This window comes from Phalacrocorax aristotelis, chromosome 10 (genome assembly GCF_949628215.1).
Source record: "Phalacrocorax aristotelis chromosome 10, bGulAri2.1, whole genome shotgun sequence".
NCBI lineage: Eukaryota > Metazoa > Chordata > Aves > Suliformes > Phalacrocoracidae > Phalacrocorax > Phalacrocorax aristotelis.
Genome location: NC_134285.1, coordinates 11878360 through 12316151, shown reverse-complemented (window position 1 = coordinate 12316151; position 437792 = coordinate 11878360). Strand labels below are relative to the sequence as shown.

The 437792-nt window shown below is 37.5% G+C and overlaps 5 protein-coding genes, 5 long non-coding RNA genes and 1 other non-coding gene across 41 annotated transcripts; 5 read left to right on the top strand and 6 right to left on the bottom strand.

Moving 5' to 3' along the window:
• The first annotated feature begins 17401 nt into the window (after nucleotides 1–17401).
• LOC142062619 (group 10 secretory phospholipase A2-like) lies at nucleotides 17402–30996 on the top strand. Its single transcript, XM_075105268.1, has 4 exons — nucleotides 17402–17820; nucleotides 23972–24137; nucleotides 28004–28110; nucleotides 30679–30996. The coding sequence occupies exons 1-4, from the start codon at nucleotides 17484–17486 to the stop codon at nucleotides 30822–30824; spliced, it is 756 nt and encodes a 251-aa protein (XP_074961369.1). The 5' UTR covers nucleotides 17402–17483; the 3' UTR covers nucleotides 30825–30996.
• Nucleotides 30997–31966: 970 nt separating this feature from the next.
• On the bottom strand, nucleotides 31967–44461 carry BFAR (bifunctional apoptosis regulator). 11 transcript variants are annotated; one of them, XM_075105256.1, is made up of 9 exons: nucleotides 43912–44455; nucleotides 42470–42696; nucleotides 39015–39345; nucleotides 38031–38232; nucleotides 37512–37681; nucleotides 35794–35938; nucleotides 35374–35541; nucleotides 34666–34868; nucleotides 31967–33163 (listed from the first exon to the last, which is right to left on the bottom strand). In XM_075105256.1, exons 3-9 carry the CDS (start codon nucleotides 39278–39280, stop codon nucleotides 32971–32973), a joined length of 1347 nt encoding a protein of 448 aa, XP_074961357.1. In that variant the 5' UTR covers nucleotides 39281–39345; nucleotides 42470–42696; nucleotides 43912–44455; the 3' UTR covers nucleotides 31967–32970. The 11 variants fall into 11 exon arrangements, with proteins under 11 accessions (XP_074961357.1, XP_074961362.1, XP_074961359.1 ...); XM_075105261.1 differs by having other exon boundaries at nucleotides 44160–44419; XM_075105258.1 differs by lacking the exon at nucleotides 42470–42696 and having other exon boundaries at nucleotides 43912–44461.
• Nucleotides 44462–44510: 49 nt separating this feature from the next.
• PARN (poly(A)-specific ribonuclease) lies at nucleotides 44511–108097 on the top strand. Of its 6 annotated transcripts, none has more exons than XM_075105253.1 (24): nucleotides 44511–44617; nucleotides 44968–45045; nucleotides 45933–46012; nucleotides 47672–47739; nucleotides 47834–47915; nucleotides 48660–48720; nucleotides 49446–49611; nucleotides 49822–49887; nucleotides 50649–50687; nucleotides 52340–52382; nucleotides 53062–53142; nucleotides 55745–55801; nucleotides 56845–56922; nucleotides 58092–58135; nucleotides 58617–58659; nucleotides 60310–60385; nucleotides 62022–62132; nucleotides 62218–62287; nucleotides 68334–68389; nucleotides 72455–72541; nucleotides 79801–79875; nucleotides 97330–97519; nucleotides 104297–104490; nucleotides 107160–108097. In XM_075105253.1, exons 1-24 carry the CDS (start codon nucleotides 44599–44601, stop codon nucleotides 107210–107212), a joined length of 1917 nt encoding a protein of 638 aa, XP_074961354.1. In that variant the 5' UTR covers nucleotides 44511–44598; the 3' UTR covers nucleotides 107213–108097. The 6 variants fall into 6 exon arrangements, with proteins under 6 accessions (XP_074961354.1, XP_074961353.1, XP_074961355.1 ...); XM_075105254.1 differs by having other exon boundaries at nucleotides 44527–44604; XM_075105251.1 differs by having other exon boundaries at nucleotides 44529–44604; nucleotides 45933–45993.
• A 1660-nt stretch (nucleotides 108098–109757) lies between these two features.
• LOC142062615 (uncharacterized) lies at nucleotides 109758–134477 on the top strand. 2 transcript variants are annotated; one of them, XR_012662513.1, is made up of 3 exons: nucleotides 109758–110118; nucleotides 131709–131821; nucleotides 132173–134477. It is a non-coding gene; the product is annotated as an uncharacterized LOC142062615 (long non-coding RNA). The 2 variants fall into 2 exon arrangements; XR_012662512.1 differs by having other exon boundaries at nucleotides 131709–134477.
• A 2588-nt stretch (nucleotides 134478–137065) lies between these two features.
• LOC142062614 (uncharacterized) lies at nucleotides 137066–183593 on the bottom strand. Its single transcript, XR_012662511.1, has 4 exons — nucleotides 183454–183593; nucleotides 179502–179649; nucleotides 143865–179208; nucleotides 137066–139935 (listed from the first exon to the last, which is right to left on the bottom strand). It is a non-coding gene; the product is annotated as an uncharacterized LOC142062614 (long non-coding RNA).
• A 319-nt stretch (nucleotides 183594–183912) lies between these two features.
• LOC142062612 (uncharacterized) lies at nucleotides 183913–191236 on the top strand. 4 transcript variants are annotated; one of them, XR_012662507.1, is made up of 7 exons: nucleotides 184131–184221; nucleotides 184748–184851; nucleotides 187308–187372; nucleotides 187720–187805; nucleotides 187898–188049; nucleotides 188518–188632; nucleotides 190174–191236. It is a non-coding gene; the product is annotated as an uncharacterized LOC142062612 (long non-coding RNA). The 4 variants fall into 4 exon arrangements; XR_012662508.1 differs by lacking the exons at nucleotides 184131–184221; nucleotides 184748–184851 and adding an exon at nucleotides 183913–184050; XR_012662506.1 differs by lacking the exon at nucleotides 184748–184851 and having other exon boundaries at nucleotides 184083–184221.
• Nucleotides 187609–189348, bottom strand: LOC142062613 (uncharacterized). Its single transcript, XR_012662510.1, has 2 exons — nucleotides 188978–189348; nucleotides 187609–188583 (listed from the first exon to the last, which is right to left on the bottom strand). It is a non-coding gene; the product is annotated as an uncharacterized LOC142062613 (long non-coding RNA).
• On the bottom strand, nucleotides 188923–188994 carry TRNAT-CGU (transfer RNA threonine (anticodon CGU)). The gene has a single exon. It is a non-coding gene; the product is annotated as a tRNA-Thr (tRNA).
• Nucleotides 191237–191834: 598 nt separating the features above from the next.
• Nucleotides 191835–206380, top strand: LOC142062611 (uncharacterized). 2 transcript variants are annotated; one of them, XR_012662505.1, is made up of 3 exons: nucleotides 191835–192211; nucleotides 193661–193750; nucleotides 206172–206380. It is a non-coding gene; the product is annotated as an uncharacterized LOC142062611 (long non-coding RNA). The 2 variants fall into 2 exon arrangements; XR_012662504.1 differs by lacking the exon at nucleotides 206172–206380 and having other exon boundaries at nucleotides 193661–196289.
• MRTFB (myocardin related transcription factor B) lies at nucleotides 196033–285314 on the bottom strand. 10 transcript variants are annotated; one of them, XM_075105238.1, is made up of 18 exons: nucleotides 285171–285261; nucleotides 281925–281969; nucleotides 273929–274022; nucleotides 258319–258536; nucleotides 229040–229105; nucleotides 226668–226723; nucleotides 226020–226095; nucleotides 224772–224933; nucleotides 224012–224196; nucleotides 216499–216639; nucleotides 214747–214994; nucleotides 212999–213152; nucleotides 209729–210754; nucleotides 208848–209003; nucleotides 205769–205927; nucleotides 205331–205468; nucleotides 203833–203893; nucleotides 196033–201482 (listed from the first exon to the last, which is right to left on the bottom strand). In XM_075105238.1, exons 4-18 carry the CDS (start codon nucleotides 258470–258472, stop codon nucleotides 200944–200946), a joined length of 3321 nt encoding a protein of 1106 aa, XP_074961339.1. In that variant the 5' UTR covers nucleotides 258473–258536; nucleotides 273929–274022; nucleotides 281925–281969; nucleotides 285171–285261; the 3' UTR covers nucleotides 196033–200943. The 10 variants fall into 10 exon arrangements, with proteins under 10 accessions (XP_074961339.1, XP_074961342.1, XP_074961340.1 ...); XM_075105241.1 differs by having other exon boundaries at nucleotides 258319–258485; XM_075105239.1 differs by lacking the exon at nucleotides 285171–285261 and adding an exon at nucleotides 283281–284517.
• Nucleotides 285315–305472: 20158 nt separating this feature from the next.
• On the bottom strand, nucleotides 305473–321011 carry ERCC4 (ERCC excision repair 4, endonuclease catalytic subunit). Of its 2 annotated transcripts, none has more exons than XM_075105235.1 (11): nucleotides 320797–321011; nucleotides 319603–319783; nucleotides 316498–316693; nucleotides 315920–316127; nucleotides 314658–314838; nucleotides 314185–314313; nucleotides 313498–313608; nucleotides 311750–312341; nucleotides 310047–310139; nucleotides 309214–309326; nucleotides 305473–308114 (listed from the first exon to the last, which is right to left on the bottom strand). In XM_075105235.1, exons 1-11 carry the CDS (start codon nucleotides 320968–320970, stop codon nucleotides 307381–307383), a joined length of 2712 nt encoding a protein of 903 aa, XP_074961336.1. In that variant the 5' UTR covers nucleotides 320971–321011; the 3' UTR covers nucleotides 305473–307380. The 2 variants fall into 2 exon arrangements, with proteins under 2 accessions (XP_074961336.1, XP_074961337.1); XM_075105236.1 differs by lacking the exon at nucleotides 320797–321011 and adding an exon at nucleotides 320178–320701.
• Nucleotides 321012–437792: the final 116781 nt, after the last annotated feature.

Here is a 437792-nt window from a genome sequence, read left to right as displayed (position 1 = left end):
TTCCTTTATCTGCAGCATCTGAAGGCCTTATCATGCAACACTTTCTGACATTATTATTGCAGTTCACTGGAATTTCTAACATGAGTTATTTATGTGTAGAATTAATTCCAGGAATGCATTCCCTTCAAAACAGTTTTGGTTTTGCTGTTTTGAGAGTCTTTGCTTCTTTCCCAGACCCAGAATTCTATCATATATGTGTATATAAGGATGATGACATTACTCTCTTTCCTTAAACTGTATATGGAATATAACTACATATGGAATATATGGTTATTCCAGCTCCATGTCTGTTTTGGGAAGGAAAAACATCTCCCTGAGTAATAAAAATGAGAAATTTAAAAAATATTTTTTTTTTTTTTTTTTTTTTTAACATCTGTAAGAACAGTCAGTTTTGGTCAGATATGAATATACATTTTAGCTACTACCAAAGGAAATATTCAGTTACAAAAGATGTATACAGAAGTTCTATAAATACATCACCAAGATAGAGCTGTATACAAAACAACAGCATGAAATACAGAACTCCTTTGCTGAAGCCGCGCTTAGAAGTATTGACCTGAATTGACCAGATTGAAACGGTTAAGCCATATTATATCTTCATGAGAAGAGAAACCTGCAAAATTAAACTGAACTAAACTAGATTATGAACAATTCCCATCCAAAGGAAGTGACTTAACCAAAATAATGCCCTTTATTGTAAATAATCATGTAGATTAAATATAGTTTAATGTAATCCATTCTAAAAATCGGTCTGTGGTTGGTAGGTTTTTTTGCTTGTTTTTCTGGGGTGCCCACACTATTATTTTTTCTATTTTCTGCCACTACTTGACACTTTTCTTTGTGCTTAGGGTACCCAGAGATGAGTGAGCATTGCTCTGACCAAAGTAGGAAGACCTATTGCACATTTTTGTAGCTGGCCAGCATACAAAGGAGGACACCCACTAAACATATTGCCAGGCTCAGGTTTTGTTTCTGCTTTTTTATTTTAGTGATGGATTCCTAATATCTCCATGATAAAACATTGAGTATTGCGTGTGAGATACACTGTCTGTGGTATTTTATCTGTACTGTCACGTGCGTATCATGCTGTTGAAAGCTCTAACTCGCTGTGTTACTGAAACAGCAAAAGCTTTTCCTTTGCAAATGCTGATGAAATTGTACCTTGTATTTTCCAGCAGTTACTGGTCAAATTCTGGGCTTGACTCTTGAAAGTCAGATTAATTTTTTTAAAAAACAGCAACTACATCAGTCTATACTCTTTTTTGAAAGCCATGCAAGAACAGAATATTCTGTACTAGACAACACTTACCTCTGCAGAAATAAAAACATTTTGGGTAGTTTGTGGGTTTTTTTTTACTTTTTCATTTATTGTTTCTTAAATGTCTCTATCTTATTATTTAATTACCTTAGACTTCAGCTAGACAGCATAGCAATATCTTCCTACACAAATGGCATGTTGCAACGTTGTATTTGTGACTTGGTACTCCAACAGAAGTTTCAGACACAATTCATTTACTTTTTGCCTAAGGTGGTAATGCCCTAGCAGAGAAGTGATTTCTGCTGTCACTAAGGAATTGGTGATGGTGGAGAGGCAGCAGAGTATTTGGAAAACAGCTACAAGGCAAGTTAAACTGTAGCTTTTATGATATGAGCTGGATGTTAGCTATGAACATTTTTAATTTCCTTAGGGAACTACTTAGCATTTTAAAAATTAATTTAAGATTTCTTGCTTATTAAAACATTGTTGGAAATGGTTTAAGCCCATGAAATACCTATGAGGTTTTGTGTAGGAGTTAGTGTAGAAATCCATCAGTCATATCCTTTACATAAAAGTTAGGTATTAGTATACAACAGAGAGTATCTTGATTTTGTTTTAATGTCTCAATCGTATTCCGCAGCAAAACCTAAAAACTAGTAAACTGTCATTCCGTAATGCCTCGCTGTAACTTCTGGATTATTGTACTGAACGGGAAGATGAGCTTTTTGCCTTCCACAGTAGAGGAGTCACGATCCGATAGACCAGCAGAGGGCATAAGTCCCACTCCTGCGCTTGGGTGGTGGCCAGGCCCACGGTGTGTAGGAGCCGTATCCTACGGGTTAGCTACAAGTTTATGTCTGACCTGAATCCACCAAAAAGTTGAAAGGTAACAATTCTTTTAGATTGAAAGTTCAAAATTATAAATGACTTCTTGAATTTAAAAAAAAGAGTCAAGCAGTTTCAGTGCAATATTATTTTAGCACACAGGAAATAAGCAGGACTAGTTGAAATTTGTTAACACCGGGCACCATCCCGAGCGTTAGCTTCAGGCCTCTGAATAGACTCTGAGGATAATCATGAGCAAAATATGTTGCAGGATGACAAAGTTATGGATGACTGTCTAATGAGGATGTGAACAGAAGAGAGAACCCTTTTTCAAAATGTGTGACCTGGTAGAGATCTTCGGTTAGCCAGAAAAAAAAAAGAAAGGGGGGGAAGTGCCAGTCTCTGCTTTTAACCTTCTCTTAAGAGTAGTAAGGGTTATAACAAGCAGGTGAGAGATAAACCTAGGGTTTTTTCCTCCAGCTATCTTTACTCCCTAAGGCATCTAAGTTACTCAGACCTCTCTTAGTACGTTTGGAAAGAAATCAAAACACACCACCTCACTTTGGCACAGGGAAGAAAAAGAAAAAAAAGAGACATGCTGGTTAGACTATCCGCGGTATTACAGTTTAGACTATCTTCTGTTGTCATCACGCACATTTGAACAGGAAGAGTGGCAAAACTGGAACCACATGAAGCCATACCTGAAAGTGCCTCAAGAGCAACTACACAAACCCACTCTTCAAGCACAGTTCCAAAAATGCAGTAGTTAAATTTTTAATCATTGCAATCAAGGTGCCTAGAGAAGATATCCTTCCTAAGTGTTCGTTGTCCAAAGTATGTAAAAATATGCAAATAAAACATTGCTGGACTAGAAAATTCAATATTCATTTGCAGAGCCACACAGAGAGCTCTGAAAATGTGATTTTAAAATGAAATGGAAGATGTAGGGCATTCTGTATTAATTCAGACAAGAAATACTAAAAAGTGAATAAATTTGAGAGACTGATACAAAGAAAAGTTCTGCTCTGTCAGCTCTCAGTAGATTAACTTAGTTTTCCAGCTTAGTGAGCCTTGACACTGCAAACCCTTAAGATCTGTAAATCTTTTAAGGTGCTTACCATTTTCTTAAGGGAGTCACACATCTGCAAAATTTCTTACAATCAGACAAATGTATCTGTCTGGACATAAAGGCTGTATTTCAATCGGAATCATATATACATTGGTTCAGTTCTTGATTTAATGATCTATGATCTATTCCAACTGATTATAGGTAATTTTGGCCAGGGTAACGAGCAGCCAGAAGTTCAGACAGTTCTGTGGGCAGTTCTCACAGCACCTTTCTTCAAGTCCAGTGAGCTAAGGACACTTTCTGAGTGTGCAGGATGTATCTTGAAAAGTGAGCTGCTGATTTATATATAATCAGGATACTTCAGGGATTCAAGGAAAGCACATTATAAAGGTATTAATTTGTCAACTCTCGTCTTTCGATGAAACTTTTAATTTTCATTTTGCTAATGTTATGGTAGTCTTTGCAGTTTCTCTTAAGAAAAGAACATCAGAACTTTTTCTACCCTTTAGAAATAATCTTTTTCATATTATTTATTGTGGTTAAGAAGGTTTAAATATAGCAATCTATGCCCACTTAATTTACTGGATTATTTTATTCTATTCCATTTTCTCTATATTCTTGTCTTACTCATTTGTACCTTACAAAGAAGCATTGGAGATTAAGCTGAGGAAAATTACACCTATTTTCTGACCTGTTTGCTAATATAATAACTGTTGTGATGAGCTAACCCGTTATCATGAACTTCAGCTGTTTACATCAGGCCTTAATTTTACCCTTTTCTGTAACTATGGCTGTGTTGATTAATTTAACAGTGTAAGGTGTGTCTGATTACTTCCTCTGGAAGATGGAGAATGTCACTGCATCCACTGTTAGCATGAATCTCAGGAAGTGTATTATTCAATGTATAATGCTTGTAGCTGTACTTTAGAGCTACTGTTAGCTCTATTGTCAGATTCAGTATCTTGATTTTTCACCTCAGTAGCCCTGTCCTTATTTGCTTGGCTTTATATTTAGAGGTTAACTCCAACAGATGTTTAATGCTAGAGAATTATAGTGTAACTGAAAAGAATATGGGTAAAGCAAATTGATCTCTTTTCTGTCAAGGTTATATACAAGGTTTAAATCTGCCCATGAAGAAGATGGGGGAACGGAAAGCAGCAGTTTATAATCTAACTCAGTTAAAGAATGATGTTTTAGCAAGTAACACAGGCAGAACTGAAGAATACCTCTCAACCCAGGGAGGGTTCCCTACCGAAATAGCAAAACACAACTTTTTTTTAGCCAAGATCTAGAAGGTCTCAATCTCTTAATAATGTAATAGCCAAATTAGTGTGAATTCTAGGACTGTACATTTAGTAAGAGTTGTCCAAGAGAGGCCAGGGACGTTCCTGAGCAAGGTGTATGCTGACTCTGCTGTCTTTGTGCATACTTATGTCTACTTCAGCAAGTAGACTAGTCCAAAAGAAGCCCGTTTGTAGAGCAAAAGTTGCGTGGACATCAAATGCTCAGCATCAATGCACATTTCAGGGGTTTTACTTTGGAATGGCTTTATCCCAAACACATGGTTGAATGTAGTGGTTGGAGCACACCTTCCTGTCTCATTTTACCTCAAAGGAATCTAGATCACATGCTCTGAGATGGCTCTGTAAAATGAACCAAAGCACAGTACATAGGGACAATCAGTTTGGCTCACTTCTGAGCCAAACTAAAATGCTAGCATAGACGCATGCTTTGCCAGTTAAATTGCTCTTAGCAGTGATTCTGTGAAGAAAGTTTTGCAAGGGACCTTTGCATAAACAAGCAGGGATCAAGACAGATTTTATCTTTTTACAGTCAGCTATCCCAATCCCGAGCTAGAGTGTTGCTGGTGTATGTTTCTCTGTCACTAAATAAGAGACACTCTACTTCTTTTCACAATTTCAACAAAAAGAGTAGAGGCAGTAGTTGCTTACAAACCTCTTTAAGCTGACAATTGGATTATCCTTGTCATAGGTGAGCCTGTAAACTGTATCATATCCTGAAAGCTACTAACACATAGGCAGGCTGTCTGCTTCCCTGCAGTCTTAGGTCAAAAGGGCTAAATATTAATACCTCTCTGCCTTGCTTTATCATATCCACATGGCTAAAATAGAAAGTCCCCAATAATTATATTGGCTCTTATGAATTCTTAACTCTCTCCATATACTGTGGAGGAAGCTCAGGCCCTTCTCATAAAGAACCAGACATCACACTGCTCAGTTATAGACCAATACCTTAATTCCTCCAAAGAGTATAAGCAGTTATTCATCAGCTGATCTTAACTGTCATCCTTATTCAAAAAAGTCAAGCAGTCATCCAAAACTCAGGTTTATAAGGACTAGCAAAAATGGCAAAGCTTCAATCTGACTTGAGTATAAAAACATACTTAAGGAATTCTCCAGGTTTACCTCTGACACATTCCAAGGAATTGGAGTTTCAAGTCCTTAACAGTAGTGTTTACTTTCTGCTTTGTATCCTTCTATTTCATGTTGGAGAACATACTGAAAAACAAAATCATTTTAATAATGTCTCCTAAAATGTAGTGAAACAAAAGCCATGTTACAAAACTAACAGTTTTACATATACACTGAAAAACTCTGACTGAATTTAAATAAAGCTTTAAATGAGGAGTGGCCAAGCTTCACTAGGTTCTTTCAAAGAAAATACTTTTGACAGCAAAACAAAGGAGAGTGAAGTTAGCTGATGTATTCGATCTAGCTTATTTTTGCTTATTCCTGTTTTTATATTGCTAAGAATCAAACTGATGTCCATTTTCTTTATAATCACTACTGAAATTCAAGATTCAAAATACAGGTTTTTAGAGGGCATGGAAGAGAAGCCAGTGTAAACTACTGTGCTGCCACTGCCTAGTTGAGAAGTGCTGACATAACTTCTGCTGTAAGCTATATTGTAAGCGTCTAGGTATGTACGAATTACTCTTATGAATACTTGCAACTTCAGAAGTGATGAAGAGTTCCATGGCAGTGGACTAACACAATATACTTAGTTTCACAGAGTTCTAATTCTGAAATATGGAAGAGAATCCAGATGAACAGGCAGTTTACAGTGGCCATTACAATAATGGCACCGATGGAGCAGCAAGACCTTGCACAACAATCTTAGTCCACATGGGCATTACAAAGCTGGATATAGGATACATGAAGTAATGGAGGAACAGTTTTAGGAAGCAATTGCAATTGCAACAGAATTGCACTGCCATTAACATAGAAGTTGTTATAGCAAGAAGAGTTCTGCTCTTTCTCACACCTTTGGGCTAATCAACTTTTCATTTATTTCATGCTCTTTTAATCTGTTTTATAAAGCCATTTTTGTGTTTCTAACCACTTGTGCTTCAACAGAATTTGAGTTTTGAGCTCATATGCTGTAAGGCTCAAAACAAACCTTAGATGGTTGGGGTTTTAATGTTACTGTTGGAGTAATGCTGTACTCTGAAATGTGGCACTCCACCCATTGGCTGTATACAAAAGGAGGTTTTAAATTGACAGGAGAGTTAGCATTCTTCCAAACCTCAGTCTGGAGCATGTATAATTATGCTAAGTCATTGTTAGAAGCTATTTTGAAAGGAAATGTTGCCTGCCTTCTTAGGTTTTTCTATATATATATATAGTTTGGGCACGTCAGCCTCTCTTTAAAACTACAGCATTATTATTCTTGATAGAAGATGCAGCACTAGCACACTTAAAAGCTCAAAAAATAAGACAAGCAGCTAGGCTCTTCCAAGTTTATATGTCTACCTTGCCACTGATTTTGTACAGAGCTTCAATTATCCTGGGTCTCATTATTTAAATTTGTAAAATTGAGCTTTCAGTTTTTATACGTATGCAGCTGCTGCAGTGGTTATTTGTTTACATTAAAATGTACTTTCTTTTATAAACTGCTGAATCTCAGGTGTTCATTTTATACACTTTTTCTTTGTTACCTTTTAGAGATAGTAGGAATGTACTGGTTTAACTGAGGACAGAACCTAACCTGTAGTAAATATTGTTTACACTTTATTTATATTTTCTCAAGACTACAGTTCCTCTGGCTGTCAGTTGAAACATTTTAGTATTGAACTTACTGTCATTCTTTCCTTTTCTCAAAGGCTTTCGCAGATTATTACCCGTAACAAATATTTTAATGAATAAACCACCCTTTTCTTGCTGAGAAAAAAAAAGTTTGTCTTTATTAAATTTTGGTTTTACTATAAAAACATAACCCACATCAAATGTGCATAGTCCAAGCTTTAAATCAATCAGTTTTTAATAAACCCTCTCCTAATTAGGCTGTCCCATCTCTACTTCCGGTGCCTACTCTTGATTCAACTTTTTTCCAGCCACAGGCCCCTTACAAGACATTCTCTGTTAACAGAACAGGAAGTTCCTTATCTTCTAAAATTGGGTGACTCCAAATTTAATTATATGCTTTAAGCAGATAGAAACTATGCCTTGCTCAAAGAGAAATTACTTGGGCTGGTACAAGAAATTTCAGGGCCTATGGCATGCAAGTCAGATGAGATGATCTGACCCTTCAACTCTTTGAATAAATGACAAATGACTTAAGAAGCCAAATAATGAAAAGATGATGGCAGAGGCCAAATCAAAGTGATGAAAAAGAAAATTCAAAGACCAAAAATAATGAAGCAGCCTACCAGTAAGCAGTTACACTTGTTTCAATGGTATCCCTCTAAAGGATTGTGCTGCTTAGTGTTCTCACATGGGTTCCTAAGTCCAGTATTTCGAGTAAAATTAAGACTGCTGCAACTCCTCCTCTTCCTTCAACTTGCAATCGTAATGATCATAAAAGGACCCACCTAATTCCAGTCCTTCCAGTTATGGGGCAATCAGCTAATTATGCAGATTACAGAAAACTGAAGGGGGGATGCAATATATGTGCTATGGTACAAAATACTTCTTTCTTTATATGAAAGAAGGTTATTGTTTAGTGCTTATATTATTTAGTGCTTCCTTTCCATCCAAAGGAAGATGCATTCCCTTTCCTAGGATCAGGGATGAAGTCATTACAGAGAATTAACTACTTTGCTTTATGTTTTAATTCTACTTCATTGCATGTATATGCAAAACACACATCCGTAGGCAAACTATTTGTTGCTTCGAAAAAATTAATGAATGAAAAATACTACTTGATTGGAATTGAAGAAAATGAACCTTCAGCAACATCTCAACACACAATTATCCTTGAACATCCATACATTTGAAAGAATGATGTACAGTGTTGACTTTCGGTTTTTAAAATAAATACTATCTAGGTATTTTCTTTGGTGGCTATCAGAAAGAACAAATCAGAACAAAAATTCAGTATACTATTTTATAAAATAAATATTACTTAGAATGGCTTATGTAATTAAGTTTGGGTATGCCTCCCTTTGACTCTCCACTCTAAATAAGACTTGGAAACAAACAAAGGTTATCTGTTCCTGGCAGATCTTTCCTAGGGATTACATGGTACATAAACAAATAAGGGTTTATCTTTTCTTCTTTCTGAGAGAGGAAATAACTACAGCAACATTAAAACATTAATGTGGCATTAAAGAATTCCAAACAATTAGGAAATGAAAAGGTTTGGGTTCTCACAGCAATATCAAATCACCATTAAGTTTAAGTATGCAGATCTTAATGGGCAGACCACACATAAAATTCAGAATACTCTGTGTGTGCAGTACTATTCTGCTCGGTGAAGTAAAAATGTCAAGTATGCATAAGCTGTTTATTTTAAAAGATAATCTGAATATGGCCAGCATAAAATATTGTATGCAGCACCATATTATTCCTATTTTTGGGGGTTCCATAGTCACAAAACAAAGCTAGACAAAATTTCTACCGTTCAACGTAATTTAAATGAAAATACTTAAGTAACTGAGACACAATTAGAATGTGCTAAGTTTTACACCATAAAAAAAGTAAAAATATATTTAGTACTTGCCATCTGAAAGAGTTTGATGATCACTGTAAAATGGCTATTTGGGAATATGTCTGTTTATTTCTGTAACCTTTGAAAGACTAATCAGTGAAAGCTACATCATAAATCTGAAACTAGGATGTTACCAAAGAAGGCCTCAGAGGAATGAACTACTTTGTTACTAGTCACCTTTTGACTGCTGGTTCTTAAGTTCACCTATGACTTGATACTCTAAGTATTTTAGGAAAAGTGCTTTAAAGAATTTAAATCTATTTAGCAAGATTCACACCTCTAACAGTTGAAGAGAAAACTATTATTTTTAAAGCTTTACTAGGACTGATTCCTTGCTTCGCTGTTTTTTCTTGCTACCTTGCACATCCTGATGCCAGTTAGCAAGGCCTATTTACACACAGTATAGCAAATTCCCTTATTCTGTACAATAAATGCAAAGAGAATGACAGTTCTATTGCTGCTAGTACAAATTGGGTAGTTGATGGCATTTGATATGTTACTTTTATGGTGGCATCTCGTACGCAGTTAAAACTTTTTCTCCTTTATACATAGAAGCAAGATTCTTCATGCATGCTATTTTAAAGCATACAGCCCCTCTATGTGTTTAGGATGGTATGAATTTTATTAGTTACAGGACCTGTAGATGAGGGTTTTTTAGACAGCTCTCTACAAAGTACATTAAATACAGTATCACCATTAGGAATTTGTTTTATTTTAAACCAAGGAAGCAATTTATGTATTTGGATCAAGTAATCTTCCTTGTATTAAAATAAAACCAAAAAGAACAACCAAGGCTTAAGACTGCCAAACCTGTCGCTGTGCTAGTTTTCAATTTGTACAATGGAAATTATGCAACATTTCTATGTCTTTGAAGATTCGGTGAACCCTGTAAGAGTTAAGTATCATCATCTTCCCTGAGCACCGTCATATTTACAAGGTACTGGGTCTTCACTTCAGCAGCTACCTTCAGATGCAACCGTTTTCTTAGCTTTTTCAGACAGTGACTCTACAAGTCTTGTGCTTATAAGCATCCTAAACATGTCTTCTCTTGTCCATACTGATCACTTTCAAGGAAAAAATAAAGCCTATAGAATCATACACTCTTTCTTAGTTTTAGGAAAAAGTATTCTTAAGCCAGTAATTGACACTGCAAAGAAGCATAAGCTAAAGTCTTTATAATTACAGGATGTATAAATTGTTCTAAATCATTTATATTATATAGTGCCCATGTCATCTGTTGCCTTCCAAATGCAGTGGAAAATAGGCCTACATAGAACACTTAATAATATGTTTTTCATGATGGCCCAGATTTGAGAATACATTTAAACTCTTCCCTTCTATTTAGATGAGAGCCCTTGCATCTCACTGGAAATCAAAACAGCAACTACTGGCAAAACAATAGCAGCTGAGCAAACATTTTACTGAACATTGACCTGCACGTTGTACACATACACCCTATGCATACTCCTCAGCAAACAACTGTTAAATCTTTTGGCTGATTTGGAAGTATCTGGTTTACTTCAGGTGTAGCAAATGATGATGTTAGTGCTGCTGGTTCTCTGGTTCAATTACTCTTCATCCCAACCACACTGCAAAAGCAGAGTAAAGATGGGAGACAATCCAACAGCAAAGAAAGATGTCCAGAGCCTGTTTGACAAGTGGCACATACTCAGTTCTTCAGCACTATCAAGCCCCTTTTTGATCCCAAATATCTTAAGATACCAGATTTCTGGTATTTACTTTCCTACTCATAAGTTCTCTAACTAATCCCAACATTCCCCATCCCTCAGTACTTCCAGAGGTTTTTTGTCTCTCAACAATATATTCAGTAACTTCCCAGTTCCCAAAGCAGTCTGGATGGCATCTAAGCTGTTTTAAGATAGATAGCTCTTGTGCTGATTAGCCTGGAACACACGAGGGCTACATTCCACTCGCCTTTCCTTTGATGGACACATAACTTAGGGGTTTTATCCTCTGCCAAGTGTCCAATTGCCATAAGACCCTTCACAACTGAGGAAGCAGACATCGCGAACAGACAGGCCATGAAAGAAAGCTGTAACACAAGCAGACCAGACCAATAGGGTGTTGCGCCGTTGACAGGATGAAGAACAAAACAATAAGGGGGAACAAATAAATGGATAAGAAAAATCTGCATTTTATTTTTCAGCAATGTAAAACATTTAGAGGCAACGAAGAGCCAGTAGATGTATTAAAAGGAAAAGTTACACAAAATCGGAATATGTACATCTCTGTCTCTTCCCTCTTAGTGGAATGTAGTCTGCACAGTCTCTATAAATCCATGGTCTATCTTCACCTTGAATGCTGCATACAATTCTGCAGCTTCCTCCCCATCTTAGTAAAAATAGAACTGGAAGAAGGTTGAGAAATGGTCAATGAGGAGAAAGGCATAGAAATGGAATTTCAGAACAGTGAATTAATATGGTAGGAAAGTCATTCTTTATGAAAAGGGCACTGCGTCTGTTTATGACAAAGCTGTCTAGATAATAAAAGTAGGCAAAGTCTCAGTTCTCATTGAATTCAGTACAGATTATTTCCACTGTGCGTTTGCATAGCTTAGTTGGTGATACATGTTAAAAATAATTATCAATTAATTTTTTATTGCAGTAGAACAGGTCTACTGCCTTCCCTGCCTGCAGGGCATAGTTTCATGAAAACCTTTAGGCAAAAGGAAGAGTGGTATTGGAGTCTCTTTCCCTGACAGGGTAGAATTACTAGTTTGAAGCTATGTGCTGTCACATCACAAAACCATAGACTCACGTAGGTGGTAAGAGACTTCTGCAAGTCTGCAGTCCAACTTTCTGCTCAAGGCAGGTCCCATTAAAACAGGTTGCTTTGGGCCACATCCAGTTGAGTTAGGAGTATCTCTAAGGATGGAGTTTCCATAGCTTCTCTGGGCAAGCTGTTTCAGTATTTGACTGTCCTTTGTATAAAAACAAAATTTAAAAAATGTTTCCCAGATTGAATTTGAATTTCCCATGTTGTAAGTTGTGTTCTAGTGCACCTCTGGGAAGAATCTGGCTCCATCTTCTCTACACCCTTCCATTAGGAAGCGGTAGACCTCCCCTCACCATCGTCGTCTTTAAACCTGAGCAAATCCAGTTCTCTCAGCTTTTTCTTGTATGTCATGAGCTGCAGCCCCCTGAACGGTTTGGTGGCCTTCACTAGCCTTGCTTTAGTATGTCAGTGCCTTTCTTAAAACAAGACACAGAACTCCAGATGTAGTCTCACAAGTGTCAAACAGAGGGGAAGAATCTCTTCCCTCCAAACCTACCAGTTATACTCAGCCCAGTATGCAGCCAGACACATTTGCTGCAAGAGGACACTGTTGACTCACATTCAACTTGCCCACCATGACCCGGCAGCCACTTTTCTACAAAGCTGCTCTCTATTCAGTTGGTACCCAACATGGCCTACTGCATGAGTTTATGCCAGCCCAGATGCAGGGCTTTGCATTTGCCTTCACTGAACTTCATGAGGTCCCTAACAGCTCATTTTCCAGTCCGACTAGGTCCATCTGAGTAGGAGCCCTTCCTTCCAGTGTATCAACCACTCGCTCCAATTTGGTATCACCCACAAACTTGCTGAGAGGTCACTCTATCCCATCATTCTGGTCATTACATCAGCCATTTCAAGAATTCAAGTTGATGTAACCTGTATAAAAGAAAGCAATTCAAACATCCTTCCAGAGATATGCTACAGATTTCAAATTTTGTTTTAAAAAACCACAGGACTTGCATTGCTAAGTCTCTTCTTCTCTAGACATAAAAAGTAGCCCTAGGTTCCACAAGAAGCAGGCCCTGGGTCTTTTTTTTGGGTGTAAATGCTGAAACGTAGCACTTGACTTACAAAGTGTAAGAAATCTGGAAGGCAGAATTGACTGTCAAAACTTAAGAACTAAGCAAGCCAGAAATTATTTATAGAGTCCTTCCCCAGAATCTTCCAGTCTGTGGTTTTGCTCAAAGAGAGATGATAGATTTCCATGTTGTAAACATGGACAGAATTGCATCAGTATATACATGGTACTCCAAGAACATGCTTGCAATGTTGTTATTTGCCTGGGTAATTGCATGCATGGGATGCACTTTGCAGTAGTAGCCATTATACTTAGGGAGCAGAGGGAAGAACCTGGAACAGAACAAAACAAAACCAAGAAAAGACAGATGAAAAAAGAAAACTGTAGGAGTAGTTTAGCTCCTCTGCATAAATTATAACTGTAAACCAGTTTGAAGAACATTTATGTAATAACCACCTTTCCAGCACACAACTGCCTGTTATGGGCAGCTATGTGCTAGCACAGTATTCTTTGCAGAACGGACAGAATAACATTGCTGCCAACAGGCATATAAAGGACAATGCTACAAACATGGCTCCCAAAATTCTCTCAGAGCATGTTACGCTACTCATCGGCTTACTATTCCCAAAGACATTACAAGTTATACTACAGGCTGGTCTAGTCTTAAAGTTGGATTTTGTTCTGTATGCTAGATTTAGATTTGAGATAATAACCAGTACATTGGAAAATTCTATAAAACAGCTTAGCAGAATGTTTTCTGATCGTCCGTGTGGAGCTTGTCTTTCCAAACTATGCTCTATAACTCCCTCAGTTTTTGGATCATCCCCAACAACATGAGCTGAAGAAAACGTTGGTGAGCAGGAAGCACTGGTTGTGAAAAGGAACTAAGAGAAGAGGGAAAGGCATGAAAGAGAAGAAAGCTGGACAAACCTCTAAAAATTGGAACAAAGGCACTGAATGTTTCCAAATACTTGCATAAGTAAGGCTGGGGATTTTTTTATCATGATAAAGAAGTTGCTTGTATACTACCTAGACATTCAGTATCTGAAGAAACACACTTGTAAGGGATGTATTCCAGGCCAAACCTGTGTCCCAACCCAATGCTTAAGAACACATGGGGTAGCTTAGGCACTTATGCCAAGTATAGTGATCAAGTAAATACAGTCAGCTGACTTATTGCTGGGAAGCAGCTCTTCAGTTCTCATCATTCTGATACCTTCACAATGAGGCATGTGTATGCGTTGCTTATTTCCTTCCAGGAGTCGGTGCCACAGAACAACCCAGTTTGGGACTTAAGCTGGGATGTAGAACACCAAGGTGCAGTTCCCCAGTGCTGCTACAGCCATTGTATAACACCTTGAGCAAATCACCCTGCCTCCATTCCCATCTCTAACAATGGGAAAATAATCTCTTTCACCATTCTTTATTAGTTCATTAATTCAGTGGGGTAGCAAATATGTCATATAGCTTAACTGTCACATGCTTAATGCAGAAGGATTCTAATTTTTTAGGACTTCACTTAGATACCTACAGACCCTACTACTTCTGCACTCATCATCATTACTACGCATCTTCATAACAGCTAAGAGCAGAGTATATATAAATTTGACCAAGGTAGGTGGTCAGTGCTTTTTCATTTCTCAGTAAAAATAACTGCTCTTACTAAATAAGAAGTGTTAATGGAACCAACTTCTATTACTAGAAAAATACATCTTTGCAGCTGTTTAGTCAGCAGTAAATAAACTGTTACAGTGCTCTCACAATCACTACCTTCACCTGCTCACAGGGAAGTAGATAACTTGCACTTATGTTAACTATATTTTAGACTATTCTAGCACCTTCCATAAACATTTTGGATTAATATACACTATCATCTTCCTGCATGTACAGAATCACAGACACTGAGAGACCAGGCTCTTATGACTAATTTAACAATTTTGCCCATGATATTGTTATTCTGTGAGAATGTTCCTCAGTACAACTATGTGTCTCAATTATATTAATCTATTCTTCAGATTTAAAAACAACTTAATTAAAACAACCATCGAGCACATGCAACCTCATTTGAGAAAGCATATTTGAAAAGCAAATGCTTCTCCCCACCCATGCACAGCTCCCGTTGACAAAAAGAAAGAATTCATCAGTAAGAAGGAAAAGGCCATTTGTCACAGATTACTTACACCAGTTACCAAATGCTTCAGATAAAAGGAACACTATGGAAAGCAAATATGACAGGTCTGCACTGCCACATAAGTTTTTATTTAGAAAATTAAAGGGAATTTTAAATCTTGTAAAAAAAATCCATACTAACTTCCAATCTGTTACTAGTGTATTTTCTTAGTCATATGCCATGGCAATTAACTGGACAACCTAACTCCCCCTCAGTAGAAGTATTTCCGTCTATCAGATTTCTCTCCCCAGCCCAAAATCACTAGGTGTCCTCCTTTGAACTTTTACTACAACTCGTAGGAAATAGAACTCCTGGCTTGCATTCCTTGCCTCATCACTTCATATAGTGTTTGTCATGTCACATCTTTGTCTACTTTCTATTAGAAGCAGCTCTAGTCTGAACATTTCAGTCTGATTTGATTTTTCATTGGTCTTAAGATTACTTTCCTTCCTTCAAAGAAAAACTAACCACGTGTACTAATCCAGCATCAAGTGCACTAACACGTTGCATCAGTCAGTCTCCTGCAGAACAAACATGAAATGTAATTCCTGTTGCTCCCCTGGGTACTGTTTTCATTGTCATATCCAATGGTATGCTGGATGGGATACTGTTCAACTGGAAATTTCACTAAACTGCTGTTGAACACTATTAAAACATTCTAATAGGTGTGACTTATTGACCGGAAGAGTCAGTAGACAAATGCATTATAAGCGACAGTATGAAAATAGAGTAACAGTAATTAGTGATGTGACTCCATGAGTAACAGGAAAATTGCTTTGACCCAGTTGATGGCAGTAGCAACAAAATCTTAAACAAATTTCTAAAAAACCTATCCCAAATAGATGGTTTTTCTATTACAATTTGTGCATTACCGAGACTTCTCAGGGTCACTGACAACATTTGTTTGCCACAGATCCTATTTTGCTGGTATTCTAGTCCTTCTCTGTTGGGAAGCACAGTGGTACCTGTGGTCCACTCTCTTCACAACACTCAAAAGCCTAGCTGGCCGCGTTATCATAGCATGGTGTGTCAGAAGCTACTTGGTGTCGATCAGCAGGAAGTCACAGTCACACAGCAAGCCTCCAACCACTTTCGTCCCTTTGCAGAATACAAGCTCTGAAGCTGGAAACCCTGCTTACCCCTGGTTTGTCAAGTTCATACCATGATCCCTTCTGCTTGTTCAAGCACTGTGCAGTTTTGACCATGCTAACATACCATTTCTGGTGTTCTGCATGTAGTTGCACAAAGGTGTATCAGGTGTACAAAGGCATATCAATATCCTACCTTAAATAGATGTGCTTCCACATTTATCCTCTGCCACCCTAACTTCAGTGCCAACACAAACATTTCATAGAGTGTGGATTAAAGGACATAACAAAACCAAATCCAATCTGTCTGTGCATGCTTTTTGTCTTTTGGAATCAGACCACATACAATTTTCTGCATCTCTTCTGACTAAAAAGGAAGGATATAATGCAGATATCAGAGCATTCTAATACAAAAGTAGAATTACCCTTCAGTATGCACATGAAAAAACATTTTATTTCTTTGATGAAAATACCATTCACTACAAAAAAACCTACCAGCTGCTCTCCAATAGTTAGATGACATGACCAAGAACAAGTTTTTGTTAAATTCCATAAAAAAGCCTTTGTTTTTATCTTTCCTTCGTTATCCTAGTAGCGTAGACCTCAGTGGGATCCAGTGGGGTCATATCCTCTTATATAACAATGCCAAAAATAAAAGAAAACAAAGCAAAAAACACACACAAAAAATCGATACCCAAAATTTCAGCGCTTTTGATTGTTTGAACACTGGTTTCAGTGCAATAATCTGATGAAATACTTGGAATGTATGAGCAAGGAAAAATCACATAAAAGCAAACGGTATTGTCTGTGTGTTGAGAGAGGCAATGAAACTGTGATTGCAATATGGCATCTAGTTGTAGGTTTTACAAAATAATAGAAGGGTTGGAAAGGGAATGGAAGAACTACAGGAAGATTACACAATGTACAAAAAAATAGTGTAAGACTCTGTTTTGGTTGAGGGAAGGTTAAAAAGTTATTTTGATCAAGTTACAAATATCCATAACCAGTGTAGGAGTTGATTGCTCTTTAGTCCTCTAAGAAAAGAGGCAACTGGGAGATGAAGCTTGGCAAATTCAGATTACAGGTACAGCACATGTATTCAGCACCGGTTATAATTAACCACTAGAATAACGTACAGCACAGTTCACTGCCGTCTAAAGTCTTCAGATCTGGATTAAATTGTCCAGGAAGTGCTGTAATTCACAGAGAAATTAAAGCTACCACAGCAGGAACGTCCAGGAGGAGCGGAGTGGAGGCCCTTCATCAGAGGCCAGCAGACAACCCGACTCCAGGGTTCCCTCTGCCTCTGCATGTGTCCGTGTGTCTGCGCCCCAACCGCCCGAATGACAGGTCCCAGCGCTCCCCAGGTCTTCCAGCGGCAGCTCCTCCCTTCTGGCCGGATGGACAGCACAGCGTGGTCTTCAGCTCCGGCTCCGGGGGACCTGGCTCGGGGCAGAAAGCAGCCTTTTATAGGCGGCACGCAGCTGCTGCGGCTCACACCGCCACAGTGCGCTCCCGCAGCAAGGCGCCGCTGCCCGGAGCCCTCCGCGCTGCCCATGGGACCCCGCCGCCCGGCGCTGCCCCCGCGGCCGCCCCTCCGGCCGCTGCTGCTGCTGCTGCTGCTGCTGCTGCTGCTGCCGCCCGGCGGTGAGTAGAGCGGGGCCGGGGCTCAGCCTGGGGCAGGCGGGTCTGCGGCGGCGGCGGGCGAGCGGCGCGCCGGGAGCCGGCCCTCCCTTCCCGGCGGGGAAGCTCCGTACCCTGAGGGCTGGGGCTTCGCTGCGCCTGGGGGAGGGCAGGAGGAGCGGGGAGAGAGGAAGGAGCGTTAGGAGAGGTGATCGTGGCAAGTGACTACCTTCGCCATTTGAAAATAAGTACTTAGAAAGATTGTCTAACGCACTTGGGCAGAATTGGGTAGAACTCGCCCAAAGGGACGGTACGGAGCTGCCGGCTGCGAGCTGTCGGCTGCCGCTGCACTGACAGCCCATCCCCTCCTCAGCTTCCATGGGCAGCGCGGGAGTGCCGGAGGGTCTCACCTTACTTTTTAAAAGTTCATCAATAACGTGCAAGTGTGTTAAAAAGTTCAGTATTTAACATGGGATTGGAAATTGCGCGTCTAATAATAATCTTTCTACAAAGCCAACACATTTACCCACACTCTTCTTGTGGGCATTAGAGCTATCTCGGAGCACTGAAGTTACAAAGCAGTTCAAAAGCTAGGAACTGCTAGAACCGAGGTTGCCTACAAAACCATAACTGGGTTATCCTGAAAGAATGAGTCAGTCTTTATGAATAAGTTATGATGTGAGAACGTAATTAAAGGACCCCTGCCTCATACCTGAGTATAGCCAACTACTCACTTTGCAAGTATTTAATTTTATTTTTTTTTTTGGGTCTCCTATGTCCTATTTATTAAGCAGTATTAAAGACCAGTTGTAATAATTTACAGTCCATTTCCTCATAGGTTTTCTGAGGTATTCATCAGTAGAGTATCTGAATGTACTTATTTCTTTCATACTTCTGTGAAACTACATCATCACCACTCTTTTTCAGATAGGTAGGTGGGCTGACACAAAAGAGCATCCACTAATTTTAAGTTCCTGTGGTAAAACGTTAGAACCAGATTTTAACTATGACTACTTAAAATTTATGTGGAACTTCAACTACTCAATGCCTGGCTCTCACTAAGTATTGCAGTAATTTGGTACTCCAGCCCCAGGCAATCAGCAGGCTGGGAGCATACTGTTAGTAAACATTGATAGGCATTGTTTTAAAGTGATTAAACTAACCTCATGCTGAACCTTTGTGACAGCTGTAAGGATAAAATCCAGTTTTCCAGAATAGCATTCAGCTGCTTTAATTAAGAGATTCTCTTTTGTCTTCTTGCACTTTTTAAATACATTCCTACACTGCTTGCAGATTCACCAAACCAAATCTTGCAAATAGAAGGGTCCTAAGGACGAGAGGCTCAATTCTTTCTTAAAACAGATTCTGTGCACAGAATGAGGCAGGGTCTGGGGGTGGGGAAAGGCAATCGCATGATTAAACACCATAAGGTAAGGTGCTTGCATAATAGGGCCAACTTAAGGTCCCACCAAGCTCACTGCCCCAATTCTACTTCCTGACCTCTGCATGCCCCTATTATTCCTTCTGCATTTTGATCATCCTCTAGCCTTCATCTTTTGCACGGCACAAACCCCAGCAAGAACATTAAGGGAAGCAATGGAAGACTGTTTCACTGCTTCTGCCAGACGAGACTGATTGTTACAGAGAGCCTGGCTTTGGTCCGGTAGCTCTGAGTCAGGCATCGCAGTCACCCATTCCGTGGGCAGTGAGGAGGAAGGGAAATGCAATTTACCTGTTTCTCAATGCTTGGTCCACAGTATCAAAACAGGCAAATTTATCCTTTCAAAAAATTTACACGTGACCACAGTTTGTGGAAATAGCACATCAGCAGTCTGGGCAACAAGACGAGGCAAAAAATGCCATTCCTGATGGCTTATGAAACAAGAGGAAAAAAATCTAAGAAAAAAAACCCCCAAGTATCTGTAATGCATACAGTTCAGAGGTTTCCACTTCTGGCAAGATCTTGGAGATGCATCAGAAAGTCTGCTTATTCCCAAGTTTCAAGTTCTGAACTACTGGAGCACTATGACTATACAAAGGAAATATCACTACAGAACACCTTAAACATATTTATACATGGTCAGTTGCCAAGGGGAGCTGCTCCAGAGCCAGCCCAGCCCACAGCGGAGCGGCAGGTCTCAGTGCACGGGGGGGTTCCCGAGGCTGGGAAGCACCGCAGCAGCGGAAAGACCCACTGGGAGCCAGCAGCTCTCGTGGGAGATGCTGACAAGGCCTGGGCATTTTCAGAGCAATTGTGGGAGATCTGAATGTGCTATAAAGGAAAGGAAGGGTCAGTTGCTGAGGGGAACCACTCTGGAGCTGGCCCGATCTGTCTGTTCAGAAGGGACAGGTGAGGAAGGAGGGGTGGAGGCGTTGTCCTTTGCACCAAGAAATGGATAGACTGTGAAGAGCTGTCTCTGAAGAATAGCCATGAGTGGGTTGAAAGCATATGGGTAAGAATCAGAGACTGAGGCAACAAAGGGAACCTTGTGGGTGGTGTCGACCACAGGCTGCCCGATCAAGGGGAGCCTGCTGACGAAGCCTTCTTACTCCAGCTACAGGAGGCATCATGCTCGCAGGCTCTCGTCCTGCTGGGGGACTTAAACCACCCCGACATCCGAAAAAGCAGGACAGTGAGCTGTAGGCAATCCAGGAGACTCCTGGAATGCATTGAGGATAATTTCTTTACCCAGGTAATAGACAGCCCTACCAGAGGGGATGCAATACTGGACCTGTTGGTCACCAATGCAAGTGAGCTAATCAGTGACATCAAGACTGGAGGCAGCCTGGGCTGCAGTGATCATGCACTGATGGAGTTCACAGTCCTGAGGGACATGGGTCGGGCAAAGAGTCAAGTCAGGACCCTGACTTTTAGGAAAGCAAACTTCCAGCTCTTCAAGGAGTTAGTCAATAGAAGCCCCTGGGAAACTGCCCTCAGGGACAAGGGAACAGAAGAAAGCTGGCAGATCTTTAAAAACACTTTCCATAGAGTCTAAGAGCTCTCAATACACAGGTGTAAGAAATCAGGAAAGGAAGGCAAGAGACCAGCATTGATGAATTGAGACCTGCTGGTCAAACTAAAGGGCAAAAAGGAAATGCACTGGCAGTGGATGCAGGGACACGTATCCTGGGAAGAGCCTAGGGATGCTGCCCAGTTGTGTAGGGATGGGGTCAGGAAGGCCAAGCTGGAGCTGAACTTGGCAAGGGGTGCAAATATAAGAAGGGCTTCTATAGGCATGCAGGCAGAAAAGGAAAGTCAAAGAAAGCGTACACCCCACCCCCCTGATGAGCAAGACTGGCAAATTGATAACAACAGAGAAGGAAAGGCTGAGGTACTCAACAACTTCTTTTCCTCAGTCTTTTCTGACAGCCTCTCTTCTGACACCTCTCGAGTGGATGGACTGCAAGATGGGAGCTAGGGGAACAAAATCCCTCCCACTATAAGGGAAGATAAGGTTCATGACCACTTGAGGAACCTGAATATACGCAAGTCTATGGGACCTGACATGATGCATCCCAGCGTCCTGAGGGAATTGGCTGATGTAGTTGCCAAGCCACTCTCCATGATATTTGAAAAGTCGTGGCAGTCAGGGGAAGTCCCTGGGGACTAGAAAAAGGGAAACATTTGCTGCCATTCTTAAAAATGGCAGCAAGGAGGGCCCAGGGAACTACCGTCCTGTCAGCCTCACTTCTGTGCCTGGGAAAATCATGGAACAGATCCTCCTAGAAGCTATGCTAAGGCACATGGAAGACAGGGAGATGATTTGAGGCAGCCAGCATGGCTTCACCAAGGGCAAGTCCTGCCTGACCAACCTAATGGCCTTCTGTGATGGATTGATGACATCAGTGGACAAGATTTATGGATGTCATCTATCTGGACTTCTGTAAGGCCTTTGACACAGTCCCCCACAGCATCCTTCTCTCTAAATGGAGAGATATGGATCTGATGGGCAGACTTGTTCAGTCAACAACGAATTGGTTGGATAGCTGCATCCAGAGGGTAGTGGTCAATGGCTTGATGTCGAGATGGAGACTGATGACGAGTGGTGTCCCTCAGGGATCCATACTGCGACCAGTACTGTTTGATATCTTCATCAATGACATAGTGGCATTGAGTGCACCCTCAGCAAGTTTGTAGATGACACCAAGCTGAGCAGTGCACTTGACACACCAGGACAGGATGTCATCCAGAGGGACCTAGACAAGCGGGAGAGGTGGGCCTGTGAGAACCTCATGAGGTTCAACAAGGCCACACGCAGGGTCCTGCACCTGGGCTGGGGCAACCCCCGTACCAATACAGGCTGGGGGACAAAGGGATTCGGAGCAGCCCTACAGAGAAGAACCTGGGGCTGCTGGTGGATGAAAAGCTAGACATGAGCCGACAATGCGCGCTTGCAGCCCAGAAGGCCAACTGTATCCTGGGCTGAATCAAAAGCAGCGTGGCCAGCAAGCTGAGGGAGGTGATTCTGCCCCTCTACTCTGCTTGGTGAGACCCCACCTGGAGTGCTGCGTCCAGCTCTGGAGCCCTCAACACAGAAAGGACATGAATCTGTTGGAGCAGGTCCAGAGGAGGCCACAAAAATGATCCAAGGGCTGGAGCACCTCTCCTGTGAAGACAGGCTGAGAGGGTTGGGGTTGTTCAGCCTGGAGAAGAGAAGGCTGCGGGGAGACCTTAATAGCAGCCTTCCAGTACCTCAAGGGGGCCTATAAGAAAGATGGGGGCAATCTCTTTGGCAAAGCCTGTTGTGACAGGACATGGGGTAATGGTTTTAAACTAAACGAGGGTAGATTTAGACTGGATATGAGGAAGAGGTTTGTTTTGGGCTTTTATTTTTTTTAACAATGATGGTGATGTAACATGAACAGATTGCACAGAAAGGTGGTAGATGCCCCATCCCTGGAAACATTCAAGGCCAGGCTGGATGGGGCTCTGAGCAACCTGATCTAGTTGAAGATGTTCCTGCTAATTGCAGGGGAGTTGGACTAGATGACCTCCAAAAGTCCCTTCCAACCCAAACTATTCTAGAATTCTATGATTCTATGAAAAAGCCATGCTATTAATTTTCTACAGTCACCAGGTATTTCTTAGTGAAGTGATTTCATGAGGCGTTTAAATCCCTTTGTTTCATGAAATTACAAGTGCTGGAGGTCACCAGTATCCCATGCGTTTCAAGTTACTCAACTGTGCTGGGAACAACATTCTCCTGGCAGACCTTCCATTAACTGGTTATAGTTAATCATATAACCTATTATAATATGTTGGTCTATTAGTCTATTATAATAGATTATATGATTATACAGATTATATGCAAACTGTATAATCATATAGTTATTCTGTAGGAAAATAAATATCAAAGTCTTCAATTACAAAGTCTAACTATTTTTTCTGCTGTCTCTCTCACAAATATTATCAGTTATTAAAGCTTAATGTTTTTCCCAACCTGTATCCAGTACTGGGAGTTAAGGTTTATAAACTGTCCTCATACCAAAATAAATCATTAGTTTAATTAGTAAGACAACTCTAATCAGCAGCCTCCTGCTAATTTGCCTTCTGCTAATTTGTTTTGCACTCATCCAGCTTCTTAAAAATTGCTGCAAATGGCTTGGAGCCTGCACTGCAAGGAAATGCTGCCTATTATCATTCAGGGTCTTTGATGCGTTAGCTCAACCTGAAGGATTACACGAAGCCCTAAGAAAAGTAATCTGGTGTCTCAATATTTATCTGCTGCCCTGGACTTACTGCTTTAGTACTGACATAGGATGATTAAGTTCCTAAATAGAGTCTTGTAAATCATAGAGGGCATATTTGTTCAAATGTAAAGCATTATATTCTACAAAATAACATGGGAAAAATTGCATGTTATGATAAGGAGAAAATACTGCAATGCTTAGGGCATCTAATCTTAGCAGATTAGTGGACCTAGAGTACAGGACGCATGCTTACCCTTGCCAGTTTCAAGACTGGAAATGACGGAAGTCTGCCATTGTATACTGCCTTGACGGGAGGAAACCACTGCAACTATTCAGAATGCCATTCAGATTCTGATCACTATAGATTGGTGTAAAAAGCGATGGGGTCAAGCAGTGTGGCCCCAAAGCATCAAAAAGAAAACTGTATTATTTTCAAGGACTGACATGTCTGATTCAATAAGAAAATAAAGGTTTTCTTCCACAGTTTATCAAGGCACTTTTGGAAAAGCCCATTTTAGAAATCGAAGAGGAATTCTTGAATTAGCTGGAGCCATTAGATGTACTACAGGACGATCTCCTTTTGCCTACCTACGTTATGGATGCTACTGTGGTCTGGGAGGAAGAGGATGGCCCAAGGACAGAGTGGACTGGTAAGAGTAACTATTTTTCTGAGTAATTAAGTGCTGAATGTATGCAGATGACAGAGTAAAAGGACTAAAATATTAGGCCTTTTTAATATCAGTGAGGGAACTGAGTTTAAACACACCTCAGACAGCTAAGAAACTCTGAAACATTAAAATTGTGTTACTCTAGATGTACATGAGTCTTGCCTTTAACGCAAAACTTATTGCATTAACGCTGGATTCACAGTACAATTAAGTTTCTTTGCTGTTGCTGTTTGGCCAAGAGCTGAAGAACTAAAGTGTTCTTGGAGAAGCTTAAAAGCTCGTACATTCAAGTTATCTATAAAAATAAAACAAAAAATTAAAAAAAGTTGCAACTGAAAAATCTTGATTCTATTGCTATTCACACCATTTTATTAGTATTCAAAGTAATACATTAAAATTATGCAAAATTAAACCTGTTAAAGGTTCAAATATATAACATTCAAATATATAAAGAAATATATATAGTAATATAGCTATATTCAAATATATAAAAGTTCAAAGCAACTTTTGAATAAAAGGGATTATGAGTTGTTACTAAAATAATTCTAAAAACAGACCTTTGTATTTATTACTAAATCTCAGCATATTGACTACCATCACTTTAATTTATAATTGAAAGTTAGCTGGCAGGAAGATGATTTTCTGGTAACAGTAGTTAAATAAAGGGTTTATATTTTCAAGTTTATCATTATACTGATACATTTCCCCACCGTATGTGACATCTCAAGGTTTGATGTATCGGACACGTATATTTTAAATTAAAAGGAAAACAAACATCTGATACTCACCTTTAGGGCAGAATACATGGAAAGTTCAAACCTGATTTTTTAAATAAAAATTCTAGTCGTGATTAGACCTAAAACTTTTAGAATCTCTACCCACATATTTCAAGTTTCTGTATGTGTAATCTGTTGTTTAAATAAAGACAATTTTGTAGAATGTAATTGCTATTTTAATGACTGGGAACACATACAATATGAAGGGAGCGTTATTAGTTCTGGTCATCTGTATACCTAAAGATAATGATGGAGAATCTGCAGTTTGCCAATTTTTCATTGTAGGCCATTTTTTCACTTTGTGGAAGTCCCACTGTAGGAAGATGCTGCTTCTTCACATATTTGTGGTCTGGGTTTCAATAGCTACAGAATTTTAAGAATAGGCCAGAAGTGAGTGTATTTACTCTACTGCATTTGAACAGAACCAAGAATTGCACCAATTGAATGTAGAGGCAAAGATTCTAAGCAAGTTTGATTTCTTAAACTTTTGAGCTATACAGTGGGCTGTTTACGTTCAGAATTAGGTCCAAAACCAAGTTAAGTGAAAATGCAGAAATACTTAATCTGTAGTAAGAATGTCTGTAATGGAATTATTCAAATAATCGTTACTGCAATTTAGGTGTTTGCCTGCCACTTATAAACTTTCAAAAGGAGACATATATTGCTTTCATACGATAAAATGTAAAATCCTTAAGCATCTACTTTCATTTAAAATGCTTAAAAAAGGACTAAAGTGAATCTAAAAATTTTTGTAAACATATAAAGAGTCTGGATAGAGGCCTATCAGTAGCTGTGTTCCCCAGGGGTCTGTGCTGGGTCCAGTCCTGATCAATATATTCATCAGTGACCTGGATGATGGGATAGAGCGTAACCTCAGCAAGTTCTCTGATGATACCAAGCTGGGAGGAGTGGCTGATACACCAGAAGGCTGTGCTGCCATCCAGTGAGACCTGCACAAGCTGGAGAGCTGGGCTGAGGGGGAACCTGGTGAGATTCAACAAAAGCCAGTGCAAGGCCCTGCACCTGGGGAGGAACAACCCCAGGCACCAGCACAGGCTGGGGGTGACCTGCTGGACAGCAGCTCTGCCGAGAAGGACCCGGGAGTGCTGGTGGGCAGCAGGTTGACCCTGAGCCAGCAATGTGCCCTTGTGGCCAAGAAGGCCAACAATATCCCAGGTTGCATAAAAAGGAGTGTGGCCAGCAGGTCGAGAGAGGTTATCTTCCCCCTCTACTCTGCCCTAGTGAGACCACATTTGGAGTACTGTGTCCAGTTCTGGGCCCCCCAGGTTAAGAAGGACAGGGAACTGCTTGAGGAAGTCCAGCAGAGAGCTACCACGATGACCGGGGGGCTGGAGCATCTCCCTTATGCGCAAAGGCTGAGAGGCTTGGGTTTGTTCAGCCTGGAGAAGAGAAGACTGAGAGGGGATCTCATCAATACCTGTAAATATCTATAGGGTGGATGTCAGGATGATGGGACTAGGCTCTTTTCAATAGTGCCCAATGACAGGACAAGGGTCAATGGGCACAAGTTGGAACACAGGAAGTTCCACCTCAACATGAGAAAAAACTTCTTTCCTGTGAGGGTGCCAGAGCAGTGGCACAGGCTGCCCAGGGACGTTGTGGAGTCCCTTCCCTGGAGACATTCAAACCCACCTGGATGCGTTCCTGTGCCCCCTGCTCTGGGTGTGCCTGCTCAAGCAGGGGGGTTGGACGAGATGATCTCCAGAGGTCCCTTCCAACTCCTACCATTCTGTGAGCAACTGTGATAGACTACAGCACTATAGCAAAAGAAGCCATACTTCCTGGTGCCTTAGTACTGCTAAAAGACCCATGGGAAGTAATTTTTTTTATTATTTCTACACACGAAACAGATGTACTGAGCTCCTTCACAGGCACGTGATGTTCAACTGTTCCATACTGCAGGATCTTTAAATGGAAATTCATGTGGATTTACCAAGTAATTATTTAATAAGCATAGGAAAAAACCCAGTAATTGCAAGTGAGAGCTCACAGCATTAACTTTTTCTATTGCAGACACAAATTCCTCAGGCAATCTAAACATCATCCAAATATCATGTGCCTACTGTAATATGAGGGTTTTAGGCTACCAGGAGGAAACTAAATGACTAAATGCAAAGAGCTCACAGATACATCGTGTTCTTCCACTGAGTCAAAAATAGAAGAGTATGGTTAGTTTGCAGCAAAAACTTACAAGCTATCTAATTTCAGATCCTTGTTACCTCCCCCACTTGCTATTCTGGGCTTGCAAAGACTCTACAACAGAAGAATAATTCTTTTTTTAAGCATTAAAATATGCCATTGATGCTTACCTGTACTGTTCAGGTCCACAATGCAATAGAAAGTCTACTGAATTCATTGTCCCAATTATGACAATTTTGAAATCATCATTTTAGGCAATTTCCCACGATTTAGGCAATTTTCTCACGATACTGAGCAAACAGTTTTAGTTATATTATGCCATTAAGCAGCACCCATGGCTATTTATTCCTGAATATTTCATTGGCTCTCAGCTTTTCTGCCACTGTCTTTTAATACAGACTTTGCTGTAAGACAACATTTATGATAGTATGCTATGGCCTAACTAATCTTCTTGCCCTTCCCCTATTTGTAAACTGTTACAATAGCATCAATAATTGCCAGAAAAATACAACATTGTTTATCTGACAGACTACTCTGGCATTTAGTCTTTTCCTTGGAAGGGATTAGAAGGGAGGCATACCCACCTAAAAGGTTATTGTGTTTAAAACTGAGAATGCTTTAAAGATTCCTCTTATTTTCATCTATGAGGAATTTCAACTAGATCAATGTGTATCAGACATTTTCCTCACCACTGATTACATGAAAAAGTAATAATTTTTTCCAGGTGATCTATAAAACAATTGCCTTGCTTTGATTCCTGCGCAGATAACTGTACATTCGCATATGCTGTTTGATTATTTCACAGCCTGTGAAATGTAGCCATGTAATAACATGCTGATAAAAACCATCCCGATTATGTGACCACAAATCACCTCAGATGAATTAAGGCAAGCCCATTTCTCTTACTCTCAGGTGCTGCTTTAACCATGACTGCTGCTATGGTAAGGCAGAACAAGCTGGTTGTCATCCAAAGACGGAAAGCTACCACTGGGAATGTGAAGACAATGCTGCTGTGTGCGGTGAGTGAACAGTTCTCGTTCTTGGTTGGTGGGGTTTTGGTTTTGTTTTCTTTTTTACTTCTACTGATTGTCTCATTGACTTCACAGAAAGACATTTTCTTAATTAACAGTAAAATTCTTATCTTACCACCCTTCCTTTTGTGACTTTTTTGCCAGGGTAAGCTGTGCCTTCTAAAAGCACAGCTATGCCAACCAATGAATGCAATTTCTTCTTCTTAATCCCTACAAACTGACATACATAAGCAAACAAAGTTCTGATCTACGAGCTTCTATTACCCTTTCAGAAAACACTACTAAAAAACCCCCTCTTTTTACTCAGCACTTACATACGCTGAGGAACCCATGTTATTCTATTCCCTGCAGGTCTCCAATTGGGAGAGCTACTATAAACAGGAGGCAAGAAAATTACAACTGTTTAAAAAGGACCCTTTTTATACTTAGCAGAAAATATTTCACACCATTTGTAAGTTTATGATGGACAAATATTTTGGCATACTGGTTGCGCATCCCACTGCTAGTGGCTACAATTTATGAGTTAATTCACAATTACAACTTACAATTTCAAACACTGAGGTAGTAAAATATTTGATGAGTATGTTTATTTATGTAACATGTCCACAAGCCAGAAAATTTTAATTTGAAAATATTTACATAATTAGTGTACAAGTTGTAACAGATGGCTGACCACATCCTGATAAATTTTGTTCAGTTGCTCCAAAATATGGATGCAATACACTTGCTATGCTATAGTATAAAAAAGAAGGACAAAGCGATATCAAAGAAAGAAACAAAAAACATTTAACAGGAAAAAGCAGCATTTCTTTTTTGTTATAATAAAAAATAAAACATTATTTGTTCACAATTCCCTAAGTTTTAGCAAATATTTTCCAATACACTTCAATGGCTTTTTGAAACTATAACTTCTCACAAGCACCCAAAACCTGCAGGTTTTTTTTCTTGTTGTTGTTAGGTTTGGTTTGGTTTTGTTTTTTAAATCAGGTACTACTTTGAAGTTACTTTGCATGTAATTCTATGCTATTACCTAGAATGCAAATCAGCTTATGAATTGGTTATTATGTGCACCACAAAAATACAGACCTTATATAAACATGCTTACAACAAGTCTGAGTTTCTGACTACCACAGTTTAAAGGCAACACAGTAGGCCATTCAGAGAAAACACAAACCCCTGTCGTTTCATAACTCAATTTAGAATTTGCCTGACCTGAAATCAAAGTTTTTGACAGTATTTCCTTTCCTCTTTTTCATTCAACCTTTACTTTGCCCAAGTGTCTGCCTCATGCAGAATCTCTACTTGCTAATTTCCTCCTTTGCTCCTGAAGTACTAAGCATCTCCTCTCTCAAACTACCTGATTAACTGAGACATTACAGTCCACCTATATTTGGCTGTAAAGGTTCTGCTCCTATTCCAGTCCAGAAGCTGATAATATTTTAAAATACTGGCCAAGATAGTAGGCATGTCATCAAGAAACAAAGCTGAAACGAAGTCCCTGGAGTACAATGGAGAAGATTAAGTTTGGAGCAGTAACAAGAGAAGGAAAAGGAATAGTTCTCCTCAGTCAATATTTTTTTTTTATTCTATCATGTTGTTTATGCTACTTATACTGTTTATTAGTTCTTTGGGTAGCTAGTTGCAGCATCAACGTATATACATTACAAACATTTCCATTTCATTGCAGAATTTGTCTTCATTCACAAAACCGAACGCTTGTTCTGCTCGTAGACAAGTCTCAAGCAGAGATTCAGTTAAGCTTTCAAAATGTTAAATGCTCAGACAAAATATGATCAAGGATTTTTCAGTTTACAGACAGTCGCAGAGAGAAAAAACACACATTTCTGGGTTGGCACAATAAAACCAAAATATATTGCTGTAGAAGAAATGTTCATGCCAAGAAGAAACCTTGACGCCAAGAAATATGTTAAGTTATAACACTAAAATTATAAACCAAGTATGGCCAAACATAGATTTTATCGTCCTTAAACACACTTGACTGAAGTTCTTACTGAATGCCTTAATAAAGGTGGGTGGTTTAAACTGAACATAGAACATCTTCGCACCCCTTATTTCACATCTATAATTTTAATGCTACATCCTTCAGTAGATTAAAGCATATATGAAATGGAAAGTATCTTCCCAAACTCAGGTGTTGCTAGAGCAACAGGGCAGACAGGGAGGGTCACATACCACTTTTTAGAGAGGAATCGGTTGTCAGCGTTCCTTTGTTAAAGAAGGTGAAGAAGAGTATTTAAGTCTTCATCTAATTATTATATTCCCACCTAACAAGATAGTTCCGCTGTTTATCAACTGTTGCTAAACCAAACCATGCTTGCACATTCTCTGTTGCCGAGATGTCCTGTCACGGAGCTCTGCCTAAAGAACACGAAAGAACTGGAAGTCTTACTAGAGCTCAGTACAGTTTCTATTGCACTTAAAATATAAGAGCCATTTATATGGCAAACATGGTACATAAGGTAGCAATTCTTGGTATTCCATTTGGTATTTTTAATTACTTCAGACTAACATAAAACTTACTGTGTTTTCTTTCAGAATCACTAGAAGATGAGTGTCAAAAAATGGCATGTGAATGTGACCGTGAAGCTGCCAAATGTTTTTCTAAAGCCCCCTATCACACAAAATACCTTTTGTGGCCAGACTTTATGTGTGGTGAGATTCAGCCTTTGTGTAGATATTAGCTACACAGCATCAGTCTTTATGAAAACTCTGTATGTATTTAAATCTAAAATAACTTTTTTTTTTTGTCACAGTAGTGACCACAAATGATTTTCCCCTTTCTTGATCCTCCTTTCTGTTACCTCAGCACCTTCACCCCAGAATGGCCAAAATAAATGTTTATCCTCTTATTTACCTTCTAGAGTGCATGGACTAAAAGCAAGTTTGTCAGTTCTGTGTAAGCTTTTATTGACTAAGTAGGAATTTGAGTTTTTCAGCTTGAGTAACTGACTTAAAATTAATTTCATTTATATTCAGATTCACAGTTTTCTCAGTGAATTATATTATGAATCAGAAATTTTCATCCCCTCTCCACTGGCTCTAAGATAGAAATCAAACTTCTCCACTAACATTTACTTTAACATTTGTTTGAACTGACTGGAAGAAATGCATGAAGCGACAGTGTCAGCACAAAGAGCCTTCCCATCTACGTCAAATTATTGTGAAGACTAATTTAACTTTTGCACCTCATTCACCTAAGTAGTCCTACCTGTATTAAAAATCGCCTAATATAATTATTTCTTTCTAGTATTTACATTTTAAACACAGTTTTCTACGAAGTTGTTCATTTGATATGGCTCAAGCTCCTTATTCTATGTACACCTTGAGTTTCCTGTAGGCACAGGAAAGTTTGACCCTTAAAACTTCAGAGCCAGACTGAAAAGTGCAAATGCAAACCATCACCAAGACAGATACATGAAAAAAAGTAGATGTTACTGGGACCAACTGTCTTTCCTGTAAGTGTTTGATCTTGGATGACAGATGGATCTTGGATGACTCAAACAGCATGAGTTTGCCAAGTTCAGAAGTTCTCAAAGTTGAGAAGTTTACATCGTCATAAGGATGTAAAGATGGTTTATAGCTAGGGTCACTTCCTAGTTTTTGAAACCTCTTAGGAAGAGGCATCAGTAACACGAATTGCTGAATAATACACTTTGTAACTGCTAATGTTAGCAGTTTGAGAACCAGGAGTGTTTAATGTCTCACCCACCTCACTCACTCAGAGCTGCAGGGCTACAGAACAAATTTACACACATCAAAGCTAGTGACAAGTACTTCAATATAAAAAAACCAGCCAAAACAAACAATACTTCTTCAGGAAGGATGAAGATTTCAGAAGAGATCTTTAATCTTTAAAAATATTCATAGGCAAACTTAAAGTTCATATTAATGATACAAATGAAAACAAAATCAAAAACAATGTAGAATGCAAGGGGGCAAAGCTCTTGAAAAACCTAAATTTTGCTTCAGTCAAAAGCCATACATTAACAAATGGCGATACTGTTTATACAAAATAACTTCCAGTCAATATTCACCCACAGATCTATATACACACATTGTGTTGCAGGAAGATGTAATTACAGTGTCAGGTCACTTTTCCAAAATAATCCTTTTAGGGGATAACCCTGAATTTAGGCATTAGCATCAAACATCAAGAGGACAGCATTAAAGAAGCTGTTGGTGAAGTCTAACTGACCTGAATAAAAAATTTTGTACGGCGATCACATCCCATTTTCCAAAATACAAGAAATCACATGCAGCCTTTGCCTCCAGCAGGGGAATTTTTGAACAAACTCTACTGTGAGACTGTATATTTGACAGTCACAACTTTACATGTAAAGCAGACTGAAAACACTTAAGTACTTTCCATATCAAGCCTATCCAGGAAGAGCCTTCCTTTGGAAAACTTAAGTTGAGGAACATGCTTGCTGGTATGAAATGCTAAGTAAAAAAAAAAAAAAAAAAAATTAAAAAATATCACTATAGCCGTTCCAAAGACACTGATTTTAAGGCAGGCTTGAAAATAACCAGAATGGTCAAGACAGAATACAGAAGATTTGATTTGATTAAAAATAGGGTGACATAAGTTTTACATGGCTAAATTAGGAATGTAATTTTTTTCCCCAATATAAAATTCCTTTCAGATAATAAAGTCCATCCTCAGAGTTGGAATCAGATGGTTTAACAGTAACTTACCTTAAGGCTTTTTTGTATGTTCAAGTTAACATAATCCACCAATTTCACTGCCACATATATAAAGAAGAAAAGCAAAGCTTACTTCAAATGTCCATTTTTAGAAGCTAAACAGCTCAAAAGTTCCAATGCCAGTCACTGCACTTGTGTCTCCAGACGCCTTACTTCTTTAACCACAAGATCAATGTTTATAATTGGGTTAAAGTACAAGGCCCAGTAAAACAAACAATTGCAGACAAACTGAGGAATAAAAGGCCAAAAAATGGCAACAAAAAGACCCTGGGTTGAGACTTTCCAGAAATGTCTCCACATACTGTGAGGAATAGTCCTGTGAAAAAGGAAAGAGAAAGACTAAGAGGAACTTTCCATTTTGTTTTCATCCATTCTAAGAAAAGCTAATATGTGCTGCAACCTCAAGTTATTTAGCACTTACTCAGGTACCTCTAAACCATCATTTTGCACTTCAGAAAAGCTTCCGTGAAATACAGCAATACTAGATTTTATATGAGGAAGCATTAAGTCAATTTATTCAGACCACAAAGCACAGCAAGTTAATGTGGTCAAATTCCAGATTTATCATACAGTATTTCCATGTACCCTGTTCCCTTTTCATCATGTTCTGCCCTCTAGCTGCTGGCAGAGAAAGTAAAATCCCAGGATGCACCAAACAAGAATTTCTCCTACACAAGTTTTAAAAACGACATGTAAAAGATCACATCCATTATTAAGTAATATTAATATGCTTGAATTAAGGCTAAAGCAGTAACTGAAAACAGCAATTTTGATCACCAATCACAAATAATGTGTAACTAAGCTTATTTATGATCCTGAGAACTCATCCTTTAATAACTATACTGTAAGCATACCATGACAAAATTCTTATGTATGTAGTTCTCAGCTCACAGATAATACCAGTTTCCATAAAAGGCAATTCTCAGGGTAGGAGTTAATAATTAATTACCCAGTGACTAAGAACATGCTTATTACTGTCACTGCATTTGCTATATCTGATCAGTAAAACCAGCTATAAGGAACCCTTTCAAGTATTCACAGATATTCAGGAGTGAGTACTTGTCTATGTGTGGTTTCAGATTCACAGGTTCCTGTTAACCCCAGAGTTCTGGTTAGAGCCAACAATGTGCCCTTGTGGCCAAGAAGGCCAACAGTATCGTGGGGTGCATTAAAAGGAGTGTGGCCAGCAGGTCGAGAGAGGTTATCTTCCCCCTCTACTCTGCTCTAGTGAGACCACATTTGGAGTACTGTGTCCAGTTCTGGGCCCCCCAGGTTAAGAAGGACAGGGAACTGCTTGAGGAAGTCCAGCAGAGAGCTACCACGATGATCAGGGGGCTGGAGCATCTCCCTTATGCGCAAAGGCTGAGAGGCTTGGGTTTGTTCAGCCTGGAGAAGACTGAGGGGGGATCTCATCAATACCTATAAATATCTAAAGGCTGGGTGTCAGGATGATGGGACTAGGCTCTTTTCAATAGTGCCCAATGACAGGACAAGGGTCAATGGGCACAAGTTGGAACACAGGAAGTTCCACCTCAATATGAGAAAAAACTTCTTTCCTGTGAGGGTGCCAGAGCAGTGGCACAGGCTGCCCAGAGAGGCTGTGGAGTCTCCTTCCCTGGAGACATTCAAACCTCGCCTGGACACGTTCCTGTGCCCCCTGCTGTAGGTGTACCTGCTGAAGCAGGGGGGTTGGACGAGATGATCTCCAGAGGTCCCTTCCAACCCCTACCATTCTGTGAGCAACTATGATATTGTAAGACTTTCTATTTACAAAGCCATGTACTTCCTATCCTCTTCAACAAGCTCAGTAAGACTTACTTTAATTCTCTTCTTGACCAGAGCCTCCAAAAGGAGAATAATTCCAGAACAGACAGCAACATGGCATTTACAATTATAAATCTTGATGTCCAGTAGTGCACATCTAGCCAATCCCAAGCAAATTCAGCTATCAACTGGTAGGGTAAAAATATATATTTTACAATGAATTCTCTCCACTGTTTCCAAGAAGGATCTTTAAGGTCCTGTAAATTAGGATAAAAAGACTGTTAAGCAGTTTCCTATTAAACAGACATGATACTGCCTTATTTCTACTACTCTTTTTGTTGAAAAATTGCTTTTTCATACATTGAAAGCAGTAATGTATCTTTCCTATACCTTCTGGTAGATGATACTATAACCCAGTAATTAGTTTAGAGTAAAACATCACAGACAGACAGACCTTATAATGCCATTAAGATACAGGTATTCCGAGTGAACAGCCTTTCTGTAGTCATGTGAACTCCAAAAAATCAGTTGCACAGATTTAAAGTCTTAAAAGCCTTAAATCAATCTTATTAGAGGTAATGGTCACAACACTGGTGATAACATATAATAAAATCAAAGAACCACTTCGTAGGAATTTTTTTTCTTGAAGTTGTATTGTAAAGAGATGAAATAGTGAATAATTACATCATATGGTTTTATATTGCTAGTCTTAAAATGCTCATAACTGAAGTAAGTAGCATATTTAATGTTTTCAACACTTACTAGTAGTTTTGTGACAGTATCTTCATACTTGTCTTGTGTAGGACAAATTGTGTGGATGAAAGGTAGGAAAGCTTCTGTGTAATCGAACAAATATAGGTATAACATACTGAGTCTTGGAGAACTCTTCAGTCCATACAGAAGAAAGAGTGATTTTCCTGGATTTACTGCCTGAAAGGTATAAAATTATCAAGTTTCAAACAATGGAAAAATAAGATGAAAGGGACATGCCAGTTCTTAGATTTTTCTGACAATCATTTTTCAAAGGATAATTCTTCAAAGACAACGGTTCACTAAACTGAGCAGTTTTTACAATGGTAATTCTACTACCTTAACACTCCTCCTGGCTTTAAGAGAATTTTCTTTTAAAGATAGTGTTATAAAAATACTTAATATACATAACAGTCTTTTTATAAAATTTACCTTATATTCCCAAAGATTCTGTGGTGGTTTAACACCTAAAGTTTTCACAAATTCCAGTTCTGCCATGATAGCTTTTCTATGGTTACTGTTCTCTATACTGTAAGGCTCTTTTGTGAAATCCTCCTCTGTCAGCGTTAGAAGGAGTCTACAAAAGCAGAGTAATTCAGAATGTAAACAGTGCCTCTTCAAAACGGTATGACTAACAAATTAGCAATTCCATACCGAAACAAGAAGCTGCTAATAGAAGGTACCACTTTTTGGATTACATTCTGTATGAAGTGTTCTGAATCAACTGTGTCTCAGAGCCTGGGTTTTAAATACCCTTCTTCTCAAGTTTTCTCTTGCCTGTTCTCTGCATGCAAACTTAGCAGCTTGTTGGCTATTACTGAGCACAGTTCTTCAGTACTTCACACATCTAGTCTGGTCTGCTGAAGCCTAACCTAGAGCTCTTAGGTGGGATGCAACAATGCGTATAGTTAGTGCACCCTCAGCAAGTTTGTAGATGACACCAAGCTGAGCAGTGCACTTGACACACCAGGACAGGATGTCATCCAGAGGGACCTAGACAAGCGGGAGAGGTGGGCCTGTGAGAACCTCATGAGGTTCAACAAGGCCACACGCAGGGTCCTGCACCTGGGCTGGGGCAACCCCCGTACCAATACAGGCTGGGGGACAAAGGGATTCGGAGCAGCCCTACGGAGGAGAAGAACCTGGGGCTGCTGGTGGATGAAAAGCTAGACATGAGCCGACAATGCGCGCTTGCAGCCCAGAAGGCCAACTGTATCCTGGGCTGAATCAAAAGCAGCGTGGCCAGCAAGCTGAGGGAGGTGATTCTGCCCCTCTACTCTGCTTGGTGAGACCCCACCTGGAGTGCTGCGTCCAGCTCTGGAGCCCTCAACACAGAAAGGACATGAATCTGTTGGAGCAGGTCCAGAGGAGGCCACAAAAATGATCCAAGGGCTGGAGCACCTCTCCTGTGAAGACAGGCTGAGAGGGTTGGGGTTGTTCAGCCTGGAGAAGAGAAGGCTGCGGGGAGACCTTAATAGCAGCCTTCCAGTACCTCAAGGGGGCCTACAAGAAAGATGGGGGCAATCTCTTTGGCAAAGCCTGTTGTGACAGGACATGGGGTAATGGTTTTAAACTAAACGAGGGTAGATTTAAACTGGATATAGGGAAAAAATATTTTACTATAAGGGCGGTGAACAACTGGAACAGATTGCGCAGAAAGGTGGTAGATGCCCCATCCCTGGAAACATTCAAGGCCAGGCTGGACAGGACTCTGAGCAACCTGATCTAGTTGAAGATGTTCCTGCTAATTGCAGGGGAGTTGGACTAGATGACCTCCAAAAGTCCCTTCCAACCCAAACTGTTCTATGACTCTGTGATGATAATAGCATATGCTTTTTTTCACAAGGAAGAAAAGGTGGGAGGGGTAGATAATATGTTAGTAGAATTTGAAGTTTAGTATCATTTCAGTCTGCATTGTCGGCATTTTAGAGAGTTCTTAGGAAGTTTTCAGTTAGCTTGCTTAGCATCTGCTACTAAAGTTTTCAAGTACAAGTCTTAAAACGTCCCCTGAATTTTGTTCTAGTACATCAACAGAATATTCCCACAATCTAGGGAATGAAGTATGGTCATTTCACAATATACCATGCCTAATGAATTCTATCCAGTAGTCCAATCAAACAACAGCTGTTCTTGACAGTTAGGCCTCTCACCTTCCATTCACTTTCTCCAGTAAAAATCTTTCTTTATAATTGGAAGCCCATGGGCCCAGCTGCTCTAGCCAAAGTATCACTTCCTCAGCAGACCATTTAGCAACAGACTTGTGGACAAGATGATCTTCTTCAAATTCTCTGCTACTCCAGTGATATCCAAGTAGAACTACCTATAGGTATAGTTAAAAAAGACAACCTCCTTTACCTGTAAAGCAAATATATTAATAATACAAGTAAACACGCATTAGGGGCTTGACATGTAGAATCTTCCATTTTATGGCCTCTAGAAAATTCACATTATACGAAAGTATAATAAAGTTTTACCCGATTTGTGTAACTTCCATTTGCTGTATATTGCAATTGTAGTTCCTGACAGACAACTCTGAATGCTACCTTATTTACTCTGCTCAGCTGAAGTCCCTTCTGTGCTGACGATCTTTTATATGCACATGTAAATTAAGTATATTTGATTGCATGCTTAATAAAGTACATAGGGAAAATCAGCCAGATGAAACTTACTGCTACACAAGTTAAAGCTGTCAGAACACCTGAGAAAAACCCTCCTCCTCGAGGATTAATTCTTCCTGTGTTTGGAACTGTAGGGATCTGGTCATTCCCGTATTTTTGGAAGGTTGCTAAGCTGCGCGCTACATCACCATCTTGTTGAATATCTTCTTTTCTTTGTTCAATGGCATCAGAAAATAGCTTTTCAATAACATCCCTAATGGGAAAAATATTTGTCATTGTACTATAACCATTGAGGCTTAACATTCAGAAAAGGGACTAATTTTTTCAGCCACTACTAAAGAATGTCATCTTTGAAAGAAACATCAGTCATTAGTTAAACTTTCAAACAACAGTTTGCTTAGTTTATAAAGATAGAGGAAGTGAAAATATCACATAAAAAATAAAAATTCTTATTTCTTGTATAAAACTAAGTTGTGTGTGTTACTGACAAGCCTGGACTATTCAAACATGCTAAGCAAAAGAAAACATAAAAACCTACCATCAATCCTACCATCTATTTATTAAAGTATTATTAATACAAGAACTTATGGGTAATTCCAGACAGCAAATGGGTATTTCTCACTTTGTTCTGCAATAACATCACATTTCTTCCTCTAAGTAATTCCTATTACAGAAATAATTACTCAGTTATCAAAGATCATTCTAACTTAGAATCACTAGGAAACAACCAGCTGTATTAAAAGATGCAAGTGTCTCAATACTGAAAAAGGATCCCTCCTCTCCATCCCCGAAAAAATTCACAAAGGAAAAAAAAACAAACCCAAACCAAAGCAAATCCACGCAGCCCTTATTTCCATGCAGAAAAATGTACTTGAACAGTTCAGTACAAGTGCAGAACATGGAAGACTTCAGGATTTAAATGTCCTTGCGACAGTTCAGATTACCAATAAACTATGAAAATCCGCAGTGAACACAAGAAACCAGACGACTAATTTCAGTTATTTTTGAAATCCAGAAATGGCATAGTACGCTCACCTGAGGAGGATGTTGACTTTGGGGAATCCTTCCCATTTTTCTCTGCATTCGGGGCATTCATTCTTCTTGGACGATACCCACCACAAGGCTAGGCAATGTCTACAGAAACTATGCCCACAGTTCAGGGTGGTAGGATTAACCAGAATGTCATAACAGCAGTGGCAAAGGAACTCACTAACTGATATCTGCCGACCGACCTCAGGAGTAACATGTGTTTCAACATTTGCCATCTCAATTTCACCTTTTAAAGTCTCATCTTCTTCCATTTTCTTTTATGCCTTATGCAAACAGAAAGCTCTCTTAGATCTTCACACCAGGTAAGGCATTACTTCTGCAAAACAATAAGATAAACCTCATTACGAACAACATTACTATAGAAGTTTAGAACTACAAGCAGTATAATTTATCACTGTAATTCTTCTGTCGCTCTGATGGTTTTAAACTTTTTAACTAACTTCACTCTCCCAAGAATGAAACACAATCTACTTTTTCAACATGTTTATTGCAAACTACAATGGAAACCAGATTCTAAATGTAAACAGCTGGGCTCAATCTCCCTATATTTTTTTCCTGTCCTATATAACACATGAAAGTGAAACAAAACACCTCACTAACTATGATTCAGATGACTTTTGACCATATCTTTAATCAAGGTTTTACTAAAAAGCTACCAATCAAAAGATATCATTAGAAAATACCATCAGATAATACAAAAATAAAACACCTGTATAACATAATAATGTCATTTACTCCATCACTGTTCTTTCCAAGCATATGGAATAAAACAAAGGTCAGTGCTAGACATTGCTGGGCAATGTTAATCAATCCACAAAGTCATATGCTTCAGAATTCTGAAGGATTCATCTGGATTGATCTGCTTGCCACCTCAGTGAAGGACTGAACGCCATATTAACTTCACTGGTAATTACTCCTTGCTAGTATTTCAGAAAATGCGCAGATGAGAAGAGTTTAAGATGGTTCCAAGCTTCCAAACACATAATTTGCTTGACGTTCCTACTATATTCTCTCAGATGGCTGTATCTAGTTTCTTAAGAAAAACATTCACCCAGATCTTATCAGTCATGATATGTTAGAAGCTATCAAAAACTACACAATTCCCTCCTCATGCACCACCAACCCAAAATATGCTTACGCTCTCCACCATGTGGCTCCTGTTTACTACTGAGTTATTATCTTTCCATCCAGATCAAGCACAAAGAGGTAATCATACACACTGGTAAAGAATAAAAATTAAAGAAAAAATACAAGCAGTACAGAAATAGAAACCAAAAGTGCAGCTAGAATCAGCAGATTGCTTACAAACACGCCTTTTCCCAGCAAAGCAAAGACTGTTGGCTTTCTACAAGACAAATCTCAAACATCCCTTAGGAGAAATAAAACCGAGGTTCTGCACCTAAGACCATTCTTCTAGTTTTCCTGGAAGAGAGAGGCACCAGGATTTCTGCGGGTGCAGAAATATTTCACCAGTCTATGCAGCAAACAAGGGTCAGAATTAGCAAGCTTACTAGCTCCTCTCCTGCCTCCCCTCTCCAACTCCAGCCCGCTGCCTCCTCACCCCGCCGCGGCCAAACCCGCGGCGCGGTCGGCTCGGTCCTGCGGCGGGGTGCGCCCATCGCGGAGGCGCCCCCCGCCCCAGCCTAGTCCTCCCTGCGACCCCCGCGGCAGCACCGGGCCCAGCGGAACGCTGCCGCTCGGCCGCCAGCGAGCACGGGCCGGGCCTCCACGGCGGCCCTGCCCGGCCTGGGCCCCGCCGCCCCCGCCCGACTCACCCGCCGGCCGCCCCGCGGGAAGCATCGCCTCGACGGGGGGAGGAGCTGGCTCCCAGCGCCCCTCCTTCCCCGCCCCGGAGCGGCGGGGGAAACCGCGCTCCCGGGTGCGGGCACAGGCTGAAGGCGGGAAGGGAGCCGCTCGGGGCGGCCGCCCCTCGTGCCGAGCAGCGGCAGCGAGCTTACCGGGGCCGGCTCCGTAAGCAGAGCCCATTGCTTTATCTTCAGGCGTTGTATTTCAAAGCTTTTTAAAATCGCCGGACAGGAACACGATTACACTCACATTTTTCTTACTGCGCTCACTTCCACATTCGCGAGAATTGAGCTACGTTTGCTGAATGCACGTCCACGCACCCGGGTCATCTTCCCTCACATAAACTTTGTTCAAGTTTTATTTTACCAGTTAAGATCTAGAGGTCTAATCTCAGAAGTAAATTAGACTCTTAGGCGCTAGTTTCCCTGCAATGCTAACGCATACTGCACCTCGTTGGTTCATGGACTATTTTTACCACATGAGAGTATATCTATATATACATGCATTCACAATTATTTATATCAGTCTCTGTTCCCTTACTGCATTTCTTTTTGACCAGAGTCCAAAGAAAATTGAGTGATTTTTAAAATACTGTTGAGATGTATTTTTGCACTGTGCAGTAGTGACATTTTCTTATTTTCTTCTTCCAAGTTGATACAATTCCAGTTTAAATATCTGAGTTACCAAAATCAAAAAATGAACTTTTAAATTATTTTAGCCTATTTCAATAAAGCAAATTATCGTCTCTCATTGTTTCCTATCCCATATTATCCAGATTTCTCCAGAAGACAATTATTACTGTGCTGACACATACATAGCTCTGGTTAGCTTCAGAACTATCCTAATCAGATTTCTTATAGGACAGAAAAACATGAAGCTGAGAAGTTCATCAACTGTTTGAGCAATAGTCCAATATTTGTATATTACACTTCTGTATTTAGTTTCTCTACCTAACAGTTACTCTTTCTTTATTCACAGGTGGAGTTCTGTTAGCAAGACTGCAGTAGTATTGCTCAGATATGTTTGGACAAAACAATCAAGAACCAATTCTGGCCCTCTTTAAAGTAGTACATTAACAGTACTAGACAAAATTCCTATCAACAGGGAATAAACAGGCATTTATCCTCAAGGGTACAGGCCATTTCAAGATTATTATTTTTTTTAACACAAAATTCTAGCTATAACAGTTCAGGGATCATAGGAACGATTATGGATTCCAAAGCAGTTCTCAGCTTTTGTCAAATACAAATTAAAACTCCACTAGCAGCACAGAAGAAGTGCCGACAAGCAGGTAAGTCTGTCCAAACTAGCTTCCAAAGCTTTTTTTTTTTTTTTTTTACAAAAAGACCTACCAAACAGCTCACACTTAAGTTTATTTGTTGTTTTTATTAAGTATTTGAAGTTAAGTCACAATCAGCAAATCCTTAAACTACCCTAGCATAAAAGCATCAAAGGAAGTGAATCTAGATCTACCTTAGTATTCGTGAGGTGAAAACGTGGCTCAGAATAGTTAGGCCTTCTAGAATCTTTTTTTCTTTTGTGTGCGTTTGTGTGCATTTTCACTTAGCTTCACATTCCATGTTCAATAAAGTAACAAAACATACAAAAGCATTTGATACAGTCGGCAGACATACCTGATGTTGGGGAAATGTAGCCTTTTTGTTCTTGTTTATAAAACTTTCATGTATATAAAAAAACCTATGTAGTCTTGTAACTAGCTGTTTGTATTGCTCTCTCCCAAGAGTACCCAGTAATTTGGAAAGCAGCCAAACTTTTCTGGCGTCATTTAAAAAAAATGAGAGATTTGAAGAACTCTGATTACAAAGTACCTATTCATAAGTACAGTTGCTTTAATATATACCTGGAAGGGAACCAAGCAGATAATTAATTAATTAGGCAAATATGTTATCTTCTGAAACTAAACAAAAGCAAAGATGTATGCCCTCTGAAACATTTCCTGACATATAAAATTGCAAGCAGAGAACTAATTAAGGAAAACTACACAATAATGGGGATTAAAACTTGAATAAATATCATAAGGGCTCTAAATTCTTCTTAACACATAATAGCATTTCCTTTTTATTGCAACATATTATATACAAGAAGATGGTAAAGAGCAGACTATTCCTGAAGAGGAACAAAGCCAGAGAATGAGGCACCTGGGCCGTCAACTGTACAATCAAAAATTAGATTTTTCTCCAAACCAGATCTTCTCCGAAAGCAAACAAAAGGCAAGGTACTCCCATTCTATTCAAGCTCTAGTTTGGGACACTAGTAGTGATAACCCAACACAGAAGTAAATCTGAGGGGATTAATTGGACATTCAACATTCAAAGAGAAACGTCTAGTATCAAATGGTAGTTCTGACTACTATTAACTAGACAGAAATTGGTTCAGATGTATAATTGTCGTAATTCAGCAGATTACATTGTGCTATTGTAAAAAATTACTTTGTTACTACGTGCAGGGCACATTTCCAAGATGATGCCACCAAAACCAAACAGCGCGTACAATACTATATCCAGGGTAAAACTCTATTAACTCGTAGTGTAGATTACTGCACCACATAAATGTTTTTGGAGCTACTATCACCAGAGTCAATGCTAACTCCAATAGCGTTGGTTTAGTTCTGCTATTCAAGTTTTTCATACTTTTTCTCCAAGTTAAAACTAACCTTTTAAAATAACTAAAACAAAACCCCTAAAAGATTCACTTGTTTCAAATTTTCCTTCTAAATATGTAATAATACATACACATTGAAGTAGACGTCTGATCTGTAAGACATAATACCTTAATTCCTATTAAGTAACTGCACTTTATTACAGCCTCTTACATTTCTACTTGCGGTTTAGCTTTATTTTGTAGGTGAATGAAGCAAAGAGTTCCTGGATTTGTCAGCTACTTGGGGAAAAACATCAGGTTTCTAAAACTGCCATTAAGCACTTTAAAGTACCATGAGCACTTTAACTAGAAACTCCAAGAGCATTTCTTAAAAAACAGAGGAATAAGATGAGAATTTTTGACTTCAGCCAATTTACTGCAAAATAGAAAAATCTCTACTACTATTTTAACTGACCTCTTACTGAGCACCATTTAATCATATCGATGAGTTCTGGGAGCGCGTGTAGGATGAATTGCTTATACCAAAAATTCAAAACCTTTAAAAGCTCTCTCCACTCAGTCCTGCGTAATTCCGTATCTTCTATTCTATGCAGAAATCACCTCCCAATTGATGGATAATTTTCCATTTACTTTCATTCTGCTGGAATTCTGGAAAAGATTCTTCCCCTGCTGCGCAAACTCTAAACGCTAAACTCTGCATACCGTCCTTGGCCGCAACTTCTGCTTTCTGCTCCCGTGCAACGCCTCATCTCTGGGGCAGTCGTTCCCACCCGCAGCACCGCTGCAGAGACATCTTGCTGCGCGTTGGGCTTTGTTTACGGTTATTCTACAATGATGTAAACGCTGGTTTTGTCATTTCAACAAGTAGAAAACTGCTTCTCCCGCAATACTTTGAGCCTTCCAATGCCCACAATCCCCGGTAGCCCTCCCACTACCCCCCGCCACTATCTCCTCAGCGAGTTCCCCTCCCCCGGCACAACATGGCGGCCGCCCCGCCTGCCACCGCCGCCGCAGGGCGCTCACGTGGGCGCTCACGTGGGGCGGGGCGGTTTCCGGAAGCGCTCGGCGGCAGCGGGCCGGGGTGGGGCGGGGCGGACCGAGCTGGGCCCCAGGCGGGCCGGTCGGTCGGTGCGGGCGCGGGATGGAGGTGATCAGAAGCAGTGAGTGGCCCGCTGCCCTCGCGTCGCGCCTCGCGGCCGCGGAGGGGAGCTCTGAGCCGGCGGTGTAGAGGACGTCCCGGCTTCCCTTCCTCAGGCCGGTGGCGGGGTCTGGCCTCAGGCTATTCTTCAGAGGCGAAGGGTGGCCCCGCTCCTCCCTGCGCCCTGAGAGACAGCCCCGGGGGCGGGGGGGGAGGGATGTGCGTCGGGCGGGCGGGAGAGCCCCGGAGCGGTAGGCCCCACGGGCCCCACTGGCGCCGGCCTTGCCGGCCGATACGGACCGCCTCCGCCCGCCTGAGAGGCGGTGGGAGGTCGTTAGGAGTCTCCGATGTGTTTTACCCCTTTACCCGCAGATTTTAAGGATAACCTAAACAAAGTTTATGAAGCCATTGAAGAGTCGGATTTCCTGGCCATTGATGGGGAGTTTTCAGGTACAGTCTCACCTCTTCTTTGATTGTGAACTGTGGCGGTATTTGTGTGGAGTCCCCGGTGCCCCAGTTTGTTCATGTAACATATCTCAGTGTTGGCTTGAAAAAACTAAAGCTAAGGCTACCTAAGTCACCTATTACATGTGCCTTAGTAAGGAAAGATGCATGTCATACTCATGCTGCTTCTACCTCCTCCCCACAGTAGCCTTTTAACACGTTAATGGATTTTCAGCTGCAGCTCAGGAAAAAAAAATATTATTTTATATGTGTCATGAAAACAAGAGATTGGGATAAACAAGGGAGGCCCTGCAAGTGTTTGGACAGGGAAAGACAGCAGTAAAAACTTCTACATTTGTAAACCCTGGAGGGTCTGTGCGTCAGAGAGATACCTTACTAAGTGCTGTAGCTTTGGGATATGGAGTCCAGTCAACTGTGAAACATAAATGTGATCAAGATTAGATTTTGTTCGGTGTGGTGTTTATGAAAATACAGTTGTTGTTATGTATTGCTTAAGGTGGTTAAGTCATTCAATAAATCTATGGACAGCACTCTTTCCATTTTTCCTTTGACTTTGAGGCCCGCATTGTGTTGTAAAGACCCATCAATGTTATGTTACTGGTAGCTCTAGTCATGTTACTATCCTGTAGAATAGGAATTAGAGCAGCAGAGCTTCTGCAACAGAGCTTTACTGCTAGAACACTGCCATTAAACTGGGTAGCTTTTATGCAAAGACGTATAATTCTTTGCAGTAGAAAATTTTTCTCAACTGGAATAATCTTAATATGTACTTTAAGTGATAATGTTTCTCTTAAATTACTAGTTGTTGGATTTCTTTGCTGTGGCTAATTACAAAAAGCTTACCCAAAGCAAAATATGTTCTACTTTTTCAGGGATCAGTGATGGGCCTTCTGTTAGTGCATTAACCAATGGCTTTGACACTCCAGAAGAAAGGTATCAGAAACTTAAAAAGGTAAAATGTTTACCTTGACTAAAATGAAAATGCTGGCTGAAGGTTAGAACTTAGTTCTGGAGGCAATGCAGGGAAATATGACAGAGGTCTGTAAAATTGCTTGTTTCATTGCCTTTACTAACACCGGAATTGGGGTGTGTTGCATAAAACTTGAAGAAGTCATGGTTGGAATGGACAGACAGACATGATTCCTCACAGAGGAGTTAGATGTGTAGAACTTGTCAAAGGATGTTGAGAATGTTAAAATTTACTAGTTCAAAGGGGGACTGGGTGAGAGAAATTCAGTGACAGAGAAACTACATCAGGACTAGGGTCCTCTCCAAACTATCTCCCCTGTCAGCATGTAATGTTCCTACTTAAACTTAAATGCCAGCTGTCACCTCTGCCTCTCTGCAGCATTAAAAAAAAGGGTGCTGGAGGGCATCAAAAAAGTTATGAAAAATAGCCAAATGACCACAGGAGGCAACATATGGTGTGTGAGGGTCAAAACTGTAATGTTTTGGGTTTTGGGTTGTGGGTTTGGTGCGTTTGTTTTTTTGTTTTGTTTTTTACCCCTATAAGAGAAGGGAATCAGAAAAGAGAAATGCTAAGCATCTTGGCACTGAGAAACTAGGTCAACAAATGGCAAAACTGGGGAGGAGGCTATGGCTAATACAAACCCCTCCAAACACTAAAGGAGACAATGAAAGTAGAGACCAGTCTCTGAAGAGCATCCAAGAAGCTAGAGGATGCCATATTCTGTTCATCTGGCTGAATATGAGCCTTTGAGAGCTTCAGGGTAGCTGACAATTCAGGCGCTGCAGGCACAGCCAGTCTCTGTTGCTCATTGTAAGAGGTCTGCTGTATAAGAAGCCAGCCCCAAAATTTTGTTGTCATCTTCTTGAAACTAAACTTTACAAGCTTTTACCTTTTTGATAGTTTTGATCTTTGTACTCAAAGAGGACTAATTTTATATGTTCTGTTGCCACCCATTTTTTCCCCCTATGATAGAATTGAATAATCCTATGTCTCCTTTGTGTTTAAAATGGGTGTTTGGCCCTTAGGAGGAATGAGTCTTTAAATGAGACCACAATGCTTGTTTATTTTCTTGTGCACTTGCAGGGGTGTTAAAACCTCTTCCAGTATTGATCCAACAATTGTGAAATACTGGAAGACATGATGATAAAGTGCCTATTGACTATGCTAGTACTTCTATAATGTTTCGTCTGTTAGCCACATGGATTAGAAGAACATTAAACGTATTATTACATGAAAACTATCACAGCCAGCGTCCCTCACAGCCCGCTCCCACAATAAAGGGAATGTAAATGAACGTTGAGAAGGAGGACTGACAGCTGCTTTAGATGCAGCGTCTCTTGTGTGTGAGCAACAGGTGGAGAGGGATGGGACTTCCCTCAGTTCTTGTCTGTTTAGGGAACAGAAATGCATACTACAAGTCATCTCTGGGCAATAGTAAGATGATTAAATGGGGATGAGAACTAGTTTAAAACTCTGGTGTACTTACTTCAAAATTACCAACAGAAAAAACGCTGGTTAAGAAGACTCAGATTTGCATAATTCTGAAATGGAGATAAATCGTATTTATTGTGGATGCACCCCAGTTATCTTTGAATGTGTATGATTTTTATTCTCATGCAAAGTTTTTTTTTTCCTTTCCAGCATTCCATGGATTTTTTGCTCTTTCAGTTTGGCCTTTGCACTTTTAAATATGATCACACAGAAGAAAAGTACGTTGTTCTCCTATTCCTTGTTTTCTTGATTGAAGAATTTATGAAGTAATATTGATAAGCTGTATTGACATACAACTTGTCTTTTTCGCAGGTATATAATGAAGTCATTTAATTTCTATATTTTTCCAAAACCCTTTAACAGAAGTTCACCAGATGTCAAGTTTGTCTGTCAGGTTAGTAGAAAAACAAGTTTCATTTGGTTTGGTTGAGGTATACCTGTTGCACACTTATAAAAAGTATTTCCAGGAAAGCTCTACATCATTGTAGTGGGGGAAGTGGTTGGTTCTTTCAGCAGCTTAAAAGGCAGATAAACGTAAGTTTCTGGGGTTTGGGTTTTTTCTTATAGAATAAATAAGCATCAGTTAAGAGCAATCCATAAAACTGAGCTTTAAGGGAGTATCTTTGACTTCAGTTTTTAAATCTTGTAACATATTACGTTGTGTGGTTTCTGGAGTTGGAGATAATAATCTTGCCAGGTTTGGAACATATTTTTTTTTTTTTTTTATATTCCTTTCTTGTCTGACTTCCCTTGCACCCTTGCTTTTTCTGTTTGATCCTTTATTCCCATCTGCTTATCTCGCTTTCACTGCTTTCCAGACTATTGCCAGCATTTTTCTGGTCTCAGATTTGTTCTCCTGAACCACATTTTGCTTTCTTTAGTTTCTTCTCTCCATATAGCTCGTTCTTTCATCTTTACCCCTTTAGTGTATTTATTGTTCTTGTACTGTATGGAAGTTGAAAATAAATAACAAAAATAGCCTAACCTAGACTTTCTGTGGCTTCGTTAGGGTCACAAACTTGGTTGCTCTTGACTTTGGACCTAGTATAATTTCTTAAGAATTGTCAAAATAACTGAATTGATCTTTTTATGCCACAGATATTCTTGCCAATTGTAAAGCTATTTTCTTCTGTTGCAGAGTTCAAGTATAGATTTTTTAGCAAACCAAGGATTTGATTTTAATAAAGTTTTTCGCAATGGTGAGTTTTTTTCTTTCTTTCAATGTCTGCAAAATTTATGACATCTTCATTTACTGCAAAAGGAAAAAGGCAGCCATTCCTGATACTCTCTTAACACATAATGAAGTTTTGAAAATTTATTCTTATCTGATCTACGATTGTGCTGATAGTTACTCCCTTTCCAAAAATTAATTGTTTATATTCAACAGAATAGAATTCCTCTTTAGATAAGTGCTTTGTTTATTTTTGTTTGGTGGCCGAGCATAAATAGATGAACAAGTTGTGTAGCTGTGTAATGGATCAGTAGTGACATTTTAGGAAAAGTATTGGTGCATTGTAATAGGTGCTGCTGCAGTCTATTATCAAAGCAATGCAGATAGCAAGGAGGAAGAGTGCTAAATATTTTTGTGATTGTGATCTACAGCTCTGCAGTCCTCAGGCTCATGCCTTGTGCAGATGAAGCACGTAACTCTTAAAAAGAGTCCATTGGTACCAGGTAATCTGGCATATGCTAGAAAGAAGCCTGTATACACACAGATAAAGAATGGGGTCTAGAACAGATGACTGAAAGGGAAGGATGTGTTTTGAGCCTTCAGGGGTGTAACACTGGCCAATGCTTGGTTAGTAATAAGTCTTTGCTAAATGATACATCCCTAATTAGTCTCTAATTATGATGAGCTTTTAAATGTGTGTGGGTTTTTGTTTTCTGTTTTTAATTTTTGTTTGTTTTGGTTTGGTGATTTTAGGTATTCCGTATTTAAATCAGGAAGAAGAAAGACAGCTAAGGGAACAATATGATGAAAAACGTTCTCAGGCCAATGGTGCAGGATCTCTGTCATACATTTCTCCTAATGCCACAAAGTGTCCTGTAACAATTCCTGAAGATCAGAAAAAATTCATTGAGAAAGTAGTGTAAGTAAAATTGCTTAATATCCTCTGATGTTGTTGAAACTAAAACATAAACAATAGTGATATGTTTGTATGTTGAAGCTATTTTTTAGTTCACTGGTTGTGAAATAGTTCTTTTTTTGTTATGGTGTATTTTCTTGTCTTTTGGGGAAAGCTGTAAACATTGTAGAAAGAAAATGGTAGTTACAGAAGCAAATAATCTATTTCTTCCAGGGAACAGATAGAAGAATTACTAAAGGATGAAGAAAATGAAAGTTTGGAACTGGAGCCATGTACAGGGTCAGTTTCTGAAATTACGTATCTTCTGAAAAATTATTTATTGTGGCCAGATAGAATTAGGGGATTGACAAGGAAGAAAAATTATCTTTACTTGGGTTAACTGTAGCAAAATCTACATTTGACTAATCTCTGAAGGTTGAGAAAATGTGGTAACTCCATTGGATGTCGTACTCTGGTTTATGAACCATAGCTTCTGCATATAGTGACGACATATTTAAGTGTAGCCAAGAAGTGTCTTGCATATGTGAGCCTCCTTTTGCTATTGCTGAATTGCTCCATAGGCCTTGGGTATGCTTTTTATAAACAAATTTCTCAAAACTATTGAGCTATCAGTTATTCATAGTTGACACTGTGTATTGAAACTGGTTTTTGTGGGTCTCCTTCCCAAAGTCTGTTTAGTTTTGCAGTCCAGCTGTTTATAGAGTACTGTTATTTAAAAAAATTAAAAAATGAAATTTAGAAATACTAGAACATTGTGAAGCTGGGGGTAAGGAAGCCTCACTGTAATCATGACGACAGAATACTTGCTTATGAGAAGGTATGTGGATAACTGTACAAAATGGTGTAAATGCATTTACAGCTTGGCAACTGATTGTCAGAATTTGGCAAAACCCTTCTGAGCCTATTGGTTCTGGTAGCACTGACTTATGCTTTAAAAATCTTTCTACAAATGGACATGGGGCTGGCTTTAACTGAACATTATTGCTTTGAAACACATATGTAAGTGGATTATGAGTAACACAATTATCTTTTGATTTTAGATTTCAGAGGAAACTAATTTATCAGACCTTGAGCTGGAAGTAAGTTACTGGTAATACTGCCTTCCTGTATATTTTTAGTATTTCTGATAAGAAATCTGGGTAAGATCTGACCTACTTAACCTCAGAGGTGATTCATGTAGACTTTTTTTTCTCCTTTGAGAGAAGACTTCTATAATGTTCTGAATATAAATTTCGTTAAACTGGTTTGTCATCAGTCATTTGAATATTTTAAAGCTTAGTATTTATTTTATCATTCCTATCTAAAATAGACCAGCAGAGCCTAGAATTATGTAACAAATGCAACTAGACAAGTTTTTAGTGAACAGAAAGTGTATATACAGATTGTAGGCTTTATTTGAAAAACTACTAGTTGTATAGTAGGTACTGGTATGTTTATAGTTTCCTGTTAGGTGCCAGGTATAAACATTTCTGATGACTTAAAAATCCTAATTTTAGTAGTAATTCTCTTCTTTCTTGGCTTACTTTATCCCTTATCTTTGCCTAAATATATCCCTTAAGGCCTTAGGAGAAAGCGTAAGCCTCTCTAGATGAGATTTTCCTTGTTCTGACTGTTCTGATAAAATGTGGAAAATACAGTGGAAATCTTTTTTTTTGTACATTTAGTTAATTCAGTGTTGCAACGGTATCTGGCACTCTGTTACTTACACTGGAAGTGGATAAAGCTTCTCTCTGTAAAATGGAATCTCAAGATGTGAGCTTGAGAGCTAATCTGAGAAAGAGGTGTTTTCAAGAATTTTTCTCTGTGGATTTTTTAATATATTGATAGAATATCTACAGCTTCCAGTAGCACATAGTGATAGGTTTGTCTGACACTTGTTCTTGCATCTTCTCAGTGGATGGAAGTGTGTGTTCATGAGTTGTATTTTTTTAACATTCAGCTCTGTTGCTTTATGCGTGTACAGCTGCATACACTCTGTGTGTATGTTAGCGAGAGAAAGCAAAGTTGTGAAGTTAGCATGGAAATAATTAAAGCAGAAAACAATGAGGTTATTGATTGCCCTTGTGTCCTGAACTCTTCACAGATACAGTTTTAGTAGTAGCCAGAGGACAAAGCAAACGTGCTGGTTCTGCAGTGGTTATATAATTGTGGTTAGTTTAGTATAATGGGAAGATTGGAGTAGTATCTACTTGTTAAGCATTGAAAGACAATATTCTGCTTACTGTTAGCAGGAAGTTCAGGATTGTTTATAAATCATGGAATAGGATGTTAAATAATAAATCAATCAATAAATAACATGTTAAAGGCGTGCAGTCACCAAAGAAGCTGTCTTGTGGCTGCAAGTGAATGAGAGGTGTCTCACCAGTGTTTCGGTTTTGGATTTCTTGAAAGCAGAGACTCTAGACTGTGATGAAATACCTAGGTGATGTTTTCTTAATATTACTAAAATAAGAAGTTATATAGGTTTTACAGTAATAGGATGGGAAATTGCATAAGAAAATACATTTTAGTGCTAGTTACTGTTAGGTAACATAATAAAGCCAATTTAACTAGCCTATTGTTTCAAATTTTCCATTATTTTAAACTAAAAAGGAACTTCTAATACTACTTTTGCAGTTAAGACTTACAGTAATAATGAAACATTAAATTACTAGGTCACTGTTGTGGTTTCAATATGCTGAATGCCAAATTAATAACGACTTATATTTACTTTTCATCTGTTTTGATGTAGGTATCCAAAAGGTATCCATGTTGAAACTCTGGAGTCAGAAAAGGTAACTAGTCATGTTACTGCCTGTAACATTTCTTTAAAGGAGATTGTATTTCTCAATTTTACCAACTCTCCTAACTTCTAGATCTAGCTAGAACTTTGTTACGCAAAATGCAAAACATTTTAAATGAACAGTGAAGTAGTACAATGAACCAGTTTCTAAACACTAAATCTGACCAACATAGGAAGTGTAAGCATGTATTGATGTGGCTTAGTATTATTATTTCTTGTAAAAATACCAAAGGGTATTTTAAGGTGTAGTGAATCTGATGTTCTATATTGGTGAAAAATAAGTCTATTGGTAAAAAGTACATCTTGATCTTGGGGGAAAAATAGTGGCATCACATGCTATATCCTTGCTTCTCAGCACAAATCTCTGTTTCAAAAGATATTTGATATCCCCTGTTTACAAGCAAATGCTGATAACCTTTCCTCAGAAGTAAAAAGTGGATTTAGTGAAAGTTAGTTTTGGTGAATGAATCTAATACAGCTTTCTAAAGTAGGCTTTTGGGAGTAGGTGATTAAGTGGTGCTTACAATAGAAATAGTCATATTGCCACGTAACTGCTGCTGAGGTATGACTCAATTTTCTTTACAATGTAAATTTGCAGAAACTTGTAGTGGTCTTAAATATGAGCTTCTCAGAGTCATTCCTCAAACTAACTTTTTTTTTTTTCATTTTAGAAGGAGAGATATATTGTTATTAGTAAGGTAAATGAAGAAGAACGAAAAAGGAGAGAACAGCAGAAACAAGCAAAAGAACAGGTAAATAAGTTCCATTTCATTAGTTTACGTGAAGGAGAGAGGGAAAATCTATGACTTCAGCTAGGCAAAATTGCTTGATAGGGTTTGATAGTATTTCCTTTTGGTTTGGCTGTGGCTGTTGTCTGAAGCTGATCCTCCAAATTCTACCAGATAACTTAGGCTTTACAATAGAGCAAGAAGAGTTGCAAGACACTGTACAAAATTTTAAAGAATGAGTAATTGTAGAATACTGAAGCAATACTCTGGAGCCATGAATTCTTCTTTATATGAATCTTTTCCATCAGAGAAGTGTGGTCCTGTAATAGGAAACATCACTTGTTATACAGCACTAATAAATGTAATCAAGTGATAGTACAAAAAGTCTTGCAGAAATTCTGGAGCAAGCTGTCACATTGTTTGGATTCACAGTCTGTCTTTGGAGTAGTACTCTGTTACAAAACTTGCTTGCTCATAGTTGTCAGAGTTAAAGTGTCCTGTACAATTAATATGTCATCTGACTTGCTGATAGAAACATGCAGCATGCAACTACTGAAGTAACAAGTTGACTGGAAGGTCATGTCTGGTATATTCAGGCACTCTCAATGTTCCTTAAGGGACTTGATATTTTTTGCTTACTGAGTCCGATGCAAGTTTCAAGAACTCTTAAGACTTGAATTGTGGGAATTCTTGATCACACTCCGGTGATTTGTGCTTATATGTTTCAAGATAAAGTCAACTTGGGTAGAACAAATAATACTTGCATGCAGAATGCTTCCTAAGAGGAAAGAGATATCTAAAAGAGACCAACTAATGGGACATCCCTTTTTCCAAAAGGCAAGTTAGGGACAATTTACTACAACAGTACATTTTTCTGAAGCAGTCTTTATAGGTGTATTACTCACTCTGACTAGTGGCATTCAGAGCTGAATTAAAATAACAGTAAATGTTTTTATTGAATTTCACTTCTAGTTGAACAAAGACAAGGCAGAAATTACTTCCCTACACCTGAAAAAGAAAAATCTATTACAAAAAATTCCTTAAGTGAAGCTCAAATAGATGCTGTAGTGAGATCCCCCCCAAACCAATCTGAGTCAGTTTAAAATGTGTAACTCCCATTATATAATATTTTAGTTGTATAATACTGTAGTTGTATAATATTTCTTATTTTTGTTTATATAAATAGTGAAGAATGTTTCTTCCCTAATCTAAATGTTAGCATAAAAATACAATCTGATGTAATAGAAATAACAATCAGGATTCAACCTGTTGCATCTTATAACAATGTATCACGGAATCCCAGGCTGGAAGGGACCTCAGGGATCATCTTGTCCAACCTTTCTGGGAAGAGCGCAGCCCGGACAAGATGGCCCTGCACCCTCTCCAGCCGACTCTTGAAGGTGTCCAACCTGGCCGAGTCAACCACCTCCCTGGGGAGATTATTCCAATGGTGACTGTCCTCACTGTGAAAAATTTTCCTCTGGTGTCCAACTGGAATCTCCCCAAGAGCAACTTGTGTCCATTCCCCCTTGTCCTCTCCATCGGACTCCTTGTAAAAAGGGAGTCTCCATGTTCTTTGTAGCTGCCCCTTAAGTACCGGTACATGGTGATGAGATCCCCTCTAAGCCTCCTTTTCTCAAGGCTGAACAAACCCAGCTCTCCCAGCCTATCCTCATATGGAAGCTTGCCAGTCCTCTGATCATCTTGGTGGCCCTTCTCTGGACCCCTTCCAGCCTGTCCACATCCTTTTTGTATAGAGGGGACCAGAACTGTACCCAGTACTCCAGGTGTGGCCTGAAGTACTCCACGTGTGTAAAAAATACGGCTGAAGTTATCTAGCTTAATTTTAGTATCATCTTCAGCTGTTTGCAGTCTAATAGCTGTTGAGCACTGTTGAAGATACAGCGTTGACAATGAACTGACTACAGCTCTATTGGTCTGGTTAGGATGAAATTATCTTTCTTCACGGCAGCCCATATGTTGCTGTGCTTTGCATTTGTGGCTAAAAGTGTTGATGCCATACAAGTGTTTTGGCCCCTGCTAAACAGCACGTGCACAGTGGCAAGGCTTTCTCTCTCTACTTCACCCTCCTTCAAAAGAAAGTAGCCTGGGGTGGGTGGGCAAGAGGTTGGGAAGGGGTGTTCATGGTTATGGCATTTATCTTCCCAAGCAACCTTTAAGCATGCTGAGGCCCTGCTTCCCAGGAAGTGGCTGGATATCTGCCTGCTGATGGGAAGTGGTGAATGAATTCCTCTTTTTGCTTTGCTTGTGTATGCAGCTTTTAGTTTTCTCACTAAACTTGTCTTGATATTAATTAATGAGTCTTTTTGTCTTCCTTTGAGTTTATTTTCTTGGGGAGAGCAAAAAGTGGAGTGGGTGTTTGGCTTCTGGCAGGTTAACCCACCACAATGGCTTGTAACTTGTCCTACTTCACAGTGAACTAGAGCTGTCAGCAACATCCTGCTTGGACCACATGTATTTTCCAAATATTGACATTTCCTCTGTGGTCTGTTCTTGGTTATGTCTGAAAAACAGTTTGAGCCAAACTGGTATGTCTGCCAGTTTGCAGGTACTGTTTTGACAATATTTGTGTTTGTTTCACTAATGTCAGAATCTTTGCTTATAGGAGGAATTGAATGATGCGGTAGGATTTTCCAGAGTCATTCATGCCATTGCTAATTCTGTAAGTTAACGTGATTTTTGATGTACCTTTGGTTGTAAGAAAAAAAATTATTTCAAAGAAAGAACTCTTTTGCTGTTATATTTTGGAAGATAAGATGAAGTACAAGTTAGTACTCTCTTTAAATTGATGTTGCTTGATGTTTTACAATGGTTAAGTATGGTAGGTTAAGTAAGCTCTTAAACTAATGACATGAACAACCTCATTGCCTGTAAGAGTCAACAATACCAATTTCTTACAGCTCTTAACAAGATTCTCTTAAGTAACTAAGCTTTGAGGGCTTTTTTTCTCTCTCCTGAGAAGATTGTTGTTTGTCTTTTTCTGTCAGTTAAGGGCTTATTCAGAGAAGGTCACCTGGTTCTCTTCTACTTACGTAGTTATAATAAGCTATAGTTTCACATCTGTCCCCTTCAGCCCAATTATTTTCATGTAGTTGTTACAGCCTGCTGCATAGAAAAAAACCTAACCTATAGGCATATTGTTTTTTCTAGCAAATGGGGGATGCAGGGAAGTAGATAAGGTTGTCATGTCAAATGAATCAAAGATAACATTTAAAAAATTTCTTGTACTTTTTCAAAAAGGAACTTGTTTGTGCAACAGCTAGCATGAAAGGTTCTTCACTGAAAGAAGCCAGATCATGGCCCTAATAACTATTGTATATTACAACTGTAAAGAATATATTGTGAGTTGTTGTACAAGTTGTAAATTAAAAGGTAGTGGACTTTGAAATCACTTGACTTCTTCAATCTTAAATAGATTGCATTTGGAAACCAAGTTCTAAGTAGCTGTTTTAGTGCATCTTCTCAACGTTTCAAGCTGCTGCTGAAGGCTGTAATAAGTGGTTGGGAGTAGAGGAAGAAAGAGAGGCTGCTTTGAGAGAATGGAGGAGTCTGTAGGGCAGGCAAAGAGCAAATGTGGGGGAGGGATTTGATTTGTATTTGTTCCCAGCAGCCCTCGGCTAGCATCTGGGATAGGTGCTTTTCACAAATTGCACTTGCCATGGCCGCGATTGGAAGTGTAACCGATGTTTCATGTTCTTTTCACAGGGCAAGCTTGTTATTGGGCACAATATGCTACTGGATGTTATGCATACCATACACCAGTTCTATTGTCCCCTACCTGATGTAAGTAATCTTCTGACTGTTCAGATGATGAAAAAAATGCCCTAATGTATTTTTTGTTAGTCTTATCTCCAAACTTTCATGTGAATGGAAGTCTGTTAAGAACAACAGAAAAGTGTTTTAAAAAGAACACTTGTTACTGCTGGGCTACTGCCTTATTTTCTTAAATCTTCAGGTAGAAAGCTTAGTTTGATTGAATTCTTCTCCTTTACATTTTTAAAACGTTCAAATTAAATGTTGGAATTGAACTGTGGTTTATGCCCGTATCTGTTAGTCCTTCAGAAACTGGTTGGACAATGACAGGTAAATTTGACTGACTTGTTAAGATACTGGTTTAGAGCTTCAGCATTATTGTGTGGCAGTTTTCCCTCTCTAGTCTACAAAGTGGAAATATATGTTTTCATATAATATAGTACAATTAATAGAATGATAAGAAATCTAGTAGCAGGATGATCTTCATTGAGGTGAAGAGGTGGAATGACGGAATAATTGGAGGGAGCATACTTTCTTAACTGCAGTAGGGCAGTCTAACAGTTCACAACTGCTCACAATTCTGTTCACAATTAAGTTAAACTAAGCAGTGTATTGGCACTGAGGACATTGTCTGAAAAAGCCAAAGGTCTCACAGGAAGGATTGCCTACATGATGGTTATGTTACTTACAGTCCTCAAGGGCTTGTGGCTTTTAAGGTAAAGACTTGGTTATGAGATGGGAGAAAGAAGTTTGGGACTGGTTCGGACAGTGTTGGAACATAAGCAGTTGCCATTTGTTCCTGATGCTTGGAAGATCTAAACCTGTAGGCAGTCAACTGTCCACCTGGAGTGAATGCTTATATTCCATTGATGTATTAAACACTGAGAACATTTAAGTAAAACTGTTAACACAGCTGGAATTAGAGGTAGTGTAGGTTATATAATAGGATAGGGTATTGGAGGTAGTAGAACATTTCTCTTACGAATCACATTCAAATCAGAAATAATTAGTCTGTAGTTCTGTGTAATTGCAGGTGGTATTTATGGTAATGCTGACAAATAAATCTGTTATGAGAGTTCAGTCACTGTATCTCAATTTTAGAAGCTGATTGGATAATTGTAGATATTGCTATCTGTCATCATGAGACTGAAAACAGTTAACTTACTTGGATTTTATCTTCTGGATTAACATTAAATTAGGATCTAAGTGAGTTCAAGGAAGTAACATCATGTGTCTTCCCCCGGTAAGTTCTTAGTTCAAACTTACAACTGTTTTAGTATTGTTTTAACAAGCTGATATTGTTTGTCCTAGCCCTGTAACTTAGCTGTTACTAGAAATGAAATTGGGAACAATTTAGATAAATATAGTTTTTAAAGTATTCTGTAGCATTTTTTTCAGAAAAGCAGCACTATTGTTCTACTTCTTGGCAAAATATGCAGCTTTGCTACTACCCCCTTGCTTTTGGCATGGTGTTTGATGTTTTGAATCTGCACTACATTTGGAACAGGATTTATTTGCTACTTATTGTTTGCATCTCTTGCTATTGTGTAGCTGCTGTCCTTTTTCATGCTGAATGGAGTGTTTTGGCTGCTCTGAGATCCGAGAGTAATTTTTCAGGAGGGTGAAACTGCTGTTTCCCAGCTATTACACCAAAACGTTTTTGAAAATTTGGCAAAATGGACATTCTTCTATTTCAACTTATTTAGCTCTTGCTTTGTTTCTAGGCTATTGGATACTAAACTGATGGCAAGTACACAACCTTTTAAGGTAAATTAATAGAATATTATAGAATTATTTGAAGATACAAATTTGCATTAAGTGTGTATTGAAACAAATTAATTTTTTTAGAGGAAAATGTCTAACAATGTTCTGTGATGCCCCTTTTCTGTAAAAGAATTATTTTTCTTAACCCTATATCTAAACTTAAAAAATTTTTAAACTTACAAATTTTACTTGTGTACAAAAGTGACTTTTGTGTTTGTTGCAGTTTTAAGGTAACTTAGCAGCTTTGAATTCCAATGTACAGTTTTTGCTACTTAAAATGTGATAAGCAGAGTTTTTGTCTTGTAAATTAGCACAAGACTGCATGTCTCCCCAGGAAGAAAAAAAATAGTGTTGTTCATGAACAAATAGGGCCTGGAAGGTGCTTGTATACTTGCAGCCTTTGAATATTGTAATGCTGACTTAGATTTGTCTAGAAAAAAGATGCTTGAACATCATCATTAGGTTCTGTTGTGGCCTGCTGTTCAGTGAGTAGTCAGCAGGAGGGAAAAATGACAGGTTTCTCTTAAAACCTCTTGCAGCATGAGTTTTAGTCTTCCAAAGACGTATTGAGATAAGTGATCATACTCTCTTGCTTTCCTGTGTGTGCCCTTGGAATAAATTAATTAAAAAACGTGCTAATGAAGCAGCATCTGTCTTTCTGCATATCTCCCTGACTTCAGAGCACTGCATAACAGAAAATCTCATTAAAATGTACTTAGTAGAGATTTTCAGGTTTGTCTTGGATACTACTGTAGTGGAGAATAGAGGCTTTTGTATTCTGAAAACCGCACAAGTGCGTAATCCTGCACAAGTTTTATTTTTAGTACAGTTACGCTGATATTTGTAATTGCTTGTTCATTGTACTGAGCTCTTGATAACTTTTCAGACCGCAGTCTTGATAACTGTCTTGTTCTAGAATCAAAGAAAACTTGGTCCTCAAAAATTTCAGACAGCTTTAAGGAAGACTGTGCAAGACTTTAGGTTTTCTCTTGCTATTGATTCTGCATTTTTTTCCCATTGTACTGATTGAAAAAGTATATTTGATTATTCAGTAGGTTTGGTTTGAATAAATTAGTAGTCTAGATATCTCTTTGTGACATTTTGTGTAAGCATATATAGATTCAATAATGCAACTCAGCTAGGCTGAAGTGTAGGAGCAGCTTTCTGATTGTCAGGCTTCTTTCACTGTCTTTGCATTACTTTAAATCAGCAGTATTTACACTTACAAAACTATTCAAGAATGTCCAGTCAGCAAGCACACTTCAATACTCGCCTCGAATGCCTTCAACCATTATGATCAATGTTTAGGATATTTTTCCTTGGTGTTTGTGCCGCCTTTTCCCCTGCCGCATGTACCATACATCAAACCAGATTCAAACAGAAATATTACTTTGGCATAACTCATCATCAAGAATTGTGAAAAGTGTTAATAAATGCTTGTGACTCATCAATATTATGTTGTAAGTGAGGCAAGTTAACTTTTTAAAACTTGTCTTGACAGACTTCTCTGGTGTATTAGTTTGAAATGAGGCTATGTATAAATCCTTAGAGAACACAAGGTGGCAGCAGCAAATACTTATTTTAGCCTATTTGATTTCAGTTTCTAGGGAAAGTGTGCTTGATGGTGGCAGTTAATGGTGTCTTTTCTTGCAGGACATCATTAATAATACATCCCTTGCAGAACTGGAAAAGCGTTTAAAAGAGGTTCCATTCAGCCCTCCTAAAGTTGGTAAGGATATATCAAAATGATCTTATTTCTGAAATAAAATTTCAGAGGAAAGAAAGTATTCTGATTATTTTTGTTCTTGGTCTGAAATGTAAATTCCCATATTAATACTTAGTGTTTTGATGAAAGGGACTTCAAACATGGGCAATATACATATAGTGCAGTTGTATTTAGAACTAATATGGAAGTCCGTAGGAATCATTCAACTTTATTTCAGATAATAAAAGAATTGATGTATTCAGTGAAGAGCAGTTACATCATCTTCTAATGATGGCATTTTGTTTTTTAGCCTGATTTTTTTGGTGGTTCTTGTTGTTTAACAAGTAACTTAAAGTTGTTTCAAATCTAATAGGCACTTGGACAAATAAAACCAAGAAAACTTACACAGTAGTGACTAGTCGTGTGTTCTAGAAATTATAAAAGTTCCTTTAGAGCTTGTCTTGCTTTGAGGTGAATGAAAGGATACTTAATCAAAGGGCAAGTTTATCTCAAGGTTCTGGATTTTTTCTTAAACTGCTGTTTTAGAAAAGTAGAGTATGAACTGAACAGTAGAGTATGTTGGAAGGGAAAGTTTCAATGCATAATCAAAACCAGGATGAGTGATACTTTTTAATATGGCTGAATGTGCAGAGCAGATGCACTTAGGCTGTAGTACAGGACAGATAATAAAATGGATAATCTGTAATCTTCTTGGACAGTAAGCAGGAGCTGTTGGTGCCTAGACCTAAGTAATACCATGCATATGCAGTGTATAGTAATCGCATGCAAACCTTTTAGTGGTGTATCCTCTGTAGCTTCTCAGGATGTAACATAATTTGGCAGATGTCAGATGCTATTTTTTGCTGATTTAATACAAAATAATAATTTCACTTCTTTTTTTCATGAGCAAAATGTGACCATAATGGTTAACTGACGCAGAAATGTTAATATTAAGTCAGAAATTATTAATGTGGTTCAGAACATACAAAGCAAAGCATGTTTAAAAATACTAGAATACTTCTGTTAACAGTTCATTTATGTTTTCTTTTGGATATGTATCTATTAAAAAATAAAAAACTAAGGCACTAAGAAATGTCCTTGTCAGATCAGCCAGTATAGCTTAATGTTGGCTGAATCTCAGACAACTTTATTTTTTAAATAAATATTACAGGGGCTCATCTAGAAAAAGGCCTGATGTTTTGCTACTCTAGTTTTGTATGTAAGATTTGGATTCAAGTTTCTTTTTACAAAATACAGCAAGAATGTAAGCTTACATATTTCCGTCATATAAGGTATGCTGGTATTTCTGTATCACTGTTTTAAATCCTGGGTATGTTTCATCATTGTTTTAGCTTCTTTTGCTGGGCAGAATGCAATAAATTAAATGGAAATAAGACTTCACTTTTCAGTCTTTACCTTAATGTAAGGGTCATGATTTTGGCTTTTTAAACGTTTAACTTTCTTGTTCTTATGTAAAAATACAAAACAAAACTGTGCTTTTTTCAAAATTTCTTGACATTTCAAAACTTCAGAAATTCTGAAAGTTGTATAAACTTATCCAAATGGTGTTATGCTCTGACAAAATAACTGTGAGGGTAAGCATACAGAGCTGCCTTTAACTTCTGTGATAATGTGTTTACAAATTATTTTTTCTCCTCAGAAAGTGCAGAAGGGTTTCCAAGTTACGACACAGCTTCTGAACAACTTCATGAAGCAGGATATGATGCGTACATTACTGGACTCTGCTTCATCTCCATGGCTAATTTCCTAGGTATCTATGTAGCCTTTTTCAAACCTTTTCCTTCGTGCTATCTGTAGCTGCTTATTACATACTGAATTTCTTCTTCATTCATCAGGTTCATTCCTCAGTCCTCCAAAAAACCATGTGTCTGCTAGATCAAAGCTCATTGAACCTTTTTTTAACAAGTAAGTAGTTATTGTATCGAAAGACCTGCTAAAACACAGAAATATAACACTAGCCTTAGAATATATATCTCTAGCCTCAGAATCAATGGCTAACTGCATTTTTCTTTACACTTCAGTTTTGATTGGCTTTCTGGTTCCCGCTAGTAATGCTGCAGATAGGCCAGAATTTGTAAAGTGAATACGTTGTCTGTTGAGGAGAAGGGTTTACTTTCTGCTAACCTATAAAAGGACCCTCAGAGTACCTGGACTGCTTTAATGGCCTTGTCCATGTCAATATTGAGAACATGTTTACAGTTTAGAAAATTATTTTTGGAGTAGGCTTTGGGAGTTGTGGAACTGAAGAAAATCTCGTCAGCTGTTCTTTATGTTGTAGGATGCTGTCAGAACTGGTGATAGTTAAAACTGAGTACACTAAACAGTCTGGAAAAACTGAAATGTCCCTACTGTAATATCAATCCAAATAACATGAAACTATTATATTAATGTTATCAGACAACCCATTTTTAAGAAGGCATAAAACCCTATATGATTACTGGTTTATGGGATGATGCTGTGATTGGTATTTTGCTTTTGAATTGGGTCTTCATGCAAGTTACTTGAACAAATTGAAGTAAGGCTTGAGAAATCTAGAAGTCTTTATGAACAGATTTGATTCTTTGTGTATTTAATCTATGGATTCTACATTATGAAGCTTGTAAAGATAGTATAACCTGTCATAAAGGGGAAGAAATTGAAATTAAAAAGCTGCTAATGCTTTAGTCTATTTGTTTTTTTAAATTCAGGAGAAATTCTGTCCTTTCTAACCCTATCACGCAGGAGTTGGCAAAAGTACTTACTTTAGCTTCAGATGGCCCACACAAATGAGGGATAATTGTGATCAATGGCCTTTGGCTTTCATTGATCTGGCAACCAAATGGCTGTAGCGACAGCAGTTAGGTGATTCTCTTGGCACTGAGACATGTGAGGCAGTACTCCATATATAGATGTTACGTTGTTATAAATTGTATGTAAATTCCTTAGATTGAACATGGACCCACACTGACCACTTCATTTGAATGTGAAGGCGATGACAGAATTGATCAGCATAATTTTATTTTAAGATAGGATTTGTCACAGGGTTGTTTTCAGTTAACACCAGCACACACACGCCAGCCAGTAGGTGCTGAGGGGGTTATTTTTTCAGTCGTTAACCAAAATGCTTTCAGTTCTTTCTAGAGATGCATGCTGCAAGAAGTACAAACTGAAACGTCTAAAACTGTCACAATAATACGTTAAATTTAAGCTTTTCAGGTTAAATAAGTTTGTGTACTTCAAATGTGACATTCCTCTAACAGTGACATCTCAAAGTTTGGAGAGGAAGCCTGCTGCGTCTGTTCTGGCTTCAGAGTTAAGACTGCCTCACTGTAGTGAAAGGAAAAGTTAACAAAAAAGTTGTAGGGAGAACAACAGTGCCTTTCCCCCCCTCCAGCCCCCCATCCACCCCCCTCCAATCCACCCCCGCCAAGCAAGAACTGAAATTACTGTTTACAAGAAAGTAAGTTATCCATTCTGTTATTATTCAGAACTTGTAGCTTCTTGTTTCAGGGAAGTTATATATTATTTTTAAATCATGAAAACTTGGAAGACTTGTTACGTCTTACTTGCACATCATCTTGGAAGCTTTGCCGTGTTCTAACTAACATCTGCCACCTCAACTCAGTGAGAGCTTGGAGTTGAAACTGTCTCACCTTTTCGTTAGAGTGAGCAGGCCAAGACTTGTATTTTTAATGATTTTTTTTACCATAATGCAAAATAACAAACCAGAATAAGGCAAATCCAGTCAGAGCTGTTCGATACCTAAACGAACAAGTCTTTTGCTCTGTTCAGTATGTCCTTGCAGACCAGATGGCTGTTTCCAGCACTTGGTCTGTTTAGCACCTGTAAGTAGCATCCAGGGCTTGTGCAATTTACATAGTTAACTTAAGGTTCCTAGTATGTGTGGTGCTTTGGGGTTTTTTTTTTTTTTTTTGTAGGAATGCTCTGGGCTACCAGCTAGCTTCCTGCTACAACTAGTTTTCTCTAGTTTGTGGTCTAGAAGCTTTCCCTAGCTTTCCCTCTCTTCTTCCTGGGGAGAAAAAAAAAAAACTATCTTCCTCCTTCCTCCAGAAGTTCTACCTGATCCTGTGGGCAGCAGTCAGAACAAGGAAACCTTTTCCTTTGTGCTGTAGTCATGTTCTTCAAGCAAAACACAAAGTACAACATGCAAACAGTAAGCTAAACAAATGAAAGTTATACTATCTGTCACAAAACTTTTTCCTGAAAGAAGCTCAACAGAGTAGTTTATTATAAGGCCATTATTTAGAAGCAATGTTCTCAGTTTGAACTAATATCAAGATAGTCTTGAAAATGTTCTTTAAAGCAGACCATTTTATGATTCTTTGGGTTGCCCATAAAGTCTTAATTTCAAGATCTCTGGATACTAGCTGTTCAAATACAGTTTAGAGATTAAACTTTTACATGATTAGTGTGACTGATAGGATTTTGGAAATGTTTTCTGTTTGAATAGACTTGCCACTAATGTGAGTAGTGGGAGTAAATTTAAAACTGAAAAATCAAGCTTAGATTTTTACAAACTTAGCCTTCAAAGGAAGGTTAATACTTTCTTCAGTAGTTATTTTGACCTTTTCCACAATGTTAGCAAATTTACAGAAGTTCCTGGCCTGCTGTTCAAGAGTGTTGGCCAGCACATAGGTTAATCTTCATACAGATTAATGAGGAATATAGGTAAAATCTTTAGTTTCAACTTCTTGTAAGAGTGGAACTGATTAAGAACAGACTTTGCCTTAGGATTGTTTGGCTCTTTTAGGCATAATGCAGTAAGTTATATGATAAACAACTCAATAAGCCAAGAATTCCAGAGATGTATTTCTGTACTATTTATGCTTCATGGTATATACAACATCTTTGAAAAATCACGTTCATGTGAACAATCTGCTGTGAGTAATCCCTAATGAACATTTAGCAGTTAGGATGATGGGACTTTTTATATTGTAATATCTAAACTCTTATGTGTATCATTTGGATACTATATTGTATTATGTGCTTTGGAGTTGATTTGAAAGTTTTTTGACTTGTTTTGTTTAGAGGAACATCTCTTCTTCCATTTGATGTATGTATAAAAAAGCCTGGGTTTGTGCTATATTTGTGGGAAATGTCTCACCAGGGAGCTAGGGTCTCTGGCATGTATTGCAAATCAGTTAATTTCTCCCTCTGCTTTTCTATATTAATTTAATTTTCTTTGCAAAATTATTGCAAAAGAATGTCAGTGTGCCTTTCTGCAGTTTGGCCAATAGCTTTTCAGTCACAGCATAGGAGTAAACAATTGCTGTCCTTGTGCTTTCAGCCACATGTGGCTGTACTATTTACTGAGCTGGATTGGTAAACTGATCTGGGTTTAAAAAGATGCCTTTTCTTTTTCCAGCTGGATCAGTTTCTCTACACAGTTCATCACACGGCTGTGAGGGCTTTCATGCTAGCTCAGTGCAGAGCAAGAAAGTTGACTACTTGAGACTGCTTATGCAATGCTGTGAAGTGGCATGATCATAGCCTTGCTCTCCTTATTTTACTTGACTTGCCACAAAAACAATTGTATTCCAAGTGGCAGTCTCAAAATACTTCAGAGTTCCTCTGATATTTTTGTGTATTGAGAAGCAGACCTCTGTCCTCTGACCATGTGATCTGGCTGTAGTCTCTAAACAGTATAGGAAATAACTTTTTTTTTTTTTAATCTTGGTCGATATAGCTTTTAAATAATTGTGAATTAATGCAGTGAAAAGCAATGTCATAGCTACAGATTAATGAATCTAGCCAATTTAAAGTAGGGTTCATGTTGTCTTATAGAACAACCTTATTAGTTTAAATTTTCTGCAGATAGATGAGGAATCTTACAACCATAATTACGGATACTTAATTATGGATCATGCTGCAACTCCTAAATTCATAAGCCATGTAATGTGTGTTAGTGCTACAAGATGCATTTACTTCTGTAATGTGCTTTAAGTGCACTTAATAGTAAAATCAGTCTTTATACTATCTCTTTAGGGAGTGTGTGTGCGTGTTTGTGTGTGTCTATGTGCTGCTTAGAGAGACAGTTCTTTGACCAAACAAAAAAATGTAGGATTTGCCTCAGAGGATGAAAAAACTGATCTTAATCATCTTAGGTATATGCATTTTTTGCCATAAGTCTGTGCTTGTTGTTGGCCACTGTACTGCTTTCCTCAACATGATAAAACCTGGGGGAGGGCAGTTTAACTAGAATTGTCCCCTGAAGTTTCTGATGTATTTTTAGTAAACTTCATCTTTATTTTTATGAAAACTGCTACCTAAAAAACTAAACTAGTTATTTGAGAACTTTTTAAAGTAGCTGGGTCCAAGAGTTCTGTGGGAGCTTTTTCTTCAGATAGCTCAGCTTAAACCCAATCTGCCTTTTTTCTTTTTTTTAACTTTTGCTATCCTGCATGGATGATGGACAACCTTCATTCAGTGAAGACTAAACCGCTTTTACTGACTAGCTGAAATACTGTACATTTAGGCTATTCTTATTCCCTGCACTGGAGTCTGAAGAAGACTGTGGCTCTGACTAACAGTGACAGGAGGTGTAAGAGTAAGAATGTTTTCCTCTGCTTCTTTGTGGAAGCTGTGTTCTGAAGCTAGCTTCATTCTCAAGGTGTCATTCTTGTCCTGTTTAGACAGATAGCTATAATGAAGCCAAGGCTGTAGGAGTATGGCACCGAAGGCTAAACTTTGTCTCCTTTGTAAAATATCCTCCTTACCTAGTGCTATGCTGGAATTGTTAAAGTTTCTAAAATTAATTGGTGCTGATGTTTCTGATTTTTATTGGTAAAATTCCTTTTAGGTTCTGCACTGTTCACGGGGTCACAGTGCGTGTTACACTGTACCTTTCCTGAGACTCAGGAAGAGAAATTAGATGGGATGGTGTGTATCATAACTGGTGCCAGTTCTCTGAAGACCCCGTGGCTCATGTGTGAAGCTGTCATATAGTCCATTTTCTCCCCAGTGTTTTTTTTCCTTTCTGTCTCCTGAGTATTTATAATAAAGACAAGTTATCAACTGCATGCCAGTAGACTTTTCAATGATACAGGTAACCATAAGGACATCATATTCAAACTCTTAAAAACTAATAGTGTGGTATGCTACAGAGAATCTCTAGGGAATTACGGATCAATCTGCACACTTAAAATGTTTTTATCAGCTGTTTATATCAGTTATTACTTAGTTGAATACTGTTATTACTTAGTTGAATACTGTGACTGTAATCTGATAAGCATTTTAGAAGCTCTTTGAAGTTATGATAGAAAAATTACTTATTTAGCCCTCTAGTGAACTCTATACACAGCAGATGTTTTGTAACAGCAATTTGGCATCTATACCCATAACAGGTATTTAGGCTACTTATTTTTGAGGAAAATAGTTTTTAAAGCTGAACACAAGTATTTATTGAAAGCATTTCTTGAATGTTTTGAGAAACTCTTCAGGTACATGTTAAAGGGCAAAAGACTTGTCCTCGATATCTTCACTGAAGTGTCAAGATGGCATTTTGCAGTTTTATGGTTTTAAGATCCATTCTGTCTAAAGTATGATGCAGCACTCAGAAAATGGGAAAGTGTATTTGTGTTCAGAATGACAGCTTTTGCACTATCCATCATGTGACTGGCTCTTACTGTGCAGAGCTGCTACTTTCTAAATGTTCATTTCCCCACTTGTTTTAATTATTTTCATCGGTAACAGTTTGGGGCTTCTTTTGTTCTTGTTTTGTTGAGTAAGTAAAATTACTAGTGTGATACCAAGTCACTTTTTGAATCTAGATTGTTAGATAATGGATTGGACTTAATTGGAAGGTCTGTTTGTTTTAATGTAGCTTAAGATGTGGTTGGGATGATTAATTCTGCTTCTCCAGAAGCAACATCTAAAAAACTATGAAAAGGAAAGCTTATTAAAAGGTCTTTAGGCAGGAATTTGCTAATGGTGCTTTTCTGTTTTGCTTCAGGCTATTTCTTATGAGAGTAATGGACATACCATATCTCAATTTGGAAGGACCAGACTGTAAGTAGCTTATTTCATTGTAAACTTACTACCATTCTGACAGATTTCCTGGAGGGAGTGTGAAGATTAACTGTCATGTATCTAAAGCATAGGACGTCAGCTGTGTTTAGGTTATTAGCCACTTACCAAATGATCTAAAAGTCCCACTCTTTTTTTTTTTTTTTTTTTTTTTTTTTTGAATGAAATAGCAAAACCGTAAGTTCTTCAACTTTGACCCGAGAATCTGCGTTATTGGGGATTGAGTAGAACAGGTTAAGCTATTGTAATTAAATGTAACAGAGTTTGAAGTTAACAGCTTTATGGTTATTTTGAGTCACTATTCTTATGTACCGTACAACATATAAAGAGGAGTCTTAACACTTTCCTCCTCTCCCTTCACCCCAGCAGTAAATACAGATGCACACTAGTGAATAGCAAATGGTTCTGAAAATTCTGGCCACTTGCCTTCACAATTTACACACAGCAGTACCTTTACTTAATTTCAATCAAAACATCAGAATTCTTTTGCCACATGAGATTACGTTTACATAGATGGAAAAATATTGCTTGAAATATTTTTACATTTCAAGTTACAGACCTGGGGCTGTAATAAGTTGCTAATACATTTAAACGAAAACAGATTTTACTAATATAAAGGTCCTTACTGTTATGGGCTGTTATGCTATGAGGGAGAAAACTTCACATGGGTGTTGCCACTGATGTCTTGACTTACAAAAATGTGAAGCCCTGGAGGTCAGTCTAGTCCCTGACTAGATGAAAGCTTAATTTTATACTGTGTAGTCAGATACACAAATGTCTTAAAAATGAATACCCATCTGGAAGCAATACTGATGTGAAGGCATTTTCCACTCCATGCATCAGAAAGCTCAGACTGGAGGATGAACCTTTATTAGATGCTAGTTTAATAGTAACAGAATGCAGTTCTAAAAAGATGGAAGTAACTACTGGAGAGGAAAATATATGCTGTAAGGGCAGATAGTTAATTTTTAAATGCAGTTAGGTGATCAGATCACTGCATGCTGGCTCTGCAGGTCTATTGGAATGGTTATCTAATTATGTTGCATACTTCGTTCCCCAACTGTTTGATATTGAGTGGAAGAATGGGTAAATAATTTGGGTCATTGAGAGAGTGCCAAAGCTACTAAGCTGTAAAGATGGTACTTCCACTTGCTAGCCAACTTACAGGATTGTTTTGATACTTTGCCAAGAAGAGTTGCCAAAAAAGAGTCTGCCTCTGAAAGTCTCTCTCTTTTTATCTGAAAGCCACTCCTGTAGAACAGACTGATGCAGATGTTACGGCAGAATCTGAACCAGAGAGAATTTCTAAGCTTCAAAATGGAAAGTACATCTAGGGTGGCATGTTTGGCTGCCTGCTTTAGAAACTTTGATTTCTAGTCTGAGATTTAAATGCTACTGTAGGTTGAGGAAGCTATCTGTTTGTTGTTGTCTGTAGAGTGCATTTTTGCTTAGAAGTAAAGCCATGCAAAGAATAACGCCACACTTCTGTGGTAGGTATACTTGGAGACTGTTTTTTTTTTTAAAAAAGAAAAAAAAGGTGAGGTACAGCTAACTAGGTAACTAAGTTTTGTTGTGTTTGTCAGTTTGTCCTGTACTGTTTTAGCTAGTTTGTGCAATTTTTCCAGAAATAATAGAGTTCAGTAACATATGTTAGGTCAAATAATATTAAATATGTGAAAGTGACTGACATCATCATCTTTTGTTACTGTGTATTAAAAACTCCCTTAAAAAGAATGAAGTTGGTGCACAAAATGAGTGCAAAGCAGAATATGAAGTGTTTCTCACCTGAGTAGGCAGAAGCTATAGAGGTTTTTTGTAGAGGATTCAAAGTGAATTTAAGAATAAACTGATACTGGAGGGTTAGGACTAGTGTCTTCTCTCTAATCAATAGAAAAAGGCTGTTATAATATCTGAAACTGGATTTTCTTTACGTTCTTTATGTTCTTTACTTATGTGGAGCAAAACAAGTAGTCGCTCAAAACAAAACTTATTTTCTCTGGACTTCATTAAGTGTTCAGTATTTATGAGATGCTGAGTTATGGCCACATTTTTACTGGTGATATATGCATAATAGCGCTTCTGTGAAGATTTTCTTTTTTTAGTGTTTTCATCCTGTAATTGAGTTCATGCTACAGTCTCTTCCTTAGAAGACAGATGCATTTGGAAATCTCTGTCCTATTTTCATGAGATGTTTTGGTTAGGAATTTGAGTTATAGAGGCCTCTGAGTAACTGTTGAGTTCTGTTGGGTTTACGCAAGATGTTAAAAATTACTTGGGAATAAAAATTCCATTAACCCTTTGGGCAGGGGTGGGAAGGTTTAAAACCAAAGTGCATAAAAATCTGTTCTAACTATTCAGGAAACACCATAGCTGTTGAAAGCTACAGTTCTCAAGTTTGTGCAAAAATGAAGCCTTACTTGTGGAATAGATTTACACCTAGAAACGTAGATGCTTTCTACTGTAAAGTATGTACCAGGTGGAGGATACTACCACTTACTATAATTACTAGTCATAACTGAATTGTAGTAATTGCTAATGCTTAGCTGTATTTATGAAATTAATAATTCACAAGGCTTTCATCACTAAACAGTGCAAAGTTGCATCTTAACCAAATGTGGCAAAAAAACCCGAATAGGCTTGCCCTTGTATAACGGGCTCAACTGCACATGGAAGTCGGATATAGCAATAACAAGTGGTTGATGATCTGATTTTGGACATGAGGTCCATGAATAAAATCCACCTTGAAAAACTCTCCTATTTTAATGCTGAAAGCTAAGGAGATCAGAAACTTGGAAAGTTTGTATCACAAAAGAATTCAGGAGGGTAACTCGCTGAGGTAGAAGTCAGTTCCTGTATCTCTATACCCAAAGAAGAGCTCTTCCTGAGAGTGTTTCCATGTGGTCTAGTTTAAAATCTGATCATATAAAGCTGTGTGTAGTTAACCCTTGAGATACCTTTAACAAACTGGAGCAGTAAATTATAAAGTGGAACACTCCAGTTTAATGGTTCAGCCTCTGTCTAACATCAAATGTCAAATGACAAGGGAAGATCTAGCAATGCGTCATGCGTAAAAACATAAATCCGCAGATACCTGCGGAGAGGCTCAATTAATGACTTGTAAATAGTTCCATATGAAAATGGAAAACATTTCTGTATCTTTGAACCTTAAAATACGGTATTCCACTTGCAGCTTTTTAAAATATGATAGGAATCCACAGGTTTTAAAAGCTCAAGTGTCTAGTGAAAGAACTTGAGTCACAGGTACATTGTGGTGATTTCTTATGTACAAATGGTCTTTACTGGGTGAGGTCAAAGGTCCATCTTATTCAGTAGCGTGCTTCTGATGATGACCAAAACCAGATGTATAGGGGGAAGTGTGTAAAAGTAAGGCAGATGTACAGTGATAATTTCTGCTGTACTCCTCCTTGTCCAGCAGTTTGACTTGGATTCTCTCTCTCAAATTCACAAAGCACCAAATAACTTCCAGTGTACACCAAAGACTTCTTTTGCACTTCTTTAGATGTTGGCCTTTATAGGCTTTTTTTTCCTTGTTGTAGTTTTTAATTAAAAAAAAAAAAGTCTAAGTGTGTGTATTCTAGCTTGAACCTAATGTTATATGAAAACTGAATTGAACATTGTTTCATACTAAGTTTTTATTGACACAAAAAATGGCAACATTAAACTATAGCTAAGAATTTTTTAAAGCTAGAGCTGCAGCATGAAGCAGCCGTTGTTTTTTCCTTCTGTCCCTGAATTTGGTGCACAGGATGTAAAGGACTGGATTTGTGGGCATTTCCTACTGCATGTAATGCTGTTTCGATTACAGATGAGCCAGTAGGATTTTAGTATGTCTATTTCATGTATAATTGCAGGCACGTTTTCACTGGTGCCTAATGGAGTTTCATAGATCTTGGCCTGTTTTCTTATTTAAAGAAAAAAAAAAGGAAAGAAAAATGAAAGCTACATGACTGTTATCAGATAATTTTAGTGTAGTCTAAAGATAGCAGTAGTGACTCTTATTTTAACAGATGCTTTTTTGTTTTGCAGTGCAGCCAAAACGAGATCATGTTCTTCATGTTACTTTTCCCAAAGAGTGGAAGACTAGTGACCTTTACCAGCTTTTCAGTGCCTTTGGTGAGTGATATAGTCTATCCTTCCTTATACTTTTTTCTTCCCCTCCTCTCTTTGTCATTAGCAGGTACCTCTGGTTTTGTTTGTTATTTTTAATCTGTCGATGCAGAGTTACTCCTAGTATAGGTAATGGTGAATCACCTTTTGTAATTTTTGGATGGTGTCCTGTGGACTTTCTTTGTAGTGATGTGTTGAAAATGTCTGGCCCGATTAACTGCTCTTTAGAAATTTTTATGTGGTGCTGGTTGAATATTGTGGACCTTTTATCCTTCTATTTACAGCTTCTCCTGGGTTGAGGTAAGATTTCATATAGGTGGGTAAAGGGAATGGGGATTGGTGTGAAAGGTAGATCAGGGTTTTAAAAATAAGGTTCATCTGCAGTCTTGTTAAAGCCAGGTCCTAACTTAGGTGAGTCTAGGCAAGCAAGCAAGCAAGCTTGAAAATAGCCAATTTGATTTCAAGACTGTGAACACCATCCCAGTCAGAAGAAACAAGAAAAAAGCTATCTAATAACTAGGGACTAGTAGTCCTGTTGTTCCTCTACTAAGTATTAGTATATAATGTAAGGATATGAAGATCCTAATTAATTGACAGTGAGCTCCCAATGCCTAACTCTTGCAGCAGAAAACAGTCATTATGCTTTGCATCCTCAAATCAGAACAGGAATGATGTTTCATACAGCCCTGCGTTGGATGTTGTTCACAAGATTTTTACTGCAGATTGATTTCTAGTTTCTTATTGTTGGGTAAAGTAATGCTTCAAAAGAGATCTTTTGGGCTTACAAATAACTCTGAAGTATTTTTCTGTTGTGGGTTCTTTGCTTTACATTACATTAGTCTTGGCAGCTCTAAGCAGGGCGTGAAATGCTGAATTTGTAATTTCCCTATTCCTAAAAATTTTCTGCTTGGCACTGTAGTTTCCCCTTTTTCCTGCCCCCAGTCTTAATGATTTTTGTCCATTGGAGTATAATCACTGTTAAAACTGTGCATATTTTTACATGTGTTCTTAAGCAAATAAGTGACTAGTTGTCTCCCTGTTATGAAATGGACCTTTCTCCTATTGGAGAGTGAAACAAATGAAGAGATGTCTGTTTAGCTAGTACTTGATCAGTGTACTGCAGTTGTTTCAAAGTAATAGAATCATAGAACCATTTTAGGTTGGAAAAGACTCTTAAGATCATTTCAGTCCAACCATAAACCTAGCACTGCCAAGTCCACCACTAAACTATGTCCCTAAGTGCGACATCTACACATCTTTTTAAATACCTCCAGGATGGTGACTGCACCACTTCCCTGGGCAGCCTGTTCCAATGCTTGATAACCCTTTCAGTGAAGAATTTTTTTGTCATATCCAATCTAAACCTCCCCTGGCACAACCTGAGGCCGTTTCCTCTAGTCCTTTCAGTTGTTACGTACCACACTTAATGACTTAAGTAAGAGTTTGTAGTGTGGCAAATGGATTCAGGGCAAACCTGAACCTAACTTCCATTGAAATAATTGCCATGGCATCCATAAGGATGTTTAATCACCAGTAAAAGGATGGAAGTCCCTCAGTGTATTCAAGTCTTGTCAGTCCTGTGCTTGCTGAGGGTCATAGCACAGGCTCACAGAAGGATGCTGTTCTCCTCTTCACCTAGAACTGTGACTTGGTAGTCTGTGCAGGGTTTCTGGATTTATATAAAATTCACTCAGTTCCATCTTGACTTTTTGATCTGTACTGTAGCATGATGCCAGTATAACGATGGATAGGATTTTATATTCCCCATTGTGAAATCTAGAATGTGAGCATGTAGAAAGTTACTGAGATTCTTCTAGAGTTGCTATTCCAGGGGTAAGAAACAATTCCATTTGGACATTGTTTCTGTATGCTTTTAAAGACTTGGCTGTGTAATTTTTTTCTTATTTTAGCAATTCTTCCCCTTCAGTGTTCCTGTGAAATGCAAGCACAGATCACTACCACCAGGGGTCATGTTTACACATCTTGAAATACTATTCAATTTTGAAATTCCCATTTTTCTCACTTCACATTTCAGGGCTGAATGCTTCCATACCTGAATTTACAAACTCCTGGTATTTGGGTAGTACTTAATCTATATTTTGGTTTAGGTCTTGTTGCCATAGTATCCTAACACAAACTGCAGATTATTCCTACCAAAATTCTAGGGAGTACCCATGAGAGACAGAATGGCGCAATGTGAGGTTAAGTGATTTGCCAAAAGCCCCCAAAATATGGCAGTAATAGATATTAATTGTTTTGATTTATTACGCCAGTTAAACAGAAGTGGTTTTAAATTAAGCTTTTACCTGGATTAAAAATTAATGGTTAAATTGAATAGTAACATTAATCTGACTTTATAGAAAAATTATTTTGGATTTGTTTTAGCCTAGTATGAATTGAAGCACAGTTGTAGTCTTCCATGAAGCTTCTAATGAAAACAGTGAAGCAGCTGAAGCGGCTGCAGTGTCAGACCTGGAACTGGTTTATGTTTGCTACTCTAGAAGGGGGGTGTTCATGATTCTGAAGTCTTTCAGTACAGCATGCATACCAAGTAGACACCTGTTCACGCAAGATGTTTTTATAGTCTCGTGGGTGAATGTAGTTTCACTGTACAAGTACTTGCAGTACCATGCAGTCTCTTAAAACACTTAATTTCCTTAAATTCTTAAATTTGTGTAGTTTATTTGGTCATGCTGATGCGAAATATGAAGGTATTAAAATAGCATTTGCTCAAATACAGCTTTTGTCTCTAGCCTTCACCTGTACTTAAATGAATGCCTTTGGGCTTTAATTAAAACACATACTATAAAGTATTATAAAAACTACTACTTAAAATTTTTCCGAGTGGAGTCAAACTTATGCATTGTATTTTGTGAGAGCATGAGAGTCCTCTTTGAGAGGGAGGTAAATTCATGGAGTCATAGTGATTTTGAAGATGCATAAATTACTTTTAAAATGTGACCAGTCTGTTGTGTGTTTAGATGTTGTTTTAGTAGTCCAAGCTACTATATAGGTGGGTTTTAAGTGACTCTTAAATATATTTTTGAGACTCATTTACAAGTTCCATACACTGTGACAACTGTTCCTGTACTGCAAACTCACTGTTTTTTTCCTTTCTTCTTTATTTTTTTTGGGGGGGAGGGAGAGGGGGAAGGGGAGGTGGAGCTTGGAAAATGTCCCTTTCAAAGGTGAACATTCTTGTTTAAGGAAAACTTCTAGCACACACAAAAAAAATACTAAGTGTTCTCCTGAGCTCATGTTCATATAGATATGAGCTTTGAGTGTTAGGGGTTTTTTTGGTCTGTGGGGGGGTTTTGGGTGTGGGTTTTTTGTGGTGTGGGTTTTTTTTGTTTGGTTTTTGTTATTTCTATTGGTTTTGGGGGTGTGTGTGTGTTTAAATTTTAATCCTATCTTTCTCTGTGCATTTCTGGCCTTTCCTCCTTCTTCTCATGCCAATGTTTCCTTCAGCTGTTCTTGCTTTCTTTGTACCCTGTCTTTCTGCCAGAAAGGCGGAAGCTCTGTTAACCCTTCTCAGTCATTCACCAGGAAAATGTTTGTGTTTAATATATGCTTCAGCCCTTGCTTGTAGACTAAAAGCTTCAACTATTTCTGTTGTCTGATGCAGTCAGTGTCCAGAAACTATCAGCAATTCTATCACGGTGTCAGTGTGGTCTATTTTTTATTCTAAAAAAGTAGAATATATTAATACATATTTTTGGTTAAATGAAGGTCCATATAGTTGTAAAATCTATCCTAAGCATTTAATTGTCACTAACAGTTGTTTAGGAAATGTATAAGAACAGAGCCAAAGTAAAACAACTTTCCTGTCTTCTAGCGATCTATAACTTAGGGACTCATGAGCTAGAGGTCACACTTGCATCTTTCAGTTTGAGCCTTTCACAGCTTTCTGTAAGTCAGTCTAAAATCATTCTTTATCTGATATATATTCTTGTTATCCACACCATTTGATGGCAGTTCCTTAACTGCAATTAAGCATGATGTGAAAAATTCTTTTGGTTTTAAAACTTCTTTGTATTGTATTAGCTGTGCTTTAGTTAAGTTGTTTTATAATGAAATAGTGAAACCTCTCTGTGTCTTTCATTTAATTTCTGTTCCCATATCTTCCCCATAAGCATGTATAGACATCTTCCTTAGAATTTTCTTTTGAAGGCTGAGCCTTAGTTTGCTTAGTCTCTTATACGGAAGCCTTTCCATACCTTTAGTCATTGTGGTATAAAAACTGAAGGAAAATCTGTTTGACTGACATAATCTATCAGTATCATTTTGTTCTGTGGATTTTAATGTTGTTCGCATGTTTGTGTTTATATAGAGAAAATTCTCAACTTTATTTGTAGAAAAAAAACATATTACCACCTTCATCTCAGAAGCAACAGATCAGATTTTCACCTACTCCTGTTTGGGTGAAGATGTTTTATTTCACTTGATAACTCTTTGCTTGATGTTACTTTTTTTTTTTTTTAGCAAGGAACATTGTGTGACAGTGCATGTAATAGCAAATAGACAAGGGGTCATATAGGCTAACAATAGTGTTCGTCAAAGTGTAGAAGACATTTGATCTGTTCTAGAAGTGCAGAGAGAAAGATCTTCTGGTTTATTTCTCTAGAGCTGGTATTCTATTACATTGCTGTATATGGCTTATTTGGATTAGCCTTGCAGTAAGTTGGCATGCAGCTATGTTGATTGCTAAATATTGTACTTCAAGTGCAGATGCATTTGCTTTTCAGATCTTCATTGCCTTTTCACCGTACTTTTGAAATGCACAATATTTACTGAGTGCTTAGCAATATTGCTGAATGATCTAATTTATTAATCTTGTCTCTCTTAAAGTCTTATTTCCTAATAATAATGAAATGTGACATAATCTGAAAAGAGTGTCTTTTAAGCGTGGAGAATTGTGTAAGAGCATTTGTTGCAGTTCTCTTTAGATTGCAGCTCCGTGTCCACTATTTAATGTTTGACTTGTTCTTAAAATTATGTATTAAAAATGTACAAATCTTAGTACAAAGGCAGCATATGCTGGCAGGTATTGAAACCCTTAATTATCTAAAATACCGAAGTCATTTAGAGTGCAGCAGCCTTTCTGCAGCAATGAATGAGTATCTGATACTCAAATGATGTGCCATCAATAGGTTGATTTTTTTATTTATTTATTTTTAATTGGCACTTAGTGAAAACATGGGCACTGAAGTCCATTTGAGTAGTTAACTGAACTCCTTCAGGAGATTTTAGCCCATCGCTGATCCTCTTTGATGTTTTATGATAAGGGCACAGTTGCAAGATATTCAGGAGAATTTTTTTCTGATCTTTTTTTTTTGTCTATTCAGGGTAGATATGGAATTTATTAACTATTTATAGAGGAAAAAAATTTATATAGGTATATAAAACTATATATATCTGGACAGCACTTTCATGTTGAAGAACTACAGAAGAATCTGGTGTCAGATGTCTGAAATTATTGTTTAGAAAATTTTGTAATTAGTAATGCAAAAATGAAGGACTGGATGCTCAAATTCAGAGCAATATCTTGTCAGTGCACTTGGAACAGTGTTAAATTGTGCAGTAATTTCTAATATTTAAAGGAAGCTCAGTGTTGGGATGCTACCAAATGCACTATGATTTTGAACTGCAAACATAAATCAGATTTGGGTTTTCCTGTGCTGTGAAATGTTAAGTGTACTGCCAAGAGTGTGTTCTCCCTACAGTAAAGACCCTTACCCCAAGGCAGCAAAGATCTATGTTCTTCAAAGACTGAATTATTAGAAATTGAATTTATTTGTTATACGAAGTGTTTAAAGAAATTCTAATGGTTGACTTCTCAGTGCAGGGTCTTCTTAATAGCCCCCTCAGCCCTGTAGTAAAGGGAAATTTCAGAAACCATACTGAATTAATTATGGTTTTGGCAATGATCAAAATAATTATAACTTAAAGTCCTAAATAGCTGGCTACTCAAATGTAGAGCATGCAAACTAAATCTAACTAGGCTTTTATTTTTTATAATTAGAAAATCTGTTTATTATCTGGCTGGATTTCAGAAGAGACTGCTATAGCCTTGTAACCTGTAGGCTAAATTAGATTTAAATAGATCAAACATCTGAAAACAAAATGCATTTTAAGCCATTTTGTATCATTGTTTTTAACCTTGTAATGTCTGAGGGTTAAATGGTGGTGTAACATTATACGTAACTTGATTTTTCTAGTCTGCCTGAAAAAAATTGCACCAATTTTCAATATCTGAATTGTACAAACAGTAGAGCACTTGGAAGAGCACAGGAGATATAAATGGATTTCAGAATATAACAAGACCTTGTGTCTGGAATGGGAATCTTTTCCTCCACCTTTGCTTGATTATGAGCTCTTTTATTGCTGATGTGACAGTTTAAGCCAGTCACGTAGAAAATGGACTAACTGCTTGATGAATGGAGGAACTTATTTCCAGTCACTTTTCCATTGGCATAGCTTCCAAATGAGGTCCTTGATTTTGTACATTTGTCCTCATATTTATGGAAATTAAGGTTGCGTTGCACATCCAGGAAATGGTGTATGATGTGATCCAAACAAACCAGAGTTTGAAGATTTAAAGTGTTGCAATAACTGGAGTTCTTTACTTGTGTGAACGATCTTCCCCACACCCGCCCCGCCCCTGACTCTACTGGAATTTCTTATCTTGGGTGTCTGTACTAGTAAAGGAACAGTGAGTGGTAACTGGAGCTTGTCCATGCTGTGTCTTTAGGAAATGCTGCAGTTCCGAAGGATGGATAGCTTTTAAAACCCAAAGAGCTGATCTTTATTTTGGGACAGAGCTGAAATTTGTCAGAAAATATTGCTTCAAATTTTGTTGTAGAACTATATAGAACACATGAAGGGAGGACTAAAAAAAAACAACCCTAAGATTACTTGAATTCTTACAAGATTTAAAAAAAAAAAAAAAAGCCATGAAAAAGCAGAAGAATACTCTGGGAGTGAAAAAGGTATTAGATGTGTCTCATTTTCCTTATGGTCCTTACTTTAGTGGGTCTGAGGGTATACAGGATGCATACACAGCCCTAACAGTCATTGCTTTCTGAACAGTTCCAGGCTCATGTACAACTGTGTATGCACTACGCACCTTTACAGTGGACAAAAGGCTTCTCAGGTGAAGTTACTCTTAGTTGACTATCTTTTTCTTATGTCATGGCACATCAGATAAAATCTGTGACTAAGCCTAAGGTAAAAATAGTCCTAATCATTTCTTTTGCCTTTTCTAGGTAACATTCAGGTTTCGTGGATTGATGATACATCAGCATTTGTATCACTGAGCCAGCCAGAGCAAGTACAAATAGGTAAGTGTTTCTGAATTTACTTCAGTATTAAGACTTCAACTGGCTCCTGTAAAATGCTGAGCCAACAGGGTCTGTGATTCTAATGGCAAAACTACTGACTTGCGTCAGATGCTATATAGCAGGAACTAAAATTTTATAGTACTGGCACATGTGTTACAGCAAAGACAAGAAGGCCAAACTGGGCTTGATTGAGAGAGTTTGGTGTTTCATTCCATGACCCTCTAAGTACCTGAACCTGTAGGTAGAGTAATGCTAGTTTCTTCACTTGATGTATTATTTACTGAGGTTATTTAATGTTACTTTGCAAAAAGGAGAGCTCAAAGACTTTTATAGCCTTTGCCTTCAAATATACTTTGGATCGATATAAATGTTTAGTTTGTTTTACATCTGCAAGTAAGAAGTGCAGTAGAAGGCCTTTTGGTGTATTGTCGAACACATGCAAAATAGTCTCCTACCAATCTGGACTGCTAATGTGTCTACAGTTAGTGTATTAGTAATAGCAATCTCTCCAGACCTTAATTTTTTAATTTTCATTTGAACTTCTGAGGTTAGCTTTAAAAAAAGTTCATGGAAGTATACATGTTTAACTTTTTCCTTTTAAAGTTGATTGGGTTTGGGTTTAGGTGTATACATTGCTTCTTGGTTTGGATTTTAGGAGAGGGATTAGTTTAAAGAAGAAAATTTGGGTATGACCACATAAACATCCTTAGTTGAACCCACATTTGTAATTCACATAATTAGGACAGATAGCAATATTTCACTATTTACAATTGTGCGAGATACTCTAGAAAAAAATATTTCCAGGATAAGAAGCTGACTGAAAGCATAGACCAAAACCATTATCTAGGTATCATAAGAAAAATACGGAATAAGTAACACTCTTGAGAAATCATAATGAATTAAGTGAAAAACATAGCAAGAGACCAACACCTCTGAATTTACTGAAAACATTGCTTCCAGTTATGAGGAAAACCAGCCTTTTCAGGGTATGAGGTATTTTTGTTTGTTTGTTTTGGGTTTGGGTTTTTTGTTCTTGTTGTTTTGGGGGTTTTTGAGGTTTTTTGGTTTGATTGGGTGGTGGTGTTTTTGCTTGGGTTTTTTTGTTGTGGGCTTTTTTTTTTTGTTAAGATTTTCGGTTGGTTGTAGTAAGATCCCCAAGCTCTTAGTGGTTCTTTTGGGCATATATTTGAGGACTGACCCATAAATTTACTGCTGAGAACAATGACTGGAAGTGGACTATTATAAATGATTATGGTAGCATCATCCCTATTTATTCAAATGCTTGCATCAAATACCATGGAGCCAGTAAGAACAGCAGTATACATAGCACTTTTGATTAAGTGTCTGAAATTTTGTTGCACTTAAGAGCTATCCTGCCAGAATTCCCCTGATTAAGTTCTAAAGAGAGAAGAAGGAAAACCCCACTCAGTTCACCATCATCTATCTTATAGATGCAAGCTCAAATAAAAGAGCTTGCAGGTTCTGGATGCACAATCAGTGCATCTCTCTAATTCCTCATTAACATCCTGTGAGTGTTTATGATACTTCCTCAGACATACATACCTCTGCAGAGGATATTGAGTGCTTACCAGCAGCCTCCTTACAGCAATTGCTCCCTATCAGCAAGAGCCATTCTTTCTTCATCTATATACGGATATAAGGACCATATAACTTCTAATGAGAAGTTCCAGATAAAGAATTACATCGAAATAAATGTTGCCTCATTTTAGCTAGCTCTGTAACTTAGGAAAGCATTGCTAGCACTTCTGCATGTGTTGTCTTAGTTTCTTACCTCTGAAGCATTCATGATTTGAGAACTGTATGTATTATAGTTGGTGGTGATACCAGCACACCATCAAAGGTTTGAGGGAAATGCTGTTCGTGCAGCAATGGGTACATTACAAAATTGGAGGGAATAAGGCTTAATCTAAATTACCTTAAGTGAAAATGTACTCTGAGCTGTGCAATCACAAATCATGTTTGTGAAGTAGCAGCTTATCTGGTGTCTGAAGCTTTTTATTTCAGACCTGATTAATCTTATTAAGTTTGGTCTCCATGTGTGAGACAAATTGGAATAAGGGGTTGAAGTTGTTTCACCTTTTTGTCTTTCCAAGAGGATTTGTCTTTGCAGTGAAATGCAACAAAATCGTGTTTTCTGCTTTTTAGTTTGGATGCCCTGATGTACAGAATATCTATAGGTCATTGTAAATTATGTATCTCTGCCTGTTTTCTCTCTTCAAGCTGATTGCTTGTTTCTCTGAGTGAGACTTGCAAGGCTATTTGTTTTCAATTTAAAAAAAAGTGTTTTATGCCATTTCATAAGCTGAAAGCCTTCTTAGATTCTTACCAGTTACTTACCAGTTGTCTGAATATTTGGCATACAGATTCACCACTACTATTTTTTTTTGTTGTTTGTTTGTTACAGCAACTACATATTGTGGAAAGAACTGAATGTCTGCAGGATATTTAAACTGAAACTTTCTGGCACTGCTCTGTGTGTGGTTTTTTTTAATTATGCTTTGACAAACAGGGAGGCTTCTTCTGTGGCCTACGTACTAAGAAACAAGTTATTTGCTTGAAAGCTCAGGTGATTATAGTCTTTCATAGATTTTTATGAAATCAGGTTAGTAAAATCTCACATACTGAAAGCAGTCAGCCAAACAAGCCGATAAACTATAGCAACCTCAATTACCAAAAAGCTATGCGACTTTTACTGTAAAATCACTAAACCTCTTGGGGTTTTTTCCTGTAACAAATACTTCATGAAATCAATTCTGTTACTCGATTTCCTGATCTTAAATTCTTTAATGAACTGCTTTGACAATAAAAGTCACTATTTGTATTTGTGATTTAGTGAGCTGTGTTTAAGTGAAGAACCTAGGAAAACCTAATTATATGACCTGTTTTTTAACCTGTTTATATAAATATGTCTGCATCTTCTGGACTATATAAAAAGCCTTGGAGAACTGGCGAACAATATGATACAATGCAAGATGTTGCTGCAGACATGTTCATGCTTACCTCTTAAAGATGTTTCTGGCTTTAGGCTGCTATTAATATCTGTAGTTAACAAAGCACACATGCAACAAAAACATTTATGGAAAATAAATGGATTGAGGACATGAAGGGTGTATGGAAGTTTCCCTATACTGATGAGGCGGTCAGATTTGCAACATAGGAGTCTAAGCACTGTAAAAGTATCCAGACTTATTTTACATCCTTTTAATAAGGGACTAAAAGCTATGAAAATAGGATTAGTTTTGCATTAATCTGGATGGAGTGTTAACTGATTATAGGTCTACCAAATTTTTTTTAAAGTCAGGTCGGATCTGGGAGGTGTCTTTGTTTTTCAGTGGCAGCAGCGATTCAAGCATCCTGGCTTGTATCAGGAATAGTGTGGCCAGCAGGAATAGGGCAGCAATTGTGCCCCTGTACTCAGCACTGGTGAGGCTACACCTCGAATACTGTGTTCGGTTTTGGGCCCCTCAGTACAAGAAGGACATTGAGGTGCTGGAGGTTGTCCAGAGAAGCAGGTGAAGGGTCTGGAGAGCAGCTCTTATGAGGAGCTGCTGAGGAAGCTGGGGGTGTTTAGCCTGGAGAATAAGGAGGCTGAGGGAAGACCGTATCGGTCTCTACAACTACCTGAAAGGAGGTTGTAGTGAGATGGGTGTTGGTCTCTTCTCCCAAATTACTAGTGATAGGACAAGAGGAAGTGGCCTCAGGCTGAGCCAGGGGAGGTTTAGATTGGATATGACAAAAAATTTCTTTACTGAAAGAGTGGTCAGGCACTGGAACAGGCTGCCTGGAGAGGTGGTGGAGTCACCATCCCTGGAGGTATTTAAAAGATGTATAGACACGGCACTTCAGGGCATGGTTTAGGAGACATGGTTGGGCTTGATGATCCTAGAGGTCTTTTCCAACCTTAATGATTCTATTCTGTGATTCTATGATACAAATACTGAGTATTTGGCTAAACTTATGTGAAGTTACAGAATTGAACTTGACCATTTAAAATTGATCATTTAAAAGACAGATCTGCAGTCATTGCTTGATGTACATACTCGGGATAACCAGTTGGTGAATCTGGCTTGTTTCTTAACTTTTCTTCAACGCCTTTATATTTTGACACCTTCAAGGTGTCAAAACAGAATCTGAGACATGCGTTTTGTCCATATGATTAGTTTAGTATAACTGTATCTAAGGGTTGCATTGAAATTGTGAAAATTGTGATGGTATTGTGTCCTAAGTACGGGATTTTTTTTTTATGCTGCTTTGAAAACTTTGCAAAGTGTTGCTTTTCGAGATTAATTTTTACCTGATTAAAAAAAGGGGAGGGGGGGGAGGTTGGAGGAGAGGATTTTTTTATTTTGTCGAGTTGTCTTTCACATTTCAGATAATAATTAATTTTCATGTCAATGCTTAACCTTTACATCAAACAAATGACAGAACTCTTAAAATGTGACACTTTGTATAAGATGTTCTATGCTGTCTCTGTTGCTTCTAACTCTCCTGGGTTCAGGTATTTTAAGAGGACTAAAAACTTGTTCATCTACACCCTGGGAATACGTTGGTTTTCTTATGCTAATATACACAGAAATCTGTATTGGATGTGAAGGGAATAAAATGTGTCTGTTCTTCCGCCAATGCTCTTTTAAAGGGTTCCTGAGTTATGTAATATCATGGATGGTAACCATTAAGACCTAGTCAAAAACTGATTGATAAACCGTTGGTCCATATGCTTTTCTTTTTAGAAGGTATAAATCTGATTAGCTGAATTCATCTAATGAGTAGCTCTCCAGATTTCACATGGTAATCAGTAGTGTGTATGTGGCCAGGAATAATGCACATTCTAATTTTTTAACTGTTAAAGTGTTACCCTGAAGGACCTATGAATCTTTGAATAGTATAAAAAGACTTGTTCCCTCTTCTACTTATTTCCCTCTGAAAAAATAAGTAGGGGAAAGGGCAGTATTTTTATAGGCAACTTTGGAGCTGCTTCGAAGTTTCAAACTGAATATAACATGCTTAAAACACATAAAACAGAAACCTCAGGAAACAAGAAGCAAATCCCTTAACCTTCTCATTTTGCTGCTTATAATAATGTCCAAGAGTCTTCACTTTATTTGGTTATTCATGCGACACTCATATTGGCAGACTCTCTAATTCAGTATGAGTAGAAAGGGCTTGTTATTCTATAAAATCATAATACTCTTTACAGTTAGAACATAAACTTCAGCCTGAAGTGGGAGTTGCATCAAGACAAATTTTGGTTGACGGTTTCACAGTCGTCACAGAGTTAGGTGTCTGCTGTGTCTGTACAAGTAAGTTGTACCTACACAGTTAGTGGGGGAGGATTGTTCTTGACTTCTAGTGAGCTGTGTTGTCTGTGTCAGTTATCACTGTTGAACTGCTATGTTATCACGTTAAAGCCAATAATGAGTTTGTGAAAGTGGTGGTTTAGATGGCTCTAACTTGTCACTTTTTGCAATATGCTCTGCTGTAAACTGATTTCCAAGTTAGAAGCACCTGAAAACAATAATGGACAATAAATAGTCTATTTTCTTTTAAGGTTTGCTATTCAAGGCAGGTAATTAATAAGAACTTGTTAAATGGTTGTATTCCTTTAGTTGGACATCTGGGAGACAGAACTTACTGTTGCCAAATTGTACTTCATGTGGTCTCAACATTTCTGTCAATCATGGAGCATGTGCTTTTTAAGTGTGTAACAAAAGAAAAAGTACTGTCCACTCTTATAGTTGATGAGCACGAGAAACTTCAGAACAAACTTTTGGTGTACAACTTCTGGTTCTTATGACTTCCAGCTTGCTAGATAAGCTTGTTTTTGGATGCTCTTCAGCTTTGTATATTTATAAAGTTGGCTTTTCATCTGAAAAGGGTAATTATGAAATAAGTACCATTTCAATGCTTCTTGACTTACAGGGGTCTAGACTTCATACAAATAGTCTGGAAATGTGTGGTGAAGATGGGAGAAACATCAGCTTGTCTGAACTTTAAACCCAGTATATTATTTTAATTAATAAATTGATGTAACCTGAAGTATTTCAGTGTTTCAGCCATTTCACTATCTCAACCATTCTGGGCAGTTAACTGGTTTGTGAGTCCTCAGTTAATGCTTTGTATCAACGATGAGTTCTTGTTATTTGTGATTTCCATGAATTTTGTTGCCAGCCAACTTCCAGGGACTATCTAAGTCACTGGTCTAAAAAGAACCTGGACACACTCTTAAAGGGAGGTTTCTCTATATGTCTTTGCACTTGTGGAATCTTTAAAGGCCATCTAAAATGTGTTCTTGAAAATTGCTGTTACTTGAGGGTGGATTAATTTCTAAAACATGGGAAAAATATTATGCTAGATTTTTAAAATACTTGAAAGTAAAACTGTGTTTCTCTTCTGAGACACTTGACATAGTCATATATTAATGGAAATAATTGTCAAGCTTATCAGCAGTACTTCAAAAATATACCTGTTTTTTTTTCCCTGAGCAGCTAACGCTTGCTCTTAATTCTCTTTACCTCAGGGTTCAGTGCAGTTTGTTAATGTCTGTGTTCTGATCATGAGCAACTTCTACAATATTTTAAGACTTACGGGTAATTTTAACTTGAGAATCTTCCTGAGTTTTTTTCTTGCTGTTTTAAAATGCAGTAAATACACTTAACCTGAAATTTTAAATACATGTGAAAAGCACCTGCTTGTCATAAATGGCAAGCATTGAAATAATGTTAAGTTGTTCCATGTGTTAGTGCCCTGATACTTGAGCTCATATAGAATTTACTGTGTGCAAGATATCTTCTTCCTCTAGGCATTGAGTAGACCAGTGTATTTAGACAGCAGGGGAGCAATGGACTAAAGCAGGTGCAGCAGCTGAAATTGTGATGGCCTTTCAATGATTCTTGTTTAAATCATTAATCTTTCTGAACTTGTTAGTTTCTCAGACAGGGCTGGACTTTGTGGTTTATTAGTGTTTTATAAGGTTTACTATAAAACCTTCTGCTTAGCATGAATGCTTACCACCACAATTTAAAAATATACACATATATTTTGAGAGTGTGTGCATATCAGTCTCTTCTCACTGTATTTGGGGAAATGGCAGGTGGGACCTACTGTACTACCCAGATACTTTGTAAAACTGTATTTCACATGACTCTGTTCTCACCAATAAGATAACACAAAATTCATGTCAGATACATACTCCAGGCAGGAAACTTCCTTAATGTAGACGAAGGAAGCTGGAGTCATATTGCAGTATGTCTAATCTCAGCCATTACTGTTGTCTTACTTTTTATTCAAATAATGTGCAGTCTCAAACAGTTTCTTGAGCTTTTTGAGATTTCCCTTCTCCTCCCCTCCATCAGATTCTGGATTCTTAAGATCTACAAGGTTTTGATGTTTTAGGAAAGCTTGGTTTAAATTTTGTATTAGTGGTATTTCTCATGTTAATTTTTGAGTGGCTTGAATTCTTGTGCTGCATCAAACTGGCATTTAAGATGAGAAACTAATAGTTGTAATAATTGTAGTAAGATATAATCACCTCGTACATGTGTACTCTTACATTATTTTCACACAAGTTGGATTTTTTTTTTAAAAAAAAGTTACCTTGAAACTGCATATAGTTTTTCAAAAGACTCTAATGATTTGTTATACATGCCCATATACTATGTAAGGACTTGAAAGAAATGGTTTCACTAGGCAGACCTAAGCAGTTAGTCTGTAGGTTTTGCACTCTGCATGGGTAATAAGGGTTGTCAAAATTGAAAGGTTAAAGATTTTGTTTTATTTGGGGTGCCTTTTTAGATGGGGACAGTGTCAACACACTTGTTTGATGCATTAGTGAATATGTTAATTCTGGCAGTGGGGTGCAGTCATTCCTGTAGCAAACTGTATGTGATGGGTGAACTCATTATCTGGATAGTTCGTTTTGAACTACCTAACATGTGGAGCATTAATAGGCTTTTCAGTTGAAAATGTCTGTGTTCAATCTTGAACAGTCCTCTGGACAGCACTGCCATGAGGGTGTCTCCAAGCTTAGTTCACTAGTTCTCGTTCTGAAGTTTTTCACAAGTGTCAGAAATGTCATCAGATTTTGCAGGAATATGCTTCCTGCCACTGCTTAGCCTTAGCTGAAATGTTTAATTTGCTGATATTAAAATATAGCTAATAGTTTGTGCTGGTCTTTCATGGTTACGTAGAAGGGATGACTTTTTCTCCACTCCAACAGTGAGTTCTCACTCTTTTTCTTTTGCTGGTTCTGTGTCCAGAAAAAATAATAAAGGAAAATTCCTGCTGGTTCAGTGAGGTGAACTGGCTGATCATCAGGTCAGTAAACACCAGAAACACTGTAAAGGAGAGGCACCAGACCAGGTGGCTTGGAGCAGGGGCTAAACAGCAAGGAATGGGATTTTCCCATTGGTGGTAACAAGCTGTTAGATGAAATTAGATGTCTAGCCAGACTGTGGGTTCCGTTTCACTCCAAAAAGTCTTTCAGATCTGAGCTTTCTGTGCTTTAACTAGTAATAGACATTGAGACCTTTTATCTGACTGGAAAGGAAGTGTTCTGCACATTTTACACTCTTAATTTGTAGATTAACAGATCTGAACATTTTACTAGTACTCCAGGAAAATAAAATTCTCCAGTGTTGGTTTAAAGGCATTTCTGTGTTAGTAAATGCAGGGAATGAGATGTGGCAAATTTCTACTTATGTTGTTCAGGAATCTTGACTATAATGAGAAAATGAATTGCTGGTTGATATATTCTAGTCATGGTTTTACTGTGGAACCTGTGGTATAAATCACAATATAGACAGCTATTTTACAACTTTCAGCATTAGTGATGCAGAATTAAGAGGACCTGTTATAGACTTGCCTTCAGGCACCTGCAGCCATATTTTTTTCTCATCAGTTAGAAAACCCTCTGTGCCCTGTAAGTTTGAATATAGGAGTTTTCTTAATATAATGTTGGAAGTCTTTTGACTACCTTTTAATTTGATTTGGATTTTTTTGAAAAGGGTTAATACATTTCACAGCTTTTGTTTCAATTACTGAGGTATTTAAACAGGGTGCAAAGGTTAAGTAGCTTGAATTCTTTCAGTAATTAAAAAACTGCATCTTTAAGAAAGTTAAAACCCTTTATAACAATCTGCATACATGTGCATAGTGTGAAATGTCTCAGTGGACTATGCTATCATCTGTGGGTTTTGTTGAGATAATTTTTTTTAGTTTAAAACGTTGAGGATTCTTCCTCTTTGTCTGCCATGCTTTGTACTTGGCATTTTTTTGTTCTTCTGTAAAACCACTTTCTTTCAGATCACATGTGATTTTTCCTTTTTCTCCAAAATGGAGAGTCAAAGACTTATTTTTGGTTTGCTCTCTGACTAACTTGCCATCCTCCTTTGCAAGGTGAACAGCTGCTTTGTCACCACATTGATCCTGCTCTGGATTCAGGTGTCAAAAGATACGACAATCATTGTAAAACAGTCTTTTTTTAAAAGTCTAGTTTAGAATCTGTAGGCACCTTCCACTATCTTGGGCTAATACAGGAGAGGAAAACAGAAAGAGGTGGTCAGCACCATGTACAAATTGGAGTTTACAGTTTTGATACAGTCTGCAGATAATTGCTATTATCAAATATAATGCAGAGACTGTGGGTCCTTCAAACCACTAAATTACTTTTCTCTATCATGCGCTCATACACAGATTCCTTGGAGCAAGGAAATACATCTTCACCAACCTTAATTTGTGTTTCTGTGCAGTCAGTATGCAGCTTGTGAAATTAGGTACGGAGTTAACTAACAAAGTTGATATATTTTGTAACCTGGAAAAATGTTGTCCTAGAATAGTGATTTGTCCTTGAATATTTGTACTTAATTCTGTACCTAGGTCTCAGAACAAAAGTGATTTTTACAAAGTTAAGATTTTCTTCATGCATGGCAAAGAATAATGTGTTTTACCTCAGTTGTTTTGGTTTAGTTTTTTTTCTAAACAAAAAAAATTTTAAGACATCTGAATTTCCGAGCATGTGAAAATGATCAGGCAAGTATCATTTGTTTTATTTTAGGAAATGCAATGCAGATCATTTCGGAGAGTTATATTTTCTTAAAGCAGTTTGAACAGGTGGTCTGTGTTGGTGAAATTGAGAAAAACTTAAGTTCTCTAATAAAATGTTGAGACTTGGCACTTTTAAAATTCAGTACCTTCCAGCCCATTGAATGTTTGGGCAACTGAGGAGGAGCAACGTATATACAGAAATCTGATAAATTCCCTTGGGAAAAGGGGGGGAACAGGCATGTTAAATCATTGAAAACTTTTTGAAGCACACATTTTATGATTGAATGCTACAACTGGTACTGAGAGACTTGAGGCTTTCTGATAGTTACATTGAGGCTACTTTTCTTATCACTGAATAGAAGGTGGAATAAATCATTCTGCTGATCTCTGAAACAGTCAACTGTAGTTATATTTCTGGAAATACATTGACTAAGTAAATACTTCTTAACTTCAGGACTTTTGAATTTTTCTAAGTGATGCTGGGATCCAAAATTACACTGCATTATAGCTTTCAAACAATTAGACTGTCACTTCCACATGGCTAAATGTTCTTGGGTTTTGTTATTATTTTTATTGGTAAAATAAATTGTAAGTGAATTTCAATTGTCTCCTGACCTCAGAGCAAATGAAGACTTTCCGTTCCTGATGCTTTAGTGCAGGGTGATCCTAGAGACTCTTCCAAGAGATCTTCATATCTTGTTTTATTTAATTATCTACCTTTTTTTTTTTTTTAAATAAACTGTTTGCAGTGAGGGTTTTTCTACTCTCTAACCTTTCTTGAGGACAAGGATCTTGAAAGGCACACTGATGAAGTGTCACTTCACTTAGCAATGCCGGGCAAGTCTGCTGTAGTTACCTTGGCATGTGCAAAAGGGTTTTGATGCAGCAGCACAGCTATTATGGAAAATGAAAAACAGGCAGTCAGGCTTTCTGTAGCTGAATTAGCAGTTATTTTTGACTCTCTTCAGTCACAATTGAAATAAATGTTTGACTCTATTAGAAGTAGATCTGTGCAGGGTACTTCTGTTGAAGTTGGAGAAAACTATTTTCAGGATAAGGTTTCATCTCAATAAAAGCTTTAGCGAAGGGTATGCTGAATACATACAACTCAACAAAATAGCTGCCTTGCTAGTGTGGCTTGATGGCCAAGGCTTTAAAGAATTCTGTCTGTCATATGTAGGTGTCTTACCTTGGTAAATTGATGAGGCCTTAGATCAGTTCTGACAGTAACAGTGTTAGATAGGTTTACTTTCCTAAAACCCCACTGTGCTCTTCAGCTGATTGGTGATGAGTTGGGGTGAGTATTCCAGATCAAAAGAATAAAAATAAAAATAATTTTAAAAAGACAACAAAAAACCAAACCACACACAAAAAAAACCACAAATCCCACAAAAACACAAAGCCACAAACAAAACCCCAACACTTGAAAAGCAGGATTTAAGGAAACGTTCAAGTTTTTCTTTTGAAAAACAAATTAATTTGAATCCTTCTGAACTGCTAACTGTGAAAGGTAACACAGTTTAGCTAACTTTTTTTGGTAACCAGACTTGAGAAAATTATCTAATCCACTACATGTAGTTGCTGCTTGAAATTACTTTTTTTTTTCTTTTTTTTCTTTTTTTTTTCCCCCCCGGGGAAGTTACTCCCAGGATCACTTCTTTGCTGCTAAAGAAACATACTTGTTTTGTAATATTCTAGATTCTTCTACATGCCTGTGAAATTTTGAAAGTCACTGAATAACACAATAAAGTAGCTACTACTTTAGAACTTCATTCTCTGTATGTACTGGGAGAGAAGACAACACAAAGATTGTGAGACTGAATCTGCACTGTGTATTTGAATGAGTGCCATTCATAATTAACTCGGGGGTCCTACATGGGCTTACTCCAAGTGCAGAAAGATTAAGACAGAAAACTAAATACAGTAATTTACTGGTAGGAGTCAGTATAGCCTGCCTTCATCCTAATCCTAAAGATTGCTTATAGTTTTCAAAAGTGTTCATTTAGTCTTGTGGGGGAGGGAAAGGTGTCCTGGTGCTGTCCCTGTTCTTCAGTGTTCTTTATTTTGGTTTTCAAACCAGACTATTTTAAGAAAAAAATTAATGATAATGGAGTAATTTTTATCATAGACCGGTGCATGGTTCCAGCCCCATTGTCAGCTCTGCTTCCCTCTTTTAAGAAAGGAATGGCCAAGGAACTAGTGAATTCAGATGAGATTGGGAACTAATTAGTTTACATGTTCAGATGGAGCAAAGAGGCTGTGATTGATCCAGGTTTGAAAATAAACCGATTTGACACTGAAGAAAAATGCATTGGACAACCCTACATGGAAAAAAAAAAAAACAACAAAAACTGGGATAAAGAACCAGAAATGGATAATGGGATGTAGCTTGGCTAACTTAAGGAAAACTGGTGCCTAATGGTAGTGGAGACAATGTAAAAACAGAGGTAGGAATACTGCCTTGCCAGAGAAAATAGGAAACAGTGAGTTTAATATTGAAGAATGTTTAGGGTTATGATAGATTGCAAGACCAATATGAGATAAAGACACACCCAGAAAAGACAGAACTGGGAAAAAGGCAAACTGGAGAGGGTAGGCTAAGAGCAGAAATGTTGGATAACTAGTGAGAATGCTCTCAAGTTCATGCAGCCCTTTCTGAGAGAAGCCAACACCAAGTGTGCCCAATGCTTTTTATATTGACTCAACACTAGCAACTCTCAGTAACTTTCATAATTCTGGTGGGAGAAGCTGGGGAAGCACATTTAAAATTTCTGGTCCAACTAATTAGTCGTGTGTGTAACAGTGTGGTGCCTTGCGGCAGAAATTGCTCAGGTATGCTTAAAGGTCTGAAAACTGCATATAGGCCAAAAAAAAAAAAAAAAAAAACCACAAAATTAATATTGCAATGCCAATTTCACTAATATTTAATATAATACAGGTGAATTATGCTTATGCATTGGTAAAGTCCCTGGCCATGTGATCACATGCTGTTTCTTTTGGAGAATTTTGATTCATGACTTGTCTGGAAATATGTTAATGCATTTGCTGTGTAGAAGCCCTACCCTGATTGAACGTTCTGTATAGTGGGCAATTTAATTCCATTTAGGTTAATTTAAAAGATACCCTCTAATTTGGGATGTTGAGTCTTCTGCTTTCTTGTTATAAAATAGGCACAATCACTCTGCTGCTTCAGCTCGTGAGGTTTACTTTGAAACACTGGACAATGCCATGATGAAAAAAGTGCACATGCAAACTTCTGATTTTTTTTTTAAAATGGAGCATGAATAGCCCTAGAAGTCAGTAAATAAGGGTGTGGAACCATACAATGAGTAATCCAAATAAAACAAAATACTGAATTAGCTACTCACTAATTGAATAGTGATTGGACTGAGGCAGCAGTCCTATGTTTTTAGTACATGATCAGATAAGACTAATACAGCATCTATACAGAGGTCACTTTAAGGCTTCACAAGTGAATTTTTACTTTAGTATTTCATAAACTTGGGTGTTAAGTATTGCGGCCTTAACCTGTGTAGCTCTGTGTACTTACTTTATTTATATATTGTGGGTTTTTTTGCCTACACAGTTCACTTAAATATTTGCCTATCTATTAAGAGACTTAACATTGTCAGTGGCCATCTGACAGGATCTTGCTCTGCATAACAGCAAGGACTTGGTGAGAGTATCTTTGTATACATGCCTCTTGGATCGCTCAACATCAGTCAGCCCGTTCAATAGCTTGCCCGATGACGAGGGGAGATGTCATCCTCTAGAAATGTTTTTCCTGAAATAATGTGCCATTACTGATACTCTACTATAAGACATAAACTTAACTTTACAGCTGCAACTAGTCTTAGAAAATGCAGCCATGTGGTGGTTACTACATTAGGTTTCTCACAGAAAGATCTGTCTTCTCTCTTATGATTTAAATAAATAAGTAAATTAACCTCCTAAGTTCTCTTTAGTTTTTTAGAATTCACAAAGCATTCTAGCAATGCATTTCTTCTATTGGAAATGCAGAGCAATGTAATTGTATTTGCTTTGTTTGGGAATATGGACAGTATTCATCAAAAAAGCATCAGAGAAAAAATGTGTTTTACACTTTTACAGGGAGCTGCTCTTCAGTTCAAGACCATGCAAGGGTGATTTATCTGTGTGGCTCGGTAGAATTCTCCATATGCCTTCATTTCAGTTGTTCAATGCACAAAGCAATATATTCAGTATATAATTTCTTATATTAAATATAATCATATAATCATTAAGGTTGGAAAAGACCTCTAGGATCATCAAGTCCAACCAGCAGCCCAACAATACCATGTCTCCTAAACCATGCCCTGCAGTGCCGTGTCTACACGTCGTTTAAACACCTCCAGGGATGGTGACTCCACCACCTCTCTGGGCAGCCTGTATATACATATATATGTATATGCATATATTTGTGTGCGTATGTGTAATATGAATGGGTTGCTATAAAATACAGGCCTTATTTCAGGAAAGCAGAGTTGTCTTTGTTCAAAAATACCAACTCTTACACAGATTTATTTTTAAATTATCTTTAGACTTCATAAAGACGATTTTTAATTTTTTCCTTTTTTTCTTAAATACAGGCTGGGTTTGTCAGGGAATTGAATGGAAAAGCCACAACTCTGGCTCTTAGTTTATAGCAAAACAAATACGTGAAATGGTTATTGTGTTTTAACAAATCACTATTTATCAGATGATCCATGGTAACTATGTGCTTTATTTTAGCAAGTAAAAACATGCTTGAGTTTAACTAAACAAATTTTACCCTGAGGAATGTCGGCTGGCATGCAATAACTCCAGTGAGCATTACTAATTCATTCATGATGCCTACACCATAACTTCATGGGCAATAAATATACTCCTCATTTTTACAAACAGATCCTGTAACTTCACAGTTCAAAACAAATATAAGGGGTGTGAAAGGAGGTATGAATAACATGTCTTTGGTTAGTGCAACAATCTCATGAGGCTATTAATCATAATTGCTGGTATCTATTCTTGGGATTAAAATTAAATAGACAAAGCTGTTGCCCAGTTTTATGTATGTTTGAAAGACTTTGCAGCAGCAGTATCTATATGCTGTGACTGGTACTATAGGTAGTTCATTTCACAGTAGCATGGCCAATATGCAGAATAGCTGATCTATTCTGAAAGAGGAGAAAAACCAAATCCACACATCTTCCTCACCTTTTCTGAATTGTGATGTTGGAGCTTGCTGTTTCTAGTGCTTGGGCTAAAGGTAATATAGAATACCTGTATTCAAGATGATAACACTTCAACTAGAATCAGAAAGTTATATACACATCTGAAATTTCTACACAAAGATCAGAAGTATCAGGCTTTTTGCCTCCACTACAATTATGATATATTATTGTGCAGCCTAAGTAAATGAAAAACAATCTGGGTAGGTTTTTTATATATATATATATTTTTTTTTTTTTTTTTTTTTTTTTTAAACTGGCTTACTCTTGGTTTGCAATACTTCCTTTCAGTGAGTTAGACTGAAAACAGCAGAGGACACCAGTTGACAGTCAGTTTAATTTGCTGATTCATCTGTTATAGTGATGGCTTCAAGCCAGAGCTTGGCTTGCAGACTAAAGGCTGAGAGCTGTGAAGATCCTGGGATTTGAAGGAATGTTGGTAAATTGTTGCTGAGTGAAGGCAGTGAAAGTTTTTTCTTTATTTTTTAATTGATCCTGATTTTGCATTGACAGAAATCTTTCTACCTTGAACTTGCAGTCTTTTTTAGTTAAATAGAGACCAAACTTTAGAAAGATACCAGGATGGAACAGCTGGATATTAGTTAAGTGCTGCTTCCATGGATATCTTGTGCAACCAAAAATGCAGCTCAAATAAGCTTATGTTTCACAGCAATCAGAGTTTTGGCAAAGGCTTTGCAAATGTCGTCTTTTCCTGGCAGACTTGCAAAATAAACCTGCTGGGTTAAGTAATGAGACTAAAAGGGAAAAAATCCAGGAAATCTTTTCTTGCCAACAAGCAATCTGGAAGAGGGTTACAACTGAAGAATTGATGGTTTCTAATTTAAAAGAAAACTCTTAAGTAGATTTAACCCTTTTTGTATGAAGTCTGACTCTAAGAAGAGTTTTGAATATCTAATTCAAACATACTATGTGTATTTAGGAGAGTAGGGATTCTTTTTTCTCCCCCCCCTTCTCTTCTCTTTCCCCCCTTCTCAATTTCCCTCCCTTCTCTTCTCTTCTTCCCCCCCCTTCCCTTCTCTTCTCTTCTTCCCCCCCCTTCCCTTCTCTTCTCTTCTTCCCCCCCTTCCCTTCTCTTCTCTCTTCCCCCCCCCCTTCCCTTCTCTTCTCTCTTCCCCCCCCCTTCCCTTCCCTTCTCTTCTCTCTTCCCCCCCCCTTCCCTTCCCTTCCCTTCTCTCTTCCCCCCCCTTCCCTTCCCTTCCCTTCTCTCTTCCCCCCCCTTCCCTTCCCTTCCCTTCTCTCTTCCCCCCCCCTTCCCTTCCCTTCCCTTCTCTCTTCCCCCCCCCTTCCCTTCCCTTCCCTTCTCTCTTCCCGCCCCCCTTCCCTTCCCTTCCCTTCTCTCTTCCCGCCCCCCTTCCCTTCCCTTCCCTTCTCTCTTCCCGCCCCCCTTCCCTTCCCTTCCCTTCTCTCTTCCCGCCCCCCCTTCCCTTCCCTTCCCTTCTCTCTTCCCGCCCCCCTTCCCTTCCCTTCCCTTCTCTCTTCCCGCCCCCCTTCCCTTCCCTTCCCTTCTCTCTTCCCGCCCCCCTTCCCTTCCCTTCCCTTCTCTCTTCCCGCCCCCCTTCCCTTCCCTTCTCTCTTCCCGCCCCCCTTCCCTTCCCTTCTCTCTTCCCGCCCCCCTTCCCTTCCCTTCTCTCTTCCCTCTTCCCCCTTCCCTTCCCTTCTCTCTTCCCTCTTCCCCTTCCCTTCCCTTCTCTCTTCCCTCTTCCCCCTTCCCTTCCCTTCTCTCTTCCCTCTTCCCCCTTCCCTTCCCTTCCCCTTCCCCCTTCCCCCTTCCCCCTTCCCCCTTCCCCCTTCCCCCTTCCCCCTTCCCCCTTCCCCCTTCCCCCTTCCCCCTTCCCCCTTCCCCTTCCCCCTTCCCCCTTCCCCCTTCCCCCTTCCCCCTTCCCCCTTCCCCCTTCCCCCTTCCCCCTTCCCCCTTCCCCCTTCCCCCTTCCCCCTTCCCCCTTCCCCCTTCCCCCTTCCCCCTTCCCCCTTCCCCCTTCCCCCTTCCCCCTTCCCCCTTCCCCCTTCCCCTCCGTGGAGCTAGAAGTCATTTAAATGAACAGAATAAATAGCTCACTGCCTTCTGCTTTTCAAAATAAGTTATTTCAAGAGAGGGCATGCTGTTATTTAAGTGTTTTGAATATAACATCACTCTTCTTCCCCATAGCTGTAAACACCAGCAGGTATGCTGAAAGTTATAGGATCCAGACATATGCAGAATATGTTGAGAAAAAACATGAAGAAAAACAGGCAAAGAGAAAATGCACAGAAGATAGTTGGAAGGAGATTGAGAGAAAGCGGTTAAAAACTCAATGCACACCTTACATTTCTCAGAGTCGATACTGCTGTGTTAACAGGTAAGACTTTTCCTGCATTGCCAACTCTTGTATTTTTATTGCATCTTTATTAGAAGTTTAGCAATTTTCAGGTAGTCCTTAAGCAATAGGTATCTTGTTTTCTGTATATATTTCTTTGCATTTAAATCAGTAGTGGAACATCAGCTGTCACAAGATAATATGGAAAGGATCAGAAAGAAATTAGTCACAAATGTGATTAGACAAATTTTTAAAATATTGGGACCTTGAGGGCAAGTCAGATCAGTTTCTGAGCTTTATGCAGCAGCACCATTTCTTATAACCAAAATAAAAAAAATTATTCGTTTGACAACTCTGACTTGTGTCATCTAGAAACTTAGCTGTCATCTTATACGCTTATAAAGGCCGTCTGGGTTTTGGATGACTTTCCGTGGTGATAATACTGCTACAGAGAAGGGTATAAATTACCATCTTGAGCAGTCCTGATGAAATCATCCTTATGTTTCAGAAAGAGGAGGGCATATTATGATACCTTCATGGCTTTAAGTTTTTGGAGTAAAACCTGAAAAGGGTTTTAGTTCATTACTTAAGGACACAGTTAAGGCAGGAGATGCCAGTTTTGATTCTGGTACAGTATGTTGCTTTGTATATTTCTTGTTCCATTTTTACCCTCTAATATTAATGACAGGTTTTGGATATGATGGTAACAGGAGGCTTCTTAGTCATCTGTGTAGCTGTGAATGGGAAGGGTCTTTTAGTATTAATTTAATTATATAATTGACCTTTCAAGTTTATTGCTTCCTCCCCTCCCCCAAAATCTATATAAAAATAAATTTCAGTGGAGTGCACAGTTACATGTAAGGTGGAGAGTTTGCAGTTTTTGTTGCTTGGTTGGGTTTTTCTCCCTGGTTAAACAGACCAAATGAGATGATCATAAAACCAACATGGAGGTCTTTCTGCTTTATCTTTCTTGGGAATGCTATGATAAGTTCTAGCTTTCATTGTAACTTCCTGTAAATGTTATCTGTCATGTAACAAATCTACTCAACTTGTTCTGTTGTTCTCACTTACACGTGCTTATGATTTGCCTACTTTGCAAAATTAAATGCAGGTGTGTATTTTATCTAGCTGTCAAATTAAAATGGCTTTTGTCACAGTGGGAATTCTAAATGTGTTAGAGACATGTTTGATCCCTGAAAACCATATGGTGGAACCTGGTGATAAAATCCATATCAAATGAAGTTAGTTTAATTGAACTATTGTACTTCGGAAAACTTGGGACTGCATGCTGTGAAGAGATGAGGAGCTCTAAAGAGTGTCCTGGCACTAGTATACATGTGGGTAAGGTTTAGGTCTATAGAAGGAATCATATAATTAAGTCTGTATTAAATGGTCTGAAAATACTTATCATATCTTGGGTCTAATGCAAAGAAATATTAAGTCCTAATTCTATTTCTACTAGAGGAAGTATCTCTCCTCAATGAATGTTTGGTGTTGGGTATCTTATGGATTCTAGACAGATGGTAAGAGTGGCAACTTACGATTTGAACCATAGACAGCTTACTCTTTTAACATATACTCTGGAAAACAGTAAATGCAGAAAGCTGGTTTCTTGTTATCTTGCAAAGAAGTTTGAGGACTACGGCAAACATATCATTTGGAAAATTGCTGAATAAAATTTTCGGTGAATTCTTTACTTAAAATTATGATACATTGCAATGAGTGGTATGCCTAAGCACTTAATCTCCTTGAGAATTTTTAATCTGTTTTTTTTTTTTCTAGAGTTGTAAAATTCCACAAGAGGCAGCCTTCGTTTAGGTGATCAACACTTTGATAGCCTTGGATAGCAGCCTTTATTTTGTTGATAGAACTTGTTTTGTAATTGATGTTACATGAATTTTTTTTCTCTTGTTATTCCATTAATCAAGTGGTTTGGTTCTGTCCCAAATTCCCTTTCATGCAGGTCTTTTGACATATTTTTCTTAATTTTATTTTTAGTTGTTACTAATTAGATTGTGTTATCCTGTGTCAATCAATTTTTTGTAAACATTTCCTCTTAAGTGTAATCTGGTTAGGTATAACATGGAGCTGCAAACCTTGTGGTCTTTCAGTTCACTTGGGATGAACATTTTCCTTTTGTTTCCAGACAAAGATATCTCAAAAATATTTATTTTTTAATATGTCATATAAACATTTTACTAGAAAATATAACTATAACATAATATAAATATTTCTATGAAGCAGTCAGGACAAATATATGTGTTTGTATTTGTCCAGGTTAATTTGAATCATATATAGTTGAGCACTCAATACTGTACTGTATCTAGCAGCTGATCTCTTATAATAGCTTCATGTTACTACATCCTTTATTTATTTATTATTTAGTAAGCTTACTTCATCAGTTTCTGCCAGGGAGCACAGCTGCAGAATAGCTGTTCTCTCCATGATGGCAATGTATCCTGGCTACTTTTTCATTCAGTAATGAAGTTGTTGGGTATTTGTCAGGAACTTGTGTCTTAAATTGACAGGTTGATGAATATGTAACATAGGTTCTTTAATTCCTGTCTTACTAAAAAAACTATAGTCCCATATTAGAAAGGAACTACTCTTCAGAAACCATAGCGTGATAGTATTGCGAGCAGTCACAAGGTAAAATCACTTATTATTAATGTACACCCTGTGCATACAACCTATTACTACTGTTAGATGTTAAAATTGGTTTTAATGAAAATATGCCTAATTATTAATGTCAGATGGAGAAGTAGATGGAAAACTGATGCATTTGACAAAACTTCAAGTGGTTAATAAGATTCCCTGCTTTAAAGCTGTTCACTATTCAGAACACACTTTTGAAACGGATTATGGCTTCTCGTATTATACAGTACCAACCTGCCAGCTCTGCCATGACTGTTAAATGCATGGATTTAAGAGCTTTTCCTCAGCAAACAGTGTTAAACTGTTTAGCATGAAAAAAACAGGGTATGTTCCGTGTAAAACTAGATATCCTGCTCTACTTGTAGTTAGTTACTCGAATTTTCCTGATCATCATCTAGCAATGAGTAAAATAAAATATGGCCAATGGCAAAGGATTGAGGCTAGTATGAAGGACACGAAAGTGATATGTCATTCTGCCTCAGAAGTTTTCTGCCTAAAACCAGGAGTGCTGCATCTTCTGTCAAGTCAGGGCACCGTTTGTAGCATCACTTCCTTGAATGTCTTTATTTTGCTGAAGATGGTTTGTCTCATTTTTGAAGTGTTCATGTATTTCTGCTGATTATTCTTTTGCTTTTTACAGAAATGGTTGTTTATAGTGGTTTATTACTAAATAAAGAATAAGAATTGGAAAAAGCTGTGTTATTAAAGTATGGATAATAAATATTGCAAGCAAATTATTATAGTATTCTAGTGTTATTTCAGGAAATTTCACCTGCTTTTAACCAAAAATTACTTATTTTTATGATGGGTCAGTAACTATTCCCCTGCTTTCAATGTTGTTCAAAGTGACAAGAAAACACAGGGTTTATGTTTCTGCTTAAATGAAATTTACTTGAAGTTGGAGGTCTGTGTATATCCAGGCCAATTCAAGATGCTCTCTGTTTTGATGGAAGTAAGTGTTCCTTTTAAAAGTAGAACATGCTTTTCCAAAACAGAAAATGTTTAATGCTACATCATAATTGTTTTCCCACCTTTTGCCCCCCTCCACTTGCTACATCTTTCAAAATAATTACCACAGTACTAGTTAGATTGCCGCTATTCAGTAGCTGAAATGACATTAAAAGGTTCATGGGCAGTTGAATCAGGTGCTCTTTCTGGCAGTAGAGTGATATAGAAGTCCTCCACATCCTGTTGATTCATCTCGTACTAATGTTGCTAGTCATACTGCTGGAATTTAAGAAAAATACTGTGTTCTTTGTTGATTCAGACTGTACTTAATGGGAACAGAAATTGAGAATTAAATCTAGATTTTCTGTTTCTATCACCTTCCTCCAGTGGCATTCATCCTCATCAAGTTTGCCTGTGAGCTGGCATTAAAATAGGTCAACAGAAGGGAGAGGCTGAGGAAGGACTAGTGGAAACTGCTGTCATCGAAGACACTGGGAACCCCACCTACCATCATCACTAACTGATGTGAAAGCTATATTGTGTTCACTAAGTAGATTTGCCAACTGGCAATGTATGAGAGGCTTTTCTTGTGGTTTTGTTTTTTGGTCCATTCCATCCCCCCAGACAGAACAACCCACCCCAAAAACAAACAAACAAACAAAAAACACCAAACAAACAAAAACCAACCAAAGCCACCTTGATTAGTAATTTTATTTAAAAAATAAGAACAATCTCCATTTCAATATAAAAAAGAAATTTCAGAACCTTCTTAAAATATTCTTTAAAAAATTATTGCCTGGATAACTCTTGTACATGTGTGTTTTGAAACTGAAGTGCTAGGTTTATTAACAGATGATGTAAGTCCCTGTCTCTAAATGGTTCAGGTATCCGAACAGTTGAGGATCCTAAACAAGTGTATCTGAATTGGACAATTACTGGTAGCTGTTAGTTGTTCGGTTCTTCCACTTTGTTTAGTTGTTTCTGTACAGAGTAAGGAAATTGAGACAGAAATATGGACATATTTGAAACTAGCTGGTATAATTAGAAAACTGAACTTTGCTGTGAGTAGTGCTCTACCTTGTATATACAACCATACTGATTTGCTGCTATTCCTGAGTGAATAAATAATGTTGCTGTAGTCCTTGAATCTTATTTTAGGTCAAAGAAGAGTAAGACACAAAAAAATCAACCCGTAGACATCTAGAATCCATGCAATCAATGAGTGAATGTAGAGTAAAATTAGTAGTTTGGGAGAAAGCAATAAGTTAACAGTTCTTCAATATAAAATATATATATTTTGGATTTTGTGCTGCTGGTTTTCTGCTGGGTTTTATTCCCCTTAAGGGTATCTGCAGAAAGAATATAAGGTCTAAAATTAATTTTTATTTTGTACTTTGGTACGCAGCTAAATGCACACTGAAGGTCAAGAACTTGTTTCTCTTTATTTGCAATAACTTTATTTGCAATGACTTTTCAAAAGTCTGAGTTGAAAAATATTAAATTTAGCCATAAGACCTTTCAAAAAGGGAACTTCTTTCTACAGTGAATGTAACTTCCCTTCTAAAAGCCAAGTGCTCATAATCTGTGTAAGAAGTCCTGGGATCATAATTTATGACTCCTGAGTTTTTTCTTCCTTATGTATTTTTCAGAATATCTTTCCCAAAAGTAGAATTCTTACAAACTTTTCTAAACAATGTATTAAAAATATATATATTAGTTATTAATTTTCGAAATGCTCTTTCTTCACTAGACCTTTTTTCTTTCCAAACCAGTTTTTTGCCTGTTTTACAATACTGAAGTGTGTGTGTAGGATAAACAGTTCTATCCAGCTTTTTGGCTTGCATCTTTTTATTGATGGTAGTTGTGGTCTGACTTGAAATGATGATTTGCAAGAAATCATGCAAGAAGGCCTTCTGTGTGTGAATGTTTAGAGGAAAAGCCAGCTATTCATCACAGTAAATGGTGTTTGTGCTCCTAAAGTGGAAGTAAGCGCATGAGGCTTAATCATATGTTTCATTTTTGTTTATTGCCTTTGGACATCCCAGAAAGAGTCTGTTTTAAATTGCAAAATGTTCGGCTGAAAAAAATTCCATTTCAAAGCCAAAACTATACAGCCAAATTTAACAGTCCTTTAGCTGAAACCGTATTGAAACAGCATAATTACATGCTATTATTGATTAGAAAAAAAAAAAAAAGCTTGTAAAGCTTTGTTCTGTAACTTGGTATTAATTTTAATTTAAATAAAATAATAAAACATGGCTTAGATGCATACAGCCATTTTGTGTGGTTCTTATTGAAAAACTAAAGGTTTGTATGTCTAGAACTACCTTTATTTTAAAGAGTTTTCTCCAAAAGAGCATTGAAAAAGACATTTAAGTAGCTGATATCCACGTGTCTAAAAGTTTGTAATGGGAACTATTTTTTCAATTAGCCCCTTTGTTACTGCCTTCTTTCTTATACTCATGCTAATTTGATTTTAATATAGTCACATTTGTATTTCAAAGAAACTAAACAATAGCGTTCCAGCTGAATGAAAATCTATGCAGTGTTATTTCAATATATGCTGAATGAAATGGAGCTCTAAGTTCATCTTCATACTGTATTAGTCAGGCTTCATTCAAATGCTACCTATGAAATGAGCATTCAGTTTTTTGTGCTTTTTATTTTGCCAGCTCATTAGATGGTAGGACACTTCACTTTAAGGCCTGATTTAAAGTTTATTATATGGAGCTTGATGCTTTTCTCTTCCTTTCTATAATAGAAATGCTTTTAAAACTGTATATAGTTCCAGGAGAGAGGATGAAATTAGCATGTAGAATCCTTCAATATCAAGATGTGTGTTTGAGGCTTAACAGTGGTATATAACGTAGTGTCTATTGAGAATGATTTACAAGAGCTTTCATAACTAAGAGAGTAAAAATTAAAAGTAAGCAGAGATAGAGAACAGCTTTAATTACGTTTGAGCTGAGTGATCTCATCAGAATAGCAGCTAAGCCTGAGACATCTATAGTACAAAGAAGCATTACTTTCATCTACATAACTATAAAATTCTGTAAGTTGGCTAAGTCAGATCTTCCAGATAATGTAATTTCATGGTACATCACTTAGTACAGTTTATTCTACTACCTTCATAAGCATTTAATTGATGTACAGTAGCTAGTACCTATGTAATAGTTATTCTTGACTTCTCTTAATCATATTTCTTCTGCACTTCAGTTTTACAGATACCAGTACAGTGGGAAAGAGAAGCATGAGTCCTATTCAGGAAGAAACTGGTTCTGATGATATAGAAGAGGGAGAAGGCCAAGGTCCAGAATATGATCAGTCAGGCTCCTGTGCAAAGTCCCTTCCAGATGGTAAGAAGAGAGCCAAAAAGTTGAAAAAGATCAAGGCAGGACAAGTTCCAGCAGGTAAGTGCAGTTGTTCATGCACATGGTTTTCTGTTTTGTTTGGAAATACCCTAGGCCTGAACAGAACTGAAGTTGTTTTCTTGACTATATTAACTTTTCTGGACTTCTGTGAATGTAGTGCAGTAAGTCACTGTTATAAGTTATTTTGCAACAAGTTATTTATACTGAAGATTACATAATACAAAAACTGTGAAAACAACCAAAAAACCCCCCACAAAAAAAAACCAAAACCCCACCTGAGACCAACTAAAGGAAGTAGGATGTAGTTAATATCTTACTTGCTTACTTTCCTCCTTAAAATAAAGCTCTTTGAATATTTTTAGCTATTCTTATTATCTTTTTTTTTTAATGTGACTTTCTATTTAAGGTTATACAATATATTTTGCATACCATACGCAAAATTGAAGGAATTCTGAAGGAATTGAAGTAGGAGTCTAGAGTAGGTTTCCCTGTTAATCCAATACTTTATTGTGAAATGTAAGGTTAACTTAATGCAGACATTTTCCCTTAAGCTTGATTGGATGGAGTCATGGCATAATTGAATGCACATAGCTTGACCTGCCAGATGTGTGTCATTAGACAACCCCTATTGCTTGCAAATGAATCCAGTTTTAATAAACTTACCTGCTGCCCTGAAAGCTAATATATGTGCCCTTTTATTTACACTTTAAAACTAGACATCCTGATAATATGGCACTAACATCCCTTATTTACAGTTATTTGTGAGATGAGGTATTTCTGTGAGTTGAAAAAACAACAGAATTTCTCAATCTGGTCAGAATATTATTTACGTCTACAATTAACCCAAAACTTTGACAGTCTACTTGCCTGCCCCTCACCACTCCTCTGGCACACCTCTTTCCATAGTGCTGTTTGACCCAGTCAGACTGCTGTTTTATATCCTCAGGTATAAATAACTAGGTTGCAGTCCTCTGCAGAACATTTCCTGAGAATGTGTTGACTTTCTGAGACAGCTCAGTGAAGGAGTAAGCTGCCAGACAGGTGCTGATCTACTGGGCTCTTAAACTTATGCAGGCCCTTTACCTTTCTGGGTGCTTTGCATTTATGAATCACTTAGCTGTGGGTTTTTTTCTGATAACACTTGGCAAGATGGTGATGAAAAGTGAGTGTGTTTAAAATCCCTTCTAAACATTTTTGATAGGTGGATCATAATTGCCCTTAACAGTTTTTTCGGTCTACTAAATGCCCTGAGTAAGCCTTTGCTCATTTGAAAGGCTTACTGGACTGTGAGCAGATCATTTACATTTCATGGACTGCTGGTTGTTGAAGCTTGAGGAATCTCACTTTCAGGAGATGCAGATTTTGAAAAGCAGAAGAAATAGCATTTTTTTTTGTTGTAAAAGTGTCGGTTTGTGGTCTTGCCCAAGTGATAAATTTTTTTTTCTTTCTTCTGTGATGTATTTTATAAACTTAGAATGTAATGTTTGAAAGGTCAACAGTGTTTCTAATACAAATTATAAACCCAAATAATCTTTTCCTTTGTTCTAAAAACTGTTTTGATGTATACATCACTGTATGCAATGCTCTGTGTGGTGTTTGTAACCATAGCCTTTCTTATTGTTCACTTGGTTGAAGACTTTTCACCTAGGGATGATGATGCAAGGGGGTTTTTGCAGACTTTAATACCTACACATTTTTTAGCCAAAGTACTGTAAACTGTATGTCTGACTAATCACAGGCAGATGATACTGCCTGTGTTTACAAGGTTTTTACATACAAAAACCCTGATATTTTTGCTATGTTGCATGAGTTATTGTAACCTGAACCGAAAAAAAAAATTAACCTTAGGTCACATTAATTTAAATCTCCACCGATTTTACTTTTATTGATCTATTTATTGCTGTTTCTATTTCAACTTTTAGTAATTTCTTACAGTAATGGATTAGACTAAAAAAATTAAGTCATATCTTAATTATTGGTTATCTGGAGTACTGTCTATACTGAAGTATAATAAAATATGAATAGTTAAAACTTCATTTCAGTATCTGCTCTAGCCACTTTTATCCAGAAAGTAGTATTGTATACCAAGCATTCTTTTTGCTGGTTTGTTAGAGTAAAACCTTTCTTGGCTGATTCAAAAGCTGTGGTTGGAAATTGCTTTCTTCTTGTAGTTTATTAGGGCAGTTGGGCTATGCAGCCATATGCAAAATGACAAGACCTGTCTACTGGCATTCCAAATGTAAAATGTATTTGGCATTATGGAAATACACATTATTGGTATTAGTGTGACTCATCTTTCTTTTCCAATTAATTTGGGCTGGAAATAGTCTTCACTGCATTAACTACCTTAAACATGAATAACAGCAAGTATACTTGGGAAAATATTATTATTTAACTTTATCATCCCAGTTATTGTAAAAAAAATTACTTGGTTTAAAATATTCATTAATTGCAAAATATAATATTTACCACCATTTGGGTAAGAAACTTGACATTAACTTTTTTTTAAAATGCCTATTCATAAACAGTCTCTTGGTTTCCCTTTGTAAATATTGACTTGCCAGTAATGTATCTAGAACATTGCTCTAGAGAAGAAGATATGTCTTTGTATGCTCTGAAAGAATAAAAAGATTCTTGATTTTAATATGCAAACATTGAAAGGAATAAAAATTAAAGTTTTAATATATTGTTCTGTGACTGTCTTTTAGGAAGCCTCACAACCAGTTCCACTGGAATTTTTGAAGTCCCTGAAACATGGTAGGAAACAGCTGCCCTAACAAGTGGAATTGATTGAAAGCAGTTGCAAGAATACACCTCTTGGAAGCCATACTTTATTTAAATAAAGTGGTGTTAACAAAGCAGTATGTGTCCTGAAAATCAGTTTAATTATTTTAAACTGTTTGTTGATCACTGTCAATTTTACTTGTGTGTATATTAACTAGTATATGATTTGTTGTTGATCATGTGATATCTTTGCTGTCATAAATGATAGATTTAAGAAGAAAGACTAAACATATTTTGGTCTCCTACCTTGGCATGCCAGCTATGAAATGTACAAAAAGTACTGGCACTCTGTGATTTCATGCTAGGCTGTTTTCTGTGCTTGAGGAGAGTTACCACAAATCTCCTATCTTTAGCTATTTTTTCGGGTAATATCAGTATGCTGTCAGCATCCTTGAAACAGGTAGAACTGCAGTTTCACATTATTGCTTTCTACCAGTTACTTTATCTGGAAATTTTTTTTAGTTCTCCATTCCCTACCCACCACCCCCTGTGCAGCCAGTATTCATCTAAATGCCAACTTTATGCATACCTGATCCTTTCAAAAAACTAACTTACAAGTTTCTCAAACATCAGTTTCCGCATAGGAGGTAGTTTTCCTTTGTTTTCACATCTATTGCTGTTTTCATACCTAAGTCTTGATCTGTTTCTTCCCTCCTTCTTCCCCAGCTCGAGGGGTTTTTGTAAAAACATTTTTTGGTTCCTGTGACAAACCTGCTAACTGCACCAGCCCTTTATTTGTTTAAAAAAAGATCTGCATTAGTAGATTTCAGAAAATGTTTGATATTTAACATTTTTGTATCATGGAAATAAGAACAAAAGATGTATTTCCGTAAAATGAAAATTAAAGACATTTTCTTAGGAACTGGTTTGTTTTTATTTATTAGCTTCTGAAATGTTTTTAGTGAACTCTTTTTCTTCATGATACAACAATTTTTTGTCAGGCTGCAATTAGCAGACCATTTTGGTCCGTGGACTACTTTCAAGATATTTGTGAAATGTAACCAGGAAAAGCAAGTCTCTTGTCATAAGATTTAAATTGCTCTGCATTTCCCTTGGAGGGGGGTCAAAAAGGAAGAGTTCTGCAAATCAGCAAGTTTAATACCATTGCTGTGGAAGAGTGAAATATTAAGAAGGCTTCATCAGGTTGTATTTACATTTGTTATTAAGTATAATTGTTATTAAGTATATATCCTAAAGAACTGGCATAACATGATTTGGGAGGAAGCTTAGAGTCATAATGTCAGAAGGATACAAAAGCATTTAAAGGGATTGTCAGAAGTACAGGTCGAGAGGCAAGAAAGTCTGCTGAAGAGCTACAGAGCCTGCACTTTTGCAGAGAATCCACCTGGAGCCTTTACCCTGAGGTCAAGGTTAGGATTTTTATAGTAGTGGCTTCACTCTTGAACAGCAACACTTGCACACCTGCATGGAAAATGTCTTCATTCCATTACAATACAATTCATTAAAAACTTGTTTCTTCAGAGTAGGCCATGTATATCCTTCTCTAAACTACAAAGGTGAATAGATATTCCCATTATTTCTACCCTCCTCCCCTTCCCAGTTGTCATTTTGAGGAGCAGGATGTTACTTATCTCTAGCTGTAATTACGACCTCTTAAGAAAATAACGTTCTTCCATTTTCTAGTCCTTGCATGAGCTTGATTTTACCAGTTAACACCTAGGTAAGCTAATAAAATGTGACTGGATGTGGGGTTATAGGATTTCTAATACTAAGTTTGGCTAGAGAACTGTCAGGGGTCGGTGGAAGGTGGTCTTCTGAGAAGGAACTGACCCAACAGACACCACATCAAACCTCATTTTTCTGTGGGGGTTGGTGCACTTCTCTTTGTTTTAAATGAAAACCTTAATTCTAGAAGGGAAAGAATGTAGCTTCTTCAATTAGATCCACATTTGTTTCCTAATTTACGTTTATGTGGATAGAATTTAGATCTTTACAGCATTTGTTTCTGAAAAGCGAAGCTGTCATCACTAGTTTTCATGGCTGCGGAGATTCCTGGGTCTAGATCTCTGGGGCTTTTATGTACTATTACTCAACCCCAGAGGTACAACGAGGCATTGGTCTGGCTGCTCCATTAGGGAGCTGGGATAGCTGGTAAGTTGCTGAGAGGCAATGTTTTGGCCCAGTAAAAAGTGTGTGATACTGTGTAATACTTTGATTTACTTCTTTTAATTAGTTTTTTTTCTTTTCCCCCTTCATTCCCTTTTTCTCCCGGGGACGGGGCGGGAGGAAACCCACGAATCTGCTCAGCTTTAGAGCTATTGTTTTGCTTTCTATTCGGAGGAGCAGTGATAGCTACGCCGAGATCAATGACCAGCACGGCTGCCCCTGTTCAGGGCCGAGCCCGCTCTGGGCAGGAGGACGACTCCGGCGGGCTGAGGGGGCGGCCGGGGCGGCGCGGCGCTCTCCCCGCTCTCCCCCCCTCAGGGACGCGCTGAGGTGAGGGCTGCGGGGCGCCTGGCGCAGCGGCGGCCCTAAGGGTTCTGGTTCTGGTTCTGGCCGAAGTGAAAGATTTTCTTCAGCAAATGGCCAGGGGCTTCACTGTAACTGGGTGTCCTGTGGAAGGCTGTACCTGCTTGTGGTGCGGGCAGAAGTGGCCTGTTCCTCACCGCTGGCCGCGAGGGGGAGGGAGTTGGGAGCTGTGTGGGGGTACGCGAAGGACGGTGTTGGAGGCAACAAGCAACAATATATAGAAGATACATAGAAGTGGTGTAAGTAGGGGTTGAAGAAAACGAGGAATTTCCTTGAGAAAATTAGGGCATTTTGTGAGTAGCACTGAGGAGAGAAAATTAGAAGTTGGGAGCATGAGGCTACCTGAAGAAACTGGAGACACATGGGAGAAGTCTGGCTCAGCAGGCGGATGAGGTAGGTGGGCTGAAATACTGCCTCTTCAGAGGAATAAGAACGTGTTTGACTGAAACTTAAACTTGACAATGATCACTTATCAATGGTGATTGAGCACTTCATTGTTTTATCAGAAAGCAAGTTAAAACTGGATTTGAAGCAATAATTTTCAAATCTATCTCCAGCATTTATGGGTGAGAAGTCCTAACTTGTGTCAGACTGCACAGGATTGACAGCACAGGGTATAGGAAGTTGCTGGTAGACAAGACACATGGAGAAAAAAGTAATTGGGTAGCATAGAGTAAAAGGGAAGAGCATGAGTGTCCCTGTAATGTGCATTTGAACGGGACAGGTAAGAGAGAATGGAGACTAAGGGAGAATTAACTATCCCACATAAAATTAAGATTGCTGGGAGTGCAACAGCCTATTCTTGGTCTCTGTTTTGAGCTTATGGTTTGGAGCAAGAAGCTAAAGGCTTCAGATGATTTAGATGGAGGACTAAATTTAACTATCCATTCAGTGGAGAAACCAAGATGAAGGTAGAACGCTAACATTTTTAGTGATCTGGGGGAAAAATAAATGTTATAACCCTTCCCTCCCCCTTTCTTCCCTCCCCCTTTCTTCCCTCCCCCTTTCTTCCCTCCCCCTTTCTTCCCTCCCCCTTTCTTCCCTCCCCCTTTCTTCCCTCCCCCTTTCTTCCCTCCCCCTTTCTTCCCTCCCCCTTTCTTCCCTCCCCCTTTCTTCCCTCCCCCTTTCTTCCCTCCCCCTTTCTTCCCTCCCCCTTTCTTCCCTCCCCCTTTCTTCCCTCCCCCTTTCTTACTTTCCTGTCATGATGCACAGAAAATGTCTGGTACCCTGGATGTGTTATCTATCTTCAAATCATGGTAAATGTAATGCAGGGATAACTGTCTTCTGCAACTGAGCTTCAGAGCGTACACAAGAAGACTCCTGATAATCAAAGATTATTGGCTTCTGAAGTGTTTAGACTATTGCCAGCTCACCAGATGTGTACACTGAAGAAGATTCCTCAAGTTAATGCATAGTACATTTAGTGAATGAATAAACACTTGTCTGTATTGTGCTGTTGTAGCTTTAAACTTACACTAAACTAACATTCCCTGTGTGCTTTACAGAAATACTGCCACACTTTCATTGGATGAGGAGCAATAGATGGTGGGTTATGCTGGGATTTCTAGGGTAAATATACTCTTAATTAAGATGTTATTTTTGCTTCAGTAGGTATGCATGAAGCTCCTTTAAAAAATATTTTTTTTCTAGATAATAATTATTGGCAGCCATGTGCTTCCATGAGCACTAGAGCAGGTCATGGGTGAGTCCCAGCGCAAGATGAACTCATATGGGATGCATCTATTCATAAATGCAATACAGAAAACATTCAGCCAAACTGTGAAAAGTTAGATTTCCCTGCCCTTACATAAATTTCTTTAAAATGAGTGATAGTTGTATTTGTACATAAGCAGTATATAGTCTTGTCTGCAGGCAATAGCACACACACCCCCACTGCTGCCCCCAGCCAGCCTATGCTGATATGGTATACGAGTAGTACATTAGATACAAATGTTATTATCATGCTCCCATCCAAAGGCCTTCACTTAGAAATCTATTAGTCTATAAACTATATGTATATATAAATATAGTCCAGTTGATCAAAAACAAAGCCAAGTGTATGGAAAGGAACACCAGATTTACAGATTGCTAGCTGAAGAATAGTCTGATAAAGGGTGTGCCTAAAGTAAAATGGAGATTCAGTGGCAGAATTTACCCTTTCATCTTTTTATACCTTACTTTTTTTTTCCTTTTTTTTTTTTTTGAGGAAAGAGCTAGAAGGATTAGACTAAATATAAATTATTTTAAATTGACCCTTTCAACAAATACTTATCTTCCTTACAACTTCTCTGAAAGACATTTTTAAAGACTTGTGATGGCAGTAGTAATATGCTGATTATGAGTACTTGCTTATACTAAAATCTAAATTTAATGTCTTATCTAAATTTAATTATCTAAATTAATTATCTAAATTTAATGTCTTAAAATCTAAATTTAAGCTATACACACTTTAAGAAACTGAGTTTATGAAAAAACTAAAGAACAGAGTGATGCTCAATTTAATATATCTCAATACTAGTACCACGCTAAGGTTAGCAAGGTGGAGCTATTTTTTCACCTTGGAAGGAATCTGTAAAAGAGATGCTTCTGAAATCACTACTCCAACACGTAAGTCTGATAAGTAAATTAGAAAGCAGCACTTTTCTGAGGGAAGTGCACTCTTTTTCATGGCAAAAAAGGATGCAGTGATACGAGAGGATTCCCAGTTATAGTCTGACAATTTTCAAAGGCGTGATGAATGCACAAACTCAGGTCTGTATTTTTAGAACAGAATTTGCCTGGGTTTGTTTTTGGGGTTTTTTGTATATGACATGTAATCTTAGGGTATGTGTGTTATGAGCAAGAGCTAGAAGCCTTTATACACATATTCAAGCATCTTAAAAAACAGGCTTTCTTACTCTGTCTTGTGAAAATGTGCACTCAGGCCAATGCATTTTAGTGGAACAGAAGGGTTTTCAATCAGTAGATGCTTTTCAATCTAGTGTAGATGTTTTCTCAGCTTAAATAAGGAATTTGGAAAGGTCTGTGCTTTACTTCTACAGGAGTTTGGATGAGACAGAGTTGTGATATGTTCTGAATTCCAGTTTCTTAAATAAAGGTAGTTCCCTGCTTTCTTTCCCATGCATACTTCCAACAGTTTAATGCACACCAAATTTAACTATGGCTACCACATTCTCATCTATTTCTATTTGCTAAAATGCTCATTCCTGGAAAACAAACACACACATGAACACAGCTGTACTATTGCATTCAGAACTCTCTGAAAAATGTTTAATGTTTACACTACATATAGTATTACTCGTGGGTATATTTCCTTTATATGTAGGAATAAATTATTGGGATAAAAATACTCCTGTGAATTGAACATAGAGTACAATTTCAAACGTAGGCATACAGGCTAAGGTAGATTTGTGAACTGTAATCAGTATTTAAGTCTCCACTGCTCATTTTGGCAAATAGATTTCAGCTTGTTTCCCTCTGCAAGAACTGGATTTATCACTGTGTTTTGAAATTGCAGTCTCTCTACCTCTCACAGGCTGTTTTATGACTCAGGCAATCTGGGCAATCTCCATGTATTAATGGATAGAGCACTTCAGTTCCACCTTCAGAATATTTACATGAAATGGAACATGAAATTAATAATCTTGCATAGTGACTACTTAATATACTGCAAAGGACTGTGGAACCAATGTGTGGCTGTTCAGCCATGCTACCACCACTGCAAAGGAGTTCTGCAAGCCAAAGCTGGAGGCACTGGCAAACTGCTTGTGCAACACCCTCAAGAACAGTGCATTTGAAGGCTGAAGACCTAACCCAAAAACTAAAAAATCCTAAAACATACTGAAAGAAAATGGACAAAGGATATCAGTAAAGATGAGAAGTTAATTGTTAGAATTTTGAGCGCTTCTGCACATCTAATATTTCTTAAATAGAACTGAAAAGGCTTGTGCCAATAAGATCTTTTGTAGGCAGTGTTCAGTGATGCCCTTTGACAAAGAAATGACTAGTGGAGATTTAAATGTGACACTAGACTGAGAAAATAAAGGATAAAAGTGTTTTCATGTTTTGTTGCATAACATGCTGCTATATTAATGCTGCCTGTAAGTGTTGAGTGCTCCGCTGGAACTGCAGAATATAGATGTTCTACACTGGAGCAGCATCACACCTTCTGTTCAGGTGTCTTGTCCTTGTTAGGGGCTATTAATACACAGTCACTTACCTGTTCTGTAACTGTTTACATGGATGTAATAGTCTAAAGCTTTACGGTTACTACTTATTTCCCATAGCTCTCCTGTTAAATGCTAATAGTATGGTATTTATATCACAAATCTTTACAAAGCATCTACTTTTTTTTTTTTTTTATGCTAACAATATGCAAACATTTAGTGAAATGGACATTGGGAGCTGAAAGAACCAAATGCTTTGTATTATACAAATTCCTTTCCTTGCTCTTTGTCCATTCCTAATAAGAACCTGGGCACCTCACTAAATAATTTAATTTCAGTTTGTAAAAGTGAGCAATATTTTCTTATCAAGCATTCCAGCTAGGTTTACTACCTGTAAGTTTCTATGAGACAGCTGGAAGATTCTATATATACTGTTAAGTTTTCCATTTTTCTGCTTAATTTTTCAGTTCAAAGATAATTACTGAGGTAGTATCAGATTTTGGAGAGAGGCATCACTACAAGAAGACATGTTTGTCTTAGCACTTTTCTTTGAACAGAATATTCAGTTTATATTCAATTCTGATTTTGGGGTGTTTTTGAAGGGCTTGATTTCATTGCAAGGCACAATCTAAAAATAAAATACGAAACTGTTGTCTAGCTGTAAATGTAAGTATTTGATGACTGTAATCAAATGGGTATATGATATGAACAGGAAGAATAAGGCCAAGCATTGGCATCTCAATACTGTGGGAAACAGAACAAAGTAAATGATCTTTTTGGCCTGTAAATCTGACTGAAGTTATATTTGCTAGCAGCCCAACTGTAGAAACTTCTGGGAAAAAATAGCAGGAAGCTGACACTCGTCTAGTATTCTGAGTAGCTGAAGTGCTAGTTAACTCATGTTCAGGAAACTTGTTTTCTGTCCTTTTTTAAATGCTAAAATGTACTTGCATTTCAGATACATTTAGCACTGTGTCTGGCAAAATGGTCAGATGATTCTCAAGTTTCCAGGTTTAATATAATCTAACCTAGAAAAACAAAATGTAAAAGTGTTTACTGTAGTGAAATGTAAACACAGGGACTTCTAGTAGATGAGAAAAATTTGCAGGACTCTTGCATTAGCTTTTAAATTTTTTCCATTGCTGCTCATGCTCTGTATATTCTGAACCTAACAGACATAGATGTTTACTCTGTAGAAGACCCTTACTAAGATCTATCCACATTCAAAAAAAAAAAAATCACGATGAATTTCCAAAGCTTGTAGTGCAAGAAGCACAGTGTTGTCATTGTAGATAATGAACTGACAGAGTACTGCCAAGTTGCAGACTTTTTTCTGTGGAATAGAAATCGGAGTGAATGATCCTAAGAGAAAGTCTGAACTATGCCACTGATCTCTCTGGGTGGGTGGATCCATTTTAGCATGCTCTGGCTGGCTTTTAGGTAACTGAAATTAGTACTGGAAATGGGAATGGAAAAAATGGGTAATATAAATAAGTTAAAGCATCCATAATCGTAGATACACAGTATCTGCTTAATAATAAAACCAAAGCAGGAACTTAACAACCCTTATAAAATTCCAAATATCCAAACAGAGGAGAACAACTGGAGAATTTACATAGTTGAATTAAAAATTTTGAGTGCTTTACTTATATTTCATTAGAAGAAGGTAATGGCTTAGTGATTAAATAATATGCCACATTCAAAAGCAGTCTGCCAGTCCCCCTTCATTTCCTGAAGTTTGAGCCCTGTTTAAATCACTGTAAAACTGCTTGACACTTAATCATATTCAGACATGCTGGTTCATGTACTTCTCTGGGATCCAGCTCACACTCACGTGTCTGCAACTGTCTTGCACCTTTCATGCTCTGAAAGGCTTTTTTTTTTAGCACTGTGTTGACTGGGAGCTACAAATGAAAGCCTTGGAGTTTAAGCAGCTGCAGAAGTTCTCTTGTACAATGCCCAATTCTCATGCAGTACATGCTGCTGAATATCATATTCTACAGAATCCTAAACTTGGAAGCTGAAAAGCAGTTAGAAATAATTTGTCTGAAGCTATAGTAATTCTTCACAGTGTGATTTGTCTGTATTCCACCCTGGGATATTTATCTTAATTTTAACATTGAAATGCATCGTTGGTGGGAATCTGCAAACCTTTTGATCTGTGCTTTTATATGCACTTACATGGTATTTGTAACAAATATGAATAATGGCTGTCTCTTTTCCTTTAGTTCATTTGTATTTCTGCTGCTCTATGGAGGATTCTATAGCAGCATACAACTTATCCTGAACAGTTCACAAATGTATTTTCAAACTTAGTGTAGAATAAGACAATTTAAGGGATTCCCTACTTGCTTTCACAGTGCTTCTAATTCTTGCAACACAGTCTCCTTCTCAAAAGATAAGAATCTTCTTTGATTGTTGGAACTCTTATGTAAATAGCTATGGCTGGGAGACTTTAATAAAGTATCTTCTGAAAATGCATATAACTTTTAGATAATATTTATTAAGATCTAAATTGAGTAATCAGTGCAGATAATGGTGGCTTTAAACACAGATTTTTTTTTTCCATAGTGGTAATAAAATGTGAGGATTTATTTTGTATTTTAAAAAAATCAGTCCAATGTCAGAGATTCAAGATTATTTTTTCTGGGATACCTGTATTTAGCCACGAGCTGGATAAAACCTCCTTCCTGAAAATTTTACATTTTTATGCTCGTCGTGCTGTAGCAAAGCTCATTCAAGTTAAGCTAATTAGTTTAGACTTAGTTTTTGTGAATTTCAGATAGAGTTCTGACATTCTTTCTTCCTGACAGATTAAATTCTTCTGATTTTAACTTACTCATTAGACAACTTCTGGGGTATATCTCAGGACATTAATTTATGTAGGGTTGGACAGTGCATAGAGTAAAGCTCAGCCACTCAAACCTACATAGGTTTAAAGTGTTTTGTAAATGTGAATTTAATATCATATTTAACTAAAGTTCCTAGCTGAAGGTAATTCTTTAGTGAACCTGTGAAGATTTATGGCATTATGAGGAGAAACAGTACACCAAGCATTTCCTGGTTTTGCTAGCTCTATACGGAGTAATTGCTCTGGCAATTTTACTGGCACTTCTTTCGGTTTACCATAAAATCTTATCGCAGAGAACTTCACATTCTGCTCTCACCCCTACCCCCCCACTCCCCACCCCCCAAAAAAAAAACCAAACCACTCCAACACAAAATTTTAAGGTTTTGGTAGATCCTGGGGGTGGACTGACTCCAGCGCTTAATCTGATTGGTATTGTAGAACGTTTTTACTGCTTCAAAGCCAGAAGAGGATGCTCTGCTTAACTCTTATGTTTCATTAGTGTAATATAAGGGTACTCTACTATTTTGTTTTGTTCTGTTTTTCTTCCTTTTAGTAGCCACCTAAAAGGAGCAGCCACTGAAATGCTAAAAATGAGGATGAATGACACATTGTAAGGAAAGAGGCTCTACGCCAAATTCCACACATTTACATTGCCAACATTTATCCACAATGTTGGCAAAGTGGAGGAACACTTCTTAACTGTTATTTATGAGACAGATAATTTTTTTTCCTGGTAGGACAGCACTCGATAATCTGATTTTTGTCACTGTCAGCTTAGCCACCAGTTTCTTATGTGACATTGGGCAACTCACTTTAATCCATCTGTGTCTCTAGTTTCTCCATCTGTAATATGGAGGTAATAGTTATGTATCTGATATTAGTACTCTGAGGCTGAATTAGGTTAAGATCCAGGAGTATATTGTATTTTATGTGAGGCATTATCACTTACGAAAATTATTGCTCATATGGATTTAGCGACTATTTACTCAGGATGTTGAGAGCTTTGTCCATAAAGGAAATACACAGGGAATTAACTGTTTTTCCATCTGTTAATAAGTATTTGACAAAACCAGGTATGATAGTTTTCTTCCATTTCATTTGATGGCTATGACCATACACACTTAAAGATATTCCATCTCATTTGTCTTTCTGAAGTCATTCCAGGATCTGCATTCGCTGTGAAATACCATGTTTTACCATCTTTGTCCTTTCTATCCCCTCTGTCTCCTCAGTGTTACAACTACACTGTATTATTCTGCGTTCTAACAAAGTTGTCGCGGTTTAGCCCCAGTCGGCAACTGAACACCACGCAGCCGCTCGCTCACTCCCCCCTGCTGGGACGGGGGAGAGAATCAGAAGAGTCGAAGTGAGGTAACTCATGGTTTGAGATAAAGACAGTTTAATAGGTAGAGCAGAAACTGCGTGCGGAAGCAAAGCAAAACAAGGAATTAATTCACTACTTCCCCATGGGCAGCAGGTGTTCAGCCATCTCCAGGAAAGCAGGGCTCCATCACGCGTAGCGGTTACTTGGGAAGACAAATGCCATTACTCCAAATGTCCCCCCCCTTCCTTCTTCTTCCCCCAGCTTTATATACTGAGCATGACGCCATATGGTATGGAATATCCCGTTGGTCAGTTTGGGTCAGCTGTCCTGGCTGTGCCCCCTCCCAGCTTCTTGTGCACCCGGCAGAGCACGGGGAGCTGAAAAAGTCCTTGACCAGTGTAAGTGCTACTTAGCAACAAATAAAACACCTCCACATTATCACCACTGTTTCCAGCAAAACTCCAAAACATAGCTCCATACTAGCTACTACGAAGAAACTTAACTCTATCCCAGCTGAAACCAGGACACAAAGTGTATAGGGATGGTGTTAATGTATAGTGTCTTAGTTTATGGAATGATTTCCACACACCCCATTTTTTTGTCCCGAAAAGACCCATAATGCAGCCTTTACTGGTATTGTAAGCTCCCAACATAGAGCATGAAGTTAGAAACGTATGTTCATTCAACCAGAATGTTAGTTTGAACAATGCGTACTAAGTCATTGCGCATGTGGAAGTTAGTTACTGTGTAAGAGATTTCATATAGATGTTCATCCTGGGAAGTTGCCTTAGGCAAAAAAGACAAATTCTTATTTTTTGAAATGGCTTCACTACAGTAAACAACGAAACCATGTCTGAGTTCAAGCAGATAAATATTCACTTTAAATGTAACCTGTGTAATTACATTGCTATGCAGAAGCTGTTTTTCTATGCAGCTTGAATACTGCATAGGAATACTCCAGCTGGGAGGAAACAGGGGAAATGAAGTAAAAGAACAATTAGAACAGCTGTTCTTTGAAATCATAGTCCAGGTTTTCTTGGTTAATGCTAAGTGTGTATTTGTGTAGGAATGGAGGCCTGTGGAACAACGTACCCTTTTCATCTTGGTACTTGTAAGAAAAGGCATTACTTTTTTTATTCCTTGAATAAATATGCAAAAATGCTTTCAAGTGACATTTAGTATCTGCTACAGTTCTCTTCAAATATTTTTCTGATATAGTTTAAAGCCTCATGCAAACACAAAAAGAAAGCTTTATCCTGTTTCATGTGGTCAGTGTTGTTGGACATACTAACTTTTTTTTTCCATTCATATCTAGTGCATTCAGTCTTCCAAAACAGATAGACCAAGACTCTCAACTCCAGTCAACTTATTTCTATTGCTCTGATTACAATAAAAATAGGGATAACTCGAATTTGTGGTTTTTATGTTTTGGGGTTTTTTATTTGTTTGTTTGTTTTGTTGGGGGGTTGTTTGGGTTTTTTTTCCCCTTGAATTCTCCTGAGTAGATCTTGTAACAGTCTAACTTGCCCCCCTTTTTTTTCTTTGCTTTTTAGTTTATGTGAGGGACAGAGAGCATACCAAAGAAGAAACAGTTCTTCAATTTATTTTTTTATTTCAACTTCCATTTAGGCTCTCTTTGTATTCCTACAGTTTTATTTTTTGAATGCAAATGTCAACATTAATTTCATTTTCAATATTGATTTTTTTTAAGTTTGAACTAATACAGTGTTTTCTCTTGTGCTTTGTTTGGACTTACTAAGACTTCTAAGTAAAAAGTAAAGTTTTGGGGGTTTTTTGTTTTGTTTTTAAAACATTATGTACATTCTGCCAGCTAAGAATATTGTTGGTGAGCCAGATATCTCCAGGAGAAGACTTATAAGGCTGGCTTGGAAGTGTCTGGGATTTAGAAATCACACAGTATAGAAACTAATAAAGTACATGATTTATGCAGAGAGAGTGAGTTCTTTGAGCCTAGAAAAAAAGTCTCAGAAAAGGTCTCAGAAAGAAAGGTAGCAAACACTAAAAACTACTTTAAATTTTCTCAGATATAATTCCTCATGTATTATATGCATTGCCTGCAAAGTGCAGTATTTGCCTCTGTAATAGAAGCACCTCAAGCAAGTCATTACTTAAATGTAGTGTGGTCAAAAATAATTAATTTAGCCAAATTGAATATACATAAATCACAATGTAAATTAAAAAAAAAAAACAACAAACAAATAAATACTTTGCTATGATATGAATGTTGAATGTGTATGGTAAGAGAGGGATTTTTGTGCAGGCTAACTTTAGCATTTATAGTTTCCTGACTTTCAACTGACTTTTTTTTCCCAAACTGCAGTCTTAGATTGCTGCAACGGAAAATCACCTCTATAAACAGAAATAACATAATTAAAGCTTCTGTTTAAAAGCTTGCAGAATCTTCATGTACACAGCAATCTCAATTTAAAAGGTGAACAGTTGTTAGTTTTCACATTGTTTCCCTTGTCCTGAAGGCAGAAGTAACAACTGTTATTGATATCAATGAGAGAGAAGTTACAAAATTTGCAATCCCTCCCTCAGGTCCCCCAAGCCATTGTGTAGTAGGTGTGGGACATGGATAAGCTTTGTGATGGGCAAAGTTTGTATTTCTCTCAAAATTTTAAATTGGCAAAATGAGATGCCAAAATTTTTTTTTCTGCATTGATTTGTTTGTTGTTTCTGAGGATAAGAAACACTTAAACATCTACTTCTAAATAAAAGACTGAAGTACTCATATTCCGAATATAAGAGGATTAATTTTGCTAAAACATCTAATTAAAGCTTCATCTAGTTGAAGCTACCCATCAGTTTCAACAGGAACAAACCCTTCTGGAGGGTGGTTCATGTCACACTAACACGGGTTTTGTCTGATAAGAATTAATGTCTTCTGGAGCTGCCCAGCTATTTTCTTGTCAGCTGCAGAGCAAAAGCAATGGTCAGAACAAACTGATCTTACCTTTAAATGACAATTTATTTGAGAGAAATCTTACCCAAGGTGCCCAAAGGTGAATTGGTCTGAAATAGTGGCTGTGGTAAAAAGCTCGAGTCTGTGGCATGTCACATTCAAGGGTTTTAATTCTGCCCCTGAATTAATTAATTTTTTTTTTGACTCGGAAGTACTGCTTCTGCATCTGTAGTATGTCAATGAGAAATATGGGTGTCTGGAAAGTTTGTTACCTTCTGAGATACTGTGAAAAAACTGAATAATAACTGATTCTTGGTAAAGTACAAGAGAAGGCAGATGGTATATGCTCTTCTACACTAGAAGCAAGGGAAGAATGTAACATAAGGACACAAAGTAAATAGTGCTGGTTTTTTCTTCTTTATATTTTGCCATCAGTTGTAAATCACTATAAATGCAAAGAAAGTTATTAATTTGTAACAGATTATAAAAGCTGAGAGGCACCTTAATAATCTGCCTGCTAAGGAAAGAGTTTTGGAAAACCAGGTACGTCATAAACATAAATGAAACTACAAAAAACCAAGAAAGTCAACTAGGTATTGCTTTTTCCTTGTACTGTTGATATTACATTTTTCAAGAAACATCTTTGCCCTCTCGAGATGTCATTGTTTCATTCTAAAGAATGGATAACAAAATACTGGAAAGAGGAATAAGAGCTTCTCTTGCATGCTTACACTTGCATGTCAGCAAGGAAGTGCCTACGAGGCACCATTATGGAGAAATCCCCCAAACCTGCTCCAGGAACTCAACATGCTGTAGGTGAGTTCCTGGAGTGCCTTTATAGTAGTGCACACAGTACGGGGAATAAGCAGGATGAGTTGGGGATCTGCGTGTATTTGCAGGGCTGTGATGTTCCTGGGATCACGATGACATGGTGGGTTGGCTCCCATGGCTGGAGTGCTGCAGTGGAGGGGTATGGGATCCTGAGGAAGGACAGGATGGGAAGACGAGGCAGGGGAGTTGCCCTTTATGTGAGACAGCTGCTGTAATGCATGGAGCTCTGACTGGGGTTGGATGAGGAGCCAATTGAGAGCTTATGGTTTAGGATTAAAGAAAGGACAGATAAAGGTGACATTATAGTGGGTGTCTGCTGTAGGCCATCTGACCTGGAAGAACCAGCAGATCTGAAGACAGGTAAGAGCAGCCTCAAGTTTCCAGCCCCTGGTCATCATGCAGGAATTCAACCACCCCACTATCATGTAAGAAGGTTGTGCATTGACATAGATTATTCTTGAATGTATAGGAATATGATTTGTACTGTTGCTGCAGAGGGACTCAGTTGCTTCCAGTTTCAGGTTTTGCTCTTCGTACCCATGGAAACCTAGCAGAAGTAGTGGGATGTGGACATGCACGTAACTTCACTATCACATGAACTTCTAAAGAAATATTTCCTGTCCTAGTGCCGCGCTGTTGGCCCTTTGTGCAGCAATGGGACAAAAGATATTGCTGGAAATGGAGCGTGGATGGGAAGCAACTTAAACACCTTGTTAAGCCTTGGAGGTAAAGAAAGGAGGGAATAGAAAAGATAAGTGTGATTGAGCAAGACTAACAGAATTGGAGCATTGAAACACTGCCTAACATGCTTGCTTCAGTTCAAGGTTACTTCTCCTTAAATATACAAAAAGGAAATTTGATAATATAAAGTAAAAACACTTAGAAGTACCTTTTTTTAAAGTAATCTTTAGTTAATTTCTTTTGTGTAGATCGCATAAATGGGATCAAGACTCTTTCCAAGATCAGGGAATAAGAAGATGCTACAAACTGTATTGTAGGAATTGTTCATCTTCTGTAAAGGAATAGCTACATATTAGGAGAGCTATTCCCATTACAATAAAAACTATCAGACTGTATGATAGATCACCCATGAAAACACTAAAGTATTTTGATTTTGTGGGTGGACATATGCAACAGAGTTGGACCTTGTGATTGATAACTCACTACTCTGAGTTCAGAATGTTATGCATGAGGTCCCTTATGATAAAGGTATACATCAAAATGGGAGTGTGGTTAAAACATCAGAGTGGTTTTTAAATAGCAAGCTTTCCTTTTGATTTAAGCTAACAGGTAGGAAAAGTGTACTTAAACCACCTATTTTAAAGAATTTTTAAGTATAAAGCAGATTTTCCTTGACAGTCTGATTCTCAACACTTACAAGGCCTCAAAATACGTAATTAATAAATGGGAATTAAGAAAATTTCATCCTCACATGCAGAAGAGCCAAAGGATGTAAAAAGTTACTTTTTATTTCAGGATGATCTAATTAGGACATTAAGCCCAGGGTTTCCAAAGATTTGTTGGTTTGACCTTCCTGAAAATTTTTACTACAAGCATATGCTGTTTTAAATATTTCTTTCCCAAAAGCATGCTTTAATTTCTTTGACTTCCATTTAAAAATTCTAAACTGCATCTTTGTGGACTTTGTATATACTATGTAAATAAATGCTTTTTGTTAAATGCATTCTAATAAAAAGACAAAATTAATATACAGAACACCCAAACCAAATGTATTTAGGGTGGAGCTTAATTTTACTTTTGCATAGGCCTATGTAAACCAATAGATCTTCAAAATGACTGGGTTAATAAATAATGGTATTTAATGAGATATTTGGAAACTAAATCAACTTCAGACAACAGATTAGAGTTCAAGCCTTGTGCAAACAGGTGCAATTTAAGTGGCTTCAATGGATTTGGTTATTGACATTTCTTAGGAGGCTGAAAGAGACTCAGGTAAAGCTTTTTGAAAGGCTGTACACAAGGGAGAGTCACCAGTGTGTTTCTCCACAGAATTCTAGGACATCATTTTTACCTCCTGGGGAAATATTCTCTTTGAAATTTTATAACTTTGCTTTTATAAATTGGCCACACTTGCCAATATTGTGTCACATTTGCATCATGAAATTTACTGACTTACCGTGAGTTAGCTTGAACTATTTTGCACATATACAATGACAAATGATTAAATACAGCTTCAGTTAAACAATCTTCCCCTGACAACCTTAAGCAATATTTTATTTCAGTAAATCAAACCATTAGGAAGCCATCTGTTTGAAAATGACAGACTTTGAATTTAATATTTGTATCTACCTTACCTGATATTGAATTGTTCGCTCTTGTCCTCCTAATTATATGAAACCCACAAGCAGGGATATATAAATCTTGGGATCTATATACTAACTGTAATAAATTTTTGTGATTATTTGTTTGCTGCTATAAATTGTCAAAATAAGAATCAGTCTTCTAACTCGCAGTTCCCTAAAGAACTGTAATATACGCAGTCTCCATCACTTTCCTAACCCATAATTTTTTTTTTCAGAAGTGGAGAAATAATGTCATACACATGGCAAAATGTTAAAAAAACTCATGTTTTGTTACCTTTCACTTAGCAGTTTCCCATTTGGTACTTTACTTTGGATGGTATATAAAGCCAATAAGCAGGTGGAAATTGGGTCATAGGAATCTTTTTGGTGCCAAAACCCAACTTAATGGAAATTGTTGAGCATGTATTTTCTAAGGAGATTTTCTGTTCTCATCTGATTTGGGCATAATATTCTGTATTATGTACATTTGAAACGATTGTAAATTAATGCTGAATCCATTTGTGTCTCATCAGCTCCTGTCAACAGCAAACACACTTAATACAGATATATGTCCACTGGAAATAGGAAATCTTTTATTTGAAATGTTACAGCTTTACTTTTACATTTTTATGATTGTTATATTTCAGTATTCATCTAGACAAGAGCTGAAACTTTAAAACTCTAGTCTACTGAAGGCTGTTTATTAGGTTAACGCTTACTTTGAATATTATTAAATAAAAACAGGTGTTTGAATAGGACTGACAGTTGAATGGGTAGATTATACATATGGTCTATTTATCTGGGGTTTTTTTTTTCCTTACTATCTGTCTTTCTCAAAAAAAAAAAAAGGGGGGGATGATTTTTATTTGTTTATTTATTTGCCTTTGATTCATAGATGTTAAGCTTGAGTTCTTTTGAAAAATATTTAGATGCACAGGGAACTTTGTCCTGGTGATAACTTTAGGTTCCTACAGATGTCAGGTGATTAAAAGGATCAGCAGAGTTTGGACTTCAGTATCCAACCACACTAAATCATTTTGTCCACCCAGGCTTTACTCTTTGCACAAGCTGTAAGACTGTACTTAAAACCCAATTATGGTATTTTCACCTTTGTAACTGGTGTTTCAGAAAATGTATTTCCTGCTAGTTTTGCAGAATAATAATTTAAAGTCATCAGATAATGATTATCTCCAGGGAGCCCAATGCCTGCTTATCTGCAACATGAGTTGTAGTTACAGGTATATGGTGTGCAGCAGCACTTGCAGGTCAAATTCTATGCACTGGCTGGGTGGAGCAGGAACTGACACCCTACTGTGGACGTCCTAATCTTTTTCCGATCTTTCTTTTCAGACTAGATTGGGACAATCTAGCCTATCTTGAACTGTTTCACTTCCTCAGATACATTATTATTCACTGTCGTCTTGGGAATGAATCTTTGCTAGAACCCAGGTCTGTAATGTACAGTTTTGAAGTACTTTATATAATTGAAAAAAATGAGAAACAATAAGCTTTCCAATCTTGTCTAACCCCATATGATTGCTGTATTATCTTTTGGATAAATTTGATAACTGACTCACAGTTTGCAGATATCAAAACCAGAACTCTATCTGAAAAAACAAGGTGTAACTAAAGGGGAAAAATGAAATCATTTCAGATAAGGAGGGTGGGCTATCTGGTATCCACAGGATGTCTGAGTCCTGATGTATATTGAAATGGATGGACTAATTTAAATGAAATAACTGATTCTGGGCCTCTTGGAATACGAAAGCATCTGTCGATTTAAAAAAAACAGCATAGACCCATTTCAGAAACAAAAGCAATTCCAGAATTGTTGTCTTCACTTTAAAACAAAACAAAAACAAACTCTGAAATGATTGTGAGTCAACAACACTTGATTTGCAACACTGGAGAATGAGACAGTAGCACGTTTATGAAACACATCAACACACATGCGCTCTCATTATTTTTTTGCTATTTAATTATTTTCCTACTGGTTTTTTCCCCAAACAGAAAAGCTTCTTCCTTATTCTTTCACTTGGTTTTCATAAATTGTGTGTTATTCTTTTACGCCTCCATTAGCTAAGTTTCCCTAATTATTTCAGAGCTTGACAGTGATGATATTGAAACTTAAAAAATAAACAAATCTCTTCTGTTTGGTCCAGTTCTGACAGAAGTCAATGTAATCTCTCCTGAGTCAATATGCAAAATCAGTGGGTCATGAGTGGCTGGAGGAAATAATTGAACAGTCTAGATTGCTGCCCAGTTATTTCAGCATAAATGCGAGGTTCTGAAATCCCAGGTTAGTTGCAGGTGTGGCATAAACCTGCCCACAGCAGTCCAGGAAGGATGGCTGAGTTTAAGCTTTGTGTCAGTGTGCAGAAAGACTAGAAAAGGTGGTGATCTGCCTAGTAGTGGGCTCACAACTGCAGATTGCGGTATTGGCTGCCTAAAAGCAGATGTGTTTGTCAGAAGGAATTATTGATGTGTGGGCAGTGAGACTAAAGAAAACTAAACATACCCGCACTTGTATTACTACCATTACAGTTACTTTTGCCAAGCCACTTTATAAAAGGCATCTTGTCAGGTGTGAAAACAGTTAGCATGTAAGCCCAGTTCAGCTTTCATCTACCTAGCATTCTTACTTCTCATAACTAAATACTATTTTGAAAGAATTACAATTCTTGTGTCTCACCATTAAGTTTAGATAAGTGAAAATTTACAGTTATGCCAACAGATAAGAAAGATACTGATCGAAGACATTTAATACCTGCAAATAAACCTTAGGTGATATAACTTTTTTAAACCAACTCAATTATTGCTGTAAGTCGTGTAAATTGTTTTGGAATGGAGATGAATTTGTTTCTTTTTCAGGAACATTTACCCAGAACAAATGTGTGTTATACAGCATTTTGTTTAGCTACTGGGCTACTTAACATAATTATATCTTGATAGGATTCCATTGCTAAGAAAGATCAACACTTTAATCTTACCCTCTTTTTATAATGCATTGTCTAGAATTTCATAAGGACACGCTATTACTGCTAAAAGGCGACATGCAGGACATATGGCAGTATGAAATAATCTGTTATATCCAATTAATTTAATTTGTTTTTATTAATAATGATTTGTATTGTAACAGAGCTATATTTTGAAGTCATTGGGAGAGAAGATTTTCATCTATCATAAATACGGTTTGTTATGTTCACAAGACAATGATAAGTGATAGAAATTCTGCCAGTTACATCCTTATGTTTTGATGTTTTTAACAGAAATATGTAAAAGATGAGTCTGTGGTAGGTTGACTCCCAGCATTCATTTCATCATTAGTACAACTGGAGTGAAAATCAGAATTTTTTTCATTTTGGGGGTTATTTACTTTTTTTTTATTTTAATGCCTTTTGTGCTAACCAATTTGTCATTAGATGTCCACAACATTCTGCATATCATCACTGGGCCAATTACTTTTTTTAGTAACAGCATAATATGCTGACATTATTTACATGTATAATAGTTTACCTCTACTTAGATTTGAGTGAAGTGAACATTTTAGACAGTATGCCATCTCTTTGTGAAATGAAACTTCATGCAATTAATTGCTGGTTGATCCTACATAGTAATTGTTTGCAGTTGTTACTTTTGATTTGCTTTTAATAATTATTATGATTAATGGAAAAAACCCACCTTACAGGGTTTTTTTGGTTGGTTTCAGGCATTTCACAGTATGGAATTCCAGGCATTCTGTTACACTGGCTGACAAAATACCCAAAGATTTCATGCTTATCATTAAATTGTTGGTGTTATTTTTACCATTGTATTGTGAGACTTGTTATTACAGAGTTTGTGGCTGGAATAGAGAGGTTTTTAATGTCCTTCACAAATTCTTACTAATTAAAATATTAAGAAACAGATAGAAATATTCCAAAGGACAGGTACGGGTTTTTTGTTCAGCTCAGCCTTGAGATGAATCATCCTTTTGTTGGATTACTGAATAGACAAGACAAAGAAGGTGATATCTAATGTTGCACGAAAATCTTAAATTTCCTAATGTTTTCATACCTGACTTTGACTATCTATCCTTTAAGACAGATTTTTTTGAAAGCTAGTACACAGCAATTACTTTTGCCATCCTGAAGTGAAGGGCTTTTTTCTAAATGAGTACAGAGTTCCAAGAGACATCTGAGTTCATATTTCACTCAGCTTTGGTTTTCCTCATTTTTCTCCCTTGAGATTCAAGCCTCCAATTCAAATGTATTCTCAAACAGATATTCATTAAGAAAAAAAAAACAAATGCATCCTGTACTCGTCTGAGCACTAGTAGCAGGAGTAGGCTATTTTACTCTAATTAGAAAGATATGTGCATAAATAATTCTGTTTTTCTTTTAAGAAAGGAGTATGAGGTTGGGATTTGATAGAGCATCTCCTATACTACACTGAAATGTGTATGCTCCTATATATAGTTGGAATAAAAATTGATTTTATATCTGTAAGTAAAAATGTGAAATGCTGTAGAGGAAGTATTTCTGGAGATGCATTGTACAAGACAAGATCTTGTAAGCAGTTGTCTTTTTTCCCCCCATACAGTTTAAAGAATGGTTTGCTTTTAGAAGTTTGGACAGATGAGTAATTTTGTTTGCAGACTTGTGGATCTTCTCATTTAGTATGAATCTGGTGACAGTCCTTGAAATGCCTTCCAAAAGAAAAGACAAAGATTTTGTAATCCCTGTGTCAGAATTTGTGGTAATGCAAACTCATTATATATGTTAATACTTCCTTCATTAGCTTTGATGTCTAATGTTACAAAACATTGAATTTTCTATGAGCTAAGTGGCAAGCATTTTTGCCATACTTTAACTTTTTTTTCTAAGTAATAAGCCCAAGAGAAGAGAGAATGCTCTGGAATGAGTTACACCCAACTTCATCAGATTTGGTGACTTAAAGGGTTTCTCGTTTGTCAAAATTTGTCAGAAAGTTAGGAGTTAAATCTGTACCTGGAATTTTAGCATGTGAGTCACAGCAAGGTCTCCAGTAACAAATGTTTTGACTGGGTGTCCCAGGTGGAAAAAATTGCCACTTAGGTCTCACTGAAGAACAGTCCTATAATTATCTCTTGACCTTATTTTTTATTAATGTTTTATTGTTTCCTGTGTGGAGAGAATAAAACCCCAACATTCACACAGCTTCTTCTATGGTCATGATTCACCACTATGGAAATCAAGCAAATCTTGGAAGAATACTGCATGATGGCTTGCCAGTGCCTTGAAGTGCATGGCAGTCAAAGCTATTTGGACGCTCTTTAACTTTAACACATTAGCACAAAGTTGCTGCTTGTTTTTCTCCACCCAGAAAATAAAACGACGGTGACAATGCACCCTCATACTTTTGTTCTAAGAATGCATTAGGCATGCATTATAATGAAGAGGAGTTGAAAATATTAAAAATGCAAATTATTATCCTGAAAGTTGCAGTCAAATTATTCTTATGAATAAAGAAGTCAAGGACAGAATTAGTTACCTATATGTTAAGAAAACAGCTCTGAACGTTGTCCTTATCTTATTTTCGGTATATCTACAAATGGTTTGAAATTCCAGCTTAGTAGCTGGGGTGTAATTTTACAATATTTTAAAGAAAATGCATTTTCATTAGGAACAAGTATTTGTCTCAGGCAGGAAATTTTCCTCTAGTGTTTGGCTAAGAACATAGGAAGAATAGCAAGATAAACAAGTAGCAGCTCAAATTCTGTTAGTTATTTAATGAAGAGCACTCAGGTAGTGAAGAGCCATTTGTAAGTATGACTGCATGGAGAGTTTCCTAAAATCATCATAACTATGTTAGCTTATATTGAAAGTGACAATTGGACAACCGACCTGCAATTTTCAACTCGTGCAATAGTGAGAAGAAACACAGGCTTGTCACAGGCTTGGTAATGTCCCCTCAGCTGGAGATGGACTGGATTGCTTTGATTCCATTCTAAGCCCGTATACCTTTTGATCAGAGTTGGAAGCAGGTTTCTCTCTGGTTCAGCTTCCAGTCAGGATTATTTCTCTTCTGTTCCTTGGTAAATGTGAGACTTTACTGGCTACTTGCATGTGCTCCCCCCACCCCAAGGATGAGTACTGACAGCTGTGTCCCTTGGTTCTCTGAAAGATTAAGCATATCTTTTCCTTTAGCCCCCATTTTACTCGCCCAGGGTTTACAGTTCACCTCTTAGAAACATGTGATAGTTGAAGTAGACAAGCACTGATGTAAAAATTCCATAAAATCAATGATTCTTTGTATTAGCTGGCACAAAATACCATACAGATGAGAAAACACTAAAATACTGTGTATACTTCCCTTCCTCGGTTTGGAATGTTGTTTTGGGCATAGTCTGTGCACTCCGTGTCATCCATTTCTGTACATAACTTTTCTAAATTATGTTGCATGCATGTCTGTGTCAGAATTCTGAAGCCAGTTTCCTTCTAACTTGGCTGGCCCACAGTTAGCAAAGTATACCTCACTGTTTCTTCCCTGTGCACAAATTTTTTGTCTCTCTGTGATTCATGGCATTTCCCAAATGCTTTAGCTTTTGAGGTCCAGTCGTAACATTTGATCTTCCTTTCAGTTTTTTGGGAAATTCCATAGCTCTAAACTCTGGCTTGCAGGATGAGTTTGTGTGAATTGATTGCTGTCTGGCTCAAGCGCCCCACTGTCCTTTTATTTTCCCTCTTGACTGGGAGCTGCTAGGGTGGGATGTTTTTCACAGTCCCATGTCTGAGACACATATGACTCAGCCCTGACAGCGTATGGTTGACTTCACATCCTCTGAGGTATTTAATGATACAGCAATTTCATAACCACAACCAGGATTCATACTTTGTACAGGGATAGATTTCCCACATCGTGACATGTGCTGTTTCAAATATAGTTTCTTAACAGTTTTGAGTATTTTACCTACAAGCTGTATGGGTGGCATTCTACATTCCACACAATATTTACTCACCTGACTGTTGCTTCTGTGCAGAGTATGTAAACAGGTGTTAGAGTGGAATAAAATACAAAAAATGAGAATTGACACACCACATAACTTCTAAGTAGAAGGGTTAGTTACAAAGTCAGCAGCTGCTTTATATAAAACTTAAAAATATATAGTCAATACTTCTCAGAGCAGAAGAATCTCACATTGATTATGAATCAGAAACATGAGGAAAATGGATGCAACAAAAGCCTATTCCATTTCTTTCCAGGTGTGTTTTAAACAATTTGGTGTTTGCTCATAAGATAAGATAAACTGACAAGAAGGTTGTGAATGTGTCTTAAAGTTTTCCATAACAAACCTATAATGTGTATATCTCAAATTAATATAGATGTTATTTATTGGACTGCAAACATTTAAAATAATTGGCGTTTTCACAGCTTAGTTTTATGAGAACATACATAGGTCTCAGAAGGCAAGGTGCTCATGGAGGTTGTGCCTGACCAACCTGGATGGCTTTTGTGATGAAAACGACTGGCTCTGTGGAAGATAATGTAAGTGATTATTCCCCTTGTCACCAGCACTTGTGAAGCTGCATCTAAGTACTCTGTCTGTTTTTGGACTTCCCAGAGATACAGACAAACTGGAGGGAGACCAGCAGAGGACTACCTCGGAGACCTGGGGACTGGAACAAGGCATGCAAGGAGACACTGAGGGTGCTTTTCTCCCCAGAAGAGGCTGGGGTGGGTGGAATCCGGACTTAACTAGACATGTTCCAGAGAAACCTGCTCTAACTTCAACGTTAGTCCTGCTTTGAGCAGGAGATTGGAGTAGAGATTTCCAGCAGTCACTTATTTTCTATAATTCTAAAGCATTATTTTGTAGTTTGTTTTGTTGGGGTTTTTTTGGGGGTGGGGAGGTTGTTTGTTTAAAAAATCACATTGAGCACATAATAAAGGTCTTGAGCAGCATCAAGCCTTGTATATCACAGCTTATTTCTTGATGCATTAAGAATAATCCATTTCTACATGCTTTATTTACCAATTTTCATGACTCAAAATAACAACCAAGTCTTATTTGGTAATTCTTCATAGATAAAAAGATGGTGTCTTCTAATGACACAGAAGGCTAGAGGCTTGGAAGCATAAGTTTGGCTTTTGTCACCCCTGAAGACAGAACCTTTTTTTTTTCCTGCTATAGTTTCAAAGAAAATAACAGCATCATCAGTTATTTTTGACTTTCACACAGTAAACTTTCTGCAAAGGCATTGGAGCAACATCACTTCTGCTCTCTTTTGTGCTACCCTTAGTGTGCAGTTTGCATATCTGGCTGAGTCAGTCTAAGAGCTACTCCTGATGGGAACAGTCATCTTGATCCTGGCTTCAGATTCCTGCCTCTCTGTTATCCCAGTTCAGGGAATTAATGTGGCAGAAGATGATTTCCTTTTCTGTAAGGATAATATTTTCCTTGTTTCACTCCCTGAACTTAACTGAAAAAGATCAGAAGGGTGCTTCAGACAAGGATCTTATCAGAAGATGCTGGTTCAAGGGGAGGTAAAGAATGCTAATTGATGTACAATAGAATATTTAGAAGAAAAAAATACTAAAAGACAATTTTAATTGTTCTAATTTTACGCCAGTGTACATTTTATTGTATCTGCTTGTAATCTCATCACATTAAATATTTCTTGCATATGAAAAATATAATTGAGAATGAAAGAAATTTTAAGCTTCAAATTGTGCAGGATTAATGTTTTGGCACTTAGTCCAAGCATCTAAATAGTCTAAATAAGTATTCCTAGACGTTATGTTGCTGTATCCAATATCCAGATATGATAGCCTGGGACTTAGTTTGGCTAATTCTGTGTACCATAGCAATTCTTAAAAAAAAAAAAGCAAACTCAAAACAACTTAGAACATAAACTTTGACCCATTCTTCGTCTGTAGAATGATTTACATTAACAATACATTAACTATTAAAAAGAAGAGAGCATAGAACAGAAATCTTTTGTATCTCCAGTGTAAACATGGTAAACTTTTTTTTAAATTAAGCTGCGGCCCAGTGTTCTGTATTGTCCTTATTAAAAAACAAAGGTCTGGCAACTTTTTTCTTTGAAATACTGGAATGACCCAAAGGCTTGGAACTGAGATTTGATGTTGGCAGGAAAGCAGCCTGCCTGTTGAGCATGTGCTTTTTGTTATTTCTGTGACAAATCTACATATTTAACCAAGTTTTAACCCTTTTGGGCATAACTCCCAGTATGATCTCTGCCTGCTGTTAGCAAAATTTTTGATAATTCTACTCCGTGATTATTCCCATAACCTCTTTCTGCACGGAGTATATGCATACCCGCTCCACAGAGCTGTCGGGTATGCTCTGTGGCCTTAGGTGTCTTAATGTGACTAGACTGCAGGTACCTTTCAACGTAAACATAGTGGCATAATGAATTCAGTCATCTTTAACTGTTGTTGAAGGTGATTCAACTGAACCTAACTGGCTCAGGAAGTCCATTTCACTTACTGGGACTTGAGGATGGTAAATAATTAGTAAAAGTAGTAACATCTTAAAATTATCACAGCTGTTTCTGAAGTGTTTGACCACAGCTGGAGAGCCCCAGTAGATGAATTTCTTGGCAAGCTGGTTAAAGAGTTTACTGCATCTATCTCTCTGCTCTACAACTCAGCTGGCAGTGCCTGTCCCATAACGGGGCTGCAGAACCAAAGGAATGTTGGCTTTGCAGTCATTGCAGTTGACAGCTCTGTATGTTAAACTTTAACAAACCGCAGCTTAATTTCACATGCTCAGCAGTGAACTCTAGTAGTTTTCCCCCAGGTTTTGTTCTGAGGAATTAGCATAAGAAATTATGACCTAAGCTGTAGATGTGGCTAGCATGAAAAAAAGTACAGTGTGTAAAAGGTTGGCCTTATTTGATGTTACCAATAGTTAATGGTTATAAAGCATTTGCAGTTAGTCAGCCTTTTCACCTGCTACTGAGAGAGTTATGAGACATGACAGTTATATCTGATTATGATAGTTTAAGGAACATAATCTGCCTGAGGGATTCTGCAAAACCACTGAATTGCAAAAGTTCTGAACTTTCCTTGTAAAACAGAGATTTCTCTTCACATTATCAGGTTTACATGTGAACCACCTTATGAGTTACAATAAGATAGCTGTATAAATTAATTATTTTCAAGGCTTTAACATCAATTCTGCTCTCTGTAATTCCTATTGCTCCTTGTAGTAGTATGTTGTTAAATAAGTACTAAGTGTAATGATTTTGTAATCTAGGATTTTTGTAAGAATCCAGATGTTTTGAAAAAAGAAAATAAGTCATTCACTGCAAACATCAGTTGAATGTTGACCTTCCTCAGACCTTAATAAACTTTAATAATTATATTTTGGTGACTTATTTATTATTACAATGTTTAAATATTGGGTTTTTCCCTGCATTATGACTGAGCATTCTGGGTGCTTACATCTTCAACTGAGAGTAGAAATAGTTCATCATTCAGACAAAACTACGCAGTGGATTAAATCTCAAGCAGCAAAATTCCAGTTGTCTCATAAGCATGCATAAATGCACATATAATGTTACATATGTAACTGCAAAGGGGAATCAACAAGTAAAAGTCACGTCTCACCTTGTGGTATTTCCAGTGTCTGTTAGATAACAGGTAAAATTAGTGCAAATAACTGTCAGAGGTACTGAGTAGGCAATCTTAGTTTTACTAACAGTTTGCACAGAAGTAAATATGCATATGAAGTGTCATAAAGGAGAGAATAAGGCCCCCAAAATCACTACCTTTTAACTCTAGATACTTCTTATTTTATGCTTTCATTTTTATTGACATAAACATAACATTTAGAATTAAATAATCTTCATTTAAACAATTATTTTATATTGAGTATATTTATCTCCTGAGCATATTGAATCTTTGCAAAGCTTATGCTGCAGAGAAATACCCTCTAAGTATTTTTCTTACTGCTGATTTATAATGAGTATGACAAACTGGCAGAGATACCTCTGGCATTCTGGCATGCTCCTCAATATTTCGCTTGTCTGCTAAAAGCTCTCTCCAGTTGTGCTAAAAAGTTTTGGTTCCCATCAGTCTCTGGAAAATGCTATTTTTCTAGTAACTCAAAATGTTTTGGATATCTTGACTTTCAAATAAGCTTCTCCAGTGCCATTAGAGTTTGCTGCATCCTTTGAATCTTGCAGCTTCCAATGCCTATAGGATCCACCTTTCTTTAAACCCAATAGAAGTGTCATTATTTATTGGATGGTGGATCTGAGTATTGGTTTAAATTCTGCTCAAGATTTCCTTTTTCTTCAAACATTGCAGCCATGTATTTTAAACATGCCAGATATACAAATACTTGCATGCATTTGGGCACTATTCAAATATGTTGCTTTACATAATTTTCTCTGAATGGGTCTTTGAAAGACCCCTGGATTCCAGTACATAAAAGATGTGACATTTAGGGGTGATAGTGGAAATACTTAGAGGCAAAAGCATTACTTCAACACCTCTCACTGCAGCAGATATCTTACCAAATTGGCATGAAGACAACACCCAGCAATAGCAGCAGCCACTGAACTTGTTGAAGTAATTCATTTATTTGTAAAAATGCAGCTCTAGAGAAAAGAATACAAGTACATTTACTTCTGCTTACTTTATTACTTGTATATTTGTCATCATACAGGATGTCATGGATGATGTAATGAGATTTTTGCAAAAATTAATTGAATTTCTACATAATCTAAAATTAATGTATGTGAAGTGCTTGATTACACTTTTGCTTTCTTCTTATATCTTCTTTCTCTCTATCTTGGAAGAGTTTGGTGAGTTTAGAATTATAGAATCATAGAATGTCCTGAGCTGGAAGGGACCCACAAGGGTCATCAAGTCCAACTCCTGTCCCTGCACAGGACAACCCCACAATTCACACCATGTCTCTGAGGGCCTTGTCCAAGTGCTTCTTGAACAGCATCAGGCTTGGTGTTGTGACTGCCTCCCTGGGGAGCCTCTTCCAGTGCTCCACCACCCTCTGGGTGAAGAACCTTTTCCTAATACCCAACCTAAACCTCCCCTGGCACGTCTTCTTTCCAGTTCTCATAATAGCTGTAGCCAAACTTTTGTCTGAAGTTTTGCCTTGCCTTCAGCCTGGATCTAAATACCACCTTTTTCTCTTATCTTCTGTTTACCTCAATAGAAATATAACTTTCTGTTGGTACATTTCTGCCTCAGAACAGAATCTGGCTTTGATATTCTGCTCTAAGCAAAGTTAATACAACTTTGCTGTTGATTTCAGTGAATAAGATTCTAGGCTGGTTCTTCTGAAAACCAGTAAGTTGATTATGCTTGTCCAAAGCTAGTTGCTTTTTATTTGTTTCTTGGCATGCACTGATTACTGTGTAGTTTTCTGTGTTTCTTACCTGAATGAGATCAATTGTTTGCCTTTTCTCCTACAAGACATTATTTGAAAAGAATCCTGCTTAGCTTTTGTTGGATTTAAATTGAATCCAGTTTGTCATTTCATATGAAATCCACATGGTCCAGAACCCTGGAGATTAGTTGTCTTTGTCAGTAGGAAGAAGGAAGCAAATTTCATTACACTTTTCATTTTAAACATTAAATTGTAGCGGTCTTGCTGCATTTGTTTTCAATTTCTCATACATGTCTTAAAATGTGAGCATTAATTTTAAAGGTTGTTTTTAACAAATAAGCTGTGGAATAACCTGACCATTCATTTTACAGATGCATAAAAGATGCATAAACTGACTTATAGTTTCATGTTTAACAGTTTCATCCACAATCTGCAGGATGATACCTTTGATTTTTCCAAACCTTTGTACTTTCAGGAATATATTAGTAGTATTTACCTGTTGACAATTAATGGGTGGTCTTGCAGGTTGGATTGAGAAGGGCTTTTGTATACTATTCTTTTTGAATGGATTGCTTCCCTCCACCCCCAACCCTCACCCCCTGTAATTTTTTAAATATATTAAATATTCAGTCTTTCATTGCTTTTTGTCTCCTTCTCTGTTTCCTGTTGCCTTGTATTTCACTTCAGATTGCTGGGCATGTCTACCCCTTCTTCATTTTCTCCATGAGTGCATTATTAAGTATGTGTGATGATATGAAATAATTTGGGACAAACATTACTGTTAACCAACTGGGTTTTGTGGCAGTGGTATTGCAATCAGAAGCTAACATCTTGAGAGAAGATGCTATCTTTACAGCAAAGGGAACATCTGTGGACTGATTTGTAACACATACTTGAAGCATTTACTTGTGAATTCTCCAAAGAATATGGATTCCATCACTGAACCATGTTCATATGCAGCAAATAAAAACCATTATAATTAACATGCTATACCAAAGCTCACTTTAGGCTGGTGCACCCTCTTCAATTAGCAGAAATAGAACTCAGAAGGAACATTAACTCCAGAAAGAGGCAGATGGAAACTGTGGTAGAGAGATTAATTCACTGCAGCATGGTAGTGTTGGAAACACTAACTTCTCCTTTTCCTTGTGGGTGAGGAAAAGTTGAAAATGTTACAGAGCTACTAATAACCTTAGGATCTTACATCCTGCTCTTCTGGAAGCTCTTCCAGGGGAGCTGTTGAGCTGGTCTGTATTCTGTTGTCCTGCTGCACCCTGTGCTTCTCAGATAGCTGTATTTCATTACATCTATTTTTGAAACTATTGATCGTCTTGTTTGTGTTTGTTTTCTGTATTTGAAATGTATTAAATCAATAGGTCTTATATTTTATAATCCTCATAATATTCTTCAAAATCACAGAAATTAATATAGGCTTTCATGCTTCCAATTCTCTTGATGCTCCCCTGTACCATGAAGTGTAGTAAGGAAGGCAACATCTCGCTTTCTTCTCTGCTATGAAATTTCAAGAGTTTTAATTATGTGGGATAGGATTCTCATTATTGTTTCACATTTTTTTCCATTTTAGCGTCCATATAAAAGTGAGATTCTGCAAAATGGCTACTGTTCTGCTGCGGTACGTAATGCAATTTCTAATTCCCATGAAAGACCGTAGTTGAGAATGCTTAACATTTTGAATTTCTTAGACTTAAGAAAGATGGATAATCATCAGAGTCAGCGATTCTGGAAATTACACAAGACTAAGGAAAGGTATCAGCTCCAATTTGCCACTTTTCTTTTTAATGTCTTGCATAAATATTTTGGTTAAGACATCTCTTCAGAAGCAATATATTTCCTGAAAATAATAAGATGATTTATAAATTTAAAATATGAAATTACTAATACATAACACATTACTTAAAAAGAAATTTACAGCTTGTCACTTATATCAGTTGATTTGTATGGTCAATGTATTAGAAAAATATAATTAAAGAGAAGGAAATTAAAGGGTGCAGGGGTTTCTGTGCTTTTGTTTTTTTTAATGTTCCATTTAGTAAGTAATTATTCCATGGCCCCCTTACTCCACAACATAAATATTTGAACAGCTTGATATATATTCCAATAAGATGCAGTTTTTTGTATGTTAATGGTAATGTATGGTAGTGGGGGAGACAGTTGTATTTTAAATATGCAGAAAATATAAAGCAAAATTTCTCAATTTAGTGGAAAAAGAAATACATAGACAATACCATGCACTGCTGCCATAAAGCATTGACTTACAAATGAATAAAAATAGTGTAAATGTTGGATTCCATTACTTATGTTTTCTCTTGCAGAATGGTCTCTTGCAGAATGGGGTGGGTTTTTTTTTGCATGAGTGGGAATGAAAGTGCATGAATTAAAACAAAAAAACATTGCACTTATCTCATAGAGCAGTTTCTGATTCTTGCAGACCACAGGCTGAGAAACTTTGATGGAAAAGGTTTGATTTTAACCAGCTGGCTGAATTTCATTGAGAACTTAGAGAATGAGAGAAATGGCAGTTACAACATAATTTATCTTGATAACCAGAGAGATTGAATCACTTACTACATTCCCATAGCGCAAATATTTGTGCAACTAGTTTTTCTGGGTCCTTTCTTTGCCTAGTCAGAATCTTTGGCAGCTTTCCTCTATGCCTTTCTAATGCAGATTTTTCCTAGGCTTTTCCTAGACAGGTATTGAAGAACACGAAAGAAGTGCAAAGATTTTGTTTCTTATGTCTAATTACCAGTGCAGAGGTAAACAAAGAATTTCAGAAAGCAGAGGTCCCAACAGAGGGGCATTATTTTGTACATGTGATTTCAGAATATGTAAAAAGAATTGTCTTGTTTAAAACTTCTGAATCTTAGTCAGGATTTTGTAGAGTGCTTGATTTGTTTAATTCAGATTATTTTATTTTAAATTGTTGACATTTAAAAGCTAGTTAAGAGACCTTGCAAAAGTGTATAATTTCATCAGTAATCAAATGTGTAGAAGAACATATCTTCGACGTCAAAATGGATTAAAACTCATACTGGATATATTTTAGTTGCATAGGGTTTTCAGAAAGTGAGAAACATCAAAAAGTTGGGTGAATATATGTGGTTTTGAATTTATTTTTAAAATATGAAAATAATTTCAAGATTAAAAATGAACCTTTGAACAGCTGTGGTATGTCAAGTGTGGATAAAGGAAAAATAAGCCAACAGCAACAGAATATTTGTAAGGATTTTAAGCATTATATAAAAAACACACGCCATCTTTAAAGCAATGTTACAAAGTACATCAGAGATATTAGGGACAGATTTGTAGAGTCATCTTGGTATTTGTTCCAGTCGAGCTCTTTTCCACAGTATTGTAGTCTGTAGCCATGTGAGTTGTCCTAAGTCACCTACATATATGTTGTTTCCTCTTGAAGAATAACCATCCCATATAAATGGAGCACTTGCTCTGGAAAGGAAGTAGTTCAGAACTGCTACTAGCATAGATTCTGTGACACCTTGCTGGGTTTTTTCTGACTGTATCCACCATAAAGTAGCAGACTGTGTACACAGTAGTCATTTAAATTCAATATATTCTCAAGGAACAAAGTACTATTATAATTTCTCACTAGTAGAGAAAAAGTGCTATGATAGAAGCATAGTGTTTTTCCTCAAGCTTCTCAGGAAATACTTTGCAGTTATTTTAGCACTGAGAAGCCAACAACCAGATTATAGAAATTTATTTTACCAAGAAGCTAGGCAGGAAAGGTAGTCAGTGTCATGAATTCTTATCGGATTCAGGTTTGCTATCTCACAGTGCTGTTCCAAACTCCAGATTGCTAAACTCCATTTTAGCAATCCAAAATGCCATTTTAGCAATCTGGAATTTGTCCCCTTCACTTCTGAAGCCAGATGAGAGAGGGAATTGTCTGCTGTGTTTCTGTATTTCCAGTTACTACAGAAATCTTTATTTTAGAAAAATCTTTAGAATTCTTCTAGAATTCCCTTTCTTTAGAATCCTTCCTTTTAGGAAATAATTTTTTTTTTTAGGGAATCTTTCTTTACTTCTTACTAATTTTATTGTATCAACTATAATCATACTTTCATAACAATGAAATAGTATAATGGAGTAGAGAGATAGAGACAATAACAGATTGAAAAACTTTAAGACTAAATTTGTATAAGATGCCGGCTAATTATTTACAATCAGCTTGGTATTATCAGAGATTCTCAATACAGAAGTTGTAGCAGAAGACTTAATTGATTTTTACAGAACACATGTAGCGCTTATCATCTTATATATTCCTTATAATGCAACTCCTAGATATTATGAAAAACCGAAAGGGAAAAGAGAAATGAAAAATGTGGTTTGTTTTGGTTGGGTTTTTTTGTTTGGTTGTTTTTTTTGCTTTTTTTGTTTTTTTAATGAAAGGGTGGAACTTCCCTTTTAAAAAGATGAAAAGTATAATAATAATAAAATAGCAGACTTGTTGAGGCAAACACATTGAAGTCATTCAGAAAAATAACTGCATGACATCATGTGAGAAAGACAGAACCAAAAAAGGGCAAGTTTTATAGGCCACATAGCTTCTATTCATTCCCAAAGAATTTGTCCTACTCACACAAGAATTGGGAGAGAGAAAGAAATAAAAGCTTTATCCTTGGAAGCTCACAAAATACAAATATGTTGTCCCAGATAGGAAAGGTCAAAAAAGTAAAAAAAATAAAATAAACCCAGGATTCTAATCAGAAATGCTTACTGAGAAAAACTGACTTGCTGCTCAGAAAATCAGAGCTGAAAGTTACTTCCAATAATCCAAAAAGTCCTGGAGCCATTGTGAATCCCTGTATGCTCTTGTTACCTTACATGTTTGGCAAACTAGTGTTTGTGTATAAAAGGATGATTTTTTACACTTTTCTGTCTTGATCTCTCAGAGCAGCAGGAAGAGTTTTACCCCTTTATGAATTCAGCAAGGTGATTCCCAGGCACTTTCTTGGCACTACCAAATTTCAGAAACATGAGCTGCTACACAAGCTGATCTGTGCCCTATAGCTTATCCTGTTCTTAGTCAGATAATTGTATTGTCTAAACTAACCCACATAGTTCAGGAGGAAGTGAAGCATTTGACTTCAGAAGACTTCCAGGACTGAAGTACAATATAATCTCAGTTTTTATGTCCCTTGACATATTCAGGCTACTTTGAAATAAATGCTATGCTAAATACAATGAGGTAAATCTTGTAATGGCTGTTTGAGATTACTATCCCTACTTTTCTGCCCCAGGCCTGTTTATCTGCCCTGGGCTGTTAATCAAATAGCAGAACAGAACGAGCATCTGCCTCAGCCTTTTCAATTTGTTGTCTGACATGGTAGCATAAATCAGTAAAATAGGCTTCTATCTTCAAGGTTTGGTAACAGATACATGTGCTGTATTGCACAGGCTGAAGACTTTTTACTGTTGCAACACCTATAGTAGGCATACTTGTCTCCTGCTCTTTCTTATGTTCAGCGTATAGGCAATTAACACTCAGCATGGCCGTTCCCCATCTCTGTTACTCTGAACGTTGTCTGCTAGGACAAGCTTTTCTGTAGTAGTAATGTTGTTGCCATGATAGTCTCCAACGCTGCATGATATGCCATGTAATACAAATTGGCCTACTCTCTGTAGGCTTTCTTTTGGTCCACAGCTGTCTGTAGCAGGACTGGTTTCAGGGATTTGCCAATTGAAAACAAAACAAAACAAAACAAAAACAAACCCAAAACATTTTGGAGGTATAAACTGTGTGTATTCAAACATCCATACCTGATGGACCAGTTCCCTGATGATTTCTGTGACCAGAGCCTGTTGTTCTGATCAGCTCAGAGAAAGTTTTAATCTCTTCTGTCGTAATGTTCTTACTCCACCTTTTTTAGATATTGGCTGTTCAGTCTCAGTTAGTTAGAGTCCCTCAAGAGTCAGTCCCCAGGTAACAGGGAATTTTTTTCCCCTTCAGGAAGTAGGCACTTCCAGAAGTCCATTTTGATTGCCTTCTGTCTCTTTCCCCAGGCTGCACAGAGCATGTAGATTTAGATGAACAACTTTTTTTTGCATATCCACAGAAAATTAATCCCACCTGAATCATGATAGAAATGGTCCTGCTTCTTTTGCCTTGTTTTCATACGCTGATAGAAAGCATTGAGAAAATCGTCCAATAACTATTTTATGAAGGCAGTCCTCTTTAGAAAGCTTATGTGAAATATATGTATGTGGTAGCAACTAAAAAAAAGAAAGACCTTTTCTTTTGCACTGTCCAGAAAGAATTCCACATACTTGTTTCTGTAATTCACTCTAAAAATGTAATTGAATGAGCCTACAGATTTACATAGTAAATTGTCATATAAATCCATTGAGCAAAGAAGTATATACTGTAATAATCCAGAAATCTTTATAAATGTAATAGTTAATCCCTTATAATTCAGATCCAAAAAAAATGTGTGCCAATATTACTTTCTCATAATTGAAGCATATTCAACTTTCTAAACAGATGAAATGAGTTTGTCATATTTAACAGGAGATCTAGGCAGAAGAACAGAGTTTTCTATCTGAATCTTTAGTAAGAAGGGAGTTGTAGGTGAGGCATAAAAACCCCCAAAAAAAAGAGTCATGACAAGACATTTTTTTTCAAGTAGGTACAAAGAAACCCCCCACCACAAAGGTAGCAAGGTCTGCACTAACGGATAGCTTTCAAAAACTTCTGTTTTGGATTATTTCAATTACTATCACTTTAGAGCCTGATTACAAAAATAAGAAAATGATACGTGGAGAATAAATAGAGGAACATTCAGTGTTTTATTTTTTGGCATTATTAGTACATTTTAGATGGCATGCACTAGTAAAACTCAGAGCAAAGCATTGGAATTTGGCTTAAATTATATGTTTTATTTCTTCCAACAGAGATAAATTAAAACAAATCCTGTGTGAGCGGGTTTGAGTTCAGCATTTCACAATCAATGTGGTTAAGTAAGCAGCTGAACTAACGTATATACTATGTGTCAAATCTTTTCTTATAAACTATTGCTTTTGAGTTGAGTATATAAAAACCACTTCTTACTGTTATATTCTAAACAGTGTATGTGCTAATACATAAAATAAATATCCATAGAGAAAAACCACTTCTAGTCTCAATAGCTTGTGGATTGAAGTTAAAAAGAAATCCAAAACTCTCTGCAACAAGCAATTAATTTTGACCCATAAGACTAATAAAACGATGGCTAGTATGCAACCTGGCTCACAGAAAGATGATTTAATATTTCTAGCATGGTAAAAAAGCTTGGTGTGGCCTTCAGTCTCAAAGACAATTTCACCTGTTGCAAAGCTTGTCTGAAGTCCACATATTTTTGAGTTATCAAAACATACCTTAGAAACAGGAGCTCAGGGTTTTACTACTTGTTTGGGTTTTTTTTCTTCTTTTTTCTTTTTTTTTTTTTTAAAGGCGTATGTCGCAGTAAAGGTTTTGCTTCTATCCACTGGAATAGAAAGAACAGTTTTCACAAACCACATGACAGTATTATTGCACTGGATTTTAGACACGCTCTGATAGTATATTCTTTTTTTCTTAACCATTTTGAAGATTAGCGATATCAACAGCAAATTTTTAATAATAATGCCCTTAACATACTTGTTAGTAAAATGGAGGATTTAAAAATGGTTAGTAATAGGATAAAAGAAATTGTCGTGGATGATGGTCAAAAAGGAAGGAGAAAATGGAATGCAAAGCTGCTACAGAAATTCATTTGATGGAGCTCTAAGGGTACTAATGCATGTTAAAGAAAATATAAGATCAGGAAGAAAAATGAAGAGAGAAATCCATTTTAAAAGCACTTGATGAAAGTAGATATCTTTTACGTTTGCAAACCACAAAGAACAGGTGAATTTTCCTGTAACTTAACTGAAAATATTACTTTTATTCATGAATCAAAACTCACTTCTTTTTTACTAAGTATTAAAACTAAAAAGTGATGAATAACCTAATAAAAATAATTTGCAGTAATCCAGAAGATAAGTAGGAGGTGAGTAACAGGATGGATTTGTGAACAATGAACCGTGTTAAGCAAGTCTGGTTTCCCTCTACGACAGGGTAGTGGCTCTTGTGAAGGAAGGAGGGGCAGTAGGAGTTGTATATTTTAATGAGGCTTTTGAAAATGTCTCAAATGGCATTCTAATAAACTATCTAGGGAAGTACAATCTAGGTCATATACTGGCAACATGAAGGGCTGTATGCCAGACTGAACTGCCCCCTCCAAATACTGTGATAAAGAACCTGGCACAAGTTGGAAGATGTCGTATCTAAGATGCTTCTTACTGGCAACCTGTCACCCCTATGAAAGACAGTGGTTTCTCGTATATATCCCTACCAATGTGCTGTGTTTCCTGTTGTTAGGGCAGGCAGAAGAAAAAAGACAGAAATATAGGATGAGAAGGCTGTAACAAGCAATAGCCCAAAGAGGCTAAGCTCTCCTGCTAGCCAGTTTTAGTAGCTCTCCTGATGGCAACTGCAAGGGCTACTGAAAACACAGTATTTACAGAACAGTGTCTTCTTTGAACAAAATATCCCTGAACCTATCTTCTGGCCTTTCTTTTAGCAGCTCAAAATTTACGCATAGATTTTTGTGTTACCCTTGCTGTAGATTTAGTGACAGTTGAAAAGTACTCAAAAATTATCATCATCTTGGTGAGGCTTTACAGAGGTGTCTAAAATCTTGTACTTTATTTTTCTTTTTTTGGTGTCTTGGATGCTGGAATTAGATGTTAGAATACAATTATTAAAGTTTCACAAGATTGAGAGGAGCTCCCAGACAGGATTAGACATTAGAATAGTCTTTACAAATTCAATAAATAGTCTGAAAAATATAACATACAATTTAGTAGGGAAAAACAAAAACTTAAATGTTTAAGTATAAATAATTCAAACACAAGGGTTATACAGAAAATTATCTGAATGTTATAAGGCACTGGAAATGGACTATATCATACTGTTACAAAAAAGGAAAAGTGGGAGTTCTGCCATAGCCCTTTAAGCAGCTTTGCTGTTTGTTTGCACGTTCCTGTTAGTCTTTCAGAATGGCTAAAGTCTTTTGAATTAGGCAGCTCCACACCAGTCATCTTTTTAAAAATCTGTGGCTTGGTTTCCTTATACCTGCAAATTAAGTCTCCTATGAAGCACATTTTTAAAAACTTATATGATTTTACAAAATGTGGTTTCCATCTCTTGCTACGGAGTATTTGAGTACTTCACTAAATTCAGGCCATGATGACGCACACAGCAACTGTGCTGGACAAACAGCATAGAGGGTCCCTGTTTTCCACTCCTCCTGTTCATCCTGACTCTCATGCTACCCCTTTTGCTGTGTTGTGCTTGCATAACTATCTGTGGGCTAGTATGGGGCTGAATCGGGGCACTCATCCACCTGAAAAATAACACTATAAAAGCTCACAGCCAAACAAAAGATAAAGCCCACAAACAGAAGTCAGGAAAGACTCTGTGGAGATCTTGGGGACACCTAAGGCACACTGCCACCAAAGAAGTTTACAGAATCGTAATCTCGGGGTGTCCACAAAGGGCAGGTTCACAACAATTACTTATTGGGGCGTTCATCCTGGGAGTTGTCCCATTAATATTTTCTACTAACAAAGGTCAATATGGGACACAAAAAAGTGGTTGATTAGGTAATGAGGCATAACAGTATGGATAATTTTTTGCTACTTGGTCCATAGCAAGTGGGACTGCTCAGCAGTGAAAACCTCAAGAGCTGCATTTGGAGTCACTGCTGACAGCTTGAGAAATAACAGGTGATGAAGAATGAATCAGCACCAACAGCTAACTGTTCATTCTCTGCTAAACAAACTGTCGAAAAAGCAAAGCTTGGCTTAGAAGTTCAAGAATTAATTAGTTGGTGCCAGGAATGGAAGCAGTGATCATTAACGTGCCACCTGGGCATATTCATGTCCACTGATATCAGCGGATATCGCTGATATCATCAGCAATAGAGAGCAGGACAAATTCAAGTCAGGGAAGGAAGAGTGGCCTGGCTCAGCTTCTGAGTTTGTTTTGGAGGTAGATTAGTAGCAGGGTCTGTCTCTCTGTGGTGAATCTCTCTGATCTGTTACTTGTCAACTAAAAAAGCCAAAACAAGAAAAACAAAGCAACTCACCACCTCCAAATGAAGTAGAGTGTGGGTGCCAGGTATGCTCAGCTATTCACTCCACAGTGAATCTGTCAGCCCTAAACCTGCACATTCTGACAGCTGCTATTGCTTTACATGGGGAAGAGGATCAAAGGAAAACATACTGAGGACAACACAGATCAAGTCTTCTAGAGTCCTCAACTCCAAACACTTCTTTCATGTGAGAACAAAAAAATCTGTATGAAAAGTTGAAAAACACTTCCATAACACTAATGAGGAAGTATTCTTCTGTTAACACAGCTTAATTTAGTGAATCACAGACCATATCTGGTCCCATGTAACTTTAGGTACTGGTACGTAAATTTTGAGTGTAGTCATCTTAAGGTCTTGAATCATCATCAGAAAGTTACTTTCAGAGTAAGTAACTTTCCAGGGTTCGGCTCTCCTAGGTCTGGGTTCTCTCTGGAAGTAGCTCTCATTTCTGGCTTGGAGTCAGTCAGTGGCTGAAGCGCATGCTATCTCAGTTACAGACACTATTGGCAGGTATAGAATACCTCTGGCACAAAAGACTTCTCATCTTAGTTCCAAACCAATGCAACAGCTCCATTTCCCCTCAAGTTCCTCTCTGTCCCAGAGGTATAGCAATGAGTGAACTAAAATGCATAGTGAGCATTCTCAGCCCTGGCTATTCTGTGCCATCAGATAAACCTCTGGTGAGCACAAGAGTGAAAAACTGTGTTTGTTTAGGTCTCCAGCAGAGAGACTGTTAGTCTATAAGGTCAGTTTTGGGTACAATTGAAAGTGTCGTGCTTCACAGAGTATGTTTTGCTTCATCGACTTGAAGAGAGGCTTGCTCATAAGCAATGAACAGACTAGCTCAAAATTTATACCAGCTAGCACGTGAAAGGTGCTGACTTGACATCTTTGGGGACTGTCTGTAATTTTTTCTTTTTTTTATTTCCTTCTTCTCCCCTCCGCCCCCCGAGTCTGGCAACCAAGCGCTCTCCTCAACCAGCTTTCTCAGGACTTCCTTACTAACGGTCAGTCTTCAGTCTCTGTTGAGATATTAACAGCAATGAATATTATTCTTGTCTGTGAAGCTATGTTTATTTTCTAGAACTCTTTGTCTTATATTATGTATCACTGTCTCAGTTATGTATTGCACTCTGAATTACTTTTTTTTTTGATTGCTGATTTCCATTTTCCTGAGGAGTAAAACTGAAAATAGTGGAGCTTAATAGGTCATTAATATTATACTCTGGAATCTGTTTATTTTTTTCCATGGCTTCTTTGTAGAAATAGTCTAGTGGTGGTGTAAAAGAGGTAATTTTAGTAAATTACAGCAAAACAATTAGAGAATGAGTTTAGTTTGCAGGCAGGCATTTTTAGTGGTATTTTCTGGACTTCTTCATACCAAAGAAAATGTTTGGTTTCTTAATTATAGGTAATAAGATAAAGACTGAAGAAACTACTGAGAAAACAAAAAAAATGTTTAATATTTTATCACTTAGGTACAGAAACAGATTAAATTCCTCCTCATACTACAAAAATTGCACTAAAACCACTGTTACTTACAGTAGCTCTTAGTTTCATAAACATTGTATCTTTAAAGTTCACTAAATTGGCTTAAAGTCTATGGGAAGATGGCTTAAACAGCATAGCTCGAGTCAAGTGTGGCAAAATGTCCAGTGATGTGAACAACCTTTTGAAGGAAGTTCATCTGCATTGATTTGGTGAGCTCTGACTCTAAGGATGAGCTGAATGGAGATCATAGTAGTAAGACTTTGCAGTGATGTTTTTACTTTGAATGGTTTGGTAGGAATGTACTTAGGATGCATACAGAAAGAGTGAGGGAGCTATTGAGTTATGGGGAAACTCAGGTGTCCTCCATTGGGACTCCAAATTTCCTCTGCTGAATATTGGAAACCATCTTGGAAGCAAGGAGTTTCTCACACTTTTATTAGGTGATCCAGACCTTTTTTTGATACAATAAGGACCGTAAGGACTAGCGTCTGAGAGAGCTACTGCCCCATCTAGCACAGCCAGCCACATAGCAAAGAATGATGCAACTAAGTAAAGCCAACATTTCATTAACCCATCAATTTACAAGAAAATACCAGAGGACTATAGTGGAGGTGAAGAGAATATAGTCAGCCTTTACAAAATCTTGGTTAAACAAGTTTGAGTTGAACAAGATAAAATGTGGGAGGAATATACTGGTGTGGTCTGTTTTATTGACATACGTGGATATGAATATCTTGACTAGCATGGGCAATTGTAATAACTTAAATATTAAAAGTCCTAGCAAGAAAATACTACAACACACTGGAATTAAGAACTCACATTTAAATTCTGATAAAGAAAATAACAGGAGTCAGCAAGACTTCTGGTACTACAGGACATTAAAGAATAGCAGTTAAGACTTTTTGCCCTGCATGTTAGTATTTTGAACAATGCAAATTATAGTTCTGTGCTTCCCACCAAAAGTCTGTAGGCAACGTGATTTCTCTTTCCAAATGTTAATTTTTTTCTTTAAAGAATGTGTGTACATGATTAAACCAAGCTTGCCCTTCTACCTACTTCTTAGAGAAGAACCATCTTTCTATTGGTGTATTGTAGGAATTAAGCTCTCTCCCCCTTTACGGAAGATGGCACAGTTCAGAAGAAGTTGTTTCAGAACATACTCAGTTTAATTACAGGATCAGTGAACACAGCAGTGTTTTCTTGGCAACAGGTAGAAAAGCTGGCAGTTAATCAGTTTCTCTGGAGCAGTTTCTTGGCACTATATCACTACAATAGAAACTTGGATTTCATTTCTTATTTTGTTTTTCTGTTCCCCTGCTTCATTTCCTCTTTGTCAGTTTTTTTTCACAGTGGTACATCAAAATAACATGCTGCATTCTTTTTTATGAAGAAAGTATTAACTCCGTTGCTTTTTGAGTTTGTAAACAATAGTGGGATGTGGTTAAGAATTCTGCATAGACATATGCATTATCTGTTAATAAATAAGGTGGCTAAATGAAGATAATGAACAGCTTAAAAGGAGAGGAAACAGTTTAAAGGGATAAGTGTTGAATGTTAAACTTACATAATTGCCATTGCTGAACTTACATGTTAAAATGTGTTGCATGCATAAGAAAAAAATCAGTTAGGTATATAATGTAAAACTACTAGTACATCAGGCAAGAGAAAACCCTTAAGGTAGAAAGACAGAGAACGCCGACCAAGCAGTACTTGTGACTTATGTTAGTGTTTAATCGCCATTGCCTTACTGATTTACTGCCTGCCCCATAAAGTTCATTTCTATTGATCACTGCATATACTAAGCTGAATTTAATACTTGGAAGTGGCTATGATATATTAAGAGCAGTATTTTTCAGAGAAAATACTTTGGTTTCCTCCCCTTGTCCCTTTGAGAGACTAAGCAAAACAAACAATGGAAGTAACTGCTGACTGAAAAGATGTAAGGCCTGTGTATGTATCTACACTTGACAGAAGAGCATAGCTTTCCAAATTTTACAATTCAGATTGCTATTTTCTATACTTCAATATAGTCATACATAGATTATATGAAGATTTAATTGACAGTCTGCACTGGATTCATGATGGAGCTATCTGAGCAAAGATGAGTCATAAAGACTGGCATGCTTAATAGTAATGGATAGAACTTTTATGAAATAATTTGTATACCTGTCTAGCATTCAAAATTGTCTCACTTTTGCTATATTCTTACCTTTATTTATATCATCTTTGCTTTTAATGCTATCTGAAAATAGTTTTATCAATAATTTACTTTTCATAAATAAGATATTGTATTTTTTGCTCAGATACATTGTTATTTTTATGTTTGTACAGCATATGGAAGCCATAAACAGACAGATTCTTCTTAAGAGCATGGGATGCCAGCATTCTGGCCTTACAGTTTTAGTTCATTTTTTGTAACTCTTGTTCTATGAAAGCTTCATCCAAAGGAAAAAAAACATTGGAAATAGTTTCTTTTCTGTCTTCTTTTCCACTTACTTATGCCATCGTACAACAGTAATTGAATATGGTTCCCATTGCTAATTCACATCATGTACATTATCACATCTGGTAACAGTTTCTCATTGTATAGTTTCTAGTTTAGGATTGGAAGGATTACCCAGATAAGATAACTTTTTCGAAGTTTTTTGTCTGAGGATGTAGTTTTGCCCCATTGCTGAAGTAAAATATTTAAATTCCTATTTCGAGGTCTGCAAATTAGAAAGTAGGGCAATACTTTATTAGGTTAAGATAGTATGCTGTGTTTTGTGAATGCAGAGCTTTAGAGGTTGGGGGTTTTTTATATGGCTTGTTAAACAGGCTTTCTGCACATCTGTACGCTTCCATAAAAATGAAACAAAATAAAATATTTTCAGAGGTAATGAGGAACAGGACAAAAAGAGTTAACAATCGAGTAGTATAGCTTCTGGAAAACTTTAAACCTCTCCTCTACATACTCATCACAGCAGTAGCCTAAAATTTTAGTTTAAATTTTGCATGATGTTATGAAGTGTTTATAAGACTTTGCAGTGTTTTTCACCAAGTCTGGAAATAATGCATTGAAGTTTTTTTCCAGAAGTGTTGATTATGCATGTCTAGCTCTCACTTAAGTGACTTGAGCTTATGTCTAACAAATAATGTCTGAGTAAGACTACCCCCATATGAAACCCTTTTTTTTTATGACAGGGATGACATAGATCTCTACCCCTCTATGCTAGATTTTCTGCACAACTTTTGTATTCTGTGCTCAGTTAGAAAAACAGTTAATAGAACTAGAGAATGTTTCACTCGTTCTGCAGAAACACCTTAATTCTGGAGAAAGATTCTGTTTATCTGATGAAGTACATAGCAAATATTAAATGCAATACTTGGTACCCTGTGTCTGCAAATAGTTTACTGAACCAGGCTGGTATTGCTTAAAATCATTTCCTGAACTTGGGTGCTAAATTATGCAAGTCCTTCGAAGCAAAACTCAGGTTCAGCTACTCACTTGCTCAAGTATGTCACTAAATCATGCCTCAAAAAAGGGCTGTACTGAACCTTTAAGGTATTTTTGTGTATTTTTAAAATTTGCAAATACCTAAATACAGTGTCTGAATTTTACTTCAAATTATCTTTATATTTCAGAGAAACATAAACTAGAATGTTACTTCTGTTTTAGTTCTTTTTTGAGAAATTCTTTTGAGCGCTCAGAGAAGCATTTTCTATTTAATACTACTTCTAGTAGTAATCTTCAATTTCTTGCCTTTGGTAATAATATTAAAGATGTGTCTTGGATTTGCTCTTTTCATCTTGTTTCTTCTTTTCCTCTTGACTGCATTCTTATACTATGGTTTAGGTAATGATAAATACAAGAGTAACGCCTGGTGATTTTGACTCACTTCTGATGATAAATATGAGAGTAACCACTAGTGATTTTGACTCACTTTTTATTTCCTTTCAGGGCTTTCTGCTTTTATTTTCAGGCTTAATCACTGCTATTGTAAAAATATTTGTTGTCTTCACAAAAGTTCCCAAGTGATTTTTGACTATGTCTTGGGTGTGTCCTGTTATACGTATGTAACGGGCCCATATATACACATTGGTTGATTAACTGCCAGTTAAGTACAAAACTCCTTATTTTTTCCAAATATTAAATATATTTTTATCCTGTCATACTGTGCCACACTTAAAATACTGTTTGAGGTATTTACTTGATCTTTATTTAGATGTGCTAATCCTGGTAAAATATTAAAAAATATTTTTTGGTACCTAAGCTGAATAGGTTCTTGTTTGTTCTACTGTTATTAGATTTAGTATCTAAATTTTGTGCATGAATATAAAATGTTTCTTGAAGTGCCCAGGATCTTCATGTTTCCAGATTTAAAGTACTTAGTAGAGTCCAATCTTATCTCAGCGATTTCTGTACTCTGAATCTAGAGTGAATATTCTGTGTCCACTTCCAAGGGTTAGGAAATAGTTTTTCTTCTTTTTAGGGTCTTAATTTGATTTGTTTCTTAACAGAACACTTATTTAATCACACAGCACTTACTGTGACTTCTCAGTAGAGTGTAGTATTATTTTGCAGGGGTTATAAGTCATTTGCAAAGTGGAGGCTTACTATTAGTCTAGTTATCTCACAATTTTCTGATACTACATGTGAGCAAAAAGCTTTTTTCTGAACTGCAGTCATGGGCGTTTATAGCTTACTTTTGAGCCATGCCGTGTAGAAAGCAACTGAATTTGTTTCCAGTTTTTCACATAGATATTTTTCAGTCTGATATATCTTTTTCATATTTTGTTTTCTTTTGAGTTGTATTATTGCCATTTACAATATCAACCCACGTAAAGTAAGAAATAGAGGACAAAAAGGAAAAGTAACAGAAAACAACTTGTAGTCTTAATTCTTAATCAGCTACTGCTTTTGATACTTTAAACATGGTGATAATTAATGTGGAAAGCTCTGGAAGCCTTAGTAAGCTAGCTTGATCATCTGAAGAATGCCAGTACTTATTAGGGAAAGTTCATGATTCATACTCAAGGATTAAGCCAAGAGAATCTTGTGACCTAAGCAGCCTGGCTCTCCAGTGGTAAAAATGGGATTTTCTTATCTTCAGAAAAATAATAATTGAGACAGAGAACAGGGATGGAAGCAGACAGTACACATTTGATTTAAGAGCTAGCAATATTCAGTGTGTAGGGAAATCGCTGTTTTGGCAAATTGTTGGTGTGATGGAAATGTGAAGTTAAACTCAGTATATGAAGTATTCCGTGGAGGTGAATCAGAGCATGCCTGAGAAACAGTAAAGATGAGAATTTTGACATGAAATGTTAGGTCTTTTATGTTTGAGTTATCCTTAAGAAATTTTTAGTCACTTGCCTGATATTCAGGCAAGTGCTCTTCCCGGGGTATTAATTACCTAAAACCAAACACACGAACATGTGTCACAGTATGGTAGGTAGTCAGTGCTAGAAGACTGGATGCAAGATTTGGAGTGACGACATGAAATCTAATCCTATTTCTAATAGTAAACATTGACTCGACAGAGTCAGTCACCTTCGGCATTTCAATTTCTCCATTTCTACAGCTGGAATAATGATTTAACTTGTGGCTTATTTGTTTAGAATGTTGAAATAAAGGCCTTTAAAATATGAACAATAAAGGATATAATGTGTAAGGGAGCATTGCGAACAATCTCCCTGACCAAGAAAGACACATAAACACATGCTTATTCTTTTGCAGAGCTCACTGACATTAATGGTCTTGGTTCTATTTAGTTATAAATCTATAAATTTATATTTAATATATAAATTTTATATATAAAATATATATAACTGTGGTGCAGTTGACATGCATGAGGAATGGGATACCATCCAGAGGGACCTGGACAAGCCTGAGAAGTGGGCCTGTGTGAATTTCATGAGATACAGCAAGGCCGCATGCAGGGTCCTGCACCTGGGTCAGGGAAACCCCTGTACCAATACAGGGATGAAGGAACTGAGAGCAGCCCTGCAGAAAAGGAACTGTGTGTACTGGTGGACAAAAAGCTCAACATGACCTGATGCGTGCACTCACAGCCCAGAAGGCCAACTGTATCCTGGGCTGCACCAAAAGCAGCGTGGCCAGCAGGTCGAGGGAGGTGATTCTGCCCCTCTACCCTGCGCTGGTGAGACCCCACCTAGCATACTTCATCCAGCTCTGGACCTCTCAGCACAAGAAGGATGTGGACCTGTTGGAGCGAGTCTAGAGGAGGGCCACAAAGGTGATCCAAGGGCTGGAACACCTCTCCTATGAGGACCGGCTGAGAGAGATAGGGTTGCTCAGCCTGCAGAGGAGAGGGCTCCGAGACCCTATTGCAGCTTTCTACTACAAGAAGAGGGCCTACAAGAAATATGGGGACAAACTTTTTAGCAGGGCCTGTTGCAGTAGGGCAAGGGGTAATGATTTTAAACTAGAAGGTATATTTAGACTAGATATAAGGAAGAAATTTTTTACTATGAGGGTGTTGAAACACTGGAACAGGCTGCCCAGAGAGGTGGTAGATGTCCCATCCCTGGAAACATTCAAGGTCAGGTTAGACGGTGCTCTGAGTGACCTGATCTAGTTGAAGATGTCCCTGCTCACTGCAGGAGGGTTGGACTAGATGGTCTTTAAAGGTCCCTTCCAACCTAAACTATTCTGTGATTCTATGATATACTTTTAGATGCCTTACCACCTCTGTCCTCCTCTCTTCATCCTTATTTTAGTGCTCTATCTTGTATTTTACAAATTGGAAGGGGAAATGAAAATAAGATTCAAAAGCTGTACCCATCATCACTTTTTAATTGGAATCTGCATTCACAAGCATGACAAAAGTAAAACACTACTGGTTCGGTGTAACTCTGTCTTTTTATATTGCTTTCATTCCCTTTCAAGAATGGATGAATATCAACAGGCAAAAATGTAATCATTGTATAAAACTGATCATCCTGTTGGTTTCTTTAAAAATCACGCAGTCAAATTCCTTAGCGTTCACGATGTAGAAATCTCTGGCATGCACTGAGAGAAGTTTCCGTGGCAGCTTTTGTGGGAACTGCACAGGTAGTGTAACAACAAACTCCTTTCTGTGCAGTGTTTTGTACTGGCTTTTCTATCGTACAAATAAGTTATAAGGGAATGATGCTGTAAGGGCCATACGCAGGCATGTTACTCATTTTAGTAACATCAGTGGTTTGGTTTGAGTTCTGTGGAGGTAATCATACATTTAAAGCTTCTTGCAAGAAGCTGATTTGTAGGGGAAAAATTTACCATCTTTACTCTCCTGTGCTCACTTGCAGCATCTCAAATTCATGTTTATTCATACCTTCCTTTGCGATCCTATTGAGTTGCAGTTGAAATAAAAGAAATTATACAATGAAAAAGTATAAACCATAGCAGTACATAAAGCAAATTCCATCGGTGCTGCCAGAATCTTGCTCAAATAACAGAATAGTTTAAAGTATTTTGTAAAACATTTTGGTGCATTTAAATTTTAATACGCTTTTGTGATGTTCGAAGAAAAAGTAAACAAATTGCATTAAGGAAGTCAATTTCTTTATAATAATACTTTGGGCAATACAATTTCTATACAATAATACGTTAGTTTCATAAATTGCAGTCTAAATCTTTTAACATTTTTCTTAAATTTCAGTAGTGCACCAGCCCTTGGCAAGAAGTAGAGGTAGACATTTAGAGACATATCCTGGACCCTACTTTTGTCCCCCTTAGTGAAAAAAGGATGGGAAAATGCTCTATCAAATACAGCACTAGTTTTCTGTAATATAATCTGAAATTATAGAATTGCTATTGTACACAGAAACACTGTATAGCAGCCCTTGCCCAGCAGGGCTGTTCCCATTTTTACAAATATTGCCACCTCTGTTAGCAGTCAGGAATTTTCATTTCTTCTCATTATAATCACAAAAATGGGAAAGTGAGATTTAGGATAGCAACAGATTTTTTTTTTTTTTGTGTCAGTAATGAACGCTTTCACGTGTACTGCATTGTTACTGTATTTTCAAAGGGAAGACTTTTAAAAGCAAAAAAGACAATTAGATCCCAAACTACATGTAAATCATGTATGATGACTAACCTGCCTAGCTCCATTTGTATCTGGGATATAACCAAAGTTTTGTTAACAGGTTTGTTAAATGATATTTACTACATTTGACAAAAAAAAAAATAATTATAAACATAAAAGACGCATTATTCTACAACCTCTTTCACCTGCCAGGACAAGACAAATTTCTATTGTGGTAAAAATGAGGACCCAAAGCTGTAACATATTTTTAGGTAATACTATTAAGAAACTACCAATAATTTAAATTTTAAATTTAAAGTGATAGTTCCTGGTGTTAAACTTGTCCTTCTTTCTATGCAGTGGTTATTTCACATATAAATTCAGAATTGTTAGGTCTTTAGATCTTGTTTTTTAATGTATGTGTTTTAGAAGTATTCTCCAGCTGAACTTGTAATTCTGACTTCCCTGATTCTCATTCCCAATTAACATTTAACATTTACAGCTTCCAGTATATAATTGTGTCTAAGTTGTTAGCTTTCAGTCCATATTTTATTATTTGCTGTTGTGATATTGTATAGGAAAATATATTTGAAGTGTTATACTAAAAAGACTGCTTTATCTGAAATTTCACTTCTAATTACTTTTACTTCATTCTTGCATATAACTTGCTGTTAAATGTGGCATAGATGTAGCTTTCTCACAAACTGAAATGAGAGCTGACATTCAGTTTGAGAACATGAAGACCTCAACTAAGTGCAAGCAGGCACTGGGTAACTCCCTTGCCCAGCCTTACCAGGGTTTGTTGGTTCTGACTTGCAGAACCAGTCATGGGATTCATTTAAGTAGGGAAGAAAAATGACTGCTGAAGCGGTTCAAACCACACAATGTCTGCAAGTGGGGAGCAGTGTGTTCCAATTAGTAACATTTTTTTCTTTATGCCACATATAGCAAAAGATTTGACGCCATACCCCAGCATCTATCCAGTCACCTACTTCTTGAGTCTATTCTTTCCATTGTTTTTGGAAAAGCCTATGACGTGCCAGTGCAGTTCAATTGTGGTGAGAAAAACATAAAGAAAATGCATCTCTGCCAGTCCCTAACACTCACCCACTTACTGTTTTCTGGAGGAAATTAGTATTTTAGCTACCAGTCAGAAATATCTGTTGAAGGAAAAAACATCAAGGAAATTTCATTTGGTGAATGGGAAGAATGTATAAATGTAATATATTTTAAAGTGACAGTTGTAAGAAAACAAAAAGCATTTCTTGTTTCAAATGTATAGTTGATGCAAATATTCTTATATTTGTAACCTGTATTTATATTTTGGATCATCTCCAACTTCCTCATGCTAGAAATAATGTCATTGCACTAAATGTGAGCAAAGTAGAGGGTTTCTTTTACGAAAAATGCAATTTTCTTAGGACTATCAATAATAGCTTTGCTATTATTAGCTAAAGATGCCTTGTTTATTAGCATTTATTCCTGTAATCAATATCAGTAAGAGAGAACATCTGCCGCAGAGAAAAGTGGGCCCTATAACATTTGTGAAGATTAAATAGTCTTTCAAAAATCTGTACAGTTTGTATTGGAAAAATATTTGATACATGTTTTATTCTCATATCAAAGTCATACCCACTGTGAATATCTAAAACTCATATACATAATCCTGACGTTTGTGTGGACATAAATTATCTCAGTTTTCAACATAGCTTTAAATAACAAACTAGAATATTTTACCCATAAGAAAAGCAATAGGCAAAACAAGGATTATGAAAAAATTTAGATCTTTTAATTCCCATATTGTAAAACATTAGCAAAATATATTTATTTTCTGCTGAGTAAAAAGAATAAAAAAGTCCTCAGTTCTAGACAGCATTGTATCCAGGCAGTCCAATTCCTGTAATGAATCCCATCAATTTAATTATGTTCACTGCAGGTTACAGATTTGCTTGCAGAAGCACAGTTTGTACAGGGAAGAATAATATGTTTATATACCATAAATAAAAACTACTTCTACAATGTTATACAAATTTAGGTTTTAGAATTCGGAGAAAAAGCCAAAGCCACCTCTCTACTTAGGGCAAGATTTTGACTTTGTTTATTGGATACCACCCATGGATATGGAATATGATGAACACAGGTTTACAAATTAGGAATAATGCCAGATAAGTTTAAACTATTTTAAATATAAGATGTAAACAACAGAGTTATAAAATTATTCACAAAATTCAGTCACCTGAAACAGGAAACCAGTTTACTTGGCTTTATTTAAACATAATTTAAAGTTTTGCTGTGACATGGATTGTCTGCATGCAAAACTTCTCACAGTGAAAGACTGACTGAAGGACAAACTCTGGAAGATTGACAGCAAAGAGCTTTATAAAAATGCAATAAAATCCAAGTTTATAACTTATTTATATAGCTTCAAAGAGAAATTAAGTTTATCAATGTTGAAGCTCCTCAAGCAAGGAAAATTGGTTTTCTTTACAAAAAGGAAGTAAAATGAAGGCACAATATAATAATTAGGAATATTTACATACCCAGAAATTCATAAATGCAATACTTCTCATTTATGTTTTTCAGCATTCAGGTTCAATACTCAATGATTCGAGTTGCTGGAGCACGTCCAGAGAAGGGCAATGAAGCTGGTGAAGGGTCTAGAGAACAAGTCTTATGAGGAACAGCTGAGGGAGCTGGGCGTGTTTAGTCTGGAGAAGAGGAGGCTGAGGGGAGACCTTATCACTCTCTACAACTACCTGAAAGGAGGTTGTAGCGAGGTGGGCGTCGGTCTCTTCTCCCTAGTAACAAGCGATAGGACGAGAGGAAATGGCCTCAAGCTGTGCCAGGGGAAGTTTAGGTTGGACATTAGGAAAAACTTCTTCACCAAAAGGGTTGTCAAACATTGGAACAGGCTGCCCAGGGAGGTGGTGGAGTCTCCATTTGTGGAGGTATTTAAAAGAAGGGTAGACGTGGTGCTTGAGGATATGGTTTAGTGGTGGACTTGGCAGTGATAGGTTAGCTGTTGGACTTGATGATCTTAAGGGCCTTTTCCAACCTTAATGATTCTATGATTCTATGATTCAATATCTGCAGATGTGAGGTTCATCATACATTAATGAAATACACCTCTGTGTGTTTTCAGTTATCTACATACTGCCAGCACAAACTGTATTTTCAAATATTTTTTTTTTTACTTCTGATTTTGCATGCTTGTATTTTTGAAATGTATTTTCAAATATATTTTCAACATTGACAACTCCCTACTGATGTCAGCTGCAAATGAAACTCCTCAAAAGAAGCAGATTCTTTTTACACTTGAGATTAAAAAGAGAGTAAAGTCTTCAGTGTGAGTGGGGAAGACAGAGGTTCAGTGGAAGATACTTTCGACCAAACATTTCTTTTACAAACATAATCTTTTTCAAAACAGTTTGTAAGTAGAATATAAAATCCATTTTCATAAAAACCTAATAGTTATATATTGGAATAGTTATCTTAAGTCACTTTATTCCCTGCCCCTTTGTGAGTCATGCCACTATCTGTAATTCAAAATTCAAAAGGATTTCTTCATAACAGGAAATGGGCTGAACAACTCAGTTTTATAAATCCCTGGAATACAGAGATTATTTTAAAAATAATGTGCATTTTGCTGAGTTTTTAACTTGCAGTGTTTATTTTGACGACCTTTAGAAATTTCATGTAAGTAACTGAAACTCAGTCTTTATCAACGTTTTAGGAATGTGGCATATGGACTCTGTAAATTCCACCAGTGCCCTTAAATTCCACAGAGTGAGGTTCCAGGGTGCTCTGCAGATATCTAGCAGCTAGCTTGTATCAGAGAACAACAATTTGCTAAATCTTTTCTAAATATAAGTAACTTGGGCATTTCTGTGAGCCTAGTATTTTATTTGAAAAAATCTCATTGCAATGTGTCTTAATTAGGAGATTCCTTTTTTTTATTTTTTAGGTATCGATCTAATCCAGGTTTACCTATCTCTGACGTAAGGCTGAAGTGAATTTTTCAGCTTGGAGCAAACTTCATTGCTAACTAAAACCTTCCCACAAACAGAACAGCAGAAACACTAACACCACATCCATAACTATTTCACTAAAAGCTGACATAGATCTAACAATGACACTTAAAATCATATGGTTATTTAAAAGATGATTATTTTCAAAGTGAAAATATTTTTTGGAGTGAAAGAAATGTAAAGTCTGTCCATGAAATTTTTATAGTGCTGTTTTTCTTTAAAAAGTGAGAGAGATATCTGCAGTATTTATATACTCCTATACATGATTAATGGTGTCAGCGCTGTCTTTTTTATTAGCATGTCTTTCCTATGGTATTTATGACATTAGAGGATTAATAGTACTGGCTGCAGTCAAAGCTAGTGTAGAGAGGCACTATGCAGGCTTCTACATATTTTAACTAGACCACTGCATTTTAGGACAGACTCTTAGCCTAACAGAGTTTGCTCAGATTAACACATACAAAGCGGCTAAGCAGGTTAAAAGTCTAATGCCAAATGGAGTAAAAATCTCATTTGGCACTCAGCTGCATTTTCTTCAGGCAAAAACCTCTGTAAATGTAGGTGGTAGCTAAATGAACATATTTTGTCTGTTGTTGATGATGGTGGGGATAGAAAAGAGCTTGCTCCAGCACTAAGCATGCTATATTCCACATAGACTTTTGACATTCTTCTCCAGTAAATCCTTCAAAGATTTCATCTTGTAATCTGTCCATGCTAGTGAAGAATTGAGGAATCATGACAGAATTGTGTACGCGTAAGAATTTGTTTTGGCGAATAAGTGGTTATCACAGTTTAATCAAGCAAGTGAAGGTTTTGCCAGATAATGTCAATCCAAGTATTAAGAGACCTTTTTAATGCCAAGCAGTGGCAAACTGTAACTAAGTAGTTTTCCGTCACTAGCCATTAGTGATTCATTTAGGTCATTGTTTAAGGTGGCTGGACTGAAAATGTGCTTTCTACATTATTCACTATAGTCGCTCTAAGGATAAACCTTATGCTACAGAGAAAAATCCATGCTTGGGTTGGGGTAAGAGTTATATTTTTAATGGGCATGTATGAAGAGTGTAAATATTCAGTGAAAATATATTTGTAAATTTGAAACATGGAATCAAGTATTTGTTGTGCTCAGTGTGAAATAATGCCTACAGATAATGGTCCTGAATATAAGTTTTAAGGAGAAAGTGTAGTTGTCCTAGGTGATTTCTGGATTTTGCTAGCCATTTCACATGATGCGCTGCAGCTCAAAGCAAGTACCTGAAAGGTGTCTCTGGGATAACATGTCACAATATCTCTTTATTTGGTCCAGCTACTGAAATAATGTAAAAACAATTCCCTAGTTATTGGGTAATGTGCTATTTTATAATGAAGAAAGCTACTAATAGTGCATTAGCAGTCTCATTTTTGCATAATGTTCCAGCCCCTGCCCCAGACAATGATCAGTGTGAAGGGATATACAGCTATGCTACACTTTGCCCTCATGCAAAACACATTCTGATTAGAGTGGCAAACACCTGATGCAGCAGAGGAACCTATTTAAGATGCTGAATTTGATTTATGGTTAATTTGTTGTGCCCTCTCTTCCTAAAGCACCAGGAGGATTCCAGAAGAATGAGTACAAAGAAATTGCCAATAGTAATATCTAGAAGGTCATCATCCTCATTTATTCAATGTGTTAATCCAGCTATCAGAGTCTAACTATGTTCCAGCGAGAACCTCCTCTGGGAAAGGCACCAGCCATTTTTATCAAACAGCATTTACAGTCTCCAATGTTTAATCACTGTGCATATAATAAGAGAGGGAACCTTGCTTGTTCAGCACAGTTGTACAATTTGCAATTTCTGATTTATGAATATAGTAAAATCTTTTCATTTTGGTAAACAATTTGGCATGAAAAGATTAGCATGGGTATTTCCTTCATTTCTGTACTAGTTTCTCACACTTTAGAGTTACTAATACTCCAGATTCCACATGAATCTTGGCCAAAATCTCTCGAGTTTCACGTTATTTCCTGTCATGAGTACTAACATTTTGCTGTGTTGAAATGAAACCATAAATCAGCTCAGGCGTACTAAATATGTTAAAGGGAACCTGGTCTGGGTTTCCAGACCAGATTTAAAAGCAAAACCTATTGAAATCAAGACTCTTTTCCATAGATAGAGATTTCTTTTTTACTGTTTCACACTGATCTATGTGACACTCAAAATTTACATAAGTGTTTTTTAGGGTAAAATAAAGAAATAGGGACTCAGAACAAAATGTTCTGTCAAAAGAACATTCTGCTGTGTTCCATTATGAACAAAATGGTTTCTTACAAATTTAGTTGTTTGAAGAGATGCTAAACTTACGGTTGTGCAGATCAGTTTCAGATTTCAAAACGGATCTATGCCTAGTAGAGATGTCAGGTGATAGACATATCTATTTCTGCATTCTTTGATTTTTAGTAGGGCTTCTCTAAATAGGGAAATTCAATAGTTCCATTATAACCTTATACTACAAAGGTTTTTACCTCATAACATTTAATGCACACTCTTCTACTGTAGCAAGTTTTATCAATATGACTATAATGACATAAAAATATTACTGCCAGTAATTTTCCTTAAGTAGACAATTACTAAGTAAAACTGTGTTTTGTCATTTAGACTTTGTCTCTGATCATACTAGTTCTTCGTGAGTCAAACATCTAGTTGCTTTATTTTTTATGTGATTAGCCTTGTCTAGTACAATTTAGAATGTGTTTATAGGCTGAAATGATTTATGCACGATAAACGCATGATTTTTTCCTATATTCATGCTTAATTTCATTTTGTCATTTAGAGTATCTGTAGGTTGCATAAATAGATTTGGGTGGCTGATGAAGTGGTGTCATAAATAGAATAGGCAGCCACAATTATGAAAATAGGAATCCCACCAAAAGCAGGATTGTTCACCCGGTGTACAATATGCCAAAATACACACAGAGTGGAGGTATTTTATTTATCTGCGGGATATCACAATGAGATGATATAAGAATAGTCCTTTTTTCAGTATTTCTTCTGATCTAGTAAGGAAGAAAAATAATGCGCTGGCTTTTCACTTCTTAATCCTCTATGAAATGTAAAGACTTTAAGGAGAATTAATCCCTCCTTACTCTGGGCATCTAAAACATAGGCACCATGATGAATATCATCACTGAGTAGTACCCTGTTATCAGAGAAGAGAAATGGCTACTGCCAAAGAGTTATTCATCCCCTCATATGATAAGCATCTAACATAGGTAGGACTCAAAGAATTTGGTGAGTTTGGAAAGACTCTACCCTGAATATGGATTTATTCTACAAAACCAGACTGCCATCTTTAGGGAGGTTACGCTGTTAAGTCACACTACAGCCATGAAAAGGTGGATTTTATAGAAAGGGCTATTTCCTTTGCATCTACTAAAGCAAACCATATGTGTCTGTATATATATCTCTATATATAGTTATATCTATATATACATAGATAATAGGTTTTGTTCCTTAAATGATCATGTATTGCAGTGAGGCAGAACCAGGTACAATACATTACCTGTATTCTGAAATGTTTGTTCATTATTTTAATCACTTTTTAATTTAGACCTTGGCTAAGAACAATCAATATGGCCTTAAATCTGAACGTCAAGTAGAAATAGATACTGCAGCTATAGGAGTACAGATAAGGTACTTCTCATGTTATCAAAAATTGTTTAATAAGAATTTGTTAGATTTGTAAAATTTGTTACTTCAATAAGGACTACATTAGTCATGCTCTGTAGAAATTCTTTCTAATACTCTATTTAGTTTATACTTCTTTGTAGTGAACTTACCATTCAGCTCTATAGCAGGTTTTTTAGCCATAGAGGAGGACTATATTATTTAGATTTCATTCATCTTTACATTCCATTTGCTGCTTTACTAGGATTAACAAAGTGTTCCAAGTATTTTAACAGGAAAGTAATACATTCACAAAAATTCTCCTTAAAGTCTTTATCTTCAAGTTACAAAAGACTGCACTTTTTTAATGATTAAAAACTGCATACTGAAGCAGCACATACTTAGAGAATGATTCTGCTAGTACTTTAGTTGCATTGATTTGGGAAGATCCCTTTCTTTGCTACCACATTCTTGTGTCTTGGGGCTTTATTACTACAGTAATAAATATTGAATTCTAATTCCAGGATATAATATGTAGCTATCAATGCCTGACTAACTAACACATATCTCTTCTATTATTATAACAATCCCAATATGGAAAAGTTTAGTTCTAAATCGAGAGGATTAAATTATATTTCGTTTCGTACAAAGTGAATAAGACTACAAGCGTACCTAAATAGCACCTTTCCGACATAGGTGTGTTGCCTTGCAAGATTTATGTCCCAATTTCACAAAATTTTGGGAGGATTCTTAATTCATACTGTATTTTTTTTTTTAAATTCAGAAGGGAAGTCTATGTAATTACAATCAGTACTGGAATGCATTGTGTAAAGAGCAGACTAGATGCATTACCTGTTTAAGCAGAGATAAACACTAGAGGTCATTAAGTTGAATTCCTGCTGCAGTACTCCTGGTGTACTACCTCTGAGCCATTACTTCAGGACAGTTTCTCTACCTCTAGCACTTAGCAACAAAAATCCAAATAAACAGCATTCCCTACAGAACATTCTGAAATGAGGTGTTTCAGAATCAGGACATGTTCCCAAGATGGGTCTTCCCAAAGAAATACTGCCAGCCTGTTGTTTTAAATAAAGGGGTCCATGAAGCAGCTTTGTAGATTGCTTCTGCAGTAATGTGTGAGCAGAAGAAGAGAGACATGATTTCTCAAACATGGTACCTACAGTGAAAAGTCACGCACATTCAGATCTTAATTTTGAGCTACTCAGTTCTGAGCAAAGCTCATATTAATGTAATTGTGCAGTCAGGCCTATGATGTTGCAGTTTCTAATACATTTCAAGTTACCATTGTATTGACAAAATACAAATATGGCTGATTGCTTTGGGAGATACATATATACATTGCAAATTAAATGAACTGTTAGAAAAACATAAATAATTTTCATGCTGAAGAACACTGGATATTCTCAGAGAACTTAGAAATTAAGAAATGCACTTCTTAATTGTTGTTATTCTCCATGCGCTTTAATTCTCTGTGAATTTGTGATCATTTATGAATGCACACCATTGTTTGCTTCTATACGCATACACTTTCTTTCACTTACCTCCCTGACAGAGGGGACCCAGAGCTTTGTTTCTCAAAAATTAAGTTTTCAAAAAGTTTTGTAAAGTACTGTATGGCAGGTGTGTGAAAAGCGGCAAGAATTTGAAATCAGAATTTGAAATGTTTGTCCATTGTAGAGAAAATAATTTTTATGGTAATTTCTCTGTACACGTCTATGGGTAATTAGGAATCTTTTGGACACTAAACACATCCTGCAATGTTCAGTACAATGCCCTGCACTGTGAAATTTTACAAGTTCTATTGTACATTGAGATGTGATATAACTTGGCGTTATGCAAAATACTGGTATTTTGCTATTATTGTATGTCTTTTCTGTTAGTGTGAAAGAATGCAAAAAATGAAAGGAAGAACTGGCTATAGAAGAATTATGCATTTGACTGCATATAGAAATAAAATAAGTTGTGAAAGCAAATATTTAGATATATTTATACATCTACAGATAAAATAGTTCTGATTTTTCTTCATTCATGTTTTTAATTTAATGATTTAAAAGATGCAGATGGAGTAGGAGAAATTACATAATTTCCATTTTGCCAACAGGTTTCTTGTGCAAGAGTGTTTTCCTGAAAAAGATATAGTCATTTCAGCCAATTAGTCATTCTTCTCCCCCTAGCCAAGTTTCTGTTGTCACATTCACCAATGGAAATCGCCAGCCCATTATTACTACTTGAAGTGGTAGGTATTATAAAAATACTAGATCCAATAACAAAATGAAAATGAGACAACAGCATGTTGTCTTAAATGCATTAAAATCATTACTTATATAACCTTTCAGAATTATATCGAATATTAAAGGGAGGCAAATACAAGACTGCTTTAGCTTTTCTTTTAAAAAAAGTCCCATTGCTGAATATTTTGCTATTCATTCTGTATTTGTAGTGAATTTCCATTCTTGTGTAAAAAGACTTGGATGTAACTGCACAATTTAGATTTGATAAGACCAGTGAACCTGCCTATAATATGCCTCAAATATTTTAAATGACTGAACTTTGTTTTAAAATAAACAATACTAACCACAAACCATGTCAGCATTGGGAACAGGGTATATACATTCTTAGGTAAGGAAAATATTTTAACAAACATTCACTACCTATATTGTTTTCAGAAAAAGTCAACTTAGTTTTAAATAAATCCTGCATTCAAACATTGCATATCTCTTAGTTAAAAAAAATAAAATATTTTCTAGCTACATTCCTGCTGCCTTATATTTCCATGTAAAGCTAATGGGCAAATGTAATTCTGTGTATCCGTTCCCTTTGCTAGTTCTGGAAGAGGTCCTAACAGATTTAGATTTACCTACATCATGTATTTCAGATTTGGCTTGTTGATAATCAATTTCTCTGGAAGAGAGTTTTGCCTCTAAATTGTGCTAAGGTGTTTTCTAGGTTCCAAGAAATTATGAGCCAAAACTTCAGTTGATATGAACTGGCACGATACTACTACCCTCAATGCTGATGTATAAGAGCTACCGTGTGAGTCTCGCTTTTTCTCTAGACTTAATAAATCAGGTAACAGAACAAGTAACAAGTTCCCTGTTAAGGTCTCATTTCATTACTCTAAAATTGAACAAGACATTTAAGATCATTCAGGTCAAATTTTGTGTCTAAATCAGTCTTCCTTCTTGAAAGATGATACTTGTTTTGGGAGACCTAACCTAACCTAATATAACCTGATGACAAAAAATAAGATTGAAATCTCCTTTATGCAGAATGATGAGTTTGAAGTGCTAAATCAGTGTTTTTTTATGATATATGAACTTTATTCTACCCTAAACATTAAAACCATCAGACCCAATATAAGACAAATGTTATCAAACAATTTTCTCTTCCATGTTAACTTAGATTTATTGGCTCCTTATGGCCTTTTGGGTTTTCATACAAACTAAGGAAAAATATTCTTAGACCTCAGAAGATAAGTGCTATCTGCGTCTGGTGTGTCTGTGCTTGCCATATGTGATCTCTCTTATGAAATACCAGCACCAAAGTTGGTGCGATGTAGAAAGACAATTATTCTTTAAGCAGTGTGTAGCTCCTATAGGCAGCCAGTCAGCTAAACTAGCACATTTCTTCTTTGCTTCTGCATTCTCACAGGTTATTATTTATGTTACAGGCCTACGTGTGTTCCCTTGATCCAGAGCTAAAAAGCCTGTCAAATGGTGATCTATTAGTGTCCTGCCTGCTTCATGCCACAGTCAAGGTACAGTAGTTTCATAACATGGGTTATCTGCTGATTATCACAATATGCATTAACACAAAACAGATTATCTGCTGATAATCTGTTATCAGCACATACAGGTAGCAGATCTATCTATTATCTATAACAGATATATACAGAAAAATTGGGTGCATTATCCCAATAATGGGTCTGCAGCCATGAAATATTAGACACTTTGGAGGAATCTCACTGCACTGCAAGAAGCTATTGACCTCACAGAAGACTTAAATTGAAATTTGCACCTTATAGGCTGTCTTACTAGACTGCTTGCATTCTGAATCTTTCAGAGTTACTCTTAGCCCCGGTTTCTTAATAGTGGAACTACCTCTTGTACCAAGAGACATCTAATTTCAGTGTGCTGTTTTACAAAGGCCATATCCTATACTTGAGTTTACATTTATATGTCAGTGTCTGGTCTGTTGCTTAAGTTTTAATATTCTACATCTGAGAATCAAAAGAAACCAGGATAAGCAATTAAATAAATGAACTTAATAAACAACTAATTGAAAACTATTTATTTATTAAATTATTGAACTTATTTACTTAATTAATTGAAAATATCTAACATGCCAATAGGAATACTTCTGTGCTATTAGCCTGAGAGTAGTTCAGTTTAGAAAATAATAACCCCTATTTGACTAATATTAATACGGTGAATAAATATGCTACCATGAAAACTGTTTATGTTTTCAAGGAAGCCAAGCATCTGCATGCAAACAATCTCTGTCTTGCAGCAGAATGTTATTCAGTGTCTGAGATACAGAGGAAAAAAGCCTTTGCTCTTTCTCCTTCAAGACAGACAGGAGCATGTTTACTTTCACCAAATATCCATATATGTGTAACACACCCTCTCATGAGCATTTGGTTGCTGGATGAGTAAAACTTTTTTATTCCTTTCAATAAACATCCTGCACATGCATCTCCTCTGTGTGTACAAAATAAAGGAGGAAGGAAGTCCTGAAAGACTGCCTATGTATTCAGTTGTGAGTTCCCTGTCAGAAACCAAGGCAAAGGACACAATTCTCATAAAAATGGGCAAAGGTATCTACATTCCACAGTGCCAAGCAACCGTCAAATCCAGAAGAAATTCCTAGTCCTCATCCTTGCCCTACTTCAGGCATCTGGGAATCATTGAAGTCTTGCAAATAACTGAAAATATTACCCCTCTGGTTACTGATCACATCTTGCTAAAGTATATATTTCATCTACCCGTCCTGATTTTCTTGTCCCTTTTACCCCATATTGTGAGACAGGATATTAAAATAAGTTCCTCATAGTTCTTTGACAGAGTGTAACAACATTTTCCAGGTGAAATGTGTCACAATTTTCTCCACAGTGTATTATTGTTATTTCTCTAGAGCCATAAAAATTGGCATACCACAGACATCAATGGTACTTAAAAGCCTGTGCCTTAATGGGGAAAGGGACCATAAAAATAGTATGAATACTTTTGTAAGAAAAAAACCAAAAAACTTTTCTAAAATAGTTGTTCAATAAAATAAATAATACAAAGAAGTCATTGGAGCGTAGGATAAAAGTCTCTTCCTGCAACCTAGGAAGAAGACCCTTTTCCTTATGTTTTCATCATCTGCGATGAATGTACCCACCTCCAATTTTTGCCAGTAAAACCTGATACTGCAGCACTGTGCATGATCTCTCTGTTTCTCTTTGTTTATATTATGCTGCATACCATTACAAAAAGGTAACTAAAAGTGGCATTTGGGATTTTTAGTATTTACTTTGGCAGATCTTAGTTCAAATACAGATTTGGTGACAATATCAAGGGTCAGACACTATCAATTTGTTATAAGGTATATAGGCCTACGTCAGAAAAATAATCAGGCAAGAATTTAAGGAGTGCTAAGTAGAGATGTACAGCAGAACCCATCACAGCACCTATTTTGTACCAATACACAGAATTTCATTTTCAATATTTACAAAAGGCAAAAATATGGAAACAAGATCCCAACATCCACACTTAATGTGAAAAGATACAGAGCAGAAAACGCTCATTTTTAATCTAACAAAGTCACTAAGCCAAATTTTGCCTATTGTGCCATGACTTCAGCATAGTTGCTTAAGTTTATCAATGCAGAATTTAGACTCCTGCATTTGTACCACCTGAAAATACAGAACCACAACACAGTGGTGTAAGGTGTACAAAGGAGGCAGATACACTGAGGAATTTACCACAAACAGAAAGAAAAGATATCTATAGCTCCAGTAACTAAGAGTGGAAAACCTTTTCTCAGCAGAACAGTTTGGGCATTGACCAATTATTTTTCATTTTTCAGCTGCACATCAAAACTTTTGAGCATATTTCTGTCTTGTTCAAATGAACTAATAAGCTCCTGATACAACTCCTGATACTGCTTATCAACTTGTCATGCATGGCAGTATTTGTTAACTTGCAACAAGAAAATGTTTATCTTTTTGCTACACTCAAAGCAAGTAGCAGAACTGAAAGTTCCTGAACAAAGCAGCTGGCAGGTGGCTTGCAGTCCAAAGAGACTTTGGTTTGCTAGCTTATTTTTCATTCCCATGCCTCTTCTCAGCACAACATTTTCTATACTCCTAATGCTAAAGATTGGTAATAATTATCTACAGCCTGAAGTTCAAAAAATGTTCCAAGATAAGGAACAGCACCTTAAAATTATTATTTGTTCTTTCCAATCTTTTAACACCCACGTGTTAAACACATAGGTCAGGACTCTGAGATGTAGAATCACAGAACAGAAACAAAGTCCCTACCTCCCAAATATGTTTAAAACTCCATGTTACTGCTGTAACACTGCCATATTCTGGTGCATTAGCATAAAATACTGGAGTGTTTTTATATGTCCCATAGGTAGAATGGGAAAATACATTTTCCTGTTCTCTGTCATATAAATTAAAGGTGAGAATATGTCCTTGGAATATATAGTATAAATAATGTTAATACCATCCAATATTGTGCTTCATTAGATGTTAGCTTTTTTTTGTGCAATAAGATAAACTTACAGGTGTTGTCATACGGTCTGCAGCATTTGCTGTTCAAGTATATGGCTCTGCTCATATTAATTCCCAGTGAAATCAGCTGAAACTGTGTAGCTAAACAGTTTGTCTGTTATGCAGGATCAGGGTTGTAGGCTGTTTTTCAATCCCATTATTAACACTGATAAAGGAAATTTTCTTAGGGAGTTAGGTGAGGTGAAACTCACAATGCAGCAGTTCACCATTTCTTGCTATCTTGTGAGTGACATCTAAGAAAAAGTCAACAAAACCAGACACATAAAATAGCAATAATAAAGGTCAAGTGTGGTCTGCTTGCTGACCAGTCCCAACTAGCGCGTGCAGCACAAAGGACAGAGCCACAGTATTGCCCTGCAGGCAGAGGACTGGTGCCTTCCAGCCTCCCACCACGCTCACAGGGTCCTGCCAGGAGGCGCCTTCCCCCCAGCTCCACCTTCGCACTGCAGTCTCCTCCTATCACGTGCACCAGTGTGTTGTATGACCCCCTGCAAAGACATGCTTTTATTATACAACCCGACACACTAGATGCATGTCTATGTTGCAGGACATGATGCATGGAGCGTCCTGCTTTAAGAGAAAATCAAGAGGCTTGAATTGACTCATTGGTGTAATTTTTCCACTCACACACACCATACTGGGGTGTTAGCAAGAGGTATGTTATCAGGAAATTGCAGCTGTGGCCCAGTCTTTCTGGTGGGCGTCTCTTGAAAAGGAGTTACCTCTGGTTTGAGGGGGTTTTTTTTTGACTTCTTGGAACTTTCTGTTTGTAAACTGGATAATCTGCAAAGGAGGAGATAGGAATACCACTGGTACAGAAAGATACTATGTTTAAGGCCAGAGCTGACTCGCTCTGGCTTACTGTCCCAGAATAAAATACATTCTGAAATTAGCTGGTAGCTGTACTACTCCCTCTGATACGTGAAGTGCATGCAGCACCTTACCTTGCTTAGGTTCTAATGAAGGCGTTTTGCACCTTCCTGCAACTGGCCAGAATGCAAATCAGGGCCCAGGCCTTGAATCTGGATCATCTTGAATTTGCAACATTCATCTCCTATTACTCAGACTAGAACCAAAACTCCACAATTTTCATTTCAGATATGTTTTAAGAAGGGGTTTATTTTCCTTTTTGGTTTTAGATATACCCAGAGTTTTAAAAGAATATTAGTGTGAAATTCTGTTACAAGGTAGGATACATTGGTAAGATAAGATGATTTTATATGAATTATCAAGGTATTGAATCTAGATTATTTGAATATGAGTCTAGATTATATCACAGAGTCTATGTTTGATTCAAACTGCAATCTGAAGATCTTCTGGACACACTCAGTTCTCCTTACTGCCAACGCCAGTCATGGGATAATTCTGTTATGGATTAGTTCAGAACTCCAAAAATTACTAGCACAGATTCCCTGGCTTTATATATGAATATCTTTTTGCTTCCTCTGACACAAAATTAACCTGCTGCAATCTAGCTAGACATTTGTGCTGTTCTCAGCACTGAGATCTCCGAAAGCCTCAGACAGCGGTCATAGCAAGGCTATAAAAGGAATTCACAAAATATAATTGTCATTGGAAAGGTAAATAAATTTTTAAAGTGGCTTCTTCTTAAAAAAAAACAAACCAAACAACAACCACCCAGAAGTCAACAAAAAAAATAATTTTGGTTAAGAATTCCAGTTGCTCCTAGATTATTTATCAGGTACTATCACCTGTCAAGTCTAACTACTGGATAAGTTAATCATCTCCAAATATTTCAGCTTCTATTTCAATTCCTTAAGTGTAAAATAGGTCATATTGACTTGATGAAAGCATGATTATGAAATGTGTGATTTCTTTTAATGATCTTTATTAACTTACAATGATTCCTTGTATTTCTACCCTGCATACACACTGGCAAATCTTCTTCCAGCATGTATATAAGTTATCTTCTTCATAACTTACATTTGCACTTGTTTATAATACAACCATAAAGATCTGCTTCAGTCAGAATCTTGGCACTGGTGGTTTATATTTGGGAATAAAAATGTTTATACACATTTAAAATTTAAGGAAAATTAAAACAAAACCATTTACATGTCTTTAATCAGCCATCAATGGCAACAAATTAACAAAGCCTGAAACAGTTTAGTGTAATTGAGAAAAGTAGTAGTGACCACTTATTGATGGATTTTTATATGCGTTTCTGCTCCCGTAACTAACCATTTAAGGAAAAGATGCATTGCAGGCTGAGCCTGAATATTGGTCTGCTTCCTTTACCCTTACTTCTGGCCACATTCTGGCACCCTGTTCAGAAAACTAGTTAGGTCTTTGTTCTATAGGCTTACTTCCAGCATCCGAGTAGTGATTTATCTCTTGCAGTTGACTTGCTACTCTGTTTGCTATAGCTCTTCCCTTTCCCACATCTTCCTCTAACACAGTGTGAACCCAGATGGCTTATCCAAGCTTTTGTGAACAGCTTCCTTGTGACACAGGTACAGTCCTGCTTCCTGCATTCAAACTCTGATTGTGTTATTACGTGGTCACACGCCCTACAGGTAATGGTACAGGGAGCTGCACTGGTATCCCCTCAGTACTGACAGAAGCAGAACTGATACTATCTTAACTCAGTAAGAAACTGGATCCAACACATCAGAAGCCAAATAACATAGTAAATAAATATTATTAAAACGGATAAGCCAAGTTCTGTATTCTTAATTACATTTTAAATAGTACATAGAGTTGAGGTAATGTTCAAAACCTGAGATGGTAATGGGTGTATTCAATACAAAAATGAGATTTGTTTATCTTATTCAGCCTATTTAATAACTGCATGTCTTTTCTGCTATTTTTGTTTATCTATTATGAGACTGTTGGTAATCACAAAAACTTTATATATAATAAAAACCTAAAATGCTGTTAATGCTCTTCCATTTTGTAAAAGAATGAAAGTATTCTTGCATTACTCATTTCTTGGCACATAACAAACATTTAATATCTTTTCCACTGTGGAAATTCTATTTGAAAAAAATTACCTAGTTGCTACTGTTCTAACTTTTAGAAAAACACCATTGGTTCCTGTTAATGACTCTTGGTTCTATAATCAAAAGAAATTAAAATCCCTAAGGAGAGGCTAATAGAAATCTTTGCTTTGCTCATATCTAAAAAACAACCAGACAGCAAAATTATCTTTTACAAAATATTTAATATTGAAACATACTCACAGCCCATTCGCAGACAAAGTGCTGTTAGCTTCAGCAGAGTTTTACAGATGAGTTTTGCAGTCCTTCCTCTGGGGCTGTATCAGATCCAGAGGTTTTTGTGACATACTATTTGAAACCAAAATAATGTAAATACTTAAAAACCAATTTGATGCAAGAATTTGAAGGTTTAAGTACACATCTCAAACCATGTGCTTGGCTCTTATTTTCTAATGCTTATTATTCAGTGATAAAAATGTGTAAAAAAGATGACAGTAGTATGTCAGGTGACTCCTATTACATATAAAAAGGGCTGGAATATAGTGTTACTGATTTTGATTCCCTTCCTTGAATTTAATCTCAGGATTGCTAGGTCTAAGCAAGTATTTGTGTCGATAGCAGTGTCATATTATAAATATATTTTTAAATATTTACAGAGCATATGTTCACAGGGAATCTGACTTTTACTAGGTCCTGCATGTGTATAAGTAGGTATGTATGTAAGAATTAGCTGTTGAAATCTACAAATTATACATGCAAGCAATCTTTCATAAAATTTCTTATGTTATATTGGCAGTGTCTTCTATATAAAGGTGATACAATTTATAGCTCTGGGAGTGCTTTCTTCACTGATCCTTAATATTACAGAACCTCATAGAATATGTGTAGTCTCACACTTTTTTTTTCTAAAAACATTTTCAATTAGATGCAGAGTCTTTAGCTAGGAGTGTTACTTGGAAGTAAAAAGTTTGCTAAACATGCACACAGACGGCAAAGAACTTTACTAATAAAATTAGTAATTTAATTAATCTAATACCTTGCAAGTAACTTTATAATTTAAAGGCTGCATAAGCCTCGAGCCAGTCTGTGTTACAACACCTTTCATTTATGTCAGAAGGTGCTAGGAATCATCTTGCCATCAGTGGTCCAAATAGAATCACTGAAGTATTGATATGAAAATTTAGAATTAGTATAATGACTAGTTTTTATACTGCTTTCTGTCTGTACATACATTTGAAATGCTGTTGCATGTGGAAATGTTTTATGTTGAAATGCATATGCCAGCACGTTTTGACCTGTGAATATAATATTGTGCAACATGGCTCATTCTGTCCTACTAGAAAGTAATTTTCTTGTTACTGTGGTATTTATCTGGGCATCAAAAGCTCTGGGTTCCAGTCATAACAGCAAGCTTGCTTGGTGACCTATAGGACATGACTTAACCTGTAAGATTTTCCTGCCTGAAAAATTAGGAACACTCATTTAGCAGAATGAAGATGAGGATTTTCTTGGGGATTAAACTTTAATATAAAAGGGGAGGGGAGAATCTATCCAGCTAGTTTCTTTCCTATGTCACCAAATATTTTGAAGGCTATTTAAAGATATTAGACACCGCTATATGACGCTGTATATCTATTATTTCTTTTAAGCTAGCCAGTGAAGGCAAGAGTACATTTAACACAAACCAGTTATATTACTGTTCTACACACAGCTACCGAAATAAATGTTACCAGCACTGCACGTTAAACTGATGATATATTGCGCTGCAATACCCAGACAAAAACAAACCATGTTTACATGTATATGTTCTGCCTTTTCCTTCAAGAACTGCAGAATTCTGCAGACTTCAGGGGAACCTGCCACCTAGCAGGAATAAACTGTGCCTGAGAGACTAAGTGTGGGCACTCCCTTCTCGGAGATCTCTCTCCCTCACCCAGAGGGGTAGAGAGAGGAGCAATACAGCACAACTGCATTCCCAATGGACTGCGCTATCCCTCCTGCCTCAAAGACCCAGCAAGAGGTATGCCCACCCAAAGACCTTCTTTCGACCTTCTGGGTCGAATAAGCATAGAATAGCTGAGAACCCACAATGTCTTTTCTAGGTTTAATTGTAAATTTATTTGGGGAATGTATGAAAATTTTATTTTAATATTTTTATGCATTTAATTTCAGTTAAAGTACTGGGCAGGTCTATTAATTTGATAAATGACCTGACATATGTCCTTAAAAGCAGTTAATATTCTAAGTGAGGTCCACTGTAGCAGTAATTCAAATTAGCTTGCAAAATCCGCATCATGTTTTCAGACATATACACTAAATTCTTCTGATAAAAACAAGTTAATCTTACCAAAAGAGTGAAGATCTCACTCTTAAGCCAAAATATATTCCTCTTAATAATATCACGCAGTTATCAGCATGTCCCTTGGATTTATGACTTATGACATTTGTTTACCAACAGGTGGTTGCAAATCTTGCCATTTATATTTTAAGCAACAGTAAACACAACTAAAAATAATATAAGATAAACAAAATAAAACTCAGTGGTTTTTTTTAAAGTGTTCTTAGAGAAAAGCTGTACTTATAAACTAGGTCTTCAAGTAGGTCACACCAGGCCCAGCAACACAGAAGAATACTGCAAGAGCAATAAGGATTTTTAGGGGCATTATGATAGTGTAATGGAAACACATCTGCCCCCAAAAGTCCCTCATTTTCCCTGCGGTGAAGAGCCATGCAGGAAGTAGTGAATGCTGTGGAACATCAAGAATGAAACTATAAAGAAAAATTATTTAAGTTAGAACAATTTTCCAACAATGCTTCAGGATTTCATAATTTCCTGTTAGTCCCCTGCATAAGAAAATTGTAGTTTTTCAAATAGCCGCTAACTCGTTTACTTTGGAGGTACAAAATGGTTCTGTCCATTCACCAAAGTGAATTCTGAAGCAGCTATCTTAGGAATACTATTAGTATTGGGAAGCTAAAACCATTATGTGTAAAGCACAGACAATCCAGGACCATTTTTCTTCTTTCAGCTCCCAAAAAGAAAAAACTAATCATCATTAACAGCTGACCTGCATCTCCCATTTTTAAGGATTTACTTTAGTGACAGTGTGAACATTAGTTTATAGAAGAAAATGATACATAATAAAATCATATAACATCTGTCATTTTAAAGAATTTTAAAATATGTTCCAGCCAACCATGTGGGCAGTTTTCCATAAATACAGAAAGTCCTATCAGAGTAAAAATGCAAAGAGGAATCCAGTTTAGTATAGACTGAATGCACCACATTTAGACATCTCCTTAGTAAAATGGGCAGCACATTTGAACTTCTAGTTACACCTATCCAATTGATATGCCTAATGAAAAGTTACTCTTAAAATAATCCACGCTAAATGGCACCTAAGAGGCATAGTCTTCAACGGATTCTTGTAGCATAACGTATAAAATATAATAATATTGTTTAAAAAACCAATGCTCAATTCCTCATGTATTTTTTCATATGGTGTTCTGTGTAATACATTTGCTCTTTGTTTGTGTTATAACATAAAAAATAAACCCAGTTCTTTCCTCAGGTGTATGAAATTTTACTGTGATCTCACTTGTATTTTTTGTTGATGTAGGTCCAGTGATTTCAGTGGAGATACTGCTGACTTACACCAGCATCCAGGCACCTACTGACAGAGGTGTGTGCAGTTTGTGTGGTTTGAAACAGGCCTTTTATTACAAAAGAAAGCTTTTATACAAACAGCAGCAGCAAAACAAAAATCTAGATTATGTTGACTCAAATAGACATTTGTAACAATATGTAACAAATAGAAGTATCCCTTCAGTAAAATTACTGCATTCCATTATTTTTAGTGACCCTTGTGGGCCAATCCTGAATCATCCTGATTTTTCTCACCCTTTCCTAAAACCATTTATATGTGCCTTGGCAGAACACATTTTGTCTTTTTTGTTTTAATTCTTATCCTGACCTACAAAACAAAAGAAAAGCTATTACTTTAAAAATTTGGTGTCTAGCTACTATTTTATATCAGTTCATATAGAAAGGCCATGATTCCACTAAAAGGATTTGGACTGTCTGACTGAAGCTGAGATACTTAGAATAGCAAAAATGCATCAATATTACATTACACTGGTGAATTGTAGTCTCGCCCATTAACAGCTGAATTAAAATATTACAGCAGTGTTAACTGAAAACATCAGAATAGTTTTGTTTAAAGTTATTAACGTGTATCAACAATGTAAGCATTCAGTATATTAGGAAATCAGATGGGACAGATACGTCAGTTAGACTTGATGATTCTAGAGGTCTTTTCCAACCTTAATGATTCTATGATAATTTTTAAGACGTTTTTTGAGCTCAGCTAGGAGCAGGTATGCTCCAAACAGGAAAAGAAAAAAAATATTTCAAAACTCAGGAGCTTGTCTCTCGAGAATTATGATTCCAGTGTGAAAAATAAGATGTTGATAATGGAAGAGCCTTATATCCAACAAGAAGCAGAATACAGTGATAACCTTCTGAAACCTTCTGCTAACATGTAGCCATATTTGGCTAGCTCACAAAGCAAGTTACCTCAGTAATAGATGTGTTTTTATTTCTATTCCTATTATCTTTATTTATTCTGTACATGTTGTAGAAATGTCCTGAAAACATCCACAAGCTGAATAACGCCTATCCATTCACACATCGCCTAGATAAACATTGCCCTTGCCCTGAAACCTTGTAAATAGAAATTATTTGGGCATTTTGGCAACAGGCAGAAAAAGCTGATTCTTTCGTTTCTCTTTTCCATGTTTGTACCTTTACCAAATTCCCTGTTTGACACTGTTTGACTGCAAAAAGCATACAACGTTGCAACAAGAGATTTGCTTATTTATTAACTGATGTGCACTGTGATATGGCAAATGATGCCTTAAATTAATTAATTTCACCAGACTTTATAGTCTCAAGCTGCATGGTCTGAGGTGGATTTGGAAGTTCATATAATACAACCACTTTTCTACCACTTCCACTTACGGGTGCAGCTTCCAGGTGATAGCAATGTTTTTCCCCTAATATTTTGACACCATCAAAAAAAGTCCAATTTTTTTCCTTCTTAACCTGCTAAATGTGATCTTTAAGGCAAATAAAAAGGATTTCTGAGTCATACCTTTGCAAAATACATTCTGAACATACTGGTGTATGTTTGCATAGACTTTCTTTGTGACATGAGGCCAGGATTTACACAGGCAGTGTCGATGTGTATCATGTACAGAGCAAAGAACAGGACACAATTTAAAAGTCATACCTTAGGTGTCTGTGTTCTTGCTCTGGAAAAACTCTGGATAGCTGCATAGGAAGGGACGATTGATTCTGTAGCCTTTATTAAGGCAAAATTTTTAGTTGTTCCAGGTCATAAGTTTCCAAACTCAGGGTCACTACCTCCCTCTGTTTTTTTCTATGGCTAGATCAGAGGGGAGTCACAAAACTTTTCTGTTGCAACACGAGGTCAGGAGATGTCAAAGGTTGAGGCCCTGCTTCAGAAAATGCAGGCTACAGACCAATCCCCAAACCACGCCACTGGATTCTGGTGGAGATCCTGATCTTCTCACTGCTTTCAATAAAATTTCAAAAGTAAACAGATTAGGCCATTTGATAATCCTTTGCTGATTCAGTGTTTGTAAGCTATTTTTTTAAAGGTTTGCTTAAAAATGCAGAAAAGTAATTCTAAAAATGTAGGTTTACATTTATTTTAAATAGAAACATAGCTAGTAGGGCTTTCAATTTTGTAAATTATAGATGCAATAAATAATTGGAGTTGATCTTTCTAAATATTATTTTTTCAATAATATTATTGAAAACTACCGTTTTCAATTCAAGGAAAATTAATTTTGATTCCAAACATACCATCTACTTTTTATCTTCTGTAAATTTCTTTCTTCATTTCAAACAGCAAGGTAGACCGATCCCAGGTATTTAATTATTAATACTCTGGATACGCAATGCACTTCAGGAGTCTCAACTCTGAGGCCACCACCCCATGCTGCGTGCAAACCTTGTGGGAAAACCAGTGTGAGGGAAAGAGGTCAAATTTTTATACTATAGATGTTTAGGGAATCTATCATTGTTTTGTCTAATCATCATTAATTTGGGTAACACATATGAAATGAACATACATTTAAAGTTTAATAGATACGCATGATACCCATAGTAGTAGAAAACTGACAGTTGTCCTGCACACTAGAGACAAACAGGAGCTCTTTCTGTAAGCTTACTAATGGGAAAAAATGTGACTAAAAATTTTGTATGAGGAAGGCCTCCAGAAGTGTAACTGTGTTCTTTAACACTGCTCATTAGTCATTTAAATAGTTTATTAATTCTATAGCTGGGTTATTGGCGCTAGAAGAAATGCATTTGAATTTTGTGTATCTTCAATAGAGAATCAAATAGAACCTATCTGAAAAAAAAATCTAAAAATAGCTGGTTAAAGCACGGCTATGTAAAGCACATCTTATAGCAAGTAGCTATACAACATTACATGTTTTAATTTAAGAGCTTTAAAGTAATAGCTGGTGAGAAGAAACTGCTGTATTTCAGCAGAGCAGAGTTGATCTTTGCTGCTGTTTGGTATGTACGTTGTTTCTTTTTCCCTTAAAGCAAAATCCTCACATTGATCCACTTTCTAATCTCTGATTTTCTGCTCTTATGTTCTCAGAATACTAGTGAAGAGACCACAGGAATTAAACCAATCCAATTCTGTCAACTTGTAGTATTGGACTGGTCTAGAATGTATTCACAAACTAAGTACTCTAATTCAAAAATAAAAAATTTCTACAGTTAAATTTGTAGCTTAGTTTGTTCATGAAAATTTAACCTTCTCATAAATTCTGCTTTTGAACAGCATTATTTAATGCAAAATAGTAGCTAAAATGCATACTAGCAGCACAATTCTACCCTAAGCTCTTCCACATCAGATTTCAGTCTTAAGCAAGTGAGGAATTTGTTGCACTGAGGTTTGGATATGTCCTATTTCACATGTGTAGCGATTATATTGCTATGCAATGTATAATACCAGAATTCCATAGAAAGATCTTGATCATTCAGCATGATCTCCCTTTGCATGAATATGTAGATCCTGCATGTAGTTATGTGGTACATCACATACCAACAACTTCACTCTAACAGTGTATCACTGTGTAACTGCAGCTGAATTTCCAGGCCTTTTTGAAATATTCAAATTGATTCAGTCAACCTGAGTAGGTCAGCACTTAAAATGAATCTGACTGCAATTATAATGTGACCACAGTGTGAATGCCTAGGTGTTTATGTGTAACTTAAGCAGGTGATTAGCTGGCATAAGACGTCAAACTATGACAGACACATTTGCACCAGCTGAGAGGATGCTCGTGTATGTATTTTGTGTGCATGTGCTGTATGCATAAGCCATTGTATAAATTCTATTGTGTGAGTGTAATGTGTTTCATTCAGTCTTAAGTATGGGTACAGTATATTCAGAACCATAAGAAAGTTCAGCTTATCTACTAACAAATTTTCAACACATACTACAATCCCATCGGGAAAGTAGAAGTATATAATTTTAAAGTAAAAATTATGCTTAGATTCTTCAGGATTTTGATAGCAAAATGTAAATAGTAATATGAACTTCAACAGCTTTACAGTGCCTTACTCATACAAATATATTCTACAACTTTTATCAGTACAAAAATTAGGAATCTTTAAATTGATTCATAGATATAGAGTATACACATGTAGACACACAAGCACACGCACACACTCACAAAAAACCAGCTAGTTGAAGAGATACATTAAAACTGAACACTTTGTGAGCAAAAAATGGAGGAGACTGACAATACAAATGTTACTGGTGTTTATATGATGTTTGCGGGCTTTAAGCTGCCTCTCTTTTCTACGGACTTACTTCCTTTTCTCTCAATTCACCTATGTCGAATGACCACTCTTTGAAATATAACATTTTCTTCAGCCTTCACTAGCTTTTTAAGAGAAAAATTCCACCAACAGTTAGAAAACTTTTTTTTTATGTTTAACTTTCAGAATGACAGTATTTTCTATTCACTTCTTATTGCTGAAGACAACATTAGAGTATTATAGTTTATTTAAAGTGTATAGTAGCCTTTTTTAAAAGCAACAATAGTTTACTACATTTAATGTCCACTGTAAGAGCCATAATATACTGGTTTCTTTTGCAGAACAAAGTGACCACCAAAAGCGGGACTTTGTGGGCCAGTTGGATAAAACATAAGCTCATCTCGCCCCCAAAACCCCGACTCTGGAACCACAACCTTCTGAGATTCAATTTTAAGTAAGATATGCCCAATCAACTGAGAGAATCATTGCCTATAAAGTGGGTAATTTTCAGACTAATAAAAGAGAATATTGTAGCCAAGTCACAATACACACTCCTTCGCTTTCTGGACAGCAGGAATTGCTAACAGATACTATTTGTTTTTAGTCACTTTTTATGATTTATTTATTGAGTAGGTAAGCAGCACCTTCTGTGTCTATAAAATGACAAGGAACTCACCCAGAATAACAGTTATTTATTAGATCCAGCTCTCAAAATATCTATTAAGATTTCTTTCAAAGTAACAACTCGTTTCTCTGTTCCACTATATTTCAAGCTAAAGTTGACACACTACACAGAGATGTCTGCCATTATTCTAAGTTTGTTATTTGTACAATAAACTCGAAAATATTTTCACTTCACGTGAAACAGTTAGGTCTTTTCCCACTAATAGGGGTAGTTTCAAGTATTCAGATGCGTGTCTAAACATTACTACCCCTACATTATGTTGCTTAATAACTTCTTTCAAAGATGAGAGGAAAAGTAGGGACAAAAGGAACATACTTTCTAAATCCTCAGTATATAATTCCAACAGAACTTCTAAATAAAATCCAAGTTTAAAAGCACTATAGTTTACACTTGGATGACTGAAGTAGGTAAGTGCTGTCAGTTACTAAAAAGGAAACTAATTACTGCGCTTGAAAAGCCACTGTTACAGTTACTCGGCTCTTTATAATCGAAGTACCGAGCCAAAGAATGCTGTCCTCGCTGAACTGCTGTGTAATCAGCAAATGCATCTTGAGGGAAGAACGCAGAGAAGTTGATGGAAATTCCGGCTAAGTAGGAATGTTAAAATGAAATACATGGCCTGTAGAAAGAGGAATTAACTGACTGCTTTAGGGTTATGAGGATTTGGAAGATTTTTCTTATTTCCCACGCGCTTATCAAACGCTACGTATCGTCGCCTCTCCCAAGCACGCTTCTTTGCGGTTATTTGCGTTCGGCGAAAGTCGGCCCCCGCAGCGCGCCCGGGGCACCGGGACGGGGCCGGCGGCCGGGCTCCCGGCAGGACCGAACACCTGTGGCTCCCGAGGGTGCCGGCCGCGGCGGCCAGGCGGCCCCGCTCCGCGCCGGGCGCGGGCCCGGCCTCCCCGCCCGCCGGCGGCCCCTCCGCGGCCTGCGGCAGGTGGGCGCGGGGCCGCGCCGGGAGGCGGCCGGCGATGCGCGGCCCCGCGGGGCGGCCTCCCGCGCCCCGGCCGCGGCTCCGGCCCTAGCCCCGGCCCCGGCCGCCGTCCCCGGCCCTTCGGCAGCCGCGCCGGCCCGGCCGCCCCCCGCCCTCCCGGCCAGGTGCCCGCCGGGCGCGGAGCCGCCCCATCCCCGCCGCAGGGCGCGGCCCCGGCTGCCCGCGGGGCGGCGGAGCGGGGCGCGGGGCGGCGGCCCCACCTGCGGGCCGCGGAGGCGGCGGGGGCGTGCGCGGGGCCGCGCGTCGCCCCGGCGGCGGGAGGGCGGGGGGCGCGGAAGGAGAGCGCAACTTACCACTTGTCAGTGCCCCCGCAAGCCGCGGACAAACGGACGCCCGCAGCGAGCCGGGATCCCGAGGAGAGGGTGCCGCTCGCCTGGCAGGTTCCCCCTCTTGAAAGGAGACAGCCCTTCGGTCCTCGCTCCGAGCCGGCTCCTTCCGTTGGCAAAATCCTGACTCATTACATAAAAAGATCACCCTGCCAGGCGCCCAGAAACATTTCTTCATCACGGTCACGCCACGAGCTAAACAAGAGGCCACATGAAGGGGAGGGGGAGAGGGGGAAGCGGAGGGGCAAAAAAATCCACAAGGGTTTTTTTTTCCTTTTTCCTTAAGATCCTCTTCCTTTAAAAAAGGGGAAAGAAAAAAAAAAAAAAAAAAGTGCAGCGGGGGAAGAAGAGCAGCCACCAGGAAACAACTAGAGGAGATTCACTCATTGTTGCCACAAAGACACCTCTCCTCTTCCCACTCGCTCTCCATGCTCATTCCTCCAACAGTGCTACAAAGACGTGCAGTCGGCGCCGGGAGTTGCTGCGCCCGAGCCGTGAGCTCCTCAACTCCGCGGGGGCCGTGCCGGGAGACCCGCGGCCCAGAGTCCTCCGAGAGTAGGTGTGGTGAGTCCAAGACCGTCCGAAAATTATTTATTTTTTCCTAGAAACTACCTCCAAATACAGTAAGAGGGAAGGGGCATTCCTAGAAATTCGGGAGACGTCAGAAAGGGAAGATTTGTGAAATTCAGCTTCACTTCCTGCAGAGGGCTCCAAGCACAGGAAAAGAAAAACCAAGTGAGCAATAAAGTGCTTTTCATGCTTCTCTGATCAGATAATGGTTAAAAAAAAACAGAAAAATGCTAAAGCACTTAACTCGCATTTCTCTGATACGATCTAGGAGTTTCATATGGGAAGAAAGCTAATCAGTAACCCACTTTCCTCATTTTCTACTAATGTTTATAGATGTTTATCTTCCGTATTTACTTTCCCCCGTGTCCTTGTGTCAGACCTATGCACACAGCAAATAAAAGGAATCCGCGTACGAGTGAAAAATGGGCCAAATGAGAACCCTCCTGTGTATCACAGGAACGCTAATGTCTGTGTGTTATTTTAAACAGGCTTTGTGGGTTGCATCTTCCGCGCTACGCTGATGTGAATAATTCATGTTACTACCTTAGATGTGTGCAGTATCATTACTCGCATGAATGGGAATTTGTAGGTTGGCTTTTATTTAAAGGCCCCAATGCTGAGAACTGCTGAGCGCTGTCAGTCCCCATTGACCTAATGGTATCTTAAGTGGCTATTAATTAATTCTGCTCAGCAATTCACAGGATCAGGCCCTGACTGACAAACGTAAATCAGCACTTGCAGCAGACCCCCATGCTGTCATGAGCCACTATTATTCCTCATGTGTCTCCTAAATCGGTATGTTTGCTTTGCGCTTGCGTCTAACACCAATGCTTCTTTAGTTATATCTTTTAAAATAAAACCACTATTTGATACATTTCATAGGAAGCAGAAAAGAAAGTTTGCAAAGCAGTAAGGGACGAAGACATTATATATGCTATTAATTATATAAAGATGTCAGTGCGTTTGTAATAAAGCTTTATTTATCCAGGCATAGCAAAGGTTGCTATAAAAACCACAATAGCCAGCTTTTGGGGAAAGATAATAAATTTCAATGTGTGCAACTCTCGCAGGTTAATTGAATTTCCATAATGAAATTCTCCTCAGCCGCATGAAATCCTTGGGCTTGTTCTTTGAATTTCATTATGACTTGCAGAGTCTTCTCTGCCCCCAAATCAAATGCAATAAAAACACTGGAGTAGGGCTTTACTTCAGTGTTTTATAAACACTCATATTTAATCAAAACTTAGTTATAGACACCTTCTCTGGCTGCAGTTTTGAAGGGGAATTAGCAGAGTTCATCTGACAGTCCTAAGTGTGCTTTGACTCCTAAGTATGCTTTAACTGCTGTGGCAGTGCTCAATGAACAATTGCTCCAAAATACAGACCTGGCTTTCAGAGAAGTGCACCCACAGTGTTTCGTTAGCGATAATGCCCGGTTAGAAGTAGATTTATTTTAAGTAATCTCTTGGAATTCAAAACAGCTCTGGTTAATTGCAAAAAGGCCTTTTTTAAGCTGGCTGGCTTACTTATGGCACACTGCTCTACTCTGCCTGTCACTCATTTCCTGAGTGAAAAAGTGAATGGCAGCTTCAAGTTCAGGATCTCTTGATCATTAAAAGAAATGGATGTGCTGTCCTCTGTTGGTCATACTGGTTGTCACATGTAAAATTCAATTAACTCAAAAAGGCAGCAAAAGGCTCTCTTGAAATGACAAAAATGATGGAACTAAATTAAATTTGCTTCACCTTCCCCTTTCACCAGTAAGACTGCGCACTGTGAGGGAGTTCTAAATAACTTCTAAAAAATGATGCAATGATGGATGCTAGAAACTGGATTAAGGAGAGGGCTCATTTCACATGATTCCCTACTGCAGATTCTGCCCTGGGGTTCAGCCCCACTGGACTCCAGCTGCTGTTCTAACCACTTGCTGTGGTCCACCTGCCCTGCCGTGCCTGCCGTGCTGGGTGACGCCGGGAGCCACAGCCGCGCTCCAGCTCCAGGGCTGGCCCCCGGTGGGGCCAGGGTTGCGGGGGGACTGCAGCGCTGCCAGCACGTGGTGAGAGAGGAAGTGGAAACTTAAATTTCATGTCACACAGCCCAGTCTGGGGTCAGGGCCACGTGTGCCAGTTCGGATAGTTTGTGCTCATGGGTAATGACTCATGTCGTGTGATGTGATGGCAGCTACGCAGCTTCTCATAGCGCTGTAACTACGGCAGTTCAGGCTTTCCTGGGTACCTGTAATGCAAATTCCTACTTTTACCGCTCATGGTGTCCTTCTGTAAGTCATGATGTCCAGAAATGCTCTGTGCTGCTCAGCGTTGGTAAGCAGCACCGTGTGTCCACTTTGGGTCCTCATTTCAAGGAGAGTATGTAGCAACTGGAAAGGATCAGCGGGATTGGGGCAAGGATGATTAGAGATGTGAAAAGAGGTGTAGAAAACGTGACCTAAAAGGAGAGATTTAAAAATTTGGGGATTGTGTTGTGTAGTGAGGAGAAAGCTGAAAGCAAATATAGTAACACTTTCAAAAAGGTTTGATGTCATATAGATGAGTCTGTGTCATGGCACTAAACCTGGGTGGTATGCTAATTCTACCTCAACTGCTAGTGGAGTTACCAATATCTGGTCTGCACTAGCTTCTCTTATGCTGTGATTCGTGGATATTTTTCTAATTACAAAATTAATTTCAAGTAAATAACCATAAGACATGTTTTTAAATGTTCCTTAGAAAGATTATTATCATGTTAATAATGTAGCAATGCTATTTAGCAAAATCTAAGTTCCGTCTGCAAACTATAGAAGAACAGGGTCTGTATTATCTGATATCTACGTGTGTCACGCACACAGCCTCACAGGCCTCAAACCACTGTTAGGTGGGTGAGATGCAGCCATAGCTCTCATGCATACTGGGCGAAGTCTTGTATTTCTAAAAAACAAGCAAGAATTTATGAAAGCGTTACTCATCACAGGCAGGGTCGCTTCTCTCCAGGTTTATCCCTGAGGTTGTTGAAAGCAGTATTTATCAGATAGGTGTCTGGTCCATGAGTTTGATTTTTATGTTATGTTTTGAAAACCCTCTTGTGAAGGCAGCTTCAGGCACATGGCTGTTCCTCACCGTCCTTTGTATCTGTGAGCAAAACCACCTAAGAAAACATGAAACAATTTAGAGCATTTTGAGTTGTAGTTTTGTGTGTGCTCTGTGCTGAAACTGTCGCTGCTCAAAATCCATAGTTTACATTTTTCTTCTCTCTAGGGAGATTGGGCAGTGTTGTCACGGATGTCATACTAGAAATTTCAAGTTCAAAAATGAACTGGAAGGTATGCACTATGATTTCCTCTCTGCTGATGCTTCATCAAAGTTATGCGAAATTAGCTAAAGGGCAGTTCTGGAGACTTGTGCATATTGACAGTAAACTATGTGCAAAAACCATAAATTTTAATTACATGTACTCAGTACAGTCAGATAATCTTCATAATGCTAAATCTGTGCAAAAAACATGCCTTATACAGAATAAATGGTTACAGCCCTTCTTTAAATCAAAATGCAACTTGAATGATGATTTTGACCTACCAACAGAATCTATGTATTTTATTTTAAAAGATTTTACAAAATTTAGGGTAAATAGTTAATGACAGTTATTTTTGTTCATAGAAGAATTGTACAGTTTTGATTCTAGACAACAGTGGTGCAGAATACGAGAGGAAGATTTATCAGGAGGAAAACAAAACTGACTGTGTGGACTAACCAAAGGTCAGCAAAACTTCAAATGGTAAGCAAATACCAGACATGAATCAATAAAGATTTCCTTCAGCTTGTAGTGTTGTTACTATTTACATCACTAGGGTGCTTTTAAGTGCCATCAGCCCTTAACTGTCTGTGCTGGTTTGGTGGCTGGTCCCGTCAGTGTCCGAGCTGGACTTTGCGGCTGCTTGCGATTGTGCTGGACCAGCTGTGCCTGGAGCCCTGCCGGGTGCTTGCTTGTGCGTGGAGACAGGTGAGCATTGCACATCTCCTGGCGTAGCCAGCCCCACCTTCCCTTGCCTGCTTTCACTGTGAAAGATGGTTCTTCTGTTTACAAAAATAGGAAATGTAGAGCGAAGACTAACTAGATTGCAAATAATCCTTCTAAGTGGTTGGGGTTACAGATGAAGAAACCGCATGTTTTACTAACCAGAAGACAGAACGAAATTAATAGATAATTAAATGAATTTTGGGGGCCCAGGGATGACCAATGAGAAGAACCGGGATGACCTCGGTAGCTGCAGCCTGCGGAGAACATCTCTTCAAACAACAGTTTGTAGCGGCTCCATTTGCTCCTCACAGGAACGGGCCCGTCGCGGTGGGTGCCAGCACGTGCTTCGGGGCGGCTGGGAGCAAGCGCAGGTGGCGGGGCTGCCCCTGGGCGCCGCGTGACATCTTTTGCTTGCACGTTTGAAACTACCTTCTACTTTTGTTTCTTCAGGTTGAGCTCGAGGGTCTCTAAGTGCAGGATTAGGCCCCAAGGAAGGTGGTGTGAAGAAAAATGCCTCTGTTGATGCAAATGTGAGGAGAGAGGTTTTGGCAGCCGGCGTCGCGAGGTAGAGGAGCGCGGCCTTGACCGACGCGAACCGCGGGAGGAGCGGGGCATTGGCCGCTTCGTGCGGGCCCCCGCGGCTGCAGCCCCTCCCCTGCCTGCGCCGGTAGCGCCGCAGCCGCCCGGCCCTCCCGGGGGCGCCCCGGGCTCTGAGGGGCACCGGCTGGTTCAGCCCCTCCGGGAGCGCTGCCGGGCGGGTCTCCCTTTGCCCCGGCTGCGGGGGGAGGCGGGATCCCGCCGCGGCGCCAGCTCCTTAAAAAGGATAGGGAAGGCTGCCACGGCGCGGCTCCGCCAAGGCACGGACGGGGTTCGAACCCGTGATCTTCGGTTTACGAGACCGACGCCTTACCACTTGGCCACCGCGCCTGCGTTAACGCGCTCTCCCGACGCCCTTCTATCGCTGGCGCCACTCCCGCCCTGCCGCCCGCGCCTGCGTCTGGCGGGCGCGGGCGGCCGCCTCTGCCTCAGGCGGCGCGGGAGCGGCGGGTCCCCGCGGTAGGTGTGTGCTGGGGCGCCGTCCGTGGGAGCGGGGCTGAGGGACGTCCCTCCCCCCTCCTCCACCGTGGGGGCGCCCCCCGCTCCCGCGGCGGTCCCAGCGAGGGACGGGGCTCCTGGGGCGCTGCCGCCTCTGAGGGCGGCCGGGCCGCGGCGGCCGAGCGGTGTCCCTGCCTGGGGCGGGCGGCTGGCTGCAGCGGGGGGTTCCTCACCGAAAGGTGGCACTCCTACTCTTGGATTAGTAAGTGTACTGGAAGCCAGGGAGTCCCAGACCAGAAAGAACAGCTTAGAGATGTAGGGGGAAAAAAGCGGGAGTAAAACTCCCCTCCTCCGGGAAATGAAGGGAAAGGCAAAACGTTCGGATTACGAAATGGTAAATATTAAATTAAACTCACTAAGCACCTGGTACTTTTTCCCTAGAAAAAATTCAGTGTTGTGACATGCAGAAAAGATACTAAAATACATGTTTTTCTAGATTTGGTCTCCTAAATATTTACAAGTGTGACCTGAAAACAAAGCCTTTAGTTTACTGTTCCCTATGAAACTTTCGCTGGATGCCCAAGTTATGTTCTGTCTCCCTGGGTGAGGGAATTCTGTTTATTGACCTGTGACGGGTACTGACCCCAGTTATAACCAGGTGTGCTTTTTTTTTTTTTTTTCCTCTGGTGGAAGAAGCATGTAAACATGTTACCAGAGGTACCTTTGTAAAGGTTGAGATCAGAGGTACTAATTTGGTGGTGCTGGTGCATTAAAAGATTAGTATCTCTGTAGCCATTCAGGATGTTCTTTGAACTGTCATCAAGAAAACTCATGCCTGATGGTTTGACTGGGTGAACAAATTTCTGTTCTTTAAAAGTTGCCATTTGTCAGCTTCTCCATGATAAATCTATGCGTGCCTCTGTTTCAGCAAACCGAGCAATTTGAATTAGCTTCACCTGCAGTGAAAGGTGTCTAATTTAAATTACTTTACCGAATAGTCAGCCCATGTTAAGTGTGTTTGCTGCTACCCTGGGGCAGCTGTTCCAAAGATGATTCTTTCTGTTTTTCCAGGCCTGGCCAACCTGCACACTTGCTGCATTTTATGTGCTAGTCTTGTTCATCGCTAGCTTTGAAGGACATACCCTCATCTGGACTATGGAAAGCTGGGAAGCCAGGGTAGTACTGTCATATTCTGCTTCTTGTCTTGATCATTGTGATAACTGCAGCACTTCAGAAGTGTGGTGACGTGTAGGAGTGGAAACTGCCTCAACTCAGTGCTCCCAGTGAACTCAGAGGGCCAGTTATCTTAGCTGCCTGAGGAAGAGTTACTCCTAGTATTACCCAGCTGGCAGTGGGAAGGAGTTAGATTTTAATAAGTCATCTTTGACTGATGTCCTTCCGCTTCTGACCTACTAGCTTATTACAAAATATGCTCTTTTATGTATCATACTTGCCAGCTCTACCTTGTCATTGCAGATCACATCTGTGTTTGTTTTATTCATGTTTTTGTACCTTTGTGAGCTGAGAAGTAATTTTGTGATGGGAGGAAGCAGAGGGGAATTAATGAGCTGTGACTCTTCAAGTACACTACATTTTTAATAAATTTATTCGGTTGGCACCAGAAATAGAATTTAATGGTAAAGCAACTCCTAATGCTAAAATTCTTCCTTAACTGTATGGGAAGATTGAAAGTTCGATTTTAAATCATAAAGATTTTCTCAGCAGATTATGAGGAAATACTTCACTGGGTTTAAAAAAAGTTGCCTACTCTCTGAGCCTAACTTCGGCAATGTGTCTGGAAAAAATGTTACTATCTATCTAAATAAAGTGCTGTTTAATGGTGAGCTGATTTATCAGAACATTAGTTTTTATAACTAAAATATACATTTGATTTTAAAATGTGTAATTTCCTGTGGTTTCTTTTGACGTCTGGCCACTTTTGTTTGAAAGTGTCTTTTATGTTGGTCATTACCCTTGTTCAAACGCTCTGTGAAAGCCCTTTTTCTTTATGCTGAACCCTCCTTATGCAGTGTTCACTTCTGACAAATTATTTTTTAAAACACATTAATTGCCTAAAGGAAAGTCTTTTCAAGACTCTGCTGAAAAGATAATGTCACAAATTTTGTTGGAAGGAGATTATCACCAGGTTTGGTTTTTTTCCTTTCCTTCTTCCTTTCCTTCCCTCCCTTCCTTTCCTTTCCTTCCCTCCCTTCCTTTCCTTTCCTTCCCTCCCTTCCTTTCCTTTCCTTCCCTCCCTTCCTTTCCTTTCCTTCCCTCCCTTCCTTTCCTTTCCTTCCCTCCCTTCCTTTCCTTTCCTTCCCTCCCTTCCTTTCCTTTCCTTCCCTCCCTTCCTTTCCTTTCCTTCCCTCCCTTCCTTTCCTTTCCTTCCCTCCCTTCCTTTCCTTTCCTTCCCTCCCTTCCTTTCCTTTCCTTCCCTCCCTTCCTTTCCTTTCCTTCCCTCCCTTCCTTTCCTTTCCTTCCCTCCCTTCCTTTCCTTTCCTTCCCTCCCTTCCTTTCCTTTCCTTCCCTCCCTTCCTTTCCTTTCCTTCCCTCCCTTCCTTTCCTTTCCTTCCCTCCCTTCCTTTCCTTTCCTTCCCTCCCTTCCTTTCCTTTCCTTCCCTCCCTTCCTTTCCTTTCCTTCCCTCCCTTCCTTTCCTTTCCTTCCCTCCCTTCCTTTCCTTTCCTTCCCTCCCTTCCTTTCCTTTCCTTCCCTCCCTTCCTTTCCTTTCCTTCCCTCCCTAAGCCTCACTCTTACGAGATGTAGGTGTTACTTTAGGAGAGGACTTCGATGTCTGTTTTAATGTACAAAACTAGGCCTTTCTAGAAATCTCCAACTCTCGTGGAGATACAGGGGAACAGTCATATTTATACAGAATTTGTTCAGCTGTATAACTGAGTTTATAAAGACTTGCTATGGGGTAGCTGGAATGCTCCTCAGTTACCAGTTACTTAAGCTTAGGTTTTGTCCTAGCTTTATGAAAGAATGGTTCTGTTCACTGTTTTTTGATCAACAGCAGTTGCCTTGGAGGGATTCAAGAATGATGCAGTGTTATGGTAGAGTGGCCCTGCAGTCCTTGTTCTGCAGCGAAGACTGGAGACTCATCTTCAGGTAATTTTTTTTATGTGAAGGGAAATATTTCTTAAGAGTTGCTCTATAAAGAATTTATAGATAAGCACTTAAAGGAAAAAAAACCCACCCATACCTCTAGATGTTGCATCTCAGATGCTCCTCTGTTACTTTGATGCTCTTTTAGGAAGGTCTTGGTGGGGTGTAGACTAGTATAGGGTGTGGGGAAATGTGTGACTTCTTTGCTATCCAGGAAACATCTCTGACTTGAGAAAGTACAAATATTCTAAGAAATATGTCACTCTTTAGCAACATTTGTGTAATACACAACAAGCTAATAGGCAGGAGTATTTGCATTTAATATTGTACAGAGTAAAGACAAATATGATGATGGGCATTTGTAGAAGGTGGTTTAATATATTCAGGTTTTATTGAAAACCAGGGTTTAGCATGTGGAAGAATCATAGAATCATAGAATCGTTAAGGTTGGAAAAGACCCTTAAGATCATCGAGTCCAACAGCTAACCTATCACTGCCGAGTCCACCACTAAACCATATCCTCAAGCACCACGTCTACCCTTCTTTTAAATACCTCCAGAAATGGAGACTCCACCACCTCCCTGGGCAGCCTGTTCCAATGTTTGACAACCCTTTTGGTGAAGAAGTTTTTCCTAATGTCCAACCTAAACTTCCCCTGGCACAGCTTGAGGCCATTTCCTCTCGTCCTATCGCTTGTTACTAGGGAGAAGAGACTGACCCCCACCTCGCTACAACCTCCTTTCAGGTAGTTGTAGAGAGCGATAAGGTCTCCCCTCAGCCTCCTCTTCTCCAGCCTAAACACGCCCAGCTCCCTCAGCCGCTCCTCATAAGACCTGCTCTCCAGACCCTTCACTAGCTCCGTGGCCCTTCTCTGGACACGCTCCAGCACCTCAATGTCCTCCCTGCAGTGAGGGGCCCAAAACTGAACACAGTACTCAAGGTGCGGCCTCACCAGTGCCAAGTACAGGGGCACGATCACCTCCCTGCTCCTGCTGGCCGCACTATTCCTCATACAAGCCAGGATGCCATTGGCCTTCTTGGCCGCCTGAGCACACTGCTGGCTCGTGTTCAGATGGCTCTCAACCAATGCCCCCAGGTCCTTCTCCACCAGGCAGCTCTCCAGCCACTCCTCCCCAAGCCTGTAGTGTTGCATGGGGTTGTTGTGACCGAAGTGCAGGACCCGGCACTTGGCTTTGTTGAATCTCAAAGAAGTTCATTCAGATTAGCTCAAGGTTCATCAGTCCTTAAGATGTAAACAGCAAGATGATACTAATACGACCACAGCTTGGTGGGGAGGGTTTTATGTGTTTATATTTCTTGGTCTTTTTAAACCAATCAACACCTCAAATTGCCAGCTGGCACAAAAAGGAGTGGTTTATCTCTGATTTATTCTAGCTATAAATTCTGTAATGCACAAACACACAGTCAAAAAGTGCTGTGCTTGTTTTGCAGTGCATGTGTTTGGTGTGTGATATCTGAAGGTAACTTTGTGGCACATACAGCCTACTAACTTTTAGAATTGGTAACGTTCATCAAGAAAAGGTATTTATTAAATTTACAGACATATTAATAAGTTTTAATTTGTTCAGTTTTGTTGGTACTACTTACTAATTTATGGGTTTTGAAATACTTGGCCAGGTTCTGATGTCATTAGTGTAGAACAGAGTTTAATAAGGAAAGGGGGGTGATCTAGTATGGGGACTGCCTCCACAAGAGGAATTATAATAGTAAATATTTAAATGAAGCAACTTCATCATGGAAAGAAGCTTTGTGCATATTGACCAGCTCATAGCTCAAGAAATGCACAGCGGTCCTCTAGAACACAAGCCAAATACAAAACACAAATACGAAACCTCACAATCTAGCACATCTTGAAAACCTTGGAAAAATTCAGGAAAGTAATGAATGAAAGGGGGTGTAATCTTCTCTAAATCAGAAGTAATTTTCTAGTCCTTTCTTTGCTTCACTGTAGTTCTGAAATATTCCTTAATTTCTCACAGAATAGCTTTATTCTCTGTACTTTTTTACAAATCTTTTGTATTGTTACAGAATTACAGGTAGCCTCTAATCAGAAAAATGTTGTACAAAGACTTTACTTTCTTGTTAAATTCAAGATCAGTGCTGTAGAGTATTAAAAAGAATTGCAGTATTCTGATAAGAATGCCCGTATAAACTTACTTGGGGATTATTTCTGTATCTGTGGTGGCATAACTCAATTAGGAGCAGGCATCTGCATTGCAAGGTGAAATACACCCAGTAATTGGCAGTGATATTTTAATAGTTTTTGACTTTGCTCTGAGAGACCTTAGAGGCGCATTTGCGTAAGCGAACAAAATGTTGCATTTGACTCACAAATGAGGTCGAGATATCTGGGGAATATTCAGAAGCCGGCCTGATCACACAGGCACAGCTTTCGAGAGATGTATCTGTGTGGCCTGATCTGAGCAGCTTGGTGGAACCAGTCCGCCAGTGTGCTCTGGCGCAGTGACACAGGAGTTTCACGATAGGAACGTCCACCTCTCTGGAATGCTTCGTTTAGTCTGTATTTTGAGTTGCCCTCTTTCCCTCCATGAAAAAAAATATCATGTGGAGGGAGGAAGAAACTCTAGGTATCTCCTTCCTCCTTTTTCACTCTGGCACTGTGAGTCAGAACAACATTAGAGCCCCATATCTCTCTTGCTGTTGCTTTTATACACGATTTCAGTGTTGTAGCTCTCTCCACCAGCAAAAGGTGTGGACTAACCCAAGAGATTATCCTTGGAGAATTTTGCTACAGACTCAAGACTCTGGGGTTGGCAAAAATACATACTAGAATCATACCATATTTTCCCAAGTCTTACCACAGCATGTCAAGTTTTGATCAGTTTTTCTTTTTGATGGGGATGGGTTTAAACTAGTCTGTGTTCAGTAGTCTCTTTAGTACCCTAACGCAGTCATACATGGTCAATGCATGCATTATGTAACTGTAAAGTCCTCTTCTGTGCTAGACTTTAGAAGACTCTTTAAATAAGGTGTTTTGCTCTTGTGAGAAAGAACAGGAAATGTCCAAAATTACTTAATATGTCTCTGCAGTTGTCAGTACACTGTCAGAGCTTCTTAGGTTTGTGCAGTTAACGCATGGTTACTCTCTGGGTAGCCTAGGAAAAGCACTCCTTTCCAAACTGTTCATACATTCTAAAAAGTACTATTCTTGGAAGCTTTGGCTCAGCCCAATCTTAAAACCCTAAGAAAGAGTCATTATTCAATGAACTAGTTAGTAGATGAGGTGTTGGGGCGGTGAAGCCCAGCAGCTGCACATGATGAAAATCCATTAATAAATTACCAAGTAAGGACTGTACGGCCTATGAGGCACTTAAAAAGGTCATTGACTACAATTGTTTTAATTTTTATGAAGCCACTTCATTCAGAATATATTGAAGAGTAACATACGTATATTTTACCTGAGTGTTGACAGTTACACTTGTGCATACATTAGGATTTTTTTAAAATGACAGGTACTGAGAAGTCTAGGTTCTTATCCTACCTTTTCTTGAGAACAGAATAAAAAACAAGAAAGGAATTAATATAATCATACTGCTTTTAAAAAAAGTCCAAACCTAAAGTTTGAGAGTTCAGGAAACCTGTTCTTAGAGATTTTGACTCTGATTTTGAAGACAAACCATCATTCTTTTGGAGTTTGTTTAAGTGCAGATTTCATTCTTACTCCCTTTTGTGAGAAAGGTACTTATGAGTCAGAAACATTTGGCCTCTGTTCTAAGAGTGAGAATTTTTTATTACTACTCATGGTATTTTTCACTTTCTAGTAGTAAGCATGGACAAACGAACACAGTTTTCCTTTTTTATTTGAGACACTTAGCAAAAATGCTGAAATATCAAACATTTCCTCAGTAGCTACAATATTGCCACTATGTACAAAATATTTGATAAATGTAGTACACATATAAAAATACAATATGCATTACATATATACAGTACAATGTGCAAAACATATGGCATTCAAACATATGGAATTGATTTTAGGGGTGCAAACAGCAAATACAAAGGCATCATGGTTTCTTATAGAAAGGCAATACATAAACTGACGCCCTGATTGCCATAATTTGCATTTAGTAAAGTAGTGCTTAAATGAAGAGGGCCCTAGAGACAGGTGTCTATCTTCTTTTCACAGAATGAGATGCTAAGACATAATTATGACTATGAAAATAAGAAGAGAGACACCTACTAGGGTTAGCGTTATTTCTACTGCAAGCAGTTCTGTGAAGAAAAATCCTATCTGGAAGAAAGCCTGTGCTATTACGTGATACAAACTTTTCAAACAACAAAACCAAATCTGTACTGTTAAACATCAAATACAGCTTTGAAAATATCTACATCCTTAATTTTAAAAAAGTACAGGTAATACTTCTGGGGATTTCATTTCCTATGCTTCAAAATACAAAGTGCCTCCTTTGGCAAAATAAATGGCAATGCTTTGGTTCCTATTTAAATTTTTATATTATTATAGTTTATTTTAGGCTGTCTTTTGAATATCTGAGCTGTATTTTTTACAAAAATAGTGTGATTATATAGTTATTAACCATTCCCTGCTTTTTATTGAGAATGTGCTCTCATAGCTAGAATGGCTTTTTTTTGGCTAGATTTCTACAAATACATTTATGCACTTTTAACTTAAAAAGTCTTTATATTCAGTACTGGACACTACAGAACGGTGTAGGTGTCTCTTTTTTGCACTTGTATAAAAGGAATATTTGAGATTACTTCAGATTTTAATGGATGCTCTTTATTGGCCATGTATATACTATATGCAACTCCATTCCACTTATCTCACATAAAAAAAAACATCTGTAGTATGGTCTAGAAGTCATCAAAAGGAAATTTAATAGGCCACAGCATAAAGAGTTTTAACAGAACATTTACTAGAGATAAGTGGAAGAAATTTTTTCCAGTTTTAATAGAATTTGCTTTAAGTTTATAGTACACTGAAGATGGCATCCATAATAATTGTTTACATCGGTGAGCTTTACTGCATTTTGATTACGTAATGCCCTTCCAGTTAAATGTATTCTGTGACTGCATTTTCTCTGCCTTGAGAGCAGTTCAGCAGCTTGTGCTTGGCTTCCAATTACAGTGCCTACACTTTTCAGGCATCTGAATGTTTGAGATTATGTAACATAAAAAAATTTAATACTGAAACTTCTATTTTCATCACCTGCTTCTTTGAACATAACTCCTCTTGGTGAATTTAGAAATACCTCAGAAAGAAATTTCAGTATGAAGTAGTCATTATTTCTAAAAGCCGTGGCCTCAGCTTTTTAAAGGTCTGATTCTGCAAGCCCACATTGCTGGATTAGACTCTAATTTCTGTAAAGAACAACTGCCAAAACCAAAAATTCATTTTATTATCAGAGAGAAGTGCTAAATTTATGACAATGATTTCTTAACTATTTACTAATGCTGAATGGCATAAAAGTGCATTAAAAAAATACCATTTCTGTATTAAATGCAGGATGTGACTCCTCTTGATTAACATTAGGCTTGTAAAACATACGTCTGAGTTCTCTCCGTGTCTAGAAGTGTAAACACCAACTTTTGATTTTCACACTGATAAAATCATATTCTTAATTATTTTGCAGGCTCTACTAACACCACATTTGATAGGATGTGTTCTGTTAGCGTATCGCAGCCATTACATGGCAAATTTAGTGCCAGTGCATTCCTTTGCAACTGTTCTCTTAATGAGAAATATGTTCAGTTCTGTACAGTTAAACTGCACAGTCATGATTAAATTCCTACGATGTATTTGTGCTACAAAAATTGTCATGTAGAACATGCACACACAAAAGTCTAAGCAAAACCTATTTCTGCCGTAACAGGCATACATAACTATGGCAAATATATCACATTTCAGAACAAAGTCTAAAGCAAACCATTACATATAAGGTTTAATACATAATTCTGAAATGTACAAAAAAGTAATCACACATTCCCTACACTAAAGTATTTGTACTTCAAAAACTAAAATGATCCCTTAATATTTTTTTAGGTTTTTTTCAAATAGACTTTCAGAGTAGAAAGCTATACTGTACTGATAACAACACATCTCAGCTGTTTGGGTTTATTTCTGCACATAGATTCCTATGGATTAGTTAATATTCTATGCTGCCAATAAGGATAGTTTTGTAGCAAGATGCCTTTGCCAGTTTTAAGCTCTATTTACATGCACATCAGAAATGACAGTACAGTTGCTCTAGGTTAATTTGTCTTCTAAAAATTAATTTACTTGCCTCTTATTTAATCAGAAGGCAGGGTCAAAAAGGGCTAACTCGAACCACACATACGTGGTATGATGTCTGGTGTATCACACATAATAAATTGACAGTACTGCAGAACGCTAAATTTCATTCAAAGTTGTTCCTATTGACCAAGAGTCCTTAATTCTTATTCTCATAACAGCTGAGGGCACTTAGTATCTCAGAGTATTAGCTCCCAAGATAATATGATGAAAAGGAATGCAAAAGGTTGAATGTATTTTTTCAGTGTAATTGAAGAGTCCTATACCATCAAAATTTAAGGCAGACAGTCCATGTGTAACAATGTACTCAAGTATTATAGGCACCGCAAGAAGGAATAAGGAAATGTGTCTTTCAACTTCATCTTTTGTTGGGAAAATCTCCATAGATTGTTTTTCTGTACTTGATTTCAGATTAAAGTAAATCCTGGCCTGTAAAACTACTGAAGATATATAATGATTTAAAGTGCTGATAACTGGTATGATGCAAACATATGATGCCAGTTTAAACCCTTAATCAATGATATAATCCACTATTTTATCTGAAGCCAGTGAAATTCTGTAATATTTGTAAACCTAGACTTCATTGTGTATCTGAAGACATAAATCTGCCGTTAATCCCACAAAGTTTTCTGACAGAAGTATTTCGTTTGATGGTAACACGATTGTGAGAGTGTGGGGTTTTTTTGTTTTTGTGGTTTGTGGTTTTTTTTTAATGTGATACAGGTTGTTAAATAGTTAACAGCTACTTTGTGCTTTTATTTCTTTGATACTCTTGGATACATATCAATACTTTAAGAATTAAGCAAAAGCTTCAGAGCATTTTTTCATTATTCCTAAAAAACTTATTTTTTGAAGATGGCAAAGAAGGAATTCTGCAACGAGATCAGTTTTCAGACTAGAAAACATATCACATTTCCATTGTTCAGGAAATAGGGGACTGTTTCCTTTTATCTTAATTTAGGAATTCCCTAATAGGAAATAATTCCAGGTTTATGTGTGATTATCAGGCTGTATCATCTATGGCAACATTTAACAGCTATTACCTGAGAGACAACTATAGAATTACAAAGTATTTTACTTCTATTTGCATTTTTTGTTTGTTTTTCCAACTGCTTTCACAACAGACTGAAAAAAGCAACTAAGCGCTTTAAAAAATATTTTCATGTGCTGCCACGCAAGATCTTAATTTTTGCTATTATCTGTTTCAGGTATGAAATATGCCTTCTTGTCACAAACCAGTACACCCTGATACGGCTTATTAACCTTTTATGATTTTACATAAGGGTGTGCTATTTAGGATTCTCACTGAGCATCTTCTCCGTTAAGCTTCCCTGGTGTTATGTAGTGGTAGACAAATCTGTTCAACAGATACAGCATTCATTAAGAAATTATGGTTGTCCTGTCAGTACTGTCCCCTGCAACTCGGTCTGATCCTACAAATATCTACTGAGGGCACTGGGGCTCTTCTCGCATAGATGCTTGCGGGATTGTAGTGCACAACAGCATTAATTAAACCTTTCTACTTTCTCATATTGTTCTAATATGCTGAGATACTGGATTCAATGATCTAATATCCTCAAACACAAAGTAAATTAGGATATTTATTATTTCCATTGTAGTAATCTCTTGTTTGAAGACCACTGTTCCCCTCTGTTCACAAAAATAAGCTATACAAAGTTAAAAGAGTATACAAATAACTCTCTGATATACACATTAAAACCTAACTATTAAATCCAGAGCATTGCTATACAAAATTCAGTGTTCTCAATATTACCTGGCGTAGCTACAGTGGATTTCTTGCAGTTACACTTAATGTCCCTTTGGATGCAGTTAAATTCTTCCCTCATGATTAAAGAATGGGGGAAGAGTTTGAAAAACCACAAAAGCAAAATATAAAAACAACTTGAACAAATTAAGAGACTAGATATATGAAATTTCACTGAACCAGCCAGTGCTTCTACTTGCCTTTGCCCTCACAAGTCATTTCAAACCTGGCTCAGGCTACCCACAGGAACAATGAAGTGCAGCGATACCTCACCCTCCCCCAAACATTTGCTTACTGTGTCCATACAGACAGTTGAAATCTCACTTTTTTCTCTCTAAGTTTAGTCATGTTGTGTTGCTCATTTAAGCATTACAAAGTCAGAGACATGACTTCTTAAATATTTGCGATGCATTTACCTTGGGGTACTTTTAATCAGTAAGTACAATCGTCCTTTCTTGACTTGTGAAATACAGCTTTCAGAGGGCCCTGATCTGCATTACTGGTAGGAGCATAAAGTAATTCACTGTTGTAAACTTGAAAAATCAATAAGGAGTTAGCTTCAAGCATTTGTTCTTCCAAACATTACTGTCTTAATTTATCTTAACTGCAACCAGAATGTTATAATAATGGACCTCTGCTGTAAGGAGACTTGCAGGTCACATTCTCATTGGCTATAGCTTAATCCCAGTGCAACTGTAGATCCTGTGGATCTAGAAAGTCAGTGGAAAACACGCTGGGGGCAGTAGAACTGAGAGGAGTGAGTCCAGACGTGGAGCTGGGCATTGTAATGTCTAGCCATTCCATATTGTCCAAATTTGTATCGGGAAGGTCAAGAGACAGACAAGAATTATTTGTGGTAAACTGGGGGTCAGATGTTTCCATGGGTGAATGAGAGTGATCTAAAATGCTGGAGTGATTAAGCAGATCATTCTGGAGGTCTTCAATTAAAGAAAATGACTCTCTGTCCTCATTACTGCTTGTCAGTTGAGGCATTTCATTACCTGATGGTAAAGTTCCATCCAAGAGGGCTTCAAGTTGGTTTTCCAAACTTATAGACAAGCTGGTTGTTGGTTCTAAGGACACAGGAGGAGGGGCCATCTGGATTTGTGGTGGTGGGCGGGATATCACTGTATTCACTGGCATTGTAGTGATGTTGGCTGTTACTGGTCTCATTTTAGAAATGGGAGATGGTTCCTCCTTTATTGGAAGGGAAATCTCTGTAATAAGAAAACCCCAATACTGAATTCAGAGAAGATAATGACATATATCCACAGGCTTACAACTTCTACCCCATTTTTGCCCACTTTGAGATGCATCCGTAGGGAACTCAGTGGAGTAAGAGTCACTTTGCTGTTCTGATAATACAAACATTACATGTGTCAGACTATGTCAGGTGCTCTATGAAATGACAAAGTATTTTAAAACAAGTTCCAGAGTTCTGCTTTCAGTAATACTTCAGCCAATTAGAATATTTATATTCATGGAAAAAAGGGAACCATTTTCTAGATGTTAGCTTTACCTCCTTTATGTTTTTAGTTCTTCTGACTAATTAAAATAATTATGGAACGAACACATTTCCTCATTTAAAGGAGAGTACCTGAAATAATTTTCAGTTCCATCCCTGTTTAGTACTGTGTCCACCTTGATGAATTAGTCTAAGAGAACAGTTGATGGGATTAGGATGCATTTATTCCTGATTCTATAATCTAAAACTACTCTTCTATCCAGAAGTTCCATGTAATATAGTGGCAGTAACAATAAAAGGAAATAAAGCAAAGTAAGTTCCAATGAATTCTTATATGCAAATGGAGTCCAAAAATAAGATTAGACAGACCAGAATATGCAAATAAATCCTCTAGCACAGATGATGTTTCTGCCAGCAAAAATATACCTGATCAATATATTTTGCACCAGTTTGCCAAGCAAAAACCACATTCTTATAACCTGTAAGAGCATCTATTGAAATGATTGCTTAGTAAAAGCAAAGCATTACTAAACAGACCCTTTCCTGAAGTACTTTAATACACTAAACATTTTTCAGCATAGAACTAGCTTACATAAGTGCAAGAGCCCTGAATGCTTTGCTTTGTTTTTCATAAAGATGATCAGGAAATGTTTGCTTTTTTTTACAGCAACTTTGCAAACATGGAGCAGTTGTTACCTTTAAGATCCAATAGGTTTAGTAGTGTAACACTTGAAGTAAATATTTAAGCAAGCACACCAATGTTTCCTACATCCTCTGTTCCAAAGGCAGAACTTTGAACTACCCATGCAATATTTTAATAAAAGCACTGAAAGCATTTTTGCATTTAGCTTGAGTTGTTCACTGCACAGGTCACTTATCTCGGTCTGTCACTGTCTACACTCCATTTTCTTCAGCTGACTGCGATTTGCTTCAAAAAACAGAAAATACTTTAATGTTTAGAATATGGCTAAAATCTTCTAATAGCCTACAATCATCACTTATGTCCTGGCATTCACAGCTGTCAAGATCCTTATATGACAGCAGTACAAAACATCAAGTTAATTGACTTGCTGGGTACCAGAACACTTCCCAGTATTATAATGGCCTCTTTGCCTAATTATGCCTGAAAGCCTCCTCCTTTTACTGAAAAGCTACTTTGTATATTATGTCAGTTATTTCAGTTTCTTTCTGATAGCTCCCTTATTTTAACTGACACAGAAGGTTGTTACTCATTAACGTCTCTACGTAGTTCATACATACCTTTTCCAGTAATGTAGCTTCATGTTTAGAGTTGATAATACGTCGTTATATTTAATGAAATTTTAGTATCAACACACTTTAAGCCTTACCTTATTCTATTTTTTGTATAATTTCAATATACGTTATACAGACTTCCTCAACTTTTCCAATTTTCATAGAATATATCTGTGCTAACCTAAGGTGTTATTTTCATAGAATCAGAATGGTTTGGGTTGGAAGGGACCTTAAAGATCATCTAGTTCCAACCCCCCTGACATGGGCAGGGACACCTTCCACTAGACCAGGTCACTCAAAGCCCCATCCAACCTGGCCATGAACACTTCCAGGGATGGGGCATCCACAGCTTCTCTGGGCAGCCTGTTCCAGTGCCTCACCACCCTCACAGTGAAGAATTTCTTCCTTATATCTAACCTAAGTCTACCCTCTTGCAGTTTAAAGCCATTACCCCATGTCCTATCACTACCTGCCCTTGTAAAAAGTCCCTCCTCCCTCTCCAGCTTTCTTGTAGGCCCCCTTCAGGTACTGGAAGGCTGCTATAAGGTCTCCCCGGAGCCTTCTCTTCTCCAGGCTGAACAACCCCAACTCTCTCAGCCTGTCCTCACAGGAGAGGTGCTCCAGCCCTCGGATCACCTTTATGGTCCTCCTCTGGACTCGCTCCAACAGGTCCCCATGTCCTTCTTATGTTGGGGGCCCCAGAGCTTGATGCAGTATTTGTGTGAATGCTGTGTGGATTATTGCAAAGGTTTGCCTGGGCTAATTTACAAGCAGAGAAGTTCCACAGCAGGCTGACTTTTTATATCAGGTTCTAAATCACTACATCATATAGATGCCAATTAGCTTACCTCCACTCTTGATGAGAATATCAAAAAGATCGTCCATCTGCTGACTTTGTGCGCTGGAAAGCTGTAGTGCATGAGAAAAGGGTTATTCTTTTTCATGTAGTAATTTTTCCTGAGCTGATTGATCCTAGCTTCTCTCAATAGTACATAAGTACTAACCTATGATCAAGATTAAAATTCTCCATATGAAACTGTCAATCTAGAAAACAGAGAAATAGTTTGGAGAGACACTTGTAATCCCTGTGGTTGGTTTCAGTAGAAAGCAATAGGGAAAAAATCTGAAAAGCAAGACAAAGATTTCATGAAGGCAACCTAGAAGAGAGGTGCAGAAAACTAGCGATAAGAAGAATTACTAATCCTGTTTTGTAGCAGGGTAAGAATTTTCAGTAAGTGCAGGACATTGGGGGTGCACCCTGAACTGCTTTTTCTCAGAGATATCCTGCAAATAGCCATCTAGCGAGATGCATTTTGTTAGGTATGGGTTGTTTTTTGGTTTGTTCCCCCACAGTTTGTAGATTCACGTTCTTTTCTAAAAGGGGGGAAGCTTTCATCAATGGTTTCTTTTGAACGTCCATCTCCTGAATATTAAGCAAAAGGTAACAAAATGCCCACAAACCAATTCTTTCAAACACGGTCTAGGAAAAGTTGAGACTTTTATGATGGTCTCAAAACTAAAACAGCATTTTAAAACATTGGTTATACTCCGGAGATGGGAAATAATTTGTCATCAGGAGATTTAGTTCCTGAGAAGAGGCCACTGGGGAGGCAGTTTGCTAACTGGTAGCAACAGAGTCACATGAGACAACCTGTGTGCCTTCACTGTCAGGATGTCTCACATGTCAAGAACATATGAAATGGTATTAGATATCCATGCGTCTGCCTGAATGTCTGCCATCACGAAACAAGCAACCAATACTAAGTCACTACAAGGTTTGGGGATAGTTCTGAAATGCATGAGGTTAGGGATGCTCATTAGTTTTGTCTGCAACTTCCCTCCAACGTGAAGGTAAACTGACAAAGCACTCTGCAGGATTATTCATCAAGCTCACTACATATAGTCTCTTTTGAAGCAGGCACCTATGCTCAAGTATATCTAGGTTTGCCTGAGCATGTATAAACACACTCACACACATTCTCCTCAAGTTTACTGACTTTGGAAAATACTAGTATTTTTTTTTCTCTTTTAAGTCAGAAGTTTGGATATCTTACATCCTTGAAACAAGTCAGTTGAATGATAGTTACTGTTAAGTAGCAATAGCAGCATTATCCCAATTATATATATGTATCACCAACTGGATACTGTAAAATGTATTTACATGTCTGTTGCTTTAATAAAAGAATCTTGAAACAGAAGTCCTGTGGTTAAAAACAGTTAGGAAAATATGAACAGGGTATGTTAGAAAACCTTTACACCAGACAAAAAAATAAAATAAGCAATGGCTTTGATAATTCTAAAGAAAAAAAAGTGTTTTTAATAGACTAAAGAGGAGAAAATACCTACCTCACGGTGTGATGTCTGAATATTGCGAGTCTGTTTTATGGCCTCTTCATAACGAGGGGGATCTTTTGTCTTGGATACTGTGCTGTTGAAGAGGGATTGTTGAACAATGTAAGGCTGGGCTTGAGATGGAGAGCCAGGCTGTGTGAAACAAGAAAGTAATGACTAAACAATACGTTCTAGTGAATTCAAGATGTAGCAAGTTCTACAGATTATCCTAGTTTGTCATACCAATCCACGTATTTACAAATAATAATAGCATAGGTAATCAGAGGGATAAAATAAGTTTTCTCACACACACATACATACATATATGCATTATTAAAATCCGCAAAACTTTATTCCTCCTGGAGTGAACTGCAGTATGTACATAGTCACATTTTTATTTAAGAATAATAATATAAAACTGAACTTCATAGAACATTGTTGGGCTAATCTTACCTTATTATGAGTAGCAGGTCCATTCTGCACAGAGGGAACCTGATTGCCACCACTGTGAATGTTAGAGTTTGATGTTTTATTAATAAAAGATTTTGAAGGTGGTGTAACTGGTGCAGTCTGATAGGAAAACACCGTATTTGATGTGGTAGGTGGAAAAACCTGTAAAGGATTAATATATCAGTCTTTAATAACATTGGGGAAATGACATTAAAGCTCAAGAAATATTCTTTTTAAATACTTGCTTGCTTAAAATCCCTCTTAAGGAAGTGTTACTTGTACCGATTTTTCCCTCCAGTGGAATAATTTGTAAATCTAGAACAATTACTCTTTGAAAGAAGCTTTTTGCTGTGACATGCTTTCATTCATCACTGATAACTAAAAATATTTTCCTGTGATTTTCCAGGAAGCATGAGGAAGTGTAATGTGATTTTTCCAAAATACATTCAGAAGAGTGTGAACCAGTTTAATACGCATGATTTCCCCACCTAGTGGACAGTCAATAAAATGAACTTATTTTGATCTGATATAAACCAATGTATGTATCAACACTTGTCCTGTGCTGCCTATTTTAAGACAGCATGGTTTGGTTTGTGCCATGTAATTCTAATTTCTTTTAACTACAGATATCCAAGTAGTGAGGGAGGGGCAAAAATATCTAACTGACCAACACGGATATCAACTGTAAATTTTGTTACTGGTATATAAACTTTTTATTTCTTCAACTGGGAGTCCCATACACTCATTGCAAACGATTCCAAGTAGTATCTTACTTCTCATATTTTCAAGTTAAAGGGAGAGGAAGAGGAGCTATGAATGTATGAGTATATAAGACTGTTCTTTTAAATTCAGTATTGCTCCCAGATACCTTTATGACAAAAGTGTGCCAAATCTTACATCAGGAATGGAGATAAAGTGAGGATTAGCTTTGTGGAGTACAGTCTGAATACCAAATTAAGTCTGCTGTGAGGTGGCTTAATACAGTTTTTGTTAGCCACCTGGATCATCTGTGTGGAACTGTTGTACTTTCCAGCTGTCTACCACTGAGGTGAACAGCTGTGGACGTGTCTCCTTATTACTGAATGAATTGAAGACCAAGGGCCATGTGGCAGCTAGAATATGAAGAGACACCTCGAGTGTGTAGGAGAAAATAAGTGGAGTAATCACCTGGTTTGCATAAAAAGCTGAGCTACCTGGGAAAGTCTAGATGGCTTCAAGGGAAACTGGTCTGGAAAACAAGTATTTATGGAGATGATCACTACTAGGAAGACTAGCTTCACTAAAAAGTGTTAATAAGTAGCATTACTTACTCGCAGTTCATTAGCTCCATATGCCTGCTGAAATATCCAAGCCTCATGAACTGCAATGAGCAGAGATGTGGATATAATACTGAATGCAGGAAGGCTGTCCTGATCTATTGTACCACATCAGTATTTTACATTCTGATGTAAAAACCAGTGCAATTACGCTGTCTGGTTTCCTGTGTAAAAGATGGCAGTAGGTGTGAGAGAAAAACAGCTGGGATAGGCAGGCTCTCCAGCTCCAGGACGGCCAGATGCAGACTAAAGTCTGCTGGGAGCTAGGTGGTCTCCACGACAACTGTTCTGAACAAGGGGATGGACCAGAGGGTATAATTATTGGTTACCTCCTGCAGTCATTTCAAGGAATATCTAGACAGCAAAGGAAGCAAACTGCTAGTCTCTGGCACAAGTACGTGCCTCAGGATGACTGGAAAATTTCTATATGGGACCTGTCGAATTCGCAAGGTAAGGCTGGCCCCTCACCAAACCCCAGAGAACCTGGATGAAATCTGCTTTTTGGATATATGTCAGTTTTGACTTTCGTAAGATAAGCTCAATGTCCATGCAATTGAACAGATTGAACAAGCAGTCTGAAGAGTGATGATGCTCATTTACTTGTGTTCCTCTTTATTAGCCAGCTGTCTAGAGGATGGCAGGCCATAATCATACATCATCTAAGATAAATTCTTCCCCGGAACAAGGGCCTTCGCAGAAGCAGATTAGAGGACACTGCACAGGTAGAAAACCCAAATCACATCAGGACATGGGTTTTACAAAGCACTTTTGTGAACTGAAATATAAACTTGGAAGGCTGAGATATTTTGTAACAGTTACATATCATACTGTAAAAATTAACCCTCTTCATCTTGAAATTTCAGTTGTTTCTGAATTATCCTGTCCTTGGGGCAGGCTGAAAAACACTGTTCTCCTAAATGATAGGAGCCTTAGAGTCAACAGCACTGATACGGAAGCAAGAAAGGTCCAAAACCAATCTCTGAGTTCCTAATAATAGAGGTCAGCCTGGAAGAGGCTCAAAGAAGGAGAAAGCTTTTTATTTTGTGATGACTGGTGCTGATGGGTTGATATCAGTTGCCATATGAACACAACTGGTTTGGCACTCACGTCCAGTGCTGACGAACATCTCTCTTGGAATGGGAAATTTCAGAGCTGATTGTTTTGGGCAGAGAGGAAGAGAAGGATCTTTCTCTGAATCATTCCCTGCATTCCTCGGGAAGAGATGTATCGTGGTTATGGTGGGGTTTCGACTCACTAGAATTGCTATCTTCAGTATCTGAGTCCATAGCTTTCTTCGTAAGTAAGGACGAAATCACCAAGGGAAGTAGGAAAACTAAAAGGAACTCCTATAAAAGAATAAACCTCTGAAACCACAGGTAAAAGCTTTCTCTTAAGAACTGCCTACAAGAATCTTCCATTTTAAGCCAGTGGCAAATAAGAGAAACTGACTGGAATACCTGGTATACCACTTGTGCCAAGCATGAGGAAGAACATAGTAGGAGTGGTGCCATAAGCGTACCATCCAGATAAAAAAGCCTTTAGCCTTATGTACTTGCTTGCAACTGAAAAATAAGGTCCTGCACAGACTAAAATTTTGGAAAGAGGCGTTATAAGCCCATTGTATCACAGAGGAAAACATGCTACAGAGATGTTAGGTGACTTGATCATTTATATATGCCGCAGATGACACACAAAAGATTCTAGAAGCACTGCCTAGAATTAGGTTACACAACTATTTATCGTAATGCTTATTGCTATCCACAAACCTTTCGGATTTGTTGGGTCTGACCAAGTGCATGCTGCGTGATGGTATTTTGGTTTGATTGTGGAGTATGCATCTGAGGTGCTGTCTGGACCAGGCCAGAGGAAGAAATAGGAGCAGGTATTTGTGATGGGGTCTGTATTCCAGCTTGTGATTGAGCCTAAAGGATGAAGATAAAATATTTGCATTATTCATATCTCAGTGAATTACATCATGTAAATATCTATTGCACAGATTATGCAGAATAGCAATAGCATGTATTCTGGGAAGGATGAGCATGAACTGTGTATGAGAGACAGAATTTTTATTCTGGTACTGGTGAGTTCCCAGCTAAAAGGAGGTGGTTATTTTGCCAACAGAGTTTAAGAAAGATAAAGGAAAACTGGAGAGGGACCAGTGAAGAGCAATGAAAATAATAAAGGGATAGAGCATAACCAGTAAGAAAGGGCTGTAAGAACTGGGTTTGAGTAACCAGGAAAGATAGAACTGATGATGCAAGAAAAAGGTTGTTTCTAAGATCATAGCAGTTTTCAATGGCCACCAAAAGGCAAGAAGCGTGTCTAACCTCAGAAAGAACAATTTTAGTTGGTAGTTAGGAAAACTCTGCAATATCAGTGAAGTGAAATACCAGAACAAGCTGCTTAGAGTTCTTACAGAATTCTGGCAGGATTTTAGAAAAATTTACAAAGATCAGGACATGGGTTTTACAATGCACTTTTGTGAACTGAAATATAAACTTGGAAGGCTGAGATATTTTGTAACAGTTACATAACATACTGTAAAAATTACCCTCTTCATCTTACAACCACCACATTTACCTATTTATACTGAATTATGCAGATAGGGCCATGCAGTATACATGATGAAAAATAAAATCACCCTTACCTGCAACTTTATATTTCCAACTGGTAGCTGCACTGCAGTGGTAGAATTCGGTCCCTGGATAGAGAGTGGAAGGAGCAGCTGCGCAGTTCCTTGGGTAGTTAATAAAGCTTGAGGTTGGGCAACAACGGCAGTTTGCGGCTGCCTCTGTGGATGAACATAAAATTGAGAAATGGCGTTCTGAGGTTCAGCTTTGGCCACAGGTATCTCCTGCTTGATAACAACTGCCTTTTTGGCAAGTGGATTCTGGCCACTAGTGTATACCGATTGTCCTAAAGAATGACTAGCTACGGGTACAGATTGACTTGTACTAGAACAGGCAGTAAGAGCATTTTCATCTTTGACAGCAGCACTGAATTGTTTCTGTTCCAAAGCAGCTGAGTTACCAGAAGCTTGAGACTGTTGCTGTTGTCCCCGTTTTTCAACCTCAAGTTGCATTTTCAGTACTTCCACAAGTTTTTGCTCTTGTTCCAGTTTCCTTTTGAGCTCTTCAATCTGCTTTTCTTTTTCTTGAAGCTTGCGGTCCTTCTCTGCGACATCAAACTCCATGGTTGAGATGCTTCCACTACTGCGATTCTGACTATCTTCACTCATATTTGCTCTTAGTGGTGAAGTACTTAAGAACTGGGATGGTGACACCATGGTCATCATTTCTGTGAAAGTATCTGCCATACTAGTATCATCTGTGCTTAGACTAGATTGTTCTGAAGGGGAAGGAGATATAGGCAAAGGAGAGCTAATGTTTTCAGTATTTACTACTTTGCAGCCAGGTCCAGTAGATGTTTTTTCTGGAGGAAAGCTGGATATTGTATTAGCCACTGGTTTATTTAGTGTTGCAACAGGAAATGCCACAGTCACCTCCCCAGTGTTACCTGTGGCCCCAGTAGAAGTGGTTACTGTAACAGAGCTACTAGTAGCAACCCCATTGTTATTAAGATCTTGATAGGGTTTCAGACGCTCAATAAGATCTGTTTTTGTTCCAGACACCGGTAATCCTCTCAATTTCAACTCCATTTTAAGCTCTGCTACCTGAAATGAAACAGAGCACAATAGTAAAAAAAAAAAAGAAGAAAAAAAATTTAAAACTTACGTATATATACATTCTACTTTGTTACATCTTATTAAGAAAAATTATTTTTCAGCATATTTGCTAGTTATTACACCTCTGGGTTCTGACAGCATGCGTGATCCATGAGCACATTTCCATGACCTGCTACTTACTTTCATTGTTTAAGTGGCCAAAACCTTAGCAGTGTTCTGTTGTTGTACAATGAATAGTAGTGAAGTTACGCTGATTTTTCATAAATATTCAAAATAGGAAAACAAACATACAGCTCTAACTTTCTGGGCTAAAAACTTCTGAAGCAAACCCATACACTATGACAGCATTGCAGATAAAAGCACTGAACAGTAGCACGCTGAACTCCTTTGTTACGCTGTCAAGACAAATAGATCTGTTTCTGAGAAGCTTTATCAGGTCTGTTGGATGATTCAGTAGACCCATCAAACACAGAAGACCTCCCTCTCTCTCTAATTAGCAACTGAATAGTTACAGCTATGGGCTATCTGGGTTTCTTTTACAAACATAAAAAGTACAAGCAGTCAAAATTAATCTAATTTCTGATAGAAAAATGTTCTCAATTTTCCAGTAAGAGTACAGACAAAGTAAAGTGCAAATGCGCTGAGTGTAAATTAATTCTGTACTTCAAAATATCGATTAAAAAAGAACAGTCACCATGAATGGCTTCTGTTTATGATATACATACTCTAACTGTAGAGTGTTTGGGCTGTATGTGTGTTAGAACAATGTCTAAAAGAATAAAAGGTAGTGACCTCAGTAATATTTCAGTACTTTGCCAGTCTAGAATTTTAAATTATAGGTCTTCATGATTTGGAAAGGATTAAAAGTCACAGCAATCCATTTGCATCTCTAAGAACCCACAGCAGTTTTATGCTGAGTAACTGTCTACCTAACAATGATTATCAGTGTTTTCCCCCAGTCTGGTATCCTCTACACTTGCTTGAGAGTGCATTCCAATTTTTGTTTTTCAGCAATGAATTTCTGAATCCTTAATCAGAACTGATTTAGATGATTCAGTGTTGAAACCACCACCAGCAGGTCTGTAAGTATGGCTTATGTTACTGTTACCACATCAGCAGCTATACCAGTAAATTATGCAGAAATGGTAAGCGAACAGCTTTAATCACTGCAAAGCACAAATTCAGATATTAACGTACATACCTTTAAAAGTTAATAGTTAATAACTTAAAGTTTAAAAAGCTTATTTCAAACACTGGTGTTTGAATTGCATTTTATAGACTTGTTTCATATTAAAGGATTAGCTTTAACTGACAACCATACATTACTGTTTCGAGAATCTGGTCTTCCAAAATGTTTTCTAGCCCCTCAAGTCTAGAAAAACCCCACTCACTCCCATCCCTCAGAAACTCAATCCCTTGGTAAAGGGAGGGAGAAATGAATACACTGCCCACTAGATGTCCCTACTCCTCCACTCAGGTTTGGCACATTCGTGTAGCTGCTACCGAAAGGAATCTTGTGGGGGTTTACAGTCAGATCTTCAGATTCATTTTCATTATGTCCCTCACAGTATTAATTCCTGTCAGTGTATTTCTTGAAGGAAGAAAATCCTATGCAATGCCTTCATATTGCAGTTTAAACAGAGTTCACACAGTTAGTTATAACTTCAAGAAGCTTTTATGAAATTTAGTGTTCATTTTCAGATGATGTGTTCAACTCCAGTAAGATGATCTCTTATTTTCTGTTCTCTTTTACTGGTGTTATTTCTGTGTTGGCTTTATAGCAGTAATCTCTCTGAATATGTTATTATTAGAGCATCTTTTAATTTATACAGCTTAACTAAACCTCTTCACTGACAGACTAAAATTGTCATGATGAAATTACCATTCTAGTGTTTAAATCTGCCTGGGCTAAAACTTCACATGAAGCGCACCTCTGATACCTAGTTTACCCAAAGTATCAAATCATGTACATATACAATCTGTAAATTTTCTAATTCTTTGGGGATGAAATGCTATTTCTAGAAGATATGCATGTGCAGAGGCTAAATTGAACAAATATTTAAGTCCAGAAGAGTTGTGTACAACAACTTTGACAAACTTATTCTAAACAGTTAAGAGAAAAGTACAGTTTTCATTGGTAAATAACATCCAGGCTTATTCTTGACAGTAACAGTTTGCAAGTTATGACCTACAGTGACACACAAGAATGGTCAAATCCCTCTTATTTTTTACCTTCAAGTCATCCAAGCTTGAAGGCAGAGGTCCTGGTTTCCGGCTAGGAACACTACTGTTCTGTCTTGGTGAGCTGGCAGCTGATGTCGGTGTACTGTTGTTCAAAGTATTCAGTGGCGTATTCCCATTGCTACTCTGTTTGTCATTCAGTGGCCTTCAAGTGGTAAGAAAAAGGGGGACAATAATGTCAGTGCTAAATATATTTATGTTCTCAGTCAAGCGGTTGTGATTCTGAATCTAGTATCTATCAAGTTAATGAACAAATTAATTTTTTTTAACAAATACATATTTAACATAAAACAACCATTATTTTTAGTAAAAGAGCACAAAATAGAAAACAACTGTGAGTAGTATGCTGATATTTTATTTTCTCTTCAGTTAAGTGTACTAATTTATGCTTCACAATTTTTATTATTGTCATGGAATTCCTGAAGTACACTATGGACCACAGAATCAGTTTATACAAATTAATCGTCAGCTAGGGGAACTAGTTACTTTTTTGTCTGACACCAATAAAAAGCCCCCACAATATTAAACTCTATGTATCAACCCTACATACATGTCCAGTATTCATATACAGTAAGGACTGATGTGAAGGCAGTTTACTCTGGAGATGATGCATTTTTGTCAGCTGTACTTATAAGAATAATCTCATACAAGGATCTCAAAATAACTGTAAAAAATCTTAAAATGCCATCATTTACAGTAGGTACCATAAGTCAGCTCTTCTATTTTTTTCAATTGATTTATGAAGAAATGTTTCTGAAATGTCAGTAAATGGGACATAAGAAGCGTGGGTAAGCAGGCAGAAATATCTCTGGTCCAAACGTTAGGATACATGGTAATTATAAATATAACCACAGATGGTATCTTTAACTTTTCTAGCCTCACTTGCTGAGGGAAAAAAACTCATTAAAAAACCAAAACCACCCAACAACAAAACAAACAAACAAGCGAAACAGGTGAAAGTAATTTGAATTAGGGTTATGTGACTGTGGCATGTTCTACTGTAAGCACTTCTAGGAAAGGATTGGTCTTAGATGGTGAGAAGGAAACTCTGCAGATAGCTTCTCATTCTGCTGTAGGGTGCTGGCAACTCTGAAGATTTATTTTTCTGACTGCATCTACCTATAAATCACAAAGTATACTTCTCACTGTTAAAAGTGCTAAAGATCAACACTGATGAGGAACTCAGATAAGCATCAGAGATGAGGCTATAAACAATGTACAAATTTTACCTAATTTAAAATGACTGTTTCTTCTTATTTGTAAACTACAAAAATGCGGTCTGTGAAACTGAAAAGACAATAAAACCACAACAATAGTATGTGTCTTTGTAAAAGCCACTGTCTGTAAGCTTCTCTTCTGCTCTGCCTACCTACGTGACATCTGAGTGAAAATGGTGTCAAAAAGTTTCTTGCTTTCACATGACTGCTCTTGATTTTCAAATATGCCTCTGGTCAGAAAAAATGCGTCTGACAGGTAGGAGGTTCTGTTTCCATGTCACACAAAAATAACTAGGACCAGTTGAAGGCTTATCTGACTTCAGGAGTATTTTAACAAGAGAACCACCTCATCGTGTTTTTTCAATGAGGTATTAAACACCCACAGTGATGCATACTGCCACTTAAGTTTCCTTGGGTTCCAACCATCTCAACATTTGCAAAACACATTTACTTCTAAAGCACGAAGTCTATAATTGATGTATGTATCTTTTCTTTAAAGGACACAAACAATGCCTCACATACTTCAGCGGTGCAGGTAGAATTGTCTGGTAGTTGTAGTGTTGTTGCTGTTGGCTCAGGATCTGCAGCTGCAAAAACAGTTGCTGCTGTTGTAGCAGACGAGCATAGTTGGAGTCCATCTGTGGCTCATTTTTCTCACCTTTCTGATCAGGTGGAATATATTGATGATACTTCAGTTTTTTCACCCTTGGCTTCGGTTCTTTACATTTCTTGCTCCGATGCTTATCGTTTGGGTTCTTTGGGTGGCTTTGCTGTTTATGTACGGACAAGATTGCAACAACTATAACAGACATGTCATTTACAAGCAGCTATGCAAGTTACAAAGACAAAGCATACAGGAACGCATTTACTGCGGAGTTGCTGAATACAATTAGCCCTGCAAACCTGCCCAAAAGGATCGCTTGCCATCCATGGCAAGGTAACATTCTCCAGCTGGCTTATACTGTGCACAAGAAGGGATCATCAGATCACAGTTTTTGAAGTTCTTTTTAATAGATGGCACAAATGAAGCTAAGGGATTCTGCTAGTCATGACCTGTCATTGCAAAAAGGCATTCTTCTTAAACCGGTAAGTTCAAAGCCACTTAGCACTTCGTACAAGTAAAAGCTAGTATCTTAGAGTCTGCCTGTAAACACTTGCAGGTCAGAAGTACTTGCAGGTCTAGATTAAAAAGCATGAACAGAAAGTCCTATAAATTACAGGATTACTCTTACAAAACTTTCAGCAGTATCCGTATTAGAAGTACCTGCATGCGTGGTAAAAACCTCTTCCTTTTAAGACCTTTGAAATTATTTTGAATGAAAAGTTGAAGGCAGTTACCTAGTCATACAGAAGGTATCAAAGCAAAAATCCTGTGTTGATCCATGCTCATTTATTACACAAATAGCCTGTTTTGCAGGATATCTGAATATGTCATTAAGGTTCTGCACTAAGTAAGCTGGTACAAATCCAGTGATTTTCACTGGATATAGCCAAATTTATAAGAGAAATTGACTATTAGAGATCAGCCTTGTAAATTTACCTGAGAATTAATTAAAGATAGCTAGGTAGAAGTCTACAGGCATATAATAATTATACAGCTGAGTATCTTCAGAAAAGTTGCTGAAATGAAGTACTAAAGACATCATCTAACACAACCCCCTCTCTAATCGTATTTGAACACATTTTCCATGCTGCTGGCTAGGTCAGTGCAGGAAAGAGACTTAAGTATATTCTTCTGATACTCAAATACAAGGATACAGTGACTTCTCTCACACAGTGCATTCTGCTTATACAACAAATTAATTAAGAAAATAGTTGTGGGAAAGGAACAATGCTGTGTGGTTATAGGTAGATTAGGAATGTGGTCACCTCTGTTCCTATCACATTATTCTCCATAAAAAACTAGATTAGGAAAGATTAATTTCACCAATAGACAGTAGAAACTCAATACTGCAAAAATCTATTGTCCCTATTTCCTAATACTTCCATAGGAATGTAACGCATAATTCTGCTTGAAAGCTTTTGTCAACCGTACTCTAAGGACCTCTTGAAATAATGAGCCAGTCCCTGCAAGTGTTAATGGTTGATCTTAGCATACTAAAGCTTTCAGTCAACAATCCAGTATGTTCTCCTGAACGCTAATAAAAGTTGTTGTTATAGGCACTATATTAATTTATACTAGAAATGTGTACTTTTTTTTTCATTAAATATAGCATTGGGAAAGGACTCAGATTAAGAATATAGTCCTCAGATGTCATTATTACAGACACCTACCTTTACTAACGTTGGCCCAGGCTTTGCTGCAGATACAGTATTTGTCGCCAGCGTGGTTGTAGCAGTAGAACGTGTGACCTGCTGTTCGATTGTAGAGGGAGTTTTGAGAAAGTCAGGAACTGGAGAGGTTAAAGGTGGATACTAGTATTAAAATATAAGGAAAAAGAGAAACATTAAAAACATCCACCATCTGAATAACTGAAAAAATCCTGAAAGGTTAAGGCAATTTACTATCTGTCAGATTCACAAAATATTTTTAGGAGGAATGGTGAAAACAAGACTCTCTCGTTACATTTTGGCACACTTAAATACAGCAAATAAGATAAACTGGTTTCTTTCCTTGACTTCTTGGTTTGCATTTTAAATGCCTGCACGTAAACATATCCAAAATCTGTTTTACTAATACAGGATTTACTTCTAGTTTCACCAAAGCAAAACAGTAATTGATTTTAATATCGATTTTTGTAGTAGATCGTAATAAATATTTTTCCAACATTAATTATTGTTGGTTTTTCTGCAGGTAAAAAGAATGATAACAAAAAAGGAGTTATAACAACATAAAACAAAGCCTTCCGGAAGGGCTTTGTTTTCGTAACCTTTACGCTGTTCTTTTCATTTGCAGAAATCTTTTTTCCTTTTTACATACATGAAAACAAATGAAGAAACATCATGAAAGCATTTTCTTTCTTACAAAATCATGAAAAAAAGAGCTGGAAGGACCGTCAAAAGTAACCTCACCCATTCAAGTCAGGAACATTTTACTGCTTATAACATGTATTTGTCTCTGATTGGTAGCCCAGAATCTGATTAACTAATTGATGCCAGTTCTTAACTTTATAATTGCAAAATTCTTCTAGAGCTGACAGTTGTCATTAAAGTACTTTTGCTCCTGGCATAAGGATAAAAAAACCAAACCCCTTCTTCAAGGTAGTCAGTCAGAATTACAGGGAAAGGTTATGTCAATTTTCTTTTCTTGTTAGCACTACTAAGTTTCATATATGAAGGCTTCTGGTACCAAAAAATTAGATTTTAAGGATACAACTAACTTCTATACTTTCATACGAAACTACATATGGAAAAATAGTTCAAACAAAATTTTATTAATTATAAATAAAATGAGATATAAGGGTTAAAATTATTTAAAGGAGGAATGGACTGCATTGTTAGCAATTGTTAGCAGAGATAGCACAATTTGTTATTACTCTGCTTGGAGCAACACTAAAATCTGACCCTAGACACCTACATGCATACTGAAGCAGCCCACCAAAGTTACAGAAAACACTGCTTTATTAGTACAAAAGTGAGGCCTTTGCTATTTTCTGCTTGTGAAGTCAGACTCTTGCCACTCAAACTAGTACTGTCAGAAAAACCTCTCTTTCAAGAAGGTCAAACGTCAACATACGAAAAAAACCTTTGTGTTGCAGAACAATCACACAGCAGCAGAGCAGATGCATCTTGAAGAGACCGCTTCCTATTGTATTTTCATGGCAATCACACCTCTGACCGTGCCAGGACATGCATTTCTTCTGTATTTGACAGCCAGCACCATTATATTGCTGTGTAGGCACAATCCAGTAGCCTGAACTTCACTGAGCTTGTTCCCATGCTGTTACAAACATCACATGGGAGATTTCTTCTATAAACGTATGAAATGCCATATAGGCTTAGGACTTGTTTAGTTTTCTTCTTTTCCTGGCACCACTACGCCTACCAGAAAATTGCCAAAAGTTTTCCTCTACAATAACCAAGCTTCATTGAGCTTAACTTTGTCATATCAATTTTTTTCTGTGCTGAAATTTTCTGATTTAAAACGTATTTCCTTCTGTAGTGAATATCCTTCTGATGGGATTTAGACTCTGTACATACACAGATCTCAGCCCTTGTTTTTCTAGCTACACAAATTTTTATTATTTTCTCATAAAAGATTTTTCTTTCTCTGATCATCTTTTCCTATTTGTGTTACAGTTTTCATTAGTCTTTCTTGGATGTAAATAACTGGAAATGTATAGGATATTGCATATGGGGTCTCACTGGATCCTTGGAGTGGCATTAACACTCCTACTGGAATTACCTTGTCTGACATACTTGCAGTTTTACAGAGGGAGTACACAGTAGCTCAGTCACTTCACTGGTGACCACTGCACCCCATCTGCCTTCCTCCTCAGTTCTCTCTTGAGTCAGAGTCCCCAGGTTTCTGCATTTCTTTCAATGGGAATGGGAGGTGGTGTGTATTTTTCTTTTTAAGAACTATTCCATTCTACTGGAATTCCATTTCTCTGCTAAAAGCCAAATCAACCGGTTCTTTCTGCTTTATAACAATCAAACTCTGTGCTGGCTATGTCTTCCAACTTCTGTTACGTGACCCATTCTTCTGTCAAGTTTGTTAATGGTAACACGAAACCAGAATGTCCCCAAATCAACTCCTGCAGAGCACTATTACCAACTTCCTTTCAACACAATACTTCCCTCTTTCTGTCTTATCTCTGCTAATCTCCATCTTCTCCAGCTTTGCTAGTGTTTAATACCGTACAGTATTAAATCCAGACAGATGAGATCGGTATTTCCATTGTTTAAGAAAGCAATTAGATCACCTAGTACAATATTCCTTTTATAAAAGCTCATCCATTTCCCTTATATTCCTGCCAGTAAATATCCTTTTTCTTCAGAATACATTTTTAAAACCTTGCATTCTAAGTCAGACAGGTACTTCTCCCCAGTTCATTTCTTCCTGTGCTCTACTATTCTTCCATGAGATTGTACCACTGAGGACTTAAATAAGTTTGCTAAAAACACTTGGTACACGTTTTGCAACTTTATGTCCTAGGTCCTTTTTATTTCTGGGACAGCAGTTATCAAGCTGCAAGTCTGCATGCACTAAGGTCTCTGACTTTTGCTTACAATTAAATTATAATAATTTTCCCTTCTATCTCTGCATTTCTTTTATACATTTTGCTATGTCTCCAACCATCTGCTGCGAACAGGGAGCTATAGCTAGCTTGCTGTAACCTATCTAAACTGTATAGTGGGTTTGATCCTTCTGTAGTGCAGCCATCCAGAGGAAAAGCTCCTGATACTGCTTTACTAAACTGCGAGATTTAGTATGCCGTGCCTAGTCACTGAAACATTGCACGCATGCCTGTCCTGGAGTTGTGTCAGTTTATGGTGGCAGGCTAAAGATATAAATGCCTCTATTTTTATATCCAACTTTCAAAGCGTTTGCTCTGGAAAGCATCCGGTATCTACACGGTATCTACACAGTATCTGTTATTTGCCGGATTTGCATAAGAATTAACAGGTGACTTTAGAGGGATTTAGCCTTTAAAAAAGGGTGCTGGATGCCGTATTCCAACATACTGCACTCCTGTTGCTATCAGGTTTAAAAGGCTTATTCTAGCTATAGCAGTGACATGTAAAAAAGCACTTAGTTTGTCTTTGAATGAAAGTCTCATGTACAGTATTACCATAAAGCACAGGATAATTCTACTGATGATTTTCACTGGTTCTTAAATTTTCTCATCCTGTTGTCCCACCTAAAAAGCATCTTAAATGTTTGACGCTTCAGCATATCATTACATAACCTTTTACCATTCATCATCCTGATCCTTCCTGAACTCAAATAACTTGACTTCAAACATCCTCTTCGGCAACCCTTTGCAGGCTATGAAAACCCCTCCATAACGACAGCAGAACAAAACTCTTTAAAATGGAAAAGCTAGTAACTTTAAAAAACAACTAACCAAACAACCCTTGCCCCCTACCCCTTTAATTTATACTGCTTGAAACTTAGGTGTTAAACATTCTCCTCTTGCCATAGAGTAAATGAGTTCTTCCTTACATTAGTTGTTATCCTCAACTATGAAGGATTAATGGCTACACGAAATAAAACTTTTTACAGACTTCCTAATTTTACCTGCAAGTGTTAGATGAGGCAATGAGCCATGCAGATAATTTACTTGATAAATTTTTAAGAATTTTTCTTAATTAATAAATTAATTACTCAATTAAAGAATCCTAAATTAACAGATTTCAACTTCTTGTTTACTTCATAAAGTAATGTAAAGATTATTTCCTTTGAACAGATCATCTATTTGCAGTTACAGATAATATTTCTGGACCTTTTCCTCTAACTGCAAACAAGCATCTATCAGGTCACCAAGCTACAGTGAATATATTAAGGAAACAGTCATATTCTGTCTCATGAAGCAAAATACTTCAGCTGTTTTGAAGATAACTGTTTAATGTCTTCAAAATTGTGAACGCTGCAATTTGATCTGTTCAGAGTGGTGTGGTTAAAATGCCTAATCCTTACCAGATGCAAACACATCAGGTTAAAGCAAGTTTTAGCTCATCAGTCAATGGGAGCTGAAGGTTCTCAGTTACATTACATCCTCTGAGGCCTGGAAACGTGTGGAGGAAGAAGCCTTGAAAAGAACTCTGGCTGCACTCCACTGTTTTCAAAACATTCTTTGTATTTTATGTTGTAATAAAATGTAAAATGTGTCAAAGGAAATGAAAAGAACGAAGGAGCAATTTCCCAGACATCTCCTGTAGAAACATGCTGTGCTGTTACTCTCTATTTCAAAAGGAACAAGGTAAGCATCAGTTTTATTCTGCAGAAGAGCAGCTTCGCATTTTAGATCTCTGCACAGAAGCGGCTGTAGTATGAGATCCACAAGCAAAGGACTGAAGTTCTATCTGAAGTGCTTTTTCAACCAAGTTCAAGTGCTGTTATTTTGTTGCTGCAATCACATATCTAGCTTACACTTCCTACTTGAAAAGCTTTTGGTATGTATTGCTTTGAGTACTTTTATTTAACTCTCCATTAGGAACCTAACTCTTTACTTAGGAATCTAATTTAATGTGGTTTGTTTTCAATTTATTCAACACAAATTACATTCTCTTGACATGAAACCCAATTCACATCTCAATCCGTATGCTGGGCAACAATGAAATAAAATGGATGTGCTGTATTTTGTGCCCAGCATTGTTTTTGAATATGAGCTTTCCAATAGTTTTTCTATCTAATATAGTAATAAGAAAACCAAGGAGAGTAATCCCAGATCCTGAACTACTCAGCTGTCAAGCATCCATGGTCATTAGGACAGTAACATCTTTGAAGCACAAATAATACTTATAGTTAACTGTTTAATTTTACATTACTTTATACAGTAAGAACTCAATATTCAGTTCTGTCTTGCCTTCTGTTTGTGTCTTAATTTATAAACTGCAGCACAGTTCCCTATGTGCCTTGGCTTTGCTATGAATCCTCTGAGAGTTTAAATATATAAATGTGTTTTCCAAAAGACTGCTCAATAAAAAGAGAAGCATGAAAATAATTTGAACTGCAAAGTTATGCATCTTTTTCTCCTTTGTGTAGTGGAGAAAGTGATGAAGGAGCACTCTTAGGAAGTCCTCCTGAAAAAAATCCAGTACGGGTTACAGTTGATCAACATTAACCTGAAGAATATTACACTCTTATAGGAGTACTGTTCACATATTGGTAAAATTCTGATACACTCTTACATTCTTTCAAAATAAACTATATTAATGTTTGTGTTATACAAGCTAAAACAAATTGTTGTTACCAGGATCAGACTTGCACAAAATGAAGCAACTTAGAGTCCTAAAGCTTTTGAAGTTCATCAAATTCACACTTTCTGCTTAAGCAATACTGCTCAAATTAATCCAAACATTTCAGCTAATTAAAGAAAAATGACAATATTACTGAAACTTCTGTTTGCTGACACATGCGTAGTATATTGACACCAAGTACACAAAGCTGAGTGCAATATTATTAAACTGATGTAATTTGTAAATCACTTCCTATATAAAATATTGTGATGAAACCCCAAGTCTTTCCACTAAATTTATTCAAGTGTAAACATGGATAGTATGGTAAAATGCATCAAATTATTTTTTCTGTGATAATATAGCTGCTTGCATGTATGTACAACAGGAAAATGGGCCCACTGGGAGAAACAGTAGTTCAGGATCAAGGACTTCTTTCTAGCATACATGGCTTCTCAGCAGACATGTGCAAATTTATTTCAACAACTCATTCAGCATTGATACAAGGCAAAGTTTTTGTCACTCTTCATTTCAACACACAAACACAAACTAGTGGTTCCTCTAGGCAACTACAACTCAGCATATAAACACGAATTGCCATTTACTTAGCTCAGTCCCAAATGAACCAGCTGTTAATGAGTGGAGATGAGTATCCTTAAATCTGGCTAGTCTGGAGTTTGCTGACTGTTCAAGCTAGCTGCCATCAGACAGTGTGTGGTGACTTTGCTTGCCTTTTCCTCCACTGGAGCCTTAATCTGGGTCTCTTTCTCTATCCAGAGAAAAAGTTACATGGAAGTTGCAGAAATCTAGTTAAAAGCAAAGCCTTATTCCTCTTAATTGGGCTTAAGTTAGTTAAAAATTACTGGCTGAGGTATGACAGAAAACTTCATAAACAATCTATTTAAGCTCAACATAGTAGCCTTTAAATAAATACATGTGCCTCATCAATGAATAAACTTCCTGATTAACTCAAAGGGGAAGATAAAGAGCTGTGAAGCAAGTGCTGTACAAAATATTCTAGAAAGCATCCAGACAACTGTATGATTATGCATATAACCCTGTGTTTTCAGTAGCTAATAGGAAATAAGAGAAATTCACTTGTAGGACATGATGTTTCTTTCACTACTGTTTTGGCAAATTGTATCACATCAGCACTTTGTAATGTGTTTAAAGATAGGGTAGGTGATGTCACTGTCCATTTCAAATCGCAAAATTAAATTGTTTTAAGAAGAGTTCTCTTTCAAAACTCAGTTTTGCAACTCTTGTGAAAACAGTCTTGTTTTCATTCAAATCCGCTGTTCTTTATAGTAGAGAATTTAAATGTGTGAAGATTTAAAGACAACATTTTACCTGCCATGGCAAACTTAGTTACTTCCCTTTCTTTATAAGTAACTCAAGAAAATACTAAAAACCTCATAGAAAAATCAACATAAAGGTGATTTTCATTTCTTAAATAGTAAATTCCTTAGGCACCATTTTAAAACTATAGGAGAGAACATTTGCAGTTATGTGGGAAACCTTATTTTTTATGGACTTTTCTGGAGATAATGGAACTGACGTCAACTGTTGTTGTTTCAGCTAAGTTTAATTCTAAATGAGTTCAAGACCTTGCCCAGAATGAAGACAGACATTAGGTAATCAATAGCAGCTGGAGTAAGCCATGGATATGACCTTTTAAGCAACTTCTGGGAAAGCTGTAGATTTTCTATGGGCCATAAAGAATTTCAGTGAATTTATGGCTTTACGACAGTCTATGGGAATTTCATCACTGCCAACTGCTAAGCAAGGGTTCTACGCTGCACACTCCCCAATGGAAAATGGAGTCCCAGACACTCCCTTGCAACATCAAATGTATTCACTTCCACATGAAACTATACCGCATTTCTATAGTGCCAGACCAAAACACATACTGTGAAGATTTTGTTTCAATGTTTAAAAACTGTACCTGTGCTGACGTAGTAGCATTTGGTGTTATTGGTGATGATGAGTCACTTGCTTTTGGCTCACCAGGGGAAGCTGCTGAACCCTGGGATTCTTGGCTGGCCGGCTGATCTGGTGATAAAGCATCACTGCTGTCTTCATCAAATGAATAATCATCCAAAGCTTGAGGATAATTCTCTTGTCCAACTGCTAGAATATTGACAAAGAAACAATCAAACCAATTTTTTTTTTAGTTACACAAATCAGATTTAGACATTGGTGGCAGAATTAGCTAATTGCTAGAAAATGATCAGTTTTCAGCACACTCTAAACATGTGGTACATAAGTATTTATTGTGTTTTTAAGATAATGACAGCCATATTAAATCGTATTCAAGGAACTGATGAAATGAAGTGCATAGCAGAAGTTGTTTTAGTAAGAGATTAAAAGGTCTGTTCAACATATGTAGAATGCACACAGACACCTATGACAGACTGAGTAATGGCCACATATGTTTGATCATTTTGTATTAATTTTTTTAAGAAACAGGTCTTTTCAAAGACAGTATTATACTCCAACTATATAATTCTAACTTATTTTCAGATAAAACCACGATAACTTTAATTAAATTATGACAGAGTTTAGGACTCAGACTTGAAAGAGTAAGTAGTGATAAACTTTGAGCATGTTCTCTTCTAGTGAACTTTACCCTCAAGAGTTAAATTATTATAATGTTCCACAATGCCATACAGATAACAGACAGAAGCTGTGGGACCGCTACTTGCCTATAATCGCTTCTTTAACGCTGGAGTCTACAGGAAGAATATTTTTTTCTACCAATTCCATAGGGCCAGGCCTCTGAGCAATCTTCTCATTCAGATCATCTGCCAACCGAGCTCTCTTCAGTTTCATCTGAGTGGCTTGTAGCGAAGGCTCTGCAAAGGTCTCTGAAAAGATACATTGATTTAAATATTCTGTTCCATCTTTTCCCCACTTTCATGATGAACAACAGTGTCTTGTCTTTGCAATAACCGTTCCACTTTTATCAAAAGCAGGCAAATATTAATCTGAAAATCCTCAAATTAATAACCAAAATAAGGTTATATGAGTAGATGTTGTTCATAGTCATGCTCATATTTTTTCTATAAATAACCTTTTTTAACAGCAGTAATACTTTTGGTGGACGTTTGTATAACGTCCAACAAGAAAGCAAGAAATATAAAATAACAAATGCTAATTATAACCTGAAGACAGCATTTGCTGTTCTAATGGTTTACCAGTGTGAGCTATGGTAAAGGTTTAATTAATCATTTCATTTTTGGATTCTCTCTTGACAAACATCGTAAAAAGTTTACCTTTAAAAACAGCTTCTAGCACAAATTTGAGTTTTCAAAATTGTATTTCAATGAAAAAATTGAGATAGTCTGTCAATACAGATGTGATCTATCAGTATGGAGACTCCCATCTGGGTTTAGTATCCAAATGCATGTTTTGAAAACTAATGGCTATTAAACTGGCCTGGATTATGGTTATTTGGTAATTTCTGTATTTGGTAAGATTATGGTGAAACACAGTAATATAGCCCCATTCATAAAAAGACTAATGTTTCAAATGACCTAAGCAACAAGGAAGATAACACGGCAGGGTACAAGTCCAGTTTATTAAAGATTGTTTGGGGGGAGGGTTGGGGAGGGTGGTAAGTGCGAAGCTGTCAGGTTATTTTAGGCTATGCAAAAAACTGAAGCAACAGGTACACTACATGTACATACACCGTGGTACAATTACAGTTATAGAATAAAAGCAATACACAAGTGCAAGAAAACAGTTGAGAATACTTTCACTGCCATAGATGCAACCTATTATTGTAGACATGTAGAATACAGATTACACCAGACACCATAGAAGTAGCAAAGTAGAGCATATAAACCTTTAGAAATAATTCCTATCAAAGCCTAATTCATTTAGAAAAGAGAGTGCATAATAGAAGTTCATTCTAAGAGCAGCTCCAAAGGCACACACAGCTGAGTACATACCTTCCAGGATGTGCATTCTGACCAGCTCAGACCGGTCTGGCCTGCTGCGAATCTTGTGCTTCAAAAAATTTTCAGTCTTTAAAGAAATGAGAAAATAGCATTAACTACTGTTTACTAGAAAAATCAAAGTAGTTTGATAAATCACTCGTGTCCAATCAATGAATATTTGCAGTTGTATTCAGATAGGTGGACATCGCTGTCAGAACACGGGCAGTAGAATGGTTTGTTTTGATTCGTTCTGTTTTTCTATCAGTTAAGCACTGCTAACGAATTGCTATCTTCCCCAAACAAGTTGGGAATGTTTCTGGATTTGATCCCGTACCACCACACAAAATCACAGTAGTATAGATTTGCTACAGAAATACTGCACAAGCATCATTTACCCAGGGATCCTATCCTTAACTGGAGGTCGCTATGTATTACCTTGTGACCGTAAGTTTATCCCTCTACCCCTTGATCTGTGAAGGACTAAGAAAGTTCCTCTCAGATCTGACACCAATATTTCATTTTAATGGATTCTTCCAAGATAAAAGCACATGTGATTACTGTAATGATAATCATTTTTCATGTACTCAGAGAGTTTAGTAACACATACAACTGATAATCCATTTTCAGATATTAATAACAAGTTTACGCAAAGTGGTTTACCCTGGCTCGCTCCAGGCTCTTTATCTGCTCATGGAATGCAGCTGGACTTTTCAAAGCTGTGAAGGAAGAGTAAGAATTAAATTGACAGGAAGTGATTTCCAGAAGAAATATCCTGATTAGTATGTGTGTATGGGTGCTTAATACCATCTCAGAGTTGTGTTTGCACCAAAGCAGGCTTACATTTGACTCGCACTAGTTATATTTGCTTATATTTAACAGAGATGAGCAACACACCTATACAGAATACTTGGAATATTTGATTTTAATAGCTATTACCATGTAACAGTTAACTTTTTCACTCTGTACACTGGGGTCTATTTAGCAAAACTATTCCACAGTAGAAATTTTATGAGGTAAGGTTCAGAATGCTGAAATACTGTTTCATTTATTCCACTGTATTTACTGTCTGTCCGTACCTCATACTTACTGTTACTAGAGAAGTGGACCTTCCCTTAAGAACAATTTGTACTGATTTAAAAAAAAAATTGTAGAAGCCTCAAATGTTCAGGATTAGAAAACAGAATGATGGTTAGCTGCTAAATAGCCAAGAAGAGTAAAAAAAACTGTTCAGCTAGAAATAATATAAACTGTGGAGCACTTCATCTCAATTGGTGAACGGAAGTGAAATGGCAGCAGGCATGAGCCATCTTATTTGCCATGCTTTTGGCAGAGATGAGATACTGCAGAACAAAATCTTTAACACTTTTGACAGTTTAGAAGTTTTTTCCCAGGTTTTACTCAAAAAGAAATAGATCATTCAGTTTCTGAAGATAATCCAACACTACGGACCTGGGAAGGTGAAGATGCTTTAGCAAAACAATCTGAAGTCTGCTGCATACTCAGAAGCCTTCCAGAAGAAACTAGCTTTAAGATACTGTGCTTTCAAGCTAGAGTTCACCATGCATACTGGGCTATTCACAATACCTTGACATAATTTTGATATGTTTTCAATGTCCAGAGTTTGTTTATTTTAAGAAAAATCACTTTTCACAGTTGAATCTTTGATAACTTGGGACCTATTATCTTGAGCCCAGTCTCATCCCATGCTGTCTACTTGGGGATTCTCAATGTTTTCTGTGCACCCCTCATTCTGAGGCCGGGCTGATCTCCAAAACAAGTCAGAAGACATTATGCTAAACCATAGCACAGTCATTGGGAGCCCAAGTGGAGGAACACCAAAACATCTCTAAGAAAGACTTAACTGCAGTTGAATTCTAGGCCACTAAATATCTGTATTCAGGAGGACCCTCTTGTGACTCCTAAATGGATTTTAGGTATCATAAGTGCTGCTGCTGAAACAACCATTGTCTCTAACAGACAGAAATCAATAAATGTAACAAACATGCAAATTTACAAACATTATTTGCTTGTCAAAGCACTATGATCTGCAATTAAATGCCAGTGGTAGAAAAGAGTTAAAGATAAAAATGGTTTACTGAAGAACTGATAAATTCTTGCATAGCTGTCAAGGATGGCAGGTAGCCAGGCCAGGAGTCAGAAGCTCAACATTACAGAATCCTGAAATCATAAGTACATCTCCAACTGTATTTATGAACTTGGTGATGTTGCTGCCTTAGTGAGACACCTCACACAAAGGCGATCAGCAGCATCTTAACTCTTTCAAAGGTTGCGTCTTGGAAATGAGGCATGCATTGAATTTTTACCACTGTATCATATTTGTTTTGGAAGAGAATGCAAGCACACCAATTTGGACAGTTTGCCAGATGTGGCAAGTTGATCAGGAACTTCTGGCAACTGGAAAAAAATGTTCTAAAACCAAAACAGTTTTCTGAAAAAAACAGAGCCACTTCCCATATTCTTGGAAACGTATTCATAGTCAGAATGGCCTAGGCACAGAAGCTTCCGCATTAGGTCAGATGATTCAGTGTACGACACCCAGCCTAACCCACTGCCGCATGCCCTGTAACATCATAGCTACCATCATGCAAGATTTGGCCCAGAAGACACCTCTGCTGGTGCATAACCCACAACTTCTATGTGTCCTTTGTTTTTGTTTGGCAACCCTTGCCAAGACTGCTGGCTTTGTTATTGATGTCCACTCATTTATATAATCCAATTTATTTCAGTAAGATTAGCCATAATTTAAAGATAGAAAATAAGAGAGAATCAGACTATGTCTGCAAAGCCTTGCGTTTTCATCACAATGGCTATTTTAAGTGAAACACTGGGTAAGCATGATGAATTTACTTCATGCTCACTTAGATTAGCAAAAGGATCCCACAAGTCTTTTCAAACTATAGAGTTATTTTTAATGATTCTCACAAAAATGCTTATCTTCGTTATTTTATATATTCAGTTCATAATTAATACAGTATAGTAATACAAATTACTAGAAAGAGCATAAGTCTTACGTGGCATGATGCCCTGGTCCACCAGCTGTTCTCGTGTCCGTCTTTGTTGTAGCCTCAGCTGAAGTACTAACAAAAGAAAACAATCATTTGTTCATATGTAAGCATACCGTCCCTCTGAAAGTACGAAACAAAACACATTCAAAAGATAACAATATTTTTTCTATATGTATTCAGACCTGACAGTAACCTCTGAGATACCTATCATTGAGGATCAACTGCTATGAACACAGTTCGGAGCGACTGCTTCCAATCCCTTTTCATACTGGAGTTTGCTGCTTTTGGTCACACCTGATAAAGGGACTGTATTTCATACATACATCCACTCTTCCTATCAGTGAGGCCTCATAAGAGGTATTAAGTATACATCTCAACCTAGGATTCCGCCCCCACCCCCCTTTTAACACTGCTCTTAGATAACAGATTTAGAAAAACACAGTGAGGTATAAAGAGTTTATACCATAAACTGCAACACGTAATGATTATATAAGCCTTCTTACATGTCTCAAACCAATCTTACATGATGGCACTATGCTGAAACAGAAGTTGTGTTTGCAGAACATTTTAAAAGAAAAGCTGTATGTGTTTGGTTGATTGTTTTTCTGTAAGGATTTTTTTTAAATATGAAGGCTTATTATACATTTAAATAAGTCTTGCTGAAACACAAGAAACTGAAGTCAGATTTTACGTAGCTTATATAAAACAACAAAAAAGTGATACAGTCAGGAACAGACCTTATCCTCTCTCTGAACATCAGAAAATGCTGCTTTCCTGATTAATTGTAGTATGTGGTGTTATAATTATTTCAAGGACTGTCAAATACTGTCAAATTTGGAAAAATTGTTTACAGTTTCAGAGGTAACTTCTTGTGTTCCATTACATTTAATAAAATGTACAAAGGCTCTCATCTTATTGTTACCATAAGACTAACCGATATTAACCAATAACCAAATAACCAAATATTTAATAACATTAAATACTACACCAGGAACTCCACATAATGGCATCATACTTTCAGAGATTAGGGCTTTTTTTTTTTAAGTGTTCCCAGGAAAAAGACGACAAAAAAAATAGTAGTTTGTTTCTTCTATTGTTCCCTTTGTTTCTGTATCAATTTATCACAGTACTTCATTATTTCTTAGACACATATAGCCGTTACCCCAATGTGAAACTTCATCTTTTGAACAAGAGATGGCCAAGATGCTTGGTCAAGGAAAAAATATATTAAAGGTGTAATATTTACATTCTTAAATTCTGCCTTGATAGCTTATTACGGATGTATGATTATGAAATGCTATTCTCATTGTATTTCACAAGGAAACAAAACTAACACATTGTCCAAAACATCAAAATTTCTAAAAAATTAGGCTAAGGACAAAGTTCATTGTTTTCAGAACTTAAAAGGAACCAGCTTATTTCCTGTTCTACAGTACAGGAAGGATACTCCTCTGGCTAAAGCATTAAGACCAGGAATAGCAAGTCCTGAAAACAAGGACATTATTTTCTTGTGTCACACAAACACTGAGAATTTAAATTCAAACATTTCAGGGCTGTGGCATGGCAGTTCTGTTCAGAGTTTACAATATTGTTTCACAAGAATTAGAAAGGACAGAGATGGGAGAATGCAAAAGTAACAACAGTAAAATGTAAACTGATGGAAAGTCATTCAAAATGTATTGAGTTCCTCTGGAAACTTGAAAATAACCTGCTTTAAGTATTAAATTCTATTTTCCAAGTAATATTAAATGACTGTAAGAAGTTAACCGAAGAATCTTGAATGATTTATTTTTGGTCTTCCTTAATTTCATGTGGGTCCAGGCAAGCTGTGACCTCTTCTTACGATATCTCTTACAAGTGGATGCAAACTTGTGCTGCCTAAAGTCTTGAACCAATGCAAATGGTGCTGTTAAACACTCATTCCAGCAGTGCTTCCTAGGATGGGTTTGGCAGCCTAGTATAGAGGGCTATATACTCCCAGTAAGTTCAGAGCACGGGTGAAGAAGGTTCAAATCTTTCTGCAGCAAACCATGTGGGTTTCTAACTCCATTGGTCTAATCTGCCCCCAAAAAATGCAAATAAGTGTGTGCAAACACACATTTATGCAAGTGTACACCCAACTTTGAAAAATCTACAAGCTTTTTTCAAGTAAGTGTGAATTAAGAAAAATAATGTATTGGATCAGGACTTAGCCCATTCCTACAGAAAACTTCAAGAAACGCACATTTCAATGGAAATGCATTTTATGCATACGATATAATATTATGATGTTAAGCTTCTGGGGCTACTTCTAAGAATTTCTTACTGCACTAGCACAAAGCACTGAGAAATTCACTAACCAGTGTGGTGTTCACACAAAAGCAAAAACTCTATGTTCTTGCTTACAACTGTAAAAATCAAGAAAGCTCAGAGCTCCTCTTAAAACTAAACAGGCAATTCCTTTAAAAAAAAAAAAATTAAGTTTTACCCATCCAAATGATGAGAGGCAATTTATAAACAGCACGGCAAGACTCCCGTATTTCAGACCCAACAATTTTGGTCTTGAGGAGATTAAAACTTGACTTTCTTCTGTTCTTCGCTCACACTATGCTTCCTTCTACACGAATAGGAAGGCATGGAAAGGGTTGAAAAGCATGTCCTGCTCTGGGCAGGAATCTCATCCATGCTGTATTTGGTCCAAATTTACACCATACTTAAATTCAGCTTTCTTGGAACACTAAACACACTACAAATATGTCTACCAAATCTTTTAGCTAGTTACAAGTCAGTTTGAAACATACGCCTCTCTGTTTCAGGCTCAAGGTCTTCAAGAAAAATGGCCTGCTCCAACATCAGTTATGCCCAGGGTAGAGCTGATATACATTGTCAGACATAGTAAGTAAATCAGAATCAGGATTTTTTTCAATTCCATCACCTGGAACACAGTGGATCAACAAGCAAATGCTGGTAATTTACAACAGGTGAAGGAATGTTATCACTGATGGGAGTCATCTACCAACATACGATAGGCAAGTGATCTATTAAGAAAAAAAATGCAGTTGTGGTACGTTGTATTTCCAATTTCTAATAGGCTTTTTATTCAGACTTTTTTTTTTTTATCCTAAGCTTTATCATAAAATCTGTTTTGTAGGTGTAGCTGGTTCAGCTGTGGCTAGCTAAGCATTGTTGGTGTGGTGCTTTCAGATATTAGTGAACAGAAGTGGGAAAGTTAAACGACTTTCAAATTGACCTTCACACTACAGAATGACCACACCGTTTTGCAGGGTTGGTATCAACAATTTGGAAGCCCTCACTAATTCAACAATTTGGACAGCTGGCTAAATTGGAGAATTATTTTGTAAGACGTGCATACACCATCTACTTTACGAAACCTACTACAGACAACAGGTACTTGTTCTTCATCGTACCAGACTTATTTAAAACTCTAAAGTAGTATCACTGCAAGTGTGATGTGCAAAGCCTTTGTGCAGGAAAAAATAGCTTGAGTGTGCTTTTTTAAGAAATTAGTTTAACTGTTAAAATTACATATAAAGGAGCAGAGTTTTATCAGAAATGTACTATTTATTAATTAGAGATTGATCTGGCTTTCCCAGATCCAGATACTGACATCACTCTCACACCACGACTTTTTCATCTTTCATATGAAAGGATCAGACTTCTATTTGGCATTCCGCTACACCAAGACAAACAATGCTCACTGTTAGGTCATACAGTTGGATTGACCAGTCTAAACACATCCCACCAGTTCAGCATTTAGCAATTCTTGCATTTTAATTTTTCATTTGTGGGAAGAAAAATCAGAAAGGCCTCACACTGCACTTTGCCAATACAAGTAAGCTTAATAACTACTCCAACACTTCTAACACGTATTTCCCTGTATTCCCCTAAAGTATACTTTATACTTCAAAATTAGAGTCTGCCTGAGGCACATTCAGCTGCTGAAATTGCTCTCGGAAACAAACAAAACATCCGAAAACCCCCCAAAAATAATGTACCAAAGTTTCTGTGTCGAGGTCCCATTCTGAACCCTCTCTCAACAGCACTAGTAACATGGAGGTGTCAGGAACATAAACCATGTGTGTGTCCAAAGGGGAAGAACTTTGAACACTGTGAGCGCACTGGTACGGACTCAAGTGTGACGCATTTCCTGCAGCTCCCTGTTTGTGCTATCCAGTGTGATGTGCATCAGGAAGGGGGTAAGACTCTGCCTCCCTCTGACACCACAATCACACACAGCCCTGCACCATGGAAGCATTAACGCTGTAAAAGAACACCCTAGTAGATATGTTTACTTATTTTTGTGGCTGCTGCGATTTCTGTCAGTTCCTGAAAATTAATGCTGCTTGGCCATGGCCATGATAGGTAGTATTCGCCCAGGAGATGAGGGAGGGAGACTAAAATAAATTAGTCAGCAAAAATAGTGGTAAGAATATAAGTAGCTTGTCTCTTATTTTCCAACTGGTTTCAACTAATTCTTAATGAACATTAATTCCAAATGTAGATGAGGGGAAGCCCTGTTACATAACTTACAAATGTATTACACCTTCAGCTTTGCAGTAAGAGTAAGAAGTGACCCGTATCCTAAACAATGTATAGTCTTACAAGAGAATACACAGCGGACTATAAAAAACAGGAGGATGAGAAGACCAGTAAGAACGTACACGCACATAAACCATATGCATTCAGGTGTGAGGCTTTAGTGTTTTTTAGCGCGTATATATATATATATATATATATATATGTAAAAAACAAATAGTTATTGGCTCTCATAACACTAAGTTGCCTACCCATCATCTGTTAACCTACATTGAGCATCACAAAGCAAATAAGGGAGGATTTTGAAGTTGTCCCACGTGTTATCTGGACAAGTCATAAAAACCGTGGGAAGACTGAAAAAACAAGAGCTATAGAAGAGAGAACTTATTAAACAAATATCAGGAACTTTATATATATATATTACACAGTAAAGAACACAGGCTGTAGCATGACTAACAGAGAAGCACTACAGAGGGAATAGTAAAGAAGAGATGACTCATAGTTAGAAAGATGGTATATGATGATAATCATTGAAGATTTTGACTTGACCAGAGCAAGGAGGTTAAGCTGAAACAAAGTTGGATGAAAACCAGATGTTTGCATTTGCAAACAACTCCAAAATTAAGAAGGTTAGAAAAAGTTTGGTCTCTGATTTTTTTGTTTGTTTGTTTAAATAAATATTGAGCAGTTGAACCTGTTATTAAAGAAAGTCTCTAAATAGAAAGTAATTGTGAATAAAAACCCTAAGTGTTTTTCTTTAAAAAGCTGAAAAAAACCTTTTGCTTTTCCAAAGCATACAGATCAGGGAAAAAGCTAATATTTATATCTCAATAAAAGATGTAAGGACCTAAAATACTTTTAGCCCCCACAGCGACAAAAAGTAAAAGGCAGAGATGTTTGTAAGAAAGAAATGGTAACACCTGTATAAGTTGCATAGCTACATCTAGTCAAAGAGGATATTTGGCTTCCAGCTCTGTGTGTCAGAGCAGGTGGTCACACTACAGGCAGTAAAAGCCTTTATATTGTTACTTAAGTTAGACGGACTGAGCCCTACAACTGAGCGTACAAGTTACAGACTTGTAACCTTAACTGGGTATAAAGGAAGGGAATAGGAATAAGATTTGTGAAGAGCTCAAAAGGAAACGGGACCCACAAAAAGCAGCTCAAAGAACAGCCAGAAAGATAGGGAAAGTGGGAGTCGTGGAAACTAAATCACAAGTTTTCAATACGGGAAATGTGATGAAGTTATCTTCAAAGACAAGAATGGCCTATGTGAGAATGGAGCACAGCTTTGCGCTTTTGGCAAAGAATTGCTGATTTATTTCAGTGAGAAACTCTCTACAGAATAGACTGGAGGTAGGCTTAAATCTGATGTAATTAAATCTAATACAGACTTTGCTTATCATGTATATAGAAATCCATATAGCAAGAGATTTCTAGAACAGTCAGTAACACACAAAGAGGTAAATCTAATAAGGACAGAGGAGAGAAGAGCACAGTTTCTAAAAAATTTCAAAACCACTGAGGCATTAGCCAATTATTATACTGTATTTGTTCTAGTGCTTTGGGTTGGGTTTTTTTTGTTGTTGTTGTTTGGTTGGGTTTTGTTCCTGGCTTGTTTTTTTAAATCCAGGGAAGGGAGAATTCAAAAGGCATGAGGTACTACAAAACAGAGTTCCCCATGAGGTGGTACTTAGCCAAACACTGTGTATAACAGATTGTTCTTATCGGGGTAAATCCATTCAAGCTTGTTGCCCGATAGCTTGCCTCTCACTTTTACACTTTTAAAATCAGGCAGTTACCTGCTTAACATCTAAAATCATACAAGACAATCTCTAAAATAAAGGCCCAAAACCGACAAAGATTTAGATATGTTAATACACTGTTAACGCCAGTAATACTGTTCCTCATATTTAAAGTGTATGTGCAAAAGAAGGGCTATGTTAACACCACTGAGCAAATTTGGTTGCTACAAGATGGCACAAATATTTTGCACTTCACATTATCTGGCAGGAATCCCCCTTCACAACACTGCAGCTCTAAGAAATTGTCTTTGAACTGCTTCTGAATAAAAGCCATGCTCAGAGAGGCCAGTCAAACTCCTGTTTTGACTGAGGGGGAAGGGAGGGTGTTCTTTTTTATTTTCAAGCCAGTGTACGATTTTAAGATTAACCCCTTACCACGAGGCGAAGAGATTCCAAAATTTCCATGTGTCTTCTTCAGTCAAAAAACCCTATCATTCAATCTTAGATAGCTTATGCAATACTTACTGACAAAACATAAAAGCATAATCCCTCCTCACAATAAGAACATCTGGTTATCTGACTCTCATAAGGTCAATAGGAGCCTTTTGACTTCACCGGAGGTATAGATTTTTGACCACCTGAAAAACCGAGTACCAGAGGCTGATGCTCCCACTCTTACAGTTTCTTCCAGTATACCAGGGAATTAACACTTCTATATGCAAGGGAATGGAGATGATGGTACTATAAAGGAGATATTATCTGTTAACCAATGAGCTTCATTATTCTGAAAATTATTTCTATATAGCAGTAAATTTTATAAAGTTAATGGCTTTTGTTTTCAGACAAAGGGTACTGTTCAGGTTCACAGACTCTGTGCCCTAAAAGGACATAAAGAGTAAAAATAACCAAACCAAGCAGATCCTCAATAGCTTGATGAAGCACTATGCTGGTTCAAATGCAAGAAAGGTGGCAAAAATAGGCACTTAAGCAAGTACACATCACATCCTGTATAAGACCCGTTGAAAGGTAAGAAACATAGCAGTCCAGTCAGGCCTTGCTCAGTGTGTATAATAGAATCAGTGAAAATAAAGTCTATTATTAAATCACTTAGAACAAACAGCGATTATCAAAGTCGAGCGAGTTATTTAGTTTACAAATCTCTCATTTATATCCTATGGAAAAGATGTCTCAAAGTAGTACTATATAATCACAAGCACTGGAATGTAAAGAGGCCAAAAATAAATTGATAGATGTCCTGCAGGAGCAATGCTATCTACACTGATTGACAAGCTTTCACCACTGCTTCTTGTCTTGAAAAAACCCAGAACTCATACTGTGCACAGTTCCAGCACTAATAATTCTACATCTAACACTGGTAATTACATATCCTATTAATTTAAAATCAAATTTATTCTTTTTACAGAAGGTACTATGAAACAGCAAGTAGTTGTTGACATTTAACAATTACACAGACGAAACAGACAAGAAAGCATCGGGAAGGGGTTCATTAGACAGCATTCAGTCCTTTCAAATGACAGCAAGAAGAAAAATAATGCATCAAGGTATTTTATGTTCTGTATGTAATTATCTCATTATTCATTCTGAAGTTAAAATCCAGTGGATATTAGCTATTTAAGCCCTTAAAACTGCAAGTAAAAATGGTAAACTAATGTCCAACATTCCTGCATACTCCCTTGGAAATTTCCAAGGGCAGTAGAAACTCCAGTGCAGGCTGCTAGGCTGGCTGCCATGGAAACAGACAGTGCTGGAAACGGCTGTTTCCTTTAAATTAAAAGCTGTTACACAGAAAGCCTCCATTTCTTTCTGTCAGCTTAAAACAGCTTTTACGCAGCCAAGGTCTCTAACGTGTTGAGGTTGAAACACAGAGCAATAGATGTTAACAACAGACGTTCCAGCTGCAATGAAGCACTACTGCAGCAGATGAACTATTCTATTGTGTCCTCAATCTGAAGTAATTTATAACTAGTTATTTGGCATCAGGACTATAACATTAATACAAGTACATGAACAGCAGAGTGGCAGTAAAGTAGAAGAGAGTATTTTATCTGATGGTAGGTGGAGAACTATACAAGTGATCTAAGCATCAGCTTTGTATTAGAATTCTGGACCAGCCTCACAGCGCTGGGTGACAGTTACAGAATTGCAGAAATCAAGTACGAAGTACTTAACTCTGTGCCTCTCTCAGTTGTTGCCCTCGTACCCCCAGGCACCGTCTGCTTGGACTTAGAAGTTTATATGGCATTTTCTAAGCAGCGTAAGTTAATTTTCCAGAGTAGATGTTTTGCTTTCTCCCATGTTATGATTGTGTCTCCCTGAGCTCTGTATGGGGTGTTGTACTCTATAATTCATTAAATGTTTTACTCAGACAAAAAAGCTGATCTTTTCAACTAGTATTTGCAATGTGAATAAACCAAAAAAATTTAATAAACTGAATGTTTTGTATAATAAGTAAAAGAAAGAGCAGGTGATATGCAAGGAACGCATTTCAGGAAGGTTATGGAATATGACAACTAGTTTGCACCTGGCAGTACTCATTCCGTATGTGTCCAAAGTAAAAAAATTTGGTAACATGGTGTTCATTTATATGGCATGTCGAAGGAAGGAAGGAGAGGGAAAAGCCATGAAAATACTTAACCACCTGTAATTTGTTGGAAGTGATTGTAAATAAGTTTTACAGCATTTTAAAGATAAACTGTGTTTAAAATTGTGATACTCACCTCCCACCAGCCTGAAGATGGTGGTACAGTAGGTTAAATACTCTCTGTTTTAAAATAATTCATCATTAAAGAAATCAGACACCATCTAAACATGAGTGAATAAGTTACATTATGTTCAGTTTTCAAAACTAAAAAGAGAAAATATTTTACTTTTCACAAAAAAAATCCCTTACTTATTTTTATACCTTTCATGTTCTTTTTTCCATTATTGTATATGTGATTTTTCTCCTAAGACTATATCCAAAATAATTAAGTGAAACAGCCTCTGATACATAGTCATTTTAAGCAATTATTCAGTCATACTTTCATTTCAGTTTAGAATGTTCTGGATAAATGCAAAGCAGGGGAATGGAGACTACTGAGGGCCACTTCAGATAATATCTTCAGAATTCTGGAGGGAAACCCTGCAGGACCTCCAAATCTTTTAAATTATACCACTGTGATTTAAAGCTTTTGTCTGTAAGCCAGTAATAATGTACACATAACTGTTTCCAGAAGTATCATCATCATACTGAAAGCAGAAAGTGAAAAGCTAGATGGGAAAGACAGCAAAATGTAAACTTAACATTTAAAACAAAAACATAAAGCATAAAAATATCACCAGATAGGAAGCTTAAATGACTAGGATATAGGACGATCTGTATTGTATCTGATTGCTATGGAACATGTTGCTTAGAAACAAGCCAGAACATACACACACTTCCAAACAAATTACTGGAATGTCTGCTGGGATAAATATATATACACACACACACGGATGTATATGTAAAAATCAAAATCTATACTTTTCACAATTGTGTTTAAATCTTTAAAATGAGAAAAATCACTACCATCTTAGGTGGAAAGTCTGAATGAACTACAGCTTACATTTCAAGTATTCTGTAGAATTGCATACCTTAAGTATATTAATAATTATATTTTCTAAACTTGCAAGTATTCCTCTTAGTACAGTCTTACATTTTTTAAAAAAATAATTTGCATTTTCTCAAATACTACTGTCAACCAAGAAGTGTTCTGTCAAGGGACTCAGGAAGCTTGTGTTCAAATTCTACATGTACTACAGACTTGCATTGTGATAATCTGGAGCATATTACATTCAATGATGACAGATGATTTCCACTCAAGCCCTCTTGAGAAGGTACTACCTCCATTTTCCATGCTTTTCCTAGGCACAGTAAAGCCAGCAAACAAAATGCATACGCAAGCAGATCCTCCAACTCACAAGATTACACATTAGTTCAAAACACCGAGGAAGGTGGATTTACACTAAGATGCCTGATTGCAAACTGGGATGTAAGCAATGGCATTGTGTCAACTCTGCTATATAGACAACAAGATCATTTTTCTGCAGATGCTTGCTCAGTGGATAAGTCAGATTGCTTACAGTGACAGCAATGTTGCTGCATTAAAAAGGCGTTTGCATTAAAAAGGCTGAGGTACATACATGTTTTGTTGGATGCTTTATGAAAGGAAAGAAGAAACCTCCAGCATAGCAACAAAACAGACAGTGGTTTCAGAGTGTGGTTTCATAACTTAGTATGACCTAAGACAGGATTACTGATGAAAAGACAATGGTGTCTTCCTCCCTCAAACCCCAGCTGCTTCTGTTGCATCAACACTGGCAAAGACACAGCCTGTCAGGTCAGGGCTCTGATCTGGCTGAAAACTAACATTATTGCAATAGTCTTCAGTAATACCTGTTCACTGATCCTACTCACTTTAGGGTTACATAATTACTAATGCCAACACAAGAGGCTGGCAGTAGGCAAGGTAGGGTTGGATAAGACTACACCTACTTTTGGCAACAGCAGTCTTAATCCCAACCCTTTAAAAAAAACTTTAAGAAATCTTCTAGTTGCAATAGCAAGTTTCCTCAGAACTCTTGGTTAGCCGCTGTATCCTCTAATTCCATACAGATTACATGTACAATCAAATTAATACATTGTGGCTTTGGTTTACTGAAGTATTTAAGAATGTGTTTATTATGATGGGATTACCACATATTTATTCTTCATGTAAGTGCTACGCTGAAGAAGAAAATTTTTTGGAATAAGTGTTGATTTACTTGTAAGACATACCATTATCCCACTGTCATTAAAGAGACTGTTTATGGTAGATACATAATATTAAGAATTTAACACAGCCTCACAGGGTCAGTACGCTGAATTTATAGTGCTTCCTTTATTAACTAACATGACAGGAATTGTACCTTTTTTTTTTTGCCTTCAGTATTTTTCATATTATCTCTGCCTCCAGAAACATACCCGATAGACTGCCACTGATCAGGGGTCATAAAAACACATCTAAATACCATGAAGCAAAACTTAAAGCTTTTTTTAAAAACATAGTAAACCAACAGTAGAATCTTTACATCTAACATGCCACTGCAGGAGAGAGGTAGAGGTCAAGAGATCATCAATACGCAACATGCCAGCAATAGCAGGAAATCTGTTAAATAAACTATTCTCATGCAATATTGATTTGGTTGCAGAGGAGGAAGGGAAGAAATCCTTCCTGACTAAATCTGGTAATCTATTAACCAGACAGCATGAAGATATTTCCAGCAAGAGCCGTAGAAATCCCTGTGCTTTACTCATTCCACCCTGTATCCTGTTTCTAGCACTTCCCAGTCTCCAGTTCCTCACCAAACAGTAAAACTAAAAAGCAATACAAATCCAGGAAAGAAATTATGTTTCCAGGTGGAAAAAAAATTTCCTTCCCGGTTAGGTTTTTTCCCCCCATACAGTAACCTCCAGGCAACTGGTACCTTCAGAGCTCAGATTAGTATATGAAAAATACGGTGCAAACAAACTGGGATCCAATCTCCTTTTAAATCCCACCCGAGATAGCACCATACTGATTTATTTCACCAATTTAATTGTGTTTCTTCAAGAGTTCTGCATGGTCATACACTCTTGAAGGAGCTCATCAATCATTATATTAAAAGAACTTAGGGTACAAGGCAAGACATCCTAAATCCACTCAATCTTCAGTTAGAAACCTTCTAATCTGCAACTTAAATACATTCCAAATTCCTAATATATGCAATGTTGATGATATTCTTTCTTACTGTGTGCAGAATGATGTCCTGATTTCATTCAAGACTCTACACTTGAATTTTCTAAATGTTTTAGCCACTTACTTGACAGTAGAAATCAATGCTACAGGAATTTCTGAAAAAGCTGTTTAGTTAGCACTGTATTAGCCTCAGAGCCAAAACGTATTTTTATTCCTTGCTCATAAAAAGGTAATTTTGATAAAAAATTAAGAACACTTTTAACAGAACAGACAATATGTAACAACAACATATGAGTTGTTTACAAGAAAACAGGGTAATTAAGGATTTCCTCCTGTGCTATTGGACACTAGAGTGTGTATCTAAGAGTATTCATTAGCCTAAGCAAAACAAAAAATTCATCCTCGTAATCTAACCTTCTAATGCCCTTAATGTTAATTTACTGTAGACAACGCTGGGATTTTGTTTCCATCAAAAGTCTCTGTCCTTATAGAGAAATACTAAGTAAAAGAACCACCACACCTAACAATTCTTATAAGGTACTCATTGCTGAAATAAACACACTGTACTACCTCTAAATTTTTAGATTTATCAAACTGTGCAAAACAGATTATGAAGCAAAGGCTGCAGCACCTTCTGAATTACTTGACCTTCTGTGTACTTCATCTGGGTTTGCCAATAGAATTACATTTTTAATTTTTGCAGTGTTAACCATTCACAGACAGTATTCTTAAGTATTTGTGTGTCCTAACAAAAAACAGTTGATTATTCAGGTGGCAGAACTAGTCATACCATCATCTGAATTAAAGGAAAAAGAAAGGGGGGGAAGAGAGACAGAATACCACAAGCTAATTTAGAATATACTGTTCTGTAAAATAAGAGGTGCTTTAATGTTATTTAGTGTTATTTAAATAGGATTAAATTAACTACAATTGAATATTTAAAAAATGTACAAAACACCCGAACTACATATTTTGTAACATTATAAACTGAAAAGGTGAAGCTCTGTTTTAGTCTCCCTAGATGCAAACCAGGCAGATCTGCAATTTTTTCAATAATCCGTTTTGTATCCTACAAGAAAGAAAATGCTTGTTTTTTCTAATCTTTAGAAAGAGGAAAGCCTGGAAGAGGAGATCCTGTAGTCATTCATACTCTCAAAAAGAGGTTCATTATTTTAATTATTAGGCTGCCAAACTTAGGGGAGAGAAAAGGATAAGCAATATTCACTGGTGAAAAGTGAAAATGGAGAACAGGTACTAAAACAGAGAAAAGGAAGCAAAGACGTGATTGTGGAAAAAAATTACATCTTTTATGCACTGAATAATTTAAACTCTAAAATATTAATTTAGATTGGAAGAGTGTCTCATAATTGCAGTTTTTTTGCTACTCTGACAGACCATCATTATCATAATGTATATTCCTTCATCCATTTTCTACATACCTGACCTATTCAAGGAAGACTGAACATAGTGATTACCGTGGTTACTTATTAGCCCACCTACACTATCCACCATGCTCGTTTTTTCACTTCTTTCTTCCCTTTATTTCTTGGTAGCTTAGATTAGTTAGGGGTTTTTACCTACAGTATGTCCCACAACAGCATGCTTACTCCTTTGTCCCTCTCAACTTGCTTGCCTTCTTTCTTTGTTCCTGTTGCCCCACAGAGCTCCAGAGGTAGCAACAGCAGGTTTACCTGGGCCTGTCTGGAGGTGCAAGGCAACCACCATGACAAAGAAGCCACTGCTGGCCCTTTCTCTTCAATCGCTGTCTTTTAATCAGTACTTTTCTGCTGTAAAGGAAGCAGAACTGCCTATGGTATCAGCCACAGCCACATGCATCAACTTATTATTCTCTATCTTTCCAATCAATAAGAAGCCTTAAAAATCAGTACATTATATAAAAATCAGTGTTTTCCCTAGCCCTAATTTAGAGCTAAATAAAAGGGTTGTTTGTTTTTTTTAAAAAAGAAACTGTCAGTTACTGAATTAAATAATGAATATGGGCTATCTTTTTGCTATTTGAAACATTATTAAGATCCATGTTTAAAAACAAAAACAAAAGCCCCAGACACAGCATTGAAATTCTGAGAAAGTCATGATCTGATGTAGAAGGGGGAAAAACAGCAGTCCTGCCGCAGCAGGAAGAAATCTCTGAATCACCAGACAATCCAGAGAGATCTGGAGTAAAACCCAAGGCAGAATGCTGTGGAAGGAAAGAAGGAGCTTTGTCTACTACTTTGTCTACTTCTGAGGAAGAAGTCAGATTTAAGTCTTGAACTGTGAAGAACCTGGTGTATTAGCATACACCAGCTAACAAACTGTTCTGTGCAGGGCTGGCAGCTGACCTCAAGAGGTCTCTTCCTTCTCCTCCTTAACACAGCCCAGCTAGGAAGAGTAACACAACTTCCATGTCTCAGCAGTATCATTGCCACAGCCTAACAAATACTACTTGAGATGAATCTGGTAGAGTACTACTTGTCAGCTTTAAATGACACTCCAAACATCCTCAGACTACTGATATTTTACAAACTAATGCTTGTGCTTTATATCCATTTAATACACAGTCTAAAACATTTAGGGAGACATAACGTGATCTGAAAAAGCATACATCTGGAAAGCAGAGTCAAATCTAATTTAAGTATGGGGGAGAAGGGAATTCTAGAGATCGACAGCTGAGAAAAGCACCGTTGAAAATGAGGTAGTAATACATGTCTAAAACTAAAGGTTTGCTGGGTTTTATTTTTAATAGTGTCATATTAATGGCATTTATTTAATTATATTTATTTCAGTAGTGACATTTTGAAGCCTTTTGTGCAATATTTACAGGACAATTTCAGCGTATTTAGCGAATTCAGCGAATTCAGCACTAAATGCTACTCTGAAAAGAGTAATCACTCATATTTCGTCATACTACAGTTTCTATCAAGCTATTATCATTATTTTAATAGTTTCAGGTAAATTCTAAACTTAGCTTTTAGAAATTTTTAAGAGAGAAAATGATACCTTAATTTAATGTACAAAAAGTCTTCCTGACATATAGCATTACTCTCCAAATGCTGGTAAACTGAATCTGCCCAGTACTTGCGCACTGCCTGTCCCCCAACCATCAAGTGACTGACCTTCCTTGAGACTTTTCTGGCTGTTCACCTCAAGGCATTCCTTCTCCTTCAGCGGCTTAACATCTCCTGCAGGTAAAATCTCAGAAAAGCCCTGTTGCTGCTTCTTGGAACTATCGATCATGATGAGAATCCTTTAGAATGGCAACATCCAGCATAGGAAAAAAAATATTACAATTGTCACCAAGCAGTACACTGCTGTCCCGAACACTGCTTCCAGGTCCTTCCTCCTAACAAACGGGCAATTGCGCCTTCGTGCAGCCGAAAGCAGCCATCATCCTTCACTTTCTAGGCTGACCTGCAGTATGCTCGGTCTGCTCTGGAGCCTGTAACTCACTCAGGCAGCAGGCACAGAGCATGTGAAGCAGGACTCCCAAATCCCACCTCTTTTCCCAGTCAACCACTCCCACTTTTCCTTTAGTTACGCTTGCTTCCTCTGCACATTCGTTTTTTAATATGCAGCTTGATGGTCAATCATCTGACAAAGAATGAGTCAAGCAGTTAAAAATAAATCCAGCAGTTGCTGAAGGAGCAGCATTCGCTGATACCTAAGACAAACTACAGCCGAACACTCTCTCGCTTTCCTCCCTTCCTTCTCCCTTCCCCCACTACTCTGAACACTGCTGCAGGCAGCAGAAATACTTTACCTCTGCCTGACTGGCACATTCATTACTCATTAAGTTTCAGCAGTAAACAAAGCTGCACACTGGCATTTGAAAAAGTTATGCTGAGGAACCTTCCCACCCGCCCCAGCCCCAGGTCTTGTTTCAGAGACATTTATCTAGCAGAGGTAAGTGGGAAAACGGTTGACTATTTCTTTCCTTCCAATATAAGAGAAATCCTGTTCCTGGTTGTAAATATCTAAACCCCAAGTATTTTATTATTTTCCTTTTGGCATTACAGTTACACATCTCAGTATTCCCAGCAGTTTTAGGAGTATTTCCTCCCACAGCTTCTGATCTGCCATTCTCTCCAGCATATCGCATTTATCATACAAAAGTCATCAACTTCAGTGTCAACCTGGAAGGTTTTGGGGAAAGGGATCCCCTCTAATTATCTGGCATTGGTCATGAGGGAAACAGCAGACTAGTTTGCATTTCATGTACTTCGAGAAAAAACTATACATAATTTTAAGAAGTCACTACATGTCAAAAAGTAACTCTAGCAGGTGCATTTTCCCTTCCTTTTGGCCTAAAAATGCTATCATCATACATATCTTCCACACTCCTACTTTATATTTTAAATCCTTCAGCCTGAAATCATAAAGGACAAATCCACTCAGAAAAACCGTTTCACTTTTATGGCATCAGACTTGGAAAGATCTATATACAATAACAAACACCTGATGCAGAATTTTAGAAGTGGAAACTAGAAAAAAAAATCACCTCGCCTCTTTGGATCTTTCTACAAGACAAGCATTCAACACCGACTCTTCACCTTCACGGTGCACTCTTGGGACAAGCAATTGATACCACAGGGCGTGGGGCTGCGTGACACAGTCAGAGGGACTTGAAAGCCTCTCCCTATCCTCCTGCTTCTGGGAGAACAGAGACCTAGATCTACCCAGAACTGCAGAGTCAACGGAGACGTGAGCTTACTAGACCGTATCAACTTCTTGACATCTGAGGAGCTGAAAACACAGGCAGAAGAAAAACTCTTGCAGCATAAATGATTTGAGGCAGCTCTCACAGCTTAAAGATTTGTTATTGGCACGTCATCTGTATAAAAATTATCAGCTTATATTAGATTTTGCTTAAACACAAATTATAGTCTGTTCTAATACACTTGCTTTTGCAGTGAATTTTTTACTGAACACAAGAAAAAAAAATACTATGGAAGAACTCCTTCATAAATCAAATGAACTTCCTCACTGCCAGCAGCTGGAACACTTACTATGCATAAGAAACAAAATTACTATTGAGAAAATACCCACATTCAGAAAAAAAAAAAACCCAGACAAACAGAATACAAACAGATACTGCTTAAGAAACCTGTATGAAAATCTGACACTGTCAATAAATAGAATCTTACACAGCTATCGATATACCAGATTAAAACTCCACATTTTTCTTGTACCAACACAGAATTTAACAGTTTGGATGGATTTATTATATTCTAACAGTGTAACAATATGTAAGAGCAGACATGGTTTTACAGGAAGGGTACAGTGAACTTCACACATTTTCTGAAAAAGTGGTACTTTGGTCTGAAGCAATTTCAAAACGATTCAGAGAACAGAGTTTTCTGAAATTTAAAAAATCAACATACTAATAAGGAAGTGTGTAATTGAAGAACCCAAGGGGTAATACATTTTCCTTCAAATGTCATAGCTCTGAAGGCAGTTCTATCCATTCCTATCTGTTTGTAGTGCTTTATATAAGTTAGAGAGTGTCCAGTGCTCAAGTGAATGCTGGGATCACAGTAACAGCAGTTGAGTAACAGGAGTTCAAGCCTTCATGAGTATTTCTCACCTGTTCAGGAAGATGAGCTTTAGCAGCATGGAGTTCCTGCTATCCACTCCTCCCCTTTTTTAAGGGTACCCATGCCACAGCAGAATTCACAGAAATGAATATACTTGTGCTTCAGCCACTTGGAGTTACGCCTAATATTTTGCTTCAAATTCATTTTCCAGTTTAATACAAGCTAGCATACAGATTAATATTTTAAAACAGATGAGAAGTCTGATCAAAATCTCAACAGTAATTTGCAAATTACTTTATTAAGAAAAGCACGAGTCACAGAATTTATGGAAAATTAGAATCATTAAATTCTTGTGCAGATTAGGAGAGATGAATGGTCAAAGTGACGCTGCACATTTTCCATGTAACCAAATATTGTACTTGCCAATAAATGCTGTACAATAGTGAATAGTTGGGGTGAGGGCAGCCATAACAAGTGAAGAGGAAGAAAAGATACCTTGGAAGAAAAAAATAGTTTTTATTCAGATTCAGTTACACTGTGAATATTGAGAACACCTGGACATTCTGCCCACAGAACAGTTTCTCTTAAATCCCTATAAGAATAACAACATTTATCTCCCACACCATTATAATAAGACTCATATTCCAACATCATCTGGTTTTCCCAGCAGCCTTGAGTATATATTAATCCAAGCTCAACTAGTAATTTGGAGATACCAGTTAGTTGAGTGATCAACAGTACAGTTCTATTTTTAGTGATAACACTTCAAACAATCACCATGTCTCAACATGTCTATTAGAAAAGTCTAAAATTCTGAGACAGTTTCACAGACACCTGGGGGCATCCCACAACTGCTGCTCAGTAGCTGTGGCTGCAGCACTCTAACATGGGAAAAGTGCGTGTTTTTATGAGCGACTTTCTCACATTCCTAAGAACTGTACTAGAAGGAATAGAAACACTGTTAGCACATCCAAGTACTAAATTAATCTGCTAACTAACAATACTCAGTTGTTCAAAGGCATCTTCCAGTCACGAGCAAGTCCCATGTGAATCGGGGCAAAGTGCCTCCTCACGATCCCCAGAGAGCCAATCCACCTGCCGTTTAAGAGCTCCCTTCTCCCTGCTAAATAAAATAAATTTGTAACTCTCCTAGAAAGGTTTGCATATGTTCTTACCTTTGGCTGCTAAAGCACCATACCCACTTCCTAGATTTACTTCGGCACTTTCAAATCTGAAAGCAATTTTTTAAGCTCTTGCAAAACAGCAGAAGCCTGGTCATCAGGCATCAACACCATGCTGATACTTTAAACATACTTCCTGTGTTTGGAAAGTATCTGTCTTGAAGGTCATTGTTTTGACATATAAAAACTGCCTTGTACGGCCATTGCTTTCACTGTTGGTTTTAAATAATGCTAATTCCACATGTATGTTAAAAGAATTGGTGAAAGACTTCAAATGGTGGGAACTTAATACTTCCCCATTCAAATTACCCATTTTGTCTTATAACAAAAAAATCCTTTAGAATAAGTTCTCGTGAAACAACAGCAACTTGTTTTTTCTTTGACTACTCTTTCAAGCCTTGTTTTTATTGTAGCAGTTACACAATAAATAGAACACAATCCATGAAATATAAAATATATACAAAAAAAGCTTGGTGTCTTTCAACTCTACTCAGTTTGAAACACTTTTGTGTTCAGTTTCTAAAAGGTAGCTGTGATTTGGATTGTAGTTTGAAATTGATGGCATCATTAAAAAACAGGCCAAAAAACTTTTTCCAATTGCTGAATTTTCATCTCAACTTTCTGCTGCTGTATACTTCCAAATATCCCAAAATATTTCCATAGTAAATATTGGATGTATAATGTGTCTGATTTGAACACGTACCTGTTTCCAAAGAGCTTTTTTTAACAGTGCAAATAGCTAAATGTCACCAAGGACAATACAGAAAGCTGTAATGAGCTCGAAACAAAGTTGTGGCTGAAACACTAGTTTCTATCAAACAACAAAACATAAGTATCTCTTTAGGCTAAAAGAAAAATCTTAAGCAGCACATGTCATATCTATTTGTACAGGTTTGGGCGTCTATTTGTACAGGTGTATCTATTTGTACAGGTTTAAACCCAATTACAAATGGCATCAGTGCAACAAAAGCAGAAGTTGAAGTAAAAGAAACACAACAAGCTTTTTGGTTCAATAAAAATTAATTCCGTTGGAATTCACATCACCTTCGGAGGGTGGAAGTACCTCTCATTTGAATTACAAGTTAAGTTGTATATATTGTATACAAGTGGATGAAATGAAGAAAAATGGCTTCAGAATGGAACATCCCTCTCAGTTCCGTAAACCAAAATTCAGTAACATCTCATTTAATAGCAATGTATTGCACAAGTTTTTCATAAACATTTGTTTGCTTTTAATCTAAGGTAATTAATATTTTTTCTTTCCATCCTCCTACAACACAGACTTTCAAGTGTTCTGCCAACCTTCAGGCTACAGAAAAAGCATTATTTAAAAAGAGGAAGTGCCTAATAGGTATTCACTAAAGTCATAATGCGCAGGAAGAAACAATGCAGCAACATTGTACCCTGCCCACAGTGCCTGCTCCTCTCCCACTCCGAATACACTGTTACCTTTCAATATAAGTGATGTGGTGAGATCACTAACTGTGAGCAACTTTACAATCTCATTAAACATGAAGTAACTAAGCAACAACTGCTTTAATAGTACATTCCACTTCACATCATATGGAGCTCATTCCTTTGCAATCCCATAAAAAAAAACAAACTACAAATGAATTTAAACTTTAGACAAAAACTTCTTCACATAGGAAAATAGTGCTCTGACTAGACAAACTAAAACAATCATTTAAATAATCTGTTATAATTTATTCTATTACTTCTTTAAACAGTAAGAATGTTACCTCAAACTGTGAACTTAGGGGTTTTTGCTTTGGGGTTTTTTGTTTGTTCCCCCCTGCAACTGCCACTTAAAATAGATTTCTATTCTGCCTCCTTGTTTTGTTAAAGAAGCCTTTTTTGTCTATACCAGTACATATGTTCTTTGCTTTGAACACTTAAGACATTTGTCCAAAAACTCAGCAGTAAGTCTCATACAGTCTTATGCTTGTATTTAAGATAGACAAAACACAAAGCATTCAAGTCTCTCATCTTCATATTCTTTTGCTAGTAAAACATCAAGTATATATTTGTTTTTTCCAACAGGCAAATGAAACGTTTGAGTAATTTCTGAAATAGGATTGTGTAGTCTGTGCTGACTAGGGAATTACCTCAGAAGGACTGGAGGCTTCTGTCTTATTCTCCACCATTGTGGTCACAGTGACCCAATCCATGTTATGGTCACCATCTACCTCAGTTACTCTTCCCAGAAAAATCCCGAACACTTACAGTGATATTACATTTGTAAGTCTGCACGCTCTACTTCTCCCACTAAAAATCTGCACAAATTCCTTTTATGGGAGGACATACGTTGGCAGTGTTCACTTTTTAAATGAAAACTCCCTACCATTCAGCCTTGCCCATATAGACATCTAAATAAATACATAAATGTTTAAAAAGTGTATATATAATATACATAAAAATATGTTTATATATGTTTAACTGTGTATACATGTTTAACCAGGTATAAAAATATAACACTTTAAAGGACAATATTTGGTTATCCACCATGCTACCTATGATTTGCAAAAGGCTCACACTAAGTACTGCACATCAGTTACCAGTTCCGTTTGCACTACATCTTAAAGTGGCTGTGTCACAAGCTAACATTTCAACGATAATATATGCAGCTAGGATTTACTTCTAACAATTTAAAACAATTATACAGTGGAATTTAAAATTAACGTTCTTTTCTAGCTATGCATTTAGCTATACACAAGGAATTTCAGGGAAAAAAAGAAGAGAGTTTGATCAAGTGATCTCTTTAAAGGAAAACATACTTTCCCTATCTCCTGTAATCACTCAAATGCCAAGCCCTCTAACAGGATCTTTTCATATATACCAGATGCCTTAAATTCAGTCAGTCACAGGTCACGTCTCTCATGTTAATCTCTTCACAATAAGCAGATAATTAAAAAAAAATAAAAATCTATAAATCAAACTAAAATGACAGAACGTTTGTTTAGAAGTTTACCAAATGGAATGACCCTGCTGGAATTCTTTCATGTAGCCTGTGAAAATGTCAGAATATATTCCATTTAAGAGGTCACAGTCCCTAGAGAGCTCTGAGTTTTGGCCTGTATGTCTTTTCACATGCTTTAATATTTGAAAACTGTTCCTTGTAGACACTGACTGATGCCCTGGGAATGCTAGGATTGTGGGAACTGGCAGTACCAATGACAAAGACAGACTTACTGGGAAATCGGTACCTACTTGGCTTGCTCTCTCACCTCATAACAGATAAGATATTTACAGGGAGACCAAAAGAATCCACACATTAAGAGGCATTGGTGTCTTCTACTGACATTTTTTGTTAAAAAACCCAAACAAACAAAAAACCAAAACCAATTTCCCCAGAAACCACAGCACCCCCAAAAACCTAACCCAAAACACTGAGACAATTTATACCAATTACAATATGCTCTGTGTTCTTACAAAAGAATATTTAGTAGCATATTTACACTGGGACTATTAAAACCTTAAAGGAAAGACAAATCACTGAATTACTGAGGTTGGAAGCAACCTCTTGAGATCACCTAGCCTGACGCCCTGCACAAGCAGGGTCAGCTGGAATGGGCTGTCCGGGACTCTGCCCCGTCAGGTTTTTAATATTGCCACGGATGGTGATTCCACAACCTCTCTGGGCAATGATTCTTCCACACACATATTACATATACATTATATTTTATATATAGACACAAACATATATATTTTTATTGTAAACTTATATAAATTGTACACTTTTATACTTAGATAGGTTTTTTAGAACGTACTTCACTTTGGGGTTGTTTGGGTGTGGTTGGAGGTTTTTTTGTGTGTGTGTTTTGGGGATGGTGTTGTTAATCAGAATATCTGTATGCTGTTTTCCAGATATCATTACTTTCAACTTAGTGACTACAAAACTGCTGAATTTAAGTTCACACTTCCAATTATTTTCTGTGCCAATCTATTACTTTAATCAGAACTAATTTTTCCATTTGTCTAGTCTTCCCACTAGCCATCTTTGCTCCATCTTATCTCTCCAGAAAATAACTTCTAAGCACAGTAACCTACCTATGTACTGTTAGGAAAGGAAAAATATGCCTAACTGCAGATCTGAAGAGTGGAAAAAAAAAACCTGTAGTACACAGATACAAGGAGAATGTAACAAATTTCACCTGGTTCCCTAGTATCAAATTTGCAGCTTCAAACCTATTAACTGCACAGAGGATTAAGAATTTGTTCAGAAGCCATAAAGCTATGCCAAGAATGCACGTTACCAATGCTACATAATGAGGGAACGGAAGATAAGAGATAACAGGCAAATACATCCATGACTCTCTGAGATGCCAGAAAAATTCCCTTTGTTCATCAAATTTATTTAGGTAATATCATTAGGTTAAGTGTGATGCAGATTTCACTCAGTTATTTTGAGAACTGTCTGTCTCTCAGCTGGCTCGACTGGTCCCTTAGGAGGACTCCATATACACCATTTGGAGTATTTGTTTTCATTTTGGTTTGGGTTTTTGGGTTTGTGGGGATTTTTTTGTTTTGGTTTGGGGGTGGGGTGGGGTAGGGTGGGTGTTGCATCTTCACCTTAATTCACTACAGGTACCCACAAGCTCTAGTGGCCCCGCAGGAAGCTGTCATTCTCATCTGACCTTCAGTGCCTTAATGTCTTTGCTCCTGGATGTCACTGTTCTTAGACAGCCAGAGGTACTCGCTTCTTTGGGCTTCTAACAGAACTTTTACCAGTCTTGCTTTTACTTTAAAATGTCCACTGTCCCAAGTCCTTTTTCCTGACAAAACATCCAGGACTCTTAACTCTTTTCTCAGCTCAAATCTGCCATAGAATATTAGCTCCTAGCCATCAAAGAGGGAGATCCTAGCAGGTAGCCACGTTAGACACATCACAGCCTTTTCTACCCTCCTCCAGTACAAGACATACAGAACCAGAATGCAATCCCACATCTACTCTGGTTCTGAGATTAGAGAAGCAGACACCCATAGGCTTCCATTAGATAGAACAAAACTGTTTCTCCACACAATGCAGAGGACGGAGAACAGGCACACTCACAATCTGAAAGGATTTATAGCCACAACAAAGAGCTGAAGCAGGCCTACAGAGTGCTAAAGGACACTCAATAGCCTGTATAGGAGACAATCAATTCTCTACCCATTTTATAAGAATATAACCAGGCTCTCATCTGTGAATGACGACTGCACAAGAGTAACTTGCACATCTCTTTTTTAGAAACTAGTAGCCACTGTCACAGGGAGATTCTGGCACAGTGGGATAGTCAAGAAAGCCACTGCAAAGCCAAGAGAGATTGCTGTAAAACACAGAAGCTAGGACCTTTTCATTTTACAAATACCTGGAAACAACTATGATTGCATGGCTCCTGACACCCAGACCTTCGCACCTACCTCTACCAGCCAAAGTGTCATGATCACCAATTCTGGGAAAGTACTAATTCAGCGTGCAAAAAGCTTTGTTCATGCAGTGCTTCCTTTTTTTGATGGTATCTGCGTGTGCAATCCTTTCCCAGCCTTTGGCTCTGAAACAGCAGGTTGGAAGGCTGCAAGCAGCATCGTTCCCATCCACTCTCCTGCTGTCAGCAGCAGACAGCCTATCCTTCCCTCCCTTGCCACCTCCTGGCTCTCAGACAGAAGCTTGTGAAACTGTGGTACAGTGCGTGGGTAGCATACTGTTCTGACTAGTACTTCAGCTGTGCCATGCTGCCTGTTAGTCTCTCATTCGTCCTCCACTGCAGTCCAGCTAAACAACATCTAGTCATCAATTTTCTCCCTCCCGCTCCTAAAGAAGCGCCTCATCTGTGTCATTTGTTTCCTCCCCCAACCACTGTCCTTCCTAAGGACACAGCAGCTTGACTAAAAAAGCAAATACAGCATACACAACCTAGGGTCCTTCAGGCAGGGATTCAAACCAAGAGCTTCTTAAGGGCATGCTGTTTCCCAACTTCCATTTATGTGAGGAGCCCAACTCCTTGCATGACAGACTGGGACTATACGCCAGTGGTTGCCATTAGACTGCCAGAATCACAGGCATGTCTTTGGTGCCTGCTCAGTAGCTGACAAGTATGAAAAGTAAGAAGAAAGCAACAAGATAAGCAAGAACCAATGAAAAGGTAACTTTTGATGCTTTTTGGCAAGTGGAACAAGTGTTGGCCTCCAGTAAACAGGCACGATAATACGCAAAAAAAAGGGCACAAGTTTATGTGATCGATGCATTGTATGTATTGCTTAATTATCCAGAAAGATGCAGACTAATGAGAAACTGAAATGAATCTCATTAGTAAACCAGTAATGCCCACAGCCATTGAATTGAAAACAGCTCAAAAGAAAAAGGGAAATCTTAAAATTTTGACAGTCTGGAAAACCAGCATTACAACAACCTGGGAAGTTGATTCTTTATTATTACACCCAAACACACACACAAGGTTACCGTCGATAATCAGTTTGTTGTTCTAACCCCAAATAATTAAAGTGTTTGCTTTAGAAATGGTTCAGCTGAAGTATTTCAGCCCTGCTTTATCTAGCAAATCAGCTTGAAAACTCCCATTACTTGCCCTGCTATTAAAATGTGAAACATTAACTGGTTCATATTTGTGTTTTACAAGCTTTTTATGATGGAAGATGTCTGTCTGAAAAATGACATTTGAGACAACAAAAATACGTTGCTGCCCTTCTCTCTCTCGCTCCCCAACAAAATTATCCATTTGTCTTTAATCAGGGAGTAAACACCTGCATGTAGTAAATGGCTAGAGAAGCTTAAGATGCTGCTGCCCTCCAATTGTTTGTTATTGATCCTGTACTGTAAGTACAACCCCTTCAGAGTTGGCGAGCACGTAAGTGTTCCTTTGTAACTCAAGGGACAACAGGTCCAGTGGAGCTTAATCTAAACCATGAGGTTCTGCACCAAAAAACCACTGAGCTATGCTCACCTGAACACTCATGCTATCTTTGCTCTGTAACTGTGATCTCTGAGGGCAGAGTGGGCAGGGAAAGAGGAGTAGAACGTTAAGAAAAGGATGAAGTAATAACATCTCAAATAACTCCTGGCTCACCAGGCATGCGCATGCAATTTCTTTGTACATTTCTGTTACCCTGCTGTGATTACCTCTGTGAAAAACAAAACCAAACCAAAGCATAAGCCTCCCACACTTCTAGTGTCATTGGAAAAGCCTGAAACACAGTTTCTGTACTGACTTGTGCAAGCCAGCTTAACAACACTATGCAGAACAGCACTAGAATAATTCAGGCTTCTACTGGACTACTGCCAAAAGACTTATTCAAGTAAACAAAAGGTTTAAAAGATCACTACTGAAGCCCACAGTAAGCATAATGCTTGCTGCATAAAAATATGCTTCCTGCATAACAATATTCAACAAAAAACATTAAATTTTTTTGATTTTTTTGTATAGGCTGCCGTTGTATTTCTGTCTATTAAAACCTCTTATGCTTACAGACTTTGTAAAATTGTGACTTGTTAAAATACTCCTAAAGAAATCCAGTTTTGGTAAAAAGTAAAAACAAAGGCTAAGTATTAACGCTACTTTTAATATGAATCCATCATGTGCAAATTGCACTTCTGCAAATTTTCTTCTGTCATAATTTCTACAAAAAATTATTTTTAATGAAATTAACTAAATCTGAAATTATAGGTGAACAATAGTTTGGGTGCTCTGGAGGATGACAGTGCCCAAAGCTCTCTTTGTTGTTTTAGGAAAGCAATTTGAACACAAATGTCCATTTCATATAAGAACAAAAGCACCCAGCCAGTATAAAGTCAGATATTGTCAGATTTTTCACATATGGACCGGAAAAGAACTAGGAGGCTCCTCTGAAGTGAATTGAGGAATTATTTAAATACTACTAAAGCAGCATTCTCTCAGCAGCAGGATGCTTAAACAACATTAGAAAGATCTATAAAACTGAAAAGAGAGGAAATCACACTGGTGTCCATCAAATATTTCTTTATCATGTCTATCAGACTGTATTCCTCTAAAAATTCCTATTATACAATTTCTCAATCTGCCTTGCAGGTTGTTGAGCCTTTTCCTTTTCAAAAGCAATAGGGTTATGCTAATAATGGCCTTGAAAAGGATGCCTAATCTTTTGGCCAAGCCCAGCCAGATGACTTAGTCTTGTCACAAAAGACCCAGATGAAGTGAGGCCACAGCCCATTATGTGAACTTCATACAATCTCTTCCTTACAGAAGGCATTAAAATATTTGTGGGAGGTCTGACACTCACTATGGACAAATGCTCAAAATTATCCTAAGTCATAACAGGAATTCTGCTAGATAATGAAGAGAAGAGTAACAGGGCAATGGTTCTTAAGTCAACTGGCACAGAGAGTGAGAAGCAACTTCTCAAATGATTCATTTCCCACCACCACTTTATTTACGAAAATCTCTTCTGTTATTTCAAGAAGCCAGAGCCCTTAAGCACTAAAATCTCCTGCCACTGCCTTTTATTTTGAAAGTAAACAAGAAGCAGCTTATATATGAAGGCAATACAAAACCTACCTATAAATTATTTCACTAATTCACGAAAGCACAAAAATACTTTCAAGTTATGGGAAGAATACCTAAGAAAAGAACCAACTGTCCAATGCAGAAGAACTAAAAATGAAAGACTAAAGAGCAAACGTAAGTTTAGCACCTGAAGCTGCATGCCTCGTTTTACTGCTCATTTGTCAACTTATCTTTATTAGTAAAAGGAAGAAGATTACAAAACAATAAAATCAAGGGAAGGGGATAAATAGGTACTTAACACAGGCATAAGGAGGTTTGTCAAAAGAGAAGTTTACAAACTTGCCATCTTCTAAGGGATTATTCCTGTTTAATTTAGTGTGGTCTTGTGGCAGTAGCCTTCAGAAATGAAAAGGTTGACGTATGTAGCCTCAACATAGACACCCATGTCATACATTTTGGTTTTAAAGGCAATTAAAACCAAACAAATTTTCCAGAGGTGTAATTACACACAGGATGCAAAAACCCCCACGACATTATCTTTTTTATTATGTTTATGAGTTTTGTTGGCATTTTTTGCTTCACTATGAAATAGCTTGCTTTAAATACATATTTCTCTTGCTTCCTTGAAAAATAGGTAAAATGTTGTAAACGATCTTAAAACAAGCTTCTGGTATAGACATACCTATTATCAATTTAACATCAAAGAGCCAACAAAAACTCCCATCTCCCAAATTACAATCTTTTTTCTGCCTTACAAAAAATAATTTTTAAGGATGTAGAGACAAAATATTAATAAACTAGCTACAGGTCCCTTAGTTTAAAATACTTTGAATACATTATATCAGTTAACGTATTCTGTATTTCAGGATCTTCATACATGGTAAAAAACAAGGAAGCAATTTAAAAAGACAAGCTCAGGTACTGAGAGAGGTTGTAGTTCCACATTTATATAAGCTAAGCCTAAGTCTTGCTCCTGCCATATTTTCTCTTTATTCTGTTGTTATTGAGTGCTGTCTAATGCTGAGGGTATGTACACAAAGCATCATAGACTTAGTCCCTCATTGTGTAAACAGGAGCATCTTGGTTACAGACAACATTCCACATCTTTCTGAAATGGAGAGTACCATGACTTGGACCTGTCCCCAGGTATTCAATATACATACAGCCTACTAACATATATCCCCATTTTTTCTGCTTTAAAGCTGGGATATTCAGATAGTTTTATTCTTATTTAATAATGCTGAATTAATAGCTAAACTGCTTTTAAAAATGCCTCAAAACCCAAATAATTAATTTACATACTTTGAGTGTTCCCACTATTTACTATAAATACTGGAAAACAAGTCTTCATTGTTAGAAGATGATAGTTGAGAAAGCACACACCACATTAAAAAAAAACAGAAAAAAGTTCCTGCCTTTTCCCCAATAAAAATAAAGCTTATATTTGGATTCAGACCTAATTCTTCCTGATCCTTACTGTAACAGTGGAAACACTTTTTTCCTAAGTCACAATGCCAACATCAACAATGAGGAAAGATACTGGAAAGATTCCCAAAATTTAAATCTTGGTTTTCTTTTGTTGCTCAACCTTAAACTATGTGGTGAATTAAACTTTCTGGGATACAATGTGAAACTTCAATTCTGTATTATTTTTGTAGGAAAAAACCCTGTTCTTGATAATTATTTCAACTCTCAGAAATATTCAAGTAATACATTTATTGATTTATGTATAGATAAAAATCAATAAAATTATAAATTAATACTAGCTGTGGTTTTAGAACTATTTAAAACTATAAACAACTCCATTCTATATGCCTCAACCATGTATTCCAGTTGGGGTTTTAAAATCTGACTTACAAGCTGCCATGACAGGTGAAGCTGACCAGGACAGATTTTATAACAAACACAGCAGCACTTGAACTCTACATAACATGATTTGGGAAGAGCAAGCGAAGAGGATCAATTAATGTTATTTGAAGAAAACAAACATACATCATCATTCCCACAGAAAACATTTCAGCAATGTAGAGGCAAGGAGAACAGTCGCTTTTGCACTCACCATTCTTCCGTTCATTGAGGGGAGGTAAGTACTGATTGGGCTGCAGTGAGAGTTCCTTAAACTCATGGGCAACTGCTTCGCTATGAGGACTAGGAGCAAGCCGGGCTAGTGCTCCGGAATCGTCCTCAGCATCTGCGGTCCCCAAGTGATCCATTGTGTTCAGTCGTCTGGAGATAGGGAGAGGAAGTGGTTTCTTAATCACACTGTAGTTGATAAAACTAATCAAGGGAAAAAAAAAGAAAATTCACATTACTTTTTTGTTTGGTTTTGGTTAGTTCCTTTGCACACAAAATTCAACTTTAAAGATATACACATTATCTACTAATTTCCCACAAATATTACGGGTTTGCAAAGATATAGTTAAGCAATGTATTTACAAGCAATTTAACAGTAATTCGGTTCTGAGAAGCAGGACAGTTTCTCTGCTCACTTTGAGAGAAAAATTACAGTGTTAACTCTCAGTATGGATGTCCAGAAGCTCCTATGCCATACCTTCTACAAAGTGACATGGCCTGTTTATCAGCAAATCATTCTTTTTTTTTTCCAGTAGCTTTATTAGAGAATGCTGAATTAATATACGATACCATACAAATGGCTTTTAATATTTTGAAGCACTGCACAACTTTCCTTTGGATCAAAAATCAACTTCAGTCGTATGAAGTCCTGCATTAATACCGAAGAACTATATTAGAAGTAGTTCATCTTTAGTCTCTCCACCAAGGAAGACTTTTTGCCATGGTTTTTTTCAAATTATTTTTATTGCATACTAGCTACTTACTGTGAAATACTCTACAGAGTGGAATATAAGTCCCAATTTAGTATTTCTTTCCTTTCTATCATTAACATGGTACTTAATCTACAGCGAGGAGAGCCGTAAGTGTGAATTACTGGTACAGGCTTTTTGTAGTTCACAGAACTCTATCAATAAAGTCATTAAAAATTCAATAAATCAATATGGACTTCAATTAAGTCCATCCCCAGATTCCTGGAAACTCAAACATGAAATATTAACAATTCATGAAGATTGATAAAGCCAAAGAAATATCTTATTATTGCTAAATTGTTTATTTTTAGTTATTTTTCTTAAGAAACACTACTGCTGGCCATACTCAGCCATAGATTTCAGTCTTCAAGTATACTGAAAATAAATACCACACATGTTGGGGTGTGTATTTAAAGGTTATTGAAATGCAACATGTGTTTCAATGACCATACCCAAAATCTTTCAAACATTACTTGATATTTTTAAAATCATCAAGGTGACAAAAAAGGATCATGTCCAAATGACCACCGAAGAACGGCCCACACTACAAAATGGGTTAAAGAATCATGTTGTTGTAAATGCCAACTTAAAAGAAAGAAATAGAAGACTGCTTGATATATATCTCAGTAGAACAATTACGATAGTTAAATGCTTCTTTTTTTTTTCCCATTATTTTCCATAGTTACCAATAGGTGCTTTCACATTAAATGAAGACACATTAACTTACTGTTATGCAAGATTTTTTTCTTTCTTCTTAGCTTTTAGAAGCATAATTTATCCAGCTCTCATTCGATTTCCTGACATTACACTCTCCTCAAACTCCCACTCACCCATACAAATTAAGTACATTATTAACCAAGCAAGTCTCTTCAGAGCAGAATTTAAGGAAAATTTAGCTGCTTATCTGCTCATATTCACAGCGTTTTATCCACAACTTTTAGCTATGACTTGTGCCTTGGAGTCACTTTTCAAAGAGAGTAAGCCACATTAGCTGTATTCATGACATTACATCCAGATGAAATTAGGAGACACACCTTTTTGTATTAAAGGGTTAACATTTATTATGCTGCATGTTAGCTTTGACTAACACTTTTCCCCACTACAGATAACTAAATAACTTGCTTTAAATTAAACCAGCTTAGTTTTCATCACTTCTACAACATACTGCTAAATTAGTTACACGTCCATTTCTTAATTTTTGTTTCAGGAATGATTGTAAATGTGGGTTTATTGTCCAGATTCAATGAAGAACACGGCACACAGAATTATATGCAACATATTAAATGACACTGATTGCAGCACAACTCAAAACAAGCTGACTTCTCACATAAAATGTGCTTAATCTGTGGTCTGAACCCGACCAAATCAGGTTAGAAGTGACCTTCTGGAGGTCATCTAGTCCATCCCCCAGTCCCAAGTAGGGCTACCAGCTGCTCAGGGATTTGTCTTGTCAGGTTCTGAGAAACCTGTAAAGCTGGTGATTCCACCACCTCTGGGGAACCCCACTGTGAATGCCGTGCCACTCCCACCCCCCCACTTCAAACAGTATTTCTTCCACTGTAACCTGTGACTGTTGCCTCTTGCTGTTTTGCTCGAACAGATGAAATTGCAGATTGTGAGTCTCAGATCCCAGTTTTTACTGCGATTTCACACAAGTACACAAACTTGATCATTCAGAAATCCCTAAAACAAAAGTTCTCCAATGCAGAACACTAAACCTAATCTGAAAGTTTCCAATTCACAGTAAAGTCTCAGATATTGCAGATTCCTTGTCTTAAAATTTTCAGATAAACAATTAAATCACTGTGAAGTTGTTAATTTAAAAAAAAAAATTGCTGCAAGTCTAAACATCCACTATTTATCAATTTACCATCCTTTACCATTACGGAATTTCACAGGAACAGGCCTCTAGGAAGCAAAACTGAAACAGGCTGTAGCATGCATATTAAAATACCACATCTGATGCCTTTTTGTTTCCTTAGGCAGTTGGCTATACTGATGGACAGAGCAGGATGAGGTTGCTACGCACTGTTACACACTGAAGGCCCTCTTATGTCTTGCTGCAGGGGTGCTGCAAGCCCCTTTACCTATAGGCTGTTAAAAATTCACGTATTTTCCCAAATGATCCTTTAAAACTGTAACATCCCTGTTGCTATGCTGCTACATCATCTTTAAATGAAAGGCACTCTAGAATTTCCAGAAAGTATAAATTCCTCAGTCATATCTCAAATCACATTTTGCTCTCATTTCTTTTCATTTTTACTGATGAACTGCTACCGTATCAGACTACAGAAATATTTTTGAGCTTAGAACAAAGAATTCTCTTGACTTTCCCCAAAAAAAGTACAGGCACATCCACCCAACATTAAGGGTTTTGGGGGGGAGGGAATTCTGCCACCTACATCGTCAAGATCTGGCTTAGATGCACTATGATCAACAAGAGCTCCTCACTGAATTGATGAGCAGAACATCTAAACAATACTATAAAGATGGCAAATTGAAGACTTGCAAAAATAAAAATAAAACTATTAATTGGATTCTTCTCTCTTCTGTTAGAATCTAAAGGAGAATTCAGCTGTTCAACTTTCTAAAAAGAACTTCTAAATTTAGCATCCATGAAATTACTAGCTTGTCTTAGGCATATGGTTTTCATTATTGATTGACAAAAATAATTCTGAAACTAAAATAAAAAACATTTTGATAAACACTTTAAAAAAGAAAATTAAATAGACAAAGAAAAAGACATCTCTATGTAAACAGCATCTTTTTACACTGTTCTATGTATGAGATAAAGCAACTACTATTTTTTAGCACACTCATTTTAACTGCTAGAGAAGATGCATACAATTGCTTTATCATCAGCTGGAGGTTACAAACAGCAGCATTTACTTCACATGAAACTAGACTTAAGAAACGCTGAACATCTCCCATCTATCTTCAGTTTTCAAACCCCATATTTCATTCTGACATTTCTAATATAACTGATTTTTTTGTGTTTGTATTGCTGATGTCCAAACACAGTGGGAGAAAACATTAGTTCACCTTGATTAAAATCAAACCCTGTACAATATCTGCTTTATCCAGTCATCATGCAAAAAAGTGGGAAACTTCTGATTTAGAATTTCATGTACCATGATACTATCATATTTTATATTAAAGATAACACGTTTGCCTCTCCTTTCACATTTCTTTGAGGCCTCCTCAATCTTGAAGAATTATTTCATATTTGCCATCTGCATTTACAGATGGCAACCATTATCTGTGTAACCCCTGCCTTTAAGCAGAGCTATACACAAAAGTGTATTAATAAACATAACTGAAACTCAACAGTAAGAATATGTACAGGAAAAATACAACTAAAAAGTATCTACTATTAAAGTCTCAATATTCCAGTCTGCATAATCCAAGAAAGCACCGTTTTATACAAGGCTAATCTAACAGACAGAAGTCAGTTGTCACCTCAGGGGTTTCCACACCCTTCCTTGAACCTAAGAGTAGTAAAGTGAAAACTAGAACAAAATTATTTTTCCTACTTAGCCTTCAGAACAGATTATCAAAACAGAACATGTAACAGCACTGCAAGCAAGGCTTTGGTTCACATTTATCTGACAACTCCATAGAAACAGTGTTCCAGTACTGGCAGAGGAGAACTCTTGTACCGTGTATGAGTCTTATGTAAGTGTTCTCACAGATTGTAGGTGGTTGCTATCTTTCTTAACTGCTGAAGACAAACGCTTCTTTTATTTTTAAACATTTTATCTTCAAAAGACAAAGTATATTTCCTTTGAAAACACCTTAGAAGAGGGAAAATATATACTTCCCTGCCACATGAGACACTCAAACTGGTATTTTATTTGGCACAAACTGTGAAATCTGGATGATACTTAGGTAGTAAATCAGCTTTTATTTTAGAAATCTGCTGGAAAAAACAGTTAAATAATTACACTGCATTCAAACCCTGGCCAGTCAAATGGCCGACCTCAACATTGCTTCACTCTAACACTGGCAAGGATCTTCCATCACAATACACAGTGCAGTATCAAATTATTAAGTCACACCAGATTAGGTATTAGAAAAACCAGGCTCCAGTACAGAATTTATTACAGAATCATGGTCTGAACATCAGCAGTCAAATCACCTAGGTTTAAGTTTCTCCATTTATAAAACTTGGTCAAATTTTAGATACATCAGAATCTTTAGGGGGAAGAATACTAGAACTGCAAAATGTTGGTTTTGGCCTTTTTTTTTTTTTTTTTCCAATGTGTCAGGAAACAGTAAAAAAAGAAATCTAAAAATGCTTAAACACCGCATCCAGCAGGTTGGCTTAACAGGTGCCAGTCTTGTAGTGTATTATACACAGTGTATTATACACAGTGTATTATACACAGTGTATTATACACAGTGTATTATACGCAGTGTATGATAGGAGGCTAATTTGGCAATTTCTCTATCCATCTCAGAAAAGGGCAAGAACTATCCTTTCAGAATGCAGCTGGCCCTATCAAGAGCACAGATATGCCTACACAATCCTCCTTGCTTACCTTCAAATTAGCTGACTCCCAGTGGTCAGACCCTTGGAATGCTCAGTACCTCATTTTTTTCCAAAGAATCAATACAAGTAGGACTTGGACATCAACATTCAAAATACACAGGAACATTTAGCTCACAGAACAATATGGTAACTGTAAGCTGAGAGAGTAACTTCCCAGAGACAAGAATTGGGGATGAAATACCCATTTTCAAAGAGAGGAAAAGATGCAATGTATTTAAAGGATGACTCCTCTTGACATGCTGCCGATCAGCGAGGGGTAAAAAGAAAACCAAGAAACACAGAGCAGTGTTGGCTGGAGGAAATCCATCTCAAGTCAGTTCCTGGAGCAATACCAAATCTAGGTGTCTGCTACACAGACAATAATGCTCCTCAGTCTCGTATACAATGGTTTCTCTGTGACCTCTAAAATGCAGCGTGTTCTGTTTGGTAGACACTAGCACACATCATATATGCACAATTTCATTTCAGCTGTGCTAACATTCTATTGTACGCCTGAGATCTTATTAAATTCCTACATGAAAAGCTACTGAGGCTCCCTTTATAATTGTTCTGAATACGGTTTTCTGCATGTCCATACACAATTTTTCCCCAAACTCTAAAGACTACTTATATTTCATTACAATATTGAAAGATAAATAATAGTAATAAAAAAAAAGCTTGGGAAATACTTACAAAGTACCTAACAGCCACTTAAAACTATTCCTCCAAATCACTAACCTGTCTTTTACACCAAGTATCATATATTGGTGTTTCTAAAGTAGTAAAGATGTAGAAACCAAAAAATAGCCTTTTGCATTTAGCACTGTAATTTTAACAAAAGTTCTTTTGTTTTCTTTTAGTTTTTCATCTTCTCAGTGGATTTCAAATGCACTTACTGAAACAGCATTTAGAACCAGTAAAGACGAATATATGACTGAGTACAAAATGAACATAGACATAGAAAGTACTTGCTATTAATAATCATCCAGATTATCAGTAAGTTAACTGAATACATTAATCTAATTCATTTTTGACATTCATAATTTCACTGATTGGAGAAAATGTCTCAAATTAAGTTTGCCTGTTACAAGAACAATGCTTATTCTGTTGAGATTTGGACCCCTCATTTTGTGTATTCCACAGTGGATTAAAAGACCAAGACAGTTTTAATGAAAGAAAATATTCAACCATTTTAGATTTCCACTTCACACACTGTGATACTGTTCCTTTTCCCGAAGAGAGACAGCTTCAACACTACTGACAACTTGGTGTTGCTTACAACTTCTGCGGTTGGTTCCTCACACAACCTCTCTCCTTAAAAGTATTATGGATACAGTATATGAACTCTGAACTTAAAACTGACATCAAATTATTATATTGAAAGAAACTGCAATCCTGCAGTTAAAATACAGTGTTGGTATATTAATTAATGAAGATAAATTTTGTGGTAAAATACACAGCAACAAGGACTTAAATCATACCGCTATTTTTACAAAGGTAATTTAGACAAAAGCAGAAAGAGATGAGAAATATCGATGGCTGACTAACTATGAGTAATCAGCTTGGATTATGCATTAGCAGAAACTCATTGTTACTATTCATTTCTCTAAAAACAATGTGCAGAAGTATATGACAGAACTGAGGTCCTATCAGGCTTCTCACCATACCACTAATCGGAATGACATGCTTCTTAAGGAGCATGGAGTCAAGACCAGACTGAGGAACATTTCAGATAAATTTCCTCTCTTATTTAATCATTTATTGAGATTAAATTTTTGTAACTGTCAACTGTAGCTAAATCAGTACCACTGAGCAGACACTCCAGAAACTGATGTAACACTTCCGCATATTTTGATGACAATGCTACACTGAAATTCTCTTTACCAATTCTTAGAAGGAAATCTTTAAGTATTAATATTTTGGACTGATTAAAGTCTGAAAAGAAATAAGCTACATCAGCAAAAGCACAGCATAAACTATGTAAAGTACAGAAAGTTACTCATATCTGGACAGAGGCAGAGGATGAGTCAACAGAATACCAGATGATACATTCCTCTTGTTCTGTCCCCGGGAGAGGGGGAAGGCACCTCATTCATAGTGGGAGATGTGGCCTGCTAAGTGCAAATTAATTACCAGGCAGAGAGTGGGGGTCTGTGATGAACAGAGGCAGCCTCTCACAGCCTGGGGAAGCTAAAGCATAGCCTGTTGCTGTGTAGGGCCATACAGATGATTCAGCTATTCTTTTTTAATATTATGCCTTCTCAAAACTAACCTATTCAAATAACTGTTGGTAAAATCTGGGCTTCACACACCCCTTCAGTAGAAAGGATAAAACTCAAATGTTTTGAAGCTTAGTGTTTAAATACTTCAAGGTCTCAAAAATGTTTTAAGTAGATTATTACATTATCTCCTGTGTTCACATGTTGTGGGCTTTAAAATGGTTATTAATAAAGTTCACCCAAGATGCTAGATTTCTTATAAAAGTAAAGCAAGCCAAGGTTCAATATGCATAATATTCACATCACTAAAACAAAACTAATCCCTTCAGACAGAAGAAATGTTTACATTGTTTACTGATTATATAGAACTTTTCAAATATACCATCTTCCTTTAAGACACAGTTATGAAAGTAACTTCGCAGCATGCACCAAAATCAACAAACGGTCTGATGCACCAAATGAAAAACTAGTGTCTAGGATTAGCTATCTCTTAAAGATAATCCACAGTCAACAACCTTCTTAAAAGAAGGGTACAAACTGCTTTGCTATTCTATCATGTGAAAGAGAGAGACGGTCACGTAGGTAGTTGTGCAAGTTATCTGAAACGAGCATCAAAGCTAGCATCTATCAGTCTATCTGGATAATCCAGAACATCTTTTAATATACCTTCTACAGACACAATGCTGTATAAGTAGTAGCCACATTATGCTTAACTTACAGCACAGTACTGTTTGTCGCTGAAAGTTCATAAAGGCTTAAGTCATGTTGAAAACTGTGAATCACAATAAAAAGGTATGTTATTTCACCCACAACTAAGTCCATCCTTCCCAACAGCCCCTACCTGTGCACTTAGTAGTAACAAGAATTACAGCAACAACACTTGAAAGTATAATAAACACTGTCCTACAACTTGTCATAAGGGAATGACATCCAGATACAGTCTTCAACTTTTTTTTTTTCTTTACTTTTAATCACCTTACAGGCAGACATAATTTGATTTTATCTCATCTTAATGCACAATGCTCATATTGAGGCACTGCTAAATCATTCAGCTGGATTAACTTGATTAAATAAACATGAAGCTGTTACAGCACATACCCTCACTAGTTCTAATAAAATAAACAGCTTCATAAAAATACCTTAAACTAGAAAGGTAAAACAAAGTAATATCTTGTTTAGATGTTACACACACACCATGCACAGAAATACTCCATTTGCAATGCTCAGAAAAATCTAAACATGACATTCCTATTCTACAGTCTATGAAGATGTGGATTGTCAATATTTTAAATTTGCTTTAATACTCTACTAAAATTTAAAACGCCTGTATTAACACTGACAGCAACAAAATTTAGACTCAACTTAGAAAACAACACAAGGGCAATTTTATAATACATAAATATAGCAAGACAAAGAAACAACGAGAAACCACATCATTAGTCATGTGATTGGTGTGCAAACAAATGATGCTTCCAGTTTCTCATCCTCACTGATCTGTACACATTTAAATTAAGTCTCTTTTTTCCAGTAAAACATAAGTAGCACAACATTTAAGGAGGAATTTATTTGAATTCCAAATAAGAAAATCCAAAAGTTCTTAATATCACTTTTAATACAAAGTGCTTAGCAGTAGTGTTCAAGTAATTGCAAGATCAACTTAGACTTGCCAAAAAGCAAGTTCAGTTCTTCTGGACTATGACAGAACTTTGTGGAAGGAATTAATAAAATAACATGTGCTCCATCATTTCCTGTAGCCAGCAAACATAGACAGTGTAGCCAGCAGAATCTATTTATGTAATTGAAGTTGACAATGTATTTAAAAAAAAATCAAAACACAAACGTGCTCAAGTTTGGAGTAGAAGTCAAATATTTAGATGAACACATCATGCGACTGCTAAACATTTTGGTGTCACATCCTAGAAGTGGGCATTTATTTAAAAAAGATAAAATATACAGAGCTTTAAACAAGAGGTATTCTGACAGTTCAGAAAATAATCAATTAGTAACTTTTATCAATAATTTGGATCATCATCTTTAACAATTCCTTTATGTGTTTAAAATCCTTTGATAGCCAAAACGCTGATCTATTTTAAAAAATGAATGTTGGTAGAGCATCTAAGGCATTTCGGAAAATATTAAATTACTCCATGATTTCATTTGTTTGCTTAGCTACTTCAAGATGTCCTCATTTATGACTAAGCTGCAGGTGCTATTCTGTTTATTTTAGTGCCTGTAAACCAAGCCCTTGAACCGAACAAAGCAAGGAAAGCATTAGGATTCAAGTCAAAGAGGAAGGAACTGAAGACTGTTTCCCATTGAACATTCTACTTTCTACCTTCCTTCATAAGCATGACTGATCATTACACAATCATTTCTATAAAATGAAATTTATTGAAAAAGATATACTTTGCTTCTTTTTATTTCTATTTAGTTACAGAGATTAGCAGACTTTTATTATAGTATTTGGTGTACTAAAGACTGATATTTGACCTCTTAAAAAATGCAATTGACTTCAACAGGACAGAATTTCACTTATTAATGTTCAGCAATAAACTAAATACTAATTAGACACTAATTCAAAATAACATAGCGTAAAATTTCAGATTACTAGCAACTTCAATTTAGGGGATCTTGCAGATATTAAAATGATTATGCCTGAACTGCAACTCAGTGCACACATGCAGATGACACTCAGTTAAGCAGTCCCTACTCATAACCTTAGGACGACTCAGAAAATCTCTCACAAACCTTTCGCTGCATACTGACTTGTACCAACAGAGCTACTTTCAGGTATCAACAATGCAAACAATAACTTAAATTAGCTCCCATGGAAACCAGACAACTTGTTACTCTTAACTTCTGAAACTAGAACTTGTAAAATTTAACCCACTAATGGACAAATTAAAAACTTAAAAGGTGACAGATTAATGTTTAAATAAAAAAGATAACAATCAATATTCTGGACATCTTAATCAGCAGCTATTTACCATGCGTTATTTGATTTACACTAAGTGCTTCGAGTTCATCTAAAATATCTCTTTTATGATCACGTAACCTCCCTGTAGAAAGCACAGCAGAGCATTATGATATGTATTTAACTGCCCCAAATGACTGGTTTTACTTTGCAAGTTATTGGAAATATTTAATCTTCTCCTCTATTTCATTTAACTAGAAAGAAAACAGAGTCCTAGTAACAAACAATTATCATGTCTGACTTACAAGTTCATGGGACCATATCTTCTTTTCAACAACTGGATATACATTGGATGATGTGACACATTTTGAATAGCACTAAAATTAAAATTAAGGGCTAATTAAAGATGATGATGGAAATTTTAAGATTAATTTGTATGGTGCTGCTGTCCTGCTTAGACAAAACCATTGGGTGAGCTACAGCCATAAGATTTTGAAGGCTCCCCTAGTGCTCCCAAAGGTAACCCAGTTAGCTATATTAAATGCATGTATTCATCACATGCATGCTGTATGGGTAAAAATGCCCATCTTTCTCAAGTAAACAGAGGCTGTGACATAAAATTTTGGTAGTCCCATAATACCACTTCATGCTCTTGATACTTGATACATATAAATTATTCTCCACTCTATTTGTCATTACCCTAGACTCAGAATGAAATCAATATACTTCATGTTTCTTATAGCCAAAGCTACTACTCGAACTGGACAAGTATGTTTATTTGCTTGGCTTAAAACTATTACTTTCTATTACAAACTAAAAAGCACTTAAAAGGGACCAACCACAGTTGTTTCATCACTTAGATACCAGCTATCATTTAGATTCACGGCTTCAGGAGGACCACCTCTTCCCTCCACAGTCTTCAACTGACCCTTTCTCCAAGCTACACCTACTGATATGGCGGGGTGAAAGAAAAGTTATTACACCTTACCTGGAAGCAAACAGAACGAAGTGTCATGGTACCTTTGGTAACAGTGAACCACTGCTCAACTGCTCATATCTCACGTCATATTAAGTGAGCTAATTGTTTATACAACAATAAAAGGTCAGAATGTGAATGCAATTATAGCAGTTGTAACAGATTTACACCTTGCAGTATCTTCCCAAGAATTAAAGTGCTTTTGTTCTTCGATTGTGGGGGGTTTTTTTAATTAACAGATACAATAAGGATGCATACTAAAAGAAAGTTAAATTCTATGCATTTAAGCACAGACTTTCAGTAGGAAAAACCCCAAACCACAAAACCTCAACCCCCAGCTTCCTCAACATGGGAAATTAAGTGTGAAGATATATCACAAACATCATATTAGGACTTCAACAGAAAAATTAGTAAAATTGTTAAAGACAAAACAACACTCTTTACTAAACTAAAGCCAAAACAAAATCTTGTACTTGTCAAATTAAGTACACTTCTAACAAGACCAATAATACACTCTGTAAACAGGGTTAAGACCACAGGAAGGAATATCACTTACTGTTTCTTTGTAAGTACAGAACCAAAATTATAAGTGATCAAGCTTAATCCCCAGTTCAACACCCATATTCTAAAATAAACAGAAGTAGTATGTTATTAGTACGGTGCTGGAAAACTCTGATGTTCTGAACAGTTTAATGCTATAATCCACAAGTCCATGCCCTCCATGCTTTAAGAACCAATTTCTCACGATCTCCAAAGCCAAAACGAACTTGAATTCCATTTTCCATACTGATATTAGCTAAAGACTAATAGCGCAGAAACTCCGGGTCAGGAGAGTCTGTGTTGCCTAAGGCCACTTTCAAAGAAGTCTTATCTGTAACTATTGTGTGTTCCAATATTTCATTCCCTACAAAGCTGCTTGTTTAAAAATAAAGAAATAAAAATTAGATGGATGGTAACCATAAAATTGTTTACAGTAGATTTCTGCACAAATTGCTACACTTAACAGCTGTAACACATCTAAATTCTGTAATTCTTGGGATTTTCTCTTAATAGCCATTAAACCTTCCCCTTATAGAACAATCATCATTCTCATCTCCCTCAATTATAAAGGAGAGAAAAAAGTCCTGTTTATGCAGAAATGGCAGTAACCAAGAATAAGCTGATGAAGAAAGAAACTGAAATGTTTAAAATCTCGAGAACCACTCAACAGAAATTTAACAAACATAGAAAAAAGGCCTCTAGTATTCAAAGATATAAATTTCACATGTGTAGACAAAAATCAGGAAGCCTGACTGCAATAAATTATTTCCTTCAGTCAATTAAGACTAATTATTTCCAAATATCATCTTTAAGGAAAATAATATTTAGAAATTTATAATGAAAGTAAACAAACAATCAATTTAACACTGATACAATGAGTGTAAAAAAAAAAAGAAAAAAGACAAACAGGCAGGGTTTGTTACAGCACCATTTCCACCCCCCCAATTGAAAGAACAGGATATTTCTGCATTAAAAAGGGACACCATTAATAAAATCTGCTATACTAAGATAGAAGGCTCCTGTGCAACACTGCCTTATTATTACAAAGCTTAAATAGCTCTTAATATAGGTTGTTCCTTAATTCAACATATAAGGTATCGACTTCAAATGTTTAAAAAAAATAAATTATAGTTATTGACTAATTAGGTCCAATGGCATAGCAACTAAATATAGGGCATTTCTGTTAGAACCACCAAGTCCACTTGTAATTGCAATGGCAGGCAAAATTACCTGCGTGTCTGATTATTTTCCCCACCCAATTTCTGGTTATGATGGTCCTGTCCACACTGCTGGGTCAGCCCTTGGCATGGGCAGTCCTTATCCACAGAGAGCTCAATCAGCTTAACAAGTTTCAACTGATTTACCTTTGCTAACTTGGCTAACATGAACTGAAACAGTTCAGCAGAACAAACCTGAGCAGGCAAAAATCCCTGACATGGGTGGAATGAGAGGTTCTACCAAAAGACAATGTGTATCATCTTAATTGTGTTTCAATAAGTTATGTGGCTGAACAGTTCCCCTCTCAGCTGAAAATGTATTCAAATGTGGAGTATACTTCTTGAGCTTCAGTAAGCAATAAAAAAATTTAAAAAACCGCAAACTTAAAACACAGGGTGAAATATTTTGTAGTATATTTTCCCAATAACCTTCTGCATAATGCTAATGAGAAAGCTCTTACTGAACATTTCTTTTCATGAACACATCACAGCTAGAATAAGTCAATTTACAAACTCATGAGCCTAAAAATAGTTCAAGCCATAATTTCTCTCCTACATAACAGTTTTATTTGTATACTAGACATTTTTGGGTTTCAGCAGCATAACAGAAAACATACTTGCTTTAATATTCTTTCTGATACGCTATTTCTCCCATTTAACAGTCAGCAAATGTAACTTATTAGGATATGTTTCAAAGCACTTTGGTTAAATCCATTTACTAACACTAAAACACACAATGTATTTAATCATTTAAAAAAAAAGTTTAAAAAGGCTGGAAAATATATGCAATCCCACTCTTTCCTCAAAGACATTTCTTAAACAGTATTAATAATATTTTCGCTAAAAAAATATACAACATTTTATTAGAACCCCTATTGGAAAACTACTGATAATCGGATGAAAACAAGGTATTAAATATTATCTGGCCAGATGTAATTACTATAGCCCAGGTTTCTCTTGCCTTATGTTCATTATTTCTTTTCTGGCATCAAATCATAGTTCATTTCTTCTGCAGATCATTTCAGTACCTGCTCTCCTCCTCGATCCCTCTTCCTGAATTCTCTCTTTTGTCTATCCCCAATGTATAACAATCAATTCTCATCTCAGCTTTCACTTTACCCATTGAAACTACTCTGTACACCATCCTTCCTTAATGTACCTTTTCTTCTCTTGACCAAGTTCCTCAGCCAGACAGCATAAGGCTCGGCTTAGGCTTTCAAAAGCTTACCTACAGATGTCAAGAACCCACAGGCAGATCAAAGAGACACTATGGAATTCTACCTTTTGGACTACCCTCTGGCCCCATTACTGCCTCAAATGTTTGACTTCGCCTATGCTCAAGGGCCTCCAGTCAACTATCAATCTCATTTAGTCTGCAGGAATGGAAAGAGAAAGGTAAGTACCTTCTAGTATTCTATCCATCCTCCATTTCAAACTTCTAGTTTGTCTCCTTATTGCCCACCTTTGCTCCTGCTCAGGCCTTTCTCAGGGCAGAGAAAGATGAGCTATCGGTTGAAGTAGGTTACTACCATCTGCATTTCACCCTTTCCCAGAGATTCCTCCTTTCTATTTTCTCAGCTCTGCGCAACAAGCTTTTAAAGTCAGGCACATTTTACAGGCCCTGGTAAAAGAGCAGGCGAATGGTTAAACCAGCAGAACAGAGGAAGGGTGGAACATCTGGCAGAGCAAGGAGGGAGTCATTAGCCACTCAGCTTGGATCTACCGCAGCCAGAACAGTTTGCCTCACAATGCTGATCTGATTCTAGAAGAAATCACCAATTACCCTGTGTTATTCACAGAAGCAAAGAAAGTTGTTTGAAACTGTCTAGAGACGTAGAGTGAAATTATTTAAAGCTTGATTCACATTGGAAGATTTGTAATTCCTATAACCATAAAAATGGTTTACATTTTGCAGAAACTGATAGCATTTGCTTGGTAAACCCTTTACAGGAGCACTCAAATACTTTCACTTGAGGTAAGGTATTATTGGACATGAATGTAAAGAAGCATTACTGTAAATAACCCATACAAATTCAGAAATAAAGACTGTATAATAAAGTGGTAACTTCTCTTGAATTAAGTATTTCTAGAAGCACAGGAAATAAGCATTTTTCTCATAAAGTAGATATTAAAATCCTTCTGCTATACAGAAACTACAAATGACATTACAGCATGTAATATATTAACTAGAAAATGGTGATGTTTTCAGTCATTCCTGTAACTTCACACACAGTTGTATGATGATGTTGTGATCGTTCTTAATATTTACCTAAACTAGATAACCCAAACTACAGAATCATTGGAAGTTTTTAAATAACAGCAAGTCCCAAACAAATGATTTGTTAACTGATCAACTTCGCTTTTGGAGCAATTCCTCAGCACTGAGTGATGGCAAGTATTATTAGGACTTTCACTACTTGCAAATTGTATTTAAATTCTGGATTTCTTACCTGAAAAAACTTACTTCACGGTTTTCAAAAATACGTTAACCAGGATGAGTTAATCTACTCCTCTGGAGTACAAGAATTAAATTCTGCAATTTTACTAAAGAAAAAAAGACAAAACCCACCATGTAATAGTGAAAAACTACTTTGAAAACTGGCATACAAACTCACAGCTTCACTGTCAATTTTGCATTCAATTTCATAACAAATGCTGCTGCACAGTGATACTAAATCAATGACAGCCTGAATTTATCTACATTCAGAATTTTCTTACTAGGCATGTACATAAACTTATTTCCTTCTGTTGGATATGAAACAAGCAGAGGTGTAACTGTGAGAGGAGAATGTATGAACAAGCATACTGCCCTCCAAGAAAATTCATCTGAATCAATATAAAATCTGACACATCACTACTCAATGGTGTCAAGAGCAGATTCAAAAAGATTTTTGTAATTATTTCCTGATTCACACACTTTATGAGCCTTTAAAAAACTCCTTATAAATATACTAAGTATACTCATAAAGAGTACAGCTGTAGAAAGAGTACAACTTAACACATTGAAAATCATTAGCAAAACATTAAGGCATTTCTTTTTGTTACCTGTCTTATGTTGTATTTTCTATTAAAATATATTATTAATATGGTATTTTCAAAAGAGGAAATCCTAAAAAATAACCTATCAAGTACATGGTACCATAATGAAAAAACAAATGCTCCAAAATAGCTGACTGAAATTTGTTAGTCCATTCAAACACTCCTAAAATAATACACAAATGGTACAATTCAGACCAACCATAATGAACATAAAGATCCCATTAACTTCTATATAGTAATCTCAGCATATTCCACAAGCTCCATTTTCACAATACAGACATTCTGTGGCCCTCATCTGCCTGATTACCACCAAAGATGATAAAACTCCTTTGCTTTCGCGCTTCCAGTTACCTACATACAAGAATGAAACATGCTTAGAAAGACGGTGAATTCACAACATACAAAAATACTGATAACACAACTTATGCAAGATTAATGGTGACATTGCACATTTTCTCAGATAACATTTAAGTATAAACATTAAGAACATAATTCACAATTTACACCGAATACCCATCAGTCTTAAAGAGACAACCTATACACTAAATTCACTGTGTCTGGAACACTGTGATGCAAATAATACATCCACCCCAATGACATTCATACACAGATTTCTTTGCTTTTGTTAAGTCACAACTATTACTTTCCTAAAGCTTTAATAACATGTGGTTCTAAATCCTGGAAAGCTTTAAGCATGTGTTCAACTTTGTGCAACTCATTTAGTCTCAAAAACACAGGCTTAAATCTTTGCTGTATCACAACTTCATCAAACAATACATTCCCATTTTTAAAAAAGGGGAATAAAATTAAGGATTGTGCCAGCAATGTAGTTAGACAGAATGTCATTGGTGGGAATTCTATGCCTCTATAATTTTTTTTTTAAATTTGAAATTGTCGTGGTTTAGCTGGCAACTCAGCCCCACACAGTTGCTCACTCACTCCCCCATCAGTGGGATGGGGGAAAGAATCAGAAGGGTAACGCCCATGGGTTGAGATAAGAACAGTTTAATAATTAAAATTAAACAAAAAAAAAACCAACCAACAACAAAAATGCAATGGAAAGGAAAACAATAAGAGGCTTGAAACCCTGGAGGGGGGAGGGGGATGAACCACCGAAACAAACCGCACGCAGTGCAGCCGCTCACCACCCGCCAACCCAACACCATGCCTTCCCAAGCTGCAAACTGCCCCCCTTAATATACTGGTCATGGCGTCACACGGTATGGAATGAACATCCCATTGGCCAGTCGCGGTCAGCTGCCCCGGCCGTGGCCCCGCCCCCGCCAGCCTCCCACCAACGCAGCAGAGCATGAGAAGCTGGAAAGGTCCCCGACCCCCACAGTGAAGAGAATCAACCCCTTCTCAGCCAAAACCAGCACATTCTCCACCCCTTATTCCATACCATTTACACCATGCCCAGGTCCCATACGATCCAATACCACCTTACCAACCATCACCCCTCCCCTTCCCATCCTTTAACGTAATACACAGACAACATTCCCTTAGTCTATGGACCCTCCCTGTAAAATGTCCATAAAAATGTCCATTGAGTTCACCCAGCCCATGACTCTGGGCTCCATCTGTCATATCAGTCTTTCAGGATGGGAGAGATGGTGTGTGTGGTGTAGGGTTGCTGCATACCAAGTCAGTCATCGTTCCATCACTGCTGCACTTTGTTTCATCAAAGTTCATCTTCCATGGATTGGGAGGATACTATGATATCATTGATACAACACAGAGGTGACACGCAATATTATAGCAGTTCGCATTGTGCCATTCAGTTCATTGGCTGTTTTTGCCCAAAATCAAATCCCCTTGAGGCATACATCGATTTCTCCATCCTCCTGCATCACCCACCAAGTACACCCAGGTCCTCGAGCAAAAGCAATCCCATGAATGGGTTTGCCTTTGCCTGAGGCAGGAGGAACCCAGACTGTTTTCCCCAGCATATTTTTTACGTGCACTACAGGGGCTCTATCCCCTTCCACAATATGTAGGATTTCTGACTGGGCAGGAACAGCTCGACTGGCAGATCCCCTCATGTTGACTAACCACGTGGCTTTTGCTAAATGTGTATCCCAGTGCCTGAATGTTCCACCCCTCATTGCTCTCAGTGTAGTTTTTAACAGTCCACTGTACTGTTCAATTTTCCCAGAGGCTGGTGCGTGATAGGGGATGTGATACACCCACTCAATGCCGTGCTCTTTAGCCCAGGTGTCTATGAGGTTATTTCAGAAATGAGTCCCGTTGTCTGACTCAATTCTCTCTGGGGTGCCATGTTGCCACAGGACTTGTTTTTCCAGGCCCAGGATAGGATTCCGGGCAGTGGCATGGGGGACGGGATATGTACCTTTACAACCAGGTTCTCTACCCAGGCAGCAATATCTTGCCACAGTGAGGCAGCCCAGATGGGTTTGCCTCTGTGCTGCCAGTTGCTCTGCTTCCATTGCTGCAGCCAGCCCCACAGGGCATTTGCCACCATCCAGGAGTCAGTACAGAGATAGAGCACTGACCACTTTTCCCCATTCAGCAATGTCTAAGGCCAGCTGGATGGCCTTTACCTCTGCAAACTGGCTCAATTCACCTTCTCTTTCAGCAGTTTCTGCTACTTGTCATGTAAGACTTCACACAGCAGCCTTCCACCTCTGGTACTTTCCCACAAGGTGACAGGACCCATCAGTGAACAGGGCATACTGCTTTTCATCTTCTGGCCGTTTGTTATGGAGTGGGGCTTCTTCAGCACATGTCACCTCCTCCTCTGGTGATAATCCAAAATCTTTGCCTTCTGGCCAGTCAATGATCAATTCCAAGATTCCTGGGTGACTGGGGTTTCCTACTCAAGCCCCCTGGGTGATCAGTGCGACCCATTTACTCCATGTAGCATCAGCTGCATGACGTGTAGAGGGGACGTTCCCTTTGAACATCCAGCCCAGCACCAGCAGTCGGGGTGCCAGGAGTAGCTGTGCTTCAGTACCAACCACTTCTGAAGCAGCTTGAACCCCTTCATATGTTGCCAATATCTCTTTTTAAGTTGGAGTCTAGTGGGCTTTACACCCTCTGTATCCCCAACTCCAGAACCCTAGGGGTCAACCTTGGGTCTCCCCTGGTGCTTTCTGCCAGAGGCTCCAGGTAGGGCCATTCCCCCCAGCCGTGGTGTACAGCACATTTTTTACACCTTGTCCTGCCCAGACTGGCCCAAGAGCTACTGCATGAACTATCTCCTGTTTAATCTGTTCAAAGACTTGTCGTTGCTCAGGGTCCCATTTGAAATCATTCTTCTTCCAGGTCACTTGATAGAGAGGGCTTACGATCAGACTGTCCTTTGAGCAAAAGGATGCTTATTCCTGAGAGCTGAGACACTACTCTGTAGAGGTGGGGAGCAGGACATATCTCCTTTGAGTTGCTGGACCTCTCAGGATAGTTTCTCCACAGCAGAGACTAGCGAGGAAGAGATATTTGCTTCGTAATCCCAGAGCCTATCAATCACCTCCACCACTGTTGGTGGCTTGTCCCCTCTCCAGGAAGTTACTGCCAATGAGTTTGCATACGAGGATGGTGCCCTCCGTACAAACCTCTGCCACATGGGTTGTGTGCACTTGGCTTCATCTGGATCTTTGGATGACCGTTGATCATCCAAGTCACCATAAATCACCTCAAACACAGCTAATTCCCTTAGATACTGGGTGCCTTTCTCCATAGTTGTCCATTTTCCTAGGCGATATGTAACATCTTCTTTAAAGGGATATCCTTACTTCACTCCAGACAGGAGTCACCTCCAGAGGCTGAGGGCTTGTGTTCTTTTTCCAATTGCTTTGTTAACGCCCCCTTCCCCAGAAAGGGAACCCAGTTGTTTGGCTTCTTCTCCCTCTAATTCCAGGCTACTGGCCCCATTATCCCAGCATCGGAGCAGCCAGGTCACAATGTGCTCACCTGAACGACAGCTACAATCTTTTTGCATATCTCGCAACTCACTCAAGGATAGGGATCAGGTGGTCTCTATTTCATTTATGACTTCTTCCTCCTCTCCCTGTGACTGCCCTGCTTTTTCATCATCCCATTCTAAATGAGTTGACGTCCGCTTCCAATATTTTGTCTTGTGCATGGGGGCGACTGATACTGGCACGGGTTGATTCTCTGAGTCAGCTCCAGTACTTGTCGTGGGGGTTTGAGTAGCCGCAGTGCTTGTCCTGGGGTTTGAGTAGCCGCAGTGCCTGTCACTTTGCCTTTCAATCCAGAGACCTTCGCTTCCCCTTGGCAGCACACTGAATACTGTTGAGCAGGGCTCAGTACACGTGGGCCAGGCCCCATCACGTTGCAGTTATCTGTGTGTCTCTGGAGTTCCCAGCACAACAACATACTTTCTCCAAATATTCTACTAGCTTTTCAGGATTCTGCACTTCTTCAGGGGTGAAACTCCAAAACACTGGGGGTGCCCACTGCCCTAGGTATTTGCCCATGCTATCCCACATGCCCTGCCACTCAAAACTGTCAAGCCTTGGGGCAGATTTCTGGGTGATATTCTTAAGTTGCTTAGTCAAAACCAAAACAACATGCCCAAAAGCTAACAATAAGTGCACCTTAACCACCCAAGGATGTTCAAGATACAAAAAGGTTGTTGTAATAAAGGCGGAGACATCATAGAAAAAAGTTGCAAAGATACCATTCTGTATTTCCTCCATGTAAAATCTCTCAGAGGAGAAGGTAGAATTGCTAATCGCCTCAACAAGGTGGTATCCAAAGTACAGTAACGGTTTCAGCAAAAACCCCAAATACCAGATAAAGTTAAAAATCAGTGTTTGCATAACAAATCTCGTAGGCAAAACGTTACTAATCACAGCAGAACACAGCAGACTAAACAAACCAACACCAATCTTTAACACCAACTGCAAAAAGGACAACATGGTGTTGTGACCAGCAGCTGTTGTTATCTCCAACCCTTGAGCCCCAGGTTGGGTGCCAAAAAAGACTGCCCTGGTTTAGCCGGCAGCTCAGCCCCACACAGTCACTTGCTCACTCCCCCACCGGTGAGATGGGGGAGAGAATCAGAAGGGTAACGCTCATGGGTTAAGAACAGTTTAAATAAATAAACACAACAAAAATGCAATGGAAAGGAAAACAACAAGAGGCACGCAATGCAGCCACTCACCACCCACCAACCCGACACCGCACCTTTCCAAGCTGCAAACTGCCCCCCTTAACATATTGGTCATGGTGTCACATGGTATGGAATGAACATCCCATTGGCCAGTCGCGGTCAGCTGCCCCGGCTGTGGCCCCGCCCCCCCCCAGCCTCCCACCAAACGCAGCAGAGCATAAGAAGCTGGAAAGGTCCCCAACCCCCACAGTGAAGAGAATTAACCCCTTCTCAGCCAAAACCAGCACACAGAAATATTGAGAAACTTGCTACTTTGTGAAATGTAAGAACTTGTATGGTTATTAACTGGACTTTACTGGAAAACACCAACAATTTGAACTCCCTCTGCTGAATTTTTATGAGCTACCTTTTACATTTACACAATAAAGAATGACTGGCAAACTAATTTTAATGCATGTAGAATTTTTTATCAAGTTTTCAGCAACTGTTCCCTAGCCTTCCAGCAGACTTCTAACATTAGAAACAACATGTGGAAATAAAAATACAATTGTCTGTCCTTTTTAGGGATATAAATCAGGGCTAATTATCTTGGAAATTCAGTCTGAGAAGGGTAGAAAACCAGGGTTTTTTTGTTTTTTGTCTTCATTTTTAGTCTTTTGTAAATTTGTGTTTCACTAGTCAGCGTAGACATCAAAAATGAGCTTAACTGTGACTTCTCCCTCACTTTGTTGCTTTTGGCATCATGCCCAGGTTTAAGCCAGTTTTCAAACATTTAATTAATGGCTTTAGCCAAGTACCCAAATATGAAATCTTAAAATACTGTCTACTGAGACAACGATCACAGAGATTCAGTTTATTGCATAAGTGCAAAACTGTTACATTAACATCTGGATTTAATAACAGTAATCTGAACACTAATAAATTCTGTAATGTGCATTTGCTTTGGAGTTCCAGGATATGGAAGATTTTTGTGGCTGTGGCTTCGCCAGAGCCTCAACAACACTGAAGAGTAGTTTTACACAGCTGTCAATCTTTACCACAGAAAAGTTTGAGAAAGTTTTATTCCATAATTAATATTATGCAATTTAGGCTCTCAAACTTCAGGTGATAAAATGCTCAAGAAACGATGCCAGGAATACTGGTTCACTATGCTCAATCCAGCCACAGAAGAACTTCATTTAAAGAAGCAAACATGAAACATTCATGGCTGTCAAGTGCAAATAGACTTAATTTCAGCTGTTGATCTCTTCTTTAGGCATGCTGCTAAAAAAGTAGCAGATATATTCACAGTAAGGAACAAAGGTTGCAGATTTACTAAACCAGGTCATGAATTGAACTGGTATGCCAAGTCTAATCAGACCTGCTCTTCTTCATGTAGCCTGAATGCAACCCTGAAACACACCTTACCTTCAGGTTAAAGGAAGGTCCCCTACCTTTAAGTGTTTCCAGGTGCTAATTTTTTTGCCTAACACTACAGTTCTAGGGTTTGTTGGAATGCATCAATGCTCCAGATACATACCACCTCTGTGTATACCCAGAAAGTTTTGTACGTTTTGCTCTTCTTCCATTCTATGGAGCAGTTCATAACCATGGAAGTTGTGTACAGCGTGGCTTTTTCTGTAGAAGTGGAGCCAATGCTGTTTCATCTTAGAGGGGCCTCAGTAGAAATTTTCAGGGAGGCTTACACAATTCTGTAAGCACCCACTAAATGTTCTTAGTTACTCCCTTTGAGAAAGAAGTTCCCTTTCCTCATCTATAACTGGATTTATTTAATGAAAAAACGCATTTGGGTTCCAAAGCACTGGTGGTGCTTTGGAAGTGCTGTGCTGTTAAGCGTTCTGGCGCTATGCTGGTGGCTAGCCTGAGTCACTGCAGAATAGTTCTTAAAAATAAAATGCTATATAGGCCAAAGTTTTACCTACCAATATCAAAACTATGTACATTTAGAAAAAGTCTAACATAATCTGTGAAGGCTTGCAAGCGTGACAGTCCTTTTTTAAAAAAAGAGAAAGTATTATTTAATCAAAGTAAGAATATTTAAGTCAAAATTCTAGGAGGTGATTAAAAACCACTCATATTGAATGGCAAAGCAAAAAACATCACAATAACATGTTCTTAGCTTATGTAACAAAGGTACTGCATATCCTCAAATTCCTGTTTGGATGAGAACGTATCTCTTGGAAAACCTTTCGCGTTACAGGGTTATAAAACCAGCACAATTTAAAGCAATACACTGCTCACGGAAAACTTTGCAGCTTTATAAAAACCACTGCATTTAGAAAGTTTTAATTCTTTTAAGATATAGCACTTACCTTGTATTTCCAGCCTCCTCCTATAGTGTCTGTTTCAGCACATTTCTGGTCAATTGGAAAGTAAAGATAGGAAAAACAAAAAAATCACAAAGATGTCACAAGGATTCTGTATTTTAGAAGTTACATATTCTATTCCACCTCAGGAATCAAAACCTTAAGAATACAAGCTGCTCTTTTTCAGCCTTTGCAGTTTTGTTCAAGTATCTTATTAGGTTAAAAATCCCTAGAGTAATTTCAATAAGCTCTAAGCTAATTTTTAGCAGCTTTCATATTACTGCTCAAATTCTAACACACTAATTATTTGTCTTTCCAGTAACCTCTGGCCAGAATAATAGTGCTAGAGGTGCATTACCCACTCCTTTTTAACTCAACTACAGTGGACAAGACCAGTCCTAGCTCCTTCAAGACCAGCTTGCATAATCCCTTAGAGCTGAAATGTCTTCACGCTTGGAAGTTTCAGTGCCAATTATACCTGTACACTATAACTTCACTTGATAATACAAATATATTTTAGTTTTCTATAGATTCCAATATGAAGGAACCTTGATAAAGAAAAAGAAAAGGGAACTGTTCACAACCGCATTTTGGCTTTTTGCTATGACAATACAAACATACTTGTTCCGTCATCAACTTTTCATATATATTTTAGAGTGTGTGTGTACATACATGCATATACAGACACACTGCATACTAAATTTAGAAAAGTTAAAAAAATCCCCACAGTTATCTTTAAGGCTGGCATTTATTAAATGCTGTTTCATACAACATTAATGAGGTTTTCTAGTTTTGGCTTTGAACCCATAGGTATCACCTAAAAAGCCCCATACATTTGCTCAGCCACACAGCGTTGCTTTTGTTTTCACATGCTGAAGCTGATGTTACTGTTTCTATACATACCAGTGAAAGAGGTTAAAAATTAAACATGTAAAACACCAAATCAAAATAAACACACATAAGAGGAAAAAGCGACAAGGTAGAAATGCCAAAAGGCCTAAAAAAAAGAAATGGCCTACTGTAAAAGGTATTCCCCTCTTCCTTCCAATAATTACTTAATCAGTAATCTAAATGCTGTTTAAAATAAAAACCAAAACCAAAGCCACAATCAAATATATTATCTATCCAATAGCATATTAATTCATAATTTTATCAATTATCTAATTTGATTTCTAGGCTAACAAGCAAGGGCTCCAATTTATTGAGGATTTTACACATATAAGCACTAAATTTGGCTGAATATCTGTATAGCAACCTCCAGTTGTTAAAGGTTTTAATAACTCATTCAACAGAATCCCATGAATTGAAATTCATAAATATTAAGGTGATTGTCACATTACTGTATGCCTCCTAACAATTCACCTGTATCATTAAGTCCAATTTTCTACATTTCTCCAAATGCAGCTAAATCGTGAAAGTTGTTCTGCAATTCTGCACTTCCAACAATGTACTACGGATTTTCAGCTTCCAGATGTTTTTATTTTCTTAATAACTGGTGTGATTACCAGGTAGCACTCTGTCAAGTTTTAAATGCAAGTTATACCACAAAGATCACAGTTTGCCCTAACTAATTGCACAGGAAAGAAAACTTCAGGAAGGAACTAGATAAAATGTCAAACGTTATGAAAATAATCTTATGAAGTGCCAGCTGTCCCTTTGTTGAGAGCTTTAAAACATCAATTAATTCAAAACCTGGGCATTTTTCCATCTTAAAGGGAAAGCTATAGTGTGAGGAAGAAGTGTAATCACCTCCCCATAAACATGTACTTTAGAACATGCTGTACCCACAGTACAGTGTAAGCTGGGGTTTTTTTCTTCAAAGCTGACTGATGTTAGTCTAAATCTTTCAGACATATTGACAGCAAAGCTATGAGATTTCACAGTGCTGTGTGTGAAATATGCATTAAAAGTTTCTGATATTTATTTCATGATTAAACCAATTATTCACTTTAAATCCTGTAGTTTTTAATTTCAGCTATATTGCCTGCTGCAGCCATTAAATCTTAGTATTACCTCTCCCAACTGCATTGAGGCAGCATGACAGCAGTTTTCTGCACTGCATACTTCGAAACCAATACAAATCCCATATAAACAGAATAAAGGCAAATGTATCTGCTGGCACAGGGGAAAGGCACTGCAGCACAGCTCTTCACCTCGCTCCCTCCCTTCTGACTGATGTTGCTCTCACAAGTGTTAACCGATTTATGTGCATCTGAGATACAGATCTGTGCATACAATTGCTGCAGATACACTTGTTATTTCACCCACAAAGCTGATAAACCCAGTGCCATCTAAAACCTACCTATTTCACAAATGACACACCAAACCCCTGAACAGTCCCTGGTCTAAGCACAGACGCTCTTTTAACAGGTAAGTGAACCTACACTGTAGTTGCATAAGTTGGGTGATCAAGGCCAGAGGTCTCAGATTCATCGCTTTGAACAAGGGAAAACTTTCATTTCAATATATATATATTTTTAAGGCCAGGCCCTGCAGTTACGCATTTCTATCCACGGGTCCCGCACCTCGCCCAGGAGTTTGCGTGCCTTACTTAGGAAAATTTAAAAAAGCGAAAAAATCCGTGACCGCAGCGCACCACAAGGAAAATCTATCAGCGAGAGCACGGCAGAAGCCGGGCTGGGCAGAGCTCCAGGGCAGACACATCCCACAGCGCGATGCGAGCGGTGCCGGCACCAGCCCCCCCGCCCCAGGCTGCCTCCACCTGCGGGCGGGGGAGCTCCCGCAGCGCGGCCCGCCGGGGCTGAGGCGACGCCGCCACCAGGTCCGCAGTGCCGGCCCTGCGGGCATCCAGCCCGCCCCCGGCCGGGAGGGGCAGCCGCCGCTCCAGGCCCCCCCAGCGCGGCGGGCGGACGCCCCTCCCGGAGCGGAGCCAGGGCAGCGGGGCTCCCCTCCACACGCCTCAGCCTCCGTAAGATGGCTCTGCCCGACGCGAGCGGGCGGCCCCCGGCGGGTGTGGCGGCGCGAGGCGGCAGCCCGCCTCAGGCCGGGTGGCAGCGGCCGCCCGGCTGCTGCCGTTCGCCACCCCCCCCCCGCGGCGGCCGGCCCGACCCAGGGGGGGCGGCACTGCTGCCATCCCGCCGCGCGCCGGGGGCAAGCCGCCACCACCCCGCCCGCCACGTGACGCGCGCTCCCCCGCCGACCCCGCGCGGAGGAGCCCGGCCAAGCGACGACGACGACGGCGGCGGCACCGAACAACCGCCTGCCTGCCCCCCCCCTCCCCCGCTCGCTCACCCTCGCTCGCCGCCGCCACCGCGGACATGTCCTCTCGCGAGCACTGCGGCCGAGACCGCCCTCGGGAGCGCGCCCCGGCGGTTGGCCCGCGGACAGGGGCGGGAGGGCCGCGCGCGCTGCCGCTCCGCGGGCCCCTCACACGTGTGGGAGGCGGAGGGTGAGGAGGCGGGGCGGGGGCGGGGCGGCCGCATCCGGGCACTTACGGCCCTCGGCGTCCCCTAACGAAGGGTCGTCTGAGGGGGCAGGCGGGGAGGAGTGTGACTTCGGCCCTGCTACTGCTCTCGTGTCCTGTTCCACTGGCCTCCGGACGCCGAGGGAGCTGCTCCGAAAACGTTACTGGGGGTCTGTCCCCGGGGCCTGAGCTCCTCTCCCTCATCGGAGCGGTTTCTCGGCCGTGGCGCCGCCTGTTTTCCTCCCTCTGGAGGCGCCTGGCTGGTGGCGGGAGGGTCGCGCCAGATTAACCCCGTGTCCCGACTCGGGGGTGGTGGGGCCCGGCCGAGGGCCCCGGGGTTGGGCGGGATTCCTGCAGCGCTGAGGTGAGGAGGGGGTGGGCGGTGCACACTTCGCCGCCGCGGCGGCCCGGCCCGGGGCGGTTCCCACCGAGCTCTCCTTCAGGTGCTGCAGTCGCACGAATTTGAAATTCGAAGCAAAACTCAAGTTCGGCTTCAAACTTCGGCTCTGCAAACACACGGAAACAAGATGGGACTCATAACTCATGTATTTTTCCCTTCAGGCTTGGCAATAAATGTCTGAGGTGATTGAATTTGATCAAACATCAAACAAATCAGGAGGACAAAAATACATTTCTTAGAAGAGGTTTTAGAAACCTGATGATGTACTCTTGACAATGTGCAATAGAAAAAATATGCATTTATTCTGTAAGTAGAATATGAGCATGCACACACATAATAATTCGTTGCATGTGTTGTGCAACACTGCACACAGCAGTGAATATCTTGCTAATGAACAGACTTTTACTAATACTAGTACTGTTCTGTAAGTACACTGCATCATGCCCATAATTATGCAACTCTGCTTTCAGTTTGTATTTTTTTAACTCACAGGTTAAGAACTGAGCTGCCATTCAGTGAAACATTCTAATATAGCTTTTTTTATTATTTGCAATTTACTAGTGTCCAGGAGCTTGCTAGGAGACTATGTTGTGCTTATGCTACATGGTAACAAATCAAAACATGGTTCCCTACTCCAAAGGGTTTTTCGATGTTTGTTCAGAAGCGAAACCACAGGCATATGTAACGCATGCAGGCATAAAAAAACCAAAAAACAAAAAACACTCAGGTTTTAATTTCTTACGGTTTTAAGATGCTAAACAACATTCTGATATGATTGTAGACTAATGCTTTGACGTTAAAAGAATTACTTGTTCAAATTATTTTGATGGGCTGGAAGGGTTATTATTTGGTTTGCTTTTTAAAACAGGGCACATATCTCCTGCACTCCTCTAGAAGACAGTTAGCTAATCAGATTTTATCCGATTTCAGAAACAAACTAAAACCAGCAGTGACTCGGAAGCTTAGCCATGAACTGTGTAAAGATCTCATTAAGACCTCTGATTTGCTCCAGATTTACTTCTGTCACCTTCCAGATAAAATAGTTCAGATGTGAGTCTGCTGTTAAAACCAGAAATATCAACAACTACAAGTACTCAATTTACTGTGTAGCGTTTAATTAATCTAATTAGGATTATAAAGTGAAATTGCATAAAACCAATTTATATCTGAAATTTCAGCTTTTTAAGAAAATGGAAAAAAGCATTATAATAGCACAGAGATTAAGATCTTAGCCCTGCTTTGCCATTATGTTATTTGGAGAGGGTCCTAAAACTTTTGTAGCTAAGGCAGAGAAATTATAAACATGTGAATTTAATGGATGTCTATTGTGTCCAAATATCATTTTCTCAAACTGAGAGAAATGATACTCTAAATTCAGGAGGGGTTATTACGTAAGACCAAACAGCTATTGCTGTTAACAAAAACAGCAGAAAAAGGAATAGAGATGTTAGGGAAGTAGGTGAGACTGATACAGTTAAGAACTGTGCAGTCAAACAACAATTGGAATACCATTAGTTCAAGGCCTTTTTGCATGGAAAATGTTTTTTAACGTGGTCAGAAATTTTTAGGGCTTATTTAAAGATGTTTACAAATGGATTTTTATTCAGCAGTATTTGTGTTTAAACACAAACTGGGGATTCAACCAAACATAGCTACAGCTCTACTTTTTACATTTAGTCTCTTAAGAACGAATCAAGGAGGCTTCATCAAGTCATTCCAATGACCATGCCTTGAACATGCATATTATCCTTCAAAATGACTGAACATTTGGTGCTGCCCTCTCCTATAACATCTAATTTTTTAGCGTTTTGGGAGTAAAAAGTTGGTCTAGAGAGTTTTAGGAAAACTAATAATTGAACAACAACAAAAAATCTTCACCTACAAATTCAATAGTGCACACAAAACTGAAAGTAATTGGGGGAAAACAGATTTATAATGTAAATTCTAGCAAAGAATTCTGGGTGTGAATGGTATTGAAGATGAGATGTCAGATAATTAGGCCAAAGAAATTACGTTAAGACGTCTTTTCCCCTTCAGGTGCACTGAATAACAGGAATATTTGCTGTATTAATCTTCTTGGAATGGTTTCCTTTCACAAAGAATTCTTTTGTTTTCCTGAAAACACAAGACATCACTACAGAGAGATTAGGTTGACAAAGTTCAATCTGCCTCTTCACCTTTTTTCCTTTAAGTTAGCCAACACATTTAAACACAATTAAAAAACAGAAACATAAGAAGATTGGCTGTGATTTCAGGTGATGATAACATACAAATCATATTTCTATCTTGGATATAAGAATTGAAATTACTTTGAGTATTCTGTGACAAGGAACACTATAGAACACTAAAAACCTGGGGAAAAAGTATCAGAGGCAAAGGTGTATTAACAGGTTAACATTAAACACAGTTGGTACTCATTTCTTGAAGGTATTTGTGCTTTTTAAAACAACATGGTGATAACAGCTTGTGAAAAGGAAGATGCATTTAATGCAGCAGCATATAACTACTTGAAAACAGTTTCTCCCATAAAATCACTCTATGGAGATTGTCCAGCTCCACACAATAGCTCTTGTCTTTTGAGCACCACCTTTCCTGTCTTGGGCATGAACATGTACAACGCTTCCTTCTTATTACAGAAAAATTCAACTACAGCACTCGGCATTTGCCTCCAAGAATAACAATGAGCTCTATATTCCCTTTCTTACAAGTAAGCATAAGAAACAGGTACAACGTTTTAACTGCTAGAGTAATGCTACTGTTTGAAAAGATGGACCTAACTCTCCCTCTGTTGCTCTCAAACTAGTGTCCTGCTATTAGAAACTGCTGAACATGAAAAAAGACAAATGACACGGTATCAGTATTTTAATAGCCAAATTAATGCCCAAATTAAAATATTTGCTGTGATTTATAATAAATATGTGCTTCATTGTGCAGTTGTAAGCTGTATATTTTAGGGAAGGATTGTTTATTTAATGAAACAATGCAAAAAATTTTTTAGAAATTACTCAGAAACTACAGATGCTTTTCAGTTCCAGTACAGGCTTTATATAAAGAATTTGGTTGTTCTAGAGATGTAAACACCGTGTTCCAATTTGTTATTAAAGAAAGACAATTCATTATTTAAAACATACAATTAAAATATTCTGCAATTAATTTTAAAATAGCACAAGAATTATCAAATCCACCCATACAGTTTTGTGTGGTTTTACATGTCAAACTCATATCAAATACAAGCAGTAGTAGTAAAATCATCAGTGTACTTGTCTGAGATGTATCTGTAAAAATCTTATATATGACACCCCAAAGTCATCGGATTTTTTCCAAAAGCTTTCCATCAGCTCAGCTCTTTTCTCAAGCATATTAGAAGAGAGAGGGTTTATTATGTCTCCTAGACCAACAAGTCCATATATGGGTAGATAAAGAGAAGACATTTTTGTCCAGAAATACTAAGAATATCTTGCTGTCACTCCTGCCTGTATGTATAGCTTCATATGAACATGGAATTTCACTGCTGTTAATGCAATAGCCAGTGCATCCGATTGACTAATTATCAATAATAACTTGCTACTGTTGTTTATAGGAATATTGTCTTACAGTGCATGTATTCTGCAGGGCTTCTGGTCTATTGTTCTTTTTCTGATATATAAATATTTGGTAACTATATACAAGAATCAAGCTAGCTTTCTGGGAAGGAAATTCACATACGCCACTCAATAAAACCACATTCTGTGTAAACGCTAGCGAAAAGTGTTAAAAAATGTTAGTGTACATTTTCAAGTAGTGTTTTTTTCGTTTTCCTAATCTTCAGGACTGTGATGTTCATTTGTAACATCCTTCTCAAGAAAGCACTTGAAGCCTGTATCTGCTAACCCAAATAACTGAAGTACTTTGTTTAAAACATGGCCAAATTTATGCGATTTCAGAGACAAGCTTTTACTCATATGTTACCTTGCCAACCACAGTTGTCACCGACTCAGATGAAGTGTATCATACAATTATACCTCTCTACAAACAGAAATGCCATGTAAATTAATTATATTAGACATAAGAAATTTAATTTATTTTTGTTATTTATGGGTATAAGAATATCTTGAAGCTGCTAAGAATTTTTTAAATGCTGCTTTACAACATGTTGGAAATATACCTTCACTGAAGTACTGAAAATAATATGTTCATATACAGAAAATCAATTTCTGCACATGAGATTAAAAATGAAGCATTGCAGAGAATTTCTGTAAATCTGCCTTTACCCGAGAGCACCAGGGAAGCGCTTTGGGTTTTTTCTGTTCAGTTTGCAGTTAGTACATAGGGTATGAGGTTTTTTGCTCAACATGAATGTTAATTGAATGATTAACATTTAAGAGGTTTAATTACATGTCATTAGAATTCAGATGCTGAGAAAAGCGTTTTGTAATACTTGTTCACTGCTCCAGGTATTTCTGTCAGAAAGAGGTTCCAGTTTTTCCAGCATATCTATGTAGTATCCACAATCCACAAAGCAACAATTAACATCGAAGCTCAAGATAAGTTCAGCTATGGGGTATGACTGCAGGAGTTGCTTGCTGTTAGGAAATTCTGATCATGTCCAAGCTGGAGGGTAAAAGAAGATATAGGGGAAACTTTCTAGTAACATTGCAGAGTGGTTACCTTATTTTCACTTTCCAAAGAGAAAAATCCCTATTTCTTTGAGTAGGCCCTAAAGTAGGGGATATCGTTGTCTTTTGCAAATATATACAATCTGTGCTCTTTCATCATTTTAGGCAGGTTATATCCTCAAAGATTTGGACTACCTGCAGAAAAATCAATGCAATTATTAGCCTTGGCTCCCAAAGCCAAGTGTCAGCTACATATTTGATGCAGGATGTTTCATGTCTTGGTAGAATTCATTGAGTAAATATAGTTTTAATGTGTAACTTGCAGGATTACAGAATAGTAGTGCACTTAGCTTAAAACTGAGCAAGCCTTTTTGAAAGTAGGGTGAGAACTATGGCTTCTGTTAGTGTCATATAAATAGTAATTATTATATTCCATTATATTCCTCAAAGGCCTGAGGTCAAAATAAGATTGACAAAATATGCTATACAATGTGAAAATTACTGCTTTCTCCAAAGGTCTTTTTGAGTTATTTCAAATAACTGAGAGGAAATGTGGATAAGATGACTTCTTGATACAGTGGTATTTGGATTTGATTAAGCCTCTAACACTCCTGTTACAAAGGCTCTTACAAAATGGCAGCATAGTTAAAAAGGGGTGGTTCTCTCACAGGTGAACAACTTCCATAGTTCCATAGGAAACAGAGGACGGGAATGTTTATGCGAAATGTCTCATTGTAGGTACTCTTAAAGGGAGGATGTTGATCTAGATGGACTTCTAGTGAAAACCACAGTACCATTTCTTATCTCTGCATGACGAGGAAATAAGAGAAAAAGACAGCATTTATCAACAAATTAGCTAAGAACAACACCAAAAAAATGACAAAAACCTCCCACCAGATAACTGGTTAAATTAGTAGGTTAAATAAGTATATAAACCATTATTAATTTGAAACAGCCATGTTACAGAAACAGTAGGCTGACCTTACCTCTGCCATAATTTTTTGGTGTTCTGTAGAGAAAGTTACCATGATTTTAGCCCAGTGATTTTACAGCAAGGACCTGATGTCCGGAAGCAGTGGTCCTGCAAACAGTTTTAGTCTCCATTGCCAACTGTAGTCACACTGACCTTGTTGCATGGAGCTCACTGGAGGTCACCAGTGGGTCCTTGTAAAAGGAAACAATATTACACTTAGCGTTACATTTGAGAATTATAACTCATCAACATTGGCCGTTATGACATTAGGTTGTAGCACTAGCAAACAGCAGTTATTTATAACAATTGCAAATTCAGTCTTGCACTGAAGCTTGAATAGTCTGTCATAAGAAATAGATATTTATTAATGGCATTTAAATTGTAGTTTTCCATTTGTGTTTGATGGTTGAATGTTAATGATGCTAAGATTAAAAGTTTAGAACCTATATTTTTACTTTCCCCAGATTAAAGAGCAAACAAACCAAGTAGCAAACATTAAAGGCGAACCTTCATTAAATGTCTTTGTTTCTGAAAGACTGAAAATATTTATAATCTTCTGAAATTCAAAGTTAAGGGTAGAAATATATACTCTTCTTGAGCCTTTTCTTAACCTGTGAAAAGTACTGAGGTCTGCACTTGATCTGCTTTCAATGGTGATAATAATGCACAGGTTGTTATAATAGTGTTTTGTTTAAAAAGCGGTCATTGTCATCAATTGTAACCCAATTGGCTAAACTTTTTCTATAGCTAGATTTTTCTATAGTCCCTTAACAGAAGATGTATCTGTAGTATTTGAAATATTACCATACACAGTAATTTCTTATATTTTTTGAATGGAGTTTGTGATTTGCTGTAGAAATGTTACATGTTATCTTCTGAAAAACAGAAGAATGGCTTGACAAAAATGGTTCGTACAATCTGCCAGCTGTACATGTAGTCTGGATATATAGTTTATCCAAATCTTTCCATTCTTTTCTTTCCTGTAATCCTCCTAACAGCTTCCCTTTTTTTAGTTATTTCTTCCTATGGGGTACCTGTATCCCCTGTGTCAGCCCATTTTGCCTGCATTAGACTCTTCTGCCTTTCCTCTTGTGTAAGGTGCAGCCCAACTTTTGAACATGCGTGTATTCCATCTCTGCCACCTCCTCATGCCTTTAAGCAACAGGAAGCATGCCAGAGACTGCTCTTCTTTCATGTCTCAGCCATAGTCCTGCAGTTTTGCAGAAATTGGAAGCTAGCAGGGATGACATTGAGTTGGCAACAGGAGTCTATCTACCCGTAGGCTGCAGGTTTTGTTGCCTGCTTCCTGTCCTTTTATTCAGCAGCTGGTGGAGGGAAAAAAGAGGTGAAAAAAGATAAAAAAACAGCCTCTCCCTTTCCTCCAGGTATACCAAAAAGAGGGAGAAAGGCACCTTTGACTCTCACTACTGCAAAAAATTTGGGTCGGAACATGTAGATGTAAGGTGTAAGTCCACTGCTATTCCCAGGCAGTAGGTGAATATAAATGCCCAGGTTGTTAAAGCTATTTTGCTGATATATTAATTTATATGAAGCAAAAATATTCTTCAGTAGGTAATACTCCTTGCCAAAACAGTGGTGGCCTAAACAGTGGCAGAACAGTGCAGCTGCTCAAAGTCTGGGGGGTATAGCTAGATGATGGGGCTAGGCTAGGTAGAATTGCTTCTGTGAGTGCTGAGGCATCCAGAAGGACACAAAAAGATGTAGACTAATGTACGTGGATTTGGGCCAGTGCTGTGTGAGAAGCAGTTGTTAGCTGTGTGGCTCTAAATGCTGCTACAGTTAGCCTAGGAGACTTGGGAAGCTTTTGGGATGTCCCTTTGGGAAATGTTTTTCTAGAGAGCTGAAGATACCCTCTGTGGTTCAGCAGAGGACTCCAGAATCTCTAGTCAGTCCCTTGCCAGGAGGAAAAACAAAACAAAATAAAGAAGCCCTAATGATGGTAGCTATAGTCTGATTTACTGCTATCCGGTAGAGAAACTAGCAAGAAGATAGTATAATTTATTACCTTGGTGCTGGTTTAGCAGACCTTGCAAAAACCTTCTGCCTTTTCTGTAGAGATGTAGGAAAAGACCTGCTGTAACTATTGAACACGTCTTTTCTCTCCTTGGAAGGTATCTTCTGCTCCAGGCCACAAACTCTATGGGACCACCAATGTTATTCTACTTTATGATTTGTTAATTTCATGAATATCAAAGAAGATGGAGCTGATGGTCAATTCACACTTTAAAATGATTACTCATTTTGTTTAACCAAGTTACCAGTGTAGTGTGTTTAAACTGCAGACACGTGGGAGCTAAGTGTGGGTTATTAGTAGCCCACAGTTTGTGGAAGATCCTGAACTCTGTCAATTGCTTATCTTGGTCTTCAAGAATAAGAAATTCTGAAATTTCTGGTTCTGCATCAAAGCATTTGAGGAGAGGGTGTTTGCAGTGGGGATGTTTGGCAGCCACCCCTTTATGACTAGTTAAATGAGAAAGATGATTTCTCACACAGAGAAGTAGTTGATGTAATTTTAAATTTTGTCAGAATGCCCGGAGCATCAAATGAGTGTCTGATGGTTGGAACAACATCCTTAGTACAGATTGAAAGAACTAATACAATTAATTCACCACCACCACAGGAAAAATTCTGGGATTTTTTTAATGAACATTGAAACTGATGATGAATATACAAAACAAAGTGTATGATACTCTTGCCTTTTCCATGATGCACATTCAATTTCTCATGTAAAGCTCAGGCCTGAGAGGCAAAAAGCCCTTACTTTGGTACATGGGAGATGGCAGCTCTCCTAATTCCTTACTGGAGACTGGAGAGTCCATGGGCTACTTATCCCAGGTAGTAGCTGAGACCTTTTCCCAAGGGATGCAGATATCTCAGTGCTCATCTTATTTTGTTCTAGAGCATTTTGAAATACAGTTATAATGAAAGCCTGGCAAAAGAACGGTTTAAAATGTAAAAATAGCAAAACGTGCGGAGGCTGCTGTTCATTTTGTAAGTCAAAGCTTGTGACTAAAGAATGCTGCTTAGTAACAGATGGGGAAAACTGAAGGTGATCACATCACTTCGCACTCCCTGAAAATTAATTATTCATGTTCATCCTACCTTTTAAGCACTGTCCTTTTCATGTCCCTGTTCTGCTTGTTCCTTGGGATTAGGACTATGTAACTGGCTCAGTTGTGTCACCCATACTCACACTGATGCAGCTGTGATTCAGCTGCAGAGCTCTAGCTCAGGCATCTTCAGTTCTCTGACCCACTATGCTGTACATAATGTGTGCTGATCCCTATGGAATAGAACACAAAGGTGTCCTAGGAAGGAAAGGAGGACACTGCAGACTATGCAGTTTCTGTAAATGACTGTTCTATTAAGCACACACTTCTGTCTCAACTAGCACCATTCACCCCTGACCCTTGCTGTAACTCCTCCACTGCAACTTCTTCTTACACCTAGTTCACCAGCAGTTTGACTTCATATGTCTTTTTTTATGCTTTCCAAGAGCAGTGTGTTGCTTTTGTTTCTAAGTTGGATATTCCTTATGAAATTAATAAGATCCCAGATTGAAAAAATAATTTTGTAAATATTACTAATGAAATATTCTCAGGTTGTGGCATTTAGGAAGCCGTAAAGTTCCCATTTGATTCGCTTGCCACTGTCATCATCATTCAGCATGCACAGGGTGGAAGCATAAATACAGTTCTATAAGTTGTATTTATCTGCAGATGCTTTGCCTGTGAACCAGGACTTACGCTGACCAAGTCATTAATCAGTTTGGTAGGCTTAAAATATAAGCATCTCATACCCAACTGAAAAATTAATTTGCGTAAATAGTTATGAAAGAAGTGATTTGTATTCATATTTAACTGGTATATGCGACCAGATGAAATCTTGCCTGACAGGTAGTAAAAAGTCTTTGATAGGATGTTTGTACTCTTCACTGGGTGAATTTCAACTTTTAAAATGTAGTTTTGACACAACATAGCATGGGAGTTATTTAGAAAATTTACATTTTTCTTTGTTTTGTCTTAGCTCTAAAGCAAGGCACCTTCAAGTAAGGATACTGGTTTTCTTTACATACACAGCAAAGAAAACTTCAGGGGGACTTATTCAAGATATTGGTTAGGGATTAAACAGATTATAAGAGGTTTTTTTTGTAAAGGCTGTTGTCATGTATTGATTATGCTTATTACTTAATAAAAGCATGTTTAAAGACTTGAGTTTTCAAAGCCTAAAAGTTACTACCTCCCTCGTTGTATGCCTCAGTGGCATATAAATAAATTTAAACAAACAGAAAGGATAATAATTTTTATAAAGGAACTAGAATAGCATTTATCAATATGAAAGTAGGCCCTAATAAAAGCAATGGATATTTAAAATTTCTGAAAGAATGCACTGTAAAAAAGATCATCTTGCAATGTGATTTGTAGGAAAGATATACTTTATATTACATGCCATAATTATTTAAAACAATGCATACTGGCGTCCTCAAGTTTTCTCACGTAGCAGGGGTAGGTGACTGTATGCTTTAGAGAGTTACAAAAAAGTGCAGTTAGGAAGAAGTGCAGTCTGTACACGTATCTGCTACATGATTCTATTTTAAGAGATTCAGGATGAAAAGTAGAGTTATGAAAGTGCTGGTTATGACTTTATAATCAACGTACATATGACTAGCCGTGCTGCAGACGACCAGAGATGGGGCTTGCCTGATCCTATTTCTCTGACACTGGACAAAAAAATGGATGTGTAGGGAAGATTAGATGATGTATTCCCAGAGACCACCAGCTTGTACCTTATGGACTTCCTGAACCATATGTGGTGCGGAGACATGGACAATTAGCGTACAGTGTTGCGAGCTATTCATGGTCAAATATTGGTTCCAGTGAGGAAAAGAGGCCCATGTTCTTCTTGGAGATTGTGCAGGCTTGTAGTAAGAATTTTAGACCTCTTTGGCATAGCGCTAACTGGGAACTCAGGTGGATTTGTAATTATAAATATTGGGATAGTCTTGATGAGCAAGTAGTCTGATATACGAGTACATTGTGGAGTCATGTTACTTGTTACATGTAATGGGTACAGTGAGTCCCAGCTACGTACACTACGTTTGGAAACTATTTAGAAATTTGAATGCTATTTTAATATAAATGAATTAACTTTTGATATCTATGGGAAATCCTTCAGCATTAGCAACAATTTTGTGCTCTCCCCATGTTAACAGACAGCTTGAAAGACAGAGCAGATGTTAATAAGCACAGTTACAGAAATAAGCTTAATCTTTATAAGCAATGAAAAAGGCCTGGCAAATTCTAATTTTTCTTAGGTCGATTACTCTTGTAATGCACTCTCATAAAAAGAAATAGAGAGAGAATCTAAGCTGCTGATGTGTAAATAATTGACTATCTAATTTAGTGTTTATTTTGTTTGCTAATAATCTTGTTTACTGACATTTTAATTTATTTTCTTGCCTTTTCTTTTTTTACAGTTAGAATAAAACAGTCTTGTGGATGGATTATTTGCCTGCATTTGCTAAAAAGGTACATTGTAAGAACTGCTAAATAATTCAATAGTAAATAGCTAATGCAGTAAGTATGGATTTTTACATATTCTCAAATGCAAAAGTGTTAATGTAAGAAGGGGGGGATAAGAGACACGTCTCCTCTGCTGAAAAGACTCTCCTCTCTCCTCCTCTTTCCTGGGTTGCATAACCATTTCTTCCTTGCCATTTCCCCCATTCCTTGGCTAAAGTTGATTAAAGTTTTCTAATTTCTATTTTGATCTATTTTATACAGTACTTCTAAGACACCTAGTCCTCTAGTTGGCGTCTACAGGCATTTGAAAAAAAACCCTCATGTAGCTGCTAATTTGAGCTTCCAAATTGAAGGTTTGGATGTTCAGTTAAGATGCAATCAATTGAAAATAAAGCATTATGTACCAAAATCCCAATGTCAGCTTTGAAAGTTAAGCTTATGATGAAATAAGACATTTCAAAATTGAAGTTATGGCTGCATTCTCTTGTCCTCTCTAGGCCAAACATGTGTTCATAATCCTTTCTACTTATTCATTATTTCATAACACACAATAGCAAATTAAGTCCACATGAGCCTTTTAGATAAATAAAAACAGATCATAACTGATTTGGCCCTGATCCTATTTTGGAATCTGCCTGTTTAAGTAGTGTAACCCTAACAGTAAGGGTCAAGCTAATTACAGTTGTTTAGAAATCCAGATTTTCTAGGTCTGAGCTGGATCCTGCCTGCCAGCCTGAATTTCTCTGTGGTATTTGAAATTCACTCTTTGAACAAGGACTTGATCTGAAAAGGTCTGGCAGAAAAACAGTAACTTGGTTCTTGACACTATGCTACCACTTAATCTCCATTTTTCCTCTCTACAGGGTAGTCAGAGACAACCCAGAAGGTAAGATGAAACTGGCTTCTAGAAAGGTTTATTGGTGCATTAGTGCCATAGGATAGGTGTCATATTGGGTCCCAAAGTGATAGTGGAGGTGGCAGAATGCTTCTGCATGTGGCTGAGACTGGATTAGGGTGAATCAGTGCATCAGTCCTAGGAATCGAGAGAAACTTCAGTGTATGCTACTCAGAGCATCACTAGACACTTACTCAAATTAAGACTTTGACCTTAAACTGCTAATAAATAACAGTATCTCAGAAGTGAAAAAGCGTATGAAGGGATACCAGAGGTAAGACTTTTAAGGTATAAACTGTCAGCCACGAGTCAGTGGCTAGTTTCAATTTCACACTTCATCATAGACTTGCTTTGTCAGCTTGGGCATATCCTTTTGCCTTTAGTTTTTCTGGCTCCCTATTTGTGAGAGAAAATAAATACATCACCAAGTGCATGACAGAATTAAGCTCTTAATTTTATAATCTATCAAGCAGGCACAGTACTTTCCTCATAGAGTCTGTTTGGTGTTTGACTAGAGGTTGTATTCTTTCAACCACAATGGGTCAAGTTACATGAGTTCCACTTATATCCATAGTCATTAAAAAAGACAATTATTGTATTAATATAAGAAATCACCAGCAAGCCTGTGAGCAAGCCTCCCCCATTACCGTGCAGTAGATTTACTTACCTCTGAACTTTGTATGCTATATTCTACCTCATCTATTTGTTAGTGCAGACCATGTCTACTTCTGATACATTAGAAGAAACAAAGCAAAATATAATAGGAGCAAAAACAGAAGGGAATTTTTAAATTATCAAACATTTATAACCTGTTACATCTAAAGAGTTTAAAAAAAGTTGAAAAAGGAATTACTATACCTGTTTAAGTCTTTTTAAAATCTTGTTTTTGGAGATAAAATTTGTAGTTAAGTTCCTTGTTTAAACTGTCGTTACTCAAGGCAAATAAGATCTGTACAATATCTTGGAAAAAATCTGATGGCTGATGGTAGGTAGTCTTCCCAACTTGACTAGGAGTACTTGAAAGCTTTTTCTTCTTCTTTATTTTTTTTTCCCTTTTTGCATGGAAGGCACTCCATCTCCAATTTGTTTAGAATCCTTGATCCAGTTTTAGGATTTGAACTTCTAAAAATTTTTACATTCAGTAAACAAGCACCCCAAAACCTCACTTATGTGCAGAATGCTTCAGTCTTGAAATATTGTACGGTTCCTAAAACTGCATTTAGATAAAATCTGTTCACCTACAGACAATGAAACCATTTCAAAACTAAACAAAGGAGAGGAGGTAGCTCTGACTTGCAGAAACAATCCTAGCTGACGGTCCTGGGAATGGTCTTCGGAATTACCTCATCATCTATTCTTGGTGCAATCCACCAATTAAAGAGTTTTATATATAAAACCAGGGATGGGCTTAGCTTACTTTTTCAGGGTCATTTTCAGAGACAGGGACACCATAGAGATGCAGGCTCATATTACCCAACACAGCAGATACTCTCTGTCTGTGTGTGTACATGCATGTGCAAATGCAAATGTGCAATGTTACACGCTATTGGCAAAGTTGATAACAAGTGAAGGAAAGTCAGAGATTCCTGGTGGATGTCAGTTGAAATTCCTCTATTTGGGTAATAATGCACGTGTTATTGAAGCCACTAGAAATATGTCAGGGATCCCTAAGAAGCTGATGGGGCTGAGAAAGAAAAAAACCAACTATATTTTAATATCAATAACACTTTGTGGAAAAAATTCAGATGACTGAGTATGTGATCATTCAAACCTTCTGTCAAGTGAATATTAAAGTGAAAAAGAAAATCATGATTATGACTTCTGTCAGCTAGTGATGTGCAGTAAAATGCTAATATTTAAGAATACCCTATTTTACTCTAATAGTTGGATGAACTTTAACACAACAGATTTATTGCTGCAATTCAAGGCTTGGTTGAGATATCCTCACTATCTTAAAGACTATCTGTATAGATGGTACCTCATGCACCAAGATTTGCACGGGACATGCCTAAAAACTTTCCAGGTATTTTTTTCATATTTGATATGGACAGGACTTTTCTTGGAGGATCTCTAGGTTTTTGCTGTTGTGGTTTAGCTGAAGGTGATCTGAACATTGACCTACTGGCCATCTCTGCGTTAGGAGTGCCTCTTATCTCCAACCAGTGGTCATAACATAACATAACATAACATAACACTTGCAGACTGCGAGCATTGTAACTGTAGTATGACATTCTGTAAGTTATAGAAAAGGTGGATCGATACTCTTCAGAATGCGTCTGTAACAAACGAAACGTGGATTACGTAGACTTCAGCAGTTAGAAACGTGATAGTTTAACACAAATATATGTTGATTTTTAAAGACCATAGCTCTTTCCAGCACTAAATATTCACAGATTTTAAAGATGCAGTGGGAACAAAGCATATCTTGGCAATGGGAAAAGCCAGGTAGGGAGATTTCACTGAAGAAAATTTAGACAAAAGTAGGAGACATGTTAATATTTTTGCTGTTGCAGATCTCCAAAGCCCTGATATAAATGATTATGCATGGAATATGAGTTTTTGCAAGCTCTGAAAACTTGCCAATAGTATTACTGCAATGTGTTAAAAGGGCCATGAGATATAAATGCCACGAGAAAGTTTGCAACTTCTGCTATCTATGAGTAAGATTCCAAGAATTTTGTTACATGTAAAAAATGCTTTGAAAGTTTCCCAGGGCTGGGAATAATTTATAAAGTCAACTGATTATAATTTTATTGTATCTATATTTGGCCTGGTTTTAATCTGTTTAAAAAAAAAAATCCAAGACAAAAATGAGATTTTTATGTTGCAAGAACTGCCAACCTGCTGCTCTGTGTTTTCTCTACATGTCAGTTTTCCAAGTGTGATGCGCCTCAAGTCTTGAGACCAAAACGAGAATGAAGTATGATACTTTTTTTTTTGTATAGGCCCCTGGATATTAAGTACTGGACGAGGCTCCAGTGCAGGCAGTCTTGCGAAGAACTCTGTGTTAGATGTGCTCAGTGGACATCACAAATTGCCGCAATATTTAAGCAGCATTCTTGAAGGCAAACAAATGGACAAGAATACAGACAGATGTTGTTAGGATAAGAGGAGCAAAAAAGAAATAAATTAGAACATTCCAGAGGAAAAGTAGAAGAAAGATAAAAGTTGGATGGAGAATCTGAGAATAATGCAAACACAGGATCATGAGAAAAAAGGTACAAAGGAATAGTAAGGTGTTAATTAAGTCAGTGTTAAATGATGCTGTGGGCATGAGCCACACAGACCTCCACTGCAGCTACACATTCCTCATTTCCTTGGGCCCTGTGACATTCCATTCACCCAAGAGGATGTTCGGAAAACGAATGATAATGTGCATGTCCCACTGCATACACTAATGGGAACTGAGTAGCTCTATGCAAACAACTCAAATTAGAACTATGCTGCCTATTTTTAGCGGGGCTGAAACGCAGCAATGCCAAGTTTAGGCATTATGTGCCAATTTTGCTGGGCAAACTCCTGGGCCTTGCATCACTTGGGAGATAATTTTGTATATGTTTGAAGTTTGAACATTAGTTTCTGTGGACAATAGGTAACAGTCACTAAAGAGAGAGAAACCAGAGCTATTTCACTGAATCTACAGCTGGAAATTTTTTTCTCTTCTTGCTAATCCAACTACATAGTATGTCAGTGTGTACTTGTGAGCTTTCTGAGTTCTGGTTGATGGAATTTGAGTTCAGTTGCATTGTAGTTATCAAAGAGAAGCTGGGCACTCTGGAATGGTGATTTAAAAATAAAACCTTTATAAGTTTATGGTATGTATGTGGTAGATTTAGTAGTGATTTTGAAAACTCTACTGTCAAAAATCATAAATTTAGTCTCTGGTGTTCTTGAAAATCCTCCTGTAAGGCCCCTGCCTAAAATCCTTTGATCAGTACTTCCAGCTGTGGTTGCTAGCTTAATAGTTTCTGAAACTTTCTTCAGTCATCTTTGGGCCTAGCTCAAGTAAACCTTACCATCTCATAAACAAGGACTTGCGTGGTTTTACTTTGAGTCTCCGTAAAAAGACTATTTATTGTGATCTGCTGAACAAACTTTTGTGAGAAAGGCAGCCATTAAAAAAAGGCAAGTCAGTTGCAAAATTGTTTTGGTTTTTTTTTTGCCACCTGACCACTGTCTTTTCATAACCAAAAAGTGAAAAGAAAAATGAGAATGGTCCAAGTGCCATTTTGAGAGTTGAGGAAGAAGCTGGGAGCTCAAGAACAAGACTGCATTGCAGAATAATAATTCCAGTTTGGAAACAATGTCAGTTGTTTAATAACTAGGGTCTACTGCTCTTTGATAGCAGATGATAAAGTTGAAGGATAAAAGAAGTAACACTGAGTAAGATGGGCCCTAGAAACGAAATCTGTATTTTTATTTACAGAAGGAAGCTCTTAGAAACGGAACTATGGTAAAATGCAAGCTAAGGAAACAGTATCTGTTCAACCCCAACTGAATGTTCCTAGGAAGACTGCTTTATAGCAGTTGTGGATTAAAATAATTTTGCCATGCTCTAAAAAAATCAAACAAAAATTAGTACATATGCAGGTCCATTTTGATATAGTGCAGCAACATCTTCTGTTTAGACAACAATTCACCATAGGAGTGTAGTAGCCCTGGTTACCCTTACTAAGTTCAGTAAGACTAAAGAATTCATCTCTTAGCTAAGTATTGGCTAGCCAAGCTACTGAACATTTCTTCTCTGTTTTCAAGACTGTGTGGCTGAGAATATTTCTTCCTTTTAATTTATTGTGGAGAAGCTTGTAAAATACAGATGAAAACTCAAGTAAAAAAGGCCAGCCTATATGTATTAAAAAGTCTGAGTTGAACTCTTAACATTTTGTACTCAAAATAAAAAATGGCACTGAAGCTTAAAAACATTTGAATATTTCCTTGTATAACCTTATCAAAACATTTAGTCAGTCGTGTACATTCTCTCTCTGGCCTTTTACAATGGAGTAAATTTTTTTTTTCCCTAGAGCCTACCGGCTGATTTCAAGACTAAAATACAAGGGAATAGTGCTAAAGGGTTTGTTTTCTACAGGAGAGTCTTAGTTCCCTCTTATTTACTATCAGTTTTTCTGAGCCCTTAGATATATATGTGTGTGCGTACATATGTTAGCTGCGTCAAGTTAGTGGGGAAAAGAGCTAAGTGTTTTTATTCAGTCATTATGATATTGGTTCCCTTAAAGAGTCTAAAAAGAAGCTAAAGCTAAGAGATGAACAATTTCAAATTTTTGTCAGTGTTTCATAATTGAACCCAAAGAGAGGACAGGTGCTCCAAATTATCCCTCAGCTACATTCTGGGTCACATTTCAGTGTGACTCTGGTCCCGTTTTTAGTGGCTGGGTGGGGGCTGAGGAGGTTGAAAAGTAGTCTGTTACCAAATACTTAGAGTCTTTGACATCATTCTGTACCACATAAATCATGCAACCTTTCAAATTCATACATTTTAGAACTTGAATCTTGAGTTAAAAATAAACAGACAAAAGCAAGTCCAAATTGCAAGGGGTACACCCAACAATTACCAGCCTCACCAAGCTTCCTGTTAGTATGGTTAAATAATTTTTAACTGAGCAATATCAAGAAAGACTCTTCCCCCATATCTTGTAAAGGAGGGATATTATTTCTCATGGTTTGAAGCTGAACTTAGAATAAACTGTGAAAAAAAAATTGAAGCAAGAACTATTATTGACAAATATACATATCCGTTATGTCTTATTCTTGACTAGGTTGCTCACCAACTGTGGAACAGGATATTAGGAATGTTATTCAAGAGAGGAAGTTTTGGAAGGGATTACTACAGAAAAAAAAAGGAAAACTGTATGCAATTGCAAATTAAGAAAAATTAGCGCACACATTGCCAGTGAGTGTATTTTCAGTGCAAGAAGGTAGCTCACAGTTAAGCTGATATCAAGGACTTAATACAAAAAATCAAAAGGTTTTAAGCTGAGTTTGAGTTGATTCTACAAACATCCAAAATTCCTGCTATGATGTCAAGAAAGAGTAAGCATGTGAAATTAGTTACAAATTGTTACAAAATCCTGGAGCAATAGTTTCTGAAGTTTTTGGTTTATGACCCTAGCTGTGTTTCTTAAAACCACAAATTGGAGAAAACAGATCAATTGAATATTAATTTAATTTAGGCTATATTTAGGTAAGAGCTAAGGAGGAATTTACCCTAAATTAGCCCTCATAAAAGGCTTGTAAACCCTGCTAGCACCCAGCTTATGGAGACTGAAATAAAAATGGTCAATTGGTAAGGACACACGTGACAAGCTTCTTTCACGACCCTCAGTCCCATTTCTATTTGCTGTTTGGCATATAAATAATATATTCATTTAATAACTTTTTTTGGCAGACGTTTGCTTTTGGATTCTATTCTACAGTCATAGAATTGGAATTCTGGATGACTAAGACAAGCTTTAGAGACAAATGTTTTTATTTTTAAAAATTAAGTTATTTGTGGTTGTCCTATCACTCTGCAAATGAGAAAGCCTTACAATCACAAACCCCCTCACATTTAAACTTTCATACTTTTTAGAAGAATTCACTGTTCCTTCACGGTATAGATGCTTTTTTTATAAGCGGTGTGGATTTCTGGTCAACTGGTTTACATTTAAGTTTTGCAAGCATAAATTTGAAAGGGATCAATACAGCTGGTACTAGAAAAGCCCTACTGTACATGCTCATGCAGAAAAAGTAGTTTTGAAGGTAAAGTTTGTTTTGGATAGGGAACTGCTCCCAAACAAAATGGCAAGCAAAATGTCTGCTTTGCAATTGTAGCTAGAAACTCTTGTCACCTCTAGCAGGAACAGTAACGAGAGAACTTAAACCTAAGAACTACAACATTATCTATCCTGTGCAAAACATATTTGCTAATATAAGCTGCATTTGTTCCTAAGAGATTTTGGTTTTACTGTTATTCTAGAAGAAACCTCAGGCAATTAGAGCCTAGGACAAACTGCAGAAACAAGCACTCGCTGACTTACTTCCCAGTAGCATATGAACCCTACTGGTTTCACATATTCGGTAACCTTGAAACACGTAGTCTTGGTTAGAGTGTAAGAAAGAATCTAAGACACTCCCAAACTGAAAGCAGGTTTGTTTTGTTTTTTTTTTTTAATAAAAAACCACAAACTTAAAACATCAGGCAATGACCAGATATACAAAATTTCGTTACTGTTGATGAAAGCAAGCTAAAGAACACCATAAGGCCAGGGAATGCATCCTGAGGATTTTCATCCTTTACCCAAGCATTTTGCTGCACCTGCATACAGGCTTCATTATTTCAGGGTTACATGGTTTCAGGAGACAAGACCTTTTCCACCTTTGTTCACGATTACTGCCCCAGAAGGACATATCACTAACCTGCAACCTAACCTAATACAGCAAAATGCCAAATAAAAAGTAAGCAATAACAACACAGCAATGTTATTTTAAACAAAAAGCCAAATCCTGTATTGAACAAAAAACCCAACTAAAAAAAACACCCCAAGCCTTCTAAAAATTCCACATACATAAAGACAATATAAATACTTAGCAAATATTGTTTAATTGCATTATTTTACTTTGATCTAGCTTACAGCACAAAGCTACAACTTTGTAACCTCTTCACATACCCTTCATTTTACCTCATACAAGTCTAAGCAAAAAAACCCAAGACACTGACAAGGCTGAGATGTGCAGTACATCTTGGGGGTGGGGGTGGGGAGGGAAATCAAACTCCACCCAAACAAAAACCCCACAGTTTGTGTAACATCTTCATGATGCAAATGCACGAACAATACATGTTTTCAAAGGTTGTTCAGCTCTTCTTTTCTGAATTGGGCCCTACAGGGCATGCATTCAGGACAGGTACGTTCTTACTCTGATTTTCAGTTCTCTTAGCACCACTTCACAAGCATTCTCAACCCTGCACATTTCTAAGCTTATTGCTTTGAATAAGCAAAAGTTTTATGGAAAGACTTCTTTTTCTGTTATATTAAATAGAATATAGGGCAAGGCAAACCCTAAGATCTGGATTATAAAGCACACAGACAAAAAATGTTCTGATATCAATCTAGCCAAAGGAGAAACAAGATAATTAACAATTTTTCGTTTTGTTATGGATGTATTTAATACTGAAATTTGCATCTGCAGAAAAATGTTCACTTTAGAAATCTGTCACAGCTCTGTGCTACACTCTAAGTTAACAAATTCATCGACACTTAAAATGCACAGTGAACGTTAAACATGAAAGTGCACAGTACAGTTTTTACTGAACCTGAATACAGAAGATCAATACTTTCTCCTTTAATGATGGAAATTATATTGATCTGTTGTTACCATTAGAATCGTATAAATACATACATGCAAGTCATTATAGATATTTTGTTAATAGCTAATATAACTACACTGGCATGTAATGACACAGGATGAACCCTTTTGGCAATGGCAGGTTGTTACGTAGTTGTCATATCACAGTTCAGTGCGGAATATATGTTTTTAACAATATAAACATTCACAGACTATCAAAAGATAGTTTTACGCTACACAGAATGCTAAAAGTTTTATCTTCCAGGTGACAATAGTTTTAGTGAATTTATTGACAGATGGTCCACTTAAGACATTAAAATGTAAGTGCAATAGGACACACAAAGAAGACAATGTTGGAAGAGCTGTCAACACTTTTGGAAAACCTTACTTAAAAAACTATTGCATTTTATGAGGAAATACGCTCTGGTATAAAAGAAAAGTCCCAATGGCATACCTAGATTTTCACTTTCAAGTTAATGAGGTAAAAAAGCTATCAAAACTGATTAAAAAGATAAGCATCCTAAAAGTATAAGTAAGGCACTCTGAGAATTAAGTTGTATTGTACCACCACAGAATCTCTCTCCAGTCTAGACCAAAGGAATGCACTTTGCAAAATCTAGCAAGACGCAGCTGTACTGACTTTGGAACATCAAAAAGGAAAGTATAACTTCTAGTAAAGAAAGCAAATATAACATAGAACATACCATACAGTTACAGTTTACTGGGACAAAGGTTTATGATGATGTTCTAAAATTCATGACTGAGTCCAGGTATGTCCTCCTAAATGAACTCCTGACAAAAGACCATGATGTGTTTCAAGTAGCTCCATCACTGTCAATGGAAAATTGGCAGTTTCCAGAGACTAAGAGAGCAATAAAAATGGCAAAAGCAAAGTGATACACCATGCAGCAGGTCACACATATTAATCAAAACACAGTACATTTTTAGCTTTAACAAGACGTGATAACTTTCAAAAGAAAACACCTTTATCAATTGGTTTTAGCACTTAATTCTTACAAGTTGGTAGTGAAGAACTTAATTTAGTTCATTCAGTGATATTATAGAATTGGCTAAAGTGCTGTTTTGCATTTCTCTATTAAAACCATTTTTTATTCCTCTTGAAACTTGCCTTCAGTAATAGTTAACTCAAATGTTACAACTGATGGAACAGCATTAGCAAAAACCAGCTGGTTATCTTAGACAGCATTTATTAAAATCTCTCATGTACTTTGCCAAAATACAGTGCAAGAAAAGCTTATCTATGCCCTCCCTATGTTGAACAATCTCATTAGTCATCTTTTGCTTTTTCCTTTCGATACTGCCTCTCCGTAGGTCAGGTGAATAAAGTCAAAGAGTTGCGTGGCATTGGCAGCATTACCCAAAATTTTGGAGAGTTCATCCTTTGGCAGGGTCACTAGCTCTGCCATGCTTTTAACGTGGTTCATTAAGGCACGGCAGTTTTTTGCATTAATACCTGGCATTTTTAATAGGAAGTCCTGAGGCCCAGGGTTATACTTGTCTGACTCGGGAAGAATTTCAGAATCTGCTGTGACAGCCATTGCTGTTTCTGCATCAGGTTGGGGATGGTTTTGTTTTAACTCCTCAAACAGTTCAGCAGTAGCATGGGGAGAGGGACACCACAAGATACGTAACTTTGGGAAATGGAGTGTGAGAAGGGTTAGTTTAGAAGTAACATCATTACTGGAAATTTCCTGATGTAGAGAGCCTCGTGGAATCAAGGAGAAAGATTTCTTAGGATCAAATTCAATCAGGAGGATTGGTCGCTTATAGTAACGGCACATAGAAACGCATTGTGTATACAGTCTTCCATTATTTAAGGAACCAATCAGATCACTGATACTCTTCCGTTCTACACAGATATCGGGAGTTAAAATATAATCTCCAACTTCCAAAGTAACAGGCTCAATGTCAATGCCACGACGATGAATCAGTGACGGAAGCTCACTACGAAATTCCCGCATATCCACTATTACAGTTTGCTGAACACTCTTCTGTTCCTGCCCACCTGAAGAGCAAAATAAATAGAGTTAACCTAATGCCTATGACCTCAGACTCCAGCTGTATAGTTTTTCTGTGTGCTGCCAAGCTGCCAATGCTTCTGTAATGGATGGACTTCACATCTCACCAACCTTCACAGTAAATCCAGACTTTAATTTTCCACTGTTATAGACAAAAATCAGTTGCCAAATTATATCCTGTAGTTTATGAAATATGCTCTGCAGTTTAATAGAACTATCATACTACCTGCTATAAAGCTTCGTATAGGTGACAATGAAATGCATTTAAATAATTTTAATCTGCAGTTTAATGTGTCAGGAAAGTCTTTAAAAAGTTGCCCACAAAACAAGATAATAAAGTTGATCCTTTTTATTTCCATCTGTTTCCCACAGAAATATGGCACTTTCTTGTAGGAGTTATAGTTGAGCCTCTTATAGATCTGTAGAGACTGCAACATCAAGGCCACAAAAGACATAATAGAAAAAATTAGAGAGCATATGGTAAAGGAGAGCAGGATTACAAAAATGACAGCAAGCGGGCAGAGCTGTGAAGATGAAGACAGACCATACACGTCAAAAGAAAGGAACAAAAATGTGGTTAGAACTGCAACAGAAGAAAAAAAGTTGCTTTATTGCAAAGAAGTAGACAAAACCCAGAATCTGCAGTTGTTTACCCAGGCAATCTCTTCTGCAAAGATCAAAAGAAGTCCCTGACTTCTAGCTCCGCCTTTACTAGCTCAAAGACAACACTGCCTTTGACTGTCTGTGGACTTCAGTTTAAAGTTTTAATTTCTCTCCACTCACTACAAGCAATACTAGACAGTCTTATAACCAACAAGCTGCCCAGAAACAATCCAAATGGGATCTGTCTTAATGGTAAAATACTTCATTAATCTATATTTTCTTTTCAAAGGAAAACATAATTCACTCTCATTGCACAGACAAAGGTAGATGGAGTGAGGGAGATGATTTTTCTTTACCATCAGAACTGCAGCATCAACGAGCAATGTGCCTATGACCCAGATGCTTTGGATGGGATTTAAACGCAATAGTTATAGGTCTTTTTCAAAGCTTAGAGCCACTAGCCCAGCTTCAAGCACTGCTCACCTGCTTTGCGTGTGTCAGTAGAAACAGAGGCAGGTTTAGCATCTCTTATTAGGTCTAAATTTGTTTCATCTCGTCCTTCTCTTTCTTCAGGGATAACCATGCCAGCCTTCTCTCTAAGGAACCACAAAGAAAGAAACACTAAAAACTGCAATTATATGAAGAAAAAAAAGATCAAAGTACTTTAATACTCTTCAGGCATGTGTAAAATTACATATATTTTAATATTAGTTGCAAACCTGATCAGATATCCAATTGACTAGACTTTCCAGATAGCTGGGCAAGATGCTATATTCTCATTTTCAGTTGTTAGCACTTTTTAGCATCTGATTTTTTTTTTGTTTTTAGAACTCAGGGCATATGAAACAAAGGAACTAATGACTAGTAATAGCAGTACAACCTGGTGAGAAGACACTGTCAGTAAAAATACTGTCTTATACAGCCTAAGAAAACAATTGTTTTGTTCCCCAAAACAACTTAAGTCATATAAAAGCCTTAGAAATACTTTACAGGAAATGTCACCTGTGGACAAAAACGTATTTACAGAAGTGAAATTCAGAGAAAATTAGGGAAAAATACAAGTGGTTGCTGTTTAGTGTTTGATATTTAGTATTAAAACCTCTAATTAATAAAGTAAATATTAGGTGCTTTGAAAAGGAAGGTTTTGACTTCTCATTGATTCTCAGTGGGAAAATACTCTTAACATCTGAAAAGCAATTAAATTAAGTTTATTTAAAGCCTTCACACAGTTGAGAACTTCACTCTATTTAAAATGTAAGCTTATAAGGGAATCACAGGAAACATTAATAACGAAGGAAGTAAACTAGTTTTGTTACCGAATGAGTTTTTCGAAGGCCTCTTTCTCTTTTCTCAGAGCTGTGAGATAGCGCTGTTCTTCTGTTGAGCCCCCATATATGAGGAAATACACCCTGTAGGGTTGGGGGGCGGGAGGGAAATGGATAGAGATTACAAAACTTAATATGATGTTAAAAATATCCACAACCAATATTTAAGATTAGTAGTAGTACGTGCCTGACAAATTAGTATTTGCCTTAAAAAGGGAAGGGAAAACACATTTTTTCTGTAAAGATGTTTTCTGTAGATATTCCAAAATCAGCAACAAAAATTCTTATACCCAGTGTTCCCTCTTTCCCAATGGCAGATACGCTTACTGGAATTCTGGGACTCAACCAGAGTGGATTCAGATTTCAGTCAGCCTTTCCATAACGACACAAAAAGCAAGTAGTATAATGGAGAAGTTACTTTCTTACTGTTTTTAAAATCTTCACAGTAGAACATATCAATAACAAACTGAAATATCTGCAATCATCTTGGGTTAGGAAAAAACACCATCTAAGATTTTAAAACAATGTATTTGTACAAGGAAGTTGTAGGTTCTACAGAGAACAAGGTGTCATTCATCTCGCAGAGATGAACACACCAACAAATTAAATTTTATTCTGCAAATAGGGATTTCTATGGAACATATAAGAATTATTAACTGCCTTGAAGAATTGCCTATAGCTTCTCAGCACAGTATTTTTTTTCCAGTATATTTTAACTGAGGTACATTTTGACAGACTGATAGGATTTTATTCCTATTACTTTTTTCATAAGGTGCATCTCCTAACCCCTACTTGCATGACTGCATCTGAAGCGTGGGAACATGATGCTGATTAGGCAGTTAAAAATAAATTGTACAAATAACCTAGTAATTATCTTCACGCAATACACTTTGTGAGTTCTGCCATTTATATCTGCACTGCAGAGCCCTTACCTGGATATCAGGTACACAGAGACACACTAAATACTGCCAAACTCATTTCCATTTTCAGTTACAGTGCATATACAAATCTTTGACTGAAAAATTACAACTGCTCTGTTAAATTTATGCAAATATTTTTCATGATGTAATTATAAAGAATTATAATCCAAAAGGTATATTTTCTATGCCAATAAATTGTGTTTCAGCTATACTAGGTAAAGTGTGTTTATTCTAGGACTTAAAACTGCCATAAGTTATTTTCAGAGAGGCACTGGTATAACTACAGTTTACTGCATTCAAGAAATGCTATATCAGGCCACCACATAAATGAAAGATAATGCAAAACCTCGTAGTATATTAAATTTTAAGTTTCCTATATTTTAATTAGTCTGTAATCTCTATTCATAAAAGTGAGTTTTGCAATTTATAAGTATATCAAATATATATGTACACAATGCTGAAATCTTGCTGTCAACTAATGCCAGAACTGAGTATAACCGCAAATACTTCTAATTTTCTTTATTGCATTTTCCTTTACTTCTTTTTCTGTTACAGTTTCTGGTCTTCAGCATAACCAGACATCAGGAAATGTGAAAATTCATTAAATCAAAAATGAAGCTTATTGTATTTTTTTTTAAAGGTAAGTTTCTGTTAGGGGGCTAAACAGGAATTAAAAGGTAGCTAATCACTAGATGCCTGTTCTGCCTTGACTGCTGAAAGTGGACTTTTATTTTTTCTTTTAAGACTAAAATTAGACTGACCAAGTCAACTTGCCTCAAAGGCTTCCCAGGCCTGCTTGCTTTGTAGATTTCCAGCTGCCGAACAAAAGTTAGTTCTGCATCATATAATACAACATATCTTGGTTCTACTTCATGCAGTACCCGAGTGAGCGCGTAAGGATCACCGCAACCTTGCAACGGATGAATAATTGTGAGTGGGTCCTTGAAAATACCGTAGTAACAATCTGAGGGTAAGTTCACATGGAAATCTTCAGGAACAGTCTCTTCAATACTGCTTTCTTGGCTACTGCTTAGTTCTTTCTTATCATCCACCTCTAACTCCTCTCTCTTTTCCTCCTCAGTTTTCGCCATCATTTGGATTATAGTCCGGTCTTGCTGCTTCTTGGGTTTATTTTGTTTTGAAGAAGCCATGAGTTTGGCTTTTTTGACTTGAGGCCCTGTGTCTGGTCGGGCATTTCCTTTGGACTTGACGGCTTTTCTGTCCTTAATCCACACTTCTCCTGCTTTCTCATCCTTTCCAAAGGTTTTGTTATACAGTCTTGTTAAAAAAGCTTCAGCTCCAGCAATAATATACTCCCGGAGCTGTGCACAAGCTCGGTCATCACTGGCACAGATAAGCACTTGCCCTGCAGTCAAGAAACAGTATGTTTATCATCTGTTATGCTGTACTTCTTATCCAGCTACAAGACATCTCTTGAGCAAATTGTTTTTAATGATCCTAGAAGCATGCCTGCCTTTACATTTGCTTGTCACAGTTGCTCTGGACTTTCAGAGAGTCTAAATCGCACGATGTTTTGTACCAAACAAGATTAGAGAAGTTTAACAAAAGTTCAGCATTCCTTATTCTTACAACATCTAAGTTAGTGAGGTTTTCCTTTTGACGATCAGAAACAAGGCAGATAGAGCATGTGCTGAAACATACTCAGATAACTACTATTTTTTTAAAAATTATTTTAAAAAACATGGAATAAGAGAGAACTTAATTTAAACCATTCTAATTTTCAGCCTTTGTCAGCTGTGTTAAAGAGTAAAAAAAAAAACAACCTGTTTCACACAGTATTATTGACATTTGTGGGCCTTGAATAACAACTCTCCACAAGCTGACTCAGATAAACTCCTACAACACTAGGTGAGAGCGCCAGTTCTTATCCAGTCAGAACACTGTGGGTGGAAGAAGAGAGCACTTTTTTACCCTTACTATTTCCTAAAATAAAACTTGGTGAAATTTAAGGGGATAAAAAGCCCTAAAATAGGAAAGGCAGCTAAGCAGTTAGTTAGAAACATGCTTGCCTTCTACTCTCTACCCTATTTAGGTGCATCTCCTGGAGAAGCAAATTTTCAGGTGCCTGAGAAAAATGTGTGAGATGGAAAGGGCATAAGACAGAAACGTTTTTATTTTTGGAACCTGAACTTGAGAAATGAGTGAATGGTACCTTGATTATTATAAATTTCCATGTTATTCATTTTATTGATTTTGAGACTAAGGTATAAGTACAATATTGATATCTAAGTTAAAATATTTATTTTTTAATAATACAGGTTCTTTCCTAAACAGTACTGCATAGTAACCAACAGCATTTCTCTTTTAGAGAAAGTGAGTGGAGTTTATGTAAAACTATTTAGTACACGTGTACATAAACTCTTTAAGTCCACAAATTATTAGATTTAAAATGAGCTCTTTAATAAAACTACAGTAAATAGTTAGGCTCCTTCTCTCAAAAGTCAGGTAGAAGTAAAAACTAGCTGTACTGTGAAAACTTAGGTCATTTAGTATTGTCTCACCTGGACCACCAAGGTCTTCACTGTTCTTATTCTCATTTTCAATCTCCCTCAGTACTTCTCTCAAAGCTTCCCATTTTGGGTTACTTTCTAGAACCAATTCCCTCTTCAGTTCTGAAACAACATAAGATCAAACACAGGAGCTCTTACAGCCAAAATATCCTTCAGAGCTTTAAATTAGTGGTTAGATGTCAACAGTGTGATGGTTGTTGGCAAATATGATATTCAACAGCCTACATATGCAACTTGTTATGCTGATGGGTTGGAGAGCACTCTTACAGAAACATTTAAAAATGGGGATAAGTGCTTTGGTGAAGCAAAAAGTTAAAATATTCTTCAATTCTGAAACTCCTGAATAAGTTTTTTTTAATAAAAGTAACAGCAGCCTCCTACCCCTCCACATAAAATAAAAAATGATCGAGCTAAACACCAATGTAATTCAAGAACAATTCTATAAAAGCTCTTCCAATGATCAGCTGAGCAAGCTTAGAAGAACCCCTTACTTCTTTGTGACTCTGTTTTCTGTTGTTTATTATATACTTTTTGAACTAAGATTACGTCTCAGCTTATCCCAGCTAACAGATTGAGATCCTGAGCTGTGTACGATCATGTAGGGAACCATAGCACAAGTAATAATATGCAGAGCATTTGAAATCGTGTGACACTCTCAAAATTAGGAATGATCAGTACCATTTTCCTTCTTTATATCACTTTTTTCAGAGATGTTGCCTTTCTGATTCAGTTTCTCATCTGCAATGCGATAAACTCTAGCTCGAGCATTTATAAACATTGAAGTACTGGAGTCAAGAAACAGCCAACCTGAAGAGGAAAAGAAAGCAGTAGCAGTTTGACATTTGCAGTGTGGATGTGTTTCAACCCTTTCCAGTAAAAGCCCCAAATTTCTTATCTGGAATACCTGTGCCACCTGCTTGCTGTGTAACTATGAGCTCAACAAGGGACAGAAACGCGATGCAAATCTCACACTGTTATGTAACAGCAGTTAAGTGGGAAGATGAAGGCATTATCTGTCAATAAAAACCTACGTCCTTATGGCTGGTTATATAAAACCTAATTAGATACCTTCATATGTTTGGGAACGTTAATTAAAAATATCAACGTTTCACTGTTCCGTGCATTAACTTGTATGGTTGTTCGGTATTTACCTGAATTCTCACCAAAAGCTTTTTCACTTGCTTTCAGTGACTCCAGAAGATTAAGGAAAGTGACACAATCATACTGCGTAAGATACAGTAGCAAAGTACGTAGTATCTTCAAATCCTGGACCAAAGATTTTGTCTTTGCTCCAAGCTGATGCCAGAGAGGATCCAAATAGTGACATATTGTCTAGAAATATAAATTGGAAAGTTCAGGATGTCAAATATGTAGGACACTAATCAAGATAAGAAAGCAGTTTTTTCCTTTACAGGGGATGCCACTAGTTTCCCAAAGTTCTTAAATGTAGCCAGTTGAAGATGTGATGGTGAGATAATTGTTTTAATAAGTAATCAAGCGCAACTTAATATAGTATAGATGCCTTTATGTAAAACATTTCAGCAATTAGCAGATGTTTATCATTTAATGCTTTCACTACATATTTTCCTTTCCATATAATAATAAAACATGGGTACAAAACCAACCAACCAAAAACCCCCTAAAACTCCTTACTTTACTGGTACTGGCCTCTGTGTTTAGTATCGAGTATGCTTTACTTAGGTAAAGTGAAAAACATTTTGAAAATTAAATGACATTATAATAAGATGAGTACCACGCAGATATGCAACCTACAGAGCATAAGAAAAAAATTCCTCTGAACATTTAAAGTACAGAAGGCCTCACATCAAGATTAAATTGCCGTGTTTCACTATGATGGTTGAAGTTTATGATTTTACCCTACAGAAAGCATATGTATGCCAAACATTGCATATCCGCCAAAACTAACTATGCACACAATTAATGACAAATATAACAATTAAAAGATACAACAGATGCATGCATGTGCATGTTAGGTATTATATACAGTGCTTCTCCTAATAGAGAAAATAAAAAATACAAGCAGGGAATTCAAGAAGAAAAGAAGCGGGTGGGGGAAATAACTACATACGTACCTCTACATTGTTTTGAGCTGAAATTGCAGCCATGTTTATAACAATAATAAACAACCAACTATGAATCAGGACGTTCTTACTGTAGGGACTTAGGCAATGAAGGAAGACCAATAATACCAAATACACCAAAAACCCTACTGGCAACTATAATGTCACTGTTAACAGATCAACAGTTTCTCTCCTTGTACCAGTAATAAACATGTCATGGGAGACTACTCAGTTGTTGCTGGTTATTTGTAACAAATATTTGCTTGCATGGCAGAGAGTTTGAAGACCTACATCCCTTTAGTTAGACACAGCAAAACAATCAAAATGGTTACCTTGTCAAAAGGTTTACCAATAGCATTTTCTAAAGACAGATCTTCTACTTCAAGGGCTGGATTATAACGTTTGAGTTCTCTCAGACATGCATTCAAAATGTCCAGGATTGAAGTCTGGATAGCAAGCATAGCAGGGGTCATTGACACATGTATTTCCACCACTTCAGGTTTATGCTTCTCTAAAAATGAGTTCACTGCTATATGAAATCTAAGAGGAAAACAGCTTATTAAGATTTACATGGATGGCCTGCTTGACCTACAATTATTCAAAAGTTTGTATAAACTACAATTAGAGTTGTTTTAAACATAAACAAGTTAATAGCAAAAAATCAGTTTCTGCAGATGTGAAGACTGCAATCTTATGAACAGCCTCAGAAAACCATCTATGCCATAAGGTTCAGCCCCTTACATATTTAATTTTGACTTCTGTCAAAAATGGAATGAAATTTCTTTGGGAATACAAGAGGGAACACAGATGAGCAGTGTGACTGTATACGTCTCGTTTTTTCAGAACCCATTGTAACATTCTTCATCTCTTTTTAAGTTTAACTCTCCAATGAGGTAAAGAGGTGCCTTACCTTGGCCACAGATAAAGTTTCCTGACAAAAAGATTTCTCATCACTCTTTCCACATGGCAAAAGCCAGTGTTAAATGCAACTGCATTATCTGTAAAAGCTTTAATGAAGCCTTGCTTGTTCTTCTGGCGATAAAGTCGCAAGATAAATGCTTCCTGACAGGACTCAATGATTCTGTGCGCTTTGTATACCAAAATGCCTGGCAAAATAAAAGGTTTTCAAGTTACAAAAAAGTAAAGAAAGGTCCAATTCTGCATAGATTTTCCCTCAAAACTGTCTTACTGTTTCAACCTTTTCTTTTTTCTTAAATAAATCACCATAGGAATGTAGATATTCTAAAATGATGGTTGAACAAACTTTCCAGGGTTCAAACCAAGCGATTCCTCTGTTTCAGTACCACAGAATCCCCAAATAACAGAACTGGGTTAACGATGCATCTTTAGCAAAAAAAAAAAGGAAAAAAAGCTTGTGCTTGAGCAGCAGGACTTATTAGCTTAGAAAATTCTTTCCTAAGGCAAAACTTGAACTTGAGCCTTTTAAAATGGATAAAAGCACATGCAAGACATAACGCTGTTACAACAAAGCAAGTTTGATATGTTCAAGATTGTGATATTTGAATTATGTTGTTAGAGAAGTTTTGGAATCACAGACTTGTCAAGTATGTTTCATTGGTAACAGTTCAAGTGTTTACATAACCAAAGAACTTGTGACAACATTTATTTTGCTTTCGCTCCGCTTTTGATATTTATATTCACACTTGAGGACAGAAAGCACCACCAACTGTACGAGTACACCACCAATTTTCTTCATGGGTATCGGTGTATTAGGAAGGAAAGATTTATCGTGCACATTTTAGTACAGAGAAGTGAAACAAGAGTTTAACTACATTAAGGGTTTGTGGTGAATATTTCTGGGATTTACACTTCACTCAGTCAAGACCTGTTACAACCAAGGCTTATTTTTTCTCACGCTTAATTGTTTAGCACATTACATTTTTTCACTCTTCCCCTAGTGAAGTGAGGCCTGTGTGGCACTTTTACCTGTTCACAGGTTCCAGTGGAATAATGCATGCCTTTCTAAAATGCAAGTGAAGGACATCAAACATGACAGGTTTTACCTTGTACCTACATAAGCTGACAAACTCAGAGCGCATTTAATTTCTGTGACAAGTTTCTTCAACTCAGCACCCAGCCATTGATTTTTATATGACTTTGCTTTGTAAATGAAAAAGCACTTCCATAAGTGCTTTTTCCATAAGAAAAAGACTTCCATAGAACTGCTAGCCATTCATGATCAAGTAATGGAAAAATCCACTAGCAGTTATTTTTCTATCTAAGTATTCTTACATCTCTCCTATGAAGCAAGTTTTTCAGGACAGAATAATGATTGTACTCATTTCTGAACATCTTCCAGTTTGTCAAGATATGACTCTGAAAGGACCTATTTGTAATGGTCCAGTAAGACAATGTGCTTAACATAATACCTTCCTACTTTTAGTCAATATTTCTCTGCTTATGAAATGAGTTTATACTGCTGTGTAAGCCACTGTTTACTACACCAACTTGCACCAGTTTTACTATGCTATTAAGTACATCATTTCTATTTGGCCAAAACCACCAGGAATAATAATTCTTTACTGCAGCTACAGTTTCTCACCTTCATTTAGTGGAATTTCTGAGTTCATCAGATGTTAATTCACATGTGATTGTACGTTAATTTTATAAACAATGTTTATAACACCTAGAAACGCTTTACTGATTTTTTTTTTTGCTGCTAACTCCTCAAGAAACACTATTACAAATTTTTCACATGCAGATAATACATGTTTCCAACAGAACCACGTGCTACCTAGGTTTTAAACGAAGCAGCAAGTCTACCAAGCCGCGGTCACGCTGACCTCTAGTGGCAATGCAAAAACTGTAACGACTCTGTGTCATTATAGCACAGGACTATTTTTTAAATCTTTAGTGTATATTGTCTTTTAATACTAACAAAGCCTAAAGGTGTGTGTTTACTTTCCTTACTTCCCCCCCACCCCCCTTCTTTGGTAGAAAAGTAGAGGGGAAGAAGAGAAATTAAAGTAGGTTGCCCAGAAAATGTGTTCACTTTTTTTTTTAACCTAGAAAGATCAGATTTGACAAATATGGTATCCTCTGGCTCTATCATAAAACCATTCAAAATGTTTTACAGACTAGAGCTTGTCACGCATTTACTAAAAGGAAGGGGATACAGCTTCTGAAGCTGAAACTTACATTCTTAGCACTCAATATTCAGTTAAGTTTAGCCATTAAGATGTTAACATTTAGATAACAGTAAAATAGTCTTATATTCCTGGCTCTTAGATATCTATTTCACTGGCTCTCCAGGCTGTAGTAGGGTTTCCAGCTTAGACAAGAGTATAAAAACAACGGTGGTTGAACAGAACGTGAGAGGAAAAAGATAATTGCAACATCTTTCACATATAACTTCTATATAAAAACAAAACAGGTCACAAGCTATTCCCAAAACCTTGACAATGATAGTAACAGTGTTACTTCATAATGGTGCTATTTAGATAGTGTCCAAGGTCTGTCAAGACAAAAATTAGTAAGGTATTGCTATTTTTTGATAGGAAAAGTCATCAGGAGTAATTTGTTAATGCAAAAAAAAAAGGTAGTGCGCATGGCTGATAAAACATGACGCTTAAAATCAGTTTTAATCATAGGCCAGTGCCCCATAGACCACAGGAGGGTATTTTATCAAATGCAATCAATTATTCTTCCTTGAAAGCCAGTTTGAATTTTACGTTTCTTATGTCAATTGCATAGTTTAATTGCTGATTTGTTTTCAGCCACTTATTGATATCAGAAAGCCATACAAATGCACAGCCCAGTTATCTAAAAATAACATGCATGTTTTCAAATTGTATGATTAAATAAGGGAAACACATCTGGAGCAAAGAAAACCATTTAAAAAATGAAAGAACTACATATTTTCTCCTTCTACCTCAGTCTTAGTGTGACAACAGGAATAATTCTTCAATACCAGTGAGTAGGACTCTTCATACAGAATTAAGCTTTATGTATTTCTAAACAGAACAGTCTTACCTTTAGTTCATTAAACTCTTACCGGTAATGAGGTTTGCAGGAATTCTGTCAGTAAGGAAATCTACCACAAGGATTCGACTAGTTGCAAAGATGACTCCTCCTTGTGTGTAAAATTCATATCGAGTATTATTTGTAATTTCATTGGTAACACGCCGAGGAAGATGAACAACTCCATCTGACCTCAGCTGATCAATAAAATACTCCTAAATCAAATACAATGAAAACACAAGACATCATTGTGGTAACTAATGAAATGGATGGAAAAACCCCCTTCACTATACATGCTCTTTTAATTTTGAGGAGCTGTCCATAACAAATTGAAAGCATGATAGTGTAACATACTACTTAAGGAAGTCAGAAATATCATGATTGTTTTTCTTCTTAGGTATACTTTGTTCAGTTTCAAACTCATCCAAGTGATTTAAAGACCTATGTATTTTCAGTAGTATCTAGACAATACTTAAGCAAATATGAGCAACTGATGCTCAAAGGACCTTACATCTTCTTGCATTTTAATAGTCCTTTTTCAGAGAATAGGCATTTTAACACTGACTTAAGAACAGAGAATTGGGAAGAGATAATATTTAGCCCACCCACCTGCTATCAAAGACAACTACAGAAGGTCAGTCATATATGTCAAGCTTAATCTTATAAACTACATCTGTGATAACTATTCATCTATGGCCACTACAAAAAAGTCCCCAGAACATCACCTCCCTGACGGTGGGACATCTCCCTCGTTCCAGGGAAAGGAGAGCGGCATTTTTTTTTCTTCAAGCAGGGACAAACCCTTCAATAAGCTTCACTGCTTTCCACTCACTGGCTGCTTACGATTTCTGCTATTCGCAAGTTATGTATATAAGCTTATTTTAGCTAGTTGTTATTGTTGGGACCTCGCCGTGCTGCATGAGTGGAAACTGGGACCTCGATCGGGCCCTGAAGGCCTCTGCCCTGACAACTTCCCCCCAGCAAGCCCCAGGCCCGGGAGCGCGCCCCGCGCCGCCGGTGGCCCGCACATCCCCCCGGCCGGCCGGCCGGCCGCCCCCGGCCCGAGGAGCCCCGCCGCCGGGCAAGGACACCGGCAGGGCCGGGCCAGGCCGCCGGCCCCGGCTGGGCCACCGGGCAGGGCCACCCCTGCGCCCGCCGAAATTGAAGCGAGGGCGGCGAGGAGGAAGGGGCGGGGCAGGCGCGACGCCACTGACAGGCGCTCCCTCACCTCCTCGGCAGGGCCGGTGTTCAGCACCAGCACCAGGCTGGCGGGCTCGCAGTAAAGGCGGAGGAAGCGCAGCAGCAGGCGGTCAATGCCGAGCCCGCGGGCGCAGATCACCAGCCCGTCCTGGTGGAAGAGGTCCAGGAAGATCTGGCTCTCATACTCCAGTAGCGCCGCCATGGCCGCCGGCACCCGCTGCCCGCGGAGCGGCGCATGCGCGCCAGCCGCCGCGCCCGCCCGCCGCTGAGGTGGGCGCCGCCTCGGCGTCCCCCCCTGCCGGGCTCAGGCGGTGCAGTCCTCCAGCGCTCGGCGCGTCGAGCTTTCCCGCCCCGTGCGTGAGGTGCGTCAGGGGAAGCTCCGGCAGCAGGAGAGGAGGGTCCCGACAGCTAGCAGTGTGGAAAATGAGGTGGGGAAGGGATTCATCTGCCCTGCAAGCTCCCCACAGGTGCTCGTACTGAGGCAAGCTGAGGCCCTCTGTCCTCCTTGTGCGTGTGCTGAGTGTAAATATGAGATAGGGGGTCTTTTCCTTTTTTATTATAAATTATTCGTTGTTTGTTACTAACTACTTGCAGTTGTTCAGCAACACAACCAAACTTGACTGAACTTCAGCTTGCATTCCTCACGCAGGCATCAGTACCTCAGTATTTTCCTAGTGCCCCATTTTTTAGTGTCCCTACCTCAGTCGGTGCAGAAGAGGCTGTTTGTTCCCACAGAGGTGAGAGATTCTTCAGACCTGCTTTCAGAAGCAGCTGAAAATGAAGGATGCTCCTCAGAGTTACCCTACAATTCAGCTTGGTGAAGGGTGGGTGACCTTGTCTCCAGCATCTCTTAAAATAAGCAGTCTTTCTGGGCCTACTGCAGGGGATATGGATGCCACTTCAACAGGGTCAAAATCACACCTGAGAAAGCGAAGACTGACACCTTTATTTTTGCAGGGTTACTGGGCAGAGGGACAGCCAGCTTTTTCCATAATGGGGAAGTGTGGAGGATCTTCCAAACCTCTTTCATTTACACTGGCTATTAATTCCTATTATTTCCCCCAAAGTCATCTTCTTTTGGTAAAATGCCATTATCAGGGGATTGAGTCAACTGTCTAATACATTCAAATAAATACTTTCAGTTCTTTGTTTCACATTGTCAGATGTTGGCAGTTGCAGTGGGGTTTCTTTTGGTTTTTGTTTTTTTTTCTAAGTAAGGGAAAATGAAATGTACAGCTACTAATGTGTTCTTTTACTCAATACTTATTCAAGTTGACACTATTAATTAAGATGCATGCACTTTACAATGTGTGATTTGTAAATTTGCCACGTGGTCAGGATTATGCTATAGAATCTTTTAATTAATACAGGAAAATTTCAAACTAGTTTATTATAGATATATATTTGCTTTTTAAAATGCAGTACCGCAACTCAGGCAAGGTAGGAAAAAAGCCTAAAAACTGGCAAGAATTAATAAAATATGGGAACTATTCTTGATTTTCTCACGTGTCATACTTCTGAAATTTTATGCTGATACCCGAACAATTTTTTCTTTGCAAATTGGATCATATTGCCAACTGCTGTACCAAATACCATGCTTTGGTTTTCATTTTTAGCTGGCTGCTAAGTAGTTACTCACATGCTCTTTGATGTTTTCATTTAAAACTTACTTCAGACCATAAAAATGTCAGAAAAAGAGTCTTTTTACTTGGACAACATTTTATTTTTGTGGCCTGTAAGTAATTTTACTACCAAAATAAAGTCTTACACAGTAATGTGACAATTATCATTAACTTTTGTTACTATTCTTGAATACTGTATGAGAAGCTGTAGTCCACTAAGGCTAATTCTTAGAAGAATTACAGTATTCTATAGCATTGTCTATATAATTTAGGAACCAGCGATTTCCTTGACCTACTGTTTCCTACACGAATTCGAAATAATACATTTTCTAATGGTCAAAATAAAATATTTCAGGCATCTCTGTAGCCTGATTTTATTTTGTACTATATTTATTTTCATATTTTTTTACTTTGGCCAAATAAAGTATTAATGTAAAATTGATGTGACATGTACTTCTTGTGCTTATATATTTATTAACCAGCAGAGGGCTGTCATTTGTTACCTTAGAAGAGAAGAACTTAGGCCTAAATCTTGCAATTCATTTTTGTGTAATTTTTCATTGCAAAACAGAGTAATGTTAGAAAAGTATTCATAAAAACACAAGAAAGAACTTGTATAGGAACAGGATAAATAAACTTTGTTTAAGAATTAGCTAAGAATTAGATATGATATGTAATTTTTAAGTGGGGAATAATAGGCTGGGAAAATGATATTCAGGGGAGTACATGCTAATACGTTTCAGTATTCAACACGGAAGGCTTGCTTTTAATTTTAAACATGTTAAAACTTCTGTTATAGATATGTATGTAATACACATTTTGAGTAACTTTAGGAGTTTCATTCCATATCAAATTGTAAACAAACACAAATTATTGGCTACTTTCAAGCAGATAGATTATATGAGATGGTCACTACAGCCCATTATCAACCTTCCAGGAAAGACATTTACTTGCATGTTTTAAAAAGGCACAACAGACCTATTTACTTCATCATATTAACACTATATGAAATGCAGGTTAATTGTATGGTAGTGCAGCAGAAAAAATCACTGGGGTGGGATTATTATTTGGATCATTCATTATTATTGGGATCACCAATATTAATTTTATCTTTAAGATATGCTTTTGACAACTAATTTTTAAAAATTTTAATTATTTTTTGACAAGTTTTTATCATTGCGAGGGGAGAGAAAAATGCAAGAAACCATGACTAAGTCATTAATCTGCCCATTTGTGTAATGACAAGTCTTTTCTGAAAACTACTTACAGTTCTTGTGCATCATATTAATAAACTTTTGTTACTGATAATATAAAGAGCTGAGGAGGACTTCCTGTGAGAAGAAAACCAATATTTAAATAACTTATGTAAAACTTATATTATTTCTAAAATATCAACATTTTATTATTCTTTATTACTCTTACTCTGTGAATTTTTTACTGTGTCTTTGGCCTGGTTTGTTGTTTGGATTTTAGCCCAATCAACCCATTATCTACAGAGAAAAATCTCTGACTGATTTAGGGGATGTTTTTAAACCTCAGTTATGTTAGTTAGCTAATAAGACTAGGGCCAATTTCTTTGAAATGTCCTAAAAATTCTCACATTTTGCAATTTCCCACAGAACCAATTTTATAATAAATAAAATCTACTATGTTTACCTCAAATCCTATATACATTTTGATTCATTATTAGATTTATCAACATACTAGTTCATAAACACATTAGCTGATGAATCTTAAGAGATTGACATCTGTAGTCCTGCTATTACAATTATCTTGCATCATTATATCATAGACTACATATTTATTCTTTTTCACACCTTTAGTAAAAACAAAGACCTGTTGGAGCTGATAGTTATCAAGATAAGACTCCTGAAGTGAAATTGTTTGAATTAATGCATAACTTTGTTCTCCAGGCTCCTGGAGAGATTTTTATATATATATATATATATATATTTAAATAAGAACAAACTTCCTCTCTAAGAAAAAGAGCAAAAACAGAAATACTGATATTTATCTGTGGGTATGAAGATACATTGGAAACTGAAAAAATGTGTTCCATAATTTGTAAATTTATTATAAGCCATCTTTTAGCCTCATCTAATGAGGCCTCATTCATGTTTTTAGAATATTTGGCTCTGAGGTGTGGGCATTTTCTGTCATTTGCAACTGGCTGAAATAGATTTTTCTCCAGGAGCCTACACACAGAATATTCTTTACAGGTTAGAAAATATTTTCCCTATAAAGGAAAACCTAATTATTCTTTTTCAAGGAATTTATTGTAAAAATTAAACATTAAATGCTCATGCTTTTGCTGGGTTAAAAATGAACTCAGTTAAAGAATTGATTTGGGTTATGGCCTGATGGTAGGGAGCATTAGTAAGGGAAAGGTAGGTTCTTGTCCTACATTGGCTCTGCACAAACCATGAGACCCTGGAGCGCCCAACTCCTCCACCTTCGTTTCCCCCTTAGGTATAATTCCCATGCAAGTAACAGCAAGTGTGTTCAATGTACTTTGTCTTAAGTAAACTCAGAATTAACGTTAGGCAGCTGTTAATGATTTCCACAGTATTTTTTCTTCACAATTACAAACGTAATTTAAAAACTTTAAAGATATGTACAGTTCATACTTAAGTACCCTGAACACCCTTAATTTTAATTTCTTTCCCTTGTATTTGTGCATCTTAGATAAATAATATACTTGGTGATCATGTAGAATATTCCACTTTAATAGTTTCTAGATGTAAAAGTCACAGAAGACAATGAGGTTTCTTTATTGTAGCAATGTATAAAAATGACAGATGAAGTGTTTCAGTACGTCACTTATGTTCAAATCTTTCGCATATTTCTAAGGGACATGGTCATATTCACTCAGATGTTTAGCTGTTCATTTAAGATAAGTACTTTTAAGATAAGTTCATTTAAGATAAGTACATTTTTATTAACAAAAGAAGCAGCAGTTGATGATACAATGGGGAATATTTCAACACTGGTGTATATAGACAGTATTACATATGCATGAACATTTGTGCTGTTGTGACCAGTGCAGATTTCTTGTATAGCAGTGGCAATGCAAATCTGGTTTTGCAATTTTAGTTGAAGATTTTGTGTTTCCTAACCCTGAGTGAAAAAATGTTGATGAAAATCATCATGTTCTGAGCACTACTAAAAGTGGTTTTTTTGTGAAAAGAAGTGATCTTGCAATGTTATTACTTAGAAATTGTTCATCTAAACTGCAGATATGTAACTTAGGTTGTTGGAATATGTAGTTCAATGAGTATGTATTTATCCTCCTGATTCCAACAGAATAGTTACAAAATTTAGGGATTGGAACTGGAGCTTGATGAAAATATAAATCAAAAATATAAACCAAACATTCTACCAAGTTGTGACTTTGCTAAAGAGCTTGCAGAAGATCCCATAGAGAAAACCGTGTACAATAAGACTGATGCAGCATTCTGAAGAACATGCTTTTTAGGCACCAGGAAAACAGAGCTAATTTGCACCTCAGCCTGTTATTCTCACCAGTCCATGTCAAGAAAGGAGTGAGGTACTTTTTCGTTCAAAGGGAATTTGCTTTGGTGGGTAAACCAGATTTAGTAATTGTTTTTAAAGCTGTATGCCAGAAATAGTGTTTGCTGTGTAAGTGTCAAGACAATTTTGTATGAAGTATAGAGCAACAACATTGCTGCAGTAGTGTCCTGTGGGTAAAACAAACGAGACAAAATAGCAGCTGTTCCTAAATTTCACTGTTAAAATATTGTTACCTTACAATTAGTATGAAGTATCAGTTTTATACAGACATTTTTTCTGAGGTATATTATAAAATTTACTGTTTCTCCAATACACAAGTAGTTTAGCAAGGAAATGTACTAACATGACAATTAAAAACCTTTTCATATTAATTTGAAAATGGTAAATGTGGTATTAAATTTTTTTTACATGACATTTCTAATTAGAGTGCTTGTAGCCTATTATTGAAACAGGATAGTGCAGCTAATGTAGGATCACATTGGTAGTAATTTACTTAACTCTTCAATAACAGAAGGTAACTGCAGTTTCCTCGCTAAAGTAGTATTCTGGTTTTCTCTATGGGGCAGATTCATACCTCTGTAACTTTGCCTTGACTTTTGAAAAGAATGTAAAGTTAATGTGAAGCAAAATTCACATTTTCCATTCCTCTAAGTGTTTGGTTATGAATACATACAGCAAAGGCCGCAGCTGCAGCATTTTTACACCCTTGTACAACGTTCTTCTTTATGCACTTCCTGAATCGGTAGCTATATTCAGGGGAATTTGAGGGTTAAAAACTGAGTTGACCAATCCACAATTACTAGAATTTAGTGGTATCCAGACCTGGACAGCAACCAAGCAGAGGAAATCAGGACTGAAATTTCAGGCTTGATCTTCTGAAATTTGCACCATCAATTTATGTCTTGCCCCGGTGATGTCAACTCTTCTATAATGCACTGTGTAAGTGTGACTGCTCAAGGAAGCTAGGAACATGTAATCTTACCTTAGATAACTATTTTCTAGGAGGAGAGGCTTAGATTTCTGAACAAAGGAAAAGGCTCATCCCTGCTTCTGCCATGCCAAGTAAAACAGGACTTGTAAGTAAATAAAATGGCCATCTGCCTAGCTGACATATTCCAGTGAGGTAAAAAGGACAGTTGACTGCTTACAGGAAAGAAAAACTAAGTGTCTGACTGAAAATATGATGTATACAAGCTCTACAGTACAATATCACTGTTTTTTCTTAGGTTGTTTTCATTTTGGGCAGTGAGAAAAAATGCTACCTTCTATCAGTGTTATTTTATTCTAAAGGAAATAGTTCAGAGATTGTGTTACTTTATCTTCTCTTTATTTCGGTAATTGTTGGCTTTTACATCCTAGCTTGAATGTATCATATTTCCCAAGAACAAACCAAGAAAACTAACCTCCTCTTTAGCAAATGGTATCTTGAACATCTTTGGAGTGTTTATAAGCTTGAATGAATTTCCTGGGATTTAACACGCAATACAAAAATCAAAATTGGAGTCTACATCTGTATTTGCATTTCAAATCAATTTGTCTTTTCTACTCTTTACTTGCAGTAACTGTATCTGAAAGATTAGATATGTACCAAGTTATCACACCTCTCAGATTTCTGTCTTGGTAAGATAGTATTATGAATGTGTGATCTGTTCTATTTTTAATGATGTTTTAAATTCATTTTAAAGTAGAGAGAAAACTGTTGTCTTACATTCTTCAGAGCCTGTAGGAAACCTCTAATTACGAAGCAGCAATAATCATTTCATAGTTAAGACTGAAGCTGGCTTCTTATTTTAGATCTGAATAGTAAATTGTCTTTACTGAGCCCAAAGAGTTTTTTGAGTCACTTTTAAATTTTGCATGTTTCATTTTATCCTGGAAAGTATGTTTCCAGGGAGTTTGTAGGTCAGTCAGATAAAATGTTTTACAAATATAATACTCAAAAATCTCATCTGACTGTTGAACATTTTCTTAGATTCTTGAAAGTGTGAGGCCTACAGATGTCCCAATCATTTAATTCTTTTCTTGCTAAGAAAACAAGTACATTGTTTTAGACATAGAATCTGTAAGTTAATGAGGAATTGTACAAATAAAAAAATCTCATTATATGTGAACCCTGAAAAAAGTCTTAAAGCATTTTCAGCCAGGAAAGTGAACAGAATTCTAAACATACTAGGCCATGTAAGTAAAGATAATATAGATATTAAAGAGGTATGTATTAAATGATTCTTTATACAAATGCAGTTTAAACCTGCAGCATAAGCATAATGTCAGACAAACAGAACTAAAGCTACACAGGGTTTTGATAAAGCAGTCTGTAGAGGGCTGAGGCAAGTCCCTGAGAAGGAAACCCCAAAAATTTTCAGATCCAGATGTATGGACCATATATCAGATAAATTAGGAAACTAACCCTAACGCTGGCACAAGTTCATGTTAATAACTACATTCTTTTTCTTTGAGGGAGGTACACTTGTCTTGTAATTTTTTCTTTTAGATTTTTGGGTGCTGCCATGTAGAAAGCTCTAGTGGTGATTTCTTGAATCTTGGGTTTGAATAGAAATATGTTCTATGCAGAAAAATATGTGCTCCTAGCATTCTCATGATATATTGATTCATTCTTTCAGATTCTCCAGGGCTGCCTTTCCTCCTTCACCTCCCAGTTTCTTGGGTATTCTCCTCTGTTGTCTCAGACCTTCATGCTATAATCCTAGTCTGTCTTTCCTGTGCATTTCCTATGATTGCTTCAGTCTGACTTTTTTCCTTATGTAGGAGGCTTACTTAATTGTATTAATTTGTTTAGACAAAAAATTTATTTTTATTAATCACAGTAAAGAGTCTGTGTCAGAGTCATAACTTTTCCGGTTTTTTATTCTGTTAGATTAAGAAGAATAAACACTGCATCTTTATTTACTTTTAGACATTTTGACCAATACGATTTTTTTATACGTTAGTTTGAAAACTTTGACAATGATATCCCAGTGAAGGATTTCAGAGAAGCAAAATCAATATCCTAGATATATTAGTGTTACAATTTTTATGTTTTATAAACAAACATTTTTTCTAAAATAATTAAAAAAATGAAACATTGTTTTGGCTCATACACAAGTGTGTTTAATTGTGTGTGTTACTTGCCGTATATTCTGGTCACTTTTTATCCTGAAAGCCCAGGGTGTCATTTGGCAGTATGATAAATCTAGCTTTACATCTGAAAATAGCTATAAAAGAAGGCTGTGATCATATGACACAATTATCTGTAAGGTTCACAACTTGCCAGTTCACATTAATGAAAAAAAGCTGGTGGATTAATACTAAACCAAATGACGTTATGTGAGAATAGTTATTGTTTGCCTTCTGATGATCAGGATAATGCTAACATAAATTTTGCATCCTATGCTTTGCTTGACAAAGTGTGGTTATTTGTTCACATCTGACTGGACTTCTGACTGATTGAAATGTGGAAAACAGATGTTTCCTAGAATTTGTTTTCCATGGGAAGTTGGTTGGTTTTTATGCCTTAGAAGACTAACTAAAAAAAAGGTAGGAAAGGCAAGGTTCACATGATCATAAAACAAAATCCTTATTACACAAATACTGATTCAGAAGATGGGTGTGCAGGATTTTCAAATAAAGTAACTTTTTTTAAAACATGAGTTGTTGCTTTTAAACAACATCAATGACTTATTGTAAGCCTTCGATAAATCAAAGTATTTGTGGGCTTTTGCTTTATGAGACTGTAATGGGCTGGGATGTACCTGAAACAATAAAAGTGAGTGCTTAGTGTTTGAAATGCAAAGTACTTCTCAAATAATATACCTAGTGCATCAGAGGTAACAATTTTTCAAAATAATTTGGAGTAGTAGATATATGCATATTGCATTTACTAATTTTATTCACCAAATGAATTTGAAAAGTGATGCAGTGAAACTCAGGAATAGGTGTTGAGGTTGATTGGGAACATTTTTGAGATCATCTCTGATGTATCGGCAGGCAGACTACTGCAAGGGAAATGAGATGAAATGTTGAAAATATTCTGAACTACCCATTAACACGTTCAAGTGGTACAAGTACAATAAAATAAATTGAGAATATTTCACAGAATCACAGAATGACAGAATCACAGGTTGGAAGGGACCTCAGGGATCATCTAGTCCAACCTTTCTGGGAAGAGCACAGTCTAAACAAGATGGCCCAGCACCCTGTCCAGATGACTCTTAAAGGTGTCCAACCTGGCTGAGTCAACCACTTCCCCGGGGAGATTATTCCAATGGTGACTGTCCTCACTGTGAAAAATTCCCGTCTTGTGTCCAACTGGAATCTCCCCAAGAGCAACTTGTGTCCATCCCCCCATGTCCTCTCCATGTGACCCCTTGTAAAAAGGGAACCTCCATCTTCTTTGTAGCTACCCCTTAAAGTACTGGTACATGGTGATGAGATCCCCTCTAAGCCTCCTTTTCTCAATGCTGAACAAACCCAGTTCTCTCAGCCTATCCTCTCATGGCAGCTTCCCAGTCCTCTGATCATCTTGGTGGCCCTTCTCTGGACCCCTTCCAGCCTGTCCACGTCCTTTTTGTATAGAGGGGACCAGAACTGTACCCAGTACTCCAGGTGTGGCCTGACAAGCGCTGAGTAGAGGGGGATAATGGCTTCTTTATGTCTGCTGGTGCTGCCCTTTTTGATGCAACCCAGCATCCTGTTGGCCTTCTTGACCACAGCAGCACACTGCTAGCTCATGTTGAGCTTTCTGTCCACCAGGACCCCTAGGTCCCTTTCCACAGAGTATATAAAAGAAATGAAAGCAAGGCATATAATATTCTAAAACAATTGGATTTTTTTCTAAGAATAGTAGCTTATTTTACCCACCTTTATTTACATTAAAGATAATTGCTGTCATTGGAGATCTCTGAATCCTTGACCCTGTTACCCTCTTTGACCGTATTATCGGTCTTCTTGGAGCTTGAAAATGAATGGCATTCCTTGAGTACAGTTACATGATTTCAGGTTTCCCCAGATTTCTGATAAGGAAGGGTGGTTAAAATTATGATTACTTGAAGAATAGTCTCAGGAAACAGTATCCTTTTTTTGCAATAGCTATAGTGGTTCTGCCAGCCCTCAGTGCTACTTAAGCAACTATTTGGGAAGACTAGGCAGAAAATAATACTGAAGAGTTCATCCACATAAATAAGCTCCAAAAAGAACCTGGAATATGGGAGAACCTGAAGGCTTTTCCTGCATGGTGGTTTAATTTTCTCTTGAATTTGAACTTTGAAGTCTTAGGCAATATTACACTTTCTTTTGCTGTCATTGATCGTGATTTGCCACTGATGCTTTGACACAAAGACTGAATTGCTAGAGATGGTTTCCATAGCAATTACAACTATTTGAATATGCATGGAACTGCTTTCTCATTATTTCCATTTTTCCAAGGATTTTTGTTTACCAGATGAATGGTGCAAGTTATAACTTTATTAAGGAGTTGCAAGGGGTATTTTTGGGGAAGGGAGCAGCTATCTTAATTGTGGTTTTACTGTGTTTGCCAAAACCATAGTGAATAATTAAGCAATTTAAAAAATACCATTATTATCTCCCCACATTTTTAGCTTAATGGAACATGTACATGTGTCACAGCCATTTTAGTTCACAGGGCATTGCCTTCATGCAGATAGATCACAGTTTAAGCTGAGCATGGTCAAGGTGTGTTGACATGCTTAATTTTGCTGGCTGTTCTACAGAGTGGAGTGAAACTGAGTAGTGTCACAGCTTGTCAGGTGACATCTGTAAAATCCTTTATTTTGTGTTTGTGAACTGACTAACGAAAGAGGATCAAGTGCTATTTGGGATCTTCAAACTGTACTGCGATAAAAAAGCGAGTACTGATAAGTAGATTTGGTCCAGTTCTGTGCTGCCTTTTGCCCTTGAATAATCTATCGACAGGATTTCTGAGTTATGACAAAATTCTGCATTATGTCTACTATCTATGCATTTTTTTTTAAATTATACTTCAGTGATATAACAAAAATTAATTGTGCTGCACAGTAACTTTTACAAAGAAGAAAAGCGCACTTAATTTGTCAGTTAAATTAATTCAGCAGTGGAAAGTGCCTAGTAGTTCACTGGGAAGTTATGGAAACAAGAACAGAAAAGCATGTATTATACATGGAAACTATTAGAGTTCTTTATCAGAAATAAATGTCTGTCTTGACTCTTCTCATGCTTTGTCAAATGTAATTCATTGGATTAGTTGTTGTATTACTTGCTATTTCCTGGCAGATCTTGTACTGTGGAATCTCTCTTAGTTCCCGTAGTTCTTATATTTTGTCTTCTCTCCCCTTGCCAAGCCTCTACTGACACCTGTTTTGTAGTTTTTTCTAAGAAAAGTAGGGGTAGAGAGTTACCTCTTACATCTGATTGTTTGCAGTTTGTTTTGTGTCAAGTTCTTTTGTACTTGTACAGCCAAAAAATAGTGTGCTACGCAGATTTGTTATGAGGTAAAATGTCTGACTCTATATAGTTTCACAGATGGAATGGTGCTAGTTTCACAGTGAATGTGCTACTAAAACTAAAAAGGAACAGCATGAAAAACATTTTTTCTGTAAGCCAAGATTCTCACTGAAATTCTGTATCTGGTATACAAAAATGGTGACTGAATGCTTGAGGTGTTTGTTAAGAAATTAACTCAAGCAGTACTTTTTCAAACTTTACTGTGACAGAGATATTAAATTTTGTTCGGATTTTTAAAAAGTTTTCTTCTTATGGGAAATTAAAAAAACCAGTATTGCCTTAGATCTCTGTAGAATTCCTGCTGAAGTTTGTCAGCACTTTTGAATGTAACCACTTGCTTTGCACAAACATTTTAGACAAGAATTTAGAGCTGAATTCTAGATTCTGCCATGAGATGTGCATATGCTACTCCTGTGGATCCTAAAGAATCAAAGTTAATTGCAGTAATTTTCTGCTGAGCTGTGTGGTGCATATAATCAAAATATATAGACTGACAAGAAAGTCTACAGTCAAACATGTTTATTTTAATGAATGAATGGTCCAATTCAGTACCATTAATAGCTCTTATGGGTGAGTTCTTCTGGTATGCCTTCTTTGAATATGCTATTAATGTACCAAATCTGCCCTCCCATCTTTCTTCATGCTGTTATCAACCACTGCCTCCCTCTGGAGTTTTTTCACTGACCTTCTCAGTCCCCTCCACCTTGTAAAAAAGAACATTTTATTTCTGAAAACAACTACTGGAAGGGGCTCCTCTCAGAATGAGATACATACATGAGGTGAGAGACAAAAGGCAATGCATATCTAGGGTTGCATGGCTGAGAAAGGTAAGAAGTGATGCATTCTTTGGTGGATTGCCTGACATCCCATACAGATGCATACAATTCAAAATAATCTCCAGTGAAGTTTGAACTAATTTTCTTTCCTGATTTCACTGTACCCCTTTCTTAACACCATTTTAGGCTGCAGTAGGTTACAATGTGCCCCTTCTCTGCTGTTGGCATGTGTGCTTAATGCTGGCTCTTGCCTTCCTAGAGAGTCCCCAGTACTGTAACTTAGGGATGGAGAGCTGCAGATGGAAAAAATCTCTGCCCGTGTCGCTTTGCATCCTTTTCTTCAAGCAGTGTTGCTGCTCAAATCCCATTCTTTCTTTGCAGTCCTATTCCTTTTATTCTCTCTTCTGTAATCTTTCCTTTTTACTACTCCAAACCTCTTGCCTTGCATCCTTCAGCTTCCTAGCCTCCTTTTAATCTTGAAGATATAAGAAGTTTACATGGGTTTTAAAAAGTAATGGTGTTATGAAATACCCAAAGCTATGAAATTCCAGGACCTAAGCTCTGGAAGGAGCAGCGCCTATTCAGGAAGTCTCACTATAAGTTAACTATGCTTTCATTCCTAGGCATCCGCAAACGGTTACTGTCAGACAGAGACCTTTGCTCTGATCTGGGTTGGCTGCGCTTACGTTCCTGACTGCTTGTGTTTGCACACCTCCGTGAACGCATGTAGATTGACTAGAAAGCTTTTCGCTTACCATGTCTGTGTATAAACCTGACAATCCTTCCTCTGTCAGTACAAAACATAAAACAAAAAAAGAGTTATATTTGAGCCTAAGCTTCACTGACCACCTTACAGAAGATTCTCTGTTCTGTCAGCCTACAGGCTGACATGTATGATAAAGCATTGTTTCCCCTAAGAGAGACAATTTAAAACATTCCTATTTTTTCCTTTGACTTGTCCAAAACTCAGTTGTGCTGCCATGTTGAGCCCATTCTGATTACTGCACCCCATCACTTCACATACACGGATGGGAATACTTTATTAGCCTCCTAGATTCTAAACATAACGGTGTCCTAACAATTTGTCCTTAGCTGTTATGGAATTGAAAAGGAAATGAGTCTTCCTTCATTTTGTTATTTTCCCTTGCCTTTTCATGGACCCTGACAAAAAAATCTTTCTTTTCTGGAATTATTATCCATCAAGCCATTCTGGACCACCGTCTTTTCTTATCAGCAAAGAGCACTTTTTCTTTTACAGCATTGCAGTCACAGAGCTTAAAGAAAGAAGATGGAGCTCCTTAGCTGTACCTAAATTTCTGTGTATTTTCCTACTGGGAAGTGATGAACATTATTGAGAGGGAGCTTTTCGATTGGCATGTGTGCAGTTAAGGGACTGAAAAAATAAAATTTGAAACTATTATCTTTATTTGGGACTCTTAATAGAATGCTGATATCAATATTTAGAGAACCAGATCTAGGTCATTCCTGCAATTTATTGCCAACTACTCCTAGCCTTTCTGTTAGAGGATACTGAAAACTGTATCTTTAAAATTATTGCAGTTCATTAACATTTTACATCTTTACTTTTTAATCATTTATGATATTCCTGAACAAGCAAAAGCTGTCTGAAATCTAGATTATTTTGAAGATTATCTGCAGTAATGTTAAGAGCACCCAACTTCTTTCACTCTCTCACACAGATAGTGGGTACTAGAACATAAAAGTGACAGTCCAGTTTTGATGATTCTAATGTTTGAAGAAAATTTTGCCTTTTTTCACTATTTAGTAGGATGTATAAATATTCTTAGCTCAGTGTCAAGCTTTCAGTTTAATCCCAGTGCACATTTTATTTGTGGATTTAGGATTTGCATTCATGTATTATGAGTTTCTGAATCTATTTATCTTATATAAAACTCGGTATTGCTAGCATTGTCTTCAGTAAATGCAATATCAACTTACTTCTTCATTTGAGAGCTCAGATTATCATTTAGACTCCAAATATACCTGAACACTAAATAAACTTACCTGTGCAAAATATTGAGTGGTCCACTATAGACAAATTTAGAAACCTGAAGTTGTAACTATAAGATACTTTTACGAATCTGTAAAATCCCTGGTGATTCAGCTTTGATTTTTTTTGTTCCTCTAATGAAAGGAAAGCTCTTCAGAAGGCGTAGTTACAAAACTACCATAGAGGTGCTCAACCATAATCTAAGTTTTTTTTAATCCTTGCACGCTGTTGCTTAGTAAATTAAGCTAAACTAATCAATTCGGTCTTTAGTATATCTAGCTTTAATTTTTGTAGCTTTATTTTAATTTTATTTAAAGGAAACTCTTACACCTTTTGGATACAGTTGTGCAGGTGTAGTCATCATAGAAAAACAGTGTTGGGGGGAACAGTAATATATATATATGAAACAAAGATGTGGCTAAAATTCACAGATAATGCTAATGCTTTAAATATGGCAATGTATATTGGGCAGGGCTTCTGATTTTGCAATATTTTAAAGAGTTTTGGAAAATATGTCTTGATCTAAATTTTTTGGCCTTTGAAGTATTACTACATGACCCGATTTGCAAATGTTCATAATCCTATAAAAGAGATATATAATGAGGTTCTTAAAAACCCTTGAACATTGATTAAAGTACTTTAGAATCCGAAGAATCATACTTACATTCATGCATGGTAAAACAAGAGCCTTTATATTAAAACTAGTTACCTGCAAAGTCTTCTAGGCATTTTACTTTTTAATTCTCTCTGCCCTAAGTCTGATGTTTGATTCCTCCTGCAGCCAAATCTCCCATTTAGATTACCAGGGAATTCAGGATTACACTTTCAATGCCTTATTCAAAATACACATGTATTGGAAAAGGACTAGATTAATGGCTGACTGGGAAACACAGCAGGTTCAGGTGTGTTTGTACTGTACATTGTCCACATTGTTTTTAACTAGAATGACCTGCCTCATAGTTAACATTTAGTTATATATTTTTCAATGTAAAATAGGAAATACAAAATTATTTCTAATGTCATGTTTTGATAACATTTGAGTTTTAATGGTATTCACTGAAGTAATGAAAATACATAGGTTTAAGGATGATTAAATGTGCCAGACTACTGCTGGAAGCCAGTGTGTAATTATACAGCTTCTAAGCACCATACACAACACAGAGAATCACTGTAAAGTATTATTTGTAGCAGTTGTAATATTCAGCAACTCTTTTGTTGTTTGGTTTGTCTTGTAATAATGCTTTAATACTTTCTTAGTATTTATCCTGATTAACATAATTTTTAATCCCCTGCTTTTGGGGAACGAAATAATTGTAGCCCTATTGGCCAGATTACTTTATCGCTCTAGCAGTGGTCTCTTGGCACTTCCTTGAAAAGCCTGAGTACTTCCAGCTATAAACTGCACAGTGATGTAGCTTGGTTTAGGGGGATATATGTTTCCTATCTGTAGATTAATATTTCAGTGTGTCTAATCTTGGTAGTAACTGAAGGTTATTAAACTAAAGAGTCATACAAAGGCTCTTTAGATACAGATGCAAAGTAGATAGATAGTATCAGCCCAGTTTCTCTTGAATAGATGTCCATATCACAGAAAAGCCTGCTATGATTGGCACTAATTAGCAGCCTTGTTGGCAGATTCTGGAATACGGTCCAAAGACTGATTGGATAAAGAGGAGGAGCTATTGCATCCACGTGTGTTCAGAGGTAGCTCTTTCTTGTCAGGATTGACAGTTGGGGTGGGGTATGAACCTTGGAAAGTCTTTAACTTTGGTTCATTTTCTTCGTCCTTTGTGTAGATTTTGGTTTTCAGCATTTCAGAGTAATACTAACACTTCTCAGAGAAACAAAAATCACTTGAAGACTTACAATAAAGAAATCAAGTTGATACTGTTCCAGAAATTTCACACAATAAAAAAATGTTAGCAGAAGAGATGAGGTGTTTTTCATGTCAATTATATCTAAAGAGTTACTATTTTGACTTCTACCAGAAGAGAGAACTGCCAAAATGTTTCTCAGTATGGAAGGTGAATTCAGGGGGGTGAAGTGGCCGCGAATCGTCTCCATAGGGGTGTGGAATATGCTTTGTAGGGAAAGAACCAAGATGCCATTCTGTTTTTTTCCCCTCTTAAGTCATGTTAGCTAAAAGTACAGATTTTAGATGATTTTTAGGTTTTTCTTTACTGCATGTTTTTGCCTGTATGTGTTAATTCAGACAGCCTCTGACTATTGTAGTCCAAAACAGTATTTTAGTAACCAGCTGGTTTTGGTTATCATGTTGACATTTGTCATGCAGATCTGGTATGTCTAAACATCAGCAGAAGCTCCTGTGCACAATTCCTTACTTTTTCTTTTAGGACTTCTGACTCTCACACCGAAAATAAATTAAAAACTAATTAAAAAAGATGAAAATACTTAGGATCATTTATTCTTTTAATTAAATTAGAAGACTTGTGGGAATGTTTGTGGTCATTTGCAACCACTCACGCATTTCAGCTGTAAATTAATGGGAAATATTTTCCCAGAGTCACCTGCGAATAGCCCCAGGAGTCATGTTACTCGCTGCTTTTTCAGAAAACTAGTGAATGTGGACTGGGATAATGTGATAGAGAAATATTACATTAGACTGCAACTTATGAAAAATACCTTCTTCCCCAAACCTAAAGTATTGTTCCAAACACTGAAGTATGGTGTGAAGTCTTTATAATCAGTTACACACAAAAGACCAAGGAGCTTTTTTCTTGATGGATTTCAGTTTGTAGACTGCTGTTGATAGACACGTTTTAATACACTTTCCCTAAGTGTATAGCCAGAAGTATAAAAATAAAAGTCTTCTTGATAGCATGGCACAGAAGTTTATGTAAAAATAGTATATAGTTGAATGATGTATGATTCTTCATTTCCAATTTGATTAACCCCAATTAGGTAACTCTTATTAGTGTTATGTTAAATTTGCAGTTAATATTTGGGTCTTATCTTTGAGACTTGTTCACATAAAATATAGAGTTTCATAGCATTTAGATGTTTTGTTAAAATTCCTTTTCATTGAGAACGTGATGGTGGTGACCTGGTCACTGTGTGTACTGAACAGTGAATGAAAAGAAAGTGCAAAACCTGGTGAATAATTGCCACTAATGTGGTTGATGCAGGAAATAATGAGCATGTGGGGACAGACTAAATATTTGTTTGAGCATAGTGGGTTTTTTTAAGATTTCTTTTTTCTTAGTTCCTCATAAAATTCTCTCTTAATGACCAAAGAGTTGACGGATAAAGATTATCACACAAGATGATGAATAATTGCCATTGTAAAAAGAGGCCGTTATTGTTCAGAAATTTTAAAATTCTTAGTGTTTTTGTCATTCTAAAAATCTTAGTTTGCATTTATGACATCTTAAATTTGGAATTTACCTTTTATGGTAAATGGTGCCATAGTTATCTAAGAAGTTTCTGGAGAGAAGCACAAAAAATAATTCTAAACTCATGTTTCCTGAGGACTTCAAAGCTCTCTCTCTGTGCAACGCTGATCTTACCACAGAAGGGTGAAGGAAGTAGGAAGATACAGACTACGCTTTATAACACAACAGTAATAGAATCAGCATCTGTGGAGTGCATATGGTGACGTGTTTATTTCTGATGTACAGTCCCTTCCGAAGCTCTCAGTGGGACAATGAGACTGAAACAAAGGAATAAGGATCAATCCCGTGGTTGTCTCCAGAATCCAGGAAGACATTTTTTGTAATATTGTGGAAAGTTACCTGGTTCATCTGCGGTGAAAGTTGTTATGACTTGGTTTACTTTAATGGCATTAGATTATGGAAACATTACAGGTTAGAGTTCTGTGTTGGTTTACATGAATGAGACAAACTCTGCTGCCATGGGCTTCTGTGCCACCTAAACCGGATTGCAAATGCTTCCTGATAAGAAGTACCACTAGGCTGGAAATCAAATATTTTTAGTACCAATTTATGGCATATTCACTGAGGACACTTCTGTAAGGTGTTCAACCTTTTACTATACAAAGAAAGAGGACTGTAAGAAAATTAAGTAGCTGATTCTGCACCACTTGGTACAAACGCGAACTGTTGAAGTATGGACCTGTTTGGGACGATGCTGTGGGAAGATAAAGTGAAACAAAAGAATATAAATAAAATGCTACGGAGATTGTTCCTGCTCTTGATGAAGTTGTGTAAATTACACATTAAAGAAAATATCTGCAGTAGTTAAAACCTTGTAGGTAAAACTATCTCAAGCTAAATCATTAACAAAGGCAGAAGTCAACTGTAAGACTTGAACTGAGCTGTAACATTACACAAGGGATCGCATCTTCCACAAGATGGAGCTGTGTGATTTCTGCTTTTGGAATCAATTCAGCCTATTAGTAAATGATTCTTTGATTATTGTACAAGGACAAGAGAATCACAGTGATCTATCATTGCTTTCTTACTCAGGTGCTAAGGAACTGCTGCAATTTAATTCAAGATGGTTGTGTGGGTGCTAAAAATATTGAATTTAACACGAAAGCCTCTGAATCTAGAAGAAAAGCTATATTTAAAAAAAGAAGAAAAATAAATCCTTTCTCTATGAAGATCACAGCGATTTGCCTAGTGTGTGGTGTCCTATCAGCTTTTCTTTATTTACTCACTTTGATGATGACTGCAATGCAGATTTCTTTGGAATGATTTCTTACCATTTATGCTCTGTAACATCTGGATGAGGGAGGGGTACGATTGCTTAAATGATAATTCAAACAAGTATTTTCAGACTTGATGGACCTTCAGTTCTGCAGTTCTGGAGCGTTTATTAGGTCTGAGCAGATGTAAATATAGTACTTCACCAACAGAATGGAATACTGTCTTTTAAAGCAATGACCGGAAAAGATCATAGTAGAAATTAACAGAACATGAGGTCCTGCTTTGATGCCTCTCCATAAAAAGGTAATGTAATCCTTTTCCTGAATAAGCAGGGAAAGTTAACAGGAGTAAGGGGGGGACTTGATTTTCCTCCATATGTGGCATTGGTGAGACTGCAAGGAAACACAGCACATTCAAAACTTTCAGAGCCAGGGCTGACATCAACAGAACTGAACAAAGAGCAGACAACATTGGGATTCTATCAGTTAAATGTGGGCCAAGGATCATCCAGACAAAGGCCTGGAAAGGTAAAAGAGTTCACTTTTCCCCACAACATACCAAGAATCTTAAAAAAGTCAAGTTATTGAGGTGTTAATAACCTGGGATATGTCCCTAACAACGAAAGTGCCGACTGTGTAATTGCTGATAGAGCTGGTGTGGATCCAGCTGAAAAGGGTATGATTACATGTGGCCTCCTAGGTCAAGTGGTGATTATACGAAAAGACTCAAGAGCACACTGGGATACTGGCCTACTTGAATTAATACTGGAGAATATAAACAGCAACTTGTTTGCATCATTTTTAAATCACAGCAATCCTGATATTTTCTGATCCTTTCTTGGTTTTTTTATTGTTTTGGATAAGAGCGGGTTAATGATTACAATCACTTTACAAACTTCAGCAAATTCATCTGATTATAGTATATATGCTGAAGCATGATTTCAAATGAGATTATGTCCAATCGAACTACAGCTCCCTTCTTCAGTCACTTTTCATTGCTAAAACCTAGCTTCTCCACTGATTCCAAAATATACTGCCAACCACTCCTCTGTCCCCGAGCTTGTGGCTGAGTGAGAAACAGAAGACCTGTGATTGCTTCCAAATTACATGCAAATGGATGATCTATATACAATGATCAACTTGCAGGTATGTCAAGCATAATAGATAATTGCTGAGCTTACACAGCAATATTTTCCTCACCGGGAAGACTCATGTCAGTCTTTATGTCCTACTCAACTGTCAGTTCTCATGGAAATTTGTTGGAACTTCATATCATTGAGTCCAGGTCCTTTTGTCAAATTCGATCAAAATTAGCCAATTCATTCAAAAGTTATGAGGGAGGGGGTGAGAACGGACAGGCTGGCAGTGCATCTGTGTAATTTATTTCCTTGCAAAACTAGCATGGAAAGCAGTCTTCTAATGTTCAAAATAGGCAACCAGAATTCAGTAACCTGCATTTAACTGAAACTTACAGAAATTCACACAACTAACTTGATGTGCACAAGTTATAGTGGTGTAAGTCACAATGTTGAGAATCTTCATCAGTTTGGGTTTGTGTGCATATGGATATATATAAGCTGATATATAAATGACATTCACTGCTGGAGAACCTGAGGATAAAAACTAGATTGTCTAGCAATCTTTCAGTTTGTTTACCTAACACAAGCCAATTTTGAAAAAAAAAATCCCTAATTCCAGCAGTGTTGATTGTCCACCTACTTTTTTTCTGGTGGCAAACATTTTACCCAAAGAGGAGAGCTGAAGGAAGTAGCTGATGGCAGATGAGAACTATGTTTTCACATAATATTAAGCTCTAATATGCTTTTTGTTATAGCGATCTGACCTATCTCATTTCTAAAATAGGTCTAAGGAAATATATTGCTTCTATGAACATCACACGGACAAGGGAGATCGTACAGTTACTGAGTTTGCAGTCTGTGGATAAAAACTCTGTTACAGAGTTAGGTATTAGACAGCTTAACTAGAGTTGTCTCTTTTAATTACACATTTCTGAAAGCAGGTAAAGTGAATGACTTAATTTTCAAAGATATTAAAATATTGTAGGCACAAAGTAAGTAATAATAAACCATATGTCCTAAATCCATGCTTTTTAAATTTATATTAAATAAAATTAGCCATATAGATATTTTGGTTTACCTACTTTCCATGTTTATCTTGAGACTTTTGAGGCATAACAGTCTTTAGTTTGTACGAACAGCCTTACATTTGAAGAAGTTACAAGAAATGATCCTGTGATCTTCTGATAGAAACAGATTTTCTCTAGGCATAGTAGTCCATCTAGGTACAGATTTTAACTTCAACAGTATCTGTTGAGAAAGAAATTATTATGTATATTCTATCATTAAATCATATATGTCAAAGGATGGAAACTGTAATATGATTCTTCCCCTCCTTCCGAGGGTAGAAAATGTAAGAACCTGCTTGGTTCAGACACACTTGAAAGATTTGCAGAAATGAATAATTCACATCAGTGATGTGGGTTGACTTGCATCCCATGAGGGATAGCATGAAAAGAAAAAGGCAGGCATTACTAGTCAAGCTTTACTTTTGTGCCACCAATAAACAAAATTTTAAGTGAAACACAAAAGCAGTAAAGTGTCTGAAATTCAAAATAAGAAAAGGAGTCACATAATAGCAGGGAGAGCTTCTGAAGTAACTTAAGAACCAAATGAAGGTGCTGTATTTGCAGGTAAGTATAGTGCATCCTACACACTTCAATCAAGCCAGCAGTAGGCTCTAATAAGTGATAATAAAGTGTGAAAGGTGGTTTATGAGAAGGATGGAAAGATGCATGTACTTATTACTTGTAATTATGTATCCAGTAAACACACACCAAAATAGACGCACTATGTTGCCTTGCACTATGGCACCTAAACATATTAGTATCCATGGGCTCAGCTGGAGCTGAATTTGCATTTTTGATACGGTGAACTCAAAGTTCATGGGTAAGAAATGTCAAATATGATAATCTGGCTAAGAAAAATATACATGTAAGTGCTTTGCAGGTATCCTGGCAGTTGTCAGGCTGTATAATTAAAAGACAAAGTGCTTGAAGACAGTGTTTTGGAACATAACAGTTTATTTAACTGGAATGAAGTAGCTTGCTTATTCACTTGTAAATGAAATAGGAAGTTCATTTCATTTTGGGACTCGTGTAGAATTCTGATACTTTTGGGGTCTGACTGTATGTGCTTACGTGGGCTTATATTTCAGTTTCCCTGGCCTGTGTCAACTTGTTCACACATCGATTATTCCTGAAATACTATAGAAATGAACAGAGGCAAACGACTCTTATTCTGAATGTAGATAATCTGTAATAACTCCATATTCAAGTCAAGAAGAAATGTACTCCTGATCAATTTAAGACAAGCCTGATATGTTGTGGAACAACTTTTTTGTGCAGCCAGGCTCCACTTGCAGTAAGAATGTAATTGAGTAATGCCTACTGTGCTCTTTGTAGGCTCACCAGGGACGCCTGTGGTCATCGTGTAACACACTCTTTGTATGAAGACAGACATATCTCCATCTTTTTTGCTCCAAAAGTACTGTAGAGTACTGTATTACTGTAGAGTAAACATTGTGACAAAAAATGAGTCAGTGATTTTGTAAGTTCTTTCAGAACTTCTAGGGAGCTTTTGCCTGAGGTATGCATCCAGTTCTTTTATTCAATATATTTTTTTATTTGGAGAAGCAAAATACTTGATTTACAACATCCTGCGCAGTGGGCATTGAGGTTGCATAACTATTCTTAACACTAGTTGTAATAAGAATTTCTGGGTTGGGTTAAATACTAGAGGGAGAAGGAAGGATAGAGAAAGAATAAAATGCCACAATTCTGTTACATGTATGCTAGAGGCCCTAATTTTTCTGTTGTCCTTCAGCAGGAGGAATTTTGTCTCAGGACTAGTTTTTCACTTATGTTGATCTACAGGAATGGTGGAATTTGCAGGCTAATGGATGAAAGGACTTCTTAGGATCTCTCCTTTCTGTTTTTTCTTGTATGTTTACCACTATGAACTCAGAGTCCCTTTTCTGTTGACTGAGGCTTAGAAGATAGCTCTGTCCCACAACACGTTCCTCTGTTTTCTAGAATTTACTCTTCTTTCACACTTTATAGGAACTGTTTAGAAGCCATGTAGTGTACAAAATCCATCTTCTTACACAAAGCATAGATGTAAAATATATATTACTGTACAGCGGATACTTGATCAACTTTGTAGTTGAGCCCTTGATGTGCCCCAAAATGATCTGTAAATACAATGAAGCCGTAATGAAATGTGTCAGCTTGGAATGGAACGTCCTGACTGAGCACCAGGGCTCTGTCTCTGGGAATCAGTGTGGTGTTGTGTTAGTGTTGCAGGTTCATGAATGTTTTAGCTTGAGTAAATGCAAAAATCCTTCAAGCTCTGTCCTTTATATATCCGGTTGGCTGGAAGAATCTGTTGCAGGGTTAGTTTGCTTTCTACTATGATTCATAGATGTGCTTTCTCATCTATATTATTCTCTTATACAGTGAACGTTGCTATGTTCTCCTTTCTATGAAATGAAATGCCTGTTATTTAGAGTACTACAACTATATTTTGAAAAGTATAATTAATTGTTATCAAAAGGATATATGAATTTTTTGAAGGGCAATTCCTGCTCAGCAGCACCTGTTTGCCTGATCACTCAACATGAATTAATTGGATCTTTATCTTCTGTCCTTCCTTCCTGTATTTTATCTTCCTCTTTGTAGAGAGGCAAAAGCTCAGCCTCAAAGATCCAACTGAAAAATCTCTCTGCATATAGAAAAATTATAACCATGTGGTATAGAACAGGAGGGGGAGTATGAGGAAAATGGAAGATAAGAAGTACTTTACTTAGATACACTTTTACTAAAAAAAAAAAAAGAGTTGCAAAGGTACTCCTGTAGACAATTCAGCTGTATATTTTGAAAAACTCTTTTCTGAAATTTTAGGTGTGCCCTCATTTTTTTGAACTACAGTGATGACACAGGAAACACCTGTCAAGATATTTCTGACAAGAAACATTATTTCAATCCAGAAATAGCAAATAGCACATGCACAAAACCCTGGTACTTGTAGGTATATTTTGATAAGAACTTATATGGAGATCCATATTTTATATAATGAAAACTTAAAAATAACTTATATTTAAGAGAATTGGTAGGGGATCCACTTTTCAAGAGTGCTAAGTGACCAATTGTTCTTACTAATTTCATTTGAGAGTTAGAAGATGCCTAACAGTTCTAACAATCAGGAAATATATATTTAGTATTTGTTTAACCCTACGCCCATTGAAGTCAATGTGAGTTTTATAACCAAATTCGTAGGCTCATAGAATGTTTCAGGTGGGAAGGGACCTCAGGAGGTCATCTAGTCTAACGTACTGCTCAAAGCTGTGTCCACTGTGCATGTGCTCAATACTGTATGATTTTGAATATTGTTCCTTAAAACAGTTCGGAAAAATGCCTGATATGCAAATGTTTATCTGAACCAAGAACTATGTCTGAAACACTTGAAATGATCTTTTCACCCATTAGGTCTGAGACTTTGAGAGCCTTCCGAAGACAGGTCTTCTTATCAGTAGCACAGTCACCTGTTGGGTTTTTTTCATCTACCTTAATTTAAAGAGCAATGTAGTATATACACTATAGATGAATATTAACCACCAATTCATTTAAATAACGGTCTTTAATTGCTTCAGTAGTATTTGTTATTGGTAAAAGTAGATAATTATTATGGAGCAAAGTTCAGGAGACAAAATTAAAACACGCAGATAATTTTGAATTACTATTTAGAAAACTACCTTTTTATATTTAACAATTTTGCAGGAGGAAAGGAAAAAAAAAAAAGACACAACTCCATGTTTCTGCAAAGCATTCCAGTTCCTGAACAACTGCAGGTGTATGGTGAACTATGGCTGAAAATTCTACAAATGCAGAAAGGAAAATGAAGAAGTAAGTGCAGACTACAAAATGTACGAAATGGTAGTTTTTAATCCAGACAGGATGTTAAATCTGTGCACTTTGTGTGCAGGGGTTTAAAATAAAGTATTTGAAAGTTAATAGTCACAAAGGAGAGTTCATAACTAAAGAGAATGGGATATTGTATGGAAGAGTTGAAAAGACTGCTTGAAGATATTGTCTGTGAAGGGAGCATTTAGCAACTTATCTAAGCAGGAAAAATGAGCTTTGGAATGTGCAAGTGTGTAGATGTGCTGTGCTGATTCTTCTGTGGTTAGTCATTATGTTTTCCTCTGCTGCACTGGGTAGAAGAAGAAAATATTTGGGTGGGGTGGGGTGGGAATTTTTGGTGGGGTGGTTTTTTTTTTTTGGTGTGTGTTGGCATTTTGCCAACTCATCATATTTGATTAATTAATTGTTTACATTACCAGGAAGCAGACATAAACTGCCATTCTTAGTAAGTTTAGGCTTAGCTCTTGAAGAGAAGGGAGTGGAAGAATCAGTTCAAGGAGTTTGTCCTTGCTTTCTCAGTTCACAGCCTTGCTGCAATAATTGTTTTTCAAGCTGCTAATGAGAACAAAAAAGAAGAGCAGAGCCCTGTTCACTGATGAGTTTATTATGAAAAATGGAATCCTGAGCTCTTTGTGCATATGGATGAAACTGATTTTATGAGGAGAGGAAAACAAAAGAGTAACTTAAATGGTAATTTGGGAGATCGGAATATCCTCTATTAAAGAAACGTGGCATCCTGACAAGTGGATGGGTTTCCTGTTTTTGTCAAGTTTAGAATAGATGAGCAAATATATAAAATTGATTATAATGATGTCTTTTAACTCAAATTAGAGGACCTCCTGGTAAAACCACCCATGGAGTGTCCCAGTAGTGTCGTCTGGGACAAAATTCTTCCCTTTGCTTTAGCTAAAGATATTAAATCACTGGTTGGAGTGATGCTGCAGTCACAATATCAGCATTTCATTGTTTTCATGTACCTTGCTAAAAAATATTACTTGAATAACTGAGTTCCTTTTTTTTTTTTTTAGCAAAAGTTAGCAAGCTACTCAATTTTTACATTTGAATTCATGAAGGTTTTAAATGCAGAACTGAGGGAATATATTAGGAGAGGCTGATGTAACCTCGGTGTCTGAGTTTAGTACACAGAAGGAACTAAGCAAAACCAAGTTGTTAAGATTTTGGATTTGGCCTTTCAACATACATTTTATTTTTTCCATAGTCAATCTTACTTCACTGTTTTTACAGCTGTAACTATAATTTACATCTCTCCATAGAAAAAAATTGGGGCAGCTGCTTTGAACAATTTAAGTCAGTTATAATATCCATTTACCTGGAGAACTAATGACTTTTGAGCCAGGAATAAAGAATAAAAAATAGCTGGAGAAACTCCCCTTTCTGTTCATTAGTGACAGACTTTGGTTGTTCCAGATACATAACCAACGTCAGCTACAGATGTTTCTTTTCCTGCAGCTGTGGAGGAGCTCCCTTTCTCCTACAGGCTTATACATGCCTGCCTGTTCTGAATTAGATGGGTCTCCAAAGGACATCAACAAAATCAGAATACTGAAAAATGGAAGTAACTGATCAAAAGATTGTCTTTTGCAGATGATATTTGTGTCAGTGGCTTAACAGCATCTCCTAATAACTTTGCTTTATGATCTTTGGAAAAGAAATGCACTACATTTTTCACCATTAAATCTTGAAACTGGAAGTTTCATGTTTCTACTTAGCACAGCAAAAGCTGGCTGAAATATGGCTATGCCTTCAGACATGGGTTATGGTTTAGGAGTCACACGAGATGAATGTATTTTTGTATTTTTTATGAAATTCACTTCACTCTAGATGTAGATGAGTAGTGGGTTTTTTTCAGCACAAAACTTGCTTTTCTAGTTAAATACTTCTTTTGTATTTTTGTAAGCAGTGGTACAGCCTCTATTTCTGAAAATGGTGGGACTCTTTAAACAAACATTTATTTAAACTGTTGGTGATATGAGAAAGTATAATTATAGCAGAAGTTTCTTGTTCTGCCATATGTAAAAGTCTGGTCTCTGGTAAACTCTAGAGAAAAACATGCAGTAATACAAATAAAACAGTTTTTAGAACTAGATACAAAAGAGGTTGTGTTAAGAATGAAAAAGAAGGTTTAGTAGTGTGTTCTTTTATTCTGGTATAAATTGAACAGATAAAAATCAGTTTAAAGTTTCGTAGCTTGCCTTGTCTGCCTTTGCTAATCCTTCCAAAGGGAAAAAGTTGAAAAACCAGAAATATTAATCTGAAAGGCGTGAGTCTAGGATTCCTATTTGTATGCTTGTATATGCAGTATGTATAAATATTTTAAGTTTCTCTATGTTCCTGTCCTTCCACATGGAAACAGTAAGTATGTGCTTAATTAATTTTCTCCTCCCCTTTTAAATGGTGGTCATATGCTTGTGTTCTTGCTGATGTTTTTTTCAGACAGAGGTTATATTTCAGCTGCCATCTAACAAACGTGATTGAAGTTTGCTGACTTCTTTAATTGGGTAACATAATTTTTATAGGAGCCTTTAGTTGGATCAATGTGTGAACTGAAAAACAAAAGAACTAGTTCTGTATTGCATGAATAGTGTAGCGCTCCCTGTATGACTTAATGCTGAAGCATGCTATTGTCTTGCTAGATAAACTTGTAAAAGATATATTTCAAGAACATGTAAGATAAGATGCACCTACTGATTTCCACACTTGCCACCACCTAGGTTTCTAACAAATAGAGCTCTTTTTCAATATATCTGCACATGTAAACAAGCCAAAATGTTACATATGCACGTATATACATATTAATGCTTGCAGATATGCCCAAATAAAAGTATACTTGTATGTTTCTTAAGATTACTTCCCCAATTCTGTGAAAGCAGTATTTTTCTGCTGAGGGTGAATCATTCTAAGATTATTAGATTCTTGTTTGTAGAATCTGTTTTTTTTCCTGTTTAGGAATCACTATGTCAGTTTTATAAGCTTAGATACCAAACCCTTCATAGTCTGTAATGGTAAGTGATAATGTAGTCTCCAATGTATAAGGAGGTCCTGTAATGAGTTAAGTTGAAATTCCAGCATATTTTTCCTTAAAAACCTATGTCTACAGTTCAGTCACTTTTGTTAATAATTGAATTTACAATCATTGTAGACAGAGATCACAGTGTAATACAAAGAATTAATTTTTAAATTAATCTGAGTGTTTTGTATGATGCATACCTCCTCTATTTCATAAAATGGGCACTTACTACAAACTGGTGTAGAGTTATGCATCTACACTATGACTTGGTCAGACACAAGCCTACTGTAGTCAAAAAAAGGAGATATAGGTCAGGAGCCTGCAGACAATAGCAGCCCTTAATTGCCATGATCAGTCTCAGCTGAACCTCTACCCACCCCCTCTGCTTCCTGACCTGGGAGCTCCATTTAAGCTCTGGCCTGCCCTACCCTGCTCTGTTGGGATATTAGGGGGTTGTGCCCTGGTTGGTGAGAGGCTGCTGCCCTGGTGTATGCTGTGGTCACCCCTACCTTCACACTTACCTCCTGGCAGAACAGGCCTGCTTTTGCTGCTCTCTGACAGTGTAGTAGTGCAGGCTCAGTATTGTGTTAAGGTTGTGATATGGCTTCTGGTTTGAAGGGGATGTGCACTGAGTGATGTAGAACACAGGGAGAGCTGGTGCCTGGCAGTCTGTGTCTGTAGGTATGTAAGCATGCTATTAATGTGGAAAATTTTTCTTGGATCTGAATGTATACAGATATTTAAGAGTATTTAATACTTTTATAATGGAATCTGCAAGGAGAGCAGTTAATAAGTAGCTGATGAATAATGCTTTTAGAGATCACAAACTGCTAAGGCTGCACAAATAAAAAAGTTGTTCTGGGTATCAGGGTAGGAATAGGTTCTCCTGGTCAATATTAGTGAAGTTTGTCGTGTTATCCAAATGGACCTGAACAATTTATGTAGTCAGGTATTGTGTGTGGACTCATGTATCAGTGTTTGCCTGTTGCCTGTTTTCTTGGCTATTCTAGTTATATACTGCTTTCTCTCCACCTTCAGAACTCTTGGGTAAATAACCCTAAAAAAGGGAGGGGAAAAAAATCCCAACGCTAAGAAAGCAGTAGAAAAGGCAAAAGGCAAAAGGCAAAAGTGAGCTGAAAGAAGGAGGATGACATATGAAGTAGGAGATGGAGTAGGAGCAGGGGAATGTTACAAGCCAGTTTGTAGTATCAAGTGATGCTTAAATGGGTAAACAGGAATGTCCTTTAGTAAAACACCATGTGTAATATTTCTGTGAGGAAGACTATGAACTCTTTCCATGTCCTCTGGCAACAGGACTGAAAGCTTGCCACAAAGGATTTAGGTAGAGTTATCTGTTAGGTATGGCTGATCACATGCAGGACTAGGCGGCAGGCTCTGTAGAGTTAATTATATTTAAAGAGGAAAGAACAATATATAAAAATTGGTATTGAGCACTCTTCTAATAAGAAGTGGAAATGAAATAAAAGAATAATATGAATCTCTATGCCTTCACTACATGAAAGGATTTTCTTGTTCTGAGTGCTGCATATGTTTTTTCTTATACTTTTTCTGAAATCAATGTGATGAGTTTATGTGGACAGATTGTTCTGGAGATGAAGTGGCTCACGTGCATGAAGGAAGCATAAGTATCTATAATAATGATGAAAACCAAGGGAACTATTTAAAGACTGGTTAAAAAAGAGGTGCTTTTGCAGCTGAATGTATTTTTGTATGTTTTCAACTGATGTAAGGAGGAAGGTGCCATCCATATTTATGCTTCATTAAATAAGCATAAGGAGACCTGAAAAATAAAGAGGGAAAATGCAACTTTCTTCCTTGTCAGCACAAAGGAACTTGTCAGTGAGAGATGCGCTATTTAAATTGTGCCAGCCAAAAATGGGGATCAGGAACAAAGCACATGAACAGAGTCTGTTTCCCAGAATCCAGAAGAAGGAAATCTCAATTATTCAAAGTCAACAAACACCAAAGGCTTTTCTGTGTGGTTCTAAATTCTGACATGAAGAATTAAAATCACCAGCTACTAGACTGGTATTTTTAGTATTTCAGAAAATGGAATAATTAATTTTCTTCCTTTCTGAAGTTGGGAAACTTTTTTTAATGATGGTGCTAGAAGTTCAGGTTTTGTCTACTTTACAAATGCTGTTACTGAAGACGTTTGCTGGTACACTTAAGCATGTGCAGTGTGCCTTATTACATCATATCACAAATAATATTCTATTTTTCTCCTGATTTTATCGCACACATTTTGCTGTGACTGTATCATCAGTTCTATAAATACAATGAAATATTATAAATGAGGTCCTTGAGTTATAAGGGTTTATAAGATAAAAATACATTATATATTTGTGCTAGAAAGCATTTTCTTGATATGGATAGAGAAGCGGCAATGGTGGTCACTATTAATATTTTTTAATGATAAGAAATGGCGGAGTGAGGAAGGAGGAAATCAGAGGCATTCATGAATGCCAAAGGTAAATTTCTTTTGCAATATGTTCTGACTTCTGCATCACTATACCTCTGTCTTACAGCGCAGGAGTACTGCTGCAAGTCAACACAGTTTGACTGGACTTCTGAAAAACTGGCTTCCGTAGTGGCAATGGTATGTGTGCTTGGTGAATAGCAATAAATTCTTAATAAGTAGGTAATAGGAAAGAACAGCAATCAGGTTTTTTTTAGTTATTTGTGTGTTTTAATTATTGATGGTTCAGTCTTCAAGGAATAATGTGGAAAAGACTTTACACAAGAACTGATGATGCAAACCTTTGAGCTTATTCAAACATAGGTTCTATATTCAATTCCTGTTATCATTGAACTAGGTGTCCTAAATTTGCTTAGTGTTCTTTGTCTTCAAATGTTCTATTGGCAGAGTCAGTTTTGTTTTACTGACTTATATTTCATCTGAGTGAATGTTAAGTGATCTAATTACACTTCAGTTGCAGATGACACCAAGCTTTGCAGATGACACCAAGCTGGGTGGAAGTGTCAATCTGCTGGAGGGCGGGAAGGCCCTACAGAGGGACCTGGACAGGCTGGATTGTTTGGCCAGGGCCAACGGTACGAGATTCAACAAGGCCAAGTGCCGGGTCCTGCACTTCCGTCTACCTGGAGGAAAAGGACCTGGGGTGCTGGTTGAGAGCCATCTGAACACGAGCCAGCAGTGTGCTCAGGCGGCCAAGAAGGCCAATGGCATCCTGGCTTGTATGAGGAATAGTGCGGCCAGCAGGAGCAGGTTGGTGATAGTGCCCTGTACTCGGCGCTGGTGAGGCCGCACCTTGAGTACTGTGTTCAGTTTTGGGCCCCTCACTACAAGAAGGACATTGAGGTGCTGGAGCGTGTCCAGAGAAGGGCAACAAAGCTGGTGAAGGGTCTAGAGAACAAGTCATATGAGGAACAGCGGAGGGAGCTGGGCGTGTTTAGTCTGGAGAAGAGGAGGCTGAGGGGAGACCTTATTGCTCTCTACAACTACCTGAAAGGAGGTTGTAGCGAGGTGGGGGTCAGTCTCTTCTCCCTAGTAACAAGCGATAGGACGAGAGGAAATGGCCTCAAGCTGTGCCAGGGGACGTTTAGGTTGGACATTAGAAAAATCTTCTTCACTGAAAGGGTTGTCAGGCATTGGAACAGGCTGCCCAGGGAGGTGGTGGAGTCTCCATCCCTGGAGGTATTCAAAAGAAGGGTAGACGTGGTGCTGGAGGATATGGTTTAGTGGTGGACTCGGCAGTGATAGGTTAGCTGTTGGACTTGATGATCTTAAGGGTCTTTTCCAACCTTAACGATTCTATGATTCGATGCTATGTTTCTATATTTAACTCATAAATTATGAACAATTCCTCTGCAATAAGAGCTACTTTTCCTATAATATGTATCTACCGGGACCAAATTGCCAACTACTTTTGTTATGAGCCTGTCCTCAAAGCATAAGTACCACGGGAATGCCTCTGTTTCCTTACTTTGGTTGGCAACTTCATTGTTCTCCATATGTCAAATACCCACTTTTTTATTGCCAGTATGCATCTCTCTTAGTGATGGTCCCATCATGAGACTATAAGAAGAGCTGCTGTGCTCTACTGATGTATTATTGACTGGGCGAAAGTATGCTTTCTTTACCAGCTGGAAAATCCCTCCCAGTCACCACAGGGAACAAATATCTTTAATAAGCATCCTGCTGGAACCAGAAAACCTACTCCTCATGAGTTGTGCCAGAATTCAAGGATAAGAATTTGAAGCCTACCAAAAACATTACTGAGGAAAGAGGTAGAAACAGACACCTTCCACCTCCTAAAAGGACAGAAAGGTTTTAGAGTAAGAGCAGCTTCAGGATAGGATATAAAGAAAAAGAAGTTGACTAACTTACAATGTGTATTCTTCACAGTCAGAAGGGAATCCACATGAAAGACACCTGGAAAGATTTTCATATTTTTTTTTAACCTGCCAACAGCATCATTTCAAATGCACATAAAGACATTAATAATTCAAATGAGAACTTGTTTGAATATGATTAGAGAAAAGGACTTCAGCATGAGGCCAACAGATTTAAAAGAGCAATTCAAATCTGGTCATGAAAACCCCTCAGGCCCAAGGAAATGAGAGGAAGAGCATTGCTCTGTAACAAGCACATGAAATTCTACCATAGCTGCTCAGCTTGGGCCTATGTGCCCACTCACACTTCACTAGTGGCTGTAAAGCACTACTGTGTTGAGCCTCTCCAATTATGCTCCCACCTAGCTGTAATTATAGCTCTTTGCTTCTTCTCCCTTACCCCTAACAGCACAGACAATCATAACCAGACCATTCTACCTGCTACTCTCACAGTTGCTTGCCAGCTTAAATGAATTCTCTGCATACTCCAAGAGATAACCAGCTATATAAATTCAGACAAATAAATTCTCCTTTGCTACCACATGGTAATTAAATAAATTTTATAACAGCAAACCTTTAACAGCCACAGGTTTCAGAGAGGGTTTTTTTGTGGGGGAAACAAGGGCTTTTACCATCATAATTTAGAAACAAAAACTGCAGTAAGGATACAAACTAAAATCCAAATCCTCAGTGATTCATTTCTGCAAATGTTTGGAATTTTGAATCAAAAAATACATCAAAATTAAATGAAAACATTTAAATGTTCATAACATTCTAAAATCTATATCGTCTAATCATCACTATTTGCTATACCATCCTCTCACATTATGCCAATACTTACTAATTCTTTTGGTAGTATATATTTGGGGATGCAATGTAGAAGACTGATTCATCAAAAGGCGTATCACAGATCAGAAGCAGGGTTACCCATACTGAGACACTGCGAATTGCCTACAGCAGAAGAGAAAGTGCTTTCATCCAGAGAGCTCCAAAGCATTCACCATGACACCACTTCTTCCTCCAAGTCTTTTGGTTAATCATGTGCTGAAATCAAGTGCTGAAAACCAGGGAGGAGCTCCAAAGGGTAGGAGAAACTCCATGCAGATCTGAAAAGCCATGAAAACATTCCACATTGACTAGAGTGGGACGAAGGATCAGGTCAGAGCAGGCCTAATTGACACATGCTATATTTTGGAAACTTTCTTTAAATAACAGCTGAATTGCAGAGCAGAGAAAAACACAACACAACCATTCAAGGATGAGGAACTAAGCAGCATCTATTTTTCCAGTAATAAAGTGTCATCAGGAAGATGTTATTCTGACTAAATGTAGATCTGTCTAAGTTAGTAACAGAAATTATAAGCAAAATAGGCTCAGTTTGTCATTGGGTTTTGTGTTTGGTGGTTTTTTTTAAGAAAGGTAAAAAAAAAGACTCTAATCCAGGAGTAACATTTTCTTTAGCAAAGACTTCATTTGTCATTTATCTTATTCTGAACCCACTGAAGAAGTGTAGAGGTTGCTGTGAACTACAGCCAACCAGATCAGAGTCAGAAAAGAGCAAAGGAAATACTGCTAGCTGTCTAACAGATGGAGCGATTAACTACACTAGGGGAATCCAGTAAAAGCAAGTGAGAATAACTAGCAGGGAGCATGGCTTTCAAGGCCATTTAACAGGAAACCTGGGTTTTTTAGCCTTTTCTGTGTTTCTAAATTGGTATTTTATTGTAGTTCCTTTCTCTTGCCTGTTACCTCGTGTGTTATTTCAAATCTTTGCCTTACCATTGCAAACCTGGAAAAAGTGCTTATTTCTGAGCTACAAGAAAATGGAAAAGCCGCTAGGTTTCTGGGCAAGGGTTCAAAATTATATTAAATATTTTAATAATAAGCCCTAGAAAAATTGAACTGGGTCCCATGTTGCTGTCAGTCAAGATCTTGATTTGTCTGACCATCTGCTTATTTTCCTGGTCTTACTGTCATACATCTATCAAAAAAACCCTATGATCTTTGAGGCACCGTCTATCTGCTAATTTCTGCCTAGATTTATTGAGAGTAAACATTTTGGACATCAGATAAAAATGCCTCCTAAGATTGATCACTGAGCAAACATGAAGATTCACAAATACAGTACTTCATACACATAGTTTGGCAATGGAGGGGCATGGGTTTAGCATTATTAAGTTTAATTATTTATAAAATAATTATAAAATTAGTATATTAAAAAATTGCCTAGAGTACAACTCAATGTATCTCAACATTTCCCAGCCAAGCAGAAAAATATTCAAAGATGTAAACATTTCCCAAATACAAACAGCCAGGTTTTGCAAAAGAAACTGCACAAAGAGAAGGTGGCTCCCTGGAGGATTTCCTCATTTTTACAAAAAGCTAATATCTTTCTTTGAGGATAATATGAACAACACAAAAAGTTTGTTCGAAGAAATTTTGAAGGTAAGTTGATTCAATTAATGTAAAATGCCAAACTCATCTCAAGACTACTTTCTATTTCAAGCCTATATTCTCATTATGTATATTTTATAGCTTCTGGTTAACATTACAAAAGTGCCACAGGATCCCAGTATGTAGTAAGATGTGTTGCAAAAGAGTAAAACTAACAATGGCTGCCTGAGCAGCTAAGTGAGGACTGATAGGTTACATGGATAATTGTACCTTTAACAGGCTTCTATAAGGAGATTAAATCAATCTGCTGCATTTGGTGTCAAGTTTTATCAGGAACATTTTGGGACAATTAGTTGTCTAAAACTGAAAGAATTTCAAGTTCCTCCAACTTCCCTGCAGAGGGAGAAGCAGAGCACTGACACTAAACAGGAAAAGAACAAAACTGATGAAGAGGCTTACAGAACATCATAGGAGAAAAAGATTTGGTGCTTTGAAGGAACAATAAGGAAGGAAAAAGCAGGAAGATCAGAGAAGTGCAGAGCAGACACACTGAAAAGAAGCTCATCTGGAGCAGTATGATTAGTGTCCACCTGAGAACAACGTTTCCAAGAACTGCATTATTTGAAGCCTTCTCTTCCATTATGTACCTCATCGCACTGGTGCTATTTATGTATCCCCATTTCAGTGTTCAAAATAGATTGAAGGCATTCTTAAAAATAGTTAATAGGCAGGTTATGAAAAAGTTAGCTTATCCTAAAATAAGTTGTCAAGGATAAATACAGAACACAGATTCTAGAAGACACTATAAGCCATTTGGGTAATGAATTAGTCTGCAACAAATGAAACATCTTAAGTGATTTACATAAAAAGTGGAATAACTGATACATAAGCACACACATATACATGCCTTAACATACAGGCACTAAGAATAAATATAACCAAAGAAAACAGATGATGTTTTATCTTCTTTTATTTTTTGCCAATAGCAGGGATAATATGAAGATGGTGACAGTCTACAGGAGGGACTTCTCTTAGCAAATGTAACAGAAAGAATATGCCCAAACAGATGAAAATGGAAAAGCTAAACATTCTGTACTGTGATTTTTAAGGAATGCTCTCTATCATTTACTTACAAAGCAATTTTCCACATGTGCCTGTGGTAATCTTCGCTAAATACTCAATGATGCAACTCCACAGGTAAGTAACTTTGAGACACTTAGAAGAAATAATGATTTCAGCAATCTTATATAAATGGAGTGGAAGAACGTTTAGTAGTAGTTTCATTCAGTAAAGTCCCTGCCTAAAACAACAGGAAATGGTACCTACATTTTAACAATAAAAAAATTGAGTATTTGAAAATAGCTTATTTGATCAAATTAAACAGGATGATTTTCCTGATATATTCTCCTGCCTTTCCCTTGTACATAATAAGCCAAACAACATTAGCACAATGCAGCAACACAAGATTTGGGGGTGGGAGGGTGGGGGTTGTTTTTTGGTTTTTTTTTCTTCTAAATAAAAGCATTTTATGAATTTCCAAATGATCTGCATGTTAACGTTACCAGAATACTGAAGACAAAAGGAATTTTCAAACCAAACCACATTACAGTTAATCCCAAAGTAAAAACGTACTCATGTATATTTCAGCTCTCGAGCAAATTTATCTTTTTTTCTGAAAAAAATTTTTTTATGCAGCTTGTACACTACAATGTTTCATACAAAAAATTGTTCTAATGCAGAAGGGTAGAAAATCCTGTTTATCAGAAGAGAAGCTGATGGAACATGTAAACTAATAATCTGTAGAGACCCAAGTGAGAAGTTCTAAATCATAGTAAGGAATGGGTAGGTTCAGAAACAACCAGTTATGCACTCCTGCAAAGAGATGAACCTAAAGCCACTCAAGTTATTTAGTAGACGGACTTCAAAACCAAAGGGTACCTGGATGTGAACCATAGAATCGTTAAGGTTGGAAAAGACCCTTAAGATCATCAAGTCCAACAGCTAACCTATCACTGCCGAGTCCACCACTAAACCATATCCTCCAGCACCACGTCTACCCTTCTTTTGAATACCTCCAGGGATGGAGACTCCACCACCTCCCTGGGCAGCCTGTTCCAATGCCTGACAACCCTTTCAGTGAAGAAGATTTTTCTAATGTCCAACCTAAACGTCCCCTGGCACAGCTTGAGGCCATTTCCTCTCGTCCTATCGCTTGTTACTAGGGAGAAGAGACTGACCCCCACCTCGCTACAACCTCCTTTCAGGTAGTTGTAGAGAGCAATAAGGTCTCCCCTCAGCCTCCTCTTCTCCAGACTAAACACGCCCAGCTCCCTCCGCTGTTCCTCATATGACTTGTTCTCTAGACCCTTCACCAGCTTTGTTGCCCTTCTCTGGACACGCTCCAGCACCTCAATGTCCTTCTTGTAGTGAGGGGCCCAAAACTGAACACAGTACTCAAGGTGCGGCCTCACCAGCGCCGAGTACAGGGCACTATCACCAACCTGCTCCTGCTGGCCGCACTATTCCTCATACAAGCCAGGATGCCATTGGCCTTCTTGGCCGCCTGAGCACACTGCTGGCTCGTGTTCAGATGGCTCTCAACCAGCACCCCAGGTCCTTTTCCTCCAGGTAGACGGAAGTGCAGGACCCGGCACTTGGCCTTGTTGAATCTCATACCGTTGGCTCCGGCCCAACGATCCAGCCTGTCCAGGTCCCTCTGTAGGGCCTTCCCGCCCTCCAGCAGATCGACACTTCCACCCAGCTTGGTGTCATCTGCAAACTTACTGATGGTGCACTCAATCCCCTCATCCAGATCATCAGTGAAGACATTGAACAGGACTGGCCCCAACACTGAGCCCTGGGGAACACCACTCGTGACTGGCTGCTAACTGGATTTGACTCCAATATATAGTAGAACAGTTCAAAGGATGGTATAGAAAGATGATATAAGCTACCTTAAGGCTGAAATTGGGGAAAAAAGGGCTTTTTTTGTGTTTTTAAGGGTCCAGAATTCAAACCAATAACCCAGAATTCAACATACATAAAGAGATAAAATAAACAAGAGCAGTGGAGTGGCAGGCTGGGGAAGATCTCATCCAATTTTACATGTCAGAAGGGAGAGGCCGGTGCTCTCTACTTGTATATGCGTTTGCAGCCACTTGAATAATTGCATAGTAACCCCCTAATGGAGGGTACTGGAGATTTTATTTATTGCTCAGTTACAAAACCAACAGAAATCCAAACCATTATATACTTGATGTCTCCACTCATCTGATTGTTTTGTTGGAAGTTTTAAAGTATCACTGAGCATCAAGCACATCCCATGGTTGCTTGTATAAGGTGGTTATTGTAAAACACATGTCAGCAGCCAGAATCAATTATTTTGATTCTACACAATGCCAACTATTATGTTTTTAAATTGGGGGGGGATTTAACAAAATTTGTTACTTGCAATGAGTTAAATCACAAACTGCATTAAACATGCAGTTACACGTTCATAGAAAAGGGCATAACAGGAAATCAGATAATTCAAACAACATGATATTGCCTCTCTTCATCCCTTCCCTCACCCTCCAAGTTTGGCAGAAGAGGCTACATTTTTTCTACTGATTTCCTCTCCTTATTCGCCAGTTTTTCTTTCTCTTTACCCATGATATAATTTTCAGACTGATCCCACTTCTCTCTTCAGCTGCCCATCTGGTGACTGCAGGACTAAATTATAACATTTTTAATGATCAGTTCTGTTATTTCTTCTTGCAAACAAAGAAAAAACCCAGGATGTGGATGCCAAAGAATCTTTTTGTTATTTCTTTTCCATCATTGAGTAGCAGTGAAGCAGAACATTGCAGAAGTGAAATATTAAACCAGAGAGCATGTTAAGAAACTGCATTTTTTTTCTTTGAGACCAGTACTGAAGTCTTCTTTCAGGATGACTTTTTACTCTTCTGCCACTTGGGCTCAAGAGTTCTTTTTTGGTGGATTTTCAAAAATGAAGTCGCATCTCATGCCCTGCAGTGTGAGATCACAATGTAAGATTTCTTTTGGGTTTCTTTCTTCCCTACTTTCTAAATATTTCCTTTGTAAAGTAAGTCTTAGACATATTGATCATCTGAATATTTTTAAGTGTTATATGAATTTTTCTTTAATTTGCTGGAAGGTTCTGTCTGCTCTCATGACATGTGGGAATATTCCATTTTCTGTTGAACTACAGCTGAAACAGTATGGGAAACACCACAATTATAGGCACTTATAACATAGACAATGGGGTTTTGTAGGTACATAGCTGCTCTTCTGTGGCAACGCTGATTGTATCCACAGTGGCAATTGAGAAGTGACAGTGTAACATCTTAGACTCTGCTGTCATACATTAGCCCCTGATTATATGCATATTTGGGAGGACTTTGGGAGATATTGTAAATTACATATATATCTGCCAACTTATTTTCACATAACAAGGTCATTAAGTTCACCCGTTCTTCAAAAAAGCACAGCAAATTTGTATTCTCTCTTATTCATAGATATAGAATTATTTTTATGGCTGGATTTTTGGTCTGGAAGGACAGACATCATGTGCGGAGACTAGAGTGCCTGAATATCAACAAAATATAACACCTAGATGTTTACTTAAGGTACTGAAGACTTTATGAATATTACAGCTCTTTTAGATATTTCTAGTCAGTCACTGAGAAACACTGATTATTTCTGGACAGTTTTACGAAAAGGATCTAATTGATGTTTTGTTGAAGTTTTAATTTCTCAGAATAATGCAAGAACCCAGTCTTGAAGAAAGCATCGTGAAAATGTCTCTCTTTCTTATGCTGCTTTCTTATTCTGCTTCTTTCAGTGCTGTTGGTTCTAAATCTAATTTTCCAATCACTTGGAGTGTCTGTTTTTTGTTCCAGCAATATTGGTATCCAGCTGAGTCTGTGGCAGCTTGAGTAACTGTCTCTGAACTTGCTGTCCGTCTCCCGCCTTTTTTGTTTTTGTGTTTTTTTTTGTTTTTTTTTTTTAGTTTCAGTCATTCTCCTTCCTCTGTCTCAGTTCAAGTTAACTGGAGGAAAACCCCCTTTCATCTTTATAATTTCGTAATATGAAATTTATTTGACAGTTTGTTTAAGGTTGTCCTTTCTCAGTTTCATAGTTTGCCTGACAGTTTTGTGGCTATTGATGACATTTGCTGCTGCTTCCATTTTGTACTGGTGTCCTGAATCTTGAATTCATTTAACTTGATCTTCCTTTGGTTTTGCGTCCTCAAAACATTGTCATTTGTTTGACTCTGTTCCTATGTGTATGATGTCTCCAAATCAAAGTGGGTTACAAAAGTTATTGAAAAACAGATAAAACAGTACAGCCTGAAGTGTTGTTTTATCATTCGGGGCAGTGTTTCTCCATTGCTGTTTTTGCTCCTTGATGATTTTAATCTCTGCAGCTGATTATGAAAAATGCTACTGAGTGATCATTGTCCCTGTAATTGAGTAGCAGTTAAAAATGCTTCCTGTTTGCACCTGTCAGTCTGAGCCTGCGCAAAGACTTACCACCTACAGTTTTGCAGGTGTTTTTTCTGTTTCTTACTTTCCACAGAAGTATAGGGCTGCCAGTATTCTTTTCACAACGTTATTGTTTTTATGTTACATTTTAAAATATTTATTTATTGTACATACACTTTATCTTGTCTTTGGACCGGTAACTGCATAAAGGTGTTGTTGATGACTTCACTGAAAATATTTTTATATATGAAAGTATGTCTTTTCATATATATGAAGGCATCATCTTTTGCTGAAACGACGTTTTCTCCTCTCATGAGGGCAATGTCCAATATACTGGTGAGCCTTCAATAAATGCTTAAATGTGAGCAGGCTTAATTGCTGTATAAAAATTCATTATAGAATCTATTCATCACCTTACTTCTCCATCATCCATGAGAGTTTATTTGTGATCCTAAAGTAGTTAACTGAATGTATATTTGCTGAAAATTAGAATACTTTGGATATATTTTAGGTAGCTGAATGCACTCAGGTTGCTGAAATAGGACTTTCTGATACTTTAATATAACTGAAATAATATGGAAATAACTGGGGATTAAGTAGCTTCAGGTAATTAATGTCAGTACAGATAGCTGATTTATTTGGAGTATATACTTGTGGCTTTTTTAACATTTATTTTACAACAAAACTCTATTAAAACACCCATTAACCACCAGATACTTACTAAATTAATGTCTATAGACCACCCCCAAGCATAGGGGGTCTTGGTAACATAAATAAAATTAAATTGATTAGTCAGTTTTTACTGAATTTAGTGCTGCTGCCATACTTTTTGATTCTGTCACCTGCGGTGTAGCTGCTAAACAGAACTATTAGCTTTTCAACAGTCACGTTATTTCATGAGATAACTTGGTTTATTCTAATTATACAAAAAAAAATTAATAGTGTAAGCTTTTTTTCCTGGTTGTCTCAAAAATGCTACATTGCAAGTGCATTAAAAATGAGATAATGAAAACACTTAGGTCTTGGTCACTTTAAGACATTTCCTTAAAGCTGAGAATTATTTGAACTAATTTGTCTCAAATGTTTTGGCTGTTTTTTCTTGCATATTAATTGACTGAATATAGTTCTGCATTGGATTATTTTGAAGATGCTTGCAAATTTTTATCAGAGTCCCCTTCATTACATTGTCCTGAGACAACTGAAGGAAGTTTCAGTCAGTTCAATGAGAATTAGTATGTTTCAATGTTTTTGTGACCTGGTTCACCATGTGTAATTGGAGAAAATATTTTTCCCTTCTTGTCCTTTACCCTGTCCACTTACATACATGATGTGTTTTAGAGTAGATATGGGTCTTGCTATCTGCTTGTGTGTAAGTCCTTATTTTAGTTTCAGTTGTTTTGTGCTACTGATGCAAAAATCTCATTATGTGCAATTCATAGTGTGCCAGTGAAGGTATATGTTATCTCTGTTTCTTGAGTAAATGAAAACTAACTAATACAGCACAAAAATAAGTTGAATCAGATTCACCTCCCTCGTTCAGATTAAAAAATTTAAATGGATATTCGCAGGAGAGTTCAGAGCAGTCATAGCTGTAGAAACAGAACATCCATCTGCCAGAAATATGGCCAAATTTAAATTAGCTTTATTATTGTAACAGTGATTTATGGCAGTTTATTTTCCACTAGGGATTCAGCTATTGTATATTTTTTTCCTATGTTTTTTACTGTTAGTTTTACCAAAAAAATGGAAGTATAAAAGGAAGGGATTCTGTTCTGTCTGTCATGATAGTAATGAAACTACTAGATAGGTGTGAAGCCTAGTCCTGTTCTGAGAGCCAACGTGAAGCTTGCGCACAATAAAGATTCATTTTAGAGCTTGAGTGAGATTTAAGAAGAGATAAAGAGACATTTGGAGAATTTCCTGGTCTGGAATCTTTGTATTGAATTATGAGTGAGTTTACAATATGTCTCATTTAAGAGATGCATATTAGTGATAACTGAGCTAGAAAGAGCACAGATTGACTTTCAGTTAGTGAAAATGGTACTTTCATTAACCATTCCCATTAGGCATTGTTCTGGGTTTGTTATTGTTGCTATCTCTAGCATAATCCTAAGGATTGCATACTGGATTTTGAAAGAAAAACATTTCCATACTAAAGCCACTGGTAGGCATTTGGAAATGCTGCATGTTTTCCTCCCAAAGAGGCAGAATGCTTGTGATCTGCTATCTGGTGCTGTCTTAGTACTTTTCGATATAAGGTGGTCCCTGGTGAATCCTGCTGTGGATACACGTGCTGTTAGAGCTAAGCTGATGTAACACCTGCTGCCCTGCTACGGGCTCCTGCCCTTTTCCTTGGTCTGGCTTTGATGCTCCTCTGACCTTGCAGTGTGTGGGGGCAGAGAACCACACTGACAGAAACCCAGCCCTGATTGACTGGTGTTCTGCTGATTTAGTTCTTTCAACTCGCTCACTGCTGGGTCACAGGAGTGGCAAAGTTTGGGCACAGAACAACAAAATTTATTTCTGGTAAAAGACAAATATGTGAGACCTTTTTTCCTAATAGCAATTAGTTATAGTAGCTAATACATACTGATTTAGCTTTTCGTATCTGCTAATTTGTCTTGCTTTTAAGCTTAGAAATCAAACTGGACACATTATGGTTGAAAGACTGTCATGATTTTCTTTTACTTGTTGCAGCTCTGCGGTAGCTTCTCTAACTTACTCTGGATGATTGGTGTGAGCTCAGAGCTGGATGTGTAATATTGTTTCACTGTACTTAAAAAACAGGGTAGGTAATAGCAACAGTTCTTTGTGATTCCAGTTAAGGGTTCAGACTAAGCCAGAAGGCGCAGGTTTTACAGGACTCTTGGAAGACTGTGGTGCAGATGCACTTGGTTTGCACTGAGTCACTGTGGCCTTGCCAGATACAGCTTTCCTCTCTTTGCACCACTTTCATGGCTCTGCATGGTGCACATTTCTCAGAGTAAATGAAGGACTGCTTTGCACAGATGCAAGTAGCAACCTAGGCTGAATTTGTGCAGTGCTGCTAATATGCATCGTAAAACACTCAAATGAACTTACCAGAGGCAGTTTCTATCTCAAATTTGTCAGTGCTTAGATTGAGTGATGCTTACATAGTGAGCAGCTATACAGTGTCTGGCTTTGTTGTCATTCATTGTGTGACCTCATGCCTTGCATGCTATTCAGATACTGCATCTTGTGGAAGAAAACTCTTGAGCATATGCCTTGGACTAATATATAATGCATAAGGCTAACAGATCTGACATGCAGCTGTACAGATGCGTGACTCTTGTAACCTTTTCTTTTTCCCCCCTAAGATATATTTGCTTATATTTTCCAATACTGAAAAAGGAGTTCCCCAAACACTCAAATTCAGTTAAGTAGATATTTTCACTTACACCATCTGTGAAGAATGAACCATTGCAAAAAAATTTGTGCTTCTGGAGGTGCATCAGAACAAGATGAGAATTGCATTTAGTTGCTGATTTCGTTAGCTACTGTTGATAGCAAAAGAGTGTTAACTCAGGGACTTTGCACTTTACTAGACTCCTAGCATATACTCACAATGAGACTTTCCTGACTATTTTAAAAATGTGTCTCTCCCTGAAACCTCACACCAGGTGTCCCCCACTTTCTTTAACTCTGTGAGAGTTCTGCCTTTTGCTGAGCCCTGAAGGCTATTTCCAAGACCATAAGCAAGAACCAAGCCAAGCAATTAAATTCAGTGCAGTAGTAAATACTGCTAAAGAGTCCTACAAAGTTTTGCTGTGTTCAAGTCTCATAAAATTCTGGCTCTTTCCAAATGCTGTTACCACTGAATAGTTTGCTGCATGCCCTGAAGGTCAACACACACTGGTCGTTTTGGACAAAGAGTAGGTAATAAAAAAATAGAGTTTTCTTCTTTTTCAGAATAAGTCTTTTTCCTTAATTTTCTTTTTCTTTTTTGTTAATATATTTGTTATCTCAAATGCAGAGCATGTTATTTCTTCTCCAGTGGCTCATTGTTCAGTGACTATGGTAGTGGACTACAAAATACCCAAAAGACAAAAACATCTCAACTAGTGTGTGCTTGATGTGTATATTTGGTGACTCGTTCAGTGTTGTTTACTAAAACTCAGACCAAACGATTTATATTACAGCTTCTCAGTTTGTCTATTTTAGCAAAATATTAAATCGCAAGAGAACAGCGGTTACTTTTTTTCTGTGAAGTAAATTGTGTTAATTGTTATTGATTTTAATAGCTGCTGGCATGTCCTAGAGCTCTTATTTAGAACACTAGTAACTGGTGTTTCTCCTGTATGTACATTTCAGACATTAAAAAAAGGGCAGTATTTAATATTACATTTCACACAAATGTGGTCTGTCTTTTTTCAGAAGTCCTGTAGTTTTGTTGTTGAGGGAAATGGCATGTGCTCATTGACCTCATTTTTTTATCTATCTATGCTTGTAATCTTAAAAATTATGGTCACAATTGTTGTTACTCATATATAGAACTAAAAGAAAATGAATTTTTCCTCTGTTATTGCAAAATTCCTTAAGAACATAAAATAGAAGATTCAGAATTAAAAATTTATTGTATTACAAATAATAAATCCATATTTATTTTCCTGGGATTTGTTTTCCTGCATGTAGTGGTGTTTCCAAGGTGATGAAAATCAAGAGAGCTACTGATACTGTGTAACTTGTGGACCAATATAAGAAAGTTTTTAAAGACTAAATACAGTAATTTTAACTAAAGCATTTTAATGGCACAAGTTTATGTGATTTGGTATGTATGTTAGACTTGTTATATCATGAAAGTGAAGTAAATTAATACTTAAAAGTATTTTATATGCCTTCAGAAAAAATGGATTGGGGAAGATTTTAGAAATATTTAAGATTGTTTTCATATGTAGAAAGACTTGTCTTCTGCTTAGACATGGAAATATCTGGTATGTAATTCTAGCCAGTATGGTTTTGTAAAATTAATCTTTCTGGCTTCTGGAAGTTTATCTACAATAGTGGGCTCTTGCAGGGTGTCTCGTAGTTTATTTGTAGACTGTACTGAAGTCTTTGTTTGAGAGATGCTGGGAAATATAATTCTGTATTATAATCAATTTGGAACTGCAGTTTTCTGCTGCCTGCCCTCACAAGGTACACTCTGACAATAATACAGATGCACTTCTAAAATAACGTAGGTGGGTGTTTACAAGTCTGCAAGCAACCTTCACTCCCTGCCACTGTTTTCAGGGAACAGAGTCAGTGACAGATGCCCTAGAAATAACTAAGCAGAGAGAGAGAGTGTGTTGCTATGGAAGCTATTCTACTGCTTGATGCACGCTGTATCATCCAATTTAGAAGAGCTTTGGAACCAATAAAATAGGGCCTTTTTTTTTTTTTTTTCTAAAATTTGCCTTTGGGGGCAAATCCTGTGAATCAGCCTAAGCAAGTTGAGAACTCCAGGAGCCAAAAAAGAAGTAATCTGATTTTGGTGTACCTACTCAGCTACTTTGCAGCCACCCTGCAACTTTCCAAGGCTGTGTTAGTGTTTGTTGTCTGTGCATATTCTGAGTGGTAAATTGCAGCTTTGTGGCAGTTGAGATTGTACTTCTGGTACAGACTTAAGGAGAAGTCTTGTACTACTGTGGGCAACTTCTGTGTGTCAGTTTCCCAGGAACAAATTAATGGTTTCTTTCTCCCACAGGCTGTCTAATCCTTTTAGACTGTAACTGCTGCTGTGCAAAGCTTCTTTTAATGTCTTTCTATGTCTAGTATGATGGGACTCCATTCTTAAACTACTGGAATATGAACAGCAATGACTGAGTCAGAGCCATTGCCCCCCCCTTAGCCTCCTCTCCCCTACCCCAAGGCTAGTGCAAGATGGGAAAGAAGGATTCTTCCTTTTCTAAAAGATGTGCTTTTGCATGTTCTAAGCTTATTTTTGGTGCAGTAAAACTGCCAGGTTCCAGTGTACTGGAGGGTAGAGAAAAAGAACTGACTGCTGCATTGGAGCTAAGGGAGAAAAAACCAACATCATTGGGTTGTTAAACATTTATGTTTGGGACTTTTTTAAAGGCTGTGTGATCTATATGGTCTCTTTCTCTCCATTTTTTTCCTTTCTGCTGGTTCTGAGGTGAATATGGTAAATTCCCATTACAAGGTTTATGTTTTCGTGATGCTGAGTACCTGCTGGTTTTTCTGAGCAGGTAATATTTGGAATTTCCCAGCAGAGGCTAGCACCAGTTTCTAATTAAACTTTAAAATAGCCAAAGCAGTTCTGTTTTAAGTATTTGGAAGGATATTTACAGTATCTAAATAATTACTTGTGCTGTGTAGGAGATACTGTTGTGATGTACGTTGAACAGACCTTATAATTAGTCCCCTAGGGAACTGAATGAAAATGTGACTCCATTTTGCACTTTCAGATAAAATGTGGCCTTGCTAATTAATCAGTTTTAAGAATACCAGGTACTGTCACATAAAACTCGCCATTAATGCTGGGACAAAGGTTGACAACTTTTGCTAAGAATACAAATGAAGGGGAGAACAGCAATGATTAAGCATTCCCCTACTTGAAAGTGATTTTTATTTAAACCTATCCTCCCTATTTGATATAACTGCAAGCTTATTAATGGCTTAAAACTTCTTAACAGCATGCTGTTAAGTAGTTTGGCAGATCACAAATGTTACTTTAAATGAGCACTTAATAACACTGAGTTAGTGACTTTTTACTGTAGTTAGCAAAGTACTAATACTTCCAGTGTAAAGTAACATTGTGCAATACTGTGGCATGTAAAAAATGAAAGACATGTTTTCTTCAGAGCAGAAATCCAAAGGTGGAATACAGCATAGTGTTCCCTCTCTATACTCCTGGCAATTTTAGCTGCAAGCAAACATCTGTATCTCATTTCTTGAAAATGTGTGAAATATCTCAACAACCTCTCGCTCACACTTAAACTATCTGGATGAATTATCTGTGTTACAGTATAAGCAGAAAGGAAGGGAATAATTGTAACTGCAATTTCAGCTCTTCACTGAGCCACAGCAGATTTATTACACTTTATCAGGAATAACCTTGCACACTGGATAGTAAGTTTGTAACTCAGTAATAAGCATCCTCCATAGTTCAAGAATGGTGTTTTGGTTTCTAACTACCTGAAGCAGTGGTGGCAGAATAAACATACTCGTCAGTGCCATCCGTATTCCTCGTACCTTTACCATGACAGACTAATGTTTCAGGATACCAAACTGATGTCCTGTGTCAGCAAAAGGTTTTGTTACACCCTTACCTAACTAATACAAACTAAAGACAAAAATTACTTTGATGTTATACAGTTAAAGCTATAACAGCAAGAGAAAAATGAGTGCTATACAAACTATATATGTAGGGGAGTCTCTGTGTATATACAATGCATATACTTTCTGCATTAGGAATGTGTCTCCTGGAATGCACCATGTCAGATCAGAAGGAACTGTCAAAAAAATTCTGATAATATCTTAAGTTGTGCAGCTCAAATCAATTTCTCATGGTCTCCAGAGCCTCAGTGCGTTTGGCTTCATGGTTCTGCATCTTATTAGCCACTCTGTTGTTCTTAGTGCTGTAAAAGCATTTCATAATTTTTTATCACTAATTAAGAATTAGGCAAGTAGGTGCAGCAATAGTCAACACTTTGGTAAACATGACTTGGCGCTACCACCTTAAGGTGGATTCCATATTACATCTGCTTTCAATTAGTAGGTGTCAGGCCCTAAGTGCAGCTCTTTCCCCTATCCTAAGACTTTGGCTGCTTGTACTCAAAGCCAGCTTTGATGTGGTGCAGCTGTGTAACCTTGGATCAGTGAGAAGAGCACTGGGACTGGGAAGCCATCATGGAGACTGCGCTGGTTTTGCCTGAGAAGGGGTTGATTCTCTTCACTGTGGGGGTCGGGGACTTTTCCAGCTTCTCATGCTCTGCTGTGTCGGTGGGAGGCTGGCGGGGGCGGGGCCACGGCCGGGGCAGCTGACCGCGACTGGCCAATGGGATGTTCATTCCATACCATGTGACACCATGACCAGTATGTTAAGGGAGGCAGTTTGCAGCTTGGAAAGGTGCGGTGTCGGGTTGGCGGGTGGTGAGCGGCTGCACTGCGTGTGGTTTGTTTTGGTGGTTCATCCCCTTCCCCCCACCACCCCAGGTTTTGCCCCTCTTGTTGTTTTCCTTTCCATTGGACTTTTGTTGTTGTTTATTTTAATTATTAAACTGTTCTTATCTCAACCCACGAGCCTTACCCTTCTGATTCTCTTCCCCCATCCCACCGGTGGGGGAGTGAGCAAGCGACTGTGTGGGGCTGAGTTGCTGGCTAAACCACGTCAGAGACCTAGTTTTGCTTGGGAATTGCTTTCCCTGTGCTGGGCCATTTACCTTGCTGATCCTGATCTTGACCCACTGACTTGACTCCCTGGCTTGAACCCAGATCTGCTGTGTCAACATGGACTTGGGTGGCAGTCACTGAAGTGTGCCTGACCCTGGCTACTGTTTCTGGACAGCTCTGTTCTCCTTGCTTAGGCAGCATGGGGTTGTGCCCATTGTCAGCAAGGACACTGCCTGTACCTACCTTGTCACACTCAGCTCCTGGCTGGGACCCCAGACCTGCTGCTCCCTGACTCTAAAGACCTTCTTGAACAGGTTGTGGTTGTGGCAACTCTGAGGAATTTTGTTATGGGAATTAACCAATATTTATTTCTTAGTATTTTTGAGACATTGCAAATGACTTAGAGATGTGATGTTTTATGCTTCTCAGAAATGAGTTTTATAATATTTGTTTTATCTCCCAAAGCTTTTGGTACACATTTGTGTGTATAATCCTTACTGGCAACCTCCAATAAGCACTGCATGGCCCACTTCTCCTCCCCAGCCTTTGTTATATAAAAATGGTTTGGTTTTGAAGATATAGAGAAACTGCATCTCTTATGGTAAGATTTTGAAAACAAAATGGCAGTTATTCAGAGAAGCTTGGAGAGGTAGAGGATATAAAGAAATTACTGTGGAGTTAATCAGTGGGAATGCTATGCAGTGTGGACCTGTATAACCTGTATATGTAAACTGTCTTTACAATATATATGTGGATAGATCATGTTAGTCTCACTGCTTTGTTGTATTTATAATGTATATTTCAAACATCAGTTTTGAATTTAACTTTTTTTTCCCTCCTGTTTAAATAGAATTTCTCAGGACACATAAATTCTTACTGTATTTCTAAATACTACTGGTACAATGAGTTCTCAATGTGGATGGCTCTAAACACTATTTCTGTAGGTAGGCTACAAAGGACTCAGATTCTAGTATCCACCAGAATTATCTGGATGTTAATGGTGCGGTGCTGTGACAATTTGAAAGTTCATCTATATTTGTGATGAACAACATTCTTCTGACTGTAGTATTCTTTGTTGCAAGGTAATATGCTGCAGAAGAAATGCCTGTTCGATATTGGATTGAATCACTATAGTTACAAAAGATCAAAAGAAAAATCTCAAATTAGAATAATTTGTCATTTTATTCACTCCAATTAAAAGTGTGTTTATTTTTTGTATATGAACTTAATTTGTTAGTGCATGTCAGTTAAATGAAGAAAAAAATTTTGACAGCAAAGGGAGAATTTTGCTTTGTGTGGCAGTGCTTGACAGGAATAGGATAATTTTTTTTGTTTTAAATTGTAAGCTAAGACTGTGTGTGCATGTGGACACACACACTTTTTTATAAATGCACAAGAGTACAATACAAAAAGCTGTTTCTGAGAAGCTGAGCCAAGCTTGACTGAGCAGACTTACTGGCTTAAACTTAATTTGACATAGGGAACAGATGCTGTACAACAAAAGGGCATGGAATAGGAAGGAGACTCACCAGGCAGGTAAACAAGGCTGAGGAGAGAGAGTGTGAGACATTTCATTTGAACAAAGTCTTGAACACACATGTTCTAACTGTGAAGGTTGAACGTCCTTTGAGGTAGAAGGGATTTACAGATTCTGACATCCCATCCTGAAGCAAAAATAATGCATGTTTCTTTTGATAGCACTGTCTCTGCCTCATCTGAGTCTTTCTACTTCGTAAAGAATATTAATCTCCAGTTATTTATTCAGGAGCACAGGCACTGTCTGACTATGTAAAATCATTTTCACATACTCAGGTAGTGATTGCTCTTCAGTTGTCCCTCTCTAATATTTCTTCTTTTGTCTCAAATGTGTGTTTACAGCAAGGAAATAGGGAGAGGATAAAAAAGTTAGAAAGAAAAAGGCCAAAGCCTTATCTAGTTGTACATGAAAAAAGCTTTTAGGAAGGAATTTTGTTGAAGGAGAAAGGGCTGTGAAAAACCTTTGCTGAATGGTTTTAAAGGGTTGTAGCCGCCTTCTGCCTGTGTTCCAACAGATAGGTCAGAAGGCTGAAATTGGTGATCTAGACAATAAGTTGCTCTTTAAAAGGAGTGTCTTTATTAAACTTGAACTACCTTTCAGATCTTTCGTTTGCTTGATTCTGCTGAATTACTGACTCAAAAGATTTATTTATTTATAGTTGTGTGCTCACTTGGCACACACAAGTGATAAAGCCGCAGAAGAGCTAACCAGAGTTTTTTGACTACTTGTGCCAGAATCTTTCCTCCTAAGTCTCAGTGCAGAACTGTGTACTAACTTTCTGTTGTACCTCTGAACTGCATGAAAAGTACTAGACCTACACAGATGTCCATGAGGAACAATATTGAGAAAACTATCACTTTATGTATGTTTCGTAAAGAAGGTGAATTTGAAGAAGCACCTTGTTGAGACTCAGACCATTGCTGTTGGTGATGGGGGTATGACAGTGAAACCAGGCTGGCTGTTTAATCTAATATGAGTTGGCTGGGATGGCAATATTTAAGAAAAAACAAAATACAGCAAATTTGAGATCACCAATGTAGAGAGACTTTCAATCTGAGAAGTTTTGAATTTAATTTCAGATCAAATGTTGGTGTGAGGCTTATGTAGGATCTGATTCATTATTACTGTCTCATACCTCAAGACTAGCCAAATTATTTAAGACAAGCTGCTCTCCTGCCTTCCTCTTGAAGTCCAATGTACAGTAAATTCTGTGAAACACAAAGAATACAAGCTTCAGATAACTTTATATATTAAAGGATGGTGCATTGTCTAATCCCTGACAGAGGTTCTTCACCCTTATATTAAATTCAGTTTGCCTTACCTATTAGATGAAGAGGTTGTGTGATGATGTAGCAGGCTTATGCCAGAATAAATGTTTTAGTGCTTGTTCTGTATTTGGAATTCTTGGCTTCCAGCCTCTTAGTTGTGTATTGAGTTCTGCTGATGTGGTTGCAGTTGCGAGCTTACCACGAGGAGCCAGGCCACTAATTTAGGCCACCCCAGATTCTCTGGGATGCTACAGTTAGTATTACTGTCTCACCATACTTCCCAGTCTACTTCAGCAACTTTCTCATGACTTTGCAGGTTTTTATTTTTTTTGTTGTTGCCATACAACAGTTTTTGAAAAGGTTCTAGGTAGGGTGGATCTCTTTCTAACTGTCCTGGTTTCAGCTGGGATAGTTAAATTTCTTTGTAGTAGCTAGTATGGGGCTATGTTTTGGATTTTTGCTGGAAACAGCGGTGATAATGTGGAGATGTTTTGGCTGTTGCTAAGTAGCACTTACACTGGTCAAGGACTTTTTCAGCTCCCCGTGCGCTGCCGGGTGCACAAGAAGCTGGGAGGGGGCACAGCCAGGACAGCTGACCCAAACTGACCAACGGGATATTCCCTACCATATGGCGTCATGCTCAGTATATAAAGCTGGGGAAGAAGAAGGAAGGGGGGGGACATTTGGAGTGATGGCGTTTGTCTTCCCAAGTAACTGTTACGCGTGATGGAGCCCTGCTTTCCTGGAGATGGCTGAACACCTGCCTACCCGTGGGAAGTGGTGAATTAATTCCTTGTTTTGCTTTGCTTCCGTGCGCAGCTTTTGCTTTACCTGTTAAACTGTTTTTATCTCAAACCATGAGTTACCTCACTTTTACTCTTCCGATTCTCTCCCCCGTCCCAGCAGGGGGGAGTGAGCGAGCGGCTGCATGGTGCTTGGTTGCTGACTGGGGCTAAACCACGACACTAACCATAATTAGTACAACTGAGAAATAAATGCATTCCATGAGGGGTTTTTTTCTTAATAAACATGTGTTGGGTTATTCATGGACTATTTTTGTCTTTTTTGTAACCAGAGGGTATAATCAGGGCCTGTTTGTAGCACTATATTTGGATATCCAGGGGAAAATCATTACATATGCTATATAAAATTTAAAATCTCCATAACAGGAAAAGGTGAGTTGCATGGGATTTCTGTCTTCTAAACTGAAATGAAGCTACATCAACGAAGTATTGTTCCCTATATATTTTACAACATGGAGAATACAGTATTGTTCCCTATATATTTTACAACATGGAGAATACAGACGGTGCTGATAAGATTAGCAGTGGAAAGTTATGTATCCCAAACTAGCACTCTTTTTTTTTCTTCCCTTCCATTAAGACAAGCTGATTTTTTTTCAAAGTCTCTAAAGATAAATGCAATCTCTCATGCCAGGTTTCAGCCCCTGAAAAAACTTTTTATTTAGTAATAAATCCACTGGAAAAGAGGTTTATGAGAAAAGTGCTGACACAACCTTAACCACTGTGGCACAATTAGTTTAGCTGCAGGTTTGTTGTAATCCCAAAACAATAACAGAAAATTGTCATGTCAAACGAATTCCATCTGTCCTTTGTATTGTGCAGTCCCTGGATTATAACTCTTCACATATTATTATGTCCTCTTCAATCAAGCTTTCTAATATCAAAATTGCATCTAGCTTTCTAAGTAAGTACTTCAATACAGATACTCCAAGTAGAGAGCGAGTTAGCCAAAGACAAAGCACCAAATAAATGCATCTTAAAGGAGATACCAGCATTCATGTATGTACTACTCTCAGTGGTATGTAGCAGTTCCTTGGGGTTTTTTTAAACTTCTTTCTGGGTTGAGAAAACAGTACCATATTTAAGATGAACATTGACCAGACTAAGTCCTATTATATCCTTGTTACAATAACATGAAGTATTAAGTGGGCAACAGTAACTCCTCTGTCTTCCTGACCAGCCCTAAGAACAGATGAAAAAAGTGCATTTAATTTTGGTATAATTGTTTAAGCTATTCATCACCACCGTGACCAAATGCCAAAAGGGGTACTAAAATATTTTTGCTGGATCAATGAGGGGGAGAGATGACTGAAAATCTGCCAAATCTGTATCCGATTCCTTCACTTCATCATTCTCATACGTTACCATTTAATATATCTTGATATACTGAGCCTCATATTTCTAAGACGTGCAGAGGGAATATTTTCATGACAGAGCAACACTATGAGATTGAACTTATCTGAAAGGGATATATTTTGTTACTCTGTTTTTGTAGAGGCAGCATAAAAATCTGTGATAAGAAAGAGGCAGAAAATAGTATATTATTGTAGGAAATAGAATCCTGTTCTGAGAAAAGAAGAGGAAATTGCCTTCTCTCTGCAAAATTTTTTCGCTTACCATTCCCATAGATGCAAAACCTAGGAAAAGTTTCTTTTCTTTCCAGGAGAGAAGAGATGAAGAAACAAATTGATACTTTGAGTGCTTAGTGAAATGTTTTATAAAGAGTTCAGGTGTTACTCAAAAGCTATAAACTGTAAGCAAGCTAAATAGGTGAGTGTTGAGAAGTTTGCATTTTCATTGCCATTCCTAGCATTGGCATCCCTTGAGTTGTGTTAGGTGTGTGTGGCTGTGACAGTTGCAGCTTTGCAGTGGTGAATCAATTTCTTTCCATTTAGACAAGGACTGTTTCTGTCCCTGTGAGACTGACACTTAAATTCTAGCAATGACTTTAGCAAGAGGACAGTAACAGTCGTCATGTAAGGTTAATGTTTAAGAACATCTGTCAGAGTATTTAGCATGAGGAGATTTTAATGTTTTTCCAAAGTTCTGGCCTTTAATGCCATTGTCACCTGGAGGGAACTAGAACTAGGTGTGTAGACTCTGTCTTTTGTCTGCTTAGTTGGTGGCTTATTTTCTACCCTAAGTGTAAAAGAACTTAAGCAAACTGATATGTATAAGTACAAATTTTCACACTGATGAAGTCAATGGAATCATGTTTTCATAAATGTACTCAATAGAACAATTTTTTTCCTAGGGTTTTGAGACCTTCCTTTTTATCTAAGGCAAAATCTAGCAGTAGCTAGTTGATTGGTAGATGCTGATATCCCTTAGAAAGGAGTAGGATGTAATTTGTTTCTGACCAGAGTGTGATCACATATTTCTCACTTACATACGTCTCTTTATACAGAGCACATAGTCCTGAGTTTCTCTTCTCATATCTTTTAAAAATTCAGGCGCTATGCTTTGAGTTCCCCATCTAAACTTGGCATATGGGATTGATCGCCTTGTCACCTGGCTGTACTTCCTGATGATACACAGTAGTTGTGTTGCATACAGTTCTTCATGGGCTGTGCCCTATTTTTCCACACTAATGTGATGTTTCATTCTTACTTTTTCCCATTTTTAATTTCAATTCAAGTTGGAAAAGAACTCAGTAAGGAGGTACTCATTGGACAAGTTTATTATCGCAAAGGAACCAAGAGTCCCTTTGGTTTCTTTATTGCATGCTAACGGTCTTAATGTTCTGAGACTGAATGCTGCCTCCTTCCTATGAGAGAACAGATAAATGGTTACAGCAATACTAGATGAGGCTGCAGTACTTACAGCTGTTGTGCAAAAAAACATTTTATGTGTTCAACAAATGGGGATGGATACTTAGCAGAATGTGTGTGTGTGGGAGCACTAGTTAAAAATTCCCCCAGTGAGCTTTTGTTTTGAGTGTTTGGCAGAAACAAAAGAGCAGTTTCCATAACCAAATGTGTGCTTGTTGAGAATGAACTATGTTTATACAAAGGCAAGAATCCAAGCTCAAATAATGACTTTTCCTTTATGATAATGCATTTCTCTTGTGAGGTTCCTTCACTTGTGTTATCTATGATCTGCTCCATTCTTACAGCCCATATGAATGCAAAAACTGAGACCTAAAGCAGAGGATTCTGATGAAAGCTAGAACCTAAGCTGCTGTAGGGGAATATGCTGGAACATATGTGTCTCTTAAAACACCTCAAGAATGATATTGCTCCACTTCTCTAGCATGTAATTCTATTTTATTTAGATTGGTTTAAGCGTGTGATCAATTCTGACTCTATCCTCTTTATATCTATGTAAATGACTATTCATGGGATATGAGGTAGGGAAGCAACTTGCTGTATTTTTCTCCCTGATTCAGAGAGTTTTCCTACAAGGTTTTTGCAAAGGTACGTAAAGGATACCAGTGACATGGTTAAGTGACACAGCACAAAGCTGCAGTTCTACCAGTCATCATGAGTAAACATAATGAGTTCTCAGGGCTAACATAAGGAATAGATGAGTTTATGGAAATAAATGTTTTGCTGACACCATTATGTGATAACTTTCCTCAGCCTTTAAATTAATGGGAAGATGAATTAGCAGTTGTCCAAGTGTTTCTTCAGTAGGATACTAAGAGGCAATTGAAGGTGGTAAATATAGCAGCAGCACCTGTTGAAAACAGCATCTTTAATCTTTCTGCTGTAACTAAAGAAGTTTTACTCTACAATTGGAAGAGAGGTGATAGCTTATTCAGTGTAAAATGTAGGGATCAATACTGGTACATATTGCAGGCTACAGAAGGTTTGTGCAGTCAGTGTAAGGGGGCACTAGTAACTGCAGAGGACCTAGTAGCTGGAATTGCCTACCTGTGTTTGAATTGCCTTATATTTTCTTGCTGTGTGAGTGAACTGTACTCTTTACTTCATTTTCTTACTCCTGAGCTAGTGTAGTAATTAGAAAGTAACATTACCTCCTCTGCAAAAAGGTTGTTCTTCCTGCAGTGCGTCACCCCTGCCAGGTCTGCTGTTAGACAGTTTCTCCTCAACTAATCAGTAGCCTGCAAAGTAGCAGCACATACATTGTTCAAAAGTATCATATATTTGTGTTGGTCGCCTCCCCTTATCTGGGGGATGTGATTCATCAGTTCTTTCCCAGCCAGGCTCGGCCTGTCCACCATCCCTTATTCATATTGCTGGTAAATTGTTTACAGGCAGACTGAGTATACTTGACTCTGAAAGCCTGGAAGCTAAGCCAAACCCGCTACTGCTGCAGGTAGCTCTTCTGCAACAGAGAAATGAACTTTATTACACAGCCAAGTGGTGAATGGTTGTTGAGGGCTTTGGATGTGAGTCATCTGAGATCAGTTGTTCTGTTTTGCTGAGTAAAGCAGCAGGGTTGAGCTCAAAGTTTAGGGATGGTAGGTTGGAGGGAGAAAGAGAAAGATTAAGGGGAGGCAGTTATCTTTAGCTTCAGTGGTAATGTGGCTAAATTCCCTGGTGGGGCTTGAGAACCTTGGTGCTTCCCTACAGTCTTTTAAAAGAAAAAAAAAAACAACCAAAACCAACCTTATACCAAAAGCAGAGATTCAAGAGCTCTTCAAATTTAGAACTGTTATTTCTTAGTTCTATTTAGCTGGGATACTATGGGAAAGCCTGTAACTCCATCACTTTTAATTTCTTTTTTATTTTTTAAATCACTGTGGATTTCGTTCTTCTAGGCAATTTCAAGAGAAGGTTTTTCTTACATTGCATGAAATATTTTATGCACTTAGTGTACGTCTCGGTAAAGTAAGTAGCAATGTTGAAAAAATTGATAAAATTTTATTATGGCTGGAGAAGATACAACCTTGAAAAACTAACTGAATTTTTCCTGGGGACTAAAGGAACAGGGGTACAGGAAGCGCATAGGAATGCAGGGCACGGGAATATACTGTCCTGGGAGAGAAGGAAGTGCCAGATGGATAAGGTATTTTGATATTTCTTTTAAAAAAATGGATGCTCTTGTATGATCTGAGAAAGATGTGGGGCACTTTAGGTTTATTCAGAAAGAGATTTATCTGTGAACTTTTCTACGTCTATCAGAGAAATGCCAGGTTTGTAAACCAGCAAAGCCAGCAGAATTTTGTAGTCATTTGCACTCATCCCTCATTTTTCTCACAGAAGTGTAATTTCCCAAGTGGACAGTGTCCTTAAAGATGTGTAGTATAAGAGTGTGAAAGTGTCTGTCTAGAAACCTTTAGCTAGTAAATCAGTCTGTTTCACTTTTTTCTTATGTGAAGCCATTTATGTCCTGATGGAGGCTTACCTGCCCAGCCATGCTAGCTCATTTGAAAATGTTATGCAGCATGTGTGTGTGTGATGGGTGAAATAGCTTAGATGAAAATGCATTTTTAGGTGACTGAGATAGAACTTAGTCTCTGAAAATGCCACTACTTTATCAGGACGCAAGGTGAGCTTGTTTTCAGAATGTGTTTTTATTTTAGTGATTCTTTTGGTTTTATATTCAGACATGCTGCCTTCCTATCAGGCAATGGAAAAAAAATCTGTCTACAGAGAAAAGCCTTTAAGTCATTGAACTAGATATGTGGAATCAGGTGTGACACATTTGCATCCTAACCTTACATCTTGTATATTTAAGAGTGGCCAGAAACAGGTGGGCATTTTTGAACTGACAACTCTCTTCCATTTTCACTTCCCTTCCCCTGCAAAAAGTTACAAAATTAAAACTGCCTCATGATCTTCTTGAAGAAAATGAGATAGAAAATGAGATCAAACATGAGATACAAACTATTTTAAAACAATAGTACAGAACTCCTTAGCAATACTGCAGAACATGTACCTAATTAGGGTGAAATCATACTGTTTGCAAGCATTTGTACTCACTGGCTGTTCCAGTGCTCGATCGTGGTGGAAAGGCCATGTTATTAGCTAACACTTTAATTTTTTGCCTCTGATGATTATAATGGCAGCTGTGATTTGCCTGCTAGACTTTTTTTTTTGTCTCCTCCCCCTCCCCCACCCCCCAAAATAAAGCAAGATCAGAAAATGCATGGGACTTGTATTTTAGCATACCTCTTCTCCTTTTTTCCTTCCCCCACCAGTCATTGTGCTATTATGTGCCATGTCGGAAATCCTGGTCTGTTGGCTCAGGCTTCTCGGAGGGACAAAGCCCAAGTGTTGTATCTGTGTAGTGTTCCCAGTGCCCTGCAGAATCACTGATACATTTTAGCTGTAAGGTCTTGTTGTACCCGCTCCTGCTCTTGGTGCATTTGCTTTAGATTGTATACCTAAGATTGTGTTTTCTGGCTGGAGTTTACTCCAAACAAAAATAGTTTGCTTTTCTATAGTTTTCTTTAAAGATCTGCTTTTCCCAGTTGCCAAATAGTCTGTAGACAAAATCAGAAGAGCTCTGAATTTCGGTGTGAAAGTTCACATTGAACTGGCAACCTGACAGCCTCCGAGAGCTTGTGCTGTTTTGATATTTGGCTAGAGCTTAGTGAAATAGAATATAAGTAATGCAAGTTGAAAACATGTCACAAGTGGTAGACATTTTGAAAAGATGTTCTGTGTCTGAAAGCAGAGGCTGCGCACCTATGCTAGGTTCTTTGTCTAGAGAAAAGCAGTTGGCTGCTTCTGCTGAGTCTTGAGCTGGTTCAGAGCCCAATGCCCTTTTTCTCAGCAGTGGGTCAAACATAAGGCAGAATCTGACTCCAGACTTCACTTTGGACATTTCCAGTTTTAATGTCCTGTTCTTGCATCCTTGTTTTCTCTAAAATCCACATTTCCCAAGCATGTTGAGAATAAAAATATTCTTACTGTACCAGTCCTACGAAGAATGAGGGTCTTCTTTCCAGGTGATAGCTACCTGGCTCCACTTGCCTCCTGACTTCCAGAGTCTTCAGCTGCTGGCTGTGCAGCTGAGTCTTTAAAGGACTGCAAATGTAAATGAAGAAAATACCAGCATCCTATTTACTGTACTTCTTGCCTATACTGATCAATCTTCTTTTAAAAGTATTTAAGTGGTGTTGGTTATGAACAAATGAAGAAGAAAGTACTAAGGAAAGTTACAATTGAACTACTTCTGTGAACATCCCTATCTCCCTTTTCATATTACTCAAAGCTTGTGTGATATAAGATTTGAGAACAATAAAATAATTTTAAAAACCCACCCCAACCTGTCATGCCATTAATCTGACCAATGTCCTGAAAGTTTATGCTATTTTCTAGTATTATGGATGCTTAAGATGGCGACATTTTACTGTGTATATATCTACTGATTTGATTTTTTTTAGGGGCTCTCCCTAAATTTTTCCTATGTATTTATATGGTAGACAAGAATAATCCAAAACAGAGTTTATTGTAGTCTTGGCCCTTAAATTTTTATAAATATGCATCTCCAGTGCAATATTTGTTACAGCATCTTTGGGACCGTGAATAATATTTGCTGTAAGGGTTGGTTTGTTTGTTTTTCCTAACTAGGTTCTGAGTTTGTATTACATATGAGGAATCATAGAATCATTTAGGTTGGAAAGGACCTTTTGAGATCATCAAGTCCAACCGTTAACCTGACACTGCCAAATTGTGTTACCTGCTGAATTTTTTGATAATATCTTTGCTTGTGCAGGACCTTTGAAGGAAATTACCGAACCCTGAGGTTGCGCTTGGACAAAAATGACATGCATTATTGAAGATAATACCAAACTCTGTAAAGACTGTGATCAAATATCTGTGTTAGCGACATGCTCTTAAGTTTCTCCTGAGCAGTTGGCAATGACTATTTGTTTCATTGCTGGAGAAAGACAGTTTGGAAAATGAGGAGAAAGGAGAGACAGAATTAGTGCCAATCCTTGCTGCATCCTTACACAAAACAGCAAATGCTGAATTTCCTGTCTTTGTTGTGTCAACTCTTCATGTTGCTGACTGCTGTGAGTGGAAGTCAAGGATGTGATTCCAAAATATTATTATAATAGTTTAAACAAAATAAAAAAAAAAACTCACTAGAGTGCATCAAAGAAACCACTGTGGTAAGTGTATCTGAACTGATATGAAAGTACACTTTAGATCCTTTTAAAAAAAAAAATCTTGAAGTGACAATTTTACAGAAAGTGGATGATCTACGCTTAAGGAAAGGTCTTGTATGACTTCATGCTCATCGGGGGCTTGTTATGGGCCTGGGGTGTTACTAAAAATTATTAGTATCGATTGTTCAAACTAGAATTCAAATTCTGCATGGATTTATGATATATAACTTGAACAAAGTCAATCACGTGTGAATACTCACTTCATATGTGAAGAAAAGTATATTTTCAAAGTATTTCTTCGAAGTGTTATAATCCATCTTTTAGGGAGAGTGTACAAAGATTGTTGTATGCTCTGTATTATGGTAACATTAAATAGAAGCGTTGGGGGAACTGGATGTCTCCCTTTCTACTTTAAATATTTGTTTCAGTTTACATGAATGTGGCAATGTTAAAGCATGAATAACTTCTTTGAGCCTAGCTGTCTTTAAATAAAATCAGCTCTAGAATAAATGTCCTCAACAGAAGTCTGTTCAGGGAAGAAGTCTTTCAGGTTGATCTTTAAAGATTTAATCACAATATGTTGATAAAAATAATACAGTTAGCGGCATTATTTTATAGGATTTTGTTTGGAAACTTTCATAGTCGTCTTTTATTTAATGATCTTCTTCATGTTGCTAGTGAATTTGAAACTAATATGGTGCAAGGAGCCATATAATCTTGCGCTATTTTGCTGTAAGCTTTTAAAAAATTAAGCAGGCTGTGTTCACAAGAGCAGGAGTAGCTAAACTGTACCAGAAGCCACTTATTCAATGGAATTTCTCTTTTAGAATGGTCAACAAATCATGTCTTAGCACTGTGCAAGTGCATGGGGGACATCTTGCTCCTTGCAAGCATATGGGGAGGTTCCATGGAAAAACAAAAGTTTAAAAGAAAACTCTATAGAAAGCGTTTTTTCTGCAATAATGTAACTATTATGGCTAATGTCATGATCAAAATCTCCAGTAGCTCCTTATCTACTTAGAGTGTTTTCAAAAAGAAAGGAATTGAAAATTGCTTTTTTTCCTCGTTTTGCTCCTGGAATAAAATTGTGTTATGCTCTATGCTGTGCTTCATTAAACAGTTGCTGTGTTTTACTCTGGAGATAGTTTTATGTCTGTACTGTGTGAAATGATCCCTTGCTAGTAGCAATCTTTATATAGTGATTTAACAAAGGTTAGTAACTGTTGCCTCTAGTTTACAGACGGAGAAAGTAAGATGTAGAGCATTATGTGCCCAATAGCAGCACTTACTGGGTCGTTTTTTCTTTAAAAATTTTCCTTTCCTGCTTCCTGCATACAGAAGGTACTGAATTTGGTAACTGGAAAGAAAATATCTCTGACAGAACTGGAAGAACTCATCTCTTCTTTCAAATTACATATGCCAAATATGCAGTTTTGAAGTTCATGGCAAGACAGTGGCCATTAATGCTTAGAGAGATTTATTTAATGCGTGCAATATTGTTGCTATTTTCTGCTACTTTGCAAATTTGTCTTTCCTAAACTTTTTTGTAGTGTTTACCTAAAGTTTTATAGAAAATTAAGTGGAGGTTCCTTTTGCTGTAGCCATATTTTAAAGAACCTATGCCTACTGCCTCAAGTACCCTGTTATAAAAAATATAGGTGATTATGTTTTTATAGTTAGAGAGGTAATGATTTAAATAAGGGCCAAAGTCAAGAGTTGTGAGATTAATTAGAAAGTAAAAGCAGTGACTCTGCTGCCCATATGTTTTACTTTTGTTGCATATGAAGTAGGTGGCAAATTTACCAGTCATTTCTCATTCTTGAGGAAGAAAAGTTCCTTATTATAATTACCCTGCCTAAATTCCTGAGTGCTTTTAGCAACAGCTGTGTCCCATAGATTGAAATTACAGGTTGATGAAGGAAAAAAAAAATCTGTAATTTCAAGTCACTTATGTTAAAATAGCTGAATGTGTTTTATGCATAGACTTCAAGATCTTTAATGTTTTAAGAGTTAGTTCATGTTTTTCTTGACTTTTGGCTTCCTTGCTCCAGAAACAGAGCACTGATGTGCTGAAGATAATATTCTAAAATAGCACCATTTCCCCTTCTAAAAAAAAACAGTTCTACACCTACTATGTGTAATTTTTTGGGGGTATTTTTCCCAAATGACAATAAATGTTATGACTGTAGGGGAGGAAAATACAATGGTTCTTCTTCAGCAAAATACAGGTGAAGGTGACCGTGACCCAGAGTTCTCTCCTGCATTTTGAGTAACCACACAAATCACAGAACAACTCATATTGGAAGGAACCTCAGGTTTTAAAATAACTGAGTTTGGGTAAGAAAAAGGTATCAGAACCGATTCAAGGGCTGTTGCTGTTTTCAGTTATTTCCTCCCTTGTATCCTATTTAACAGGTCTATGGATTTTAACATATATCTAAAACAAAGCTCACATTTTAATTGCACAGAGGAATGCAAAGAAACAGGTGGGAAGGCAGGTGTTTTCCTGCTATAAATTTTTCTGGTGATTGGTGATTCACTTGTACTTTTCTCCATGTCAGTAATAGATGCTATTTATAATTCCAGGTTGAGAGAGGGCCACCTGTCTCTCTGAGCTGGCGTGTCTTGTGTAATGTATCTTACAAATACGTCTATCTCTTGCAGCAAAATTTTGGTTCACTTACTGTAAGGTTTATTATTTAAAACAAAAAATGCTTAGTCTTAGAATATATTTAAGTTTATAAATTGATCCACTATAAATTTGCCACTTGCAAAAGACAATGACATAAATTCTGATCAGAATGTGATCCTAACCCAGTGCTGTATAGTTCATGGCAGAATTTCACCAGACTTGATAGGAAAAGTGGAAGACAATATGATGACATACATGGTACAATTACTGTTTATAATTAATTGATATGCTACTTGAAAGTGTATTTTCTATGTTAAAAAAAGTATTTGAAGCTACAGTTTGAATGGGAATCCTATTGAACGTGACTTGCAAACAGTCATGGCTAAAGAGCCACTTTTTTGCCAGAATGGACTGAAGGATTTGGGATTCCAGGCTTGGCCAGACCTTTCCCACTTAAACTGAAGAGCTGTGACTGTTAACAGGCTACATCAGGAAGCAACTGCCCCTGAGTGGATCTGCCACAGACTGGGTGAAATGAGGGAAGATAAGGTTAAGAACAAAAAAGCAACTTCTTAACGATTGTGTGATGCATTTCTTTCTTACAGCAATAAAATTTGCACCATGGGAGACCTGGGAGGCTGGATGAGGTCTGGGAAAAGGTATCCTACAGACCACAGTGGGTGGCAGGCTGTGCACCCACATAGCTGTGACTGTGTAGTTTGACTGGGGTGATAAAGTTCCCTATGCTTCCCAATAAATCTATGCTTGATTAACATTAATTAACAGATTAATTCTGGGCACTGCAAGGGAACTAATTGGATCGTCCCTGTATGGACTGTTCTTCGTATGCTGGGGTGATCATATAAGGAACAAAATGCAAGATTACAAGCTTAATCTCCCACGTTTACTCTAGTGGTAGTGCTCTTCTGTGTTGAATGAATTTGCTCATTTGGGTTGTTACCTGTTGGCCCGATGACTTTTCACTTGCCTGGTGTATGACTAAATGAACTGCAGTCCGCAAATAGGTTACTTTAAAAGTGCAATTCACTTAATGCAGGTTGTTTTGGTTTTTTTTATATATAGGCTGCGCTAACATAATAATTTTGGTTTCACTTTGCTGCTTCTCTTCTTATGGTAGGCTCTAATAATTGGAGGGCTGCGATGTCTTATGTACTATGAATCAGACATCTTTTTAGTTCCTTCTTTCTATGTTTCTGCATTTGGTCTTAGGTCCAGGAATACATGCTGAAGTACATATATTGCATGCCTTCTCCTGCCTGCTGTGGAGAAAGAGAGCAAAGAAAGACTGGACATCTTTCTCTGCTGCCAGTGGCACTGACCAGTGTGATGTACTCCTGCAGAATTGTTCTTTGGTATTGCTACCAGCTAGTGAGAAATGTTATCTCTCTCCCCAAGCCTGAGCAATGAGAAAACTGTTTGGTAGTTAATTTTTTTTTTCAAACTTACAAAGAACATATGAAAGGAGGGAGAGGCAAGAGGGAACAGATAAAAAGAAACGTTATTTTTGCATGTTAGGAACTGCTTGGGTATTTCTCCAACTTTTTCTCGTCTGCACTTCTGACATTTAATTGCCATTTTTATATCTGACTTGCTTTTCCTGCAGTGATTAGCTGCATTTGCATGGTTTAGTATGTGTCATCTGAGGTGGTTCTAATTCCTGTCCCGCTACAACAGTGAATGTGGTCCTAAATAATTAAATTATTTACTGGGTTGCTCTACTTTTTTAAAGACCTTTAGGGTAGGTAGTTGTTTGAAATCTGGGTTTGACTGGAGTGAGGCTTAAACTCACTATAGATGAAGGCACTCTGAGGCACTTCCAGATCAGCTACTTATTGATTTATTATTCCTAAAGGAAAGCAGGATTGCACATGCATCACATAGCTCTGGGATTGCTTTGCTACTGGACAAGATTCAATGATAGATAGGTAAGTTTGTGTAAATATTTGGTAGCATTACTGGAAATCATTAAGCAAAACAATAAAATAATGAAATAAACCAATTCTGGGTTATAACTTACAGTTAGTTTCTTCTATTGTTGCTTTATAATATCTCTTTCATGGCTTTATTGTCTCTTTTGCTTTATTTTCTCAGTCTGCTGGAAGACTGGTTACTTATTTTCACTGCTTAACTCCCCATGTCCTCCCCCTTCCCCAGTCATACCTATGCTGCTGTGTATTGTACTGCTGTGCTCATGTGTCTCTTTCTCTAGAGTTAGGTTGCAGTTTTTACATATTGCACAAGTTTGCTTGGAAACCAGAGAGGTAAGGTGAGACCAATCTTTTTTTTTTTTTTTTTTTTGTCAGCTGAAGAATGGTGCCTTTGTGATGAGCAGCAAAAGAGTGTTAAACTGACTTATGACTCAGAAGACATGCCTTCTTGTCAGCAAGATGATATTACTTTATTTTCAAAGGTGTTCTTAGACCTAAATCACTGATATTTGTAAAATGCTTTTTAATTCTCCTTTGAAAGAATTATACTGTTCTGCTTGGAGAGAGCAAAGTTCGAGAAGTTACTTAGAATTATGACAGTTGCCCTCCTACCAAGGAGTCAGCCAAGCCTAATGCAGAGCACTACTACTTAAATTGTTAAAACACTTTTCATTGTTACACATAGTGAATCACAATTTTGCTTTATGCTTCTTTCTGCAGGAGCACTGGCATAATTTGAAGCAACAGCTGCTTTAATAGGATGTAATGAACAATTAATGAGCAAAATAATATCTGTGGTGTTCATGGTAACAGCATGTCATTGCTCCTTTGTTCCTGTTCTCATGGTCGTCTTCTTCAGCATCTGACCTATAATCAGTTTTCTTTTCATGCTTATCTACAGTATTATTACTTTAGGCAAGGCCTCATAGTCCCTTTCAGCACAGAGGAAACTGATAGTGTAAAGAATTACATGAAAAGAGAATAATATGCTTTTCTTGACATAGTTTCCCTCACTTTCCACCTGTGTTGCTAGCAATGATAGTCTTAACCAACTTCTTGCAGTCTCCTTTTCCGCGAGTAGCGTTGTTCATAAATTATTTCCTTTCAAGCTGCAATGTGTCTGGAATTCTGTAGTAGGATTTGCAGATGTGTAGTCTTGAATGTTTTTAAGTCCTGTTGACTTTTAGCATATTCCATAGGGCCCATATTCTAATGCAGTTCTGAGAATCCCTTTCCTAGAGAGCTCTGCTGGTGACAGCTTGTCCCAGCTCTGCCAGGACGTAGTCCTGAGGAGGAGGTGGCATAAGTCCAGCTCCACTCCTTGTCTTTGCATGGCAGCTGCTTGCTCCAGGCTGGATTGGGCAAAGGGAAAGGCATTTGCCTGTTTTTATGTGGAGTGAGGGTCAGACTAGTCTTTTCCATCACCAGAAAACTCTTTTCTGATGGAAAAGAAGAAAAACAGAAGCTGGGAAGAAATGTTTCGGATGTAACTTTGTTTCAATAATTCAAGATTCTCCAAGCTATTTATTCTCATTTCCCAAACTGTGTTTGTCTTGAGAACTCAGGGGAATCAGCTGACTTCATTTTAGCCTCGAGGTATATTAAGGATGGTATTCAAGAGCAGCAAGTGCACTGGAAATCAGGAAATAATAAAGCACAACTTATTCTAGAATAATTTTTTTAAATTTACATTTCTACAACATTAGGGGTTTGTTTTTAACAGAGAGGAAACTATATTTGGCTATGAACTTTAATACTCCTGAGAATTCATTTATTTTAGTAAAAGATGTAAAAGTTAGTTCATTATGATTACATACGCTATTGTCCTGGGGTACAGAAGTAATGTGATATTTTTTTCATAGGCTTCCTGGGGAGGAAATAGTACAGTGAAATGTAAATACAGCTTTTCCATAATGATCATTGATGCTACAAGGGCTCAGATGTCAATAATGAGTAGTCCACCAAGATGGTATTATACTACTAAAATTGTAGTTCACCTATAACACCTAGAGAAAAATCTTTACAAATCTTTAACATGGAAAAGATAGGTGAGGGTAGAGCCACAGGCCATTCAGATTTACCCAAACTAATTTTAAACTGGAGGATACAGTGTTAAGTGTTGCTGTGGCAGAACAGGTAGGCAATTGGAACTAATGCGAAATCTGAATCTTAGTGTCCTGGTACCCACAAATTTGAAGGTTTTGAAGCATTTGCTCACGTGCCTCTGTTTAGCACAGCGAAGTTTAGTTTTTTATTGTTTAAACTTTTTGTGTTTAACATATGCTTTTGTCAATCCTCCCCTGATAATTATAGAAAAATAAATATGCTATTTTGCTTTTGCAAAATACAGAAGGAGAAGCAGTGAAAGAAACCTGTGCGGAGACAGGGTTTGTGTTACCTAATCCAATACAGACAGGATTCTTCCCGAAGTTAAGAGATTACAGAAAAACATTTATGGCAGTTCAAGCCATTCTACCTCCTCTTATTTGCCTGCTAGCATTCTTCATTTTGGAGTACCCTGAAAAACTCTGGTGTTCTTCCTCATAGAAGCAGGCATATCTTACTTTGACCCAATCTGTTTTCAGTAAAATTGTCTTTCTGTCCTGAAAAGATTTTTCCACTGTGTTGATCTATGGACCTTAATTGCAGCTTTGATAAACTGTGGTGGAAAAGTAATTTGTCTCTCTGAAATAAATGTTAACTGTCTGCCAGACTTTACTGTTCAAAACAACTGTTCTTTGCCCAGAGAAAAATGAGGTAAAGGAAAACTGAAACCTGGTAAAAACATTTTTTACTCCTGTTAATCATAAGACTTAACTGGTTTTGGTAAACGTGAGTTACTTCTTTCTCGGGTGAGGTGAAATCTGAGTGCATAGATTCAAACCAAGAGTGATCTCTTAGTAACTACACCAAAAAGAGTGCAGAGTTGATGTTTCCTTCTGAAGTGTATGCAGATTGAGAGTGCATCTGTATTGTCTTGCATGCTGTATTGCACAGGGAAGTTGAAAAGGCATGCTGCGAAATCCCCCTTGGCTCTACATGGGCTGGTCTGCCTGCTTGATGGCATGCAGGTCATGCAGACACCCTAGCTCTGTTTCTGGAAGCAGTGAAGCAACAGCAGTATGTCCCTGTGCTCCCATTAATTGCCCTGGAGTGGAGGAGCTTGGCCTGGTCGCCCAGGCAAGCCAAACAGCCCTCAGGATGCAGTCTATTGATTTACTGCCAGGTACTGTAGTACATCCTAAATGTATTTCTTGAAACTAATAGCACTTAGGAGTCATTTAAAACTTGATGCATTGTCTGTTTTCATGCAGAGAAAATATTCTTACAATTTAGTTAGGGGAATAGTTTTTAGAAATTGTTTATTTTTCTGACAAAAGAGGAAAACAACTATTTATAATAAAGATTCCCTTGCAAAGGGAATAAGCAGAGGTGTGCTGAAAGAAAGGAAAGAAGTTACAATGTTTTGGAAGTTTACATGTAGAATATTAAATTGGATTCTTACTGCAATGCATATTATTTTTTAAACTTCAGTAGGAGGTTGAATAATCTGTAGTAGTTGTCATATAGTTGTCATTTTATAGTAATATCCTGCATATCTTAAGCATTAGTGTCTGTTTCATTTTGAGACAGATAACTTCTAAAATAATGTGAACATTTTTGTTTCTAAACAGGAAGAAGTGCTGACATTTTAAAAACCTGTTTCACCACAGATCACATGCACACGAGGTAAAGGTCATACTGGCCAACATAGACAAGTTTTGATTCATTAAAAACTTGAAGGTGGAATAAAAGCCACTAGTATTTGTCAAGTGATCGATTAGTTTCTCAGTGATAAACATGAAAGGAAATCTTTATGCCACAAGCAATTTTGTCAAGTAGCTTGGAGAGGCTGTGTTTGATAGATAGAACCTTCAGGGAAGAACCTGAAAGGAATCAATTGCTGTCCCGACTATAACTTAGCATGAGTTTACCATTAAGCAACTCTGCTCATCATTAATTCTCAGCAGTCAGTCTGCCTTTGTTTTATGTTCATATACTACCTACTTTTCACTCTAATCACCTACAAAAATTTGAAGTGAGTATTTAACAACCGAAATACTTGTCCCAATAGCTAATAGCTTCAGGTTCTTGTTCCAGAAGCGTACAAGGGCTTGTGTATGTCAGCTAGAAGCAAACAGATTTTAGACTGGGAAGGGAAAATAGTTGTTTACAATTAAACAAAGACTTTTCTTCTTGTGCCAATAGTGAGTCACCATTCTTGCCTTCTGTCGAGCTGTCATACCTGCTCTGAGGCTCAAATCTTTCACAGCTGATTGAAGGTGGGCAAGGCTGTGTCTTGTATCATCAAACCATAAGAAGGATAGCAGCATTTGATGCATTTTCCTGTGGTCCATCTTTTTGCAAACAACCTTAGAAATTACTTCTGCTTTTCTGACCCTTTGGGTTCAGGTTATTTTCTAGAAACACTTTGAGATTCAGTATAAGGGAAAACACCTGGTCATCTAGACTGGTGTAATCAAAGGCAATTAAAGAATGAAAACAGACTGTTGTTAAAGATTATTCAAATCTCTAATTGTGTTAATTATCTACAAGATAAGGTCCATAAATATCAATCTCTTCTGTGACCTTAAGTGACTTGTGATTTGGGGATTTTTATTATTCTGAGAGAGACATAGAATGAATTGTACAACAGTACTTCAGTTTTTCTTTTCCAGACAATTATTTTGGCTACGGACTCTCAGCTGCCTTGGCCTTTTTAGTTCACCAAATAGATACTGAGGAAAAGTTTGCATTTGCTAATAATAACTGAGATCAGGGTCCCCAGGTAATAGAAATCCTCTCTTTACTTTGAGCTTGGCTTTGAAACTTTACCTAATCTTCACATTTCGCGTTATCTTCTATGTATTGGCAACCATTGATTTTTAAAATAAAATCATCTTATTCACAACAACATGCCAAACATATCAGGAAAATTTAAAATACTCTTTCTGTATTAATCAGTGACTCTAATGCAGCTATTATGATTGATGAATTTGATTTACTTGAAATTTCTGACAGGAACTGGGGCGGGGTGGGGAGAAAAGAGAAATATGTTTTTCCATTTCTGTACAAAATGTTCTATGTCAATTTAGAAAGTGGGGAGACAAATGTGAGCCATAGCTCATAGCAGTGCCAGAAATGTGCCTCTGCAGCACACCTTCACTGTGGGAGGCAGGCGCTCTCTCTGGACTCCCAAACCTTGTGAATTTGCCTTTTAAATTGTAGTGTGACTGCTCAGGGTACCCACCATAGTAACAAGTCAATTCCAACCATGCATAGCACAGTTCCTTCAGAAGAAGAATAAAATACATCAGTAGGAACTGATGCCACACTTCTCTGGCATAGGTAACATAGGGAGGATTGTTTAATAAATTTTTATGTCTTGTCAGTGGTGAGGGAGAGCTCTAAGTAAGTTTGTGATATATCTTCTTGTCATTTTGAGAAGTAGAACTCTGAAAATTTTGTGTAACAGATGAACTTTTTTGCAAATTTTTGTTTAAATGGCCACAGCTATAGAAGGTTTCATAGAGAGTGTTTGGCTTGTGCTTTGTTCTTTGTATATAATGCTAGAAACACCTGGAGGGAGGCAGAGGTAGGAGGGCATGTATCTAAGGAGAGGAATATGAAGAAAAACTTGCAAGCTACTGTTTCATGGTAAGCCGTTTGACTGAGGTCTGTGAGAGATGATTAATATTTACCCACAGTTAGCAATAAGCAGCATACACAGTGGAACATCAGCTAAGATCACTAGATGCTCCTGTTACGCTTCGGTGAAAATCAAAAGTAACTCAGCTGAAGACAGTTTCAGTTGTGCAATGAAAAGGAGATATTGTCTTACCTGAAGACATTATGTCTGCTAAGTCTATAAAATATCCATTCCATACTGACAGTTCACCAGAAAAGCTACTCTTGTCCCATTTATTTGCCAAGGATTCTTCTTTCACTCTCTGAATTTGTAAGGATTATCACTGTACTCACACACAGTGTTCATCATCGTCTCCTTTTCCATTCATTTGTATTAAACGAAGCAAGAGATCTACACCAGTAATCAAACCCTCCCTCTTTCTAGCCTCTGTGTTATGCTTTTAACAGGAATGGAAACAATCAACTATTTTTTTTTTAAATTTTTTTAAAAACCCCAAATCTCCCACTAATGTTTTAATGAGGAATCCACTTAAGAAGAGTTCATTTTAAATTGTCTTGGTGTGCATTTTCTGTATTGATGATAAAAAGACACCATATATGGAAGATTTAAATTTATGTTCAGATATTACTTCAGGAATCAGTTAAACAGAAGTTAATGGGGGAGGAAAGTGGTGATGTGTCACCTCTTTATTACCTGGCCTCTTGAGTCTGAGTGTAACAGGGAGTAACTTTGTTTCTGGCTATAACCTGGCCAGGCTGGCAATCTCCAGAAATCTGGTATAATGTTCTTAGATTTACAGGTGCAAAAAGATGTTCATGGAAACCGAGTTAAGCTAGCCCTACTTCTGGATTCCTTTATTTCTCTAGGAGTTTCCTCTCCTGCTTTTTCTGGTTGTCACAGATTTCCGCAGCAGTGTTCGCAACTTGAGTGGTAGGTTTTGTGCTAACACTCAGCACCCTCAAGTAGAGTCTTTATAAACGTTTTCCCATCTGTGTGACAACACTGTTAAAAGCACAGATCCTAAAACACCCATTGTGGCTAAAAAGAGTCCAGTAAGCATTCTGAAAGTAAAGATGTTTTTTCAGTTACAATTACCTGTTGTGTAAATTGAACACAAACTTTGGAGATATTTTGATGCTTGTAGTCACACAGTCCAGCACATTGGAGAAAGGTATATTGAAACCAAGTCCACAGATGGCCTTTGTAGATCTCAATTTTATGGAAATAAAGAAATGAAAATTCCTTCTGGGCTCAGCTAAGAGTGGCAATGTAGGTCACTCCTCACTTAAGTGCTCACTGAAGAAAAATCTATGCTGGATAGGGTGGTTGTTTAGCACCTGAAAGACCTTACTAAAGAACTTAGACTTTTTACATAGGCCCCAAATGCACAAGGGTGCTGATGAGACTACCAAGGCTCATATTATATGCTGGAAATCCAGGCCAAGTTAAACAAAAATGTCCTTTGTTGGGAGCTGAAGTAAAGAGAATAACAAAATAAGCGTATGTTTGTTCACCTAGACTGGAAGCCATAATGCAGTCTCTGTAGGTTAATACTTACCAAGAGGTTCCCAAATTCCCTGTTCATTTATGGGAGAAATTTGTTGAGCATTGACAGTGGGAAGAGCAGCTTTACAAGAGCTGCGACAACTGCTGTTCTATGATTAACATCGCAGAGTAGTGTTTAGTGGTTCATCTGCTTTGCCTGTGGTTAAAGTAGCATAAGGAAGCTGGAATGGAGTCTAACCACTAGGTTACTTACTCTGACATTCTTATATAGGACATTCCATGACTGTAAGGGCCATGGATTTTTTTTTGTTTTGCCTGCTTGTCATCCTATTTTTAATACCTAAACAAGAGAAAAAACATGATGTAAGTGGGTTTTCCGTAGAGGGGAAGGATAGGGTCAGGGAGTACCTGGTAGCGAGGGTGCTGAATCTGTTTATCCCTGCTGCCTCAAATACCCTCTAGTATTTTGTATATGGTTTGTTCCTGTTCCCCTTACTGACCGCTCGGGAGTTCTTGGACCTTTCCAACCCATTCATGAGCCTCAGGCACACCATCTTCAGTTCCCGACAGTGCAACCCAAACAGCAGAGATAATCTGTTCAGTGCCCCTTACCAGATCCTCTTTTCCAGGACCCCAGATTCCCTTCTCCTCTAGGTCTCCCTAGCACTATACCTCCTGCAGGCCTTTCATTTAATGCTTCAAGATCCTTAGTTTCTTCCACATGAGGACCTCTACTTCTACAAACTCACCCTTTGCATTTCCAGTCTTTGATCCTAATTCACATTTGTCAGTTCTGTGTTTTGATTTTACATTCTTGTTGGCTTCTGGAACCACTACCCTCATGCACTCTGTCCTGAAGCATGGTCTAAGCTTCTGGGCTCTTTGGTAGTTTTTTTTTTCCCATTTGCTTGTTCAAAGAACAATATCTCTGATATTGGGAGTGGTTATTGGAAACCTACCTGGATAGGATGCTGAGAGCAAAAATGCAAAGTATGCATGGGAGTGAAGGTGGAGTGGAGTGAAGACATACACCTATATATCTTGGTCAAAGTTTCTCTTTAAATAAGTGGAGAGAAGAGATTTTAGGTGATGGTTATGCAGAAATCTCTTCACTATTGCTCTGTCAAGGGGACCAGCAGGTGGAGTTGGTTATACTGTCCATCAAGTATTTCAGCAAGCACAAATGCCAGCAGCTTTCAGCACTTCTGTTTACTGCAGGGCTCATGGCTTAGTGCACATGGATGGGAAATTCAAGGTCTGTAATAATTCACGAGTTGCAGTGATACCTACCTACCTACCTACCTATTTCTTTCATGTTCTCTAATTTATTTGAAGGTAGAAGTTATGCTTTTGTAATGGACTTTGTGTCCGTGCACTTACTTTTTGTACTTTTAGCAACAAAGTCATCAAAACACTTTTTCTACTGAAGCACAGTTATCCAAAAAAAGTGCAATGAACATGCTTTAGGACAAATAAATAAAAACACAACTATGGTATAGTGTAAATAGTAGTGTACCTTTTAATTTAGTGTGACAGTATGGTAGCTGCTGTGATCAAGATTTGGAAGTACTTTTTGAAAGAAATGTTTTGTTTCTCAGCAGAAGCTGCCAGAATCCAATACAGAAAGTTGTAATCAGTCTTCCAGCCTAAAATGCCAGTTTTCTTCACTCTCCCCTTAGTATATCACAAGATTATGCATTTTTATAAGACTACCAAGCTGAAATGTCAAGAAATAGATTTACATGGGGCATTAACTGCAATATGTAGCTAGGAAGCTGTGCAATAAAAGAAAGATATGCTGAAATTCCTGCAAATTAAAGATCTAATCCACTTCCTGGGTGGCTCCAGGGGGCTCTATTGTAAAGGATAACTTCATTTTAGCAAAGAATAGATGAGCCTGTATGTATCTCTTGTAATTAATAAGGAGAAAAATCCTAAGGTTCAACAGAAAGAAGGCAAAATTGCAGAGGGTAAAGTAGGGAAAGAAGAATTTTATATGTAGAATTGGATGACTAATTAGCTTTTATTTTCCAAAGGAAATAGGACTGTTTAATCTTGCAGGGAAGTCATTAAATGGTAGTTGGCCATTGATGTAAGAGAGGGATTGGTTTGTTACTACTGAGTCACAAAGTGTTTTGTTACTGATACTGTTGTCATGCTTGAGAGCTAAACTTAAGGAATTAGTCATGTCATGAAGTGAATCCAGGCTAGAGTGAGCAATATCAGCTGAGGGGTACAAGGGAAATCACTTGAGCTATATGGATCTTGAAGATCACTTAGTAAGTTTCCCAGCTGTCCTTGAGTTGTTTTCAGGCCTTCAGAATGAGTATGCTTCTGTACCTCAGGATACTTCTTTCTGGAAAATGTTCTGGTTTGTCTGTACTCCCTGTTGGAAATGGCCACCAAGCTACATCAGATGAAGGAAGCACTCACCTTTTTTTGCATTGGCATTTCCATCTGCAAACGGATGGAAGCAATAAGCCATGTGTTAATGAGTGTGCTGGAATAAGGCATTAATACAAGATTATGCCTCTGTATATTAAGATTAATGTAACTTTCATGTGTTAGTTTTTGTGACAGGATATTTGTGAACGCATGTACATTTAGACACAGGATTTTATTTAGTTTCAGTAATCTGTTGTTGTGATGCAGTGACCACTAGTCTTTCTCAAGAAGGCATGTAGATATGAAAGGAAATAACAATGGCTGTTCTTACAGTAAACTTTGACTATATCCTATTTGAGTGTTATTGGAAATTCCACTTACACAGCTAAAAATATTTGCATCTTACAGAAGAGCTTGTATTTGTGTGACATACTGATGGAGAGACTGGCAGCTTTGTTCCATACTTTAAACTTATAATTAATTCTTCAGAATCTAGAACTAGCAAGTGGTCAGTAGGTTATTAATATATCAATAAATCTGTAAATAATATTTTTGCAGAATGATGTGCCTCAATTTTATGTTATTAATGCAATGCATTGAATATTGCCATGACTGGGCAGTTTTCGTAAGCAGTTGCCAGACAGACTAGTGATATTTCCTGCTTTGTTTTGAAGCAATGTCATTAGTCGTGGGGTGAGAGGCCATTCCAAACTGTATTTAGTTAGGCTGAGATCCTCAAAACTAGGTTTAAATGCTATTTTTGTGTAGGCAATTTTCAAATTAAATTTTGCCTTGACATGTTGTTGTTTCTTTAAATCTGTAAAATTTATGTTAAAGAAAAATAAATCCAGGAAAATATGACTTAAATGCGTGTGCTACATAAAGATGTCAGAAGTGCTGTAATTATATTTCATCAAGTGTAACTTAACATTTTAATAGGCAGTGTCTAGGGCTGATCTGACAAGGTATTTTTAAAGTTTTGAAATGAATGCTCAAAATAAGAAAATATGCCACTTAAATTTAATGAATCATTTCTATATGGTAGGGGCTTGCTAAGGATGCCAGAGAGGTATTTCAGTTAGAAGGGGCTCTATTATAATCTGAAGTGCTCTGACATAGGAAGTGTTTGTTCTTTCACTTTTGATTTCAAAGAGCAAAAACCCCCCATACAACCCTTTTACCTACTGTTGGGGCAGAAAAAGGCCAACCCCTTGCTAAAAGTCTCTAGGATGAATTTACACTGAATCAGGGCAAATTCTTCAAAATATAATTAATTGCATTACATTAAAGTTATCCAACAAGTCCTTCAAGTGTATAATCAACAGCAGTAAGTTGACAAGTTTATCAATCACTTTACAAGACAAATCCTGATTAAATAAGAAAGGGACTTAATCTTTATATTACAACATAAATCATGCTCACTAAGACATGGGACCAATTTAATTTTCTACAGCTGTGCTACTGACAGCTATTGTTTATAAAGAAACACAGAATTACTTGCATTAAATCAAGAACTTGACTGGAAGTGTAAGCTTTGTATCAGCTTGCCTGAAATGGAAGACCAAGAAAAGATAATTATATCTGACTTAATGGGATGTAGCATCTCTTTTTGTTAGGCACTGCAACTGGTGTGTCTACATTTGAGGAGTGGCAGTGCAGCAGAGGTGATTGGTGAGGGGGATCCCTGTCTGCTATTAAAGCATTGGAGATGTGGAGGTGTTCTGCCCTACATGGGTAGGGATTGTCCATTGACCATGAGTTTCATTGGAGGGTACCATAACTCATACTGTATGCATGGCGTGTATGCATGTGTGTATTTATATGATTATATAGTATATGATGGATCTATACTATGTAATTAATCTAAACTATGGCTTTATTAAACCCTAATAAAATTCATTTTAGAGAGGCACCCATAATGACTAGAGCTTCTTACCTTTTTGCTTCCTTCTCTCCCTCTTCCAGTCCCTCCTTTTTCTTAGTTGTATTAATTGTTCCCTTTTTTTCTAATTTGGTTACTGAATTCTCACTGTGTATCTGACAGAGGTGTCGAACGTTGCAACTTAATGACTTTATATGGGATTAAACTTAAAGAAGCTTTGAAGTCCGTGATATGCAACTGGTCAATCCTTGTTTTTAATAGCATATTTGCAAAAGATATTCAGAAGATGCATAGCATCTGACTGAATCTACAAAACCAGGATGAAAATGTAAAGCTGAGAGCCAAATTTTCTGTTCCAGTACATGTGTGATGCTTCTACCAAAAAACTTAGTCTTCGAATGAAGAGTAGCTACACACATTTAAGAGGGAAGTATTCCTAGTGCTGGCAACTGGCTTTTTAAAGAGGAAGAGGCCCAAACCGAAAATTTGTGCTGTACTTTCTCAGTGGGGTATGTGAGGCACATAATTTTTTTAATGCAAAAACCTCATTTCTTTTAAATATATTCCTCTTGGTTGTATCTGTAATATACTGAATATTTCTGAATACATTAACGTATCTTTTAATAAAGAATAGAAAAAAGTTTCCTGCTGTTTGTGCATTACTTTTGGGAGTTTAATTAATTGTCTAGTCTAAAGGTATGATGTGGTTCTTAGTCCAGATGTCTCCTGCAGCTAAAGGCATGCATTTCTTGAAGGAATTAAGTAGCTATGAAGGCTGGGGAAGGAATGGACTTTGGAAACCTCCCAAAAATTTCTTGTGTAATGATTTTTGTCATGATGAAAGCTACAGTGGCTGGGGTTCCAGGCAGAAAAATTAATCTCTGCTCCAACACAGCAAAACAATTCCTGAATAGTTTGATTGATGTTCCTCTTTAAGAGCACATTGCTTGTAAATATTTATCTTTCACTTCTAAAATTTGACTACAAATTTATCATCATCTTGCTGTCTTAGTGAAGAGAGAAGAAAGTTCCTCCTGCAAGGAAGAGTGGTGTGTTCTGCACTAGTGAGTAGTAGTGAGCTAATGAAATGTATTTATTACTGGAATCTTTCAAGTGCTGTTTTCCTGAGCAGAGGGCACTGCCAGGCCCACATGAAATCATAAGACAGCTTCTTTAACGTGCTGCAGCCAACAGGCTTGTGTGCAAAATGTGGGTTTAGAGCACCAGAACAGCAAGAGGGGAAGCTGCTGCTGTCCTTGCAATTTGTCTTTCCTTTCTCAAAATTTGGAGCATGTTCTAGTGAGCATAGCCATAGCCTCTCTGCCAAAAGCAAAGAGCTTTCCTCTTTTCTGTTTTTGTCTGTGCAGATTTTGGCATAAGATCCTGAGATCCACTGAGATTCCTCCTGTCTCTTGTGAAGGAGCAGGAATGCGCAATGGTGAAATTGCCCAGAAGTACTCATAAAGCATGGAGGCCAGGTACTGAATAATATTAATATTGGGGGACTTGTCTCCCTGCTTTCTTGGCTCTATTGAGGTGTCTGTCCAAACACTGAGTAGGCTGGGAGGCAGCCCCTGGTAATTCTGATATGTGCTGGTGAAGAGACTAACCGTGCTTCATGTCATGGTGGGGCAGTATGGCATGGTGTGTACAGGGAATCAAATTCTTGACAAAAGCATGCTTTGCAATTAATTGAATTTGATGTAAGTAAGCTGATTTCAGTGATAACAGAAAATTAAAAAGCATTCATGGAAAAGTGAAAAATTGCAAGGAAGTGTCAATATCCTGCAAGTTATTCACTGATGTTGATTGGAAAAATAAAGATAAGCCACTTTCTGGGGAATATCTACAGTAGCTAGCTTTATTTTCTGGGCTGGGTTTGTTCACTTCACAGTTCACTTGGGACATTAGAGGGTTTATTCTACTGAGCATAAGAATTGCATGTGTTGCTGTATAAACACAGTCAGGATTGGACCTTGCTATGAGATTAGGTTCATATGTACAGTAGAAAGGTCCCTTTACTGGCAAGCTTGTAATCAATAAAATAAACAAGCAATAAACCACCAAAGTACTATTAATAACACTTTATACATGGAAGAAAGAGATACACAGAAATTAAAACTATATTTGGGGTTTTCACCTGGGAGACTAGCTTCAGTTAAATGAATCATTTATTGTTGTGATGTGCTGTTGTATGAAACAAGACAAGTTAAAAATTTATTCCTTGGTATCAGTGAAAAGAAAAATGATAGCCTGGGGGACAGCCTTTGTGATACTCTGAATTTTATTGTCCCCATAGATTGCTTTCTGATTTCCTGGATTGGCTTTGGAACTTGATTGTTTTTGTGCTGTTGTGACTCAGCAGCTAGGGCAGTGGGAGTGAGATAATTCCTGTTTTCCTGAATTCCTGAATTTGGGTTAGAGATGGATACTACAGTAGAACAGGGCTCACTGGGAGGTGCTGGCTGTACAGACTTTATAATCATCAGGGTTGGACAGAGGTGCAACAGACAAATGGCTAAGCTGCCCTGCCTGTTGCTGTTACTGGCTTCTGCCTTTCCTGGGCTTTACGGACAAAGAAAAAACTTTGAAAGCTCTCCTTTATTCCCCTGCTCCCCAAAACCATTTCAAGCAAGCAAGTAGATCAAATATTAAAGAACCAATTCTTTCATATTCATTGAATATTTCCAAGTACAAGTACATTTTGAGCTATGAAATCGTGCTGAGTTGTATTTAGAGGTAGGGCTTATTCTAAACTTTCAGTGCTGTTGGTGAGACATAGTCTGTTTAGAATTTGACATGAAAAGTGTCAGAGAAGCTCTTCTTTGGGTTTTGGTTTTTTTTTGAGGCATGGACTCCTTAGCACACATACTGCACTCTGTAATTTCATCAGTGTCTTGTCCACTACCACTGAAATGTTTTCCCAAGAATAAGAGGTTATGTTTTTGCAGTCTCTGAAATGCTCAGTAGAATATTCAAATGTCTTTTGATTCCTAAATTGTGAAATCTGTTACAAATCCTGATGATGATTCATTACAATGTTGCTCAGAGGTGACAGTGACTTTTTAATGCGTATTGAGTGAAAATTGGGTGTGAGAAATTGCACTGGCAAGATTATTTGTAGTCATTAGTACTGACCTGATTGTGAATTTTTTTTATTCAACATGCAGTTCACATGCTCATGGCAAGCCACCTTGGAGATCTAAGCTTTTGTAAAGAGAAATGCTCAAGTAGCATCCACGCACACTTAAAAACATTTTAATGCTTCTCTCTCTTGTCCTAGCATTAACAGAAGTGAGCCCTGAAACTAATTCATTGGAATTCACCTTGGCTGCTTTTTCAAGATTTCCAGCAAAAATGCCGATTACTGTACAAGGGGTTGAGATTCCTTCATGTTATCTGTGGTCACTTCCTACATCATCTTCTGAGCTTTGTGAGCACATTGTCCTTACCTGTCATCTTTGAGTCCTCTCCCATTGCAGGGGTTCATTGATTGGTCACACCAGGCTGCAGTCTACTCCAGCTAATGTGAGTAGTCCAGGACAGTAGCATAGCATGTATGCTTTGTCTGTTCCTCAGTTCCTGTGTTCCTTGCAATAGAGGGAGCTCATGGGTAGAGCTTAGGAGACTCTTTTCAAGAGATGTAGAACTTGGTCTGAGATCATACATTGTTAGTACTTTTCAGAAGCTTTTCCTGGAATCCTTTCAATACAGTGCAGTTTTTTAAGAGGAACTCTTTTATATTGACTTCAGAACTTCTACCAACGTTTTTATGTGTGTAAATTATTTCTGTAGACAATTGCAGTCTTAAAAAGCTACATTTGTGCTTTTTATCCTGTTTTCATATTTTCCATTGTACGTATTTAAGCCATGAAGCCTCATGATGAAAAGATATCTGAAAAGAGCTGTCATTGTAAGGAGAAATGCTACTAGTGAAGATAGTCTCAGGATTTTGATCGAATAATTCCATAAACTGCCATTTTTGTTTCAAGAAGGAATGTCATGAACAGTGTCTTGGACAAAATAAGACATATATGAAAACCTAAGGACAAGTAGAACTTAATTTATACTTTTGCTTGAAAAGGAATATCAAAAGGCATCTTTGCATGTTGCTTATCTAAGCTTACACATCTTATTCGTATACATATTTGTCACTTCTAGATGTCACTATTCAGGAAAATACCTGATATCAAGCTTGTGTTGAAAAAGAAAAACATTAAAGCAGCCTGGGCATGTTGTCTCTGATGTGGATCAAAGGTAGTTGTATCCGTTTGGGGTAGGTGCTAAAGTAAGGGAAAACTTGCATGATCTTCAGTTGGGTTCTTTATGTACCTTGAGAAAGAAGACAAAGTAGCATGATTTTGGGAGTAACAGTTCTGGGGCTGTCAGGAGGATGTCAGAATCTTCGTGATTTTGAAAAAGAATTAATCTTCAAAAATAGACCACTGTATCCGCATTTAGCTATTAAAAAAAAAATCTGAGTGTAATTAAGTTTGTATGTCAAAACTAGTCAGACTTTTTTAGCACTTCTTTTTTAAGTCTCAACCCAGCTATTTTTGTTTCATCTGATGAATTAAATCTTTCATTGCTTCTTCCTTTATATTACTGAATCTGTGCTAATCGCTGCTTGAAGTATATGCAAGAACGTTTTATCTATTCATTGTATTTTCTTTTCCTGGCAACAAAAATTTGCCATTTCCACAGCTGAACACTAGAAACATCACAAGTATCAGTGAACTTTGCATTTATTATTTTTCTGTAGAGTTGTTGTTTCAGAAAGTCAAAGAACTTGACTTGTATTATATTCTCATATGTAAATGAAGAATATAGATGGTCCTTGAAAAGAAGGAAGTTGTGAAGAATTATGAAAAAGCAAAATACATTTTTGTCACCAACTTTAAAGAGATATTCCAAAATATGTCCTTTTCAATGTAATTATTGCATTATTCTAAGCAATTCTATTCATACTAATCTGACTAATATATTCCATATCGGAGTTAAAAACTTCTGGTAGAGACTCTGTGTAGTTGGTGTATCTTCTCCTCCTATCCTCCATTCTGTGCTGGTACTGTCAACAGACTCAAATTTTGCACAGATATACTTACCTAAGCCTATGTTATTTTTTAAATTTTAAAGCAAGCCGATGTGATGTAGAATATTTTCTCAGGTTCAACAAATTAAAAGTTTTTTTCCAGGATCAGTATCAAAACTCTTCCTGGTCAAAAACCAAGCTTCAGGTTCTTATCTTTATGTTTTTAGGTGATAGCTGGGAAAATTTGAGGAGAAAAACAAAAGACAACCTCCTTAAAAATACAGCATGAAGAGGCTTCATCAAGATCTCGTGAAATAGGCTAAAGTCCAGAATTCACGCTGGGATAATGAAACATTTCAATTATGCTAGAGGGAGGTTGTGACCACTCTTCTGGCTCTGAGTTGAAGCTTCTGCTCAGTTTGTTGTAGAGATGCAAATGTGGTTTTTTTTGTTGTTTTTTTTTAGCAGAAAATTGGGGTAGAACAGCGAGGCAGGATGACTCTCAGACATTTGCTGCCAGGACTTGGTGAAATAGCTAGTATGAGCTCCATAATATCTTGTGCAGGAAGAAATATAAAGAATATTGACCAAAACATGTTTTGATAGGGCTTAACATGTCATGTAGTTGAGTTAGCTTGCACTTGGAGTGGATAGGCATTGTTGGTCAGTTGTTTCTGTTAGTTTAACTTGGTAAATAGCTGAATTGCATAGCTCTGCTTTGTGTAGAGATTCAGGGTGGTTTTTAAATGTCAGACTTGCGTAACATTGCACTTAGTGGGTGCATAAGTAGTGTAATTTGCTTCCTCCTTTTCTGTTGTAATATCTCCCAGTTACCTAGATCAAAAGTCTGCAACAAGATCTGACAATATTGATGAAAAGTGCATCAGCCAGTCTTTGTAACTGTTACTGATAATTAATGTCACAATTTAAGGTGAGCACAGGAGGAAATACTGTTGGTTTTTTAGTTAGTAGTAGTATTGGATCATCAGTAATGATGATTATGAATCTTGAAATCCATGGTAGAATAAAACCAGAGTGTTGCACAAGTTAGAGCCTTTCTAGTGTCCTCATAGCAGCTTTCCCAAACATTCCTGTGCCAGACAGCTCTACTAGGTAGAGAAAAACACCGAAATATGGCATATGTTTATTATAAAAAATGGAGGTTTTGGTTCTTTTGCTGTGCTGGCACCCTACAAATTATCTTTGCTCCCAAAACATTCTTTGGATGTTTCAAAGCAAATTAGAACTCTTACTTCAGTTAGACTCTGTTCTACCTTTGACAGCCAATTCGTATAGATACATCTAGCTTATTTTCTCTGAAGCTAGTTTTGGATAATCGTATCTAAAACATTCCTTATTAGTAGTGAAAGACTATGAAGCTCTAGGGGAATAGTAAAGAATAAAAATACATATTTGTGGACTCCTTAATGAATTGAAATGAAAAGAAATATTTTAATTGAACTGGCTACTCCATTAAGTTTTTTCTGATTTATAGAGGAAGATATTGAAACACGATCAGAAGATGAAATTTCCATTTCTTAGGCTCACGTCTGGAAATTAGTTGCTGAAAGCTTTTCAGATTGAGTACACAAAGTTGTAAGATGTTTTTAGAAATCTTTTTCGGAAGAGTTTTCTGAATTGCTATTTATAAGCTGCACAAGTTTGTTATGAACTTTACAAAACTAATGCATAAGTATAGGACATGATATAATGTAAGTCAATGAGATCTGTAAATAAGTTGATTTCATCCACTTTCTTGTTCTTTCATAGATTTGTTTAATCACACTACAGGTATGACTTGTGTGCAACATGGCAATAATTTCTCTAAATGCTGTGCTCTAGCAAATAAAAAGCAATTTTTCCTCAATAAGACTTCAGCATGGAGTTTAGCTCTTGATCTGAAGTGAGAATGCATTTCTGGTGATACTCATCTTTTTGGAGGCTACAGTAAACTTTTAAGAAGGTTATATATGCCACAAAAGTTGCACAAACCCGAAGTTCATACAAACATTTCTAGAGATGTGTCTAGTGGTGTTCATGTTGTATGTTGACCTTTACACAAAGATTCTGCCATATTTGGCCATCAGCATGGAAAAGAAATTTAGGTCTAATAGCTGTTGGGTGAAAATAAAAAACCTTCCTGAAACTGAAGACCAGTTTTCCTGATTCAGGGATGAAATCAGAAACACAAAAGGTTAAAAGTGATTTGGGACTACAGAGACTATGAGATGACATACAGAATGTACATAAATAGATGAGAAATTAATAATAATGTTTTATAATTAGTAATCTAAAAAACTCAATAAGGACTTCAGAGAGGAAAAATAGATCTCAGGAAGGCCAAAAAAAAAAAAAACCAAACCAGAATAAAACTTAGATAAATTTTGGATAAATTTATCCTAATGTCAGGCAGGACTCTTCAAGGGGATCTTGGCATGGTTTGTCCTGAGTTTGTTCAGCGCCCTAACAAATGTGCTTTTTAATCATTTGGGAATGGGAATGGAAAGGAGACTTCAAGGGTGGATTTGGGAGACAGCTCTTGTAAAATGATCGCAATTCAAACCAATCTTGAAGGACCTGTAGACATGGTACCCTATGAATGTTGAATTTCATAAAGACAGAGGCCTTGCAATGTAGTAAGGAAGAAAAACTGCTTAGCACAAGTACACTGTGGTATTAATGGGCTTTACAGCCCACAGCAGAAGAGGCCCTGAAACAGAGTGGATTGCAGACTGACTGTATGCCAGTTTGCCAAGAGATTGAGGCTCTTATTTCATAAAGCCACATCTCACTTCAGGATGTGTTAGCAAGAGTTTTGTACGTAAGTAAGAGGATGTAATTAATCTGTGCTATTTGGAGCTAATGAGGCAGGAATATTGCTCAGATTTGGACATAATGCTCATGATGTCTGACATAGTGATGTCAAACATGCTGAAAAATTTCAGAGGAGAGCAAAATGGAATCATGACCTGTGAAGAAATATTAAGTGAAGTACGTTTATTTAGTCAGAAGAAAGGAGAAGGCAGGACAATACAGCTTTTTGGTTGCTCATTGCTTCAAGTCTAGGTCAGGCAGGAAGAAGTTGTAGTGGTTTAACCCCAGCTAGCAACTAAGTCCCACCCAGCGACTCACTCACTCCTCTTACCCCAGTGGGATGGCGGAGAGAATTGGAAGAATGAAACTGAGAAAACTTGTGGGTTGAGAGAAGAACAGTTTAATAGGCAAAGCAAAAGCCACACGTGCAAGAAAAGCAAAACAAGGAATCCATTCACCGCTTCCCGTGGGCAGGCAGGTGTTCAGCCATCTCCAGGAAAGCAGGGCTCCATCATGGCTAATGGTTAGTTGGGAAGACAAACACCATAACTTCGAATGCCACCCAGCTTTATATGCTGGGCAAGATATCATACAGTGTGGGACATCCCTTTGGACAGTTGGGGTCAGCTGTCCTGGCTGTGCCCCCTCCCAAATCCTTGTGCCCCACCAGCCTATGCACCGGTGGGGTGGGGTGAGAAGCAGAAAAAGCCTTGACTCTGTGCAAGCACTGCTCAGCAATAATGAAAATGTCCCTGTATTATCAACACTGTTTTCAGCACAAATCCAAAGCACAGCCTCATACTAGCCCCTGTGAAGAAAATTCACTCTACCCCAGCCAAAACCAGCACAAAGTAGAAAGTAGACTGCTGGTACTGCTGCAAATGAAACTAAATACCAAATCATGACAGCACTTTAAAGCAGCTGCTGGATTAAACTGCTACCAGAATGCCAATGTCTAATGTGAGGGATGATTTTTACCCAGTTTTATGTCACTCTGCAGCTATTAAAATGTTAACCCAAAGCCGTAAGGAACAAAGGTTACCTTGTGAGGAGCCAGCATGGAAGTGCTGGGTCTGTGCTGGAAAATATGAGCAGTGGCAATTTATCTCTGTGAGAGCAGTACAAGCCAATAAACATTTATGATGGAGCAGGTAGTAGTATGTTACTCAGTTGCCTATATGAATATTCTTATCCTGTGTGGATGTAAAGTCTGAGGTAGTTTATGCCCAATGGATTAAAAATGTGTTTTCAAAAACTTAATAAGACTGTTTAGAAAAAGTATATTGATTAAAAGATATTTTTTTTAACCAGCTGTGGGATTGTGTAGTATTTATGGAATTAAGGTCATTATGGAGTCAGGCAAATACATTACATTGTATATTTTCAGGAAAGAATAGGAGCAGAAAAGCACTGCAGAGGGTAACTACAGAGGTTATAGAATTTCCTTTGTTGCTTGGTAAGAATAGATTTGATAAATAGCTGTCATAGATTACATCTATATTCTTCAGTCCTTAATGGAAAGTTTGTATTACATAGTCCTTTGCCATCTGTTCCAGACCTCTCTTTCACTGATGCTATGAAAAAATACACAAAATGCTACCTTTTTTTTTGAACTAAAGGTTTTTTCATCATCTTTCAGTTCACTTGAATTTTTTTTTGTCATCTTGTATGATTTGTTCTCTGACCACATCTATTTGTCTCAACAAAATGAATGCAGCAAACAGTTAAAAGAGAAAAGTACTAAGCAGTAGACAGAGGTAAAAAGAAGATTGGAGACAGGAAGGAGAAATAACTGTCTAATTACAATATTGTGTGTGCAGAATCCAAAGGGAATGCTCTTGCTGTGATAGAGTGAACTGCTGCAGGAAGAAGTAGGTGTAATAAAAAGGAAAGCAGTGAATAAAACAGGATACAGAGCAGGTAAGGGGAAATTCAGAAAGCTTGTGGGAGTTGAAAGAAGAATGAAAACAGCCAAGGGAGCGAACAGAGAACAGCTGACAAATGGAGACAGAGCTGAAAGGGGACTGGAGTGGAGCAGATGGTGGGTGGGGTGGGCAAAGCAAGAAAGTGAAATAGCTGAGAAACTAATTCAGAGAAGGTAGTAGAAATGGAAAACAGCAATATCCAGGGAGAGCTCAGCAAAGGGACTGGAGTTTGGGGGAATGGCTGAAAAGTGTTGAAGGAAGCTGAGAAGGAATCAAGTGATCAGAGACGACAGAGAATGTTTGAGAAGAGCAGATGGCATAATGTCAAAAGGAGAAGAGCTCTACAAAAGGCTTTTCAGACCCTTCAGCCAACTCCTATTTTAGAGCTGCTCTTGCCACCAGCCCTATAGCTTCCTTTTCCATGTGCTGGTTATTTATTCCAAAGTTAATATAGCTTCTGCAGCTTTATCTTAAAATCCTGGTTTGATCTCCTGTTTGAGATGTCACCCTTCACAAATTTAATAGACATTATCATCCATTCTAAACACATAGGAGAAAGCTTGTTTACTCTTCATTTCCTGGCACAAGAAATTCTGAGATGTTAGCTATTCTGTGCAGTTTTGTCTGTCTTAATGTATTGACTTGGGACTTGCATCATAGACATTTCATATCCAGCTGGTCTACATTTCTCAAAATGGGTTAATATCATTTTAATGCCATTTACAGTTTCAACTTGAGTAGATTTTTTTTTCATTGCTTTCATGCTGCTTAAGTAATTGGGTTCAGTGAGTGAAGAACCTTCCCTCCACCATTTCTTTGCAGTAAGAACAACAGCAAACATATTATTGAACAATGAAGTGTGCCTTGATGTGTCAGTGTCTTTGGGAATCACGTCACAGGAAGTGAATTACAGTTAGCTGTGATTCACGTACCTTTATTTCATATGGTAATGGAAGAAGGAAATGCTAATTTTTAAATTGCTCTTGGAAATAAAGTGGCTTGAATTTAGTCTGCACTCAGTCTCTTGTGGCTGCAGTTATTTATTCAAGGTTTTGGGGCTGTATTTTTATTCTGAGCTTGTCTATTGTAGTACAGTTATTGCTGAAGAGAGGGGGAGAAACTCTGTCTTATCACTGATGTTCTGTCCATTAAAAAAGCAGAAGTAAATGAGTAGTTTATTAGGGACTGACTAAGTAATTTCTCCCTTGTTTAAAATCTGCTGTGCTAATCTTCTAAACATATCCTTGGCAGAGAGTACGAAAAAAGGAGTAAAAAAGGTGAAAAATTCCTCTAAATGTAGCTGAATAAAGATCATGGAATAGAGAAATGAAAACTATGATATATAGAGATATAAGTGGGTAAAATAGCACTGACTCGAAATTATCTACAGCCTTCCAGTTGGTATAAAGTGGTGGATGCTCAGGAACATTGTCTGGCTTTCTGTGCTGTAGGATATGTTTGTGGGGTCTGTGTGCCCCAAACTAAATATGGTGTACTTGTATGTTCCATTCGGATTTGTAATGGTGTGGATGATATTTTATGTGTTCATATCTGTGTTGTGGATTCCCTAATTCTTTCCTTTTTAGCTGAATATTTTTAGTTTTGTGTGGTGGTATTGAATCATGTGGTAGGGAACCTCCATGAAGGAAAGGCAAATTGTGAGGGGGAAGAAGCGCCAGCAATTGTTAGCAGTTGTTCAAAGACATTAATTTCCCTTTATGTCTTCATCCTTAAGTAATGTAATTTTCTGCAGTAATACATAAATTTTGCCCTGTGAAATTCCCTTTTCTATGGAAAGGAGCACTCTGAACAAGGGAAACAGTCACCTAGAGAATTCAATAATCTGAGTTGATTTTGTTTAATTTTTAGTTATTTGTCAATAATTCTTCACCATGTTTACTGTGCCAATATCTGGAATAAACTAGAGTGGTACAAAAGTAATATTTTTTTTTTAAAATATAGGTAAAATTAGATAAAGCAGTGTTTGTCATAATTTATATGAGATGATGAATAAGCTAGAAGAGAAATTCTCATTGGAAGGTAGGAATTGTTCTTCCAATTACTTTGGCTGGGGATTGATATTCAGCATTTATAAGAACTGAAAATTATGCTGAAAAACTGAAGATGAAATCCCACTACTTACAGACATTTAAGGTTAATTATTTGCTATTGTATAATTTATTTAGATTGCTTTACAACATAAATAATAACTGGTTTGAGGATTTGAAATGTTTTTTGTATTTTTGGCTTACCCTTTGAGGCACTTGTTTTTGTTTTTGTTCTTCGCAAAGGTTTTCAGTTTTATGAAGAAAAAGAAGAAAATAAGTAAAAAATTTAATCATGGAGTATTAGGCAGAGGAGGAAAAAATAAGACAAAAGGAGAATCGCAATCCTCTCCATAGTTTTCCATGGCCTTTAGTGTCAGTAGCAAATCTGAATTCTGATGGTTAAATATTTCCATTGTGTTATTCTTGGAAAAGGAGAGTTTTAGTAGTGTTCTGATTAAACAACTTGAAATCCTCTGAACAGTAACAGATTTGTTCACAAGATTTGTTGGAGCAGGACTGGGAGCCCATTTGGAACAGGCAGTAATAGTGCCTTAGCTATGTGAAAATTAAGCCCTGCAGATACCAGTTTTTCCAGAGCTACGAATTCTAACTGTGTATCTCATATCTAATAGGAGTGAAAACCTGTACGGAAAAGGTTGATAGAGGGCAGAAAGGGCAGTCTTCCAGCCTCTGCCCCAAATCACGTCAGTGGTCGTGTGCCTCACTTACTGGAAGATTAAAGTAGTAAAGCCATGCATTCACCCTGGACTCTTTTGATGTAACTCCATGATACAAAAATGCAAATATTTTTACACGTTCCTGCAGACTTCTTTTGTGTCCTGTGAGAGTCTTAAATTAAGCTTCTATTTCAGGTGGTGCTCAAGTGCCCAGCAGGCTTTACATTTTAATTAGGGGAAGAATGGGATAGTTTTCCCCTTTTTTCCAGATCTTCCACAGGTAATTTTTGTTCATGTTTTCATGCATGGGAGCAAAATTAATAATTTTGATATTTGAAGTGTTACTGTTGAAGTGTTGTATACTTTTTACATGAATACAGTAGGTCACATTTCTCAGAATTTTTATTCAAGGTCCAAAAGACATGGGGAGCTGCCAATGATACTCAGATCACTTAGTTCATGTTTCAAGGTTGTCTCACTAACTGCAGGAGGCAAACACTTGTACCAAAATCTGCTAAGACAGATGGGGTGCCAGGATCAACTGGAATGGCTGTTGCTGCCTGTGCCATACACCAAAATGACACCCCTGAAAATAAAAATAAACAGGAAAGGCTGCCAGACAATCAGGCCACACACGGAGCGCTCTTACCCCAATTTTCTTTTGAAGACCTGTCCAATGTAGTTTATAAACCTTATAAACAGGCAAGATTATTCTCATATGTATGTGATAGATTTGAAAAGACTTATATTTTGAAATAAGTATTTTAGCCCTGGTTTACCAAGGGTCTTTCTCTGTATCTGCTTTTCTTCCTTTTCAGTGCCTACCTTTGTACCTGTTGGCCAGTTTTAGCTGTTTTGTAAGAGGCTACAGATCTCAGAAGACATATATTTATCTTCCTTTTATTTATTTATTTATTTATTTTATTTTGTGAGGTGGAAGATAAACCATGTGAGTGCCTCCACTGAAAGCAGTAAGGGAAAGTTGCTTTATTTGACATGAGAGAATCTATATGAAATGAGGCACTGGAAATCAGCCTGTATTATATTGATGCTCACAGGCTTATTTCTAATATCTTCCATCAGTTGTTGTAAGAGGATCTGTGAACTTCTGGGGTAGTAGAAGTTCCTGGCTTTTCATGTAATATTTGCATTCAGTTAATTAACTTATTTTGCAGTCAGCCCTGTGACTCTGAGTTCTGCTGGTCAAGTAGTTAATGCCATGTGTGCTTAGGCACTCTTTAATTTATTATTTGGCTTTGTAATGGAAAGAACTAGGAGATGCATACTCTGATTCTTTAATATTAAATTTAATGGCTCTGATATACAATTTCTATTAGAAATTACATCAGGAAACAAGTTTTGGATGCTCCTGTTTTTAAAGTTCAAAGTAGAAACTGTTACGACAAATCTCTCAAAGTCTGAAATAAGTCTTAATAAGACAAAATAAACCCTGAGACTCACCTATTTGGATCATCTCTCTAGGCATGGAAGCTGTATGAAAACATACCAGAGTGTTTTTCTTTTATCAGACACTTTAGCAGTAGAGTTAAAACAACTCAGTCTGCCATAGCTTTTCTTCTGCTAGCAGCCCTGTGTGCCAACTGGCTGGTGTAACCATCTGTGGGGTTTTTGTGAGGTTTACTTTTAAGCATTTTTCATTTTGATCTGGGGTGTAAATGATCCAAAACCTTGTAAATGTTTAATATGTATGTATTTAAGATGCCATGTGCATTAGTCAGGCAAGATATTTTATAAAAATAATGTAAAAAATTTCATGTAGGAAATAATTTATTTAAGATTTTGCCAAAGAAAGCAATACCTGGTTGCAAATAGTAAAACACTTAGATGGCTGTTTTCAATGATTTATTTAGCTTTCAGTGTATTAGCTATCTATAGAGAATGGGAGATTAAGTGTTTTGTTTAATTTATTGGAGCCATCTTGAAAATCAAAAGCCAAAGATTCTGGCAAACACTTGAGAGGCTTGGGTATTGAGTTGTGTGTAGTTGCTGAAGATCAGATACACACTTGGGCATGTTTTGGATAGTGTCTGCAGCTTCTCCGAGTGCTAAAATCACAAAGAGGGTGTGAAATAGAACTCATCACTGCTGGGGACTCATCTGGAATCATCCATTCATTTGAAATATTCTGAAAGGTGTATGTTCCAAATAAGGTTCTTTAAAGAGTAATTATTCTAAAGTGACAGTCCCATATTTTTTTTTTTATATCAGTAGGGAAAAATTCATAAACTTTGGATCAACTGAAGCAAAGAGTGCAGGAACTTACACAGACAGTGGCATATTTATCCTACATCACTGAGCTGAAGTGTGAGGCAGAGGTTATTTACAACTACAGAATCATGTTGCAAATGTGATACTTTACACAGAATGCAAATAAGTGAACTTTTTTAGGATTGGTAAGCAAATGACAAAATAATATGTACCTCTTTGGATCAAATAAATTTAAATTTGCTGTTTTTTATTCAAAACCAGCCATTGTTTTGACCCCCCAAAATCTGGTTCTTGGAAAGAAAACATGAAAATTGAGCTACAAGCTTCATTTAAGCAAAACGTTTGTCCTTAGACCTTTTGTGTAAGACACATGTGAGAGGTGGGTTCTTAGAGTTTTCTTGAGGGACCTGAACTGCTCTTCACACAGCCCGGGGAGGAGCACTGTCAAGCTGGTGGGTGAAGCTGGACAGGTTGGCAACCTGTATGCCAAATTCTGCTTATACGCAGACTGCCTGGAGTTCTGGGCACATAATTTAATAATTCTGACTTATTTCTTCTGTTAGAAGACAAAAGACAACTTAGAATCATAGAATGGTTTGGGTGGGAAGGGACCTTAAAGATCATCTAGTTCCAACCCCCCTGACATGGGCAGGGACATCTTCCACTAGACCAGGTCACTCAAAGCCCCATCCAACCTGGCCATGAACACTTCCAGGGATGGGGCATCCACAACTTATCTGGGCAGCCTGTTCCAGTGCCTCACCACCCTCACTGTGAAGAATTTCTTCCTTATATCTAACCTAAGTCTACCCTCTTGCAGTTTAAAGCCATTACACGTTGTCCTATCACTACCTGCCCTTGTAAAAAGTCCCTCCTCCCTCTCCAGCTTTCTTGTAGGCCCCCTTCAGGTACTGGAAGGCTGCTATAAGGTCTCCCCGGAGCCTTCTCTTCTCCAGGCTGAACAACCCCAACGCTCTCATAGGAGAGGTGCTCCAGCCCTCGGATCACCTTCATGGCCCTTCCTCTGGACTCGCTCCAAGACGTCCATGTCCTCCTTTTGTTGGGGGCCCCAGAGCTGAACACAGCACTTGAGGTGGGGTCTCACAAGAGTGGAATAGAAGGGGAGAATCACCTCCCTTGACCTGCTGGTCACACTTCTTTTGATGCAGCCCACGATATGGCTAGATTTCTGGGATGCAAGCACACGTTGTCAGGTCATGTTGAGCTTCTCATCAACCAACACCCCCAAGTCCTTCTCCTCAGGGCTGCTCTCAATCCATTCTCTGCCCAGCCTGTGTTTGGGTTTGGGATTGCCCCGGCCCACGTGCAGGACCTTGTACTTGGCCTTGTTCAACTTCATGACGTTCTCATGGGCCCACCTCTCAAGCCTGCCAAGGTCCCTCTTCAAAATGAAGTAAATAAGTGTAGTAAATTTATTGGGATATTCTTTTGACTATATTTTTATTTGGACAATATTATGTGTTCTAGAGGAAATATTACTTTAGAAGGAAGTTAAGATTACAAATTGAAGGTTCTAAAATTAAGGCTGCCATGTTGAAACATCATTGCACTGAAAACTGGACCAGGCATAAGTGGGCTGGGGAATGTGTCTAGCTGTGTGAATGCTTAGCTGTGAATGGGGATACATTAGCTGGTGCTGGTGAGTGAGGCTATGTTTGCATTTCTTTTTTAATAAACCCATGACTGGGTATTTAGTGTATATTACTTCAACAGCATGACTTTAATTCGAATATATTTTATCCGCTGTCCAAGAAGGGAAGAATGATTTAGGAATATATATAATGTGTATGTGTATATATATGTGTGTGTAGATATAGATATAGATATATATCAGCACTGCTGGCCCTTCAGGCAGATACTTGTCCCTGTGAAGCGCAGGTGTAACTCTGTTCTGATCTATGAATAGCGTAAAGTGATGTTCTTCCCAGCTAGTTTGCAAATGAGTGATTTGTTGTGTACATTTCAGGGTTTATAATGGTAATTTATGTTTGTGTTAGGGAAATAAGAATATTGTTAAACTATCCCAAGTGATTTAATTAAAATGAAGAAATGAAACTCCCATAATCCAGCTCCTTTCTTCACCTCTTCAAGTTTGCATTCATTTGAATATACCAATAGTAAAATCCTGATCTCCGTTACTGAACAAAGTCTTGGCCTGTGAGTGCGGAACAGATTTTTCAGCTCTGATTTGACTTTTGGATAAATGAAATGTGCATTCAGGGTTTTATTTCTCTCAGGAAAATAAATTATTCTAAACATGCTATTGTATAGTAATTTTAATCACTTAGTCAAAACAGGTGAATAAACTAGAAAAAAAAAGTTACACATTTCTAAAAACACATAAAATTAATGACTAGAAGAACAGATATTTTTGGATCCAGGAAATTTTCATAAAATGATAGATATGAAGAAGTATCAGTTCTTTGCACCAAAGTTATTCAACTTAGGGAAAAAAAAGTTCTAATCATAAGGCTATTTTCGATGGTATTCAAGAGTCAACCAATCTTTTGGGTAGGAATCTGCCCACATCTGCCTTGTATTTCCTGATGCTGGCTCTTTGTGTAAAGCTCTGCTTTCAGTAATCACATTTGCTAATATGGTCACTATTCCACAGTTAGTGTGGATAGGACTTATCTAAACAATCCTGCAGGCAAAGTGGGCTGTATGCAATTGCTTCAACTTCTGCACTGCACAGCATATATGTGTGCTGTGCCGATGCTCACACTGACGATATGATGGGCTAATATGCTTTCTATCTCCTAATGCTCTTACATAAGCAAATGAAAAGCTTCCTGCTGTTGGTTTATGGGTGGGTGGAAGAAAATTTAGGTTTTATGGTTAGGTAAGTACATTTCTTGTTGTCCATTCTCAGCTTATGAGTTTTCCATTGAGTTCTGTGCCTTTGGGATCTTGTCATATTTACAAGCTTTCTGCACAGTTGTGAGAGGGAAAACGCTAATGCAAAATAAAAGGCAAATACGTCGACAAAAATACTGTATTTTTGCAGGGGAAAAAACCCAGACCATTATTATGTGATAGCATTCTTTAATTTCTCGTTAAATGCTAGATGCCCATAAAACCTTTGCAGGGGATAGAAGCTGAATATTTAGAATATTTGGCATTTGTTTTACTGGACAGAAATACTTGCAGTGTGCTTTTGTTCAGTGGCTTATGACTTTGGGCTGGCTCGGGCGTTCCTGTGGTGTGTGTGTAGCCACCAGAAGCAGCCAGGTGAGCATGGCTGGAGAGGAAGAGCTCCAGCTAGGTAGTTTTTGTGCGCTAAGGGTGTCACAGACCAGATCCTGTCCTCTGTGCACAGTGCAATGGGGGTGCAAATGCAGTCAAGTAAATAATAATGAAATCATTAAGTTCTCTGTTTAGGGTTAATACTGCTGGTCTGTGCATAAATTAAAGACTGAGATATGAAAAATAAAATTTAACATAATACTTCATGGCTGGAATCTAGAGCAAAAGTAATTTATTGCACTAATAGTTTTTAATTTGTCAAAGCAGTATTGTTGAAACAGTTTCTATTTGGCAAAAAAACCCTTAAACTGGCACAATGGTGTCATTATTGATGCACACAAACTAATTATCTGTGCAGTTTTGGTCCAAGGACACTACTGAAGTGGTTGTTGCCAAAATGTTTGTTAAAATAAGTATTGATGCAATTCTGCTAGAGTGTTTTCATTTTCAGTGCTGTATTTCCCTGCACACGTACATTCACAAAACATGATGCAGTGTGAATGTCTAACAAACCCACGAAAACTGCTCCTGTGCACTCTGATTAAGCGCTTAACTGAGATTTTCAAATGAATCTAATGAAATTAGCACTCAGAGTTTGTGTCTAAGGGGTGGCACAGTGCCTGATTTTTTTTGGACAGCTTTTGATGTGAGAAAAGTTTTTTTGTTTCTTTAACCCAAACCTTGCTTAGGATTTTTGCTGTAACTATTCTGTGCCTGGAACTTGGTCTGCAGTGCTGAGGGTAGCACTACAATGTGAGAAACAGAGAAGGGTAGAACAAAACAACAGAAAGCAGATGTATTGGGCAATGATGACTACTGAATTAATATTCCTCTGATCTAAACTAAGGCAATCTAATATTCTAAGTGCAAATCAGATTCTGAGGCAGGTAATGTTAACTTGGAAAAAGAAGTTCTTATTTCAGAATAAAAGCATCTATGTGGTAAAGGGAGAGAGATGAAAAAACAAGCTTGTTGAATTTCTAGGTGTTACTCTTTAAAATAAAGAGCTTCTCAAGGAAGTGTAGGACAGAAGTTCAGGGCAGAACATTTTACTTTCCAATTTGTTTGCTAGAACTTAGATTTTCATCTTTGATTTCTGTCTCAAAATTAATAATAATTTTTTAAAAAGTATATTTTCAGCACCACCTTTGTGACTCCTTCAGGTGAGGAGTCAGGCTGGCGTCCGGGTGGCATTGCTGTCACCAGACTGTGGTGCAGCTGTAGCTGTTTTTCCTGCCTGTCCTTTTTCTTTCAGTCTTAACACAGTAATGCCACAGTCCTTAATGAAACTTGAGAGTCTTATGCTATATTTCATAAAGGGAGAGAGATGTTTAAATTTAAACAAGGTTTAGCTATGAAACCATATAGCTTTGTACTACCACTTTATTTAACAATACAGCTTCTCCATGTAGCGGACAAGTAAACTAGAAAGGCAGTGTTGTATTACACAGCAAATGCTTCAAGTAAGGTGATAGGCAGTATGGCCCGCATGCACCTGTCAAGTCCTAACTAGGCTCCACGCCACTATTCTCTTGTTTTTGCAATGCCTTTCTTAGTGTTGTAGCTAGTTCATACATTTCCATGGCTTCCAGCCCACTGTATGGCAGTCGCACATTTTCTTGCTGGTGAGGTTCACAGAATCACAGAACAGACAGGTTTGAACAGACTTGAACACAGGTTGAACAGACTTAAACAAGAGTTGTCCAAGTTTACAGCCAAGTGCTGTGTGACTTTGGATAAGGTGAAGCACACCTTGGCAGGGCCTGAGAGCAAGGCTTACCTTAGCTGCACCAGCCACTGTAGCATAAACGGTTGGCAGCAGTGATGACCTGGCTCAGGCACTGGTTGCTTGTGGATAAGTGTTATACCAGATGCACAGAGATGCCTTTCTCTTTTCCCTCCTCCACTAGTCCTTCGACGGTTAGTAAACCATATTTTCAGCAGTAGTGTAGTAGCTCTTCCTTTATAGGAATTTTACTAATAGGTATATGAAAGTATGTTTAATCAAAGTCCTGGGGAGTAGTGTTTGACTTAATATATAATTACTATGTGGTGGTTAATGAAGTTTACATATTAAACATCAAAAAGTGATTTTGCCAGTAGCAAATGGAAATATTAATTTTTGGAATGCACTTTCAACACAGTGACCTAGCCTTTATTGCTGTGATAATACCATTAACAGCAGGATCTGAGTTCTGGAAGTTGGTAAGATCTAGAAAAAGTTATCACTTTCACCTTTGAACTTTATTATTAGTAGGAAATATGTTATTAAAAAAAACTTATCCTGTAAATGTTTTCTGTGTGGTCCTGTGGATGGTGCTTGGCGCATCTCTTACAGGGTGCTGTATACTTTATTGTTCCCAAGTGCCATAGTATCAGTGAAACTCCTGCTTGTGGCATGCTGGAAATGTCGTCTCGTATTGAACTCATGCTACACCATGCTTCCTAAAATGCTCACGTACAGCAAGGGATGAAAGGACTGTGATAAGTTTGTGAGTACAGAAAAGGGCTCACTGGCATGGCTGGCTCAACTATTGCTATCTTTTTCTGAAGCTAATATTGATGGTTTAGAAAGAAATCAGGAGTGTTCAGTTGCCAGTGATATTCCACACTTTCACATGTCTGTGCATATCAGTGGACGGAGATCCTGATTTCAGTGGCTACTTCCTTGTGGATTTGTGTATTTTGGTCAGAAGCAACCCTGCTTGCTTAATCTGAACACCACTTAATTCCACCCCAAGGCTCTGGTAATTAACTGCCTGAGACTTGACATACCCTTGAATTTTAAAACAGATTTTATAACATTTGTAAACAACATTTAGCAGGAAAAAAGGTAAAATTGTATGTGTTGTTCTGTTTTCTAGCATACATGCTTTGCAGTTCAAAGTGAATACATTTAAATGAACTCCCCTGCAGCTACTGTTTACAGTAGCATTCAAAGAATAATGAAAGCTTTTAAATAATGTAGAATACTACATGACTTATTTTTCAAAATGCATGCACTGAATGTTTTAGAGTGAAATGTCTGTGCTTCAGATTAGATGGGTTGCAGACAGCTACTGCCTTTACTGAATGTTACAGATGGAAGGGAAAATAAACGTATGGAGAACACTAAGAAATTGAAAGATTCTTAAGGGTGCCTTATATCTGAACAGCAATAACTTAAAGGTGAATCAGATTATCTCAGACATCATCTTGGTAGCTAAGAAAATCTCACTCTCTCTTCCTGCACTAAAAAAAAAAAAAAAAAGAAGAAAAAGAAAGGCAAAACCAAATACAGTGTCTCTGGTTTCTTATAGGTGTATTTGCTGGAAGTTTTCTCAAAGAGGGATGTGCTGCTTCCCATATTCCTTTCCCAACCTCTATTTGAGCTGGGTGTTACCTATCATCAGCATTTGTTGTCTCTGCTGTTTTATCAGGAGGGCTTTAGGTGTTAATGTAAAGAAGTTATTACAGAGTTTAAGAAGCAGAAAGACGTTTCTCTGTTAGATTATACATTTAACTTTTTTTAGCCGGTAATTCTTTCCCTGCCACATTTGTAGTGTGTGAACTACTGCTTATGTGCATGCATCTTGGCTAGGTGCAAGGTAAGTAGTGAGAAGATGGACCCGACTTCACACTGATAGCTGACCAGTCATGTATCTACCCACCTTTTTTGGATGGGTTTTGGATTTTTAACTAAGCTTTAGGCTATCAAAATTATATTACTTACACTATGAAAGACCAGTTAAATTTGGCATAAAGTGTGTCTACACAGACCACAAGCATTACTGCCTTGTAAAAGAGTGGTAAAAGATGCAAACAATAATGTGATTATATGTATTTATGGAATAATTAGGAGAAATTTTTATTTAATCTTACCTCAGCTAGTGGATAAATTATGCCCTGAGCATAAAACTATGCACTTCACAACTTTCAAGGTGAAATTCTGGGTTTTGTAAACTCACTGTTCTTACACTTCTTTTTTTTTTTTTTTTTTTGCTAGCTTATACCAAATGATCTCTTCTACTGATTAAAACAGATTTGAGACCTGTCAGTTCTAGAAACTGGTACATGTCTAAAAAGTTGAGCACTGGATTTATTCCTCAAGAGGAACAGGGCTAAGGTAGCCCTGTTTCTGCCTTCCCATCTGAAAAAAAGCTTGCAAGTCTTCTAGGAAATGTGAAGTATATCTGAATGACCAATAAAATTGTGCGTATCCCAGAGCCACATTATGGACAGCTGTAAGTACAGGAGTCTGCTCAGGGCTTGCTGCTTTTATGTCCCCTGGATGCCAGTTGTACTGGGGCTTGGAGGGCAATATATTTATGTAGTTTTATGGTTTGTGTGCTGAAAGCAGAGTTTCTAGGAGGCCACATTCTCTTAACCAAAGTGGGGCTGGGATCAGGATTTCAGTGGATGATCTCTTCTTTTGGTCTGGAGGTTTCTGAGGTTTAATATTTAGAGGCTTTTCTTCCTTAGAAATGAATACTTTCTGGCTTTGTTAGAACTTCTATAGCACATCTTATGTTGAGTCTTCCTCCTCCCTCTTTTTAAAAGAAAAGTACCCGCAGATGAGCTGCTTCTACAGTTATTACCATAAAGTTGGCAGATGGGTTAAATAAGATACTGTCTCTCTTGTGGTACTTACCAGATTAAATTGATAAAAGCGTGAAATTTTAACCTGTAACAAAACAATGTTATACCACAAACATAAGGTGATTAATTTCCATTGGCATCACAGTTAAGGAATATCACAGACACAAAATAATCCTTAATATTATAAGAACTATATTCTGCAATAACCTGCTGCAAGAGCAACAACATTGTTTCAGGTGCAGGAAAAGGGAAACTCTCTTCTCTGGAAAAAAAGCAGTGCTGTGGAAGTTTTGAGCTCTCCAAAAGAAATTATTTTATCTGTGTTAGAAATAACCATTCTATAACATAGCTATTTTTTTCTTGGCATTTACACCATCTATGTGAGCTTTTACTTGTTGTTCATGCCTCTGTACCCTCTGATGGCTTCTGACCTTCAGTGTTTCCGTGCTGCTTTCTTCTTTGAAGTGTGTTCTTGGTTGCTCTTTGTTTTCCACATCATGGTGGTTCTTTGAGTTCAGAGCCTTGTTCAAAGTCTTGTTTTAAATGGAATTTGAAGATGTCTCTAGATGTATTTGTATCTAATTACTTTCACAGTCTCCAATACAAAGCAAGGTTCTGTTACAAATGAGTCAGTGCCAGTAAAGAGAGCAAGAGCCCATCTGACATGTCAGCCTCCTTTACCAGAATTTAGTTCCTACTTGGCAAAAAACAGGTAGATGACAGACACTAGGTAATGCCCTGGCTTACAGTTGCGCAGCCTAGGCTGAAATCAAATAGGTGCAAAGAGTGAATTATTCTGTCATTCTTATAAAAGGCTCTACTATCTTAGGATAAGATGGTGTAGAAAGCTTGCATCACAGCTGTCTGTACATTTACTATACTTGTTGAGCTGTAGACAGAGCACTTAGATCTTCAGGACTTATGCTGGGAAATCTGTGTATGGATTGATAAGTTTTTAATTCTTTTTTAATAGGAAGCTGTTATGCGATGTCTGTGACTAGCTAGTATTCTCAGGATCCAGAACAGAAGTTGGGCAGACAGTACTTTCCTGTCTCAAAAGTGAAATTACAGCAAATATAAGTTTTCCCATCACTATATATTATTTATGATGCCTTTATAAATGTGGTGTTTTGCAGAAGCAGGGTAAAAGAAATGAATCTTTAATATTTGTATCATAGTGAGAGTTAATGGGAGGAAAATAAATGCAGTTTCTTGCGATAGGAAGCAATGTTACTAAAATTTCATTCCTCTAACTGGGGAGAAAGAAGGGTGATGAATATGAAGAAAATGTCCATTTACCATAACATACATATTACAGTAGCTGGAAACAACGTTCCTGTGTAATATTCTTGTAAAAATTGGGTTAGGGTTTGGAAATGTTCTTCTCAGCAGGGTAAAATAGCCTATCTGCCACTCTATTCTGCAATGGTTTCATTGTTTCCCTATTCCTTAATGTCAGTAGTTGTGAAGAAAAAAATAATAAAAATAAAATGGAAGCCTTGGGTTTTAATGCAGCTGATAGGTAAAATGAAGGTGAGGGAATTTTGTTCTTTTTAAACTATGAACTATTTTGGTTCTGTGCCTTGTAGACTGACATTTAAAACCAAAGCCCCCTGGTTGTTTTTGCTGTTTTTCTTGAGCGTATTTATATATCATTTGCAGCCGTATTAGTTAATGTGAGCTAGCTCTATAGCTGTGGTTTAACAGCCTGGTTTTCTATCAGTGTGTTTGCACCTCTCGGGTTTGCCTCTAAATATTCCTTCAGCCCCTTGGGATGCCTCGCGGCCTAGGCTGCCCCTGGGCTGCAGTGATCCATTGCTGTAGTTACCCTGCCTAGCTGTTCTGGGTGGAGTGTGCAAACTATGGAGAAAGCTTTGAACTGTTGTTGGGGCACATCCTGAATCTAAACTGGGCCATTTGATAAAAATTATGTTCAGGTATTTAGGCTATTAGAATTTAATTTTGACATCTATTGTCTTCCATGGCCTTTTCCCTCTTATCTCAGCTATGGCTTTCTAGACTGAGGGTAGCAGTATTGCACTACTTTGAGAAATGTTCTGCGAAAATATACACTAAAGATATTAAAATGGATGGAAACAATAATGAGATCCTTCACATACTCCCTCTCGGGCTATAGGGTTTGTATTACCATAAGATAAGGAGATAAACCTTCATCCCTTTTCCGAGAAAAATCAAAAAAGATTTAACAAAACTTGCACAGGGAAAAGGTGTTTGTTCATTGTCTCCTCTAGTAAAGTAACCTTTTAAAAGTAAGTCTAATTTTTTAAAGAAAATATTCAAAAAGGAGTATTGTTTATTATGGTATTTATATTATTATATATACTCCTTACATTCAGATTTTGATGGTCTGTGTAAATAAAGTCAAGTTTTATCCATGTTTAAGCGTTTAGGTTTTTATGTACTTTCTTATGTACTTCTTTCTTTTAATTTTTTTTAATTAAGCAAATTATATGAAGGGAGCATGTGCACTATTCTGAAGCTGCATGCCTCTGCTCAATTGTTGGTTTGGTGATTTATTTTTTTTTTAAAGCAAGTATCAAAAGACATTTTTTCTGTTATATGGTATGTAATAGCCACAATTTAAGAAGTGTAATCCATCATTTTCAACTGTTCTACTGGCCTAGACAAGTAGTGGGGAAAACAGATCTTTGGGATTAAAAAATTGAGACATACAAAATAGATTTGTGTTTAATCTCAATGAAATGTCTTTCTTCCAAAGCAGACATTTCAGCCAACAAAACTTGAATGCAAGAATTCTATTTCATTTTGTAATAACTATTGATTTGTGTAGTTCAAGTATGATAAAGCTTTAAGCTGAACAATTACATAAAAAATTGTAGTAGCTATTGCGATATAGCTGTGTCCTTCCTCCTGTTGAAAGAAGCTTCTGGTGGCTGTTAGAATAACCAGGTAGGCATACGGATTTTCATAGTGGAATAGGAAAAAATTGTTCTGTGTTCTTCAGTATCAGGCCCATGATAATTTCTCTTTAAGTCCTTTTATTTCCCCCAAATATGAGAAAGTTGGGGTAGTTCTGTGGGCAGCTTCTTGACATGATCAGGCTCTCCTTGTTCTTTCCTGTTTTAGTGAGTAGCTCTTGTGTGCTGCCTATTTAAAAACTGTTATTTTCAGGGGGGAAAAAATAACGATTTAAATAGGAAACTTATATGTGTTTATATGAGGCTTTATTTTGTAAAAAGATTAAGAACCATATGAAAAATACATAACAAAAAAACCTCAAACCCAAACCTGTCCTAAATACTTATTCAGTGTGTCTGTGTTGTCTTCTTTGATTTCAATTATACTACCCAAGGGATGACTATGAGACATTTTTCTGTAGTCAAAAAAATCTTCCTTTATTTAGTTCTCTCTGTCAAATAATAGAAATGAGCTCTCTTGAACACAAATGGTATTATGAATAAACATACCCATACTTATTTGAAATAAATGTTTGGTGTATCTATAAATATGTCAGGAAAACATAGACTATTGTGAAAATGTGTTACCTGAGACTGGAAAGTACATTATGGTTTTATGGGGATAGAATTGCCACCAAATCACTTTATTAATCTGAGGTCATTGAGCCTAAAGATCTGTCTTCATTGAGCAGTTGATCTGGGATTTTTCCCAGATTTTGAACCTCCTCAAGAGGAGGTGGTATACTATGTGTACACACCCACGCACTCTGTTTTTCCTTTACTGAGAGGTTTCTGAATTAAACCCAGGCAAAGCGGACCCTGTCTTAATCTGTTTATCAGCTCACTCATATCATCTCCCACTATCTTTATGTCCAAGAAGACATTTCTTTATACAGTGATTCTTAAACTGAAGAACAGAATTCCCCATGGGACTCTGTTGCTGGAGATTTGCAGAGTGGCAGACCAGCTAGGAGGAGGTAACTGCGGAGAGCAGTAACACTGGAAGAAGTGTCAGCAAGTGCAGAAAGCAGGAGAGCCTGCGGGATGCCACGGTGCTGCTTCCTACTGGGACTTCTGGGCTGGAGGCTAATGTAAGAAAAAATGGGATATAGCTTCTGGTGGTCATGGGCTCTTTCTGCTGCTCTGTACAGTCCATCAGTGTGAAGCCTTGTCTTTGGCACGTAATCCTCTTCTGACACTAATGCCTCCTTCACGTAGGATAAAGTGTGGAAGCAGGAAAAAAAATGGCAATATTTCTCTGTGCTCATCAGCATGCCCATGCAAGATAGATTTTTCTGGTCTTGATGCAGTTGTCCAGAAAACAGTTCCAGAAATTGTCAGCATACGAACCTCTGGAATTTGCCTACAATGTCTTGCAGAGCAGTGGGAAGGCATTGCAATATATGTTTAACTTTGCTGTTGGAGTAATCACCCCATTGTTAGGCTAAACTAGATCCCAGAATGATCAGCAAAGAATAGTTGGATACTCTGCTAATGTTTTATGTGCTGAACGAGGCATGCTGTCAAAAAGTGTTTCATGGCTCATCTACTACTAAGTTTAACTACCAAGTGCTTTTAAAGGATTGTCTCATTCATCTGACAGAATGACCTTGAGAATTGATTTCATTATTTAGACAAGTTATTACTTTGCCTTGCTCTGGATTAACTGCAACTCTGGAACTGATAATGTGTTGTTAATTTGAAATAATGTTTCAACCAGGTGGTTGCTAAGGCCAATTTAATGAGAAGCAGAAAACCAGCTGAAATCACCAGTGGGAAATGGAGGAATTCTTTTGTTCATTAGCATTTTAAAACTACATTGAAATGCATAGCAATGTCTGTAAAGATATATTAATTTGATTTCACGTAAGCATGCAGTTCTTAGCAAGTGTAAGCCAATCTATTGCATAAAATATAGTTGAAATCAATGAACTGGGCTCTAAAAATGTATTTTAAAGGATTTTATCAAATCAGAAAGAAAAAGAGACTAAAAAACTCATACACTTCTACATATTTTTTGATGGATAGCATCTGCAAGAAATTTATGTTAAAATATCATTTTAACTTCTCTGTAATTCTAACACATCATATGGTCTTTGGAAATTCAGAGTTGATACTCATCTTCATCATTTTAGTGAAGCTTGAGTACTGAGTTATTTGTTTATTGGAACCAGGTTGTTTTCAGCATTGTCTTTCTAAGTGTCCAGTTCCATTCATACCAAAGTGGTGTTATCTTCTTTCTTCTGGGGTTTCTGTTGCCCCGTCACAGCTGACATCAAAATAACAAGGTAAGCAGACAGTGCTGTAATTTGGCATTTTTGTGTGAAATGTCTTAATGTGAATTACTGAACAGCTGGACATATAGACTTTCTTGAAGTCTGATCTTGTTATAATCTTGGATTCCACCACTAATTACTTGCTCTATTAGTGGTATGTTCTGGGGATTTTGAGAAGTTCTCACCACGGTCCTATACTGGATCCCAAAGAAAGTTCTTGGATGCTGACCAGGGTTTGGCATAGACTTTTGTAAAATGTTGCCTAAGAGGTCTGACGTTAGATCCAGGAAAATTTAGATTGGGGGATGTTGTATATTAAGATTTCACAAAAACAAATTGCTCAAAAAATCAAATGAGAAGTTCTCTAACACAAAGAAACTCCTAGGCAGAGCCTTACATGTCCTAGCATCTATTTTCTTATAATGTTGACCATCATCTAATGGGGCAGAAGGGAAGGTAACTACAAAAATAAGGTAATCCCATTAGGAAAGGACTGGCCATTGCTGATCTAAGCTACACTACCATAAACCTGCCAGAGATCAATTTAGAAGGATGTTGACAGATATTTTTTAATCACTAATATCTCAGCTACTGCAACTGGAGGGGGAATAACTAAGGTGAATATTAAGGGAAAGAGGATGGGAATTGCTTGCCATGACCTTTCAGCATACATTGCTCTTTCCTAATTTTTGAAATTTCAGGTAGAGGGGTAAATACTTACATTTTTACCTTAAAGTTTCTTTCCATTATATCAGTGTGTTACAGAATTTTAAAAAAATGAAAATCATAAAGCCTTGGAAAGGAAAGAATCATCTTGATCCTTATATCAGAGCTTTCCTACACAGATTTTATTTTTTTCATCAGTATGCTTGTGGAAATCAGCTGTTTGATTTTTCAAGTGCAAAGATAAATTCATGTTTATATTTCTTTTGCAAAGGCCCTTCACTGGACATCTGTCCTGTAGGGAATACTGACTGTAATGAAAGAAATATCTTTGTATACTTCTTGGCCATAGCTCAAGAAGTTAGTCTTATGTATAGGACGACATAAACCAAAATACATTCATCGTATGCCTCAAGCATGTGTTTAAACTTATTTAAGCAGAGTTCCGTATCCTGAGAAAATCTATACTGAAATGGGGTGTGACTGAGTTTTGACAAACATTTGAAGATGCCCAAAATTCATACATTTCAGACTTCAGTTGGTTCTTTATAAAAAATAATTTGATTATATGTCAGAGGGTGAAGGACATATTTCATTATGAAAGTGCTTCCAGACTTTAGGCTGAATGGACAAGTTTCATCATTAAAATGTTTTTATAGAATACACGAGTCTGATGCATTAGCACATCTTTCTGTCTAGTATGGTTCTGCGTTCTTGTTACAAACTTTCATCATGGACCTCTGTTTATGGTCCAGTTTGGAAATTATTATTTTATTGTATTGTTATAAATTGACTTTAAAATTCTGAAGTATAAAGATTACTGATGAAAGTAGTTTTATCCATTCTTTAACAGATCCCTATTTTTGACCTTCACTGATCTCTAAGGGGAGTCCTTCAATTCAAAGCTTTGTTGGGATGTCTGAAAATGGCACTAAGATTCTTGCATTTACCTAATTAATTTCTGTGAATCACTGGAAAAGTAAACACTGTACAGCACATCGTCTGTGACCTTTCACTGTCAATGCCTACTAAACCTTTTTGAGCTCCATGATAATGGCTTCTTGCTTTTTACAGCAATTAATAATCTGAGGTATCAAGGAGAGAACATGGGAAGGAAGATGTCCACTGTTTTGTGACTCTGGTAAAAGGACAGCATTCTTAGTTCTGCATCAGATATGATATATTTTTAATAGTGCTAATTAACTTATGATCAGGTTGAAAAGAAGTACAGCTCCTCAGTGTTACCAGGGTCATCCATGTGTGTACCAGGCAAGTAAATGCATGTCAATAATGTGTGAACAAAGCTCTTTACAATGATGAAAAGGAAACACTGGCTTTTGTTTCAGAGAATTAGGGCAATGTAAAATAGATAGGATTATTAAATACGTAAATGGAAATGTCTTTTCATTATTTGAATTTTGCTAGTCTGTCTCCTCTTAACTTCATCTTCAGTAATGTTTCGTTATTAATATAAACCCAGACTGCTAAAACCCGAGTGTCATGCAAACATTATCTAGCATATCTTCAAAACAGGTATATGTTTTGAGGAACGTTATTCCTTTTTTTTTTTAATTTTGTAGAACCTAAATTTTCAAAAAGATTGTGACTCTCACGAGTCTGATCACAGTTCTTGTTCAGTCACTGGGTGTTTAAAGATGTTCAGATGTTGCTTATTTAGTAAATTGTCTGTCCCACTTTATAACAAAAGATAGGGTTTAGAAAATCTCTCCTATCATAAGTGATGAATCTTTCTAAAGTATAGTCCTGAAAATCATCAAAGCAACTTTTAGGTCTATTGGTAGTTATAACAGAAGCTTTTCCAAATGGGAATAGAGATTTCCCTTACTTTGTGAAGAGTTTAAGAGTGGAAGATGGTTCCATGGTGCCACACATTTTGAGACAATACAATTTTACATGAATAATTCATAATACTTTTAAGTTTACTTTCTTATATTATCTCGGCTGGAATTGTTAAGAAATTATATAGGGAGGCATATATCCGGTCCTGTTCATTGGACTCAGTTGTGTGCAATGTTTTGGGTGTTTATTAAGTTGACTAAGCATACTAAACATATTTGGACAGTGGGTTACACAGAATTAGAGAACACCTGAACCCACTGATAACTTGTGGCTTTGCCTGCAGCACAGCCTGCTCACAGGTGCGTTGTAGCTTTTCCCATTGCTTGACTGGAGAGGTGCTATAAGAAAATTAGTTTGGGGAGCTTAGTAATACTGGCATGTGATTCTGACTTTCATTTCATTTGATGTGAAAGAAATAAATACTGGAGAAGTACTAGAAAAGAATAATGATAATAAAATAAAAAAACAAAACAAAACAAAAACCAAAACCCAAACAAAGCAACCTGTATAGCTTTTACGTAGTTAAGTAAGCATGAGAGGAACGCAAAGAGGTAAGCACTGAAGCCAGGCTGCCAGGGTGGATGATGGAAATGCTGCAGGTGTTCAGAATTTGAATGGACAAGGCCATGAGCAACCAGACTGAATTTTGCAGTTAGCTTTGCGCTTTGATCAGAGGGTTAGGCTAGATGATTCCAGAGGTAGCTTTCAACAAAAAGGGTACTATGATTCCATGAAAGCAAATGCTAATATTGCTGAAAGTTTTTGAGTTCAGCAGTACCAAATAAAGAGACTATGGCCACACAAAGCTACCAGGAGTCAATCATCAGTACACAGAACTATTGTGTGAAATGAGAAGCAGAACAATCACTGCCCTGAGCTGTGTGTACAATAACTGGGTTATAAACAAACATATCAATACTTTAAAGATTGGCTGCAATAGAGTGTCATTGTGTTATCTGGTTGTAACCCACTTGAGCACCTTGCAAGAAGAAATATATTAAATACTCCTCATTAACTAGAATGCATATCATGATCCAATTCCCTTTTTTCTTAGAGAGTTAGGATTGGAAATGGCTTGTTTTAGGAATTGCAGCAGCCATTTAATATAGGTGGAGGTTCATTAGTACTTTGCTAATTGGCATCAGTAAGTTTAAGGATTAAGAGAAGTGACTAGAAAATAATGTATCTGAACTAGTTTCCTGACCTCATTCCTGTTGCTATAGATAACATTAATCTCTGCAAACGTTAGCACCAAACTGAATGGTATGTAACCTCTACCTGTTAATTGCCAGTGGAGGAATGAGAGAGGTAGTGAACTTTGAATGTCTTCAATCTTACCCTTAAAAATTCAAATTCTTTTGCCGGGAAAGGCAATGTGATGAGTCCCAGTACTGCCATTAAGTAAACAGAATTGATCAAAGGTTTTAAACAAGGTTTCTTAGGGATTTTTTTGGACCATCAGCAACCACGGCTGACTAATACCTCTTCCTATCCAGCCTTGAAGGCTGGCTGTATTCACAAAGATATTTATTTTCAAAAGAAAAGCTGTCAAATAATTAAGCTAGTTAGTTTCTCTAGTGATGCTTGTGTTTACGATTTTCTGAATTTCTCAGCTGGCCAGTAAATTGGAAAGAAAAATAATATTGAAAATCAATATGCTTCAAATGTGTTATCTTTGGAAGTCCCTGAAATCCTTCAGAGCTGGGCTGACCTGTTTGGCTGGGGAGAGCATGTAGTTCCGACCAGTGGCACAGCACAGTCCTTGCTGCTCTAATGCGGCTCCTGTCTGTCCCCTTGTGAGGGATGGTCCTCCACCATCATGCAGGTTGTAGGCTGCTGATCAGTCATTCCTCTGTGTCTGCACCACACTGTTAGCTCTTGTCTTTTCAGTGGATTCTTGGCCCCTCCTCTATCATCCTGAGAGGATTTGTTTGTTACATAGAATAAAATAGGCTGGAAAGAGTCTCTGGAGGTAATGAAGACCAGCCCTGCTTCAAGCAAAGCAGGGCTATGCTGCCTCTGCCAAAAATCCCACCCCACCAACTGCTCACTTCTGAAATACCTGTGAAAGAGAACTGCTTTCCAGAAAGCTGTGGTTCCAGATGGGGAGAACTCATGTTCAGTGCTGTACAGCATAGCTGCTGGGATCGACTGTGGGGATCTTTCAGTAATGACGATGAAAAAGGACTGAGCTGCATTCAAACTGGGAGATGGGATGGGACTATAAAGTTTAACCCAGTGACCCGGTGAAAAGCAACCTGGAATTCAGTGGGAAAATATCCCTCAAGGAAAGGGAGGCAGAACATAAATGGCTGTAGAAAAATTTGAAATAGAAGTAATAGCCCTAGTTCTTTATAATCATCAGTTCATAACAGAGAATATGTACCCACAAGTTTTTAACTGGTGTTGCCAGGCCACATGATTTTACAAGAAAAATTTTCCTATGAAAAATAATAGAAGAAAAGAAATACAGACTAGAACAGCAGTATTGGTTGACTTTAGTCGAAACCTGCCTCTGCAAGTTGAAGATATTTATCATGATGTTGCCTGTTAGAGGTCATGACTCATTTCACTCTTCTTGCTGCTGCTGTATGAACAGCTCTCTAGACAGAAATAGCTTTTTCTGTTGATGGCCATCTGAAAGATAATTCTCGGTTGACACAAATCAGTCTAACACTACTGGCTATAGTGATACACACCGCCTTTAAAGACATGGTAAGGTAAAGGGCAGCCAATGATGCTACCATAATTTATATGTTAAATGGAAAATAAATGGAGGATAATGAGAAAGGAAGAAGATTGTTGCCTCTTTTGTCCCTCCTCCTGCCACTCCATGGCTTCTGTTTTCTCCAAACATCTGATATACTGTTCAGTGATAAAGTTTGTTTTGTTTTTATCCCAGTCTCACACAGGATCTGACAGTTGAACATGTAATGAAAAGATAGCACTGTATAAAAATTAAATTCTATCTAAAGTAAATCAAGTATATATTTTTAAAAACATGAACAACTAAATCATGCATCAGAAACAGGTGCCTTTGAAGGATGTTTATTGCTGTGATTCCATTTTAATTGATAATGTTGGAGGTATTTATTGTGACCTTAAATAGTAAGAATGCTTTCTTAACAAATAAGGCAATAAAAAGAGCAGTAAACATGTTAAATAAATGTTCTTTATTATTTAGCAGTTTTTATTTTCAGAATCTTCTGCAGTTGCATATTCATGTTCTTTCATGTACAAATATGCAAGTGAGAGAATACTTGATTAGAGTTGCCAAGTTTCCATTCTTACATGCTTTTTTGTTTTGTTGAGTTGCTTGAGGTTTTTTTGCTTGGTTTTTGGGGGTTTGGATTTTTTTGTTTGTTTTAGGTTATTTAGAGCTTTCTTCTCCAAAGCTTTCTTCTGGTTTTGTCGTGGTAACTGAATAAAGAAAGAATATTTATTCATAATTTAAAGGGATTACAACTTTCTGATTTTGGTGGGTTTCTTGGTTAATGTATACATTTTTACTACTGCCAAACTGGTTGCAGGGCTATCTAATAATCTGAGTAACTAAAGCTTCTGAGTAACCACCAGAATCTGTTCTCAGAATTGCAACGAGAATTTGTAATTATAAGAGAAAGGACATGTTAATGTTTGGCTCTTGGAACCACTTAAAACAATGTAAGAGATAAAAGCATACTTATTTAAGTAGAGGTGTATTCATTTAAGGTGTTAAAAAGTATGTGTGCAAACATTATATCATCCTCAGTAACACATATGAATATGGTTTTGTCAGCTGAGAATGTTGCCAGATTTTGAAACTGAGAAATGTGCTTTCTGAGTGCTCAGGAAAATGCCTTCTGTAACAAGTCTCACAGCAGGACTAACTGATAAACAGAGCTGGAGCCAAATAATGCCGAAAAATTTTGTAACACCTTTCGTTTTTAAGGGCTTTCAGAAACATAATTTCATTGTGTAAGGTAACTGCATAAAGTATATAAATTACCCATTTTGTAGGCAGAGAAACAGAAACAAGGCAGGTTTAAATAACACAATTTATATGCTTGGTTGTTTCATTCGCAAGCCCTTGAACGTGAAGGTGTGTGTGTCTGCACGATTTAGCAGAGGTTCTTTGGAAATTAAAGTGCCGTACAAGGTTATGCCATATTATAAATATCTTAGTTGGTTTAAATTAGGAGGAAAATGCTTTTTGTCTGGCATTTCCTGCAATATTAAATATCAGTGTGAAGAAAAGCAGCACTGCCACATGTAAAAGGAGCTGAGGAAAAAGTAGTGATTTGAAGGAGGGGGAGGTACATTCATTCTGCCTTCTGTGGCTGGGACTGCTCTGCTGTAGATCAGGCAAAACAGTGGAAAGATGTGGAGGTGGCCTAAGGCAAGTGGAGGGATTAGTGAGGCAAATATTTGTGGAGAAAGGCAATAAAAAAACTGAAGCGAACAAATCTGCACACATGTAAATCATTCACAGCTAATACAGTTACTCTAAAGTTCAGAAGCACCGGTGTAGCAGTGCTGTGGAGGAGGACAATGCAATTAGCTTTTCTGGCTACATTATTGTCCACTCCTGTGTGGGGCAGTGATGGCCACGTGAGATGGAGCTGAATCACCAGCACAGATTTTCAGAAACCTCTCTTGAAAAGTTGCACTGAAATACATACCAAGAAGCTACCCAATAATGTTGCTGGTCTTCACGGACTGCTTTAAGCTACTGACCCTCAGAAAGGTTGGACTGTGAATTTCTGTCTTCACTGCATTCCTTCCCAGATAAGGCAGATCAGAACAATTTAGATCTCTAAGATATAAAGTAAGTTGATGGCTTGATCATGGTCATGTTACCCAGCAAGCTATTGGTAAATAGCAACACAAAACAAGCTCTTCTGTTATAAGGCAACTTGTAAAAAATCATCATAGTCCCATTAGCGTCTGAAAAGGTATGATAGTCTACCTTAGCTGATGCTCTGCCTGCCTGTAGTTTACCCCACCCGTTATTTTGCAGTGGGCAGAGTTTGATAAGCACTGGAAATAATCAGTAGTTAGGAACTAGCAAACTGTTAGCCTGTTCTTTTTGGAAATTAGTAGCATGAAAATACTTTGAGCAAGAGTTTCTCTTGCAGCCTCAAAACTTACTTCGTCTAGTGAGCTCGGCAGGTTATGAGTACGTAGGGAGTTTCAGCTAAAAGTTTATATGTATCTAGTTGTAGTAATGGTTTTAAAGAACTCAGATCCATGAACTGGACTTGAATTTACTGGGATAGGGTACTAGTTTTAGGGAGATATTGGAGCTCTTTTTCTTCTTTCTTAGCCCTTAATTTGCTAAAAACTTCAGCGCTGCCTGGCAGATGTGCATATTTCAGCCCAAGTGAGGCATTAACTTGATGCTGCCCAGTGCCTTTCTCAATAGCGTAACAACATCCTGTCACTCTGTTATCCCAGAACTGCAGTTACTCAGATAATATTCATCAGCAGATTTAACAGCTGTTCTGACAGTGACTGATGTTGAACACTGGTCCTGCAAGCCCAGAAATAAGTTTCTCATTTGGCTCATGTAGTTACCTCCTCCCTGGTGTGCCAGGGCACGTGAGAACCTCCTGAACTTTATTCTGGACCTGTGGGTTGAATGGAGCATAAATGGTTTTTATTCAGGGCCACGAGGAGAAGGTTTATCAAACAGCACTGTGCACCATCTGTGCGTATATGTAGACATGCATTAGGGTTTAAAATGTCAACAATAAATTAAGCCAGGTGCTCCAACATAAAAGGTTTACTGCTGTTCTCTTGTGAGAAATCTAATTAGAATCTTAGTTGGTAAAATGGTAGATGCTTATGTACAGTGTGCTTTCAGCCTTCTTAGTAATAAGATTTCTTCCTTTTTTTGCAGTTTATCATGGAAAGCTAATTTTCCCCTATTTGTCTTACAAGTATAACAGTTACTCATCTTGGTGTTTGCACTGTCTCATCCCTGTAGTATGAGATTTTCATGACTTTCTTGTTAGCTTTACTACAATATCTTTTGTGATGGGTATATTGGCTTCACATGTGCTGTTCCCAAGCAACGCAGCTCCTCTGAGGCTGGGTTTCCCTGTATCCACGGGGAGTGGGTGTTCCGAGAGACACAGGTGTCACTCAGTTTGCCTCTGTCTAGGCTGTGCTGAGGAGATAGAAACTTGGCCACCATGTGAAGATGATCTCTTTTGTAGCAATGCATAATCTGGCAGAAGATAAATGGACCATCTAAAGCCAAGTGGAATTTTTAAATACTCATTTTAAAGGGGTATAAGTGCATGTATGGGTGAGATGTTAGAGACTCTGACAGTAGAAAGAAAAGCCCAAGAAAGAGCTAGCTGACCAGGTAGAACTGAAGCTTTTAGTTGTGATTCTGTATTCATTAAGAAGTACGTAAAATAAATGACTGACTAAATAACAAATTGGAAAAGATATGATAAGGGCAGAAAAAGGCAGATAAATTTGAATTAATATTATGTCTTGTCTTGGCATCATCTCAGTGGTATTCTTGATAAAGAGCAAGAAACTAAAGTTGAGAAGTTTGAGGGCATCTTTCAGTGGCCTTGGTAATTTCACAAAATGCCAAACAATGTTGGAAGAATGAGGCTGACAAGTTTGGTGCATTAATTTTGAAATATTTGGGTAAAGAGAACCTGAAATGTCTGTGATTTATTAGCATAAGGCAATGTCCATGTACTTGGAAACTCTACATTGCAGGATGCAGTTAAAAATGAGGTGTCTGTCTGAACCCTAGGTTTCCTACTTGTCAGCTTAGGCAAGCTGTGTATCTCATTCAGTGTGTTGAAGACTTCTTTGGAACAGACATCTGTAATAGAACAAAATTATTATAAGAGCTGTCAAGTCTTGCTGATTCAGTCTATGATGGGCAATATGGAAAAGGAAAGTGAGATGAGAAGTCCTGATAATTCTACTATATCCTCCAGTCAAGGCACATGACTGATTTCTGAGCTGCTCCAAATCACTCTTTGTCCTTTAAAATCAGGCATGGAAGAGGGACAGTTCTGGGGAAAATCAGAGGATTGAATAAAAGGCAGTGGATATTGAGCTGGGAATAAGCCAGAAAGTTTTCAGGCTTCAACACAATTTTTTTTCTAGAGAAAACAACAAAAGTAAAAAGGGACCTCCAGATGGGTGGTTGACATCAAAATGTATTTCATTGCTTTATGAGTGCAATACAGAACTAACAAAGTATTCATGTTTTAAAAGTATTGACAAAAAAAAAAAGTCACCAAACATGTTAGAGCCTTTGTGTAAAAATGAGTAAATGGGGATACATGGAATATTACTGTATTTATCTGTAGAATTAAAACTGAAGTAGTCTTTACACGAAAATTTACCTGATGTCCTTTACCCATTGCCCAAATGCAAATCGTGTGAGTGGTTGTGCGTAGAAGACTCCTGGAGTCAATAGTTGGTATAAGTGGTAGAAAAGCCCAGGACCTTGAACTGCTACGTGATCTTCTGTCTGAGAACACTTTCCAGTTAGGAACACACAACCAGTGCTTCTCAAATACATGATTATTCCCTGCCATTCACAGAAGAATCTAAAAGAAGAACCATTTAGTGGCACTGAGTACTTTTTCAGTAAAATACCTCCCAAGTGGCCATTGATACATAATCATCCACCCAGATTTTCTGACTGACATGGCTTATGAACACAGCTCTTCAAAAAAACTTGATAAAATAGACTTGATAAGATATTTTATCTAGAACCTATGGTGAACGTAGCTGTGACAAACTGACATTGTTGACTGCAGAACAAATATAAATCTGTGTAGTTAGTGTTGGTCTAATAGTCCTAAATGTCACTTAGTCACAAAGTTTTCTTAGCCCATCTTTGCAATGAAAAAACAAAAATCAGCTGATCTTGCTGTCTTTGTTTTGTAATTAGCAAACATACTTTTTTGTTGGTGGTGGTTACAAGATTAATTAATTAGCAAGAAGACCGAAAACAGCCCAAAATATATTAATTTTTCTTTTTAATTAAAAAAATAATCTAAAAAATAAAGTTGTTGCAGAATTCAGTAGAAAATAAGTATTTTGAAATGTCTGATGGTGTGGTCTCCCCCAAAACAAAAGAAACCCCAAACCATCTCCCCCCCACTTCTCCCCCCACCCCCTCAAAAAAAACCAACCCCAAACCCACCAACTTGTAGAAGTCTTTCAAAACCATACTAAACTCAATGCAAATTCTCTGTGAATGTGACATGAATGTGACTGGGGCCCTAGGTACTGCCGTCATTTGTCATATGGCATACAGAACAAAATACCACCTCTGACCAGCAGTGAGAAAGCAAGCAACCTCTGCAGATAAGTAATGGATCTCTTTGCCAGGATTTTGAAGCACCGTGAATGGTCCACTAAACATCTGATCATCTCTAAATGAGCATGGAATTGTGCAGCAAACCCCAAACCTATAGTATATAAACTAAATATGAAATGCTTTATGGCATTTTGCAGAAAGCTGGCTCATTTATCCATTCTGGCAGCTGTCATACCAACCTGCATTTGGTGTGGGTTGCTTGTTCATTTTGAAATTTTTAATATTTTATATTTGAGGTGTTGCTTGACATTAGCATAACAGAAAGTAACTCACTTTAATTTTTCTGCAAAATATAAATTGTTCTTAGCTAAAATGTACTTTCTGAGGAACCTTGTGACTTCTTGTGAGTGTATGAAATATGCTGGATGGAAAGCTGTAGTACTCAGAATTTGAGAGGAGCTCAGTTGGAATGCAAAATATTTCACTCTGATGTGGTTTTAAGTTGTGTTTTCCACTGATTTACCAGGATAGTATACTATATGGAAATATAGTCACTTCCTTAAGCAGAAGAAAAGAGATATCATAAAAGATGCAACAATAATATTACAGTAAATTATTTTCTTCATTTAAAAAAACCCACACCCATGCCGAGGCATTGCCATTTCAAATAGAATATGGTTATATTCCTGCCTTCTTTTCCTGTTCATAATTTTTGTCTGAAACAGCCAGATGGAAAAACAGTTGTACATAGATTTATAAGTAAAAGTCTGTCCCTGTATCACTCCAAACAATTCTTACTGCTTAGCTCATCAAAAATGTAATTCATGTGCCTATAAAAGAGGTGTCTGATGTAGCTCTGCTTGAAGTGTGTAGTCTAAAAATGACATCATGAAGGGTGAGTCAAACCAAACAGATCTTTGTGTGTGTCTGATACTGGTATATCCCTCCCTAGGCGTTTGCTTCTGTGCTCTGCTAAGAGTACTGCAAATCCAGAAAGGTGATTATACTTTTTCCACTCAGCAGCTTTTTCGTACCATGCTTATAAAGCATGTGAGAGGATAACGTCCCAACCCCTCTGTGGGATTAATCATTAGAACTATTCTGCAGAGTGTCATGACAAGGTTAAAATATTTGAACTACTATAAAAAGTCTAATACTTTAGTTTAGAAATTGATAGTTACAAAATAGAGATAGAAAAAATAGTTTTGAAAAGTGGATGTCACATTTTATACGGGCAGTGTTGTTTCACGTTAGACATGTACATCCACCTGCATTCCTCTGCCAAATACATAAAGATGAAAAAAGGTTGATTAGATGTTTTTCTGAGTACAGGTCTAGCAGTGTACTTGGGTCCTAACTCTCTAAGTGTTGCTGCAAGACAGCCTCAGAAAAAATGTGAAATCTTGGAATATATTACTAAATCATGGTAGTTACGACTACTGTGTAAATTCCAGTTAGTTTGACAGTTCTTGATAGTTGACCAACAATAAAATTTACCTCTCATTATTACTTCTGACAGTGGTGTTAGCTGACTTACATAGGGACCTTTTGAATTACTTGGTCAAAAAAGTCCCATTAAGACTATTAGAGATCACCTTTCCAATACAAACCCAAAACCACAGAAATTTAAGATTTTTTACTGAAATGTGTAATCCTTGTCTCACTTTGGTTTACAAATTTTAACCTCCTGTGATGTACAAAACCACTGTGTTCTGGTGAAAGAGTATTCTTTTGCTAGAAATCTCATGTGGAAAGATGGGGTTGCAAAATTGCAATCTAAATGAGGAAGAAGTACTAACTGGAAGTGGTCAACTACTAATTTGTACTTTTCATTTTCCAGAGTTTTAAAACAACTTCCTTAAATCTACTCAAGCTTACCTGGTTTCTTTTTCATACTTGCTCAGAACTATTAATATTAAATAGTTTTAGCATCAATAGGAATTTTGATACCAAGCAGGAAATACATCCCACTGGACTCTGTATCCAAATTTTTAACCAGTATTTGATAGGTTTTATTTCTATTTATTTTTTATGAAACTTTTTATTATT

Coding starts and splice junctions, on each gene's coding strand:
- BFAR (XM_075105258.1), bottom strand. CDS start 39,280: ATGGAAGAAGATGAGACTTTAAAAGGTGAAATTGAGATGGCAAATGTT. Junction 35,939..37,511: donor CTGGAGAAAGTGAATGGAAG/GTGAGAGGCCTA, acceptor CTGCTTTTGTAG/ACTCCTTCTAACGCTGACAG. Junction 33,164..34,665: donor TGGTCAAGAAGAGAATTAAA/GTAAGTCTTACT, acceptor CCTTTTTCACAG/GACTATTCCTCACAGTATGT.
- MRTFB (XM_075105247.1), bottom strand. CDS start 258,472: ATGGATCACTTGGGGACCGCAGATGCTGAGGACGATTCCGGAGCACTA. Junction 226,724..229,039: donor GGACCAGGGCATCATGCCAC/GTAAGACTTATG, acceptor CTTCCTTCACAG/CTTTGAAAAGTCCAGCTGCA. Junction 214,995..216,498: donor CTGGGCCAACGTTAGTAAAG/GTAGGTGTCTGT, acceptor GTACATAAACAG/CAAAGCCACCCAAAGAACCC.
- PARN (XM_075105253.1), top strand. Junction 49,612..49,821: donor AAATTCATTGAGAAAGTAGT/GTAAGTAAAATT, acceptor TATTTCTTCCAG/GGAACAGATAGAAGAATTAC. Junction 104,491..107,159: donor GGCAGGACAAGTTCCAGCAG/GTAAGTGCAGTT, acceptor ACTGTCTTTTAG/GAAGCCTCACAACCAGTTCC.
- ERCC4 (XM_075105235.1), bottom strand. CDS start 320,970: ATGGCGGCGCTACTGGAGTATGAGAGCCAGATCTTCCTGGACCTCTTC. Junction 310,140..311,749: donor AGGCCTGGGAAGCCTTTGAG/GCAAGTTGACTT, acceptor CCAACCCTACAG/GGTGTATTTCCTCATATATG. Junction 308,115..309,213: donor TACTGACACACGCAAAGCAG/GTGAGCAGTGCT, acceptor TTTGCTCTTCAG/GTGGGCAGGAACAGAAGAGT.
- LOC142062619 (XM_075105268.1), top strand. CDS start 17,484: ATGTGTCCGTGTGTCTGCGCCCCAACCGCCCGAATGACAGGTCCCAGC. Junction 17,821..23,971: donor GCTGCTGCTGCCGCCCGGCG/GTGAGTAGAGCG, acceptor TTTCTTCCACAG/TTTATCAAGGCACTTTTGGA. Junction 28,111..30,678: donor AGACAATGCTGCTGTGTGCG/GTGAGTGAACAG, acceptor GTTTTCTTTCAG/AATCACTAGAAGATGAGTGT.